This window comes from Leopardus geoffroyi, chromosome B4, assembly GCF_018350155.1.
Source record: "Leopardus geoffroyi isolate Oge1 chromosome B4, O.geoffroyi_Oge1_pat1.0, whole genome shotgun sequence".
Taxonomy (NCBI): Eukaryota; Metazoa; Chordata; class Mammalia; order Carnivora; family Felidae; genus Leopardus; species Leopardus geoffroyi.
Window position 1 is genome coordinate 89,674,825 of NC_059341.1, and position 496,016 is coordinate 90,170,840.

Below are 496,016 nucleotides of genomic sequence, written 5' to 3' on the forward strand. Positions count from 1 at the left end.
AGCAGTAAGTGCTTAACAAATGATAGCTTTCACTATTGTTAACGCTGTAGTATGCAGAGATGAGTGTTTAAATAAGGAATTGTAGAATAGCCGTCAATTGCCACAATAGGAAGAGAACACAGTACTACGTGAATACATTGCGGTGACCCAGACTAGGATGGAGTCTCTGCCTCCGTGAGCTATGCTAAATCAGAAGAAATTAGAGAAGCCAGACATGTACCTAATAAGCCACTAGAAGGCACGAGGTGTATAAAGTGGTAAGTACCTTAGGGAAGACCAGTATGTTGTAGAGATTTCTTGCAGTGGAAGACAGTCTCACCTTGAACATATGGTTTGTGAGCCAAGCTGTACTTCTAGGGAACAGGGTCTATGAAACCACAAAACCAGTGGAAATTTTACTGACACGAACCCTCCACTCTGCACAGTATACAAGGTTTTCATCCTCTAGTAAGAGATAGGTGAGGGCCCTGGGATGGCTTAGTCAGTAGACCCTGCGACTCTTGATCTTAGCGTCGTGAGTTCAAGCCCCATACTGGAACCAGAGGCTTTTTTTACAAGAGTTAGGCGGCCCCTTTTATGCATTTATTGTCCAGTTGGTTGTACCCACCCATACAAAATTTTATTGAAAAGATTCTTGAAGCTAGCATGTAATGATTAGATCTTGATTTTCAGTGTTCTATTTTTTTTGTTTTGTTTTTAATTGTTGGGTTTTTTCTTAGTATAACTGAAACACAATGTTTCATTAGTTTCAGGTGTACAACTTAGTGATCTGACAAGTTTCCACATTCTTCTATGCTCACCATAACTACCATCAGTCCCGTTACATCACTCTGACAATATCATTGACTGTATTCCTTATGATATGCCTTTTATCTTGTTTGCAGTGTTCTCTTTTGAGAAACTCAGATGGCAGGAAGATTTCAGTCATAGCAAATTAATTTCCATATCATAAGGACATAATCATCTGTTTTGCCTTAACACTTCAAAACAAATCCTGGCAGGGGGTTCCAACCTTCAGGGCTTTTGAAATAGTCAAAGTCTTTTAACGGTGGGGATTTGTTTTGTTGTCACTGCCGCTTTCTCACCACCGCAGCTGTGCACGTCAAATAGGAATAGATCTGTCAGGTGTCGGGATTGCTAAGGCAAAAACACTCAATACTCGGAGGTTTATTATGTATTAAAATAGTGATTTTCCCCCATATAATAAGAATAAGCTCAAAACTCATGTTTCACTTAAAGAGAAATAAAAATAAAATCAGCAGAGACCTTATGTACATTCAAAACGTATCTTTCAAGTTTATTCATTATTGTTGACCTGGGCAACACGTAAGTTTTATTACATCGCGTGCTTTTTAGTGGAGAGCTGCAGCACAATTTAATGACGAACACCGAATGGATATGTGTCTTTGACTTGAGTCAGTTGAACTCAGGAAGCCATCTGTCTGTTTCTAGGACTTAATTTCAGTTTTCACAGCCTACTAGGCAGGTTAGAAGGATCTTTTCAACTGAAAGCAAATATTTTTGGCAACTTATTAATAGTTTTAATAAGGTCAAAGACAGAAAGGTGAAACATTTGATTAAAAAAGCTCCTAAATACGTATCGTCATGGGCTGAATTGCGTCCCCCCAAATTCATATGTGGAAACCCTATCACCCAGTACCTCAGAGTGCGACTGTATTTGGAGATAAGGACTTTAAAGTAATTTAGTTAAAATGGGGCCCAACAGGTGGACACTAACCCAATATGACTTCCTTCTAAAAAGAGGAAATTTAGACACGTACACATAGGAAAGACCATGTAAGAACACAGAAGGCGGTCACTTTGCAAGGCAGGGAGAGAGGTCTCAAAAGACACCAAACCTGTTGACAACTTGATCTTGGACTTCTGGCCTCCAGAACTGTGGAAAAATTAATTTCTGTTGTTAGGACAACCCAGTTTGTAGTGTTTTGTTATGACGGCCCAAGCACACTAATACAGCTGTGGGTTTCAAACGTCATATGATTCCCACCCTAAACATCTCCTTACTATGCATAACTAACACCTGCCTGGATTCTTTCTTAAAAGGCACCTGGGGCACCTGAGTGGCTCAGTCAGTTAAGCATCTCTTGATTTAGTCTCAGATCATGATCTCACAGTTTGCGAGATCAAGTCCTGTGTCAGACTCTGCACTGAGCATGGAGCCTGCTTAAGATTCTCTCCCTCTCCCTCTCCCTCTCTCTCTCTCTCTCTCCCCCTTTCCCCCTCTCTCTCACCCCCTTTCCCCCTCTCCCTCTCCCTCCCTCTGCCCTCTCCTCCATTTGCATGCTCTATTCCTCTCCAAAATAAAAAACAATAATAGTAAAATGACACCTAGAAAAGCAGTCATGAACTTGGAGATGCTACTGTTCCTTGGTTCGTTGATTAGGCCAGAGAGAGGGCTCACTTTACTGAAGCATTGTGCTGAACGATCTTCTTCCCTTTGAATGGAATCAAAAGAGACTCACAGGACAAGGTCAAGACTCTGTCCATAACTGAAGTGACAAATAGTCAATTGACCTTTTGATATAAAAATAATAGATTTCCTCTATCTGAACTGAGATCTATACTAATTTCTAGTGGTTCTTCATTTAATAAATATTGGGACCAAATTAGCCTGTGCTCCATGGCTATCCACACCCACCTAGTCCCTAGAACTCTGGCCCTCTCCAAACACCTCCCCCTCCTCTGAATGACAAATAACAAGTGTGTGTTATCTGGGATCTCATATATCATGAAACCTTTCCTTATGTCCAGTGGTAATAGAATGATATCCAATGGCCCTAAATGTCTGAATGCAAGGTTCTTATAGGGGACCCAAGAGCTCTGTAGTTTGTGAACACCCCAATGCTAGTGCACGACAGGTCCAGATTCTGTCTCTTGTGCAAAGATTGTTTACGCCGAGTGGTGAGATTGAACCCTTCCTCAAAGCAGAACCTATTTTCAGGAAGCTCGACACGGGTATCGTATGAATTTCAAAACCGTTTATTATTTGTCTCTCTATGGAGCACAGCAGAACTCCAAATATCTCAGCACGTCTCCATTCAAATTCCAGTAACTTCCAGGTTTTACTTTTGGTGGTTCCTGCTGACTTTGGAAATGTCTCACTCTTACAGTGCTTGTGTTTATATCTTTTCATGAACACATATATAAGTCCGGTAATCTCAATGGTCTGCAGCATTGCAAACGGCACCTTACCTTTAGATTTCCATCTGGCCCTATGTTTATACCCTTTGAAGGGAGTCGCTGACTGCTGCTGCTAGGTTATCGTCAGAATATCCTCGCATTTGCTTTGGGAGAGCATTTCCTGCAAGGGGCCGTCGGGGTGCTAAAAAGGAGAGAGAGCTACAAGTACGCTACACAAGCAGCACAACTGATACCCATTTGGTGCCTGTCTGCTAATAAGTCATAGTCTGCAGGGTGAAATCCTGAGACTTGATTTCATTGTAGTATACGCCCTGGTGGAGAGGTGGTTGCTGGGAGAGCAATAGCCTTCATCTTCCCGCAACCATTGAAGAGTACCATTAGTGACGTGGCGGACAAAGGCAAAAGGAAAAAATTAAATTTCCTTACGACTTATAGCCCATTGACAAGTCCTTGAGACAGGCAGAGTGACCTTCCTCTAGGAACTCAACTTTAATGTTAATACTTTAGCCAGGATCCTGTTAAGTCCCCATTAACATATAAAAATTCTTTTGGAAACTTCCTTTATCGCTGCCCTGCCCCCCAAGATATATGTTGGCAATCACCCTCCAAGCAGATGGCCCACTGATATACATCTGAAGGGTCTCATGACTAAAGTTGAACTAGATAATAATAAATGACCTTTTCCTAACAACAGCCAGCCCCTCAAGGTCCTGAAAACCTTCCAAATTCCTTAGAGACTTACACTATCCCTCACCCCCTCCCAATTTGAAAGGATATAATCAGCCACTCCTCACAATGCTGGCACAACTCTTTCTGTCCTTGGGACCTGTCCCCGTGCTTTAATAAAACCACCTTCTTATATCAAATACATCTCAAGAATTCTTTCTTTTTAGGTGTGATTGGGTGGCTAAGTCAGTGAAGCATCTGACTCTTGAGGTGAGCTCAGATCATGATCTCATGGTTCCCGAGATTGAGCCCTACCTCGGGCTCTGTGCTGACAGTGCAGAGCCTGCTTGGGATTCTCTCTCTCCCTCTTTCTCTCTCTGCCTCTCCTTCTCTCTCTCTCTCTCTCTCAAAATAAATAAGTAAACTTTAAAAATTATTTTTTTAAAAAAAGAATTCTTGTTTGTTTGTTTTAGAGAAAGAGTGCTCTTGCATGTGAATAGGGAAGGGGCAGAGGAAGAGAGAAAGAAACTCAAGCAGAGATCTCACAACTGTGAGATCATGACATGAGCCGAAATCAAGAGTTGGACATTTAAAACTATTTTTTTTTAATTTTTTTTAACGTTTATTTATTTTTGAGACAGAGAGAGACACAGCATGAACGGGGGAGGGGCAGAGAGAGAGGGAGACACAGAATCGGAAGCAGGCTCTAGGCTCTGAGCCATCAGCCCAGAGCCCGACGCGGGGCTCGAACTCGCGGACCGCGAGATCGTGACCTGAGCTGAAGTCGTACGCTTAACCGACTGAGCCACCCAGGCGCCCCAAGAGTTGGACATTTAACCAACTGAGCCATCCAGGTGCCCCTCAAGAATTTTTTCTTGACCATTGGCTCCCAATCCCCAACTTTGCCACATCATTTGGAAAGGACAAAAGGGAGAAGGAGAGAGAGAGAGAAGGAGGGAGGGAGGGAGGGAGGGAAGGAGGTGAGAGGAGAGTAAACAAGGAAAGAAGGAAATGAAGGGAAGGAAAGAGGATGAGAGGGGGAAATGAGAGATGGTTGGACCATTCAATTTCCCTATAACAGTCAAAATCCTTAGCAAACCACATGAGGACAGTGGGTCAGCCACAGTATCAAAGAGTGAGGGAAGATACTAGGAGATTTTATTTCCGTCCCCAGGATGGGAAGCTACAAAGGAAATGGTAGGCTAGAGCTTAGGAAAAAGTAGATGCCTTAAGTTTTATCCAGGGCCTGTGCCAGAGAGGAAAGAGGTAGAGAAGAGACTGGCCAGGGCTCAAATAATGCCTCAGGGACTCGAATTAGTGGGGCACTAATTTGTCCTGCTCTGCGTTAGCTCCCCCTGCCTGCCCCTGTCCACCAGCCCCTCCTTTTTTCCCTCAAAACCTCACCTATGTTCTTCAACATTTTAATCTGACAAATCTATTTTCATTCCTGATTATTTTATACTTTCAATTTCCTAAACAAATATTAAATTATAATCACTGTTATATTCACAATATCCTGGGATTTGGGCAAAATTTTTCCCAAAATGCAGAACTTGATACAGACAGTACTGTTTATTTCTGCTGCTTTTTGTTTGCTGCCTGCCCATGGTATAAATGTGTTCTGCAAACAGTGGGACTTAATAAATACTCCTGCGTGGCTCTTCAGTGAGGCCTTTTTCATGCTGCGTATTTTTTATGCAGTCACTCACAGATCAAGAATAATAACAAACACCTCCATTCTGAGAACACCCACCAAGTGATAGAAGAGGTAGCCGGAGCTGTGTTTACACTTAAATCCAAGAGGAGCCTGAGGTGTGGGAGGAAGAGACACATTTTCTTTCCATTTAGAGTCAAAAGTGGAAACTCCCCATTCTGTGACTTGTTGCATTACAAGAAAACAAGGTAAAACATGGTTTGTATGGTTTTCAGACTCTCTGCAATGCATGGAGTATGAGAACCTTTGGAAAACACAACTATGAGAAATTTGTATGCCCTTCCCTGGTATATTCTCATCTCTCTGACTTCTCCTTAAACAATCACTAGAGTCTTTTGGGGTTGATCCAGCTAGCAAAAAAGAATGTAAGGTTTTTTGGGGCGCCTAGGTGGCTCAGTCGGTTAAGCGTCCGACTTCAGCTCAGGGCATGATCTCGTGGTCCGTGAGTTCAAGCCCCGCGTTGGGCTCTGGGCTGATGGCTCAGAGCCTGGAGCCTGCTTCCTATTCTGTGTCTCCCTCTCTCTCTCTGCCCCTCCCCCATTCATGCTCTGTCTCTGTCTGTTTCAAAAATAAATAAAACGTTAAAAAAATTAAAAAAAAAAAAGAATGTAAGATTTTTAAATTTACCATTTGCTGATCAATTATTTTCTGGGTAGAATTTACTGACACTGACCCCTAAGAAACATTTTAGAAGAAAGTGATCAGGTAGAATCTTCTCTTGACATAGATCTCATCAACTAGAGCTGAATTTCCTTGTTTTGTTTTCTGGGTTTTGTTATTTGCTCATTCATACATGCAGAAATACAGCTCAGCTCGTATGCTAGCAAGAGGAATTAAAATTTTATATTTCCCTAGGATTGAACTTTGAAATAGAATAACAAAGGCTCTTGGGAAAAGCGTTAAGCCTAACAGATGGAACAATTTCACATTTTAATTCCAACATGAGGTTTTTAGTTATTGTCAGTAAGTGGTGGGAGTCCTTCCCATTGTTTGTTTATCTGGACTTCTATTCATCTCACCAAGGCCAATATCCAGAGATTTACATGTGTGTTTTAAAGGAAGACTGTATCACAAGTAAGATTATTATACTCCAGAATAGCAGTTTTTACATATGTACACACACACACACACACAATACACACACACAAAATACAAAAGCAAAAACCTTTGCATCCATGTATATGGTGACTGTATAACTATTACTTCAGTTAGGAAGATACTATTAAATTTTCTATTCCATCTTGAGTCAGTAAGTTAGTTTTCAAGTAATTTGTCTATTCATCCAAATTATCAAATTTTGGCAAAAAACTATAATAATAAAATATGTAAAATAAAAAATAGTGTAAACTATACTTCTTTACCATTCTTTTAATATCAGTTAGACCTATAGTGAATACCACTCTGTTATTGGTCATTTCCATTTTCTTTTTCCTTGATCAATTTAATTACGGGGTTATCAATTTTGTTACGCATCAAAAGAACCTATTTTTGACTGTTAATTTTCTCATTGCTTGTTAATTGTCTATTTCATTTATTTTTATTCTTATCTTTACTATTACCTTCCTTCCACTACCTTTGAATTTACTCTTTTTCCAGATCCTTAAGGTGAAATCTTCAATAATTGGCTTTAAAACTTTCTCTTTTCTAGTATAAGCATTGAAAGTTATAAATTTTCTCCTAACTATTGTTTGAAGCTGCATCATACAAATTTTGATATGTGTTGTATTTTCCTTGCCATTGAGTTAAAAATATTTTCTAATTCCTCATGTAATTTTCTTTGACCCATGAGTTGTTTAGAAATGTGTTATCTACTTTACACGTGTTTGGCATTTACTCTTGATATTGATTTCTAGTACAAGTTCCTTGTGGCCAGGGAACATACTCTGTATGATTTTAGTATTTTTAAATTTATTGAGACTTATTTTATGGCCTATTATATAGTCTGCCTTGGTTTATGTATTTGAAAATATCTGTATTTGAAAATAATGTATATTGTGCCACTTTTGGCTATATTGTTCTATATTAATTAGGTAAAAGTAGTTGATAGTGTATTCAGAAATCCTATGCCTTTACCGATTATCTGTGAAATTGTTTTATTATTTATAAAAGAGAGATTTTGAAATCTCCAACTATGATTGTGGATCTATGTGTCCCTTCAATTCTGTACATTTTTGTTCCATCTATCTTTTGATGCTGTTTTGAGGTACTTACACATTTATGATTTTTATGTCTTCCTGATGAATTGGCTGTAATATGCCTTTTTATCTGTTAATATTCTTGGTCAAGAGATTTATCTGATATTAGTAGGGTCACCAGCTCTCCTATATTTACTGTTTGCAGGGTGTATCTTTCTTTCTCCACTCAATTTACTTTCAGCCTACCTGTCTTGTATATTACAAGTCAGTCTCTTGCAGACAGCATATGGGTGGGTCTCTTGATCAGTGCTCAGTTTTCTTTCCCTTTGATTATTTTGGCTTCATTCACATTTCTTAGTCTTTCTTGGTGCTTCAACTCTTTATACTAAAACCCTAATATGTATTTTTTAAGTTTGTTTATTTTAGAGAAAAAGCGAGAGTGAATGGGGTAGGGGCAGAGAGAGAGACAGAGAGAGAGAGAGAGAGAGAGAGAGAGAGAGAGAGAGAGAGAATCCCAAGCAGGCTCCTCACTGCCAGCGTGGAGCCCAGTGAGGGGCTCGAAATCATGAATCACGAGAAAATGACCTGAGCCAAAATCAAGAGTTGGATGTTTAATGATGCTTCATGGACTGAGCCACCCAGGTGCTCCAAGACCCTAATATTTAATGTCAGTCATTATTTAACAGCCCCTTCCTGCACCCAGTATTGAGTCAAAGATATCATTATAGTTGCCACTTTCTCAACTCTTTCAACAATATTATACCTTTCTTCCGATGCAGAAATCAAGATTGCCCAAGAAATTCCTAGTAATAGTCACTAAACCTAAGTTTAACTCCTTGTACTTATTATTTTAAAAAGCTAGAATTTATTTGGTACATGGGTAGGGATAACCCTATGCTTGCATGCACGCTCTATTACAGGTTCTGATCAGGGCTAGAGTTGTGTGGCCCTTAGCAGACTATTCAGCTGAGGACAGAGCTACTGATAACTCAGAATCCTGTTCCAGGTAATAACTGAGGACCTGAGGCCTCTTTTTTTCAAATATAGCCACAGTTGTTTTTTTCCCCTAAATGCCCTTCCATTCCTTCCCCCATTGATACACATGTAACACTTTTCAGTCCACTCCCATTCTTTCAAAATATTGTTGTCATTTTCATGTTACCTTTTCAAAATGAGCTTTGTACTCCCTGCAACTGGCTGTCTCTCCCTCTGAAATAAAACCAGTACTAAAGGAAACTGTTATTACACTGAAATCCATCTGGATGGTTGATTAATTTCATATCCTGTTTGCTCTTCCTAAGCCATTATAGCCATGACTAAATAGGGACCCCTGATCCTATAGATTTCTTCAAAAAATACTTAATGAGTGTTGCTGTGCTAGGCACTGGTCTAGGAACTGGGAATACAGAGGTGAATGAGACAGGAAGTCTCACTCTCATGGATTTTAGTTTGTTGTGATCAGAGGCTGACAATAAGTTAACAGAAAAATAAACAAGACATTTTCAAATGCCTAGAATTTTGCTGAGTCTCATGAGAGGGAAGAGTATTAGAGAGGAAACAAAGCTTAGAAAATTACAGGGTCCTTATTCCTTTCCTAGACAAATCCAGGTTGGATTTGGGCCCGTTATAGGATCCAAGATAGATCCAAAGACCTAGGACAATAAGAAGAGAACCACACCCCTTTCTTGAATAGAGTACAGGAAAGAAGCAAGACTTCAATATTTCCTCCAGGCTCTGCATGCTTTAGGAGCAAAAGAAATAATGACTTGTGATGTCTACACAGATGGTCTGAGACATCCCCACAGAGTTCTGTGTTCTCCCAGGATGTTTCAGAAAAATGTAGAAATGCAGAGAGAGGCATGATTATAACATATATTATTGGCAGGCCAAAGAGGCCTTATAATTGAAGCATGAATGTTGACCTTAAGAGATCTCTTCTTCTGCTTTAGAATCTTAGTCTTAACCCCAGCTGCTATGGTCTAGGAAACAACTCCAATGCTACCCACCCCCACCCCCACCCCCAAAAAAAAGAAAAAAATAAAAAGAATAAAAACACTGAAGAATTAAAAGTAACCCTACAGATAATTAAAGCCAGGGTTGCCCAAATTACACTAAAGCTCTCATACACGTGCATATGGAATTTACCTTCATACAGCCAGCCCCCTTTATGTTTTCCATGACTTCTATGGAGAAAAATGCTTGGATTTTTTTTCAGTTCCCTTTAGATTTGTACAAAGCTCTAAATGTATGAACATCTGCAACTGCCTCACACTCCCCCCTAGATAATCAGTGCTTATAATGCATTCAGTTAAGTCAGCCATGTCCGTGGGTGGATAATTGCTTGTGATTTCACAGATAGACAGAGTTTCTCTGGTAGTGAAGCTAGAATACCATTACTGGAGCAAGGCCCACAGCAGAGGGCTGGAAGAACACAGTCTGCCCACATTTTGGCAGGACTAAATCACTTTTACACAGGCTCTCCGCCTCTCTTGATTCTCTAGTCTTGGAAAAAATTTTTCTGAAGTTTGATTAGTTTTTTTGAAGTCTGATGAAGTTAAAAATTCTCAGAAGAGCCATCTCGAAGAGCCATGTAGGGCTTAAATATGTCTGTGCATTTTTTAGTCACTGATCTCCAGAATGAAGAAGGGCTTTTGAAACATATTGCTTTTTTTTTTTTTCATTTGTAAGTTTATTATTTTTATGGCTATATTCCTAACTATTCACAATTTTCATTACCACTTTTCAAAATTGTAACTCTGGAAATGCCCAAAGATATCAGTGTCTTTTTTAAAAAAAAAATTGTAATGTTTATTTATTTGTGTGTGTGTATGAGAGAGAGAGACAGAGACAGAGAGACAGAGAGAGAGAGAGAGGGTGAGTAGTGGAGGGGCAGAGAGGGAGGGAGACACAGAATCCAAAGCAGGCTCCAGGCTCTGAGCTGTCAGCACAGAACCTCACGCGGGGCTTGAACTCATGAACTGTGAGATCATGACCTGAACTGAAGTTGGATGCTTAACCAACTGAGCCACCCACGTGCCCCAATACATGCTTTTTATAGTAAAAAAAAGAAAATTCCAACCCATACTTTAACCACTTTGAAACCCAAGTGTGACTGGCTCATGAGTATTGGGAGAACACTGGCCTCCCAGTAGGTCCACAAGCTGAGACTGTGGCAGAATTCATGATCGACCATTGGAAGCAGTCCATGGACCCAATGTTAGAATCAGCATATGAGCTACATCAACAAAATTTAGGTATGATTTCAGGCCCTTTGCCTCTAGGTGTCTGAAGTATCATATGTTTTAGGTTTCCGCAGATTCCATGACCTGGCAACATCTGAACCTTCTTTCTAGATGTCCTTAGCTTCCCAGAGACTTACTTTCTTGTGGCTTCTTCTGCCTGGCATGCTGTGTTTCTCAGGGTCTCAGATAGACCTCTCCACTGTTCTCTGCATTGAAACCATGTCTAGCGAGCATTTTACAAACACAAGATGGATATATGCAGATCACAAAAAGACGAGCAGTATCATGGACCAGTTAACCTCCCATCTTTCCTTTCTGACCTTCTCTCACTTCACTTTCCTCTTACTTTCTAACACGCAGAAGGTGGTGCTCAGTGCCATCAGGATGCCATTCCTAGATATGGCGATGGGGCACATATGTGATTAGTAATATACAATCCAGAGCACATCTTAACATAATATTTGCTCCCCAGTCTGGGATAGGGGGCTTGCTTTCCTGGGTTTTTGGTGAAAATAATAGATTAGTGGAGGATGACTGAGTTCATGCTACGAAATGAGTAATATATACACTGTTACTAAATAGTTCTTTAGTTTAGTACACGGACTCCCTGAATGTTATACAATAGAGTATGAGTCACCGCTGGCCTCTCTTTCTTCTCGCATAATCCACATCCTGCTGATCCCTGTTATCTGTGTTTCATGTTGTTCCTGCATGGTGGCAGTCTTTGCTTTCTGTCTCTAATGATGTACGTGCTCAACTTCCGCGTTAAGAACAATCTTCTTCCGTTGTGTTTCCAAGGGTGCTTCTCTCTCAACTTTTGACAAAACTCCCCCTGTCAGTGTCTTACTTATTCTTCTCTCATTTCACTGATGAGTAAAGTTATGCTCCAAACCTTTTGGGCAGAAAAGTCATACCCATCTTGGTACCTTATTGGAAAACGGAATTGCTGCATGAACTGAAGCCCTGACACTTTGTGACTGCCCTTTAGCATCCCCCGGGGCTGCCAGGCTTCAGGCTTCCACTGTTAAACCCTTCCCTGCCTCTTTAACATAAGTAGTCCCTGAAATATGTTGAAAAACTTTGTATTTATTTTTTTAATGTTTTACTTATTTTTGAGAGAGAGAGAGTGAGTGAGAGCTGGGGAGAGACACAGAGAGAGGGGGAACAGAAGATCTGAAGCGGGCTCAGCGCTGACAGCAGCAAGCCTGATGCAGGGGGCTCCAACTCACAAACTGTGAGATCATGACCTGAGCCAAAATCGGACGCTCAGCTGACTGAGCCACCCAGGCGCCCAAGACTTTGTGTTTAACTGAAGATCACCCGCGCATGCATGCACACACCCCCACAAATGGAGAGATAGGGTTCCAATTTCCGTCGGGAGAGGTCCTAAGTAAAAAAGAGAAGTGTCCACTGAATACGAGTAACTGGGTTTCAACTGAAAAAGCTGTGGTTATAAAGTGACATAATGTATAAAAAACTTCCAGCTGTAAACTGACACAAGCTGGACACAAATGACAAGCTGATGTGAAAATGTGATGTGACTGTGCCATTAAAAAATATCACTGAAAAAATATATATCACTGACAGCAAAACAGGCTGTGGATTTTTTTTAACTTCAGCGTCCATAAACATCTCATCATCGCTGTCGGACAATTGCATTTATTTCAGAATGGGTTTTCTGTTCTAGGGACAGTGTGCAGACATTCGGCTATCCCATTTTACAAGTTCTTTGTAGTGAAATGATGTGCTCTGTGTTCTCTAACATTGGGTTTTCATCCCATTTTATAGTAACATGTGCAGAAGGCATCTGACTCCGTGGTGGTACGTGCCTTAAGGAACTGTCACGCCTCATGTTCACTCTGTGGACTCTCCAGAAACTCACTGGAGACTCAGGATATATTCCCTGTTTTACCTCTTCCCTTCCATCATGAACCCTCTTGTTCTTATCCTCTGTGTTCAATTTCTGTCCCTCTCCTCACACATGGGCTCTGTCTCCCTGCCCAGCAACCTCACATTAATACGATATTAAGACTATATTCCTGGCTTTATACTCCAAGTCCTGTTTCTGGGCTCACCCCACATCTTTGTTGAGGCTCCCTGTGACCTAAGTCACATCTGTCACTCCAAGTTCACTCTTGCCTGAAAATGAGTTTAAGAATCATATCTTCCAAGTTTTGAGGGGAGAGCCTTCTCTTCCTCTCAAATACTTTCCTTGCCTGTTTGCTAGTACCTATAGTTAATTTATGCCATAAACAAAACACTATATCATAATGTCATGAAATTTTCTTTTCATTCTAGAATCTTTGGTGTGTTGGCTTTTTTTTTTTTTTTTTTTTTTTGCTGGTATGTGACAAGAGGGCTCCCTAAGCCCCTCCCCTTCTTCAGGGGGTCTGGGATGGAAACTATGTAAAGATCAAAGACTCTCAGTATATTGGGGGATGAGTTGGGGCAAGAATTTCCCAGTAGCTGAGGGCCTCTCTCTTCCTCTTGCTATCGCTGGGGCTGGTGGTCCAGGCGGCTCTTATTCCTTGGAGGTCATGTTGACGGTAAGGTCCACCACCCATTTGCTGTAGCCAAATTCATTGTCATACCAGGAAATGAGCTAAACAAAGTGGTCACTGACAGCAATGCCAGCCCAGCATCAAAGGTGGAAGAGTGTTAAAGTCACAGGACACAACCTGGTCCTCACTGTAGCCCAGGATGCCCTTGAGGGGACCTTCCCATGCCTGCTCTCACCACCTTCTTGATGTTACTGTATTTGGCAGCTTCCTCCAGGTGGCAGGTCAGATCCATGACCAACACATTGTGGGTGGGGACATGGAAGGCCATGACAGTGAGCTTCCCATTCAGCTCAGGGATGACCTTGCCTATAGCCTTGGCGAGGCCAGTAGCAGCAGAGATGATGTGGTGGGCAGCCTCTTGGCCATCACACCACAGCTTCCCAGAGGGCCCACCCATGGTCTTCTGGGTGGCAGTGATAGCATAGACTATGGTCATGAGTCCCTCCACAATGCCAAAGTTGTCATGGATGGCCTTGGCCAGAGGGGCCAAGCAGTGGATGGTACAGGAAACATTGCTGACAATCTTGAGGGAGTTGTCATACCTCTCGTGGTTCATGACCATCACAAACATGGGGGCATCAGCAGAAAGGGCAGAGATGATGACCCTCTTGGCCTCACCCTTCCGGTGAACACCAGCCTTCTCCATAGTGGTAAAGACTCCAGTGGACTCCATAGCATACTCTGCACCAGCATCACCCCATTTGATGTTGGCAGGATCTTGCTCTTGGAAAGCGAAGATGGTTTTTCCATTGAAGACAGTGGAAAATCGTCAGCCTTGACTGTGCTGTTGAATTTGCCATGGGTAGAATCATACTGGAACATGTAGACCATATAGCTGAGGTCAATGAAGGGGTCACTGATGGCGACAATATCTACGTTCCCAGAGTTAAAAGCAGCCCTGGTGACCAGGCATCCAATATGGCCAGATCCATTTACTCTGACTCTGACCATCACGTCTCCAAGATGCAGCTGCCACTGCACCAGAAGATGCTACTGTGTGACAAACAGGGAGGAACAGAGAACCCATTCTAGAATCTTTGATACTTGCTAAAGTTTGAATCATCCTGGGATTGGCAGTTTTTAAATCTGGGAAAAGGTTTTAATAAGGAGACAGAACCTTGGGACTGCGTTGGAAGGGCAAGATCTAGGACACCAGATATGTGTGTGGGAACACATGCATGTGTGTGCGCTTACATGTGCTCAGAATAAGGCCACTGTTTCTGTCTCCAAATCACAAAGTTACCCTTCATTTTGCTGCAAATTTTTATTCTTAATAAAAGTACAGAGGTAAATAAGTCTAATTTTTCTGTAGAAATAATTTGTACAGCAAAGAAGCTGAGGATGGTGTAATTTAGTTCCTAATCATACAAACTACATAATTTCTCAAGATGGGAGTACATCGATTAGGCACCTGCATATGTCAGAGGCATCACCAACATTATCTCAATTCTCCCATCAACCATAGAAGGGGGCTATTATTCTTCCAAATTTAGTGAAAAAGAAATAAGGCAAGGTCACAGATTTATTAGTGACACAGGCAGAATTCTAATCTAACTCCTGACACCTCATCTTATGTATTTTTTATATTCCATAAAGAAGAGGGATCTAGTAGTTAGAGCTCAGATTTTGATGTCAGAGAGACCTGGGTTCAAATCTTCCCTCTTCTCTTACAATGTCTGAGATACAGCAATTTACCTCTGGGCCTTGGCTACTTCCAGTTTTATATTCTTTAACTTTCATCTTAACTTTCCTTTCTGTTTATTAGTGTCTGTTACTTTCTCCATTGCTCATGGTCCATATATCGTCATAAGCTTTATGTTCCCTCGTCCCATCTGTAATTTTCTTCACTGTGTCAGATTCAGAAGTAATTGCTGGCACCTCTTAGCACTACTGAAATTGAAAGTGTGGGCATTTTGGCAATTACATTGACTGTCATTTTCATTCATGCTAAAGAATACTTAGTCAATTGTTATTTCTTCAAAACAGTTATATTTACAGTGTTTCTGTATACAACAGATGGTTATGTAGTTTATGTACATCATCCATGTCAAAATGTGGTTCCTTTATCTCAAATGAGTAGGGCAAGTTTAAAGTGGCTGGCTCTTGAAGGGACCAGCCCTTAGTTGGACTAATGGTATGTACTAAAAGTATGTACTGACCATAAAATTGTATGCTTTTTATCTGAAGACTTTTAGATAAATGTTTACTTCCAAAGAATAGGATTGTTGATATGACATAAAACAGTAATGGCTAATACATACACAGCACTAACCATATACCAGGTACTGCTCCAAATGATAGATACCTAGTTCATTGCTCACAATAACTCTTGAGGAGGGTATTATTAATGTTATTATTATTTCCATTTTATGGATACATTAAGTAACTTGCCTAAATCACCCAGCTAGAAAGTGGTAAGGATAGTATTATAAATCAGAGATGAAAAGTAGACTGTTCAATATATATTTGGAATGTTGATTTTCTACATGGAAAAAATAAAATTATATCTCTGTTTTAATAAACTCCAGATATAATAATATCTGTATGTGAAATATAGATTTCAAACATTGGAGGGAAATATAGACATAAATTTGTAATACTGGTGGTAAGGAAGATTGTCTTACACAAAAACAAAAATGACAAAACACATATTTGATCAATTTTACATCAAAAAAATGTAAGTTCAACAAAGACACATAATCAAAGTCGAAAGTAAGAGACACGAAAGACAGAGATAACCAAATTTATATACAGATTATTTTTTAAACCCTTCAAAAATCTAGAAAAAGAAACGCCACAGAAAATGGACAATAGATGTGGATGGGTGATAATCATAAGAAGAAACCTGAATAGCCTGACAAAATGCTCAGCTATTTGTAAAATAAAAATTCGAACAAGATATCATTTCTCATTGTCAAATTGTCAAGAACGTTGACATTGTGGCAAGGAGGCACAGAAACAGGAACACTGTATGTTGCTGTAGAAATAGAAATTGGAGCAACCATTGCTGTAGAGCAATTTGGCAATATCTCATAAAACATTGCAATGCAATTCTATATCCTAGAGTGGTTCTCCCATTTATGGTCAAGGAAAATGAAGAAAGATATTCATTGCAGCATTGTGTATACTAGCAAAATAGAAGGGAAAAAGAGAAAGAAACCTAAATGGTCATCAGAAGTGAATATATAGTATGACTTATAGTCATAAAACAATTTTATATAGCAGTTAAGAAAAGTGATCTATATTTTTAGTGATCTATATTATATAATAGAGTACATATAATATTTTAAATACATTCCTATATCAACATGGAAAAATTCCAAAAACCTTCTCCCCTGTGGAAAAAGAATTCACAGATCAATGTTAACATTATATTTGTCATATATAGTTACTTTTAAATGACACAAATAGGAACTATCTTTTTTTTCAAGATTTTATTTTTATGTAATCTCTATACCCAACACAGAGCTCGAACTTACAACCCCAAGATTAGGAGTTGCATGCTCTAGCAACTGAACCAGCCAGGTGTCCCTAAAAACTATCTTATTAATAAGTAACTACAAAAAATAAAAACTGTACTATTAAGGTAATTAGTTAGAAAGTTAATTAGAAAAATACTTGGAATAGCTAAAGTAATTAGGGTAATATACCTACAGAAGACTAAATATTGGATTAAAGTAATTAAGGTAATATAGGTATAAAATAGAACGAATTAAAGTAGTTAATTAGAGCAATATATCTACAAAAATGAAATATGAAATTACTAAGTCATTAATTAGGTAATTGATTCAAATGATTAATTATAACAAAATAATTATAAAATTGCAGTCGCTTAAGCTAATTATTTATTTCTTGCTCATATAACAGTGTAAATTTTCCTCACCACCACATTTCACTCCTTCATGAAGTGACTCAGGGATTCAGATTCCTTCAGTCTTTCAACTGTAACATCAAAAAAAAAAAGAAAAGAAGTTAAACTCTAGCATCTTCTCCGACCTTGTCCTCTGGATACAGCCAACAAAGGGGAAAAGAGATAGAGGGAACACATCTGCTTCTTCAAAGCTTGGCAGGCAGTGCTTTCAACCATTCCGTTGGTGAGAAACAGTCATGGGACCACAGCTTAATAGAAGACATGGGGTCACTGGCCAGACGGTGATTTCCCAGTGACAATTCTGAACTATGAAAAGGAGAACAGGGCTTTTAGCAAACAGCCAGCCATCTGTAACTCACCAAATTTAGTGTTTTTCTATAAATGGAGCTGGATGAAGGAGTGGGAGAGTGGGAGGGGAACAAAAAGACTTCAACTTGATCTGTACTGTTGGTGGGAAAAAAAGACGTGCATCAAAAACGATAGTTCATAGTTGCTAGTTCTGTGATACGTGAGTGTTGTTACAGTGCTCATGATACTTTTCTCAATTTAAACAAAAAAAAAATTTAAGAAAAAAAGAAAAGATGTTCTATAACTGCCAGTGTAACCACATTACTACATAGGAACAGCCCTGTCACTGTCTTTGGATTCAACTTAGTGGCACCAAGTCATAGGAGAGATGGTCCCATAATGAGGTTATTCTGGAAAGCAGCATGGTGAGATTAATGGATAAAATTTGAAGTCATGTTTGGGTTTTAATCCTGGCTGTCCTACTGTACCAGGTGACCTTAGACACATTTGACCACCTTCAGCAATGACAATAATAATTTATATCTCATAAACTGTTGGGAAGGTACAATGAAATATTGTTATGGAAACTGCTTGCTACAGAGTAGGGATTTTTAAATGTCAATCCCTTCTTTTTTGCTTTGTCTAGTAATTACTGTAAGAGAGTAGCAGTAAAGAGGGGGCGGGTAATAACATTTCTGGATTTCTTTTTATGTACCACAGTGCTGGGGTACGAGCTCATTTGCACAAGACTGTTTCTGTTAAATTACTCATGTTTTGCCTCTTCTGGAAATTCGGTTTCTTTAATATTTGTGTTGTTTATTTTAATTTCTCTTGAATTTCCTTCGTGTGGTTTGTCTTTATGCATTTTGGTCTCATAATACTGAGTTGTCTTCAGTTGTATGGTCTGATGTCTCCTGTGCTATTTTCATGATGATGGTTTTATAGCTTTTCCTTGGACACATTTTTCTTTTTTCATTGCTTAAAATTGTCCTGGGTCCCATGGCCCCAGATCCTCTTTTGCATGCTTCTCTTAGCCAGGCTGGAAAACACTTCAGTGCCTGACTAGGCAAAACAAAACAAAAAAACATCCTGGAGGGTTTTAGACCCTAATTACTTGAAGGGCATGTGGGACACTCAACCCAGGTAAGTTCTTCCTTTTACAATTGGCTTCCCAGCAACTAATGCAGTCAGCTGGAAAATGTAATAAAATGCACAGTAAAGTCAACCCAGGAGGATTATCCCAACTTCCTGAGTCGTCCAAGTAATCACTTGGAAACAAAGGCCAAAACAGTCCTGTGTCACCCACCCACAACACTGGTGCTGTCCGAATGTGCTGATGGTCCCAGGAAGCTCACCGAAAACCTAGCCCAGTGGAAGACATCACATAGGAAACATAAGGGAGAGATGAAATACTTCTCTTCCCAACTCTCATTTCTTCTTGCAACTTCAAATGCCTTTAAATACGTTTTTCAATAATTCATTGTTTTGTGCCAGTCTTAGCCCATCGATAACCAGTGTTGTAGCTGGACGGCCCTTGTGGTACTTGTTAGGATTGCGAGAGGCCCTCAGCAATCAAGAAGCTTTGAAAGGACAGGTTTCATTGCTTACAAGTCTTGGAAATTATACAGCACATCTAGGGCCACAAGGCAAGGTCTCAGGGAAAGAGAGAAGCACGCCTCCACGAGGAAGTGTGTGCAGATCTGGGGTTCTGCTTTTATTGGGTAAAGGGTGGCTTTCACAGGCACATTTCTGGTGAATTTAAAACATATGACTTGGAATTTAAGGTGCAAGAAGAGAAAAAACAAGAGGCACAAATGGTCAGTTGTGGAAACTAACCAAGGTCTAAAACAAAGGAGCCTGAAATTTAGGGGTAGGGTTGGGGAACCTGGCTCTTGACTATGTGTGGCTGGCGGTATGTTTATTCAAGATAGCCATCTTTGAAGTAGATACCTCTTCCAAGTGGATGCCTCAGCTGAAATCAGGCATCTGCATCACCAAAAAAAGAAAAGAAAAAAGAAAGAAAGAAAGAAAACCCAACTGTCAGGGCTTACCCTACATTCATTTTTTCATTAACTCATTTATTCTTTCCTTCAAGAAACACATAGTAAGTTGAACCATTTGCCAGGTCCTAGGGTTTTAAAAATTAATAAACTCTAATCCGTAGCCTGGGAGATCTTAGTGTACTGGAAAGATAAACAAATGATCTTACACTAACATTACACTAGTGTAATGATCTTACACTAACATAGGTTAAAGAGGTGTGGTAGGAGGAGATAGAGAAGCAGCAGAGAGCAGGGAGATACTAGAATTTGGCAAAAGACATGAACATTGGCATTGAGCCTCAAGGGATGGGCAAAGCTGGAGCTGGGAGAACAGCCAGGAGCAAAGGAACCTAGGAGCAAAGTCTTTACATACTCAGGGATAATGAGGGTCTGCTGTGAGGAGAGACAAGGATTGGTTCATGAGGTCAAGGAAAGAGGGTTAGAGGAAAAGGTAAGAAGGTGATCCTGGGAGGTCAGGTACAGCCAGTTTTTTGTTGTTTTTTTTTTAATGTTTTATGCACACTAAGGGATACAGCATGCAGAGACACTAAAAAGAGTGCGATTGTGTATTCTAGCTGGACTCCTTAGCTGTGTGAACTTGGACTTACCATCTCTGAACTTATTATCTCTGACCCCTAATTTCTTCACTTGTCAAGTGAGGATAAGACTCAGAATTGAGCTAGAAATGAGAGGGAATATTGTAACTATAGCTGCTATTTATTGAGTACTACGTACAGCTATCTTGCTTTGCATAGGTTATCTCATTCAATTATCAAGGAATACTATAGTATGTTAGATATTGTGATTATCCATATTTTGCCATTGAGGAGACTGATATTACACAATTTTCTAGTAAGAAGTTACAGTATGACTAAACATAGAACTGTCTAATCCTAAATCAATGTATTTAACCACTAGTATGTAAAGTGCTTATTTCCTAGTACATAATGCATGTTCAATAAATGTTAGTTAGAAATAATAGCATTAGTCGCAATAGCCAATAGTGCTAATTACAGTATGTTAAGTAGGCAAAGGAAAACTAGTGGCGAAAATTGAAGTAATGAGTAATGACAGTAGTGCTGGTATTCTAGAGAAAATGAGAAACAAGGAAACAAGTTTTCTGGTTATTTGTTGTTATTTGTTTCCAGAGAAAAACAACATGATTATATTTGACTTCTAATTTTTTTTTTCAACGTTTATTTATTTTTGGGACAGAGAGAGACAGAGCATGAACGGGGGAGGGGCAGAGAGAGAGGGAGACACAGAATCGGAAACAGGCTCCAGGCTCTGAGCCATCAGCCCAGAGCCTGACGCGGGGCTCGAACTCACGGACCGCGAGATCGTGACCTGGCTGAAGTCGGACGCTTAACCGACTGCGCCACCCAGGCGCCCCTATATTTGACTTCTAAAACTAAACTCTAGAGGAACTATATTTTAAAAACGCATTTTGGGGGGGCATCTCCGTGGCTCAGTCAGTTAAGCATCTGACTTCAGCTCAGGTGATATCTTAATTTGCGAGTTCGAGCCCTGCGTCCAGCTCTCTGCTGTCAGCACAGAGCTCGCTTCAGATCCTCTGTCGCCTTCTCTCTCTCTGTCCCTCCCCTGCTCACGCTCTCTCCCAAAAATAAACATAATAAATAAATTAATTAATTAATTAATTTTGGGAGAAAGTTCCTGGAGCTTCAAAGGCCATTTATTTCGGAGGTTATTTCATAGTCTGATAAGAGATGATGAGCACTGGACATACTAGAGCACATTTAAGCTACATTTCAGAAATAATTTGTAAGACTTAGTGAATTGTTGAATATTGGAGCGAGATCAAGAAAAGGTGATGCCTCCCATCCAAGATGCGGAATACAGGAGAAGAAACACACCGAAAGCGGTGCTTTTATTTGGGAATGTATTGATAGTGGGCCATTCAGGTGACTGTCCAATGGACAGTAAACCCTGGGCCAACAGTCTCTGGCTAAACATGGTGTGCAGTCTTCCTGTGGGGGTAGATAAGAGCGCTCCAGGAATGGAAAGTGAGAGGAGAAAGAGGCACAGGACCAAACCCTGAAGAGATTCACCCTTTGTGACATACAGAAGAATTCACACAGAAAACCAGGAGAGGAAGAACAGAAAGGGCATCTGGAGAAGGTGAGGATATATTTTACCTCCTTCCAGTTTTGTAGGAACTGACACCAAACTCCTGTGAGTACCAAGATTTTCCTTGCCCCCGGTATCTGTTCTCATATATTCTATCGCAGGAAGTTATGATCCCCATGTAACTGCCCATAAACAGAAACTGAATTTTTACATTTATTTAATTGTGTTATTGCAAATTTAAATCTAAATGAACCCATGTTCCTAGTGGCTACCATATTGGGCAGTACAGCTTTAGAATGATCACTTTAAAAAAAAGTAATGCAGTTGAAAAAAAAAAAAAAAAAAGGGGGCGCCTGGGTGGCGCAGTCGGTTAAGCGTCCGACTTCAGCCAGGTCACGATCTCGCGGTCCGTGAGTTCGAGCCCCGCATCAGGCTCTGGGCTGATGGCTCAGAGCCTGGAGCCTGTTTCCGATTCTGTGTCTCCCTCTCTCTCTGCCCCTCCCCCGTTCATGCTCTGTCTCTCTCTCTTCCAAAAATAAATAAACGTTGAAAAAAAAAAAAAAGTAATGCAAAGAGCTACAGCTGAGAAAGTAATGGAGAAATTGAAGTGGAATGAGTGAAAAAAAATGTTGATTATTTCAAAAGAAGGAAGAAAAAAATGAATAAAAGAGCAAATATAAACAAATAGCAAATTAGTTAACTTAAGCCCATATCAGTAATTACGTAAAATCTATATAGATTAAATATTGTCATTAAAAGAGGTATCATCAGATGGGATTTTGTTTAAAGACCCAAGTATTTGCCATTTTAAGAGGCATATTTTAAACATAAAGACTCAAAGAGGTGAAAGTAAAAGATTAGGAAAAACTACTCATCCAAACACTAACTATAAAAAGGCTGATGTGAAAATACTAACATCAATCAAATGAGACATGAAATTAAAGAATTTTGTCAGAGCTGAAGAGGGGCAATTCATATACATAACTGGTCTAATTAACCAGAAAGACATACAAATCCTCTGTGTAAAATATGAATTTTTTTGTAAAAATATGAATTAAAATATATGAAGCAAAAATTGACAGAACCAAAAGGAGAAATAAGTAAATCTACAGTTACAGTGGGGATTTTAATATGTTATTCTGTAATTATAGAAAAAGTCAACAAAAAGTCAGAAAGGATATTAAAAATTGAACAACTACTATTTACCATGTGGACCTAACTGACAGTTCTTTTTTTTTTTTTTCAACGTTTATTTATTTTTGGGACAGAGAGAGACAGAGCATGAACAGGGGAGGGGCAGAGAGAGAGGGAGACACAGAATCGGAAACAGGCTCCAGGCTCCGAGCCATCAGGCCAGAGCCCGACGCGGGGCTCGAACTCACGGACCGCGAGGTCGTGACCTGGCTGAAGTCGGACGCTTAACCGACTGCGCCACCCAGGCACCCCTAACTGACAGTTCTATGTCATCATATCCAACAACTTCGGAATACACATTATTTTCAAGTGAACATGAGACATTAACAAAAATAGCCTATATTATGGGGCGCCTGGGTGGCGCAGTCGGTTAAGCGTCCGACTTCAGCCAGGTCACGATCTCGCGGTCCATGAGTTCGAGCCCCGCGTCGGGCTCTGGACTGATGGCTCAGAGTCTGGAGCCTGTTTCCGATTCTGTGTCTCCCTCTTTCTCTGCCCTCCCCCGTTCATGCTCTGTCTCTCTCTGTCCCAAAAATAAATAAACGTTGAAAAAAAAAAAAATTTAAAAAAAAAAAAAAATAGCCTATATTATGGGACAGAAAGCATTCTCCATAAATTTCAAAGGACTAAAATCATGCACAGTATGTTCTCTGATCACAAATAAATTAAACTAGAAATTAATAGCAAAAAGAGAACTAGAAAATCGCTACGTATTTTAAACTAACACATTCTAAGTAACCCATGAATCAAATTAAAAATCACAATGAAAATTAGACAATATTTCGAACTAAAAGATAAAAACATAGCACATCAAAATTTGTGAGACACAGCTAAAGCAGCAATTTAGAAGAAATTTCTACTTTTACATGCATGTATTAGAAAAGAAGAAATGTGTGTAATCAGTGATAAACACTTTGATCTCAAGAAACTAAAAAAAAACGTTGAAGGAAGAAAATGCTAAAGATCAGAAATGAATGATATAGACAAATGGATCAAGGGGCATCAATTTTTTACTGTAAAAGGAGAGAAGTCGCTACAGATGAGGTGGATTCATGTACTGCTCATTGGAAAGATGATGTAATTTATCATCTGATTATTTCTTTCTCAGTGAAGCATGAGATGAATTCATCAGCTGAGACAGAGAGGAAAACATGCAAGAGATTGGAGGAGAGAGGAGAAAATGTAAAACAACGGTGTGAGAATACAAAAGTAAATATATTAGAGGGATGTTAGCGTTTTTGACCCATTTGAGATTAGTGACCATAAAGTTCAAAGGATGTGCAGTTTTGTAGTTTTTTTCCAGCAACGTTCAGCTGCCGTAGACCACATGTCATTTTAGGTACACGTTGGATTGTCACATAGAATAATTTTATCTTATGGTGCCTGACTGGCTCATTTGGTGGAACGTGTGACTCTTGATCTTGGAGTTGTAAGTTCAAGCCCCACACTGAGTGTAGATATTACTTACAAATACAATCTTTAGGGGCGCCTGGGTGGCTCAGTCAGTTAAGCTTCTGACTCTTGATTTCAGCTCAGGTCATGATCTCACGGTTTGTGAGTTTGAGCCCCACTTCAGCTTCTGTGCTAACAGCCCGGAGCTGGCTTGGGATTCTGTCTCTCCCTCTCTCTCTGCCCCTTCCCCAACTTGCTCTCTATCTCTCTCTCAAAATAAATAAATACAAATAATAATCTTTGTAAAAGAAGGAATAATTTTATTTTAGTGGATTACTCAATCACATGGTAAGCCACAAAATTCAGCCCCAATTTTACTGTCCACATTTAAAATATATTTGTTAACTTAATTTCTGTCGTCCTCACTCCAGTTTTTAAAATTGTGGGCTGTGTTTTTAATGAGGAAATATCACACTGAGGTATCCTAAAATCATGAGTTCCTCTATTACATCAATGGAAACTTAACATTCTATTTTATAATTTGAGTAAAAAAAACTAAAATGGAATTTTAAAGGATAAATATATTCATACATGCTTTTTAATTTTATATGTGGTTATCTAGTTTATTTTAGATTTTTATATTTGCATGTTTTCAGCGCGTCTGTGAACTCAGCCCCATGCCACAAGTATCAGAAGTACAAAATTAAAACAAAATCATCTCAGAAGAGACCATAAGATGTTTATGAAATAAAGCACAATTTTAAGCCTCAATTTCACATGGGTGCTATGAAGCAAAAATGAACTTTAATGAGAATTTCAAAGACAGTTACTTCAAACAACACTCCACCAAAGAAAAATACGAGATTCCATTCTCCAAAAGCAGGAGAAAATTCTCAAAAAGGAGTGTAAAGTGGGGCACCAGGGTAGTTCAGTTGGTTAAGCGTCCAACTTCAGCACAGGTCACGATCTCACGGTTCGTGGGTGTAATGCCCGAAGTTCCTAAACCTCCCACAAAAGACCACCAGAGTCGTGAGTCAAAGCCAAGCGGCAAGGGGCGTTTATTGCAGGTTCGAACCTGGACCTCTGCGCACTCATTACCGGTGACGCTAAGAGGCCTCGATCAGAGTTGGTATAGGGTTTTTATAGACAGGGACAAACAGCATAGGTGAGTGAGGGTCCGGATTGGTAAATTCTAAAGTAAGGACATTTGTTATTTTCAGATTGGGCGTCCTTGGTCTGTCCTTCGGCGAGAAGGCTTTGTCCGTTACTTGTGGTGGGAGGAGAAGAAGGGGGAAGGGGAGGAATGTGTTAAGCAAGCAAGATTACAGAAGCGAAGGACGCCAGTTAGTTTGTGTACAATTACTACAATTACTCATTTTATTACATATCAGACTACATTCATTTAGGAAGGTTTACAACCCATTCTACTACACAGCGGGTTACATCCAGGAAAGGTCTCACAATGCTCATAGCAAACAGCAAGCAAAACAGACTTCTCAGCAATTGTATTTTTTATCAAAAATCCATAATAAGCAGAAAAGAGAACCTAGCTTTAAACTAAGGTAGGGCTGTCATTTGGATTGTTCCTTTCAGTGGGCTCAAGCCCTGCATCAGGCTCTGTGCTGACGCTCTCTCTTTCTCTCTCTCTCTCTCTCTCTCAAAAATAAATATTTTTTTTAAAAAAAAGCAGTGTAAAGTGAAAACAAAGCCACATCAGAAAAATAAAGCAAAATTTTCAGCCTCAATTTCCTATGGATGCTATGAACAAAAAATGAATTTTAGTTATAATTTAATAAATGACTGTTACCTCACACAATCCCAAACCAAAGAAAACTGTGTGATTCATTTCCCAAAAGCAGGAGAAAATGTGCAATGAGAAAATACTAACATTTAGTAAGCACCTACTTTGTAGGCACCATATAGGGATTTTCCAAAGGGTGTTGCTCATGGTGCATCTACCAAAGTGCAAAAACTTGGGTTTGCTCCTGAAGATTGTTAACATTTGTATCAAAGCATAATCTGATGTGCGTTTTCTTATGGAGATGTATAAATCAACTCATTTAATTAAGTATTGCAAAAAAGACTACAGAAACTTTAACCAATCGAAGCAAGTAGAAAGATCCAAAATGCCTAACTTATTTGAACCATTCTTCCCCACATACAAAATTCAGCTCAGCCTGCTTTGTTATATAAGGAACTTAAGTTGTTTGGGATAATCCATGAGTAAACTCCTCTACATTACCTGATATGTTGCACTTTAATATCTATGCAGCTATTACAATTCTAAGTGGCAACAAAATGGAGAAGTGAGGATATTAGTGGCTTGGTTGCTCTGAATAAAACGCTTTGCTCCTTTTGGGAGAAATCATAGTGGTAATCCTTCCTAAAGTAGCAGTCTGTGTTTGTTGTGAGAAATACTTGTTTCAGAGTCTTTTAAATGAGGCCTAGAGGAGTTCAGATATAAACTTCATGCTGATTTCAGAGATTTATAAAACCAATTAGGAATTTTAGACATAGCGTTTTTCTCAGATGAAACTTGGTTTTATGAGCGTAGATTAATAACCCAAATTAATGGATTTGCGCTATAGAAAACCTCTGTATTTGACATAAATATCTATCACATCAATTTTACTAAGACAAATTAGATAAATATGTAAACCCACCCGCTCTTCACAAGACTACTAAATTCTGAAAATGATTAACACATCTTTCAGTCAATTTGACAAGGTATTCGTGACAAGATAACATGATTGAGGTGAAATGGCTTAACAATGAAACACTCAGAATATATTTCAGGTACTGTATTATGACCAGTGATCTTTGGCCACCATATTTTCTAAACTAAAAATTACCACATCAGTCTACTGTTGCTACAATCATATTGCATAAAATGATCCCAAATTCTCAGTGGCATATAACAGCAAGCATTTATGATCACAGATCTGAGGATTGGCTGGGATTCACTTGATTCAGGCTGGGCATGCCTACGAGGCCCTGCTTCAGACTACAATGACTATTTCTCACTGCTGCTCTATAAGGCCACAGAGGTTTGCTGGGCTACACATGTCTCTCATCCTTCTTGAACCAGTGGGTTAGTTGGGACTTTTTTTCTCATGGCAATGGCTAAAGTACAAGAGGAGAATCAGAAACATGGGAAGCCCCTTAAGTCCTAGTAGAATTGGCATGCTGTAATTTCTTCCCCATTCCCTTGGCCAAAGCAAGTCATATGGTCAAACTCAAAGCCAAAGGGTAGGAATATATATTGCACCCATTAAGGGGCCATGACAAGATGTGGATACAGAGAAAAGTGAAGGATTGAAACCAGTAATTTATTCTATTACAACTACTATGGATTATATTACTAGATATATCCCTGATAGATGTATATATCAACAATGCATCCAATTTAAATTATTAGCTTCAATAAATTAATAGCATTATGTTCTAAATATCTACCCAGAGTACATTAAAAAGACCTCTGGCCAGGGGCGCCTGGGTGGTGCAGTCGGTTAAGCGTCCGACTTCAGCCAGGTCACGATCTCGCGGTCCGTGAGTTCGAGCCCCGCGTCGGGCTCTGGGCTGATGGCTCAGAGCCTGGAGCCTGTTTCCGATTCTGTGTCTCCCTCTCTCTCTGCCCCTCCCCCGTTCATGCTCTGTCTCTCTCTGTCCCAAAAATAAATAAACGTTGAAAAAAAAAATTTTTTTTAAAGACCTCTGGCCAGTTATAAAGATTTGGAACTTTTCATTTTCATTACAATTAATTTCCATTCATGATGGCACCCAAATAACTCTTCAAAAATGGAGAAAAAAGATGGACAGGAAGTGAAACAATTTGCATACAACCAAGTGTAGAATGAGAACAATGATATAGCACAGATCTCTAAGAGGTTTGAACCTGTCTTGAGTTCTGGTTCAAGTTCCACCACTAATCACCCACATCACTTTGGGAAAGCTAGGTCACCTTTCTGAATCTGGAATACTGTATCTCTGTCACCTGGTTGTTGAGAGAGTTGATAGGATGATATACACAAAGTTCTGGGCTCATACTCGACAAGTGTGATACCCTGGCCTCTAATTAAATGTGCCTTCTCTAGTTACTCCAAAGCTTAATTCTGTATGGCATGCACCTTTCTTGAGTCCTTAAGGTATGAGAAGATACCTACAAGGTAGCATAAGAGAAAGAATGTGGCAACCCCTTTTATATGATCCACATAGCAGAGAAAATCCTTAGTTCAAGAGTTCAAGACCATTGTGTCTCCTAGCTCTCCTGATCTATTTAAAAACTGAATACCTATGCAAAGGATTTCCCCAAAAGGCAGTAAATGTAGGCATTTATATTTGAAATCATCACAAAGAACTAATAGCACTTAGACTGATTTAATGGCACTCCATTCCATTAGAGAGTAGAGAAACTCATTGAAAGGGTAGGAGTCATAAATTAGAGCTTATAATTAAAAGAACTCCAGGCAAGAATTGCTTTTTTGCCCCTTATCTCTGCTCTATTGAATTTTATAGCTAAACATTATAAAAATGTATATATCTAAGAAGTAGAATATCAATTTCATAATTCTTAGTTTGTTTTTTTTAATTTTTTTTAATGTTTATTTTTGAGACAGAGAGAGACAGAGCATGAACGGGGGAGGGTCAGAGAGAGAGGGAGACACAGAATCTGAAACAGGCTCCAGACTCTGAGCTGTCAGCACAGAGCCGGTCTTGGGGCTCGAAATCACGGACTGTGAGATCAGGACCTGAGCCGAAGTCCGACGCTCAACCGACTGAGCCACCCAGGCGCCCCTAATAATTCTTAGTTTCAAAGCAGGGACCAGATTAATTTGTTCAGGGCCTTAGATCTGATATCTTTTTAGATTGTGTACAAACAAGACGGAGAATGTGGAAAATTTGAATAGAACGGGCAAGAATGGTGCCCCGTATCTGCTGACTAATCATTGTAACCCACATTATCACGGCCATAATGTAATCTAGTGACGTGAGCCATGTATACATATATAATTATTGTCTAGAAACAATGGAGTTTCAAAATTAGAAGCAGCCTTAGAAGCCAAGAGGTGTAGTAGGGCCCTTCATCTATCTGACAGGTCAAATTCAAAGTCATATGGAGGGGCGCCTTGGTGGCTCAGCCGGTTAAGCGTCCAACCTCAGCTGAGGTCATGATCTCACAGTCCATGAGTTCAAGCCCTGCGTCAGGCTCTGTGCTGACAGCTAAGAGCCTGGAGTCTGCTTCAGATTCTGTCTCCGTCTCTCTCTGCCCCTTCACCTCTCATCCTCTGTCTGTCTCTCGAAGATAAATACACATTTTTAAAAGTTTAAAATAAATAAAGCTTCAAAGTCCTATGGAAACAGCAGAAACTGGCGCCAGGACAGAGATAACCAGGTATCTGACCCCATGTCCATTTCAGAAAACGTCTCCTTAAAAAGCTTAAAAAATGGGAAGAACACTACATAGAATTGGAATCAGAAGATCTACATACTACTTGTGTGACTTTGGGCAAATTACTTGATTGTGCTCAGTCTCATTATTACCCATAATTATGAAATAGCAATGTAAAAAAATACTTCATAGCATTCTTATTAGGATTCAATCAGATAATAAATGTAAAATTGTATCTAAACTAGTTAAGTCATAGACTACTAGTCCCAAGGTATCTGTTTAGCCTAGAGAGTTTTTGTAAGTGTTTAAAAATAGCTTAAAATTATAAATATCTGGAGATTTAACATAAGTCTATGTTTTGGTTTCTCTTTAGCAGTAACAAACTCTGACAGCACAGGTTTTACATTTCCCTGTAGCTAAAACCCACAAGACGTGAGTAACCGTCACCACCACAGAGACTCATGTGCTCTATTTGCCACTGTTCCCACCCAGCACCTGTCAGGCATGACTCTGGCATGCCTGGCTCTTGTCGACATATAAGATACCCATCGTTCATTTAAGGCTTGATTCAAATATCACATCTTGTCATGATTTAGACGTAAGGACCTCTCTGTTTCAGATAGACTGATATGCACTCTCTGTGGAACCAAGCAGCATAAAATAAGCATGAAATCGATGTAAAAAGCACATGGCTAGGAATATTTGTGAAACAAACTATTCTTGTGGCATAATTCCGGAACATAATGGCCTGGCTCTGTTTCTTTTATACCTATTATAATCTAGTTGTAAAGAGAATGAGACATTGGCATAAACTCTTTTCTCCTTGCACGCTTGCAAATTAAACGCTACTTCGTGAATAGTGGGAAGAGTGTGCTCAGAAACACGCAGAGAAACTGGGTGCTAGAATGCCTTAAACTGCGTGGTTCCATCTCCTGGTTTCAAGTAGCTAGAAGATAAACATGAAACTAACCAAAAGGAAATGGATAAAGTAGAAAGAAAAATTGCTGTCCTCTCTGTCCTGCAAGTTTATTCCTTTTTCTCTTGCTGCTTAAATTGAGTATTTGAGAACTCTTTTCCTGAAGAATAGAAAGCATCTATTTTTACGATTTAAAAAATAAGCTTTTCTTAGCTTTGGGATACATGACCATCACATCTGATTAGCCATATCACAAAATAAATCTTCATTTTAAAGTCTGAGGGCTTTTTTCCCAGATTTTATTAAGATATGATTAATATATAACATTGTATAAGTTTGAGGATTTGATATATATATATTGTGAAATGATTGTCATAGTAAAGTTAGTTAATACTTCCATCAGAAGCAACCTGTTGCTTTTTTCTAATAACCTCTTTCTTTCAATGTGATTCTGGGATTAGAATTCACTTTAGAATGGATGTTGTTATACTGTCGGTTAATCTTTACAGCAGCCTTGAGAGGTAGGCTTTCGTGCATCCCTCTTTCAGATCAGCAACAGTCTCAGATAAGTAACTTGCTCAAAGACACAGTGCTTATTAAGAACTGAGATTCGAACCGGGTGTGTGTCCTCCAAGGCTGGTGGTTTCAAGGACAGTGTCTCGGAGATAATAATTGATGTTTTAGGGAATATTCAGATTTTAACAGTAAAAATCTTTGTACATAAATTTTATGCATGTTTTAAAATATATTCTTAAAGGGGCACCTGGGTGGCTCAGTTGGTTGAGCGTCTTGACTCTCGATAGGGGCTCGGGTCATGATCTCAGGGCTGTGAGATGGAGCCCTGCATCAGGCTCCACAGTGAGCTCTCTCCCTCTCTCTCTACCCCTCCCCAACTCACACTCTGTCTCTCTCTCAAAGTAAATAAATAAACATATAAAATAAATTAAAATAAAATAAAAAATTTTTAGAATAGATTGCTTAAAGTAGAAATAACAAATCAGGAGATTTAAGCGTACATTCGATCCTTGATATAGATTGCCAAATTGGCCTTCAGAAAGATTATACCAATTATTCTGCCATCAACAGTGAAAGAAATTTCCCGTTTAACTTCGCTCTCTATTTAAAAATAGCTTTTTAAGGGGCGCCTGGGTGGCGCAGTCGGTTAAGCGTCCGACTTCAGCCAGGTCCCGATCTCGCGGTCCGTGAGTTCGAGCCCCACGTCGGGCTCTGGGCTGATGGCTCAGAGCCTGGAGCCTGTTTCCGATTCTGTGTCTCCCTCTCTCTCTGCCCCTCCCCCGTTCATGCTCTGTCTCTCTCTGTCCCAAAAATAAATAAACGTTGAAAAAAAAATTAAAAAAAAATAGCTTTTTAAAGTACCTTTAATATTTTTCTATTATATCTTAATAATATCTTATTTTTCATTTATTTTACAACTACCGATTTATACATGTATTCTCGTGAACTTTGGCTCTCTGTATGTGCTCTTTTTAAAATGTGCTCTTCACTACTTTGCCCATTTTTGTATTAATTAATCTTCTAACAATTTATAAGAATTTTGTTATATTAAGCATATTACACTTTGTCAGTCACATATGTTGCCAATATTCCCACAGTTTGTTTGCCTTTTAATTTTGAAATTTTTCGTGAAGTAAAATCTATCAATATTTCACTTTAGTTTTTTCTTTTTGTTTTTAGGCTTGGAAAAATATTTTATATTTTTGTATTTATAGCTTCCTAATTTTACTCCATTTACCCCATTCACTTCTTAAATTTACTCCATTACTTTATTTTCCAAATAATGATACTATCCACTATTTTGTTCATTAAATGATCTCACTTTTCCCATCACCTTGAAATTCCCCCTTTATCTCAGTATAAATTCCTATATTAGAGTCTATTCCTTTCCTTTCTATTTTACAACTTTTTCTCTTGTCACAGGTTTACATTAATTGCTGAAGCTTTATGTTTTAATATTTGGTAGTGAAAGTTTTCAAACAAAATATTTCTTTCTCAAATGTTCTTGGACATTTTCATCCATTTTTTCTTCCAGATGGTTTTAGAAGTGATTTTCAAACCTCAGAAGTAAAGTCTATAGAGATTTGTATTAGAATTATTTTTGAATATTAAATATAATTTATTGTCAAATTGGTTTCCATGCAACACCCAGTGCTCACCCCAACAGGTGCCCTCCTCAATGCCCATCACCCACTTTCTCCTCTCCCCCACCCCCCATCAATCCTCAGTTTGTTCTCAGTATTTAAGAGTCTGTATTAGAATTATTTAAAACATACAAATTACTTTGCAGAGAATTACATTTTTAAAATAGTTGCTCTTTTGAGCATCCTTGCTGGGGTTAAACCCTAGATCATCCTACTCCAATTCAGGACTATCTTTATTAATCTACATTGATTTTGTTATTAATTTTTTATTAAGCCTGCATTGACACTTTCCAGGGACTATTTTCACAGTTTTGTCTCTAGCCTTAATAAACCTGGCTGTTGCCAAGTACTTCCCATTAGAGCTATGAAAACAATAAACAATTTGGTTTTGTATTTATTTGTGTTTAATATCCAAGTTGACTTCAATATCCTACATCTAACATTAACATGCAGAAACTTTATGCTTCTTTGGTGACACAGAATCTAATATATAAATGATATATTTCAAGTAGCTAAAAATCTAAAATAAAGTCAATAAGCATTTCTCAGTTTGGGGAATTTTGAGAGTAACTAGTGGTCTTTTATTTTCTTTCTACATATGAAACTGGTATCTTTTCTTTGAAATATTTTTAAATATCCTCTAATTACTGTAATGTCATATCACATAGTCTTACAAACAGACATATAATTATAAGACTTTCCCAGCAAGTAACCTTAAATATATTTGCCTTGTCCCAAGTCAGAGAAGTCTAAATTTAAAGATTAGTAATCCTGAATGGGATGTATGGCAGACACAACCTCCCTGAGGAGTGTAGCTGCTATTGCCAAATCCAGAAAAAGAACTTCCCAAGAATTGGGGTCCATAAAAGTCCAAGAATGAATGAGTTGTCTACTTCCCACATACCTCAAATCCCCAAGCATCTTTGCGGATATATGATTTTACAGTTGAAGAAACTCATTAAGTTACTGTTTCTAAAATGCCTTCAAGTTTTTGACCACCATTAAATATCTCTAGCAGAAACTGCACTCTCTAGTAGTAAGGCAGGACATCTGAAGAGTATTCATATGTTTTTCACTCATGTGGATCCTGAGAAACTTAACAGAAGACCAGGGGGAGGGGAAGGAGGGTAAAGAAAAAGGTACCGAGAGGGAAGGAAGCAAACCATAAGAGACTCTTAAATACTGAGAACAAACTGAGGGTTGATGGGGGGTGGGAGGGAGGGGAAAGTGGGTGATGGGCATTGAGGAGGGCACCTGTTGGGATGAGCAGTGGGTGTTGTATGGAAACCAATTTGACAATAAATTAAATATAACAAATTAAATAAATAAATAAATAAATAAATAAATAAATAAATAACAAAAAAGTGTTCTGTCTTAATAGATACATAAAAAGGGAGTTCTGTAGTGAATGAGGTTGAGCACATCAGCATTGAAATTTAAAAGGCCTCCTTATGATGGGATTTCTCAGGACATTTAATGTACACATGTGAATTGTGAATCTTTAGAATAGGAGTACAGTTTGCATCATTCTGTAAATAGTTGACAAAGAATCCCTTTTAAGATGGTCACTCATGTTCCAAGGAACCTTTTCTGGAACACTACTGGGAAATAAGCCATCATCTCTATATTAGAAAGTTACCAAGTTTTCCACCAATTAAATGACACCTTTCATTTACAATCGTAAATTTGCATGTTACAAATTGGAACGTAATTACATGTTAGTTGGATTCACAGCGGGTTTCATCTCTGGGCATGGGTCTCAGCCACAACACTTACTGGCTGTGTATACATTGTAAGTCATTCAAACTCTGGGAGTCTCAGTTGCCTTATCTATACAATGAAGGAAATGACTATCTCACAGAACTTGTACAAAGACAAACTAAAGTAACAGATGTAAGGGGCGCCTGGGTGGCTCAGTTGGTGAAGCATCCGACTCTTGATTTCAGCTCAGGTCATGTTCTCAGGGTCATGAGATTGAGCTCCACGCTGGCCGTGGAGCCTGCTTAAGATTCTCAAACTCTCCTCCGTCCTTCTCCCTATTCATGTGCTCTCTCTCTCTCTCTCTCTCAAAAAAAAGACAAAATAACAGATGGAAAATTGACTTCAAATTAAAAAAAAAAATCATAAATAGAATCTGTTTACCTTGATAGAAGAGGAAATATAGATGTTTGCATTGGAGACTGCACATGATGAAATGGTTTTTTTCATAAACTGGTTAATAAAATCTACAAGGAACAATGAGGATAGATATATTTCAAATAAATCTGACGACTTGCCCATTACATATTTCCCCTCTACTCCAGTGTCCTACTAATCGTGATATTAGTTCTGTTGTAGTATTTGTTCTGTTGACCATTGCAATAATTCTGTAATAACTGCTAAAATAAAACTCAAAATAATAGTGTCTTAAGTAAGATAGAAGTTTATTTATCTTTTATATAAGTGCCTGCACATCAGCAATTGAGAAATGATATAGCATCAGAGCCTCAAGCTCCTTCTTCCTGGTTTCTCTGTCAGTACTTGAGGGTCATCTTCACCCTCAATGGTGGACCCAGCAGGAAAGGACAAAAAAGCATTTTCACACATCATTCCTGCTTAGATCTTATTAGCAAAATTTAGATGGCCACAACTAGCTGCAAGGGAGGCTGATAATTATGATCTTTATGCAGGGTGGCCATGTGTCCAGCTGAAATTTGAAGAGTCTACTATGAAAGGAAACAGGAGAGAAGAGATAGTGAAAGACCATGACTTCTCCCTACTACAGTCACATCATCCAAATACTAAAGATTCGGTAATCATTTGCATTAAGTCTCAATTTCAGTAAGAATTTCTCATACAATACTTATGTGTATTAATTCTTGGAGATAAAAAGATTATGTGACATGATACTTGCCCTCTTTTTTTAAATACCTCAACCTAATTTCCTTAATATCATAAGTTTGGGGTCTTCGATCCATCAATTTTCTAGTTAGTTGTATTGCTGATAACCATCTCTGTCGATTAGAATTTTGATAGAAAGTTAATACTGATTCAAATCATTCAACATGACCTTCTCAACATAGGGTACCAATTGAGCAGTTAATGATCAGACAGAGATCATGCAAATTACAATATTATAAATATGCTCATCATTTTATTAATATTTTTTAAAAATAGATTTTGTAGATCTATCCCCCAAGGATTAAAGGCATAAGAGAAGAATGTGGAATTTAAGAAATAAAACAAACAAGCAAAGCAAACAAAGGGGTAAAGAGAAAGACATACCAAGAAACAGACAATTATAGAGAATGAACTGATGGTTACCAGAGGGGAGGTGAGTGGGGGGGATGCATGAAATAGGTGATGAGGATTAAGGAGTGTAATTTTTCGATGAGCACTGGATGACATACAGAATTGTTGATTCACTATATTGTACACTTGAAACCAATATAACACTGTATGAAATGAAAATAAAAACTTAGAAAACTAGCTAAGGTTTTTGAAAGAAAATCGTAGTTTCTTGTAAGCACTGTTGCACTAGAATTTTCTAGAAATGTTCTTTGTGCTGTTCACTATGGCACACACACGGCTACTGATTGAGTACTTGATGTGTAAATAGTGACCGAGAAACTGAATTTCTAATTTTTTTTTATTTTAATTAAATAGCCACGTGTAGTTCTTGGATATTATATTGGACAGTGCAGCGCAAGATAAACAATATGTATAAATGCTTAACGCCATGTATCATAAGGGACATTTCTAGACGGGAAAATACTGACAGCTATAGGGAACTTGAATAGACTCCTATTATGATGTAAGAATGAATGTGCGTATTGTTTACATCCAGGGCATTAACACTGACCATGAAACAAGAAGCAACAACATTATCTTCCATGCTTCTTAGAATCAAAAAACCTTTATTTAGTTTCATTTGTTCAGAGAATGGTCCATCGTTCTAAAAAATAAAAATGATTCTATACTAAGTGAAAAGTTACGGTACATTAATTTTTAACCAAGGGAGGGAAAAATAGAGATTTCCTTGGTCTCTGCCATTCTGAGAACTGGAGCAACGAGGGGGCACACATCACCGAGCTCTTTGAACATCTTGGAGAAAAACTCATTATGAACTTAGACAAACCCAGCTATTCTCTGAAAAGAAGCTCTTCATTGTAGAACCAGAGCTGGCCAATACTGAGTGGGAAAAGGAAATACTTTTTACATAATTGCCATTTTTATGTGTGTTATACTTATTAATGGACCTCAAAGAAGCCTTTGTTACTGTTAGTAAAAAATTATTGGGAAGAAAGGAGCATTATTCGTCTTTCAATACTAAACAAGTCTTCCAGTTCCTATTTTTTAATGAGAAAAGGTGATTCTTTCTACCGTCTTATTGCCAAGTTGGCACAGGTCTTACCTACTAGCTGTCAGCTCTATTTGTTGTAAAACTTAAAAAAACAGATTTATTCTTAATAACCTTTCATGTTTATCAGATTGTACCAGTAGAATTTAAAAGTAGTTTTAAAACATCACATCTCTATAAAATAGAGGATACAGAAAACTTTTTATTTCATATTTGATGAAATGAGCAAGTCTTTTCTGAGCAAACAGAAAAATTTAGAAAAATAACGAATACTTCAGGGGTGCCTGGCTGGCTGGGTTGGTAGAACATGTGACTTTTGATCTCGGGGTAGTAAGTTTGAGCCCTATGTCTGGTATAGAGGTTACTGAAAAATAAAATATTGCTTTAAAATTATTAAAGTACGTCATACTAACTTTAGGAGAAAAAGAACAAAGGTATAAAACCTCAGCAATCTAAGTACCCAAACGAGAGCCACTTTACGATTGTTTTAAACCAGCAAGTAGACACATGATGTTCCAACTCTAAAGCTTCTATGTTCCTTGAAGCCAAAGAATAAACCAAGTTACGTTTCAAGATCTCCTCCCACTGTCATGTTAAAGCTAGATTAAAATAGACTGAAGACCTATGACAGGAGGACTTTAAGTCTTGTGTTGACTGCTCCATCGCCAGACCATGGTGCGCGTTCAGTAAATACTCGTTCTTGCAAGTATACTGTTTCTTCTGAAATAACTTCTCCCTGTGGAGGCGGTCAACCCTTTCTGGAGTTTCCATTTCTAAGTAAAAAACCTTCTCAGTGGAACAGAGGAAACAAAAAACTAAACTATCAATATTTTAAATCTCATCTAGTAATAGAAACTATTAAATGATAATGGTTTAAATCCCATCTAGTAATAGAAGTTATACATAGTTTATCAGGAGTAACCCATGTAAGTAAACTGGACCACTCCACTTTGGTAAGTAAATATTACCAAAGAAAACCCTAGAGGGCAGAACACTTCTCAACCTGAGGAGTTGGAATAGGGAGAAAAATTTCAGAACATTGGCTACAGAACCATGGATATGAAATACGAAAAGCATATATGAATAAATTCATATTTAGACAATAAAAGAAGGACATGTGATAGGCAGTAATTCTCAGCAAATTCTTAACTGATGTTGAATGATTGGAGAAAAGAACTGGGAATCAGAGATGAGTCAGTGTGTGGAGATGTTCCAGAAACATTTGCACATTTTAACAGAGAAATATGTTGCCATCTCAAAACTGAAGTACAGCCTTAAAGAGGAAACAGGGTGAGAGATGGAAACCACAGATTAAATTACTATTTGCCAATCGTGTGTCAAATGTTGGGATTTTGTCCTGCCAACTTCACTGAATGTTGAGCTCTTCCCTTTATCCAGGCAGATGCCCACCAAGCCCTGCTCCTGTATTGATACACTGTCAGTTCCCCAGAGATGTGATATAAGGACTGCTCCAGGCACATGCACACTCTTTACTCCTGGCTAACACATCTCTTGAGCATTCATCTGGCTATTCTGATGAGCCAGATTTCACAGCACAGTAACCTCAAGAATATTTTTAACCTTTCTGCCTTAATGCCGGATCCTCTGTTTTCTTTCTAGTGGGTTCCAACACAGTTGCACTTAGCCCTCCGAAGCAAATTTTGTATCTGTTCCCACTGCCTAGGATGCTCTTTCCCAAAGACCAGGTGGCTTCTAATTCTTGCCCCTCTCTTCATCCAGCCTCTGCTCTGTGGAGAGGACTACCCTGACCATCTCACTTAAAATTCTTTTTAATTCCCACTCCTAGGCCAGGCCACCGTCTTCCCTCTCCTCTTGCCAGGGACCAGAAAAGGGCTCCCTGCAAATCACACCTGCGCCTTCATCCACACAAACCCCAGTCCTTGCCACCCTGACCTGCCCAAAGCCTAACATGGCCAAGGAAGGTCGGTCATCCCAGCCCTTCCTTCTCTAGACCCATAATTCTCCAGGACCCAGAGGTGCTGGGTATATGTCAGTCCTGGTGCTTTAGGGAAAGGTTCACTGCAGCTCTATCTCTACACTCTATAGAGAGGACCTGGTTTGAGGTGAATCAAGGGACTGGGCAGGAATGCCTTGAGGGTCTGAGGGGTTTCCTTGCCTGAAATTAACACCACTTTACTCTGTGCAGTCACTCCTCCAATATGGCTTCAATCACTCCATTGTATTTCTTTTCGTAGCATCTATCATCAACCATACCATCCCGTCTATTACCAACAAATATATTTTGTTATATTGTTATGTTAGAGGGTGTGTGTGTGTGTGTGTGTGTGTGTGTGTGTGTGTTTATTCAGTCTATCTTAATTAAAATGCTAAGTCCACAAAGGCAGGGACCTTATGCTGATCATTATTATGTCCCCAACACTTCTAGGCACATAACAGACATTAAATGAATACCATATCGGTTGACGGGATGAAGGAATAACATTGTTTTACCAGGTAAATAGCAAGATATCAAAGAGAAAGGGCACAATTTTTCTCCCACCTCTAAAATCACTAGACCTAAGAGGATGGCCCTATCATATGTCCTTGACACCTTATGCTTGATTTTATGGGGAAGGGAACTGCATCCACTGAAATGGATGTAGTTCCTGAATCATCAGGAAGGTTTATCAGAGCAATCAAAATATGAAGAACTCTCTAAAAGATAGGACAGATAAATGATATCTGAAATGTGTTTTATTATCAATTTTTAGTTGATGAAACTGACTCTCAAAAATATTAATAATGGGTTGATTTTTTGATAATATAAGATCAGGAAAAAATATGATCTGACCTATAAATAAAAGGGTACATTAGTGCCAATTCCATGGGGCATAAAAGTAAGGAATCAAGTTTTTCTTTCGCTCACTAAAGAGAAACATGGAATTGCCATCATAACAGCAAGAGTCAAATGCAACATTCATTTCTTGGTATTCTTCCTTTTTCATCCCCTATGGTAATCAAAGCAGTGACTTGTGTTACACAGAGTCAGATTACACCCAACGCTTTGTCATTCAGTATCTGTAGCTTCCTTGTATGATAGGAGGAATTTGAGCAGTTTTCAGTAATGCACTGAATTCTGCATTATTTACTACCATATGCAAGGATCCTGACAACACAATTTATTATTGTTCAGACCAAGAGAACTTACCAACATTCACATTCCATTCCCCTTTGTTCTTCATTTAAATAAGTACCACCATAATTCCTCTGATGAGCTTTTATTTCCAGAAAGTAGAGGTCCCTGAAATTCTGGGCAAACTGTTTTGGATGTCTGTGATGCTTTTTGTGTATGCTCCTTGTTACCTTTGACTATATGCTATACATTATCCCTGAAAAGTACTATTTGTAGGCATAGTTTTAAGCCTCCAATGAAAGTATATTTCTCCAGAGAAGATCTGGAAGTCTTCTGGGAAGGAGGTACATTAGTCTAGTATCGCTTTGTAATTGTGGCTTGACTTATTTTGGACCTCCCAGGTGATGTAATTTGGTGGCTGCAAAGTTTCTTGAGTTCTGGTATACAACTAGTCCCTTCTACTCTGAGAATATAGTTCTTTGGGCTCCCAATTTATTGTGGGGAGAGCCACTTGTTAGACTTCCTACTTAGAACAATCACTGGGCTTTTATCTGTGTCCACTTTACCTGGGAAGCTGTGAAAGGCAACATTCAAATAGACAAGAATGGACACAAGCCCTCGGGACAGCTTCCCTTCAGTCTTGGTCTGACATCTTTTTACTGTCTTGACAGATTTTTAGTACTTTGTAAGAATGCGGTTTATCTATTTCATCCAGCATTTTTAATCATTTAAAGCAAGAAAGTTTGGCCAACTAAACTAATCTCCATGGAAAAGGAAGTCCCATTATGTACTTTATGTTCTCCCCCATATGTTTTTCATTTCTTAATCTTTAAAGTGCATTCCAAAGTTTGCCTCAGTTATTGGTGTCTAACAGAGCCAGTCTTGGTTGTGTTTCTGCATTTATTTTTTATTTTATTAATCTCTTCTTTATGATTATTTCCTTCTAATGTAATTACTTTTCTCGATTTTAATTAGATGCTTAGCTATTTTATTTCCCATTTTTCTTGTTTTCTGGTAATTGCATATGAGGTTATAGACATTTCCCTGAATACATTTAGATTTGAACTCTTACTGTTGTGTTTTCTAGATGGTTCATAATATCAACTTTGATATCCTATTTAAACAATTAATTTAGAAAAATGTTTTGATTTTGTTTCCAACTGGGATGGATTTTATTCCATCTTTTTCTTATTAATTTCTATTTTCATGGTTATGTGTTCAGAGAATGTGAATGTCTATTACTTCTGTTGGGAACCCCATACGTGGTCATATACATGTGTGTTTGCAAATAATGTTCATTCTTTGTTCAAGTCCAATTTCTATATTATATTTTAAATCAAACTTTTAAATGTTTATTTAAATCCCCTATACTTTTTTTACTTCATTATTTCTGAGAATCGAATTGTGGTAGGCAAAATACTCGTTCTTCAAAGACGTCTGCATCTTGATCCCACATCTTAATCCTGCCTCTTAATCCCTGTGAATATGTTGTTACCTGGCAAAGGAATTAAATTACACTTGGAATTAAGGTTTCTAATCAGCTAAACTCAAAAGCAGTGGATTATCCTGGATTATTTTGGTGGGCTCAGTGTAATCACAAGGGCCCTTAAGAGCAGAAAGTGGAGGAAGAGGGCCATAATCCAAGAAGTATGGGAGACTCTAAAAGCCAGAAAAGGCAAGAAAACTGGTTCTCCCCTAGAACTGCTAAAAAAAGGAATACAACCTTGCTAATACCTTGATTTTAGCCCAATAAGACATAATTTAGACTTCTAAACTAGAGAACCTTTATGATAATAAATGCGTGGAGCTCTAAACCCATTAAGCTTTTGGTAATTTGTTACAACAGCCATAGAAAATTAATGCAAGAGTGTTTTTCTTATCTCCTTATATTTCTAACAGCTCTGCTCTACAATTTTGAAGCTGTGCTATAAAATGCAAAAATGCTCACAGTGTATTATAATTACTATGATGGCATCATGCCATGTAACTCCTTCACCTCAAATGTTTCTTCAAGGGGTGCTTGGCTGGCTCCATTAGTAGAGCATGTGAGTCCTAATCTCGGGGTCATGAGTTCCAACCCTATGTGGAGTGTAGAGATTACTAAAAGAAAAAAAAATGTTTCTTCTAATTTTAATATTGCTAAAATATTCCTTTTATTATCACTGTGCTCCTGCTTCTTTACCTATCTCTTTTCATCTCCAAGCTTCTTGGGTAACTTAATTACAGCTGTGTTGCATTTTTAAGATTTACTTTACACAGTTTCTATGATTTAATGCTTGTTATCCATTGTAATCCTGTAAGGTTTATCTTTGTCCTATCATTCTGTTTTTTGTTTGGATTGTTTAGACTTTCTTTTTCCTTTTTATTTAATACCAGTTTAATCACTGACTTTAATCAAAGTGAATAATAAGCCATCAGCAGGTTCTGAGGAAGAATTGTTAGTGTTTTGTCTTCTTGTTCCCTGTCATCTCCTTGCCATGTTTTCACAACCACTAAACGAATACCACTTGTCAATAAAACCATGCAAAAACTCCTGTTACAGGTGCTCCAAGCAGATCCCCTACCGATCAGACAAAGAAAATCTCTCCCTGGGTCGTTCTTACCCTTGGATTTGTATAAAACTGTTTCACCTCTAAGGATTACAATATGAGGGGTGCCTGGGTAGCTCAGTCAGTTAAGTGTCCAACTTCAGCTCAGGTCATGATCTCACAGTTCATGGGTTTGAGCACCACATCAGGCTCTGCACTGACAGCTCAGAGCCTGCTTGGGATTCTCTCTCTCCCTCTTTCTCTGCCCCTTCGCCACTTATGCACTCTCCCCACCCCACCCCCACTCAAAACAAATAAAAAAATATTTATTTAATTACAATATAAGAATAAACACCAATACAAGAAGTAATCAGCATCTATAACAGCAGTCTAAAAGAGAAAAAGAATCAATCAGGCTTTTCCTTTTCTCTACACTGCCATTTCATGTTTTGCTGCGGTAATCTGGATATTTTTGTCTAAAATGTTCTTTCTTTTTGTTTGACGCTGTATTTTTGCCTTTTAGAAATTTTCTTAATTTCTGTAAGGTTAAAAGGGAACTTTGGTACAAATTTGAGAGTAAATATTTATACTTAGCTATATATTTTATTGGGTTTTGGTTTTTTGGTTTGTGACTCAACTGTTGTTTTGTTTTTTTTTTTAAGTGTGTAAGTTGCTTTTTCTTTCTCGAAGATCTTGAAATTCTCTTTGTCTTTGGTTTCCAGACATTTTGCCTTACTGTTTCTAGACATGGATGTGTTATTTCCCCACCCTACTCGTACCCAGTATTCAGAGGATCCCTTCAATTTGAGGACCAGAGTCATTATTCTATTTGTTCACTTTTTCCACATTGTTCTTTCGCATCATCTCCTCATACAAGCATAAGGTCCTCCGGGTCTATCCTCAATGACATGTCTTTGCTCTGGCTTTTTGCATTCAGTTCTGGATATAGCCCTCTGAGCCATCATCTGGTTTAATAATTCAGCCTTCAGTGGTGTCCACCCTCTTCAACTAGCCTGTTCCTCTCTTCTTTTTATCAGAAAGTTTTTAATTTCCATAAAAGTTTCTTCTTTCTCATAACAGCCTTTATAGTGGACAAAATATGCTTGAAATCTCTAAAGATGTTTATCTTATTTATTTTAGGTGTTTTCCCCCCTTTGTTGACTGTGTTTCCTATGGACATTTTTTTTTTTCTTTTTATTGAGTCTGAACTTCTCTTTCCTTAAACTACTGGGTTTTTTTTTTTTTAAGTTTATTTATTTTGAATGAGAGAGAGCAAGCAGGAAGGGACAGAGAGAGAAGGAGAGAGAGAATCCCAAATAGGCTCCATGTTGTAGCACGGAGCACAACACAGGGCTCCTTCTCACAAACCATAAGACAATGACCTGAGCTGAAACCAAGAGTCCCACACTTAACTGACTATGCCACCCACGTGTCCCAAGTTACTACTATTTTGAAACTGTCTATTCACATTTCTGTGTTTGTAGATAGACATTTAAATGGTATAATATGGTAGGGCACCTGGGCAGCTCAGTCAGTTAAGCAACTGAGTCTGGATATCGTCTCAGGTGATGATCTTGTCGTTTGTGGGATCGAGTCCCACATCCAGCTCTGTGCTGCAGCACAGAGCCTGCTTGGGATTCTCTCTCTCCCTCTCTCTGCCCCTCTTCTGCATGTGTGTGTACATGCTCTCTCTCTCTCTTTCTCTCTCTCTCTCTCTTGAAATAAATAAACATTTATTTAAAAATAAATAAATAGTACAGTGTGGCTCAAACACTTTTTCTGGAATCTATGGAATCAAAACTCTCACTTTAGAGAAATTTACTAGTGGGCTTTGACCTGAGAGTAGGGGGTAAACATGGCTATTCCCCACTCTTCAGTTAAAACGCCGACTGCCTGTGGCCCAGACCTTTGTACACGCTCAGCTAGAGTTGGAAGTATTCTGGAATTCATCTGGGAAAGTTCACATTTTCCTTTCTTTCATGTGGGTGGGATAATATTTTTCTCTTCTATTCTAGACCTTCCAGAAATTCAATATTGTTGTATTCTATTCATACTGTCTTCTTTTCTACTCTTTTAATAGTAGAACAGGTTTGGATCCAATCAGGTAGAACCGTGCTTATATGGTTGATAAAGTAAGCAAATAAAATCAACATTTATTAAGTGTTTCTTATGTGGCCCTCAGTAAGCTAGCTATTTTATGTGGTTTTCTTTTTAATTCCCATGATAACTTAATGAAGTAAGTACATTATTATGCCCACTTTATAAAGAAGGAAACTAAGAACTGGAAAGTTTAAGGAACCAATCTTCTGACCACACAGTAAGAGTGAGATGTAAATATGTGGTTTTTGCTCACCACTATTCAAATATTTCATTCTATGAAATCAGTTCCAGACAGCATACTCTTGACAACTTTCACCTGCCGTTCAGAGTAGGGTTAAAAAAGCTGTATGAGGAGGGCATGATGAGCCTGTGGGGATGAGCACTGGGTGTTGTATGGAAACCAATCTGACAATAAATTTCATATTAAAAAAAGAAAAAGAAAAAAGAAAAGAAAAGCTGTATGATATTAGGGAACATTGTTGGGAAACTTAAAGTGACCTATAGTCCACAAAGTTCAGGGCAGCTGACCTTTGTTTAGAAATCCAGGAAAAATAAACATCCCAAGTGTCCACCAGGATATGAACTTACGTAACACACAAATATATGTGTAGGTTTTTTTCCAAGACTTGAACTAAAAGTGGATAGGCTATATTTATAGCTTGAAAAAAAAGCAAGAATTTCTTTCTAGTGGTTTTTAAATATCTATGAATTTGCTAATTTGTTTTAAGTGGGAGTTCTGAAAGTCACTTATGCCATACTTGTGACAAAAGCCAAAAATGTACGGAAATTGATGGTCAGCCTTCTCATGAGAAATTTCAAAGATAGCTTTTGTAATGAATGGACTTCAAAATTAATATGCTCAAAAAAATGCAAACCTTTAACCTCTAACCTTTTTCAGTATCATTTTTCTTATATGTATACATTTAATGCTCTTCCTACCAAACATAGTTTTGAATTCTCTATCCTCTCATGTATCCTTTTCAAGTGGAAATATGGTTTTGTCTAATTATGTTATATATTTGCTTATATTATATAATGTAATGATTACATAATGTTTTTAATATGGAAATGGCACAATTAGCTGTAAACATAGCAGCCAAAGACAGTCACTTTTAATATTTATTGGATATTCTTCCAAATGGCTTTCAGTACATGGATGGATGATAGATGAAGCTCAGACAGACAAAACAGCTAGATTTTAAAAAATAATAAACAAGCAGAACAGCACTATACATATTGTTTTTGCCAACCATTTTTCAGCTTACAGCATATTTTTAGTATTTTTCTATGGCATAAATAACAACCCATTTAGCAGTGATTGTACACTATTCCATTTAAAATTATATACTACTATTTAATTAAAATATGACTTCCTAATAATCACTTATAACAGTTCTAATTTTTTATAATTTTTAAAACAGTGCACTTAACTTTACATATTTATCATAGTTTTTCTGATATATACTTAGAGTAAATGCCTGGCTTGAAGAGGGTGCTTTATTTCGATTAGCTTAAATACTAGAAAAGTTAGTCCAATTTAACTCCCAAAAAAAAAAAAGGTATAGAGGACTCTTTCCCTTTCCACTGTACCAAAACAAATGTAATTATTCTTTTTATCCTTTCCCATGTAAGGGAAATGATATTTCTTTGAAATGAATTTCTTTGAAATGAATCTCTCTGTTATATAATTTCTGAAATGAATCTCTCTGTTATAATTTCTGGTCTGGTTGAGCATCTCTTGATTTATTTACAGATTCTATATCTATTTACATAAAATTCATCTATTGACCTGTACCTATTGTTACGGTTGTATGCTACCATTTTATTTGTTGAATATTAAAATTTTCTTTTTATCGCGATTATCAGCCATCTTTCTGTTGCATATTTAACAAGATTTTTTCTCAGTCATCTGGCTTTGAATATTATTATGATTTGATAATAACATTTATCTACTAAAGGGTTTAGATTTTAGCGAGGCTATCTTATCAATCTTTTCATTTAAAATAACTGTCTTTGGCGTCATTTTTGGAAAAATTATGTCCAATTTTTTTCTAACACTTTTAGCGTATTAGTACTTAACTCTTTACTCCATGTGGAGTGTGTTCAAGCATAAATTTTAAGGAAGGAATTGAAGTTTAATTTTATTTTGTTTTCTTCCAAATGGCATGAGATTTCATTCATTTGTTTGACAAATAGTTATGGAGCATTACTAAGTGCCAACCAAAATTAAATATGATCATGAATTAGACACGCATAGTCTTGACCCTTGTGGTACTTATTCAACAGCCTTCCTGAACTTTTATTGCCCCAACCCTTCCCATGCAGGGTAATTCCCTCTTTCAAATTCACTCCTGCTTGAAAGACCTCAAGATGTTGCTGTTTTTCTGGCCAAACCATGACTTAACACAATACCATATTTCATAACTTTTAAAAAGTAAATAAAAAATGAGGGGCGGGGGAAAGAAAAAAAAGTAAATAAGACATGAGTTTCTGTGATCGAGTTTAACCTACCAATTATTTAAAGTGGGGAAATTCATTGTTTCTGTAAATGACTTCATGGATAATAATGTTGATTTGCATAATAATTGACAATTTTCAAGATGTCTTCTTTTTAACTTAATTCTTTTTTTTAATTTTTTTGTTTAAATTTACATCCAAATTAGTTAGCATATAGTGCAACAATGATTTCAGTAGATTCCTTAGTACCCCTCACCCATTTAGCCCATCCCCCCTCCCACAACCCTCCAGTAACCCTCAGTTTGTTCTCCATATCTATGAGTCTCTTCTGTTTTGTCCCCCTCCCTGTTTTTATATTATTTTTGTTTCCCTTCCTTATGTTCATCTGTTTTGTCTCTTAAAGTTCTCATATGAGTGAAGTCATATGATTTTTGTCTTTCTCTGACTGACTGATTTCACTTAGCATAATACCCTCCAGTTCTATCCATGTAGTTGCAAATAGCAAGATTTCATTCTTTTTAATTGCCGAGTAATACTCCATTGTAAATATATACCACCTCTTCTTTATCGATTCATCCATCGATGGACATTTGGGCTCTTTCCATACTTTGGCTATTGTTGATAGTACTGCTATAAACATGGGGGTGCATGTGTCCCTTTGAAACAGCACACCTGTATCCCATGGATAAATGCCTAGTAGTGCAATTGCTGGGTCATAGGGTAATTCTATTTTTAGTTTTTTGAGGAACCTCCATACTGTTTTCCAGAGTGGCTGCACCAGTTTGCATTCCCACCAATAATGCAAAAGAGATCCTCTTTCTCTGCATCCTTGCCAACATCTGTTGTTGCCTGAGTTGTTAATGGTAGCCATTCTGACAGGTATAAGGTGGTATCTCATTGTGGTTTTGATTTGTATTTCCCTGATGATGAGTGATGTGGAGCATTTTTTCATGTGTCGGTTGGCCATGTGGATGTCTTCTTTGGAGAAGTGTCTATTCATGTCTTTTGCCCATTTCTTCGCTGGATTATTTGTTTTTTGGGTGTTGAGTTTGATAAGTTCTTTATAGATTTTGGATACTAACCTTTATCTGATATGTCATTTGCAAATATCTTCTCCCATTCTGTCGGTTGCCTTTTAGTTTTGTTGATTGTTTCCTTTGCTGTGCAGAAGCTTTTTATTTTGATGAGTTCCCAGTAGGTCATTTTTGCTTTTGTTTCCCTTGCCTCCAGAGACATGTTGAGTAAGAAGTTTCTGTGCAAAGATCAAAGAGGGTTTTGGCTCCTTTCTCCTCGAGGATTTTGATGGCTTCTTGTTTTACACATAGGTCTTTCATCCATTTTGAGTTTATTTTTGTGTATGGTGTAAGAAAGTGGTCCAGGTTCATTCTTCTGCATGTCACTGTCCAATTTCCCCAGCACCACTTGCTGAAGAGACTGTCTTTATTCCATTGGATATTGTTTCCTGCTTTGTCAGATTTAGTTGGGTATACGTTTGTGGGTCCATTTCTGGGTTCTCTATTCTGTTCCATTGATCGGAGTGTCTGTTCTTGTGCCAGTACCATACTGTCTTGATGGTTACAGCTTTGTAGTATAGCTTGAAGTTTCAGATTGTTATGCCTCCTGCTTTGGTTTTCTTTTTTAAGATTGCTTTGGCTATTCGGGGTCTTTTCTGGTTCCTTACACATTTTAGGATTATTTGTTCTAGCTCTGTGAAGAATGCTGGTGTTATTTTGATAAGGATTGCATTGAATATGTAGATTTCTTTGGGTAGTATCGACATTTTAACAATATTTGTTCTTCCTATCCAGGAGCATGGAATCTTTTTCCATTTTTTTGTGTCTTCTTCAATTTCTTTCATAAGCTTTCTAAAGTTTTCAGCGTATATATCTTTCACCACATTGGTTAGATTTATTCCTAGGTATTTTATGGTTTTTTGTGCAACTATAAATGGGATCGATTCCTTGATTTCTCTTTCTGTTGCTTCATTGTTGGTGTATAGGTATGCAACCGATTTCTGTGCATTGATTTTATATCCTGCAACTTTGCTGAATTCATGGATCAGTTCTAGCAGTTTTTTGGTGGAATCTTTCAGGTTTTCCATATAGAGTATCATGTCATCTGCAAAGAGTGAAAGTTTGACCTCCTCCTGGCTGATTTGGATGTCTTTTATTTCTTTGTGTTGTCTGATTGCAGAGGGTAAGACTTCCAATACTATGTTGAATAACAGTGGCAAGAGTGGACATCCTGTCTTGTTCCTGCCCTTGGGGGAAAGCTGTCAGTTTTCCCCATTAAGGATGATATTAGTGTTGGGTTGTTCATTTATGGCTTTTATGATCTCAAGGTATCCTCCTTCTATCCCTACTTTGTTGAGGGTTTTTATCAAGAAAGGATGCTGTATTTTGTCAAATGCTTTCTCTGCATCTATTGAGAGGATCATATGGTTCTTGTCCTTTCTTTTATTGATGTGATGAATCACGTTGTTTTGCGGATATTGAACCAGCCCTGCATCCCAGGTATAAATCCCACTTAGTCGTGGTGAATAATTTTTTTAATGTATTATCAGAGCCAGTTGGATAATATCTTGTTGAGGATTTTTGCATCCATGTTCATCAGGGAAATTGGTCTATAGTTCTCCTTTTTAGTGGGGTCTCTGTCTGGTTTTGGAATCAAAGTAATGCTGGCTTCATACAAAGAGTTGGAAGTTTTCCTTCTGTTTCTATTTTTTGGAACAGTTTCAAGAGACAGGTGTTAACTCTTCCTTAAATGTTTGGTAGAATTCCCCTGGAAAGCCATCTGGCCCTAGACTCTTGTTTTTCGGCAGATTTTTTATTACTAATTCAATTTCCTTATTGGTTATGGGTCTGTTCAAATTTTCTATTTCTTCCTGTTTCAGTTTTGGTAGTGTATGTGTTTCTAGGAATTTGTCCATTTCTTCCAGACTGCCCATTTTATTGACATATAATTGCTCATAATATTCTCTTATTATTGTTTTTATTTCTGTTGTGTTGGTTGTAATCTTTACTCTTTCATTCTTGATTTTATTTATTTGGGTCCTCTCCTTTTTCTTTTTGATCAAACTGGCTAGTGGTTTATTAATTTTGTTAATTCTTTCAAAGAACCAGCTTCTGGTTTCATCGATCTGTTCTACTGTTTTTTTGGTTTTGATAGCATTAATTTCTGCTCTACTCTTTATTATTTCCTGTCTCTGCTGGTTTGGCGTTTTATTTGCTGTTCTTTTTCCAGCTCCTTAAGGCGTAAGGTTAGGTTGTATATCTGAGATCTTTCTTCCTTCTTAGGAAGGCCTGGATTGCTATATACTTTCCTTTTATGACCGCCTTTGCTGTGTCCCAGAGGTTTCAGGTTGTGGTGTTACCATTTTCATTGACTTCCATATACTTTTTAATTTCCTCTTTCACTGCTTAGTTAGCCCATTCATTCTTTAGTAGGATGTTCTTCAGTCTCCAAGTATTTGTTACCTTTCCAAATTTTTTCTTGTGGTTGATTTCGAGTTTCATAGCATTGTGTCTGAAAATATGCACGGTATGATCCCGATCTTTTTGTACTTACTTAGGGCTGATTTGTGTCCCAGTATATGGTCTATTCTGGAGAACATTCCGTGTGCACTGGAGAAGAATATATATTCTGAAATGTTCTGAATATATCTGTTAAGTCCATCTGGTCCAGTGTGTCATTCAAAGCCATTTGTTTTGTTGTTGATTTTTTGATTAGATGGTCTGTCCATTGCTGTGAGTGGGGTGTTGAAGTCTCCTACCATTATGGTATTAGTATCGATGAGTTTCTTTTTGTTTGTGATTGATTTATATATTTAGGTGCTGCCACATTTGGCACATAAATATTTACAATTGTTAGGTCTTCTTGGTGGATAGACCCCTTGATTATGATATAATGCCCTTCTGCATCTCTTGATACAGTATTTTCAAGTCTAGATTGTCTGATATAAATATGGCTACTCCAGCTTTCTTTTGTTGACCATTAGCATGATAGATGGTTCTCCATCCCCTTATTTTCAATCTGAAGGTGTCTTTAGGTCTAAAGCGGGTCTCTTGTAAACAACATATAGATGGATCTTGTTTTCTTATCCATTCTATTACCCTGTCTTTTGATTGGAGCATTGTGTTCATTGATGTTTAGAGTACTGAAAAATATGAATTTATTGCCATTATGATGCTTGCAGAGTTGGAGTTTCTGGTGGTGTTCTCTGGTCCTTTCTAATCTTTGTTGCTTTTGGTATTAGTGTGTGTGTGTGTGTGTGTATAATTTCATCTTTTCTCCCCTCAGAAAGTCCCCCTTAAAATTTCTTGCAGGGCTGGTTTAATGGTCACAAACTCCTTTAATTTTTGTTTGTCTGGGAAACTTTTATCTCCCCTTCTATTCTGAATGACAGCCTTGCTGGATAAAGAATTCTTGGCTGCATATTTTTCTGATTCAGCACATTAAACATATCCTGCCACTCCTTTCTGGCCTGCCAAGTTTCTGTGGATAGGTCTGCTGCAAACCTAATCGGTTTTCCCTTGTAGGTTAGGGACTGTTTTTCTCTTGCTGCTTTCATGATTCTCTCCTTGCCTGAGTATTTTGTGAATTTGACTATAATATGCCTTGTTGATGGTTGGTTTTTTGTTGAATCTAATGGGGGGTCCTCTCTGCTTCCTGGATTTTGATGTCTGTGTCTTTCCCCAGGTTAGGAAAGTTTTCTGCTATGATTTGCTCATATAACCCTTCTACCCCTATTTCTCTCTCTTCCTCTTCTGGGACCCCTATGATTCTGATGTTGTTCCTTTTTAATGAGTCACTGATTTCACTAATTCTTAAATCATGCTCTTTTGCCTTAATCTCCCTCTTTTTTTCTGCTTCATTATTCTCTAGAAGTTTGTCCTCTATATCGCTGATTCTCTGTTCTACCTCGTCCATCCTTGCCGTCACTGCATCCATCCATGATTGCAGCTCAGTTATAGCATTTTTAATTTCATTCTGGCTGTTTTTTACTTCTTTTATCTCTGCAGAAAGGGATTCTAATCTATTTTCAACTCCAGCTAGTATTCTTATTATGGTGATTCTAAATTCTGGCTCAGACATCTTGCTTGTATCTGTGCTGGTTAAATCCCTGGCTGTCATTTCTTCATGCTCTTTCTTTTGGGGTGAACTCCTGCTGAATTCTATGGTTCAGGTTGTGCAGATTGTGTTGTTAATCCTCCAATAAGTTTTTTGGGTGGGTAGGATGGTTTAGTGTTGGTCTCGCTGTATTTCCTGGATGCGAGACACACAAAAAACTTCCATGCTATTCCACCATCTTGGCTCCTCCCCTCTCAAGATGCTTTCTTATTCATTGCCTCACTGATGCAGATTTCTTGTTTCTCACAATAATCTTATTTCTAAAAACACAGAAAAATAATGTTTTTTTAACTTTGCAGTTAATAGCTTTTTTTTTTAATCTCAATTAACTCTACCAATATTGCTCTATGGCAAGTTTTATTACCTTTCCCATTTTTAGCTGAAAAAATGGAACCCATTTGATCACAATTTATTTTATTTGAGTGAGCAAATAAATCCTGTCTTGTGGCATTTCTACATTTTGGCAATGTAAGCATGTGTGTGTTTTAATCTATCTTATCTTTGAGTTTGTCCTCCTGGTATTTTATGTTGCCAAATATATTTGACATACATATTTTAAATTCTGAGTATTTTAAACAAAGAATTTTTAAAATTTGTTTTAGCTCGTTGAATCTAAGCTAATAGTCCTATCCCTATAAAATAGTGAGGTAGAACAAAATTACATCTAAGTTTTCTTTCTAGTTTCTATACACTATTTAGGCTCTGAGTAAAACTGGCAACTTCAGACTACACAAAATAAGGGTCAAACATGTAAAACTTTTCAGAGGAAAAAAGTGATGATAAATATGAGAGAAATGTAAGAGGATGATGAAAATTCAAAAAACATGTCTCTTGAATGGGCCTTAATTCTGGTTAGAGGGGAGGCACACTAATATTTTGGGGTGCATAATAAGTGTAAGGCAGTTTGCTACATTAGCTGATTTACTTATTTAACATCAGCTGATTAAATAAAACTGTAGATGATTGTTATCTTCGTTTTTACAAATCAGAGAACCAGAGCAATAAATTTCCATCTAAGTCTGAAGGCCTCAGAGCACTCCCTATTTAGAGCCTCAGTGTTCTGTAAATTCTATGATAATTGGAGGGTTATATCCTCATTTTGAGAGCTTGAGCTGTTTCCCAAAGGTGTTGAGAAACAATTCTTCGTGTGTTCCTCACAATTCTTCGTGTATTCCAAACAGAGGCATTGACAACATTCGCTCCAGACTCTGAGGACATTTGTGTAGCAAAAAGCCCTGAAAGTTAGGGATCTCCCTTTGGGACAGAGGGTAGTTTGGCTTGCTGTCCAGCATAATAAAAAATATCTTTCTGTGAGGCAAAAGTTGGACAGGTTTTCTGGCAGCCCCCTCATCAAAGATTTTTAAGCTAAGGATTCCTCAGCTGTGACACAAACCAGCTGTGGTTGTTCTTCATTGCCCTGGGCAATGGGTGGGGGGGGGGGGAACCTATATTAACGGGAAGCTCAGGCTGTCTGCTGTGTCACGAGTAACAAAGTTCTTTTTCTCTGATCCAAGAGTCTCACGTTTTACGTCAGTCTCCGCAAAACTGAGGCAGACTAAATTGTGAGCTTGAAAAATCTCTAACCACGGCTTTTATCACAAGGTTGCTCAAGTGGTGTAGCTTGTATTGAATTTGGATTGAAATGAGGCTTCTCTAAGCCCAAATCTGTGCCCTTAATCAGTACATGACAGTATTCAAAGATACAGTAACAAGATAATCTCGACCTAGGTGAACTGACCGGGATATAAATATGAGCAGTAAACTAGTCCTGGAAAATGATGAAGTCATTGAAAAACGTTTTTCTTCTCCATGAGATTCACATGTATGCTCTTACAAGTATGGATTATCTTCTTTTGCATACTTTGCTGTTGCCATCTGTTACCTGGTTTCTTTTGAGCCGCTTCTTGAGAGAGAGTGTGTGCACATATGAGTGGGGAAGAGGCAGAGAGAGAGGGAGAGAGAGAATTCCAAACAGGCTCCGCACTGTCAGCATGACAGGGCTCAATCTCAAACCGGGAGATCATGACAGGACCTGAAATCAAGAGTCTAACACTAAATGATTGAACCACCCAGGCACCCCAAGCCACTTCCAATTTTTGAAGTGGGATACTTTAAATTTGTTTATTCCAAATTCATTATTCTGGGCCAGTGACTTAACATTTACAAAAGTATGACTCATCTTTTTTTTTTTTTATCTTTATTTATTTGAGAGAGAGAGAGAGAGAGAGAGAGAGTGCAAGCCAGGGAGGAACAGAGGGAGAGGGAGACACAGAATTCAAAGCAAGCTCCAGGCTCCGAGCTGTCAGCACAGAGCCTGATGTGGGGCTTGAAATCACAGACTGGGAGATCATGACCTGAGTCGAAGTTGGATGCTCAACCGACTGAGCCACACAGGCACCCCGAAAGTATGACTCATCTTAATTAATACTAATTAAATCCATCTACATTAATAGGGGGAGAGAGAGAATGAATAAAAAAAAACGAGGGGGGAAAAGGGTACTTCAGCAGAGAGAAGAATGCTCTGGTATTCGATTTGATATATTATTTGCACACGGCTCTCTGTGGTTCTACTCTGTCAGTTTCTATGCATGAGTCAGATTTTCAGTGCTGGCATGTTGCAAATATAAATGATGACAATGATAAAAGGAATGTAATGATAAAATTGAACACATTCCACTCTAGATGCTATTCTAAGGATTGTTAAGTCAATCCCTTACTATAACCACATGGTGAGGGTTTACTGGGCCCATTTTTCCCAATAAAGACGTTGGAACTCATTGAGTTTAAATAAACTTCTCTAGAAAATGGCAGAGCCAGGAGACAAAATCAGGTGGGTTGCACTCCACAGCTAGGAGCCGTTTCTCTGCTACCCCACAGCCTGCCCATTACCATTAAGTGATTTATTTATTGTGTTAGTTACCTGTAGCTGCTGTAACAAATTACTACAAACTACATGACCTAAAACAACAGAAATTTATTCTCTTCCGTTTCTGGAGATCAAAGTCGAAAACTCAGGATTACTGGTTAAATCGAGGTGTCATTAAGGTGGCACTCCCTCTGGGCACTCCGGGGAAAAATGTATTCCTTACCTTCCCTGCTACTAACTTCCAGATTCTGGTGGTTGCTGGAATTCTTTGATTTGTGGCCTCATCACTCCAATCTCTGTCTCTGTCTTCATATCATCTTCTCGTCAGCATGAGTGTGAGAGTGTGTGTGTGTGTGTGTGTGTGTGTGTGTGTGTGCATGTGTGCGCAAATCTCCCTTTACCTCTCTTTTATTAGAGATACATATGGTGCCACTTAGTGCCCACCTGGATGATCCAGGATAATCTCCCCATCTCAAAATCACTAATTGAATCACATCTGCAAAGAACTTTCTTCAAAATAAAGTCACTTATACACATCCCAAGAGTAGGACCTGTTATCTCTGGAGGCCATTATTCAACCTACTGTACCCACTAATGTTCCATCCATTCAAGGAAAAGAGAGACAAGAGTAAAGGTAGAAGCAAATCTTTAAGTCACTTTCATTTTAAATATGAAGAGACAGACCCCAGCCCACCAAAATGTGAGACCAGAGAATTATACAGTCACCAAAAACTCCCAGATGTCAAATATAGGTTTTTTTGCACTAATGATAATAAGTCCCCAGTATTTACCTTAGTACCTTGCATATAGTAGATATTCAAGAAATATTTGTTGAATTAAAATTTGGTGAAACATAAAAATTTTTTTAATATAATAGTTGTGCTACTTATTTTCTATTAAGTTTTTTATTTTATTCCAATATTGTTAACATATATGTTATATTAGTTGCAGGTATACAATATGCTGATTCAACAATTCTGTACCTTACTCGTGCTCATCATGATAAATGTATTTTTTTTAATTTTTTTTTTGTAACGTTTATTTATTTTTGAGACAGAGAGGGACAGAGCATGAACGGGGGAGGGTCAGAGAGAGGGAGACACAGAATTGGAAACAGGCTCCAGGCTCTGAGCTGTCAGCACAGAGCCTGACGCGGGGCTCGAACTCACGGACCGCGAGATCATGACCTGAGCCAAAGTCGGCCGCTCAACCGACTGAGCCACCCATGTGTCCCATGATAAATGTATTCTTAATCCCCCATCCTATTTTACCCCTTCCCCACACCCCGCCCCTCTAGTAACCATCAGTTTGTCCTCTATAGTTAAGAATCTGTTTCTTGGTTTGCCTCTCCTTTTTCCCCCCTTTTGCTCATTTATTTTGTTTCTTAAATTCCACATAGGAGTGAAATCATATGGTATTTCTCTTTCTCTGACTTATTTTATTTAGCATTATACTCTCTAGCTCCATCCATGTTATTTAGTTGCACCATTTATTGATAGAAAACATTAATTTTTAAAAAAGGAAAAGAATATTAAGAAATAGGCTAAGTAATAACAAAGGCTTAGGAAGTTAATGACATAAAATTATAAGCATGGTTAAGGTATCCTTGGCAAAAAAAAAGTAATAATTTATTTTTAGTAAACAAATTGTTTTTTTAATGTTTGAAGAATAAAAGGCAGTAGAGTTTTTCTTCTGCAGTGAATACTCAGTAGAGAAACCTTTATATGTCTAAGTTAAATGAGTGTCTTTAAACTCCTGATTCATTTTAAAAATTGTTTAAATTGACATGTATAATAGCATAGCTTTGTGCAAATAAAATAGAAACCCAAATAAAAGGTAAATTATCCAGCAAGTATGTAGATTAGATTATAAGGGCTCTTAACAATGAGAAAATATTTATTTTCCTTTATTTGTCATTACTTATCTCTGAGGAAAATTTAAAAGCATATTAATTATAAGAACAAAAACAAAAGGCCACAAAGAAACTTGAGTAGGTGTTTGTATGTCTGAGCTGATAGTTGAGGTCAGTATCACAAATGTTTGCGTACATCCAAACTTATCATATCATAATATTAAATATGTGTTGCTTTATGTATATCAGTTATACCTCACTAAAGTTGTCAAAATTTTTTAAATAATTTTTAAAAGCATATTCATTATGTTGACAGAAGAGTCTATCTTGGGAGATGATGCTTTGTATTAATTAAAGCCAAAACACCACTATTTTGTCCTAAGAAAACAATAAATACGGAGTGTGATTCAAATAAGGAATGTATGTTAATGTATAATCTCTATTAGCCTGGCAGCAAGATAATATTAGCCAAATAATATGAAAGTTTTGAAAATCATGTTTTCCAATGTGATGTTGCTTTGAAGACATTATCTCTTTGTACCTTATCAGTATAAATGCAGTAAGAAAAAGAACTACCTACTCTAAATGGCTCTAATGAAGCTTCACAGGAATATTAAATTAAGGTTTGGAAAAATAAGAGGCATCAAAGCCCTGAAAAAAAAAAAGTAATTCACAAGCAAGCCTGATCTGAACTTTTCTCCACTACACATTCACAGTTATAAGCAAAACTGTCCATCACCGACTGGTAACTGTAGGAAATCTGGGAGTTAGAATCATTCTGAATGGATTCAGGTAAGAGTAACTACCTCTCAGGTTGTTGTGAATGTTAAGATTTGATTATACCCCAGAAACACTACGCTCATTGTCTCAACATCAGAGAGTGGCAATAAATGTTAACTATTGTAGGAAAGACGTTTTGACTCTTCATTCCTCCTCATTTCCAGGAACCTGATATCCTTGAAAGAGTTCTGCTTGACCAGAAAGCTGAGCATGCAGTCCTGCTGGTTGGCTTCTGGCTTTGGGTAAGTCTGTCACTCTCTTGGGGCTTGAATGGGAGTTGCATAATTTAACAGTGGACTAAACAAGCATTATTAAGGTATCCACAGCAAATAATTTAACGAATCCTTTCCAGCTGTGATATCTGTAAATCTATACCACAAGGTAGAACTTGAATCATTACCATAACAGTGGCGACAAGTTAGTAGACTACACTTCAATTTCAAAAGAGATGTAATTCAGGATATTATGAAAATGATTACAGAGGCACCTGGGTGGGTCAGTCAGTTAAGTGTCTGACTAGATTTCAGCTCAGGTCATGATCTCATGGTTCATGGGCTCGAGGCCCATGTGGGGCTCTGTGCTGAGCAAGAAGCCTGCTAAAGATTCTTTCTCTTTCTGGGTCACCTGGGTGGCTCAGTCGATTAAGCACTGACTTCAGCTCAGGTCATGATCTTGCGGTCAGTGAGTTTGAGCCCCGCATCAGGCCCTGTGCTGTCAGCTCAGAGCCTGGAGCCTGCTTTGGATTCTGTGTCTCCCTCTCTCTCTCAACCCCTCCCCACCTCTCATGCTCTGTCTCTCTTAAAAATAAACATTAAAAAAAAAAAAGATTCTCTCTCTCTCTCTCTCTTCCTCCACCCCTCCCCTGCTTGTGTGTGCTCTCTCTCAAAATAAATAACTAAACATTAAAAAAGAAAGAAAGAAAAAATAATTATAGAACAAAGTGATGGAGAGATCACTTTTACTTGAGTCGTTTAGAACATTAAGAGCAAGTGGTAGTCTTTAACCATGGGTAGGCTTTCGAAGGAAGAAGATATAACATAGTTGAGAGGAATAGTGTAAGCTGAGAATGGAGACTCATAATTTTAATGGTTCGGATTTTTTTAATTGTTTTTAATTTAATTTTATTTTATTGTGGAAAGAATACCTAATGTGATATCTGCTCTCTTCGTAAATGCTTAAGTGCACAGTGCGTTATTGTTGGCGACAAGTACGGTGTTGTATAGCAGATATCTAGAGCTTATTTATCCTGCTTAACTGAAACTTTACGCCCACTGATGAGCAACTTTCCATTTCCCCACTTCCCCAGTCCCAAGAACCACCATTACGTGCTTTGATTCCAAAAATTTGACTACTTTAGATACCCCATATAAGTCAAGTCATGTAGTATTTGTCTATGACTAGCTTGTTTTACTTAGCATAATGTCCTCAAGGTTCATCCAGATTGTCACATAGTGCAAAATTTCCTTCTTTTTTAAGGCTATATAGTATTCCATTGTGTGTATGTACCCCATTTTCTTTACCCATTCATCTGTCAGTGAGCATTTAGGTTGTTTCCACATTTTTGCTATCGTGAACATTTTTGCTCTGCTGAACAAGAGAGTATTAATATCTCTTCAAGACCCTGATTTCAATTCTTTAAATAAATACCCAGAAATAAGGTTACTAGATTGTATGATCGTTCTATTTTTTAATTTTAGTGTTCCATATGGCTGCACCATTTACATTTCCCCCAGCAGTGTGCAAGGATTCCCTTTTCCCCATGGCTTTACCAACACTTGTTGTCTTTTTTTTTAATAGCCATCCTAATAGATGTGAGGTGATAATATTGTGGTTTTGATTTCGATTTCCCTGATGATTAGTGATAGTAAGCATTTTTTCATATACCTATTGACCATTTATATAATCTTCTTTGAAGAAATATCCAAGTTCTTAGCCCATTTTTAATCAGGTTATTAGGGTTTTTTTTATTGAAGTGTAGGGATATCTTATATATTTTGGAGATTAACCCCTTATTATATACATGGTTTATATATTTTTTTCTCCCATTCCATATGTTGGCCTTTTTACTCCGTTGATTATTTCTTTGCTGTCCCGAAACTTTTTAGTTTGATGTAGTCCCACTTGTTGATTTATGCTTTTGTTGCCTGTGCTTTTGGTATCATATCTATGTAATCATTGCCAAGACCAACGTATGAAGCTTTTCCCCTGTGTTTTCTTCCAGGAGTTTTACAGTTTGAAGTCTTATATTTAACTCTTAAATCCATTTTGAGTTGATTTTTATATATGATGCATGATAAGGGTCTGATTTCATTCTTTGCATGTGGATATCCTCTCTTTTAATCAAGGTAGTTTTACATGACCCAACAAAAATATTTCTTTGAGAAAATTTTTAGAAAACATGACACCCCCCAAAAAATATGATCAAATATTTATTGGGGCACTTGGCTTACTATTTGGTAGAGCATGCAACTCTTGATCTCTGGGTCTTGAGTTCGAGCCCTATGTAGGGCGTGGAGCCTACTAAAACAAATAAAATAAATAAAATGTCTTTTCTAAATATATATATATATATATATATATATATATTAATATATATATATATATATATAAATCTATATGTTTGTATATATATTTATGTATTTATCAATTCACAGACCTGTCTTCAAATAAGTACTGGTCCATACAGAAAGCAATACCTTTGTCCTCATCTAAAGAAAGTACATCCCAAATTTGTGAATTCCTTGATCTTGAGAATGCATTCAGTGACTCTAGTGATCAGAGTCTATTCCACTACTAAAATTTAAACACCACTTGGGGAACCTAGCTGGCTGAGTCAGAAGAGCATGCAACCCTTGATCTTGGAGTTGTGAGTTCGAACCCTACATTAGGTGTAGAGATTATGTAAAAATAAAATGTTCAAAAAAATAAACAACATCACCTAAGATGATCCCATGATCAACACAAAACCAAACATGAAAACTGAAATTGCCACATTTGGTTATAAGGTAGGCATGCAAACAACTCCGAATATGTTTTTTTTAAGATTTTCATCAAAAGAGGGGCGCCTGGGTGGCGCAGTCGGTTAAGCGTCCGACTTCAGCCAGGTAACGATCTCGCGGTCCGTGAGTTTGAGCCCCGCGTCGGGCTCTGGGCTGATGGCTCAGAGCCTGGAGCCTGTTTTCGATTCTGTGTCTCCCTCTCTCTCTGCCCCTCCCCCGTTCATGCTCTGTCTCTCTCTGTCCCAAAAAAAATAAATAAAAACGTTGAAAAAAAATAAAAAAAATTAAAAAAAAGATTTTCATCAAAAGAAAATATAAATTTTTTAAAACTCTTATAGAGAATATATCTGCAGATCACAGTGGTCTGGGATTCTAGTTTGAGAAATACTGTAGCAGGCCATGCCAGGAAAGAACTAATCTTAAAATACTTCTAACATCCATAAGCGACACTCTTGCAACCTAACCAAAGCCAAAATGTGAAGAATACTTGAAATAGACTTTGTGGGAATGCTTGTAGGTGCCAGCAGTGTTGGGATGGTGATGTTGAGAGCTAAGTGCTGATTTACCATGGCAATATGAAATCATCCACTCACCAATTTGTTACTCTTTAACATTTATGAAAAAACATTTCACAAAGATATTAATAACTCTATTTGGGCTCTGTCCATTCCAGACTAAAACAAATATGAAAACTATTGGCACATATAAAAACACAGCGCCTAATGGAGCAGGACCTTTCAAGTAAATTTCCCAAGGGTACTATAATGCAGAATGGAACTGAAATCCATGTAGATTTCTTCTTTTGTAAATAAACTTAGTGAAACTGGGTATTACTCCCCCCCCCCCAAAATATTGACCTGCATTGTCTTTTTCTCATTAAACTGAATTTTTATAAGTTAGAGAACAAGAAAACCAAAATGAAGTGATATATTAAAGTTAGGTCTTTACCAGTGGAGTTGCAAATATGTATGATGAGATAAGGAGACGATTAACTTGCCCTCCAGAGCATTTTGTAAATAGTGTCTATTAAATCAGCTATTTATGGGGCGCCTGGGTGGCTCAGTCGGTTAAGCATCCGACTGAGGCTCAGGTCATGATCTTATGGTTTGTAGGTTCGAGCCCTGCATCTGGCTCTGTGCCACCAGCTTGGAGCCTGCTTCGGATTCTGTGACTCCCTCTCTCTCTGCCCCTCCCCTGCTCATTCTCCCTCTCTCTGTCTCTCTCAAAAATAAATAAAGATTAAAATATTTTCATAATAATAAAAATAAAAATAAAAATCAACTATTCATTAAAAACACATGTATATTAGAATGGGTTGAGGTATTATACTGCACATGGTCAGAAATAACTACAGAAGTCCCACTCAAAAAAACATTGAGAGAAGGGGCATCTGGGTGGCTCAGTTGGTTAAGTGTCTGATTCTGGATTTCCATTCAGGCCATGATGTCACAGTTTGTGAGTTTGAGTGCAGAGCCTACTTGGGATTCTGTCTCTCTCCCTCTCTCTCTGCCTCTCCCCTGCTCATGCACTCTCTCTCAAAATAAGTAAATAAACTTTAAAAAAAGAGAAATTGAGAGAAGAATTACAGGAATTGTGCCAAGACATCTGAAAATTGAACCCATTCTTGCCTTATTCTTTTCCTCTAGCTACCAGATGAGTAAATGTCAGGAGGAGATTGAAAATTATGAAATGCTCACTTTGAAAGAAACCATTTCCACTAAAGAGTGTAAATTTCTCTTTTCCCTTTGATTTTGGGAACGGGACAGAAATAACTATAGTATTCTGACTTTGAAGAGATGAAGAAACAGATACCCAAATGCTTACATAGGATTATTTGCTTTTCAATGACATGGGACTCAAGGCCTACCTTGGCACCAAAACGTGCAACACCATGAACCAGTTTGTGAACAAGTTCAATGTCCTATTGATCAGCAAGGCATCGGCAGGAGGATGTGGGGGCTCCTTTTCTGAGAGGGTAGTTGAAAGGACGATGCATGGGTTGGACAGTGGTCCCACAGGGGAGGCATGTCACCCTCCATTTAGAGAAACCTCTGTCAGTAATAAAAGGGGAGAAGCCCCGCAGCATCCATTCCAATTAAAAAAAACTTCTAACCCGATGTAACCCAGAATGAGGATCAGTATGTTTTACTGGAAGACTGTAAGGCTCTCTTTTCTCCCTTCTCCCTCTATTAATAGTTGTAAGAGTGGAAACAAGCAATTTTACTACTCTCGGCCTCAGTTCCTTTAGAAACAAAATAGGAGTAATGGCATCTGTCTAGAGGCTTAGGACAGGAGCAGATGACATTTTAAGAATGCTCTCGGGGCGCCTGGGTGGCGCAGTCGGTTAAGCGTCCGACTTCAGCCAGGTCACGATCTCGCGGTCCTTGAGTTCGAGCCCTGCGTCAGGCTCTGGGCTGATGGCTCAGAGCCTGGAGCCTGTTTCCGATTCTGTGTGTCCCTCTCTCTCTGACCCTCCCCCGTTCATGCTCTATCTCTCTCTGTCCCAAAAATAAATAAACGTTGAAAAAAAAAAAAAAAGAATGCTCTCAAGGTATTAAATTTTTATTTATAGATTTCCCTAATGAAGTTGGGGTTACTTGCGCCTGTGTAAACACTCTTAAGAAATTGAACTGTTCCACACCCACGTTATCATTGTAACAGGTAATATAGCTTGATTGTTTCAAATTATTTAGAGATTAATTCATGAAGTTCATACAGAATGCTTGCTGTAACAAACAATAGTCTGGATCTAATAGTAATATCTGGAAGATTTCAGAGTGGTAATATGAACATAAGTTAGAAATAGTATAGACACAGTATTATTGGTTTTTAGTTGCTTGAAAAGACTGAGTGCTTAAGTCTAAAGGTTTCATTTTAGCGTTGTGGTTTGTTTTTCTCTTCTTTCCTTGCATATATTATAACCCAGAGTCAGTGTAGGATTAATTGACTTTGAATATATTCTGCAATTCATAGAGTGTATTTGGATAGCACATAAGTGAATTGCTGAATAACTTGCACTTCAAATTGACATTATCAATTTTGTTCTCAAATGTTAGTATCACCATTAAGATATATTTTAAAATGTATCCTTAATTAAAATACAAACTAATAGAGGGGAAACAGTGGATTGACAAAGAGTAATAAATCTAGATGAAGGCAGGAAAGGAGACAAGAAAGAAACTAGAATGGGATGGTACACAAAAGAAAGGACAAAAAATATCTGAATTTGAACCCAAATATATCAATATTTACCAAAATTTTTCATTAAAAAGTTCCTTCTTTGGGTACCCCCCACTTATCAATGGACCTTTCATTCTGAGGTACAAGCGGGGTTCTAAACTATTTATGGCACGATTTTTTTTCCTTTTCAGTCTTTAGGTTCATTGCACCTATTTATAGAATATTATTTATTCTTCTATTTGCTGACCTTTTCATTTTAGAGATCTTTGACAATGAGTCCTTTCCCAAACAATAAATCTGTATTGGATTTTATATCTCATTAGTTTTATCGGCAATATCTTAATGGACTTCTTATAACTTTGCTCTGTATCCTTTTTGTAATCTCTTGAATTCCATTTTCCTCAAAATCAAAATGTGATCTACTAACTTGAAGAATATAAAATTGCTGCAGCTTCTCTACAAATAATTTTGCTGAAACACAGATCTTTGGAGTATTAATTCCATGTCAGTAATAGTATGCTTACAACTGGGTTTCTATTAGGGCACATGAGTGGCCTCAGTCTTTTGAGCATCTGACTGTTGATTTCAGCTGAGGTCATTATCCTAAGGTTGTGGGATCAAGCGCCATATCAAGCTCAGCGCTGAGTGTGGAGTCTGCTCAAGATTCTCTCTCTCTCTCCCTTTGCCCCTCTCCCTTGCTCGTACCTTCTCTCTCTCTCCTCTCTCAAAAATAAATACATACATACATACATACATACATACATACATACATACATACATAAATAAATAAATAAAATATAAAAAGAACTGGATTTCTGTTAAACTGAAAGGCAAAAATCTATCTTCATTCTAATCTTATTTCTTCCATCTGTTTGGAGATTTATGATCATTTGCTTTTTTCCTTTATCTTCGTGTCCCTTTGTAAAGCGAAGTTAGTAGGTTGCCCTTTGATACATTTACTTTTTAAAAACCTGTTTCAGAGACTTACTCTTTTTTTTTATGGTGGAAAAATGTATATTGATATGTAGCCAACTGGACTTCGTTTAGATGATCCCGATTTTGTTAGCAACATCCCAAGCATCACAATCAGGAGTCAGTAGAACATACACCTCCTTCTCCCCACGGGGCCTAATCAGGGTGTTGACCTTGGCCACATCCATGTCATAAAGCTTCTTCACAGCCTGTTTGATCTGGTGCTTGTTGGCCTTGACATCCACAGTGAACTCAAGTGTGTTGTTGCCATCTAGTTTCTTTACACTTGACTCTGGAGTCAGGGGAATCTTGATGACAGCATGGTGGTCAAGCTTGTTTCGCCTGGGGGCACTCTTTCACGGATATTTGGGCTGCCTTTGGAGATACAGTGTTGTGGGCCATGGGAAGGTACGTGACACACAGATCTTCTTTTTTCTGTGACTGTGGGACCCCTTTCAGCATTGCTTTCTTGGCCTTCAAAGCCTCTGCTTTGGCTGTGGCTTTGGGAGGGGAAGGGGCTTCCTTCTTTGCTTTTGGCACCGTCTTCTTGAAAGGACTCAGAGACTAATTCCTATAGTTCCTTTATATTCCTCTCTGTTATATCTTTGAAAATAGCTTTCCATTATATAGACAATAGAATAATATCAAAGATATATTTTTTATTTTCAAAACTAGTTACAAATGTTTCATAGGTGTACATGGTTTTCAAAAATCAAATACTACCAAAAGATACATCCGGAAAAAACAGTTCTGCTTACTGACATTTTCAACTCTTGAGCCGTTTCTTTTTTTTTTTTTCCTTCTGCATTCCTAAATATGTGTATATATTGCCACCTGAAATTTATCAGTTTTATCATGATTTTTGGATTCTTTGATATGGTCTATCTCATTTTATTCCCCTTCCCCCATCACACCAATGGGGTCATAGTCAGGGCTAACATGGTCACTAGCTATAAATGTTGTTGGGATAAGTAGTGTACTACAACTTTTTTCTTACTCCTAGAACTTCAGTAGAACAGATGTATAGAGATACAGATATAGAGGTAAAAAAATAATAAAAGAAAAGAAAGAGCAAGAAAAATACCATGAATTCAACTTTTTAACAAAAGGCAGAAACTGAGATAACTGTTTTGCTTTGTTTGTTGTTTAATTTTTAAATAATCTAAGATTCATTTGTCCTTTTGATGGAACACATATTCTAGAAATTCTGATAACTGGTTCTTTGAATTACTTAGAATGTCAAAAAGGTTTTGAGGATAGAAAGTGGGTACAGATCTAGTAACTCACTTAGCAGAGAAAAGGAAGCTACAAATAAGGTCCGCCAAAGGAAAAACGTCCTTAGCTTTGCTCTCTGGAATGATCGATCATCCCTACATTTGTTCTTGAAGATCACTTGTGAGAAAGGCACAGGGGAGAATTTCTCTTAACATTAGCAACCCCTTCCTATTGTTACAGATTTGGAGACTCTGGGTAGAGTCTTAAAAAAAAAATGGGTTTTTGGGCTCTAGGGTTTATCAGCCCCAACATGGTAATCCTATAGGCAGATACCCAAAGCCAAGAAGCATATGATACCGTCAACCTTAGATCTTCATGCTAGTCTAGGAATTTGTATTACAGCAGTAGACTTCAGTATTCTGCCATTGCCCTAACTCAACTCTTCCAGTTCCATCTTGACTGCTCATTCAGTACAAGTCTGAAGCGCTGAGTTGAAAACAATATTCCCTTTTCCTCTATCTGTATCCCAGTATTCGTGCATATATTTTTCTTTGCATTAACATGCTTATAAATGCATCCAGTGAAAATATTAGTTTTATAAATATAGATATAGTGTGAGTGTGTGTATGTATATATGTTCATAGATACAGATATAGATATAGATATATTATATACTTCTGAACATCTTGGCAAAGGAAAAGTCCAGAAAGTTTTTATCTACAGATAGTTTAAAAGAAAAGCAATCACATTTCTATTATACTTATCAACAGTTCTACCATATTTAGGATGGAACAATATCTTCCAAGTGGCAAAGACACCTGTTTTGTCAGTCATCTACTGACACAAAAATGCCACTCCAAAACAGAGTCTTGAAACAATACTGATTTATTTAGTTCATCAGCCTGCAAATTAGCCAATGAGGCTCAACTCTGTTCAGTGATTTTTCTGGTCTCAGGCAGGCTCATCCTTATGTATGGCTAATCTAGGGTGGCTTCATATGGGATAACTGGGCTAGGTTGGTTCCAGACAATGGCTGCATACAAGAGCAATAAAACAAGGGCCTTTCAATATTCTGCTTGTGTTGTATTCACTAACATCCTATTTGCTGAAGCAAGTCATGTGACCCAAGCCCAGAATCAAGCCATAGATTCAGGGATGAGTAAAGAATCAGGGCCATTTTTGCAGTCTACCATACCTATAAACTCAGAGATCTATATTTTATTCAAAATAAAACACATTTTCAAGCATTGAAGTACTATTTAATACTCATCATTTATCTTTAGGAAACTTACTAGAAAATGTTTTCTGACAAGAAAAATCACTCGAAGAAGAATAGAATACAACAAATAATGAAGAGGAAAAAATGAGTAAAACATTATTGAGTATCAAAATTCATTGATCTTTTTTAAAAAATCTGTATCTAAAAGTCCAAGTTGTATCAAAATGTAAGTTTGAAAGCAGAAAGGAAGTGGAAGTGAAATACAAAAGGAAGTAAAACATGTTAAACTTTTACTTTGTGGTAAGGGTTTTATTCTAAATATTTCGAGAACAAAATGTATGTTTAGTATAATATATATCCAGCAGAGGAAAAAGGAGAACAAGGAAAACTTAATTATTCCATTTAAAGTCAGGATAGAAAAATAGGAAAAGTATACAGTGTAAAACATGAAATAAAATGGTTTAAATGGCTAGAAACATAGCAGTAATGAAAATAAATATAAATAGATAAACTTTCTTATTATAACACTGACTATTAGGTAACATTTTTAAAAATCAAGGCAAGTTCTCTTTATAAATAAGAAACCAAATTGGTATAGAAAAGTTAAAAAATAAAAGGACAGGAAAAGAAAGAACATAAAAATGTTAATGTAAAGAAGAATGGCAAAGAATTTTAAAATCAAATAAGACAGAATCAAAGAAAAAGTACTGGAAATTTACAGTAATAAAATTTTCAAACCTAAGATTAATATATATCATGAATATTTGTACACCTAATAACACAATTTCAATCTAACCACAGCAAATTGATAGAACTTATAGGAGAATTTGAGAAGTTTACTATTAGTAGAACAGAGCTGAACTTCTCAAAATATCAAGCAGACAAAAACAGAGTTACTATAGAGAAAATTATTAACAACCAATAAACTTGATTTAACAGTCATCCTTTCTTAAACACCAATGAAAGGAACATTTACAACAATTGATAAAATACTAGACCACAAATGAAATCTCAACAACTTCCAACAATTACTATTATTCAGTTTATATTAACTATGGTATGGAAAAAATGAGAAATCAGCCATTTGAAAGACACCATTCATTTGAAAGGACTAACATAATTAAGAAATCTATATACTTTTTAAAACTCCAAAGTTTTGATATAAGAAAAAAATTACAAAACGCATATTGAATTTTTATGTCAATAACTATTGAAGTACTATTTAAAAATACATTGTTTTTAAAACAGTTGATATATTACACAAAGTTCATATAGAAGGCAAGTATTTAATGATTAATGTTCAAGTTTTTAAAGTTGATCGAGTTTTAAAGTTGATCAAGTTTATAAAGTCTTAAATAAATCCTCTGAATTCTATTAAATTCTTATAAACATTTACTATGCTCATGCAGACTGTCAGTTGTCAACATTTCCAAATTAATGCACACCTCAGTGTTCCCTTCCTGCATCATGTTCCCAGAAATATTGTAAAAGATACCATAATATAATAAATATATAGCCATGCCCTAAAATGAAAAAAACTCTCAGCAGAACAGAAAATGTATGTGAGGAATTAACGAAATACCTGAAGCATTGAAGAGAAGGCTTGCATACTAGGTGCACAAAATTAGGTACATCTCTGAGAGATATGGGCCATATCAAAGGTGCTATATGACTGGAAGTGATGGAAATAGGAAACTGATCCAGGATGTGGACTGGAAGTATTGCTCATTGGCCAAAAAAAAAAGGGGGGGGGGCAATTTTCTAACTTGATAAAGCATGTTTTTTTTGTCAAAATGCCTTAATGAAAATCATGCTTAATAATGAGATGTTAGAAGCATTTCAATTAAATGTTCAAGTAAATAAGACAAGTTTGGCTGCTCTTTGCACTACAATACATCATTGTATTAGAGATGCTGGCCCATGAAATAAGAGAGAAGAAATGAAAATGAAAGAGATGAAACTATTATTATTTGAAGTGATATTATCAATTTAGAAAATCAACTGAGAAATTTCAGTCTGGCAGAGGTGGTTAGACACAAGATCAACACAGAAGCTTCCATAGTTTTCAAAACACTATCAGTGTCTCGTTGAAAAACTTACTTTTTTTGAGGCGCTTAGGTGGCTCAGTGGGTAAGCAGCCAATTTCGGCTCAGGTCATGGTCTCGCACTTTGTAAGTCTGAGCCCCACATGGGCTCTCTGCTGTCAGCACATAGCCCACTTCAGATCATCTGTCCTATCTCTGCCCCTCCCCTGCTTGGTGCCTCTCTCTTTCTCTCTCTCTCTCTCTCTCTCTCTCTCTCTCTCTCTCTTAAAAATAAATAAACATTAAAGAAAGAAAAGGGGCACCTGGGTGGCTCAGTCATTAAGCATCCAACTTCAGCTCAGGTCATGATCTCATGCTTCATGAGTTTGAGCCCTGCGTCAGGCTCTGTGCCAACAGCTCAGAGCCTGGATCCTGCTTCAAATTCTGTGTTTCCCTCTCTCTCTGCCCTTCCCCTGCTTTGTGTCTGTCTCTCTCTCTCTTAAAGACATATAAACATTTAAAAAACATTTTTGAAAGAAAAAAAGATTTTTTTCAAAAATTTAACTCATAATAGTAATAAAAAGTACAACATACTTAGGCATAAACCCAACAATAAATTTCCAAGACCACTACAGATAAAATTATAAGCTTACCAGAGACATTAAAGAAGGCTTGAATGGGGCGCCTGGGTGGCTCAGTCGGTTAAGCGTCCGACTTCAGCACAGGTCATGATCTCACGGTCTGTGAGTTTGAGCCCCGCGTCGGGCTCTGGGCTGATGGTTCAGAGCCTGGAGCCTGCTTCTAATTCTGTGTCTCCCTCTCTCTCTCTGCCCCTCCCCTGTTCATGCTCTGTCTCTCTCTGTCTCAAAATAAATAAACATTAAAAAAAATTTTTTTAATAAAAAAAAAGGCTTGAATAAATGGAAATACAGGTTTATGTTAAAGAACGAGAAAACTCAATACATCTTACTAAATGTCTGTATCTTAGTCCTTATAACATGCTTGATTGTCTTTTTACTCTACATAATCCCCATTAGGGAGAGTTATTCTTCAACCACCACACACTGGCCAATCGTTTAAAAACTTCTTACCTTCAGACCTCTCTCTTCAGCTCATTAAATAAATATTTTTTGAGCACCCACTGTGTCTTGGCACTTGAAGAACCTACAAAGCATGTGTTGACTATACACTTGATATCTACATCTGGGTGTCCTCATATTTAATTTGTTCAAAGGGAAATGCATGAACAAATCCTAAATCAATTAGGATTAGGTTTGGTGGCAAAGAGAAAGTTCTAAACAAGATGGAGGTTTACATTTCTTTTACATCAAAGATATCAGGAAGCAAGTATGTAGGACACCTCACATACTTTCATCTTTCTGGTCCACCATCATCAGTGAATGGTTTCCATCCTTGTAGTGGCTTTTTTGCCCAAGATGGCTGCTAGACATCTAGTCATCACATCCACGTTCCAGGCCAACTAGAAATGAAGGAGAAAGGGAAGAAGGGCAAAAGCTGTTTGAAATAACTTCCTCATAAATCCAATTCAATAGCTTCTACTTAATGTCATTGCTCAGAATTTCGTCACATAGCCACTTCTATTTGAAAGGAAGTCTAGTGGGGTGCCTGGGTGGCTCAGTAGGTTAAGCGGCCGACTTCGGCTCAGGTCATGATCTCGTGGTCATGAGTTCAAGCCCCGCGTTGGGCTCTGTGCTGACAGCTCAGAGCCTGGAGCCTGTTTCGGATTCTGTGTCTCCCTCTCTCTGACCCTACCCCATTCATACTCTGTCTCTCTCTGTCTCAAAAATAAATAAACGTTAAAAAAAATTTTTTTAAATGAAAGGAAGTCTAGAAAAATATAATGTTTATGGAGACCTCCAAAAAAATTAAGATTCCATTGATAAGAAAGAGAAAATTGGTGAAAATTTCTTCATGATGAGCCCACCTATTCCACCTTATAAAATTTTTCTTTTAGTAAAAGTTATCGCTGGGGCACCTGGGTGGCTCAGTCAGTTAAGCATCCAACTTCATCTCAGCTCATGACCTCTCTGTGAGTTTGAACCCCATGTCAGGCTCTGTGCTGACAGCTCAGAGCCTGGAGCCTGCTTCAGATTCTATGTCTCCCTCTCTCTCTGCCCCTCCCCTGCTTGTGCTCTCTTTCTCTCTCTCTAAAAAATGAATAAAATTAAAATTTTTTTTTAACCTGGAAAATAGTAGTATTGTAAAAACACCTTGATCAGTGGAAAACTGAGTGACCAAATAAACCTCAGCAACCCTCATATGTTACTTCCCTAGACACATAACAAGAATGATAAGTGCACTCTAGTTTTCCCGTTGCCATAGAAGCTATTGGGAAAATATAATTAAAAAAACAAATCTTCTGTCTTCTATCCTCTCTGCAAAGATAATAGAGAAAGAAAGCATTTTTATGGCATTAAACCAGAATGTGATGCACATCACAAGCATTCAATTAAGAGATTGCAAACGGGAAGGAATCTCGCTCTTTCACAGAGCTAAGCAGATAGAACTCATCATGTACATGTTTTCAAAATAATAACGAACCCTCAAGTGAGAGAACTTGACAGCACAGTTTTTCATACATAGTTCATCCTAAACTTGCTTGATAATTGAGGTGACCATCTGTGTTAGCTAATTGGCTTTCTCCAAAGGAGAAACTACTTCTCATATATTTATGACAGGAGGTCATAAATGTTGCAACTTTGAGCTGGACACCCAAAGTTAAGCACCTATCTCCACAGAAACTATAAGAGAGGAGTGATATCTCTCTTGACGTGACATTTCAAAGTTATGGCTCCTTTTCCTAGATCCTTGAAAAAGATCTTCTTGGTTCACAAGGCTGACAAAAGTCCTACCTCGTCCTCCAAAGGATTTATATACATCTCAAAGAGAGGAGAAGGTACTTAATGTTACAATTTTCTAAAGTAAATACTCTAAGAAAAAGGAACCGAGGGAAATCTCTTCCTTTGTTTTCAACAAGGAGAACTAAGCTTCTTGTTGTTAATTTTCACTTGTCTTCATAGAACCTAGGATCTTTCAAGATTTTTAAACGAAATGCTGCTGGCATTTTGAGTGGAATGATTCTACCTAACATAGATCTGCCGGATATAACGCAGAATAGGTCTTAGGCAATAAATACTTGGAGACCCCAAGTTATTGAAATAGCATGAGATTTCTCCCAACACCTAGCCAGATGCTTCCATCATGTAAAGTGCCACCCCGGTTAGGAACCACTGTTAGGTCCCTTCTCTTCTCTGCCTCTGAGGTCACGTAATATCACTCTTTGGCAAGTATACACAAGCCATCCATCTCGGAGGCACCAGGGACTCTCCCATCAGATTCATCAATGCAAAATTGCTAAATATCCTGAATCCTCAGGAAGACACATTCTATAAATGATGTGTTTAAAACACCCAGAGTGTCTTTTAAAGGAAGTGCTCTTCGACAACGGAGTTGTTCTCAAAAGTACACTAAAGACTCCTTCCCAGGGGAAGTCTATTTTACTAAAAGAAACTCCTCCATAGTCCAGAGCCCAAACCTTAACTCCATTAACTGGAAATAGACCAAAAGGGAGTAACTCTTCCCTGACTGATTGCTAAAGCCAGAGGGCAGAGAATTGTTTGTCTTAGGAGGAAAGATCCTTTTGGAGCATGAGGTGATGTATAGAAATGGACACTTACATGTGTATAAACAATTCTTGCACATTGTTAGGTAATCTCTCATTTTTGCAGAGTAAATCATATATTCCCCCACAAAAGTCCTTGAGCTCTGCGATTCACCCTGACATATTACAAGTTTATTCAACTAGGCACTTTGTTCACAGGTCTCAGGGTCTCAAGAATATTGGCCTGTTTGGAAAAGCATCCCCCAAACAACTTTTAAAAGATTTAACTGAAAACATAAAAGATTTGTGGATAAACATGTAAAAAAAAGTGTTCAAATTGACAGTGTGTGTATGAATTACATGAGAGGGTTTTTTGTGTGTGAAAAGTATTTATTGACATGAAAAGATATGTGAGACACACGGTTAGCTCATATTACAGAGTCGAATGCACATCATGATGCTATTTTTTACAATATGTAGAAGTCCAAAAGTCTGAAAATGTATGTGCTAAAATGAACTTGTCTCCTACCTCCAGTCCCTAAATGTTGTGTGAACTTAAGACAGTCACTTGACGGCCCTAAACTTGTTTTTTCATCTAAAATAGAAGCAAAGAAAGGATAAAATCAGAAAATGGAACCAATTTGTATGGAAGCATGTTGTAACCTTCCACTCCCCTTTTGGTGACCAGCACAGGCCTATTAGGGGAGGCTCAGTGAATGTTGCATTACAGTTAACTTCTTTGGATGGAATGGATGCAAGTTGTGTAGGCTATTTTACGTTAAACAAGATACTACAGTCAAAACCCACTGTGCAGTACTTGCCACATAGAAAGTAGTCCAAAAACTTCAGTTATTATTGTCATCACTATTATTGATCTTATGATTACATGACCCATAAAAATCAGTAAGATGGAAATTATCACAGAATTTTAATATTGGAAACAATACTGAAAGCAAGATGTCTTAGACTAATCCTTAAAATAAAAGGTAGCTTAGGGGCACCTAGGTGGCTCAGGTAGTTAAGCATCTGACTTCGACTCAGGTCATAATCTCTCATTTCCTTAGTTCATGTCCCCCATCAGACTGTGCTGACAGCTCAGAGCCTGGAGCCTGTTTCCGATTTTGTGTCTGCCTCTCTCTCTGCCCCTCCCCTGCTCATGCTCTGTCTCTTTCTCTCTTTCTCAAAAATGAATAAACATTTAAAAAATAATAAAATAAAAAGCAGCTTAATTAAAATCTAGTAGCTGATGATCTAAAAAGAACAATAACAACAAAAAATTAAACACATTATCTAATGTCATTCTTCCTGAACTCAAGACTTAAATGACTTGACTTGGAGTCAAAGATTTTAATAAGAATTAAAATCTATAATCCTATATATAAGATTTTTTTAAGTCACAAAAATAAAAGCAACTAATATCTATAATCAGAAATAATTCCTGGGCAGGGGCGCTTGGGTGGCTCAGTCAGTTGAGCGTTAAGACTCATGATTTTGGCTCAGGTCATGATCTCGTGATTTGTGAGTTCGAGCCCCGTATCTGCGCTGCTAGTGCAGAGCCTGCTTGGGATTCTCTCTCCCTCTCTCTCTGCCCTTACCTCTCTCTCTCTCTCTCTTTCTCTTTAAAAATAAATAAATAAAGCTTAATAAAGAAACGAAGAAATAATTCCTAGGTAAGTACCCTAAAACTGCCATATCCACAGGCCTACCTTCTACACAGGGTGCCTTGGAACAATGAACAGCTTCCCCACAGGCTTTGGAATGATGTGTTTCCAAGATGCAGAAGGCACAAGCAATCTGCTAATGAGATTCAGCAGGTTGAATTTTGCTTCCCCTATTTGGACTCTGCTCACGTTCTTTGCTGTTGATCAGTTTCCAGAAGAGGGGGGAAAAAAAAGTATGATGGATAAATTCGGACAAAATAAAATAATCATAGAATTCAATAACCTCAGTGAGCAGTGTTCATCTAACAGAACAAGGTAAAAAGTTGAATCTCTAGGCAGAATAAGAAAAAAAGACATAAGCCCAGTGTACCCCAAATAATTGTTAGTAAATGTTATAAAAAGTGGTCTTTCTCTGTAGCTGCCCTAGGGCTTTAATACCACTGCAAATGGAGTCACTGAATTAAGTTTCCAAGGAGAATTAATGCATCATTTTGTGACCCATAAAACCATACCAAAACTCACTTAGAGATTCTATTAAGAAAGAAATAATTACTTGCAGGATATGGAGTTATTTGAAGAATCAAATCACTGTAACCATCACAAAAATCTCCACAGGCTTTGTCAATAGAGAACCTTTCAAATCCTTTAAAAACCTTATGAATACTGTAACTGCTCTAATGAACAAAAAAGAGGTTTTCTGATTCTGCCAAAAGTGTCACTATGAACAATAGAGAGAGAAGAATGCATTTTTCCAGGGAAGAGGAAAGAATTATAATAAAATGATAAAGATGACAGTGATAATATCTACTGAACGACAGTGATAATAGCTACTGAATAACTACCATATGCAAGGCATTGTGTTCACATTATTTTAATTCCCACAAAAGCCCTAATGTGATAAACATTATTTGTCCCCATTTTTTCTGAAGGAAATTCCAACTCATATATAGCAACCATTTTAGTTAGACTAAGTAATACTATCTGTTTTGATAAATAACCCCCAAATCCCTGTAGCTTAACACAATAAAAGTGATTATCAAACTCATGAGCCAGGAGATCATGACCTGAGTGGAAGTCGGACGCTTAACTGACTGAGCCCCCCGGGCACTCCACATCTTTATCTTTTAAATATCAGGTTAGGTTCCCTTTCTCTCATTCCCCTTCCTCTTTTTATGTAAGAATTTAACATTTTTTATTTCCCTTACATGTAGAAAGTTCATGGAGATCCAAACACATTTTCTGAGTTTACTTAAGAAACAACATTGCATCGTTTGCATCTTAATGTTCTAACAGTTAAAATGGGACAGTTTTGTGAATGGAAAATTGGATGGGTGGAAAATTTCTCTAATTTTGTTGTGATTACTGAAAATAAACTTATCGTATGACATGTCTGTCTAAATAAATGCCCTGAAGAACAACATTTTTGTCTTGTCTTGGCAGTGAACATACATTAGTCATTCAGCTCATGGCCATGTGATTCGGAAGTGATCCATATTTTGTTGTACTTTGATATGAACACCCAAACTGCCTAATGATTTTTTATTTTCTAATTATTATTTTTTCCTTTACAAAAGTAATATGCACTTATTAGAGAAAATGTAGAAATGATGAGAAAAATGGAGAAAATGTATGGTGACGGTCCATTTCGTTTATGTCTGACTTTTGCTTTGATAAGCGATGTTGAGACGAGTATCTGTGGAGATAAATATTTGTGTTGCTTCATTGATTAATTTCTTAGACTTCAAGTGATAGAATGATTACATGAGAATCTTTTTATATACTCTCAAATTGCCATCCAGAAAATGTGTGCCAATGTATGTAATAGCGGCAGTATAGAAGAATGGCCCACACTAGAAAGAACTGAATATGGCTTTTGCTTGGTGTCTGCCAATTTGAAACATGAAGAGTGTTATATTTCATTGTTTAAATTTTTATTTCTTTGAGCGCTAATAAATGTTCTCTCTCTATTTTCTCTTTCTTCATGCCACACTAGGCTGGATATTTTTTCTACATTTGTTTGTTTGTTTAAGTAATCTTTACACCCAACATGGGGCTCCAAGTCAACAACCCCAAGATCAAGAGTTGGCATGTTCCACTAGCTGAGCCAGCCAGGCTCCCCTAGCCTGGATGTTTTAAATGGGGATCATATTACTAGTTTGTGTGCCCATTTGCTATTGTGGGACCATTGATCTTTTAAATGGCTCCCAGGGATGTCTCCTGTAGAAGGGACACAGCCTGCTAACTGTCATTGGTCATCTGCCATTCTCTTTTTTTCTCTGACCTGACTTCCTTCAGAAATATCTGCAGCCAAGGCCTCTACTGCTGAGAGACTGACTCAGGGCATAAGCCACCAACTCAGGTGTCCACAAACAAGCTTCCTTATGCTAAGCAGTAGCACTATGAATGACTGCACTCAATCCAGGGAAGCGTCTGCCTCCCTAATTACTGCTAGTGATGCTGAAGTACTTGTCCTCAGATCACCAAACATGCCTGAGGGCTTTATTCCCTCACAAAGGCTGTCTGACCTAAAGGGGAAGGGTCAGAATTCAAGGTCAACTTCTCAAAGACCCACAGTCAAGCGTTGGTTCCTCTCTGATTCTTTTCGTTTAAATCTCAGACCAGGAAAAGTCATTATTTCTCATCCTATATCAAAGGAGCAAAAAATATAAATGGACAAGAATTTTTCCAAACTCGTTATTCCTACTAAGAACTTGTGTGGAACTTGCTAAGAACTTAGCAAGGATGAGGGAGTAGTTGAGTAAAATAAGGAATTGAAGTGACCAAAAAAAGCCGACATTTCATAATACCATCTCTTCTTTACAATAAGGACTTAGATATATTTCTTTATGCATGAATTAAAAACTGGAAGTCCACATACCAAAATATTGACTGTAGTATTTCTGGAGCCATAGGATTTGGGGGGAACAAAGGGAGAGACTTCCATTATTTACACTATACAACTCAAAAAGGGAGAAAAAGGCATATTGAGATTATAGATCATTTTTACTATTTTTTGGTATTTTATGTATTTGCCAAATTTGCATAAAAAATTATGTACCAAAAATACAATAACCAAAGTTAAGGAACAAAATAAAATCAGTTAAATAAATGCTAATATCCATTTTATATATATATATACATATATATGTATATATATATATATATATATATATATATATATATATAAAATACCTTTTATAATTTATTCACAAACTAGGAACACACACACACAATTTAGTGGTGTACCAAATTTGACAGCAAATCCAAATTGAAAACAGATATATAATAAAAGGCTCAAATTGATAGTAATCAGGGAAATAAAAACTAAAGTGACAATGAGATACCATATTTCACCCATAAGCCCAGGGGAAAAATGAGTAGAGCTACAGAACTTTTTACTGGTGGAAATGTGAGAAAAGGTGTGCTCTCATGTATTGCTAGACGTTTGAAATATTTCAGCCTTTAAAGGGAGCAGTGTAGAGATCTATTAAAATTAAAAGTACATATACCCTTTAACACAGAAATCTCACTCTTGGAAATCTATCTCATAGACATAAAAACCAGTTGGTGAGAACATGCCTATAGACATGATTATTGCAAAATTTATCAGAACTTAAGCACAGAAACAAAATGAATGCCCATCAATATATGAATTGCTGAGCGACACATCACAGAACAGAATATTATGGAGCCATCGTAAATAACAAAGTGCTATGTCAGATGATTTAGACAGATTCCCAAGGGATACTATTGAGTGAGAAAGCAAGAAGCAGAAAAATATACATAAAATCATACTTTTGGAGAAAGAAAGAGAAATCCTGGTATTTAGAAATCCTGTACACATATACATGTCAGTGTAGTATTCCATGAATGCAAGGCAAAGTGCAGGTTAATTTATTAGAGTGGTTTACACTAAGTTATTATATTGCGGTATCCTGGAGGAAGGTGAAGGAGCTGATATAATGGGTGCAGAGAGAAGAATGATGGAGAAATCTAATCCCAGACAGAAAAGAAAGGAAAAAGAATACTGGATTTTTAAAAAATCTATGTAATAATCATGTTTATAATTTTAAGCAAAATTATATGAATGTAGGTAACTTTTTACTTTTTAGTGGATATCTTAAGAATAAGGAAATACACTCCTAAAAATTGAGATAAATACATTATAACAATAGTTAGCTATAAAAATCATATAAAAATATAGACCATAGTCAAGGGGAAATTATACTTTGCTTGATATCAAGGTCAAGAAGGTCAAGTTTCAAAAATAATCAGTCATAATTTATCATGATGTCAGCTAATACTCTGTTTATGTTAAAGATCAGTACAAATTATCCAAAAAATTTTGATAGTTTTGAAAAAATGGTACTACAAAAAAGTTTCCAAAAATAGGTCAACACTGTGAAATTAGAAATCACTAATAAGTGAGCTTTTACAGCATGAATGGAATGGCATTGATAGTACTAATTCAAGAAATGATTTATAAACTATTCATAATGATAAAACTGAAATGGTAACTAGGAATTTCAATAACAAGCTTTAGGATAAACCAGGTTTGGGGTTAATCCCAAATTTCTTGGACAATCAAAAATAAGATGGTTGGTTTGTTTTTTTGGTTTTTTTTAAAGATATAGGGGCACGTGGGTGGCTCATTCGGTTAAGCATCCAACTCTTGATTTCAGCTTAGATCATGATCCCAGGGCAGTGGGATCAAGTCCCGCATCAGGCTTTGCCCTGAACATGGAGGAGGCTTAAGATTCTCATTCTCCCTCTCTCTCTTCCTCTCCCCAGTTTGCACTCTCTCACTCTCTCTCCCTTAAATAAATAAATAAATAAATAAATAAATAAATAAATAAATAAATAAATAAAATTTAGACTATCTATGTCTGAGTTGACTGGTATTTTCAATAAAGATACCATTTGTCAAATAAGATATGAGAGTAATAAACCTGTGGACAAAACTTGAGCCTTAGAATTATTTACCTTTGAATTATCTGTCCCAGTTTAGTGAAAATAACTTTAAAACAAAATGGTACTAAGAACATCAGCAGAGCCTTTTGAAGAGTACAATAGCATGTTCTGGGTTAAGAGAAAGGCAAGATTACTGAGATACAAAGCTAGACTATAATCAAAGGGATGGGGTTTAAAAGAATCTAGAACGTGTTCAGAAATATCTCATCTCGGGGTGTCTGGGTGGTTCAATCAGTACAGCATCTGGCTTTGGTTCAGGTCATGATCTCATGGTTTGTGAGTTGGAGCCCCGCATCGGGCTCTCTGCTGTCAGCAGGGTCCTTCAGATCCTCTCTCTCCCTCTCTCCCTGCCCCTCCCTGGCTCATGTCTCTCTCCCTCTCTCAGAAAAAATAAATAAATAAACATTTAAAAAAAAGAAATATCTCATCTCTTAAACTGAAAAAAATTAAAGTTCCATTTCTAAAGTTTGTATTCAACTCTCCTATATTAAATAGTCCCTCTTTTTTGCTATCCCTGCCTCCAGGACTGTATTCAGTTAGCAGTAGTCTGTATAAAGTATGATAGGAGAGTGAAAAACACCACCATGTCTCTATCATGGGACTGCTGTCTTTTCCTGTCTGATGTGAAATTCTCAAAATTGGAGTCATCAGTGCCACCTCAGAGTCTAGATGCCATATTTATGATGTGATCAAAATCATTTTCTCATATCTGACACTTTCCTAAATTTGCTCACTGTCACCTTGAAATAAAAAGAGAAGATTATTTTAAATTTTGTATTTATTCATTTATTTACTGACAGAGATCTTGAGCAGGGTAGGGGCAGAGAGAGGGAGAGTGAAAGAATCCCAAGCAGGCTCTGCATGGCCAACACAGAGCTTGATACTGGGCTTGAACCCACAAACTGTGAGTCGTGACCCGAACCAAAACCAAGAGTTGGATGTTTAACCAATTGAGCCACCAAGGCACCCCAGTATTTTAAATGAACATTCTGGCTTGTATGTTAAGAAAAAGGGAATAGAAATATAGCAGCTACTGTTCACAAATATAGGATGCAATGGGCATGCTCAATTTTGTTCATTGAAACATAAGTTTGCAGGGGTGCCTTGGTGGCTCAGTCAGTTAAGCGTCTGACTTTGGATCAGGTCATGATCTCAGTTCGTGAGTTGAAGCCCCCTGTTGGGCTCTGTGCTGACAGCTCGGAGCCTGGAGCCTGCTTAGGATTCTGTGTCTCCCTCTCTCTCTGCCCCTCCCCTGCTGGTGCTCCGTCTCTCTCTTTCTCTCAAAAATAAACATTAAAAAAATTTTTTAAAGGAAACATAAGTTTGCAAAACTCATTTAGAAACAGCTTGGTGTTAGATTTTAATATTTTCACCAGGATTACCATTTTGGGGACCGTATTCTAAGAAAACAATTCTAAATCTAAGGAAAAAAATACATACACACAGCCCCTCCCACTATTATCTATAATAGAAAAACCAAAAAGAAAGAACAGTTTAAATTTCCATAGAATAATATTAATAATGGTATATCCACCTTCCCAGTATTATGCAGTCACTAAAAATAATGTTTAAAAGGACTATGTCAAGGCAACAAAAGCAGATATAAACAAGTGGGACTATATCAAACTAAAAAGCTTCTATATAGAGGGAAAGCCATCAACAAAATGAGAAGGCAACCTACCAGATGGAAGAAAATATTTGCAAATCATATATCTGATAAGAGGTTAATATCCAAAATATAAAGAACTCATACAAGTCAATAGCTAAAAAGCAAACAATTCACTTAAAAATAGGCAGAGGATCTGAATAGACATTTTTCCAAAGAAGACATACAGATGGCCAACAGGTATATGAAAAGATGCTCAACATTACTGACCATCAAAGAAATGCAAATCAAACCACAGTCATATATCACCTTACACCTGTTGGAATGGTTATTACCAAAAAGGTAAGAAATAACAAGTGTTAGTAAGGACGTAGAGAAAAAGGAAGCCACGTGCACTGTTAGCGGGAATGTAAATTAGGCAGCCACTATGGAAAACAATATGGCAGTTCCTCACAAAATTAAAAAGGGAACTACCACATGATCCAGCAATTTTACTTCTGGGTATTTATCCAAAGGAAACAAAAGCAATAACTCAAAAAGACATGCGTACCCCCCTGTTCATCGCAGCATTATTTACAGTAGCCAAGACATGGAAATGATCCAAGTTCCATCATTGGATGAATGGATTAAAAAAAAACTGTGGTATCCACACAAACTCACACACATACACACACACACACACACACACACACACACACACTCACACACACACAGCAGAATATTATTCAGCCATAAAAAAAGAAGGAAACCTTGCCATTTGTGACAACATGAATGGACCTTGAGGATATTATGCTATTATGCTAAGTGAAATAAGTAAGAAAAAGTTAAATACTATATAATCTCATTTGAAAAAATATTTGAACTCATAAATACAGAGAGTAGATTGGTGGTTGCCAGGGGTAGAATGGAGGGTGGGCAAAGTGGATTAAGGTGGTTGAAAGGTACAAATTTCCAGTTATAAAATAAGTCAGGGGGATGTAATGTACAGCATGGTGACTGTATTGTGTATTTGAAAGTTGCTAAAAGAGTAGATCTTGAAAGTTCTCGACATCAGGGGAAAAAATTGTAACTATGTGTGGTGATGGATGATAACTAGACTTGTTATGGCGATCATTTCACAGTGCATACAAATATCAAATCAGTATATTGTATGCCTGAAACCAATGCAATCGTTATATGTCGATTATATCTCAATAAAAATAAATCAGTGACAAATAAATAAGAGACTATACCATACAATGGAACATTTGAAACCATAAGAAGGAATGAAGTACTGATTCATACTACAACATGATGAACTTTGAAAACGTTATGCTAAGTAAAATAAGGCAGACACATAAGGCCGTATGTTGTATGATTACTTACACGAAGTGTCCAGAACAGGCAAATCCGCAGAGGGAGAACATACATTTGAGGCTTCCAGGAGTTGCAGAGAGAGGCAGAAATGGGGAGAGAAGAGGTAGGAGATTTATTTGGGAGGCTAAAACTTCCAGAATTAAACAGTGATGGTTGTACTACCTTTTAAATATGCTAAAAACTGCTGAATCATACCTTTTAATAGGGTATATTTTATAGTATGTGAATTACAGCTCAATAAATTATTTTTAAAAGACTATACCAATATAGTAAATGTTTACAACATGATGTTGAAAAGTAAGGAATAAAATTACATAAGCAATATAGGCTGTTTAAATAGATCTCAGAGAGGACAGCTGACATCATAAAGCTTACTTGTTTTGTTCATACCATATCCATGCTCATTTCAGAGGAAAAAAAGAAACTTCTGCTAATTTCTGCCTGTTAGTAGAAAATTAGTTCTTCATCAGAGTAATAATATTCCTAAACTTGCCTAATTTCTAGAGATATTGATACTACCTAAAATTAAAAAACCATGCGTCTGAGGCTTGAGTTTTATTTTAGTCAATAAAACATCTTCAGGGCACTTGGGTCACTCAGTCAGTTCAGCTCTGGACTCGATCTCATGGTTCATGAGATCAAGCCTTACATGGGGGCTCTGAGCTGACAGCCTAGGGCCTGCATGGGATTCTGTCTCCCTCTCCGTCTGCCCCTCTCCTGCTAGTGCTCCCTCCCTCTCTGAAAATAAATATATAAACTTAAAAAAACAGAAATTCTGAGGGCACCTGAGTGTCTCAGTCAGTTAAGTGTGCCACTCTTGATTTCCACTCAGGTCATGACCTCACAGTTTGTGGGATCAAGCCTCACGTCGGACTCTGTGCTGACAGCACAGAGCCTGCTTAGGATGCTTTCTCTCCCTCTCTCTCTCTGCCCTTCCCCCGTACATGCTCACTCTCTCTCTCTCTCTCTCTCTCTCTCTCTGTCTCTCAAAATAGATAAACATTAAAGAAAAATTCCTATGTAGATGATCATGTCATTAAATAAATAAAAACTCTTCATTTTATCTTTTTTAAATTTTATTTATTTATTTTTGAGAGAGAGACAGAGAGAGTGAGTGGGGGAAGGGCAGAGAGAGAGGGAGAGAGAGAGAATCCCAAGCAGGCTCTGCGCTGTCAGCACGGAGCCTGACACAAGTCTGGAACTCACACACCGTGAGATCATGACCTGAGCCGAAACCAAGAGTCGGACTCTTAACCAACTGAGCCACCAAGGCACCCCTTCGTTTTTTTTTTTTTTAATTGAAGTGGTAGTCAAAGACTGCTTCTCTTTTTAAAATTATTTACTTATTTTTTATTAAGTAAACTCTACCCACAACATGGGTTTCAAACTCACGATGCTGAGATCAAGAGTTGGATGCTCTACTGCCTGAGCCATCCAGGTGCCAAATACCTTCATTTTAAAAGAACATTTCCATTGAAACAGTTCTGTCAGAAGCTTTCCAATGCATCATAGTTGGTAGCTGCCGACGGAAGAAATATTTGAACAGAGATTTCCAGGAATCACAGAGCAAAACCATTCATGCAGTGACATGAAGAACTGACAGGTGAACCAACAGCACGGTTCACGTTACTTCATCAGAGTTTGTTGAGACGTCATTAAACTCCCAGATAGGCTTCAGACTTATCCCCAAGCACTCATTTCCTGGGAGTGAGTTGATAGGTTTAATTTTTCTGTGTGATTTTAAGAATTCAAGATATATCCCAATGGATAAGAAAATGAATTTTAAGTACAAAATGTAAATTTCTCTAAGAACTGTTTTTTCTATGTATTACTCTTTATGTGTGTTTCATTTACTACTTGGTTAGTAAATAAACTTTCATTGTTTAAATCAGTAAGGATAATATTCTTCATCAGAGATGCGCTCTATCTGGATTCAGATCCCAAATTCATCCTTGTGTAACTGCACTTTGATCATGTACTTAACTTCAAGTTCTCAAGTTTCCTGATCCATAAAATGCGCAGTTATTCCTTTGAAGAATGCACATACACACATAAATATACTCTGTGTGTGTGTGCAGTTTCTTTGCATGGTGTGTATTCTTTTCCTTTGGGGGAGATAGATGTATATATTCACTTCTTTAAACCATTTAAAACTATGACAGGGAAAAGCAGTAGTCAAAAAAAGATAAAGAAAAAAGAGACAAAAAAAAAGGAACAAAATGTTAGTTATAGGTTGGGGGTAAGAGAGTCCCTAGAGAAAATAAGAAGTATATGCAATGCTGAATGAGAATATCTGTCAAGGCAGAAGGCCTGGAGTACGTAGCGAATGAATACAGTAGAGATGTCCTATGGAGAGAAGAAAAAGAACCTCCAGGTAGGGTAGAACCTCCAGCTAGGAGGACCCAGAGCCCAGTGTCCTGACTATTCCTCTACTTACCAGACACATACAAATGAGAATATTCAAAAACTTGACTCAAACCAGCCCCAAGGTCAAACGTCTTCATGAATACACCCTGAAGTCCTAGGGCTTGTCTCTCTTTCCTTTGGCATCACTAAACCATCCAAGAACCAGTAAAGAGTTTCATAAGGGCTCTTGGGTGGCTCAGTCTGGTAAGCCTCTGACTTCAGGTCAGGTCATGATCTCACGATTCATAAGTTCAAGCCCCAGTCCAGCTCTGTGCTGACAAATCAGAGCCTGGAGCCTGCTTCAGATTCTGAATCTCCCTCTCTCTCTGCCCCTCCCCAACTCATGCTGTCTCTCTCTCTCTCTCTCTCTCTCTCTCTCTCAAAAATAAAAATAAACGTTAAAAAATTTTTTTAAAGTTTGATAAACTTCCTCTTCCTTTTCTCTCCTCTCTCCTTTTGTTTTCCTCTAAATGTATAGAATATAATGAAACACCTTTTAAGGAAACTCAGAGTCTCTGCCTTTGCATTCTCAATGGTCTTTGTACAGAACTGCCTTTCAAGGTGGAAACAAAAAGGAATCTTAACTAAAGTTTAGTTTTAAAACTTCAAACCCGGTAGCACGGGGTGGCCACTGCACAGCTACAGCAGCTGCAGGTGCAAGAGGTGGTGAACTCCACAGTGCAGGGTCTGGAGAGACAGAACTTCCAGAAGGTGCAGTGTCCACTGTTGTGAGGATTGCCAGGCGGCCATGCAGCAGGTGCACCAGTGCAGTGAGTGCTGCCATATGCCTCCGGCTCAAGCCCAGGCCCTGGTGACCAGTGAGTTGGAGAAGTTCTAGGACTGCCTGGCCTGGTGCACCATGCATGGCATCAACAAAGCCAAAGATTCAATAGATGCAGGAAGTGAAGAGCTTCAGGTGAAGTGGCAGCTGGAGAGTTATGTGGCCAAGTGTGTGGATGACCACATGCACTGAGAAGATGAAGGAGTTTCTCCTGTCCATTTGGAAATAGAAGTCTTTGCAATGGCCATTGGAGTGGACAGCAGGAATGTATTTAAAAAGAGAAATGGTGGGGGGGGGGGCGCCTGGGTTGCTCAGTGGGTTGAGCATTGGACTTCGGCTCAAGTCATGATCTTGAGGTTTGTGGGTTTGAGCCCCACATCAGGCTCTGTGCTGACAGCTCACAGTCTGGATCCTGCTTCAGATTCTGTGTCTCCCTCTCTCTCTGTGCCCCTCCCGCACTCATGCTGTCTCTCTAACAAACAAACAAACATTAAAAAGAGAAATGGGAGCTTTGGTCCTTCAAGTGAGTTTATGAGGAAATTAGGGATGGCAGCAAGTTTGAGGCATGTGTCACTTTCCTCCAGACACTGGTTCCTTTATGTTTCAACCCTAGAAAGTGAAATGAGAAACACTGGTGCTAACATTTGGGACAGAGATAGCATAGAGAGTTTTTGGTAGCCTAAATTTCACATGCTTGTCCTGAAACTAGGGATCTCAGTCATGCCAAGCCAGAGCCCTCCAAGGTTCCAGATCTTTCTTAGTATACAGGTACCAACAGGCTGGTGGGTCCCTCTAACCTTCCTATGATCTGGTGGTCTGAGCAGAAGTGCTTCTGTTTGTTGCCAACCTCCTGTTTATCAGAAGGATCTCTAAATCATTTTCCATAAGCTGATAAAATTCATGGGGTCACTAATGTAGAAGGGAAAAAAGGTTTCTGGGTCTTTGCTTTGCTTGGTTTTGTTTTATATACAAGGACTTGAAGTTGATTTAAGATGCAGAGTTGGGAGCGGTAGTTTGGATAAGAACTTTGAACCGTTCTTGTGGATATCTGTTTCTGACCATCAACTGTGGATATGCATTTCTTTTTTTTTTTTTTTTTAATTTTTTTTTCAACGTTTATTTATTTTTTGGGGGACAGAGAGAGACAGAGCATGAACGGGGGAGGGGCAGAGAGAGAGGGAGACACGGAATCGGAAACAGGCTCCAGGCTCTGAGCCATCAGCCCAGAGCCTGACGCGGGGCTCGAACTCACGGACCGCGAGATCGTGACCTGTCTGAAGTCGGACGCTTAACCGACTGCGCCACCCAGGCGCCCCTGGATATGCATTTCTTAACATACACATTACACCTTTCAGCTAGGAGACCCTGCAAAACCAAGAGAGGCGATGTTACACGGGGTATGGGAAGCTACCTTCCCTCTCTCTGGCTGCCATGGTGGGCCGTGAGGCTATCTACAGCAGAGCGACAGGACAATCTTGCCATGACACTCCCCCTTGAAGGGAAAGGGGGTTTTGGCTGCACTATATACCAGTATCCAAGAATGATCATTGAAGGAGGAACTGTTGCCTTGTTAAGAGAATTATTAAGTACCGGATTTGGGAAAACCTGGTTTTTATAGAACAGAATGGAATGAAAGCCTACACTCAGTATTGCTTATTTTGCCCCCTGAAATAACAAAACCCTGATGAAACAATCTCTTGGCAACAGGAAGGTCAAAGGAGAAACAGTAGGCAATTCAGGGGTGAGCTGTGATTCCTTTAAAGCAAAAGGGGGCAACCCCCCCATTACCAAATACCACTTTTGCCTGGGGCCTTTGCAGCAAGCAGTGTTCCTGCCCCAGCTCTAGAACCTTTTCATTTTGATAAGCACCTTATTGTCTTTTTACCAACTTATTACTTGAAATGGTAATATAGCCTGTGTTTGGTGATTCAAGGCCTTGATGTATTTTCCTAGTGGTTCAGTTTTTAAAAAATGAATAAGGTTTACTTTTTCCTCCAAAAAAAAAAAAAATTCAAAACCAATGCAGTTGTCATGAGTATCGAATGCGATGATTTATTTGAAGTACTTAGCAGGATGTATAAACATCCAACTAATGCTAGTTGTTGTTAGTTTTTGTACTATGCTCAGGGTATTAACTGACCTCCTGGTTCCCTGAAAAAAATAAGGCCCCCATCATACGGAAGTCACTTACTCTCTTTGCATTAGATATATGAGAAAGTATTTTTCTTTTCCTGTTCAAAACCCTAGGGAAATTAACTCCTTTAGGTGGGTTATGGAAGTCTAGAGTCTCAGATACAAAGACTCCTTCTAGTAGAGATTTAAGGCGTTAATTACCTCTATTGAAAACTTTGTTAGTAATGTAAAATCCATTTATACAAATGCAATTCTTTTGCCTGGACACAGGATGGAAAAAAAATGTCATATTATTATTATGTATTATAAATACGCAAATCTATTTTCCTAGCCTTTGTGGTTTCTTTGAAGTGATTTTTAAATATACTAAGAAAACTTTTTCCTTTCTATAGACTCATAAATATATAACACTCAGGTACTCATATGGTGTATTATTTATGGTTAAATTTATGATAGGATTATCCTTTCATTGCTTCCTTGTGAATTAATTTCCATATACTACTGAATAGTATTCTTTTCTATTACAGTCATTTGCTTTAGGCTATGAAATGTATTTTGTAAGGAACAAGATGGTGAAATATGCTTCAAACATACCATACTGTATTTTTCAATTCATAGTTAAGTTATAACATAAAGTCCCTGGTATTAAGACACCGAATGATTTAGTGAGAAAAATCCGAGATTCCTAGTCTGGATTTGAATTTGAACTGAATTACTTAACTTCTGAGTGGCCTAACTTGGTCTTGTCTTGCCTCTGTTTTCTCATTCCTTCTTCCTGGATCCATGCAAAATTGAAAATAATTAACAAGGTGTTTCAAAACAATTCAATTAATCGATTGTAGTGGACTCCGTATGATTTTGAGGGCTGAAAGATTCGCTTCCCAACACCTATTTCTCCTTTCTAACAGCACCCAAATTTCATTCTGAGGAGCTCTAGCCCATTGTATATGGCCTGGTGGGGCTCTATTTAGATTCCCTAGCTTCCCCTAGACAAAGATACCAACGCCAGAGAGCCAGATGGGCCAGAGATTCTGTCCCTGAGTGGGTGAAATAGAAACTGGATACGTTTACCATTTGATTTTTCCCCAAGGAACAGGGTCCTGAACACATTTGTTGTACAATAAGCCCCATGTTGTGCTTTCCACCTCAAGAGGAGCCCTGGATGAACCTGCTTCCAGCTTAGTTTCTCAGCTTCCCATAAATTACGTGAGCGTGCGAGAATCTCCGTAGATTCCTTCCTGCTTAGGTTGGCCAGAATCACCTATTTCTGTTGTTTACAACAAAAGAGCCCCCATGAATAGGTCAGTCTAATTCTATTGAAGGTTTTCTCAGAGCAGGCACTAAGCAGGGCATTGTGAGGGCTACAGCAATTCTTCAAGCATAGTGACTATTTCTAACTCACTGGGGAAACAGGTCCATAAAAAGAAAGTACTGTGTAAGGCAATGGATAATAAGCACCAAATGAGTAGGAAGAACAATCCTTGAGAGGCGGTGCTTTATTGTGGTAAAAATATCCTGCTGGAACCAGATATTGTGCATCTGAGCCCCAACTCTGCCACTTTTTACCTGTGATGGGCACATTTCTCAGACTCATCCCTTCTCTCCTGCTGCAGTTAATAAGAAAGCAGATTTTGGGGGCATCTGGGTGGCTCAGTCAGTTAAGCATCCAACTTCAGCTCAGGTCATGATCTCACAGTTGGTGAGTTGAAGCCCCGCGTCAGGCTCTGTGGTGACAGTTCAGAGCCTGGAGCCCACTTCAGATTCTTTGTCTCCCTCTCTCTGCCCCTTCCCCACTCTCGCTCTGTCTCTCTGTCTCTGTCTCTGTCTCTGTCTCTGTCTCTCTCTCTCAAATATGAATAAACATTTAAAATTTTTTTAATTAAATTTCAAAACTCTAAGGTTCTTAATAGTTTTCTTTAAAGCAAGTAGTAGACTGGGAATTAAGAACAAAAACCAGAAACACTCCTTTTCCAAGAGAATGCTTTATTTCTTCATCTGCCTCCATGTACCGAGAAAAATTTTAAAGAGAGTCAAAGGGAAAGGACAAAGGATCTTTACTTCAGGGTCGTGGCATGAGAGACAGAACCCCCTCCCCAACCAACAACCCTCCTCAAACACACTCTCCATGCTTCTTCCTGGCTCTCCCAAGCAGCAGAGCAGGTAAGTGAGATGCTCTCAGGATCCAGAATGGAAGGATTGATGAAGCTGCTCCACCTTGAGACAGTTCACACACTGCTTTTGTCCCCTGAAGCTGTTGCAGATGGACTCCATTCAAGCTTCGTGGGAATGCTTTGCCACAGAGACTGCATCTGCTTTCCCGTGGCCTGGAATACTCTTACCTCAGATTTCCAGATAGCTCAGTCCCTCAGCTCCTCCTTACTTGAATGTCACCATCTTGTCAAGGCCTTTTCTGGTCACCCTATTTAAAAATTTCAGTCCCCTATCTATCTATCCATCCATCCATCCATCCATCCATCCATCCATCCTGTTTCTTCCTTATCCCCTTTTCCTGTTTTATTTTTCTCCATAGTACCATTGCCATCTGCCCTGTCGTCCAGACCATTCTCCACATCCACCCCCCAACCTTCTCAGCCCTGCTTTGTCACAAGAAGGCTGACCAGTGGACTCTATCTGCAACTTCCTTTGTCCTCTGGCTTCCTCTGTTGGGTTTGAACAATGGGAGACAGCAGGAGGCGGTCTGGGGGAAGAAGAGGTTGGGGATTTATGGTCCCGGCTCCATTCCTGCTAAGTCCTTGTGCATGGGCTGTCTTCCTTAATGAAGATCACAGCTCCTATCAGGTGGCCCTCTCCATTCAGCTTTCCTCTCTGGGTTCTGGTGAATTCTCCATCACCTTACCTTACAGGTCTCAGGGTGTTAGGACCTCCCCACCGCTGCTAACTCCAAGGCACAATGCATCCTTTGCTCTTGTAACCCTGCTTCATTTTGTTAATTATTAACCTTTACTAAACTCTTTATTAATTATCTATTAATTATATTAATTATTGATTTTTGTTGAACACTTCTGACATCGCCCATTTTGACTGACTTTTTTACTTTCCTAACTGCTGCATCATCTGACATCCTATACATTTTACTTAATTTTTACTGTTTCTCTCCCACTAGAACATAGGATCCATGAGGTCAAGAATATTTGTCTCTTATAGAACAAACCAAGGGTTGCGGGAGGGGAGGTGGGTGGAGGATGGGCTAAATAGGTGATGGGGATCAAGGAGGGCACTTGTTGTGATGAGCACTGGGTGTTGTATGTAAGTGATGAATCACTAAATCCTACACCTGAAAGTAATATGTATGTAAACTGTATGTTAACTAACTGGAATTTAAATCAAAACTTGGAAGAAAAAAAAAAGAATATTTGCCTCTTTTATATACTTCTATATTCCCAGAACTTACAACAGAACATGGCACATAATCAGAGCAGAATAAATAGTTGTTAGGTACGTGATTGAATAATGACTGAATGTATGACCTAGGAAGAGACATGTAAAGTCAAGTCTGTAGATCTTTATCTTCTCTATATACAGGGTTCCTGCCTTTACAGATGGTGTTCCCTTCCTTCCTTCCTTCCTTCCTTCCTTCCTTCCTTCCTTCCTTCCTTCCTTCTTCCCTTCCTTCTTTTCGTTCTTTCATTCTTTTGTTCTTTATTTCTTTTGGTGTCAAAAGCAAACGTTTTCTCTAGGTGGGTGGGCATTATTTCAGCTCCCAATTTATACTTAACATTTTTACATAACATCATCTAGGAACATCTTAGAGAATACATATAAGCAAACCCTTATATTTATAATCTGACATAGCTTTTTACTTCATAATGTTCATAAACAACATTGCTAAGCCAGAGGTAAAATTATGTAAAAACATTTTTTTAATCTTTATTTATTTTTGAGAGAGAGAGAGAGAGAGAGAGAGCATGAATCTGAAGCAGGCTCCAGGTTCTGAGCTGTCAACACAGAGCCCAACGCAGGGCTCGAACTCACGGACCACAAGATCCTGACCTGAACCGAAATCAGACACTTAACTAACTGAAACACCCAGGTGCCCCAGAGGTAAAATCATTTGAAAACAAAGAAAAGAATTGGGCTCTGGGCTGGCAGCGTGGAGCCTGCTTGGGATTCTCTCTCTCCCTCTTTGCCCTTTCCCTTCTCTTGCTCTCTCTCTGTCTCTCAAAATAAATAAATAAACTTTTTAAAGAACAAATAAATAAAAATAAAACAAGACAAAGAGCAGTCCAGCAATGAGGAGAAAATTGCCAACCAAACCTGACATCTGGATAGGCAATAACATATAACCCTGAAGCATAGATTCCAGTATTTCGTTTCATTTATTTACTATTTATTTATTTGTTTATTTATTTATTTATTTTAGAGAGAAAGAGTGTGCAAGAGTGGAGGAGAGGGGGAAAGGGGGAGAGAGAGGATCCTAAGCAGGCTCCAGCTTCCATGTAGAACCTGACACGGGCTCAATCCTGCGACCCTGGGATCATGACCAGAGGCAAAATCAAGAGTGGGATGCTCAACTAACTGAGCCACCCAGGTGCCCCTCATTTTAAAAATATTAACTATAATATAAGCCTCATGAGAAAAACACTTACAGCTAGCACATATTAGATGCTCAGTAAGTATTTGCTAATGCCATAAATGAAAGTCACTCTGTACTAAGGAAATATTTGGAAATGACAGAAATATTTGTGATTGGACAATTGTTGCAACACTTTGCTCCCTCCTTGTAATGGAATATTATGCCCCCACTCATTGTCATGTGAAGTATATCCTATGGAAGAAGCAGTCCTCATCTCATTGATTCTGAGGATAGCGATGTGGTGTTGACATACTTTGGCCTATGGGATGTGAGCAGAAGCAGCATTGTGCAAGTTCTGAGGGCAACCTTTAAGTGTGATTTCTCGTTTCAGCATGGTTTGCTGTTGCTGTATTCTGCCATGAAAAAAACAGCATGTGCAGGGGCACCTGGCTGGCTGAGTCAGGAGAGCATGAGACTCTTGATCTCGGGGTTGTGGGTTCAAGCCCTGTGTTGGGTGTAAAGGTTACTTAAAAGTAAAATTTTAAGGGGCGCCTGCGTGACTCAGTCAGTTGAGCATCCGACTTCGGCTCAGGTCATTATCTCGCGGCCCATGAGTTCGAGCCCTGCGTCAGGCTCTGTGCTGACAGCTCAGAGCCTGGAGCCTGCTTCGGATTCTGTGTCCTCCTCTCTCTCCACCCCACCCCTGCTTGTGTTCTGTCTCTGTCTTTCAAAAATGAATAAACAGTTTTTAAAAAAAATTTTAAGTAAAATTTTAAAAGGAAGGAACGGAGGGAGGAGGGAAGGGAGGGAGGGAGGGAGGGAGGGAGGGAGGAAGGGAGGAAGGGAGGAAGGAAGGAAGGAAGGAAGGAAGGAAGGAAGGAAGGAAATTAGAATATGTACAGATAGAAGAGGCTCACTCAGACCAGTTCCAAACCAAGAAGACACATAGAGCCAATCCTCAGTCTACTGGCAGCCTAGAACCACAGAGCCACAGCGGATCAAAAGCAACATGTATATGGACAACAGATACATGTAGGATGTTTGTTATGCAGGATTACCACTGCAAATACAGAAACCGGTACCCAGAAATGGGGTGTTGATGGGATAAAACCCTAAACTATATGGATGGAGGAGGGGTAAGGACACAGTTACAGGAAACAGAAAAATGACAACCCATATTATTTAATGACACAACATTTCATAAAATTATCATGCATATTAGCTTTCTATCCTGAGATGAGCTTTCAAGACAAGCTTGTTGTTGCCATTTTTACACCAGTGAGTCAGCCCTTCCTGACACCATTTCGTAGCAAATTGATTTCCTGTCTCTTAAAGTATTTTCATTTTACTGGTATATACAGAATGGTGATAGTACTGTGTGTTATTTAGGAATCAATCTGTCATTGAGACTGAAAGTGGATGTATAATAATTGCCCATCCCATGAAGGCATTTTTAATGTTCACCAAAAAATCCATTTCTGTGCAATATTCTAGAAGTAATGCTGTGTAGTGGGTGTTTGCATCCATTTGAAGATGCTGAATATATAATTGCCTTTTTTTTAATATTAGAGAGACAGTGAGCAGAGGAGAGGGACAGAAGGAGACAGAATCTTAAGCAGGCTTAACGCTCAGCACAGAACCCGACATGGGGCTCAATCCCATGAATCCTGGGGTCATGACCTGAGCCAAAATCGAGTCAGATGCTCAACTGACTGAGCTACACAGGTTCCCCCATGCATTAATTCATTTAATCCTACACTGAAGTAGAAGGTATTTATTATCTCCATTTCATAGCTGAGAAAACTGGGGCAGAAAAAGATTAAGTTCAGAGAAACAGCAATGGTTGGATCTGGATTTGAACCCAGCCAGACTGGCTTCTGAGCCTGCATCTTACTCACTCATTCCCCACCCTACTGCCTCTGAGGATGAACGAGGCCCCGCTCCTGTCCTCCAGGAGCCTACAGTTCAGTAGTTAATACAGACAACTACAGTATAGTGTGATGTGTGCCATATTAGCTATACAAGGAACAGGATTAGAAAGGAGAAATTAAATTTCTAGAATAGTAGGGAAGACTCCGCAAAGAAAGTGACACCAACTTGATTATCATAAATAAAATTCATATTTGAAATTCTGTTTAGGGGCGCCTGGGTGGCTCAGTCGATTAAGCAACCAACTTCGGCTCAGGTCATGATCTCGCAGTCTGTGAGTTCAAGTCCCACGTTGGGCTCTGTGCTGACAGCTCAGAGCCTGGGTCCTCCTTTGGATTCTGTGTCTCCCTCTCTCTCTCTCTGTCCCTTCCCTGCTCACACTCTGTCTCTCTCTCTCTCTCTCTCTCTCTCAAAAATGAACATTTAAAAAAATATTTTTTTCATTCTATTTAAACTCATGTCATGTACCTAACTTAATTGGCTTTGGTCACCAAGCAATAATTTATAACACTAAACTATATATTACTTGATCCCAGGGCACAAAATTCAACTAGTTAAGTAATTATGTTTTCAAAAATACAACAGAAATTAGAAGAATAAACTAAGTCTTTTAAAAATGCATGAACTCTCCACCATTCCCATGAACAAAACAGGAATGATGTGAAAATGAGAGACTACAACACAGAGGTTTATGTACTTGAACAAGGTAATAATCCAAATCTGATGCAAAATTGAAATGGGACTGGGTTTTGTTACCTTGATATAATTCTCCATTTGGTGTTGTATATATTCTAACCCAGACTTGGTCACTGTAGACGAAAATGATGTTGAACAAAGTATCTCTGATAGTTATAGAAGTAGAAACCTTGGCTTCTAGTTTAAGGGATTCACTTTACACTGAATATTATGCTACAATAAGCAAATTTAGACATTTTTCTCTAAACGGAGCAAGGAGTGAGCTCCATTTCTTCATAACTGGAAGTGACAAGTGAAATAAAGTTAATTTAATAAGAAATAAGTATGATGGGAGAAGAATACAAATAGGGCTCATTAGGGAAAGTATTACCATGCAATTAATTTTAATGGACTTATTCACACTCCAAGGAGTTTAAAGCACTAGATTATTTCCCATGAAAAGTTCTGAGAATAGTAAATCAGGTTGAGAATTTAATTTGGGGGCACCTGGCTGGCTCAGTCAGTGGAGCATGCTACTCTTGATCTCAGGGTTGTGAGTTCAAGCCCCACGTTGGGTGTGGAGATGACTTTAAAAAATAAAATCCTTTAAAAAAAAAAAACAAAAGGAAGAGAAAATTTAATTTTTGAAACTACATTGAGCAAAGACCAAATATCCATGTTAATCAATTAGAGTGAATTGTATTTGGCTCAGTGGTCAGGCAATAAATTGCTTTGTTTACAACACTAATTCATTTGTGAGAAGATGGCATTAAGTGCAAAGTAATTGATGAAAGCAAATGCAGAAAAAGAAACCGAAAAAAAAAAAAAAGTGGGAAAAGACCCAACTGAATTAGAACAGAAAATGTTCTTCCCCGAAAGACACTACTATGGTTCTCTGTCCTGCGGATTGCCCTTACCCCAGATCCACCCAAACAATCCTACTCGTTCACGTCCCAGCTCCAAAGCCACGAATCTAGTAATTATTCTCTCATGCCTTCCTTCCTTCTTTGTGCTCCTTCAGCTACAGATAACATTGTTACCTTGCATTCTCATTAATTTTGTTTGTATTTATCAGCCCAACCTAAAGCACAATGTGATATGCCTTTAGGATATTATCATGCAATTGAGAGCTAGATGGAACCTTAAATATTCGTTGGTCTAATACTTTGGCAACAGGGTTCAGCAGATCCCAGACTAGAAATCAGGATTAGTGTAGGGTTATTGGACTCTTGGCACTCAGTGGAAAGAGGGTTGTTCTGTAGAGTGAATTAAAAAGAACTGAAACTTTCTTTTTATTATTTTATTTATTTATTTTAAGAAATCTCTACATCCAGTGTGGGCCTGAATTCATGATCCCGAGATCAAGAATCATACACTCTTCAGATTGAGCCAGCCAGGTGCCCCAAGAATTAAAACCTCCAAAATGTGTATTTCTCAGTGACTAGATACAAATTTACATCTACATTGACATGGGGCTATGTCAAGAATCTCTTGTGGGGTGTCTGGGTGGTTCAGTTGGCTAAGTACCAACTTTTTATTTTGGCTCAGGTCATGATCTCCAGGTTTGTGGGTTTGAGCCCCTCTTTGGGCTCTATGCTTGCAGTGTGGAGCCTGCTTGGGATTCTCTCTCTCTCTCTCTCTCTCTCTCTCTCTCTCTCCCTCTCTCTGCCCTTCCCACACACACTCTCTCTCTCTCTCAAAATAAATAAACTCAAAAAAATTCCCCATTTTCTTGGGGAAATGAAGAAGCAGTATCATTGGTAGCTATTTTAGTTATTGATGGTGAATGTTTTAAAGGTCTGGGATGACTTAGGTTACAGGATTGTTGGGTGCTTTATGATGTGACACACATATGACATGAGAGCCCCATAGTGGACTAAAGATAACAGCAATCTTTTATTCTCTTACATATCATAGAAATAACTAGATATGACAAATAAAAATCATTCCTTTACAAATCAGTGTTGACTACATATAGAACCTTGTTACTGAGCAGAGAGTGTTCGAAATGATCAATTCTTTTTGAATCATCTATGTTTCCATGAGTTGCTACACAAGAGTTTGGTTTTTGTCTTGAGTGTGGGAGGGTATGGAAGAAGGATGAAAGTTCTGGGGAGGGGTGAGACATGGACGGTGGAAAAGGATGGGATGAGAGCAACTGCCGGTGGCTTGGAGAGCTGAATTTGATCCTTTGTGGGGCTAGATTCTTAAGAAGCTAATTTAATGAATGGCTTCATGAATCTCTGAGAGGAAAGAGAGAAGGTTTGGTGATGTGTTGACAAAATGTTGAACAGCACTTATAGAAGGCCATGACTGATCCTCACTCTACCATGGGCTTCGTGCAGTTTGGGGTACCCTGAGACTCAGACATTACCGATGGATGATCTGGAAATCACCCTTCTCAAAAAGGCACTGGCAAAAAGAACTGGTGTTGAAGCACGTTGGCAAGAAGAGACCGTGGAAAACTGGAGCAGACTCATTGAAGAGAACACCTGAGATATCTCCCCACTTCACCACTGGGGGATATCAGAAATAATAGGCAGAATAATTATCAGAAATAATAAAAATCAGAGATTTTGCAGGGTTGTGGGTAGGATTCATGGTGAGCAAGGAATAAGAGCCGTCGTAATTGGAGCACTTGTGTGGCCTTGTTTGTGCTCAAAGGCTGGTAAGAGCATTTGGGTCATGTTCTCATTCAATGGATAATAAAACTGGTCAAAAGACCTTAAGTGACCTGCCCAGGATTTCATAGCAAGCTAATGACAGTTAGAACCAGCTTCTCCCCTGATCTCCTGGAAAACCATAGCATTCATATGGGGTTGCCAGCTAGAATACAATGATTTTTTTTCCTCTAAAATTGTATATTCATGTAAATCACTAGAGGCTAATAAGTGCTTTGTTTTTCTACTGTGAACAACTAGAAGCCTTTGCTACAAATGGGTTATTAAAATTAACATAACACTTTACACTTGAGATTCAGAAAACTAAATAGAATTCCCGACCTTACTATCGATACAAATATTTAAATAAATCTACTAATATTTATTGATTCTAATGATGACTCACTAACACACCACTAGGAAAACGAATTTCTTTACCTTAATTTTATATGATATGGCCTCAGTCTTGTGCTTTTGTGTCCTTTGATCTGAATTTGCAGTCTTTCCCTCTCCTTTGGCACTTCAGCCATCAGTTACTTGCAGTTTCCAGTGTACCTCCATCTTGTAGCTTTCCTTGAACTGCATTCAAATTTTCCACTTCCTATTTGATAAGAATTAGGAAATCAGTCGAGAAAGTAGTTGAATTGCACATAAATGGAAAATGAACGGGAAAGCGCTCTATCAGAAGTAGGATACAGTTTCTTTAGTGCTCAGATTGAATGGTATCCTCTTTGGCAGCTCAGAAATTTTTATGGAGGCATTCCTTCCACTGGGTTGCCTCCAACAAGGTTGAGCTGCCAAGATAAGTGATTTTCACCTAAGAAAAGTACTGGCACATAGACAGAATACTCTAGACATAGGATATGAGCCCTGCTGCTAAACATTATAACAATTCTAGGTTAGGAAGCTTGATTATACAAATAGGCCATTATGATGTTGTTTAGAACAAAGTAAAATTTGGAGATCACTTAAATATCAAAAAATGAGGAACAGTCAGGGTGCCTGGGTGGCTCAGTCCGTTAAGCGTTTGACTTCGGCTCAGGTCCTGATCTCATGGTTCATGAGTTCAAGCCCTGCAACAGGCTCTGTGCTGACAACTCGGAGCCTGGAGCCTGCCTCAGATTCTGTGTCTCCCCATCTCTCTGCCCCTCCCCCACTCACTCTCTGTCCCTCTCTCTCTGTCTCTCAAACATAAATAAACATTTAAAAAATTTTAATAAATAAGGAATGGTTAAATAAATTGTTACATCCATGCAACGGATAGCCATAGCTTAAAATCCATTTATAAGGCATTAGTTATAACTTGAGAAAATATTTTTGTTATCAAATAAAGTTAAGAGAATTTAAAATACCATATGACAATAATAATAGCTAACCATTACTGAACGTCTACAATGTATCAAGCACTGTTCCAAGAGCTTTACATGTAGAAGTGTTTCAACTATGGGGGGGAAATGGGACCAGAAATTCACCAAAAGCCTTAAAAAGTGATTGTTTCCAGATGATATAGTTATGACTAATCTTATTTCTTCTTTTTGCTTTTTAGAATTTTCAAATTCTTCCTAATAGCTTTATTTAATGACCATGCATTACTATATCAATGAGGGAAATATTTGTATTTTAAAGTTCATTATCATTCCAAAAAAACTGGAGTCACACAAACCACAGCAGAACAGATTCTTATCTCATCTCCCCTTAATATAAGGCAAAAAAAACCCAAAGTACACAAGTTTTCAATTACTTACATATATTTTGGTACTCCCAGGGCAGGTAATCAACAAGAGTATGTCCCTATACTGTTTTATTTCCTCTGTAAAACCTAATATAGTAGTAACTCAAAAGACCTATTTCATATTATGAAAAACTATATGCCAACAGATTGGGCAATCTAGAAGAAATGGATAAACTCCTGGAAACACATGACCTCCCAAAAGTGACACTGGTAAATAGAAAATTTGAACAGACCAGCAATGAAACTGAATCAGTAATCAAAAACTCCCAACAAACAAGAGTCCAGGACCAGATGGCTTCATAAATGAATTCTACCAAAGATTTAAAGAGGAATTAATACCTATCCTTCTCAAACTGTTCCAAAAAATTAGAGAGGAAGGAAACCTTCCTAATTCATTCTATGAAGCCAACATTACACTGATACCAAAACCAGATAAAGACACCATAAAAAGAGGAGAACTACAGGGCAATATCTCTGATGAACTTAGATGAAAAAGTCCTCAACAAAATATTGGCAAAAACTATTACTCAGCCATAGAAAAGAATGAAATCTTGCCGTTTAAGATGATGTGGATGGAGCTAGAGAGTCTTATGCCAAGCCAGAGGAAGACAAAAACTGTATGATTTCACTCATATGTGGAATTTAAGAAACAAAACAAGTGAGCAAAGGGAAAAAGAAGAGAGATAGAGGCAAACCAAAAAACAGTCTTAACTATAGAGAACAAACTGATGGTTACCACAGGGGAGGTTGGGGGGGGGGGTCATTAAATAGGTGATGGGGATTAAGGAGTGCAATTGTTGTGAGGACACCAAACATTGTACCAAAAGTGTTAAATCACTGCATCATACACCTGAAACTAATATTACACTGTATGTTAACTAACCGGAATTTAAATAAAAACTTTAAAAAAAGTCATTCACCATGATCAAGTGGGATTTATTCTGGGATGCAAGCATGGTTCAATATGTGTAAATCAATCGACATGATACATTGCATCAACAAAAGAAAGGATAAAAACCATATAATCATTTTAATATGTGCAGAAAAGGCATTGGACAAAATACAACCTCCATTCATGATAAAAATCCTTAACAAAGTAAGTTTAGAGGGAACATACCTTAAAACAATAAGGGCTATATATGAAAAACCCACAGCTAACATTATACTCAGTGGTGGAAAAACTAAGAACTTTTCTCCTAAGCTCAGGAACAAGACAAGGATATCCACTCTCACAACTTTTACTCAACATAGTGCTGAAAGTCCTAGCTACAGCAATCAGACAAGAGAAAGAAATAAAAGGCATCCAACTTGATAAGGAAGAAGTAAAATTTCCATTATTTGCAGATGACCTGATACTATATATCAAAACCCTAAAGACTCCACTAAAAACTACTAGAATTCATAAATGAATTTAGTAAGGTCACAGGATACAATATCAATATACAGAAATCCCTTGCATTTCTATACACTAATACTGAAGTAACAGAAGGAGAAATTAAGAAAACAGTCCCATTTACAGTTGCATCCAAAATGGTAAAATACCTAAGAATAAACTTAAACAAGGAGGTGAAATACCTATACTCTGAAAACTATAAAACATTGATGAAAGAAATTGAAGATGGCACAAACAAATAGGAAAATATTCCATGTTCATGGATTGGGAGAACAAATATTGTTAAAATGTCCATCTTACCCAAAGCAATCTACAGATGTAATGCAATTTCTGTCAAAAATACCAATAGCATTTTTCACAGAAGTAGAACAAACAGTCCTAAAATGTGTATAGAACCACAAAAGACCCTGAATAGCCAAAGCAATCCTGAAAAAGAAGAACAGAACTGGAGGTAGGTATCACAATCCCAGGTTTCACAATATATTATAAAGCTGTAGTAATCAAAACAGTATGGCACTTGCACAAAAATAGACACATGGATCAATAGAACAGAATAGAAAGCCCAGAAATAAACCCATGATTATGTGGTCAATTAATCTTTGACAAAGGAAGCAAGAATATGCAATGGGAAAAAGACAGTCTCTTGAACAAACGGTGCTGGGAAAACTGGACAGCCACATGCAAAAGAATAAAACTAGACCACTTTGTTACACTATACACAAAAATAAACTCAAAATGGATTAAAGACCTAGTTGTGAGACCTGAAACTATAAAAATCCTAGAAGAGAGCACAGGCAATAATTTCTCTGCCCTGGGCCATAGAAATGTTTTTCTAGATTATGTCTCCTGAGACAAGGGAAACAAAAGCTAAAATAAACTGCTGGGACCAAATTAAAATAAAAAGCTTCTGCAAAGCAAAGGAAACAATCAACAAGACTAAAAACCTACTGAGTGGGAGGAGACATTTGCAAATGACACACCTCGCCTGTATCAGAATGGCTAAAATCAAAAACGCAAGAAACAACAAGTGTTGGTAAGGAAGTGGAGGAAAAAGGAGCCCTCTTGCACTTTTGGTGGGAATGCCAACTGGTGCACTCACTGTGTGGAGGCTCCTCAAAATGTTAAAAATAGAAGTACCATATGATACAGTAATCACACTACTGGGTATTGACCGGAAGAATACAAAAGTATTAATTCAAAAAGATACATGCACCTATGTTTATTGCAACATTATTTACCTTTTTTAAGAGGGAGAGAAAGCAGAAGCAGGGGAGAGGGACAGAGGAGGAGAGAGTGTATCTTAGCAGTCTCCACGTTCAGCGTGAAGCACAACACAGGGCTCGATCCCACAACCCTGGGACTGTGACCCGAGCCAATGAGTCAGGAGCTCAACTGACTGAACCACCCAGGTGCCCCTATTGTATCATTATCTACAATAGTCAAACTATGGAAGCAGCCCAAGTGTGCATCGATTGATGAATGGATAAAGAATGATATATACACACAAAGTAATATCACTCAACCATAAAAAAAAAAAAAAGAATGAAATCTAGCTATTTGAAATAACAAGGATGGATCTAGAGATTAAATGCTTTCTTAGCAACTTAAAGTATATAATACAGTATTGTCAACTATAAATTTCTAAGGCAGCTCGCCCATTCTGACATTTGAAGGAAGAGTCACTTACCACAAAGGAAGGGCCACAAGTTCTGAAGCCAAAGAGATGAAGGGAATTGTCTCAGAAAAAAAAAATAATGAACAGACATGAGTCGGTCCCATAAATCCACCCTAGGGTAGCCTTAATTTCCTATTCATGCCATGCCAATATCTAACGCCAACAACGCTACCAGGAGAAAAGCGGCTCGGAGCCTTACTCTCGATGGACCAGGCTGATAACACCTGAACCCACTTGATCGATCATGACAGTACAAAAAGAGAAACGTCCCATCATTTTATGCCTCCTGACTTGCTGCGATCAGAAGTACCACCTATATTCTCGCCAAACATCAAATCAGAATCAGATCTCTCCTTCTGCGTCTTTGAAATTTTCCACGATGAAACATTTGTAAGGAATATTGGCAAGTTGACTGAAACTTTTTTTTTTTTTTTAATTTTTTTTTTTTTTCAACGTTTATTTATTTTTGGGACAGAGAGAGACAGAGCATGAACGGGGGAGGGGCAGAGAGAGAGGGAGACATAGAATCGGAAACAGGCTCCAGGCTCTGAGCCATCAGCCCAGAGCCCGACGCGGGGCTCGAACTCCCGGACCGCGAGATCGTGACCTGGCTGAAGTCGGACGCTTAACCGACTGCGCCACCCAGGCGCCCCTAACTGAAACTTTTAAGAGGACTTGAAGTGAGCCTCAGTGGCTCAGGCGGTTGAACATCCAACCCTTGATTTCAGTTCTGGTCCTGATCTCACAGTTGTGAGATCAAGCCCCACGTCGGGCCCCATGCTGGACGCGGAGCCTGCTGAAGAGTCTCTCCTTCCCTCTCCTTCTGCCCCACTCCCGCTCATGTGCACGGGCATGGGAGCACTCTCTCTCTCAAAAAAAAATTTTTTTTAAAAAAAAAAAAAAATGAGAAGACTTGAAGCAAAGCTGCCGACAGCAATGCACAACTTCCACAGAGCTGCCTGAGCAGGAACCAGTGCGGCCACCCTGACCCCAAACTGCTGCCCTCACACCACTCCAGCCTCTGCACCGGGAGCTCCTTGGCTCTCGGTCCACCACCACTGCCACTTCTTACAGGTTTGCTGCTGCTCCTGCCGGATGAGAAGGAGCTTCTGACCTTTTCTCTGGCACTGGTTTCTGAGACAAAGCTTGGTGTGGTGTGGTGGAGTCTGGGTCACATAACAGCCTGCACTGTAAGAGAGAAGGAAAAGGCAAATATTTAACATTTGTATGGACTCTAAGTCTTTGCCCTTCCCCAGACCCCTAAGGAAGAGAATTCCCCAGAGAGTAAAGGGTCCAAGTACTAGGCCCAAAATGAAAGACAATTGCCTGTTACAACTTTTTTTTTGTTTTAATTACAACTTGTCAGATTATGTACAAACTCCTCAGTCTTATTCAAGTTCCTCCAAAATATGAATCCATCAAGTTTTCAAGACTTGATTCTCCTCTTCCTCCACCCATGCTCTGTAGTTCAACTAAGCTGGCTGATCATGGTTGATTTTAAAAACCCTTTCTCGGGGGGCCTGGGTGGCTCAGTCGGTTAAGCGGCCGACTTCGGCTCAGGTCACGATCTCTCGGTCTGTGAGTTCAAGGCCCGCGTCGGGCTCTGTGCTGACAGCTCAGAGCCTGGAGCCTGTTTCCGATTCTGTGTCTCCCTCTCTCTGACCCTCCCCCATTCATGCTCTGTCTCTCTCTGTCTCAAAAATAAATAAACGTTAAAAAAAATTTTTTTAATAAAATAAAAACCCTTTCTCTCTCTCTCTCTCTCTCTCTCTCTCTCCTCATGCTTACACTAGATCATTTTCTGCAACATTATACCCCTGGAACTCTGGCTCATTCTTGAAAGTCTATCTCATTTATTACATCCTTCATAAAAATTTCATGATCTCTGAAATGTGAAGTCGTTTCCTATTGCAAACCCATGTTACTTCATTTGGACTTTCTCCTAATGATCGTCACATTCTATCAGGTATTACATTACATACTTGCTCAAAGTTCTCTATTACACTCTAAGCGTCTTTAAAAAGTATTGCATTTTATGATCTTTGTCACTCTTGTGGTGTTTAGAAGAGAATCTTGGATATAATTATAGTTTTATTAAATGGAATTGAACCATGCTTATGCATAAGAGGTTATTATTATTTTTCGTTATTTCAAATATAAGGTCTTCGTAGAATGGATTAAGAATGGCCTGTGGAAGAAAGGAAGGAAGGAAGGAAGGAAGGAAGGAAGGAAGGAAGGAAGGAAGGAAGGAAGGAAGAGGGAGGGAGGGAAGGAGGGAGGAAGGAAAGAAAAAATGCCCAGTATACATACATTTTTGTACGTCAGTTATACCTCAAGAAAGTAGTTTAAAAACAGGAGAATGTCGGGGTGCCTGGGTGGCCCAGTCAGTTAAGCAACCAACTCTTGATTTGGCTCAGGTCATGATCTCAAGGTTCGGAGGATCAAGCCCCGAGTCAGACTCTGGGCTGACAGCTTGAGATTCTCTCTCCCCTTCTCTCTCTGCCCCTCGCCTGTTCATGTTCTCTCTCTCTTCTCTCTCTCTCTCTCTCTCTAAATGAATAAATATTTAAAAAATAATGTTTAAAAAAATACAAGAGAATACCCAGATGGCATTAAAAATATATCAGACTGGCAGGTTTCAGCCACATAAGCCACACCCATTCCCATTCTCTTAGCAGCCAGAGTCCTACACCCCAAATGATAAACCTTACTCTGCATCCATACGTCATTTCATTTCCATCTGTTCCACATCTAACCCCATGCCTTCTCCATCCAGCTTTCTACTGGTGGCAGCTTTAGCTTTAATCTTAGGCATTGTTGTTATCTTAGGCATTATCTCTACTATAAAATCCCAGAGGAGAAGACAATTCTATGTATGGAGATAAGGAAGGTTTTCCAGGAAAGGTGATATTTTGACTGTTTTCTAGGACTTAACTAGGCATTTACTAAATGGAAAATTGGCAGAGGGAATTTTAGACTGAGAGAGAACTGAACATATATGCCATAATCAAAATGCATTGTTTTCTGTGCTGAGTCATTGGCATATAAGGTGGGACAGGAGAGAATATTTTGGATCCAAGTAGGCTTATGCAGTTGCTTAGACTTTATGTTCTAGCACAGTAGTTCTTACCCTTTCAGCATGCGCTGATGGTTTTAAGAATCTGAGGAAACTTGTGGACTCCCTCCCTAGAAAATTATTTGCTATAGACAGAAATTTTCACAAAGTTCCGAGAGTTTCAAAAGACGCATTAAGCCCATTTGCAGACATGTGTCCACAGACTGTTGGGTTAATAACTTAATTTTTAGTCACAAAGGAGTTATCAAATAAAAGAAAATTATTGTTTATTTTTTGTTCCAAATTTACATCTCTTGTTTTCTCAGTCTTTCTCAATCTCTGATTTATCAATGCCTAACTGCAAGGACCATCGATCCTTGGGATCATTCTGTGGCAGAGGCTTTTCTTTCTTACAGAAGAGGCTTTTCTTCTTCTGGAAGAAAGCCATGTCCTAATGTGAGTTGAAAACGGTCAAAGAAAGTGGGTCCTTGAAAACTACATAAAGCTGCCTCACTAGCACTTGAATAACAGTTTCTGGACTTTTTTATATGAAAGAAGAAATACTCATGTGTTTACATCACTATAGTCAGATCTCTATTACCAGAAGCTAAATGCAAATTCTTTCCAGTTCTTACCGTGGTCAACAAAACACTAGGTACTTACCTCCTTAATCCTATTTTATGGCAATGGAGGTGAGTGGGGAGAAATTGTCTTCTTTTAGAAAACCTTATGAGTGACAGACTTAGGATGGCTGTCCCAGGTCCGTTACTAGAGGATAGTTCTCAGTCAAGCAAACCAAGAGCATAGAGAAAGGTTCCCCAAGAATTTAAGGCACACGTCCCTCATCAGCTAAAAACTAATGACTTCATAGTCTTCATAGCTCTCAGGGGGGAATGCTGAATATCTCTCTTTGTCCATAACGAGAAAAGGTGTCTGAGGGATGCCTAACAACACTAATCTAATAACCTCTCAAGCCACTGATTATTTGGATATTTGTTTTCCTCCTGGGGCTGTCCAGAGCAGAGGCTTTTACAGTCGGAATGTTTCTGGTTCTACTTTTCATCTTCAGTGGCTGGAGTCAGGGGTCTACCAACCATTTCCATTCATATCCCCACAGGTACTTCCATTGCAATATGTCCAAAATGCAACCTACCTCCCCTCCCCTCCGTGACCGAATGAATGGTACTAGATCCAGAAATCGGGGGATAATCTCACACTCTTTCCTCCACCTCCTTGGTCACTATGTAGCTGTGAGCCTACGACCTGCATTTTCCTTGTGTTCTCTTACTGTTCCACCCTCTCTTCCTTTCTCATCCAGACAGTATCAGTTCCTAAGCAACTACTGTCTTGCTTGACTCATGTTCCGTGATGTAATTATAAAATGAAATTCTGATCTTTTTTTTTTTTCTTTTTGTGATGTTTATTTATTTTTTAGGGCAGTTTATTTACTTATTTTGAGAGGGAAGGGTAGGAGCAGAAAAAGAATCCTGAGCAGTCTCCACAATTCTGTGAGGGAGCCACAACTCTGTCAGTGTGGAGCCGGACGTGGGGCTCAAACACACAAACCGTGATATCATGACCTGAGTCAAAGACGCTCAACAATCAGAGGCCCATTAGGACCTATTCCACACTTGCCTCAGTAATGCCATCTTTCACTACTTTATCCCATGCCATACACGGCAGCTGAACCAAACCACCAATAATTCACTGAATGAGTCAGACTCTATAGCTTTCCCTAAAAAGTTTTTTCCTCTCACCTGGAAAATCACCATTCATGCTCAATACTTAACTGAGGCATTACCACCTCCAGGTATCCTACCTTGACTCTGTCTTCAAGAAGCAATAGAACATGGTATCGAAGAACATCACTCATGAATTCAAACTACTGGTTCTGTGACCCTTGTCTAGTAATTTAACTTCTCTGTGCCTCAGTGTCCTCATCTGTAAATAGGGGATAATTTCTCACAGCGTTATGGAGAAAATTGAACAAGCTACTATATATAAAAGTGGTTTGAAGTATTCATGGAAGATGGTAAGCGCTCAATATATGTGAGCTATTTTTCTAAGATTGAGTTAGATTCCTTGGTTTTGGTCCCAGCCTTCCATGAAGTTGAGAAATGTGTGGAAGTTATGGACCTGCTGACAAAGTCTTATCCACTTGTCTTGTAGTTAGGGAAACCAGAAGGCTAAAACTATTAGTTGGCCTCCCTTAGACTTAAGGCTTGGAGTACAAGCTATGCCAGTGGGCAAGATTTGAAGGGTAGAAACCACCCGGGGTCATCGTCCAATCAATTCGAAGCAGTCTGCTAGCAAATATTACCTTGGAAATGACTGTTCTGGATTGCTGGGTATTGAAAGGCAATTTGGCAGAAGCAGCAACATCTTGAGCTGGATCCCTAAAGGTAGAAGCTACACACAGCTACAAGCATCCATTTTTTGGTTTCGTAGGTGTCCAGAGGCGAAAGCACAGTGGCAGTAGGGCTGACAATCTTGACTTCAGCATAGCCTTTTTATGTGGCCTCAGGGCCGTAGCTCCCCTGTAGGTCAGTTCTCTACTATTCTGAAGGCGTTCCTGGAGACCCAGCCTAGTATCTGCTCTTCCTCCCTTCTCAAAATTTTGTAAGTACCTAACTCCCTGTATTAAATTCCTTACCGCTTCGATTATCTAGGGTGGTTTCTGTTTCCTGCACTGACCCTAACTAACAGTCTAACTGCCCCACTATTAGCTTTCATGTCTTTCAACATAAGCTTTGCAACACAGTCGAGGTGCTCCCTACTTCTCCATGTTCTCTTATGCACCTCTACCCTGTTCCCCTCTTCCCTGGAATCACCCCCCAGTAATCCCAAGTCTCCTACTTGAAACTACATTTTTAGAAAGCACCTTAGTCCATATAAACAACTTTTATTTTGCAATTTTTGGCAAAAGCAATCTACAACAGTACAATAAGGATTAGGAAAGTTTACATACATAAACTCATAACCTAGCCAAGATTTTATGAATCATTTCCAGATTTCCATAGAAGTCATAATGTAACTTGGAGATCTTTTTCTCAGGACTTTGTAGGGCTTCTCAATATCTATTTAATGCCTCTTACTTCTGGTGAAAGAAATTTCTATAGCCCCAAGTTCAACATATAAATAGCATTAAGCTAAGTTATATTACCCTTGGGGAATACAAGATTTGGAATCAAAATAAGCCCTTTTAGACCAAAATATGTAATTGCTTCAATATTTAAAAATTTTTAAGTAATGCTGAATTCCAACACCTTTTAATGTAAGTTAGGGCATGGACCCCAATCTATATTCAGGTTATACATTTTAAGGTTTAGAGATATAGATCTTGAAATCATCTTCTTCGGTAACTTTATCTGAGAAAATTATACAACTGAACTAGAAATCAGCAACACAAAAATACTATAATTCTAAAGCTATTAAGAACTCCATGGATTCAATGGGAAGTCTAAAAATACGTTCCTCCATTAAGTCTTCTCTGAAGTAGCTTTTTCATCACCCAGGCCACTGGGTATATGGACACTGGGCATCAGCATGCTTCAGTAGAAACCTTCCTGTAAGGAATATAACCTTAACTCAGTTTTGCTAAACACTGATACCTGTGCTATAAAAACAAAACAGGGGTGCCTGGGTGGCTCAGTCGGTTGAGCTGCCGACTTCGGCTCAGGTCACAATTTCACAGCTCATGGGTTCAAGCCCCGTGTCGGGCTCTGGGCTGACAGCTCGGACCCTGGAGCCTGCTTCGGATTCTGTGTCTCCATCTCTCTCTGCCCCTCCCCTGTTCATGCTCTGTCTCAAAAATAAATGAACATTAAAAAAATTTTTAAAACAAAACAAAAACACAGCATGTATGACTTCAGTGTCTTATGCAAATTTTTATGAAAAAGCTCAAGTTTTTTTTTTCTTTATGAAAAATTAAGGCTTAAGCATGACTCCAAGGATCTGAATCAGCCAGCAATTTGAGAGTAGATACACAAAGCTGTATGCTCAGAATGTCTCGATCTTCTGACACTGACACACTGCCAAAAGAAAACCCCAAGTATCCCACTCTCTCTTCTCTTAAACCCAGTTCATTCTTAAGGGGCAACCTCATCATGACATCTCCAGCGGCCATCTTTCCAACTTCCACACATGGCCAGTGTATTTGTTTCCCGTTGCTGCTATAACAAATTGCCACAAGTTTAGTGAACTACAACGCTACCCTTTTATTATCTCACAGTTGTGGAGGTCAGAATTCCAGGAGGGCTCAGATACGTCCTTGGGTTAAAGTCTCACCAAGAGGCTGGCTGGCCTAGACTCTTTTCCGGACACTCTGAGGGATATTCCATGTCCGGGCTCATTCAGATTGCTGACGCACTTGTCCCCATTTCCTTCCTGGCTGCCAGCTCCTGGAAGGTGCCCACTGTCTTTGGCTTGTGCCTCCTCCTTCAAAGCCAGCAGCAGTGCTCCAAATCCTTCCAGAGTTTCAAATCCATCTGACTTCTCTTGCATCGCTCTAACTTCCTCCTCTGCCTTCTTCTGGATTAAGGGCTCATGTGCTTACATTGGATCTACTAGAAACTCCAAGAATCTCTGTTTCAACATCAAATGGTTAGTAACCTTAATTATACCTGCAAAGTTCCCTTTTTACCATATAAGGTAACATATTCATAGTCCTAGGGTTTAGGGTCTATGAATCTTCTTAGGGGCCATAATTCTGTCGACCACAATCAGACATGTTTGAAACTGAGTTTTTCCAACTGGAGTACCTACTTCTTATAGCATTCAAAGACCAACAGGAAAAATCTCTTTATTCACAAGTGTCTACTTCAAATCCCTGAAAGACAACACTTATTTGTTAAATCTTATAATCGTTGCCTCGGCCAAATGTATTTATACTCTCCTATCCAATGCCTTTCTTTTATCAAAAAATGTGTAAGCTAATTTGGTCATATGCAAACTATAATTACAAGGTCATTATTCTGGAGAAAGCATTATGTGTGTTTGACATTGTGTGACTATGCATGACAATCAGAATAATGTGAATTTTTGTGTCTGTGTATGTATGTATATATGTGTGTGTATATATTTTTTTTCCTTTATCCATTTATCTGTTAATGGATGCTTAGGGTTTTTTTTTTCCATGTCTTTACAAATGTAAGTAATGCTACAGCGAACATGGGGATGCAGATATCTCTTTGAGTTAGTGATTTTGTTTCCATAAGTGGAGTTGCTAAGTCATATGGTAGTTCAATTTTTAATTTTTTGAGAGGCCTCCATACTGTTTTCTTTTTTTTTTTTTTTAATGTTTATTTATTTTTGAGACAGAGAGAGACAGAGCATGAACGGGGGAGGGTCAGAGAGAGGGAGACACAGAATCTGAACCAGGCTCCAGGCTCTGAGCTGTCACCACAGAGCCCGACGCGGGGCTTGAACTCACTGACCGCGAGATCATGACCTGAGCCGAAGTCGGCCGCTTAACCAACTGAGACACCCAGGCGCCCCATACTGTTTTCTATAGTGGCTATTCTAACTTAAAATCCCACCAACACTGCACAAGGGTTCTCTCATATGGGTGGTATATATGTATGTGTGTGTGTGTGTGTGTGTGTGTGTATGTATGTGTATATATATATATATATATACAGGAATATTATTCCACCATAAAAAAGGAGGAAATCCTGCCATTTGTGACAACATAGATAGACCTTGAAGGCATTACACTAAATGAAATAAGACAGAGAAAGATCAATACTGTATGGTCTTACTTATATGTGGAATCTCAAAAAAAAAAAAAAAAAAAAAAAAAAAAAGGAGCTCCCCGGTATAGAGAACATATTAGTGGTTGCCAGAGACGGTGGTCAAAAGATACAAACTTCCATTTATAAGATAAATAACACCTAGAGATGTAATGCACACCATGGTAACTATAGTTAACAATACTGTGTTGTATACTTGAAAGCTAAGAGAGTAGATCTTAAAAATTCTCATCATAGGAAAAAAAATGTGTAACCACGTGTAGTGATGAATGTTCACTAAACTGATTCAGGTAATCATTTTGCAATACATGCATATGTCAAATCATTGTGTTGTACACCTAAAACTAATACAACAGTATTTGTCAATTATATATCAATTTTTTTAAACTTCTATGAAGTATTTTTCCTTTCTTCTTTAGAAAAACCACCGATTTTGCTCCTCATGCAAATCATCTCACTGCCAACAGAAGGGAATTCACAAGTTGACAAATCTGCTTCTCAAGACACAAAATAAATTGAACTGTAAAAGCTTTCAACATCTTGGGGCGCCTCGGTGGCTCACTCGGTTGAGCCTCTGACTTCCACTCAGGTCACGATCTCACAGTTCATGGATTCAAGCCCCGCATCGAACAGCTCAGAGCCTGGAGCTGGCTTTGAGTTGTGTGTCTCTGACTCTCTCTGCCCCTCCCCTGCTCACACTCTGTCTCTCTCTCCCTCTCTCTCAAAAATAAATAAACTTTAAAAAAAAAATTAAAAAGAGCGTTTCTTTGTTTATCTCTCTCTTTCTTTAAAAAAAAAAAAGCTTTCAATATCTTTAGATTCGCCTATATCCTCGTGCAAAACAGATGAGTATCAAAATCTCTTCCTAAGAAGGCAACACAAGCAGAATAAATCCCACAGAAGAGTTTACCCTTCATTTTTTTCCGGTGAGGAGTCCTGATGCGACTCACTCGTCCTCTGACATCCGCAGCGACTTCCCTTTGCTCCAGTGACAGCCTCTATTTTCCCCACACACAAGTGACTGCACAAAACATATTTTTAGTAAAACATACGCAATATGTGTTTTGGGTACAAGAGGTAATGTCAGCTATTACTCATGTACCCAAAGACCACATGATATGGATAATATTTGTTGAATATAGTTGAAAGTATTCATAGTAACAGAATCTCAGATTTTTTTTTTTTCCCTGAAAGGGATCATGGCTCAAAAGCCATATAAACCATACAATCTTAAAAGCTTACATTTTCTGTCACTTGCTCTAATTTCAAACTACCTAAATGCAATTATTTTTCTTTCATTGAACTCTTATTATCAATCTCTTAAAAGGTAGTTTGTATTGGGGTGCTTGGCTAACTCAATCAGTTCAGCACGTGACTTTTGATTTTGGGGTTGTAATTTCAAGCCCCAGGTTGGGTATAGAGATTACTTAAAAAATAAAGCATTTTTTTAAAAAGTAATTTGTATTTCCCAATAACTGCTGCTGATATTCAGAGAATTTGTAACTTCATAGGTGAGGCAGAAAAGTATAGTACTTAGAACTTATACTGTCTCTTCTATTTCCATATGACATATTTGTACTATTTCTATTATGATAACTTGAGAGTATTTCAAAAGGCTGACACCATCTCTATCTACTTCTTTTTTTTTTTTAATGTTTATTTATTTTTGAAGGAGAGAGAGACAGAGTGTGAGCAGGGGAGGGACAGAGAGAAAGGAAGACACAGAAGGCCACGCAGGCTCCACGCTCTGAGCTGTCAGCACAGAGCCTGATGTGGGGCTTGAACTCATGAGCCATGAGGTCATGACCTAAGCCCAAGTCAGAGGCTTACCTGACTGAGCCACCCAGGCGCCCCTCTATCTACTTCTTATATCACTGATAGCATAGTATCTGCACATGGTGGTTGCCCACTAACGATTTTTGAATAATTTATTAATAAAATTCACAGAACTCAATAGAGCAAATAACAAAGTAGAGAATAGTCCAGTTCTACTAAATGCTAATGAGTTATCAACCAATGCATTGTGTTCTGTTCTTTTCCAGTCTATTCTGGGTGCCACATCTTTAAATCAATTTTATTCAGGTACAATTTACATGCAGTTAAATGCATTCATTTTAAGAGTCAATGAGTTTTGACAAATGCATATAACCAGGCATAGTCTACCAGCATAATCAAAATACATGTACCTGCATGGGGGTGGGGGTTGCAAATGGAGGCTGTACACACAGCATGTTTTCATCAAGCACAGAAACCTTTTATAACGGATGATAAGCCTGCCTCACCTCTTTGCCCCGGATTAAATCGTTATCTCTCTGATAGTGGACAGTGAAAAATCCTGCCTTTTTTTTTCCAGGAGAAGACACTGCCCCCATCTTCTAAGACTGTTTGTTATGCAAACATCCTTGAAAGTATACTCCAGAACAAAGATGGCCAATGCCTTAGCTCACAGAACATACAGAAATGTGAGAGACCCATGGACAATTATGTTTTTTTAATTTATTATTTATTTTCGAGAGAGACAGAGAGAGTGCAAGCAGGGGAGGGGCAGAGAGAGAGGGAGAATCTGTCAGCGCAGAGCCCAGTCGGGGCTCCAACCCAAGAAACTAGGAGATCATGACCTGAGCCGAAATCAAGTCAGACCCTTAACTGACTGAGCCACCCAGGCACCATGAGAATTGTTTTATAAAAGAGAAAGAAAGAATTTTATATACATTCCAAAAAGCATAAATTACCTCTAGAGGTAAATGTCGCCTAAATTAAACTTTTTCATACACATCGACTAGAATTGGTCTGAGACCAGAAAACAATATGCACAACTCTGATTATATTTTAGAATGATAGATAGAATAGAATAGAATTCTATTCTACTCTATTCTATTCTATTCTATTCTAGCCTAGATAGATAGATAGATAGAATTATAGATAATGGGTTATTTGAGGAATAATTGCTGGAAATATTTGTATCCTTTGCGTCCATGAACAAGTTCAGACTAGATTCTATTGTCTCAGGTATACTCACCAATAGGGGCCCCCCTCGCCTACCTCTGACTCTTGCAAAGAATAACAATAAAATTATCCTAAGAGGTTTTGAGATCCAAGCTTGATTTTAAACTGCCTTTATTCTGGGTTGTCAGCAAGGCTGAGCAGATTTTGAGGCCTGATGGAAATAAGAGTAAAGGGATCATTTAGGATGAAACGAGTAGAGGATAAGTGGCATCGGTGACAGCATTTTGTACAGTCAATGGACACCATGCCAGCAGTATGGCAGTGACAAAAGGCTCTTGGCACCGATATCAGTCCACCTATAACGAGTATGGCGGGGCGGTACAGTGTAGGACGGATGCCACTGGCCCTGGGCCTTATGTAGGTGCTGCACACAGAAGGCATCATCAGCAAACCAGTGAAAGAAGAAGCAAATAAACATCAGAGCATATCACACGTCAGCCACTATTTGGAGATAAGTGTCCATGCAGAGTGGATGGTGGCAAAGCCAGAGAAATCTTTCTTCTTTTAAAGTGTGACGATTATTCGATTGTGCCACCAGATTGGTGTAACCTTGGAAACATGGTTTACTTATGAAAGAAGCGTTACTGATTGCAAATACCTTTAATCACAAATCGAGAATTAACCTTGTGGCCTTCCTTTCCCCCAAGGAAACACTGCCAGTTCACAGATACAGAAATATGTCATTTTAATGTGTAATAAAATGTTTTGAAGAGTGTGATCATTCGTATTAGTATATATCAGAAATCTCTAATATAAAAATAGTTGTGTTCATACAGTTAAAATTCTACCTGCAGCTCCCTCCTCTGTTGACTTTCAATAAATGCAGTTTCCCTTCTGCCTTTTAGAATAATGCATCTTGACAATATTGTTTGATTCCAAAATTTTCAGGGGACTTTCTTTGGATGATTCCATTTCTATTAACTAATATTGTTTTCCTTTTTGCTAACTTAAGCAGCTACACTGTTAGAATAAGGAACACAAAATCTATTACAAATAATATTTAGGGGCACCTGGGTGGCTCAATCGGTCTAGCGTCTGACTCTTGATTTTGTCTCAGGTCATGTTCTCACAGTTCGTGGGATCGAGCCCTGTGTCTGGCTCCCGGAGCCTGCTTGGGATTCTCTCTCTCTCTCTTCCTCTCTCTCTGCCCCTCCCCGCTCATGTGCTCTCTCTCACTCAAAATAAACTTAAAAATATATATATTATTTAAATTCCTTTCATCAACATTTATTTTAATCACAAGATACATATCAAGCCTATAATATTTTTAGTTTAAAGTGGAAACTTGGCCCAAATCGTTCAGACGCTGTTTTTTTAGGCTGACTGTGTTACACATCTTGCACATAGTTCCACACGTACTTATGGAATGAATGACACCACCAATAGTTGATGCAAACTTTCTCATAGTAACTTTTAAGGCAATAAAAGGACTGTCAGAGACAGTCCTGGGTTGGCTATGCTCGTGTTACCACAGTGTCTGGAACAGAACTTGTCATCTTGCCACAAGGAAGGTCCCTTTGAGCAGGACCTCATTTTGCTCACAGCTGGTGCCATCAGTAAAAGTAGTGAGGAGCACGTAGTCATTGTCCAATACTTTTTCTTGGATAAATAAATGTGTGCTTGAGACCATCACCAGATTCCTGCTGCCTTCAGGATAAGGACAAAACTCTGCATTAGTGAATACTTTGTCCTTAAAGTCCTCTCTACCTGTGTCTCTTGAGGAGACTACTAATTGCTGTCCCGACAAGCAGAACTGCTTTGCCTGAGGACGGTTCTTGGATATTCCAGCAGACATTTATTTTTTTTTATTTTTTTAATGTTTATTTTTTTTGAGAGAGAGAGACAGAGACAGAGCATGATCCGGGGAAGGGCAGAGAGAGAGAGGGAGACACAGAATCCAAAGAGGCAAATTCTCTTCATGCCCGATGTCTATCAACAGGCCAAGAATATACATTCTCCTCCGAGGAAGGGATACAAACATTGGCGAACAAGAATACATTCTATCACTGTCATGTACCGAAAAATAGAATGTAGAATGTCAAATCAGCTGTTTAATGGCATCTGCAACTCAACCCAGTTTATTCTTACAAAAACGAGGAAGCCGTTGGAGAACAAGAAGCCGGAGGCACTGTAAGAATGTCCTGAAGGAAACCCATGGAGCAGCAAGGAACTGAAAGCAGTTTCATTCCCAGGACGGAAGGCCGCCGGGACTGCCCCTTCTCCCCAGAAGGACATCATACGGGCGCCAGGCCTGGGATAAGAATGTTTTGTCTGGCGCCAGATGTATTCATGACCCAGTATGGAATACACTGCAGGTGCAGGACCCGTCAAGATGCCAAATACTATGTTGTATGTACTTGGTGTCATCAAGACAATTTGCAAAAATAAAAGAGGCTTGAGGCAGGGGAGCGATGCTTCGGCTCTGGAGAGTCTTAGCCCTCTGCTTTGCAATTCTCTCATCACTGCACCTTTAATACCTGTCTCTCTACAGGAAGAAATGGAGCAAAATATATCATTTAATTTTTTACTTTGATAATTTTAGAAATATAGGCTAAAAATTCCTTTCACTGAAAACAAAACCTACGAAAACTGTCACAAAATTAAAACAGTCACAAAATCTCTTCCAAGTCTCTGGAAAAGATAACAGCAAATTAAAGAAACTCTGCAGAGCAAAGATAAGATGAACGAAAGAGCAAGGTTGCACAAAAGATATAAAGCACGATAGCAGAAGATATACAAAGCAGTTACAACCACATGCGCAAAAGGCTTAATGTCCCATAACGAAAGGCAAATACTAGTTAAAAAGTAAAATCCAACTATGTGCTGCTTGAGAGTTAAACCTAAAGTAAATTAAAAAAAAAAAAAAGAAAGGAAAAGTCAAAACTGAGCGATTGAAATTGTAAACACAAAAAGAGGGAGCAAAAATGACTATGGCCAGTGATTTCTACCTATGTTGCTGTGTAGGACACAAGGCAAGCTTGGACATGAGTTTCTGGAGTACGAGGTTCAGCCAGAGAGAAAGCTTACATATGCCAACCACAGCAATTACAAAAATGATGTCATGATCAGAAAGGGGGCTTCAATACACAAGAATGTAATGGGAGAACTGAAGAGAATTCTTAATGACAGTGAAATTACAAAAGAAGATGCTTTGTGGCCCCCCTCAGACAGAATTAGCCACCTGGAGCTTAAAATTGTCAATGGAGATGAACACATTTCCTTTACCACATCAAAAATAGGTTCTCTTGTTTATTTTCAAAAAAGTTATTTGTAGACCCTGCAAGAAAAATAAAAAATAGGCTCTCTTATTGACATAAATCAAAGTATCCTGAAGGCCTTCAAGTATTTTACTATTTGTTATGGGACCTGGAATGTTTAGTTTTTAGTCTTATTGGATTACAATTCAAGATGAAACCAATCTAAGTTGTATGTTTTTAAAGCTGTTTTTATATTTAATTAAGGGATGAGTTTGTCATTTATAATACTGGGATTTTTATAAATGCGAAACTTTTTTATATGCCAATTAAAAATAAGAAAATATATAAACAGGGGCACCTGGGTGGCTCAGTCAGTTGAGCATCCAACTCTTGATGTCGGCTCAGGTCATGATCTCACCTTTCCTGAATTTGAGCCCTGCGTGGGTTCTATGTTGATGGTGGCACGGAGCCTGCTTGGGATTCTCTGTCCTCTCTCTCTACCCCTCTCCCACTCATGCTCAAGCCCTCCTGCGTGCTCTCTCTCAAAAATAAACATTTTAAAATGAATAAAATATGTAAACAGGCTTAATGTCTATTCTCATTTGGGTCCAAGTGGTTTGGACAGTCCCCACACATATTAAAGTCTGTAAATAAAAGCAACCTTTTGTTGAAATTATGTTCTAATAAAACATGTCAAAGCCTGAAAAAAAACACACAAACAGACAAAAAGAAAGTGGATAAGGAAATATCAGCTCAGGTAGAGTTTAAATTTTAAAAACTTAAATGTAGGGGCACCTGGGTGGCTCAGTGGGTTAAGTGTCCAACTTTGGCTCAGGTCACGATCTTGCAGTCCGTGAGTTCAAGCCCTGAGTCGGACTCTGTGCTGACAGCTTGGAGCCCAGAGCCTGGAGCCTCTTTCGGATTCTCTGTCTCCCTCTCTCTCTCTGCCCCTCTCCCACTCCTGCTCTGTCTCTGTCTGTCTCTCTCTCAAAAATAAATAAACATTAAAAAAAAAATAAAATAATTTAAAAAATAAAAATAAAACTTAAATGTGGGGGCGCCGGGGTGGCTCAGTCAGTTGACTGTCCGACTGCGGTTCAGGTCATGACCTCACTGTTCATCGGTTCAAGCCCAGCAGCGGGCTCTCTGCTGTCAGCACAGGGCCTGCCTTGGATCGTCTATCTCCCTCTCTCTCTGCCCCTGCCCTGCTAATGCTCTCTCTCTCCCTCTCTCAAAAATAAATAAATAAAAATTTTAAAAAATTTAAAACCTTAAACGTAATAAAGAGGATAATGTAATAGTGATAACAATTTACGTTGGAAAGAGAGTAGTTATTTATTAACATAAACCACACATGTCCCCTCAGAACAGGAGATAGGACTTCAGGCCTGTGTGAAGCAAGAGAGTAAAATTGAACCCTTGCATAAGGTCTAGAATTTCCTTCTAGCCTATTTATTTTTTAAAAGCTGGGGGGAAGGATTCTGCCCATAGTACTAGGAACTATGAATTCGTTTATTGGCTGCTCAGAAACTTGGAAGAAAAACAAAGTCGCCCGGAAGCATGAAAATCCCAAGACTGCTACACTTACATGTGTGGGATCTTAACATGCAAGACCTGCTTAGAACAAGAGCCAAAAGCTAACATAATATTAAAATTAGTCCAGGTAAATAAACTGTGGTATCTTCCCACATTGACACACTGTACAACAATGAGAATGATCAATACAACCACACACAGACATGCATGAAATTCACACATGTATTGTTGAATGAAAGAAGTCATTCAGAAAACTATAGGACTTTAAGTACAAACAGACCTAACTAACAGTGCTGAAAGGCAGGATGGTGATCACTCTTGTGCAAGACGAAACTGTCTGAAAGGGGGCAAAAGGCTGGCTTCTAAGGTGCTTCTGCGGTAATGTTGTTTCTTGATCTTGGTGCAGGTTACAGAATGGGGTTCTTTCACTTTGTGAAAGTGCATTAAGCTGTATGCTCATGATCTTGCCCCTTCCTATATGGATTCTGTACTTCAACAAATGTCTGTTCTATGTTAGACTTTCATGAAAAGAAAGGAAAATGGGTCCTGGTCTATTGAAACCCAAAAACACAATCCAGTCTCTAGAGACCCTTTTTGTTTTTTTTAATGTTTATGTATATTTGAGAGAGGGGGGGAGGGGCAGCGACAGAGGGGGACAGAGGATCCAAAGTAGGCTCTGCGCTGACAGCAGAGAGCCTGATACAGGGTTCGAACTCACAAACTGTGAGTTCATGACCTGAGCTGAAGTCAGATGCTTAACTGACTGAGTCACCGAGGCGCCCCTAGAGACACTTTTAAAACTCAAGGTAATCTTCATTTGACCTTTACCCAGGACAGATCCAACTCCCCCCAGGGGAAACTGAGCAACCTTTATCTAAGGAACTAACAAGGAAAAACTTACCAACATTCAAATATGACATATGCTGGGGTGCCTGAGTGGCTCAGTTGGTTAAGCATCTGTCTTTGGCTCAGGCCATGATCTCATGGTTCGAGGGTTTAAGCCCTGCATTGGGTTCTGTGCTGACAGCTCAGAGCCTGGAGCCTGCTTCAGATTCTGTCTCCCTCTCACTCTGCCTCTCCCCCACTTGCACTCTGTTTCTCTCCCTCTCTCTCTCTCTCTCTCTCTCTCTCAAATAAATAAAACATTTTAAAAAATAAGAAATTAATTAATTAAAAAATGACAAATACCAACAGTGGAGTCAACAACAGTATTTTGTAAACAAAAGTTTTCCATTCCCCAAAAGAACACCAGAAAAGCCTGTTAATCAATGAAAACCAAGTTTATTAGAGCCACTGCAGTAAGGAAAGACAGAATCTTGATAGAGTCTGTGTAAAATGTCTCAGAAGAGGAAGATAAAGACAGGGTTCTAGGGCCTGGGCTAGGTGATCACAAGGTAAATCTTGGAGGACAGGAAACTAGCTGGGATCAGAATTTAATACATTGTATCTTTGATTGGATGAACATAGTGAAACTAGGATTTTGAAGCAAGTTCTTTTTTTTTTTTTTTTTTAATTTTTTTTTTCAACGTTTATTTATTTTTGGGACAGAGAGAGACAGAGCATGAACAGGGGAGGGGCAGAGAGAGAGGGAGACAGAGAATCGGAAACAGGCTCCAGGCTCTGAGCCATCAGCCCAGAGCCTGACGCGGGGCTCGAACTCACGGACCGCGAGATCGTGACCTGGCTGAAGTCGGACGCTTAACCGACTGCGCCACCCAGGCGCCCCTGAAGCAAGTTCTAGATAAGTAAACTCTTTGAATTGGTTTACAATCTTAACCTCCAGGAGCAAGTATTTCCTGGAGCAAGTAGCAAAGCTAGATTTGCCTGCCCCAGGATTGATTAGTTAAAAATAGGAAAAGTATGATTTGGTCCAGGATTGATCAGCCCAGGGACAAGAATGTATATTGTTTTCGGTGATGTCTATTTATATTTTCAAATACAAAAATGGTGTGTTTAAATATGAATTTATATGCACAAATACAAAATTATATTTTCAAATGCAAAATGACGTAGACATACGTTAAAATACAAATGAACTTGGGGCGCTTGGGTGTCTCAGTCGGTTGAGTGTCCGACTTCAGCTCGGGTCATGATCTCATGCTCCCTTGAGTCCGTGCCTTGCTTGCATCAGGCTCTGTGCTGACAGCTCAGAGCCTGGAGTCTGCTTTCTATTCTGTGTCTCCCTCTCTCTCTGCCCTTCTGCTGCTCATGCAGAGCAGAGAGAGACAACTCTCTCTCTCTCTCTCTCTCTCTCTCTCTCCCTCTCCCTCAAAAAAATAAATAAACATTAAAATACAAATGATCCTTTCAAATACCAAAAAATGATATAAACATTTATATTTTCAAATGCAAAAAACTATAAACATAGTAAAAATGTAAATTAATAAATGGTAAATAAACATTGTTATTAAAATATAAATTATTAACAAATAACATTAATGAAAATATAGTTCTCTAACTATTAAGTACAAATAAAACAAAACGGAGCCTGGGTGGCTCAGTTGATTAAGTGTCCGACTTCAGCTCAGGTCATGATCTCACCATTCATGAGTTCGAGCCCCGTGTCAGGCTTGGTGCTGACAGCTCAGAGCCTGGAGCCTGCTTCGGATTCAGTGTCTCCCTCTCTCTCTGCCCCTCCCCGACTCATGTTCTCTCTTTCTCTCTCTCTCTCTCTCTCTCTCTCTCTCTCTCTCTCTCTCAAAAATAAACATTAAAAGTTTTTTCATAAAAACTCGATTATCCCCAAATTATTCTATAAATGCCATAAAATTTCATTTACAATTCAGGAGAGGTTTTTAGTGAAACTTGGCAGGCTAATGCTAAGATGTACAGAGAAAAGCAAAGGGCCGGGAATAGCCAAGACAGTATTAAAAAGAAAAAAACAGGTTAGGGAGACTTGCCATACAAATATGAACACTTAGTATGAAGCTATAGTGACTGAGACAGTGGCATATAGTAAATGAGATGGTTATGATTGTAGTAAATGACACAAGAAAGTCCGAAAAATCAGAACAAGACCCACATATACAAGAAACCCTGATGTTGCAGAGGAGGTCTTGCAGATCAGTCATTAAAGGGTAGTCTATCAATAATTGTTACTGGGATAACTTGTAACACTAGCGGTGGGAATATGCAATATTGTAACATGTCAGCTCTACCCAAATTATCCTATAAATCCAATGCAACTTTTTAAAATTTATTTGAGAGAGAGAGGGTGCACATGCACACGAGGGTGCACAAGTTGGGGAGGAGCAGAGAGAGAGAGAGAATCCCAAGCAGGCTCTGCACTGTCAGCACAGAGCACCATGTGGGACTTGAACTCATGAACTGCCAGATCACGACCTGAGCGGAGATCAAAAGTCAGAAGTTCTACCAACTGAGTCACACACATGTCCCCAATACAATTTTAAGCAACAGAATTATCCAGAGAACTTTTTCTTAAAGCACACACACACACACACACACACACTCCCCAAACTATAAAAGAAATGATTGATAAATTTAGCTATATTAAAATTTAGAATGTCTTTACAATAACAGACAATATAAATAAAAGTAATAGAACAGCCAAAAATCGGAAGAATACAATATATTTTGGGGATCGAGCCCCATCCATGTCAGGCTCTGTGCCTGCCCCTCTCCTACTCTCTCTCTCTCTCTTTCAAAATAAATAAATAAACTTAAAAAAACACACAAATGATTGCAATATAAAGTAAATAAAGAAGCCCCACCATCAAAAGTAAAAGATAAGCAATGAATAGAAAATTGTTCAAAACATACAATTCACAGAAGAGGAAAACAGAAATTAATTAATTACATAAAAGTTACTTAAACTCACTATTAACCAGAGAAATGCTCATTAAAACAGCAGAATATCATTTTAGCCACTGCATTGGTAAAATTAAAAAGCCAAATTAAATGTTTACCACTTGGTGATTAAAATACCCCACACTCTTTTATAATCACTACTAGATTTAAAAATACCCAAACAACAAAGAGTAAAAACATTGCACTTTCAGAAAATGACCAGTGTTGTAAAGGTAAATTAATAGGTTTCTATGATTTCATTATTAAGAAAGACTGATAAAAATTTTAAACTTTCCAATTGAGAAAGTTAGGGAAAAGGTCAAACAGGAAAACAGAAGGAAGAAAAAAATAATGCACAATCTAGTAATAGCAAAATAGAAAAAAATCAGAACTGATAAATAAATCTGAAGATGGTTGGAAAGGAAGGGGAAAACAAATAATAAAATAAAATAGAAAATCTGAAATTTTTAATATAAAAGAAAAACCCCCCAATAGGAAATTAGAAATTAGATAAGGGATATATCTGAGTATTTTTCAATCCCATTGAAGTAAATTATTCTCTTGGAAAATTTAAATTGCCAAAACAGACTCATGAAGTATTACAAACACGAATGAGCCAATTAAATATTATTAAAGAACTGTCTCCAAAAACAGTTCTAGGGCCAGTGAATATTAGTGAAAAGTACAATGAAGCTTTCAAGGATCAAGTATTTTCTGTGCTGTATAAACAGTTCTAGGGCCGTAGAAAAACTGGAATGCTATCCAATCCAGGTAGCTAGCAGTAACCCTGGTACAAAATAAACACAACTGGGTTTATAAAAATAAAAGTAAACTTCAGTTACTGATGTGCAGTGTTAGTCTGGGGTATCTTTCTATCAGGGTGAGTTAATAGAAATACAAATGTCTGAAGATTATGGATTAAAGGAACATGTACAAGCCATCAAGACCTAGTGATGGGAAGTCAAAGTTGAGAAATATACCAAATGTGGACATTCTTATAAGCACAAAAATGAGATGAGCAAAAAAACACAGCAAGGTTTAAACAGCTCTGAAAGTGTTAAACACTTGTATCACTCCTAGGTCCCTACAGTAGACTTCTCCAAGCTATTAGAAAACCAGCAAATACCGGGGCGCCTGGGTGGTGCAGTCGGTTAAGCGTCCGACTTCAGCCAGGTCACGATCTCGCGGTCCGTGAGTTCGAGCCCCGCGTCGGGCTCTGGGCTGATGGCTCAGAGCCTGGAGCCTGTTTCCGATTCTGTGTCTCCCTCTCTCTCTGCCCCTCCCCCGTTCATGCTCTGTCTCTCTCTGTCCCAAAAATAAATAAACGTTGAAAAAAAAAAATTTAAAAAGAAAACCAGCAAATACCAAATTGATACTAAATTAAAAATGGAGCCACATGGGTCCAGCTGCCTTGAAACACTCTCAGTGGCTGTGACGCCTACCCAGAAAGCTTATAGTAAAATAGTCCACGAATATCCATAGCATTTAGGAATATAAAAGTAATAATCTTAAATAGCTTTTGACTAAAGCTAGTGGATTACGTGCAATACGTAAACAAAAATTGTGATGAGACGTTAAAGCAGTGATGGAATTGTGTACAGAGCTCAGAGGCTGCTGGGGGCGGGGCATGAGTGAGAGAAAGATTGGCAAAGGAAGCGAAGTTTGCGCAGAACCTGTTTCTACTCATCTGTACCTTCCATGTCACCTTATGGTTCTGCTGTCTCTAACCTTTATATTCTAGTTGTATCTGTTTGTCTTTTATTTGCTGTTTGGTTGGTTGTTGAAAAAAAATTACAATGTGCTCACTATTTCCCAATGTCAATAAATTTCAGTAGATTTTCTTCACTTATTTGTGTCATCATCATACTTACATAGAAAAAAAATGTATCTCAGGGCGCCTGGGTGGCTCAGTCAATTGAGCCTCTGATTTCAGCTCAGGTCATGATCTCGCGGTTTGTGCGTTTGAGGCCCCCATGGGGGCATAGATCCCGCTTTGGATCCTCTGTCTCCCCCTCTCTGCCCCTCCCCTGCTGGTTCTTTCTCTGTCTCAAAATAAAGAAATAAACTTTTAAAAAATGTATCTTATTGGGATTGATTCTTGTAAATTTAATATAGCTATAGCTAATGACTTAAAGATTTGTTACATGGCCAACCCCTACTAGAAGTATCTATTAAAAACAAAAACAAAAAAAACCACTTTGTTTGAAACAAAGGGTTTTGGCCAAGATATAAAATATCTCTCAAAAGTAGTTAATGCCTTTCTTGAGTATTACTTACACCTTAATAAACTTAGGGGAGAATTTTGTCCAGGTATCACAAGAAATTTGTACTGTGGATTTCTAAGAATAAATGTGTAATATTTCTCAGGCAGTTGGCAGAAGGCATTAGGGCATTAGAACTTCTTTCTTTATATTTTGTTGATTAATAATTCTTCCTTTTGCATACAGAGATGAAAATTTCACCAAACAAAATTTTTAGACTTGCTTTAGTTTAATTTATCTCGTGTTCCTTTATGTATTCCCTCCCATGTTTTATCTTCCTTGGGCTGGTTCCCTATCCCTGGAGCTCCAAACTCAGTATTTATTTAGTCCCTTCTTCCACACTGCTCCACTCCCCACCAATTCTCTTTCCCTTTCCTTCTCTCATTCACCCATCCCAGACTAGGGAGATTACAGTGATACACAGAAAGAGGCTCTCAGCCATAGCTTGCACATTAAAAACAAAGAGAAATAAAAATGAATACTGCTATATTTAGATCAATTAGAATATTCCTTCCTTTGTGGGGTGCCTGTGTGGCTTAAACAGTCAAACAATGACTCTCAATCTCAGCTCAGGTCTCGATCTCAGGTCATGGGTTCCAGCCCCGTGTTGGACCCAGCATTGGACTCCATGTTAGGCATGAAGCCTACTAAAAAAAAATAATAAAATAGAAAAGAAAAGAAGATTCCTTCCTTTGTAACCTAAACACATAACCAAAATTTATATTCAAATTATACAGACATTTGTAGTTGGAAGACAACACCTCAACTTGTATGGTCTTCTTCCCTACTTAAGACAACCTCAACCCCATACTTGTTTTATCTTGCATATTATTCTCAATAGTAAAACCATTAGATAGTAGCACTTGAGTGTACATTGATACAGTGGGTGTTTTATGTATTTATAAAATAAATACTCCCTTTCCCTAAATAATTGTCATTCCCACAGAAAAGATAGGCCAAATAAAAATATGCATAAAACAATTGCTATCTCCCCAAGAGACCACCAGAATAACCTGGTGATCAAGGAAAGCCAAATTGATTAAATCTACTACCGTAAGGGAGAACAGTGCTCTTTGACAGAGGCTTAGTAGCCTCAGAAGGAGGAAGATAGCAGGTGATACTTCATAGGCTATGGGAGTCTGAGTACAAATGGTTTAGGACAGCTCTTTTTTTTTTTAATGTTTATTTAGTGTGTGTGTGTGTGTGTGTGTGTGTGTGAGAGAGAGAGAGAGAGAGAGAGAGAGACAGAGTGAGAGAGAGAGAGAAACTGAGCCGGGGAGGGGCAGGGAGAGAGGAAGACAGAGGATCTGATGCAGGCTCTGCACTGTCATCGCAGAGCCCAATGCAGGGCTTGAACTCACAAACCATGAGATCACCAGCTGAGCTCAAGTTGGACATTTAACCAATGGAGCCACCCAGGTAGCCAGGACAGCTCTTTTAAAACAAGGAATTGTTTTGGGTATTGAGCAAAGTTTTTGACATAATAGCTCAGGGCTGGTGGTATAGTGGCCACTTTGTCCTTGGTTTTCCAACACTTTCCCAGATTTAGCACTAAAAACCCTACATCTTGGGGACCCTTCAGTCCTGGACAAATCGAGACAGGTGAACATCCTAATGGGTGAGCACACCAGTACAATGATTTTGAAGCAAGTCCTGATAGCCAAGATGTTTTTTCATATGTAAAGTATTTCATAAGTTTTATACGCCAAGTATTTGCCCAGATAAACCGTGTGTTTCAGCTAAAAGAGATACTTGCCAAGAAGAGCAAGCATTTTTTTAGATCAATTAGTTTGCAGAAATTTTCCTGAAATAAACAGTGAAGTTAGTTATTAGTTTATGGCCTTATGCTCTTGGGCAAGAATTTACTAAAACTAGAGAAAAGTCATGTTAATGTAGATGGCCTGAGTTCTCAGTCCTGACACTTAAGCTACGTGGCTATAGTTGGTCTCAATTTTTTTTTAATTTTTTAATGTTTATTTTTAAGGGGGGGGGTGGTGGTGGAAGGGGCAGAGAGAGAGGGAGACAGAGAATCCAAAGTAGGCTCCAGGCTCTGAGCTGTCAGCACAGAGCCCAAACACAGGGCTCGCACCCATGAATAGTGAGATCATGACCTGAACTGAAGTCTGACACTCAACCAACTCAGACACCCAGTCATCCCCATAAATTCATTTTTTAATACTGATAAGAATTCAACAGAAAATATTTACTGAACACCTAAAATATGCCAGATCCTATACTAGCCACAAGGGACACCTATTAAAAGTATATCTGTAGAGTGACCCAAGGCTGGTGATGCGTTATCATCTACAAACACATATTAAGCATCTATTAGCCTTAAGACAATGCACTAAAGATTAGTGACTGAAGACAATGTACTCTTGCTGCCCTAGTCTCATCTAATCCTGATAATAAACATTTCATTTTTGCCTCAATTACTGAGTTTCCTTTAAAATTTACTGGGCACATCGAGGAGGGCTCCTGTTGGGAGGAGCACTGGGTGTTGTAGGGAAACCAATTTGACAATAAATTGTATTTAATTAAAAAAATAAAATAAAATAAAATAAAATAAAATAAAATAAAATAAAATAAAATAAAATAAAATTTACTGGGCCAAAAACACAGTAAGGCAAATCATCCACCTCTAAAAAAAAAAAAAAGTCTCTTCATATCATGTTTTCCTTCTATACCAGTAGTAACACTAGGGGCACCTGGCTGACTCAGTCGGTACAGCATGCAACTCTTGATCTCAGGATCATGAGTTTGAGCCCCTTGTTGGGTGTGGAGCCTACCTAAAAAAAAAAAAAAAAGTAGTAACACCATCCTTCCATCTAGAAAACTATGAAGTTTTCTTTGATTCCTCACTATGACTCAGAGCTGATACTTCCTCAGTACTGTGCCTTGACTGCTTCTAAACAATGATATCTTCAAGTTCACAGTCATTATCAGCATTTATTTCCATTTAAAAATGCTTTGTTTTCTTTTTCAAAATGTCACTCTAAAGATTCTTAACAACAACAACAAAAGCCAAATCTGAAATATTTTATTTGGGCAAAGGAAGGGAGCAGAAGCAAGAAAAGAAATTATTTCTTTTCAAAAATCATATTAACCCCACTTGACAGAAAACTGAAAGATAGCAAGTAACTTGACTTAAGGTTATATAGTTAATATATGCTAAAGCTAATATTAGGCTAAGAAGAATAGCCATAGGAAAGCAAAAAACAAAAACATATATTTTTTTAGGAGAAAAGACCAAAAATGAGAATCTGTAAGCAAAGGAATTTTCACCCCTTCATTTGATGACAGTTATCTAGTTTTGTATAAATATATTGGTTGGATATACATAATAATTCCACTGATTGTGCTCAGAGTACTTTGAGAGCTTCTTTGGAACTGCCTTTAAAGTTTGTACTACCTTGTTTTATATTCTCAACTATGGCACAGAGTCATCCTTTGATAATGGATTTAATATGGAGGAACAATCAAACATTATGTATTCAAAGTCAAATTGGAAATTGGATCATTAAGATCTATGATTAAACTCAAGCAGCTCATCATTAGGATCTGATGTTGTTAAGCAAAAAAAAAAAACAAAACAAAACAAAAAGCAATTAAAAAAAAAACAGAATGAGATGAGGGACCAGGACATAGTTACTATAATGTCAAGAACACAGAACTTAAAACAGATGCTGGCTTTTTAGTCCAGCTCGGACACCAAAAAAAGTATAAGATGTTGATCAAGTCACCTCATCCCTCTGGACCCAAATTTCCTTCCAGCCATAGAATTTTCCTTATCAAATTATCTGGATGTCACTAGGGAAGACAGAGACCAGATCCCAAGAACATAAAATTCTGGAAAGGTAAGTTTTTATTTTTGTTTTTAATGTTTATTTATTTTTGAGAGAGAGAGAGAGAGAGAGAGAGTGCAAGTAGGGGAAGGGCGGAGAGAGATGGAGACACAGATCTGAAGCAGGCTCCAGGATCTGAGCTGTTAGCGCAGAGCCAGATGCAGGGCTCAAACTCAGGGAGGGCGAGATCATGACCTGAGCCAAAGTCAAACATTTAACCCACTGAGCCACTGAGGCACTCTGAAAGGTGAGTTGTTTTTTGGGGTTTTTTGTGTGTGTTTGTTTGTTTGTTTGTTTGTTTTTTACTAATGAAGAGATGGAAACTTTATCCAGAAATATTAAGAAAACTGCATCAAGTTGGAGAGTTCAATCAGTCAGGACATAGCCAGTGAGGGCTCTGAGGTCCTATTCCACTCTTGTGTCCTCCAAGCTGTCTGGCTACCAAGACTAGCAAGTTGAACAACAAGTGTTAGACACAGGGGCGCCTAGCTGGCTCTGTTAGTAGAGCTGGTGACCCCTGATCTCAGAGTCATGAGTTCAAGTCTCACATTGGGCATGGAGCTTACTTCAAAAAATAGTGAACCCAATTGACAAAAAATTTCACAAGGGCTTGACAAAGTTTATTGACAAGGTTCAATTTTATAGCCCCTATTTGACAAAAGACTGTACTCCTGTTTCCACTCAAGTAACAAAACTTAATTTTCTCAAATATGTTTATTACAGTGAGCCATACATAACAAGGTTTGCTATTCTGACCATTTCTAAGTGTACCATTGAGTGGCATTAATTACATTCACAATGTCCTGCCATTCATAACTGGGAGATCCAGAGGGCCGTGCTCCACCAAGCGACAGAGACAGCCAGGAGCCCCACCACTGACCTTTTGTTAATGGACATGTATGTCCCTTCATCTATAAAGTTGCAGGCCCTATACTAAGGACGGAGAACAAAAACTGGCATGGGACCGTGCTTCCACATGGACTTCGTGGATCAAGGTGGGCGCTGTTTCGGTGTTTTGTTTGTTTGTTTCCTTTACAGTCAGATAACAGGTACGTTTTTATATACGTAGGGAGGAGGACAGGGTTGAAAGAGGCCGCGGATACACTTCAGAGGTCAGGGAGCAGCTCGCAGGAAGACGTGGTCTCCCAACGCCCAATTCCAAAGACCGAGGCCAACAGGGTACCAAAGGGAAGCGGGTGAAGGTGCCAGGCCTGCGGAGGGCGGGGCGAAAGAGCCCTCGGGGAGGCTTAGGAGGGGCTGAGGGCGGGGCCTGGGCTGGGCGGGCACGGGGGCGGGGCGGAGATGCCGGGGCGGCCCCTGGGCGGGGCTTGAGCGGGGGCGAGGCCGATTCTGGTGAGTCGCTCCGCCCCGGCTTGGGCCTGCACCTGAAGTGGCCGGAGCCCGGGCGCTGAGTGCGGCTTCTTCTCCCGCCCGGCTCCCGGGTGGCAGTGGCCGACGGGAAGCCCGAGTGGGATGCGGCTGACGCGGAAGCGGCTCTGCTCGTTTCTCATCGCCCTGTACTGCCTCTTCTCCCTCTACGCCGCCTACCACGTCTTCTTCGGGCGCCGCCGCCGGGCGCCGGCCGCGTCTTCTCGGGGCCTAAGGAAGGGGGTGGCCCCGGCGCGGGAGAGGCGCGGCCGAGGTAGGACCCTGGGTGGCCGCAGACCTGGCGCTCGAGTCCGGGAGTGCCCGCGGTCTCCCGGGTACCTTTCGCCTCCTCCCGCCCTCGGTTGCCGGCCGTGGGCTCGGGCTTGAGGCGTGTGTGGGTGCCTCAGTCCTCACCCGAATCTCGCACGCCATCCTCACTGCCCACCCCCAAAGCTGGCAGGGGCGCACTCCTGTATAGCACGTCTCAAGTACGCAAGGCGTGGCCGGTCGCCCAGTTCTTGGAGATGCAGCTGGGTTTAAGACCTGTATTTCCTCATTGAAACAAAGAGCCTTTTCTAATCATGCAGTGACTTGGGAAGGCCTGGGCGTTTTGCCTCCAAATTGTGATCTGTCCTGTGTTTTGGCCTATGTCAGATTCCGACTCAGATTTCTCTCTCCCTTTTTCCAGAATTTTGCACAATAGTGTCTAAAACTGTTGGACACTTTACATTCCGAAGTCAAGTTTTTATGTGTAGGGTACGTGTGTATATACAACCTATAAAGAATTGCAAAAGTTAAACTTGTAGCTTGATACGTGCTATCCAGTTATTGTAGGTTTCATTTGGGAGAGAGAAGTTTGTGTCTCCTGTTAACATTCTAAGATCTTTCAGAATAAAGATTTAATAAAAATTAAATTTTGACTTCCTTTTTTTTTTAATTGTATGTGTTTAACCAGTTCAAATTCAGTTGCTTTGAGCACTCCCTAACATCTAATTTAAATGGCTTGAATTTATCTACAAGACTGCTCTACCTTACTGATAACACTGTCACTCTTTTTAAAACACAGAACAATCTACTTTGGGAAGTGAAGAATGGAATCCTTGGGAAGGAGATGAAAAAAATGAGCAACAACACAGATTTAAAACTAGTCTTCAAATATTAAATAAATCCACAAAAGGGAAAACAGACTTCCATGTACAAATCTGGGGCAAAGCTGCCATTGGTAAGTTAATGTATAGAGCTAAGACATGTGAAAAGAATCCTAAAATGGACTTTATTAATATTAAATTAATTTATCTTAATACATTTAGGATATGTCATCATTTGTTAATTAAGGCATCATGGTGCTTTTTTTTTGTTTGTTTGTTTTACTTAATATTCCTCCTTTCTGTTAAACAATATCTGTGTAAATATAAACACATGTACACAAATATCCTATTGTTGGTCTTTAGCAGAGTACAGATTTATTTGTAGACACAAAGTAGAATGTAAGCATTATTATGTAGAAATGCCCATGTCCTCTGAATTTTCATGAATCTATGTGTTTATGGGATACTTGATGCACAAGTATAAGATGTGGCCTCTGTACTTGATGGCCAAACAAGTTTGGGAAACACTGAACTGAACAAAGTTAAACAAGGTTCTTTATTGCAGGACAATCTCAGAGCCTTTAATGTGTGTGTGTTCATTATACATATGTAAAATGGGGATATGGTATATAGTTGATTAAACTTGAATGCCCACAAAAGTATTTTTGCTCTGAGTATCATAAGAGTCTAGTGTTCCAAGTTATATATTACACTCAATTAAAGAATGGGATCCTCAGAGTTACAAGAGTCAGAAAGAATTTAGTGAATTAAAAGAAACTTTACTGAACCTTTAAACATAAGTTGGATTTATGTACAGTAAGGGATATGGATAGAAAGGGCCGGATCGGAAGAAAGTAATTGGAGAATAATGCTTTTGCCTTTAGCGTTTCATAAATCCATTCGCCCTTGCATCCAAATATACATCCTTGAAGATCACCCATGACCTCCCAAGCTCCAATCAAATTCTAGCAATTTTTTCTTTATAAAATCTCTAATATTAATTTTTCTGTAAATTACCACTTCCCCATTCTAGTTTTTAATTAAATCTATATCTTAACAGGTTTTCATGTTTTTAGACTTTTCTCTGTTTTTTTTTTTAAGTTTATTTGTTTATTTTGAAAGAGGGAGCAAGAAAGAGAGAGAGCAGGGGAAGGGCAGAGAGAGGGAGAGACAGAATCCCAAGCAAGCTTTGTGCTGTCAGTACAGAGCCCCAGTCGGAGCTTGAACTCATGAACCATGGGATCATGACCTGAGCTGAGATCAAGAGTCATATGCTTACCCTGCTGAGCCACCCAGACTTTTCTCTTTTCAATTCAATAAGCACAAAGTGGCCAGCTGAGTTTTTATCAAACACTACTTTTCATCAACCTATTTCCCAGGCATAAAGGATTGTAATTCCATTCCTATTCAAAAAGGAGGGGGGCACCTGGGCCCCTGGGGGCACCCAACCTGACAGTTGGGTGTTGAGCGACCAACTTCAGCTCAGGTCATAATCTCACAGTCTGTGAGTTCAAGCCCCGCGTCTGGCTGTCTGCTGACAGCTCAGAGCCTGGAGCCAGCTTCAGATTCTGTGTCTTCCTCCATCTCTGACTGTGCCCTGCTCACACTCTATCTCTCTCACTCTCAAAAATAAGTAAACATTAAAAAAAAAAAAAAAAAAAAAACAGTTTAAAAAAAAAAAAAGGAGGAAAATGAAGTCATGGTCCAAGCAATTCTTAAATCCAACCAGGCAAATCATTAGGTTTTAAGGCCTGAGAATAATCTGTGGCTCAAAGTTGCTTCTAGTCTTTTGGCTCTACCTCTGTAGAGCCATCCTTTCTTTTTCATGAATGGTAGCATATGCTTGCAGCTCAATGGTTTTTTTCAGCCTGCTGATAGGATTTTGGGAGTCCAACACCCTTCTTTCATTTCAACATTTCTGTGTCCCCTCTAATCCAAGCTAGCAGTGTTTCTGCTGATACAGCATTCTCAAGTCTTTATGGGTCTCCCATGTATGTCACTCCATTACACAAGAGCTCCTCCACAGGTCTTTCCTGGGTAATCCCATCTCTATTTCTGCCTTCTACTGAGATGGCTGAGGAGATCCATAAATGACACACCTAATATCCTCAAAGAGCCCTCTATGTGACTGAATATTTTAACCTTTTTATCCCTTCTGAGGCACTAGCAAAAAAGATATTCACCTACATCCTTGGCCTTTTTTCCAGAGCATGCCTTCCTGACAGTGAATCTCCTAGTTTTCCACCTCTTTTGCAATTGAATAGACTGAGAATTTCCCAAATCATCAAGTCCTGGCTCCTTGCTTTACAGTTTTTCCCTCAATCACTCTTTCCTCTCACATTTACTATAATCAGCAAGAAGAAACCAGGCCACAGCTTCAATACTACTTGGAAATCTTTTCAGCTAAATATCCAAGTTTATCATTTATACATTCCACTTTCCATATAACTTCTGGACACAATTCAGCTAAGCTTTCTGGTGCTAATATAACCAGGATCCCCTTTTCTTCAGTTTCTAATAGCATGTTCCTCATTTCCTTCTGAGCCCTCAGCAGCAGCACTTTTAACATGCATATTTCTACCAACAGTCTGCTCAGATATTTATAAAAACCAACATAGGGGTTCTTTTCTACTATACTTTTCATGTGAGTTCTCACTAGCTGAGTCGCTAACACCCATACTTCTACCTATAACCTGTCCAAGGCAATCTTATCTAGCCATTTTTTTTAATTTATTATTTGAGAGAGAGTGCACAGGCAGGGAAGAGGCAGAGAAAGGAGAGAGAATCCCAAGCAGGCTCCACGCTGTCAGCACAGAGCCTAACGTGGGACTTGAACTCACAAGCCATGAAATCATGACCTGAGATGAAACCAAGAGTTGGATGCTTAACTGAGCCATCCAGGCACCCTTCTCATCTAGGCATTTTTAAGTCCTGCTCCTCAAAATTCTTCCAGCCTCTCCCCATTACCCAATTCCAAACCACTTCCAGATTTTTAAGTATTTGTTATAGTAGCATTCCATTCCCAGGTATCATAATCTGTGGTTTCCTATAGCTGCCATAACCAGTTACCAAAAATTGAGTGGCTTATACAACACAAATTTCTCATTTTTTTTAAATTAAGAAATAATTGACATTTAACATTATATTAGTTTCAGGTGTACGACATAATGATTTGATATATTTACATATTGTGAAGTTATCAACGTAAGTCTAGTTAGTGTCCATCATCACACATACGTGTACTTTCTTTTTCTTGCGATGAGAACTTCTAAGATCTACTCTCTTGGAAACTTTCAAATATACAAAACAGTATTATTAACTATAGTCACCGTAAACTTAGAATCTTACATTTTTGAGGGTAGAAGACTAAAATGTGTCCACAAGGCTGTATTCCTCTTAGAGGCTTTCAAGCAGGATCTGTTTCCTTGACTTTTGCAGCTTCTTGAGGTTACCCAAATTCCTTGGCTCATGGCTCTGTATCACTCTGACCTCTACTTCCATTTTCAGACCTCCTTCCCTTCCTCTGACACTCTTGCCTCCTGTTTGTGAGGACCCTTTGCTATATAGGGCCCATCCAAATAACCCGGGATAATCTCCCTGCCTCAGCATCCTTAATCACATATAGAAAGTCTCTCTTGCCATGTAAGATAACATATTCATAGATTCTAGAGATCACATCTTAGGACATACTGGGTGGACAGGGAGGCATTATTTGGCTACCACTTTTGGAAAGCTGTATCTGATTGGCTAGGTATTGAAACACGGTTATTTTGTGTGTGTCCTCTAATTCCCCGGGGCATACTTACACATCTGTCAGTGTAAGTAAAACAGGGCTCCCAGGTTACTTCATTGTGTGCCACCGCTTTCCTCTCCTCTCAGAGCTTCCATTCAGGTGAGATCATAGTAAAATACCAGGGGCTGCCATAAGGAGAATGGTACAATGGCATTTGTCTGCAGAGGGCATCATGTGGTGAGGGATGTGTGTTCCAGTGAGGAGGGGTTACTATCTCCTGGATGTAGTGACTGTATACATGCATACCTGAGCCTCTCTGGTTGTGTTTGGCACAAAATCGTGAATCCCCCTCGTTTGTTACGATACAGAAACTAGAAACCGTTCTAATCATATAGTAACATATTATAACACATTTCAGGATAAAGCAGGTAGTAAAAGTCCAGTGACAATTAGGGGTTTCTCAAATTTAGAGTAAGAAGATTATTGTCCTCATTACAACCCACATTTTGCCACATGTCACACTGTCAACCTCTGAATTCTGTCTCTCACACATTAACTGCCGTATTGATGATTTTGAGCTATTGCTTGGTAGAACTGCCTACGAAGGGACCAAAGAGGAATAAAATCTGGTTTCTTGCTCAAATTATGTAAATGAGCAGAGCATAAACTCATCTCACACACCAGAGTAAACCAGACAGTAAATGGGTTTGTTTTTGTTTTTTTTTAATTACCAGGTTTGTATCTCTGGGAGCATATTTTTGAAGGCTTACTTGATCCCACTGATGTGACTGCTCAGTGGAGAGAAGGAAATTCAGTTGTAGGAAGAACACATTACAGGTATTAACTGTGCAACATTAACCTTTGTTGTATTTCTGTGCAATGTTTTATGTAAATACTAGAAGAAAAATAAAATAAGAGGAAAATATATTTAGAGACAGTTTTTGCACTTCAACTTGTTGTGAAGAATAGAGAAGTAAACTCATGACTATATATTTGTAGTTACAGCTTATCTGAACGTTTTACAAAATACTTCCTTTTTAAAATTTTGTCTGTTTCATTTTTATTGAAACATTGCTGATTATATGGGAAAGCTCATGCTCCAAATTTTGTAACATTTGATTGTTGATAAGCATTTAACATTCCATATCTTGAAGGAATAATATGTAAACTTAAAAATATTGTCATTTTTCTCTTTTCCTATGATAGTCATGTTCACATATTTTTATAATACTCAATTAGTGGGCATGCCTGAGTAGCTCAGTTGGTTAAGCATCTGACTTCAGCTCAGGTCATGATCTCATGGTTTGTGAGTTTGAGCCCCATGTCTGGCTCTGTGCTGACAGCTCAGAGCCTGGATCCTGCTTTGGATTCTGTCTCTCCCTCTCTCTCTGCCCCTCCCCTGCTTACCTCTGGGTGTGTGTGTCTCTCTCTCTCAAAAATAAATAAACATTAAAAAAAAAATTTATAATGCTCAAGTAGTATCAAAGCTGTTGTTATGAGCTTTGAAAATTTTATAAAAATGTATTTATATATGAGTTCTATCATGATTTAATTTGTATAGATTACCATTTTAATGAAATACTAAGAAATCTTTTTTTAGATTGCATAAAATTTTTATCTATGATTCCATATTTTCTAAAGATTTTTTTAAGTTTATTTATTTTGAGAGAGAGATAGTGGGAGCATGAGTGGCGGAGGGGCAGAGAGAGAAGGAGAGAGAGAGAATCTCAAACAGGCCCCATACTGTCAATGTGGAGCCCAACACAGGGTTCAAACCCATGAACTGTGAGATCATGACCTGAGCTGAAACCAAGAGTCAGACCCATAGCCAATGAGCCACCCAAGCACCCCCTAAAGATTTTTAAACAGGTAGAATTAAGATTGTTTTATTTAGGAAAAATGTGGTAAGTTTGCTATATGAAAGAGTGCTATTTCTATTAGATTTTGCTTTCTTATTGAAATAAAAAATAAAAATAATTATTTTTAAATGCTTATTCCATATAAAAATTGTACTATTAGGGGGAAAAAATGTCAACCAAAGATTCAGGTTTGTATTAGCATTCCGTTTATTTCCCACAGAAATCAAGAAGAAAAGCTATGGTTAATCTCAATTTCATTTGCATTTTCACTGCTCCTTTCATTCTCTGTTGACTTTATACACACTTGGAAAACAATTTCATTTCATATATCTTTTCAAAGTAGTCATTCTTGAAAAGTAAAGACGGACTATAAGTAATACCCAATTTATATGAGGGTTGTTTGATTAAATATGGAATCAAGATATGGGGTTTAACTACATGTAGTACTACAGGTCTCTGTTTCAGAGGGAAGAAATGACTCTGTTCACCATGAATCAGTAACACATGTGGTCTGTGCGTAGGATATGAATACACTTATGGTAAACTGAATTTTTGAGTCAGCCTGATGAAATGCTGCACACTGTGGGGGCGCCTGGGTCGCTCAGTCTGTTAAGCATCCAACTCTGATTTCAGTTCAGTTTGTGAGTTTGAGCAACGCCCCCCACCCCCACCCCACCGCAGTGTCTATGGGGCAGAGACTGCCTGGAATTCTGTCTCTCTTCTGTCTCTCTGCCTCACCCCCACTTGTGCACATGTTCTCTCTCTCTCTCTCTCTCTCTCTCTCTCTCTCTCTCTCTGAAACAAAACAAAATTAAAGAAAAAAGAGCATGTACTGCAGCCAAAATATCTGAGTTCAAATTCCAGCTTTACCTCTTTATTTTTTAGTGTTTATTTACTTGTTTTGAGAGAGAGAGAGCATGCTAGCAGGGCAGAGGCAGATAGAGATGGAGAGGGAGAATCCCAAGCAGGCTCCGTACTATCAGCACAGAGCCTGACAAGGCTCGATCCCATGACTGGGATTATGACCTGAGCCAAAATCAAGAGTCAGCTGCTTAACTGAGCCACCCAGGCACCCCCCGCTTTATCTCTTATTAGCTGTCTGAACTTGGGTAAATCTCTTAACCTCTCTGCCTGGATTTCCATAAATTTAAAATATGGCAAATAATAGTTTCTATTTCACAGAATTATTTTGAAGCTTAAACATTAACAGGTATAGAGTGCTTAGAACAGTATCTGGCACATAGTAATCACTAAAGAAGTCTTGTGTTGTTACTAGTTTTATTATTTTTACTATTACTTAAATAGGTACTGCAACATCTCCCTACCTTTCAGTTCCTTCTCTGTGTTTCCAGTATTGAATATTATCTCACCTTCATGTTCCTTCACAAAAACCTTATTGATACGTTCTTTATATTAATACCTTCAATTAGGTTACAAGCCAGCCTGGGACTCAATCTGTCTCTTGAAGAAACTTTGCCTGTCTCTACTCATAGCTATCATAGATTGATTTACAGTTTAGTTTCATGAGGCAACTTCATTTTTAATTTCTTAGGAGGAATCTTACCTCTGTTCATCATGGCCTTTGCTCATCCTTAAAAGACTGCATTCAAGACCCTATAATATCCATGTGCAGGCATTATATAAGATATATAAGTGACTATCCATTTGATAAAATGAAAGTTAGATGCTAAATTACTTAATTTATTGTCATCAGGGCTCAATTATGGTATTTTCAATGAGCGTCTGCTACTTAGGAAAAAGTTGAAAAAAATGGAGTGCCTGGGTGACTCAGTTGGTTAAGCGTCTGACTCTTGATCTCAGCTCAGATCTTGACATCAGGGTCGTGAGTTCAAGCCCCACGTTGGGGCTCTGCCCTGGACATGAGGCATAGTTGAAAAGAAAGAAAGGAAAGGAAAGAGAAAGGAAAGGAAAAGTTGGGGAAAAAAAGAAAAAGTTGAACTTATTTCTAAAGATCATGATAGAATAAATATGTCTGATTCTATTTTTAGAATTTCTAGATATTACTAGTATAAGAAGCTAGGGAGCTCACTACTCATCACAATGAATGAAACCTTCTTTTAAAAGAGGATTTTTAAAACTACTAAGTTTTAATTTGTATTTCATAAAATTCACCCATTTGGGGGCACCTGACTGGCTAAGTCCGAGGAATGTGGAACTCTTGATCTCAGAGTCGAGTTTGAGTCACACGTTGCGCGTAGAGGTTTCTAAAAAAATAAATAAGATTTAGGGGTGCCTGGGTGGCTCAGTCGGTTAATCATCCAACTTCAGCTCAGGTCATGATCTCACAGTTTGTGAGTTCAAGTGCTGTGTTGGGCTCTGTGCTGAGAGCTCAGAGGCTGGAGCCTGCTTCAGATTCTGTGTCTCCCTCTCTCTCTCTCTGCCCCTCCCCCACTTGCACTCTGTATCTCTCCCTCAAAAATAAATAAACACTAAAAAAAAATTTTTTTTTTACAAAAATAAAAAATAAGATTTTTTAAAAATTCACCCATTTTAAGTATATGATTCAATTTTTTTTTAGTATGGTCGGCACACAGTGTTACCTTAGTTTCAGGTGTACCACATTGTGATTCAACAACTCTGTATGTTATGCTGTGCTCACAAGTGTAGCTACCATCTACAAGTGAAAGCTTTATACGTAATATTAATGGTTACTGGGACTACCTTTAAGTCAAACACTGGACCATAGATCAGTGAGGGTTTCAGATAACATTTTCACTGGTAAACAAAGACAACATGGGATTCGCATTGCGTTGATTCAATGCGTGAGAATTTGCATTCTTCCACTCTAGCCATGTGAGAATGAGGGTGGGACTATTCCATCACAAACGTTGAATTGGCAAGGTATGGAATCATGATGGTAATGCCGACCACAAAAGCAGGGTGAATTGCAGCAGCTATTCAAAGGTAAAGGCCGCTCATGAATTCAGTATACCTAGTTCATAAAACCAAAATTTTAAAAACTGTTTATTAATCAAAATTGATATAAAATTCAGTGCCTAAGAGACGTGTGGACAGTACAGCTTGTGTATTCTTTTTTTTTTTTTCTAAGATTTTATTTTTAAGTAATCTCTACACCTAGTGTGGGGCTCAAACTCACAACCAGGAGATCAAGAGTCACGTGCTCCACCGACTAAGCCAGGCACCGCATCTTGTGCACGTTTTTGTTTTTGTTTTTTTTTTTGTTTTAGAGAGAGTGGGAGTGAGGGGCAGAGGGAGAGAGAGAGAATTCCAGGCAGGCTCCAGCATGGAGCCTGACACGGGACTCAATCCCACGACCCTGGGATCATGACCTGAGCCGAAATCAAGAGTTGAAAGTTAAACCAACTGAGCCACCCAGGTGCCCCAGCACTTACTATTCTTTTAAGTTTATTTATTTATTTTGAGAGAGACAGAGTAGAAGAGAGAGAATCCCAAGCAGCCTCTACACCAGCAGCACAGAGCCTGATGGGGGACTTGAACCCACAGAACCATGAGATCATGACCTGAGGCAAAACCAAGAGGCAGACACTTAACTGACTGAGCCACACAGGCACCCCTGTTCTTTTTTTTTTTCTTTTTTTTTTTTTTTTTTTTTGGTGTTTATCTATTTTGAGAGAGAGAACAAGCAGGGGAGGAAAAGAAAGAAAAGAGAGAGAATCCCAAGCAGGCTCTGCACCATCAGCACAGAGTCTGACACGGGGCTCAGGGTCACAAACCGTGAGATCATGACTTGAGCTGAAACCAACACTCAGTCACTTAGCTGACTGAACAACCCAGGGACCCCTGCACTGATTCGTATCTTATTTACTTATTTTACTTAATTTTTTACTTATTCTGGCATTTGCCAGACTCATAGCTGGCAAATCAGTAATCTTATCTATAATTCTATTAATATCATAGTGGTGTGTATATAGTGTTAGTTCAGTAGTACTTGTTGAATTTAGAAAAAATGAAACAATAATAATTACATTGGATTCTAAAAAATATATTCGGTTCATACTCAGCTTAAAACTCAAAATTTGAATGATTTCTCTGGCCTTTCTACATGTTGAAAGTACTTGCTGGGAGGAGATATTTTAACTAAGCCAAGGAGAAGAGAAAAAATATTAGAAATTATAAGTCCTGACTATTAAATATATGCTAAGAAATGCAGAAGAGTAAATCACTGTTCTAAAAATTCTGTGTATGAGCTCTTTAAATATGCTTATTCTTGGGGCGCCTGGGTGGCGCAGTCGGTTAAGCGTCCGACTTCAGCCAGGTCACGATCTCGCGTTCCGGGAGTTCGAGCCCCGCGTCAGGCTCTGGGCTGATGGCTCAGAGCCTGGAGCCTGTTTCCGATTCTGTGTCTCCCTCTCTCTCTGCCCCTCCCCCGTTCATGCTCTGTATCTCTCTGTCCCAAAATAATAAATAAACGTTGAAAAAAAAAATTAAAAAAAAAATATGCTTATTCTTCAGTTAATGGAATTTTATGATTGTTGCTTGACTAAAAACCGTAGAAAATGAAAATGTACTTTTCATCACACGTGAACATATGATAATATCTCATAAATAAGACCTACTTTATATAATAAATGTATAGCTGGAAAGTTATGATTAAATTGAACTTCTGTAACTTGATTCATACTTTACATGCAGCAAGAGAATTTAAATAAATTGGTAGGGCAAATAACTCCCTGAGAGAGAATTATGCTTATTCATCCAGCATCTACCGAAGCCTATACTACTTGTTCATACTGGGCTCTAAGGATTTCAAAGTGAACAAAATACTTTTCTCTGGCCACAGACTAGTGGTTGAAACAAATACATAAATAATTTCCACACCCCATATAAAGCATATTGATAAGGATGTGAATACTCTATCGTGTTAGTAGGTAGGGAAATACAGAAGAAGGCAACTAACCCAGTCTAAGTAGAGTTGTAGAGTTGGGGGTATGATGCCTATCAAGAAAGACCTCCCAGAGGAGGTGACTGCTGAGCTGAGTCTTCAGAGATTAGTAGGATTTAGCAAAGCAGTGAGAGGAGAGATTATATTCCCACAGAGGCAACATCAGAGACTAAAAACTGATAAACAGCCATTTTGGTCATGGAATTGTAGACCATTCAGAATCCCTGGGGCATCATGATGGCGTGGGGTGCCTGAGATTGGGAGTGCAGGGCAAGGGGCAGATCACGGTGGACCTCATGTGTGCCACGTTAAGACTCTTGGACTTTATTCTTGGGCAGTGAAAGCAACTGAAGATGATTAGACAAGATAGTGGTATTGTCGTGTATGTTTTTGGTGTAGATTTCTCTAGTAGCCATGTGGAAAAATGATTTGAAGGAGACAACTGGGCACAGGCAGATCAGTTAGGAGACTATAAGTATCCAACAGACCAACAGATATATAAGTAAGGGGTGAAATAAGAATATGCTGGCGCAGTTGGAGCCAGGCACAAGTTTGAGAAATATTTTGGGGCCCAACTATCAGAATTTAGGGATTATTAGATGTGAGGATGAGAGCAAGAAGCAAATCTGACAACCCCCTCGTTTCTAGCCTGCATGACAGGATAGCTGGCGTGCGATCAAAATAGCAAATACAGGAATAGGAACAGGTCTGTCCACTCCTCTCCAGCTCACTGCACAGCACCTGCTTGACTCCCTGTTTCTCAGCAGACAACCCTGCCTCCTATTTCCTCAAGAAAATTGAGTGGATCCATGATTATATTCTCTAACGTTCACCTTCTGATCTCCATCTGACCCCTCACCTAACCTTATGTCTTTCCCTAGCTCTGAGACTTCCTGGTTCAAGGTTAATTCCCTCCACATGTGCTTCCCTTCTGCTTCTTCCCAGACCTTGCTCTCTCATTCATCTTTAATCTTTCACTCACTATTGCTTTCCCACCTTCTCATCCAAACTTTCAAGAGCGTCTGCATTCACTATGCCCAATTCCTCACTTCTCACTCGCTCTCAACCCACGGCAATTTGACTAACACACCTCCCAACACACAAAAAACTATTTGAATCTTATAGGATTTTTCTTTTACCCCTGAAGTTTCTTTACCCAGGTCTGTGTTTCCAAGACTGTGTACTGAGGCACCCTGGGGCACCATAAAATATATATTTTTAAAGATTTTATTTTTAAATAATCTCAACACCCAACGTGGGGCTCAAACTCACAACTCAGAGATCAAGAGTCACATGCTCCACCGACTGAGCCAGCCAGGCACCCCAGCACCACAAAATATTTTAAATATTTGTGGGAAATACTGTTATACTTCATATCTGTCAGACACCATGCAAACTACTGGCTCGAAGTAATTCACAGTTTCAACATTATATCCCCCTACATTTATTTCAGCGATGTCATATCTTTGTGGAGCTGGGTTTTCCATGGTTGCTATGCTAAAATTCAAGTACTGTGCAAAAATCAATGTGGGACAGGGAGTGATAGTGGCAGTGTCTATTCTGACTCAAAAGTTTGCAAAGGTGTGTAGTCCTCAACAGGTGCACACATCCATCTCATTATAAGGTATTTGTGGTTCATTAAGAATGAAATAGGAGTTTTTTTCTTTCAGTGTGTGCCTGTTATTTTTCTAAGTGACTTTTGGGCAGTTAGGACACAAATACTAAGTAGTTTGGATTTAATGACTTTTTTAAGTGTATTTATTAGAGAGAGAAAGAGAGGGAGAAGGGGAGGGACAGAGTGAGAGGGAGAGAGAGAATCCTAAGCAGGCTCCTCGCTGTCAGTGCAGAGCCCAATGTGGGGCTCCATCCCAGGAACCATGAAATCATGACCTGAGCCAAAATCTAAAGTCAGACGCTTAACCAGCCGAGCCACCCAGGCACCCCTGGACTTAATGACTTACCATACTGAACCATTACTCATTTCTTTTGGCTGAAAAAAATTACTGAAACACTGAAGGTGCTGGGAATGAGGAAAGTTTAGGAACCTCAAATTTATACCTCAGCTCCCCATCATTGACCCTGTGGCTCACACCATTACCTAAACATGACCTCGAGGTCTGGAAAGCCGATTAGTCAGAGCATGAGAGCCACGTTCCTGCTGCTGGAACATAAGAGCACTCTGCAAAAGAGAGCTGTGGAGATTCCAAGACTAGTCCAATGAGCCCCAAGTGAATCAGACCTCATTTCATTAGTTTATGTGAGTCAATAAAATTAGAAGTATTCCTTTCACATGAAAGTGACATTTGAGCACAGCTTACTGTACTATTTTATTTTAACTTACAACTAAAACCAGGTACTAAAACACTTACTGTAGGCTCCCAAGTTAATGACATATGAACAAAAGTTTTGCAATGTCCAGCTAAGTTAATACTGTACAAAGTTATCTTTTGGTTTCTTCCTATACAGATATGGCATATTTCTAGTTATTGGAGACCTTTATGATAGAAAGGCCCAAAACATTATGAGTTACTGAAATTTTTATAAGATAGGTAAATATAGTTTACCTTTTCTGGCTAAATTATAAAATGTCTTCTATCTTTATCTGTTTCTGTTTGGCTTAAGGTTTTTAACTTATTTAAAATAGTCAGCACCCGGGGGCACCTCACTGGCTCAGTCTGAAGAGCGTGCGACTCTTGATCTCAGGGTTCTGCGTTCAAGCCCCATGTTGGGTGTAGAGATTACTTGAAGATAAAAAAAATCAACTTGTGGCAGTGCCCGTGTCACCGCCTCTGCATTGGCTCCACACAGACAAGGCAAAAGATGTCCAGCCTTACGGGGACTGAGTGGTGTATCGAGTCTCTTGTTTTCCAGAAGTATCCTGGAAAGGAGCTTATTAACAACCGCACACTCTCCAAGACAAAGTCCCTGAGCTTTCTGAATACAGAACTGGCTGCCTTCACAAAGTACTCAGAGGACCCTGGTGTCCTTGACCTCATGATGAAGAAACTGGACCTCAACTCTGATGGGCAGCTAAATCTCCGAGAATGTGTTAACCTTATTGGCAGCCTGGCCGTAGCTTGTCGTGACTCCTTTGCAAGGTCCACCCATTTCTAGAAGTAAATCCAAGGGGCTCTCGGGCCTGACTTCAGACCACCCCCTTTCCTTCAAAGAAGCCTCAATCTTCACCTCCTCCTCACATCCTACACATACCCTGGGCCCAGAGCATCCACCACCCTTTTGCAGGCCAGTCCTGCTGGTAGTTAATAAAGCAACAGCGTTGGGGCGCCTAGGTGGCTCAGCCAGTTAAGCGCCCAACTTTAGCTCAGGTCATGATCTCATGGCTCATAGGTTCAAGGCCCATGTTGGGCTCTGTGCTGACAGTTCAAAGCCTGGAGCCTGGTTTGGATTCTGTCTCCCTCTCTCTTTAACCCACCCCTGCTCACACTTTGTCTCTCTTTTTCTCTCTCAAAAGTAAATAAACATTAAAAAAAATTTTTTTTAAAGTATTATTTGCAGGTTATGGCTTTGAGGTATAAAGCATTTTTCAATTGATATATATTTATTTCTTTATATAACATTGTAATAGATAAAACACTTGCACAGTGTTTTATAGTTCAATAAACACTAACATGAGAATACATATTAAGTGCTATATTAAGTGATACAGAATAAAATTGCTATGGTAGTTTACATTAAAGGGGAATCAGAAGAGGAAGGTAAAGGTGGAAATGTGTTCCAGGAAATATAAGTAATGAACAAAGGCAGAGAGGCAGATAAGTTTGTGATTTAAGGGTGTATGGGAGAATGAGATTACATGTGGGCAGTGTAACTAATTTAGTCAGAAACAGTGGATTGTAAGGATAAAGGGTAATGGTTGTAAAGCACTTAATACAATATTGGTCATGGAGCTTTCACTCAGAGTATGTTATTAATCTGCGAAACAGCAGGAAACAGTATTATATCTGTACTTCAGTTTTAATTACATAATACTATAAATAGAAAAAAACTGGAAGTAGACATGACAAAATGCTGTCTAACCCTGTTTTTGGAATTATGGGCACAGAATTATGAGTGATGGAAACATCTTTTGAATTTTCCAAGTTATTGTAATAACCGTTTGGTTATTAATAACCAAACTAATAAATGGTTTTTTTAATTATAAACCTATCTTAAAAAAGAAAGATGTAATTTTAAAAACAAATGAACTTGCAAAATTTGAATACTGAATTTACTTATTTTGTGCTTTTAAACAACGCTATTGCTTTTTTTTTTAACGTTTATTTTTATTTTTTTATTTATTTTTTTTTCAACGTTTATTTATTTTTGGGACAGAGAGAGACAGAGCATGAACGGGGGAGGGGCAGAGAGAGAGGGAGACACAGAATTGGAAACAGGCTCCAGGCTCTGAGCCATCAGCCCAGAGCCTGATGCGGGGCTCGAACTCACGGACCGTGAGATCATGACCTGGCTGAAGTCGGACGCTTAACCGACTGTGCCACCCAGGCGCCCCATTAACGTTTATTTTTAAGAAAGAGAGAGACAGAGCATGAGTGAGGGAGGGGCAGAGAGAGAGAGGGAGACACAGAATTCGAAACAGGCTCCAGGCTCTGAGCTGTCAGCACAGAGCCTGAGGGGGGCTCGAACCCATGAGTCGTGAGATCATGACCTGAGCTGAAGTTGGACATTTAATCAACTAAGCCACCCAGGTACCCCTGTAACTTATAAATAATACTTTAAAGCAGTTATATCAAGGATGAGCAATGACAGGTAAAGATATTATCTCTCAGGGCATAAAGGCTCCTGGTATTGTTAGATAATCTTATTATAAATTATCCTGATAAAAACATTTTTAGACACAGTCTTATCTAGTTAGAAATTGAAATGAAATATTATTAGATAAGTTCAATACTATCCTTAGTAAAATGTTTTATGTCTTTTTAAAAAAATAGTGCAGAAGTCTGTGTGACATTCTTTAAAGTAGTTTGGGCACATGATATATATGTACTTAAATGTCAAATAACTAAGTTTGAGGCTCATCTCTACCATTGCCTATCTAGTGTTACTAGCTTTATATAAGTCATGTAACCTTTCTCAAAATTTCCTTTTCTTCCTTTGTAAAACTGACCTAGGGTAGGAAAGCAAGACTGGAAGACCTCATGTGCTCTAGGAATTAGGCCTCCCTATAAATCTAAAGGAGAAATTAAATGTTCATATACTACCAATAATAAATTTTTAACCCTGTCATAACTATTACCATGATCCCTAAAGTATTCTCTACCTCTCAGATTTTGCAGATTCTCTTAAATTGCTAAAGAATCATTGAATCATTGGCCATCTCAATGCTAGGTACTGTCCAACACAAACAAAACACAGTTCTCATTCTCGTAGGTTACTGTCATTATGTAATAAAGTCATAGAATCCACACAGTATACATACACACAAACAAAATATATATTTAGGTCTTGGGTTTTTAATATTATCTACTAACTCTAGTATTTATTAACCATAATGCCATGGAAACAACCTCTGAAGTAGATAGGTCTTAACTTACAACTCAGTGTTGCCATTACAAGTTGTGTAACTTAAGCCTGATTTCCCAAATGCAAAGTGGGGATTAATGTGCTGCGGAGTTGATAAAGGCTAAATGACAACCTATGCAAAATGCCTATCATCTATATAAAAGGCATTTAATAAATGTTAGGTTTTTTTGTCCAACAATAATAAGCAATAAAAGCAGGATTTCAGCATATTTGTACTAAAGACTCTATCAGGTTATGGGGAGCCTGACTGGCTCAGTCAGTAGAGCATGTGACTATTGATCTCAGGGTTGTAAGTTTGAGCCCCATGTTGAGTGTAGAGATTACTTAAAAATAAAACCTTTTTAAAAATAAGATAGGGGCACCTGGATGGCTCAGTCAGTTAAGCTACCGGCTTCGACTCAGGTCATGATCTCACAGTTCCTAGGTTTGAGCTCCGCATTGGGCTCTGTGCTGGCAGCTCAGAGCCTGGAGCCTGCTTCAGATTCTGTGTCTCCCTCTCTCTGCCCCTTCCCCAGCTCACACTCTGTCTCTCTCTCTCTCAAAAATAAACATTTAAAATTTTTTAATAAAATAGAATAAAATAAAACAACCCAGTCAAGAAATGGGCAGAAGACATGAACAGATACTTTAACAAAGTAGACATCCAGATGGCCAACAGACACATGAAAAGATGCTCAACATCACTCATCATTAGGTAAATACAAATCAAAATCATGATGAGATATCACCTCACACCTGTCAGAATGGCTAAAGTTAGCAACATATGAAACAACAGGTGTTGGCAAGGATACCAAGAAAGGGGAACCTTCTTAAACTGTTGGTGGGAATGCAAACTGGTGCAGCCACTCTGGAGAAAAGTATGGAGGTTCCTCAAAAAAACAAAAATAGAACTACCCTACAGTACAGCAATATTCAGTATTTACTCAAAGGATACAAAAAATCATATTCGAAGGGGCACTTGCACCCCAATGTTTATAGCAGCATTATCAACAATAGCCAAACTATGGAGAGAGCCCAAATGTCCATCAACTGATAAAGAGGATGTGGTATATATGTATATATATCATGGCCACCAAAAAAAATGAAGTCTTGCCGTTTGCAACATGGATGGAGCTAGAATGTATTATACTAAATGAAATAAGTCAGAGAAAGACAAATACCATATGATTTCACTTAGGTGGAATTTAAGAAAAAAAAAACAGATGAACACATGGAAAGGGGGGAAAAAAAGAGAAGGAAACAAACCACGAGAGACTCTTAATGATAGAGAACAAACTGAGGGCTGATGGAGGGAGGGAGGTGGGAGATGGGCTAGATGGGTGATGGTTATTAAGGAGGGCACTTGTGATGATCACCAGGTGTTGTATGTAAGTGATGAATCACTGAATTCTACTCCTGAAACCAATATTACACTGTATGTTAATTAATTAAAATTTAAATAAATTACCCTCTCAAATGGAAAAAATAAAATAAAAAATAAAATCTGTTTAAAAATAAAGACTCTAGCAGGTTATATGGTTTAGCAGGTTATAAAGAATCCAGGACCACTGTGACTAATTTTAACATAGCTTAAAGCTATTTTTTATATTTAACACTTAGGTTAAAATAATTTAGAGGCAAGGGCACATGGGTGTCTCAGTCAGTTAAGTATCTAACTCTTAATCTCAACTCACACCTTGATCTCAGGGTTGTGAATTCAAGCCCTGCATTGGGCTCCACCCCTAGTGTGTGGAGCTTGAAAACTAAAAACAAAAACAAAACCCACAGCAGACACATCCTTTAAAAAAATAAATACTTTAAAAAATAAAATAATTCAGTGTTGTTGGTTGTTCTAAAGGAGCACATAATATAAAAATGTAAGTTATGAAACATGTCTGTTCCTTTTATTACTTTTTTATTACGCTAAGGAGCACATTCTCATTTACCCACCACCCAGAACTAAAAAATTCCCATTTGCTTCAGATATTTAACTTCCCTCTTAAAAGAATTAAATATTCCCAGTAAAAGGGAAGCTTTCTTTGTACTGTTCCCATTTCTTTTCTCTTCCTGCTCCAAAGCAACCATTGTAATGAATTTGGTGTGTATCCTCCCATTCAGATTTTTATATTTATACTTATAAAATTTAAGCATAATTTTTGTATTATACTTTCAAATTTGCACACAATTATCATATTCTGTGGGTATTCTGCACCTTGCTTTTTCCCTTAACCTTGTGTTTTTGAGACTTAACCTCCATGGATGTTTACACCAGCATCCGTTTCACAGTTCATCACTTACAGTTCATTCAGATAAAGGCATAATGGCAACTCACACCCTAAAGAGGATGGGAACTACTGGCCTAAACACCTTTCCAGTGTAAACTACACGGAGTTTCATACTCTTCAACTGTGTTTCTTTGCTTAACGCCTCAAACTCTAGCCAGCGCTTATTTTGAATGTGGTTAAAAACAACAAAGCCGCCACATTTTTTTCTTTTTTTGTCTTTATTTTTAAGTAGGCTCCATTCCTGTGGGGCTTGAACTCATGACCCTGAGATCAAGAGTTGCATGTTCTACTGATTGAGCCAGACAGGCACCCCCAAAGCCACCACACTTCTGATTATCATATGCGATTGATCTGCGTACAACCAAGCTTCCCATTAGTCGACAGCCATGCTCTATCATTCAAACATGTTCAAGGAAACTTGTATTAGAGAAATTATGTTTCTAGAAAGAATGTAGATTACATCTCATTGTAGATTTTATATAAAATGATTTAAAACTTCTGATATCAGGGGCACTTGGGTGGCTCAGTTGATGGAGCAGCCAACTCTTGATTTCGGAGCAGGTCATGATCCCAGAGTCATGGTAATGAGTCCCGTGTCGGGCCCCACACAGTGCATGGAGCCTGCTTTGGATATTCTCTCTCTCTCTCTCTCTCTCTCTCTCTCCCTCCCTCCCTCCCTCCCACTCTGCTGCCTCCCCCACTCATGGGCACATGCACACACACACACACACACACACACGCATCTCTGTCTAAAGTAAAAACAAAAAATAGTTAAAAAAATAAAACTTCTGACATCAAATACTTTTGTTCTGTTTTTTTTGTCTCTTGTTTTTGTTTTGTTGTTTGTTTTTAACAGCTTCATCACTGGTCCAGCTGTAGTCCCAGGGTATTTTCCTGTTGGTGTGAATAATGTGGTACTCATCCTAAATGGAAGAGAAAAAGCGAAGGTCTTTTATGCCACCCAGTGGTTACTTTATGCACAAAACTTAGTGCAAACTCAGAAACTCCAGCATCTTGCTGTTGTGTTGCTTGGAAACGAACATTGTCATAATGAATGGATAAGCCAGTTCCTCAAAAGAAATGGAGGCTTTGTGGAGCTGCTTTTCATAATATATGACAGCCCCTGGATTAACGACATGGATATCTTTCAGTGGCCTTTAGGAGTGGCAACGTAAGTACAAATATTATTACGTATTTCTAGACCCTAAGACCTGAATTTCTGAATCAGGAAAACGGTGCTTTAAATTTGTAATAAACATAGTTCTGGAGTCATCTGGGAAGTCACGTACAATCTTTTCCATGGAAAAAAAAATCTGGTTTGGTTTCAGGCTTCAGTAATAATAATAATGTTTTTTAGAGTATTTTAGCATGTTATAAGGAGAGCATATAAGTTATTAGGGGTTTTTTGTGTTTAAAAACTCCAAATGTATAGGATGAATTTTCAAGTTTATCAGTAGTGCCCTAAAGAGATGTTTAACTGGGGCACCTGGGTGGCTCAGTTGAGTGTCTGACTGTTGATTTCTGCTCAGGACATGATCCCAGGGACATGGGATCAAGCCCCATGTCAGGCTTTATGCTGTGTGTGTAGAACCTGCTTAAGATTCTTTCCCTCCCTCTCCCTGTGCTCGTCTCCCTCTCTCCCCAGTTCACACGTTCTCGCTCTCTCTCAAATTAAAAAAAAAAAAAAAAAAAAGACAGTGAATTGTTTAACAGAGAACGGCAGACGTTCTTAAAACAACTTACAGGGGACGCCTAGGTGGGTCAGTCGGTTAAGCGTCCAACTTCAGCTCGGGTCACGATCTCGCGGTCCGTGAGTTCGAGCCCCGCGTCAGGCTCTGGGCTGATGGCTCAGAGCCTGGAGCCTGCTTCCGATTCTGTGTCTCCCTCTCTCTCTGCCCCTCCCCCATTCATGCTCTGTCTCTCTCTGTCCCCAAAATAAATAAACATCAAAAAAAAAATTAAAAAAAAAAAAACAACTTACAGAATCTATATAATTTATAGTAAAAACAAACAAAATTTTACTTGACAAACAATATGAAATCAGGAGCATATGGTATCTTGAGGGTTTGAGAAGATCATAATATGCTCAGATCTGCCACCGAGACTGCTTGAACTGGCACAAATTTCTTCTATAATAAGAGGGGCTAATTAAGTAATAGCTAACTAAGGCTTCTGAAGATGTCTATACAGTCTTTATAAAATGGAAAGCTTATTTTTTATCCTTCTGTTAATAGAGGGCTTTTAATCAAGTTGACTTTAAGGTAAGTTAAACTTAGATCAAGCATTGCTGCATAAACTTCCTAAGAGCAGGGGATTTGTCTCTTGTTCACACTACCAGCAGAGCCTAGAACCAACCAAGGCTGCACAGAGTAGACAATAAATACTTGTCAAATGGATGAATTAGGAGAAATCTCACCAACATGCTTTTTGAATTAGATACTCATTGTTCATTACTATCACTTGTTACCAAATGTGACCTTAAACTGCTACTTGGTTGGCTACACAAATATCATCAGATAAGCGTATTCACAAGACCTATTTCCTGGCCCATGCTGCAGTATTTCAACTTAGTAAGTTTGTGGTAGAACCAGACCAAAAGATTTATATTAAGTATAGCCGGGTGTAAGACCCTCTGAAAAATCTATCCCTTGAGTAGAGCTCATACTTATAAAATGCTTTGAAATAAAATTACCCTTTTGCAGTAACACTACGTAGGCTATTCCTACGGTTTCCATACATTGAATGGAAACTCTTTGTAATTCTGTTATTGTTGGACTAGGCCAATACTTTTTTATAGATCAGTGACTTCCAACCCGATGCACCTTTGCCCCCCAGGAAACATTTGGCAATGTCTGGAGATATTTTGACTTGTTACAGGTGGAAGGGGGAGGTGACAGTGGTATCTGGTGGACAGAGGCCAGTGATGGTGTGAAATATCCTACGATGTAGAGGAGTCTCCACAACAAAAAGTGAACTGGCCCAAAATGGCAATATGGTAAGGTTGTAGCGCAGGTGCACAATTTGGTGTCTGTTCCAAATGCCCATAAGAATGGGCTGATTGCAACAGGCCTCTCCTGCATGGCTGCAAGGTTTTTTCATTTGTTTGTCTTTGTAATCTACTTTAAAAGCCTTTGGAGTTGGAGCTCTTTGCTACAGCAGTATGTGTTCTGTAATCTTTCCATTACCTGGCTAAAACAGTAATTAAGGGACACCTGGGTGGCTCAGTCAGTTAAGCGACCGACTTCACACAGGTTGTGATCTTGCGGTTGGTGAGATTGAGCCCCGCATCAGGCTCTACACTGACAGCACAGAGCCTGCTTAGGATTTTCTCTTCCTCTCACTCTGCCCCTACCCAGCGCTCGCTCGCTCGCTCTCTCAAAATAATAAAAATAAGACAAAAAATATAACTAAAATAGTCAATGAATCATGATCATTATGAATGTAGATTATTTATACTCTGAAGGTATTTCAACCTTCCTTATAACTACAAGCGTATGGAAGTTGAGGAATATAAAAAACAAAAGCACTTCATGCACTTAATCTCTATATCAATTTTGTAAAAGGTGCCAGCGTGAGGGTATTTTCTTTTTAAATTTTTTTTAAGATTTTATTTTTAATCTCTTATACCCAACATGGGGCTTGAACCTGCAACCCCAAAATCAAGAGTCCCACACTCCAATGTGAGGTTATTTTCTTAAGTCAGTAGATTAAGGGACTTTTCCCAAGTAAGCATGGAAAATTACAGTTTGGAGTTCAGAAAATCATATTTGAAATCTCTTCTCTCTGCACCCTCATGCTACCTAAGATGTTAGGTTATGATAATTTGCCAATCTGATCGTCATATGTTGTTAACTCCTATGTACTTATTTTTGTAGATATAGGAATTTTCCTGTGGTGGAGGCAAGCTGGTCAATGCTGCATAATGAAAGGCCCTACTTATGTAATTTCTTAGGAACCATTTATGAAAATTCATCCAGACAAGCACTAATAAACATTTTGAAACAAGATGGGAATGCTAAGCTTTGTTGGGTTTCAGCAAGAGAACAGTAAGTTCTGCGTTTACTTGATTCACCCACTTTGTTCTCAAATCTGAGAGTTGCTGTATGTAGCAGCACAGGTTTCCAAAGAGACTTTGTTAACTTCATTCATACCAGTCTTTCTGCAGAAGAGATATTGGTAGTTAAAGCTGTGTAGAAACTGGGTTTCTATCATCCATCCTGAAGAGGAATACTAGTAACTGTCCTATGCAGATGTCAATTTTTAAGATTCCGCAACAGTATCTGTTAGCTAGACCTGACACACAAGACATTCGTTATGAGTGCCAGTAAGGTCTTGGGTTCATCCCTGAGATATTCAGCAGACCAGATTCAGTGTTCCGAGACTGGCATGAAATACTCCTCTCATCATCAGAACCTGACACCACCCTGAGGACAGGAGGACAGGACATGCTATTCTTTGAATCTCCAGATCCAACATAGGATCCTACACAAAGTAGGCCAAGGATAAATGGGGAGTGGATGGATGGTGGATGGATGGATGGATGGATGGATGGATGAATTTAATAGGTTAACTTTCTTCCATCTTTTACATGGTAGTCATGAAACACATGTTCATGGAGTGAAGGAAGGAACTTTGGAATTATTCATTTTGTTTTTAAATAAATGCAGTTTTGGGGCGCCTGGGTGGCGCAGTCGGTTAGGCGTCCGACTTCAGCCAGGTCACGATCTCGCGGTCCGTGAGTTCGAGCCCCGCGTCGGGCTCTGGGCTGATGGCTCAGAGCCTTGGAGCCTGTTTCCAATTCTGTGTCTCCCTCTCTCTCTGCCCCTCCCCCGTTCATGCTCTGTCTCTCTCTGTCCCAAAAATAAATAAACGTTGAAAAAAAAAATTAAAAAAAAAAAATGCAGTTTTGTGTGTAGAGTAATCAGAGAAGAACTGCCTAAAAAATGTCCTTCCAGATCTAGAAATATATTAATTGTAATAGATACTCTCTTTTTGAAAGCATAACTCCCAATTCTACTGTTAGTGTAACCATGCTATATCCATTCAGTCAACAAATATTTTTCAAGCAACTGCTGTATGCCAGAAACTATCTTAGCCATGAAGGATACAGCAGTGGACAAAACAGTGAGAAGTCCATGCCCCCCTAGAACTCACATGTTTGTTGGAAGAGACAAACCAGTAAAATATATTGTGTGTCAGAAGATGATAAATGCCGTGTAAAATGAGTTGAGCCGAGGGGAGATGTAGCAAGGACTGGGAATCAGGAGTAGAGCATCGAATGTTCTAGAATGGCCAAAGAAAGCTCTAGTGTGAAGATTACATGCAAACATGGACCTGAAGAAGGGGCGGGGGGGGGGGGGGGGCTCCCATGTCTATTTAGGAGAAGGGTAGTGCAGGCAGAGAGAACACAGATGTAAAGAGCCGCAAGGGACAGCATACCAGGAAAGGAATGAGTGAAGGCAGTGGAAAATATCAGAGTTCTTTGTAGGAATAGAATTCTTCTTGTAATTCCTCTCATAGCATTGAGCCAGGAGGTGGAGTGGGTGTCTTTCTTGCTTCTCATTGCTGCCTCCAGACCATTCTCCCTTTTTTCCTCCCTAAAATCTCCCATTTTAAATATCATGCCCGCAGAGAAAACCTTTCATTGCTCTTCCTCTTTGAAATCATTTACCGATCCTGGGGTTTATCCCCTTCAGTCTCTGCAGAGTTTAGTTCTGGCACACTCCCACTCTCTCTGATGTTACTCTTACCTAACTCTTCGTGATGCCCAATCTATATAGATGGCCCTTCCATCACCTTTTTCTTACCCCCTTTATCCAGTGATCCGGTTCTCCATTTGGTTTGGCCATTCAGTGTCATGGTCGTTTCTTAGACCTTGTCATAGCACATACTGTGTCTTCTCTGTGATCTCAAGTCCCAGCATCTCTCTCTGTAACCACCATTTTCTGTTATTCCATCTCACTCCCTGTAAATATTTGACTCCAACAATTTGGCTGAGATTTATAATTCATTGTTCCTGCTACCTTTTCATTGTCCTTTGCTCACCTCATCTCTGCTTTCTTCTTTTCCCCACTTAAATTTCATAGTCAACTATGACTGGTACACATTCAACTCCCTAGTTCCCTAATGGAGCAAACCCTAACTGTGGTTAAATCCAGCTCTCCTTTCTGCTCTATACCTGTACCAGGCAGCCAAACACACACAATGTGCGTGCACACACACACACACACACACACAGAATTGTGTCAGTAGACCTAGCTTTAAATACATGACCTTGACTCTCAAGTGCCCTGCAGTCATACATTTCCCTTGTCTGTGTATTCTCCACCTTTCCCACAAGACTGTTTCGTACTTCTTCTCCCTTCCCAGTCACCATTACCTTCTGACCCTATTGCTTATTTCACTGAGAAGATGGGAGCAGTCAGGAGAGAAGGTCTAGCTTTCTGACAGGTCTCTCAGCTTCTACCCTTGCCCCTGGACTGTCTGTTCTCACCACAAGGGCCGGATTAATTCTGATAAAACATGGGTCAGGTCAGCCACCCCTGATCACAACCGTGCTTGATGGGATGCTCTGACTTCATCTTCTACACCTCTCCCCCTCAGTCACTCTGCTTCAGCCTCCCTGGCCTCCTTGCTGGTCCTTGAACTTGCCAGGCACACACTGTCCCATGGCTTTTATGCTTGCACTTCACTAGATTCACCCCTTCAACATCTGCGTGGTTTGCTGCCTCACCTCTAGCTCTGTGCTCAGAGGCCCCTGAGACGAGATGCTCCCTGATTACCCATTTAAATCTGCAACGCTGCTGGCTCAGAAACTCACTCCTCACTTCCTGCTTTATTTTTCTTCATAGTACGTAATTAACACCTAAGTAAGATACTGACCTGACTTGATTACTATCCATTTCCACCACTAGACCTAGAATCTGAGCTCCATAAAGGCAGAATTTTGGAGGGGGAGGTAAGGAAAGGAGACCTGGCACACAGAAAATATTGGCGGGATACACATTCATTCAGAAATTTCAAGGTGACTACTAGATTTTAAACATGACCAGCTGTAAACTTTTCACATTCTTAAATATTTTCAATAAATCTATTTGGGCAAGATTTTATCTATTTCTTCTGCCCGTCATCTCTAAAATGTGTTTACCATTTCTTACAACTGACGTTTGCTTTCACAAAAGACTTGCTTTAGTAAAGTGAAAACTACGGTTGTTTTTCTGATTTGTTTAGGTGGCAGCCTCAGGAAACAAATGAAAGCCTTAAGAATTATCAAGATGCTTTGCTTCAGAGTGACCTCACATTGTGCCCAGTAGGAGTAAACACAGAATGTTACAGAATATACGAGGCTTGCTCCTATGGCTCTGTTCCTGTGGTAGAAGACATAATGACAGCTGGCAGCTGTGGAAATACGTCTGTTAACCATAACGCTCCTCTGCAGCTACTCAAGTCCATGGACGCTCCCTTTATCTTTATTAAGAACTGGAACGAACTTCCTGCTATTTTAGAGAAAGAGAAAACTCTGATTTTACAAGAAAAGATTCAGAGAAGAAAAATGTTACTTCACTGGTATCAGCACTTCAAAACAGAGCTAAAAATGAGATTTACTAATATTTTAGAAAGTTCATTTTTAATGAATAATAAAGGGTAACTGTGAATTATCTTTTTGACCAAAGATCTGATTTTTTTAATCATGTCTAGTCGGGGGGGAGGGGTATTTGTGTGTGTGTGTGAGTATAAATGTCCTTCGAGATACGCTTGTAGACCACAGATTATGTCTGAAATGTTGACCAAGCGCTTCCATAGTAGGCCACTCCCGAAAATGAAGTTAAACGTTACTCAAACTCACTTTTACAAAGTCGGTGATTTAACATTTATCGGCTCTTCTCGCCCATTTAAACCCATCCTAGGGACACAGCATTGTGTGGTAGAAAGACGGCTTTGGAGTCAGACAAAATGTACGTTAAAACCTTGACTTTGCACCTACTACCTGGGGACCTTGAGCAAGCCATCTGAGTGTTGTGAGTCTCAGTTCCTTTCAATGTAAAATGAAGATAATGGTACCTCATAGGTTAAATTTTAAATATGAGGGGCACCTGGGTAGCATAGTCAGTTAAGCACACAACTTCAGCTCAGGTCATAATCTCGTGATTCATGAGTCCAAGCTCCACGTCGGGGTCTGTGCTGACAGCTCAGAGCCTGGAGCCTGCTTCGGATTCTGTGACTCCCTCTCTACCCCTTGCCCACTCATTCTCTCTCTCTCTCTCTCTCTCTCTCTCTCAAAAATAAATAAACATTAAAAAAAAAGTTTAAAAAAATCTTACAGAGTTATATCTTCGATTACTCAAGTTTTGTTGGATTGTGTCGAAGCAGGTGCCTGGATGTACAATTTGGTCATAATTCATACAAAACATATACTGGAAACAGAGCCAGAAAATTAGTGCCTAAACTGGACAGAAGTTGTCCTTGAAGTACAGAGTAAAACTAGCCCACCCAGAGGGGAGCGCTGCACGTGAAGCCTGGCTGATAGCCTGAGAGCAGTGGCTCTGTAAGGCCTGCGTGAGTAGTCTTATATCTTCAGGTCCTTGGGCTCCTGAATGGATACAAGCAATCTTGAGGTCAGTCTGTTGCTACACCTTGCTTTTTATTCTCTCAGGAATCCTATGGCTTAACTCCCGTGAAATGAGGGGATTTACGTCATTGTTCCCTTCCAGGAGATTTTTGTCTCCTCATTATATGAATGGCCCTAGATAGTCAACAAGTCTAAATTTCCCCCACACTTTGTTAGACCTGGAATTCCCACAGGGGTGTCCATATCACCAGGTCTGGCAGCCTGCTCGTGAAGGACCTCATCTTCACATCACGTTGGAGAATCGTGGTGCCTGCCACAACCCTATTCAATTCTAAGGAAACTCATCCACCTGTGTACTGTGTTTTACCACAAGATGGTACCATCTTTCTCTTTATGTGGTACTTGGTGCTGCTTGTCAACCTTCCAAAGAATGCTTTCTGCATTGATCCATTTGTTGCCAGCAAAGCCTTTGGAATGTCAAGACCTTGGCAACAGACAAGTGAATCATATCAAAAGAAATGTTCCAGTGTCTTCCAACATCCTTCCCTACTCTACGGAGTTTGTGAGTTACTTTCTAACGGGCAACTCCAAGCTGTCAGTTGACTCTAGACTTAGTTGGAAATCTGCCTACATAGTTCTGGCAATTTGCATGACAAAACTGGAGTCCATAAAGCTTGAAGCTCCAGAACGCATCAAGGTCTGAATTCAAAGTTTCACTAAACCAGAAATACAGGCTTTGAGGCCAATGCTGGGAGGGAACTCCACTATTTCAGGTTGCTTTTCTGTCATACAGAATTTTACACCTCAAGAAGGAGCCAGTCAACTGAATGCATTCATACATTAAATATTTTGCAACATACGCTATGTACAAGGAATGTACCTATATGTAAGGAATTAAAAAACAAACAACAACAGCAACAAAAACTGTGTCCCATCCTCAAGAGCTCACAGCCTGCTGGAAGAGAGAATTACACAAATATTACAGAGCATTCGTGCTAAGAATTCCAGTAGACATATTTACAAAGAACTATGGGAATTCAGAGAAAGACCTGTCTGTCCATGGATAAAGCATCTGAACTTGTCTAGAGTGGAATTTAAAGGATAAATAGATGTCATGGCATCTTTTAGTACCGGCATAGGGACTTTGGGGCAGAATTTTTTCTCCTCTAGGATCAGCTGGAACCAAGACTTTCCTGATGCATTGCTTGAGGAGAAGACAGGTTCCTGGGATGGTTATAAGCTACTCAGGTTAACTGCCACTAGGTCTATGGAACCACCCATCAGCGCAGGCAAAGGGTTTCAGTTATCTCCATCCATCAAGTGAATTCATCCCACAGGGGATTCATCCCACAGGGGATCACTGAAAGCTGGCTCATTGAGAGGGTTGTTCACAGAAGGAATTGCATTCCCACTTGATGCAAGTTGTCTGGCCTACTGCCATAGTGTCTCGCATGTGTCACTGGTCCTAAAGTGACTTTTTTGTTTCCATTTAGATGTCTTTCAAACATCTTAAACTACACAATTAGTTGTCTTCCTCTTCCAAAACACACACACACACACACACACCTATTTCCTCTCAAACCTTAATCTCAGTAAACGGTGTCACTAACCATGCTGTTTGTCAAGCTAGAATCTGCAAATTCCTATTTATTTCTCCCTAGCCTTCCAATTAATTACCAAGTTCTATACTTTTATGGCTCTTCAAATTTATATTTGGCTCAGGCACATTTTGTAATAAAATAATCTTTTTTCAGGTAGCAAGTATCTGCTTCAGAGATAATATGATGTTACTGAAATTAATTCCAAATTTCGGAAAACATAATGTGGAAAACCTTACCTATAAGATACATTATTTGATCTATAAAATAAGTGAAAGCTATATCTGGCAAATAGAACTTCTGAAGTATGAAGTTTATTTACGGCATCAATAATTTCTAATATAGACCTTATAAGAAAAAATTTTTGCAACTATGTATGGGGATGGATGTTGACTTATTGTGGTGATCATTTACTAATATATACAAATACTGAATCATTATGCTGTACACCTAAGTGTGATGTAACGATATATGTCAATTATACCTCAATAAAAATAATAATAATTACTTTTTTATGTTTATTTATTGTTGAGAGAGAGAAAGCAGGGGAGGGACGGACAGAGGGGGAGACAGGATCCGAAGCAGGCTCCACACTGACAGCAAAGAGCCCAATGCGGAGCTCCAACTCACCAACCACAAGATCATGACCTGAGCCAAAGTTGGATGCTTAACCAGCTGAGCCACCCAGGTGCCCCAAAACTATGTTCTTTTTTTTTTTTTAATGTTTATTTATTTTTGAGAGCTGTGGGAGAGGCAGAGAGAGAGGGAGACACAGAATCCAAAGCAGGCTCCAGACTGAGCTGTGAGCAAAAAGCCTGACCCTGGGCTCGAAACCCACAAACCGTGAGATCATGACCTGAGCCAAAGTCAGACATTTAACCAACTGAGACACCCAGGTGCCCCTGTTCTTTTTTTATTTTTTTCAACTTGCAATCTCAGTCCCTAGGGGTCCTACATTTGTACTGGACGTGAGGCGGCCGCCACAGCAGTGTCACAGAGGAAGTTACACTCTGGGCTGTTCACCCGTCAGGATGTACTTCTATTGAAATCATTTTATTGCAATGGTTCTTATGTGCCCTCTTTTACAGTTAAAATAACTTTTGCCAAAAGGAGTAAACAGTGCAAGTGAATATAGCATGTTTTACATTCTGATGTGGGACTGACGGTGGCAAAACTAACACACTCAACAATAACTGTTGAATACCTACTATGTTGCTAATCAGCGGACCACAGATTCTGTGAATTAATCTCACTGCCGACCTTCAAATTTTGCAAAGCCGGTAATGCTAAAGAAAATAAATAAATAAAATTACAAATTAAGCCCTTGGAAATATTTTCAGATGCTGCTGCATTTGTCTTTTATTTGCTTTCTAGAGTTCACACTTGCCTCTTTCAAATAATAACAGGGATTATGTTTTATCAATCCAAATGCAAATGATAGATTCTCAGACTGTTTACTGAAAGAAGTTAGACAAACAAGCTGCACTTAGAATATCTGCATGGCTAAATCAACTTGTTTAAATTTATCTTAGGTTCAAGCATGGTTTCTACAGCCTGTCTTGCTTAAAATGTATTTGAATTGTTTTAAATATATTATCTTATTTACCTTTCTGAAATGAAAATGGAAGCAATCCTTGCAACTTACCTTCCTGGATACACCTACAGTGAAGTCTTGTTTTTGAAAACGACAGAGGAATCTCCTGCCAGGTCAGAAGGGGCCTCCTTAATGCAGTCAGACCTCAGTTTCCAAAGTTGGTGTTTTCTCTGTTTGATTTGTTCTTCTTTTCTAGTCTGTTGTTTGAGATACTCGTTTTAATTAAAGCCTTTTAAAACTCACTAAAAACAAAGCAAAAAATGTGATAATGGGTCAATAAGTCAAAATCAGTTTTCTAATTGATGTTGACCTTTTATTCATTACGTCCTTCTGATTTTCTATTCCTTACCTGTTGCTAAACTCCAGCTGGGATTTGTTTTAGTTGCATCAAAACCTTTCTTTAAAAAAAAAATAATTCTTGGGGCATCTGGGTGGCTCAGTCAGTTAAGCATCTGACTTCAGCTCAGGTCATGATCTCATAGTTTGTGAGTTCGAACCCCATGTCAGGCTCTGGGCTGACAGCTCAGAGCCTGGAGCCTGCTTTGGATTCTGTGTGTGTGTGTGTGTCTCTCTCTGCCCCTCCCCTGCTCATGCTCTGCCTCTTTCTTAAAAATAAATAAACATTAAAATAAATAAATAATAAAATAATTCTTTAGTTCTTTGGTGAGCTTTTGCTAGGTTATACTACCCATCTTGTCTGTATTCAAACTTTTGATATTTTTGTTCATCGTGGGTTCTTTTGCATTTTGACAACTTAAAACAAATATTGAATGAAAATACTCATTTTGAGGGACACGTGGGTGAACCAAGGGACATGTGGGTGACTCAGTCGGTTAAATATCCGACTCTTGGTTTTGGCTCAGGTCATGATCTCAGAGTTCATGGGTTTGAGCCCTGCATCAGGCTCTGAGCTGATAGCCCAGAGCCTGCTTCAGATTCTCTTTCTCTTTCTCTCTCTTCCCCTCTTCCTCTCTCACTCTCTCTCTCTCTCTTTCTCTAAGTAAATAAATAAACATCAAAAAAAAAAAAAAGATAGATATAGCCATGTGTGGGCACTGCAAACTCAGTCAGGAGAGCACATAACTCTTAATCTCTGGGTTGTAAGTTTGAGCCCCATGTTGGGTGTAGAGATTACCTAAAAATAAAATCTTAAAAAAAAAAAAAACAGGATAGGTATATCCAGGTGGTTTACTTTGGCTGATGGAGGATAGCAGGGGTGATGTTTCACTTCCAGGCAGGAACTTTAAGTGACGATGCATAATTAACCTCATTCCCTCTTCGTACCTCATCAGTTATGAAAGCCTAGGTCAAGAGGAACCTCAATCAGCCTGTGTCCTGAGTAAACAGACCCCGTAACAACTCACTGTGAACATGGAGAATGACATGGATAAACTTGTTATGGTAAGCCACTGGGATATGAGGGTTGTTTGTCGTGCAGCATAACCTAGCCCACCTGACTAGCACATTCCACGTCCAGGGACAATGCCCCTTCTTACTGTCTGGCATACACATTTCTAGGAAGCAAACAATAACTGCTCTCCCCTGATAGGTTAGACCAGTGGTTCTAAAACTAGTGGGTGAGGGGCGCCTGGGTGGCGCAGTCGTTAAGCGTCCGACTTCAGCCAGGTCACGATCTCGCGGTCCGTGAGTTGGAGCCCCGCGTCAGGCTCTGGGCTGATGGCTCAGAGCCTGGAGCCTGTTTCTGATTCTGTGTCTCCCTCTCTCTCTGCCCCTCCCCCGTTCATGCTCTGTCTCTCTCTGTCCCAAAAATAAATAAACGTTGAAAAAAAAAATTATAAAACTAGTGGGTGAAAGTCTGATAAGAAAGAGATTTGCATAATCTCAAAATATCTCCTCACAAAATACTTATTAATTACAGAGGAAAGAATAATAAGTTTTACAGGGAAAAAACTGGGACACCTGAATGGCTCAGTCAGGTGAGTATCTGACTCTTGATTTCAGCTTGGGTCATGATCTCACCGTTTGTGAGTTCCAGCCCCACACTGTCAGTGCAGAGCCTGCTTGGGACTCTCTCTCTCCTTCTCTCTCTGCCCCTCCCCCTCCCCCTGCCTCCCCCCCCCCAAAAAAAAAATAAATAAACTTAAAAAAAGAAAAAAAGGAAACCTACAGAGACAAACCTGATAGACACCAACTTAGCCAAATGATAGAATTTATATTATGGGATAAAGAGATAAGTATCATATGCCTCTTGACAGGAATGCATTATGAAGGACATATCATTTCTGTGATATTACTGGTAAAAATGCACACCCTGAAAGTATTCCTGAAGAAACATAGAAAGGACCAAATTGAAGGACATTCTTTAAAATAACAAAGGGTCAGGAGTAGCCAAGAAGACATGAATGAGTAAGAAGGAAAAAGTATGGGGGCATCTGGGTGGCTCAGTCGTTTAAGTGTCTGACTTCTGCTCAGGTCATGATCTCGAAGTTTGTGGGTTTGATCCCTGTGTTGGGCTCTGTGCTGACAGCTCAGAACCTGGAGCCTGCTTCAGATTCTGTGCCTCCCTCTCTCTCTGCCCCTCCCCAGCTCGTGCTCTATCTCTGTCTCTCTCTCTCTCTCTCTCAAAAGTAAACATTAAAAAAAAATTGTTTAAAGAAGTAAAAGATATATGGAAAGTTATGTGACACAGGGACATTGCAGATCATTAGAAATATGTACTTTTCAGTAAGTAGTTCTGGGCTGACTGTCCATGTGGGAAAACATGAACTAAAGCCATGCCTCACAGCACACACAAAAATAAATTCCAGGTGGATTAAATATAAAAAGTATTAAATATAAAAAGTATTAAATATAAAAAGTATATAAAATATAAAAAGTATGAAAAATGGGCACCTGGCTGGCTCATTTGATAGAACATGCAACTCCTGATCTCAGGGTTGTAAGTTCAAGCCCCATGTTGGGTGAAGAGCTTACTTAAAAATAAAATCTATTTATGGGGCGCCTGGGTGGCTCAGTCGGTTAAGCGGCCCACTTCGGCTCAGCGGCCCACTTCGGCTCAGGTCATGATCTCGCGCTCTGTGAGTTCGAGCCCCGCGTCGGGCTCTGTGCTGACAGCTCAGAGCCTGGAGCCTGTTTCAGATTCTGTGTCTCCCTCTCTCTCTGACCCTCCCCCGTTCATGCTCTGTCTCTCCCTGTCTCAAAAATAAATAAACGTTAAAAATAAAATCTATTCAAAAAACGTATGAGGGGCACCTGGCTGGCTCAGTTGGGTAAGTATCTGACTCTTGATCTCAGATCAGGCCTTGATCTCAGGGTCATGAGTTTAAGCCCCTCACTGGGCTCCATGCTGGGTGTGATGCTTACTTAAAAAAAAAAAAAAAATGGTATGAAAAGCAAAATTACAAACTCTTTAAAAATATTTATAGGAAAAATAACTATATAACTTTGAGATAGGAAAGGACTTTTTTTTAAAGGTACAATGAGCAGAAGCTACAAGGAAAACCGATAAACTTTACAGTAACAAAAGGTATCATAAGGAAAGGGGAAAGGGATCAACATAACACTGTATGTTAACTATACTAGAATTTTAATATTTCTTTTTTAATTTTTTTTAATGTTTATTTATTTTTGAGATAGAGAGACAGAGTGTAAGCGGGGAAGGAGCAGAGAGAGAGACACAGACAGAGAATCCAAAGCAGACTCCAAGCTCTGAGCTGTCAGCACAGAGCCTGACATGGGGCTTGAACTCACGAACCACAAGATCATGACCTGAGTGAAAGTAGGACGCTTAACCGACTGAGCCGCCCAGGTGCCCCTGGGATGTAAATTTCTTAATAATTCAAATCATTACTAATATTTTTTTTTTTTGAGAGAGAGAGACAGAGACAGAGCACAAGAGAGGGAGGGACAGAGAGAGAGGGAGACACAGAATTCAAAGCAGGCTCCCAGTTCTGTCAGCACAGAGTCTGACACAGGGCTCGCACCCACAAACCACGAGATCATGATCTGAGCCAAAGTTGGATGCTCAACCGACTGAGCCACCCAGGCACCCCAATTATATGGGAATTTTTTTAAATATAGTAACAATAAACGAGTAAGTAGATAAAGAAAAAACAGATCATCAACCAATAGAAGATATAGGTAGTGAATATAACACAAAATATCAGAATTCAGAACATATGAACAACTGTGATTAAAAAAACAAAACAACAGAAAATGGGCAAAAGAAATAAAGGATAGTAGCTGGGAGTGGCAGCGTGGAAAAACAGAAAGTGCACTGACAAAGAATTCCAAGGATATTGGCTTTGAGACCTAGCTCTGCCAATACCACTTTACTTTTCTGGAATAAGTAACTCAATCTCTTTGAATCTAGTTTTCTTATCTGTAAAATGGGAGCAAAGGGTGGGCATCCAGCATGAAAAGGCAGAGAATGAGAAAGGTTCGAGGTGGGGTGGGGTTGGGGTTGTCTATCAGTTAGGCCAGCCCAGGTTCTTAATGCTATCTGCCCACTAAGATGACCTGAGGAGATTTTTAAACCACCCCGCCTTTGAGATTCTGTTTACTTCTCAGGGTCCTCAAACTCCAGCAAACCTCAGAATCTCCTGAAAAGCTTGTGAAACCACAGACTGTTGGGCCCACTCCCAGAGCTTCGGATTCAGTAAATCTGGGGCAGGACTGATCATTTGCATTTCTAACAGGTTCCCAGGAGATGCTGATGTTGAGGACCTACCCACTTGGAAAAATACTCAAAGTACAGTATGTGCAAAAAGGATTAGGAGGAAATGCCAGGAGGGTATTTGAGAGCATATGCTTTTTTTTCTTTTTGTGAAATGAGGAACATATCTCACCACCTGAAAACCTACTGCATTTTGTTAGCCATATGCATTTAAAATACATGCTTTTAAAATATGCTTTTTTTTAAAAAAAAATAAGCTTTCAAAATACATGTGTTAAGGAACTGACTTTAGAGATTGCTCCCAGGAGGGAAGTTGTTGAATGAAAGAGACTTCCACTATATACATTTTGGTACTGCATGAATTTTACACCACATCCATATAAACAAACAAAAAACAAAAAAGAGTAAATCCAACAAAACCTTGGCTCTATTTATGAGTAACCATAGTAATAGAGAAACCCTCTGAATATATTATGTATGACTATCATCTTCCCCATATTTGGTTCCCCAATATTTCTTATGTTATAGTAAAATGCATTCAAACAGTTACAAATGATTAAAAAAAAAATGAGGGAAGAAAGGAGGATGGGTAAGTGGGAGGGGAGGGAGAAATGGAAAGCAAAGAAATATGGGCAGGTGTAATAAAGTTTGTGATTTCTGCTGAGTCAACTTCACTTTCTTGGAGGGCAGGGAGTTGGGGGTGGGGACAACAAATAGATGAATATCAGGATCAAAATGTACACAACAGAGTATAAGGAAAGACGTCAAGTCAAGGGCAAATTATCAATTGATAACATTTTAAAATACTTTATCGAAGGGATTTCCATATCAACAAAGACTTGGGAGAAAAGCGAGGGGGTGCCTGGGTGTCTCAGTTGGTTGAGCGTCTGACTTCTGCTCAGGTCATGATCTCCTGGTTCATGGGTTTGAGCCCCAATCAGGCTCTGTGCTGACGGCTCAGAGCCAGGAGCCTGCTTCAGATTCTGTGTGTGTGTCTCTCTCTTCTCCTTCTCTGCTCACACTCTGTCTCTCTCTCTCTCCCTCTCTCTCTCTCTCTCTCTCTCAAAAATGAATAAACAAAAAAAAAATTTTTTTTTAAAGGAAGGAAGACAAAGCAAGCTATCACCTACCTATGTATATCCACCTGTGACACATACATTAGATGCCAGATAGATAAAAGATACTCAGTTTGAATCTTTATGTATATAACATATACATATTATATATTTGGTAAGCCTTGGTTACAAAGTAGAAATGCGGAAAAGGAAATTTTTAGTTATAATATGCAGTGGAAAGCTGATGACTTTCACAGGTGCAAGTTCAGGTTTTGTCCAGAAGAGGGGGGTGTGAAACTACAAATGGCGTTATGGTTTTTTGTAACTTGTTTCCGGCATTTCCCTACTGAGCCGCCAGAGGAAAGTCCTGGTTGGGGCAAGGCGGCTTTGGCATTTGGGCAGACAAGTCTTTGCAGTGAGCCACTGTCTCCCACACCACTGCTTTGGGGCCACCCACCAGAACATCTGGCCACACTGCCAAGGCATGATATTCTGTCGGGCCCCTTTCCTTTACAACCTAGGAATCGAGATGATATTCTCAGTGTTAGTTTTCATTCTTTCCACCTGAACTGGTTAGAATCCAGAATGTGGGACGCCTGGGTGGCTCTGTTAAGCTTCCGGCTCTTGGTTTCCCCTGGGCTTCTGGTCTCACGAGTTGTGATTTGGAGCCCCTAAATCGGACTCTGGGTTTGACAGTGTGGAGCCTGCTTGGAATTCTCTCTCTCTCCCTCTCTCTCTCCTCCTCCCCCCCCCCTCCCCACACACTCAAAATAAATAAGTAAAACTAAAAATAAATAAAAGACTGTCTCCCAGGTGAACGTGGCAATGAGGGGAGGCAAGTGTTTGTCCTCCTACAGACACGAGGCGCAGAAAATCAAAACGGAAGCCACCTCCCAAGAAGAAGATAACAAGCATTCACCTGGCCCTTCTGCGACCATGAGAAGTCTTGGGACGTGAAAATGGACCGTGCCCGCAAGACAGAAGTCATCTCTTAACACCTAGTGCCTGGAGAATTCAGATGCCGGTCTCGCATTCGTCAGAACCAGTGGGCGCGTACGGTGATTGGATAGATGCCTGCGAGACAGCCAATCACTATCGAAGCAGAAGGCCCACCCACTTGGCTGTCCGGCCTGCTGTGCACCTGCCCCACTGGGGCCTGATCCAGAGACGTTCCAGGGTCCAGGAGGGTGTGTATCCAGGGCCTTCACAGGTATATGGAGTGGGGGTGGGGGTGAGCGTGTGCGGCTGCAAGTGTGGCAGTAATAGTGTGCTTGTGGGCACGGACTGGAGTTGAGTGGGGGTTGTTGGGCCCCCTGGGGGCCTGAAGTGCTTCCCTTGGCTCTGAAAGCCTTTAACTCGCTTACTCCTCCTCGGGGCCTGTGTCTCTCGACGAGGTTCGGGTCAAGGACAAGCCCAGCAGAGGCTGCCTAGGGACTCTCCAGCCTCCTCACCCACCTTACTGACGCTTTGCCCGTTTGAACTGGACCGCCCTTCCTCCCTCCCTGCCTTCCAAGGCCTGTGGCCTGAGATTCAAAGCCACAGCCCCACGGGCCCCTTGGCCGGGTCCTGGCAGAACAGCCCCTTTTCATGTTTAGCTGCTTTTGTAGAGGAGGAAGAGGCTGGGCGGAGGATAGCAGTCGGTCCAAGCCCTTAAATAAAACAGCTGAAGCAAAAAATAAAAATAAAAAAAAAAGAGTCCGGAATGTGTTCAGCATTTAATGAAAAATGGGTTTGTGTTATTGAAGTTTGCACGATCAGAAATATAAATGCAGGAAATTTTTGTGAAAAGAGCAGTGTTTAAGTTTGCCAGAACTTCAGTAGCTTTTAATTCTTCTTAGTGTAAAAAGACAAAATATGCTTACTCATTTTATTAAATGTAGTATGTTCATTAATTCCTCATGTACATTTCATTTGAAGTTACTTAAATAAATCCTCCTTAAATAACCATCAAGGCCTGTCGGGATACAGTTATGTTTTCATACGTGGCATGTGCTGTGCAAGTAAATCTGTCTGCTATGTTGTTTCTCGTTATCCAGACAATTCAAGGAAGAGGAGAGACAGACGCCAGTAAACACGTGTAAACATGTTCCTCCTTGCTGGCAATCAGGGAGATGCAAACTGAAATAAAAAGGAGATGGCATTTTAGACTCATCATATTGGCAAAAAATGTAAAGTCACTTGTGAGTGTGTAGGAACATGGGCACCTTCATGCACGGTTGGAGGGTTTTAAATCGGTGTGGCCACATCGAGAGCAATTTAGCACAAGTGGTAACGTGAACGGTGCATACACCCTGCAATTCTGCCGCCCTTGAGTTGAAAACGGGCTGCATGTTAGGCTTGTTATCCCCGTGGGTTATCAACCCACCACCCTATGAGAACCTCTTGCACATGTGCATGGGGAAACAAATTCAAAAATATTCACAACAACATTACTACAGCAAAAAATTGGAAACAACGTAAAGGCTCATCGACAGATACATAGTGAGATAAAATACGTGTGGTAGAGTCATTCAACGGAAAACTAAGGAAACTGCAAACCACAGGTGTGTGCAGAATCATGACCAAATCTCAGGTGTAAGTTTGAGAAGCAATGCTCAAAGAGCACACGCTGCAGAGAGGCATTGCACACTGCAGTTAAAATGAACGATTTAAGCCTATGTGTATTAATCTTGTGTTAGTTTTCTGTGACCGGTATAAAAAAATTACCAAAGATTCAATGGCTTAAAATAGCACACGCTTATTATCTTCCATTTCTGGAAATGAGAACTCTGAAATGGGACTCGGTAGTGTCAGCAGGGCTGGCTTCCTTTCTCCAGCCAGAGGTGCCCTGCCCTCCTCCAGGATCTGGTGCATTGATGCGCCCCTGGTGCATTGGGGCCGAAAAGGGGGGCACTGGAGCACAGGTGCCACGGCTGAGGAAGCAGATGATTCAAATGACTGGCGAGCAGCTGTTAAATGATCAAATGTCCCGCTGATCACAAAATTGTCATGCAATTTGTAAAGAATACAAAGAAAAACCCATTTCCTTCCTCTACACCTATTTACGTGAAAAAGGTTCTCAGACTTTCCATTTATCATAAACAAAAGAAAAATGGAAAGAGATTCCATGCTAACTCCTGTCTTATTTTAGAAATAAGTAAACATCATCCAAAGAAATATGAACTAATTGAGAAATTAAAGCTCCATTCATTTCCCTAAAAGGTGCTTCTCCGGGGGTGCCTGGCTGGTTCCTGTCAAGAGACAGGGCAAATCTTGAGAGGTGTAGAGATTACTTAAAAAAAAAAAAAGATACTTCTCCAATAAAATTTTACCTGGGTGGTTCAGTTGGGTAAGCATCTGACTTTCGCTCAGGTCATGATCTTGCGTCATGAGTTCGAGCCCCGCATCAGGCTCTGTGCTGACAGCTCAGAGCCTGGAGTCCACTTCAGAGTCTGTATCTCCTTCTTTCTCTGCCCCTCTCCCACTCGTGCTCTGTCTCTGTCTCTCAAAAATGAATAAACGTTAAAAAACATTTTTTTAATAAATAAAGGTGAGTACCAAATCACTGATAGATTTCATTGAACACATTTTCTTTATTTTTTATTGGAGTATAGTCGACAAACAATGCTATGTTAGTTTTAACTGTGCAACATAGAGATTTAATCCATTGGCTAGATTTTAAAATATGGAAATGATAGTTTAATTTTAATATGCCAAAACTTAAACTATGATGGAATTTATCTTTTGAACTGTTTACATATAGGACAGAACATTTTAGATATTAATCCAAAAATGTTCAGAGGGGTAGAGAGTTTTACGAAATTACCATAGTGGGCACAAAAGCAAAAATTCCGAAGGCTGCTGCTCTAGGGTAGCATTGCTGGGGCTTAAGGTATTGAGGGTATTGGTCTCTACGGGGATAACGTCAACTTATTTGGCAGGATGGTTGTAGCAGTTTACGCTCTCTCCAGAAATCCATTTTCTTTGCTAATGGGTCACTTGAATTTGCTAATGAGTTAGCTAAATTTCCCAGGAGTAGGAAAACATTTCTTTTTGCCAGCACTTTAGCGTTCATGGAGCCCTGCTTCTTGATTAATGCCAAAGGCAAGGTCTCCGTCAATTTTAACCTTCATGTATTTCCCCGAGTGTCTCTCAACCCCCTAGCTTTGTTTTACATCATTCCCTCTCCCTGGGATTCCCCCTCCACCCAACTGCCACCAGCTTATCACCCATGCTTCTGGTCTGAGCTTAAATGTCCTTTCTTCGAAAAGTCTTTCCACAAACAGCCTACCTAAAGTTTCCTAATTCTCCATTGCAGAACCCTGTGGAGCTTATATGAGTTAGGAATGATGTATTTGCTTCTTTGCTCATATATTTGTCTATCTCTGCACAAGATTGTAAGCTCTTTGGGGACTGTATCTGTTTTATTCACCTACATATGCCCCAGCATTTATTATAGCTCCTGAATCATAGTAAAATCTCCATAAATATCTCCAGAATAAACAAATGGATGAGTGAATTTTTTTCAGAATGTAACAGACATCATCCTTAATCCAATCATTGATGGATTTGAGCAGGATGTGACAGGCGTTTCCTTGAATAAAAAGGTTCTTCAGGCTTTTATGCTTCATTTCCATTTTGGACTGTTGAAAAGAATTCTAAAGCACCCTTCATATGACCCTGCCTCCTCCGTTTTTTTATTCCTCTTCTCCCTCCTCTTTAAAAGGTCTTCCTTTTCAGGGCACCTGGGTAGCTCAGTCGGTTAAGCATCTGACTTCAGCTCAGGTCATGATCTCACGGTTCAAGCCCCATGTTGGGCTTTGTGCTGGAACCTGGAGCCTGCTTCAGATTCTGTGTCTCCCTCTCTCCCTCTCTCTCTCTCTGCCCTTCCCTGCTCAGGTTCTGTCTCTCTCTCTCTCAAAAATAAAATAAACATTAAGAAAATAAAAGAAAAAAAAGGTCTTCCTTTTCTTTACTCCCTCTGTAATATATTCAACACTAAGATGATGGATAAATTTGGTAATTTTGCAAATGAAAGAAGAAAAATGCGCTTTACTACTCCCCAGTCTTCAGCTCCAAGTTTACAGGTGAACTTGGACTGTCAGGGATTGTACATGTAACCAACAGTGATGGAGTTCAGGACGTGCTACCCCAAAATATGGCACCTTGGCATACTAAATATTTTAAGCTGAGGGAAGTTGAGAAATGGCAGGGTGCTGGAAGGATTCTCTGATCTTCCCCCTGAAGCAGGTCTTTAGATTTTCATATGAGAGATGCCCTCCCCATCCCAGGAGCATCCTTATCCCCAAAGATCTCGGAGAGGAATCTGAAGGAACAGGCCTTGCTAAGTGTCTCCCAGTTTATTACACTTTATCTATCACACTTTCCCATGACTTTCCACTCTTCATCAAACCTATCATAAAAATGCCCAGGTCTTATTTTCCTTCTGAAGGCTTCCATGTCACAGAAAACTTGTATAAATTTGTAGGCGTTTCTCTTGTTAATCTTTTGGTACAGAACTCCAGCCAAGAACCTAAAGGGAATGGAAGGAGAAGATTCTTTTCCCCATCCCCTTCAATAGCTAAGATAAATTGTCATCAAATCCTCTGGTACCAGACTACACTTCCCTGTCTATAATACAAGTTTCTTAAGTGTGCAGTGTCATTCTAAGACCACATTTTATTTAATTAATTACTTTAAAGATTTTATTTTTAAGTAATCTCTACATGCAATGTGGGGCTGGAACCCACAACCTTCAGATCAAGAGTTGCTTGCTACCCCAACTGAGCCTACCAGGTGCCCCACTAAGCCCACATTTTATTTTCCTATTTCTTTTTTTTTTTTTTTAATTTTTGTAATGTTTATTTTTGAGAGACAGAAAGAGACAGAGCACGAGCGGGGGAGGGGCAGAGATAGAGGGAGGCACAGAATCCGAAACAGGCTCCAGGCTCCGAGCTGTCAGCACAGAACCGGACGTGGGGCTCGAACTCGGGAACGGCGAGATCATGACCTGAGCCGAAGCCCGACGCTCAACTGACTGAGCCACCCAGGTGCCCCAATTTTCCTATTTCTTTAAAAAAAAATTTTTTTTTTTTAATTTTAGAGAGAGTGCAAGTGTGAAGAGGGGCAGAGAGAGAGAGAAAATCTTTAGACTCCACACTCAGCACAGAGCCCAATGCAGGGTTGATCCCACAACTCTGGGATCATGATCCTAGCAGAAATCAAGAGTTGGACGCTCAACCGACTAAGCTACCCAGGCACCCCTAAGCCCACATTAAAAGAAAAATTTTTAATGAGAATGAAAGAACAAAATTTTAAGCCTGTCTAAATCTAATTTCCAGTTGTATTTACATATATGTGCATATATATTACCATATACATGTGTATGTGTGTGTGTATATATATATATATATATATCCCTGAATCTCCCCTTTATGTTGTTGTGAATCTGTATATTCTAAGCCTTATTTGATGTTGATAGTAACAGTGACAACTTTCCGAAGAGTTTCATGTTCATTATCTCATTTAATTTGATTACTCTTCAACAGATGGCTTCTGGGCAGGCCCACGTAAGTCCTTGCCAGAAGAGAAGCTGACAGCAGCCTTCCCTGATACTGAGTACATGTCTTCTCTACAGGGCTCTTGTCCTGCAGTCACCAACCAGCTGCCACCAAGCCAAGGGTCTGTCCACATCTGCTCTCACAGGCAAAGGCTTGCACCCCAGATCTATCCTGGCTGGAAGGGTAAGTTTCCTCTTCCTGTCTGAACTGGGACGACCATCTTCTCCTGTCCTCAGACATCGGTGCTCCTGGTTCTCAGGCCTTTGGGTTTGGAGTAGAACTTCACCGCCGCTGCCATGGGTCTCCAGCTTGCAGATGGCAGGTCGTGAGACTTCTCAGCCTCCATAACAACATGAGCCTTGTCCTCATAGTGTATCTCTTTCTGTATTTATACCCTGTTGGTTCTGTTTCTCTGGAGAACCGTAACTAATGCAGGAACCAAGTATTTCAGAATCCGCCAGATTTAGGGGTGCCTTCCCACACAAAGCCAGACTTTATTTTTTTTCAGTTATAATTAGATAGAAATTAAGGGACACAAAAAGGCAGATACTAGCCAAAGGTTTCAGTTTTCCTTTACTTCTTGAAATAGCACTAAGAACCCTGGGTATTACCTGCTCTTCTCCTGCTCTCTGCCTGCAATGGTCCAAGTGGTCCAGCGTTCGGACCTGGCTACACTCACATAGTCTTTGGGGGCAGAGGAGAGAGGAGCTGTCTTCCATCTGCCTCTGAGCCACTGTATGCACATATGGGTGATCCCTCAAAAGAAGGCATAATATTCTTTGTGGGAAGGGACTGGGAGATTTTCTGGCCTCTTTTTTTGCTTTCTTCAGAGGAGACTGTGGGCTAAATAGTGACATCTATCACGATTCCCTGATCTTACAGGAACTGCTGAGGGGAGGGGTTATTTCCCCCATTCTTTATTTATTTATTTTTTTTATGTTTACTTATTTATTTTGAGAGAGAGAGAAGAGGGAAGGCTGCTGGCAGCTTCTCTTCCTGCAAGGACTTGCATGGGTCTGCCCAGAAGTCATCTGAATGGGGGAGGAGCAGAGAGAAAGAGGGAGAAAGAATGAGCACTGGGTGTCGTATGGAAACCAACTTGACAATAAATTATATTTAATATAAAAAAAAAAGAAAAGAAAAGAAAGAGGGAGAGAGAGAATCCCAAGCAGGCTCAGCACTGTCAGTGAAGAGCCCGAGGCCAGGCTCCATCTCACAGACTGTGAGATCATGACTTGAGCTGAAAGTACGAGTCAGGTGCTTGAGTGACGGAGCCACCCAGGCACGGCTTCCCCCTATTCTATAACAGTAACATTAAAAAAGTAAGTAACACAATTTCTTAAAGTAAAAAACAATTTGTTAATAGGGAAGTGGAAAACTATTGCATGTTCTGTTCCATTGCCACAAATATATAGTCAACAGCATAGTGGTTACGTATTAGACTCTCGAGCTGGACTGCCCTGGTTCTGATTTCAGCTTTTGCTACTTAGTAGCTATACATGCTTGGGAAAGAATTCTCACCCTCTAGATCTTGATACTCTCACTATAAAATGGGAATGACAGTGATAGTGCCAAACTCACAGGGTTGTGATGAGGATTAAATAAGTTATTTCGAGGGGTGCCTGGGTGGCGCAGTCGGTTAAGCATCCGACTTCGGCCAGGTCACGACCTCGCAGTCCGTGAGTTCGAGCCCCGCGTCGGGCTCTGGGCTGATGGCTCAGAGCCTGGAGCCTGTTTCCGATTCTGTGTCTCCCTCTCTCTCTGCCCCTCCCCCGTTCATGCTCTGTCTCTCTCTGTCCCAAAAATAAATAAACGTTGGGAAAAAAAATTAAAAAAAATAAAATAAATAAGTTATTTCGGTAAAGTGCTTGGAACTGCACCCGTGCACCTCTGAAGCAGTGTTCCCTGTTATTATTATCATTATTTAAAGATTTTATTTTTAAGTAGTCTCTACACCCAACATGGGGTTCAGACCCACACCCCGAGATCAAGACTGGCATGTTCTACCGACTGAACCAGCCAGGTGCCCGTTATTATTATCGCTGTTGTGGTTCTGGGGGAAAAAAACACAGGAGCTTCAGTTAAGAATGACATACAGGGGCGCCTGGGTGGCTCAGTTGGTTGAGCTTCTGACTTTGGCTCAGGTCATGATCTCAAGGTCTGTGAGTTCGAGCCCCGTGTCGGGCTCTGTGCAGACAGCTCAGAGCCTGGAGCCTGTTTCGGATTGTGTGTCTCCCTCTCTCTCTGACCCTCCCCCATTCATGCTCTGTCTCTCTCTGTCTCAAAAATAAATAAACGTTAAAAAAATATATATCATTAAAAAGAATAACATACAGGGGCACCTGGGTGGTTCAGTGGGTTAAGCGTTCGACTTTGGCCCACGTCATGATCCCGAGCTTCATGGGTTCCAGCCCTGAGTCAGGCTCTGTGCTGACAGCTTGGAGCTCAGAGCCTGGAGCCTGCTTTGGATTCTGTGTCTCCCTCTCTTTCTGCCCCTTCCCTGCTTGCACTCTGTCTCCCAAAAATAAATAAATATTAAAAAAAATTTTTTTAAAGAATAACATACAGGGGTCCCTGGGTGGCTCAGTTGGTTAAGCATCTGACTCTTGATCTTGGCTCATGTCATGATCTCATGTTTAGTGGGATTGAGCCCCAAGTCAGACTCTGTGCTGACAGCGTGGAGCCTGCCTGGGATTCTCTCTCTCTCCCTCTCTCTCTCTGCCCCTCCCCTGCTTATGCTCTCTCTCTCAAAATAAATAAACATTTTTTTTTTTTTTTTTTTTTTTTTTTTTAAAGAATAACAGACAGACCTTGTCACAGTTTTATTCCAAACTGGATTCCAGGTCCCATCAAAAAGATTGACTAATGCAGGAATCCCAAGCACTGAGGAAAGAAAGGCCAGTAAGGGATCCTTTTTGGCCAAAAATGCTTCTCAGGGGCCCTTCAGTCCCACCACTTGGGCGGCGACTTGCTCTGCCTCCCTGTACCCCACTGTGATCTCTGGCACTCATCCACAGCTATGGCAGTGCCTAGAGTGGGGAAACAGATGGATCTGGAAACCCTAGTGCCTCCTAGATAGGCTGCCCTGGGTTTATGCAACTGGACTGGAACTTTCAGGAAACCAGCAATTCCAGTTTGCATTTGGTGAGTGCACACCCAGCGTGGGTGGCTGAAGGGTCTGCTGCCTCATCATATACCCTCACAGGAGATGCCCTACTGCCTGGACAGCCTGGAGCCTCTGTCGCTGACTCAGTCCGGCCCTTCCAGGCTGTCTTTCCTGATCACACTTTGTATACAGCTCTGAACCCCATGACGCCATTTTGAATGCATTATCTCTCTCTCTCTCTACAGCTATGAAGTCTCATATTCTCCCCCCCCACCCTTTCCTAGCCAAGAAAACAATGGTCAAAGAGTACAGTGACAGAGACGGAACCCAAGCCCAGGTTTCTGCCTCTAAACCCAGGACTCCTTCAAATAAACATCAGCTGCTTCAAACCTAACAGCTCTTACTCTCAGAGACCTCAGCTAAGGCGGCTCAGCAAAAAGGTAATCTTCCTCTCTTCTGAGTGTCTAGAGCTCTTTGTCTTTTACTTTCACTGGTCATGCATCATTTTAATAATTTCACCTCATCAAAAATAATTAAGCGAGATTCCTAAATACAAGGAATTCCCTCTGAAAGCAAAACAATTTCCAAATTACGCAATTTGTCAAAGGATGTCATGTGTTTCAACACATTTATTGAGCATCTAGTTTATGTCAGGAACAGTATTAATGCGAGCCTAGTCCATCAACTCACAGATAAGTGATCCCACAGGTGGGATCTGACAGATTCATGAGAAAGTAGCGTAGCAAGTGCTCTGGCCAAAGGAAGCACACGATGTTAGGGTGCCATGAGAAGGGGGGTAGAGAGGCAAAATTTGTCATCCCCAAATATGTCTCTTTGGCTGGCGGATTATTTTAGCTTGGTTATTTTTCAGAAACAGAAGGTTCCGGAAAAACCTTTGTTCTTCCCCCTAACTATCCCAAAAGGAATTTAGATAGACGAACCTGCTCCAGGACGGGAGTTATCCCCATAGATAACTACAGTATAATGTGAACTGGGTGGGGTAGACATGGAGGAATTTAGCTAAATCTGTTAAAATACCTCCCTCTTATTGTTTGTGTATGGCCCAGCAAATATTTGTTTGCCAGGCATTTACTCTTTTTATCTTCCTGTGAATTGTCCTTTTTCCCCTTTGAGGTCCCAGACCCTAGCTTCTCAGCTCTAGACGCATATAACCCTCAATTGCCTGACTATCTGTGGGCTTCCTGTTCCCAGATGGTAATCCTTTTTCAAAAATCATCTTTGTTTTTACAAAAGACTATGTACCTTGAGACCCTTTTAAAGGTGAGTGTCTCCATTATATTTAAATAGGATTCTGTTTACCAGCCTTTGGCTTCTCTGGTACCCTCCTGAGAAGCATATATATAGACTTGTTTCTCTGTAAAAGAGGTGATGAAATTAGGCAGCCTTAAAATGTCTGCTGCTAAAGTATAATGGGAAGAAGGGGAGGGGTCTGTTATTCATTTCCTAAAATACAAGCATTAGAGATACATGTATTTCTTGGTATAACAAATCTTTTTGTTAGGGTTTGCTCTACATACGAATCCATCTCTCATTCTGATAACTGAATTGCAGCTGCCATTTCTTGTCTAACTTTGGCTATTTTCCTCTGAGTAATAATACCATTTTTTTTTTTTTTTTGTATAAATGATGGGATTTAATACTTTCATCAGGGTGGGCTCATTGAATATTCATATTCCGCTTACACTATGCGGCAGCCACATGGGAAGTTGTAGTAGAATTTCAATGCAGAAAATAGTAACTCTGATGAGAAGACTGTTATGTGTGGGTGTTTGGAAGTTATGAAGATGAGATTAAACAAAGCAAATTCTATTTTAATAACGATTTGTGCAAAATGGGAACAGGTGATTTTGAGCAGATAATATTTTTCTAAGGCAATTTTATTCAAAGAAAATTGAAGGTATTTAAAAGCCCTCATGTATTTTAGCCGTAACGAGTTTTCTTGAAAATCAGAGAGGAGTGTTTTGGGTGGAGAAGAGTTAAATTACACAACTGAACATTTTAGAAGCTTCATTCATTTTTGTTGTTCTCTTTTGCTTTTTCTCTCCCTGTGACCTTCAGTTTCTTTCTCTTTCTCTTCTATCCTTTCTCTCCTGCTGTCTCTTTTTAGGATCTCTGGCATTGACCCTTCCAGGGCCTCATGTAAACTCACCTTTATTGTTACATTCTACCCTCTTCTCTACCCGGGAAGTGCATCAGAATGAAATTGGCAAGATCTTCTGACAGCTTGTCTTTACTACTGTGTTGCCAGGGAAGGGAAAAATGGCTATTTATACAGTCCATTTCCACAAGCTGCTGCTAAATTATGGGCCAAGTTTCCTTTAAAACAATGATTAATACTTCTTTTTTTTTTTTTTTTTAATTTTTTTTTCAACGTTTATTTATTTTTGGGACAGAGAGAGGCAGAGCATGAACGGGGGAGGGGCAGAGAGAGAGAGAGAGGGAGACACAGAATCGGAAACAGGCTCCAGGCTCTGAGCCATCAGCCCAGAGCCTGACGCGGGGCTCGAACTCACAGGCTGTGAGATCGTGACCTGGCTGAAGTCGGACGCTTAACCGACTGCGCCACCCAGGCGCCCCCAATGATTAATACTTCTTGATTGAATACCCGGCAAACTCTACTGGACTCCTCCAACTTGCGAATGAGTGAGATTTCCCTAGACGTGGGTAGGGTTCAACTGAGCCTTCACTTGGATATTGGGAAGTGGGTTTTTTGTTGTTGAATTTAATTTATGCCAGTTGCAGATTGTGGGGCTCATAGTCATACACGGAATCATATAACATTGCCATCTTTTATGTCAAAAATTGTCAAATATCGGCAATGTCATATGGTTCAACTTAATAGATACTCAATAAATATTTGTTGGTTAGAATTGAGGAGACTGTAGAGACCATTCTATAAAAGATTTGAGGTAGTGTATAGGAAATGCAGACACACAGTAAACTAATAAATTACAAAACAATCCCATTAAAACCCCAAAAATTCTCAATTAACATAGGAGATTTAAACAAAGAGGTAAATAGACACACATAAACACACCAAAAGATCCTCCATAACTGCAGTGTTTTTGCTGTAAACTTGGGAGTTAGCTTTTGGTACCAAAATAATAATGATGATGACGTTTATTTATCACTTATGTGCCCAGCTTGGTGCTAAGTGCTTTATACACATTTTGCATTCATTCCCTACCACAAACCTATTAAGGTAATAATCAGCCCCATTTTATGGATGAAAAAGTTAAAACAAAATTTTTATTATCTTGGAGGAGAAAAGAGTCTAGTTTCTTAATTTTTTTTTAACCTTTTTTATTTCTGAGAGACAGAACATGAGTGGGGGAGGGGCAGAGAGAGAAAGGGAGAAACACAAAATCCAAAGCAGGCTCCAGGCTCCGAGCTGTCAGCACAGAGCCCTTTGTGGGGCTTGAATCCAAGAACTGTGAGATCATGACCTGAGCCACCCAGGTGCCCCCAAAATAGTTTCTTAGAGATACATTCAATTGAAAAAAACAAAACAAAACAAAACCTTGACCATGTTATCAACATTCCTTGAGTAAATGTAGCTAGTGTTTTGTAAGGATATTCTTTTAATGTCCCTTGACCTTGGGCAAAGATTCTTATGCATATGAATTACCAGGGGACTTCCTCCTCACCCAAAACTCAGACCCTATGAGACTTTGCTCTTCAAAGTGTGTCCTTTATGACAGCATTATTGGCATGGCTTAGGAACTTATTAGAAATGGAGGATCTCAAGCCTCACTCCAGAAAGTATTAGGACCTTATTTTCACAAGATTCTCAGGTGATTTGTACGCATATTGAAGTTGAGAAATATGTCTTTAAGTGCAGAATATTTGAATTCTAAATAGACTCCTAAGGTGATTCTGATGAAGATGATCAATGGTAAGATCATACTTTATAAAACACTGCCCCAGGCATGATACCAACATGTGATTCACTGAAAACACAACTGCAAGCAGTTTGAGAAGCCAAGGGGTCCCAGAGTTGAGACAACATAAGACGTGCATGTCCAACAGTTGCTGTTCTGATGCTCTGGCTGGATCCAAGCCTAAAACCTAGGATGTTGGCATGGCTTCACCCATTTTTCCATCTCGGCAGGCAGAGGAGAAGCTATCCTTTCCATGAAGGGGAACGGTAGGATGGCCTACTTCAGACATGAAATTCTTAGACACTGAAAGTATAGCTAAAAGAATTGTGTGAATTTGGCATTAACTCCTTAATGCATTTGTATTGAACTTTTAAAAGTGATTTAAGTTATTTGGGATTGGGCCAAAGTGGTACTGTAGCAAGTGCATGGTTTATTTTGTGGCTGCAGGGACCCTGTGGATATTCCTAACTACTCCCAGGATATATGGTCAGATGGTCCATTAACTAGTACTTCAGGATATCTGGAGTGGTTCCGAAAGGCAAATACTAGATGACAGGGCGGATTAATATGTAGCAGGGATCCTACTATCAGGCACTCTACCTTTCTCCTCACGTGCCCCTACAGAGGAGTGTGGCAGGAGAGGAGTGAGCTTTGGGGCCATCGCTGTTGTGTAGCTAAGAAAACAGCTACCGCAAGGTGGAGCAAAGTCACAGAATTAGAATCACAGTGGCTGATCTCCAAGCCTGGCTCACCCTGGCTTTCTGGATTTTAAGTCCCAGGCAGTCTCCATATCCAGCTTTGTGAACTAAGTGGGCTCTTGAGTATGGGAAAGATAAGGAGAACCTGAAAAAAGAAAACTATGAAAAGAACATTTGACTTATCAATCACGCTGCATGGCGGGATCAGAAGACATCCACAGAGGGCAAACCGTGAATTAGTCACACGCATTTCACTGTACGTGAACCTGCTTCATAAGTTTAAAGAACCGTCAGTTCACAGGAAGCAGAGTAAACAATTGGGAAAACCCACTTTGGAGGCAAGCTGATATGGGCTGGAATTCTGGCCCAGCCAGGCCTTCACTGGGCTTTCTAATTTCTCATCTGTAAAATGAGGACAATGGTATCTACCTTATAGGGTTCTTTTAAGAATGTATGCAAAATGCTTTGTTTAGTGGATGGGATCCAATTTCCAACAACAGTAAGACGGTGGTTTACTAATATTAGGACATTAACACTCAAAACCATTTATTGATGGTTTATTGGACATGATGAAGTCAAAGATATTTAAGAGACTATCTCTGATTTTATTTTTTTAATCTTTTTTTTTAAGTTGTATTTATTTAAATAATCTCTACACCCAAAATAGGGCTTGAGCTCACCATCCAGGAATCAAGAGTCACACACTCTTCTGACCTAGCCAGCCAGGTGCCCTGCCCCCTCTGTCTCTGAGTTTTAAATACCTTTCTTTCAAAGAAGATTAAAACTGAGATAATAATCACCAAGATAACTAACATTCACTGGGTCTGTACAATGGTCTGATGTTGCTATAAGCACTTTAAAGGATGATCTCAGTAAGTCCTTATCAAATCTCCGGGAGCTAGGCATTAACCCATTGTACAGACAGGAAAGTGAGGCCTGGAGAGGTGCAGTAATTTTTATCAGCTCACTCAGGAAAACTGCAGAGCTAGGATTCATCTCTTAGCACTCAGTCTTTGGGGCGTGTGCCTATCACAGTGGTTCAGGTCTACCTCCAGCTAATAATTCATTTCTAGGGGCTGCATTTTGTATTGCCAAGTTGTACTTCCCAAGTGCAAATATAAGATAAATCCAATAGCACCATGGATGGATGATATGAATCACATTTATATTTGCCTGCAATAATCACCAAAGTAAGCTGCTTATCTCTGGTCTCTCTCTTCCTATGCCCAATCCATCCTTCCACACTGCCAACAGTTATCTTTATAGAACACCTATGTGACCATGACACTACTCTACTTAAAAGGTTCACTGTGGTCTGCAGAACTGTGTCTAAAAGCTCAGTATAGGAGGCCTCTCCCAGTTCACCTTGACCTTCCTTCCCAGCCTCTCTGCTTTAGATATTCTGGCTTTTCACCCAACTCTTACATAAGACAGTTAGTTCCACATGAAATTAGGACAGTCAGGGGTTCTGCAGTTAACCTCTTGTTTTGGCACTGTGGAAAAAAACTTACATTTTTTTAAAGATTTTAATTTTTAAGTAATTTCTGCACCCAACTTGGGGCTTGAACCTACAACCCTGAGATCAAGAGTTGCACGCTCCACTGACTGAACCAGCTAGGTGCCTTTTAAAAATTTTCTAAAAAAATAAAAACAATTTATTCCTGTATTCTGTTGTTATAATGTAAAAAGATGTTTAAAAATTAAATTTTAAAAGCTGCACAATTAAAAACAACGTTCACAGACTATCAGTTGGAATATATAAAAATTTTCAAAATGTTTTTCACCTATCAGAGATCTGGTATTTTAGTGGAAGATATCTTGTAACTGTATTTCCAATTGCCCCAAAGTATGATGTTCCTTTTTCCCCGTGGAACGCAACCCCTTCCCTCTCTGAGGCGGCAAACTGCTTACTATTTATCCTTCAAATCCAGTGTAAATATCACTTTTTGCCAAACCTCTTGCGGCCCATTTTTCCTTTTCAGGACTCCCAAAGCCAGGAGTGTTTCTCTTACAGTATTATTATGCATACATACATACATACATACATACATACATACAATATACTTTGAGATCCTTTAGAGCAGGGACCTGACCTCGGAGTCCCTAGCTCTTAGCTTGATATTTGGCCCACAGTAAGAACGTGAAAGTTTATCACGGGATACATGAATGAATGATCAAAGTCTAAAAAATCCCTACTCTGTTTAGATCTTGCAGGGAAAACATTTGTATACTGGACACGCCTCTGAACACATCGCTTTGATAAACCAGACCCTCACTATGTACGAGGTGATTGGAAAGGAGAAAGGAAAGGTCCCAAGTGGTAAATGTGTCCGTGAGAAAGCTGGACCACGCCTTTTCCACCACCCTAGCTCCTAGAGCTATCCCAGGATGGGGAGAATATTGTGTTCCAGATGAGTATTTTTCTCCATCTCCACTGAAAATCTTCACCCTCTTTTGATTTTCAGCAGCCAAGTCATTCACAATTCAGTGAGCCTCCAGTTTTCCTACTGGGGTGCAGCGTCTTGGAGTCACATCCCCTCCCGTCGTGGAGAGCTCCAACTCTGGATTTCTCCGATGGATTCTGGAAAAAGCCCCTCCAGAACCCCCTGCCTCGACCCCAGGCGGCCCCGGGTGGGGAAGGGGCTTTCCAGCTGCTGAGGCTGCAGTCTGCCCCGCGCGCCGAGGGGAGCCGAGCCCCAGCCCGGCGAGACGCGGGGGGCGTCGCCTACGGCCGCCAAGGCTCGGCGCGCGGGGCGGGGCCGCGGGGGGCCGAGAGAGGCATCCATCTTCCCGGACGAGCCTGCGCTTCCTTACCGAGCGGGGCGAGGGCGAAGGGCACGGGCCACGGCGCCGCCCCTCCCGCGAGCCCTGCCCCACTTCGCCAGGCCCCGCGGGACCCGTCCGGCCGCCGCCGCCGCCACCGCCGCCGCCCGCAGCTCGCTCTCTGGGCGCGGGGAGCCGCGGGCCGTGTGCGCGCCGGCAACTTTGCGGCCGCCGGGGGCGCGGCTCCTCCCGGTGCGCGTGCGAGTGTGCAAGGCAGCGGCGGCCTCCTGGGGGCAGCAGCGGAGAGCGGGACGGGGAGAAAGAGGTAGCGTCGGCGCCCCGCGGCCAAGGAGGCAGAGGCCCCTCGCGGCGCCGGCTGTCGAGATCTAAACTCCGCCGGTGCTGCGCCCAGGACGCGTTCAGACCGCGCAGCGGCCGCCCTGCGGCCCGGCAGCAGGGACTCGCTCTAGGATTACGTTTCCTCTCGTCCGCCCGGGCGCTAGCGGCAGCCTTTGCCGACGGGGGAGCGGCGTCCGCGGCGGCAGCATCCCGGCCCGGGCGGGACCCTCGAGCGCCGGAGCCGGCGGCTGGAGCAGGAAGGGAGGGTCGCGGCGTCCGCCCTCCAGAGCCGGCCCTGCCCCCGAGCGCCCGGTGCGGGTTTGTAACAATGGTGCGGAGCGCCGGCGCGAACCCCGCGTCCGCCCAGCGGCCGTAGAGGAAGTGGCCGGCTCCGGGTGGGGTGGGCAGGGAGACGCCCCCCGCCGCTGGCTCGCGGGAGTTTGCCTGCGCGCCGGGCCTCTCCGGCCCCGAGGCCCCCCTCCCCCCCTCCCGGATCACCGACGGCAGCTCGAAGCGGAGAGTATGGTGCCGGCGCCCGGGTTAATCTAGTCCTCGGCTCGCTCCTCTTTTCCGCCTCCTCGTCTTCCTCCTCCTTTACCTCCTGTGGGTGCTGCCTCCGGGGTTCCCCGTGTGTGGGAGTACAACTCTCTGCCTCTCCAAGGAGACTGGTTTGTGACGACCGAACAGAACTTGCCCATTGAAAGCGGACCCAGAACAGCTGGATAATGTCCACTCCGAGCAGATTCAAGAAGGACAAAGAGATCATAGCCGAGTATGAAAGTCAAGTCAAAGGTAAGGATGGGAGCGGCTGCCTTGCTCCTTTTGTGTGCCTTCTTGTCATTGTGCTCGAGGAGTTGCATTTCTAACTTGGTGTCTGCGTTGGAGGAAGGCGGTGAGGGACAGCCAGAGCTTCTGGTTGAGCCACCCTGGGCTTCGTGCAAGCCCATCCCCGTCCCAGTCCCGTCAAGCCCACGGGGAGCTGGAAACCGGGTGGCTTTCTCCGACTCCTAGAGCGCACCTCCAGGAGAGAGAGAACTGGCTGTAACTTAACCACCACCTTCAGCCGGGCAACTTAACACGGGAGGCAGGCGGCAGCCGTGGTTCCTGGCCACTTACCCTCTTCTTCCTTCTCGTTACTCTTTTTAACTGGTATCTTTGTCACGTTATTTTTAAGGAATCATTTTCCCGAAGTCTGGACATCAAGTGGTCCGGAGCTTCATTGAGTGCAGACGATTCTAGACCTTTACGCTGTTCGCTATTAATTTATTAGGGCGAGTCCGCCGTTTAGAAAACAGCTCCCCGAAAACCTGGCTGTTAAACCAAGCGGGGACTAGTGGAATCTGACTCCTCCTTTATAATGGGCCAGAATTCAGTGCCATCTTCCACACTCCCCCGGGAGTATTGCTTTATCATTTGCTGGAAGCTACTTGCATGTAAAATGAAGGTTTGGATATTTAAGTGGTAGTTTCAGTCCATTTACATTGTCAACTAATGAAGGAACCTAATTAAGGTTGATTAAGCATTTTTACTTAATGTGCCTTGGGTTTTTAAAAATGGATTTTCTCTCTGGTACAAGTATTTTGTGTTGCTGTTGAAGTGTTTAATGAACATCTATCTCTGCTGTGTTTGTTTTTTTTGTCTTTTTTTGTTTTTTTCATCTTCTGTGGTCTCTCCTGGGTGGTTTTTCCCTATTGAGACAATGGATGGAGTGTTGAGGTTGATGCTGTGCTTTGGAATATTCACTGCAAAGTTCGTAACAATTGCTATGCAGACACCTGTGTTTTTTCTGATACAGTCTTCTAAAAGGGCTGCTGAGAGAGGCACTCCTTACTTTCCTTGGGAAAGGCAGGAGCAGCCTGGGTGTTCTTTTGTGTGGTCCAGTTGTGGAAATGCCCAGAGTCCTATGCGAGGACCTGGTGGACCCTCCATGCCCTGAGGGCGGATTTGGACCCACTCATCTAGGCCACCAACAAAGGCCGTGTGGAAGCCCAGGGACTCATGCTTTCCTTTAGGCTAACCCCTATAAAGGATGTAAGCTAAACACCGTTCAGGGAACCAATTTTTAACTGCTTGTAATTAAGATAATTTCTACTTACAGCAACTGGTTACATTGACATGGAAGTTAGGATAGCAGAGGAGTAATTATTTCCTTAGTGACAGGTAAACTTTTTCATAAGCAGAACCTCTCTTAATGTTACCCCAGCACGGCCTGAACAACCTTTCATTTTAAGGTGGAACTCTTGTTCCTCATCACCATTCCTTGTGCAAGGTTTTGCACATGGCTCTTTGTGGTAGATCATGGAGGGATGGTAGTCTGGCTTTCTTGCTGCCTGGAGCACTGGCTGGCAGAATGCACTTTCAAGTATTGGCTTAGTTATTTCTGTTCTAAGCTCATTTGTCCATGATCAAGTCCTTATATGAAAAATAGTTTCATGGTTAATTTCTTTCAGAGTGTGAATTCTATTGTTACATGATTACTAATGTGCTTGAGATACAGGCCCTCTACACTGATTAAAAATCAATAAAATGGGATGTGTTGCAATGTTTACAATGCGTCTATCAAATCCAATGCAAGGAAAAATTATGAACACGGTGAAGATTATTTTTGGAACAAATTCAGCCCCATAGAAAGTGATCCCTAGTCCTTTCCACCTTCCTCATTTACACAGACCTACAGCCTGAAAGAGGCTGCTGTATGACTCTTTCTGACACCTGACCTGCCCTTCTCATCAGGACCTGCGTCCAGACTATCTGCTTTCACACATCCTATGTCTAACCCACATCATTCTACGCATATGCAGTTATGGGAATGGGGTAATACAGTGGAGTTGGATCACGTACACCTTTAAGGGCACCAGTACACCTGCACTTCTAGGCAAAATCAAGATCAAGTGGGACAAAAATGACCGTGAAATAGTGCATGAGGCCAAGCTGTCCCATGCAGTGACAGTAGGTTCCTTACTAGGGATGTGAAATGCAGGACTCTGATTTTCTGTTGTATTTCCTGAGTCCCTCTTTAAGGGTGAACATCTTACCCTGGCAGAGTGCTAGTGTGCTGTTTAAAGATACGTGGTTTTGGAACAACTACCTCTTTTAATTCCAGCCAACTATTTCATCTGATGATAAACAAAAGAAATGTGGCCTGTTTGATTGCTAACAGAAAACCAGCTGTGCTGGACCCAGAAGACATAGGTCTGTTCCCTGTGAATAAAGTCATATATATTGGACTCTCTGGGTGACTCTCTGGGTAAGGGTGATTTCAAGAGTCATTTTTTATTATGTGTGATTTTTTTTTTAACCTTCTGACTTAAAACTTAATACTCTGGAGTATTGTTCTTTCTCTCTCCCGTTTCCCTGATACAAGTTGCACGTATCTCAGAATTTCTGAGATAATGATTTGATCTCAAGGAGTGACTCCAGATGTGGGATTTTGACAGTGTGGCTGCCTGCACATGTTTTAGGAACAGACTTCCCGGAGCTGTTCTCAACTGTGGAAAGAACCATCATAGGTGACAGTGTGTAATTTTACGTATAAAACCATAAATACATCTAGTTAGATATGTCATGGTAAGTCACTTAGTTTCTGACTTTTGGTTGTCTTACCTATAAGATAAGGAGTTTGGATTCCCTCATTTCTAAGATGTCATGTCAATTCAATTAATTCAATTAATAACTTAGAAAAATTTTCAAGCCTTTTGTGTTTCATTTACTACCTGGTTTGGCGGGGCGGGGGTGGGAATCACCTTTGCTTTCACTTTTTAAAAAAAATAATCAGTTCACAAACACTATACATTATTTGAGTTCTCAGAAAATTAAAATAATGCAATAGGGAATACAGAAAAATAATAAAACCGTGTTCAGAAAAGCATAGCACACAATTGTAAGAGGGGGTAGAATTGTGAATTATACACATTATCAAAGAATAGATTGGTTTAAATCAGGGACAGAAGGCGCCCCCCCCCCCTTAAATTTAAAAGGAGTGTGTTAGCTAGGAGAAGAAAGACTATTTCATGCATGTTAGTCAACTTCTCAAAGATTTAACATTTATTTATTTTTGAGACAGCGTGAACGGGGGAGGGGCAGAGAGAGAGGGAGACACAGAATCGGAAGCAGGCTCCAGGCTCTGGGCCATCAGCCCAGAGCCTGATGTGGGGCTCGAACTCACAGACCGCAAGATCGTGACCTGAGCTGAAGTCGGACGCTCAACCGACTGAGCCACCCAGGCGCCCCAACTTCTCAAAGATTTAGAATCCAGAGAAGTTAATCTCTTGTTTGTGGGGGCTCTTAAAAAGCTACTTGTCTGGAGAAGTGTATGAAACTCCTATCAGTTGACTGTTACTTGTTAGCATCTCTGGCAAAAAGCTTAGCAGTAGAAAAGATCATAACAACTGGCTAACAGAAGGTTTGGAGATTATCTGGATTTTAGTATTCTATGCAATTTTTGAATTCTGCAGCGAAAGTATTGTGGCTCACATAAAAAAACTACTAGCTCCCATATGGGAGCCAAAAGAATCAAAAGACACATTTTGTGAGGTGGAACTCATGAACGAGAGGTTGTGTTTGTTTTTAATAATGCATGTTGTTAGTTGCTAAGAATTGACAGCTATTATTTGCAGTATTTTCTCAGGGATAATCTCCTACTCATCTACATGCCATATGTGCAGGAAGTGCCAAGAAAATCTGTTCTTCTTCGACCACTCTGCTGCCTGAACTACAAATAGTACATTTTGGTAGCAGATGGAACACGAGGAAATGCCAATTGAATTTGATATGACCCCATGTCATGCAGTGGGTTTCAACAGGAAAAAGTGCTGCTGTCACTAATATGGAACCTGTGTCTGCATCTGATGTCCTTTCACGTAACCTGTAATAGAAAACAGCAACAACTTAAATTATGAATTAAAACTTTATAGCTGGGAGGGACATGAAACATTTCCTGTCCAACCCATTCATTTATACGATGCAAGGAAGCATAATGATAGAGTTACACAATTAACATACCTGGGGCTAAAAACCCAGGTCGTTTGTTTTCAGGAACAATGATTTACTTTTAGATTCCTCACAAAGTACAGCAGGAGATAGAACACTTCACTATTTAGACTTTACATTCATTGAAGGAATCCTAGTTGGGCCTAGAAGAGAACAGCAATGCCTCTGGTCTGTTAACAGGAGGAGTTAATTAAATTGATTAGCCGTAACTAAGTTGTTTTTTTCACCAAGATCATTTCAAGAAACCACAATGTGTGGGCAGCGGCTTCACATGCTTGCCTTAAGATCAGGGGAAGAAATATGGTGAATATGTACAATTGTAACTTGCTTGAAATTTTGGTCAAACTAATGCCAGCTAGTGTAGTAAGCTCTGTTACGTTGCCCGGAAACCCTGATTAGTTTCATGAACTTCAAAATCTATTAAGGAATAGTTTGGGAGAAATTTTTGAGCAAAACACGTCCTTCTGAAATACAGATGCAAGTTGGCATGTGCTACAGCATGATAAATCTCAGTTCTAGCAATCGAGATTGGTTTGCTTACTCTTGTGAAGTGTTGACCAATATAGGGGTCACACGTTTTCCACTCTGGTTCTGGTTTGCGAGTCTGCTTTGTAGCTTCACCAGACCCTTTTCTGATTTCATTCATGCTACCCATTTCACTTCGGTTCAGACAATTAAAAATTAAGGTAAAGAGAGTAAACTGTATATCTCCTTATCTATTTTTGTTTTCATTTTTTGAGGTAAAAGGTGGGATCAGGGATCGTTATTTGAGAACACTTTTAATCATTTGAAAGTATTTGTTTGTTGGTCTGGAGTTACTTTCTACTTTGTTGACAACATATATATGCACTCCTGTTGATATTTCAGGATGGGAGGAAAGAGAACATCATGTTTAAGAGCACAGATTTTGGTGTTAGTCATCCCGCCCTGCCACTGATCACACGCGTGGTCTCTGAGAGTCCATTTCTTCATCTGTAAAATGGGGCTGATAATAGTACTTACCTTCTTGTTTTTCTAAGGTTTCAATGAGGTGATTTGTGGAAAGCTTTGTCACAGGCTTGCACATAATAAATAGTCAGTAAAAATTAGTCCTTGTCTGTTTAATTTTAGTTTTCTTTATATTTCAACTGCTTCTTTGTTACATTCTGACTTAAATGAGCTTTTTGAAATTCAAATAAGTAATCACCAGCCTGCTACCGGAATAAATCCCAAAGTGGGCGAATCTTTAATCGTTCTGATAAAGTCCCATGTACTTTTGGAATGGCGTATATAAAAAGGGAAATGTGGTAGGCAAACCAGAGAGATCCCCAGCAGCTTATGAGTGGATTTTTTGTTGTCATTTTTCATCCAAGTAACAGAGCCTAAAAGCCTACTTCCTGAGCTGCCGTGTGTTGGCTTGCAACTTTTGTTTTAAATTTTCTTTACCTTTGTCCAGTGACATTTTATGGGAAGTGAAAACTGTGGTCCAGTCAGCAGATTTTATTTACTGGTGGTAAAAAGGATTCTTATGACATCCGATCAAGTCACTGGTTTAATTTCATGGTCTTGAGAAAAATATATTTTTTAAATCAATATGGAAATGAAGAATTAATTTATAACTGTGAATTTGATTCTTCATGAGACAGTACTTTGTTCTTTTCCAGTTTTATTGAAGTATAATTGACATATAACAGAAAGTACTATGACAATAGAATTTATTATTTATGTATTTTTCATACTTTTTAGTACAGGGCTTTATTAAATATTTATTGAGTGGGTAGAGTGATATTTGGATTATCATTCCTTTACAGTATAGGTTAACATGGTGATCATTGAAAATTATGGAGGGTGTCCAATAAAGTATTACCACGGAACTAAACTGAATTCAAGTAGTGTGTAACTTCTTTAGAAAGTCATAAAGTTAAAACCAAACTAAATGTCCAACAGTGGGGAATGGTTAACTAAATTCCACTGGGGATGGTTAACTAACTTATACACATGGAATGTTATGCAGTCATTAACAGTAGTTTTTTTTTTTTTTTTTTTCAGTTTATTTATTTTGGGGGGGGCAGAGAGAGAGAGGGAGAGAGAGAATACCAAGTGAGGGGCTCAATCCCACAGGCTGTAAGATCATGCCCTGAGCCAAAATCAAGAGTCACATATTTAACTGACCGAGCCACCCAGGTGCCCCAACAGTAGTTTTTGAAGAACATTTTGGTATGGAGAAATATTTTATTATTATTTTTTAGTTTTTAGTTTTTGTTAAATATTTATTTTTGAGAGACAGAGAGTGCAAGTGGTGGAGGGGCAGTGAGAGGGGGACAGAGGATCCAAAGCAGGCTCTGCATTGACGGCAGTGAACCCGATATGGGGCTCAAACTCACAAACTGGGAGATCATGACCTGAATTGAAGTCAGACACTCAACTGACTGAGCCACCCAGGTGCACCTGGAGAAATATAATAGTTGAAAAAAAAGACTATAAAAGGATGGTGAAATAATAAGAATGAAAAATAATCACACCAGCAGCTACCAGTTAGAGTGCTCGTGGTGTGCAGGTCACTGTTGTGGCTGCTTTGCATGAGTGGGGCTGAGCTTCACATGCACATAGTCGGCTGTAATGCATGGTGGAAGGAATTTCTGGTTCTCTTCCTTCTCGGTATATGTTGTACTTCCTGTGTTTTTGGCAGTATACCTTGGTACGCCAACTGGTTTAATGCCAGAATCTCACCTTGAGCTCCACCCTCTTTCAGGATGGGGATGGGACAAAGTAAATCCAAGCAAAACTTGATCTTTGGCTTGAACCTCTGCTGATCACATTTGTCCACAGCACAGTTTCAAACTTCTGGTTTGCTTACAACTTAGTGATATATTTTGGTTTTGCTTTGCTTTGAGTTCAGCTAGTGTGTGTGTGTGTGTGTGTGTGTGTGTGTGTGTGCGCGCGCGCGCGTGCGCGTGTGCGTGTATGTGTCTGTTAGGAACAGCAAGTTCTCTTTTCTTTTTTTGGTGAAATGTATATACAAATAGGTATAGACAATGATTATTCACAACTAAAAAAATAAAATGAATACCTGAGCTGTTAGCCATGGGGGATAAGAATTATAACATTTTCAGTGTCTTAGAAATCCCATGTTGCCCTTTTCCTGACAAATCTTCCTTCATCCCATGGACTGCCCCCCCCCCCAACAATTCTGATGAATTTAGTGTTAAAGTCGTTCCCTTATTTTCTTTACAATTTATGACCATTTTATAGTTTCCTTTATAGTTTGTGTGTGTGTGTGTGTCAGAAAGGGGGGGAGGGGCAGGGAGAGGGGAGAGAGAATACCAAGCAGGCTCTGCACTTTCAGCTCAGAGCCTGATGTAGGGCTCAAACCCATGAACTTCGAAAAACCATAAAATACCTAGGAATAAATCTAACCAAAGACGTGAAAAATCTATACACTGAAAACTATAGAAAGCTTATGAAAGAAATTGAAGAAAACACAAAAAAATGGAAAAAGATTCCATGCTCCTGGATAGGAAGTACAAATATTGTGAAAATGTCGATAGTACCCAAAGCAATCTACATATTCAATGCAATCCCTATCAAAGTAACACCAGCATTCTTCACAGAGCTAGAACAAATAATCCTAAAATTTGTATGGAACCAGAAAAGACCCCGAATAGCCAAAGCGATCTTGAAAAAGAAAACCAAAACAGGAGGCATCACAATCCCAGACTTCAAGCTATACTACAAAGCTATAATCATCAAGACAGTATGATACTGGCACAAGAACAGACACTCCGATCAATGGAACAGAATAGAGAACCCAGAAATGGACCCACAAACATATGGCCAACTAACTTTGACAAAGCAGGAAAGAATATCCATTGGAATAAAGACAGTCTCTTCAGCAAGTGGTGCTGGGAAAACTGGACAGCGACATGCAGAAAAATGAACCTGGACCACTTTCTTACACCATACACAAAAATAAACTCAAAATGGATAAAAGACCTCAATGTAAGACAGGAAGCCATCAAAATCCTCGAAGAGAAGGCAGGCAAAAACCTCTTTAATCTTGGCCGTAGCAACTTCTTACTCAACATGTCTCCGGAGGCAAGGGAAACAAAAGCAAAAATGAACTACTGGGACCTCATCAGAATAAAAAGCTTCTGCACAGCGAGGGAAACAATATGCAAAAGTAAAAGGCAGCTGACAGAATGGGAGAAGATATTTGCAAATGACATATCAGATAAAGGGTTAGTATCCAAAATCTATAAAGAACTTATCAAACACAACATCCAAAAAACAAATAATCCAGTGATGAAATGGTTAAAAGACATGAATAGACACTTCTCCAAAGAAGACATCCAGATGGCCAACTGACACATGAAAAAATGCTCCACATCACTCATCATCAGGGAAATACAAATCAAAACCACATTGAGATACCACCTTATACCTGTCACAGTGGCTAACATTAACCACTCAGGCAACAACAGATGTTGGAGAGGATGTGGAGAAAGAAGATCTCTTTTACATTGTTGGTGGCAATGCAAGCTGGTGCAGCCACTCTGGAAAACAGTATGGAGGTTCCTCAAAAAACTAAAAATAGAACTACCCTCTGACCCAGCAATTGCACTACTAGGCATTTATCCACGGGATACAGGTGTGCTGATTTGAAGGGACACATGCACCCCCATGTTTATAGCAGTACTATCAACAATAGCCAAAGTATGGAAAGAGCCCAAATGTCCACCGATGGATGAATGGATAAAGAAAATGTGGTGTGCACCCGTGTCCCCTCTCCCCGCAGGAAAAAAAAAAAAAAAAAAAAAAAAATGTGGTGTGTGTGTGTATACACACACACACACACACACACACACACACACACACACACACTGGAGTATTACTCAGCAATCAAAAAGAATGAAATCTTGCCATTTGCAACTACGTGGATGGAAATGGAGGGTATTTTGCTAAGTGAAATTAGAGAAAAACAAAATCATATGACTTCACTCATATGAGGACTTTAAGAGACAAAACAGATGAACATAAGGAAAGGGAAGCAAAAATAATATAAAAACAGGGAAGGGGACAAAACAGAAGAGACTCCTAAATATGGAGAACAAACTGAGGGTTGCTGGAGGGGTTGTGGGAGGGGGGATGGGCTAAATGGGTAAGGGGCACTAAGGAATCTACTCCTGAAATCATTGTTTCACTATATGCTAACTAATTTGGATGTAAGTTTTAAAAAATAAAAAATAAAATAAATAAATATAAAAAAAACCCAACAAACCCATGAACCTCAAGATCATGACCTGAGCGGAAATCAAGAGTCCAATGCTTAACCAAATGAGACACCTAGGCGCCCCTCCTTTATGGTTTTGATGTATGTTGTGTTTGTACATGAAGAATACAGAGCTGTTTAGGGGCACCAGTCTTAGTTTAGTCAGTAGAGCATACGACTCTTGATCTTGGGGTTGTGAGTTTGAGCCCCCATAACGGGCATAGAGATTATGTAAAAAAAATACAGAGCAGTTTGAACATGTACCAGATGTTTTCATGGTATTGAGAAATTGACATTACTTAAAAAATTAAAATAATAGTATTTTGGCATGTATAAAAAATCTTTATCTTTTGAGTATACATGCTGATATATTTATGGGTGAAATTATGGTGTCTAGGATATGCTACAGAATAATCTGGGGGAAGGTGAAATAGGTAGGAATACAGATAAAATAAGATTGTCCATGAATTAATAATCATTGAGTATGTGGGGTTCACTGTATTATTCTCTTATTTTTTAGAGTGTTTACAATTTTTCCTAATAAAAAATTTTAAGTGTTCTTATGACTTCCATTTTTCACTCAATATTATGATATTAAGATTAATCCACATGAATGTGTGCAGCTGTAGTTAATTTATTTTCATTGGTGTATTTATTCCAGTGTGTAAAAATAGTAGTCTATTCACTCGGTATGACCTTTGGGTTATTTGTAGTTTTTTGCTATTATGAATAATAATATCCTATAGGTGTCTCCTGGTGTACGTTTCTCTAGGTATACTTACTGAGTCATAAGGAATGAGCATGTTCAACTTTACTAGGTAATGTCAGACTTTTCTCAAAATCCTGGGTATTTACACTCTTCCCAGGAATGGATCAGAGCTCTGCATCCTGAACCACTGTGGAGCAACGGATTATTTAACGTAAATGCTAAACTGTTATACTAAAGAGAACCCTAGAAGACAATAATGTAAAAACATAGAGATTTTTCTTTTTTCCTTCCTTCCCTTTGTTCCCTGTTTCCCTTATTTCCTTTCTTTCCTTTGTCTCTTGTACCACGTTCTGAAGGTGTGTGATCCAGGCCATCAGAATTGCTTTGCTTCATTAAATTATTGGAATTTTCTCCACCTTGTTGCTCTGCTGTCACCTAGGGAACTGAACTTGTTTCCCTGGTTGAAACTGGTCTTAAGTTCCTTCATGGGAAGGAAAAGGAGTCTTGAGGAGCACGTGCCCCAGTGTTTTAAAACCCAGGCCACAAGTAGCACACACAATTTTCATTCATTGAACGAGTGAGAATTTAGTCACATGGCCACATCTGCTATAGGGGAGATTGGCAAACATAGTCTGTCTGGACAGCCTGGTTTCCTGCTACTACTCTGTGACCATGGCAGAAGGAGAGGAAGATTTTAAATAGAACTACACTATGACCCCAGCAATTGTACTACTAGGTATTTATCCAAAGGATACAAAAATACTGATTCAAAGGGACACATGCACCCCAACATTTTTTTTAGTAAATCTTTTAAAAACAATTTCTTTTAAGTTTGTTTATGTTGAGAGAGAGAAAGAAAGAGCTCAAGTGGGGTAGGGGCAGAGAGAGAGGTGAGAGAGAATCCCAAGCAGTCTCCACACTGTCAGCACAGAGCCTGAAGCAGGGCTTGAAGTCAACTATGAGATCATGACCTGAGCTGAGATCAAGAGTTGGACATGCAACCAGCTGAGCCACCCAGGCACCCCTACGCTCCAGTGTGTATGGCAGCATTATCAATAATAGTCAGACTATGAAGAGATCCCAAATGTCCGTCAGCTGATGAAGAAAGACGATGTTATACATACATAATGGAATATTACTCAGTCATCAAAAAGAATGAAGTCTTGCCATTTGCGACAACATAGATACAACTAGAGTATATTAATCTAAGCGTAATAAATCAGTCAGTGAAAGACAAATACCATATTATTTCACTCATGTGAAATTTTAGAAACAAAAGAGATGAAGGGAAGGGAAGGAGAAATAAAATAAGGGGTACTTTGGTGGCTCAGTTGGTTAAGTGGCTGACTTCAGCTCAGGTCATGTTCTCACAGTTTGTGAGTTCAAGCCCCACATCAGGCTCTGTGCTGATAGCTCAGAGCCTGGAGCCTGCTTCAGATTTTGTGTCTTCCTCTCTCTCTGCCCCTTCCCCACTTGTGTGCATGCTCTGTCTCTCTGTCTATCAAAAAATAAGTAAGTAAGTAAGTAAATAAATAAACATTCAAAAAAGATAAAAACAGAGAGGGAGGCATATCATAACACATTTTTTAAAAGAAGTTTATTTATTTATTTTGAGAGAGCAAGAGAGTGTGTGCCTGCAAGTGGGGAAGGGGCAGAGAGAGGAAGAGAGAGTATGCCAAGCAGGTTCTGAGCTGTCAGCACAGAATGCAACACAGGGCTCAAACCCATGAACCATAAGCTCATGACCTGAGCTGAAACCAAGAGTTGGACTGTCAACCAACCGAGCCAGCCAGGTACCCCAAGAGACTCTTAATTATAGAGAACAAACTGAGAGTTGCTGGAGGGGAGGTGGGTGGGGGATGGGCCAGATGGGTGATGGGCATTAGGGAGGGCACTCGTGATGAGCACTGGGTATTATATACAAGTGACGAATCACTAAATCTCCTGAAACCAATACCATATGTTAAATAGCTTGAATTTAAATACAAATTTGGAAGAAAAAAAAAAGATTTTTAAAAAATTTATTTTGAAGAAGAGAGTGTCAGTGGAGGAGGGGCAGAGAGAGGGAGAGAGTGAGAATCCCAAGCAGGGACTGCGTCATCAGTGCAGAGCACGACACAGGGCTTGAATTCACAAACCATGAGATCATGATCCGAACCAAAGTCTGAAGTTTAACCAAATGAGTCACCCAGGTGCTCCAAGGAGAGGAAGATTTTAGTGGACAATAAGCAGTTAGCAATAAAGATAGGTTTTTTGGAGAGGCAATCTATTTGGGGGCAAAATGGTATTTTGTTTTAATTTGTATGTGTTTCATTGCTAATAAGGTAGAACATCTTCCCTGAATAGCTAAGGCACTCCTGAAAAAACCAAAGCTGGAGGCATCACAGTCCTGGACTTCAAGATATGTTACAAAGATGTAATAATCAAGATAGTATGGTACTGGCACAAAACAGACCCTTAGATCAATGGAACAGAATAGAGAACCCAGAAATGGACTCACAAATGTATGGCCAACTAATCTTTGACAAAGCAGGAAAGAATATCCAATGGAATAAAGAAAGTCTCTTCAGCAAATGGTGTTGGGAAAACTGGACAGCAACATGCAGAAAAATGAGCCTGGACCACTTTCTTACACCATACACAAAAATAAAATGGATGAAAGATCTAAACGTAAGTTAGGAAGCCATCAAAATCGTGGAGGAGAAACCTCTTTGACCTCGGCCACAGCAGCTTCTTACTCAGCATGTCTCTGGAGGCAAGGAAAACAAAACCAAAAATGAACTATTGGGACCTCATCAATATAAAAAGCTTCTGCACAGCAAAGGAAACAATCAGCAAAACTAAAATGCAGCCAATGAAATGGGAGAAGATATTTGGAAATGACATCTCAGATAAAGATTAGTGTTCAAAATCTGTAAAGAACTTACCAAACACAACACCCAAAAAAACAAATAATCCAGTGAAGAAATGGGCAAAAGACATGAATCGACACTTTTCCAAACAGGGCATCCAGATGGCCAACCAACACATGAAAAAATGCTGAACATCACTCATCATCAGGGAAATACAAATCAAGACCACAATGAGATACCACCTCACACTTGTCAGAATGGCTAACATTAACAACTCAGGCAGTAACAGATATTGGTGAGGATGTGGGAAAAGAGGAACCCTTTTGCCCTGCTGGTGGGAATGCAAACTGGTGCAGCCACTCTGGAAAACAGTATGGAGGTTCCTCAAAAAATTAAAAATAGAATTACTCTATGACCCAGCAATTGCACTGCTAGGTGCTTACCTAAAGGATACAAGTGTGCTGTTTTGAAAGGGCATGTGCACCCCAGTGTTTATAGCTGTGCTATCAACAGTAGCCAAAGTATGGAAAGAGCCAAAATGTCCATCAATGGATGAATGGATAAAGAAGATGTGGTATCTATGTACAATGGAGTATTACTGGGCAATCAAAAAGAATGAAATCTTGCCGTTTGCAATAACATGGATGGAACCAGAGGGTATTATGCTAAGTGAAATTAGTCAGAGAAAGACAAATATCCTATGACTTCGCTTATATGTGGAATTTAAGATATAAAACAGATTAACATAAGGGAAGGGAAGCAAAACTAATATAAAAACAGGGAGGGGGACAAGACAGAAGAGACTCTTAAATACAGAGAACAAACTGAGGGTTGCTGGAGGGGTTGTGGGAGGGGGGATGGGCTAAGTGGGTAAGGGGCATTAAGGAAGACACTTGTAGGGATGAGCACTGGGTGTTATACATAGGGGATGAATCACTGAATGCCACTCCTGAAATCATTATTGTGCTATATGCTAATTAACTTAGATGTAAATTTAAAAAAAAAGCATCTTTTCACATTTTGGCTGGCTATGTGTTTTTGTCACTAAAATACTTATTCATATCTTTGCCCATTTATCTGTTAGTTTGTCTTCTCGTTGATTTTTTAGTTTTTCTTTTTAGTATGTTCTCAATATTAATTTCTTATCAATTATAACTATTTCAAATATTTTCATCATGGTTGTAGCTTCTACTTTCACAATTATAAAAGATATCTTTTGATAAACAGAGGTTGTTTAAATTTATTAGATGTATCAATTATTAACCTATGTTTGGCGTTTAAGCAATTCTTTCCCTACTTTGAAGTCAGAAAGATATCTGTCTACATCCTCTTCTAAATGTTTTAAAATTTTGTTTTTGACAAGTTAATGGGGTTTTAATTCATCTGAAGTTTATTTTTCATACTGTGAGCTAGGGATGTATTTTCAGTTCTTTTCATATGAATGGCCAAATTTATTTTTTTAGTTTTATTTGCTAAATAGTTTCTTATTTTATTTTACTTTCTTTGATTTTGTTTTGTCTTATCTTGTGTAATTTTTAAAGTAAGCTCTGTGCCTATTGTGGGACTTGAACTCAGGACCCTAAGATCAAAAGTTGCATGCTCTACTGACTGAACCACCCAGGTTCCCCCCAGTTCCTTCTGTCCTGATTACAGTTTCATATGTGCATGAATTTATCTCTGGGTACTGTTGTGTTTCATTGGTTAGTTATAGGTTACTGCACCAGTATTACATTCTTTTAATTACAGTAGCTTTATAATAACTCTTTATATCTGATAGGCCAAATCCTCCTTACTTATTTTTTCAGAACTGCCTTGGGGATCTTGGTCTTTTCTCTTCCATATACATTTTAGCATCAGCTTTTCCTTCCCTGGGAAACCTACAGGCATTTTGATTGAAATTGTGTGACATTGTAAGTCAACTAGAAGGGAGTTAGCATCTATATAATATTAGTTCTTCCTATGGATTAATGTGAATATTTCTCCATTTACTTAGTTCTTGTTAAAATGTCTTACTATAAAGTTTTATATTTTCTATGTTTTTATTAGATTTATTTCATGATATTTTTATTATTAATGTTCATGAGATCTCTTCTAAAATTGTTTTCTGTTATACAGAAATCAGTTTATTTTTGCATATTGGTCTCATATCACACCACTTTGCTGGTCTATTACTATGTCTAATTCTTTTTTTTTTCTTTTTTGTAAAAAAATTATTTGCAAAGCAAGACAGTTTTATTTCCCACTTTCCAAACTTTATGGCTTTAATTTATTTCTCTTGTATTTTTGCCCTAGACAGAATTTGGAGTACAAAGTTAATAAAAGTGGTGACTTTGGCATTCTTTTCTTGTTCTCGATTTAAAGGGATTGGTTTTGGGGCGCCTGGGTGGCTCAGTCGGTTAAGCGGCCGACTTCGGCTCAGGTCATGATCTCGCGGTTCGTGAGTTCGAGCCCCGCGTCAGGCTCTGTGCTGCTAGCTCGGAGCCTGGAGCCTGTTTCCGATTCTGTGGCTCCCTCTCTCTGACCCTCCCCCATTCATGCTCTGTCTCTCTCTGTCTCAAAAATAAATAAACGTTAAAAAAAAAAATTAAAATAAAAAAAAATAAATAAAGGGATTGATTTTAAGCTTGTCCTCCCTTAAAGGATGATGATTGTTTTCGGTTTATTATAGGCATTTTTCATCAGATTAAGTATAATCTCTTATATTTCTTGTTTACTTGAGATTTTAATCATTAATAGGTGGTTGAATGTTATCTTTTTTTCTTTTTGTGTCTATTAATCCTTTTTCTTTAATCTGTTAATGTGTTGAGTAATGTTTATAGGTTGCCTAATATTAAACCATCTTTGCATTCTAGAATTAAACTGTCTTCACTGTTGTATTTTATGTATATAAAAACAGTTGGAAGGGCACCTGGGTGGCTCAGTTGGTTAAGCATCAGGCTCTTGGTTTCAGCTCATGTCATTATCTTGTGGTTCATGAGATCAAGCCATGTCTTGCTCCGTGCTGACAGCTCAGAGCCTGCTTGGAAGTCTATCTCTTCTTTCTCTCTGCCCCTCCCCCTGCGCTCTCTCTCTCAAAATAAATAAATAAATAAACTTTGAAAACAAAAACAATTGGATTCAGTTTGCCAGTATTAAGGGTTTTTTGCCTCTCAATGCCTGAATGAAACTGGCCCATGGTTTTCCTTTATGATAATATCCTTGTCTGGGTTCATATCTAAGTTATACTAGCCTCATATAATGTGTTGGAGAGTATTACTTTTCTTTCTATTTTGTGGAGGAGTTTGACATTTTGGAATATTCCTTTCCTTGAAAGTTTGGAAGAACTATTTATCTGAGTCTAGTTATTTACTTTGAAGAACTTTTTTTAAGTTTATTTATGTATTTAATTTTGAGAGAGAGAGAGAGAGAGAGAGCGTGAGCAGGGGAGAGCAGCAGAGCGAGAGGAGAGAGAGAATCCCAAAGCAGGTTCCATGTCCAGCATGGAGCCTGATGCAGGGCTGGGTTCCACGACCTTGGGAATCATGGCCCAAGTGGAAATCAAGAGTTGGTTGCCCAACTGACTGAGCCACCCAGGAACCCCATGTGAAGAACTTTTTAACCGCTCATTGGTAGTTAGTCATTTCCTTTATTAGTTATAGGATTATTTATTATCTCTATTTCTTCTGGCATCAGTTCTGATAAGTTACATTTTTCCAGAAATTTGTCTATTTTATGTTTTCAAATATATTGGTATGTTACTGATAGTATTTTGTTATTTTTTTAAAAAGTGGCTGATCTGTATTGAATATAAAATATCATTGGGGTGTCTGGGTGGCTCAGTCAGTTGAGTGTCCAGCTCTTGATTTCAGCTCAGGTCATGATCTCATGGTTCTTGAGTTCAAGCCCCGCATTGGGCTCTGCACTGATAGTGCAGAGCCCGCTTGGGATTCTCTCTCACTCCCTCTCTCTCTCTGTTCCTTCCCTGCTTGTGTGCACGCTCTCTCTCTCTCAAAATAAATAAACTTAAAAAAATTTTTTTTTCTCTTCTCTGTTTCTTGCTGAATGTTAAAGGGGGCTTGTCTATTTTTGCTGGTTTTTCTATTTTATTTTATTGATCATTGCTCTTATCTTTACTATGACCTTTGTGATTTTATTTGGGTTTATTCTGTTCTTTATTGTCTTAAGTTGGATGCTTATTCATTTTTATCCTTTTCTGCTACTGTAAGCATTTAAGACAATAAATTTCTTTTCTAATATAAATGTTATTTCTTTTTTTTTTTTTTAATTTTTTTTTTCAACGTTTATTTATTTTTGGGACAGAGAGAGACAGAGCATGAACGGGGAAGGGGCAGAGAGAGAGGGAGACACAGAATCGGAAATAGGCTCCAGGCTCTGAGCCATCAGCCCAGAGCCCGACGCGGGGCTCGAACTCACGGACCGCGAGATCGTGACCTGGCTGAAGTCGGACGCTTAACCGACTGCGCCACCCAGGCGCCCCTCTAATATAAATGTTATTTCTAACAAGTGTGTTACTCCTAACAAAGGTGTCTGTTCTTCATTCTAATAATTATTTATGATAATTCCCCTTGAAGTATCACCTGTGCTGCATCTCACAAGATTTTATATGTAAAGTTCATTAGAATTAAGTTCTAAGTATTTTCAGTTTCTCAAATTGGTTTCTTTTTAAAATTTTTTTATTTTTATTTTTTTAAAATTTACATCCAAATTAGTTAGCATATAGTGCAACAATGATTTCAGGAGTAGATTCCTTAATGCCTCTTACCCATTTAGCCCATCCCCCCTCCCACAACCCCTCCAGCAACCCTCTTGTTTGTTCTCCATATTTAGGAGTCTCTTCTGTTTTGTCCCCTCCCTGTTTTTATATTATTTTTGCTTCCCTTTCCTTATGTTCATCTGTTTTGTCTCTTAAAGTCCTCATATGAGTGAAGTCATATGATTTTTGTCTCTCTAATTTCACTTAGCTTAATACCCTCCATTTCCATCCATGTAGTTGCAAATGGCAAGATTTCATTCTTTCTGATTGCCAAATGAATACTCCATTGTATATATATACCACATTTTCTTTATCCATTCATCCATCGGTGGATGTTTGGGCTCTTTCCATACTTTGGCTATTGTTGATAGTGCTGCTATAAACATGGGGGTGCATGTGTCCCTTCGAATCAGCACACCTCTTCCCTGTGGATAAATGCCTAGTAGTGCAATTTCTGGGTGTAGGGTAGTTCTATTTTTAGTTTTTTGAGGAACCTCCATACTGTTTTCCAGAGTGGCTGCACCAGCTTGCATTGCCACCAACAATGTAAAAGAGATCCTCTCTCTCCCCATCCTCTCCAACATCTGTTGGCCTGAGTTATTAATGTTAGCCATTCTGACAGGTGTAAGGTGGTATCTCATTGTGGTTTTGATTTGTATCAAATTGATTTCTTCTTTGACCCATGAGGCATATAGGAATACACTTTCAAATTAAAACAAAAAAAGTGGGAATACTTAATTTCTCTTTTTTTAAAAAAATACATTTACATTGTGATCTGAAAGTAATAGTGTTTGAAATTAGTTGAGGATTGTTTCCTCTTTTACTATTCTCTGGAGGATTTCATGTAAGATTGGAATTACCTGACTCTTAAATGTTTAGTAGAACTCATCACTATAGTTATCTAGATCTAGTGCTTTCATCAAGAAAAAGTATCTGTCGGGGCGCCTGGGTGGCGCAGTCGGTTGGGCGTCCGACTTCAGCCAGGTCACGATCTCGCGGTCCGGGAGTTCGAGCCCCGCGTCGGGCTCTGGGCTGATGGCTCAGAGCCTGGAGCCTGTTTCCGATTCTGTGTCTCCCTCTCTCTCTGCCCCTCCCCCGTTCATGCTCTGTCTCTCTGTGTCCCAAAAATAAATAAACGTTGAAAAAAAAAAAAAAAAAAAAAAAAAAAGAAAAAGTATCTGTCATTGCTTGCACATTTACATATTTTTTGATTGGCATAACATTGGCTATAATATTCTCATATCTTCTTAATCCCACAGCATCTGCAGTGATGCCTCTTTTCTGTGAACAACGATTGTCTATGTGCCTTTTCCCCTTTTTTCCTTGATTGACTTCACCAGAGTTATTAGTTTTTTAAAAGAGCAATATTTTTGCTTTCTTGATGTATTGTATATTTGTTTTCTGTTTCACTGGTTTATTCTTCCTATTATTCTCTTCCTTTTTTTTTTTTTTTTTTTTTTTGGTGAGCATTGTTTTGCCAATTTTTAAAAGTTCTTACTTATTTTCCAACTTCTTATTTTTCTTCTTTTCTAATGTAAATATGTAAGCTAATAAAATTTCCTCTAAACACTGCACACCTGCATTCTACACATTTTTATAGGTAGTATTTTTGTCATCTTCCAGTTATCACGTTTTCTAATTTCTATTATGATTTTTGCCTGCCACCCGTGATATGTTTAAAAGTGTGTTTAAAATTTTCCAGATATGTAGAGTTATGTCAGTTATCATTTTGTTACTGATTTCTTACTTTAACTGCACAGTTTTCTTTGTTATAAATCTTTTACACTATTGAAGATTATAAGCCACAATTTCTCCTGGCACTTTGCATCTCCCTTCCCCTGCTTTATATCTCTCCATAGCACTTATTATCATTGGTCTATTTTATACTGACTTTATCTTCTTTGGGGGCTTTTTAAATTCCTTACTTATGTGAAAGCTGATGATGTGATTAAAATCATATTTTAAAAATACTTTAGCCTGCATTCTGGTTTCAACTAGATAGCTCATGCAGTGGTATCTCTCTAACTTTACTATGGCATAGGAAATAAAGTCTAATATACATTTTTTTGAGCCTATCAATATAATTTTTAGTAATGAGATTTAACTGACGTAATATTAGTTTCACGTGTACAACATAATGATTTAATATTTGTAAATATTGCAGAATGTTCACCACTGTAAGTCTAATTAACATCCATCACCATACAGTTACAATTTTTTTTTCTTGTAATGAGAACTTATTTTTTTATTTTATTTTTTTAAAGTAAACTCTTTCACATCCTGGGGCTCAAACTCATGACCCTGAGATCAAGAGTCACGTGCTCTTCTGACTGAGCCAGCCAGGTGCCCTGTGATGAGAACTTTTAATATCTACTCTCTTAATCCCTTTCAGACAGTTATTTTAGATTTTTCCATTATTGATTTCTATTTTAGTATGACAGTTCTATAGATTATAGAATTGAAGATACTATGAGAAGAATTTAGTCTTGTGTTTTTTCCTAAAAAGTATTACAGGGTCTGGTCCTTACCATCTAGAATAATGTTTATAACCTAAGTTCAGCACCCTGGGGAGGATATACATATAAGAGAGCAAATAATATTACACTAACAGTTATAAATTCTTCTTTTTTTTGTTTTTAATGCTTCACCCTCTGGATAACGGCACTTTTTTTTTTTTTTAATGTTTCATTTACTTACTTTTAAGTAATCTCTACACCCATCGTGGGGCTCAAACTTAAAACCCCACATCTGAGAGTTGTATGCTCCTCTGACTGAGCCAGCCAAGCGCCTTAGTTTTAAATTCTTCATATGTAGGTTTGCATTTGCACCTAGAAAAATCCAGGATGTATGGATTTTAGGGATGAAAATGTGTACTGAGGTCTCCTATAGTGGGCAGAGCGTGACAGCATCCACATTTTATTGATAATCTGAGATGCTGTTGGAAATGCTCTGGGGTTTTGCTGTTTCTGATCGTCCAGACTCTGCTTTCATTCTTGCAGTTTGCAGGTGGTAATGTCTCTTTTCTTGTGGAACTGCTTCATTTTATCCTTTGGAGTTCCACTCTAAAGCTGGCTGCAGAGACCTTTATAATTCAGGGCCCCATGTCAGAGATAGCACCCGCCAGCCTTCCTGGCACCACAGCAGAGTAGCTGACCTGGCATAACCAGAGCATTTACAAAGATTCCAGCATTTCTCAAAGTGCTTGATGTGCTAGTTTCTGATCTGTCATTTCTAACTCCTTTCTCAGTTGGTCTGTGGAAGACCTCTGGACTTTTGCCCTTTGCTTTTATTATTTTGAAGGTGCAGCTTACAAAAACAGCTCTCTCCCTTAGACCTCCCGCAATTAAGATAGAACAATAGGTGTCTGCTTATCTTACTTAAGTCAGCCGATTTTCCCTTCTGAGGAAGTCCACATTTTAGTCTGGCTGTGAAATTAGCATGTTTGAAAAATGGAATTAAGCCTCCAGACATTATTTACCATAGAGAGCACGTGGGAAGAAGTCAGTCTGCTCATCTTGTTTTACATAGGTCATGACAGTATGGCATATTTTGATGTCTTGTCAGTGTAGTTCATGAAAGTTATGTGAGGATTAGTGATGGCTTTTCCTTGTGCCTAATTTGTTTTTCTTTCTCTTTTCTTTCTTTCTTTTTTTTTTTTTTGAGAGAGCACGAGTGGGAGAGGGCAGAGGGGGAGAGAGAGAGAGAGAGAGAGAGACTATCTTAAGCAGGTTCCAAACTCAGTGCAGAGCTTGACGTGGGGCTCTATCCCACGATCCTGGGATCATGACCTGAGCCAAATCCAAGAGTCAGATGCTCAACTGACTAAGCCTCCCAGGTGCCTCTTCTTGTGCCTCATATTAATATTCTACAGTTTGAGCACAGTGCATTCACGTTATAATCTCCAAGCGTCAAGAGAAAGTTTGGAACTCAAGGCCAAAGGTGTGACCATTGTCGTAGGACTTCCTGTTGCCTGTTGCCTGTCCTTCACTGAGGGGAAGGTAAAGAGAGCTAGGTCAGAAGAGCCTCCTTTTTTGGAAGGCACAGGTTGAGCATAAAAGTGGAGGGCTGTTCTCAGGCTGACCTTTGAGCTCCAGTAATTTGCTCTCATTTCTTCCTTGCGCCCACATTTCCTTTTTCTCTTCATCACTGCAGACAGTTGATGCACTCCTTACTAATAATGGCACAGAAAGCCAGCAAGTTTTGGAACTTTAAAAAAAGGAATTTGTTAGCTCTTGTGTCCCTTAGAAAAGAGAGTTTTCCGAGTACACTACTACAAAAAGAGAAGGAGCTGATGAATGCCTTTTCAAATGACCACTCCTTTTTTAAATTGAACTTCTATTGCAGTTGTATTAACAATGTTTACAGGAATTCATACACGTGTCACCGAAAGTCTATGTTTGGAAGATTTCCACACTATTTTTCTAGTGTTTAGGGTTTTAATTATACTCATTTTCCTGCATTCTCCAAATACCTATCTATAAATAGGTATCTCTTGTTTGAAGCTGGGGCCTGGCAGCTTCATACCAGAGTTAAGTTAGACTACAATACTAACTTAACTCTTTTCTGTCAGGCATTGCAATTCCTCAGCAGTCTTGGAATTAAACTGTGCAATAATGTACAAATAGCTCTGTGCACTATGAAATACAATGAAAGTTACTTTTATTGTCTTTGTGGTCAGTCATCTCTTGGGTGTTTCTGACACTCTCATATGGCCATGTTCCCCATTTTCATTTTTCTTTTTAAGTTTATTTATTTTAAGAGAGTGTGTGAGCAAGAGAGGGGCAGAGAGAGAGAGGGTGAGAGAGAACCCCAAGCAAACACCACACTGTTAGTGCAGAGTCCGACTAGGGGCTTGATCCCATGAAAGCCCATGAACCAGGAGATGATGACCTGAGCCGAAATCAAGAGTTGGACGCTTAACCAACTGAGCCACCTGGACATCCCTGTTACGTCCCTTTTTCCATTACCACATAATACTCTGAAATGTGCTTGCTTGAATAGATTGATATGTTTCATGTAGCGTAGTAGTTTATAGTTTATGGCCTCGGGAATCAGATTGCCAGAGTCTGAATCCTGGCCGGGCCACTCTCCAGCTCTTTAACTATGGTCAAATTACTTACTCCCATTCTGTCTCACTTTCCTTGCCTGTAAAATGGAGATACAATAATAGTGATTGGAGGGGGGCTGGCGGCGAGGCCAGTGAAAGAATTCACCTGAGGCAGAACAAAGGAGATAGAAGTTTATTGAATACACTGCCAGGGAGCAGTGGGCAGGGCAGCAAAGGAGAGACCGACACCAGGAGGTGGTGAGGGCAGTTATAGGGTGGAGTGAAAGAGTACAGGGACATACGGAATTTTCCCTTATTTTTAATCTTAGGAACTGTGCCTGGTTGTGAGTAGCCCATTGGTCAGTTAGGGCCTGTGGCCTAACTGTGATCTGTGGGCCCTTTTGCCTTGCTTAAGTTTCCATTGCTCAAGCCTGGTGCCTAAAAGCAGCCTCTACACCTCCCTCAGAGCATTGTTAAGACAAACAGAGTGTTGAACAAACGAGCTGGCACACAGTAAGTGCTCCAAAAATGTTAGTGTATTGCCACTTTATGAACTCTGGCTCAGGAAGCAATAATAATAAACTAAAGGGTACAGAAAACTTAGTAGCTGAAAGGAGACTAAGGAGACATGAGGATTAAATTTAATATGGCATCTTGCATGGGATCCTGGAACAGGAAAAAGACATTTAGGTTAAAAACTCCAGAAATCTGAATAATGTATGGGCTTCAGATAATTTTAAAAATATTAAGAGTAGGAAAATAAAACATTTGCTGTTTTATTAAAAAAAAAAATCCCACTTACATAACTTGTATGACTATACAGAACTTATTGGCTAAAGTACAGAATTGGTAAGACAAAAAATGGAAATTCTCAAATGGATTGGTGTATATACTTCCTGTGGCATTATTTGTATTTACATTCGTAATATTTACACATCAATCTATTTACTTAGTTAACGAACGTGATCATTTGCAGAATAGTTAATACTGCTCGGCAGTATATCATCTATGCTAGTGCTGCTCAGAGTTGGTCCCTAGACCAGTGCTGGACAGCAAACTAATTGTTACCAGTCCATGAGGAGATAAAGTATATCGTGATACTGCTTTCTTTATCCCAAAAGTCTTGCTAAAAATGAATGTCAGCTGAAGTAAGCAGTGCTTAGTGATGTGATGATTTAGGTTCTGGCACGAGCTTTTTATCTCATTATGGACCTGGAATGATTAGTTCATTGACCTTCATTTGAGTGGTTATTGGTCTGCACCATTCCACAGTAATGTATAAAGATCTGCCTAATCCCTTTGTTAAAAAAAAAAGTTTATGTATTTATTTTTGAGAGAGAGTATAAGCAGGGGAGGGGCAGAGAGAGGGAGAGAGAGAATCCCAAGCAGGCTCCATGCTTTTAGCGCAGAGTTCAACACAGGGCTTGATCCCACAAACCATGAGGTCATGACATGAGCCAAAATCAAGAGTTGGACGCTTAACCAAGCGTCCTGAACTACCCAGGGCCCCTTGCCTAATTCCTTTAAAGGCTATTACCATTATTTGTTCTTTGTTGATTTAGAAAACAAGATCGTCCTTCAGTGTAAGAGCGGTGGCCATCCTATGGCCACCTCTGTATTTGAATATTTGTCACTGTTAGCGATTGGGCTTCCTTTAAGGAGGCAGCATGGTATACAGGTTAATATACTAGGTAAATACAATTCAAATTGTAGTTCCTCTGGAACCTCACTTCTCCAGTTTGAAAATGGGTGTGATGATTACATCTATTTTATAAGATTATTGTGAGGAATAAATGAGTTTATACCTGTTAAGAGTTTAGTGCTGCCCTTGGCAAGTGGTAAGGGTTCAGCTGAAGTGAACTGCCATAATAATGATTATTGTTTTTTTAATGTTTATTTGAGAGAAACAAAGTGCGTGCGTACACACACGGGAAGGGGAGAGGCAGAGAAAGGAGAGAGAATCTTTTTTTTTTTTTAATGTTTATTTTTGAAGGAGAGAGAGACAGAGTGTGAGCAGGGGAGGGGCAGAGAGAGGGAGACACAGAATCTGAAGCAGGCTTCAGGCTCTGAGCTCTCAGCACAGAGCCTGACGCCGGGCCCACAAACTATGAGATCGTAATCTGAGCCGAAGTTGGATGCTTAACCAACTGAGCCACCCAGGTGCTGAGAGAGAGAGAGAGAATGACAGAGAGAGAGAGAGAGAGAGAGAGAGAGAATCTTAACAGGCTCCACTCCACGCTCACTGGAGCCTGATGTGGGTCTCGATCTGTGACCCTCGGATCGTGACCTGAGCTGATACCCAAAGTTGGACGCTCAACCGACTAAGCCACTCAGGTGCCCTAATAATAATTTTATACTACTACCTGAAGCTATTGTCTTAATTAGTGGCAATTTTTCCCTGAAATGACTTAAAACTCACTCATCTCCAGAGAGATTAAAATTACTTAACAGACTTAAATTTACAAAGCAAACACTAAAAATGTAAATTTTAATGGTTCTGTAGAAGTGCAATAGGAGATATTTAGCCCATCTCCAGAAGGTATATTGGGTCCAATCTTAAAAGAATTGTATTGATAGACTTCTTACAGTATTTAGCTACAAAGAGGTACTTTGTTACAGTTCTTCCTTTACATCATCATTGTTAGAGAAACTTAAGGGTAATGAATTCTGCTTTTTCCATGTGTATGATTGCAGCTATAGATGTAGATTGCTCTGCCATTAACTTGCATTAGTTACTTGTTCATTAAGAGTTGCCAAAAATAAATCATCCATCAAACAGATGAAGAGAACCATAGTTATTCCAGCCTCTGTCAAAGGCCTAATGCACTCCTTTGCTTCCACATAGAATATATCTGTATCGTATCTGGATGTGTCCTGTTTCTTTCTTCCCTTTGAGGATGGCAGCACCCTTCCTAAAGAACACCTGAAATAGATGGGAGCTTACAGGTCTTCCACAATTACACTCTGATTTCTCCTCTGTGTTAACCTGTAGGTATTCACTGTGCCATTAAAGTCTTTATCACTTGGGGCTCCTGAGTGGCTCCATCAGTTGAGCGTCTGACTCTTGGTTTTGGCCCAGGTCATGATCCCAGGGTCATGGGATCGAGTCCCATGTCGGGCTCTGTGCTGACTGTGGAGCCTGTTTGAGATTCTCTCCCTCCCTCTCTCTCTCTCTCTCTCTCCCCCCCCCCCTTCCCTCCCTCTGCCCTTTTCCCACTCGTGTTCTCTCTCTTAAAAAAAAAAGTCTTTATCATTTGATTGTTTTGAGCTAAGATCTAGTCTCCCCTCATGAATCAGAAAAAAAGCTTGGGTCCACTCTTACTCTTGTGATATGATGCAAAATGCCTGTTTACCATATGAACGTCACCTGCGGTTATTAGTGGCCCTGCTTACAGTACTAGCAGCTGACATTTACAAGTGTGTTTCTTTTAAGGGAGGTCATATTGCTGTCACCTTGCAGATGGGGAAATGAAGCGCAAAACTTAGAGACTTAGTTTCCCCAAGATCACACAGCTACCAAATGTTGGAGTCACAAGAGTTCAAGCCTGTAGGCCATCCATTATGCAGAGCTATGTAAGGACACTGCCTTATGGAAGGTTAAATGCTTAGATTTCTTGTCACCCACTCCTTTTAAACTTCCAGAAAGCTAGAAAGTGATTACCATTTTTGTCTTGATAGAGTGTATAGCAAGTCAGATAAAAGTCTTTTTGTTGTTGAACAATTACGTAGGAATACGAAATTGTCTTATTATCTCAATGGATTACTTGATGAGGAAACTCATTGTAACGTTGGCTCTTCGTTTGTAACAGAAAGGGCATTTTGGTGGGTAAGTATTAAAAATCGAAAGTGGAATACTCTTGGTTAATGGTCGTGCCTTGTTCCTAGGGGTAAGTGGTTGCCTCAGCTCCCCTGTGACTTCCAGCAGAAAGCCTTGTAGGTTCTCAAGTGAAGGGGCCCCACCCTGTCTTGATTTCTCCTGGGAAAGAAGTTGTATTTCATTGGCTAGTTCTCTAGATTTTTGCAAGACTTCCCTTTTTGTTAAATTGTTCCTCTTTGAGCAGGTGTTGAGACTTCTGGTAGACCCACTCAGCAAAAGTCAGAATCACCTGCAGGGCTTGTTTAAGCATTTCGCTGGGCCCCACACCCAGCCCTAGAATTTGCATTTCTAAAGAGTTCTCAGGTGATTCGATGCTGTAGGTCAACGACTAGGAGTTGGGAACCCTTGCTGTTAGAAGCAAAGCAATTTTGTAACTTCCTTAAGTTAGTCAATTTAGATGCTAATTTTACTCCCAATTTCCCTAAGATCTTTAGCTTTCTTACAATTGCTCACAATTCCTGTAAATGGACATCAAATCATGGCAGTTTAAACTAAGAATATACAAAATGTGTGCAGCCCTCTGCTTCTTGCTTTTGCTTCCCACCCTCCCCCAGTTTTCGTAATTTCTTAGTTTCTTAAATTATGAAAACCTTTTCACATCACATCTGGGTAAATTGAAAACTAAAATGGGAACATGATGAGCCCTGAAGGAATAAAGCTTCAGTTTCCTTGCAAATCTGCATGTGCTTTTGAACTAAGGAAGAACACAAGGCAAGTAACCTTTTTAGGACTTCCTGTAGCACATTTCCTTTTTCCACTGTCACTACCAACTCTTAGGATGGTCCCGAGACTTGAGGCCTAACTCTGGGACTTACTGAAATGCATATGGTACTGTGAGTTATGGTTAATTCTAGGCTGGTGTAAGGACAGAGTTTTTCTGTAAACGGGAAAGTTTATTATATTTCATGAGAGCTTTTTAAAAAAAATTTTTTAAATCTTGGATTCACTGATAATTAATGAAATTGCTATAGTTACATGGGAATTTTAATTTATGTGAGGGTTAAGCTCTCAAGTCAAACAATAAGGAGAAAAATTAAACAAAATTACCCTTGAAAATCCCAAAGTTACCATGTTACCAAGAATTAAGTCTATGAAAGCTCAAAAGCCAGAGAACTAACGTATGTGTTACTGGGTTTTTTTTGTTTCGTTTTTTGTTTTTAAAGTAATCTCTATATCCAGCGTGGGGCTCAAACTCCTGACCTTGAGTTAGTTACTTGCTCTACCTACTGAGCTAGCCAGGTGCTCCTGTTTGTTTTTGCTTATAAACTATGGCTTCACCCTTTTGTTTGTTTTTGGTTATAGATTATTGTCTTCACCCTCTCATGTGGCCAAGGTCTAGTTGAAAGAACAAAAGAATGTTGAGGGAAAAAGATTTTCACTTCCTCCCCGGGTCTTTATAAGTAAATACGATATATAGTTCAATTCCAATAAATTAAATGTGCTTATAATGTGACTCTGTTATATTGTTAAGATAGTTTAAACATTTGGGGTGCTTGGGTGGCTCATGGTTAAGTGTCTGACTCTTGATAATCGGCTCAGGTCATAATTACATGGTCAGTGAGATCAAGCCCTGCATGGGACTCTGTGCTGGCAGTGTGGAGCCTGCTTGGGATTCTCTCTCCCTCTCCCCCTGCCTCTCTCCTGCTCACTTGGGTGTATGCACACGCACTTTTTCTCTCAAAATTATTATTTTTTTTATTTTATTTTTTAACGTTTATTTATTTTTGAGATAGAGACAGAGCATGAACGGGGGCGGGGCAGAGAGAGAGGGAGACACAGAATCGGAAGCAGGCTCCAGGCTCTGGGCCATCAGCCCAGAGCCCCACACGGGGCTCGAACTCCTGGACCGCGAGATCGTGACCTGAGCTGAAGTTGGACGCCCAACCCACTGAGCCACCCAGGCGCCCCTCTCTCAAAATTATTAAACATTAACAAAGAAGATAGTTTAAACATTTGATCTGGGTCATTGGTTTAAATTCTTTTACAGTCATGTTGGAATTAAATATCATTCATTCATTCAACAAACAGCTATTGAATACCTCCTTTATCAAACTGTAGACTCTCCAAAGGTAGAGGTCTTTTTAATCAAGGAACCTGCTTTGCCTTATAGTATTTGCTCAGGCAGTGTTCATTGAATTAATAACTAATGAAACACAGCCTGTGTCTTTTTATGGTTTGTGTTCCAGATTTAGAGATGTGGAAGCAAATGAAGATTTGCTATAATATATGTTAGAGGTATTTTCAATTTATGAGAACATTGTGCAGGAAGAAATTAGTTCTGCCTGGGAGAGAACAATGCGCACTCACGAGAGAGACGTTTGAACTAGTCTTGATGGATGAGTAGGAGTTCTCCAGGAAATGAAGGGCATTCCAGGTAAAGGAGAGTCTCTTCAAGTGAGTTATTCTGTGTTTTTCCTTTTTAGGAATCATTAGCTTAGTGTTTTAAATGCTTTGAGCAGAGTAAAGAGATAAGAATAGAAAGCTAATGCTGACAATAGCTTGATAGCTATTGGACATGGATTACCTACCTGGCAGTGTAACTGTATTTTGCGTGCATTATTTTGTTTGAATGTCAGAAGAAACACACAAGAAACACATTCTCCAGATTAGAAAATGAGGAAAGTTTATTTTGCCAGAGGTGACATAGTGAGATGATAGCAATTATGCTTTATGTGCTTACGTGGCATTAGCAGTTCAGGCTTTGGAGACAGTGGGAAGCCATTGAGGGTGATACCCTGAGATGCTAGGGTACCAGATAGATTGGAACAGCCTAAGTAGAGGGAGGCCAGTTTAAAAGTCTTCTTGTACTCTACTGTGGCATATTGAAGGCCTCAGTTCTGCCCTTGACCTTGAGGGTGGAAACATTGAGAGAGAAGGAGATCTGAGAAGTGGAATCTCGAGTTCTTGATGACCTGTGGGAGGAATAAGTCAGGTTTACAGAGAGGAGAACAAGATGCACAGTGACCTGGTGGAAAACAATGTCATGTATTATTTGTCGCCCTTCAGACCTTGTGTTTTCTCTCTGTATAATTTAAAAATATACTAGCACAATAGTGCACGTACATAATTTGTAAATGCAGAAATGGAAACATACATTGAGATTCTGCTTTTTCTTTATGAGGGTGTACCATCAAGCAAGTTTGGAGGCTGCTGATTCACATGTATCCAAGGGATGTGTCCCCATCCGCTGAGACTAAAAAGATTGAATAGGTGAGGTGAAAAGAGGACTTCTGTGCTTTTATTTCTGTAGGTGATTATTTCAAGTTCTTTCTTTTTGAGCCATTTGCCTTTTTTTTTTTTAATGTTTATTTTTTGAAAGAGCACAAGCAGGGGAGGGGCAGAGAGAGGGGGACAGAGGATCCAAAGTGAGCTCTGCGCTCACAGGCTGACGGCAGCGATCCTGATGTGGGGCTCTAACTCACGAATCCCGTGATCATGACCTGAGCTGAAGTCCGAAGCTCAACCTACTGAGCCACCCAGGTGCCCCCAGCCATTTGTCTTTCGCGTGTCAGAATAATCCAAAACATCTCTAAAGTTGGGTTAATGATACTAAAGTACTCCTTTCCTATGGGACTGAGTCTGTTCTAAGCTGGTGTTGGCATTGGAGAATGTTAGAAGTGGAATGGGCATGAAGATCACTTAATCTAACATGTGCCCACCCATCCAGAATCTCAGACAGGTGGCCATTGGGCTCTTGCCTCTTTGAGGTAAGCATCCAGTCCTACACAAGGAGGTTTATTGGTAGAAAGTTCTTCCTTTTATAAGGCATGGTTTGCTGCCCCATAGGCAGCATCTCTACACTGGTTCTTTTCCTTCCCTTAAAACCATTACCGAGCCAGTAACACCATACATAGTGCCTTACAGTTTACCAGGCACTCATACATGCACAGTCACATTTGATGCCCACAGTTCTTCTATGAAGGCATACGTTTGTTCGTATTACAGAATTGAGGCAATTGGGGCACCTGGGTGGCTCAGTGGATTAAGCATTAGACTCTTGATTTCAGCTCAGGTCATGATCTCATGGTTCTTGGGTTCGAGCCCCTCATCCTCGATGGGCTCTGCCCTGGCAGTGCGAAGCCTGCTTAGGATTCTCTGTCTCTGCCTCTCACTTTGCCCATACCCTACTTGTGCATGCACTCTGTCTTCTCTCTGAAAAATAGAATAAATAGGAGCACCTGGGTGGCTCAGTTGGTTAAGTGTCCGACTCTGGCTCAGGTCATGATCTCATGGATTGTGGGTTTGAGTCCCGTGTCAGGCTCTGTGCTGACAGCTCAGACCCTGGAGCCTACTTCAGATTCTGTGTCTCCCTCTCTGTCTGCCCCTCCCCCGCTCGCTCGCTCTCTCTCAAAAATAAACATTAAAACAAAAAAAATTTTTAATAAAATAGACTTAAGGAAAAAAAAAGAAAGGAGGCAGTTGAGATTATGGCTCCATGGAGAAGCATTCTGGTAATTTTCCCCACAAGTATTTGTCATGTCTGATTTGTATATTCTGTGTAGGAGGCATCAGGGTACCAGGACTCATCTGACTTGAGTTTCAGTTCTGATCCTACCACCTTCTAGTAACAAGACCTTGGGCGAGTTATGTTGCCTTTCTGAGCCTCAGTTTCCTTGATTATAAATAGGGTTATAGCTCTCCATCTCAGTGCTGCTGGGAAGATTAAATTAGATAATTTTTAAAACCATTGTTAAAGCCTGGCTATGAGTTAGGTGTGCAAAACAAATGTTGCAGAAGAATTTCCTTGCTTTGCTTATCTTGTCTCAAATAAGTTTTTAAAAATCTGTATATAGCATAATGTTTTATCGTTGTTAAATTTTATACTAGGGGTTTAGTTCCATGCTATCAGCTAATAGAGGTTAATGTTTTTTTCTCCAGCTTTATTGATAAATAATTGATATAACATTCTGTACATTTAAGGTGTTACAAGATACTGAGTTGATATGCATATGTATCACAAAACGATTACTACAGTAAAGTTAGTTAACACATCCATCACTTCACATAGTTACAGTTTTTTTTGTTTGTGATGAGAACATTTAAGATTTACTCTCTTAGCAACTATCAAATGTATAATACAGTATGGTTATAATCATGCTGTATATTACATTTCCAGAACTTGTATATCTTATATATGGAAGTTTGAGCTCTTTGACTAATATTCTTTTCTCTTCCACCCCACCCCCACCCCGCAGCCCCTGGCAACCACCATTATATTCTCCATTTCTATGAATTTGGCTTTAAAAAAAAAATATTCCCCATATGATACCATATGGTATTTGTCTATCTCTCTGACTTATTTCACTTAGCATGATGCCCTCAAGGTCCATACACGTGTGGCAAATGGCAACATTTCTTTCTTTTTTATTGATAAATAATATTCCTCTGTGTGTGTGTGTGTGTGTGTATACATACACACGTGTGCACACACATGCATGTATGTATCACATTTTCTTTATCCATTTATACATCAATGGACACTTAGTTTGTTTCCATACCATAACTATTACAAATAATGCAGAACGTGGGGGTGCAGATATCTTTTTAAGGCAGTATTTTGTTTCCTTCAGATATATACCCAGAAGTGGAATTGCTGGGTCATATAGTAGTTCTACTTTAATTTTTTGAGGAACTAATGGAAGTTACTTCAGAACTTAATCCTGTCATTTGTCTGTTTAGTTACCTCATAATGATTATTAATATTATCTTGATTTTTTAAAAGTTTATTTGATTATTTCAAAAGTCATAGAAAGACCATTATCAAAGAAATTTAAGCTATTTCCATTTTGAGAAAAAAAAGTTAAATCTGCATTGACTCTTTGAAAAACATTTAATTGTATGTGACATCAGCTGGGTTACTTTGCTGCATTGTAGCCAGTTGGGACTAAATAAGAAGGACTAAGAGTAGGTTTTCTTTTTAATTTGAAAATTTTCATTTATGGAGTCATGTGACACATGCATATGTATGTCTTTGGAAATAATATTTGGAAAGAGAGGATCAGTTAGTTCCATTGGACTTTATTTCATCCTGTTTTCATGTTCTGTCTGGAGGGGAAAAATACGATTTTCATCTTCATTCTGAGAACTCTGTCACTTTCAGGGGTTTTAAATCTTGATAGATTCGAAAGCCCTTTGACAACTGCTGGCTCATGTTTAAGTGTATATTTAGCCTGCCAGACTGTGAGCTTTCTGAGGACTGGGATCCTGTGAGAATTTTGTACTCTGTTCCTGGCACACAGCACAGTGCCTAGAACATATAATGACTGAATAGCTGTTTGCTGACTGAAGTGTTACTTATTGTTATGTCTGTTGAAATTTAGTGAGTGAAGATTTATTAATACATCTTGGGAGTTTGCTGCTGTATCTTTTAGTTCAGAAACACGTTCTATAGAAAAAAATAAAAATTCAGAAAAAATATTTTTTCGCAAACACGCAGAATTATATTGAATGTTTTTCTCTATATGGAGATAGTATAAATGTGGGAAATGCTTTGTTATTGATGGTAATTTTTCTTTGGACCTCCTTGGAATATTTCCTCTTGAGGAAGGCATATTTTGGTTTTGTCCCCTAACACTTTGGTGATGGGCATGGTGCCGTGGACCCTAAGTGAACTTAAGTCCAGGGTGCATATCAGATGGCTTGTCCAGAATTCCAGTCCCACTCTCACTACTTTTAGCCAATAATGAAGAGCTTTGGTTCTTTATCCCAGAGGTCTTTTTATGTGTCCTCTTCAAATTTCGTCCATTAGTGCATTTCTGCAAAGATGATATCTATCCCCATTTCTAGTTTTTAAAGTCCAGCTGTGCAAGAAGTCTCTTATCTGTTGTATCCATTTTCTAGCAACTTCCGGGGCCCTTGAGGGCTATTAAGCAGAGAAGAATTCAAGGCCAGACATTGTGGGTGAGGGTATCTCCAGTTAGGACTTTGACTTTTTTCCAAAAATTGTAATGACTCATTTGAGAATGACGCATTATGCATTCTGTTTCTTTTGTCCATAGTGGAGTTGCTTGTATTTCTAATTTTCGTTATGGTCAGTTCTCTGTGGTAATTGCTTTACTCTTCATTTTATTTCATTTTAGTCATTATCTCTAAATCAGTATGTTCTGTATGCCGAATCACAGGTCTCTACGTTTTCTTAACACTACTTTGGAATTTTTGCCTCAACATGAATTTAATCTGAGAAAAAATCCTAATGTCCTGACTTCTGGCAGGAAGTATTTGTGTTAGGGAGCTCGCATAAATGATTTTTCCTTAAGTTCTAAAATATATATATATATATAGATAGATAGATAGATAGATATAGATAGATATAGATAGATATAGATAGATATAGATAGATAGATAGATAGATAGATAATGTTTGCCAGTTGAGGTTTTCTAAAGATTAATGCTATTCAATGTGATTAAGTTGTCTTCTTGGAAAAAATATGTTACATATAACCATAGTTAAGGAATGTAATTGTACTTTTCAAGTTGGAAAATGGATAATATTTGATTCAGTGAAGGGTGTGGCATGATAAACACAATTCTTCATGAGGGTATATAAACTGATACACTCTTTGTGGAGTGTAATTGGACCCTGTAATCTCACTTTTAGAAGTCTATCCAAAGGAAATAATCAGAGATGAGGATGAACAAAATGCATAAGAATCGTCATCATAGTTTTCTTTAAAAAATAAATGAGGGGCCCTGGGTGGCTCAGTTGGTTGTGTCCAACTTCAGCTCAGGTCATGGTCTCACGGTTTATGGATTTGAGCCCCATGTCAGGCTCTGTGCTGACAGCTCAGAGCCTGGAGCCTGCTTCAGATTCTGCCTCTCTCTCTCTCTCTCTCTCTCTCTCTCTCAGTGTCACTCCTCTGATGCGCTCTTTATCTCCCAAAATAAATAAATAAGCCTTAAAAAATGATAATTAGAAGCCATATAAATCTCTAAGAGTCAGGAAATAAATCAGTTATGGTATGTACAGGGATTAGAGTATTATGGAACCACTAAAATTATGAATTTGAAGATTATTTTAAATCCAAAAGAAACCTTTCAAGATATGCTAGTAAGTGCGGGAAAAAAATCTATGGTGAATAAAATATGATATACACCAGAATATCATAGTCATCATTTCTGAGTAAATGGGACTGACAACTTTTTAAAATTTTCTTTGTGTGTTCCTGTATTATCCAAATTTTCCATAGCAAATACGTATTTGTTATATCTATAAACATATATATGAGCACATGTAAAGCACTAAAATGATGCCTGGCGCCATAGTGAGCTTTGAAATACTTTTTTTTTTTTTTTTTTACTGTTGTGATATTTATTTTTATTTTTATTTATTTTTATTTTTATTTTTTTTCAACGTTTATTTATTTTTGGGACAGAGAGAGACAGAGCATGAACGGGGGAGGGGCAGAGAGAGAGGGAGACACAGAATCGGAAACAGGCTCCAGGCTCTGAGCCATCAGCCCAGAGCCTGACGCGGGGCTCGAACTCATGGACCGCGAGATCGTGACCTGGCTGAAGTCGGACGCTTAACCGACTGCGCCACCCAGGCGCCCCGAGATATTTATTTTTATAAATAAGAAAAATACTTTTAACCTCCCTCTAATTGTAATTAATTATTTTTATAACAGATGTTTGTTCAACATCTGTTTCCCATAGACTGTGCTCCGTTATCTATCATATATATGCCCCAGCATTTACCTAGTACAGAGTTAAGTGCTCCATAAATAATTGTTTGGACTCTTAAAGATCAGATTTCTAATATTTTCTTTTATTTCAGTTTCCTAGCAGGAAGGTCTCCAGTGAGAAAGCTGTTAAAATGTTAGCTGTTCCCAACTGAGAATTTTTATGTTCTTATGAGTCTTAAAATGTATGTAAATGAGGAAATTGCACTGTTAAGTAGCATGTTATTGAATCAGAAATATGTGTATTGGTGGGACGCTTGGGTGGCTCATTGCTTAAGCGTCTGACTTAGGCTCGGGTCATGATCTCATGGTTCGTGGGTTCAAGCCCCATTTAGGGCTCTCTGCTGTCAGCGCAGAGCCAGCTTCAGATCCTCTGTCTCCCCCTCTCTCTGCCCTTCCCCTGCTCTTGCTATCTTTCTCTCTCTCTCTCTCTCTCTCAAAAGTAAAGAAACATTAAAAAAAAAAAAAAAAAAGAAATGTGTATTGGCATGTTTTATGAACAAATTGGCACTGAGATTTCTTTAAATATATTTCTAAAGTTATAGTTTTAAAAGTTTAGAACATGAAGGACTTGAAAAAGATTATCACAAAGCTTCTATCTCAGACATCCTTTTTGACCTGTCCTAAGGTTACAAGGTTAAGCAAGAAATAGGCACATTTTTCATAGCTTCAAACGTTTTTTGGTGGGATAGTAGGAGTGTGTTTGGTATACAAAGGTCCATTAATTCTATAAAAGGACATAATTTGAATCTCTAGTTGATTACAAGTTTAGAGGTCTCTGTAATATACAAAGTTTCTTAATTGTAAATAGTCACTTCCCAAGGCTTGCTGATCTCTATGAGGAAGTAATGAGACAGCAAGAATAACCAGCCGCTGTTTATGAAACCGAATGATAAAATTCACTTAATGAAAGTAATGTGCTGACAGCAGTGTTTACTGCTTAAAACATAATAATCATGTTTATTGTATCTCTGAGACAGAATATATCTGAAATGTACCAGAGGAAATTGAGAGTAATGTGCTTTTTCAAAACTGTGTGTTTATTTATATGAAACCAACATGAAAAGTTTGAAAAACCTTTTATCAGAGGTCTCAGTTTTATAGACTTAAACTGGAAAGATCACAGAATTCGAAAATAACCATCGTTTATAAAAATATAAAAAATTCAGAAATATGAACTTGGAAGACATAGGCACCTGGGAAAAATATTTTAATATCATGGACTAGAGGCCTTGTGAACTCCGAAAGACCTTGAAATCCACTTGCTGATGATTTTTGGAATCTCAGAAATAGTGTTAAAATACCATAGGATAGAAAAGAATAATTGGGAAGCTTAATGCAATCAGAGCCTCATAGCCTGTTACGGGAAGTAGCATTTGGCAAAGCCTGCTAAGCTACTGTAAATGAATGTTAATTGCATTTTATCAGCCGTTTGTACTATCTTTATTACATAATTTGAATATGTATGACCCTGTAAATATGTTTAACAGTGAAATTACAGTGTTTGTGGAACTCAAATTCCAAAAAGCATATAACCCTTTGATGAAGAATTATGTTTAAAAACTACACAGTTCAAGATGTTTCTACCGTTTAGAAGTAGTCTATATACTATGCAACAAGTCTTTCTGACTAAAATACTGTGACAAGCAGAATGGTGTATGTCAAAATCAATTTAGAAGACAGACGTGATTTGGTGAATTTATTGCATGTGCAAATAGGTAACCAACTAGAGTGTTTTAGCTTTTTTAGGATCAAATACAATTTATTTTCTTACTATATATGATTTTGGTTGGCTGTGTCATTTTCTGCTTAGAAATTATTAGCGAGCCAATGAACCAGACTTAGGAATTGAATGGCATCTCCTCAACTAGCAGTAATGTTGAAAATGAGAATAATGGATGGGAATGCCTCTTTAGTTTTCTAACTGTACTTGTTTGGCATATGTATATGTACTTGACTCTCTGCCAGTGCTTTCTTTTTTGCAAACGTAAATCCACTGGAAGGCATTTTTCCCTTCAGAAGGATTTAAATGGCATTGTTCTTCTGGAAAGTATAATCTAATAGGAAAATACCATTCCTATCAGAACCAAAAAAGCCTGTAATTAAGATGTGTCTCTGTCATGTTTTTTTTCTCTTTTTTGTTAAAACAGAAACTCAGACTCATTTAAGTAAATAAAATTGTCGGGTGAAACATTTGTTTTCAAAGGTTAATGGTAGTGTTACAAATATCTGGTTACTTCATTTTGATGGTCTATAATATTAACAAATTCTCATTTTAAAAAATTTGGTTGTATCTTGTTACTTTACATTTTGAGGTAGGTTTAGATTAATTTAGATTCTTTTGCATGTTGCCGCTCTTTGTCAACACAAGGGAGAAGTGCCAGGTGAGCCTCAGAGTCCGAGCGAGTGTTGGACCAGATTGTAGATTCAGTACTTATTAGCTTATCAGCCCTGTCCTAATCAGGTTACCAAATCTCTCTGGGACCTGGTGGCCTCACCTTCCTGGGGTCATTAGAAGGATTACCTGAAATCCTCACAAATATGTGGAAAGTGTTAAGAACGTATGCTTGAAGTCCACTGTGGTTCTTACAACACTGCTGCTACCAGTTGATGACAGAGCCTCTTTATGTTGTAGGTTATTTAAAACACTTCACCTTTCTGCCACCCTCATTTGGGAGAATTTGCTAGTTGGTACATTTTCCTTTAAAAACTTGACCGAGGGCAGGGGCGGGGGGGGGGGGGTGCACCTGGATGGCTGTCGGTTAAGTGTCTGACTCTTGATTTTGGCCCAGGTCTTGATCTCACCGTTTGGTACTTTGAGTTCGAGCCCCTCATCAGCTTGGGATTCTCTCTCTCCCCCTCTCTCTCTGCCCCTCCCCCCCTCTATCTTTTTCTCTCAAAAATAAACTTTAACAATAAATAAATAAACAGACAAGTAAATAAATATTTGACAAAGGGAAAAAATATCCAGAATGCAAGTCAGCTCTAAAGCCAACATGAGAGAAGTTTTGTTATGTCAGACACTGAATCCTAATGTCTAAAATGAGATTGGAACTTTCTTTATTGATTCATAATCTGTGCTGTTGCCAGTCTTACTGATACGGAGGAGTTGACAAGCTTTCTCTGTTAAAAGCCAGGAAGTTAACATTATAGGCATTGTAGCTCTTATAGTCACTGTCACAACTACTCTCCTCTGCCATTTGTATCCAAGACTGGCCATAAATTACAATGTGTAGATTAATGGGCATGGCTGTATTCTGGGAAAGGTGTATTTATAAAAACAGGAGGTAAGCTGGATTTTGCCCATGGACTGTAGTTTGCCAAATACTACTGTAGAGAATTAAGAGTTTGTTGGTGGCCTTTTTAAAAATCAGAGACAAATTCTTGTTCTCAGAGTTGCAGTTTGTATGACAGTTGACTTTGGTAGTCAGGTTCCCTCACATCTCTTGGAATAGAGCCGGGGGATGGGGAATGCCTTGCTTGCCTGAGAGGTTAGACATTACACCTGTTGATTCATAAGTAAGTAGATGCTGAGTTATCTTAGGATCGTGTTCTGGCTTTGCAGTTCAGTCTTTTGCAGTTCACCTGTTGCTCTACCCCTTACTAGCTTCAAGTTATTGTCTTGTGACGTGGCTTTCTTAGGGCTCAGTTTTCTCACGGGTAAAATAGTGATAGTTTTTACTTTGTTGGGTTGCTATGAGGATTGAATGAGCCCATGCATATAAAGTGTAAGGCTCAGGGTGCCTATGTGGCTCAGTTGGTTAAGCGTCTGACTTCGGCTCAGGACATGATCTTGTGGTTTGTGGGTTTCAGCCCCATGTCAAGCTCTATGCTGACAGCTCAGAGCCTGGAGTCTGCTTTGGATTCTGTGTCTCCCTCTCTCTCTCTGCCACTCCCCTGGTCACACTCTGTGTCTCTCAAAAAAAGATAAATAAATAAAAATAAATAAAAATTAAAAAATAAAGTGTAAGCCTCAGTGCCAGAAAAAGATAAATCCAATAAATGTAGTTCTTAAAAACTTAGGTGAGAATCTTACCTTGACGGCTACATCAAAGCTTTTTTGTTTTTAAAAACTTTTTTGTTATTTTACGTCCTTTGGTTTTTTTAAGAGTTGGAAGGAAATACACTTTTGTGTAATTACACACTCAAAATTATTTGGAACTGTGCCTCTCAAACTATCTGTGGTGAAAGGCTATTTTTTTTCCAACCTGTCATGAATCAGTGTTTTTATAAAATATACTAAGGTGAATTATTACAAAAATGAAATAAACAAAGGTAAATAGATATTTACACAGCCCCATTTTTTTTTTTTATGAGATCTAGTAAACACATAAAATTTCTAAATCTAATCTCTCTGCTTATTTCTTTGGGGACTGGTGATAAAGATATGGCAGACTGGTAGCTCTGACCCACACAGTCATACTTTGAGGGGCACTGGTGTGGGCAGAAGCAAATTCATGGGAATTCTTTTAAAATACCCAGATCAGTCACTCTTGAATAGAATCAGTCACTAAATAGTGAATTTGTCTCTTCTTAAAAAGTAGTGACCAACTGTAAGTGAATGTTATTAACTTACCCAAATCCATGTTTAACCCAGCCCCCACCACCGCCATTGGAAGGTGATCTGGTTTGAGGTAACTGGATATCCTCTTAGGGGATTAAGCCTTGATGTTGCTCTGGGCCAAGACCCTCAGTTGGAGCATCCCCATCCCCAGGTTCCAACCTGTGGCTCCAGCACTGATCCTGAGAGCCCAGACCTCATAGAGTATGGTATCTCAGGTCCCCAGTTTCTCCTCCATCTTCTGAAATCTGAAAGCACCTCCTGTGACCTCTTTTAAACCACACTCTATGTTATATTCTCATTATTTTCTCTGGTTTCTCTCTGTAGAACTGCAGGTTTTATAAGGATAGGGACTCTGATTCTTTTTTTGGTTTGCCGCTCCTGGGAAACCCTGGGTGCACCTTGAAAATGTGTTGATGTGTGAATGAATGAGTGCATGGTGCTGTCCAGGCCTCTCACCAGCCTGACCGACATCCTTTATCTGTATGCTCTTCACTTTGCTAGGGTCCCTCTCAAAAATATAGCCAGATTGGGAGGGGGAGGGGTGGGGAGGGCGTCACTCCAGAGCCACACATTGCTGTCAACGCTTTTTTCAGTGCCCATAATCCAAAAGGACAGGTACTGTGTATTTCGGGAAGTTGACTGTTTTCTTATCCTTCATTTTTTTGGTGCCGATTGTGTAATAGCATTGCAGGAGAGCAGCCAACGACGGTTCTACCACCTACAAAGTCACATTGACTTTCTGGAAACTGTCAGGGTCACACCTTACCTTAGTTGAAATCCAGTGGCATTGAGCTCTTGAGATTACAGATAGTAATTTTCTGCAGTAGACACAATGGTGTGTGAACATATGACTGGGCTGGTATACATCAAAGTGCTTGCATGGGATCTAGATCATTGATACATTACAGTAAACCACTTATGGATATTTTATGGTACATATATGGAATAATATTACCATATCACGGGGATAGAAAAGGTTATCGGAATTTCATTTGCATGGTAATAATCATTCGTAAGGAGAAAGAATTTATCATTTTAAGTTGATAGCCTATGGTGATAGATTTTAGCAGTTACATTTTGTTTGGAGGACCAGTAAAGTTTATAGCATATTGACTAGATGCTGGCTTTGGATCACGATGTTTAGATTCCCACCCCAGCTCCATGACCTTGTTCAGGTTAGTTGACCTCTTTACCTCACTTTCCTTACCTGTAACATGCAGGTAATAATAGTACGGAGGCATATGTTATTGTGAGGATTAAACATAATTCATGTAAGTCATTTCATGGTGTTCATCATTTCTTTAGCACTCATTATTACCATTTAATGTGTGTAGAGTCTTTGTTGGTGTAGTAACACTTTTTGAAAGAAACAAGAGGCTTCAGAGTACCCGTAGCAGTTGTATTTGAAAATCAAGTGTATGTCCAGAGTGCTGTTTTAACGTATTTCTGCCTTAAATTATTTTATATACATTAATTTATTCTTCTGGAGTCCTTCTTGAAATAAAAGTTACTTTAAACTTTTTTTAAATGTGGTTTTCTTATTAGCTTACATTTTATTGCCAGTTGACTTTGTCAACTGTCAGAATATTATTTGAATTACCTATGTTTAATATTTGAGATTGTCAGTCTTTCCTTTTACCATATCTTCTGTTGCTTATAAACTGAATGATCACTTCCCCATAGATCTGATAAATACTATATTCTCTCTTTTTTTTTTTTGTGATGGTTTCTCTATAACTTAATCTTAATTAAATTTTAGAATGATTTTTAGAGTGAGTACTTTTTCATCCATTCAGTTTTTCTGTCTGGTTGGAGCTACTTCTGGTTTCCTATCTTAAATTTTTAACACAATATCGAGAGGTGATATATGGTGTATTAAGAGCTTGTGACTCTTGATCTCAGGGTTGTGAGTTCGAGCCCCACTTTGGGAGTAGAGATTACTAAATAAATAAATAAATAAACTTAAAAAAAAAAGTAAAATAAATGATGAAAACCCTAACAAATAATAAGCAAACCATATTTTAAAAAGTTGTAATTTAATGGAATAAAATAGTAGGAAATATTATGAAAGTAAGCAATGTTGAAAACAAATGGAAAATTATAATATAGAGTTGCTTATACAGCATGAATATAATTAAGTTAAATATGCATTTTTAGATGAATAGATAAAAAGTGAAACTGTAGTGTTGAGACTAAGGATAACTTTTTTTTTTCTCTCCACTTTCCAATATTTATAATGTTGCTATAAGGTTTTTATAATTAAAAATTTTGGGGTGCCTGGGTGGCTCAGTTGTTAAGTATCTGACTTTGGCTCAGATCTCGAAGTTTATGAGTTCGAGCCCCATGTCAGGCTCAGCACTGACAGTGTGGAGATTACTTGGGATTTTCTCTCTCTCCCTCTGTCTCCCTGCCTCCACCACTTGCATTCACTCTCTAAATAAATAAGTAAATAAATAAATAAACTTAAAATTTTTTAAAAGACAAAATGCTATTTAATTGCTCAAAATGATAGATATTAAAAAAATCATACTGAACCTAAATCTTTTATTATAGTTAGCCAATTTATTGAATTTATTTACAAAATGTTTGTTAAAGTCTGTTTTGTAAATCAACTTCTTAGATGTCTAAGAACAAACAGGGTCTCTTAGTTTTATGTTTTGTACCCAAATACTAATTAGTTACCTACAAAGGACCAAGACAGCTCTCTTAAAACTCTTAGTCATGACATTCTGTAGATAGTTCATAAAGTAACTTTTCAAGGCCAGTGAGAAGTCAGCAGCGGAAACTTCTGTGACCCAATAAGGGGCTGCCCAGAGATCATTGCTGGTTCCTGAAGCATGTGTGGGGATATCCAGTTCCAGCCCAGACAAAGTGCAGATCTGGTTCATCATGCAGTTGCATCGTTAGCCTTCAGTCTGGGTGACAGGCTGCCAAGCCACCACCTGCCTAGCAGGACATTCAAGCCCACTTGCCAAGGCTGTTATTCCCATTTGGGGTCAGGCCAGCAGGGACCTTTCTCATTTAACCCTGGATGTCTTCATTTCCATGAGGTTTTCAAAGGAGAATGAAAGACTCAGCAGGGCAAGTGGTAGTAAGATCGGACACACCCCAGTTTATGGAATTGTAAGACTGTTCTTCGGTTATAGATGGGCCTGCCCTTGTCTCTCTCAGTCCATCCCCAAAGCTTCTCTTTTGAAACAAAACACATTTTTGTAGTAGCAAAGGTAATTTACCAAGGTAAGTCTTTTCCCTTGAAGTTAGAAGGAAGCCATTTTTCCTTTTTTGAAGTCCTCTAGGTAGTAGACTCCGAAACATCTCTCATTGCAAGTGCTCTTGTTCTTACGACCAAACATCTTCCTAAATTGAAAATTAAAGAAAAATGAGACACACACACACACAGGGAGAGAGAAAGAGGGAGGAGAGAGGGAGAGGGAGAGATAGGGAGAGAAAGGCTAAAAGTAGATGACATTGTTGCGTATACAAAATTGTTGAACTTGTAAAAATGCCTCTAGTATCAGACTGTGTCTTCATGCTGACAGCCCTACCCAGGGCTTATTCATTGTTTAAAACATACCCCTATTTTGACATTTCCTGTAAAGGGAAATCCTTTGGAATGCATACAGTAAGAAGTATGTAGAGCATTAGTCACTGAGATTTTTACATGTAATAGTTGAATATTGTCATTAGTTTTGATTCCCACATTATTGGAGTAGATTTTTATTAAAAAAAAAATTTTTTTTTCAACGTTTATTTATTTTTGGGACAGAGAGAGACAGAGCATGAACGGGGGAGGGGCAGAGAGAGAGGGAGACACAGAATCGGAAACAGGCTTCAGGCTCTGAGCCATCAGCCCAGAGCCTGACGCGGGGCTCGAACTCCCGGACCGCGAGATCGTGACCTGGCTGAAGTCGGACGCTTAACCGACTGCGCCACCCAGGCGCCCCTGGAGTAGATTTTTAAAATGGAGCCCAACAGGGAGCGTTCCCCTTTTTCCTACAACTGTGTTATGTAGAGCCACTGGCAGGAAGAAAAGCATTTGCTACTTCAAACATCCCTGGGAGCTGAAACTAACTGCTTGTGGATAATGTATTGTTGAGAGAACAGTGGTCTGGCTCATCAGATTCAGATTTGCTGCTTATATTTTCTAGAATATATGATATAATGTAATAATTTGAACTATCTCTTTTCACTAAAAAACTGTCTAAAATTTACAGTGAGTTGCAGTTGGGGCACCTGGGTGGCTCAGTCGGTTAAGCATCTGACTTTGGCTCAGGTCATGATCTCTCATTTGTGGGTTTGAGCCCTGCATCAGGCTCTGTGCCAACAGCTCAGAGCCTGGAACTTGCTTCAGATTCTGTGTCTCCCTCTCTGTCTGCCCCTCCCCTGCTTGTGCTCTGTCTCTCTGTGTCTCTCAAAAATAAGCAAAAACGTTAAAAAAATAAAAAAAATGAGTTGCAATTTGAGCAAAAGTAAAAACATTTATGTAAAATTTTTAACTAACCATAAATAATTAAAAAATACTTCACAGTAAAAAGTAAGATGCAAAATGACTTAAGGCCCTCCCTGTGTGTGTCAGGATTTTGATCAGGGGATTTGTGTGGAGGCGCAGTGACCCCCCCCCGCCAAAGGTATCTCACTTCTATTTTCCGCACAGGAGTATGCAGGGAAAAACCCAACACATGAGGGAGGATGAGGAAAAGAGACCCTGAATGGATAGCCAGCTGGGGGGTGGGGGGTGTGGAGGTGGCAGTTGGGGGTTATGCTTCTCCATGCTTTCTGGAGAAGGGTGAGGAAGAGGAAATCCTCTTGCCATAAACGCCCCATTTAGATCCATTGGAAACATTGGATTTGGCAATAGAGGAGGAAGAAAAAGGTTTGACTCATCAGATGCAGGAGGATCCACTTTAGAAGTTGAGTGTAATTACGGTTGAGCTGTCTCAGGTCTGCAGCTGCGTCTTGTCTGGAGAAGGTTTCTTTCAGCTTCCCATGTTCTCATCCAGTGACCACAAGCTTTCAGTTCAAGGAACAGAGTCTGCTTTGAGAAGAAGAAATGGCTCTTTCCAAATTTTCTTCGAGATTTTTGAATGGCTTCTTAAGGTTTCCAGCTCTTTGTCCTCGTATCTCATCTTGCCATCTGCACCAGAACTTTCCCCCTCTTTTTCCATATCATGATTTGTCTGGAAGGTAATGCCCAAGAAGCTCCATTTCTTCTTGACTAAGGACAGTCTTTTTTTTTTTTTTTTCCATTTGTTTATTTTGAGAGAGAGAGCAAGTAGGGAAGTAGCAGAGAAAGGGAGAGAGAGGGAGAATACCAAGTAGGCTCCCCACTGTCAGCACAGAGCCCAATGTGGTGCTCGAATTCACAAACCGCAAGATCATGACCTGAAACTGAAGTCAGATGTTAAACTGACTGAGCTACCCGGGCACCCACAACAGTCATTTTATTTCCCCTCTCCTACAGCCTGCAAACTGCACTTTGAATTGAGGCTTTCACAGTAGGAAGACTTTTAAGATCATCTTTCAGGTCTGCTCTGTGTTCTCTCCTGTAGAAATACTGATAGAGGCTGGATGGCTCAATAGTTGAAGCGTCCGACTTCAGCTCAGGTCATGATCTCACTGCTTGTGAGTTCAAGCCCCACATTGGGTTCTGTGCTGACAGCTCAGAGCCTGGAGCCTGCTTCGGCTTCTGTGTTTCTGTTTTTCTCTGCCCCTCCCCTGCTTGCTCTTGGTCTTTCAAAAATAAGTTAACATTTAAATTTTTTTTTTTTCAACGTTTATTCATTTTTGGGACAGAGAGAGACAGAGCATGAATGGGGGAGGGGCAGAGAGAGAGGGAGACACAGAATCGGAAACAGGCTCCAGGCTCTGAGCCATCATCAGCCCAGAGCCTGATGCGGGGCTCGAACTCACGGACCGCGAGATCGTGACCTGGCTGAAGTCGGACGTCTAACCGACTGCGCCACCCAGGCGCCCCTCAAAAATAAGTTAACATTTATAAAAAAACATTATATTCTTTAGATCCACCCATATTGTTGCAGATGGCAAGATTTCATTCATTTTATGACTAATATTCCATTGTGTACATATGCCACTTCTTTATCCATTCATCTATAGGGGGGCACCTGGGCTCTTTCTATGATGTGGTTATAATGTTGCAGTAAATGCACGGGTGCATGTATCCCTTTGAATTAGCATTTTTGTCTTTTTTGGGTAAATACCCAGTAGTACAATTATCAGATTGTATTTTTAATTTTTTAAGGAACCTCCATACTGTTTTCCACAGTGACTGCACCAGTTGGCATTCCTACCAACAGTGCACAAGGGTTCCTTTTTCTCTACATCCTCACAACATTAGTTATTTCTTGTGTTTTTGATTCTAGCCATTCTGACATGTGTGAAGTGTACCTCATTGCGGTTTTGATATGCATTTCCCTGATGATGAGTGATGTTGAGCATCTTTTTCCTGTGTCTGTTGGCCATCTTTATGTTTTCTTTGGAGGAATGTCTGTTCATGTCTTCTGCCCGTTTTTAAATTGGATTATTTGTTTTTTTTGGGTATTGAATTGTATCAGTTCTTTATATATTTTGGGTACTAGCCCTTTATTGGATATATCATTTATAAATATCTTCTCCCATTCAGTAGGTTGCCTTTTAGTTTTGTTGATTGTTTCCTTCACTGTGCAGAAGCCTTTTATTTTGATGTAGTCCCAATAGTTATTTTTGCTTTTGTTTCCCTTGCCTCAGGAGACCTATCTTGCTGCGGCTGATGTCAGAGTGATTATTGCCTGTGTTCTCTTCAAGGATTTTTATGGTTTCAGGTCTCACATTTAGGTTGTTAATCCATTTGAGTTTATTTTTGTGTATGGTGTAAGAAAGTGGTGCAGCTTCGTTCCTCCATCTTGGGCTGACTTTCCACAGAGACTCTAGAACTCTGTATGGAGTCCAGAGGCTTTTTATCTGTTGCCCTGAGTAGCATTGAGTTTATTGTAGCTGTTTAGTTTCTGTATGGAGTCTCTTTTCTTGCAGTATCAGACATTGGGTCTTCTTGTTTAGTACGTGGAGATTTCTCTTTTCCGAGTTGGTTTGCAGTAAAGCACAAGATGGACCAAATCACAAGATTAACATGTCCAAGGCATTGCGTACTCTGGGTTTTCATCTTCTCCCACCACAGGGTAAACGTTGACAGGAGCTTTACATTTTTCTAGAACCGTGAGGAGCTATTAATGTTTCTTGTCTGTATCAAAAAGCTTTTTTTCAGTGACTGAAAATTCTGTTAAAACTAAAAGAATTGGCAACTTCCCAACTATCCAGGCACATGTCACTATCTTCCATTTTTACCCGGGGAGGATGACCGCGGTCTCACATTGTTGGGTAATTCTGCCACAAAGCAGTGTAATGTCTACCATCTTGGTCAGAAATACAGCTCATGGCAGAACGAAGCCCCTCCAAGGTAGTCTAAGCTGCCGCAGAACCTTCTGCAGCCCTCATGTCCAGCTAGGTCACAGCATACCCTGATGAACACTGGACATGGTTGTGTTCAGAACCAAGCTTGCGCCTGGCACCTGGGATGGATCATGAATGGAGAGGGTCAGTGGGGATGGAGGACTGGTCCAAGAAAAACACACCCTCAGCCCTGCCCATGGCTCCTCCTTCTCTTAAATTTTACTTTCTGTGGCCCTAGAGGCCCCCTCCCCACTCCCATTTTGTGCACGTGTGGTTTTTTTCTGCCTTGAAAGTCGTTCTCCTCCCCGTGTGCGTGGGAACAGTATCCATCCTGTAATTTCCTCATCCCTGTGACCACAGTGCCCAGGGCAGAGCCAGGTGCAGAGTGGATGCTAAGTGCAACATGCTTGTTTGTGGAAGGAAGGAAGGAGTGAGTGCGTGAATGACAGAGGGGCAAAGCCACACACATAATGCCCTCCCGACTCAGCAGAGGGTTTTAGGAGAGCTTGAAACTCCTTTGAGAATTCTCAACTGGGAGGTGGTGGTGGCATTTCTGGCCTGGGCTCCTGATTTCCTCCTCTCCCCTCCCCTGTCCTCCACTTAAGTAGGTTTTAAAAGAGCATAGCATGTGTGAATTGTCTCGTCAAGTAGTGACACAGGCAGCCACGGCTGCTGCTCTTAGAGGTTTAATGCCACTTGACAACATTTTAGAGATCTGCTCTGTAAAAACGATGGAACGCAAAGCAGGAGAGCCTGTCCTATAAGGAAAATAATAATGGCCTCAGAGTTGGTTTGTTTTTCCCTGTGTAAGATCTTTGTTATTTGGGAGTGAGTGAGTAGTGCCATAAGAGACAGCTAACAACTGAACTGGCTTTTCCCTCTAAAGATCCTGAGACCTGGTGTGTGTCATACCAAATAGTTATGTCTTTTTCTCCCCCAGAGAGTTAGTCCAAGCATCTAATCTGTGCTGGGCACATGGTAGGCGCATACTGTATATTTGTTGAATGAATAAATATGGTAAATACTAAATGTTTCTTAGTCACAGGGAGTTGAAATAAAAGTGCAAGAATGTCTCATGGTTATTGTGTATTTACCATGAGCGACTCTTTTGTCTGCTTTGTGTAGTTTTTCCCCATGAAATGCCATTTCTCCCTGACTGACCTGTGGCTTCCCTCCCTTCTTTCACTTTTACAAATGGCTGCAGGTTCACACTGATGACATTTCTCCACCTCGCAGGTACTTCCGGAATACTCCAGGCTCTGATGCCTGCCCTGGATAAGAGTAACAGCATTAATCTTCGTTCACCCCTCTCCTCCCCAACTCCCAAGAAGCCAGTGCTGGTTTTTTTTTTTTGCTTTTCTGTTTTGTTTTTTTGTTTTTTTGTTTTTACCAGAAAGGAGTAGCATGGTTTTTTAGAGCCACGCTTACACTTTAGAAACTGAGGCTGACAGGCCAAGAGTTAGGGGAGAGTAAGCTGGTAGGGAAGATGTAGATGAGTGGATGTTGTTCAGGTGTATGTTTTTTCCTCCTTCATGCTGCTGGCTGCAGTGACTACTAACCAAAGCTCGAGTTTTGGTTTCATGGCGGAAAAAATAACCCGAGTTAACGCAAAAGGTTGTGCTTTCTGACTGTGGGAAGTTGAAACTGGAACTATTTAGAGGAACATGGTGTGAGCAGTGTATGTTGAAGCCGGGGGGTGTGGCCTCTGCCCCCACACCCCTTCACTCACCGTCCACCTCTGCAGTGCCCAGCCGCACCTGGGGTGAGGAGGGAGCGCCCCAGGCCTAAGTGCTACCACCTGAACTCCTCAGGCCAGGCCTGCCGGAGCACCCACGGCTGCACAATGAAAGCTGTTCACCTGAATGTATGCAAGGGCTGAATCATGACACGGTTCACCTGAAACTAATAGTACACTGTATTGTTCACTGGGATTTAAATAAAGAAGCTCTTCACCTGGCCTACAGCAGGTCTGCGTGGTTGGTCAGTTTCGTCCTCAGCCAGAAAAGGTAGGAAGGCGACGACTCCTCCGGGCTCTGTTCTGCCCCGTTCCTGTCCTCTTCTACCGGGCCTTGTGGAAAACTGGTTCTGCTGTAAGTCAACACCCCAGCCTTCACAGGCTGCTCCTCCAAAACTTTGCGTTTCTTCCTCTTCATCTCCAAGGAGAAATACATCCCTGGGGGCCTTTCCTAGAGGAAGCTCTACGCCTTGCTCAGCTCCGCTTTGCTGGTTCCAGACACCTTTTCTTTCTTCGTACGGAAGCCCTCCCTCCTGCGTGGGGTCAGGCCACCTGCTGGACCCCACCCTCTCTTGTTCCTTGGGACACTCAGGGACTTGGTTCTGGGTCGCTCCTCCACACTGTTGGGAGTCCTTCAGTGCCTCTCAGCATGCTCATGGCCCACGTCCAGTGGCCTTCACTCCCACACCTGAGTTGTTACCAGAGGAAAGTTTTCCGATGACAAATACCTGCTGTCTTGTCCTTGTTTGTCCTTCCTTGTCCTTCCCGTTCTCTTGCTTACGTGTTTCCAGCATACTTGTGTAAGAGATGGCCCTACTCAGTCACTTGACCCTCAGTGTTCTTTTCACCATCCCCACACCCCATGGTCTTTGGTTCACCTGCTTCTCTTGAGGTTATTTTTGACCCCCATCAAGGCTGCTCATTCCCTCCCCTGTACCCCTGGGCTAACATTTGGAGGATATTAGTACATTCAGAAAATAAACTGGCAAAGGAGGTTGAGTCTGTGCCTTCCTCCCCCTCAAAAAAGTATGGTGCAGCGATGAAGACGGTAGGGGGAAATACTACGTGGGGGGGCCTGGGTGGCTCAGTCGGTTAAGCGTCTGCCTTCGGCTCGGGTCATGATCTCACAGCTCCTGAGGCCCCACATCGGACTCTGCTGTCAGCGCAGAGCCTGCTTTGGATCCTCTGTGCCTTCTCTTTCTGTCCCTCCCCCGCTTGCTATCTCTCAAACTTAAAAAAAAGATGACCAGCCTAGTACATGCACATAATTAAAAATAATAGAATAAACATGCTTATAGTGAAAAATAGCGTTTCGCTTTTCACCTCCAGCCTTGAACTGCAGCGTCAATCGTTTTTAAATGTTTGGTATTTAGTTTCTCTGGTAGTTACTGCCATATTTCTAAATACTATAGTTAAATCTCAAATAGGGATAGTGAAAAATAGTTTCTGAAATAATGAAGTCATAAGTAACACTGAATTGTTGCTGCCAGTTTCATTATGAAAGTTTTGAAAACTGTTGTAGATAAATGCCTTTAAGTCATGATGGTAGTGACTCAAAAACCTTCACCTCCCACCTTCTCTTTCAGTGTTAGGAATGGAATTTTTAAAATATACTCTGGAGTATATTTTGTGTATTGTTTTTGTATATTTTAATAGCATAAAGTTGATGTTTTCCCAACCCTATTTTTTTTTTTTTTTAACCTTTTGGCTCTTGAGGCCCTTTTTTTTTTTTTTTTTTTTTTCATTGCATGAGGGTCCAGTATGGAAAATTTATGGCACCTCGTTTATAAAACCTTGGTAAGCACTTTGTGTAGCTCTTCAAAGGTACAGCTCATTCTTCTTTGAATCTTAGAAGGTGGGCTTAGAATGAGCCTGTGTCTCTACTCTAAGCCACTGTTACAGGAAAGGTTATTGAGGAGAGGCGTACTTTTTGAAAAAACACTCCAGCTACCTCATTTTAGAGTGCAAAATGGCTGCCTGTGGTTGAAAATAAGTTGGTAGGTAGAGACTTTAGTGCACTTAATTAAAGTACTGTGCTGAAAGAAATTGTAGCAATTATATATTATTAACCTAAGAGGTGCCAAGGCTTTGAAGTTATTTGCTGTGGCCCATTATTTTCCTTGATTGCATGCCATCTCAGATGGAGCTGGGCTGTTCGGTTACGTAGGCATTTAGGAGAAGAGCAACATAGTAAACCCCAGTCCAAATTAGGATCTTTGGAACTCTGTGCTGCATACTCAAGCTACTGCAAAGGGAATCCAGTCTTTTGCTGCTATAGTTACTTTGTGATTATGCTACTTTCCCTGCCCACTCCCCAGTCAGACATTATTTAGTTTATTGGAAAATACATGTTGTATGTGTCAACTAAAAACAGGGTGTCATTTTGGGACTTCAATGGAGGAGGATTTTATTTTAGACTGAAGTGAAAGAATACAGAAATTGAAGATCTGAGCAGAGCAGTGCCGGGTCCGTTAATGTAAGAAAACCAGGCTTTGCCAATGTAGGGCTCAGAAGTGCTTACACGTGCGGTAGGCAGGCAGCAGGGCATCTCTGGCTAAGAAGAGATCAAAGTGTACTTTTCTGTGTTAATAACTCTGCAAAGTGGCAGAGGGTTTCAGCGAAAAGAATAAAATAAGGTTCTAGATCTGATTTTTATCATTTTAAGCTGTCCTCCGCTACAGTTATTAAATAGAAAAGGTTTCCTGAGTACCCATGATATGCCTGACAGCTAAAATTTGACAGCTGAAAATGGATAGGAATCAAATAGGCCAATCCCTTTATTGTACGGAAGAGAAAACCAACTCGAGAGGCCAAGTGACTTACGTAAGTGACCTTGGACAAATCCTCACATAGGTCTGCTACATTTTAGATTTCTAAAAAAAAAAGTTTATTTTGACAGAACATGCACGTGTTCACCCATGTGTGTGAGTGGGGGAGGGCGGAGAGAGCTCGGGGGAGAGAATCCCAATGCAAGATGATATGACCTGAGCCCAAAGCAAGAGTCAGGCTTCATGGACTGAGCCACCCAGGTGCTACATTTTACTTTTATTAGCTCTGAACATTTAAACGTTTCAATATTCATTAGAACTTTCTTACTGTAGTTACATCTGATGCTACTGATGAATTTGGGGTGGGTAATGGCAGGGGGCAGTGCATGGGGTCTGGAGCCGACAACCAAGAAAGAATTCTTCCAGAGGTCTTTGGTGCAAAAAGGTGATCTTATTAAAGCACAGGGACGGGACCCATGGGCAGAAGAGCTGCACTGCAAGTGTGTTGTGGGGGTGGGTGGGGGGGGTGGCGGTGCAGTGTGTGACTGTTTCACCGAGTTGGGGAGATAACGTCAAGAGGGAGTTTCCAAGGAGAGTTGGCACATGCTAAAGACTTACTGGAGGCCTGACTACTGTCAAGCCAAGGTGGTTTTTCAGAGCAAAGCCTTAACATTATGACAGTAGGTTGTTCCTAGTGGCCATTGATGGGATTGCCTTTTCTGGTAGACTGGTGGAGACTCTTACCAGTTTAACCATTTGCTCTTTTGTCCTTTGCTGTTTTTGGGTGGCCTGGAGTGTCCAAGGAATATCCTACATGTGCCACCGGGGGTGGGGTGGGGGGTGGGGGGTGGGATGCTGTTAGCCTGCACTTTGCCCTCCGCTTACCCCACGCTCCCTCATCACTACTATAGAGAGTTCTGTTGTGCATTGGGAAGTGAAAGCCTTCATCTGTTTACTGAAAAAACATTTATTGAGCATTTACTGTGTTCAAGGCACTCTGTTGTGACTTTTTAAGATCTGGCCTGATAGGATAGTTTAATATAAAAGTTAATGTTCAAACCAAGACCAGAGTCTTTCTTTGTCTTCTCTGATCTTGTGCTTATCCCACGTGGAAATTATTAAGCCACTGTAGAAAAGGTTTAATGTTGCACATATATAGGAAGTATGTTTGGAAAGGTTTACGGAACTGTTGGCCCTGCATTGCCCAGTTCAGCAGTGCAAGAGAAAATTCTGTTTTTCTTCTTTCCTCTACACTCAACTCAGAATACCTCTGTCCGCCATGTGTGGTGATTTTTCTGACACCAAGGAATTCTTAGCAGCCAGGTGTCCTACAGTTTAACTTCTTTGTGTCCTAGGATTTAACTCCATTCTGACACTGTCTACCTGGAGATAGTCAGATCCCCCAGGCTAAGGGCTCAGCCCTACAAGGCTGCCCCCACTTCAGATGTCCATTCCAAGTCCAGGTTGTCACCTTGGCTTCTGACCAACCAGCTATGAATTGTAAGTTCCAATTCCGCCCCACCCCCTCAGGGCAAACAATTGATCCTTTGCTAGAATGGTGCACAGAACTCAGGAAAACCATTTATTTTCTAGATTACTGCTCTATTATGAAAGGACACAACTCAAACAGCCAGTGGGAAGAGATGCACAGAGCCTGGTACGGGGAGGGGTGTGGGGTTTCCATGCCTTCTCCAGGTACATCATTCCTCCAGCACTTCTGCGTGCTCACCAGCCTGGGAGCTGGCCAGATGCCTTCCCTAGGAGTGTTGATCGAGGCTTCATCACGTAGGCACCATTGATTGATTCAACCTCCATTCATCTCCCCTCCCTAGAGGTGGGGGTGGGGTGGGGTGCGAATGAAAGGTCCAACCCCCTTGGGGTGCCTGGGTGGCTCAGTCAGTTAAGCGTCAGACTTCGTTTAGGCTCAGGGCGTGATCTCACAGCTTTGTGGGTTTTCTCTCTCTCTCAGAAACAAATCAGTATTTGTCCCCTGTGTAAGTGGTCTAACTCCACTGCTGACCTTCAGCTAGTTATGACCCTACAGCAACAGAGTGTTAGTAAGTCTAGACGTTTTGTGAAATTGCTGCATTTCTAGCACTGGCTCTTTTTTTTTTTTTTTTTTTTTTTTCCAATGGAAGCATTTTATTTGCATGTATATATTCCATCCCTAGGTAAAAGAATCTCAGGACTTTTCCCCCTGTGTGCGTTGATCTTACTCCTTCATGGTCCATGATGCCAGCTGAGGTTGTCGGTCCCATGAAACCAAATTGGCTGGATGGGAGCAGATTATTCTGCCATTTTTCTAGATCTTTGAGTTGTACACGAAATCTGGGGCTGATCACGCCACACTTGTTTAATCGGCTCGTGAGGTTCACAACCATTTTCCCAGCTCTGTGATCAGCAGTGATTTCAAATAAACCAATGTAACCATGCTTCATCATCACAGTCAGAAACCGGATGACGATTTTGGAGAATGGCCTAATAAGTTGGCATTTGCCTCTCTTTGCAGCGTTGTTAATACTCTTTAGAGCATCTGCCAAAACCATCATGAGTACCAATATGGTGGCACAGAAAGATGGCTCGTTTTGTTGAACACTCTGTACATACTATGGGGACTGTGTCTGTGCATAGGAATGAGGATCTTTTTTTGAAAGCAACATTTCCCAGTGTCTTCTGAAGAATGCTAACTCTGAGTTAATTTGGAATTATTTTGTAAATAAGCTTCTGTAGTCAGACAACTTTGGGGAGCCTTGATTGTTCCAAATACATTCAGAAAATCCTTCACACTGGATTTGATTTGCTTGATCAGAGAACCCTATTCCCATTGAACATGTATGGACCTCTCTTGTTACCACACAAAGTGGGTGGCCGTATTTTGGGCAATGGTGGTAGGAGCAGACTGATTTGATAGACCTCTTTTTATACAACAGATGTCAATTGAATGTTAATTAACATTGAAGAGATCATTCTAAGTTACTAACTCTTTTGTAATGTAAATGAAACCCTTGAATTGTCCATTTTTGACAGGGTCAGATTTTCTGTTTTTAAATAAAAGATCTGGTCACAGTAAAAGCCTGCTACTAGAACATATGTGCTATTTTGATTTGGTTTCCATAGGAATAAATATTGAGATTACTTTTGTTTGGGGAATTAGGCTAATGTGCTTCATAACAATATGTGCAGCCAAATTTAGGGGAGATAATAGTGTGAGAACCAAGGCCACTAGAGCTGTACTTAGGAGAAAAATGTTTGGGCATGCCAATTGTGGTCTCAAATGTACTACCACTACATTGTTTTAATGGCTTGGTTATGTGGAGTAAAGGGATATTTTCACCCTCATCAATGAAATCTGGGTACAGTCTAGGGAGGAGGTGAAAGAAAATTCCTCTAAAAGGAATTAGCCTTTTATTTAGGCGGCAATGCTTGAACATGCTCTCAAGAATCCCATTGGTCACCCCCTCAGTTTACCTTGCCTGCTCTTTCAGATGCGTCTTAAAATAGCATGATTTGCCACAGTCCTATTGAAATATGGTGCTCTCCACTTAGTAAAATGTTTCTGCATTAGATTTCATTTAATTGCGTTTTCATGTGTCGTTATTCTGAGCCTCAAATTCAATTTGGGAACACAGTTAACTAATAGAAATCTTTCTGGGTATTTCATTTGGGTTAGCATTTAGATTTGGGGGCGGGGAATAGAGTTTTGTCCCTTGATGATTTGCAAAGGTATTTCTAGATATTAATATAGAAATCCAAGAACAAGAAGGCACAGAAGGCCCACCCACCTGCCGCTTAATATATTTCAGAGCCTGAGAAAAAGAAAGGTTTGGGTACATGGGGTGGTGGTGTCTCATCCTCTTCGCAGCTGCTATGCTGTGATAAGAAAGTGGAGCTCAATTTACGCTGACCTTGTGTCTAACCAAAGTGTGTCCTACAAACTATTGGAGGAATTAAGGAAGAACTTCCTGTGAAATACGGCTAATGTTGGCCTTTAAAGGGTTGAGAAATGAAAATCTGTGAGCATGACGCATACTCGCGGGGTGGGGGGGGGGGGCGGGCAACAGGATTTCCTGTGCTGGGAAGGAAGCTTGTTTGGAAGCCTTTTAATTCATTCAGAAATGTGGAGACCAATATGGCAGTGAAGAGCTTGGTTTTGCAGTTATGGAATCTAATACAGTCAGCCCGGTACATCCCATTGTTAATTTATAAGAATATTCATTCTGTATTCATTCCAAATACTCATAATGTTATCTTGAATGGGAACATTTTCCTTGAGCATCTCATGTAATCCTTTTATGATAATTTTAAAATGTAATTCTGCCAGATAAATGGACACCTCATTGGGCACTTTAGTCTCTGTTCCAGTATGGGAAATTTCCTCAAATTAAAATTTAGATTTTGCAGAGTTTTAAGCAGGGAATGTTAAAACTTTTAAAAGATTTATGTCACATTACATAAATATTATAGAACTGAAATAGGTACCAAAAAATACTCGGTGAGAATCCTTTGTGATAATATGTACATTAAGACTCAAAGCAACAGTTTTAAGCTAATAAATGTATGTTGGTATTTTAGTTAATCTTTTTGGAATCTTCGTATTTACCATTTTGTTTTAAGTTTATTTTTAGAGAGCCCAAAACAGGGTCAGTGGGGGAGGGGTAGAGAGAGGGGAAAGAGAGAATCTCAAGCAGGCTTTGCAGTGTGAGCACAGAACCGGACACAGGGTTTGAACTCCTGAAACCATGAGATCATGACTTGAGCTGACACCGACAGCTTAACTGACTGAGCCACCTGCCCCTATATTTGCCATTGTTAGATAGTGCTTTAAAACTTTGTTTTAAATTTTTAAAAATGTATTTATTTGAGAAGGAGTGCAAGCAGGGGAGGGGCACAGAGAGGGCGAGAGAGCAAGATAATCCCAGGCAGGCTTCACGTTGTCATACGGAACCCAGTTCAGGGCTCAAACCCACAAACTGAGATCATGACCTGAGCCAAAATCGAGTTGGATGCCCAACTCACCGAGCCACCCAGACAACACCTAAAACTTTCTTTTTTTTTTTTTTTTTTTTTTTTTTTTTTTTTTTTTAAGAAAAAAAGGTATTGGGGTATCTGGCTGGCTCAGTCGGCTAAGCTTCCGACTTTCGCTCAGGTCATGACCTCAGGGTTCATGAGTTTGAGCCCCGCGTCGGGCTCTCTATCAGCACAGAGCCCACTTGGGATCCTCTGTCTCTCTGCCCCTACCCCGCTTGTACTCTGTGTCTCAAAAAAATTAACATGAAAAAATCTGTTTTAAAAAAGAGGCAAATGTATCAAGTAAGATTGACTTGAGGTGTACCTTTTGGCAAAAGAAATGCTGAGGAAGCCACACCTACTTGACTTTTTTGCTTCAAATTGGGCCACTTTAGTTGGAAGAGTCTTGAATATATGGATTTCATTGATTGACCACGTGTCATTGGTTAAGTCTTACTGTAGTTTTCGCTGTTTATTTAGAACCAGTTGAATTACTGTGAATACATGAAAATTACTACGGTATATAACGGTCTATACCTTAAAACTTCTTTAGGGATCAAGTTGACTTTCTCAAATGGGACCAGGTTTGCTACATAATGAAAATATTATAAGTTGTGTATTTAATTGGTGTGTACCCATGATTTTTTATTAATCTATATTCTGTATGTTAGAGCCTAAGTAGCTGTGAAGTGTTTCTTTACTTTTAAACTGTCTTTGCTCTAAGCCCCACCCCCCCCCCAAACTATCTGTTGCAATGCATCCAACTTTAGAAATAACTGAGGATAAACATGAAGTGCTGAACTTCATACCAAGGGGGTATTAGTGTTAAAGGACTTTCTAGAACTGCTGTAGAAGTTCTTAGCAAGTCTTGTTTATTGTTTTATTGAGGTGTTGGGAGGAAGCTTGCGGGGGGGGGGGGGGGGGGGGGGGGAAGCTATGTAATAAATGATGGTTCAAGGTGATTTTCCAGATAAACTAAGGAATTCCCCATTACCTCCAGTGGACCATTCTCTCTCCTTTGGTAAATAAATGGTGATGAGAACACCTCTCCATCTGTAGTTGTGAACTAAGCAATGCCTCATATCTCTATTTGCCTTTGGGGTTGTTTTTTTGTTTTGTTTTCTAATTAAAAATAAAGTTACAAGGAAGAAATTATGGTTTAGAATTCTGCCCCCATCAAGCTTAAAAAGAAATCATGTAAAAAAAAAACAACCATGCATGCTAAAGAGGAGGCTTAAAAATAACAGGAGAAAGTGATGGAGGTAATGAAACACATCTGTTTGATATTTACAGAATGTGAACTCTCAATCAGATTTAGGCACTTTTTTTGTTGTTGTTGTTAGACAGTCATGATCTGCTGGTTTTGTCTGTTGCCATGTGGCTATTGTTCAGACATTTCCTTGTCAGGCATTTTTGTTTATTTTTTAAAGTTTTATTTATTTTGAGAAAGTACACGTGTGTGAGCGTGGAGGGGCAGACGGAGAGCGCGCATGAGAGAGAATGAATGAATGAATGAATATGAATATGAATAACCCAAGCAGGCCCTGTGCTGTCAGCATGGACCCTGATGGAGGCTGGATCTCCCGAAGCATCAGAACCAGGTGATCATGACCTGAGCCAAAATCAAGAGCCAGAACCTTGGGGCACCTTGGTGGCTCAGTCGGTTGAGCACCTGACTTCAGCTCAGGTCGCTGATCTCACAGCTCGTGAGTTTGAGCCCCCAAGTCAGGCTCTGACCTGAGCTTGTTTCAGATTCTGTGTCTCCCTCTCTCTCTGCCCTTCCCCCGACTCCTACTCTGTCTCTCTCAGAACTAAATAAACATTAAAAAAAAAAAAAAAAAGTTAACCAGTTGAACCATCCAGGCGCTGCTGTCGGGCATTTTTTAAACACTTAAACTGTGTGCCAGTTCCTGTCCTAGGTGCTAAGAATTTATAGACCAATGCAGATAAGGTCCTTATGCTGGAGAAACTTCCTAGTTCTTCAAAAGCACTATTCCTAATATGGTGTGTTACTTTCTTCTCTACAGTGAGAGAATGAGAACCCTTGGACTAATAATTCTAATAGTGGATTAATCGTTAAAGAAAAAGCCATCCATAGTCTAGTCCCATGTTTAGCCATGCAAGTTTATTTTTCCCAGTCCTCCAAAACAAAGACTTTTTGCTGTGTTATCTTGTCTGGTCTCGTCATGGCCTATGCTGAGCTCCCCCATCTTTCTGCTTTCACTGTTGATTCTTCCTTTCCTTCTCTGACTATCTGAATTGTACTTGTGCTTTAAGGCGGAGCAAAAGTTTGCTTCATCCATGTACAACGCCATTTTTTTCTGTTTGTTTTGCCCAACAGTGTGCTCTCCATAATCCTAGACTATCCATAGTTGGCATCACACAGTTTAGCATTTCTCACTTACGGGTGTGTGCAGTACGTTTTTAGACACCCCCCCCCCCCCCAAACTCTGAGCTTTGGTGGGAGCTCTTTCTAACCACGGCTTGGATTCCCAGCTGCTTGCTGTAGGAAGAAAGCTGGACTAGAGCATGGGAGGGGTGACACAGGAGAGCCTGAGATTAAAAATTAACCAGAGGGGCGCCTGGGTGGCGCAGTCGGTTAAGCGTCCGACTTCAGCCAGGTCACGATCTCGCGGTCCGTGAGTTCGAGCCCCGCGTCAGGCTCTGGGCTGATGGCTCAGAGCCTGGAGCCTGTTTCCGATTCTGTGTCTCCCTCTCTCTCTGCCCCTCCCCCGTTCATGCTGTGTCTCTCTCTGTCCCAAAAATAAATAAACGTTGAAAAAAAAAATTAAAAAAAAAAAAAAAATTAACCAGATAATCACCAAGGAAGGTAGCCCATATGAGAAATAATCAGCTGTGTAAGTTAGAAGCATTTGAGCCCTGTAACTTGCCAAAATTCTATTTTCATAACCTCTTATTGCAGCAACTTGCCTAACATGGTTCTCCGTAAAAATTTAAGTTGGGCTTTGTGGCTCACTAGATTTAGCTTGCAAAGCTGCCTTGTTTGGCCTTCGTGGTGTTGTAACAATCATCAGGATATTTTACAAAAATTCAGGTCTGTAGTTTGTCCAAAATAACTTCCCCCACCCCGGTGAACTATAGGGGACACTTGATGAGCTCATATTTCAAGAGCCATGGGTAACAGCAGCAGCAACAAACATGTATTGGATGTTTACTCTGTGCCAGACACTGTTCCAAGAACAGGATGAGCCTCACAGTATCTCTTGTAAGTAGATACCGTCCTTATCCAAATATTATAGAGAAGGAAACTGAGGCACAGAAGGGTGAAGCATCATCTATAGCATGATCCCACAGCTTGCAGAGGGTGGACTGGAGATCCAAACATGAGCAGCCTCACTGCAGATGTCCACAATCATTTCTCCTCACCGCCTCCTTCAGAGAGACTGGGGTGCCTGTCCAGAAGGCCTCCCTAAAGTGATTGACAAGACTTGGTTATAAAGTAGCAACGTGGATTTTAATATGTCCAAGTAGAGCAGCAGTTTATTTTTCTTTCCACTTCCTCAGATTGTACTTAACTGGATTCTTAACTTTGAGACAAAATGACAGCTGCATGAAGAGGCTTGCACAAATCTAATTGCTTAAAATTAGTTTGCATGTTTATTATTTTTATTAACTACTTACTATTTTTGTCACATTTGCTCATTTCCAAGGATAGCAACCTCATTTTCCCTAAACCAAACTGACTTCTCCTTTCTCTGGATTCTGTCTGTACTCATTCTGTCACTCCATCATAGACGGTATTATTTTAATAGTGATCTCCTTATTAGACAGTAAGCATTTTAAAGATTGCATAGTCCTTTCTTTGACATCCATATAACAAATGCACGGAGGCATGTAACCATGTTTAGGACAGTGCGTTTTACAAAGTAGGTTTTTAATAAGTATTCTGTGTCTGAGAGGGTATTAAGATGAAAGTATACGTGTGTAAGGTGTGCATATAAAACTCTTGTTCTAGAGGTTTGCAAGCATTCTCAAAAGTAGAGGGAATAGCATAAATCCCCATGTGCCCATACACTGCCTCAACAACTTTGATGTTTTTAAATTGTGAAATACACATAATGAATGTGATGTACACACATACACTCTTAAAGGAATAACAGTGACAAATGAGACCCTGTGTTGTAATCACTTAAGAAATGTTATTAATGTACCTGAAGCCCCTGGGTTGTGTTCTGTTGTCTCCCACCACAGACAACTCTTACCCTTAAGCTGTGTGTTAACTCATTTGTGGCTGAAGTTGCCACAGTTATTTGTATCCCAACACCTGTACTACTTTCTCCTTTAGTAATCTCCCAAGTTTTAGCTGGACCTATGCCTTCTAAAGACTATTTTCCACGTTCCCTTGCAGTTACGTATGGCCATGTGACTAAGTTTTGACCAATGTGATGTGAATAGAAATGTGTGCAACTTTGTGTCCTTAGAAGGATTGTGCTCTTTTCTTCTTTTTCTCTGGGTTGGAATGTGGATATGATGGCAGGAGCCAAAACAAAGTCTTGGGGACCATCAGACAGAACCCAGATGTTGAGGGTAGAAAGTGAAATAATTTAAGAAGTAGGTTTTGTTCTCCCTGGCCCACAGTGGACTATGCTTGGCGCTTTCCTGATCAGTTGGCTTCTAATATGCCCTGGTAGGCTTTACTTCTATAATGCAGTTGTTAAAAAGTTTCCATTTATTTTTGTCAAAGGAATAGAGTCATATATTCAATATCCAAAAAGTGTTAATGTAGAATGAAAAGTTCCCCCTTGCCCTTTTGCTGTCTGACCTTCCTTCCACACAAAGGAAACAATAGCACCAATTTCATTCCTATCCTTCCAGGGAAATTTACGTAGTATTATGTATTTTAAATTCAGTTAATTAGATTATAAAAATTTGAAAATAGCTATAGTTCCTAATCCTGAAACATCTTTGGACGTCTGCTTTTGGCCATGGTTGTGGATTTTACCTGAAGCGACAATTCTGCATTGCTAGGTTCTTGCTAAAGGGTTGTCAGAACTCTGAAGCATGCTATGTTCAAATACAAAAGAAAATGTTCTCATTTATCAAAGTCTGGGCAGGGGAGGAGGTAGGAGCTGCCTGTGTCCAAGTTAACGGACAACTAAGTTGTCACTGCTTTTGAGTTCCTTAAGAGCTGGGTTGGAGACGGCCAAGCAGAGGAGTCCCAGCGCGGTAGTATGCGGTGCTCCAGTTATCTTGGTATACCAAGCACCAGCATGTTTTTGAAATTTTTTTAAACTGTTTTATTTATTTTTGAGAGAGACAGAGGGTGAATGGGGGGCAGAAAGAGAGGGAGACACAGAATCTGAAGCAGGCCCCAGGCTCTGAGGTGTCAGCACAGAACCCGACGCGGCGCTTGAACTCACAGACTGCGAGATCTTGACCTGAGCCGAAGTCAGATGCTTAACTGGCTGAGCCACCCAGGTGCCCCACGTCAGCATGTTTTTGAAAAAGCCAAGTGAAGGTACTGGGGCTCCTGCAGTTTACATACTGGGGAATTTAAAACCTCTATTCAGAACCTCAAACCCCAGCTTTGATTTATATATACCTTTAAACCAGCAAGTTAAGTCTGCTTCCTAATCCTAGAACAATGGAGTCAGTACATGGAAAGGAGAAACAGTGCTAGCTGTAAACAGACCCACAGACAGATGTGAGAAATGACAGCAGACAGGATGACAACAGAGGAAGGATTTCGGCCTTGGCAGCCTAGGGCCATTTAATGGGTGACAGACACTCCCACATACCTCAGTAAGCTCTTTTGCTGTGTTGGCACAGTAACACAGCAAAATGGGATACTTCGCGTTTGGGAGATGTGCCTGAGTCATCGAGATAGTGTGCTCAGTGCATTGTGTTTTAAAAGATTATAATCAGGCCAATGGAAGAATGATAACTTGCAGCCTTGAAACTAGAAGATAAACAACCTAGAAAGAAGACTGAAAGATTCAACTGTGTTACAACTAGTAATTTCTACAACAGAAAAAAAAAAAAAAAAAAGAAACCAAAATAAAACAAGGAAAAGAACAGGGGCGCCTGGGTGGCGCAGTCGGTTAAGCGTCCGACCTCAGCCAGGTCACGATCTCGCGGTCCGTGAGTTTGAGCCCCGCGTCGGGCTCTGGGCTGATGGCTCAGAGCCTGGAGCCTGTTTCCGATTCTGTGTCTCCCTCTCTCTCTGCCCCTCCCCCGTTCATGCTCTGTCTCTCTCTGTCTCAAAAATAAATAAACGTTAAAAAAAAAAAAATTTTAAAAAAATAAAAAAAAAAAAAAAAAACAAGGAAAAGAACAAACTGGGAAAAATCAGGTTTGCTACTTATGATAAGCAAAACTTAATACAACCTAGAGAGGGGTTCCAGAGTTTTACTGGAAGAGACTGGGGAGTTCCTACAATTGATAGGCTTAAAAAAAAATACAAAGGTGTAGAACTATAGGTTATTTGTGAAAACATGTATTTTTACAGTCTTGTTTTTAACAATAAATGCATATGATGATAAATGAAAATATAACAGAAAGGACTAGGACTTTGTATAAGTCACTCTAGAAGGATTGTCCTTAAAATGAGTATAAAACATTTCTGATTTGTTTGTTTTGTCTTTTTTGTGCACATGCAAAAGAGGGTAAAAATGTTTAGGTCCCCAGAAAACTTTGCCCAGACTATTGTACACCCTTGGGGCAATTTTTCTTAGCTATGTCGGGATCTATGACAGCATTCTCAGAGGTCCCTGAATTCTCTGTAAATTTGTATTTAAATGCTTTAAAAGTTTTCTCTGTGCTCCCAAAGGGGTGTATTTTGGATTATGATCTCTCAACATAATGTTGCCTTGCGTTTACTCCCCCCTCCAAAAAAAAAAAAAAAAAAAAGCTTTATTCAACTGTAATTCACATACCGTATAATTCACCTGTTGTTACATGTACATTTCAGTGATTTAAGTAAATTTATAGAGTTGTGCAGCCATCACACGGCAGTCTACAGTTTGTGGTTTGGCTCTTCCCAGGCTAACGTGGAGGTTCGGTCTAGATTGAAAACCTTTCCATTACCCCCCACCAAAAGAAATCCCTCCTGTTTTTATTTTGTTCACCCTTGGTCTAGCTGGCCGTTCCAAGTATCCACTGATCTGCAGGCTGGCCCTATAAAGTTGCCCTTTTTCGACATTTCACATAAATGGAATCAAGCACTCTGTGATCTTTTGGATCTGGTCTCTCTTACTTACATGATGTTTGAGGTTTATCAGGTTGTAGCAGGTCAGTAGTTCATTTCACTTCATTGCTGATGAGTGTTCCATTGTTTGGACCTGACATTTTGTTTGTCCATTCACCTGTTGATGGACGTTGAATTGTTTGCAGTCCCACTGACTTTGGCTTTTATAATCAAATGGATGTTAATAACCATTATGAAGCTAAAATGGTGATACAAGTTTTCTCAATTTGAGGTTTTTCGATTTTTCCAGGACCTTTTCATATTAAAAAAAAAAAAAATTCATCTATTCAAATTTGAGAAAACACTGTTCAGGTATGTAAGATTTGTCAGCAGTATCCTAGTGATTGGGTTTACCTTTTTTTAAGGTGTTTAAGACATTACATTTGAAACCAAAAAAGTGTTAGATGTAACAGTATTCATATATCTATCTGGTTTCCTTAAAAGCATAGGGAACACTAGGTCACTGAAAAGAATCTCTTGGGTCTCTGCCTAGTGAAGTCAGAACAACAATTTGTTACAGTAACCTATCAGTATCACTAGGTGAATTCCTGAAGGAATGATCTGTGTCAGAAATTCTTCAGAGGAAATTAGTTTAAGTCTCACACTTTGCCTCAGTAAATCTCATGATGCTTGTACATATCCAGTGGCCTTCCCTAAATATTCAAAAATAATCCATCTTTTTCCTAGCAGAAACTGACTCCGGGTAACCGAAGCAAGGAAGACAGAACTTACTGAAATTATAGAACTCTAATTATGGGAGACAGAATTGAAGGAGAATTGAACAACCAGAATCTGGGGTAGTTCTGGGGAACCAAGTTATAAGACTCCAAAGACAGGGTCTCTAAGGTGTTAACATTCAAGGAACTCCACTCCAAATGCCTTTAATCCTTGTATGACTGTTCAAAATCCTATTCCTGGGAGGTTGGGCATGGAGAGGTCACAAGCCTCCCCTCCCCCCCCCACCCCCTTGAGGGAACATCAAAGTCTCACACTTTATTTCTCTCATTTTCTGGTAGCACCTTCCCGTTAACACATCTTCTCTATTTTGAAAAGGTTTTCTGCTTAAGCAAGTTTGATTATCCAACTGCATCATAGCTCCCTGTTTTTACAGCTTTATTGAGATACATTTCACATTCCATGAAATTCACACATTTAAAGTGGTTCAGTGGTTTTTAGTATATTCAGAGTGTGCCACAATCTAAACTCAGAACATTCTCCACACCCCAAAAAGAAAATTCTTATTAGCTATCCTACCCCACCCCATCTCCAGGCAGTCACTAATCTATCTCTTCCTGTGGATTAGTCTATTCTGGATGTTTCCCATCAATGGAATCCTATAAATATTTGATCTTTTGTGACTGGCTTCGTTCACTGAGCATGTGTTTTCAGGGCTCATCTGTGTTGTAGCATGCATCAGTACCTCAGTCCTTTTTATGACTAAGATTCCATTGTATGGCTATACCAGTACTGTTTATCCATCCATAAGTTGATGGACATTTTGGTGTTTTTTTGTTTTTTTTTGGTTTTTTTGTTTGTTTTTTTTTACTGTTAGGAATGATCCTATGAACATATGTGTACAGATTTTTTTATGGGCATAAATTTTCTGTTCTCTTGAGCATATACTTGGGAGTGGAGTTGTTGAGTCATATGGTAACTCTGTGTTTAGCATTTTGAGGAATCACCAAATTGTTTTCCACAGTGGCTGTACCATTTTATTTTCCCACCAGAAATATATGAGGGTGCTAATTTTCTTCCATCCTCATCAACACTTGGTATTATCTGACTTTGTGATATTAGCCATCCTGAGTGTGAAGTAGCATCTCTTTGCGGTTTTGATTTGCATTTCACTGGTGACTAATGATATTGAGCATCTTTTCATGTGCTTAATGGACATTTGTGTGTATATATACGTATATATATATACATATATATATTTTTTTGAGAAATGTCTCCAAATTCTTTTGCCTATTTAAAAAAAAAAATTAAACGTTTTTATTTTTGAGACAGTGAGCAAGTGCAAGCATGAGCAGGGAAGGGGAAGAGAGAGAGGGAGACACAGAATCTGAAGGAGGCTTCAGGTTCTAAGCAGAGAGCCCAACGCGGGGCTGTAATTCACAAACTGACATTGTGACCTGAACTGAAGTCAGACACTCAACTGACTTAGCCACTCAGGCACTCCCTTTGCCTATTTTTAAACTGACTTATTTGTCTTACTGTTGAATTGTAAGAATTGTTTATATGTCCTATGTATAGATCCCTTGTAAAATGTATGACTTGCAGATATTTTCTGCCATTCTGAGCATTGTCTTCGTTTTCTTGATGGGTCTCAGTCTAGCTTACCTGTGCTGTTGTCACTTGTGGTTTTAGTGCCATATTTCAGAAACCATTGCCTAAACCAAGGTCCTAAATATTTACTGTGTATTCTAGGAGTTTTATAGTTTTAGTTCCTACATTTAGGTCTTTGATCCGTTTTTTTTGTTTTGTGTGAAATGTGAGGTGGAGATCCAAATGCATTCTTTCGCATGTGCATATCTAGTTGTCCATCACCATTGGTTGAAAGGACTATTTCAATTGTCTTGTCCCAGTTGCAAATCAATTAGCCACAAATGTGAGGATTTGTATTTGGACTCTATTCTCTTCCATTGATATATATGTATATCCTTATGCCAGTACCACACTGTCTTGATTCTTACAGCTTTGTTGTAAGTTTGGAAGTGTAAGTCTTCCAACTTCGTTTTTTGAAGGTTGTTCTTTTTTGTTCATTTCTTGTCCTATCCTGGGTTGCTTTCATTTCCATATGAATTTTAGGACCAACTTACTAGTTTTTGCAAAAAATCAAACTGAGACTTCGATGTGGATTGTGTTGAATCTGTAGTATTTCCTTCTTATAGATAATAAGTCTTAAGATCAATGAACAAGCACTGTTTTCTCATTTATTTGGATCTTTAACAGCTTTCAACAGTGTTTTACAGTTTTTGGCACAAAAGTGTTAAACTTGTTAAAGTTTTCCTAGAGATTCTTTTAGCTGTGTAATAATGTACATGGGATTTTCTTAATTTTGTTTTCAGATGGCTCACTGTTAGTATATAGAAACAGAATTGATTTTTGTATATTGATCTTGTATCCTGCCACATTGCTGAACTTGTTACTGTAAAGATGTAGCTAAAATGAGAGGAAGAACAATTTAATGTAAGCTAACAGCATTCATTTATGCATTTATCAAATCAAAAATTGAACAGCTATGACTTTTTAGGGCTTAGTACTCTTTAAGCCTTGTCTTCCATGATCTTATCTTTCTCACGTGCAGACATGGCCTTTTGTATGCAACCCACTTTATCTCCTATCCTATCATTTGCTCCTTTCCTTGACCTTTGTTCTGATCTTTTAGTTTATGCTTCAGTACATATACTATGCATTCTAGCATTTCTTCTCAGTTGTGGGTGCTTTTCCCTTTTCTGTAAGAAATTCTCTTTGTATCCTTTCAAGAAAGGTCTTTTGGACTGTCTGTAACTACCTTAGGCAAATATAAGCCCTTCTATATTCTTACTGTCTTTTGTACTTAGCTCCATGATAGAAATTATCCTATTATACTGGAAATACTTGAGTGTATGCTCTTGGACATGCTTTTATAAGGCATCTTTATAGCAGTTTGTTCTTCCCATTTACTGTTTGCTTCTAATTGTTTATAAGAATGCATATCAGTCCAGGTTCTCCAGGGAAACAGAATCCATAGTGGTGTAGTTTTCTGCAGGTTCAAAATCTATAGGGCAGGAGAGCAGGCTAGAAATTCAGGCAGGAATTGACGCTGTAGCCTTGAGGCAGAATTCCTTCTTCTCTCTGGGAAACCTTTAGTATTTGCCCATTTGGCTTTTCAAATAATTGCAGCCCACACACTATGGAGGCTAATCTCATTTACTTAATGTCAGCTGTTTATAGATGTTAAGCATCTACATAATACCTTCAGAGCAACACCTAGATTAGTGTTTAAGTTAGTGGGTACTATATCCTATCCAAGTTGTCAGAAAACTAACCATCAGAGTATAAATTTCTGTAGGAAGGGGGTTTGAATCTTTTATTTACTCCAGGAAGTCAGATGCAGTGTTGCATAATTAAGAGATGTTTTATGAATGCTTGATTGGGTGATCGAATGACTTGAACAAGGTTAAGTTCAAAATCTAACCTGAAGACTTGGAAGTTGTAATTTTGGTAAGATTATTGCTACTTAGTAGGTGATTTCTATAGTCAGATATTAAACTGATAAGAACAGATACTACACTTGATCTTAGCCAGAAGGCCAAGAAGTGATATATAGTCAGATATTATTAGCAGGAAATTGTTTTCCCAATCTCTGGCAGCCTAATCATTTTAACTAAAGCGTCTGTGCCTTCTGTTCTGCATTTATTCCTACCTCCTAGTCACTGGTATGTAACCTACTGTTTTATTTTCTTTAGTTGACTATACTTCTAACTACTTGATTATTAAACTTATCATTCCAGACTAACAGCAGGTAGCCCACTTCCTTCCCTACCCTCTTTGGCCCCATTTTGAACTTGTAAGCATTGAGATGCCACTGTCCGCAGCCTCTCTTCAGGTACAGTAATACTGGGTATTTTGAAACACATTGAAGTCATGGCACATTTTTGAGGGAAAAAAAAATAGATGGAGCCTTACGGTAATGTCTTAGCAATATCTAGGAGACATGGTAGCAAAGCAGAATTAAGAGGTTAAAAACATAATGATAGCAATTATATGGTGGTGAGGTTGTTGGTCATAGTTGTAGACATCATAATATTTTCTCTTGGGCTTTTGTATTCTCTCTGCAGGTGATGGTAAAACCAGTATGATTTTTTGCTTTTAAGGAACAATGCTTGTATTTACTTCCTGTAGGTCAGCTCTTGGGCAGGCGAGAATGGTGGAGAGGTCAGCCTAAACTGGTCTCAAAGGGCCACATTTGGGGTCAAAGACCTTTTCCATTTGCCCTGACAAATACAGGGTGAAGATGTGGATGTGTTTGGAGAACAGAGGAAAAAGGAATAGGCCCCAGAAACAATACACTTGACAATAATTTGCAGTGTAAGGGGTGGGAGGGGGGAGGGGGAAGCTTAATATTACCCAGGATACTGAAAGCATTTGCAAATTGCCTTTACCATCCTTAAGGCGGCCCAGGGAACTCCCTGGCCTCTAGAGTTCTCCACATTTCTGCTGATTTGCCAGCGAAGTCTAAAGTAGCCTTGGCTGTATCTCTGGAATTTGTGCCGATATTGGGGAGCCTCTGTGCCCATCCGTGTAGTGGTGGTGTTTCGTCTGGACGGCTGTGGCCTAAACTGCTCTCCCTGAAAAGGCTTCACTCGATTTGGCTGCTACCAGCTGAACAGCTGCTAAATTAAGATAAAATCCTACATTCCTGACCCAAAACTCCACCATCCCCTTGCTGAGCTTCTGTGTGAAGTGGCCCCACATTTCTTATTCTGTAGTCCCCAGTTGTTGTCAAACTCTCAGTGAACTCTGGACAACCGTCTCAGACTTTAAAATAGTTACGCGTCGCCTTGATTACTTTGCATTTCGAAGAGGTGCTAAATGTTTCAAATAAAGCCTGCCTAAACAGTCGTGTCTCATTCCGGTTTCCTCTCTCAGAGGAAGTGTCTTTCAATAACCCCAAAGTACTGGCTTCTAATTTTAGGGATAACTAAGGTAGGATCAGGATGGAAAATAAGCTCCTCTATTGATTTGCCTTAGTCATTTTACTCCGAAGCCTATAATTAGCTCTATTTTCTCTACCTGTAATACATGTTTAGGTTTACAGTGATGTTGAAGAAATAGCGGATGATGTACAGGGTTAGAATTTGGGGATATTACTTTTGGGTACTTATATGAATGGCACTGTGGGGTTTGGGGGGGCAGTGAGATATTACACATCCATCTAGTTTATTTTTAGTGCTATTGTGATACTAACTCATTGACACAGATCACTCTTATGAGTGCTTTACTTGTATTAATTTAATCCTCCTAGTACAGTAACCCCTGGGGGTAGGGGGGTGGGGACTGTCACCATCCCTCTTCTGTAGTTGAGGAAACTGGAGGGGTGAGTAAATTGTCACAGGTCAGGGAGCAGGTAAAAGTCAGCACTAGACAGAGCCCACATTCTTGTCTGCTTTGTCCATCTGCAAGGAAAGCTGGCGAAGTAAAAATCTAAACCAAAACCTAGATGAGGAATATAAACCCTCTCCCTCCACATCTGAAGACTCTAGGTCTGGCATGATGGTGATTTTTCTCCATTTTAAAGCTGTGACCAAGGTTCGCTATCTGCAACACTAAAGAGGAAGATACATACGTGTAAGGTGGTGTTTAATGAGTCCCACCCAAAGGGCTTAAATTCACTTGAGATGGTCACTGGAGCTGTTTCTGTAATAATATTTTAAACACCTGGTAAGGGAATCAATTGTTTTCTTATTTCAGTCTTTATGAAATTTCACCAAATGGGGGCCATTCAGCTTCTAATGTTCAAATTCAGCTTATAACCCCTCCTTGACTGGCCTTTCCCTCATCATTCAGTTTAATGGAAATACTTGCTTTTCCTGCCTCTATGTGTTGCTCCTTCTGCCTGGAGTTTTCTTTCTACCCCTCACTGCATTTTTCTGGGGAATCCTCCATTTTTTTTAAGACCTAGTTCAAAGGTCACATCTTCCATAAAGATTTTCCTTAGGTTAAGTTTGTGCCTCTCCTTACAACTGATCATTCATTTCTTTCTATGTGATAGTACCTTATATACTTTGGTTTTAGCACCATAATCCTTTATTACAGTGCTTGTGCATGGACTGAGATGTTACTGTTCTTCCATGAAATAAATACAAAAATTGAAAATAAGCATTTTGAATTCTTATTACATTTTTTTTAGGTATCTTTTTCAAAAGTATCAGTCTGTGAAGGATTCAAATTTTAAGAACCTGGCCCCTCCCCATGATAATTTGAGAATTACTAGTTGTCATTGTTTCTTATCTCTCCTCTATGGTAGACTAGAAGTACCTGGAGAACAGGGTTTATCTTTGCATGAAGAGTACTTTTGTGTCAACAGTAATGAATTTCATATCCACAGCAGCGAAACTGCAACTTTCATAAAACGGTTTTTCATATCAGTTATTTGTCCCTTTTTTTTAAAAAAAAATTGCTTTTTGAGAGTGCAGTCGAGGGAGGGGCAGAGGGGGGGTTGTGGAACAGAGGATCTGAAGCAGACTCTGTGCTGACAACAGAAAGCCCAGTGTGGGGCTCGAACTCATGAACTTTGAGGTCATGACCTTAGCTGAGTTGGATGCTTAACTGCCTGAGCCCCCAGGAGCCCCAATGCTTGTTCCTTTTTTTTTTTTTTTTTTTAATTTTTTTTTTTCAACGTTTATTTATTTTTGGGACAGAGAGAGACAGAGCATGAACGGGGGAGGGGCAGAGAGAGAGGGAGACACAGAATCAGAAACAGGCTCCAGGCTCTGAGCCATCAGCCCAGAGCCTGACGAGGGGCTCGAACTCACGGACCGCGAGATCATGACCTGGCTGAAGTCGGACGCTTAACCGACTGCGCCACCTAGGCGCCCCTGTTTGTTCCTTTTTAAACACTGAATTATAATCTGCTTTGTACCTCAATTATTATACAGTAAAACCTTGGTTTGCGAGCGTGATTTCTTCTAGAAACATGCTCGTAACCCAAAGCACTGGTATTTCAAAGCAGATTTCAAGAACCATGGGCTCAGTTGTGATCACGTGATGTTTGGCATCACGTACTACTTGTATTGCAAGACGGCACTCGTTGATCAAGTTAAAATCTATTAGAAATGTTTGCTCGTCTTGCAGAACACTCGCAGAACAAGTTCTCACAATCCAAGGTTTTACTTGTGCTTTTGTGGTTCTTTTTCACTAAATTCTCGTTTGTTTGTTTTATTTATTTTTGAGAGAGCGAGAGAGACAGACAGCATGAGTGGGGGAGGAACAGAGAGCGGGAGAGGGAGAATCCTAAGCAGGCTTCTCTCTGTCAGAGCACAGCCCAACTCAGCACTCAGTCTCGTGAACCATGAGATGAGGATCTGAACAGAAATCAAGAGTCTGAAGCTTGACTGACTAAGCCACCCAGGTACCCTCTCACTAAATTCTTGAGGGTCATTAACTTTTGCATCCCAAATGCCCACCCTAGTGCTTGGTACAAAATGAACGGTTGATAATTGTTGCTGATTGAGTGAACGAGTGAATGAATTCCAGCTATTTATTTCTTGTGTTTAGCTACCTCACTTGATTCATTAATACAGTCTCCCTAGATCCCTTATGATTTAACCCTATATGCTAAAGAAATGTTTAAAATAGGTTTAGAAGAATTAATTTCTAATGTTTAACTATAGAATTTACATTTTATTAAAATTATTTTTAATGTTTATTATTGAGAGAGAGAGCAAGCACGAGCAGGGGAGGGGCAGAGAGAGAGGGAGACACAGAATCTGAAGCAGGCTCCAGGCTCCAAGCCGTCAGCACAGAGCCTGATGCAGGGCTTGAACTCACAACTGTGAGATCATGACCCAAGTTGAAGTCGGACACTTAACTGACGGAGCCACCCAGGTGCCCCTAAAATCTACACTTTAATATTACTATTAAAAATCACTAGCCAAAATTTAGGTGGCACTGGTTTTTTTTTTCATATGACAAGAATATTTCCATTCTCTAACTTATTACCTGTACTAATGCCTTTGTATCCTGTTGTTGTTCACATGATTGTAAGTAACCCTGCTCACAGCCATTCCCTCCTTCAAAGACTTGGTCTTTGCCTGTGAGTTGCTTCTCTTTTCAAAAATAGGGTAGCTAAGGGAAACTGCAACTATCTGTCTGTGATCCATTTACCATATATTTTTCTTCTAGATGGGTTCCCTATTTTGCAGATTACCTAATGAGGATTTGGAAAACCCTCTGAATGATCCGTTTTGTAATTTACATTTGAATGCTAGATTTCAGTAAAGGCAGCTAACCTTGCTTGGACAGTGCTAAAACTGTTTTCTGATATTGCATTTTAGCTTTCCCCATTTATTCGGCAGGTTTGTTACAGTACTCAGGATTTTGAGTGTTTTTTTGTCTTTTTTCATATATTTGTAAGAAACAGCCACCAGGAAATAATGCATGTAGAGCCAAATAAAAGTATATTTACATTAACTTAAGTCAAAAGGGGAAATAGAAAAGGTACATACATTAAAAAAAAAAAAAAAAAAAAAAAAAAACTTGAAATATTCCAAGCCAAGCTTGTTAAATAAGCAACATAATGCAACAGGTCGAGTGTTTTCATTGTTGGTGCTTAGTTTCTTCTAGAGCAAATTAGTATTTTTGGAAAAGAGGTGGACTGTCCTATGAATGATTTTCATTCAGGAGATCAGGAAACCTAAAAGTATAATGATACTCCTAATGGACTGCCAAACATACTCCAAATACGAGCATTTCCAGAGGAGCCAAAAGAAGGGGAGTATTCTGTTTGGAATATTATGGGATTAAAAAAAAAATGAGTAGATTGCATTCATAGAGAAATAAACTATGGGTGAAGGCAAAACAGCTAATAAAGAGGAGCTAAAAGAGCATAAAAGCAGCGATCCACATTTTGAAGATTTTTCATCAGGGACACTGAGTGATCATGGCAACGGTCTCCAAGGAGACCTGTGGAAATGTGAAAAACGCTGAGGTCATACAAGCACCCGGAGAAATTCCGGATTGATTAACAACTTCTAGAGTATCTTTCTCTCTTCACCTTCAATGCCTCTAGCCTTACAAACAGCATTTATTAGAAGGATAAAGGAAAACCAAATGTGATTTACCCCAAAGAGAAAAAGTAACTCTCAGAACAGAAACTCTGCTCAAAACATTGTGAGCAGCCTTTCACTGAACTTCAAAAGCTATTCAGGAACTTGGATATTCATGAAGTGAGAAGTCCCCAAGGATTAAATGGAAGCTTTGGTCATAGGTGGTAGTGATGGTTATTGTTTCGCCGAACAGGATGCAAGTTTAAATTCCAGGGCTGGAAGCAGAGCTCCCAGAAAGGGTTCTCTTGTTAAGTTCTTCATTACTAACCAGGCAGCTCCCTCTGGTTCAGGGACCCCTCCCTTTCTAATCCTTCCTGGATCCCACTGGTGCTACGAGGGCATTGTTTAGGTGGATGGTGAGAAATGCTGTTGGGGGCGGTGGTTTCCTTAGGTCATTCAGTGAGTAAACATTATTGCTTGTCTGTGGCAGCCCAGTCAGCTCTTTATCAGACATTGGGAAAGCAAATGTTGCCCGTGGTCTCAAGATGCTAAAAGTTCAAAGAGGAGGTGGACAGAATAAAAACCAAGCCAGTAATTGCATGGGATAGGAAACCTGCACAGAGTGTTATAAACATAGGGAGACTAGAGGGAGATGACCAGGAGACATCGGAGACAGGAAGAAGTTTCAAGAGGAAGTTTTGGCTATGTTGAAAGCCCAGAAGGCGTAGGATGCCCTGGATGATTAGTGATGGGATAGAAGATAGGTCTGAGAATTGCGTGCAGGCCGAGAAACTTGATGAGAAGTAGTCCAGGTGTGGGATGTGATGAAATTTAAGTACTCCTTTGCGTTCTTTTGCTTCGTTTATTACTTCTGGGAAATAGCATTGTGGATTGGAAAAGGGGGTGTCCTGGCTGATCAAATTCAGGAGGTCTGGCCCCTGGGAGTCGCTGACTTACTAGTGGGGGCCTTTGGGGATTTCTGCTCTGGTCCTGACCTTGTTGTGCACAGTTTGCACATAGATCTCACGTGTTCACCTTTGTAAGTCTCAATTACAGGATTTGGTCAGACTACAAGCCTAATGTCTACCCCATGGAGTAATCATGCAGATTAAATGAGTGAATATGTATAAGACATGGAGAATAAATGCTGCCTAGTATATAGTAAGAACTGTATAAAGGGTCATCGTTATGAGTCGGTATTATTGCTCATCTGGGATTCTTTCAAGTCATTGGAGCACCTGGACTGTCCTCTGGATCCCTAGCCTATACAGAGCTGGAACAGGTCTCTCAGAAGGACCGAGAGCTCTCCAAGAGGGTGTGACCCTCTGGAGGGAGGGATTCCCTGGGTCCCTAGCTATATAGTCCAGATGGAAAAACATAGGTTAATTCAGTGAAAGGTTCGTCTTTATTTTGGGTGTGCTGGGATCATCATGAGCCAGCAGCACTGCAGAGTTTGATCCTTTTGAGTTAGAGGTGTTGCTATAGTAATTTTTAGAAGGGACCACATGGGTTTCACAGCACTAAAGGCCTGGGATTTTTACTGTAAAATCATCATTTAGAATATGAAAGACAGATTCTGCTTTTTGTGTTTTTGTTTTGTTTTAGAAGGATGTATTATAGCTGGTAGTGCAGTGCAAATCTCCTCTCAAGAATTGCTAATTACTATCTGAATATCATCTCCACAGCAGGACCTGCTCAGGCCCAGAGTTCAAAACAGTTCACAATACAACAGTTGCTTGCTGGAGTTCTTGGCCATGCTGACTCCCCAAGCTAGTTGTGAAGAATCAGCGAGATGATGTGTCTAAGTTGTTTAGCTTAGAGGAAGCCCTCAATAGATGGCAGGGGCTATTTTTACTCTTCTCATCTGGCTGGTCTCCTCTAAGTTGGTGGCTAGGGCCAAGGCAAGATTAAATTGTGCTGTCCTCACTGGAAGTTTGGTGGTTGCAAGATTTTCCTAGCACATCTTTAGTTTGACCAAACTACAGAAATAACTATAGGATTCCAAATTGGTTCATGTTTTAAAATTGGGTGTGGAGGAAACGGGTCATAGAAAAACTGCCTAAGGAATTCCAATTGCTTACAGCCACTGAGATGGACATCTTTTATGGGGGGAAATGATGTTTTTATCGTATAATAATAATTTTGTGACAAAGAGCTAAATTCCTCCTTCCCTCCTCCCTTCCCTCCCTCCCTCCTGTTTCAAGTTTTTACTTAAATTCTAGTTAGTTCACATATAGTGCAATATTAGTTTCAGGGGTAGAATTTAGTGTTTCATCACTTAGAGTAATACAGCACCCAGTACTCCTCACAACAAGTGCCCTCCTTAATACCCGTCACTCAGCCCATCTCCACCCACCTCCCTCCATCAACCTTTAGCGCTCTGTAATTAAGTTCTTTCTTAAGTAATCATAGTCGCCCCATTACTCTGTTTTATAGATGAGGATACTAAGACACAATGAAATTAAGTAACTCATTCGTGGTCACGAGTGATATGTTCCATGTGGTCTCCATTGGCATTTCCCCAATAATGATGGAGTCTCTGAGAAGGTGAATTTTGAGGAGAAATTTGAATAAAAGGAAGGAGCAAGCCATGCCAGACTGTGGTAGTAGAACATGTCAGGGCAACATTTCAGAGGTAGACACTATCCGAGGAGCAGCAGCAAGGACAGTTGTGAAGAGAGAGAAGTGAGCCAGGGGAGAAGAGGTGGGGAAGAAAGGCAGGCACTAGGTCTCCTAGGCCTGGGAGCCCATGGTCAACACTGTTTTAGGCTCTATTCTATGAGTTATGGGAGGAAATGGGAGGGCTGTTTTAGACTTCGTTATCAGTCACAACCTCGCATTTAGTGTTTACGTGAAATCAAGAATAAATTATTTCTGATCTAAGAAATTTTCTAATCTAGTCTAAGAAATCTGTGGACACAGCTCTTAACTGAGAATATTCTGTTCATCATTCCAGGGCGAATGCGCAAATAGAAAGGAGGATGGTAGGAGATCGTAAGCATTTCAATAGCATTTATAGGTTACAAACGTTTTACATTAGTGATGCCCTAGAATGAATGAAGTCTGTCTTAATGCGGCATGTAACTTGACCAGTAAAATCTTTTAAATATGCCCCTATTATCCACGCAATGAAAAAGTGTTAATTCTTTATCAAAATAGAGTAGGCCTCCCATGATTCTACCCCAACCTACTTTTCCAGCATCATCTCTTAACATTTCTCAAGTTATCCTTCACATTCCGGCAACTCCAAGCTGGTTGCAGTCGCCCCAGGTTAGATCAAGTGCCCCTCCTCTGTGCTCCTGAGCTACTCTGGGCATATGTTGCCTGGTGTGCATCTGTTTAGTTGTCTCTCCAAATGGACTGTGAGCTCTTTGAGGGAAAGACATGATGTCGTTTTTGATACTCAGCGCCAGTAATACAGAGCCTGCTATAGAGTAGGAACTCAGTGAATGTGTGATGAGTGAGTGAATGAACTTCTAGTCAGCCCTAGGAGTAGGTTCATTTGATTACTAAAAGGGGGCATACATGTTAAGACTTGTCACTTGATCAATACTTCACTGAAGACTTAATAATCAAGAACCTCCTGTATATTCTGTCTGTATCTACTCCTCTCATTTATGTCATTGAAGTTAACCTTTTCTCTGGGCTGTGAGTTCCTTTTAGAAAGGAGATCAAACAGAAAACCCAGAAATAAACCCACAATTAGATGGTCAATTAATCTTTGACAAAGGAGGAATGAATGTACAAGGGGAAAAAGATGGTCCCTCCAACAAATGGTGCTGGGAAAACTGCACAGCCACATGTAAAAGTGTGAAACTGGACTACTGTCTTTCACCGTACACAAAAAACAAACTCAAAATGGATTAAAGATGTAAACGTGAGACCTGAAACCATAAAAATCCTTGAAGAGAGCACAGGCAGTAATTTCTCTGACATAGGCCATAGCAACATTTTTCTAGATTATTTCTCCTGAGGCAAGGGAAATAAAAGCAAAAATAAACCGTTGGGACTACATAAAAATAAAAAATTTCTGCACAGCGAAGGGAACGATCAACAAGACTAAAAGAAAACCTACTGAATAGGAGAAGGTATTTGCCAGTGACATGTCCAGTAAGGGTTAGTGTCTGGGATCTATAAAGAATTGATACAACTCAACACATAAAAAACAATCCAATTTAAAAAGGGGCAGAAGACACGAACAGGCATTTCTCCAAAGAAAACCTACAGATGGCCAACAGACACAGGAAAAGATGCTCAACACCACTCATCAGGGAAATGCAAATCAAAACCACAGTGAGATACTACCTCATACTTGTCAGAATGGCTAAAATTAACAATACCAGAAACAAGTTTTGGTGAGGATGTGGAGGAAAAGGAACCCTCCTGCACCGTTGGTGGGAATGCCACCTGGTGCAGTCACTGTGGAAAACAGTATGGAAGTTCCTCAAAATGTTAAAGATAGAAGTACCATATGATCCAGTAACTGCAGTACTATTTACCCCCAAAATACAAAAACACTAATTCAGAGGGATACATCCACCCCTTTGTTTTCTGCAATGTTGTTTGTATTAGCTAAACTATGGGAGCAGCCCATGTCTCCGTGGATAGATGAATGGATAAAGAAGATGTGGGGTGTGTGTGTGTGTGTGTGTGTGTGTGTGTGAGAGAGAGAGAGAGAGAGAGAGAGGGAGAGAGAGAATATTATTTAGCCATGAAAAATGAAATTTTGCTATTTGCAATGACATGGATAGAGAAAATGTATAATGCTAAGTGAAATAAATGAGTCAGAAAAAGACCAATCCCATATGCGCTCATTCATATGTGGAATTTAAGAAACAAAACAAATGAGCAAAGAAAAAAAAAGAGACAAGCCAAGAAACAGATTAACTATTGAGAACAAACTGATTGCTGTTACCAGAGGAGAGGTGGGGAGGGGAATGGGTGAAATAGGAGATGGGGATTCAAGAGTACACTTAATCATGGTGGGAAAAAAAAAAAAATCCCATCAACTGGGGCAACCCACAGAGTAACCGGATAATAGAACATTTTATGGTATCTGCTGCAGGACACCTGCACTGTGTTTGCTACTCTAATTCATGAAGTTTCATCTACTTAAGTGTGAAATCCTATATCGGCTAATCCGTAAATAAAATGTGAATTTCATCGCTCAGAGGTAACACTGTTAATATTTTATAGAACCCCACTAGTTTATTTGTGCCTGTATAATTTTCCTAAAATGAGATCAAACTGTGCCACATTTTTGGTAACATTTTTTTCTATTCATAGGTTTATATACTTGTGGAGAGATACAGATATATTTACATGTATATCTTATCCATGTTACTATATATTCTATGCTTACATTATTTTATAAAGGCTTCTAAATCTTCACACCTTTGTATTTTGGTATTTTTTTTTCAAGGGATGATTAGAATATGGAAATAGTTCTCAATATTTTTTTACCAGTCATATCAAAAAAATTTTACTTCCTGTAAAGGAGAGAAAAATTTGAGATTTTAGTTTCTTGGGTACATAATTATGATGGTATTTAATAGCTAGCTTCATTCTGTCTCTCTGATCAAAATTATGTACCTCCAAATGCCCATTTTTAAATTCCTTGAATAATATAATCAAGATAATTTCCTCCCTTATTAGGCTAAGACAGTTTGATAAGTCTCCTTTGAGTTTCTTAGTGTTACAGAAAAAGTATACAAGATGGCTGTCAAAAGTTTAATTTCAGGGGCGCCTGGGTGGTGCAGTCGGTTAAGCGTCCGACTTCAGCCAGGTCACGATCTCGCGGTTCGTGAGTTCGAGCCCCGCGTCAGGCTCTGGGCTGATGGCTCAGAGCCTGGAGCCTGTTTCCGATTCTGTGTCTCCATCTCTCTCTGCCCCTCCCCCGTTCATGCTCTGTCTCTCTCTGTCCCAAAAATAAATAAACGTTGAAAAAAAAAAAACAAAACTGAGAAGAGAGAACATTGGCTTTCTTCTCTTTAAAAAAAAAAAAAAAAAAAGTTTAATTTCAGGCAAAGTCTCAAGAAAAGGCTACAGTTTGTACCCTTGGCTCTTCAGCTAAAGTAATTGGGAACTTGAACTCCCTAACAGTGTGAGACTCCTATTATACAATTTGATATGTGACAAAGTGTGAGCTCCTTTGTCCTCAGATTTTTGTTGCCATGCTAATTTTACCTGTGAGGTGCCTCGATGTTTTAGATTCTTCTGATTAAGCCTCGGATAAAGTAGGCATCCTGTTTCTTTTAAGTTGGGTTTCTGTAAGGCACCCTCCATCTCCACCTAGTGCTGCATGTGATCAGGAATTAAGCAGATCACTAATTCTCTATTTTTTCCTGATTATGATGTGTTCCCTGATTAAATATTTTAGTAAATCTTGTAACTTAGGCATCACACAAACACTTTTTTGGAGAAGCTGATATTTTTGTTTTATGTTAGTATAATATACATCTATTATATTATTTCATATTATATAAACTTATAAAAATATTTGAAATTGTTCTGGTAACAAAAGTGTATAGGACTGACAAAATCATGCCTTCATGAACTTTGTTGCTTAAATGAGTAGTGGCTTTGTTGACGTTACTCTTTCAGCTGGTGCCACCTGTTACTGAGGATTGAGTAGGGAGCAATTTGGGGAACTCACAGAGGGGTCATCCCCATTGATGTTATTTGGTTGCTTTGTGGCTTCTTGAGAACCATTCTTTTGAGGATGTGAAACTTGTAAAATGTATGAATGCCTCCAAGGGACTTTGCGCTTTTTGGCACTGTCTTTCCAGTGCCTGGTGCACAGTACTGAGGCAATAAATATTTGCCAGATGAATGACTGAAATGAGGAATTAATTATTTTTAAACTATTGTTTAAAAAAATCCGATCACAGCTTGAGCCAAGCCATCCCATCTGGTTGAGAGCTATTTATAGCTCTTAAGTGGTATCATTGTGGCATGGGGCAGGAGGGATGACTGTCACCGTAGTTGATGTTATCCTGTGTGTCCATAATGCTTGAAAGAACAGATGATTTAAAGTACGTGTGACTTTTGCCTGGATCTTGATTTAGCAGCAGAAACTGTTTCAGATTAAGTGGCCTGCCATCTCCAGTCCAGAGTCAAAGATGGGCTGCTTTAGATGCACATCATACCAGCATTCATGTATTCCAGTTGAATCTGCTGCTGACATCACTCTCATTCTTTATTATGAACTATTTGCTTCCCACATGAACAACTTCATTTCTCATCAAGGCAGTTGAATGCTAGGCCTTTCCATTTTTATTGCATGATCATTTGGAAAAATAAGTGGATATACAGCATCTTAATTTTGATGGGTTTTAAGTTAAATTAGAGGAAGAAAAATACTGCTAATATTTGCATACCTTGAAAAACCTTCATTATTAAAATTGTGCCAATTAGGGTATCCCTGCACTGTGGAAATTAAAATTTATAAGTGACCTCATCATATCATTCTCAGTAACCTAGAATTCAAATTTTCTGGGAAAGTGTTACAGCAAAGAAAAATTAAGGGAAGTGCTAACATTTACTGAGAATTTATGTTACCTAATTTTCACAGTCGCCAACATGTTATTAACAGAAATAAGAAAGTCCAGCAAGGAAGAAAAGAGAAGGGAGGAAAGTCAAGAGGGGGAAGAAAGGAGTTATTTTTTGTATGAAATACTGCACGTGTTACTAAGATGGTCTGTGTGGCAAGTGAAAATTCCGTTTGGATCAAGAACCACAACTTGGCTGAAGTTTCAAAGGATTTCCCTTGCAATCCTTTCCTCCAAATTTAGTTTCATTTCACATGCTAAAAATTGGACAGTGTATATTGACGGTACCTTGGTGTTGTACATGATTCTCTTTCCCTCACACTAATTTAACCACAAGCAAGTGTGGATTTTTCTAAATATAAATAATAGCTAAGAGTTACTGAGCTGGGATTGTGTGTTAGACACATAGCTTGCTGTTCAGTGTCCTTCAATCTGGATAACATCCCTGGGGAGGATGTGAATATAATCATCCCAGTTTTACACATGAGGAAAGTGAGGCTCAGAGAGCTTAAGTTCCTTCGCCACAGTCACCCAAGTTGCAAGTGGTCCAGCTGAGATTCAGACCAACTTTGTCCACCTCCTGAATCTGAGCTCTGCTTTCTTTCTGGGTTAAGATTTACACTTGTTTTGGTTTACAAATCTAATGTTGTCATGGTTTTCATAGGATTGAAATAGAAGAGTTGCCAATAATATTGAAATTATTCCATTTATCATATTGCCTTTTAATGAACCCAAACCTTTCATCTAAAATTTCATTCTGTTTCCCAAGCATATCTACCTGGATATTTAAAAAAAAAAAAAAAATATATATATATATATATATATATTTATATTTATATTTATATTTATATATATATATTTTTTTTAATGTTTATTTCCAGAGGAGAGAGAGACAGAGCATGAATGGAGGAGGAACAGAGACACACACACACACACACACACACACACACACACACACACACACACACACAGAATCTGAAGCAGGCTCCAGGCTCTGAGCTGTCAGCACAGAGCCCGACGCGGGGCTCGAACTCACAAACTGCGAGATCATGATCTGAGCCGAAGCCAGATGCTCAACTGACTGAGCCACCCAGGCACCACCCCCCCCCCCACTTTTTTTTTTTTTTTTTTTTTTAAAGTAGGCTCCACACCCAGAATGGGGCTTGAACTCACAACACCAAGATCAAGAGTTGTGTGCTCTATTGACTAAACCAGCCAGGTGCCCCCCCTGGATATTTTTCTAACACCTCACACTTCTCTTTTTCACATAACTCCACTCTACCTGCACCCAATATATTATATAGTAATGAGGGATCATTGACCAAATACATACATATTTCGTTTTCATGTCTCTTATTTTTTTCTGGAATTCTTGAATAGATTCTGCTCTTATGGCTCAAGAGACTCGATGGTCATCCATTCCAATTCTAGAGTTCTAGAACCTACTCTCTGTAAGCAGCCGCACACCCCTACTGCACTGTAAGATCCACAAGAGCGGGCCTCACTGTTCCGTCATGCCTGGTGTGGTCCCTGGCTGGCCCATAGTTTGTACTTGGTAAACGTTTGTTTGGTACGTTTGTTTAGGTCGCTGGCTGGCTCATAGTTCGTACTTGGTAAACATAGTTTGTTGACTGACTGGATTGCTACTTGTGGTACTGTTGGTGACCAGCAGGCCAACCAGCCGACATGTTTAGAGATCCCGTCCTCCTATTTACAGGGGAAACTGCAGAGTCCCCATATCTGACCTCATTCTTCCTTAACTCACAGTGACCCAGTCCTTTCGGCAGAGTGTTCATTTATGCCCAAGACCTTATTGTCCAGCAAGAGCCATATAAAATATTACCTCCTTCATGAACTCCTGCCCAGTCTTCTCAGGCGGAGGTAATTGCTCTCATTCTCTCCCAAACATTATAATATTGGAAACACCATAGCCTGCATTGTATCTCTTTACTTAGAGAATCGGGTGATGGGGACCCGTGAGATCAGCTGGGTTAAACATGGCTAACTAGTTGATTGATTTCCCTACTGTTTCCTTACTATTGGGCTTTCGGCTTTTCAGAGCCTGTATGCATTTAATATGTTAAAATGCATTGTGAGGCCTATACATATGCCTCACTTGAAGATATATAGGTTTTTCCCCTTGTTTTGTTTCCCTTGATGTCTAGGAACACTGGCGTTTTCAAATGCCTACTCTCAGTATGCTCCTGTAGGACAAATACTGGTGGTGGTGGTGATGGTGTGTAGGTTGTATTTTCCTTTTCCTTCTCTTTTTTATTTATTTTTTTGTCAAATAGCAAATCATTGTCCAATTCTAAACGACTTCTCCTTCGGGATGCCTTGTGCTATGAAGATAGCAGCATGCTCTTCCCTAAAAGGCACTCTGGGCTGTGCATTGCTGATGGGGGTGTGAAAGGGTAGATCCAACTTTGGAAAGTGATTTGACCTTTTCTTATAAAGTGAAATACATACCTACCATATGATTCAGCACTTTCACTCCTGTGCATTTAACCATGAGAAAACATATCCTCAAAAAGATTTGAATCAGAATATTCATAGCCTTATTCATAATAGCCCCAAATGGAAACAATGGATATAAAATGTTCTTCAACAAATAACTGAATAAACAAATATTGGTGTATCCATACTATCATAGCAGAGAGAGAGAGAAATACTCCTGTACGGAACAACATGGATGAATCTTGAAACCATGAAAGTGCTTTGTTTTCTTTTTCTTTTTCCCCTTTTCTCTTTTTAAAGTTTGGCTTCAAACCCAACACAGGGCTTGAACTCACAACCCTGAGATTGTGACCTGAGCCGAGATCAAGAGTCGGGCACTTAACCAACTAAGCCGCCTAGGCGTCCCAACCACGAAAGTGTTTTAAATACTGTGGTGCAGGTACATGGGTACATACACCTGTAAAAACTCGTTGAACTGAATGCCTAAGATCTGTGCGATTTTTTGTAGATGAATTCTCTCTGGGAGAAGGAGTCCAGCACAGCATTCAAGAGCTGGGATTTGGAGCCAGATTACCTGGATGCAAATCCTGGTTGTACAGTTCATTGCCCCTGGGACCTTTGGTGAATCGTTTAACGTCTGCTTTAGTTTCCTCATTAGTCAAAGGGGATTGAAATCCGTGTCTACCTTTATAAGGTGGTTGTGAGAATTGAGTTAGATTGTTTGGTAGTGGTTTTTAAGTTCTTGTTAAATAAAATTTTAAAATAAAACACTCTGACCTTCACAACAGTACCCCCAGGTTCTTGTCCCTGGCTGCACATGAGAATCACCTGAGAAAAGTTCTAACAATACCTGGGCTCCATTCCAAGGGATTCTGATATGATGGGTCTGGGGTGGGGTTTGGGTATTGCAGGGGATTTTTTTAAGCTCCCCAAATGATTCTAATATGTAGCTGAAGTGGAAAATCACCAATACATCAGTTTTTTAAAAAAACGGTATTTCGATGAGCAATGCTGTATGGTATTATAATATTCTCAATTTCCAGTAATTATGGTGCTGTGTAACAGGCTGGACTTTATTTTCTCCATTTCCAGTAGCACTGGATGCCTTTCCAGAGAAAGCAGAAAAGATCAACTTAGTAGTGAATGTCCATAAAAATTGTTCACTTCGTTTTATTTACATGGACAAGTAACAGAATCCTAACATTCAAGAGGGAGCCCTGAGACTACCTCTTTTTATTCACATCGTTTTTTTCTTTTTCTGAGTGAAATATTGCATATCTAAAATGCTCCAGGGGGGGAAAGCACTCCTCGAAGTTGAGATGATAAAGAATAGAAATTTCAAAACACCCAAAATGCAAAATTGTGAGGCCTTTCTATTCAGAGCTCTCTAAATGTTAGGTGTCACTTTCCTCCCTTTTTAGTTGTGAACGCAGTCGGGCTGGAAGAACGGGAGTCCCTGATGAATTGTGAGGAAATAGGTTATATCCACTTTTTAGTGTCTCAGAAGAAGGAAATCAAAGTACCTCACTTTTGTTGGGAGTGACTGAGTGAATTGTTTGCGATTGCATTACTGAAAAGATGATTATATTCATTGAGATAAGAAGGAAAAAAAGGAGTGTCAGGAGTGTCGCCGATGAAAAAGCAGCATGTGGCACTAGACAGGCACTTTTGAGTATTACGTAATGCCATTTTTGCATTTGAAGATGAATGTAGCCAGATGACTTTTGTTTAAATGTTTTCCAAATATTCTGTAGATTTTTTGGTTTATGTTTGTATACATTTTTTTTTTTTTTTTTTTAATTTTTAGAGAGAGAGAGCGCGAGAGAGTGCAAATGGGGCAGAAGGGCAGAGAGAGAGACAGAACCTAATGCAGGCTCCACACTCAGCATGGAGCCCAGCGCGGGGCTCGATCTCACAAACCTGGGATCACCTGTGCCAAAATCAAGAGGCAGAAGCTCAGCTGACTAAGCCCCTCAGGTGCCCCTATATTCGTATGCCTCTTACTGTTAATTAGTAGCTAATGTCTGGTTTATGTTTCTAACGTAATTCCAGTGTATTTGTATAGTCCGTGTTCCCCCTCCCCCCACCTTTTGTTTTTAAGTGAGAAATAACCCAGTTGCGAAAAGGAAATCTTTTATAATTATCACAGTGTGTTTCTTCATCAATAATGAAGTAATGTTGGTAGTTTTATTTTCGTAGTCTTTGGCAGATGATTCACGTTTGTACTGTGGGTTGACTGAAAAATTCCACCATTAATGGGCAGGAGGTGATAGAACATATGTAGGATAATATTCTTGAAATGAGACTGGTCGCCCTTCCCTCATCTCATAACTACTCTGGGTGTTGGTTTCTGCATCGTTGAAATGGTTTTCATTTTGAATAAAAGAAGGTAATGGCCAAGGTACCGTTGACCAGTTGGTGAAACCAGTCGCTTTCCTTTTTTTTTTTTTTTTTTTCTCTTCAATTAACTGTTGACACTCCTGCTTAAAGATGACTAAAATTACTCACTTATGCAGTGGATGCTGTTGTTCCTACCATACACAAGACATGATGATGGGTCTTACTAAGGCGAGTAAGGCAAAAATGCTATGAGCATTCAGAAATTGGAGATCATACTTTATTAAGGAAGGCTCAAGATCAGGGAATGTTTTGCAGGGTAGAAGATGTTTGAGTGATGCCTTAAAGTAGGTAAGATTTTTACATGTACCATGAAAAGTACATTCTAGGAAGAAGGAAAGGCATAAGCAGATGAATGAGGGCTGGAAAGCCAGTTCCTGATCATGAGGTCTAGTTTAGGGTTTAGAGTATATGTAAAACCATGTAGGGTTAGGTCTGAAAATAAGAGAAGGCCAGACTATTGAATACCTTGAATGTTGTCCATCCAAAGCGTTTGGATAAATGTCTCCCTGTGTTTGTGAGATTTAACTTAAGACACTGATACAGGCACTAATAAGTTCAGAAAAGTTCTTAGGTTGTGAGTTTGCAAATAGTTGACTCTGTCAAATCAGACACATGATTTATTCTAACCATACATAGTTCTGAGATTTGTCTTTAGATCCTCTAAACTTATTTTAGGTTTGCAAAAAGTCCCTGCAAAGGATAATATATGCAGGTATGACTATTTTCCAGCCGACCTTAAACAAATTGAAATTAAATTTCAATCTTTTGATGGTCTGAATGGTGGTCATACCAAAAAATACTTACCATGAATTCTTCTAATAAATAACAATTCTTTTAATGAATCTTTTGGATTGTGTTCCACAGTCCTTGAAGAATACTCCTAGGGACCTACCACACTGATGAATTTTAGTACTGTTCTTGTTAGCAGAAGACCCAGGTAATAACATGATTTTATCATTGGAGTTTAAGATGGCACTTGCACTATGCTTTCTCGGGTGTAGAAGGGAAAATTCTTTGCTCCTATTCACTTTCCCTGTGTTCATTTTTTACTGCATTCTGATCTAATCCTGGATGAACTAGATAATCACCTAGCAGCCAATCATATGCCTGTGTTATTACTAGAAAGCATACTTACTTGTAGACAGTAGTTTGCTTTTCTTGGGAGACTGTATTTTGAAAGAGGGATTCATTGACACACACAGGTTGCACAAGTAGAGGGGTAATACAGGTACAGACCTAGGATGTAAGTATTGGAGAAGGGAAAAGGGTAAGGAAAAGGGGACTATTGTCCATTCAGTAAATTGGCACACAGCAATGTGTGTGAACTCTGTCCCCAACCAGGATTAGAACACATAAAAACAAAAACCTAGTTAACTAGCACTGAGAATATCCTGTCTAGTCAATGCTGTTTAAAAGATGTAGAAAAGGGGCAGCTGGCTGGCTCGGTTGGTAGAGTGTGTGACTTTTTTTTTTTTTTTTTTTTTTTTTTTTTTTTTTTTTTTTAATTTACTTATCTCGAGAGAGACAGAGGCAGCGTGAGTAGGGGAAGGGCAGAGAAAGGGGAAGACAGAGAATCTCGAGCAGGCTCCACACTGTCAGTGTAGAACCCAACATAGGGCTCAAAGCCACAAAACCATGAGATCATGACCGAGCTGAAACCCAAGAGTGGGACACTTAACCGACTGAGTCACCCAGGCGCCCCTAGCATGTGTGACTTTTGATCTTAGAGTTGTGAGTTTGAGCCCCACGTTGGGGTTAGAATTTACTTTAAAAAAAAAAAAAAAAAAAAGAAGAAGACAACATTCTGCTGCACTTAGGGATTATATAAAAGGCTCTGCAAAAAAAGCCATCATTTTCTTTCATGCCTTATTAAAAACCATGCACAAGTACACTAACAGTAAACTACTTAGAACAAAAAGCTTGAGTAGTTAGAGCTTGAATCTAATGTGAACAAACTCATGGAGCTTATAAAATTTTAATAAGTAGCCCCAGGTTTAATGAGGCAGTCTTGCAATTTTAAGGGAACTAATGGTAATTCACAGGGGTTCTTAGTGTTATGCGGGATAAAATGGAAATGAGTGGTGTCACAGCAATGGTAGCAAAAAGGACAAGCCATCTACTGTAAATGTAAGTAATTCTGGCATATGTGGGAATGCACCTAAGGATAAAACCATCATTGCCACTTGAAATAACTTTTACGAAAAAGCAGAACTTAAGATGGAGAAGTTGTGTCCAAAGCCCTTAGAAATACTGTCTTTCTGCCATCAGATCTGACCCTCATAAGGGTAGAAATTTTCACCTGAAATGAGAGGGAAGAGACAGTTTCTTTGTTTTAACTTTTTTTTTAATGTTTTTTATTTATTTTTGAGACAGGGAGAGACAGAACATCTTTCTGCCATCAGATCTGACCCTCATAAGGGTAGAAATTTTCACCTGAAATGAGAGGGAAGAGACAGTTTCTTTTTTTTTGTTTTAACTTTTTTTTTTAATGTTTTTTATTTATTTTTGAGACAGGGAGAGACAGAACATGAACAGGGGAGGGTCAGAGAGAGGGAGACACAGAATTGGAAGCAGGCTCCAGGCTCTGAGCTGTCAGTACAGAGCCTGACGTGGGGCTCGAAATCATGGACCGCGAGATCATGACCTGAGCCGAAGTCGGCCGCTTAACCGACTGAGCCACCCAGGCGCCCCGGGAAGAGACAGTTTCTACTAAAGTCAGTTAATTACTGCCCACGTGGAAGGCTTGCACTTGACAAGGCACCGAACACTCAGTGTATATCCGTTGTACTGCTTCAGCTGTCCCCTGTCTATGATGCTTGAGTCTCTAAACCCAGGCCTGACCTCTGGGCTGAGCTCTGTTCTCATGTTGCCTTTTGCTTTTGAGTCTATTCCATTGGGTTAGCCTCCCAGGGACATTCAACCAGCCAGAAGAGGCTTCCCCATCTCTTTTCCTCATTCCACCCATCCTAAGAGACCCAGAGGCTACTCCACCACTTTTTTTTTTTTAATTTTTTTTCAAGTTTATTTATGTTGAGAGAGACAAAAACAGCATGAGTAGGGGAGGGGTGGGGGGAGAGAGAGATAGAGAATCTCAAGCAGGCTCCACACTGCCGGCACACAGCCCAACGTGGGGCTCAAACCCACGAAACTGCGAGATCATGACCTGAGCTGAAACTAAGAGTCGGATGCTTAACCAACTGAGCCACCCAGATGCGCTGCCCCCCCCCCCCCCCCCCGTCACTTTCATTAAGTCCTTGGAATATGCACTGGCTCACTGGAGTCCTTCCTACCTTTGAACTCCTAGAACTCTTCACTGTTCCATTTTTTGCCATGTTCATTACCCACCTTGCAACATTTCTTACATTTTGTCTATTCCTATGCATTGTGATTTCAAGCTTATGTTGCCCGCTACTGCTCTATATAATATATGATTCTTCTAAGATCTGAGCATAGACCCCCTCCATGTGCTCAATAAGTATCTGTAGGCTGACAGATTCCTTGGATACCTTGAAGATACTGTGGTAAGAATAAAGGTAGAAGGGAATTTGAGGGGTCATCTTGGCCACTGTGTGTCCCTTTCCCCCTGGACTTTCATGTTGTTCTGTGTATTTTCATGCATTTCTTGAGGAGGTCCTACCACATCCTTAAGCATTTTTAACTTATCACTTCACCCCCTACTTTTTCCCCAGTAAGTGTTTTAATCTGACTTCCTTTGGTGTCACTTCACTCTTTGTTCTGGTTTCATGAGCAGAGATGGAGAATAGAGAGGCAAAAAGAAGATGGTGAGAGCAGATGCTTTGACTTTGGAGATTGTTACTGGGACAAAGTCTTCAATTGCCTATGAGCCATCTCAGCATTGTCTTTGGGTCCTCGCCTGTCCTGTGAACACCAAGAGAGCAGAATATGGCTTTGTTTTTACATACCACTCAATCACCAGTGACTTGCATATGACCTGGCACATGGTAGATATTAAGTAAATAAATACTTGTTAAATAATAACAAGCCCAGGATTTGAGCAATGGGGGGTTTATCATTTGGGTTTTATGCCACAGAGAATCGTGCCTTAATTTAAGAAAACCTTGTCAGTAAAATTAGAGATCAAAACCCAGATAAATTATTAGATTATTTTTTACGATATTTATGCCATACTTCCTTCAAATAGCTACTTCAGTTCTTTGAAAATGTGGTTTAGGTGTTTAGAAACATTGCTTTACACAAAACATGTTGGAGAACTTCTCTCTTAGGAAGGGAATTATCTGAGAATCATGTTTTCTGAATTTATATTTATCCTACCTAGTTTGGGGTCATATTTTTAAATGGAGGACTAGCTTAATTATAAGTATAAAGGAAATTGCTAAACATCAGGGAAATTACACAATACTTTCTTGTCCGAAAACAACACTCACAAAAAGCAGTATATCTTATTGCCAGGAAGTTTAATAAGCTTTCTGAAAAGTCTTGGTAAAAAAGAACATCTGAAAAGATTAGTGGACATGTTTTGGAATGTTGTTTTATTAAGTCTTCTTTCTTAATCCCCCAGAGAAAAAGAACAGCTTGTTTAAACTTTCTTTGTGTGACCTACAGAGTATGAATCAACATATATTTTTTAAGGTCCTATAATTCTATGGAGGATGAGAGGACACACAGGGAATCCCCACCATCTGTGAGTTTGAATTTTAGTTGGGGAAGCCAGGAACATTTATACCAAAAAAGACCTTACTCTCATACATAAACACACATAAATAGAATAAAGGAAGAAGGTGGAAGAAAGTATTCTGAAATACTAATAACCATTTTCTCTCAACTCACAACTAGGAGTGATCTTTGTATATTTCTGAATTTTCTTCCATGAACATGTATTACTGGTAAAAATTTTTAGAAATTATCTTAAAAAGAAACTGCTTAACACTGTGCGGTGAGTACGTAATGAGAGGTATGAATAGAAAGGGCTAGAATAATCCAGGGTGGCTTGAACTCCCTTGGGCCTGCATTGTGAGGATGCACAGAAGAGTTGGGGCCTGTGTGAGGTCTTAAAGACTAGAAGTACCATAATAGTCATGGTATCTTGAACGTATATGTTACTTCTGCATCAGACTGGTCGCCTCCTCAGTGAACATCCTCCCTTTCTTTGTTGGAAGAATCTCAGTTTTGTTTCCAGATATCAGGGATTGTTTAGTTCACGGTCGGACATGTGACCCAGTCTTGGCCAATGCGATGGTAAAGGGAAGTGGGCTCAGGTGCTTTTGAGAACATTTTTTAGGACACTGAAAGAGATGACCCTTTATTACCTGTGGACTTGATCTGGTCTGGTCTAATATCTGGAGCTGCAGCATGAGGGAAACCTCTTTCTAATCATAAGAAGAACCACTCAGACTCCAGACAGTGGAATGTAGAGGTCAAAGGAACCGGAGTCATGAACACCATTATTCTGTGCCTTGGGCAAACTAGTTTTTATTCTCCACTTATAAATTTTATAATTGAACGAACTTTCTTATTGCCTAAAACCTTTTTCGATTGGGCCTAAAGCATTGTCACTGATATATCAGTTCTACAGTTTGCTGTCCTGTGCATGTCTCATGTTGACTGTAATCTGAACAACTCTGTGAAGTGCATAAGACAACGTATTCATCAGGGTTCTCCGGAGAAACAGAACCCACAGGGTGTGTGTGTGCATGCGCGTACATGTGTGCATGTACATAGAGAGATTGCTTGATTGTAAGGAACTGGCTCATGGGATTATGGAGGTCTAGTGAGCCCAAGATCTGATGAGAAAGGCCGCTGGCTGGCTCAGGACATAGTTGGGTTTTGTGTCCAAAGGCAGTCTAGTCTGATGGCAGAATTTCTTCTTGCTTGGCAGGCAGGGGTGAGGGGGTTGGGAGACGTGGGAGGTGGGTCAGGCTTTGTTCTTTTAGGACCTTCAGCTGATCAGACGAGACCCACCAATGCTATGCCTTACTCAGAATCCACCAATATAACTGATTACACCCAAAAAACACTTTCACACAAACCTCCAGAATAATATTTGACCACGGTCCAGCCAAGTTGACACATAAAATTGACGATAATTATTCCCATATACTGATGATGAAAGTTAAGAGGTTACACTTGCCTAAGTGTTCAAATCCAGGTTTACTAAGTTTAAATCTTCCTGTGAATGAAGAGACGTGGTGGTTATGCTCCATTGGTTTTGGATTTAATGCTTGCTCTATGCCAAGCAGCGTCCTAGAAGTCCAGGATCCAAAGTGTGGAGGAGGGGGAGGAAGAGACAGCCAGTAAAGTGTGAGAATGTGTGCAGTATCTGGCTAAAGAATCTTCTACTGGCTTTAGTGGATGTTGCTCTTGGTGGTTGGTGAATCAAAAAGTTAAGTTGGGACCAGATTGTGGGGACCTGGGAATTCAAGGCTAAAGAGTTAATTCTTCGCTAAAGTTCATTTTTGCTTTATTTATGTAGACAAATACTTAGAAACCATACCCATCATAATGACAAAAATAATCTCTATTTTAGAGAGAGGTAGTTCTGTGATTGGATACAGTGGACAAGAGGGAGTTTAGCTTTATCCATATGTGCTTTTTTAAAATGACTGTAAAACATGTTTATGTTAATTATGATTTGGAATAAAATTCTTTTTTAATTTATTTTTGAGAGAGAATGAGAGAGAGCACAAGCGGGGAAGGGGCAGAGAGAGAGGGAGACCCAAAATTTGAAGCAGGCTCCAGGCTCTGACCTGTCAGCGTGGAGCCTGATGCAGGGCTCGAACTCATGAACTGTGAGATCATGACCTGAGCCGAAGTCGGATACTAAACTGAGCCACCCAGGCAACCCCTGGTTGGAATAGAATTCTAATTGATCATTCTTTATATAGCGGGAAAGCTGTGCTGTGGATGACAATGTTCTAGAATCCTATAGGACAGAAAAAAAAATTTAAAAGCCTTTCATCTTGGTGACAGTTCCTAATTTGTCACATATAATTTTATATATAGTCTACCGTAGAACTTGAAGTAAAGGAGATCCAAAAAACCATCAAGAACATCTCTTTTTAGATGTGGATAATGTAGCATTATCCACACCTCAAAAGAAATTTATCGTTTTATGCATTACTTAGTTCAAATCAAACTTGTCTATGACGTCTGGGCCCCATATGGTTGATTAATTAAAGCAGAGATCCTGAATGGGGACAGTTTGATATTCTGTTCAAAGACTGATCTCCCTTAGGACTAAGACAGGAAAATCCTGACATTTTGATTTCTCTGTGTACAGGGACCTTTAGCATGAGAACAATAAACAGCCTTTTGTAGCTTCTTAATGAGACATGTAGTATGTTATATTGACAATGGAAGCTTACCTAAAACTGTTCTCCCTCCCTAATCACTAATAAAACGAGTGCGTTCTTTTTCTTTTTTCTGTTCAGCCACGTCTGCAGCCTTAGTTTTTCCCAGTATTAAGCACCCCCCCCCCAAGTGTGTGGAAACAGCACCCCTTGGTATGCTTAGCCTTGAGTCTCTAGGGATATCCCCACACAGCCAGGACAGCCCCAGGTTACCAGGTCAGCCAAAAAGTAAGTTGAGTGTTTTGCACATGAGTACACGACACCCGTCGACCAAGTGATGTGTGATAGTCTCCAGAAAGGGATGCTGAGTGCTTTCTACTGAGGTTAGTGCACCAAGAGGTGGCAGATGGGCCACTTGTCCTGAGAACACCTCCTTCAAGGAGACAGAACAGTGGGGATGCCCAGGAGATTGGAGGTGGGAGCCACACGGCCTCATGACGACCCACCCTGTAACAATTTATGGGAAATAGAGCAGAAAAGAATACTTGATTGCTTTTTCTTTCTTTCTGTCTTTTATTCCTTTCTGTGTAATATTGTCCAAGTAAAAATGAAATCTTGGGCAGTTGAACAGCTGGAAGTTGCTGTAAATTATGATGCTATTTGAAAATGTATGGAAATACACTGAAACAGTACTTTTCACCACATTGGCACCTTCTGCTGCTGTTTATGAAATTCCTTTAGACTGTGTTTAATTTTTTCTTTGTCTGAAATGCCTTTATCTGAATGAAAAGGTGCCTTAAAGGCTTAAGATTTGCTAATGTACTTCTCAATTTAATCTGAACAAAATATACTTTTTATATATAGAAGTCTGACTTGAGTTTTTAAATTTTTTAAGTTTTATTTATTTACTTAGAGCATGAGCAGGGGAGGGGCAGAGAGAGGGGGAGAGAGAGAATTCTAAGCAGACTGTGCACTGTTAGTGCAGAGCCTAATGTGGGGCTCGAACTCCCAAACTGTGAGATCATGCATGACCTGAGCTGAAGTCAGACGCCTAACCTACTGAGGTGCCCTGAGTTTTTACCAAGAATTCTTGCTCGGGAGGAAGTATATTCCACAGCAAGAAGGACATGTGCCAATCTCAAGACTGGTTTCAGGCTCCTGCTGCGACCATGTCAAGTAGAACACTAATGCTTGACCTCTGCTCAGGGCAGCACAGAGTTGTTGGGCAGAAGTTATAGAAGGTATTTATAATGTGTTTTTTTTGTTGTTGTTGTTGTTCCAGAAGAGCTTTCGGGGATTTGCAAGAATCCATAAAATACAAGAGAACAAAGACATGAAATGGAAGTCCTGGAAGGAAGGCTGAAAAAAGGCATAAAAGGGAGCTAGAGAGGAGTTGAGAAAAGTACACCAGCACAGCTCAGAATGCTTAGCTAACTAGCAGGCCCCAGGCTTCGCAGGAAGGTTTGTTTCTTCCAGTGAAAAGGGAAACCTGGTCTGTTAAACACCTCACAGCAACCATGAAGTGAAAAACACGTGTTTTTCTCAGGGGAAGAATAATTATTCATCCTTGTTAAGGTAGCATTTTCTCCCAAGGGTGCTCGTAGTTAGAGAAGCTGCAATTAGTTAACTGCCTGTGACATTATGACCCTGGGAAGGTAGCTTAATGGCTCTAAACTTTTATTTCCTTTCTATAACACAAAGAGATTGAACTAAAAGATCTTTGAAGTCCCTGCAACGCTCAAGTTGAGTGATGTGCTCTCTTCAGTCCGAATCCTTTTTTCTTCTAGAAAGTGAAACATTCTTTTTTCTTTATGTCTCCCGTTTCTTCTGACTGAACGTAGGCACACTCCTTCTACCTTCTCTCTACCCCTCCTTTCGCTGTTGCCCAACCTGGTAGTCTATCGAATGTCTTTCTCAGATGGCTGCTTATCTATTTTCCCTATTTAAAAAAAAGAGAAAGAAAGGAAAAAGCTTAGCAGAAGAGCTGTGAGCCTGGAGTGTTATGCCTCCAGGGAGGAGGGGCCCTGGAAGGGATGGCCGTGTGTCCCTGGGGCCACGGAGCACTGTCTGGAATGGAGGTCTGCCAGGAAACAGGAAGCAGTTTTTAGACTTCCTTCACTTGCAGGGTGGCTGAGCATTCCGCCTGGAAGCTTGGCTTTTTGTTTAAAATATAGGCCACAAGGAGAACTGTCTCTGGTAATGCCACTGAATGGCTAATTGTTCTTAATTGTATTCCTCTATGTTCAGCAGACCACTAACTACAGTATCAGCTTAAAAACAGTGTTTAGGGAAATTGTTTGTGACTCGTTTGTTTCTAACATTCCAGTGTTTTCATGGTTGGAGGCAGCATGCCTCAGGGTGTCACCATAAAGGCTCACAAGGGCACCTGCTTTCGTCAGCATGTGGCACATCCCCCATGAATTATGCACATTTGACATATGGAGAATGGAGCCTGCCTAAGGAAGCACTAGACCCTTTGTCATTGCCATCATTGTGCCTCACCTTCTCAGACCTGGTAAGAGGCAGTTCTCCTCTGGATTGGGGCTGTGATTATTTCTTCAGAGTGCTCCCTAGAGACTGTCAGAGCTTAATGGCTTCTGAATGGCAGTGATGCTTTTGTACCATTTATTATTGCTGGTCTATGAAAGATAACTTTATTGTGCAAAGTAAGATACTTGAGGCAGAGTTAATGCCTGATAAATACATATTAAATTACAAGACTTTCTTTCCCTCAAACATCTTTTTCTCCCACTTTTTGCACTTTTGCAGTTTGGTACCTCTGCTGAGATTAACTGTAATCCCTTGTCCTTCTGTTTGAATAAAACAGAATGGCTGTCACCATGCCGAAAGATGAAGTACTTATTTTTTTAAATCAGAGTCCTGCATGATAGGGCTTTCGTGCTTAAAAAAAAATAACTAGTCAGGTCTATTGGATTTGGCTGTCAGCTCAACTAGTGACTTATCTTGACAATGTCTGTGCTGATCTGTAGCTAATACAGTAAGCTAAGTACATAAAGGATGAAGCTCATGATGTTCTCTAAAATCATAATTAAGATTTTATTTCAGAATTTTACCTAGATTTCATCAAATCTGGCCTTTAACGGTAAAATATGTTGGACATTCTTTGCTAATAAATCTTCAATGTCGTCCCGTGTTCTCAGAGACAAGGTTATACAGCTCCTTTTCCCAATACACCAAAAAAAAAAAAAAAATTCACTCCTTTGCGTGAAAGCCCTTTCTAGCATATTAGCCGTTTTCTTGCCTAATACCTTAAGTTTTGCTGAAAATAATGCTATTCTGTGATATAGTGATGCTATTGAGCCTGGATTCTGTTGAATAGAATGACCCTACATGGCTCTGATTTCTGAGCTTTTCTGTTTGCTTTTCTTAGGAAATGTATTATTGTATTACTTTTGCTTATTGGCAGTTCTTGACTCTTTCTGCCTTTAACCTGTTGCCTCCATTGTAGGTTTGTACATCAGATCTCTGAGTGTATTAAAATTCTCTGTAAAATAAGAGTACATGTTAATAATAACCTGAATAAGGAACCTAAAATTCTGTGCATTTACAACCATACCATCGATTCTGCAAATCTCTCCCCTTCTCAACTCCCTTTATGTGCAACACAAGTAAGAAAAAATTGAAGGTAATCTTGTTGAAAAGATTCTCTATGGGCATCAAAGTGATGGTCAGATAATTCTCGCAGTCCTTGAGACTGTCATTTATACTATAAGGAAAACACCTTCTGATGTTTGTTTTTTTTTAATGTTTTTATTTATTTTTGATAGAGACAGAGTGCGAGTGGGGGAGGGGCAGAGAGAGAGGGAGACACAGAATCTGAAGCAGGCTCCAGGCTCTGTGCTGTCAGCACAGAGCCCGATGCGGGTCTCAAACTCAGGAGCTGGGAGATCTTGACCTGAGCTGAAGTCGGTCAGTCGCTTAAGCGACTCAGCCACCCAGGCGCCCTTGATAGTTCTTTAATTAAATAGAAAGGACATACTTGAGAATAACCATACACAATATGACTTATATAGACTTTCCAAGCAATTAAGTTAGTGACATCTCTAAATAAAGCATACAGTTATGAATTAAAATTTGATTGCCTTTTATTCCAGGCCATCTCAAAGTATATGGAAGATTTGGCAATAGTTTGTTAAGTATGATGGCAGTCTTTTTTCTTGTTCATTTCTTCTGATTCCTGGTCAGATGCTGTTGTTCGTTTCCAGTCCTGGTGGGGCCATGGTGATTTTGCTGGTTGCCTCAACTGGGCTGGATCTTCAGAAGAATTTTCCACACTTTGCGATACATGTCATAGTTCCTCACTGGCTGCTTCATTGAATATCTTAATGAGCCATCGTTGCCATCACTGAAACTTGCCACCGAGCGCTATTAGTGCATGTTACTTTTGCTTGTTTCTTGGCCCCTGAACTTATCCTGTCTCCTCTCTGCGCTGTTCCACATCGCCTTCCATCTGTCTCTTCTCCCCGTGCCGGCTCCCAGCAGGCACTCATTCCATTGTTCATCGTTGGTCATTGTTTTTAGCACAATGCCTAAAAGTGCTCATTAGATAGATATTTTTAATGAATGGATACGTCGAAAAATTATTTTAGCTAGTTTCCAGTAAAAACATTAAAATTAGAAACAAAGGAGGAGCCCTTCAAAGTAACTGAGGGCCCGGGGAGGACCATAGGTACCAGAAAATCTAGACTAAGTCTGGTTACAACAAATTAGTTCCAAATTTAACTTTGTGTTTCTTGAAGGTTTCAGAAAAGAAAGCACAGTGAGCTGTGCATCACTCATTGTCTGGTGAAAGGAAGCATGCCAATGCACCAGGAGAAACGATTCTTTTCTTAGCGCTCGTTTCTGTATGTATGGTTGTTCCTTCAACAAAGTTAATAGTAAAAATTAGCATTCATTGAACTGTTAGCTGTCTCAGGCCGCTGTGTAAGCATATTTATGTATTAGCTTGTTAGTTCTTATAACATTTGTACCATTTCTGCATTTTATACTTGCAGAAACTGAGGTGTAAAGTAAGGTTAAATGCTTTGTCTAAGATTCAATAGCCTGTAAGTGGTAAGAGTCGGGATTTGAACCCAAGTCACCCTGACTGGCTCCCAAGCCCTCCCTTTTAACAACTGTTCTTTTCTAGGGCTGTAAGAAAAGGAAGAAGAATGGATTTATAGGGGCTGGAGGTGGGTAGAGATGATTTATTTGGAATACATTGACTTTGAGTTGCCTGAAAGTATCCACAATAGAGATGCTCATTAGGCTAGGGGATACACAGATCAGCAGTGGGGCAGAGCTGAACCAACATTAGGTGATTCTTGGGTGTCAGCAGCACATGGTTGGTATATGAAGCCATAAGGAGAGTCTATGAAATATAAAATGAGTAAGTTTTAAAAATCTCTCAGGAAAAAGGTCCAGGAAAAAAATACACACACACACATGCACACACGCACAAAATAGTTCAGTAAAGATATCACCACAGGGAGTTCACGTAATGTTGCAGTGGAAGTGTATGTGCATGCTAGGTGCTGGGATTGAATGCAGCTGATAAGGAGGAATGGGCAGCAGGCATTTCTCTCATTGGGTAGTAGCCAGCCACGTGCTGGGGCATATTCTACCTCAGCTCTCACAGCTCTGTGCAGGAAGGTGCTGTTATCTTCCCATTTTACAGTGGAGGAAACAGAGGCCCAGAAAATGAGGCAACGTGCCCAGGTTTACACAGTTACGAGTGGTAGAGTTTCAAGCCAGAGCTTTGTGACTGCCCTGTGCTTCTGTTCCTGCTTCCACACATTGGGTACAGGGCCAGCGGCGTTGGTGAAAGCTTTGCTGGGGAAGTCAATCTGGCTCTCCTTACCATCATGCATACATACAGTTGAAGGTCCATAGTTGCCTTTGACAGTGCTTAGAAGAAATAATCCAGTCTGGAAAGATGTTGGGGACTAGGGTTACCGGTGTTTCCTCGTTCTCCCAAAAGACCCCTAGAACAGCAGCAGTAACGGGAGAGTTGCTTTGGAGCAGGGTGGGAACCCAGGTGCAAGCTGCATGAGCGAGCAGCAGAGGACCCCCACCTCCTTCACCTGTCCCCCAGCGACTGCCCTCCTATTCAGGCAGCAAGCGCAGTTTCCTAGGTAAGCTGCCTCTAGGCGTACCCTGCCCCCCAACCCCAAGACTGTGCAGTGACGTGGACAGGTCACTGATCCACTTCTCAGTGATTGAGGCAGAAACGATGACTTCCTGGCAGAGCCCTCAGGAAGCACCCCCACCCCAGCCCCAGGAAACAAAACAAACAGAACTCTTCCTATTCCCCCGTTTTGACATCCTCTTTCTGCCTGCCCCTCCCCCACCAAGAAAGAGCAGAGATTAGGAATCAGCACTTTTACTTTTAACTCTTTATTGCCATTAATATTAATGGGTGATTCTTCTTAGGAGAGGAGAGCTTCTGTGTCTCTCCCTCCCTCTCCCTGCCCCTCTTCCTTTCCCTCTTCCTTCCCCTTCTCCCACCATTTTTTTTTTAAATCATTTCTGGTATTTAAATTTTTTTTAAAGGTTTATTTTTGAGAGAGAGAGAGGGAGAGACAGAGCACAAGTTTGGGAGGGGCAGAGAGAGAGAGGGAGACCCAGAACCTGAAGCAGCCTCCAGGCTCTGAGCTGTCAGAACGAAACACGAGATCTTGACCTAAGTTGAAGTTGGTCGCTTAATCGACTGAGCCACCCAGGCGCCCCTCATTTCTGGTGTTTAAATAGCCATCTTCTCCCCAGTACTTTTACTGCTTCACAACTCAGCTGAGTCAGCTTATAGACCCTACACCTTCAAAGTGTTATCATTATTACTCTAGGGATGTCTAAATGTTGTAGGATGATGTCACTGGTATGTACACGCTTACTTTTGTGGGCTTTGTTGTTTGTCCATTATAATCCTCCGTTTTCTCTGTGGAAAATGATGCTTTCTGGAATGCTGTTCCTTTTCCCTAGCCAACTTAGAAATTTTCTTCCTTTCAATCTAGAATGCTTCCATGAGCCCTGGCCCATATTTCAGCTTTCTCTGTTCTGCTTTGGGGAGGTGTCTTAGGGTCTGGTCCTCAGGGAAACAGATGGAGATTTGAGTGCAGGCTGTTGATTGGGCAGTGCTTTGAGAATAGCACGTCTTCTGAAGGTTGTGCTGATCCCATAGGGAGCTCTGGAGTTGGGGTGGCCCTAGGGATGGGGACAGAATCTTGGGTGAGGTGGCTCCCTTTAGCCAAGGACATTGACTGGGGAGGAGCGGAGCCGTGAGCCATTCCCAGCCAGCACTCCTGGCACGAGTGAGCACTTAAGTTTCAGAGCAGAGATCTGGGCAGAATCCCAGGATCCTCTGCAACAGCTTTTCTGTCCAGTCACCGCACCCTGATCTCTTCAGGCTCTGACGTCTCTTTTGCAGAAATCATCTTGGCAACATAAGGAGCCTCTTCAACTAAAAATACCTCCTATCTTCCTTTGCCCTAAACTGTATCATGAACTGAAATTCTTTGTGATGAACAATAGAAAGAAACCAACATAATAATGAGGAAGTTCTGTTTTCCATTTTTTCCTTTACACTACTTTTGTCACCGTCCTAATTTTGGCCTTGATTACCTCTGTTTGGATTCATGGTATGGCTTCTTTTTTCCTCCCATCTTTAAAAAAAATTTTTTTTACAGTTTTATTTTGATATAATTGACATATAATAAACTGCACATACTTAAAATGTACAACTTGATAAGTTTTGACATACGCATATGCCTGTGAAATCGTTAAAATAGTAAACATTTTACCACCATCTCCCCTAAATTTTGTCATACTTTCTTATTCTTCCTTGAATGCCTTTCAGCCCCACCCCTGCAGGCAACCACTGATCTGCTTTCTGTCTCTAGTTTGTATTTTCTAGAGTTTAATATAAATGGAATCATGTAGTCTTTTTTTTTTTTTTTTGAGGGCAGGTCTGGCTTCTTTAACTTGACCCAATTATTTTGAGATTCATCCGTGTTGTCATGTATATGAGTAGTTTCCTTCTGTTGTTGAGTAGTATTCCATTGTATAGATAGATATATCACAAGTTGTTTTTCCATTGATCTAGTTGATGGACATTTGAATTGTTTCCATTGTTGACTACAGACAAAGGTGCCATGAACATTTGTGTACAAGTCTTTATGTGGACATCCATTTTTGCCTTCGGGTACTTAGCTGGATCACACGGTAGGACTGCGTTTAACTTGATAAGAAACTGCCAAACTCTTTTCCAAAGTGGTAGTACCATTTTACGATGTCTCTGGTAGTAAGAGAGCTAAATTTGCTGTGCACCATCACTAACACCTGGTTGTGGGTCTTCTAAAGTTTAGTCAGTCTGATAGTGTGTAGTGATATCACATTGTGGTTTTTATTTTGCATTTCCTTAGCTCAATGGTCACTAAAAATTTTCTCTTTTCTTTTACAAGTTGTATATTTTTAGCTCTTGTATTTAGGTCAGTGCCCATTCTGAGTTGATTTGGTTTATGGTGTTCCGTAAGGGCTTAATTTTTTTATACGTGGATACCAGTTGTTCCAGCACCATTTGTTGCAAAGATTTTCTTTTACCCATTGAACTTTACAGCACTTCAGCTGACCATATACGTGTGGCTCTATTTCTGGACTCTGCTGTTCTTCTCCTGATCTATGTGTCTGTATGCTGATAACGCACTACAGATGACTAGAACTTTATAAGAAGTCTTGAGATTACATAGTATAGAACTTCGACTTATTTCTCCCAAAATCATTTTGGCTATTCTAGGTCCTTTATCTTTTCCCATTAGTTTTAGAATCAGCTTATTGCACCAGCTAGAACCTCTAGTTCGATGTTGAATAGAAGCAGTGAGAACAGCAAGAAGTCCTAATCTTACAGAAAAAGCATGCAGTCTTTTACTGTTAAGTATATAGCGTTAGCTTGGGTGGCTCGATGTGTTGAGCTGGGTGGCTCGGTGTGTTGAGTCTGATTCTTGGTTTCAGTTCGGGTCGCGATTCCAGGGTCATGAGATGGGGCCCCACGTTGAGCTCTGTGCTAAATGTGGAGCCTACTTGAGATTCCCTTTCTCTCTCTCCCTCTCTCCCTCTGTCCTATCTCTCAAATAAAATTTAAATTTAAATTACATGAAAAACTTAACAAAAGTGTAGTATTAGCCATAACTTATTCATAGATGCCCTTCATCAAGATGAAGTTTCCTCTTATTTCTAGTTTGCTGAGAGTTTTTATCATGAATGTATTTGAATGTTGTCAGATTTTCTGCATCTATTTTTTAAATCTTTATTTATTTTGAGAGAGAGCGAGCATGTGAACAGGGGAGGGGCAGAAAGAGAGGGGGAGAGGGAATCCCAACCAGGCTCCTCACCATCAGCACAGAGCCTGATACAGGGCTTGATCTCACAAACTGTGAGATCATGACCTGAGCCAAAATCAAGAATCGGACCCTTAACTGACTGAGCCATCCAGGTGCCCCTCTTTTCTGCATCTATTAAGATGATTGTAGGGGCGCCTGGGTGGCGCAGTCGGTTAAGCGTCCGACTTCAGCCAGGTCACGATCTCGCGGTCCGTGAGTTCGAGCCCCGCGTCGGGCTCTGGGCTGATGGCTCAGAGCCTGGATGCTGTTTCCGATTCTGTGTCTCCCTCTCTCTCTGCCCCTCCCCCGTTCATGCTCTGTCTCTCTCTGTCCCAAAAATAAATAAACGTTGAAAAAAAAAAAAAAAAAGATGATTGTATGTCTTTTCTACTTTATTGTGCAGATATCACTTTAGCTGTACAAGGAATCATTTCAACTGAGAATACCACTTGGTTTCTTTTGTCCTAAACTGAATAATGAAATGAAAGTCTCCATAATGTAAAACCAAGAATAACTAAATGGAGAAAACCTAGATTCCATTTTCTCCTTTAGTTACCATTGTCCTAATTTTGGCCTGAATTACCTCTACTTTGGATTAGTAGACTAGTTCTTAACTGCTCTTTCTACCCAATCTCTCTCCCTTCCTGTCTTGGTCTGAGAAAAATTTTCCTGAAGAACACTTCTGGGTCATTTTGTTAGTTGCTCTCATGACAAAAATCATCACTGGTCCCTCATTACCCTTAGGATAAGGTTCATCTGCTCGGTGTGGGGGGGTGGGGGTGGGGTCAGTATCTTCCACAATCCATCTTTTCCTACCCTTCTTGATCTAGTCTATATATCTCATTTCTCATGGCTGTGTTCTTATACCGTAGGACACTTAACACATTGTATGTTTTACTTCTTTCTAGATCTGCTTATATTTCATATTTCCTCCAAGATAATAGGTAGCTGAGGATATAAGCTGTGTTATGTTTATTTTTGTATACCTATACATGCCTCCCTTATATAATGCCTTGTGTGTGGCACTGTACTTTATTATGGTTATTGAATGAATGGATGAACATAACTTACATAATTTCCACAAATGAGTATTTAATATCAAATAAGAGAATATATCTTTGATACAAATGGAGAATATTTTCTCACCTCCACTTCTGTAAGTCCTCTTTAACTGTGCTACCTCCTGAGTGAGTACTTTTTTTTTTTTTTACCACTGGTTTTTGGGAAACATGGAGTCTTGGATCAGATGTTTTCACTTGAAAGGATATAACATATTTTAGAAATGTGGTGGATCACATACATGGGATATTATGACTTCGAAGCACTTTTTCAGTTTGCAAAGTGCTTCTAGTTATAATTTATTTTTTTGACCATTACCAGAGTAATCCAATTATTCTTTGGGGGGGAGTGGGCAGGAAGAAGAAGAAAGGAATCCTAACTAATACACACACAAAAATTCCCTTCACTTTGATACTGATTGAACCTAATAGCTCTTGTTTTGAATTTCATAATTCTAGAAGAGTTAAGCTTGAAAATGTATCTCTAAACAATGGAGCCTCTGTTTTCCACCAAAAGGCAGTGATTGTGTTGAGCATTTTAACTGGTTATCAAACCTCAGGCTGCCGGTTTGAAGAGTGAACTTTGGCAAAAGGAACTTGGCTCTCAGCACTGTTTTGCAGCTGGTTAGAATGTGAATAAACTTCCTATTGAAAGAGAGACATATCTTCTCAAAGGAGGAGAAGAATAAAGCCCTCAACCTACTAACCCTTCTCCCTTCTGTCTGCCTGCCCCAGCCTCTACTTACCTTTTTTGAAAGCATCTTCAAGTATCAGAGAGAAACTCAGAAAAGAACTAGACAGTTCTTGCTCCCTCGTAATCCTCATCCTAGAGATTTATTCTTTGTGAAATCCCTACATCAAGAGTATGGTTTTCTTTCAGATCTCTCCCTGATTAAGGAGTTGTGCAAATCCTACAAGCCTTGTGTTCTGTGGACCTCAGCTCTTTCTCTTTGACTTGACAAGGACTCTCATTCCATCTGATTCTTCACAGGATAATGGCTTTAATGTTCACTGTATGCTTCCTTAGGTGGCCCCATATCATCAGCTCCTGACCTGCATGAGGCTTTCTCCCACACCACTACTTTGGGACAGCATCCTCTTGGTCTCAAAAAAGGTTTACTCCTTCCTGAATCTCTCCATGCCCTCCCTTCACCCCAGAGTTCATCTTAACCAAAGTCTTTGAGTTTTCAAGTGAGGTGGTGATAAAAGCTGTATAAGCCTTCACATTCTATAGAATTTTTTTAAGTTCTATGAATGTAGCAGGAACATCTGAGATCTGTTGGAAGCCTTACCTGGGATTTATCATTTCAAACAGTGAGCTGTTCTTGAATGTTCCCTTACAGTGTTCTCTCCTCTAGAATGACCTACCCATCTATCCCTCATCCCCGGTACCCCTTCTCTGCATTAGGTGTCCTGCGTCTGTGTTTTCTTACCCTTCCCTGCTTGTTGCTGTGGTGGCACTTACCCTCTTGTAAGACAGTTATCTGACTGATGGCTTTTTTAATTAGGTGAGCTCCCGTTGGTCAGAGAAGAACCCATTCACAATTCCTCCTTTTTTTTTTTTTTTTTTAATCTCAGGTGTCTTATCTGAGTATCTGACACATGGTAGGCATTTAATTCATGTTTCTGAATGGACCATTTCATACCTTTTATAACTCATTTAACTATTGCCCTTATTTTGTATGCTGGGTTAAAAATTTTTTTCAGCAGGAATGCTTGGCTGGCTCAGTTGGTGGAGTGTGCGACTCTTGGCATTGGGTTTGTGAGTTCAAAACCACATGTTGAGTGTAGAGATTACTTAAAAATAAAATCTTTAAAAAAATTTATATATATTATATATCATAATATATATGTGTAATATATACACATATGTTATATATATGATATTTTATATAATATATATTCTAGCAGCCACAGCAGTGAACCTAATCTGAAAAACATAATTTTGTTTATCAAATTAGTATAGTGCTCTTGCCCCAATTTTGGCAGATATTTTTAAGAGTGTACATCTGATTCACAAAAATAGATTAAACTTGAAAAGCTCCTTTCACCATTGCTCTTCATTTTATCAGAAATTTATTTATTTATAAAAAAATTGTTTTAATGTTTATTTTTGAGAGAGAGACAGCATGAGAAGGGGAGGGGCAGAGAGAGAGAGGGAGACGCAGAATCTGAAGCAAGCTCCAAGCTGTTAGCACAGAGCCTGACGCAGGGCTCGAACTCACAAAGCATGAGATCATGACCTGAGGTGAAGTCAGACGCTTAACTGACTGAGACACCCAGGCACCCCCAGAATTTTTTTGTCTTGACTTTTAGAATGTTTATGTTGATGGTATGAAGATTAATTTTCTTCACTTCATTTTGGTTCCTAAGCATGCTAATTTTCTCATTTAAAGGCTCTTGCTATTGGGGGAAGGAGGATCTGTTTTTTGAACTTAGTGACTTGTTTACTATTGGCAGAAATGATTAACATGTTATCTCCTAGAGAACATACCTTTACTCAGTGGATCCGGCATTTTTGCTTTTTAAGTTATGTGAGATTTAGGCAACTTTTCTCTACGTACCTGGGAGTATGCGGGGGACAAGTTGCTAACCTACAACTCATGCTGAACGTGACTTGTTGGCCTAGATATTTTAGCATCTTTATCACCTGGGACATGTTACCACCTTTAGGGTTTGTGTTCTCTTCATTTTAAGCAGACTTTCTCCTATCTCTCTTAAGCGCGCGCACGCACACACGTACGTACATGCACTTGCGCACGCACGCGCACACACACTAATGCTTTCTGTTGCCCTGGTAACCAAAATTGGTGAATCAAGATGGAGAAGTAAAACCCATACTGCTGAGCCTGCCTTCTGATTTCTGGATGAGAAAAAGAAGCATAATGCATTTGGAACACTAAATGGAAGTTAGTCACCCAGAGTGATCAACTTAGGGGACTACAAACACAATTTGTTATTTGACTTTAGGGATGGAAATGTATCGATGAAGGCTTTACAAACAGCCCCAATATGCAGTATTAGAGTATCGAGTAATGCTAAATTAAATGTTCAGTGGAGGAGGGGGCAGGAAAAGGAAAGTAAAGCTGCTAACATTTTGAAAACAGTTTGCATATATCATCTCATTTAATCTTTATAACCTTGATGGCAGGTATTGTTCCCATTTTACAGAAGAAAAACCCAGGCACTAGGAGGATAAGTCAGCCAACTAGTTAGTGGCAGGGTGGGATACAGACCTGTGGATGCAAAGCCAGTACTGCTTGCATTACCCCAGACTGCCAGGTTCATAGTGGCGGTTTATAGTGTGGTCAGACCATCTTTGGAAGTGGAGGAAAGAATGCCCTTGTCAATTAGTGATGTTTGCCACAGGGCTAAGGGAGACCAAGGGTGAGCCACATGTGAAGACTTTGACATTTTATACTTTCTCTCTAAACTTCAATTTCTTGGGGTGCCTGGGTGACTCAGTTAAGCGTCCAACTCTTAATTTCACCTCAGGTCATGATCCTGGGGTTGTGGGATTGAGCCCCACATCAGACTCCATGCTTAGCAAGGAGCCTGCTTAAGATTCTCTTCCTCTGTCCCTTTCCCCTGCTTGTGCTTTCTCTCTCTCTCTCTCTCTCTCTCTCAAATTAAATAAAAAATAATAAAATAAACTTCAGTTTCTCTATGTTTGTAGAGAGGAAGAAGATGCCTTATCGCTTTGTGAAGACTTTGCCTCATTCTTGCACTGGCCTTCATTTAAATTTTTGAGTTAGTTTATACCCTTCATCTGGGAGATGATAACCTGTAAAGCTAAAGAGAACCTGGTCCTTCCAGAGCATAATCTTTTCATTATCTAAAATTTTTTTGTTTTATAAGATATTTCACTAATTTTTTTTTAAGATTTTATTTTTATTTTATTTTTTTCAACGTTATTTTTGGGACAGAGAGACAGAGCATGAACGGGGGAGGGGCAGAGAGAGAGGGAGACACAGAATCAGAAACAGGCTCCAGGCTCTGAGCCATCAGCCCAGAGCCCGACGCGGGGCTCAAACTCACGGACCGCGAGATCGTGACCTGGCTGAAGTCGGATGCTTAACCGACTGCGCCACCCAGGCGCCCCTAAGATTTTATTTTTAAATAATCTCTATACCCAAGTGTGGGCTCAAACTTACAACCCCGAGGTGAGGAGTCACATGTTCTACCAGCTAAACTAGCCAGGTGCCTCTCATTAATTGTTTTTATATTGCTGACATAGCCTCTTGCTAGCACAGGCCCTCACATACTTTAGTTTCAATGTTCTATAAAATTTTGCAAAAATATTTTCTCCTGTCTTTTATCAGTAAGCTGTGGTTTGAGAGTAGCACCATATTAAGTGGTCCCCCCCCCCAACCTCAGAAAAAAAGAAGGTAGTTCTATATACTTCTATCAGGAAGATGCCTTAAAGCGTCAGTATGTTAGTGTCATAGGATATTTAACATTTTAGCATAATGGAAAGATTTTCGAGCCCTACAGATGGAGGTTCAAACCTTAGCTCTGCTACTACCTAGTTTGTGGGGCGTTTGAGTAATTTATATCTTCTTGGAGCCTTGATTTTTTTTTCATCAAAATGATTATAGTAACTACTTTCATAGTTGTTTTAATTGAGGTGATATATATCGTGTCAGTAACCATTAGTACTGTTTCCTCCTTCCTCTTTCCCTTCTAAGTACTTGATTTAGCTAGACGTCTACTAACCCCCCATAGCCAGTTCTCTGCAAGGGGCTAAATAAGTACCTACTAAATCGAGTCCTTTGAAGTGTAACTTTTCAAGAAACTCCATCGAGGTACAAGAGAAAAGCCGCTCATAGAAAAAGCAACAGTCCTGAATGTTGGTTTTCTTTTCTTGAAGTGGTGCCTGAAACCGAGTTGTCTTTGAAGCAAAATAATGAGCTGCTTACAGACATTTGAGTTGAGGGTAAGAAAAAAAAAAAAAAAAAAAAAAAAGAATACTAGCAAATGCATTTCTTTTGGTGACTATTAAATAAGTGGATGCGTGTATTTAAAATCATTTGAAGATGTACAGTTCTGATTATAAATCACTGCCCTAAGAGAACTTCTTCTCTATTTAATGAAGGCAGATGATGAGCTGAGATAGTGGCCTCTTTAAAAAGATGCCGTCCAGAAGTGAACACGTGCTTCGGCGTTTGTTATGACTGAGCCACTGATTGTGTAATGTGACTTGGACAAGTTACTGATGCCTCTTAGCTCCATTTGCATGACATAGAAATGATTCACACTCTTAGGCAACCTAAGTCTGTAAGAAATGGAAACCACTGAAAAGGGTATGATATTTTGCAAATGTGTAATATGGTTTGAAAAATTTTGATACTAGTGTTTAGCTATAGACCAGGAGATTAACCCCAAATCTCTTTTGACTACTGGAACACTTTAGTTGTTGAAATTCCTTATAAAATGTAGTTTTCAACTAACTCAGATATTTGAGGGCCTACTATGTGGCAGGCAGTGTTCTTGGCTCTGAGGAGAGAACTGGGAACAAAATAGGCACATGATTGGGGCAGCTGGCTAGCTCAGTCAGAAGAGTATGCAACCCCTGATCTTGGACTCAGAAGTTTGAGCCCCACATTGGGTATAGAGATTACTTAAAAATAAAATCTTGGGGTGCCTGGGTGGCTCAGTTTGTTGAGCATCTGACTCTTGATTTTGGCCCACGTCATGATCTCACGCTTTGTGAGATCGAGCCCCATGTCCTGCTCTCACTGTCAGCGCAGAGCCTGTTTGGGATTCTCTCTCTCCCTTTCTCTGCCCTGCCCCCACTCTTTCACTCTCTGCCTCCCAATCTCGCTCTCTCAAAATAAACTTTTTTAAAAAGTAAAAAGAAAAAAACAAAATCTTAACTGAAAAACAAAATTGGGGCTGGCTTATTCAGAAAAGTATGGGACTCTTGATCTTGGGGTTATGAGTTCAAGCCCCACATTGGGTGTAGAGATTACTTAAAAAAAAAAAAAAATTAAAAATCCCTAAATAAAAATAGATACATAATCTTGCCTTCGTTGGATTATATTCCAGAGGAAATAAGTAAATAAACAGTAAATAACTATGTAAATTGTATGGTGTGTCAGATGGTGGTAAGTGCTATAGAGAAAAATGAAGTGGGAGCATTGCTGCACTTATAGCTATGATAATCAGTAAAGACCTCAGTAAGAAGGTAAAGTTTGGGCTGAGACGTCAAGGAGGTAAGGAGGCAAGCTTGGGGACATCTGAGGGAGGAGGCTTCCAGACGAGGGAATAGCTGGTAGAAAGGCCTGGGGTCAGAGCTTCCCTGGCAATGCTGACGTAGGGACCAACGATGGAGAAAGAACACCTACAAAAGTGTATGTTAGGACCGTGGATGAGACAGATGTTGGCTTTTCACCTGAGTAGTATAGATTTTGAGTAGAGAAGGGACATGATTTTATTTTCCGTTTGAAATCATCACTCTGGCTTTGTATTTAAAGTAGGCTCTGTGGAGCAAGGACACTTTCCTGCTTTACTAAGTACAATTTTAGTAAAAACAGTTTTTTTAGTGAAACATCTTTCAGGATAGGTAAATGAATTTCTTTAAAAAAATTGCAGTGCCTTGTAATGATCAGTCTGAAACCCAGTTTTCATCAAGCATCTGTTTGTTCAAGTTTTTTGCTTTTATTTATTTTGTGAGAGCATGAGCAGGGGAGGGGCAGTGAAAAAAGGAGAGAGAGACTCCCAAGCAGGCTCCGCTCTGTCAGTGCAGAGTCTGACATGGGGCTCAATCTTACAAACTGTGAGATCATGGCCTGAGCCAAAACCAGGAGTCAGATTCTCAACTGACTAAGCCACCTGGGCTCCCCTGTTTGTTCAATTTTTATGTCAGCTCTGGAGATAGTCATGGATATGGCATAGGGAAAAGATGTAAGAGTTGAGTCTGACTGACCTCAAGACTTCCGGGAAGGTTTTTTTTTTAAAGAACTAAATTTTGCCAGTTTTTGAAATTCAGATTTATCATTTCTAAAAGTGAAGTCCAGGAAATAATAAAATGAAGTCAAAGGTCTTTGTTTATTAGGTTTGGTCAGTCAAGATTCCATGATTTACTTGTGGATTAAAAGAGCTTATTTTTCAGAGTTTTTTTAAAAACTTAAAAAGTTAAAAAAAAAATTTTTTTAACGTTTATTTATTTTTGAGACAGAGAGAGACAGAGCATGAATGGGGGAGGGCAGAGAGAGAGGGAGACACAGAATCGGAAACAGGCTCCACGCTCTGAGCCATCAGCCCAGAGCCTGATGCGGGGCTCAAACTCACGGACCGTGAGATCGTGACCTGAGCTGAAGTCGGACGCTTAACCAACTGAGCCACCCAGGCGCCCCAAAAACTTAAAAAGTTTTTAAACAGAATGTGCATTCTACATGAACAGCAGTGACACAGCCATGTCAATGTAACAAGCATTTGCTGAATTATCGCTTTGTCAGAGACGGTGCTCAATATGGAAGACATCCGGATAATTGAGGTATAGTTGCTGTCTGTAGAGCTCAGAATGCAGGAGGAGAGACACATGCACATTAATTTGAACCCACAGTGGCTTTACTATGGGCCCCCATAGAGATCCAAAGGAAGGTTAATGGGAATATCAGACAGAAACAGTATTCCAATTGGGAAGATCTCAGATGACAAAAATTTACTATAGTGTCACATTTGTTGATTTTCATGGTCCAAAACGTATTTATATTTATTTTATTTTTCATACTTTATTAAATTTATGTTTATAACTTATATTTTTCACAATATAAATTATCCTTAAACATCCGATCCATTATATAAGATAGAGCTTCCATCAGACTTCTAAAGATGCAGGTCCATAAACTGTTTAAGGAGTCGTCAGTGTCAGTCAAAAGCAAGGCTATGAAAATCCAGTTCTCACTGTCATGAACTCATTTAAAAAAAAAAAAAAGATAACTCAAGATATCAGGTGCTTAATAGTAGAGAAGCATATGCACAAGATACACTGAAAGAGAAATAGGAAAATTACAAAAAATTAAAACACGATGCTTATAGCAGCTCTATTCATAATTGCCAAAACTTGGAAGCAGAGATGTTCTTCAGTAGGTGAATGGATAAATAAACTCTGGTGCCTGCAGACAATGGGGCATTATTCAGCAGTAAAAAGAGATGAGTTCTATCCAGCCATAAAAAGACAGAGGAACCCTTAAGTGCATATTTCTGAGTGAAGATTCTGAAAAGGCTACATATTGTATGATCCTAACTATATGACCTCTGGAAAAGGCAAAACTATAGACAGTGAAAAGATGAGTGGTTGCAGGTTGAGTTGGGGAAGGAATGAACAGGCTGAGCAAAAAGGATTTTCAGGGCAATGAAAATACTGTGTATGATTCTATAATGATGGATACGTGTCACTATCCATTTGTCCAGACCCATAGACTCTACAGCACTGAGCGAATGTTATTATAAACTATAGATTTACGACGCTTACGATATGTCATTCTAGGTTCACGGATTATAACAAATGTATCATTCTGGTGAGTGATGTTGACGGTAGGGGGAAGCTACACCTATTTGGGGGTAGAAGGATATGGGAAATCACTGTACTTGCTCAGTTTTCCTGTGAACCTAAAACTTCTCTAAAAAACTAGAGTCTTAAAAAAAAAATTATTTACTGATACAACAAAAATATAAGGAGAGCTTCCACCATCTGGCCCAAGGTTATGGGCACACTCCTTCAATTGATAGAATATGTTTACCTTTTGAAGATCAATAAGGGACAGCATTTTTTTTTGGTATGAGCTTTAATATTTGTCCTTTTGTGACTGGCTTCTCTCGTTTCGCATGATATTTTCAGAGTTCATGCGCGTTGTAGTATATGTCAGTACTTCATTCCTTTTATACTTCCAAATATTCCATTATGTTGGATGCACAACATTTTATCCATGCATCAGTTGGTAGACATTGGGGTGGTTTTCCCTTTATAACTAGTATGAATAATGCTGCTGTCAACATTGGAGGTCACAGTATTTTGCCAGGTCATGTAATCACTGAGGATCATGAACGCAGGGCCCCACTTTGCTGGAACGATACAGGTCAAGGGTCCTCACTGCTACCCTGACTGGTCCAGGTGAGGAGCTGGTCATCAGGCACATTGGCGCTGATGACCTTTTTCGGCCTCTTGCTCCATGGCAAACTCCATTTGTTCAATCTGCTGCTTAGGTTCAGGCCTCAGGCAGGAGACCACCATGAACCAGAACAAATGCCCACAGCTGGACCAGAGAGCCAGTGCTTATGCCAGTGATAGAACATCCGTTAGTGCCTGACCTTGGAGCAAAGACGGAGAGGCGAGACGAGAGTCCAGGCGTATTGCAGCCTGCCGGGGGCCTCTCTGTAACTCTGCTTGCCTGTCTGTGATGTCCTAGGGTACTTGGTGTCTCTGGTAACTTTTATACCAAGTAGATGTGTGCTCGTTCCTGCCCCCACCCACCTCTAGTTTCGTAATGAGAAAGAGAAACCATATGGGAACTGAGAGTGAGCATATGGGTGTGAGGAAAAACATACGGGCGGATGGAGATGGGGCTGTAGTACCCGTCTGCCTGTCTTTGTCTGCCGGCTTCTTAACGTGTTCTCCCTCTCGTCAATTTTCTTCTTGGAAGGCTTACCTTTTTTTTTTTTTTGCCTATGCATGATTTAATCTTGAATGAGCCATGGTGTAAAAAGTCTCCAGAAATGGTTCCTTGGTTGGTTGGAACTGCATCTCATTCTGTGTGACTCAGTGGGCACTGAGTTGGGGATAATTAATAAATACTGTGGCCAGTGTGAACCCCCAAGTGGACGAAGGGAATGCCGCCGCCAGAGGAATGAAGAGCAGTCTCCAAGGATCTATTTGAAGTGTTTTGAGCCTAGCTCCTTTTCTGGCTCAAAATTTGTGCCGGGACAATGCAGGCAGTGAGTTTTCCCAAAATATCACCAAATGGGTTCAGAATACGCTTGGTAGGGGATAAGGTGAGTGGCAGGTAAAACACCTTGGCACTCAGTGGTGTTATGGCCCTTGGATTCCTTCTCAGAAGCTTTGAAGACACCCAAAAAGCTAAGCTTGTCTAGTCATCAGTGCTGTGCCCCCTCCCACGCATGCAGAGAGGCTCAGCTGTTTTCAGCCATGCATTGGCCTAATCCTCATCACTCCTCCCACAGGAGAGCATGCGGCCTCCACTTACTCCTAATTACGAAGTTGTCTAGTAAGCATGCAAGGCCAGTTTTTATAGTGACCATTAACTATGATTGATTGTCCTTGTTGAATGACTTGACTTTATGAGCAACCTCACGGAGTGTTTAATAAGGTGAAGTAGAGTCCACAGGATATCATTTAAAAATATTGTTTGTAGACAGCGAAGATTAGTGTTTAATTTGCTGTCCTTTGGTAATTAGGGTTTGCAGATAGGATGCTGGTTGGACAAATTGTGCTACTTGGGCAGTCTGTATCTTCAGTTGTCTACCTGCTTTCTGTGGTGTCTTCTTAAAAAAAAAAAAAAAAAACAACCAAAAAACCCAACAACTATGAATTTGAATCCTGTCCTAAAAATCATCTACCACACCTTACTACAGCCCTTATCAACAGAATGCTTGTTTTTAGTGATTTCTTGTGTTGAATCTCCAGTTTCCCCTCTCTAGCCTTCTTTTTCACTCTGTGTCAGATTAATGGTATGTCTGTTCACGAAGCTGTCCCATTTATCTAAAGCATTTATTGAAGGTGGGTAATTGCTCTCTTGAATGTATGTGAAATGTCTTGCCCCAGGAAGGTAATACTGTGTGTTGTACTTTACACAGTCTATCTTGCACTCTGTCATTTACAGGACAGGATGTATTTTTCATTACCAGACGATGGGGATTACTTTGCCACTTCAATCAAAACATGACCTTAGCAAGATCCAAAATTTAATATGGAGAATCTGTTTAATTTCACCCCTGCCAAAATGCCAAATACCATCCATCCTAATCCTATGGCCACTTCCTAAAAAATAAAAAGTTACTGCATTTTTCTAGCAAAACAAGTTTCTGAAATTGTCATTGGGAAAATAAATTCTGATTACCAAAATCTAATAACATACATATTCCTTCAGGGACAGAGCTTGTCCATAAATTGAGGACACCTGTATATTTAATCTTTAAAAAATTTTTTTCTTTAATTTTTTTTGAGTTCAGTACTGGTACCAGGATAGTTGGTTAAGCTGGGAGTATTTTACTCTGTTCCTTAAAACGGTAGTGAAGCCTGATGGATCCTCTAAAGCTGGGATAGAAGCTGAGGAAATTCAGTTCATCTGGTATGTGTCCTGAAGATTCAAATCCATGTGATTAGATTATCCACAGTTATTCTCCGAAGATTTGCTGATGTGCTTCTTTCCATGTTTGAAATTCCTATTTGTGTGGTTTTTTTTAAAAAAAAAATCTGTTTGGAGACCTTATTAGATTTATTAATAACAAACAGTATGTTTTTCTGATTATGATTCTTCCAAACAAGACTTTCAGTCAACAATAATTGCCTTTATTGATCACCTACACTGTACTGGACATGAAGTAGGATATCATTTAACCTTTGTAGCAACCCTATAATCTGCATTATTATCTCTCCTGTGAAGATGATGAAGCTGGTGTTCAGAGAGCTAAGTAAGTTCCTCAAATGTCGCAAAGCTAGTATTACGGATGAGGTCGTATTTGAACACAGGTCTTTGAGATATCAAACCCCTGACATACAGGCTTTAATTACCATACTACCTTGAGAAGAATCCACCAGATTTATCTTTGGGTTTTGAAACTTGCAAGCTCCCTACACTATACCTTTAAAAAAAAAAAAAAAAAAAATTCTGAGACCTAATGTATATGCCTTGGTGCTAAGCTGAAGTGACCAAAAAAAAAAAAAAAAAAAAAAACCATCTGGAGGCCAGACTGACCAATGTTATGCATCCGCATCTTTGAACAGCTGTTGAAAATTCTACATGGTGTCTGCATGATGGACCAACTTTTTATAACACTTCATATTGTGAAAAATACCCTTGTGTTTTGGTTCATGAGTAGAATCATTTAAAGTAACATTGATAGGACAATGACACAAATACTCTAAATCACCACCTGGAATTCTGAGAGATTAAATATTCAGATTCTCCCTTGTCCTTCCCACCAGCCAAGGTTCCCTTCTGGAACTTGTGTGGATTCTATATTCTTACTACTTCTCAGCCTCGTATTTTCTTCTCTTTGCCCACCTCCACTGACTAGTTTTAGGCATCTTCTCGTCTCACCTGTACTCTAGCCTTTCATTAAGTAGCTTCATTGGTCTCCCTGCCCCACCATGACTTTCCTCCAATTATTCTGCTATCAGAGTGATCTTTTCAGTCACTTTCCTGATGAAAGTACTCCTATGGCTCTTTATTTTGGTCTCCTTATCTCCTGTATCACTCAGTAACCTGTGGTAGGCTGAATAATCTGTCAAAGATAACTTTATTTCCAGAACATGTGAATGTTACCCCATGTGATGATAAGGACTTTGCAGATGTGATTAAGGATCTTGAAATGGGAAGGTTATCCTCAGTTGTTCAGATGGGGTCATTGCAATCACAAGGGTCCTTCTAAGAGGGAATCAGGAGGGATAACAAGAGAGAAGATGGTCGTGTAACAATAGAAGCGGCTATTGGAGTATGCTTACAGTTCAGGGCCAAGGAATGTAGGCAGGATGTAGAAACCGGAGGAGGCAGTGAACAGAGTCTCCCCTAGAGCCTCCAAAAGGAACTAGCCCTCTTGACACTGTGATATTAGCCCCTAAAGATTTTTTTTGGACCTCTGACCTCCCTCTGAACTTTAACAGAATAAATTTGTATTGTTTTAAATAATTGAGTTTGTGGTAATTTGTTACAGCAGCAATAGGAAACTAGTACAAACCTGTTCTTTAATCATTGACTTTCTTTTCCACTAGACTTGTGCTTGCCAATATGGTGGCTATTTAAATTTAACTTTAAAATGAGAAAAAGTAAGCATTTCAGTTCCTCAGTCACACCACATTCTAAGTGCTAATTAGTCACATGTGGCCAGGGGCTACTACACTGGACAGTGTAGGTCTAGAACCTTTTCATAGGTGCAGCGCATCCTGTTGGACAGAGCTGCTTAGGACAAGAATTGTGCCTACGTACCTAGGTATAATCCCATCTGTCCTCACCCCTCAATTCTGTTTCTCACTGCAAAAGCCCTTGGGTGGATCTGGAGCAGACACTGGGCAGGCCCAGGAAGCAGGTTCAGGCTGTATTGGATAGGGAATTTAGAGCATATCTGCGTGTGGAGCAGGACTTGTGTGAAGGCATTGCCTTGCCCCCAGGACTTCTTACCGGCACAGGGGTGCCACTGCCCGAGTCTAAGGGTGTCTTCTTTGCACCTGTCAGAATGGATGGTAGGTGCATAGCATTGAATAAACAAATTTGTTGAAAACCTAATGCCCTGTTTTGTGTGAGTACTGGGATGTCACAGTGAATAAAACAACTTTCTTGTCCTCATGGAGCTTCCATTTTAGGGGAAGAAAGAGCCAATAATTGTATACTCTAATATCAGGGAATAATGAGTGCTATGAAGAAAAAATACCTATAGTAATGGGATACGTTGGTGGAGGCTAGGAGCTGGTGGGTATATTTAAAATTTTTGTTAATTTTTTTATTTTTTGAGAGAGAGGGAGACACAGAATTGGAAGCAGGCTCCAGACTCCAAGCTGTCAGCACAGAGCCAGGCGTGGGGCTTGAACTCAGGAACCATGAGATCATAACCTGAGTCAAAGTCGGACGCTTAACTGACTGAGCCACCCAAGCGTCCCTGGTGGGTATATTTTAGATACTTGGATAAAACCTTTCAGGAGTAGTGACATCTGAGGATAAACTTCAGTGAAGACAGACAGGGGAGATGAGAAGAAAGGAAAGGGGGAAATTAGTTGATATGGTGTTCAGTTTTAATCACTGTCGTTCAGAACCCCATGTGCCCCAGCAGTGCACTTGCCACGTTGTCTCCCATGCTTCCCTTTGTATGGTCACACTGGGTGTTCATACTGGCCAAGATTGTATTATCTTACTGATCATTGTTTGGGTATTGAACATTGTGTGTCTCTGTACACAGACACACACACACATTTACGTTCGGAGCTGTTATTTAAGTGCTAGTTGAAGAGGACCTTTACACAAACACTGTGTGCTTTTCAAAACGGTGCGGAATTACCAACCTGTTGTAACTTTTCTCCTTGACCTATGCTTTGCTGTTTGAGAGTAGGAAACTGGCTGATTGTCTAATCCCCGTTGTCCTCCCAAAACCACTCTTTAGCTGCACCTGGGTAGCTGAGTCAGGCATCTGACTCTTGGTTTCAGCTCAGGTCATGATCTGTTTGGTCATGAGCTCCATCAAGCCTCACATCACGCTCTATGTGCTAACCCTGGAACCTGCTTGGGATTCTTTCTCACCCTCTCTCTATGCCCCTCCCTGCCCTCTCTCAAATGAATAAATAAACTTAAAAAAAAACAAAAAACAAAAAACAAAGAAAACCCCACTACATAGAACTGTGCAGCCTGGTAAGGCAGCTACTAGCCATATGTGGCTGTTCAGCACCTGAAAAGTGGCTGGTCCAAGTTGCAATGTGCTGTAAGGGTGAATACACACCAGATTTTGAAGACTTAATACAAAAAATTGCCAAATATCTCAATGTTTTTATATTGATTACACATTGAAACTATAATATTTATTTTATATTACATATAATTTATTGTCAGATTGGTTTCCATACAACACCTAGTGCTCACCCCAGAAGCTACAATATTTTAATATTATGACTTAATAAAATATATTTTAAATTAATTTCATCTGCTTCTCTTTAATATAGATTTATAGATTTTATAAATTTAAAATCACATACAGAGCCTGCATTTGTGGCTCATATTCTATTCCCACTTGCTTATTTTCTGAGGTTTCCTGTCTACACAGAAGACAAGGGTTTATCATTCGGATGTGTAAGAATGCTGGGGTGGGGGACCGTCAGCCACGGACTAATGTCTATGTCATATAATATTTAACCCCACAGGAACCACTAGTTAAGAGGGAGGAATCAACAGATAATGTACTGTTCAGTGGATTCTGAAATATGACTGTTATATACTTTAGAATTTTATCTCCATTGCATAGTTTTCTTCATTTTAGGTTGAGAACCATCTTTGAAAGAATTGTAAACCCTCAAATTATTTTCTTATGAAGTTAACCTGGTATGACTGAAGATAACATTGCCGAAATAGACAAAACCATTGTTTTTTTTAATCAACACATTTGTCAGAATAACTTCAAAATTATTTTCTTTTTTAATTGGTTTCATAAAGAAAATTGTATAATTAAAAACAGCAAAAGTAGAATATATTTCAGTGCTTTTCCCTTGGAAGGAGTGTGGCACAGAAGCTGTTGGAGGTGGGAGAAGTAGTAAAGGACTTTTAGGAACCTCCCTGTCACGTAGTTAAAAGCATGGGCTCAAGTCAGATTTCCTGGATTCAGAACCTAGCTCCACCTACTAGCCAAGTGACCATGGGCAAGTTAACCTGTTTTTGTCAGTTTAATCATCTGTAAAATTGAGGTAATGATAACACGAAAATTGAATGAGTTAATTCATATAAAAGAGAACAATGCCTGGGGCACCTGGGTGGCTCAGTCACTTAAGCGTCTGACTTCAGTTCAAGGTCATGATCTCATGGTTGCTGAGTTTGAGTCCTGAGTCAGGCTCAGTGGTGAGAGTGCAAAGCCCACTTTGGATTTCTGTCTCCCTCTCTCTCTTCCCCTCCTGCACGCACGCTCATTCTTTCCCTATTTCTCTCTCAAAAATAAGCGAACATTTAAACAAAACAGAGGAGCCTGGGTGGCCCAGTCCGTGAAGCGTCTGACTTCAGCTCAGCTCATGATCTTGCAGTTTGTGGGTTCGAGCCTCACATCGAGCTCTGTGCTGACAGCTTGGAGCCTGGAGCCTGCTTCAGATTCTTTGTTTTCCTGTGTCTCTGTCCCTCCCTTGTTCACGCTCTGTCTCTGTCTCTATCAAAAGTAAACAAACATTAAAATTTTAAAAACCAGCAAAACCTGACATAATTTGCACTCAGCCAAAATGTAGCTATAGTAATACATTATTATTGCAGTTGTCATTACTTTTATTAGAGATCTTATACAGTAATGGAAAATTTGAATTTTCTAAATCCTTTATCATTCATAACCTTTATCCTTCTGGCAGCAGTGTGTCCATGGAGAGGGGGTGGGTATGTATTCTACCTGTTTTCATGATGGAGTCATTGAGCCCAGAAGAGAGTCAGTAACTTGCCCAAGGTCATACAGGTATTTAGTGACAGAGCTGGGAGTCTCAGCCAGGTCTCTAAATACCCGTTTGTCCTTCCCAGCAGCCTGATAAGCAGGACTTTGAAACCTCAGGGGTAAGTTTTGTTGTGGTATATGTTAACACTGTGTAACTCCCTAATTAATTTTGGGTTTTTCCTCCTTGAATTATACCCCAGGAACAGCTCACCAGTGAGTACTTGTGGGTGGCTCGAGAGTATGTTTATTTTATGCAAAATCCGAGCAAACTCTAAATTTAAACATCACATAGAAGAGAGTTATCTTGTATTGAAATGATGGTTGTCCTCATCTAACTGGTATTTAAAGTCCTGCTCTATCCGACTTCACTGTGTCACTTTGAGTCACTGTTGTCTTTTTGTAAAATGAGAGTCATACTACTTTGCTCCCCAAATAAGGATCGGGATTTTTTGTGTCCCTTTAACTATTTTCCCATAGAGAATCTAGCTGTCCCTCCCTTTAGGCTGGTGCTAGGGGAGAACTTACAGGCTTTAAAGTCTGACAAAGATGGATTGAAACCTAGCTCTGTCACTTAATGCTTTGAGGCCTTGGGCTGACCACCTAATCTCTATGGGTCCTAGCTTTCTTATCTGCAAAACAGGGATATTGGAATGTATTTGGCAGGACTGTTGTAAGGATTAGTGGTAATCCGATAGAGTGTGGCACTTAGGAAGGGACCAGTGACGGTGGTTATTGATGCTCTGGAAAATCTACCTGTGTACAGGCATTGAATAAACCATTAAAGGTTGAAAGGTCAAAATGGATATAACCTAAAGCTTTCCGTATTAGAAAAATATTTAGAATATACAGCAAAATGTAATCAAAATTAATCTCATGACAGAAAATCAAGTGGGTTTTTTAAGTTACATTTTCTAACATTTTACAGCATGTGTGTCTGCTTTTGTAGCGAATTATTCTTTTTTAAATTAAAAGAACTATTCATACTTTAAAAAAAAAACACAAAAAGTAATTGTACCATATTAACAGGTGTGGTTCCCCAAGATGGGCGATTCCCCCTCTTCCTTCTACTCTAATTTTCTAAAATGAATATGTTTGCATGAATGAGGGAAAAAATAAGAGTGCCTTTTTTTAAGTTTATTTATTTATTTTGAGAGAGTGCACGGGAGGGGCAGAGAGAGAGAGAAGGAGAGAGAGAATCCCAAGTAGACTCCATGTTGTCGGTGCAGAGCCCAGCACCGGGCTCAATCACAGAAACTGAGAGAGATCATGACCTGAGCCCAAAGCCCAAATCAAGAGTCAGACACTTAACTGACTGAGCCACCCAGACGTCTCCAAAATACCGATTCTTAAGAAATATGTCAACATGTTTTAGGACCAGTAGATGTAAAAATGATACTAATAACAATAGGTACCATTTGTTCGGAATTATCTGTGTGAGGCTCTATTTGAATTCTTTACGTGTATTATCTAATTTAATCCTCATAACAATTAAATGAGATTGGTTCCAGTGGAGGTTTAAGTTTACGTAAATTACCCAAGGTCAGGACTCAGAACTTGAAAGGAAAGAAAATTTCACTTATGCTAACAGAGGAAATTTTCCCTTACACTCAGCTGAGGAAACAAAGCTTTCTATAAAATTTATGACTGAGTTCTCATTGGACCCAGTCTTCTCAGCTGTAAGGTGTCATGCAAACCTTAACCTACCATATAGTGAATTCTTCTTAAGCTTCTCTTCACTGGGCAGGTCAGGAGTGGATGGGGAATGGAGATGGAATTGATTGAGTATCTTTTTCCTGAATTAGGCTTAAGGGACAGCATAGCAGAAAAAGGGTACAGGTATCAAAAAGGGAAGTAGTGATACGGAAACCTGCTTTTGTAGTGCTCCCAAGTATGGGAGGTTATGGGTGAGGAAATTTTCTTATAGTGGACAATGAACGTGGTAACAGTCTTCTATTTAGCCTCTTTTGTTCCCAGAGTGATTAGGAAAAGAGGTTAATTTTGAAGGAAGTTTCATATCTGAGTAGTCATACCTATTTCCTTATTAACCTTTAAACCTTTTCTCTTAGGTATTTCTGTATTCACTTCTTATGATTAGTCTTATTACATTCTAGACTTTCTGATTGGTTGGCTTTATTTTGTCTCTTGAGTGCACTTGTACAGAGTACCCTTTTGGAAGTTTGAAATTTAATTTGAAAAGTATTTTTGTGAATTCTTTGCAGAGGGGGAGGGATGTCCCAGCTTATTCATCTTTATATAAAAGCAGCTAGTGTGAGTCATATCATTGGCATTTTGATACATATTTGTGCAACCAATGGATGAGTTCTTGTTTTAGTTCAAGGAGACTTCTCTAAGGGTTAGAGTTGCCAGATAGTAGCACGGGCTGCTCTGGGGAGACAGTGAATTCCGGGCAGGCATGAACTTGGGAGAATTTGATCACCAGACACCAGATAGGGCTAAACGATTTTTTTTTTTCAATGTTTCTTTATTTTTGAAAGGCAAAGCATGAGCTGGGGAGGGGCAGAGAGAGGGAGACACAGAAGCTGAAGCACGCTCCAGGCTCTGAGCTGTCAGCACAGAGTCCGATGCGGGGCTCGAACCCACAAACCGTGAGATCATGACCTGAGCTGAAGTTGGACACTTAACCAACTAAGCCACCTAGGCGCCCCAGGACTAAATGATTCCTAAGGCTTATTGTAAATTTGAGATTCTGTGATTGTTTTATTTCTCTAATGTGTCCAAAGAAGAGAGACACAAAAAGTAAATGGGAACACAGATTATTCAGGAAAGCCTTTGATAGCAGTGATGGCTAATGGGATTTGTACCAGCACTGGGAGAAGTGCTTTTCTCAGATTTCTTGAGTCAGCAAGAACCGTTCTTGAGAAAGAGTTCCAATAAGATTGGACTTCAGATCATCTTCCAGTTTTAGGCTGAGCCCCAGGAGAGAATGGTGAGAAGGAGAAACTGTTCTAGTATTTTCAATTCCCAGAAAACTAGCGTGAGTTGTAGAGTAAGTCAAGCCATTGGCATCCAGGTTACAAATAAATTCACTTAAAAGCTGGGAAATAGGGGGCGCCTGGGTGGCGCAGTCGGTTAAGCGTCCGACTTCAGCCAGGTCCCGATCTCGCGGTCCGTGAGTTCGAGCCCCGCGTCGGGCTCTGGGCTGATGGCTCAGAGCCTGGAGCCTGTTTCCGATTCTGTGTCTCCCTCTGTCTCTGCCCCTCCCCCGTTCATGCTCTGTCTCTCTCTGTCCCAAAAATAAATAAACGTTAAAAAAAAAAAAAAAAAAGCTGGGAAATAATATTAGCGTCACCTTGTTTTGATTGATTTTCCACACACCGTTTACATTGCTGCCTCATTTCTGAGGTCCCTCAAATTGTCATTAATCTGCATTTTGTTTCTGTTATATTTATGACAGTTGAGGGTATTATCTTGTCCAAAAAGCTTAGAATTTCTGTCCGTCAGAGAGCACACAGTGGTAGTCTGGAGGCAAAATCTGGCACAGAGATGGGTTTTGCTTGGCCTGTACACTGTTTTAATTTAATTAGTTGCTGATACTGAAAAATTTGGATATTTTGCGCAAAAATCCAGATTTCAGGCTTCTCTCAAAAACACAAAATCAGATTTGGCATAACTGCATCAAGCTTCCTATGTAGCAACTGTTACCTGGAGCTTGGTGGCTAGATGAGGCATGTGTTCCCACTCAGCACAGTCATTACCTTCCCTTGGTATTTTACACCCTGTCACTTCACTCATTTATGGGACTTATCCTGCCTCTGAGGGCATTTGAGTTTTTGACCCTTCCTCTGTTAATGCTCCCATGCACATCTCAAGACTCTAAGTAGCCATTATTTATTTCAGTCTCAGGAAGGGACTGCTGAACAATGCAAAGTGTTTCATTGGATTTGGGCAGAGTGCTCTGCCTTTGGGATGATCCCAGCTAGTCAACCCTATAACCAGAGTGAAGAAGAAAAAGTGTATTCATCCTGTGCCATGCTGCTGGCATTCAGGAGAGCCCTGACTAGGAGACGGAGCCTGGAGTGTCCTGTGGTCTGTCGCTTGCCCAAACTCAGGACTCCTTGGCACCTGCACTGGGGAACAATCCAGTGGATGGCAGAAGGCTCAGTGCCATCCATTCAGACGGCTTTCTGAATGCCGGCAGGCAAGAGAACATCAGCTGTGCCTGTGAAGTAGTGTGAGTTCTCACCAGAAACATCTCAACTTAAAAGGAAGGGGAAAAATGTGCTGTGGGTCAATGTGGAAAGCTCTTGGTTTTATTGAAGTGGTCTCATTTTTACTGAGAAGGAAGATGGTACAAGAATTCTGAGAGATTCTATCTGCTTTTAGTGGCCTTTCCACTCTACCCCTGAGGTGCCAGATAATTAAAATGCTCCAGGAGCTTCATAATTGAACCATGACAATAGAGTGAATACAAAGAACTTCTACTGCTTGGTCTCAGAGCTACAATTAGTATTAGGGTACTAATCCAAGGGCATGGATTAGTCACATGCTCACCCACGGAACTTGAAGTTCCATCACACGTGAACTTCCACGTTCATGACCATTCATGACCAACTTTGCTTTCACCTAGGTTTCTAAAGGTTTAAAGGGGGAAGATCTTATGACTCTGACCAGCTTACACTTCAAAAAAAGAAAAAAAACACATTTATTTTGAGAGGGAGGGAGCAAGAGGAGGGGAGGAACGGAGAGAGGGAGAGAGAGAGAGAGACAGAGAATCCCAACTAGGCTCCATGCTGTCAGCACAGAGCCTAACTTGGAGCTTGATCTCATGAACCATGAGATCATGACCTAAGCCAAAATCAAGAGTTGGACACTTAACCGACTTAGCCATCCAGGGGCCCCTACACTTTCGTTTTAATACGAAACAGAAGTTATGCTTGACCTTGAGATTTTATTCTCATGCTGGCCTAAGACTGCAGCCTGGTAGTCTGATATGTGGGATTTGTTAGAAGCAGATGTACTCTTCAGAAATCTAAGGGCCCTCCGGTGCCCAAGACTGGTTCAGTGACTTCCTGAACACCTTTGTCACTTCTTTTTTTTTTTTTTAATTTATTTTGAGAGAGAGTGTATGTACCGGGGAGGGGCAGAGAGAGGGAGAGAGAGAGAATCCCAAGTAGGTTCCGGGCCATCAGCCTGGAGCCCAACACCCCATGCGGGGCTCAATCTCATAAACCTCCAGATCATGACCTGAGCTGAAATCAAGAGTCAGACGCTTAACTGACCAAGCCAGCCGGGTGCCTTCACATTTATTTCATTTTTCCACCTACCCTCTTTCCTCAAATACGCCTCATTTTTCCTGTCTTATTTCTCTCCCTCTTCTCGATTCTTTTCTCCTTAAGCTGTTTCCCTTTATCCTTCTCCTGCTCCAACCTTCCCTCTTTTCCAAACTCAGTCTATCAGTTCATCGTTTTCACCTTCATCTTTTGATGACTTCTGCATCTTACATAAGACACAGGTATTAGAAAGTGGAGGAGGGACGGTATAGTATCCTCCAAACTGAGAAGGCACTTAGAGATAAGAAAACGAAGCAGGCCACTCCACATAGTTGACACAGAGTTTTATTCAGGGTAACTTACTGATGGAGGATCGGGCAGACAACAGTCCAGCTGCACCGTGATTCTCTGCAAAGTCTGGACCTTAGTCCGCACAGTTTAGAGAGCAAGCAAGGGGTCATCTGGAAGGGCACCGCAGTGAGATCAGAGCGTTCACATGCACCTCGAGTGTTTGTATACACCTAATTGACAGCTAACCTATAATTAGATCTCGTAGCACTACCACCTGTGCATCCGGAAGGGGAAAGACTATGTTCTCTCTCACAGATTCGCGGGAGGCCAAAACATGCCTCCTCCCATCCTGGCCCTGGTGAACATTTCTAAAGTGCGTATGGTAATCTCCAAGGGTCCTGGAACACGTACTTCCAAGGAAAGTCATCTAGCAAACATGAACAAGATGCAGGGCCAAAGAGAGAGTCACTGCTGTCAGCAACCCCACGACAGTGCTATTTAACAGAGTCAGATTTAACAGAGGAAGTACACAGTGTGGGTAGAGACCTGGGGAGCAAAGGTTCAAGTAAAAGGCAATGTCTAGATTGTGGATGCATAACATCGGGGGAGAGGTGGAGAGAAGCTCACTGGTGCTGAGGATTTGGAGGAAGGACAGCATTTCACAACAGTGCACTGGCCTCTATTCATCTATCTGATCATATTTAAAAATCAGTGTCTTCCAGATAAGAGTAGCTATGTAAAAGAGTGGACATGGCAGGGTGCCTGGGTGACTCAGTCGGTTGAGCGAATGACTTCGGCTCTGGTCATGATCTCACAGTTTGTGGGTTCGAGCCCTGCGTCGGGCTCTGTGCTGACAGCTTGGAGCCTGGAGCCTGCTTCAGATTCTATGTCTCCCTCCCTCTCTGCCCTTCCCCCACTTGTGTGTGCGCTCGTGCTCGCTCGCTCTCTCTCTCTCTCTCTCACTCTCACTCACACACACACACACACACACACAGAAATAAATAATCATTAAAAAATTTTGAGGGGTGCCTGGGTGGCTCAGTCAGTTAAGCGTCCGACTTCAGCTCAGGTCACGATCTCGTGGTCTGTGAGTTTGAGCCCTGCGTCGGGTTCTAGGCTGATGGCTCAGAGCCTGGAGCCTGCTTCCGATTCTGTGTCTCCCTCTCTCTCTGCCCCTCCCCCATTCATGCTCTGTCTCTCTCTGTATCAAAAATAAATAAACGTTAAAAAAATAAAATTTTTTTTTTGAAAAAAGTGGACATGGCAGAGGTCATAAAGCTAATATTGTATTTGAGATCTTATAAAGAGGTATAAGGTTAGAAGATGCTAGGATTTTTACATTAGTATTTCTGAACTGCTTTTTAGTGTGAAGATGAAATGATACAGTATCTTTTTTTTTTTTTTTCAACGTTTTTATTTATTTTTGGGACAGAGAGAGACAGAGCATGACCAGGGGAGGGGCAGAGAGAGAGGGAGACACAGAATCTGAAACAGGCTCCAGGCTCTGAGCCATCAGCCCCAGAGCCTGACGCGGGGCTCGAACTCACGGACAGCGAGATCGTGACCTGGCTGAAGTCGGACGCTTAACCGACTGCGCCACCCAGGCGCCCCGATACAGTATCTTTTAAAAAGTGTACCTTTTCAAGGTAAATTATAAAATGGATGGGCCACAAAAGAGATAAGAAAGGTAGAAGATAGGTATTTTGATTAATTTGTCATTTTAAGCTACTTTAATTTGAAAGTTATATCTAATTAAAGTGCAGTAGAAATGGGGCACCTGGGTGGCTCAGTCGGTTCAGCATCTGACTGTTGATTTGGGCTCAGGTCATGATCTCGCAGTTCATGAGTTTGAGCCCCACATCAGGCCCCAGGCATGGAGCCTGTTTGGGATCCTCTCTTTCCCTCTTTTTCTGCCCCTCCCCTGCTGATGCTTGGGTGCACACATACACACACACTGTCTCTCAAAATATAATAAACTTTTAAAAAGGTGAAGTAGAAGGCAACTCTGATCATATATGGTATTTATAAATCCTTCCATTCCGTATCAGTAGTCTATTGAATATAGTCAACGCTGTTCTCCCTTGTCTAAATTAGCATAAAATAATTTTAAGAAATCTGTTGTCAGTAATTTGTCAGGAGATGTCATTTTCCAGTAATTTCATCAGTTAGAACATCGTCCTACAGCTATCTTTTCTAAAAGTGAATAATCAGCATTTGTTTCTAACTTATTCAACAAATTGAAACATTCGCTATAGTGAGTGAATAGGAATTGAATTAAAAAAAGCATCCCTTACCTTTTTAGAGTGTTTCCTTTAAAATTCCCCTGGGGCGCCTGGGTGGCGCAGTCGGTTGGGCGTCCGACTTCAGCCAGGTCGCCATCTCGCGGTCCGTGGGTTCGAGCCCCGCGTCGGGCTCTGGGCTGATGGCTCGGAGCCTGGAGCCTGTTTCCGATTCTGTGTCTCCCTCTCTCTCTGCCCCTCCCCCGTTCATGCTCTGTCTCTCTCTGTCCCAAAAATAAATAAACGTTAAAAAAAAAAAAAAATTTAAAATTCCCCTAATAACTAACTGGCCCAGCCCATGCTTACCTTATCACCCCGCAAAATGGAACAGACTGCAATCCGTGTAATGCCCTGGACTCTCCAGGTAGTCTTATGCCTGTGCTTTTGTCCATAATACCCTTCCCCTCGCTGCTCCCAGCTCAGCACTTGCCTGTTTATCTGCTAACTCTGGTGTCCCCTCAGAGCTCTCCCCGATTTCCCTGGGCACTTTGTTGTTCCTTCCTGTGTGTTTTCACAGCACTTTTCTCGTGCTTCCGTGATAGGACTTAGTGCGCTGCATTGTAAATGATGATCGTTATAAAAATAACAGTTGCTTGTTTTCCTGTCTGTAGACTTGGAGCTAGCCTGAGAGGCCCTGAGGGCACAAAGCAGTTTGGTTTATCTTAGTTTCCCCAGAGCTCAGCACCTGGCACACACTTGGTTTGTCAGATGAGTCGTTAAAAGCATTTCTTTCCTCACTTGTTTGAGTGGACATTGTCGAGGTGAACATTGTTGAATTCAAGTTTTGCAGATTATGTGGGTAAAAGTTGGATATTTTTGCAGGACTAGAAATACTGTTTTATTGTAGAGTTTGGCTCCAATCTGAGGACAAAATAAAAGAATGTTATTTTTAATACATAGGTTGTCAATCAAATTGGACATTTTCTTTGGTACTTTGAAGAGATAAAATAATGAAGAAAATTAATGTTTCTGACGTTTTAACAAGCTGATGTTCAGTATTTGGTTAGGCCTGAAAAATCTTGAAAGATAAATATAAATAGATATGAATGTACGTATTTTAATATGCTCTCTTTTAAGGATTTTGTAGCCTAAACCCTCAGAGGCATTGATTCCATATTCCAGAACTGTGACTGTCAGTAAATGGAAAATGAATGTTGAGGCAGCATAAGTACTTGACCACGTTCTGCTTTCTTTTGTATCAGCTCCTGAACCAGAGTTGCAGTTCACTTTGAAGCCAGACGTTATTGGAGCTCTCACTTATTGAACTGTAGTTAAATCAAAGTAAGATGGAAATTTGCCAATAGCGATCCATTCAAAGTCTCTAATAGAGACCTAAAGATAACTAAGTGAAATGATTAGGGTTTCCTTTGTCATTTTCCTAGACTAAGGTATTGTCTGTAGTAGAAGTAGACGTAGAAAATATCTTTAATTGAGAGATGAGATGTGTAGAACACGACAGTCCGTGGATTTAACGGGAGTCTTTTTCCACCGTTGACCAAATAGAACATGGTTAATGGGAAAGACCTTGTAGGGCTGGATGCCAGAAGGACCACATGGAGCAAAGAAAGAAGGGGTAGTGATGGGACTGTGGGTTGTGGGGAGAGGGAAATGGAAAACCATTTTATGATTTAGCAAGATGTGGGTCCTGGGTCCATATGTACATAACTAAGCCCTCTGATATCTTGTTATCTTTACTGAAGCAAACGTTTATCAGAGATGGTTATTGAGCATCTATTATGTGTTGTATGGAAATTTAGAGACATGATATTTGTATTAAAGGGATTTATAGGGGCGCCTGGGTGGCGCAGTCGGTTAAGCGTCCGACTTCAGCCAGGTCACGATCTCGCGGTCCGTGAGTTCGAGCCCCGCGTCAGGCTCTGGGCTGATGGCTCAGAGCCTGGAGCCTGTTTCCGATTCTGTGTCTCCCTCTCTCTCTGCCCCTCCACCGTTCATGCTCTGTCTCTCTCTGTCCCAAAAATAAATAAACGTTGAAAAAAAAAATTTAAAAAAAAAAGGGATTTATAATCTGTATAGTTCAAAGCTTTACAGTAATTTTAACATAGTACCAATTTCTAACAATTTACAACTTAAAAACAATTAAAAAACAGCAATAGTTGACCTAAATACATAATTTCCCATAAAGCCACAACATTCAGAAAATACTAGGGAGTTAGTCACTTAGCTAGTTTTTATAAAATATTTGAATTTTGGGGCGCCTGGGTGGCGCAGTCGGTTAAGCGTCCGATTTCAGCTCAGGTCACGATCTCGCGGTCCGTGAGTTCGAGCCCCGCGTCGGGCTCTGGGCTGATGGCTCAGGGTCTGGAGCCTGTTTCCGATTCTGTGTCTCCCTCTCTCTCTGCCCCTCCCCCGTTCATGCTCTGTCTCTCACTGTCTCAAAAATAAATAAAACGTTAAAAAAAAATTAAAATATTTGAATTTTGTGGGGAAGAGGAAATTCTTTTGGCTTTCTTGATTTAAGTAAGTATAGAAATGTAATCATTGCTTTTCTAAATGATGCTAGATTCTTGGCAGTTAAACTTTATTTGCTACATTCAGTTATATACATTATCTATATACATTCTTTCAGATTATCTAGAAGGCCAGGTCTGGATCACTTGGGCTTGCTTTGTTTGATTATATACTATGTGTAATTGTTGAACGTTGTCATTTTGTAGCATGCTGGAATTCAAGCTTTAGTACTTAATAATTGTAGACTTTGGACAAAATAACCTCTCTCTGCTTTGATATCCACATCTATGTAGTGGAGTCAGTAAATAATAGGATTGTTGTCAGAATTAAATGAGCCAAACTGTATCAAGTACCTTTCACAGAATCAGGAATTTAGTAGGAATTCAGTATTCTCTCATATTTACCATGTAAATAGTAAACTGCTTGGGAGGTTAAACTGTGCACTTTAAAATTGTAATTACTGCAATAAAGAGACGAGCCTTAATTTGAAAAAGCCTCAATTTGGTACGCCTGACTGGCTCAGAGCATGCAACCTCATCTTGGGGTTGTGAGTTCGAGCCCCACGTTGAGTGTAGAGATTACTTTAAAATCTTGAAAAAAAAAAAAAAAAGAAAAAGCCTCAATTAGCAAGTGATTCAGTACAAAAGATTAAACTACTTTAAATGTTTTTCATTCTTAAAACTTACTCCACAAAAATGTGTAGGCTTTTCTATTTACTCCATGAGGCTTCATGTTGAATTATATCAGGGAAGACAGTCAACGTTTAGAAAATGCCTTGAACCTTTGAAAGATCACCAACACAGGCCATTCCAAAATGTAAATCCTTGCGCTTTCTACAGACCAGTGTTTTCCACACATGGTCTTTTCCTGGTAGTAAAAATCAATCTAATACTGGCTGAAATGTCCTTGCTTAATTATGGATAAGTTAATTAAATCTTACCTCTTCTGCATTCCAAATACAGGCACGATAGTGAATCATTTAGATCTGTACTTCCTTAAACTGGTGTTTCTTGCAGTGTATTAAACAGCAATAATTGATCACCTTAATTTACTGCCTTTTATCCTGGCTAGCTGGCTTTCATCTGGGGGGGAAAAAAGGTGCAAATTTGTTTTCCATACTTCACCTGAAGATGTTATGTAGGCCAAAATACAATGTTTAGCTTTCAAAAGCTATGAAAATGGATGCTTTTGTACTAAGCTTTTATTCTAAAATGATACTGACATTAATGTCCTTTCAAATGGAGATGTTGTGATAAAAACTTAAGAATGTAGATATGGCCTCTCTTTAAGTGTCAGAAATGTTGTGAAATTGACTTTACTTTTATATGCAAAACAGTGAGGCATAACTGTACTGAGAGGAGTTTCTTACCTTGTTTTATTCCAAAAGGTTTTATCATAATTCTACTCCCCTCAAATTATTCTAACCATCTCTAGAGTTCTAGGATCAGGCCATGGTTTTCAGCTTAAAATGGAAGCAACCTGATGTCATATATGTCTGTGCTATTTAATTTGCTTAAATTGTTGGTGATATCCTAATTTAAAAGTAGGGAAAAGGGGCGCCTGGATAGTGTAGTCAGTTAAGCATCTGACTCTTGATTTCAGCTCAGATCATGATCTCACAGTTCATGAATTCAAGCCCCGCTTTGGGCTCCTCCCTGACAATGCAGAACCTGCTTGAGATTTTCCTTCTCTCCCTCCCTCTCTGCCCCTTTCCTGCTCATGCTCTCTCTCAAACTAAATAAACTTAAAAAAAGAAAATAAGTTGAGGCACCTGGGTGGCTCAGTCGGTTGAGCGTCCAACTTCGGCTCTGGTCATGATCTCACAGTTCACAAGTTTGAGCCCCGTGTCTGGCTAAACAGCCAGCTCAGAGCCTGGAGCCTGCTTCCTATTCTGTGTCCCCTCCTCTCTCTGCCCCTCCTCCGCTCATGCTCTGTCTCTCTCTGTCTCTCAAAAATAAATGTAGTAAGTAAATAAAAATAGGAAGTAGAAAAAGACTAGGTTTGGTCCAGCCACCCTAAACCTCCTTCCCTAGAACCTAACTCTTCTGGGCCACGATATCAAAAATAACATTTTTAGTTCAAGGAACTGTGTTTCCATCCCCCCAATTTGCACAGCCTTCCGAATTCTGCATATTCTTTAAAGGCAGTGCAGGCCAGTGCCTGCCCTCGAAAGGGATCACTGATGATACCCATTAGGCCATGAGCTTTCCTTTTCTGAAAGTCCTTTAGCCCTGTGTAGTCAGCATGATCAAATCTAGAACTTTTTTTATTTTTCATTACCTATTTTATGATATGATACAGTGTTTTACAAGATGAGAAAGTCTTTTCTCTTTAAAGCCTTTCATCGTCTTTGAAAGGGGGGATGTAACATCTATAATTAGTAACCATTTTGCAGTTGAGGAAAGGTGAGTTCCAAGAGATAGTTACTCCTCCAAGGTCACACTTCTCACTGCAACTAGTGTCTACTCTGTATTCTATCCTATATTTGCTTTATGCTTAAGTTTTGTCTTCTCATCAAGCCTGCTAATTCTTCAAAAGCCTTTTCTGATGAGACCTCCACATTTCAGATTCTACTTATGAGAAACTTGGTTGCTAATTTACTCATATCCTACAGGAGCTTTGGCCATATATGGCCAGTATATACCAGTATATGGTCACATACATGAACAGTATTTCTTTAAAAAATTTTTTAATGTTTATTTTTGAGAGAAGAGACAGAGCATGAGTGGAGGACAGAGAGAGAAGGAAACACAGAATATGAAGCAGGCTCTAGGCTCTGAGCTGTCAGCACAGAGCCCAACACAGGGCTTGAACCCACAAACCACGAGATCGTGACCTGAGCCGAAGACAGACGCTTAACCGACTGAGCTATCCAGGTGCCCTGAACCATATTTTTAATTTTAGATTTTTTTTTTTAATTTTTTTTTTCAACGTTTATTTATTTTTGGGACAGAGAGAGACAGAGCATGAATGGGGGAGGGGCAGAGAGAGAGGGAGACACAGAATCGGAAACAGGCTCCAGGCTCTGAGCCATCAGCCCAGAGCCCGACGCGGGGCTCGAACTCACGGACCGTGAGATCGTGACCTGGCTGAAGTCGGACGCTTAACCGACTGCGCCACCCAGGCGCCCCTAATTTTAGATTTTTTTAATAGTCGTTTTGAAAAGTGGAAAGAAACATGAACAGGTGAAGTTAATTTTAATAATGTCTTTTCTGTAAGCCAATGTCTAAATTTTTAAACTTCAACATTCGTAGTTATCAGTGAGACGTTTTACATTCTTTCTTTTTTTCGTACTGAGATTCTGAAATCTGGGATTCCTGGGAGGTTCAGTTGGTTGAGTGTCTGACTCTTGATTTTGGCTCAGGTCATGATCCCAGGGTCGTGGGATCAAGCCCTGGGTTGGGCTCCACATTGAGCGTGGAGCCTGCTTGGGACTTTTCTTTCTCCCTCTGCCCCTCCCCCTCTAACACACACACACATGTGCAAGCTGTCTCTGAAAAAAAGAAAAAAAAAATCTTGCCTCTATTTTACACTTACAGCACATCTCAGTTTGGGCTAGCCACATTGGAAGGGCTTAGTGTGACTAATGGCTACCTCTCAGGCAGCATAGCTCAAAAGGTTCTCTACCATGTGTTTGAAAATCAGCTTCTCCTTTCTGATAACAGATTAAATGGAAATTCTCATTAGTTCCACACCAGATGACAGAAATGAGGGATTCATAACTGATTAAAATAATAGGCTTAGGGGAGAACGTGGATACCATTCAACCTTGTGAGTGTTTTTATTGTTGTTAGTTCGTTTTGCCCAGAAATTCACAGTTCAGACAGGGAACCATACGATTTACAAAGCCAGCTCTTATTTCGTGAAGTGTAGGATGCTTAGCATTTCACTTATTTAGTTATTTGTGTGGTTTTTCTGGAATGCACGTCTGATTATGTATCTTCCTTGTTCAGAATTGTTGAGTTCTTCTTCACTTGTGTCTCCTGGAGTTGCCCACTGGAAAGATTCACCTGGGCACATAATTAAAGTCCCCGCCATTCCAGGTCCTGCCAGACCAACAAGATAAAAATAGCCAGCTGAGCTCAGGGGACTGGACATGGTATTTTTAGTAAGCACCCCGAGTGGTTCTTGTCTTGCAACCAGTTTGGGAAACTGGCTATTAAGATATATAAAATCTTACTTCTCGTAAGTAAGATTCTTACTTCTTACTTCTTGTAAGTAAGCCACGGGGCTGCCCTAGGAACCTAACTGGACCCCCCTAGCCATCCTGGGTTGGGTTGCCGCAGCAGAGAGGCCCTGCGTGTGTGTGTGCTAGTCCTTGGGCCCGGAGGACCCTTCCCTCTGCCCTTGTCAACAAGCTGCCAGGTCAACCTCGGGATCACCTCCTCAGGGCCCACCGCTTTGCCCAACCGTGGAAACTTGTGCACACCTCCCCTTACTCCTTGACATTCATACGTTAAGGCCCTAAAGGTCAGCAGCTCTCACCATGTGCATTGCCTGTCTTCTCACAGGAGGGGGCTCCTGACTTTCAGTCTGTTACTTGTAGCCCCTGAAGGAGCCTTGCCTGTGGGAATAGTCAGTGACCGTAACGAGGGCCTGCTGATGCGAGTCGTAGTATCTTCACCTGTTTCGTGGTGGTTTGCAGGCGGTGGTGTGCCTGGCATTCCCATCTTCCCGTTGAATCCTCACCGGTCTCTGGAGGTGGGACTGTTGTTTCACAAGGTGAAATTTGAGAGGTTAAGTGCCTTGCCCCACGTCCAATGACTTGTGATTGATAATGCCATAACTCCAGTCTGGGTCTGTATTGATGTCACCTAATTTCCTTGCAAAGCCTAAGAGAAGCATAGGTCTTGGATTCAGGTTTCTGGTGAAATGGAGAAGTGACCTTTGTTTACTTTTGTGGATTTTTCTTTTTTGCTCCAAATTTCTAAACAACATATTTCACCCAAGGTTGCAGCTGGTGTTTAATCAGCAGCTGCAAGGTTGTACGGATACTCACATGAACAGCGAGCCCGTGAGCAATCGACAGAACCTGTCAGAGTCCCATTGAGTTCTCTGAGATGCTCCAACCGCTCTCCCCTATCATTTGAGGGAAATACCTTATATCCATTGGGTGAAGGAACTGATAAAGCCTAACAGCCTTATTATCATAAGGAAAATCTGAGCAAACAAGACTGTGAAAAAATTGAGATGGTTTGTGATAACTTAGAAATGTTGCTGGACGATTATGACTGTTACACCCCATCCATCAATTCTGTGCACTAACCCTAGTCATTTAGTGACATACCAGAGAAGCAAGCCAGTCTCTTAGACTCAGTCTTTCCACGAAATATGCATCAGCCTGTGGTCTCACACAAATTTATTTTAAGAATTAGGACTTCCTTTTTAGCAGAGCAATAGGAAGCAATGCCTCTGTTTCCTCCTTTCCTAGTCAATTCCATTTTATTTAGTATTAGCGTATTTTTATAGCTTAGAGGAACTATTTCAATTCTTTTTACAAATTAATTGAGTGGTTTGAAAGCACACTTTTCTGTGTCTTGTTGTTGGATTATTAATGTTGGTTCCTTCTGTGGTAATGCTCTGGCAGGACAGAAATGAAATAAGAGTCGTTTTTTAAAACACAGCAAATGTTAGCCTTGTGAAAATGGCCATTATTATTATTTAGGAGGTCCTGACCCAGATTTAAATAATGACTGCTTAGAGCCTCCTCAGAGGTGGCATTTTTCTGCCTAAAAAAGATGGCAGTGTTTCATGCAGTAGTTGGGGAGTCATGGTAATAAGTCCCTCCTAATGTTGTTAGGTAAATCTTTTCTATACCATTAGAAATTACAGCAATTAATAAGGTACCAGTGATCCTAGCCAGTTAATTCATTTACTGTTCTGGCTTATAGAAGATGAAGTAAAAATACTGAAGCAAGAGCCACCATGAAAACATCATTTTAAAGTGGTTGCCCTTATGTTGTCAGATTTGATTAACTACCAGAAAGTACTAGACATGGAAATACGAGGATTTATTTTGTTGCTATTACTATTATCATCATTCTTAGAAATGTCTCAGCAACTGAAATTTCATGAAATTGTGATGCAATAGTTTATCTTTCTCTTTTAAGTTTATTTATTTATTTTGAGATACAGCAAGAGCATGAGCCGGGGAGAGAGGGAGGGAGAGGGAGAGGGGGAAGACGGAGGGGGGAGAGGGAGAGAGAAGGAGAGAGAGGGAGGGAGAGGGAGAGGGGTAAAAAGGGGGGAGGGAGAGGGGGAGAGAAGTAGGGAGAGGGAGAGTGGGAGAGAAAAAGAATCTTAAGCAGGCTCCACACTCAGCACAGAGCCTGTCAGGGGGCTCAGTCCCACAACCCTGGGATCGTGACCCGAGCCGAAATCAAGACTTAGACAGTCAACTGACTCAGCCACCCAGGCGTCCCTGTCTTTTTTTATATAACAGCTATAAATCACCCATCATTTAACTCACCCACTAAATGTGTGCAATTCACTGTTTTTCAGTACGTTCACAGCTTTGTAACCGTCACCACAGTCACTTTTAGAACATTTTCATCGTCCCAAAAAGAAACCCGCATACCCCTTAGCAATCCCCTCCCATTTCTCCCAACTCCTCCAGCCATAGTAACAACTCATCTGCTTTCTATGCATTACTCTGTTCTGGACATGTCATAATGCAGTTTCCCTTCATGACTAGTTTCATTCACTAAGGTTATATTTTCAAGGCTCATCTATGTTGTAGCGTGAATCGCTACTCCATTCCTTTGTATGGCTGAGTAACCTTCTATACCTAGACCACATTTTGTTCATCTGTTCAACAGCTGCTGGACATGTAGGTTGTTCCACTTTTCAGCTATTATAAACATTTGTATGTAAGTTTTTGTGTTCTCGTTTTTTCTTGGGTATGTACCTAGGTAGGAGTGGGTTTGCTACATGTGTGTTAACTCTGTGTTTAACCTTAGGAGGACCTGCCAGATTGTTTTCCAAAGTAGCTGTGCTGTTTTGCATTCCTCCCAGCAGTGAATGAGGGTTCTGTTTTCTCCACATCCTTGTCAACACTTACTATCTTTTTTATTATAACTATCCAAGCAGGTATGAAGTGGTGTTTGCCTCTTCTTGACAGCTGATGATGTTGAGCCACTTTTCATCTGCTGCTGGCCATTCGTAGATCATCTGTGGAGAAAATGTCTGTTGAGATCCTTTGCCCATTTTAAAAATTGGATTATTTGTGTTTTTATGAACGACTTGTAAGAGTTCTTTATTCTAGATACAGGTTCCTTCTTAGATATATAATTTGCAAATATTTCTCCATTCTATGTGTTGTCCTCCCACTTTCTTAGTGGTTATAGCTGTATACCTTGTAATGTACGTATCCTTCAGGGCATTATGTCTTGTAGGCTCTTCCATCGTCTGGGTCAGCTCCTCTTTCCATAGCTTCCTGGTGCGTTTCTCCATTATAGCAGAGAGCATAGTGTGTTCATACTATCAACTTAGGATCTGTATTTCCTACTGGAATGAGTTGTGTCTTAGAAATCCTCCTAACTCCAGTTAGACCCTGCCTAACACAAAATAGGAGCTTGATGAACTAAATTAAAATGGAGCTTGAATCTCAAAAAAAAAAAAAAAAAAAAAAAAAAAAGGATCCAGATCAATACTAATATAAAAAAAAACTAATAGAAGGGGTTCTGAAAGATTGTCTTTAAAGCATCTGCAGGTGGGTAGGAAGCTGTAATCCCTCCTACAGAAATAAGACTCAAACTTTCTCTACAAATCAGTCTTTAATGTGATACTTTCACTGGTTCCAGCCCTAATGATTCTTTGGTACCTCCAATGACAGCTACATCCCATAGCCACCTGTGGTCCCATTGCAAGGATTGATATGGTATGGGGCACAGTGCATCACTGGCTTCTTTGATATGTTCTGAGCAGTGGACCAAAATGTATAGGACTATTTTATTCATTTATTTAAAATTCTTTTAAATTCATCAGTGCCATGTAATGTTAGATCACATCTAGTGAGGTCACGTGAATAAAGCCATACCACATGTACTGGGAAGTGACCTACTCTAACATTGTGCTACATTGTGGCTCGGGTATGGTGTAAGGAACCCACAGGTTTTCCCTTTCTAATAAGACATGTCTTATGGTAGTACTTGTATATGACCTTTTTTTTGTGATCTTTTCCTCATTTGTCTCCACCTTGGCTAAAGTAAAGAGGTAACCGAACAAATTCTCCTCCAGATTTTAGAGCGTATTTTATTTTCTCAAAACCATACCCTAGGTTCTGTCCCTTCACATTTTCCTTATTGAAAATGCTGCTAGTGTCCTGTTTTGAAGGGGAAATTACTGATGATACGAAATAACTGTTACTCCCAGCAAAAAGAAGATGAGGTTTTTAACTGTTTAAATACAGTCCTCCTTCTCAAAATTCCCTGGCTCTTGATTTTAAACGCTGAAAGAAGCAAGCAAGAGAAAAATCTAAGAATGGGGCTGAAGAAGGAACCCCTGAGAATATTTGTGTAGTTCTCTTGAGATCTGTACTCTCAGCCACTTTTCTTTCTTTTTATTTGGCACCAAGGCAGCTTAAAGGGGGGGGGGGAACCCTAGTTGACAGCCTAAGACGATTGATTTATTTTCTCTTAGCACAGCAAGATGTGCTAAAATTACCAAATCTTAAAAAGGCTTACTGAGATTCCTGAATGAGAAATCCCCCCACCCCTTGATTTCTTTTTTCTTCATGAGACAAAAATAGTTCTATATTTGTGGGGGAAAGAGCTTGGCAGACACAGTGATTATAATACTGTATTGAAAAACACTTACTTTGATTGACTAAAAAAAAAGATGCTGTTCATGGTAGTTAAAAGCCTGTGATAATGTTTTCACTCTGGTGTTCACCGCACTTCTATGAGATTAATAACAGGATCCTGCAATCTAGAGGTGGAGAAACCAAGGAAGGACACTTAAGAAATGCTTCCTGTGGGACACCTGGGTAGCCTAGTCGGTTAAGCATCAGACTCTTGATTTCAGCTCAGGTCATGGTGTCACAGTTTGTGAGTTCAAGCCCTGTGTCAGGCTCTGTGCTGATGGTGTAGAGCCTGCTTGGGATTCCCTCCCTCCCTCTCTCTGCTTTCTCTCTCATAATAAAAAATAAACTTAAAAAAAGAAAAAAAGAAATGCTTCCTGTGCTTTCCCAGTCCTCCCCCTAAAGCCTGGTGGCCTAGAACATGACATTATTGAGGGCCTTGTTTCATAGTTATTGTATCTTTTTTGCCAGGATAAAGTATTTAATCTCCTTAAACCTCAGTTTCTTCTTTGTAAAATGAGGATAATATTCGTACCTACTTTAATAGGGTGTATAATAGTGTTTGCTTATTGTTAGCCATTATTGAATTGAGCAAGTTTCCTGACTCCCCATTCAGAACTTGACCAGCCTGCTGATTAAACTTGAGCTTGATTAAACATGGCCAAATGTATGTACACATATTGGGAGCTCAGTTTCTCGCTGTTGAAGAAGGATAAATTAGAAGGGGATTGAGGAGGTGTTATTTGGACATTCCTTCCTTCCTTCCTTCCTTCCTTCCTTTTTTAAGTAATCTCTACACCCAGGGTGTGGCTCAGACTCCCAACCCCATGATCAAGAGCTGCATGCTCCGCCAACTGAGCCAGCCAGGCACCCCAGACATATTTCTGTATCCTACTACATTTATCTTTCCCAAAGAGAGGGATTTTAGGGAATACTCACTGACTCTGGGAAAGATGAAATAAAGTTTTCCAGTATGAGTTTTCTTGTCTGGAGGTTAGCGCTGGGTCTCTCAGACAAAAGCAAGTCAGAGTTACTGCTGTATCTCATTTTCCAAAACACACAGGTTCCTTTGTTACAGTCATTTACCGATAGTTTTGCATGACACACGTTTGCTTTTGTGTGTGTGGTTTATTTCCCCTAAATCAGTAAAAGACTAACCTTCACCTTCCTAATGTATTCAAAATCATCAAAGGATTCTTTTCAGGATTATATGTGTCAATAGAACTGTTAGTTTGAACAATGTGTAAAAACTGAAGGCCAAGTGAAGAGCCTTTGATGTTGGAACAGAATAATAAAGTGGAATCTGAGGATCCCATTTATGAACGGATTATTTGAATATAGAAAGAAATTATTTTTAGGCAGGGCATCCCTATAAACCCAGAAGCTATGAGTTTCACAAACTAGAAATTCATGCACTAAATAAAAATTACCAGATGACAGTGTCTGTATGTGTCTACCAACTGGCACATATGTGGTGGTTCAGAAGTCTGGAAGGAATGATGCTCACATCTTTGCCATTCAAACTTGAAAGGGATAGTTGAGGTAAAGCGCTGTCGAAAAAATTACAATGTACTTAGCTACCCAAAGATGTCACAGGTTACGAATTGTTGTCTTAAAAGCCTTAATTTGTTTGCCCTCATGACTCCATGCATGTGTGTGGCATTGCAGATGTAACCCATATTTGCACCCTCGTTTATTACATTCTTTCCTGGGACTTGGCTCATTCTTTTAAAGGGTCAACAGATTATGTAAAGAACCGATCTGGACCCAGCAGTCTCCTAAAGGTCCGATACAGAGCTAAACATAAAATAGGATTTGTTACTTTTGTCTTGCACGTACCTGCACCCCTCAGTAGTTTTCACAAAATCGCCAAATGGATTCTCTTCTTTCCTTAGAAATCCGAGCTCAGCTGGTAGAACAGCAAAAATGCCTGGAGCAGCAAACAGAGATGCGAGTTCAGCTTCTCCAGGACCTGCAGGATTTCTTCCGGAAAAAAGCTGAAATTGAGACGGAATATTCTCGGAACTTAGAGAAGTTAGCTGAAAGGTTCATGGCAAAGACAAGAAGCACCAAGGATCATCAGCAGTACAAGTAAGAGAGACTTGACTCAAATGCATTTTTCCAAGGTGATAGCCTACCATCTTACCACCTTTCTTGGTTTTGGAATGTTCCATCTTTGGTGGATGAGCTGTTGATTGGCATATCCCCACGGATGAAAGCAACTCTCCGCATTTATAATTTGTGGGCACCAGTGTATCGCATTTTTAAAGTATTCTCTTGACATTTTTTTCTTTCCAGTAAATATGTATTTGTGGATAACTTTATATATAGGAAGAAAAGGTGTGTGTTTATAAAATTCCTGCTTACAGAAGAGTGGGAGTTGGTCTCTACCCCAGGAAGATATTTCAGTGGGCACATTTACAACAGCTGCTTCTTCAAGCAAAGACCTCAAGATTTCTGTCTTGATTTTGTATGAAAATAAGCAATAAGGGCTGCTTACGTTTAGCTCCCCACACCTCAGTCGCATTTGTGATCACTACGGTTGAGACTGACTTAAAGGAAGTGTTTTTAGTAAACTGCTTAGGACCAATTGTAATTAAACCTTGAATTAATTGTACTTCATTTGTTTAAAAAATACCTACAGATTTTATGATGATGAAATTTACTCTGTAATTCAGCTCCTAGAGACAGAGAAAGAGCAGTAGGCAACTTTACGAGAGTATATAAGTACTGCGACAGCGTAAGTGCAGGATGCCATGGACAGACCCGATGGAAATCCATTTGTAGTGGAGGTGGGGAAGGGAAGGCCAAAGAAAGATCCTGGCAGAAGTGATATGTAAGTGAAGACATGCAGGACTAGTTGGCAAATCGAGGGGACCAGAGCAAGGTGTTCCAGGCAAGGGGAACATCCTGTATCAGGGAGCAGAAGGGAAGGGGGCGTGTAGGGCAGTTTTGTGGAACAGGAGTCCAGTGGGAGTGAGTAGTGAGGTGGTGAGCTCTGTGGCTACAGGTGTAAATTTCACCAGCTCCAGGAGGCCTGTAGGTCACACTGGACAGTTTGAACTTTGTCCTGAGTGCATGAGAAGCATTTGGAGAGTTTTAGTTAGAAGCGTGAACCAACTCAGACCTCATTTTTAAATGACTAAGACCACGGATAGAACTGTGGACTGGAAGAAGCCATCGTAGAGGGAGGGAGACCATGTAGGGGGCGCTCACAGTAATGGCGTGAGCTAGCAATGCGGCAGGGAGAAAGAAATAGACTTTTGTCTCGGAGATATTTAAAAGGGAGCACAGTCTGTCTTTCCTGGAAAAATAGTAGACTAGGCAATCTGAAAAGTATTTCTGCTGTAAAACTCCCAGAAATTCTGATTAAAATATAATGGGCATCACTGTAAATGTGTAACTGAACTCATAGGGAAGGAAGGGAAATTTCCAGGGGCCGAAAAAGGAAGAGGGGACTGTAAACTCAAGGGAACAGTTACAGCTGCCCTTAAGTCCCATGTGGGGCAGAGGATGAAGCATGTGCAAGGTAGAGAGGTGGAATGGAAGACCTCCCATCACCAACCCTATCGTATTGCCCCCAGCCTAAAATCCGGGCCAGCAGAACTGTCTCTGTACATTGGTGAAAGAGAAAATCTCCTATCCCTTTGCAGAAACACGGAGTGCAGTCTGCTCAGGCTGAGCTCCAGACTGGAGGGGGATGTAGAGAAGCCTCTCTTTGTCTTCACTGTTGGCTTTGCAGCACAGTCTTGATAGGGAATGCTTTTATTTTTTTAAATTTTTTAATATATTTGATGGCTAACCTCTAGTGTTGGCCCAGTGTAGAAATAAATCTTAGGATTCCCAGGGTGGACAAATGTCAGTCAAATGTACTTGACTGAGACTAGAGTTGGAAAGGAGGCTGGAGCCAGTACTGAATTCACATGTATAGTAACTGTCCCTTTGTAAAGTGATTACAAATAAGAAGACAGCCCATTCATCCATTCAGTAAATATTTTTGAATGTCTTCTGTGTTCCGCACTTGGTAATCGGTTGTGAACTGAAAACCTGTATGGGCCCATGCGCCTCAGTCTGATCTCTTAGTGGTTCAGCTGCCCCTTTTTTCTTTCTCTTGGTTTGTTCAGATGGTTTTTTCTCAAGAGGTAAACAGTGTGGAATTTTCTTTGACTTGAGCGTATTGAATTTGGGACTGAAGATAAGTCTACAGAAGGGCCAAACCAGGAGTAGAAAGAAAATCAAAGACAGACTTTATGAAAGCCTTGGACAGACCTGGCTTGAATACTGGCTTTCCTGTGTGACTTTGGTCAAGTTGTTTAACCTTTCTGAGCCTTGGCTTCCTAACTTGTGAAATGAGATTTTATGAACATTAAATGAGAAACATGACGAAGTCCTTGATGAGATTGATAGCCCTCATGAGTTATGCACTCAGTGTCCCTTCTCCTCCTCACCAAACAAATGTTAAATCTTTGTCAGTTCTCAGCTTTGGAATGCTCATTGTGTAGAACAGACCTTCACTTAAATTTACCACTGACAGACGACCAAGGCTTAGATCAGCCTTCTTGTACTCAAAGACTCTGATACTAGTTATGGTCTTCAGAAAATCAACATGCCTCACTAAGCTTTGCCTCTCTCACTGATAGAGTGGATACAAAGAATTTCTGCCTTAAATTCTAGTGGTAAGGATTACGTAGAATTAATGTGTGTAAAATCTTCAGACCAGCCGCTAGATAAAAATAGCTAACTTTGTATAGCACTTACTATGGATCTGAGGCATTATAGTAAGCATTAAAAGCTATATATTAACTGAAATCATCCCCATAATAATCTTACAAGTACTGTTATTTTACCCACTCTACAAATGAAGTTACAGAGGCGTAGAGAAGTTTAGATAATTTGGCCAAGATCACATAGCTAGTAAGTAGTTCTGGGACTTGAACTTGGACAGTATAGATCCATATTCGATGCTCTTGTGTAGTATTTCTTATAGGAGGTGCTCAGTAAAGGACAGCTGCTATTATTGTTATTGTATATTATTGTCACTTACTATTAAGGCAATAATATATGCTTATTCAGCGAGTGAAATAACATTTATTTGATGCTTACCTGGGCAGGGCACTCAGGATGCAAAAATCTAGGAAACATTCTCAAAGTAGGAAATGTTGTCAGAGAATTTATGGGTTACTTCAGCATAAAGGATATACATAAAAGTTAATATATTAATGTAACGTATACCTCTTAGGCTGACTAGATAGAGAATGTCAGTAGAAGGGCTCCTGTTGTCTGCCATAGAAGCAATGCCCCTTGCTTGATGGCTTTGATTTAAAAAAAAAAAAAAAAGTTATCTAGGTTGGGGGTGTAATTCTAGTGTGACAGGAGGCTTTTCTAGTTAGTACCAATGCTAGGGCCCTAGAACAGAGGATTTCCCCCCTACAACTGTTCCTACTTCCGTCTGAGACTTCCCCTTCCTTCCAGAGAGGATTTTGATTTGATTCAGTGTCAAATCTTGAATTGGAGGAACTTGGAGGCGGAAAGAGTTGACTTTATGATTTCTTTCCCAATTTAATGAATATTCAGAGTCATAAGTGAGTGTGAATAAGATAACATGTCCATTACAAATGGCACCAGTGCCCCTGAGTGGGATAAGCATTCTCGTGCCTTTTTTGTCATTTTTCGGTTAGACTTAAAAAAGAAAGGAAGAAAGAAAAGCATTGTCCTTTTTTTCAAGGCCAGTTGGTTACTGTTTTGTTTGGAGGTTTCCTTTAAGATTTTTTTTACAAGTCATATTTTGTGGTTTATAGTCACGTTTAGCTTTTTTCTCTAGAATAAAACAAGGTGTAGTTACAACTCTGAACTAGTTTAATGACAGGTCACAAGGCAGTAAACCTCTTGGTTCTGTTCATGGGCCTTCAGACAATGCTATAAAGCTGTGATTCCCAGGAACACTTCTTGGGAAGCTGGAGTTTATAGATCAGGGGATTAATAACTAATCCTCAAACGTATGTCCCATGGAAAGCGTACCTAGCCAGCTCTCTTTTCCAGCAGCAGACTGAACATTCAAGGCAGACTTTGTAAGCAGTGGCAAACCACAGTCTGTCTGTGAGACAGTAGTCAATAGATTTTTATGTAAATATCAACTACTTTCTTCAATGGGGTGTTTAAGGCTGAAAGCCTGCCTGAGTACTGTGTGTATTAGGGTCCCTGGCCCTTGTCAGGAGTGTGGGTTTTGACTGGTGTTCTGGTCCAAGGTTTTCTTTCCAAGCCTAGGCAATTGCTGGCTTTCTGCCATCACGGCCTGGAAGGCTGATACGCTGGCTCTTGAGTAGCCGCTATGAGCAATGCCCGGAGTAGGAAGAATAGCGACAATACCCATCTGTCGGGGCTCCTGGTTTGCCTTGCTGACTTCCCTCAGCTGGTTGGGGCAGCTTTGAAATTGATGGTAATTCTGTTTTTCTTCACTTCTCAGGAAAGACCAGAACTTGTTGTCTCCAGTGAACTGCTGGTATTTGCTTCTGAACCAAGTGAGAAGAGAAAGCAAGGACCATGCCACTCTGAGTGACATCTATCTGAACAACGTGATTATGCGATTCATGCAGATAAGTGAGGATTCCACCAGGATGTTTAAAAAGGTACATTCCGTCACTCCTGCCGTAATGTGCTTTCTCGTGAGCGCGACTGAGAAGGAGTCTAGTGTCTTCATTACTTCATGGTACTCTGTTAAGTTCTAGCTACAAAAATAAAAGAAAATTTTAAAGACACAGAACCAAAAGTTTAACTTGAGCAGGCCTGCTCGTCGAGTTGTAAATCACTGTATCTGTGACCTGCACGATGTGAGCAAAATTTTGAAATGAGATGTACGTGCAGACTGTAAACTGTACCTCTGTCCTTAGGAACGCATCGCCTGCAGTTAGGAAAAAATAGACCAGAAAGGACAAGCCTTCAATTCTGTGTTTTGGGCTCACACATGATCAGACACTTGTGAAGAACAAGATAACCAGATGTGCTGCTCTCTTGGAAAAATGTTACTGTGATTTTTTTTTTTTTTTTCTTGCTCTCACCAGACTAGCAGCCGAGGCTGTGAGAGGGTGACAATGAAGAAAATTCCACTGGGCACAAAAAATTCAGTCTCTTACATGCCAGAGATCTTCCTCCTTCCCAAATCCATTTTAAAAATAGGAGCTGGGCTTTTAAACCTTCTTATCGTTGTTACTACTCTCAGCCAGCTCTCGGTAATTTTATTTTTGTTGAGAACAATAACAAAATTGGACCATATCCTGTGTAGAGAACGCAGCTACTCTCCCAATGAGAGTAGCTTTTAGTGTTTATATTTATAGGACATCGGTTCTCCCCACCTCTCCTCAGCTTTGTGCTAGTGGTATTTGATGCCTATACCAAATATCGGTACTCTATTCGGCAAGCAAGCATTAGTTTCAGAAAGTGGGGGAAAAGAACCCCCTTGTAGATTAATGACATATTTATGTTTCAAAGAGACCCTTGAAAACAAAGATGTAGTGTTAGGCCAGCTGGAAAACCTCTTAGCCATGTTTGATGTATCCACATTAGGTTCTATTTCTGACCTAGAAATGGAATTTAGCAGACCCCGGGTCCTCTTCTGCTCTGTGAAATAGGGGGAAGAAAATGTTTCAAACAAAAGAGGATCTTAAAAAAATCTTGGAAGAACATATTAAGAAGAGAACAGGGAGAGAAATACCCGATGTGTCTTAAAAAAAAAATAGAGATCTGAAAAATAGTTTAGCTGGAGCCATGAAAGTAAAATAATTTTCTCAGATGTCAGCTGTTTCAGCCAAGGCCTCATTTAGTTCTCTGGGTTGTTGTTGTTCTGTTTTGTTTTGGTTTTGGTTTGGTTTTTTTGAGCATCTTCTCTGGGGAGGAGATAGTGTTAGGTCTTGGAAAGGCTGCCTAGAGGAAGAAAAAACAGTCCTCCTGCTCAAGAAGGTCCCATTCTATCCAGATTTAGATGGTGCTGTATGATGTTTCCAGTCACAGGAAGGCTGACAACCATTCAGCTAGGGTGTCTGGGGCCAGCACCCCAGCTGAATTCATTTATCTGTCTATTTGACAAAATATCTTTAAAAGGCCTAAAGAAGCAGAGTTAAAAAACACATCCCTGCCTGCGTGGAACTCATTACAGTAATTAACAGTCACCCCGCTAGAGGGACGCACAACCTGCTGTGAGAGCTTGAAGCTGGAGATCTTCACCTTACTGGGGGGTCAGGAAATTCTCCACAGAGGAGGGAGTACTTGGAGTGAGACCTGTTGGGGAAGGAGGTGTCCATCGAGCAGGCAAAGACAGCTGTCCCACGGAAAGCAGTCACGTGACACGTTCAGGGAAAGGAAAGAGTTGGATGTCACTGGGCCGGGTTGTGGGTAACTGTTAACCCGTCGTTACTATTACAGGTATCCAGTGCTGCCTTTCTCAACCAAATGTAGCACACTACCCACCCCACCTTTCCATGCATATTATTACTAGAGAAAGAAAGTGCAAGAGGCAGAGAGCAAAAGGGAGAGATTGGAACTTACTGAGAAGCCAGATCAGCCCGCTGGGACACATTTGTCAGCTAAAGGAACGGGAAGCTTAAACCCTACCTATCAAGTCCAGAGAACTTTAGGTCCCTTTAGATTAGAAAGCAAGACTAGTCTTTTCTGCACCCTCTCCCACCTGGTTTTTCTTTTTTGATTATCAAACCTTTCTCTTCGGTCCAGCCCTTCTTCCATTATTGTGGTACCAGAAGCATATTTTCTATCAGAATGGAAAGAAACCATCAGAGCCAGCCTGAAGTGACCTTTAGAACCATTATGGAGTCCTTAGTGAGCACAATGCTTGTCTTTCTTGGGAGAAGATTTTGAGACTTCTTCATTTTTCAAAAATACCCCCAAGTCTGTATGGGGATCCTGAGAGATACCGGGTGCCTGACAGGTTCAGCCTCTTACAAAGCTGTATTGTGTTCAGTTTAGCCAGTGGTAGAAAATCCTTGTACCCAGACTGTTCTGTCAAATAGAGCTGGGAGCAGGTAATTCTAGGAATGTTTTTGTGCCCAACTGAACATAATAATCAGGAAGACACTTATAAGAATATCTAATTCCATACATGGGTATAGGCAACAACTTTAAAACTTAAATTTTAGTCAGATCAGAACCAGTAGTAGTTTTCTACAGGTAGAAAAAGTGAAGCTTTTTTAAAACAACAGTACCAAATTATTCAAATATTGATTATTTAGATTTAGGCCTTAGAACTATAAACGAATCCTGTTGGTGAGAATAACAGTGATTCATCTTTTAGGCTCTGAAATCTGGTATTTTGGGTATGAGTCTTGGCTTTGTCACGGTCGGTAGCTGTGTGGACTTGGGAATAATTGTAAACCTTTTAGGCCTCACTTTCTGCATCTGTAAAGTCAATATGTAACATTTTATTTTAGATAATTGTATGGAGGATTCATGAGTCATCCATGAAAAGCCACTTAGCCCAGTTGTCTGGACTTAAGAAGTCCTAGGTAATTTTTAGCTATTATCTTTATTGTTGTCTGTATTGTAAACACTTATTCTGTACCACTGTACTAAATGTTTCCTCAAGCCAGTATACTAAGTATGTCCTTATTTAAGGAGAGTATATGGCACAACTGTGATGAACACATCCAAACCATTGGATTGGCATATCACTTATTATGAAGTTCTAAACCCTATTTGTAAGCACACTCCGGGGAAATGTCCTCCCAGTGTCCTTGCTTGTAGTCAAATTAAAATTTTGGTTCTCACATTTCAACGGTTAGTGGGAAATCAGGGAATAACCCAAGGAATACCTGTGTCAGCCAACTCCCCCCTCCCCCATGCCTCTGAGGTCCCTCACAGCTATTTCACATGGAAAGTCATAACTTTGAGGCTTCACTGATTTCTTCATTCATTCATTCAACAATAAAAGGTACTCAGTTCCAGACCCTCTGTTAGATATGGACAGGGTAGGACTCTGCTTTTACTCTGTGAGCTTCTGCTTTACCTAGGTCAGGAATTGGAGCCTCCTCGTACACATGGGTTTGTTTCATTATCAGCCCTTATTTCTTTCCCAAAGAACAAGAGGTGGTCAGGTATTTCTTGCCCCGTTCTGGAGCTCTGCCTCCCGAAGTGATTGAGACCTTGCCTTCTTCTTGCCATTATTCGTGCCGAAAGAGAGTGTCCTGCATCGGGCTTCGGGCTGCAGCCAGAAAATGTGCAGTTCATATGCTACACATAAAAATGTAATTAACGTCAGCAGTCATAATTTCAGGAAACAACAAAGCCAGCTTGCAGCAATCACTTTATTTAAGTACCTTATCACATGATCTAATTTCCCAATTTTAAGAATGTTAATAGAAGTGTGTCGTTTAGAGGGAGCACAGCAAAATGGTAGCAGTTGCATATGCTGAATTATCTTTGTGTGTTTTAAATTATCTTCAAGGCTGTCATTTCCCCATGGATTATTTTCAGATTATTAATGTTTTTATCCTCCCTTGCTTTGTATAAATATGCATTCAGGTTTGTTTATTTCTTCACCAATAAATGACATTCGTACACTACCACTTAGGGAACTTTGTGCACCGAGCATGGTGCTCGGTGTTTTTCACACATTAGCTCATGCATCCTTGCAGCTGCCCAGTTAACAGGTATTATAATCCACATTTCAGGGAGGAGGAAATAAAACACTCAGAGATATAAATTGCACAGCCAGGCTAGCGGAGACGTATTTTGTCTTTGCCTGTATGTCTTAGCTCATAGTTACAATGACTCTGTTGGTGTTCTTCCGTGGTAGCTGGAGATGTTACTCGTTGCATAGGTCAGACACTTCTTAGAATGGGACGTTGTGGTCTTGGCTCTCTCCATTTCTTCTGAAAATCCTGAAGAATGACAATTCTGGATGAGGCAGCAAAATCTGTCAGTCATCCAGCTATAGGTGGGGATTCAAAGCAGCAGAGACTAGTCGGAGGCCACTGAGAATTACTCCACTTTGGCATAAATGCCAGAGGTTATCAGATTCAGACTGGGAATTATCCCAGTTTTGATATTATTGATTGTGTGGCCCAGTCTGAAAGGAATCAGAAAAATTTCACATTCTTAGTGAAATTTGGAATCATTTTTGTTTGTGATTAAGGCCAGTCATACTCTACTTACATACCCCAGCATGAAAAGAGAGGAAACAAAATCATTTCTTAGGAGAAAAAAAATGTGTTTTCATTTAGACCATTGAAAACATTCAGAGGCTTTAATGTAAATTAAGAAAAGATACTAGTCTACTACAGATCTCTAACGCTCTAACCTTGTTTTAAAAAATCTGAAAACAACCAATCTATGAAAGAGAAAGAATCTATTTCTTTTTGGATATAAAAATACATATTCATTGTAAAAATTCAGAAAACATTAAAAAACAGAACTAATTCTCCATGTGAACACCACCTGTGGTTAGTATCTTGGGCTGTATCTTTTCAGTATTTGTATGTATAAACATATTTATGTAATATACAAACATACATAAATGTTATTTTACAAAACTGAGATTTTGTTGCATGCAGCTTGTGAACCTGCCCTTTTCATGTAAAATTTGTTAGCATTTCCCGTGTGTGGAAATAATCTTTTAAAACAGGATACTTCGTGCCCACATCGTGTTTTCACCATCTGCATGGACATGTTCTTTTCCTGTTGTTGGACATTTAAAGCTTTCACGCATCTATTTTTTCCTTATGCTATATTCCTTGAAGTAGAATGATTAGGTCAGAGAGTGGTATTAGAATGTCATGCTTTGGGTGAAATTTTTATCTTTTGCCTTTCTGGAGTAAAGATGGTCATGGTTGTGATTTACCGATGAGTAATTCATTTTCTGAAAAATAAATTGCCTATTTTATTAACAGAGAGCCACCACATGTAATTTAGTATGCTGATGCAATAGTAGTAAATAATATAACAAGAGGAACTTTTTCCAGCCTTTCAGTGCAATGTAGCAGAAGAATTAAATGGTATGCTGGTGGCATCAGGGGACAGTTTAATTATTGATGGGACCTGGAAAAATAAGTAGAATAGTTCAAGCTAACACTACTATCTGGTTCTCTTGAGTTTTATTGACCCTATGGCTAGCTGATTTTTCTGGAAATAAGTCAACATTAAACCCTTTTCAATGATGCAATTTTCTGAAGTATTTTAGAAAATGCTTTGGATTTGTATTTATAAGTTGCTGATCAGTGTGGCTAGTGCTGAATAAATAGCGGTTGTTGGTACTGCTGTTACTGATGTTTTGCCTTAATTACTTGGTGACAAAAGGACATGTGTCCTGGCTGTAAACTTAGCAGGTGAGTTACTAGATAAGAGTATTCACCATCAGTTCAGAAGCTTTCTTAAAGATTGTTAAAGAGGACACTAACCAAGTGTAGATGTGTGTCTCCTTGGAAAATGATGTAATTAGAAACCTGATAGGAGCTAAGTTGGGACATTTCTTTTTTTTTTTTTTTTTTTTAACATTTATTTATTTTGGGGACAGAGAGAGACAGAGCATGAACGGGGGAGGGGCAGAGAGAGAGGGAGACACAGAATCTGAAACAGGCTCCAGGCTCTGAGCCATCAGCCCAGAGCCCAACGCGGGGCTCGAGCTCACGGACGGCGAGATCGTGACCTGGCTGAAGTCAGACGCTTAACCGACTGCGCCACCCAGGCGCCCCTGGGACATTTTGTCATGCAGCATGGTGTGGTGGTACTGACACTCTCATGTTAGCGGTTGAACCCATCATTACATTCAAAACAGTTGTTGACAACACTTGAAACTTATTCGTGGTTAAAAAAACTGGCTGGCTCAGTTGGTTGAGCACGCGGCTCTTGATCTCAGGACTGTGAGTTTGAGCTCCACATAGGATGTAGAGATTACTTCAAACTTTAAAAAAAAAAAAAAAAAAACTTAAAAAAATGGAAGTGTATGAACCAAAATTATTTTAAGTGAACATCTCTAAGTTACTTTTTTCCCCTTCTGTTTGCTTATCTGTGATTTCTGATTTTTGTACGATGAACATATTTTGTAAGGCACAGAAGAAAAGAATTATTTATTATAAACTAAAACCTTAAAGAAACTTGGCCCAGAGTATACCAGTGTCCACAGTAAAAAAAAAAAAAAAAAAAAAAAAAATGGGGAAACTACAAACAGTAACTAATTCTGCTCCAAATGCTGTTTGTTAATGGAGAATTGGCCTGTGCTCCAGGTACACTTGAAAACTGTGCTTTGAACATAAAAATTCGGATGGTTAAGATGAAAAGACAGGAACTTAGGGAATTTCTGAGCAAGATAGCAGCTTGCACATGGGTTCTAAGTGTCTTACCTGCCAAGTTATCTTTGAAATGACTAATCAAATATATAAAGAGGAAAAACTGGAACAATCCTTTTAACTTCAGGCAGATCTCCTTTCCTCACTCTCTCATCTCCCATGTTACTCTGAGTTAAAGTCTGCACCCCCACCTCTTTTCTCTTGCTATATTTTTCTCCGTAGCACTTCTCTCTTTCTGACATATTCTGTATTTACTTAATATGTATTCACTTTGTTTCCCCTCAGTTAAAATTTAAAAAAATTCTTTTTAATGTTTATTAATTTTTGAGACAGAGTGTGAGTGAGGGAGGGGCAGAGAGGGGGCGCAGAGGGAAACAAGAATCTGAAGCAGGCTCCAGGCTCTAAGCTGTCAGCACAGAGCCCGACGCAGGACTTGAACTCACGACCTGAATCAAAGTTGGACGCTTAACCACCTGAGCCACCCAGGCACCCCTCCCCTCCATTTAAATGTAAGTTCCTGAGGGAAGTGCTTTGTATCATTCGTTGAAATACTAACACGTACTAGATGCTCCATTAATGTTTATTGAGGGAGTAGATAATGAATATTTACATTTATGTTAGAAACCAGAGGTGAATGTCACCTGCATAACAGAAATTTCAAGACGTTTCAAAAAGATCCAGTATTGACAGCTGGATTTAAGTAGCACTATTATGTGCAATCTACTTCCCAGGAGTGAGAACTCAGAGGAAAATCAGTCATGGGAAGTTTGTGGCAGAGTGGAATAAGTAAAGTACCAGCTTTCTGGTTAGATGACTGAAAAGGGTTTCCCAAAGAACCAAAAAGGACCAGGGAGATTATAGACGGGTGAAGATTAAAAAAAACTCATAAAGTTTTCTCTTTTTGTTTTTTAAGATTTTATTTTTAATCTCTACACCAAACATGGGGCTCGAACTCACAACCCCGCTGTCAAGAGGTCCCATGCTTCACCAACTGGGCCAGCCAGGTGCCCCCTATAAAGTTCTTTATGAACTCCTCAGTTCATCTCTGAGCTGAATAGGCTTGAGTCTGATTTTGAGGAGTATACCTACCAAAGATTTTGAAAACTGAGCTAAGGGATAGAACACTGCCTGAATTCCAGACTGAACTTTGGATGATGCATGTGCAGGACAGATCAAATTAGTGTTACAAAGATGTTTGAAAAAGACCTGATGTTGAAACCACAACCATGAAGGCTGGTCAGAATTTGCATCCTGAATTGAACCAGGTTGATGTCTTGATAAAACAACAATATCAATATTTTGCATGTGGTTTAAACAAGCTCCAAATCTCATAATATCATATTCAAAATATCCAGAATACAATCCAAAATTACTCAGCATATAAAGAACCGTGAAAACTTCAATTCACATGGGAAAAGACCATCAACAGATGATTCTGAATTGATGCAAATGTTGGAATTACCTACCATTTTTAAAGCAACCATGATAAAAATGTGCCAAGAAGTAAGAACAAACACTCTTGAAGTGAAGGGAAAGATAGGAAGTAACCAAAATAAAAAAACTCACTAAATGGGTTCAATAGCAGAATGGAAATAACATAGGGAAAAGTCAGATTAATTTCTGTTAATCTTGAAGACTGATTTATAGAAGTTGTCCAATCTGAACAACAACAGAAAAATTTGAAATGGAAAATGATCATTGCCTCATGGACCTTTGGGACAATACCAAAAGTCTGACAGCTGTATCAGTAGACAGCACAGTCCCTGAAGGAGAGGAGAAAAGAGTTTGTGCAGAGAAAATATTTGAAAAAATAATTGCAAGAAAACTTCCCAAACATGGCAAATGAGATAAACCTACATATTCAAGAAGCTTAGCAAAATCCAAACTGGATGAATCTTTTGTTTGTTTGTTTTGGTTTTGGAGGAGGGGGAGAGAGGGAGGGGCAGAGAGAGAGGGAGGCACAGAATCTAAAGCAGGCTCCAGGCCCTGAGCTGTCAGCACAGAGCCCAACGGGGTGCTTGAACCCACAAGCCGTGAGATCATGACCTGAGCCGAAGTCGGACACTTAAACAACTGAGCCCCGCAAGTGCCCCAAAACTGGATGAATCTTTAGAAGTCAATACACAGATGCATCATAATCAGATTGAAAACTAGCAAAATTATAGGAAGCAACCAGGGAAAAAACGATACCTTACTTATTGGAGAACAAGAATTGGATGATTGGATTTCTTTCTGCATTAAATGCCAGTAGCACCTTACCAGTTGTGACAACCAAAAATGTATTCGGATATTAACAGATGTCCCTGGTCAGAGAGAATTGGCCCAAGTTGAGAACACTTGATTCTTACTGAGTCCTCCATTCGCCCAAACGCTTTTTTTGTTGTTGTTTAAAGAAATGTGTAATTTGATTTTTCAATTACAGGGTTTACAACTCTTAATTAAATTAACATGGAGTAAATCAAAAGACACCCAGCCTCTCACCTCCCATAAAGAAGGATAAAAAATACCATTCAGTACCAGGTTTGTTTAGGTTCATTTATTTATAAAAGATCAGCACTTAATAAGACCCATCTTCAAAGAGCTGTAGACACTGAATCCGTACCATTCTCCTCATCCAAGGAGGAAATTGCAGCCTTAAGAAAAGAACTGATGAGGAGAGAACATTCCTACCATATGTCGAGGTGTCTGCAGTTGAGATCAACGACGTCTAAAGCAACCTGAAAACCGTATTCTGGTTGCTAGCCAAGCCTTCTTACCATTTGAAGACTGTATTTAATTTCACATGGTAGGATTCTAAAAGATTTCTAGCAGCTGCAAGAAATGCCATATTGGGGGGTATTGCACATAGAGTAAATATTTGAATTAAGAAACACTTGTGATACCTTGAATTATAGCAACCCAAAAATACGCACTTGCAAACAGATACTGACTGTGGCTGTCAGATCGATTTCAGTGCTTTTAAAATCTGAAAGGGAGTGCCTGGGTGGCTCAGTCAGTTAAGCAGCCTACTTCAACTCAGGTCATGATCCCATGGTTCATGAGTTCAAACCCAGTGTCGGGCTCTGTGCTGACAGCTCAAAGCCTGGAGCCTGCTTCAGATTCTGTGTCTCCCTCTTTCTCTGCCCCTCCCCTGCTTGTGCTCTCTCTCTCTGTCCCTCTCCCCCTCTCTCCCTCTCTCTCTCTCTCTCCCCCCCTCTCTCCCTCTCTCTCTCTCTCTCTCTCTCTTTCTCTTTCTCGCTCTCAAAAATAAACACTAAAAAATATTTAAAATCTGAAAGGAAAAAATTACTAGAAAAGTAGTTAGAGACAAGCAGATATTTTACCAACTTAAATACATTGTCAGATGAACCTTAGAAAATTATGAAAATAATAAATTTTGACACTGAATATATGAACTATTTACATTGAAAAAAACAGTAATGTTTAATAATTGATAGTAATAAATACGTGCGCCATTTTACTTTTTAAACTTTGATAGTTTTAAGTGAACAAGAATCCTATTTGGCTTAGTGCACTGGCTTGAATAAACATGCCCACAAAAATTTCATCTCTTTAGCTCTTAAGATAGAGATTGCAGGGGTCTAATAAAATAATATTTTATTATTTGGCAAGGTCTTAGAATTCCACTGAAAATAATCATAACAAATCCATTGTAACTTTCACTTTTCTTTCTCTTCATTTTTTCTGAAACTTTACTGAAATCAGTTTCCTTTTCAAAACAAAGTGGACATTCTGTTATTCATTCAACAAACATGTATTATCATTATGTGACAGGCACAAGGGTGCATTCTGAGATTACAAAAGGGAGTAAGGCCCAAATCCTCAGTACCCCAAAGGAGCTTATAACCTAAAAAGGAAAGGAAGTGTAGAGATAAAAATTACGTTACAAACCAGTAACTGCTCTTACAGAGAAAGGACCTAAAACTACCATAGCACAGGGGGGATTGTAAGACATACTGCCTAGGAAAATGGGAGTGCCTGGGTGGCAAGGTCGGTTGGGCGTCCAACTTCGGCTCAGGTCATGATCTCCTAGTCCATGAGTTCGAGCCCCACGTCGGGCTCTGTGCTGACAGCTCAGAGCCTGGAGCCTGCTTCAGATTCTGTGTCTCCCTCTCTTTCTGCCCCTTGCCCGCTCACGCTCTGTCTCTGTCAAAAATAAATAAACATTAAAAACAGATTAAAAGAAAATGGAGAAAGACTCCACAGAGTCTTTGAAGTGGCATTTGATCATCGTCTTAAACTTGGGTTTTACAGGAGAATTAGGGGAAGTGTATTCTTTTATACAGCGAGAACAGTAAAGGACAAGGTCCTGGGATTCTGATCGAGCCTAGCACGTATCTAGGAAACGGCTGTAGGGGAAGATGATGGTAGGTGGGACTCCTGGTGGCCCTGTCTACCTGTCCAACAGCAGTGAGCTGTGAAGATAGGTTAGAACCTCCTTTTTGCCTCGACCTAAAACTCCCATCAGTTATACAGCTGGCCAAGGTCAGCAATGTAGCCTGTAGGATGGTGAAGCATACATAATGGGGTAACAGCTGGCTGAGATTTAGAAAGGCATATTTGGTGGGGGGTGCAGGGGGTGGGAGTGCAAGAATTTTCTGTTTGAGGAATTGGTAGGTGGTCATTTAAGCAACTAAAGAAGCCAAGAGAGCTTTTTAATCAGGGATATGACATAATCAGCTTTGTTTGTTGAAAGCACTACGAAGAGTCAATTGAAATGAGAACAAACTGGTCTTAAGGAAACTAGTGAGAAAGCTATTGCATAGTAATCTGGCTGGTAATTTTTTCTGTTTCGTGAATTATGACCAGAGAGTAGTTCCATATTTCTACTGTCTTCATAAAGCTTGCATTTATATAGATTGAGAATTAACTAAATGCTTTGTGGTGGTGGTGGTTTTACAAAAGATCTGTCCTAGTCAGATTTTCTTAAGGCTTCTACTCTTTTAACTGATGCCTCTTTACCCTGTTGGAAAAGAAAAAGAATCTAGCAATGATTCCAGGATTCCTGGGCTTATTGTGACCACGTAGACATGGGTTTGGACTGTCTCCACAGAACGGGGTGATTGCAAGTCACTGGGAGGTGTGTGTTACTTCTTGATAATCCTTTCAAAATTTTAGCCTCCACTCCTTGAAATATAAAGAAAGAATCTCTATGGTACTACTAGCTGCAAGGCAATGATGGGGGCGTGGCAAGGAGAATGTGCTCTCATATCCTTAAACTGTGTCATGTAAGGAATAAAGACACTGGGGATACTTAGTACAAAGAAAGTCAGCTTTCCCTAGGAGACAGTAGCTGTCTTCACATATTTGAAGACCTATCGTGTAGAAGATGGTTTGCATTGTCTAGCTCTCTAAGTCTACAGGAGTTAAGACCAATTGATAGAACGTAGGTGGAGACAGGTTCCTTAATCTAAGGAGGACTATCTAGCAGTTACTACAGTCTGAAGTCAGCAAGGGGGAGCTTACAGTTAAGAGTTTTGCTTTGTTGTGGCTTTGGAATGGACTTTATCCTTCCTGCTGTAGTACCTCAAACAAAATTGAAGTATTCTAGAAAGTCTTGAAATATGTTGAAGGGACCATCTGAGACATAAGGAGTTGAAAGTCAGTATGAATACGCTGTTGCATCAGCATTTCAAAAATGGAGGATGACTTCATGAAATGAAACAAGGAATGACCTTGAGCTGATAATAGCATCATGACAGAGCCTATATTCATGGAGTTCTTAGTATGTGCCAGATACTCTGTTACGCACCTAACAATTTAATCCTTGTAAGAACCCTAAGGAGTACACAGTTGACCCTTGAACAATGTGAGGGTTGGGGTGCCAACCTCCTGCACAGTTGCAAATCTGCTTATACCTTCTGACTCCCCTAAAGCTTAACTACTAACAGGGGCACCTGGCTCTGACTCTTGATTTTGGCTCAGGTCATGATCTCACAGTTTGTGAATTCAAGCCCCGCATAGGGCTCTGCAGCGACGTTGTGGAGCCTGCTTTGGGATTCTCTCTCTCTGCCCCTCCCTCCCCCCCCAAATAAAAAATTAAAAAGAAAAAAAAAACTTAACTATTGTCTACTGTTGACCAGAAGCCTTACTGATAACATAAACAGTCAATTAACACATATGTTATATGTATTATATACTGTATTCTTACAATAAAGTGAGCTAGAGAAAAGAAAATATTACTTAAAAAGTCATAAGGGGTGCCTGGGTGGTTCAGTCGGTTGAGCTTCCGACTTTGGCTCAAGTCATGACCTCGTGATTTCAAGCCCCGCATCAGGTTCATTGCTGTCAGCACAGAGCCTGCTTCAGTTCCTCCTTTGCCCATTTTATTCTTTCAAAAACAAATATTTTAAGAAATATTTTAAAAAATAAGTCATGTGGAAAGGAAAATGCACTTGCTGTACCGTACTTATTTTAACAAACCCTGCGTGTAGGTGGACCCGGGTAGCTCAAACCCATGTTGTTCAAGAGTCAACCGGATATTGTAATATTCTCCATTGTACAGATGAGCAAACAGTTCAGAGAAGTAAAAGGTATTAATAGGGGAGAGAGAGAATCCCAAGAAGGCTTCTGCACTTAGTGCGGAACCTGGCCCACGGCTCAGTCCCACAACCCTGGAATCATGACCTGAGCTGAAATCAAGAAGCGGACACTCAACCAACTGAGCCACCCAAGCAGCCCTGATTTATGATTTAGGTTAAATTCTTGAAGATTGATTAGTTTATTAAATTTTGAGTTTGCTTCAAGAGCTGTAGATAGAGATTTTACTTGGTTTAGATTGTTTGACTAAGCATAAGTCAGATTGGATTGAAATTGTGTTTATCTGTCTCGCTAAACTGTAAGGCTGTGTTTCTAACCTTGGCACTTAGAAGGCACTCATAAAAACTCATAGAATGAATGAGTGAGTACAAGAATTATTGAACTTTTTATTAGTATCGGAGAATCTCGACCTTTTGCTTACTAATTCAATAGATTACTTATAAATGAGCAAATCTACTTAATTGATTTATTTTTGTAAATAGTCTGGATTTTTCTTACCACAGTGCTATTAAGACTAAGATCATGGGTTCTCTACACAGTGTGGTCTAGTTTGCTTCACCACAGAATATGCTCATAACCTGGCCAACTGTGTCATAGACATAAGCTTTTGGTCACACAGAGAGGCAGTGTGGCTTAGGATCCCTGCACACCACATTTGCCATAGGAGAGAAAGACAGTTGGCTTCAGTGAGAAATTTGTAGATTCAGGTTCACGTACTATAGGATATCTGTTATTATGCTAACAATAAGAAATGTTAATAAAGTTTGAGTTAGTAAATTTTTGTAAAGCAGCATATTGAAAAATGGTCTGGAGGGGCACCTGGGTGGTTTAGTCAGTTGAGCGTCCAGCTTCGGCTCAGGTCATGATCCTGTGGTTCCTGAGTTCAAGCCCCACGCACGTCGGGCTCTGTGCTGACAGCTCAGAGCCTGGAGCCTGCTTTCGGATTGTATGTCTCCCTGTCTGTCTGCCCCTCTCCCCGCTCATTCTGTCTGTGTCTCTCTCTCTCTCTGTCTCTCTCTCTGTCCCTGTCTCTCTCTCAAAGATAAACATTTTTAAAAAGAAAAAATGGTCTGGAAGTACATTTCTTACATTTTAAAAAAGTTAATTATATTACAGTCTGAACCAAACTTTCATAACACATTCTGATTTTAATTGGGTGGGTTTGTTTATATCAGCTACTGAGGACTTATGCCTGAGTGATTATTCATTTAGTGACACTGAAAAGGTATGTCTAATTTATCACCATTTTGAGTAGAGAAATAACCCTAGCACGAAAAACTGTGTTTCTTGAAGAGTTAAGGAAATGCAAGCTGAAAATGAAAATAGTTGTCACATCTTTTTTATTCCCTGTAGGATTTTAAATTTCAGTCTTGGGTTACTTCACATGTCTGTTCTGGTGCGTTTATACCTGGGAGGTTATAAGTGACTTTGGTATACATGACTTGGCATCTTCCAATTTTTTTTTTTAATGTTTTTATTTATTTTTGAGAGAACGCAAGCAGGGGAGGGGCAGAGAGAGGGGGGACAGAGGATCCGAAGTGGGCTCTGGGTAGAAAGCAGCAAGCCCGATGTGGGGCCCAAACCCACGAATCATGAGATCATGACCTGAGCCAAAGTTGAACCTCAACCGACTGAGCCTTCCAGGTGCCCCAACTTTGCACCTTTCAAGTTATCAGCATATGGGCTCAACATAGCAATAGCAGGCCTTTTTCACCTGGATGGCAAATGCCACATTTGCCTAGCAATTTATTAGTAAGTATTTTGGGAGATGTTCCAGATACTTCCTTTAAGATTCAGTTTTGTCTTGTTCCACGATGAAGTTCTTTCTCCTGTACGTCTATGATTCTTATTTTCCCACATTTTCTAATGGCATGGAGCTTTGTCTCAGAGAGCACTGATTGATTTTCTCAGGAATGAGGCTAATTCCATGCACTGATACTTAGTTGTGCATTGTCATAAATACAAAACCATGTTGCTTAATGGATAGAAGGGAATGTAGAGAAACACCATAAATGTTATCCAGAAGCTTGGTTCAGGACATTACGACCATCCCAACTTTCTGCATTAGGTGTTTAACAGGATGCTGTTGCCTCTGTCTTCAGAGTTTTCGTGACTCAAGAGAATCTATTATTGTAAATACATATGAACATGAGCTTTGGAAACTTAAAAGCACACATATTGTGGAAATATGGCTTGACCCTTTTAACCAAAATTTATATCTAAAACTCACCAAGCATGAGACACTAAAAACATTTAAAACCTTCTTATTAAATATTTAATCTGGTTTTCCTCTTTCTCTCTTATTCCCACTCTGACTCAGCATAAGGTCAGGATTCTGGTCATCGCAATAGATTTACTTTAAAAATACCTCTGTGTGAGCCCAGAAGCCCTCTGAATTGGTCATTTAATCCAACCACATAGATCACTTGATTGATCGCTCAGTGTATTCACCTGTGGTTGTATTAATTATGCTCTTTGTGCTGCCTTTCTCTCTCTCATTTCTGGGAGTTTCCAGGGAGCAAGGCTGCAGGCCTCCAGGAATAGAGATCCTGGCCAGGGACCACACAGTGTAGTGCTGATTACAGTGCTCTGCATAGAAAGCTGTTGGGGCATGTCTGGCTCTTCCGTGAGATTTTAAGCTGTGGAGGGCAGAAGTCGTGCTTTATTCACTCAGGTCTGGGCCCATTCGTTCAACAAATGCGTATCTAGAACCTATGGAGTGCCAGGCACCCAAGCAGGTCTTGGAACACATAGTCTCTGTTCTCAAAGAAACTCTGAGGAGAGAAAGAAATGTGATAGGTGTAATATTAGTTGGGTAGCATCAGCTTACCACTCACCATATGCTGCGTTTTGTGTTAAGTATTAATAAGGACCATTGCAATAAAACTCTTAACATAGAGAGTACTTGTGTCTCCATTTTGTCATTGGAAAAACTGAGGTCTCACAAAATTATTTACGCACAGACTATAACACGTTTGAAAATAGGCAGTGTGATTTTAGAGTATGAACTCTTAACCACTAAATTATACTGCCTGGGAGTGGTGAAAAATGTATTCTGAAATAACAGAGAAGGCGGGACATAATTTCTTTCTTTGGGAGACAAGACAAAGTTACAAGAAAGTTTTCAAAGTAACAGATAGGACTCTATCAGGTACAAAAAGGAAGGAGAGTCCTGGCAGAGGGGCCAGCCTGGGAAAAGTACGGGGATGTGATTGAAAGCAGGACACGTGAGGTGGCAGTTTATGGCCAGGCTGAAGGATGTAGTTTGAAATTTGTGGAAGGCGAAGTAGACTAGTTAGGCAGAGGAGGTTATGAGAAATTGAAGAATTTTGAACTCTATCCTGCAAGTACATAGCAAGCCTTTGGAAGGCTTTAATCAGAGAAAGGACATAACTAGATTTTTTTTTTTTTTTTTTTTTAATTCTAATGGCATGCAGAAGAATAGATCAGCCAGGATAGATAGGATTGGTGACTTCTCCTTTAGAGAGATGAAATGAATCCTGGATGAACCCCAGATTCTGACTTGAGTGACACTGTTGCCCTGAAAGAACTATAAATTCATCAGAACCTTTTTAGAAAATAATATTCTCGTATGTATCAAGAGGCTTAGAAGTGTCAATACTTTTATCCTACTAATTTCATGTCTGGGAATTGATCTTAAGGAAACAATGTAAAATGCAAGCTATGCCCTTAGACCAGCATTTGTGATAATAGTTCAGAGTGCTTAAAGCAGATTGGTGAAATTGAATGAATAAGTAAATAAATGATGGAATGATTAGTGAAAAATAGTGGAAATATTGGCAACCATAATAGAAGAATGGTTAATATACATTCACTGGGTAGTTATTATGAATCCAATAATGATGGTTCTCAAAGTATGTAAATACATGGAGAAGTGTATGGTAATTGGAAAAAAGAGTAGAAAAAGATACTTCATTATTACAGAATGATTACACTGCAGACCTATGTTTAGATAAATAAACTTGAAGGAAATGAAATTATAACGGTGGTAGGTGTATACCTCTGTTCTCTATTTTTTAATATTCTTCAATATACTCAATTTTTATATGGAAAAAGGTAACCACTTTGGGATGGTTTGAACTCATGTTTGATGTATCTGAAACATCAAAGTGACAAACAGAAAAGAAATAGGCTTGATATTCTACTCACAGAGACACACATCAGAGACATTCAGGTATTCTACACATCAGAGACAGTCAGTAAATGTCAACTGTATTGAAGCTGTAACCATTTTCCATCCCCTTGGGTAAGAATATCAGGGTTTCGTTGTAATGTGTGGGAAGTTTTACCATCACTGGAACTTACATAGACTCGTATTAATGGGGGTGGGGGGGGGGGGGGGGGGGACCAATTCTTCATGTTCCCAACTTCATACCTGAAGCAGATGAAGCGACTCCCCTGCCCTGTGCAAAAGTAATTTTAATCCACCAATCTCAAGTAACGTAGAAAATACCTGATTTCAAATGTATATCCTTTTATATAAAGTCACTCTTCCCTCTTGTAAGGGAACACTGATTGCTTTTCTTAATACTGAGGTATCATTTTTCCTAGTAGTTCTTGTTCAAGGATTAAGGGTCTGCTTCATTGCTTTCAAATTTCTAATGAAAAAGAAACCAGAGGCATATTTAACCTATTGAATTTTTATGGGCTTTGAAAATCCAGGTATTTTCTAATTGGAGGGTTTCAGTTCATTAGTCTGACGTTGCCACGGCACTAACTGTGTGCCACAGCAGGCGGCTTAAGATTATTTCTTTTGGGGTCCAGGGTAGTATTTTGAAGAAAGGATTGTTATTCACTGTTGGTATAATAATTTGGAGACATGCTTAAAGTTGAGGTGGGGCTAACAGGAGGTGATCCAGTCACTGTTAACATGCCATAAGCACAAGCACCATGACCCCAGCACTCAAGACAAGGACTTGATGTTGGGTCCAGCCCGTGTATCCATGCTTCACTCATTAGTCACATGAACTTGGGCTTCAGAGCACAGTCCAGTTCTTTAACCATCTTTGCTGACTAAAGAAGTCATGGTGGGAAGACAGTAGTTAATTTTGAAGTTATTTACTAGACCGTGAAGATTTAAAACCAACAGGTAGCAACTTTAGTGATGTGTCATGGGTATAGCCAGGGGTTTACCGACCTGAAAGACACTCCCCGCCAACTTTTGAGAAAAATCTAAAATTCCCCATGGGAACCAGGATCCTTAAGGGCCTCTTTCATGATTTGTATATATCTTTTCATGTTTGCTTGAGGAAATGTCCATTTGCCAGTGGATGTTTTATTTTGGGGGAAGGGGTGGTACCTAGCACACATTACATTTTTTTAAGTTTATTTATTTATTATGAGAGAGACAGGACATGAGTGGGTGAGGGGCAGAAAGAGAGAGAATCCCAAGTAGCCTCTGCACTGTCAGCACAGAGCCTGACACGGGGCTCGGACTCACAAACTGCAAGATCATGACCTGAGCTGAAGTCAAAAGTCAGATACTTAATCACCTGAGCCACCCAGACACCCCATTAGCAGATGTTTTATTAATTCATCGTGTATTACTAGTAGTAGGACTTCCATGAAAATGGAATACGGAAAGGTAAGGTTACTTAACGTACGTATGGGGAAGGGAGTATGGCTGGAGCACAATACTGGGGACCCTTCCAAATGAGGCGCCATTTGGAGGGATCTAATAACCACGGCAGAGGGACATCAAAATCAAATCAACCAGTGTCTGCCCAGCTCTTTCTACATGAAAGTCAATGCAGCAAGTCTCCTCAGAGACCAAAAGAAGGAGAAATATGACGTGGCCTTTACGCTTAAGGAAGTTGCCATTACAAATAGTGTCTGGGAAAGAAATAATTGTAATATTTAAGGAGAGTTTACTGTGTGTTAGATATCGTTCTTAATGCAATGTGCGTGTCATCTGATTAATGCTCTCATCAACCCCATGAGATAGGTGCAATGACTATATTCATTTTACAGATCTGGAAACTGAGGCTCAAGGGAATCCAAAGTCTTTGAAACTTAAGACCCAGGCGTTCTGACTCCAGAGCCCTTGCTTTTAAGTGTTATGCAATACTACCTCTCAGATAAATTTTTTTATATTTCAGGGCCTCTGGGAAAAGGTGAAAGAGAAACGTAAGAGTATGCTTGGGAGAGCACATTTTGTGATGCCAGATTTCTTCTACCTCACCACCTGAAATCTTGTAAAATGTGAAATACACAAAGAATCTTCTTGCTTGTTCTAAGATACATGACCTAGGATAGCTTGGGAGGACTCCTATCACCCCAAATTTCAGTCTTTAATCTGATTCTAAATATTCTTGTTCGGGGCCAATCAGACCGAAGGGACTTTCTGTTGTTATTGTCCTGAGCCTTTGCCAAGAAATACTTTATTTTTGGACCTCCTACCTGAAATGTGGTCAGCTGAGCAGAGTCTGTTGGTGGCCTTTGATCCCATTAAAGGATTCTGAATCGGTGACCCAGATCCTCGAGTGAAATTTGATATTAAAATAATACCAAACTGAAGTCCTAGGAGATTCCAGTGTAATGTATACAAGTCAGAATAACCAAGACTTGGGGAAAATAAAACGAGTTTCAGGTGGCTTCATTTGCTCACTTGTGGCTTGCCTTTCACTGTTGAGTGACTCTTAACCCACCTCTTCACATATCAGGGACACAGCAAAACATAAAGTCTCTAACTCCAATTTAAAGATTTTAGAAGCTGGCAGAGCTTGATAAACAGCAGTACTGTATCACGTAAAAAGACCTAGTGACAAAGGCTGCTAATGAATTTGCATTTCTCCAAGTTCAGGTACTGCTCTGATGTCATCTTCCCACATTGTTTTATCTTTCGGAGATTTTGCTTCATCACATTTGGCCTTTTTTGAGGGAAGCCTGACCCAGTGACCTTGCATTTGCAGATGGGCTGTATTTCATCTAAGTCCTAATATTTCCTTACAAGTGGCCTGTGGGCCTTTCCTTTCCATCCTCTCCCCAGTGGCCAACCTTCAGCAGATGTGGAGCTGAAGATGTGAGCTCTTACTCAGACACAGTATTTCAGCTTCTTTACAGATTCATTTAGCAAGTGTTCATTGGAAGCTTCCCATGTGCCCCAGCAGGACCTGGTCTAGTGGGGGAGGGAATCTCACCTTAAATACCAAACCGTTGGTGCCTCCTCTGCCTCCCCCTAGTCCTAGCCTGGTTGCCAAGCACCGTGCAGGACAGCAGAGTCACAGAGCTGATAAAGATGTGGCCCTTACCCCTGATGCCAGCAGTCCAGTGGGAGACACATAAATGATCCAGTGGGTGTGGTCATTCTTGATTCAAACTGTAGGTTAAGCCACACTACGTTTTTTTCCATTCTCTGTAGCAGACTACATAATGAACTCAAAACAGGAAGAAAAGTAATTTGGATACATGAATGCCTTTAAAATAGCTTGTCGATTTTGCTGGGGAAAAAAAAGATTCAAAAACTCCTATATCAAACTCTTAGAATTAGCCTAGGAAAGACTATTTTAAATGCTGGTTATTTACCAATTGAGTGGAAAAGGAGAACTCTTTTTCATTGTCATGAAAATAATAAATGCAGATGAGCACAGGGTGATGTATGGAAGTGTTGAATCATTCACTGAATTGTACACCTGAAACTAATATTACACTATATGTTAACTAACTAGAATTCAAATAAAAACCTAAAAAATGCAGAAGCAAAGATATATGGACTGTAAGTGGCCTTACCATTGCACTGCTTTGAAAATGCTTTCTTTTATTATTTTTTTAATTTTTTAATATTTATTTTTGAGAGAGAGAGAGAGCATGAGCAGGGGAGGGGCAGAGAGAGAAGGAGATAGAGAATCCAAAGCAGGCTCCAGGCTCTGAGTTGTCCACAGAGCCTGATGCAGGGCTTGAACCCACCAACTGACAGACATGACTTGACACAGTCAGACGCTCAACCAACTGAGCCACTTAGGCACCCCCTGAAAATGCTTTCTTAACGCTAAAATTGTAGTTAGTCACATAGTTCCCTTGGAAAGGGAGAGTTAATTTCTGTTTTGGTTTCTAACTTAGCTTTTTGGGACTCACACTGCAAGATTTCTCTGTGACATCTCTGTCAGATAGGATGCCGGATCTCATCTTTTTTAGTGATGTTAGTTTTGCAACTGAACGTCTGAGCAAGCACGATGCTTCACCTGGCTTACTTTTTCCTCTCTCGTCTTGATAAAGTCTGATTCAGATGGTTTACAAGAGCCATGCAGACTCTCTACTTATTTGCCTCTGTCCAGCCTATGGTGACAATTGGTGCACACACCCAGTACTTAGAAAGGCCATTTAACTAGAATCAAAAAGACAGTAACAACTGTTAACAAGATGTGGAAGAAGGTGTGCACTGTTGGTGGAAATACTAATTGGTATAGCTAATGAGGAAAGCCATGTGGAGGTTCCTCAAAATATTAAAAGTGGAGGGGCACCTGGCTGACTCAGTAGGTGGTGCACGCAACTCTTGGTCTTGGGGTCATGAGTTAGATCCCCACGTGGCATGTAGAGATTACTTAAAACTAAAACCTTACAAAAAATTAAAAATAGAATTATCATATGATCTGGTAATTCCACTACTGGTTATTTGCCCAAAGAAAATGAAAACACTCATTTGAAAAGACATGCGCACCTCTGTGTTTATCGTAGCATCATTTACAGTAGCCAAGATGCAGAAGCAACCCAAGTGTCCATTGATAGATGAATGGGTAAAGATGTGTGTGTGTGTGTGTGTGTGTGTGTGTGGTGGAATATTAGTAAACCATAAAAAGGATCAGATCTTGCTATTTGCAACAATATGGATGGACCAAGAGAGTGTTATGCGAAGTAAATTAAGTCAGACAAAGAAAGACACATACCTTATGATTTCACTTGTATCTGGAATCTAAGAAGCAAAAGAATCAAACAAAAAGCAGAAATGGACCCATAAATACAGAGAACAAACTGGTGGTTGCCACCTGGGAGACAGGAAGGAGATGGGCAAAATGGGTGAAGGTGAGTGGGAGATACCGGCTTCCAGTTATGGAATGAATAAGTTGTGGGGAATGAAAGATACAAATAGGGAATGTAGTCAGTGGTGTTGTAATAGCATTGTGAGGTGACAGATGGCGGCTGCACTTGTGGTGAGCATAGCATAACCTTTAGAGATGTTGAATCACTATATTGTACACCTAAAAGTAATGTAACATTGTGTGTCAACTATACATTAATTGAAAACAAAGGGCAGTTTGGTCAAAACTGTTTCTTATATTAGGGCTATGCTGGCCTTCTCTTGTATTATATATTGTTTTATTTTCAGTCAGTGGACTTTTTAAGATGTAAATAATTTGGAAACAAGTTTCTGTTACATTTTTAAAGATTCTTAATTTTTTCTTAATTGTAGAGCAAAGAGATTGCATTCCAGCTTCATGAGGATTTGATGAAGGTTCTTAATGAACTCTATACGGTAAGCACATAATCTTTCTTCTTTTGAAAGAATCTTTGCTTGGGAATTTTGGTTTGTAGAAACAGTGCTCTGATTCGAATTCATTCCAAGCTAAGGTGTTGATGGATGCTTCTCTGGTTGAAATGTTGATCCAAGTGGATAGATGCACACTACCACGGTCTTATGCTACTCTCTCCGTTGGGGAGACTGTATTCAAGTAAATATGTATATGCAGTTAGCACACTTTAAGAAACTAGAGATTAGATGTCCCTGTAAGATCATGTTTGTAACTAGTTGGATTATATGTGATCTATACGTATATTTAATGCCAGAATATTTTGATTTAAATTGTTGCCATTTTTTAAAAATGCCCATTTATTTATTTTGAGAGAGAACTCGTGAGTGTGAGTGGAGGAGGGGCAGAGAGAGAAGGAAGGAGAATCCCAAGCAGGCTGCATGCTGTCAGCACAGAGTCCAACATAGGGCTTTCTCCCAAGAACGATGAGGTCATGACTTGATACAAAACGAAGAGTCGAACGCTTCACCGACCGAGCCCCTGAGGCATCCCAAGTTGTTACCATTCTTGCATTAGCCATTCCAGGATTTGAGCAATTTAGAGTTGCTTTTATTCTGTTACTTTAATTTTTGTTCCCATTTCAGTTAAATTGTTTGGTTAATGACCTAATATATTAAAATTACTTTTGGGGAGGTATCGGTTTTCCTTCTTGGCAATAATTTCCTTTTTTGAATTTAAATTTTGTTCAGGTTACTGTATATAATTATAAGAAATTAAATAATTTAAAGCTATTTTATTTAAAAAAACAATGAGGTTGCAAGTTGGAGTTACTCATATGTCTGTGTAAAATTTTTTACGCTTAATGATCATTTTTTTTTTTACATGGAATATTAGAAGTTCCTTTATTATTACCTGTTCTTATTAAGCACCAGCTTAATACCACAGAAAATTTCAAATCACCCTTTGGCAATTCATTCTTCCCTCCCCTACCCAAATTCTTGATAAAGAGCTCTTCGAGTGAAGACATGCTCTCTTCTGTCTTCTGTATAAAACTTTATGGGGCCCCTGGGTGGCGCAGTCGGTTAAGCGTCCGACTTCAGCCAGGTCACGATCTCGCGGTCCGGGAGTTTGAGCCCCGCGTCGGGCTCTGGGCTAATGGCTCAGAGCCTGGAGCCTGTTTCCGATTCTGTGTCTCCCTCTCTCTCTGCCCCTCCCCCGTTCATGCTCTGTCTCTCTCTGTCCCAAAAATAAATAAACGTTGAAAAAAAAAATTAAAAAAAAAAAAAAAAAAAAGATAAATAAACGTTAAAAAAATTAAAAAAAAAAAAAAACTTTATGAAATAAAGGCAAATTACCGTGTACCTCTTGTTGTAAAATGCTGCCCAAGGCTGTGGAAAAACTGGGTCTTCCCAGGCTCCTTTTACTCTTCAGGTCCTGAAAGACTCTTGTTCATAAATTGTCTCTTCACAAAGCAAGCCCACCACGTGCTGAGGGTCAAAAACTTTCTCACAAAGTCTCAGCCCAGTCTCTTGTCTCGGCTGCTCCTGTAAGTAGGCCCCTCATCACCTCATCTTCCTGTTTGTTTGCAGATTTGGCATAAATTGCATTAAGTGGAAAATCAGGCTCTCCAGGAATGGGGAAATTAGTGATTCCCAGCAGATACATTACTTTCTCATCTTGGCCTTTGGAGTTGCATTTTTGGAGTTTCTTTAGACACTCAGAAATGTAGAGATTGTATATATCAAGGTTCTATCAGCTTCATTCTTAATGAATTCATTCATTCATTCATTCTTGAGAAACACCTTGGCCTTGAAGTCATAGATGGCTTCATCCACAAATTCTGTATCATTTGTGTCTCCAGGGGCAGGTCATTGGAACTGACTTCTAATAGGCAACAGTGCCGTGTTCCCAATGAGTTTGGTGTCAGGGTCCATGAGGGAAGAGTGGTAAGCCAGCATCTTGGTGGTGCTGGGCTTCAAGCTAGATGAGGAGATTGGGTTTAGCACGCAAAGCTGCTGGTCCGGTGGCCCACATGGGCAATGATCTTTCATTATTAAATAAAAATTCCTTCTGGAGGAAGTCGATGAGTTTTTATTTTATAAGAGAGAATCACATAATGAGAAGTGAATAATATTTGTTCTAGCTATAGATATTTGCATTTTTGCACAAGATTATTTGAATTTTTATTTATAGGCAAATCAAACCTAAAACATTCTTAACACGTTTCTTGATTTACAGGTTCCATTTGTTCTTAAAAAGCCATGTGTGTGAAATACAATTTTGTAAATTGTTTTTAATGCTCCATTGATACTTGCTAATTGAAAGACACTGTAGTTTTAAGCTTTTATAAAGTGAGTGATAGTCTTATAAAATTCGCTTTCCAATTTTTTTGTACATGTGTGATAAATTTGTATTTTTAATAGCACATTTGCTACCCCTGTACTTAGGAATTAAATTGACAATTTCTATTTGTTAGTTCCTCCTTAAGGAACTTTTAACTTTGCTTGCCAAAGCCTCTTTATAAGGTCATATCCTCTAACAAATTCCTGATGAAAGGGAGTTTTTGATGATAAAGGCCATTTATTAGCCCACGCTTTGTGTGATTTGTTAATTTCTGATAACCTAAGTTAGCCAACCATTTCTAGATTTAGAATTCAGAATTTAGATTTAGAGTTTAAAAGGTTAGTGAGCATCATGCCTCTGAACTATCCAAAGAAGAAACTCTGTATCATCTTTCATTGAACTGTTTTAAGATGAGAGCTTTATGACACTTTCCTTGTGGTTCCCATTGCTTGGATGTTGTTTTACCTAGAAATATAAATCATTCTCTAATACTTTAAAAAATAAATCTGCTGGTCGTCACATCATAGACAGGTGCCTGCTGATGATGGTGTGAAACTAGTAGTACTAATCAAAGCAACCATGGCAAAGACAAGCTTAATTGTTGAATAGGAGGAAAACCAGTAGAATGCTGTAAAAATTTTTTTCTCCGTGAAGGATGTGTATGGTGAAATTTCTCCTGGGCTCAGACTGTCAAATGTACTTAGACATTTATCAGACTCTGTGTAGATGAATCAAGTAAGCTGACTCCTCAAAACTCTCATCATTGTCAGTCTGAAAGCCTGAAGGAGCCAGGTTCTAGAAAAGGCCACTGGAGTTTGAATGACCCTGTCAGGGTCGTTTAACCTCTCAAAGTCAGTTAAGGACCTAAGGGGTAGAGGAGATGAGGTTTTAATTAGGTAGTCTGTAGATCACTTTGAACTCTTGTGAAAAAATTTTATCTTAAGCAGAGAGCGTGCTCATCCAAGATCAGAGGTCTCGTTCCATAGGAAAAGACCTTCACATTACTTACACACGCGCACACACACGCATACACACCCACAGTGTTTACTATAAAAGAAGAAGGATGTTTGGTCTCTCCTGCACTTTAAATTCAGATACACAATTTCTGTCTTGTTCTGATAAAACCTATTCATTATACATACTCAGTTTACATTGATAAAGAAAAGGTGAGGAGTGTTTGTACAGTGGGCCAGGAATTGGGGGGAATGTGGTTAAGGGTCCTTGTGCAGCCACTGACTGGTCATGCACAGATGACCTTCTGAGTTGCATCGTGCATGGAATTTTGTACAACTGATGGTATAATAATGATCAGTGAAGCGACAAGTATAAAATACATAGCCTTAAGAAACTGAGGTTGCTGTTTAAGTGCCTTTTCAGACAAATCTTCACTCCTCCCTTTTTTTCATTTCTTGATATTCCCTGGGTGTCAAAAATATTTTGAGAAGTACCTTAACCTCCTTATACCAGCTTAACTTGAAATTACAGCCAACCTTAGTGGTGAGCTGCAGCCTTGTTTGTGGACTTTGATTCCCAACAATATTTCTCCCAGAGGCCTCTTGGTTATTCCAAACATCCTGTGGGAAGAGTTTGTCTTAAATAAAATACAGACACCCAGAAAGAGTAGAAAGAGATGCCTTATGATCATTTATAGCTTAGAATGAACCATGTTTTATCAGATCCTTTGAGTACAGGTTGTGTGCATCGGGCATGAATGCCTGGACTTCTGAGCAGAGAGGGGGCAGAGAGATGGTGCTTTCTGGAAGGGGAGCAAAGGCTTTGAGGACATGGATCTCCTTTTCCATATTTTGTCCTCAATCTTGCCTTTATTTGCAGAAACATGGCTTCAAAATGGCTTTGAGCCTCCATTTGGATTCTTAAACCACCACAAGGGCCAGCCAAAGCAGTCAGGATTAGTTTGGCCTTGAGGAACAGAGATACTCAAAATAATGGTGGAAGCAAATTAGAAGTTTATAATCTCTCTCACATAAAAGAAGTCAGTCCCGAGGTTGGCAGCCTTGTGTTGGCATGGAGGTTACATAAAGCCATCCAAGAATCCGGCTTCTCCTAACCGACTGTTCTGAGAAATCTGATTGTAACCTTAGTCCTTGTATTTACAGTAGTTGCTGGAGCCCCAGCCGTTGCATAGGTGTTCCTGAAATGGAGAAAGGAAACACGAACAGAATGGAGAAAGGAAAAGAGGGCAGGCAGGCCTCCTGTCTCTTAAGGAGAGTTAATGAAAGTCCCATGTGAAATTTTCACGTAATGTTTCATTGGCCAGAACTAAGAACGGGATTCCAGCGGCTGTAGGGAAATCAGGGAGTTACAGCCTTGTAGGTGGCCAGCTCATTGCTAACCAGTTACAGATCAGAGGTTCTGTTTCTTTGAGAGAGGGGGAGAGAGGTTTATAGGTAACTAGCCACACCCTGTCAGTGTAGCTGACATTTACCGCATGCTTAGTAAGAATGTGCTGGTTATTGTGCTAATAAGCACATTACTTGCATTAAGTAATGTGATCCTTATAGCATCTGTCTGAGGTAATTACTATCATTTCCCCCATTTTACAGATAAGGAAACTAAGGCTCAGAGAGGCTTGACCCAGGTTGTGCAGTAAGTAATGGAGTAGAATGTCAAGTCCAGGTCTGGCCTTCTGGTCATTTTATCTCTATTATTGTAGTTTGGGGACAACCATTTTCTAACAAAGATCTCTAAATGTTAACACCTCCCTAACAACACACAGCACTAAGCAGTTTATTACTTGCTCATTTGTACTTTTAGAGTCAGTGGCATTAATGTTGCTTCAACAAAAAGATAGGTAAAAAATTGAACATGTGCCTCAATGGCAACCTGTACTTCTTAGAAGTACTAACTTAAAAAAATCTTTTTTTAACATTTATTTATTTTTGAGAGACCGAGAGAGACAAAGCATGAGCAGGGGAGGGACAGAGAGAGAGAAATACACAGAATCAATCTGAAGCAGGCTCCAGGCTCTGAGCCTGTGGGCACAGAGCCCGATGCGAGGCTCGAACCCACGAACCGTGAGACCATGACCTGAGCCAAAGTCGGACGCTTAACCAGCTGAGCCACCGAGGCACCCCTAGAAGTGTTCGTTTAAATGATCTAACAGATGGATTCGTTGGGCTAAAAAGTGAAAGGGTGAACCAAGATCCTCAGACTCCCTGAGTCTAATCCACTAACTTCCTTTTGCATTTCACAGTTGAAAGAGAACTAAGTAGGTTCTAAAAGCAGGGAGAAGGCTGTGGTAGAACAAAGCAAAAGTGGATTGTACCCGTAGTCAGCAAACATCTGTTTGAATCCAAGCTCACTTAGTCTGGGAATCTGTATTAGCATGGGTTCTTCAGAGAAAGAACTGGTAGAAGGTTTAGAGAGAGAGGAGAGAGATTGAAAAACTGATTATAAGGAATTGACTCATGTGGTACAGAGGCTGAGAAGTCCCATGATTTGCAGACATGAAACAGCAAGCCAGAGAGCGAGGGTATAGTTCTAGTCAACTCTGAAAGTCTGAGAATCAGAAGACCCAATGATAGTGTAAGTTCTAGCCCAAGTTCAAGTCCAAAGAGGATGATTGTGTCTCATCTTGAAGACAGGCAGAGAGAGCAAATTCTCTTTCTCAGCCCTCCTGTAGTATTCAGGTCCTCACCAGATTGGATGAGGCTCACCCACATTGTTATGAAGACTGATTGATTTATTCAGTAAACATTTTTAAAATGCCTACTACATGGGGCTTAACTGGGTGACTCAGTTAAGCATCCAACTTCAGCTCAGGTCATGATCTCATGGTTCGTGAGTTCAAGCCCTGCATCAGGCTTTGTGCTGACAGCTCAGAGCCTGGAATCTGCTTCAGTTTCTGTGTCTCTCTCTTTCTCAAAAATAAACATTAAAAAAAAATTTTTAAATAAAGTGCCTACTCCATTGCCAGGCTCTTTGGGATATACTGGGGATATACAGGTGAGAATAAAAATAAACCACATGCTTCCTATCAAAGCACTTATATTCTGGTGAGGAGAAACAGTAAACAAATGTATAGTATGGCAGGTGTAAGTGCTACGAGGAAAAGTAAGGCTGGGATACACATAAGGCATTCAGAACAACACCTGGAACATAGTAAACACTTAATAAATGTTCCTTATTAGTGTCACCTGGTGGTGTCATCCCCCCCCCCCCCTTCATCGTCAGTGGAGTAGGGATGGAGAGGGGATGGTCCGCCTCTCAGAGGAAATGTGGAGATGGGGGATGATATCAATGGTAATTAGAGATGGTTGTTACAGCTGTATGTATATGTACATATGTATGGTTTTTCCTTATAATAGATATATATTGCTTTGTAGAAGAAAAGAAAAAGGAAGGTAACTTCCCTTAAGAAAACCAGATCAATAGTAGATGTGAACAGGGCTGCCTTTGGATTAGTGGAGAGGTGGAAATGCAAAAAGAGAAGAAAGATGGTGACCGAGAGTCAGAGGGAGCACTCAAACCAAAGTCAATCTTCACCAGTCTGGTAAAGGGCTCACCATAAAACAGGGGGTTAAAGTGTTAAGCCTGTCCCCTAATACCAAATTCACAAAAGGTTATGCTGCAGTTTTCTGTCCTATATTAATATCTCTTTGCTTTGCAGCATTATGCTCAGCATTTTAGAAAACAAAGAGCTTACCGTCCTCAGTAAGCAGATTCTAACAAAGATGAACACAGACGGTCATGATAAATCCACATGAAATTGATTCTTAATTATGTGTAATTGATTATCACACTCCCTATACATCAGTGACACACATGGCTAGCCAGAGTCAAGAGGTAATCCATCCTGAGGTTCCGGTAACATTATGAGGCAAGAACTGAGAAAATGAAGATTTATCCAACCCTTCTTATGAGGCAAGCACGTTACCCCATTCATTTCTTACAGCAGCCCTGTGAGGCAAGTATTCCTAATCCCAGTGTAACAAATGGGAACTGGGGCTCAGAATGATTAGCTGAGGATCACACAGTTAATGAATGCTCCAAAATCTAAACCCAGCTTCAGTCCCCTGGGCCCATCAATTCCCCACCTGACAGCTGCTGTAGGGAAAGATGTGCAGAGCAGGTGGGGGAAGGAAGGGCGGAATGTGATCTAGTAGATAAAACTCATAGGTAGAAGTCACACTGCATGTTCTCATGGACACTGGTAAAAACTCATTTGAGCTTTCCAGACTGTCCATATGGGTTGCAGAATGGGAAACCCAAATGGCCTTGTGCCTAAAGCTTTAATGTTGGGATATGTTCCTTTGGGCGTGCCTCTTTAAGATCTGATCTTTCATTTAGCTTTAATGTTATATGTGTCAACACCACCTGTTCAGCTGTGTGTTCATACACAGTGATTACTGCTAAGTATTCGTTAGCTGATACTCCATTCACCTTTGTTCCTTCTGAACTGTAGTTCCGGTTTGCCTAACAAATTTAAGCAGAGAATGGAAGCTGTGCTAGCACAAACCCAGAGGCCACCAAGCATCTTGTGTGGGATTTGGAAAATGGAGTTGCAAATGCACACAGATATCCACCCTGGCCTTTGCATATCTTCGAACCACTTCTCTCTTTAAAATGTTAAAATACACAACTAATTATTTTTTAGAGCCGATGAGAGGGAAGACACTGTTTATTATTTCAAGCCCTTCCTTGAAAACTCCACCTCAGAGGACTGCTGAGGAAAGCTTTCTTGGCTGGCTTGTGAGCCTCCCACGAACCAGGAGCTAATGCATTCTTCTGTAACAAAGAAACATGCCCAAGGCAAGGTTGAAAAGTCATTCCGAAAGAGCCCAAGATATTTGCCACCACATATCAGAAGATTTTTCTCTGAGCCTCAAAGAGGATATTTATTTATTTATTTATTTATTTATTTATTTATTTATTTATTTATGGCTAAGTATTTATTTTAGCTTGTAGGCATTTTAAGTATTTGAAATATATATATATCCCTGTAGTGAAAATGAAAATTCATTCCTTTGAGACGGACTACAAAGAGGTCTGGGTCTCTGAACAAAACATTGAACAAAGAGAAATAAGGCAGAAAAGATATGTAAAAAGCTCCCAAATTGAAAACCTCTTGGGAGTGCCACATTCTCCATGATTGCCACCTGGAATACTTTTTAAAAAAGCAATCTATTTAGAGATCTTGGGTTGACAAAGTGTGTGTGTATATGCTTCTGCTGGCATTATTAATAGACACTTTGATGGAAGGAAAGAAGGGTGTTGGGATCAAGATGACTGCCAGCTTCTGAATTCTAATCTTGGGGTTGACATAGATTGACTTTGGAGACTAAGTTAGCTAATTTAGCCTGGCTTCATTTTCCTCCCAAAATGATTGGGATTAATAAAATTTCCATTGCATGGATCCCTGAGGACGGCTGTTTGATAAGAACTTTATGTGTAGATGCCTTTAAGGACACCCTGCTAATTAATGAAGCCAAATGCTCCCAGGCGCCTGCTTGGAATTTTCATTTTCTCTCTGAGATTTGAGATTTAGTTATGCTTGGCACTTATGAACTACAAATAAGACTGTCTTCTAAAAGCAGTAAGTGTTATGAAGTGGCCAAAAAAAAAGAATGTGTTATACCAGGGTGCCTAGGTGGCTCAGTCGGTTAAGCGCTGACTTTGGCTCAGGTCATGATCTTGCAGTTCATGGGTTCCGGCCCCACATTGCGCTCTGTGCTAACGGCAGGAGCCTGCTTTGGATTCTTTATCTCCCTCTCTGCCCCTCCCCCTTCTCATGCTCTGTCATTCTATCAAAAATAAAATAAAAACATTAAAAATTTTTTTAAAAAGAATGTGTTATACTGAGAATCCTTCTGAAAGAGTGTTTTATTTAAAAATTTTTTTTCTTTTTTTTTCAACGTTTATTTTATTTATTTTTGGGACAGAGAGAGACAGAGCATGAACGGGGGAGGGGCAGAGAGAGAGGGAGACACAGAATCAGAAACAGCCTCCAGGCTCTGAGCCATCAGCCCAGAGCCTGACGCGGGGCTCCAACTCCTGGACCTCGAGATCGTGACCTGGCTGAAGTCGGACGCTTAACCGACTGCGCCACCCAGGCGCCCCATGAGTGTTTTATTTAAACAATTACATTCTGAAATACAGTATTACGACTTCTAAGCAGTTACAGTGCTTAGTAACTAACATCTTAATCAGACTGTCAGAAAGCTTCCTTGGACAGATTAAGGCCTCTCACCTTCCTTCTTTGTTCTTCCCCCTACCCGGCACCTTTTTTTTTTTTTTTTTTGTAATAAATGCAATGAGAAGTACATATTAGATTTGAGGCACAGGGTATGTGTCAAATTTCAACCCATTTTTCATTGGAAGAAAAGGATTCTACATCAGTCTTTTCCATTTTAGTTGATGCTGGAATTCTCAAGATTATAGGGCTTTCATTTTATGATTCCAAGTGTCTTGTGTCCTCAGTTTAAATATTTAACGTACTAAACCTTATAACTTAAATGTCTAACACACACGTGTAATGTTGTAGCCGCGGTGTTGGGGTGCAAGAGCTTCTGGCTCTGGGGGTCCTAGAAGACCAGAGTCAGCCACTTGCCACTAACAAAATCAAAAGACTGAGAGACTGAGAGGTGGTGAAACAAGAAAGGAATTTATTTCAGTGCGGCCAACACCTGGAAGATGGCGGACTGACCTCTCAAAGCCTGTTTCCAAAGTGCCCAGAGTTTACATAAGGTTTACATAAGGAAAATGTGGGGCAGAGGTGGGTGGGTATGTGCAGTGGGCAGTGAGGGTCAAATCCATCCTTGCCTTGGGGTCGATCACCGGTAGGGTCTTGCTGGCTCAGGGCAGCCCTTATTGCTTGAGGGGATGGTTTCACTTCCCATCAGGGAATGCTGTGCTCTTAGGGCCTTCCACCTAAGCCAAGAGGCTGGTTGGAAAGAAGAACCCAGCTAGCAAGTTGGAGGTCAAAATGAAAGCAGCTGAAGTCCTCTTGCAATGTTGAAGACATGTGAAACATTTTCCTGAAAAGAATTAAGTATCTAATATTGCAGGAGACTTTGAAATTCTCATAAATTCTTTGGCCTTTCATTTTACATCTGCTTTCCCCCTCATCATTGCCAACTACTTTAAACTTCCCCCTTTTCACTTCTGCCACTGTGCCCAGGGTGGCCCTGGTTAATAAGTATTCCAGTGCCAACTCTTGGGTATTTTTTTCAGGAGATTGAACTTGTATTTCACTCCCTCTAAAGACTGTATGAAAACCCCTTTTGAAACAAGGGCTTTCTGCATGACCTTCTCCATCACTGACTCTGTTGACTTACTGGGCAAGGATTAAGTCTCTTTGCAGCTCCGTTTCTTTGATCCATAAAACAAAGACCATCCCTCTGCACTCAGCCTCTCAGGTATGAGAATAAACAAGTGAGCATCAGTGGGGCTGAGGCCATTGTGGACTTAAAGGATGTGAAAGAAAGGTGTTTCATTAATTGTAATAGCATCCATTAAGCACTTACGGTGTGTCACTTATCACTGCAAGTGTTTGACATGTACTCATTCGTTTTATCTCCACGATAGCCTTACAGGTCCTATTCTTATTTCCAATTAGAGGCAAGGAAACATGCTAAAAGGCAAAACGTAGATTTGAACCCAGGCGTTCTGGTGCCTGAGTTTAACCATTTATACTGGTGAGAGATGGAATGGGCGGTCTTTTAAGACCACACTCTCCTTCCTCAGACAGTGGCATGGATGCTTAGCAAATATGTGGAGGAGGGCTGTGACCTGTAACGTCCTAGGATTTATGGAGTTATTCGACATTTGTCCCAAGTCTTAGGGCCTATTCCCTGTCTCTAAATCCGTTAAAGGGAAAGCGCTAAAAGCGTTGTTGCCTTTTGCTCTAAAGTTATTATATAGGATCATCTCTACGGGGCCTTTCAACAAATACAGAAGTCCTGGAAATGCATTGATGATAAGCATGCCGCCCTGTCACCGATGAGCTAGACTAGGGAGATAGTTCCATATATGGCGTTGGACGCTGGACTAGATAGAGACGGGACTTCACAGCTCTGTGCAAAGCCCAGAGTCACTCTGGGAGCTTCCTGGAGACCATGACACCTGTTTTTAGTGATAAGGGAAGGGTGGGGAGGGTGTTCCAAAAAGCATTTAGCACATGAGTGAAGCACAGATGTGTGAAGCCACAGTTGCCTGTGCAGAGAACTCCATGCACTTGAATATTACCAGAGTATTAGCAATCATCGAGGTAAAAATAAAAGGAGTTAGTAAGTTGGACTTCTTAAAAAATCCCCTGCCCTTACCACACTCCTTTTACCCCACTACACATGAAGTACTTGAGAGATAAGAAAGGAAAATATCCTTAGTAAAATCAGAATTTCTTAAATAAAGTGACATTCATTTCGTGGTAGAAATCTCTGATAATTGTGAAGTAGGCAGATACTATACCACATTAATTGCTCTCATGAAAAATTACTCTTAGGCAGTAATGAACCGGTATCAATCAATAGAGAATAAAATGTAATTGGATTTCTAGTAATAGAATGTAAGGGAATCAAATAGGACAAGGCCTATTTGTGGTACATAGTAGGGGGCTCAAGAAATGTTTGCTGAACGTGACTGTTCATCGAGAGTTCATAAACAAAACCAATAACCCCTGTCTATGACTCAAAGACTTAAATTAGAAACTGCCTCTAGTGACTGCTACAGCAGAGCTAGGCGAGATTAAGATTAATAAATACAGGTCACTCTTGTTACAAATAGAAACATTTTCTTTTTAATAAGCCATAAAATAATTTATCTTCTTTAGGATAAATTTGTCATTTTTTATTAAAAGTTTTTATTAAAGCAGCACAATCTTGTGAAAATAATCATTTATATTGCCACTTTAAGATTACCGTTAAATTTAGCATTTTGAAAAAGATGACTAATGCTCTGCTTTAACTTAAAAATTATAATCAAAAATGAAAGCTTGTGGCAAATCTGTGTATCACCCCCACACCTATGAAAGAGTTCTCGGGTTTTCCTCCTTGGTGAGCACTTGATGATTGATCACGAATCAGCTTGGGAGCTAATTAAAGTCACTACAGTGATAGATATCCTGGTATAAGGTTCATCAGTATAATGGTGTGTTAGACTATGTGGGCATTGTTCATTTCTAGATGTTTTCTGTGCAACAGAGCAGATGACTTACAGCCTCAGAACCCAGGAGGAATCTTACATTCTCAGCATAGCATGGTATACTGCTTGCCTCAGATCAACAGAAGGAGAAGAAAATAATTAGTATAATTTGTTGTCACACCGGCTTTTCCTTTTGGTTAAAATGTATCTGCTATTTACCTGGACACTGAAAAAAGTCAATTCCTCTAGCTGCTGAGAAGTATTTTATATACATACACACACACTCAAATCATAAATTCTTTTGACATTTAGTTGTCACAAGGTGAATACCCGAAATCGTGAACTCACAGAATTTTAGAGTTGGAGAAGGCTTGGGGGATCCTGTGGTCCAGTCGCCCCTTTCACAAAAGGTGAGAAAGCTGTAGGCCAGCGGAGATGAGTGGTCTTGCCAGCGGGTCACGCTGGTGGGCATGGCAGCTTGAGGGCTCACCCCCTTGGAAATCTAAGACGTGAGTGCCCCTTCCCCTAACAGGGGCTCTGGAAGCTAGAGAGGAAAACAGTTTCCAACAGAAAACAAAAACATGAATGACAGTATGGATTCTGTTTTCATCTAGAGTGCTAAATGCCATCCTGTATCACTTCTCTGACCTTCATCAAATACTCTCCTCTTAGAGGGATATATTAAAATCCTTTTGGAAAGAAGACTTCTAGTTACATGATCAGTTTTTCCTTCTGTGATTTGGACTCCAGTGTGCACTTTTTCTCTCATTCCACACTTATCAAGGTGTTGGAGAGGTTCAGTTTGATCATCCCCCTAATTTTGGTTATGTAGGGAGACCTCATGTTGTCAGCTCTAATAGGTGAGACCTGCACTGAGGGTCAGAAGGGCCGAGGTCACAGAGCTGTTTTGTAGCAAAGCTAAGACCAAAAGCCAGATTTTTTGGATTTCATAGACCTAAGCTCTTCATTGAAATAGTGCTCTATATAATTACTCCTGAAACAAAATCTTCAACATGACACTGAACGTAATAGAATTATTTTTTAAACATTTTCATTAGCCATAGTTCCTCCCTTTGCATATATGTATTCTCTCTTTTTCCTTTTGTTTATCCTCTGCATTTCTCTTGCCCTGTCTTTTGGTCGGTTGGCAGTCCCTAGCCCGCAGGGTCCAGAGTCCCAGACAATGCCTTTTGTTCAAAGAATTTGTTTGGATTATAAGTATAATTTGATGATAAATTCAGACTGGTGTACTGATTTCATTTCACTGGAGCCACAGCATACCCAAGTTTTCCTTGATAAAAAAAAAAAAAAAAAACAGCATCTCAGGGCGCCTGGGTGGCTCAGTCGGTTAAGTGTGCAACTCTTAATTTCAGCTTAGGTCATGGTCTCATGGTTGTGCAGTCGAGACCTGCATGGCGCACTGAGCATAGAGCCTGCTTAAGATTCTTCCCCTCTCCTTCCACCCCTCCCCACCTTGCGCATGAACACTCTCCCTCTCTCTCAGAAAAAAAAAAAGACAGCATCTCATACTATTTAATTGTTGATCTTGATTTATTTGCTCATTCTAGAGTTTTGCTAAAATTCTTAACATATACATACATAAATGGAAATATCGTCAATTTCCTTCCCTTTACCTCTATCAGAATGATAATCTTTCCAGTCTGGAGAAATAATTACATGTTTTTACAATAGTCTGTGATGGGGCACCTGGGTGGCTCAGTCAGTTAAGCGTCTGACTTCAGCTCACGTCATGATCTCATGGTTAATGGGTTGGAGCTCCCGCGTCGGGCTCTGTGCTGACAGCTCAGAGCCTGGAGCCTGCTTTGGATTCTGTGTCTCCTTCTCCTTCTGCCCCTCCCCCCCATCTATCTGTCTGTCTGTCTGTCTCTCTCTCTCCCTTTCTTTCTCTCAAAACTACATTTAAAAAAACATGAAAATAACCTGTGATAATTTTTTTCAAGCATCAGTAACTGATATTTACTATGCACTTATTATAAGTCATGCTTTTTGTGCTCTTTGCATGTGTAAACATGTTTAATATTTCCAACTACCCTACACGTGCAGTGAGTAAGAATGTTAGGCTGGTTTTACAGTGAGGAAGGGTTAAGTTACTTCCCCAAGATCACATAGTAAATTAAGTGCAGGAGCAGGATGCAAACCCAGGCAGTCTGTTCTGTGAGTCTGAGCTCTAACCATCAGCATACTCTGTCTCAAAGTGAGTTCTCCCTGTTATTTTGCAAATATAATTGAATTTTGTAAATTCTGCTTTCATAGACCCGTGGAGAAGCATATCAGCCTAGAAAGAGGAGATGATTTGTAAGAGTTCATCATCCTGACCATCTTACAGATCACTCAGTACCTCAGAGATCAGCAACTTTTCCAGCCCTGATGCCACGAATAAGAAGAAAAACACAGTGACAAAGAGCTCAGTCAGTTTAGTGTCTGACTCTTGATTTTGGCTAAGGTCATGATCTCATGGTTCCTGAGTTCAAGCCCCACATTGGGCTCCATGCTGACAGTGCAGAGCCTTCTTGGGATATTCATTCATTCTCTCTCTCTCTCTTTCTCTCTCTCTCTTTTCTCTCTCTCTCTCTCTCTCTCTCTCCCTCTCTCTCCACCCTCTCCCCACCCCCCTTCTCTCTCTGCCCCTCCCCACTCACACACTTTCCCTAAATAAATAAATAAATAAACTTTAAAAAAGTGACAAGTGTCACTCATAGGACTTAAGTGAGAGGTAGAGGTTGAGGGTAGGAAATAAGAGATCCATTGTAGGTATTGACTGAGTAGCATTAATATAGAGGTTTGGCTTCAACTGTCTTTACATTCTTCTTTTCTTTGTTTTGTTTTTTTAATTAAAAAACTTTTTTTAAGGTTTATTCATTTTTCAGAGACAGAGCGTGAGTGGGGGAGGGGCAGAGAGAGAGGGAGACACAGAATCTGAAACAGGCTCCAGGCTCTGAGCTGTCAGCACAGAGCCAAATGCGGGGCCTGAACTCACAGACGGCAAGATCATGACCTGAGCTGAAGTCAGACACTTAACCAACTGAGCCACCCAGGTGCCCCTGTTTTTGTTCTTTGTTTTTTGTTTTTTGTTTTTAAGTAAACTGTATGCCCAAAATGGGGCTGAAACTCATGACCCTGAGACTGAGTCGCATCCTCTACCAATGGAGCCAGCCAGGCACCCCCATCCTTACATTCTTTATATAAATAAAATATGTACATCCCCCTCTACTTTTCCCCTTACAGTGGCTCTCAGACTTAAATGTAAACTGATTAAAAAGAAGCCTAGGTGGGAATGCAAACTGGTGCGGCTACTCTGGAAAATAATATGGAGGTTCCTCAACCCAGCAATCGTTGTACCCGACGACCCAGCAATTGCACAACTAGGTATTTATTCAAAGAATATAGGAATGCTGATTTGAAGGGGCACATGCACCCCAGTGTTTATAACAACACTATCAACAGTAGCCAAAGTATGGAAAGAGCCCAAATGTCCATTGACTGATAAATGGATGAAGAAGATGTGGTATATACATGCAATGGAATAATACTAGGCAATCAAAAAGACTGAAATCTTGCCATTTGCAACAACGTGGATGGAACTAGAGGGTATTATGCCAAGCAAAAGTAGAGAAAGACTTCATTTGTGTGGAATTTAAGATATAGAACAGATGAACATAAGGGAAGGAAAGCAAAAATAATATAAAAACAGGGAGGGGGACAAAACACAAGAGACTCTTATATAGAGAGAACAAACTGAAAGTTGCTGGAGGGGTTGTGAGTGGGGGGATGGGCTAAATGGGCAAGGGGCATTAAGGAGGACACTTGTTGGGATGAGCCCTAAGTGTTATATGTAGGGGATGAATCACTGCATTCTACTCCTGAAATCATTATTGCATTCTGTGCTAACTAACTTGAATGTAAATTAAAAAAACAAAACAAAACAAAACAAAAACAGTTAACCAGCTTGTGGCCAACCTGGTTTCCTTTCTATCTGTCCATCCACTTCCCTTACTCCTAAATTCCTTTAAAGCAAATTCCAGGCATCTATTTCCTGTGTAAATATTTCGGTATGTGTATCTAAAACACCATACCATTATCTCCCCTAAATTTTTATAATTCTTTAATAGCTATAGACATGCAGTCAATGTTCTGATGTCCAGTTGTCATAGAAATCCATATTTTAAAAAGTTTGTTTGTATCAGAGCTCAAGATCTCCATGTTGCAATTGGTGGATAGACCTTTAAATCACCTTTACCCTCAAGGGGGTCCCTGTAGAGAATAGGGACCCCATCTCTCTCTTTTTTTTTTCCTTGAAATGTTTTTGTTAAGCTGGATTTTTAATCCTTTACAGTTTTCCAGAGTCTGCATTTCGCTGATTGCAGCTTCCACTGTGGTTTAACATGTTCCTCTGTTCTCTCAATCTCCAGAGTAGGTGACTCTTTTTTTCTTTTTCCTATTCCTTACTGTTTGTTTGCTGCACATTGTACAAAAGTAGAAAAATAAACATTTCTTATGGTTATGTATGGATATGGGGGGAGGGAAGGAAGAAGCCTAGGAATCTTTCTCCCCCCTACTGCCCATTCACCTACCCTGAAGTCACAACTTTGTCTTCCCACTGAGTAGAGATTGTGTCTCATCTCTGGTCTGAAAGCCTAGCACAGTGCCTGACTTACGATACTCAATAGCTGTTCAGAGGATTAATAAATGCAGATCAATATACTTTGCTTCCTGAAACCTGGACTAATATCCATGCAATTTTATAGTAACTGTCAGCATATGTTGAAAGGGTGCTAATTATGGGATGTACGTTATAGAAAGGCTAGAAGCCTTTTCAAAGTGTGAATTCACATCATGAGTGTTACGAACATGTGAGTGTCTATGCCGGCTACTCCTAGGCACTCCTTATTGGTATGTTAGTTTTTAAGAGGTTTTGATTAGCCTAGGTCTCCACAATGAAATACCAGGAAAGGCCTCCATCTGGTCTGCTTTGCCTTTTCAAGGCGGTGGCCTGTATCTCTTTGCTTAGAGCCTGAATATGAAGCAAGGCAATCTGGCCTCAGAGCCTGCACACTCACTTCTATGTCAGAACATAGAAACCATCAAGAATGAGAACTGTCCACTCTGGGCTGCCTGGATGGCTCAGTAGGTTGAGCGTCTGACTTCAGCTCAGGTCATGATGTCACAGTTCATGAGTTCGAGCCCCGCATCAGGCTTGCTGCTGTCAGCCTGTCAGCGCAGAGCCAGTGTCCTATCTTCTGTCCCCCTCTCTCTGCCCCTCTCCTGCTTGCATTCTCTCAAAAAATAAGTATTTAGAAAACAAAACAAAAAACTATCCACTCTGTTATGTGCTTCCCTGCATTCTATCATTTTATCCCCATTTTACCTTGGGGGGGAACTAGGGCCCAAGGAAGTTAAGAAACTTGCTGGCTAGTAAATGGTAGCACAGGAGCTCGGATCCAGTGGGGCCTGGCTCCAGAGACTATTCAACACCAAGGTTGGCTCAGTATTCTAAAGAGCAAGAGGACTTGAAGTTGCAGGTGGAAGGATCCTGGCATGCACTGTTAATGAGTGCCCTCTTAAAGGTACTTCCTGCCCACTGCCCCTGTCTGAAATAAGCCCCCAGAGACACAGCTTAGCCAAGCAGAGGCCATAACCTCCACTGAGGTTGCGCAGCCCCCGGAAGGGCCAGATTCCTTGCAACACAGCCGCTGGGGCTCAGTATAGGGTGGCCCGGGGGTCCTTCATTCCCAATGCACTAAAGAACTTGCTGGGGAACAACAGGAATGGGCTTCCAAGGCTGTGGCCTTCACTTGGTGGTTTTGTTGGTCTGGCATTTGCAGAAGCTCCGTTACAATTAGAGCCTTCTTGTATATTGATTGTAGAAAAGAGACCTTTATCTTAGTATGTCAAGGAAACTCCAAAAACGTAGTTTCTCAGAAGAGAAACTAATCGTCCATTAGTAATTGATGGATTTAGTAAACCAGCAGGCTATGTATGGAATTAGGAAATATTGTCACTAACATACTGCTTTTCATTTCCTCTCACCCCAGCCACCATGCCTGTCTTTTTTCAGGGGCCTTGAACCCCAAACGCTCACTATATTTCACAGTGATTTAGAGCTATTTATCATCTCATTAGTCCAATCCCAGGGATTTTATTGGCAGTGCTATTTAGGATGCTGGAGATGGAGAAGAATAATGCCGGGTACATACTAGGTATTTGGTAAATATTTGTTAAGTGAACAAATGAATGGACAAGCTGACTATAAAATGGCTTTCTGCCCTTCATTTGTTTCTCACCAAATGCCTATTTTACTCTCACTGTATAAAAGCAATATTAAGAATCCAAAAGTGCCTAGGACACTGTTGGTGCCCTAGCTAAAGTTAGGTCCATGATACTGGATGGGTACATAGATGTCTATGACACATGGCAGAGGGTCAGAAGTGCTATCAATAAGAAGGTCCTGGCAGTTGGAAGAACAAGATGGCCATGGCTGGGGAACCAGGGAACACATAGCAGTAGGTGAAATCTGAGCTTGCCTTAGAGGATGAGTCAAAAGGTTAGGTTGAGGTGCTGGGGGAGCATATGGCAGGCAGTGGGATTGGCTTGGGAGGAGACCACAGTGGCAGGAAAGTGTGCACATTCTGAGGAGGGAGCTTTAAGTGATTGACTCAGAATAGTATACAGAGTGGTACTTGGGCTGGTGTTACGACTACACTGGGAGGTCCTCCATGTGGAAGGAGACATGACAAGTCTGAGAAAAGGTCAGAGAGAGTGAGAAAAGAGAAAAGGCCCTATAGGCGCCTGGGTGGCGCAGTTGGTTAAGCGACCGACTTCAGCCAGGTCACGATCTCGCGGTCCGTGAGTTCGAGCCCCGCGTCGGGCTCTGGGCTGATGGCTCAGAGCCTGGAGCCTGTTTCCCATTCTGTGTCTCCCTCTCTCTCTGCCCCTCCCCCGTTCATGCTCTGTCTCTCTCTGTCCCAAAAAAATAAATAAATTTGAAAAAAAAAAAATTTTTTTTTTAAAAAAGAAAATGCCCTATAACTGTTATCCTAGATTCTCTTTCTTTCCATTCCTCCTGTTTAATGCTAAATGAGGTTACTTCACACCCCATACCATCTTGCATATCTTCATGAGATTATTGCTAAAATACTGCTTTGATCATGCTATTTACAGCTCTGTGGATTCATGAACCCCTAGAGTCCATTTAAAACTTTTTGGTTGAGGGGCGCCTGGGTGGCTCAGTCGGTTAAGCGGCCAACTTCAGCTCAGGTCACGATCTCGCGGTCCGTGAGTTCGAGCCCCGCGTCAGGCTCTGTGCTGACAGCTCGGAGCCTGGAGCCTGTTTCAGATTCTGTGTCTCCCTCTCTCTGACCCTCCCCCATTCGTGCTCTGTCTCTCTCTGTCTCAAAAATAAATGTTTAAAAAAAAAAAAACTATTAAAAAAAAAAACTTTTTGGTTGAGGTTTCAAGGCTCTCCTAATCTGGTGGCCTGTGACAACTTCTGCATTCTTATCCTCTGGCTCCCTCACCCAGTCATCCACTTTTCAAGCCCTTCCCTAAATCCCCTCCTTGAAGTCATAATTTACTTATGTCCACCTTACCTACATACCTTTACCCTTACACCACATACCTTTGCTGGTACTATCCTTCCAGCTTGAATGTCCTCTCCCTTCATCCATGTCCGTCAGAATCTCCAAGCCCCATTTTTTAATCTCCAAAAATTTAAACTCTTAGAGGAAGGAAACCAAGGGACGCCTGGGTGGCTTAGTTGGTTGAGCATCCAACCTTGGTTCAGGTCATGATCTCACGGTTCATGAATTTGAGCCCCACGTTAGGCTCTCTGCTGTCAGCACAGAGCCCACTTTGGACCCTCTGTCCACCTCTCTCTGCCTCTACTCCATGTGCATGCATGCACTGTCTCTCAAAAATAAATAAACATTCTGAATTACCCCAGAGTAAACTCCATAGCTTAGAATAATGTGGAGTTCACATATAGGAATAAACGTGGCTGAAAAGGTCATGAACTTAAAAAAAAATAATAAAATAAAATAAATAAATAAATAAACATTAAAAAAAAAAAAAGAAGTAGGAAACCAAATCTTTAAAGTTACATGCATCGTTGCCTTATGGATAATAAGCACCAAGCAAATAGTGAATGAAATAATTATCTGTCAGCCCTTCTTTTCCACCATTCCTAAATATAACCAAGAATAGCTCTATCCCCCAGGTAAAGAGGACTTCCATTTGTACAGTGTTTTAGAGTTACCAAAGTTTACGACATAGCAGTCTAGAACACCAAATCTGGAATCAGACTGTCAAGGTCTCAACTGTTGCTGCCACTTGCCAGCTGTGTGACCTTGGGCAAGTTAATTAACCTCTCTCTGCCTTTCTTGTGTCTTCTGCATAACAGAATAAAGGTACATACCTCCTAAGTGTTTTTAGAAAGACTAAATAAGCTATTATTTATAAAATGCTCAGAATGGTGTCTGGCACATTTCCCTAAATATATGCATCGTACACATATATGTTAATGGTGTATATTATATATGTACACAGACATATTGTAAGTACTCAGCAAAGTTTGTTACACACACACACACACCTAGGGACACACAATTGAGTGTCCACAATGACCTTGTAAGGTGAGCAGAAGTGTAAAATAAATTCCCTATACCTGGTAACTGGTAGATCCATTCCCGGAACCATGTCTCCTCACTTCTGTGCCACAAGTCGGAAAGTAATAAAGCCTTAATCCACTGATCCTCTCCAAACACATGGATACTTTTCAGATACGTAATGATTTCATGACCCTAAATATTAAAATTTACCATAGATATTTGAATTATTTTGACTTAAAGTACAAGAGGAGTGTAGGATACATTATATGACTCTGTCAATAAGGAAAAAAAAATATTAATAGCTTCTGTGCAAAAGTTTTTGCATAGGATTTCACAAGTGCAAAGAAATCCATGATATGGTCACTTTCTGTTTGACAATACTCTTCTACAGTTAAGAAAAGATGGATTAGGAAAGATAAATTGTGTTCAACGGAGAATTATGCAGGAGGTTTTAGTAGAGAAGAATTCAAAGAGGAAAATATGTTATTGGAGTACATTTAAATGGATATATGACTATCATGTCATTTGGTATGCAAATACTTGTGTTTGCATGAAGCTTATGGAGAAGCTATTATTTTCTTTGCAGTATGTGTAAAAAAAAAGGCACCTTTGAAAAATAAAAGCTTTCTTCTTCTTTGAAAAAGAGAAAACTGTCTTATTTTATTTTAAATACAAAACACATTTAACTGTTGTCAACAGCTTACATTTTAAATAATGCAGTTTGTACTTGCATTCATTATCTGCAATTAGAGTTCTAAAAAGCTTTTAGTGTTTTCTCCCCAACTTTTAAAATTCATTCATTGTCATTGCTAACATTTTAGAAAATAGTGGAAACCCTAAGTCACATTGGAAAACTGAACAAAGAAATTTCCTTCTGGAAATTACCATCAAACTAGGTAGAAAACCCTCAGCTATTGTGCTGAACCACGTTATGATGGGATATTTACACCCTTTTTTTTTGCTAGTGTTAGGTCAAGAATGTTTTCCTTTTTGGGGCTTCTTGGTGGCTCACTCAGTTAAGCCTCTGACTCTTCATTTCGGCACAGGTCACGATCTTACGCTTTGTCGGATCAAGTCCCACATCAGGCTCCATGCTGACAGTGGGGAGCCTGCTTGGGATTCTTGGTCTCTCGGTCTCTCTCTCTCTCCCCCCCGCCCCCTCAAAGTAAATAAATAAACATTTTTTTAAAAAAGAGAATGTTTTTCTTTTAACCCAGGCTAGTTCATAAGTATCACCATGCTGGCAGCCAGCTCAGTGTCCTTAGTTCATAAGGCTTAGTTTCTGCAAATCACTTAGTTACACTGGTCCTCAGCATCTAAATAAAGCAAGAGTTCAAGTCTTTTGTTCAGGATGTTTTTAAAATAAATAATTCTCAGATACCCGGGGCTGTCTGGAATGCCTTTTCATCTATCTATGATGGAAGTCATATGTTCTCATTTCTTCCTGGGTATTAGCAAGAAGAATACAGTCAGCTAAGCAACTGTGTGTGTCTGTCTGTGTGTGTGTGTGTGCGCGCGCGCGTGTGTGTGTGTGTGTGAGAGAGAGAGAGAGAGAGAGATTTTTTTTTTCACCCTCTCTTTAAAGATGTAATTGGAACCAGGACCCAAATGGTGTGTGGGTTTGCTTCAGGCAGGGTATACAAACAGAGCCAAGCCTCGAAATGCAAGGTGTGTAGTAAATTCATTGACCTCGCTATTTGCCCAGCTGTAGGGTCACTCCCTTTTCATTCCCCAGCTGCCCAGCTGCTTCTTAATGCTATTTTATTTTTCTTTTAAACTGGAGTAACCAACGAAACTTTTCCTGGACAGGTTTGGTAATTACTAAAAACAGACAACTTTGCAATTACACACAGCTCAGAAAAAGCTGCCATGCTTTGTACTTTAGCCCTTACTTTGTTCTTGTTCAAAATGCCTGTAATGTGATTTGCTAGCTTACCTTTTTAAGGAAAGATATTATCAGATTTTATGAAAATAAGTAAAAACTCTTCATTTACCCCATGTTTTCCTTTTCAAAAAGGCACCTTGGAAATATGTATCAAGTTGAACCATAAGAAAGTGCTGACTTCCTACCTTCTATATAACCTACCAAAACAGCAATTTCATGTGCTTCAACCTAAGTAAATATATTGCGGTGATGCTTCCGGTTCCCAAACTATTTTAAGATTCATCTTTTGAGATGAAAAAAATATCAAGTTCCTTACTTCAAAATCTCTTTAAATCTCTTCTTAACAACTACATTTTAGTTATAAAGGTGGCTCTGAATAACTTCTGGTTATTTACGAATGAAATAAAATCTGTTTTATGTGGATGCAAATTTGACATAATTTATGGAAAAGTGCCACCACGGATAATTGGGTGCTAAATTCTGGTATGTTCCTTGATACGTCCATGGCATTGGAGTCCTACCGTGATATGTTGTTTCTTTTAAGAAGTATAAATGTGGGGGCGCCTGGGTGGCACAGTCGGTTAAGCGTCCGACTTCAGCCAGGTCACGATCTCGCGGTCCGTGAGTTCGAGCCCCGCGTCAGGCTCTGGGCTGATGGCTCAGAGCCTGGAGCCTGTTTCCGATTCTGTGTCTCCTTCTCTCTCTCTGCCCCTCCCCTGTTCATGCTCTGTCTCTCTCTGTCCCAAAAATAAATAAACGTTGAAAAAAAAAAAAAAAAAAGAAGTATAAATGTGCTTAAAGTCAACAGGTTTTAGAATTGGCCCAGATGTCTGACTCTACTTATAAATAGCAGATTGAAATTATATTGGAAAACTGTGATTTTTAGGTAAAATCTTTGAAAATCTGTGACTTTTATTCTGTATCTAAAAAAACAAGGATTATATACAGATATAGTACATACTGTAAGAGTAAATATACTTATTTATTACTTGAGAAAATGTTTGTTAAGCATCTCTGTTTTCTAAATGCTTTGGAAAATAACTATACAGATCACTTTTTTTCAGATTAGCAGAGTATTAAATAGGAAGTTTGTGTCAAAACTTCCAAAATGTGCAGATTGTCTAACTGTAATTCTCTGAAGATGTACCATAGGAATATAATTTTGTGCATAAATATTTCTGTAACAATAATATAATCAAAATGTTTAAAGATTCAAATTTTATTTTAACAAAAATTTTAGTTGAGAATTGTTTGTGTAAGTTTATAACATACATGGAAAGGATACATTAAAAACTTTATTTTCTATATATTCCTAAAGTTATTAAAATGCAACTTAGGTGTATCATTTATAAAACAAGAAATAGGATACATATAAAGGGTTTCAGCACAGCTTGCTTTATAAAGCAAAAAGTTGAAATATCCTAAAATGTTCAACAATTGGAAATTAGTCAAGCTGTGTCCCAGTCATATAAAAAAATATTATACAGTCCTTAAAAATATTTTTAGAAGAACATTTAGTGTTATAGAAAAGTGTTCTGATCTGTCAAATGAAAAGAGGATATAGAAGATTAAAAATTGTTAACACAGTATGTAACAATTGTTTTAAAAGGAGAAACGTGTCATTTTCAAGTAAAGAAGTGTGTGTGTCTGTGTGTTTTCATAGGAAAAAAACCCAAGTGGCTGGACCAGAAATCTTAACAGTGGTTATCTCTGTGTGCTTTTTATATTTTCTTTTTTGTGTCATATGTTTTCTGCATTGAACATAAAGTATTACTTTGTGGTCAGAAAAACAATTATTTTTAACTATGTATGTACGAACTTTAATATTTCCATTTTGTATTTTGACAAGTAGATTTTATACAAAAAAAACTGTTTAGTAAAATCTGTACTAATTTGGAGTTTTTTATAATTCCAAGGTTGGGGTAAAATTTATCCATGAATAATGGTTTATTCTGCAGATTAATAATGCAGAGATTTTAGAGAACACTTTTAAGCTTAAGGGAACTTTTCAAGTGCACTGAAAGCATGCGTAAGACTCTGTAAATCACTTTTTCATCAAAGCCTATCCCCTAAGTGCCTCTTCCTGGCAGGTGAATTTGCATATTTCTCCTTGCTTTATGTAGACGCAATCGTCCATAATTCATCTGTTTGACTAGCAATCTGGCTTTCCCCCTGCCAGTTGGAAGGTGATATTTTTAACGTATTCCTCATATAATGGCTTCCATTCACTCTCTGAGTTATAGACGGGCATCTTGTAACAATTTGGGTCACATTTTCACAGGTGATGAAAACATACCATATGTATCATGCAGAGAGCATCAGTGCAGAGAGCAAGCTGAAAGAGGCTGAGAAACAAGAAGAAAAGCAAATTGGAAGATCCGGTGACCCGGTCTTTCATATAAGACTGGAAGAGAGACATCAGCGGCGAAGCTCTGTAAAGAAAATTGAGAAAATGAAAGAAAAAGTAAGTAAGAACATTACAGAGCCTTTCTGTCCTCACTTGAGGTGACAGTACTAAGAACCTCACTTGAGGTGACAATTGCAATAACTGATAGACACACATTATAAATTGTGAAATGACACACATTTCCTCCAACAGGAATGAAAAATGTTTAAAAAATATAAAAATCATGTAGTAACAGCTGGACATCATTTAGTATCGAATGCCAAGTATTCAGTACACAATGTGGAGAACTTGAATGTTAACAAAGAGATTTCATTGCAAATGGGCCTGAAGCTCAAATACATACTTGGGTACTTTTAGTTCTTTAAATCAATTTCAAAATGTACTTTTCTCAGAGGACTTCAAAGTTCATTTGTATATGTAGAATACATTGTTCAAATTAATAGAAAGTCATGTACGTTTCTGTGACTAAGTGACTTTGTTCTCTTTCCCAATACCTGGACCTTCTTCATTTCCAGAGACAAGCAAAGTATTCGGAAAATAAGCTAAAATCAATTAAGGCACGGAATGAGTATCTCTTAACCCTTGAAGCAACCAACGCCTCGGTTTTCAAGTATTATATTCATGATCTTTCAGATTTAATTGATGTAAGTACTTGAAATTTTTATGTTTTCCATATTTTTTTTTAACTTTTTTGAACTTATTTATTTTTTTTAGTGATCTCTACGCCCGTACGCCCAATGTGGGACTTGATCACTAACGAGAGTGATCACTCACTCTTTCAGGACGCCTGGATGGCTCAGTTGGTTAAGTGTCTGACTCTCGAGTTTGGCTCGAGTCATGATCTCATGATTTGTGAGTTTGAGCCCAGCATCAGGCTCTGCATCAGCACAGAGCCTGCTTGGGATTTTCTCTCTCCATCTCTCTCTCTCTGTCAAAATAAATAAATAAACTTAAAAAAAAAAAAAAAAAAAGAGTCATTCACTCTTCCAACTGAGCCAGCCAGGCACCCCTATGTTTTCCATATTGAGATGTAGTTAGCAATAACCGTGTTTTATTGATTCTGAAATACCGTCATTTCTGAAACCGGTGTTATTTTATGTAATACTTAGAAGGAAAAAATGCTGCCAGTTAAACTGTACATGTCGATTCTAAGATGCATGTGAAAAAGTGTGCATCCCAAAACCAATAGAATGCAAATTATTAAGTTCTGTGAAGCTATCAATGCCTGGTAAACTCAGCTGGGAAGGGGACCTACTCATCTTTAAATTATGCGATGGCACAACCCTAAATGCATTCGTTGATTCCAAATACATTTCTTGGTTATTAGGGCACCTGGGTGGGTCAGTTGGTTAAGTGTCCAACTTCGGCTCAAGTCATGATCTCGCGGTCCGTGAGTTCGAGCCCCGCGTCGGGCTCTGGGCTGACAGCTCAGAGCCTGGAGCCTGCTTCAGATTCCGTGTCTCCCTCCCTCTCTGTCCTTTACTCGCTCACACTCTGTCTCTCTCCTCCTGAAAAATAAATAAACATTAAAAAAAAAATACATTTCTTGGGCCCCACTATTGTGAGATGCTGAGGCTTTGACAAACATATACACTCGTTTTTCCTTTTTTAAGTTTTTATTTTAATTCAAGTTAACGTACAATATTCTATTAATTTAAAGTGTATGGTATTATGATTTAACAGTTCCGTACACCACTCTGTGCTCATTACAACAAGTGCCTTCCTTAATTTCCATCACCTATTTTACCCATCCCCCACCCCCAAGCATATACACTTCTTCAGGAATGGAAAGTGGAAAATACAGTTACTAAGCAAATGACGACATGCATGATAGCTTTGTTACTAGTTGTGGTAAATACTGTAAGCAAAATAGAGTGGACAGAAACCATGTTTATAAATGTATCTAACGCTATACTTTCCATCTGAGGATATGCTATGAAAAGCGGTAATGGGGCTCATTCCGAACCCTCTAAGTCTATATGCACTGTTAGGTTCATGCAGTGATTACTGCTGTGACTTCCCATCTGCATCATGCTTTCATTCAGAAAACCTGCGCTGAGTAGCACGGTCACTGTGCCAACACTGTAGGAGACCACAGAGGTGACACAGACAGAAATCCCAGTCTAAAAACACACATATCTGCAAATAAAAGAAAAAAAGCGATGTCGTAAGAAAAGCACAGATGAAGTGATAGAGGTTCACAGAGTTTACTGCTGGGAACTTTATTCATGTGCTGCTTTGTATTGGTTGAATTCAACAATTTAAAGATGATAAAAATTTTTCCTATGGCTCCTAGTAGATCTACAATAGGTTAAAGCAACTTTATTTCAATTTAAGTCTCATGGAGTTAGCTATTTTAGAGCCACAGTTTGGGACTTCTGCAAAAGAATTGCTGAGTAAGGGAATTATTTTTTTTAGTTTATTAACACTGATGTACTTTTTTTATATATATATGAAGTTTGTTTATTTTGGGGAGTGAGCAAGCAGGAGAGGGGCAGACACCTTCGAGAGAGGGAGAGAAAGAGAATCCCAGGCGAGCTCTGCACTGTTAGATGCTTAACCGACTGAGCCACCCAGGCACCCCTGATGTGCCTTTTCTTTTTTTAACTTGAGTCTAAAAACAGTTTTATCTCCTGTCATAATTTCTTTATACAGAACCCTTTAGTAATAAACTAAAACTTTTTCTCTTCCTTTCTTACAAGTATTTTAATCAAGTAATTGATTTTCTTAAGGCACTCTGATGAAAGGAATTTTTTTTCTTCTAGACTTCTAGGTTTTCTGAATAAAAATGAATGATTTTATGGCCCCTGTTTTCAAACTTAGATTTGTAAGAATTCTGCAAAGTATATAGAATATAGAGCTAATTCTTTGTAACTACTCCACTTCCTTATTTTTTTGGTTTAGGGCTTATTTTTGGAGTACTTGGCTAGGCCCAAATGAGTTTAACGCAAGGAAAGGTCTCCATATATTGAAAAGTATTTCTTTAACACCTGCAGGGTACCAAGCACTCTTCTTGACAGCGGGGATCCAGCAATGAACAAAACAAAAGTCCCTGTCTTCATGGAGTTTATGTAGTCGTTAAGGAGTCAGCTCATAAACACATTTACATGCACACACACATTATATAGTAGTGACAGTGCCATTAATAAAACCACCATCAGTCTACTTCTTTTGATGGTATTCAGGAAAAGCCTGGTATTTGAGCAGAGAAGTGAGCTGGAGAGCCCTATGCCTACATGGGGAAGGAATCCCTCATACAGAAGGACTGGTAAGGCTCAAGGTATAGAGGCAGTGACTTGTTTGGCAAGCTAAAGATGCTCAAGGAATAGCAAACAATGGAGTAAGTGAGGAGGAAGGTTGTGGAAGAGAATGTAGACAGAAACCCAATTACTTAGGGTCTTTTGGACAGGAAAAGGGGTTTAGATTGTGTTCTAAGTGTGGCGGGAAGCCATTGAAGGGTTTTACTCAGGGAAGTGACATCACGTAGTTGACATTTTAAAGACTCATTCTGGCATCTGGGTGGAAAGCAGACTGAGGCGGGTGAGGAAGACAAGAGTGAAAACAGCGAGCTGTATCTAGAGTCTTTTGCCATTGTCCAGGCTAGAGATGGTGCTGACTTGGGCTGGCATAGTAGCAATAAACCTATGAGAAGTAGTTGGTTGGATTCAAAATATATTGAAAGTAGAGCTAATAGGAATTTGATATAGTAGTAGGAAAGAAGGATAAACATGACTCCAGGTTCAGGTCCTGAGTAACTAGGTTAACAATGGTGCTTTTTACTGAGTTGGGGACCCTGGAGAGAAGTGGGTTGAAGGGCAGGGAGCCCTAGTTCTGTTACATATAGTAAGATTGAGATAGCCATTGGCCATCTGTGTGGCGATGTGCGGTAGCATTCTCAGTACTATTGGCATGTATAGGACAGGATTAACATTTCAGGAAAGCCACATTCACTTGTGGGGAAATAGGTTCTACTTACATAAATGGGTTAGAAAAAAGCTTAGGGTGGAAAGCTGCCACCACGGGGTGAAAAACGCCCAAGGTTAGCTACCGAGATATTGTAAATATCTTGGTAAAATGTAAAAATACTCAGGATCATGAGTACTTTCCATCTGACACCAATATACTATTGTACTTTGATCACAAACCCCACTTGCCCCCCAGACCCTTTGCTTCTTACACAAGTTAATGATTACTGTCTGATTGTTTTCTCCGTGTCAACGTGTGTAAGGTCTTGTTTTCTTCATGTTCACCATGTGGGTAATATCTTGTGAGCTCAGTAAATACAGAGCTGAAACCCCTGTTCAGGGCTCTTGTCCCCAACCGGACATTAGCCTCTCGTATTCAATTCTGCATCCGCTCTCTTGAGGGACAGGAGAGAACTCCAGATTCAGTCTGCGACAGTCACTGTCGTGGATATTTATAGAGCTCTTAGTCTGTGACAGGCAGGTTTCTACACATAATCTCGCCAATTCATCACAAACCTCATGAGGTAAATACTATTTTCTACATTTTATAGATTAAAGCATTGAGGCTTAGGCCAGAGAGCTTATCGAAGGTTACACAGTTAGGAGGTATGATAGGCTTCAAACTCAGACATTTAACCTCCAAACTAATTAACTCTGATGTAAATAAGTAATGGTTAAATATATCAGGTAATTTTCAATTTTAAGAAAGGATGGACTTTTAAAAGATCAGCCTTAAATTTAAAATGTGAGTAATTCTCAGGGTGCCTGGCTTGCTCAGTTGGTTAAAGCATCCAACTTCAACTCAGGTCATAATCTCACAGATCTTGGGTTTGAGCCCCACATTGGGCTCTGCGCTGACAGTGCGGACAGAGCCTGCTTGGGATTCTCTCTCTCTCTCTCTCTCTCTCTCTCTCTCTCTCTCCCTCCCTCCCTCCCTCCCTCTCTCTCTCCCTCTCTCTCTCCCTCTCTCTCTTTCTTTCTCTCTCTCTTTGTTCCTCCCCCCCACTTTGAAAAAATAATAAATTGTGAGTAATTTTCAAATAATACAAATTCATTATGAATTTTGAAAGAAATAAGAAATGGGTTTGTTGTCATATTCAATTGAAGTTGAATCCTCTCAGTAAAAATTATGCATTCATTGACTCATCTTTGAGGCAGAGTGTGAATGTATATGTTCCAAAATGGCTGCTTATTTTGTAGGAATGCAATTTGCGTATATAGTGGTGATCCTAAAAACCATTAAGCTTGACCCTTACTGATGAAAAAGAAACAGAATGATTATTTTGCAGAGGCATCTAGAATCCTTTATGCTTTGTGAGCTTATGTAGCAAAATCACTTTTATAGTGAGCTATCTAATAATTATTGGAAGAGTTGTGAATACCTCTAGTGAGGAAAAAGTCAAGACATTTTTAATGCATAACATTTTATATATGAAATGACATGGAAGATGCTAAATGTATCTTTACTGAATCAAAGCATTGTAAATAATTAAGAATTCAAGTTGAGACCTTTTTTATATATTCCTCCCTTCGTTCTATTTGTGTCAATAATATCTCTTCTCATTAATTTCCTACGCTAGACCATGATGAATGGATCTCTTGGTATAAAACAGTCATACACATTTCCCATAGAATTTGTATTTTGAAACAGTCTCTTATTATTACAGAATTAGTACATGTACTTTGTAGAAAATTAGAAGAAATTACATGCAAAAATAGCATGATCACATTCTTAACACCCCAGATCATCACTGCTAAAATGTAGACTTTTTTTGTGCCCACATACACACTTTTATACCAGAAGAGTATGAAAGCATATTTTATATACGGCTTTTTAACCTACTTTTTTCAGTAATCTCCATCTATCCATCTCAGAAAATTTTCCGTTTAGGAAAATTTTAACTCCTCTAATGGCCAGACCATATTCCTAATTATGACCCCCCCAAAAACATTTTATAGCTAGTGTGTCTAACCTAGACCAAATTTAGGATCATATATTGCATCTGGGTGATGTGTTCCTTTGGTTTTTTTTTTTTTTTTTTTAATCTAACAAAGCCCCTATTGAGGAGACATGGACAGTTGTTCCTCAGAACATCTCAGCTTCTGGATTTGTGTCCATTCGTTATGGTGTCAGTTAACCTGTTTCTCTATTCTCTGCATTTCCTACAAAGTAAATGTTATATAAAGGCTTGATAAATTCAAGTTAAGCACTTTGCAGCAGATTACACCGTAGGTTATGTTGCTGTGTCTTCTGTAGATACGTAACAACATCTGATTAAACCACCAGTAATGATGCTAAAATTGATCACTGGCTTGGGGTAATGTGACTCTGATGGCTCCATCAGAGTTCAGTGTTTTCCCCTTGCAACAAACAGGGTATTCTAAAACTTCTTGAATTTAGAGCCTATTATTTTGGAAGTATACTTATTTTTGGTTAGCAAAATGCTTTTTTTTTATTTTGAGAGGGAGTGCACAGAGGAAGTGGAGGGACAGAGAGAGAGAATCCCAAGCAGGCTCTGTGCTGCCAGTGCAGAGCCAAATCTTGGAACTCTATCCCACAAGCTGTGAGATCACGACTTGAGCCAAGATCAAGAGTTATGCCCAGCCAACCGACTGAGCCAGCCAGGTGCCCCCAAAATGCTTTTTTAGAGTTCAAATTAATTATGTAAATGAAAGGGCCGCCTGGCTGGCTCAGTCGAAAGAGCATGCGATTCTTGACCATGTCATGGTTGTGCATTCGAGCCCCACATTGAATGTAGAGATTACTTAAGTAAATAAACCTTTAAAAAAATGTTGTAAATTAAAGAATAACATATTTTTAGGCACTTCAGATTAATCACTTTACACACGTACTGTTTGAAACCCTATTCAATGGAATCCTCTTTTGTTAATTACTACAGTTCTAAAAAATCTAATGTAACACTTTGATAGACTAGTTCAAGTCTTTTCTGTGTATTTGAAGGTAATCTAATGTTTTTTTTACAAATATATTTAATAATTCCAATTTGTCTATTTTTTATAAACTTCACCTTTACCTATCACTGTTAGTTTGAATTAATTTACCTTTGTCTCTGTCTCTCTGAGAAGTGGCTATCGATGTGGAAGCATTCTATTTCTAAGTAATAGCTATTGGATTTCTTCTGGAATTTATTTTTAATAAATCTTAAATTCTCCGTTGTGCTTTGTTGCAATTATTAACTTAATTTTGTGATGAACTCTACCCTGCAAACAACACTTCTATAAATTTAGTATGTAAATGAACTTGATCAAATTCAAACTAACAATGTAAGCTATCAGACCTCTGAAGTTTATCGAAGGTAATATAATGAAGAAAATGATGGCTCAGTTGTTAACCAAGTATTAGTTCAACTGGAAATATTTGAATATAGTATACCAAACAAGGTTTAGACATTTTTGGGTACTGCAAATACAGTTATCTCTAGGGAGAAGGGATGAGGTGATTTAGGAGAGGAGTTTGGGGACTTTAAAAGCAGTATATATGTTTCACACTTTTCCATAAGTATGGCACATTTTATATTTAAAAAAAGAAAAATAAAATATGAAAGCATGCCTTAAGTATTAATGTAAAGCATACCAATGTACTTATACTTTCCAGTCTTACAATATTATGATTTTTCTTTTCATAGAGCTCTGAGTAGTCTTCTTTTGTACAAAGCTTATCTACTGGGTAGTTGTGGTTTCTATTTCTGAGATCTTTAATGTGGAACAAAAATGCTCTGGATATTTAGTGTTTTCACAATTTTGCATTTGGCACAACTTTTGCCTAATTTGGTATCAATTTTGTTTACTCTTAAGTCTTTTTTTTTTTAATTTTGTTAATGTTTATTATTTATTTTTGAAAGAGACAGAGCACGAGTAGGGGAGGGACTGAGAGAGAGAGACAGACAGACAGAATCCAAGGCAGGCTCCAGGCTCTGAGCTATCAGCGTGGAGCTCGATGTGGGGCTCAAACCCATGAACCGTGAGATCATGACCAGAGCCAAAGTGGAACCCTTAGGTGCCACCCAGCCACCTATTATACCACCCAGGCTCCTTTAATACCTATTTTAGTAGATTTATAATATTTAATAAATTTATAATAGATACAAATTGCACATATTTTACAATCGACTGGGAAACATACAGATGAATTGTTGGAGAAAAAATGTACGAGAGTATTAAAGAGCACCTACTGGCTGTGTGTGTTCACAGTGGCCTTGGTCTTGGTCACTGTGCTTTAGAGCAGAAGTAGACATGCTTTTTCTGAAAGGGACTAGATAGTAAATACTTAAGGCCTTGTGAGTCATGGTCTCTGTCGCAATTACCGTAGTGCAAAAGCAGCCATAGATAAGTAAGCAATTGGGTGTGGTTATGTTGCAATCAAACTTTATTTACCACATCCAGCCCTTGGGCTAGATTTAATCCACTGGCCATAGCTTGCTGACCTATGATTGAGAGAATGAACTGTTAGTTAATCCAGAGTGTCACTTAAGCAGAAGACTGTTTAAGATGGTTTCTCCCCTGAAAGTCCTAAGTAAATTTTCGTTTGCAGAGTAACAGTCTCTTAGCTTGAAATCAGGTAGCAAATGGAATATAGTTAATTTCACAACAATAAAGGATGTTTATTATGTTACTTTAAGCATAAATGTAAATTATAAGAAATATATTATAAATATTGTTATAAGGAATATATTGCAAATATTGGCCAAAGGAAATTTAATTGGTTTGGGAGAATAAAGGCATAATTATAAAGGAAAATAGATTGTAGTTTTATAAATAAAAGATTTCACATTTATGTGAAAGATTTCACATAATGATCATTAGTATCCCCAACAATGAGTGCAAAAAAGACTGTAACTGGGGCACCTGGGTGGCTCATTTGGTTAAACTTCCCACACTTGGTTTCAGCTCCGGTCATGATCTTGTTTGTGGTCGTGGGATCAAGCCCCATGTCAGGCTTTGCTCTGGGTGTGGAATGTGCATGGGATTCTCTCCCTCTCCCTCTGCTCCTCCCCTGCTTGCTCTTGTGCACGCACATGCACACACTCTCCTCTTCTCTCTCTCTCTCAAAAAAAAAAAAACAAAAACAAAAACAAAAAAACAAACAAACAAAAAAAAACAAAACCCAAGAAAACAAAAGACTGTAACTAATTCTGTTATAATTGGGATGCATTGCAACCCAGAAGTAAAATCCTGCAGGCAACAAATATTTGTAATTGAATGTGGAGATTTTCAAGTGATTATAATTTGCTAAGAGAAAAGAGAGGAGAGCACAAGTCTCATTTCCCATAATACCTAGATCTGTAATCAAATTCAGCCTTCTATATATCTGGAATTCTTAAAATTTTTTTAATGTTTATTTTTGAGAGAGAGAGAGCATGAGCGTGGGAGGGGCGGAGAGGGAGGGAGACATAGAATCTGAAGCAGGCTCCAGGCTCTGAGCTGTCAGCACAGAGCCTGAGGCAGAGCTCGAACCCATAGGCTGTGAGATCATGACCTGAGCGGAAGTCGGACGCTTAACCAACTGAGCCACCCAGGTGCCCCTATATCTGGAATTCTTAAAACAACTGGTGATGTGGCCTCTTTCAGTCCATCCTCAAAAGGTATTCAGAGGAACACAGTCCTCAACAGTAGAATTCCATTGGTACTTTGTCCCATGGCTCCTGCCCAGTAATAATAAAGTATTTGTCATCTTTTGGTATAGTTTCACAGTTTCAAATTACTCCCTGTAAAAGTGTGCAGGTCACCTTGTCATATGAAGGATAAATCTTTGTTACTCTTATGGAATACTGCAACAGAATAATCCCCTCCTGCAACTAATTTTCCTGGTAAAGATATCTGTCGTGTATTTTATTAGCCATTTATACAGAGTGAAATTGAAATTAGATTACATCATATACTGCATGTCGTGTTTACTTTATCATTTTTAAGTAATCCTCTGTGCTAAAGCTTTTAGCCTTATCCTTTTGTCTCTAGAGACATGTGTTTAATTAAAAAGCAGCTTATTCAGAGTTCAGATTTTTCTTAGTTTGACGTATGCCCATACATAATAGTATTAAGATTTATCCATGAAAACCTGCCAAATTGGAATACTGCAGCCCCCATTTGACCTGAACTCCTATTAGGAAGATGATAGAGAGATCATGGTAAATGGGTTAGGATAGTGTAGTTATCATGTAAACTGATTTGTGTGTTTTTATCCTTTTGTGATTGAAAGGGGATTTAAAAACTGAAATGAGTTAGATGACTAAAGTAGATGGCTTTAAAAGTTCCTTCCGATGGAGATGCCATGGGCTTTGTTAAAGGAAACTGCACCCGCCCGTTTTCCACCTGCAGCACAGGCTGCTCTAAGTCTCTAGGGCTGGTTGTTCCATCTTGGCTGTGAATGTTGAAAGTTGCCTAAGGCATGGTCCTTGGCTTTCTACCTCTTGGTCCCTTGCCTTGATGGCTGCTGGATTTCTGTCACCAGTCCTGATCATCTTGCAGGGCTTCAGATTTGTATCCAACTGCCTTCTGGACATCTCTGACCAGATGCCTAATGGGCACCTTGAACATGTCCTACGCTCAGCTTTTTATCTCCGTTTCCCCTTTCATCGTCATCCTTCTCCATGCACATAACAACTTTTTCTTATCCATTTTTTTACACCTTAGCAAGTGGCACGCCTTTCCACCCATTTGCGTAAACCAAAAACCCAGTGCTCTCATTTCTCACATATAAATGCATCGGCAAATCCTGTCATCTGTACCTCCTAAATATCCCAAAACTTGCTGCTTGTGCTGTCTCCTAGACAAATCTCTTCGTCTCCTGCCTACACTTAGCTTTCTAAGATGTTACCCATCTTCCACTTAAGACCTTCTAATCAGTAATCCATTCCCCTCCCAAGCAGCCAGAGTATTAAATATAAACCAGACCTGTTGATACCTATTTAAAATTCTCCAAAGGCTTCCTATTGTCTTTAGAATAAAATCTAAACTATTCACCAAGACCTTATGTGAACTGGCGCCCACCTGCCACTCCGTGTCATCTTTTGCAACTTCCTCTTTAGTCACCATATGCTTTGGGTACATTGGCCTCTCTGTTCCCCAGACTCCTGTAAACTTTTTTCCTGCCTGGGCCCTTTCTACTCATTGTCTAGGACACTCTTCCAGAGCTTTGCAGATTCCTTCTTTTCATTCATGTCGCATCCAGCTGCCCTATATAAAAGACCTACACCCTTTCCCCCAGCACTCCCTAGTCCTCTGTCTTCTCCATAGCATTTACCACCTGACCTATTTATCTGGGCTTGCTTTGTTCTCTCTCCTTCTTTGTGATTTGATTCAGGGTGGTTACAGAGATTTGTCCTGGAGATAAAATGCGTCTGGTGGCAGCTCCTCTGAGAAAAATAAGTGCCCATGGAGCGGGACATGTATTAGGCCACAAAGGATTATTGGTCCTACTCATTGGCTCAAGCATATGCAACCTCCATTCTCCTCCTGTTTCCTACTTTGTATCCATTTCGATGTACCATTTTGACATTTTTGTTGCACAGAAGAAACTCAAAACAAGTTTTGCTAAATGCTTGGCTGTGGTTATTAAAGCAGCAGCAAGAATTAAATTGTCAGCTCTTTATGGACCATCAGGAACCCAGACATGAGAGCAGGTGTGCAAAAGTTGCCTGTAGAATTTTAAACATCCAGTTCAGTCCCACAAGATGCCCATCTCTCACAAAACAAGGTTGTGGTTTCTGAGGTGAAGTACTGAATAGCTAGAGAGGAAAATAGTAAGGGACAAAGATAATTTATTCAGAAGAAATCAACTTTCTTCATTTGACATCTGAAAAAGCTGTGAACTTACCTATTTCTGGTCCTGGGTTATGTGAAAACCGTTTTTGCAATTGTTTGCTCAGGTTGCACTACTGTAGAAAGACTCAAAGTAAGGGGTAGACCAAGTCGTTACCCAATACCCACGACTCTGGAATGGTCAAAGCCAAAGCTTATTAATTAAAAAGCCAGAGACAGGACCCAGGACAAAAGATCAAGGAAGCCTCTCTGGTGGAGGCAGGAATGATGAAGTTAAGGTAGAATACTTCTGCGGAAGAGTTCCTTCTCTCTCCATTCTCATGACACCTGCAGTCACCTAGGAGCTTGGGGCTGCCCTGCGAATGATATTGGCTATTACTATTCCGAAAACACGTGTAGGACTTGTTTCCTTTGGAGTGCCGTTATCTTCACTCCCATCTAGGACCAAACTTCTGCCCAGTAGGGCTTCTCATGTCCTAAGAGTTTATACAAACAAATTCTCTCCCTGAATAGCTGGGATCCATTTATACCTGACTGTATAACCACCAAGTATATATCAGCCAACCTCTCAGCCTTTGGAGCAAGATGAAGTGTTTGTCACAGTTCTCAAAACCTGGATTTCATCTTTACTTCTGATACTATTTGCAACCCTTTGCCTAAAGAAGCTAGCTTACTGTGGTGATTTAGACTAATACCTAGTAGGATATGTCTTGACAGCTCTTAGGATATTAGAAAACGAATACTCTTCTACTTCCAACACTCTTTCCTTCCCCAATTTTAATCCATAATTTTATGTGTCCATTCAGGTTTCCACCCATCAGAACAACACTGTTTTGTTTTCATGAAATATCTTACTGGTTTCTTATGTATTTTCATCATGAAAGGCACTTGGGTTATAACTCAACTCTTTGTGCAGAAGCTGGCTTTTCTTATCGTCATTAATAATTCATAAGCTCCATAGAATTACTTGAGGCCTTTTAACCAAGTATCGTGAATCTTAACATATCCAGTGTCATTTAGCTTCCAGTTTAGAAAAGAGACGATTCTGTGACTGGCTTTGCTGTCTCAGGAGACCTTGAAAGAGAATTTTATTTCTTTTAAAGTCCAGGATGCGTGAAAAACCTAGAGCATAGACAATGCTGCATATCAGAAGTAACAGAAGCATGCTAATTAAGTGATCTTCTAGACTGATAAGCTCCCTAGGGATCAGAGAAGGCTATTGTCCACCAAGTTCATCACAGAAGCCTCCATGGTGAGGTATAGCATTCAAAATCCAGAAGACACCTGGGGAGTCCTTCTGGATTGGGTGTGAAGTCACACGCATACTTCTCCCCAGCCTCTTAGGAAACCGCAGCTGAAAGCCAGCCTGCCTTACTAGGTCCAGACCTACCAAATCCACCTGGCCCCAGTTAGATGCCGAAGCATGCACCGTGCTTTCCTAACTTTGACATTTACTCCCCCAAAGAAGCAACTCTTAGAAATTTGAGTTTAAGTCTGGGACTAATACAAACTTAACATGTATTTTTCAGAACTCTACCTCAATTAGGTAGTTGGTGGTTGAATTTCTTTATTTTTTCTCTTTTCCCCTTGTTCTTCCTTTCTCTGTTGAAAAGACACTTGGTTTGTGTGGAGGGTGCTTTTCTCTAAGTTGTTTCTTCCTCTTAATATCAATTTTCCATGAACTCCCACTGAGATCAGTACTCCTAAAATAAAGCAGCTTCATTATAATCAAGCTGAATCTGTCTTCTTTCAGAATAGTGGTATGTTTTGAAGCACAAGTACATTTCAAAGAAATGAGGCCGTTTCCTTTCCCAATTCCTGTTTTCACAAGATGAGGTATTACTGAAAGGTGGAATAATTTTTTGGTCCCTCTGATGTGTATAAAACGGCTACACAGAACCTTTATGGATTTTGAGGCGCAAAAGGAATAAAAGAGGACTTTGTTCACCTGAAACTAGAATTTTTTAATTAACTGAAGATCATTCTCTATATTTGAGTGCAGCCGATTCCGCTAGAAATTTATCAATGATGAGACTGCTGCATTTCACAACTGTATTCTGCTTGCATTTGTAAATGTGACATAGCCTTTTTCTGATTTTTTAAGTCAAATAATATTTAATCAAGGATATTCTCTTGCCCACTAGTAGAAATAACCGCCAGTGGAAGGGTTACAGTCCCTTTTATTTATTTATTTTTTTGAGAGAGAGAGAGAGCACAAGTGAGCAAGGGGCAGAGAGGCACAGGGAGAGAGAAAGAAGGGGAGCTCAACTGAAGCGGGGTTTGTGTTCATCCAAAGTGGGGCTCATGCTCACCCCAAACGGCTCAACCCCAAGCTTGAGCTTACCTGATGTGGGACTCACACTCACGAACCGTGAGATCATGACCTGAGCCAAAGTCAGATGCTTAACCGACTGAGCCACCCAGGTGCCCTACAGGACCTTTTTTAAATCAGTGTTTTAGTGTAGTGCTTCTGAAAACTTTTAATGTATGTATAAATCCCCTGTAGATTTTTTTTTTTTAACTTCAGATTATAATTCAGCAGATCAGGGGTGGGGCCTTAGATTCTGCATTTTTGATCAGCTTCAGGTGATGCTGATGGTCTATAGACCACACTCTGAACAGCAAGGTTTTATAATGTCTTCATAGAAAAATCCCAAATTTAACAATTCTGAAATTGGAGTGTGAGGGTAGAAGTAAATATGTTGACATTTCAAAGGACAGGTCAGTGATTGAATCTGTACCTTCATAAAAACAGATGTGATGGGGGCACCTGGGTGGCTCAGTCCACTGAGTGTCCGACTTCAGCTCAGGTCATGATCTTGTGGTTCGTGGGTTTGAGCCCTGCATCAGGCTCTGTGCTGACAGCTCAGAGCCTGGAGCCTGCTTCGGATTCTGTGTCTCCCTCTCTCTGCCCCTCCCATGCTCATGCTCTGTCTCAAAAATAAATAAACATTAAAAAATTAAAAAAAAAAAACAGATCTGATGGTTCATATCCTGGTGGATGTTACTTCGTTTGTGCCCCTCTAGTGTTCTTTTAGTAGCAAAGTAATGGACAACTTATATTCGAATTCCTTGAGAATGGAAATTACATTTTACTGTATTCCAGTCTTCGTATTCCTGGAGCCTAGCAAATTCCCAGGCACCTAGTAGACATCTAATTACTAGGTTAAACTGAATCAAATTGAATTGATTGGATTGCATTAGAACAATATAGGGATGACCTGGTTTTGTACCTTTTAAAACCACTCCCTCTTTAGGAGATTTATATTGCTTTTATGTACAAATTTAAAATTCTTCCAATAATTTATAGCTGACCAATATCCAGAGTTATATTTTTTTTAAGTTTATTTTATTTTTGAGAGAGAAAGAGAGCATTAATGGAGGAGAGCAGAGAGAAAGGAAGACACAGAATCTGAAGCAGGCTCCAGGTTCTGAGCTGTCAGCACAGAGCCCGACGTGAGGCTCAAACTCACAAACTGCGAGATGACCCGAGCTGAAGTCAGACACTTAACCGACTGAGACACACAGGCACCCACATCCACAGTTATGTTTTTAAAATTGTATTCTCTTAAAATGCAACATGAAGAAAATAAATGCAAATACAAATTAAAGATAGTGAAGATTTAAGAATCCCCAAATTCTCTCTCTGATAAAAGGACTTTGGCAGTCATTTCTTATTTACAAATTTTGTTCTGGGGATAAGAAAGAAGGCATTCCTGAACTTTTTTGGCAGATTCAAAGCTGTTTTCTCACTTCTGAAAGAGTACAGATTATTATTGAGTCTTCAGTAAATTATGCAGATCCAAAACATTACAGTTAGTATGTTTGCATCCTACATGGATTTCAAAAAAATCGTAGGATCAGTATGCACAAATAACCTTAAATGCTATTTTTTATTATTTCCTTTCAGTATTTGCTTTTGCTTTTATTTTTTAACAGCTTTCTTTAGATATTATTCACATACCATATAGTTCACTTATTAAAAGGCTACAGTTGGCTTGTAGTATATTCAGAGTTGTGTAGCTGTCACCACAGTCCTTTACAGAATATTTTCATTACTCCAAAGAGAAATCCTATACCCCTTAGCCACCACCATCACCCCAGTTTTTACATCCCCTAGCAACCATTAATCTACCTTCTGTCTCTACAGATTTACCTACTGTGGACATTTCATATAAATGGAATCCTACAAGGTGTGGTCTCTTATGGCTGGTTTCATTCACTTAAAATAATGTTTCAAGGTTGATCCATGATGTAGCATGTTATCAGTACCTCGTTCTTTTGTATGACTGGATAATGTTTAGTTTTGTCAATTAGTTGGACATTTTTAGGTTGTTTCCACTTTTCAGCCATTATTTATAATACCGGTTTAGGGGCACCTAGGTGGCTTTGTCAGTTAAGCGTCCAGCTTTTGGCTCAGGTCATGATCTCACGACTTTTGGATCAGGTCATGATCCCACTCATGACCTCGTGAGTTCAAGCCCTACATCAGGCTCTCTGCTGTCAGTACAAAGCCCATTGTGGATCCCCTATCCCTTCTCTCTCTGCCCCTCCCCCACTCATTCTCTTTCTCTCTCTCTCTCTCTCTCTCTCTCTCTCTCTCTCTCAAAAATAAACAAACACTTTAAAAAATAATGCTGCTTTAAACATTGATGTACCAGTTTTTTTGGAATTTATTTTTGCTTTTCTTGTATGTATTACTAGAAATGGAATTGCCAAGTCATATGTTAACTGTGTGTTTAACTCTTTGATGAACTGTCAGACCCTTCCAAAGAGGCTACAATATATTACATTCCCATTAGCAGTGTATAAAAATTCCAGTTTCTCTACATCCTCCCCAATGCCTGTTATTTGTCTTTTTCATTATAATCATACTTGAGGGTGTGATGTGGTATCTCTTTGTGGTTTTGATTTGCATTTCCCTGATGACTAATGACGTTGAGCATCATTTCATGTGCTTGTTGACCATTTGTATGTGTTTTTGAGAAATGTCTGTCCAATTCCATTGCCCGTTGTTTAGTTGGGCTATATGTCTTTTTATTATTGAGTTGTAGGATTTCTTTATATATTCTGGATACCAAGTTTTTAGATCAGATATGATTTGCAAAAAAATTTCCCATCCTGTGGGTTATCTTTTTACTTGATAGTGCCCTTTGAAGCACAAAAGTCTTCAAACAATTTATTTTTTCTTTTGGTGCTTGTGCTTTTGATGCTGTATCCAAGAAACCAATGCCTAATGCAAGGTCATCAAGGATTACTCCTGTGTTTTCTTCTAAGTATTTTATAGTTGTAGTTGTCACGTGTAGGTCTTTGATCCATTTTGAGTTAATTTTCATATATGGTGTTCTTTTATTTTTTAAGTGCTGTGATCTTGGCTACCATGCAAGTCTGAACAGAGCCCTGAGAACATACCTCTCTGCAGAGTATAATCTTGAAACTTCCAGACATGAAGGCTTAGACATTATTGAGAATGCAGTTGACAATTTGGAGCCCCGGAGTGATAAACAGAGATTCATGGAGATGTACCCTGCAGCATTCTGTCCACCGATGAAGTTTGAGTTTCAGTCTCACATGGGTGATGAGGTCAGTGGTTGATATATATATATATATATTTTTTTTTTATAATGTTTATTTATTTTTGAGAGAGAGAGAGAGAGAGTACGAGTGGGGAAGGGACAGAGAGAGAAGGAGGCAGAGGATTCAAAGTGGGCTCTGCACTGAGAACCGGGAGCCCAATGCATGACTTGAACTCAGGAAGCATGAGATCATGACCTGAGCAGAAGTCAGATGCTTAACCAACTGAGCCACCCAGGTGCCCCAGTAATTGGTTGTTTTAAAATTAATGAATTGTCTTTTGACTTACGGTACTCTTCACATGCTGTACCCCACCAGTTGTCAGAATTCTCAGTTGTTTTCTCTCTCCTGCCTTTGCATGGGATCTTAGCATAGTTATATGCTAATATCAGCCATTACCACCTTTGGGTGAAATGCCTACAAAGGCCAAACCTCGGTGCAAACTCAGTTTTTTGTAAGCACTAACCCATCTCAGAGTTCGTCCTACCTCTACCTCTAGACATTCCAATTTAAATTCAGAACGAACTATTCTACCTGAAGACTCCCTGTGATCTTGATTTAAAGATTTTCACAAAGAAAAATAATTGTAAATGGCAGGAGAATGGGAGAGAGGGGGAAAAAATACAGAACATTTATTTAAGACTGTAGTTGTCTCCAAACTGGTAAAATGAACATTAGACATGATATATTGTATCTTGGGTTCTTTATATGAATTTAGCTTTCTGTCCTATTTTACCCAAGGGGAAAAAAAAATCCACCTAATCCGTTCATGAGTTACAGTGGTATATTTTATTGTCTGCGGCTGGGAAAACAAGAAGACCCAATTAATGAGCACGCTATACAGCACTTGGTATCCCAGCTGTGCAAAACAATACTCAAAGATTAACAACTCAATTTTAGCTCATTGTGGTGACAGTATGGTTTTAAAAATAGATATAATAGCCATGACAGATTTCTTCAACGTCATCTTTTTTTTTTCTGAGACACCTAGTGTTAATACTTACAAGTTATATGTGCGCATGCTGCATTTCTAACCTAATATTATATTTGCTCGGTTTGATAGAGTAAAATACTCGATTAGAAATGGTGAGCAGTTTTTCTGCCAATAGCACGTGTATTTGACAGGGAGGTGGCTTATCCTACCCAGAGTTGTGTTTCCAAAACCAAATGATTACCATTATATTTTTTAGTTATGGATATGTCAAATATACACAATGATAAAATATCACAAATAAGTGACTTCAGTTGGGTTAGTACTTTTTCCTTTTTTTTTTTTTTTTTTTTTACTATTATTATTTTTAATAAAATGAGTCAGTTGCCCTTTTTTTTATGGCCTGTTCTGCCAGGGAGCAATAATTTCTGTGATGTTTTGGAGACTCCATTAAAGGAAACCCCCATCTGCTGGAGCATTTCTATGACAAGGAAGACGAAAAGAAACGATTTTGCTTCTGGTGCAATTTTAATGAGCTAAATATAATAAAATTAAAAGGCTCTAATTGTGACCTTAACCGTAATTGAGACCATAGCCAAAATATCTTTCTGCCAAAGACTACAAGGGGCCTCTTCACGTTCATGATGAAATCACATGATGTGGCCGATGTTGGTAAAGCAAGCCATGGTTAAAAGATGATAATAGTTATGTCTTCTGAGTTTTTACTGTGTGCCAGACAGTGTTCTAAGTGCTTTGTGTACATTAACTCATTCCATCCCCACCACAATCCCACGGTGTAGGAACTCCTGTTATCCCCATTTTACAGATGAGGAAGCTGAGGGTTAGTAACGTTACACAGGTACCCGTCTGACTGTCACTAGGAGGCTCTGTGGCCTCCCCTCCTTTTGCCTGTGTGGTTCGTTTGGATCATCCCTTGCACTCTGCCTTCTGCCGCCTGCCCCATAGTCATTCAGAATTCCCACAAATGAGACCTCAAGATCAGAGCTCACACTCCAGCAAGTGCCCCATTTTTAGAGTGAAGCTTCCTGCAGCTGCTGTCTTCCCAGTGATCCATCCCCAGGCCCCACAGCTGCGTTCTGCCCTTGCCCCTGACATAGCAAGTCCGTGTTTAAAACTGAAGTGTCGAAGCGCCTCTTGGAAGGAAATACGTAATTGGAATCTTGAGCGGGTCAGTGTGACTCGTGCAGCATCTGAGCAGGAGAACCCTGCCTCTGGAGGGTGGCTTGCTGGTCCTGTTATAACTGCGGTTTCTGATTCCCCATCAGGTGTGTCAGGTCAGCGCTCAGCAACCAGTCCAGGCAGAGCTCATGCTCAGGTACCAGCAGCTGCAGTCCCGGCTGGCCACGCTGAAAATCGAGAATGAGGAGGTGAGTATACTCTCTGCCCCGCAGGGAATCCGAATTCTAATGGGACTGGAAGGCATGTGCTCGTGACCTAGGCATATTTAGTATTCCAAATGCGTCTCTTCATCAGGCATTTTTAGCTAAATCGTGGTTCCTAGAATACTCTCTTTGTAGAGGATGAATGCAAAGATTCTGTAGTCTACCAGAGATGAATTCTTCACCAGGGATCCACTGCATACTCATGAAAAAACACACATTTTATTCTTAAATTCATAGTTCATGTGGAAAACAGTTCCCATAAATGATTAAACTCAACATGGGTCCAAGAATATACAATAGTGTGTGAAATAAAACTTTTGACTGACGTGTTAATTTAATCCTAACTTTTTTGGAAGTTAGTACTTTGCTTTTATGTGTTCTCTAAATTTTTGGTACTGAACATGGCAGTACTTATACAATTAGTACAGAAATCCTATTTTAAAATAGCACTTGAGTGAGAATAGGAAACTATTTATTTGCTGACATTACTGGATTTAAATGGATAGAACATAAAATGTGAATTATAAATATATGTCGAACCAGAAAGCAGTCATACAATTCAGCTGCCTGTTTCTGAAATTAATTTAATTGGATCCACATTCTTGTTAAATAAAATATGAACTGCATATGTTTCTAAGGCTCTCAGTTATCATTTACAGGAACCCAAATCAAACTTACTCAAGTCAGAAAGTTTATTTAGTGGTCAATGTTTGCATAGCCTCGGGAATGATTGGATCTGTGTTCCGATGATATTATCAGGAATCTCTCTTTTCATTACTTTGAAGTTGTATTTTTTTTTTCAACTTAAATCCAAGTTAGTGAACATATAATAATGATTTCGGGAATAGAAGTTAGTGATTCATCACTTATATATAATACCCAGTGCTGATCCCAACAAGTGTCCTCCTTAATGCCCTTTGCCCATTTAGCCCTTACCCCCATCCAACACCCCACCAGAAAACCTCAGTTCGTTCTCTGTATTTAAGAGTCTCTTATGGTTTGTCTCCCCCTCTGTTTTTATGTTATTTTTGCTTCTCTTCCCTTATGTGCATCTGTTTTGTTTTTTAAATTCCCCATGTGGGTGAAATCATATATTTGTGTCTTTCTCTAATTTTGCTTAGCGTAAGTGATAGGTATTTGATAGGGATTGCATTGAATATGTACATTGCTTTGGGTAGTGTCGACATTTTAGCAATATTTGTTCTTCCAGTCCATAAGCATGGAATTCCATTATTTTGTGTCTTCTTCAGTTTCTTTCATAAACTTTCTAGTTTTCTGAAGTTGTATTTTCGTATGTGTCGGTAGTTGTTTTCCCTCAAATTGGGATAGCCAAAGCTACATGGTCTTATAGCTTGCCATCTCACCTCATCCCACTGTCCTTATCCCTGAACTAGGATCCTTTATTGTCCTGAGTTAAGTCATGCATACTTCTGGACCAACCAATACACGCAAGAAATGGGATTCTGTCATTGATCACCTTACATATTGTGCTCATTCATAGAGCCCTTTGGCTGACAGCTCCAACAGAAACATGTTTTTCTAGAGACAGTTCCTGAAAGGAAGGAATGTGAGATAGAAAAAGAAAACAATAATAATTCACCTTGATGAAATGAATTACCAAAATTCACTTTGGTGTACCCTCTTTTATTTTAATCCCACTGGGATGTTTTTAGCTACATGAACACGTTACTTGTTTCTGTTCAGAAAGAGTGATGTGTTTCTAGACCAGTATAGTTTGGTCAAAATGCGTTGCAGCTTTCTGGCTTCCATTCTTTCTAGAAGAACCAAACCACCCCTTATTCAAACATGTGTGTTTAAGATGCAGCCATGTGATGAAGTCTTCAGTTGCTGTGTAAAGTCCCACAAATGAGCCTTTATTGCTCTTCTTGAAGTGTTTTAGAGCTTAGAGTTTTGTGGAGGCATCACAAAATACTTGCCTAATGCAGTTTATTGGATCCTGATAGACCTACAGTTTGTATGTCTAATGACTTCCTGTTGTGGTGGTGTTTTTGTTTTTGTTTTTGTTTTTGCATATCCTCCTGCTGTTTTATTTGGAAACAACCTCTAAACTCTAGGAAAAGAATGTGTTGTGCCCAGGGTCAAAACTGGCAGCCCAGAGACCTGTTTTGTTTGCCTGCCACAGTTTTTGCCTGTTAAAAATGAGAGTCTGGTGACTGACCCCAGATTGCCTCACAAAGGGAAGAGCTGGGGTACTTGAGTTCCACTTTGCCATAGCCATTCAGCTCCCAGTTTTCTTCCATTGGACTGTTCGTTTCTGTCGCCCGTTTGGCTTCTGCAGGCCTTTGAGTTTTTGACCCTTCACGTATGCCCTTTTGGGCACAACATAGAAAAGCAGTGTCCTGCTGATAGTGGCAGGCAGTGCTTTCTGAGAATTAAAAGATTTATTGTAGTGGGGCGCCTGGGTGGCGCAGTCGGTTAAGCGTCCGACTTCAGCCAGGTCACGATCTCGCGGTCCGTGAGTTCGAGCCCCGCGTCGGGCTCTGGGCTGATGGCTCAGAGCCTGGAGCCTGTTTCCGATTCTGTGTCTCCCTCTCTCTCTGCCCCTCCCCCGTTCATGCTCTGTCTCTCTCTGTCCCAAAAAATAAATAAACGTTGAAAAAAAAAAAAAAAAGATTTATTGTAGTAACAAATGAATTAGGTTGTCTTGAGGTTTCTGATGAGCATGACTAGTGGTTTATGATCTGTTGGATATGGAACAAATTCATGGTCAAGGAATGGGATTCCCATTGAAAGGAAGATTTAAATTGAATTTTTGACAATCGATAGATTTCCATTGGTATAGAAGGAGGAAACAATGTTTCACTATATTTCAAGATGCCCTGGAGGAACCTTGGTTTCCCAGAGCAATTTGGTCATCGTCCAGGTCCTCCCTGAGGAAGAGCCAAAGGTGAAGCTCAAGTCAGATGATGAGAGACCTTGAGAGCTGACTTGAGGGGTTTTGTTACCGTGGGTCCGTTCATTTCAGTACAATAAATATTTGTTCAACAACTTCTACGTTTCCCGTATTTTGCCAGGTGCGGAGAGTACAGAGATGAACGTCACAGTTAGCATCTATCTAGCATGAGAGCCAAACCATAACAAGTCATTTGTATCATGTAAAAAATAAGAGCCGGGACGTGGGAAAAAATTGCAATCGTTGCCGATTTTGGAGTCCTGTATAGCACTTTTCTCTACCAGAAATAGAGAATCTGCCTCTGATAGAGGCAGACCTCCACTGATAGAGGTCAGAAAAGTGACCTGTCACTATCAGATCAAAGTATACAAGTAAAGAAACATGTATAATTCTGTATAATTCTCTGCCTCTGCACAAACAGCTATACACAAAGTCCAGAATTCACTGGAGAGAGTTTGGCTAACTAAAAATAATAATGACTGCCCAGCAAAGAGATAGAAGTTGAAAGGGAATTTCATCCAAGTTTACAAAAGCATGGACAGTGTAGCTAAATAGAACACGAACCTTTTCACCAAATTTTAAACAACTACAAATAATGGGCACCATTCAAAACTGTAGGAAGCCTTCTTAGAAGGGAATTTGCATGCTAAGAGCCTACAGGCCATGGATACATTTTGTTTGCTCCACAGCATTTGATTTTTAAAGCTTAGTTGCTGTCATTTAAAAATTAGAAGTTGGGGGCACCTGGGTGACTCAGTCAGCTAAGCATCTGACTTTGTCTCAGGTCATGATCTCACAGTCCGTGAGTTCAAGCCCCGTGTTGGGCTCTGTGCTGACAGCTCAGAGCCTGGAGCCTGCTTTGGATTCTTTGTCTCCGATTCTTTGTCTCCCTCTCTGCCCCTCCCTTCTCGCTCTCTCATTTTCTCTCTCTCTCTCTCTCTCTCTCTCTCTCTCTCTCTCTCTCTCTCTCAAAAACAAATAAACATTAAAAAAATTTTAAATTAGAAGTTGGGAGTGAAAATATCTATTTCCAGCTTATAAACAATTAGAAAGTCTGATCACACTAGACCTGCATTTCTGTGAGGTGATGACTGGCTTGAGCTAAGATGCTCCGCTTAGACACAGAGCATGTGCTTCCTATTTGCCATGCTGCCCACTCAGCCCGCTTGCCTCGTTTTCATCACTTCCTTGGCCCTTGAAGATATCTGAGCTTGCAGCACAGGCCTTGGAACAAAGAGAAGCATTTGTGAAATGACCTCAGGATACTCGCACATAGTAAAAGCTGAATAAGTTTTGAGAAGGGCTTGACTGCATTTGGGGTGGATACCCATTTATAATTTGTCACTTCACAACTTTACAGGGCAAGCCTTTTAAAATGAGCCTTCAGTCTCATTATGCTACACTCTCCTATCCCTGGTACCTCAATCTTCACGATTTCAAGTTCCAGGCGGCTGGCCGACAAATATTTATTAGTGCCACTGTGGGTTGTGCACATGGAATTAACAAAGAGCCTGCTGCCCACGCTTTATTCCCATTTTTGTTTTGTTTTGTTTTTTTAGTTGTTATTAGAATGTGTTTGTGTGTGTGTGTGTGTGTGTGTGTGTGTGCGCGCGCGTGTGTGCGCGCACGTGCACACGCACACAAGCAAAGGAGGGTCAGAGAAAGAGAGAAAATCCCAAGCAGGCTTCGTGCTGTCAGTGCAGAGCCCTACTTAGGGCTCCATCCCACAAACTGTGACATGACCTGAGCTGAAATCAAGAGTTGGCTGCTTAGCTGACTCAGCCACCCAGGTGTCCCTTGTTTTCTTTTTCTTTAAGTTTTTTATTTGAAACATTAGTAAACATTACTTTTAAACACAACATTTTCAGAGCAACTTACATCTGAATAATCATCTGTACCTTTGTCACTATAAATATTCTCCAGACGTGTCCCAATCTAATGTCACACCATCTCACACATGTTCTTAAAGTTCGTTTTTAACATCTGTTACAGGGATTTCAGCTTAGGGGACATTCTCTTTGCTCCTTTCTTTCAAAGCTAGCTCTGGAGTAATTCCCCCATACAACTACATTTCCCTTTTCTTAGAGTTCCTCTTTCCGTCCTTTACCTACACACAGCCAAAGAAAAGGAGAATGAATTGTAGAACTAGAGCGATTATACCTTTCGTATTTTTAGTACAGCCTTAGTTTTTAAGTAGTTTGCCCGATTTTCAGACCAGTTGTCCCAATATTTGTCCAGAAAATAGTTTCCGTAAGCATTTTACTTCAGTGCTATGACTAAAATCTCATGTATAAAATGAGTTTCTTCTAAGTTATAGTACATTTATCCCCTTGAAGGGAATGGAAAAGAGAGAAAGCTGTGATTCCTCAATTAATTTGCAACACTGTGTAATAAACTGACAGCCCCATATAAATTTTCCTAGCTTTATTTAAAATCTTTCACTGACAGTTTACTAGGGAATAATTCACAGACTATTCTAAAAATATATTCCTCGCACAGGATATTTTCAACTGTAATGAACAAGATTTTACGTAAACCTTGAAACAATTTTCATGGCCTGGGTAATTGAGGGAAGGAAGAGATGTTTTGGTTATCTACCTCAGGGTTGAAAAGTCATATTTCCCTCAAGAATCACATTCCCATAATGTCATTGACTACAGCAGAATCCCAAGTCACGTAAATCTGTGATCAAACCATTATGGACAATTATCAGATGCTTTTAAGACCTGGTATAAGATGTGGAGCTTGATAACTACTTAATCATAGTTACTATTTCTGATCTTCTCTGTGGCTTTAACTTCATTTTTGCTTAAGTATTTTTTAATTTATTTAAATGTTTCTAACTTACCTGCAACTTTCTGTTGACGAAGTTAACAGTAGAAGCCTAAGAAAAGATAACTGCCATTTATCCATTAAACGATAGTATCATCTTGGGCCAAAATTGAAAACAGGGATCATTTGTCTTTCACTGAAAACACTTATTTTTAGAAGCAGTGTGTGTGCGTGCATGTGTGTGTGTGTGTGTGTGTGTGTGTGTGTGTGTGTGTGTGGTTTCAGATAAGCTTTAACTCCCCACAGGAAGCAACTTGATCCAGAAGAATACCAAGCAGAGTGAGGAGAGTTTTTAGAAAGGGTCTAGAAGTGAGTCATGGGCTAGGGCACCCTAGAAAGGATGGCGAGCTCAGGATGGCTGATATTCACGAAAGTGCATGTTGCTGGCTTGTGCTGAGTGTTGCTTTGATGACTGTGGATTTGCAAAGAGGATGACTTCAACCTCTACCATTCATTTAGTGAAGCCTTTGGAGGATCTGTTCTGTCCCAGGCACTGTGCTAGTGACTAGAGATACAAAGATTAACAAGCTGGCTCTAAACTCAAGTTGCTTCCCCTGTAGATGGCCAACATCGCCCTCTAAACAGTGAGGTAGGTGCTTGTGAGAAATGGGTTTGGCGTCGCGCTCCTCATTATCCAGCACAGGCGAGGTCACTGGCATCTCTCTGTACCAGGAGCGAGGGGTGTCATGGCAAGATGCTCTGCTTCTGCTCCTGCCTTCTGTGCCTTGTGCTGGCAGTATGGCGCTATACCCTTGGCTAGTTAACTCTGGCACTGATCTGGTCTCTGTGTGTGTGCACATGCGTGTGTGGTCTCTGTGCGGTAATATTTCACACATCTGAAATGATAACAGTGCTGTAAGTGAAATGCATCTGAGGTCAGTGATGGCAAGAAGTAAGTAGGTAGGTGGGGAAGGGAAGGCAGAGCTGGGAGCCATCTTCACACATGGATTGATGAGTCTTAAAGGTTGAATGGGCCTGAGGAAGGTGCAAGGCACGGTGTCATAAAATAATGTTTGTGTTAGAGGTTGGACCGTGTTCCCCCAAAATGTATATGTTGAAGTCCTGACCCCCCACTACTTCAGAATATGACTTTGAAGACAGGGTCTTCACAGAGGTAATTAAAGTGAGGTCAGTAGGGTGGACCCTCATCCAGCGTGATTGGTGTCCTTATAAATAGAGAAAATTTGCGCACAGAAACAGAGAAGGCCATGTGAAGAGACACAGAAGATGATCATCTTCAAGCTAGACCTTCCCTCGTGGTGCTCACAAGGAACCAAGCCTGCCAGAACCTTGACCTCAGACTTGTAGCCGCCAGACCCGTGGGACAACAAACTGCTGTTGTTTAAAGCTCCCCAGCATGCGGGACTTGTTCACAGCAGCCCTAGGAAACGAATAGTGTGTTTAGAGAATGAAACCAAAACAACTGTTTTGTCTTCTCCGATGATTGTAAGGTCCTGTGAGTAAAAAGGCAACAGAGCCAGTCTGCAGAAGCCCGCGACAGTCGCCTCTTCTCCACGGTTCATTTGGATTGTCATCTCAGAGTCCAGGCCACCTGGGCACTCCTCCACTGCGGTACATTCTTCAGGTTTTTCTTCATTCCTTGTCACGTTGTTGGCCTCTCCTGCCAAAGCTCACTGCGTTTTCCTGCTGCTGATGGGGAGTCATTACAAGCCTCGTATCAGCTATTTCATATTTGCCTCATTATATTCCCTCCTGTGACTTATTAACATGACTAGTGTGTCAGAAGCTGGTGTTATTCTTTGTCGAGAACATCCCATGGGATAATATGTAGTCCCAACCATCGTGTTTGGTGTTTTCTGTCACATCCTTTATTTTTTATGACAATTCCAAATTTAACCGTGACACTCTTGCTTCCGAGAAGAAAGTTCAGAAAAGGAAAAAAAAAAAAAAAAAAAAAGGCGGTGTTGTTAACAATGGCAGGGAATCACGAGGCTGCCGCCGGGTCCACAGATTGTGGGCCTGTTACCATGGGCCCTGGTGGGTGTGGATCCTGTCTAGCCCCAGGGCGGATGGTACTGCCTCCAAGACCTGGGTCAGTAAGTCTGGTGCTGGGACAACAGTTCACTTCAAGACCCACGGTTGGTCCACAGTGTGTCTGTTACCAGGTGCTTGAATGGGTGTGGCACCCTTCAATTACCTGGACAGGTTCTTGGCCAGCGGGACTGGCCCTGTACCACAGATGAATGCAGCTGGCACAGAGTCACAGGTCCACTTCAGGGTCCATAGCCAGGACCAAGGTAGGCAGGCCTGCCTCCAGAAGCACAGACAGACGTCTCCCACCTGGAGCCAGGTTACGGGGCCACTTCAAGATCTGCAGATGGACTGAGGTCAGCAGGTCTGCCTCCAGGAGCACTGAGAAACATGCTTTCTAGCAAGTCACTGAACATGCGTGATGGCTCCATGACCAGTGCTGAGAGGGACTGGAACTGCATCATGGGTTTCTACACAGTTCATAGCTAGGACCAACGTCAGCAGGCCTGTTACCTGAGGCGCAGGTAAGTGTGACTCCTCATGGGTCCCTTGGCAGGTACTTCTGATGGCAGGACCAAAGCCAAACAAGACTGTTATGAAGCCCACAGCGGGACTTGGCTGTTTCTGGCTCAGTAGCCAGGACTATGGTTGGCAAGCCTGCCACCTGGGCCCATGCCTACTCTCTCAAATTGGTCCTCCTCAGTCCTGGGCTCCACCAAGGTTTTACACGTTCCTACCTGGATCCCAAAGCTCCCACAAATGCACTTCTGTCCACAGATGGCTGCCAGATCATTGTTGTGGTGGGGCAAGAGGGAATAGGAGCAGGGGATCTCCCATTTTCTCATCTTGCTGATGTCACCTCTAGGGTGGTGAGTGTTTTCATTCAGGCTATAAATATGTAATCATGACTTCTTAAAGCAACCACTTACAGTATTGGGTTTTTTTAAAGTAACCATTAATCTGTTCTTTTTTTTTTTTTTTTTTAATTTTTTTTTCAACGTTTATTTATTTTTGGGACAGAGAGAGACAGAGCATGAACGGGGGAGGGGCAGAGAGAGAGGGAGACACAGAATCGGAAACAGGCTCCAGGCTCTGAGCCATCAGCCCAGAGCCCGACGCGGGGCTCGAACTCCCGGACCGCGAGATCGTGACCTGGCTGAAGTCGGATGCTTAACCGACTGCGCCACCCAGGCGCCCCTAATCTGTTCTTTTCCAGTAATATCTCTCCTTTGCATTATGCGTATCCCCAGCAATAATGACCAAGTCTGTTAAATTTCTTCGTGTTTTTTGTTTTATTTTATCAGATGCCCTCTTTAAGCATCGGAACTAACACTGGTTGCCATTATTTCTTCTCTAAACGGTATTTTCTTGTTTAAAAGACAAGAGTAATTGAAACTATTTCTCCCTCCTGTAATAGTAAACCAAGTCACTCTGCTGATCATTTCACATTTCACTGTCCTGGACAAGGTGCCTGGCCAAGCCTGAAGCCCATGGCACAGGGAACCATATGTTCCCAAAAGAAAGAGCATCAAATATTTTTGAACAGGAATAAAACCCACTGATTCTGAACTATTAGTGCCCAGCTTATTTTGGAAAAATAAACAGACATTCCCTCAGGAAGGTGGTAGCTTCACCCTGGGCTTCAAGTAACTCTACCAAAACATCCAGCAGACAGATATCACAGAGAGATACCTGCAGGAACGCCAAATATTGAGGGTATCAGAAACAAACTGTAAAAGAGCTACTTACTGTGTTCAAGGAGATAAAAGCCAAGCTTAGATTTTGGCAGAGAACTATAACCTATTAACAGTGAAAGAACAGATTTCAAAATGTACTGCATAGAAATTCTAAAAATGAGAACTGTAGTGGCCCAAGTTAACAAATCAGTGGATGATTTTAACATCAGGTTCAACACAGCTGAAGAGTGGATTATCGAAGTGGAGGACAAATCAGAAGAAAATAATTAAAATGCAGCATGGAAAAACAAAAGGGTAGAAAATGCAAAGAGAAGGGTAAGAGATATAGAGAACACAGTCATGTGTCATGTACTAATTAAATTCCCAGAAAGGAAAATGATAGAAAAGAGAGACAATATTTACAAAGATAAAGGCTGAAAATTTATTAGAGTTTATGAAAAATATCACACAATTCAAGCAGCCCAAAGAAATCCAGGTAGAATGTATTTTTTAAAATCCTTATGTAAACACATCATGGTAAAACTGTAAGATACTTTAAAAGCACCTGTAGAAGCAAGCAAAGTAACAATAGACTCACAGCAAACTTCTCATTCAACAGGAACATAGAAGCCATAAGAAAATACAGTGGTATCTTCAATGTATTGAAAGAAAATAAACTGCCAACAAGTTTCATAAGTGAAAGTGAAATAAAAGACATTTTCTAGTCTACAGAAACAGTTCACCACCCGCAGACTCATGCTAAAAGCAATTTCTAAAGATGGGGGATTACTCTTAAAAATACAAGGAATAGGGGCACCTGGGTGGCTCAGTCGGTTAAGCATCCAACTCTGATTTCAGCTCAGATCATGATCTCATGATTGTGTGATCAAGCCCTGCCTTGGGCTCTACACTGAGCGTGGAGGCTGCTTGAGATTCTCTTCCACCCTCTCCCTCTGCCCCTTACCCCACATGCATTCTCTCTCTCAAAAAGTAAAAATGCTCATCAAAATAAAAAGCTTCTGCACAGCGAAGGAAACAACCAGCAAAACTAAAAGGCAAATTAAAAAGCTCAGTTGGTTACGTTTCTGACTCTTGATTTCATTCAGCTCCCGTCATGATCTCAGGTCAGATTCATGAGTGTAAGCCCTGCTTCAGGCTCTCCACTGACTGTGTGGAGCCTGCCTGCAATTCTGCCCCTCTCTCTCTAACCCTCCCCTGCTCATGCTCTCTCCCCCTCTCAAAATAAATAAATAAACATTAAAAAAAAAAAAAAAAACTCCGAGAAGATAACATAGAATAATATCTTTATGGCTCTGAGATAGGAAAATATTCTTAAATAGGACACAAAAACTATTAATCATAAAGGAAGAGATCGGTAAATTGATTACATTAATGGTTCATCTAGATACTATAGAAAGTGAAAAACCAGAGCACAGTGTGATAAGATATTTGCAACACATATAACTAACAAAAGACTCATAACCATATCTACAAATAAGTAAGAAAAAGACTCATAACCCAGCAGAAAATTGAGCAAGAGATTTGAGCGAAGTATTTCCAAAAGAGGAAATCCAAATTGCCTTAAACACATTATAATGAGCTCAGTCTCGGTCATCAGAGAAATGCATATTAAAACCACAGTAAGATACTCAACACCGTGGTTTAAATTTAAAAACTGATAATACCAATTCTTGCGGATGTGGAGTAACAGGAATTCTCTGTGTTGGTAGGAATACAGATCAAAACAGTTCTGGAAAACAGTCTGACAATCTCTTTAAGCAGCACTTCTGCTCATGGATGCTATGGCATGAATTCATAGCAGTCTTACTCTCAGTGGCCCAAAACTAGAAATAAGTCATCTATCAACAGTGAAAAGGATGAATTATGAGGTATTCCTACAATGAATAGCCAGCATTCTGCAATGAAACACTGTACTCCCAAGAAATGAATAAATCTTACTACATAAAGTTGCACAAAATGAGGAAGACAAAAATCATACATGCTATAGGATTCTAAGCATATGAAGTACAAAAAGGCTAAAACTAATATATAGTGTTAGAAATCAGGATAATGACTACCTTTGGGGAGGAAAAAGAGGTGTGTGGTATTGAGAAATGAGAGGATCTTCCCAATGTACTATATTTCTTGATCTAAGTGGTGGTCACACAAGTGTTCACTCTGGTAATTTATCAAGCAATACACTTATGGTATGCATATTTTTCTGTGTGTATTTTCACTTCCAATTTAAAAGGTTATTTGAAAAAAAAAATGTAACTGAGAGAGTACCCAGTGATACATGAGTTTTCTATGGATTCAAATACAGGGGCGCCTGGGTGGCGCAGTCGGTTGGGCGTCCGACTTCAGCCAGGTCACGATCTCGCGGTCTGTGAGTTCGAGCCCCGCGTCGGGCTCTGGGCTGATGGCTCAGAGCCTGGAGCCTGTTTCCGATTCTGTGTCTCCCTCTCTCTCTGCCCCTCCCCCGTTCATGCTCTGTCTCTCTCTGTCCCAAAAATAAATAAACATTGAAAAAAAAATTTAAAAAAAAAAACAAAAAAAAAAACAAACAAATACAAAGTAATAACCTCTTTAGGATACTGGAGAAGAGAGCCTGTCTTTGTGTTGGTGATAGCGGGTGTTATTTACCTGTCTGTCTTTCCTAGTAGACTCTGAACTTCTTGGGGCAGGACTTGTGTCCTCATCTCTGCCTGACAGAGTAGATTCTCACTGAGCGTGTGATTCATGAAAGAATGTCGTAACGTGAGAAATGTGTTCCTCTTCCCAGGTTAAGAAAACAACTGAAGCCACCTTGCAGACCATACAAGATATGGTCACCATTGAGGACTATGATGTTTCTGAATGCTTCCAGCACAGTCGGTCCACAGAGTCTGTGAAGTCTACTGTCTCTGAGACCTACCTGAGTAAGCCCAGCATCGCCAAGAGAAGAGCAAACCAGCAGGAGACTGAGCAGTTCTACTTCATGGTGCGCCTGTTACTTCCCAAGCTACTCTTGGGGCTCAGATCTGGGGTCTCCAGACACAGCCTCTAGAGTTGACCAGATCACCTGGGATCCTTTATTAAAATATGGACCCTCGTCTGCCCTCAGAGTTCTGATTCTGTTGGTCTGAGATAGGATTTAGGAGTTAGTACTTTTTTTTTTTTTTTTTAATGTTTTTATTTTATTTTTGAGAGAGAGATAGAGTGAGAGTAGGGGAGGGGCAGAGAGAGAGGGAGACACAGAATCTGAAGCAGGCTCCAGGCCCTGAGCTATCAGCACACAGCCCAACATGGGGCTCGAACTCACAAACTGTGAGATCATGGCCTCAGCCGAAGTCAGACACTCAGCTGACTGAGCCACCCGGGTGCTCCAGGAGTTAGCACTTTTTTAAAAGTTCCTTGGATAATTCTGAGAGGCCAACAGACTTAAAGAGGCCTGCTATAAAACTACTTTTAAATTTTAATGTATATAGTCACCAGGAGAGCTTGTTAAAATGTGGGTTTTGATTTTAGTAGGTCTGGGGAAGGAGGGCCCTGAGACTCCGCTCTCTGATGGGCCCCCACGTGATGGCTGGTGCTGCTGTTCTGTTCAGACTACACTCTAAGGAGCAAGGTTCTAGGATCTAGAAGATAAAAGAGCTGGATTATAGGTATCCTATGGGAAGTTCCTTGAGAAATATATAGTTTTAAGTTAAAAACGAATCCTTCCTCTTGCAGAAACTCCGGGAGTATTTGGAAGGTAGTAATCTCATCACAAAACTTCAAGCCAAACATGACTTGTTGCAGAGGACCCTTGGAGAAGGTCAGTTATCTGAAACAGATGGGAAGGTGACATGGACCACGTACTGTGTCACGTATCTGCTCCATAAAGACTGTGAGCTGTGGATTTGTGTTTGAAGAAGCAGAGAACACTGTTTAGATTGGGCTTTTGCTGTATCTGTAAAAATCAAGTTCTCCCTGGAACTGTCTTCTTTATAAGCTTGGTGCTGACCTGGAGGAAGAGTAGGGAAGTCTAGCGAGGGCTGAAAAGCCAACACAGAGCTCCAGAGGAAGGATCGGCAGAGCGTGATGCTCCTAGCTGCCCCTGCACCCAGACACTTCTTCCTTACCCGCTGGGACTTCTCCACCCTTCCAGCTCCACCCCAGTCGTTTCAGTGGGCCAGTATTTGTTGTCACATCTCATGCCTTGTTGGACTCTAGAAACTGGTTAAACCAGTTTGGGAAACTTTTTTGTTTGTTTGTTTTCCTTCCCAGAGACACTGATTTTACTTGAGAAATAACCTAATGAAGTATACTGCTATGGCTAATAATAATAACAAAACCAGCAATAGCTACCACTTCTGTAGGGCTCTCTCTGTGCTAGGCATTGTTCTAAACTATGTATTGAACTGGGCTATTACTTTCCCCATTTTTACAGATGAGGAAACTGATGGGGGAAAAAAGGGATTCTAGGCAAAAGGGACAGTGTAAATGTTATTGTTTCCCTTTTCATCTTCTTGAAATTTAAAAGGAAAAGATAAATATAGGCAAAGTCCCTTTTTTAAGTGCCTCATAGTCTGTAATTTTATCTTGTATTCACACTAGATCTTGTTACAAGTTATAAAAAGTGAGAGAATATGGATGGGAGTAGGAAATGAGGGGACTGAGTTGTGTAACTCAGACCAAAAAGAAGTTGCTGCTCTTTGACCTAAACTCTTGTCTCCTACCATTCTAGAACCTTCCTACCAACCAAGTTTTTTTCATCACCTTATCTCCTGGTTTCCTCCAGGGAATGACCACTTGGAGAAAGGTCATCATGACCTAAGTCTCCCATGTATTACAGTAAGGATGCCAGATTCTAAGATGAAAGGCTGATTGCACTTAGGGAAAAAAAATTCACATTTAAACTACTAGACAGTGTCTTAAAAGAGAAAATAACCAAATACGGTACGTGAACTGTCATTAGATACTAAATCAAAAAAGCAAAAGTTAACAAAAGGCATTTTAAGGACAGTTGGGGAAATTTAAATATAGACTGTATATTAAATGACATTATTGAATTAATGTTAATTTTCTTAGAGATGACAGCGGTGTTAAGATTATAAAGGAAGATTCTTATTCTTAAGAAATGCTTGCTAAGTATCATAACATTTGCAAGTTACTTTCAAGTGATTCAGGAAAAAAAAAGGAGAGAAGGAAATAAGGCGAGTGTGGCAAAATGGGAAATCTAAGTGAAGGGAATATGAATGTTCCCTGTACAAGGCTTTCGACTCTTCTGTAATAGAGGCTTGAACTTTTTATAAAAAGCCTTTTTTCTTCTTTGAATCATGTCCTGAGTTGTTTTTTTTTTTCATTCAGAGTATCCTATAAGATCATTTTTTCCATCTGCCACAAAATGCCTGATATTTCATTGATGCCCCCAAGGTCAGTTGCCAGTCCCGAAGCATCAATTATCGTAAGTGTAGATGAACGCTTACAGGCACAGAGTCCTTCCCTACAGGACTTGGTACCACTTTAGAAATCGTGAGTTGGAGGGAATTAAGTAGTGGGTGAATTCATTCTTGGCACTTCATACGGACACATGTGTTAATTCACTTGGGATCACATTCCGAAACTTTTATGATACTCATTCTACATAGATTCCCCTATGTCTCCCGGAGAGAAAGCCCCAACGGTTCATATTATTTTACATGCCATTATTGGATAGGGCTATATTTTAACCAATTTGCTGAATCCACATGCCAGAGTCCGTCATTAGCTGCTGTAATGCATAAAGCCGTTTTGTACCCTGTGAACTCGAAGCCAGGATTTCTTTATCTTGGAATTTCTCTCAATGGGTTCCGGTATCATAGTGACATTCATGTGTGGGTGTACCAGGCCGTTCCCAGATTGGATTGATTCAGGAACTGGATGGTTCTCCTCCAGTGGCATCAGACACACCAGCCTCTGCCCACTTGTCGAAGACCTTTATGCTCCCCGGCCCTACCCCACGTGCGGGCTTGGCAGCCTTCCACACCACTTGTTGGTCACTGCCTTGCCACGATGCTGGCAGCTTTGCCCAGAGAAAAGCTGGGTCTGGAGAATGTGCCCACCTTTAGCTGGACCGTTGTGAGCCCCCTGACTCTCCCTGCAAGCCCCGTTCGAGTTAATAGGCTGATACCAAAGGAGACTGGGAGAGTTAATGGCGCCTGTCCCACAATGAGATAATCCAACGGTGAGCCCTTACGAAGGAATCCAAGTCTGGGTTTGGCTAAATAAGGTTACTAGCACAGGATTCAATGGTGTGTTTGGGGACAGTACTGACTTTTTTATATAAAACTCACATCCCTGAATTATGCTAGACTCACTGCTGCAAAAACTGCCTTCATAGTAAAACAAATAGAGCCTAACCCAGGGATTTAGCAGTTGATCGTACACAGCTGAAACTGTAACTACAGACATGTGTTTGGCCTGTCTTACTGCTTGCTTTTGGCAGCCTACCAGCGGCCCAGTAAGTCCTTTGATTTACAACGTTGCAAAACAACTAGACTGGGCTCTTAAAGGGGTACTGTCAAAATTGAGAATTCCAAATCTTTGAAAACTATTGAAATGAAAGCAAACACATAATGAGTCGTTAAGACCAAAGTCATCACCTTCTTCAGCATCCTTCAGCAATACTATTATATCCTTTTGTGATGTCCTTTGTTTTTAATTTTTTTTTTTCAACGTTTATTTATTTTTGGGACAGAGAGGGACAGAGCATGAACGGGGGAGGGGCAGAGAGAGAGGGAGACACAGAATCGGAAACAGGCTCCAGGCTCTGAGCCATCAGCCCAGAGCCTGACGCGGGACTCGAACTCACGGACCGCGAGATAGTGACCTGGCTGAAGTCGGACGCTTAACCGACTGCGCCACCCAGGCGCCCCTGTCCTTTGTTTTTAAATCGGAGAAGTTATGTCAATATAGTAAATGAGGTATACATCCGCAAAACTGAGGCACTGAAATTGTTTCTTTTTCTTCTTATAATGAGCCTTCGTGTTCACACTGGCTTCTTTGTGTGCAACCTTGGAGTCAAGGGTGGGGCGGGGTGTAAGTATCAGTGGAGTTTTCCCTTAAACACAGAAAACTTGACTCTGGAAGCTGAGTTCCATGTTAGATTGTTTGTAGACCTGGGCCTAAGGTGTCTTGATCAAGGAATTAAACGGGTTATCCTCATCCAATCCATTTCCTGTCTTTGAGTAGGAGTACAAACATACTTTCAAACGAGAAGCTGATTGTGAATAATTACGTTTTTTAGAAAAGCAATGTATTCTTTAAAAAAAAAATATTTTTTTTAACGTTTATTTATTTTTGAGACAGAGAGACAGAGCATGAACGGGGGAGGGTCAGAGAGAGGGAGACACAGAATCTGAAACAGGCTCCAGGCTCTGAGCTGTGAGCACAGAGCCTGACGCGGGGCTCGAACTCACGGACCGCGAGATCATGACCTGAGTCGAAGTCGGCCGCTTAACCGACTGAGCCACCCAGGCGCCCCGAAAAGCAATGTATTCTTAAGAAAGAAAAAGGACTGAAAACTCCAGGAGTCCTCATCAGTCATTCATTAGGGACCCAATCCTGGGTGCCTCCATTCAGTTTGAGCTGTGCACATTTTAAATATTTCATCTAGTTGGGGTTTTTTTGTTTGTTTGTTTTTAATCTCAGATCGCCACCAAACAATATTTTGGTTTTCCATTTTGGTCTGTGATGATAAAATACACTTGAGTGTGAAAAATAATTCACTTCTTAATTCCCAAGTGAAATGGTCAGAATAGTCAACGTAGGTGTTTCAGCAAGAACAAGATAATCATGGGTCATGGGTCATTTTTTTTTTTTCCCCTCCAAATGGCTTAGAGTGTGGGATGGGGTGGGGGTGGGGAAAGAAGTTGTCTGTTGTTTTTAATAATTAAATAGTCTTCCAAACAAAGTGATTGAAATCTAATCCTCAAACCACTGGAAGCTTTCACATTTCTCTGGGAAGCAGTTTCTTCTAAGCTTGTGTGTTATTGATCTATTAATGATGATACTGATTAAAAAATAAAACCTCATTCATCAGTTGAGGCACACTCAGTACTATTAGCTGAACAAAACAATGGAAGTGGTGGGCAGTTACAATATGAATGATAGTTTTTGTGAAGCTTGCTCTTGGTTCATTAATCGAAATGTGTCTTTTATAGGTTTTTAATTTTTTATATCATACTATTAACCATGGAAGGGTGGAGCAAAATGTTTTTAAGCCATTTAATATGTGATCTTTTTCTAAATCTAGAGAATATTTGGTTGGGATATTTTAACAAAAGTAGCAAAATTTTTCAGTTATATAAAACATTTCATTTCTAAGGAATTATTAGTGTTTTCATCGCTGAATCACTTAAAAGTGATTAGCCATGGGGCGCCTGGGTGGCGCAGTCGGTTAAGCGTCCGACTTCAGCCAGGTCACGATCTCGCGGTCTGCAAGTTCGAGCCCCGCGTCGGGCTCTGGGCTGATGGCTCAGAGCCTGGAGCCTGTTTCTGATTCTGTGTCTCCCTCTCTCTCTGCCCCTCCCCCGTTCATGCTCTGTCTCTCTCTGTCCCAAAAATAAATAAACGTTGAAAAAAAAAAATTAAAAAAAAAAAAAAAAAAAGTGATTAGCCTCTGTTATCCAGTTTAATTTTATAGATACTTTAAAATTTTAACTTAAAATGTATTATATACTTTAATAAATCTTTGTAGTGCTTTGTATATGACTTTAGCCCTGTGGGACAGAGCATAAGGCATAATCTGTACCTTTTAGGATCTTTCAAAGTATTTGCTAGGGAATGAAACTTACATTTTCATTTTATTATTTATTGTTATTATTTTAGAGAGAGCAAACACACGGACGTGGGAGAGAAGGGCAGAGGTGGAGAGAGAGAGGGAGTGAGAGAGAAAATCTAAGGGGCCCAACACAGGGCTTGATCCCACAACCCTGGGATCACGACCTGAGCAAAATCAAAAGTTCGACACTCAGCCAACTGAGCCACCCAGGCGTCCCAAGACTTGTATTTTTACAATATATTACTTGGGAGCTTAGGTCTAGATTTAAACAAACCTGGACCCTCAGGCCAGACCCATCACATACTAGCAGTGTGACCCTGAACAAGTCACTTACCTACTTCCTAAGGTTGTTGTTAAAATTGTGAGTTAGTGTATAGGAAGTGCTTAGAACAGTGTCTAGTAAGTATTGGACATCATTGCTGTTTTTACTGTTGTTAGTAATACACTTTATCTCATACTTGTGTGATAATAAAGTATGCAACATGACTACAGCACAGGCCAGCTAGTTTCTCTGCCTTCAGCCATTTGCTCATTATTTTTTTTACTGTTTATTTATTTTTTGTGAGAGAGAATACACAAGTGGGGCAGGGGCAGAGAGACAGAAGGAGACCCAGAATCCGAAGCAGGCTCTGGCCCCAAGCTGTCAGCACAGAGCCACCACAGGGCTCAAACCCATGAACTGTGAGATCATGACCTGAGCTGAAGTCGGACGCTTGACCGACTGAGCCACCACCGAGCTTAACCAAATGGTGCCCCCCACCCCCCACCGTTTGCTTATTCTGCCGACTCATCCTGGGTGATCTCAGCTAGCTCCTGTGGCCCCACAACAACCTAGATTGTGGGGACTCTCAAATCTTCATCTCCGGCCCTGTCTTCTGTCTGTGCTTTAACCCTGTGCTAAAGGATAGCCAGTAAGACATCACGTGCCACGCTCAGCTCACTGCCCTCCCCACTTTCTAGTAGACTGTCTCTCCCACTTAGGAGTAGCTACCAATTACTCTGGAGATCTCTGTCCATCTTCTCCTTTTTCTTGTCCCCCAAAGTAGCAAAGGGAAGGGGCTTAGAGTTAAAAGATAGAGTTGAGTAGTGGGGAGAAAATCAGATTGTTCTCCTTTCCTCCCACCCTGACTCCAAGTCATGGCCCACAATTCTACTAGACCTACAGTGGCCTGAGTCTGCTTTGAGGAAGGTATTTTCAGATATTAACTGCTGCCCCCCATTTAGTAAATAGATATTAATCAAATACTTTGGTTTCTTTTTTTCCCCCCATGTTTATTTCTGAGAGAGAAAGAGAGAGAACAAGCGGGGAGGGGCAGAGAGTTGGGTAGGGTGACAGAGGATCTGAAGCGGGCTCTCGCACTTACAGCAGAGACCCCTGTGTGCGACTCGAACTCACAAGCCATGAGATCATGACCTGAGCCAAGGTCAGACACTCAACTGACTGAGCCACCCAGGCGCCCCTCAAATACTTCGTCCCTTGTTCTTCAAAAGTAGATAATAGAGCAAAAGACTCTGTCGCCTGTGAGTGTTCGTTCACCATTTCCAACAAGCCGGGTTTCTCTACAATTGTTATATTGGCCTCGCCCCGCAAGGCTGAATCATTCTGTTATGATACGATGGGTGGGGCGTACCTGTGAGTGCCGCAACGTGACCTCTCTCTGTTAGCTCTAACTTCAGGCTGTTTCAAGACCATATCATCATTCTGCAAACAAACAGGTGGAATGGGTCACTCCTCCACACCCCTTCCACAGCTGCACCCCACATGTGAGAAAGAGCAGACGACAACCACAGGCACATTCACACTTGGAGTTAGCACAGATTGTAGAAGCTCTACAAAAATACAGATCCAATGTTTAAATTGAGTCAGGAAGCCAGAATAGAGAAGAAGAGCCTCATGTTTCACATGACAGGGAACTCTGTGAAATGCTATTAGTGTATAGGTTGTAGAATGTAGCATAATATAATATCTTTGTACTTAGTATCTGCAAATGTCGTTTCTGATTATAAAATGCAGCTTCGCACCTGACGGTGTAATATAGAAAGAACCCCAACTTAATATAAAGAAAATTGAGTTTTCCCAACCCTATTTGACCACCTTATTTTCCCCAGGTATCAATCACGACACAGGAAATAACTAACATTCGAATCTTGGGTGTGTTTTATTTGTGTATTTCATTGTTAAACTTACACTGAAGATCCAACAGCTATTTCATATTTTCTAAATAATAAATAAATAAATACCCTTGCCTCAAATTGCCAAGTGAAACATACTTTTCCAATCTATAGGATTTATTAAATTTTAGGTATAGATTTTATGAAATACTGTGTTGACTTTACTTGTCTATCATATGCTATCCTAATGCTTTCCACCATAAAATTTGTAATTATTATAAACTCAGCATCTTAAAATAAGGGACAAGTGATTCAAAAGATTACCAAATGTATTCCACTGATTCCATTCAATTTACTTATTTTAATTTTTTTCTGCAGGTCATAAAGCTGAATATATGACTACAAGGTAGGCAAATGTTTTATCATAACTCATTGTGTCTCACCTTTTTTTTTCCTTTACAACAAGCAACCATTTCAGCACTGTGAGAATGAACATACTTTGCCAATGAACGTGGAAGATCATTTTGACTCGACCAAACCTAGTAACGTGACATGTTTGGGGTTCTCACAAAACCAAATTTGCTCTGGCCGATCGGAGGGTTTCCCAGTGTGATTGTAAGACTCTTTAAGAAAGACCTAAATCAGATGGGTTTGGTTTATTTAATCCAAAACACTTTAAGTTTCTGGAAATAGTCTGATTTGAGAATTCAATTAAGAAGTAACATTATGTACACATCTAGTGTGTTAGCAAATGAAAAGCATGATGAGTTACTTTTTGCTCCTACTTTTCCTTATGTCCTATAAAACTTAGAACTCTACTGAATACTCAGGATTTTAGCTTCTTACCCCTTTCACTTAAAAGATGAAAATTTAGTACTATAGCTGTATTGCACATTTTTTTCTTTCTCCCCCCCCCCCCCCCTTTTTTTCATTCATGAAGGGATTTTGAAGTCACTGCTGAGAAAAGCCTTTTTGGAAGCAGATTCTGATCTGGGTTGGGGAAAATGTGCAACTTTTCTTTTTCTGTGCCAGCATTTGTATAACTGCCAGAAATTATTCTAATTGGCGTATCTAGACTTTGTACTCTTGAAGCTGAGTTCTCTTTAAGGTGAGCAGAATTTAGAACACTGGGAGGGTGTGCGGGGGGAGGGCAGTAATTGGCAAGTTGATTTTCAAGGCTCTGTATGTTTCTACTGGGCAATTTATTCAAAAGGAAGCTTCTCTTCTTGGTGAACCAACTAGGAAGATACAGCTAGTGACTTGTCTGAACTTCACAAAAATACTGAGGTTTTTTTTCTTCCTTGCGTCAGTGACAAAGAGGAATGTTACTTCTGCAGTTTATGGAGCTTTTTTCATATATATTATCTCTTTGTACTATCAACTGTTTTACCTGTTGTCTCTATGTTATAAGAAATGTAAGGCTCTTCAAAAAAAGATTTTTTAGGGGTGCCTGGATGGCTCAGTCCTTTAAGCCTCTGACTCTTGATTTCAGCTCAGGTCTTGATCTCATGGTTCTTGGGATCCAGCCCCACATTGGGATCTGTTCTGGCAGCATGGAGCCTGCTTGGGATTCTCTGTGTCTCTCTCTGTCTATAAATGAATGAATGAATGAATGAATGAATGAATGAATGAATAAATAAATAAATGTAAGTAAGTAAGTAAATAAATGTTTTTTTAATATAGTTTATTGTCAGCTTGGTTTCCATACAACACCCAATGCTCATCCCAACAAGTGTCTTCCTCAGTGCCCATCACCTACTTTCCCTCTCTCCCACCTCCCATCAACCTTCAGTTCTCTGTATTTAAGAGTGTCTTATAGTTTGCCTTCCTCCCTCTGTAACTTTTTCCCCCCCCCTTCCCCTCCCCGCTGGTCTTCTGTTAAGTTTGTCAGGATCCACAAATGAGTGAAAACATGGTGGTATCTGTCCTTCTCTGACTGACTTATTCCACTTAGGATAATACCCTCCAGTTCCATCCACGTTGCAGCAAATGGCCAGATTTCATTCTTTCTCATTGCCAAGTAGTATTCCATTGTATACATAAACCATATCTTCTTTATCCATTCATCCATTGATGGACAATGTAGGCTCTTTCCATAATTTGGTTATTGTTGAAAGCGCTGCTTATAAACATTGGGGTACATGTGCCCCTATGCATCAGCACTCCTGTATCCCTTGGGTAAATTCCTAGCAGTGCTATTGCTGGGTCCATAGGGTAGATCTATTCTTAATATTTTGAGGAACCTCCACACTGTTTTCCAAAGCAGCTGCACCAGTGTGCATTCCCACCAACAGTGCAAGAGGGTTTCCGTTTCTCCACATCCTCGCCAGCATCTATAGTTTCCTGGTTTGTTCATTTTAGCCAATCTGACCGGTGTGAGGTAGTATCTCAGTGTGACTTTGATTAATATTTCCCTGATGAGGAGTGACGTTGAGCATTGTTTCATGTGTCTGTTGGCCATCTGGATGTCTTTTTTGGAGAAGTGTCTATTCATGTCTTTGGCCCATTTCTTCAGTGGATTATTTGTTTTTTTTAGGTGTGGAGTTTGGTGACTTCTTTATAGATTTTAGGTACTAGCCCTTTATCCAATATGTCATTTGCAAATATCTTTTCCCGTTCCGTTGGTTGCCTTTTGGTTTTGTTGATTGTTTCCTTTGCAGTGCAGAAGCTTTTTATCTTCATGAGGTCCCAGTAGTTCATTTTTGCTTTTAATTCCCTTGCCTTTGGAGATGTGTCGAGTAAGAAATTGCTGTGGCTGAGGTCACAGAGGTTGTTTCCTACTTTCTCCTCTAGTGTTTTGATGGTTTCCTGCCTCACATTCAGGTCTTTCATCCATTTTGAGTTTATTTTTGTGAATGGTGTAAGAAAGTGGTCTAGTTTCATTCTTCTGCATGTTGCTGTCCAGTTCTCCCAGCACTATTTGCTAAAGAGACAGTCTTTTTTCCAGTGGATACACTTTCCTGCTTTGTCAAAGATTAGTTGGCCATACATTTGTGGGTCCAATTCTGGGTTCTGTATTCTATTCCATTGGTCTGTGTGTCCGTTTTTGTGCCAATACCATACTGTCTTGATGATTACAGCTTTGTAGAAGAGGCTAAGGTCTGGGATTGTGATGCCTCCTGCTTTGGTTTTCTTCTTCAATATTACTTTGGCTATTCAGGGCCTTTTGTGTTTTGTGTTTATGGAGTTTTTTTCATATATATTATCTCTTTGTACTATCAACTGTTTTACCTGTCGTCTCTATGTTATAAGTAATGTAAGGCACTTCACAAAAAGATGTTTTAGGGGCACCTGGGTGGTTCAGTCGATTAAGCCTCTGACTGTAGATTTCAGCTCAGATTTTGATCTTATGGTTCATGGGATCAAGCCGTGCATCAGGCTCTGTTCTGGCAGCACGGAGCCTGCTTGGAATTACCTCCCTCCCTCCCTCTCTCTCTCTCTGTAAATAAATAAATAAGCTTTTATAAAACACTTAAATTTTTTTTTAAATGTGAAGAAATGCAAATATATTAATTTGCATTGAGAACTGTCATTGCCAAACAGACTAGATACGTACATTAACCTCACTCGTGCTTTCTCTCATTCACGTGGGCATCCTCCATAGGAGGCCAGATTAAGGAAGCTGTGTGGCAGGCACCAAACCGGAACTGGTCAGATAATCCGAATGTTGAATGGCCTGGTCCTGGTTCTCTTCACCTGATATGTACAAGGTGAAGCAGAGCCATCGTGTGCCGGCTTCCTGATGAGCCACGTTGCCACAGAAGTTACTTTGAGAAGCCCTCGGGCAGTTTGTTTTCATCTCAGGTTTCTCACAACAGTAGTGTCTTCACATTTGCCTCATAACTTAGAATCATCAAGAGAGGCCATCTTCAGGCCTGTGGGAGACAACTCAAAAGACATGTCTTCATTTGCCCCAACCAGGAGCCACTCTGCGTGTCTCAGTCATGCAGGAATGACTGTCTAGCCCTACGAGGGGGCTTTGGTTCGAGCTACAAGATTTGCTTGTCCCATGAATCTGCGACCAAACAGAATGAGCCTGTGCTCTTACCCCTTCAGCGTCATTAGCTGCTCCAGATATTACCAAATGTGCATCTCTGTTGGACCCTGTAGTAACCATTTTTTCCAGTTTCAGTAGTTGATGCTCTGATATCTTGGGGCCTTGCTCACCTTGGAGGAACTGCCACTCCCAAGGTTAGCCAATTCGTAGGAATAGTAAAGGTGGTGCTAGCACGTCTGCCTTTTGTATGCCGGGCCGACTCGTCCAGACCCGTAACCCCAACCGCATCCTTTACGGGGCTTTCACATTCAGGGTGACTCTTCCCCTTCCCTAGTGACAGCCAGGTGCCAGACAACTGTTCCCCAGAGCCCGCCAAACTTATTCAAACTAGCCAGTCCTAACCCGTTTACCCTGCCTTGCCCATTCCTTCCCGTGGAAACCTATACCATTGCATGTACTTCCTCTCACTCCCTCTGCCTCCTCACTGACTGCAGTGCTTCCCCACGGACCCCACCCCACCCCATGTAGTAGCATGGCCCCCTCCTCTTGGGAAGTGTGGGAAACACACTATCTTTTCAGTAACAGTTAACCTCTGATCTGTTGGCCTCACCACACCGGAATAAAAATAGTCCATATTTAAAACACTTGTAAAATAATGAAAAGAGTGGATGAAACCAGGCACATAAGGTTAAGCTCCTTGATGGGTAGTTGTTTTGGTTTTTATGCCTACGTGATGCTTTCCCCCACGAATGACACAATTCGGTGTGCAGATGAGATTTCAGAAGAGCCAACTGGGGCAGGACATGACGTGCTGCCTGATAGAAGTTTCCATATTTGTTTCTAGACGCTTGCAAAGACTCCTTGTAACCTGTCAAGTACATGGGGCTTCAGGTGCTGTTTGCTGCACACCCCATCAGTCCTCTGAGCCTGCCTGCTAGTCGAGTCTTAGAATTTGGCTGTGGAAGGCTGTCAAATTTGCTCCCCTACCTCGCTCTCTCTTTTTTTTTTATATGAAATTTATTGTCAAATTGGTTTCCATACAACACCCAGTGCTCATCTTTTTTTTTTTTTTTTTTTTTAAATGAAATTTATGCCCCCACCTCTCTTGATAGATTGGTGTAATGTCTTACAAATCTAGTCAGGCTTCCTCATATTCTTAGGATTTTGTTTCTAAACTGGCCTTTCTGAACTTTAATGAACCAAAAAGGTAATTCTTCCCAGACAGTTGGCAGCATAATGAAGGACTTGACCTGATTTTCAAGTGCGATGTACACCCTCAACTAAGCCTTCCAATTAGGGAGTTAAAATAGGAATGTCTGAGGAAAATTCTTGGGACTATTTTTCCCTGTATTCCATTCAGCACAGCTGAAGAAGCTGAGTCAGGCACTTCTGGCTCTCTTTGCTCTTAAGGAAGAGGAACAGAAGAAGTTCCCTGTCTGCACTACAGGGCAAGACGAGGCAGGGTCTAAATATAGCATGCAGAACACTGCATGTGTGTATGTTAGAGACCCTAACTTAGCCACCAAGGCAAACAGACTGGAGATGGAGAGAGTCCAGAACAGAATAAGGGGTGCATCCTAATGCTCTACAAATACTTAAGTGATGAGACAGTTTGTTACAAAGAACTAATAATTCATATGAGCCTCTATCTACTGCCCTGAAAGAGCATTGAAACCAAACTCATTTTTTCACTTGTGACTCCGTTGATAGTTAACTTTTGCATAAACTAAAACCCCATTAATATCTGAGGAATATTGAAAAGATGCGATATTTTAGTTGTAACTAAAAATAATTACATTTACTTTCTCATACTGGGATTTGTCAAGAGCCCTAATTTTTATGACTCATTGTGTCTTCTGTGTGACCCATAAGCAAGTGGAGTTTGTAACACTTGGCCAGATAGCTCACAATTCCATTTTTAAACAATCTAGCAAACAAATATCAAATACAGCATATAAGAAAAGAGTACTCTGAATGAATAGTTTGTATGGCTTTTGATCACATAAGTAAAAGTAAGTAAATGGGAAATGGGAAGAACTGTTTTCCCCATGGGTAGGGGTGGGGAGGGAACACAAGAATTCCTGTTTTGTAATTTTGATGTCACCTGTGGGGGTTTCATTCATTGTTTGATTTCTGCCATGCTCAGTAATTATATTCCCTTCCCTTAGGCCTCCAAATGTTCCCCCTAAGCCCCAGAAACACAGGAAGTCCAGACCCCGCTCACAGTATAATGCTAAGTTGTTTAATGGGGATTTGGAAACATTCGTCAAGGTACTGGCACCAGCCGTTTGGGTGGCTGATCTCCACGCTTCTTGCCTATAATGGTCTCAGCCTCTCGTAAGAAGAGGCAGGTCATTATGTCCAAGTCTGTCCTGGGGCTCTTTGCTTTCCCAGAAAATCAATATAATATTTCCTGAAGTCAGAGAGGAAAGAATATTTGGTTTGAGTGCCTTCAGAAGAGGAAATAAATGTGGGTAGTATTATGCTGGCAAAAGAGAAAGCCCTCTTTATTTAAAAAAAAAAAAAAAAAAAAAGCCATAATTTGTGCAAAAAGGAAAAGAGCTACCTGATAAAATATTTTGGTCTTGTGTGTTTTTTATTTAATTTATTTAAATTCGACTTAGTTAACAGACAGTGTAAAATATTTACTCGCACAAATTAGATGGCACAAAATATATTTTTAAAGTACATTGTTAGGGTAGCTCTGAACAGCAAGAGTCTTGATTTCCCATGACTTGAGGAATTCATTATATTGGATAAATTGTAAGACCCTGTGGTCTAGATCTTGTATCTCTGCTGTGTTTACTCTGTCTTCTTTTTCATCCTGTATTTCTGATAATGCTTCTAGCCGAGGACGAAGGAACTCGCACGCGAGACATCAGGTATAGTGCAAAGGGAGGCGAGGGCACAGCCTCTTTTGCTCTTGGTATCATTTTCAAACCATCATCATGCTTGGCTTTAATTAGATTTTTAAGGTCTTTAAAAGAACAATGTTTGCAGTTGGAAATTAGGTTTAAAAACAGGCTTCACTCTTTATAGATTCCTACCTATTTACTATCAAAAGGGATTACAGAAATCAAACACTGATTGAGGAAGAATTGTCTTCTCTAGGAAAACTGGATAAATAGTCTTTACATTACATACTTGTCAGTTGTACCAAATTCAAGTCAAGGGCTCTTGTTAAGGCAAACCAGTGTTAAATACCAAATGCACAGCAATACTGGATTGTGGACCCTCATGTAAATTAGACAAAAAAGAGAAGAGCTTTCTTTTTCGTGGCTAACATTTTACGAGTTTCAGAAGGCTAAACTTACGTAGGAAACTACATCATTACTAACCTCCCCGATAATATGTTGCAGATGGCTTAGTTTCTTTAAGACAGATCTTGTATCAAATATGTGCACTAATGGCTACAAAAATGTGTGTGTGCATATGGCATGTACATATGGACAGATACATACATACATACACACACGTACACACAGAGGTTAGAAACCTCTGGCTGCCTTAAAACTGAGCCCTTCACCTTGGCATTGAGAAGCCACCGGACAACCTAAATCACAATCACAAACCCACTGCCATAAGCCTCCAAAGAGCCTGATTGGCTCTAATTTAATATAAAATTCTTGTCAAACTTGATTAGCTAGTTTCCCAGCCCGTGGCCTGTCAGCCGGGGCAAATGACATGGAGAGAAGGGCAGATGAGATGAGAGCGTTGAGATGTGCAGAGGAAGGATAGAGGAAAGCTCAAAGAGGCAAGTGTGTGATCCCATGGCACTGGATAACACAGTCCAAGAATGACTGCTTAAGGTGATAGGACAACTCCCATTACATTTTTAAAGAGATTTTTTATTAAGAACAGTTAATAGAACCTGAATTTAGGTACTAAAGAAAGAGCAAACCATCTATTATGGGAAATTCACTTATGTGAGCCCCTTGGTGTCCCAGATGGCATGTAAAGAATCTTAGGTCTTAGCAGTAAAACAATGGATACAGAGGTCTCTGTGCTTCTGAGACTTGCTTGATCAGTTGACGTCCCCACAATACCACCGTGAGACAACAAGAGCAAACCACTTTTCCTTTTTCCCATGGGAAAATTGAGGCACAAAGGGATTTATTTGAATAATAGATGGAGCACAGCCCATTGTTTCACTTCTTATAAAATATTTTCTACCAACACGTTTGGCATCCATGAAATTAAATTAATACACACAGTTATTTTTTGACCACAAAATTCATTATGTCAAAATAGAATACAGATGATCAGCACAAGATTAGCAATTACCTGAGTAAATGTGAAGGTGGAAATATTTTTGAATCATATAAAAACTTAAGACATTTTATGGAGAACTCTCTTTGTGCAAACATTTTTCTTTTAATAACATTTTATTCTTTGTTTATGCTTTTAATACTAAGTTCAGCAGAGGTGCAAACTAATGTTCTCCTTTTATCACTTGCCTTTAAATATTTGTTGTTCTTCTAGAGTACAGTGTTAAATGAATTGTTCACATAAGGGTTACTTCCCTTAAAGCACACATATCTTAAAGAAAAATCCGCTCACATATTCAGTAAGTTTTGATGTAATTACATTGCTATTCTTGAGCCAACTAGTCACACTAAAAAGAGTTTTTATCCTTAAGGACCTTCTCTAAGAAATTAATAACATTTACATCCCTAAAACAATTTAACTAATTAGAGAAACTTAATGCAGGCTCCAGGAGTAATTGAAGCATTAACTGGTTTACACACTGATTAGATGGTCTTAAAACCTAAAATAAAACTATTCCTTGAGAAGTGTGTTACCCATTTTAGGAATAATAGTTTAAATTGCTCAGCTGCATTGTCCCCAAGCCTTCCCCTTTTGCTTAATTGGAAAGGTTAGTGGGTTCTGAATTGTTCTAATGTATTAAGACAACCAAATTCTTCTTGTGTTTCAGAATAAAATTCCTCATGAATTAGTACCTGATGTCTGCTAATCATTTTGAATCTCCATGTTTCCTATAAAGATCTAATTCGTAAAAGAGCATAGTCTTTAAAAGTACACAGAAAATAACCCCACAGCCCGTAACCTTCTTTAACTACATGGAGTGCATGGCATTGATACATGTTTAACTGTGACCTCAGCAGCTCCTTGATCTCCTCTGTCATCCGGTACATGTTTTTAAAAAGTTCCAGGGTTCACATTTGTTCACTGACTGTAGAGTGAAGAATGCACTGCCTGGACTACAAGAAGTGGGGAAAGAAGGCCAAAAAACTGCCCCTTCCTAAGAAAGCAGGATTTAATGGGATGTGCATTTGTGCAGTTTTTTCATAATCCTTAAAACATGTAAAAATAACGATGAAAAATCGATGAGTAAGTTCTGATGCAGACCAAATAAATATATGACACATTATAATCATCTATAAAGCAATCCTCATATCCTGCATCTGGAAACATATAAGCTTTTTTTTTTTTTTTTTAAATAACTGTTGTCATCCAAATGGTGGTGTACTCTCAGGGATGTCACAGAGAGGATCCCAAAATGGCTGAATGTTTGTGTTTGGTGACCAACATGGCCGTAAGATGGCCACCTAAGATAGTCCTAAGATGCTAAGGTTAGAATACAGAGAGTTGTTCTTAGGTCCATTAGATTAATTACTTCTAATAACCTTTAAAAAAAAAATGAATGATTCACATATTCACTTTGATGTGTGAGCCTAAATATAAGGAAAGGAGATGAATTAGCATTGACATCTCCAGATACAACAGAGTAGATTGAAACAGAATTACCTTAAATGTATTTAATTTGGTTTGCTCCAGAACTGAAATCTACCTTTGGTTAAATATAATTTGATTTTTGGCCTTTGTTGAATATTTTAGAGGGGGATGTATTTGGAAATGATCATCTAAAAAGAGTAAAAATCACTCTTTAAGTAGGGTCAAACTGCGAGCTTTATTACTGTGTGTGATTTATGCCTCTCTTTTGTGGTTAAGTGGTTTCCATCTCTTTACCCAGGACTCAGGACAGATTATCCCCCTCATTGTGGAAAGCTGTATTCGGTTCATCAATCTCTATGGTAAGCCCTAAACTATGGAATTCTTTTTTTTTTTTTTTTAAGGTTTATTTAAGTGATCTCTACACCCAATGTGGGGCTCAAACTAACAACCCCCAGGTTAAGAGTCACGTGCTCCATCAACTGAGCCAGCCAAGCACCTCTGAAATTCTTATTAAAAAAAAAATAATCACTGGAAATATTTCAGTGAATGTGCTTTCCATTAAACATTTGATTACTGGGGAAAGGGGAACCTGGAGGCTGTGATGGAAATTTTTCATCCCCTTCCTCTTCTTTTCTCTTTAGGTCTTCAGCATCAGGGGATTTTCAGAGTGTCTGGTTCCCAGGTGGAAGTCAATGATATTAAAAATTCATTTGAGAGAGGTAACAGCCTGTGTATACCTACAAAGAAACCATGTTAAAAAGCCATCATTTGCCGCAGAGTGAAGTGGCATGCTCATTCTCCGTATGTCCGGAACCTCTCATTTCATTTTGGATGTTGAGATAGGAAGCTATTTGGAATAGCGGAGAAATGAAGCCAAAATCATAAAATTTTGTAATCAAGTATACAAAAATGTATGAGCTTTATATCCCGGTTTAGGACTGGCATTGGTAATCCTCAGCATGTGTCAAAGGTGGCATGTGAGAGGGTTCTAGAAGAATAGCCCGATAGCCCTGGGCCTACTTGGCAGGCGTTGGAGGTGACTCATCCCAGCTACATGTCTGTGTCCTTTGTCAGAAATGCTTTCCTCCCTCTTATTACCACCCCCAGACTCCTTCCCTGTGACCTTACGTTTGTTCATAATTGGCTTCAAATAAATCCTACTAAACTGTTAATCCACACATTATAATTAGCAAAGCCGTAGACTAACGTTAGTGTTAGGCAGACCCAGAATCAAATCAGACCCTTTGATTTACTAATCATTTGATTTTGGTCAAGCTACTCATCTCTTCTTTGGGTCTCAGGTTCCTCATCTGCAAGATTCCAACTTGGTGTGGGGATGTGGTATAATCACTGCAAATGCCTAACTCGTTAGTGATGGCTCTTAGTTACTGATGCTCCCCAATTATGATGATTTGTGTCCTGTGGACTCCTGGGTAAATCTGTACCTTCCTTCATCTGTTTGAAAGTCAGGCTGAACATGCAGAGTGGGGGGTATCATGGCCTGGAGACAGGGCTTCTCTCTCTCAGTCTCATTTCCTTTGTCACAGAGCCCTTGAAAGTTTGAAATCTTGGTGGAAGAGATCAACTTGGCTCCAGATTGTCTTTTCTGTTTTAAGTTCTCTGATACGATGTGTGGAGCAGAACAGCCTTCTCTCTCAGCAGCCACATGCTCCCAGTCTCTTCTGTGAACCATGTTCAGCATAAGCTGAAGTGTCTAAAGCGTCACTTTCTGTGCCAGTTACCACAGGCAAAATGCTTTATTATTTTTCCTTGGAAATCCCCCTGGTATTTTGTTACTTGTTTGTGATCTCTTTGGGTGAGGCTTTCTCTCTGTGGGAAAGAAAAAAAAAATGGTGAATTTGTGTTCAATCATTTCCCAGAGAAAAACGAATCCCAGGTCCCTGAAAATAAACTGCCCCAAGAGGCCAAAAAAAAAAAAAAAAAAAAAAAAAAAAAAAAAAAGTTAAAACGCAGTGTACAATTTTTGTGAACTTTAGAACAGACCTGTGAATAAAAAATGGAGTTTGACTTAAGGCTGCATGTTATGTTGAGCTTCTCAAGAATTTTATCTCAGTTTAATTCTCAGGGACGTGGAATAGCCAGGCCAGTTATGTAAATTTTAAAACTGCTTACCATAAAGAATGATATAATTTCATATCTGGGATATATTTTTTAAATTTGTACTTTTTATACAAATCCCTCGGTACTAGTAAGGGTACATTTTCAAATTCCTCTATCTGATTTCAGAAGCTCCCACTGCTGAAGGCAGCTTTCAAATGTGCCGTCAACAGCACCATGCCACTGGGAAATGTTTATATAATTGTAGGGATTCACAATTAGGCGCATCCTATAATATTTCTGATATTGTATCTATATTGTGTCTTTTTCCAGTAGGATAAAAAACACAGAGTGTAGTATTTGAATTCATGTCAAGCTAAGATTAGATTTTAACTATAAGTCCCACAATATTTTATTTTAAGATATGGGTAACTTGTAAGGGATTATTTGGTAGCCTGAGATTTTTTAAAAAGCTTTATTTTAACCAACTATTTTTAGGTTAATCATGGGTTGGGATATCTAAACCAATTAGTTTAATTTTAGTACTATATAATCTTTCATAAAGTGAAATTAAAAGATACATGTATATATAGAAACATGTGTGAGTACAGAAATATATCTTTATTCAGAGGAAGAAAAAGAAGCACTGTGCATGTAACTGATTTTTTTTTTTTATATAGGTGAAAACCCTTTGGCTGATGACCAGAGTAACCATGATATTAACTCCGTTGCTGGCGTTCTGAAGCTGTATTTCCGTGGGCTGGAAAACCCCCTCTTTCCTAAGGAAAGATTCAACGATCTGATTTCTTGTATCAGTAAGTGGATTTTTTTTTTTTTTTTTTAAAGTCTTTTCGCACCAGAATTGTTTCACTCACCAATTTCCTGGAAAGGCAGCGGCCCCTCTCCGCATATCCTCCCCTAACCACTACCCCTTGACCACCAGATTTTTGAGACCGTTTGTTTTCTTTCTGGATACGATGTGAGTCATCCTCCAGCTGTGGCCTCGCCCTGAGCTGAGTGGGTTTTGCTCCCGAACACCCACCCGCAAGTTCCATAGAGCCCAAGAGCGTCCCACTTAGTGACTGGAATAAAGCAGAAAGGCAGGTGCCAACCGACAGCTAAGGGAGAGGGGGATGTTGTAACATGGAATGTAACTTCTTTTTGGCTCTTGGTTCTTGGTTTTCTCCACCAATCTTAAGAGTGGAGTAATTTACCCATCTTGGAACATTACGTCGAGAACTAAAGTAAAATGAGATAAATGACCATCAGTACAGTGCAGAGACACCAGGTGGTAATTATCTGTCCGTGGGCATCCCCAGCTAATAGGCGAAGGTGCTGTGGGACTATGAATGATGTATCATACAACTGAGAATTATCAGCAGGTAAACAGCATTACTGTGTTACTCGGGCGGCAGAGGCGGGGTTGGGGGGGTGGGTTGACACTACAGGAAAGGTGAAAATAATGATGCCGGGAATTAGGTGTTAACCATACCGAGTTCTGTACCTCTAAAAATGCATGTGGGGGCGCCTGGGTGGCTCAGTCGGTTGAGCGGCCGACTTCGGCTCAGGTCATGATCTCACGGTCCGTGAGTTCGAGCTCCGCGTCGGGCTCTGTGCTCACAGCTCAGAGCCTGGAGCCTGTTTCAGATTCTGTGTCTCCCTCTCTCTCTGCCCCTCCCCTGTTCATGCTCTGTCTCTCCCTGTCTCAAAAATAAAACGTTAAAAAAAAAAATTTAATAAAAATAAAAATGCATGTGGCTTTTAATGTTTATCTCTTTTTGAGAGAGTGTGTGTGAGTGGAGAAGGAGCAGAGAGAGAGGGAGGATCCAAAGATGGGGGGCTTGAACTCATGAAACATGAGATCGTGACCTGAGCCGAAGTTGGAGGCTTAACCAGCTGAGCCACCCAGGCGCCCCACAGGATGCCTTTTTAAAGCCCCAGGTCCCAGGCAAGGGTCTAGAGCTGATTCAAATCCCACAGTGAGGGCCTGCATAAGAATCAAGCTTGCCTCGGGGCGCCTGGGGTGGGGGGCTCAGTTAAATGTCCAACTCTTGGTTTGGCCTCAGGTCATGATCTCACAGTTCGTAGTTCAAGTTCAAGCCCCGCATCTGGGCTGTCAGCACAGAGGCTGCTTGGGATTCTCCTTCTCCCTCTCTCTCTGCCCCTCTCCTCCTCATACGTGTGCTCGCTCTCTCTCTCTCTCTCTCTCTCTCTTTCAAAATTAATTAATTAAAAAAAAAAAAATCAAGAAACCTTCTTACCCCACCTGCCCAACCCACCCTTTAGTTCGCCCCCCAGTCCTCAAGTCCTCCTACCATCAGAAACTCTCCCAGCTCATCCCTCCTTCCCCACTCCCAGTGCCAGTGACTTGGCTTCCACTGGGACTGCTGTTAACGGTCTGCCAAGTGGAGTCAGTCCCTACGTCTAGATCTTGCCAACTCTTCCCTCCTACCCACCCCCTCCCCGTGTCATTCTGTCCTTCACACCGTGGCTAGACCCCACAGGGCAGATTTGGTCATATTGTTCCCACCACTCTCGTTTAAAACCTCTTTCAATATTTCCCACCAGAAGATGAGCTCCTTGGTGTGACCATTTCATAGAACCGAGTCATTTCTCTATCTGGTCTCTTTCTGCTTGTCCACACTTCCCTCTGCCACCCCTAGGCTGTGTACTTCATTTATCAACAGCAGCACGCCGCAAGCTGCAGCATTCCAGGCCATCGCCCATCTCCGTGCCTTTGCCCACGCCGTGTGGTCTACTGTCCCTGGTAGCCGTGTGACATCTGCTTGAAGGATTGCTGGCCTGGCACCCTCTCAGCATGTCGTCGTTCCCACACCCCCTTGCAGAATTAGTCCCTGTCTCCTCTGCTAATGTTCCACTGTGTACATAGGTCTGTCGTTTTTCTTAATGCCCCACATGAGCGTTTTTAACCCCTCCTTCTCTGTGCTACAGAGAGAATTCAGGGAAGAGGTTAAGAATGTAGGCTTTCAACTCAAATAGCCTGGGTTCAAATTGCTCACCCACTATGTGACCTTAGGCAAGTTTCTTAAGCTCTCTGCATCCCAGATTCATGAGCTATAAAATAGGGAGAATAAGGGTGCCTGCGTGGCTCAGTCAGTTGAGCGTCTAACTCTTGATTTCAGCTCAGGTCACGATCTCACCGTATGTGAGATCGAGCCCCGTGTCAGACTCTGTGCTGACGGTGCGAAGCCTGGTTGGGATTCTCTCTCTGCTCCTCCCCAACTTGTGTGCTCACGCGCTCTCTCTCTGTCTCTCTCTCAAAATAAGTAAACATTTCACAAAAATAAAACAGAACAGCAGACCACATATCACAGGGCTGAGAAGTAAATGAGCTTATCCATGTGAGATACCAGGAGGAGTGCCTAGCAAAGAGTATGTTCACTGAAATGCCTACAATGAGCTGCACAGGCCTGTGAGGTCTTGACAGATTATTCAGTTTTGTAGCCCTAATGCTTGGCATCATTAATTCCAGGTACACAGTAAGTACATCACTCATAGTCATTGAATGCCACCAAAATTTCACCAGAATTCTTTTGTCGGCATTCAGGCCTAAAATCCTGGCTCTTGTTGAGGATGAACTCACCAGGCGTAATTCTGTCTCCACCCCCACCTCACACAGCCTGATGTCTTGTGTGGGGTTCAGAACTGTGCCTTGTGTGTCCATTCCAAGGCCTTTACATAGCCTGAGTCACCACAGTAGGCCTATGACCCAGCTGGAAAGAACTGAAAAGGAGGTGTCACACTTCTGGAATTCTCCTTTGGCCTGGTTCAGAGACTTTCCTAATATCCTAGCCAGAAAGTTAAATCTGGAAAAATAATAAGCACTCTACAAGGCTCGGTGGTTTTCTAGGTACATACATCTTATCAACATACATGTTTACATGCACCAGTGGGATAAAGTGCGTTGGACTGCCCTGTCAGTTAGTGTTGTAAAATCACTTCATACTTTCATTGAACAAAAAATATTATTGTGGTTATGAAAATCTGAACTGGGGCACCTGGGTGGCTCAGTCAGTTAAGCATCCAACTTCAGCTCAGGTCATGATCTCATGGTTTGTGGGTTCAAGCCCCGCGTTGGGCTCTGTGCTGACAGCTCGAAATCTGGAGCCTGCTTTGGATTCTTTGTCTCCCTCTTTCTCTGCCCTTCTCTCTCTCCTCTCTCTCAAAAATAAACATTAAAAAAAAAAAAAAAAAAAAAAGGCAGGAGTCCCGGGTTTGAAGGTTGCTAAGGACGCTAGAGAGTAGTGATGCTGGTTAGTTACAGATTTAACTGTGCTAGTCATTTAGGTAGTACTGTCAATGTTACTTACTGTTAGTGCTAGAGTTACAAAGTTGCATAGGTATTGAGCAGTGTGTCCCAACCCTACTTTTCCCCAGAAGTCCTGTTATTTTTAGTGCACATTTTTGCAGAATAGGAGGTTTTTCAAGAACGTACAGTGGCACTGTTTATAACAACCTCTTTTCTTCCAACATCTAATCTCTTAAAAAAGGAGAGGATTTCTAGCTATTATTGATTTATCTCTAGGCAAGCATTTTTCTCATACCAGTGTGACCCTGATGTATATACCATGTTTTTTTCTGGATTTTCAATCAATTCTTTGAGAGTGGTATAATATGTCATTCATCATTATATCCTTTCACTGACATTACAGTTTTTGATCATCTGAACCATTGATTAATTGCCTGCAGTGTGAAAAACTTTCTAGGGATTCAAAGACTTGATTTTTGCATTCAAGAGGTTTAAAAAAGTAGTAAGAGAGCTAAGGTATTTACAAATAAATGCAATCTAAGTTAGTATGTTATAGAAGCACAGAGAGAGAGAGAGAGAAAGATCTCATGTAGGTTGATTGTTTATATCCGTGTCATTTTCTCCTGGCATTGCTATAATTGGACTGATTTTTCCTACTAAAGTAATTTCCTGTGGTATTGACTTTGTATAGAAAAATCTTCACTTTTCATCTTTTTTAAGAGTTTACATAGCTGTCTGGTTACCTACTACTTTTTGCTTATTTTTTGGAGAATTTGGGGGAAGATTTTTTTTTTTTTAATGGTGAGTTGTTATTGTGCCATTTCCATGTCTGTAAATACTACATTCCTTGGAAGCTTGCAAATACACGCGGTAAAAGAAAATTGGCATTAGCACGCATGCACGCGCTCTTTTTAATGTGCACTATTCATTCCCCAATTCACTGCATATTTCTTTTTAAAAATTACTTACCTGAATGAACACCTGGTAGACTCCAGTGCAATCTAAATTTGAAGTGACGTACTTGGTAGTGTCTGAGTTTCTCACCGAGGATTGTTTTTGTTTGTTTTTTTAAACCATGCACTTTGTGAATGGCTTTGTAAATGCTCCAGAGTGTGCCCACACATTCTGGGCAGCTCCTAGAATGGCCATAAACCATGGCCTTGAGATTCCCTAGGGCAGAAGTCCACAGGACTTGCCCTACAAGAGCTATTCAAGCAATTTGTGGTCTTTCCTGGCTGCCTCGGAGCTGGGAAACCAGAGGACACATTTGCACTTCATTTTCCGTTATGTGTTGTTATCCAGGTGACTCCTTGAGCATGAGGAAAGCTTTTTAAGGGGGTCTTTTACCTACCACAATACCAACATGTAGTCTTTGAGACTACTTGACAAGTACACAAAAAGCATGTGAAACAAAATATTGTCCCACGTAATGCCACTACTCAGAGACTCAATGGTATGTACACATTTTCTTGCATTTCCTTCTGCTTCCTTTCTGTATTCGTGGGCACGTACAACTTTTTTTTTTTTTTAAGCCAAAGTGGAACTGAATGATCCATTCTGTTCATAGTCAACCTTCTTTTTGACTCTTTTATTTTTTAAACGCTTATTTATTTTTGACAGAGTGTGTGTGTGCAAGGCAGGGGAGAGGCAGAGAGAGAGGGAGACAGAGGATCTAAAGCAGGCTCTGAGCTGTCAGCACAGAGACCGACATGGGGCTCGAACTCACAATCCATGAGATCATGACCTGAGCTGAAGTCAGACATGTAACCAGCCAAGCCATCCAAACACCCCTTGGCTCTTTTATCATACATAATTTCACCTATAAAGCTATAAAAAGATGCAGAAAATTATAATGAACTCCAGTATAAATAATCACCCAACTTGAACAGTTTTCATTTCTTGAACAAAATTATCCCACCTCTACCCCTTCCATCATCCCTCTGACATTACATCACTTCCTCTGTGTGTATGAATATCTGGGAGGTGAAGACTCTTCTCTCTTTTTTTTTTTTAATATAGCATAGCCATAATACCATTATCATACCTTCAAAAAATAACAGTAATTTCTTAAAATCGTCAAATAACCAGCCAGTACATTTTTAAAATAACTGTATTATGCAATTAATATGTGATCACTGTAGAAAAATTAGAAAATAATCTAGGAAAATAAACCAGCTGTGACTCCTCTACGTATAGATAATGTAAACCTTTTTGGTATGTTCCCAGTTTTTTTCCTGTACGTATACCTATGTACTTTTTTTTTTTTAAGTTTTTTATACCTATCTACTTTAAAAAAATTTTTTTTAACGTTTATTTATTTTTGAGACAGAGAGAGACAGAGCATGAACGGGGGAGGGTCAGAGAGAGGGAGACACAGAATCTGAAACAGGCTCCAGGCTCCGAGCTGTCCGCACAGAGCCCGACGCGGGGCTCAAACTCACGGACCGCGAGATCATGACCTGAGCCGAAGTCGGCCGCTTAACCGACTGAGCCACCCAGGCGCCCCACCTATCTACTTTTAAAAGCAGCTTACTGAGATATAATTCCCATACCATACAATTCCTTCATTAAGGTGTACAAATCAATGTTTTCTAGTATATTCACAAGATTATACAACCATAACCACAATTTTAAAACATATTTATGACTCCAAAAAGAAACCAGAATTAGCAAACAACCCCATTTATTCATTGCACCCCCAGGACCAGACAACCATGAATCTACCTGCTATAAACGTACCTATTCTGGCCATTTAATATATAAATGGAATTATACATTCTACGGTCTTTGGTGATAGGTTTCATTTACCTAGCGAAGTTTTCGAGGTTCACCCATGTTGTAGCATGTATCAGCACTTTATGTTATCGCCAAATAATCGTCCATTGTATGGATATACCACAGACTTTTAATAAAAGGGGATCATACTAAATGACTGCTAATGGATGTGAGATTTCTTTTTGAGATGATGAAAATGTTCTAAAACTGAGATCATGATTGATGAACTGTGAATATACTAAAAACCATTGAACTGTATACCTTGCATATATGAATTATACATGAATTATATCTCAATATATCTACTTAAAAATGGTACTATATCATTTGCTCTTTAAAAGCCATTTTTCAAATTTAATGATGTTATTAACGTTTTCCTGTGTCAGTAGGTATTTTACAAAGTAAGATTTTAGTGACCATATAATGGCTTTTATTTAACACATCCTAGTTTTAGAAATTTAGGTTGTTTCCAGTGATTTTGCAATTAAACAAAATACTATGATGAGCCTTTTAGTACATAAATCTATTTGCCCATTTCTAATTGTTTCATGGAAAAAAATCTCTTGTTTTGTCTTCCTGGTTCTCCAGTGTGTATTTTTGTTGCTGAAAATTCTTTCAGCTTTGTAGCATATGTGATGGTTTCTGTCTGAATTCTAAATTTCTGTTTGATGCCTTATTAGGGGTTCCTTTTACCCTTAAAAATACGGAACAGGCTTAGTATCTGAACTGAGTAAGTGAAGCTTCCTAATCTAAGACGGTTTCTTTACTAACCTTGATCATTCAGCAGGAGGAGAAACATTATGTATTTATTTATTTCTACAGTTGTTGCTATTTAGGAGAGAACGTTATGGTTTAATTCACAGAACTCAATCTATTAATGATTAATTAGGAAGATTTGCAAGCATTTCGTTTCTCCCCCAGAAGAGCAGCCAGTAACTCATCTCAAGGCTAGGCTAAGATTCATCTAAATGCACTAGAACATCTCTCTGTTTTTCTCTTTCGCTTTCATTCACACACATACACTATTACGTGCACACAATTGATTGGTACCTTGACAATTTTCAGGACCTGACAGTGAACCTAAAAATGGCATTGGGCTGGGAATTTCACCTTGAATACTGCCTGTTGAGCTGTGGAGCCCAGAAATATTTGTGTGCCTGCTCTTCAGTAAACCATTTCTGAATATGGCCGTTAATTTCCTTCCCTCTTGTCATATTTGGGGATAAGCTTGCATCTTGTGATTTATTACTTGTTTTCTGACAAACAAATACTTTTGCACATAGCGCACAGAGAACTGGTATGTTCAGAGTAATGGCCATTTGAGCTTTTTGCCATTTTGTCAAGTAACTTGTGTTTTGTGGTGAGTTTTTCACACACATTTACACAGAGCTGTCAAACCCCCCATGCTGTGAAGTTGGGATGCTGACATGGGAACCGTGCAGTGCCAGGAAAAGAACATAAATAAGCCTGGGGAGCTCTGAGCCTGTGACCAAGATTGGACAGATGCCACTTTTACCTAATTACATGAGATTCCGAATTGTGGAAACAAAGGCCAGCTTAAGAGAGACCCACACGAAATACTGGTTTTCCTTTCTGACAACTCTTCTGAGGGGACGAAAAGATCCGTCTTTTCACGCAGCAGAAAACGGTGAGAGATCATGAGTTGCTGCGCTCAGAGCCAGCTGGGAATGCACGTTAATCAGAGCGTCCGCAGCAACCATAAATTTTGACCTGCTAACTGGACTCGGGAGAGTAAATGAGTCATTTGTGCCAGAGCAAGACTCCTGTAGGATGTGTGCCGTAGGCCTGTTGAGCAACCAGCCAGGTAATATCTGAGTCCTGCTCACAACCATCACGCTCCAAGGCCTTTGGGACAGATCGATCTGCTGCCACTTCAGGGATGCCAACGATTCCGCTTTGCTTTGATTTACGTTTCCGGTAGTTGCAGAGAACGTACGCCTGCCTCCCGTGATCTTATCCGGCCTTTTTGGTGTCACTTTTTTACATGCCTGTAGCTTCTCTCTCCTGAAATCCTTCGTTTGCATCTCATGGTGCCCTCCCCCGATCTATTTTGTTAATCGTGGTAAAATATACATAGCACAAAATGTACCATCTTCTCCGTTTGAAGCATACGGTTCGGTCGTATTAAATACATGTTCCGCAGCCATCACCACCGTCCGTCTCCAGAACTTTTTCATCCTCCCAAACTGAAACTCTATACCCGGAAAGCAGTAACTACCCCGCTCCTCCCCCGCCCCCAGCCCCTGACAACCACTGTTCTACTTTCTGTCTCTGTGAATCTGACTATTCCAGGTACCTTATGTAAGTAGAACCCTACAGTCTTTGTCTTTTTGTGTCTGGCTTATTTCACTTAAGTTGTCTTCAAGGTTCATCCATGTTGTATCAGAATGTCATTTCTTTTTTTAAGGCTGAGTAATGGTTCGTTGTGTATATGTACCACATTTGTTGATCCAGTAATCCATCAATGAACATTTGGGTTATTTCTACCTCTTGGCTATTATGAATAATGCTGCTGTGAGATTGGTATCTAAATACCTGTTCTGTGGAACTGTGGAATTGCTGAATTATACACCTGAAACTAATATCACACTGTATGTTAACTAACTGGCATGTAAATAACAACTTCTTTAAAAATTAACAAATTAAAAGAAAATTAACCAATGAACAGATACCTGTTTCCCCAGATGTGGTTGTTTTTTGTTTTTTTGTTTTTTTAATAAAGCTTCAAAACTACCTTTAAAGGGCAGGGGAACTAACTTTAGAACTGAGAGATAGAAACCAGAGGATCGTGAATTAAAATTAAGCCTCTTGGAAGTAATTGCCTATGTCCTCTTCCAGCCTGAAAACAACTGGCCCCCTATGGGATTTGGCAAAGATTAAAGAATAATACATTAAGAATAGTTCCTTTCATTGGGAATGCAAGCTGGTGCAGCCACTCTGGAAAGCAGTATGGAAGTTCCTCAAAAAACTAAAAATAGAACTACCCTCCGACCGAGCAATTGCACTACTAGGCATTTATCCACGGGATAGAGGTGTGCTGTTTTGAAGGGACACGTGCACCCCCATGTTTATAGCAGCACTATCAACAATAGCCAAAGTATGGAAAGAGCCCAAATGTGCATCGAGGGATGAATGGATAAAGAAAATGTGGTATATATATACAATGGAGTATTACTCGGCAATCAAAAAGAATGAAATCTTGCCATTTACAACTACGTGGATGGAACTGGAAGGTATTATGCTAAGTGAAATTAGTCAGAGAAAGACAAAAATCATATGGCTTCACTCATATGAGGACTTTAAGAGACAAAACAGATGAACATAAAGGAAGGGAAACAAAAATAATATAAAAACAAAGAGGGGGACAAAACAGAAGAGACTCATAATTATGGAGAACAAACTGAGGGTTACTGGAGGGGTTGTGGGAGGGGGCATGGGCTAAATGGGTAAGGGGCACTAAGGAATCTACTCCTGAAATTGTTGTTGCACTATATGCTAACTAATTTGGATGTAAATTTTTTTAAAAAATTAAGAAAAAAAAATAGTTCTTTCACATTCTTCCTTTTTTTGCCTCTAAGACCCCAAAACTAGCTCTCCCTGACAGTTGACCTTAACCTTATACTGAGGATTAGCCTAGAGAATCAGTAGACTTAACTCTTGAAACAACCCAGATCCTCAGTAAACAATGGCAGAAGTGTTTGTTGTTGTTTTGTTTTTAATAATAACCATTATATGGCTGGAAAAGAGTAGACGGTATTGCCAGTCAGAAGACCATTAACAGAATAAGTCATCATTTCAATTTATAATTTGCATAAATATGTTAAACTTTGTAACTGTTTGGTTTGAGGCATGAATCGAAAGTCACTTATGCATGCAGTTTTTTAAGGACCTGAGAATAAATGCTAGGAAATCTCAATATTTAGTTTTAAGATTAGGTCATAAGTGATTTCAAGTCAAGGTTGAGAACCACTGGTTTTAAAGGAATTGAAATGGGAAACTGAATTAGGAAAGTATTATCATGGTCCCCGTTAGAAATAATGAAGACTTCAGTTAGGAAATCAGCAGTGAGATATCCAGAGATAGAAGCAGCAGAACTTATGTCCCACAGAAAATTGAAAAATGAAGTGAAAATACCACCTTCCTAGAAGGGATGGTCCTGACCTCGAGACCAGACACGTTTGCCATTGAAGAGAGCCAAGTAGAGGGTCAACCACATTTGTGGGTGGGAGAAGGTCAAAGGTCAAAAACCTAGTAGAAGGAGAGTCTATTGGCTATCGTGTCAGAAATGAAGGCCTGAAAAAAAAAACCAGCCTGAGATTTTTGAGTAGGATATATGAATACCTCAAGCGCAATTAAGAGTAAATGTAGTAATATGAAATTAGAGTAAACTTCAAAAATGTTTCTGACATATTCCTTGAGATATTTTTCTCATGGGTGCCTGGCTGGCTCTGTTGGTAGATATTGTGATGCTTGATCTTGGGGTCTTGAGTTCAAGCCCCACTTTGGGCATGGAGTGTACTTAATTTAAAAAATAAAAAATAAATATTTTTCTCAAACATATGCTTATTGGATGTGTTCAAAGTTGTACTTTATAAAGAGGCACCTGGCTCAGTTGGTGGTGCATACAGCTCTTGATCTCAGTGTTGTGGGTTCGAGCCCCACATTAGGTATAGAGATGACTTAAAAACAAAATCTTAAAAAAATATATTGTACTTCAAAGTACGTCGAAATCCAAGAAAGACAACCAGACTTAAACAGAAAATAGGTTTTAGTCCCAGCTCCACCCTTCCAGCCAGGTAACCTGGGGTAAGCCACTTACCCAGTTCTCATTTTCCTAATCCATTAAGTGGGGATGACATTACATGGCTTACCTACTCCCTAGTATTGTCATCTGCATTAAACTGGATAACAAATGTGAAAATGTAAAATACAGACCATTATGAAAATACTGGATTATTAGTATTTTTTTGCTGCTGTTCACAAGCACTTTAGTATTAAGAAGCTTTAGGCAATTTGTATTCCTAGTAAAGAGGTATATAATAATACTGGGAAGTCCCAGGTACCCCTGTCTTCAGGGAGCTCTCTCAGGGAAAACAGGGTAAGGAAATAAATAACTGTAAACACCATCGTATGAGTTCTGTGAGAGCCAGAATGAAACCACTAATGTATTTTTTTCTATTTATTTTTAAGATTTTATTTTAAGATTTAATATAAAATGTAATTTTAAGTAATCTCTACACCTAACATGAGGCTCGAACTCACAACCCTGAGATTAAGAGTTGCACATTCCACCAACTAAGCCAGCCGGTCACCCCTCAAATCACTAACGTATTTCTAATGCCTAAATCAGTACATGAAACCTTGTAGGCTCTAGTAAAATACATGTTTGAAAAACTGGTGATGTATTATAACACAAGGTAAAAAGTCATATCATTAAAATACTACAATAATTTTGAGGAAGGAGAGATTCAAAGCCTGGTACATTGCCTGAATCATAGTAATAGACAAATAAATATAGGATGAATTATTAAATCATAAGGGAGATATCCCCAAAAGCTACTTTAGTTGACATGAAGCAAAAAGGAGTTGAAACCATATCAAATGCAAAATCTAGAAATAACAGCAAGTGAAAAATTATTTTTAAACCTAGAAGACGCTAAGTTGCTCGAGACCATGGAAATCAGAAAAAACAGTGATGGGTCAAAGGAGACACTCAGAAATGGTGTTACACCCAAGCTGATCATGGATTCACTGTCTTGATTACAGTTACGTCCCACCTAGGGCCAAAGGATTGCTTATGGTCAGATATGAAATTTGGTACTCAGTGTTCTACTTTAAATGTAGCAGATGAAAGGATCCTGACCATGTTCTCTTCTGTCTGTAGGAATAGATAATCTCTATGAGAGGGCGCTTCACATCCGCAAACTCCTCCTGACCTTGCCTAGGTCCGTCCTTATCGTGATGAGGTACCTCTTTGCCTTCCTCAATCAGTAAGTACCCTAATGCTCTGCCAAAATGCTTGTCTTCCATTCCGTTTGCACTGCTCTGAATTCTGTTTTTGTTCTTGGATTCTGTAAAATGTACATGAGGTCCCATTTATCAGCAGAGTCGAAGAGGAGATGATTAAATGTAGACCAAAGTTATGTTTTTCCTCAGCAGATCAAGGTCATTGCATGATAGATGAAAGATGCAGAAACTGTGGCCTTACATGCAAAAATATACAAATATTACTAAAAAGAACACTTGTTCAGTGAAATACATGTTTTTCCAACTTCCATCCAAAGCTAATGTCATGAATGTTTTTGTCAAAATGATGCAACCCACCTGCTCACTGCAGAAAATGTCTGTGATTTTTGATGTTGTAGTCAAGGGAGGAGTGCAACTATGGGTGCAAATTACATACAGATCCAAGAAAGAGTGTCTGCAAATTCAGTATAATGAGACCTCGTCAAGAAGAAGATACTTCTAAAAGTCTCTAAAACAATGTCACAGAACCCTTAAGATAATCACTGCCTTATTTTCAAAGAAACTTTATTGTTACAATTTAGGCAACTGGATTTTCATTTGCATTACTTTATAATAACAAAAATGGGGCCCATTATAAGACTATCTTCCTCAAGTCATATCTGAGAGTCCCCTCGGTATTCAATGACCGAAGGGGAGTAAGCTCAGGGAAATGCCTTCTCCGTGTGGCACGGATTCTCCCTTCCTAAAATTAGGATATGTTCTCTACTTCATTAGACGTTTAAAGTTCTCAGAAGCCATGAGGACTTACTACAATCCTGCTAACCATTTCTGAAATCATACCCAGTCAGATTGACCCTGGAAACCGAGTGTCATGGGGAAATGCTTGCAAGGAAGTAAAATATGCACAAGTGACAGTAGGAACCCATTTGTACAGAAGTCGCCACTGGAAATAAGCAGTATCTAGAGAGATGGATATACACTATGTGTAGGTTAAATAGATGGCTATAAACTTTGCCTTTAAATAAGCCTAGTTACCCAGGCAGCTTTAAAAATCTGAAGGCTTGCTGACTATGGCAGTCAAGCTCGCGGGCTCCAAACCTCTGAGCGGGCTGCTGAGCAGCCTTGCCTAGAAAGCTTTCCACGGGCACCAGGACATCACGGAGTTGCTGCTGCGGAACCGACTCTATGTGGAGGCATCGCCTGAAGAGCTCTGCCCCTTTCTGGCGAAGATGAGGGGGATTCGTAGGTCTGTTGCATCTGTAGACAACCAACTGGAGGCATTCTTGACTGCTTAAACCAAAAAGCAAGGTGGGGTCACATCTCAACAAGCTGCTGTCATTTACAAGCTCTGGAAGAGCCTAAGACAAAAATTCAAGAGAGCTTCATGAACCAGAGCCTGTTGGACAGCGGGCTCCGGGGCCTGAACGAGAGAGTTGACGGCAAATCGCATCCAAGGCACTCAGCTCAAATACGCACCCCTGTTGCTATAATGAAGCTGGAAATAGGGAAATGTGGACAGGAACCTGAATTTCTATGAATTCAGGAATTTGACCTGCTTTGCTGAAAATGGAATTGTTGAAGCAAAGGTGTTCATGATCCATCCCCAGTGACCTTGGGTCGGGTGTGTGTGTGTGTGTGTGTGTGTGTGTGTGTGTGTGTAAATCTTACTCCCTCATTAGTATTAAATCCTCAAATTCATAAAAAACAAAAATCTGGAGGCTTGCTGTCTTCACCTTTAATTGCTTCACGTCCCCCAGTATGAAGTGCCTTTTGCATTGCCACTGGCCCTCTGCATGCTGTCCCCACCGAATTTTCCAGACACACCTGAGCAAAACCCACCATGAACCAAAAAACCACAGTAGACTAGGAAAGCAGACCATAAATCAAGAAAGTTCTCAAAACCAGGGGCGCCTGGGTGGTTCATTTGGTTAAGCATCCAACTCTTGTTTTCGGCTTAGGTCACGATCTCGTGGTTCATGAGTTCGAGCCCCTGCATCAGGCTCCGTGATGACAGTGCAGAGCCTGCCTGGGATTTTCTCTCTCTCTCTCTCTCTCTCCCTGTCTCTCTGCCCCTCCCCACTCGCTCTCTCAGTCTCTTTCTCAAAAATAAATAAGTAAACTTTTTTAAAAGAAAGTTCTCAAAACCCGACTCGAACTCACCATGTATCTCAACAGAACAGAAAATGTGCCAGGAGTCAGCCAGCTGGCATTTCTTTCAGCATGTCTGCCCAAAGATGCCCCCGGCTTGCTACACCTGCCTTCATGCAGAGACCAGCCTCAGCCTCTAGGATAGGACGCGTGGGACACGAATTTTGAGAAAAGCAATAACCTATTCTCTTTTAATTGTAAAGTTGAAACCTGGATATCACATTTTTATATGAAGATTTTGCTCTTCAAGCCAGCACTAAATGAAAGACCCAGAAAGATGAATTGTGACTCTCCCTGTTGAGCTTACGTGTGTCTTTTGAAAATTAGACCATTCTTACTCTGAATCTCACTTGTCCTCCGTGCATCCGTTTTCCAGATGATCTGTAACATGACCGTCCCCTTTATTGTGAACTTTTTTTAAAGACTGTCTGCTTGAGAAATGGCAGAAGGGAAAGACATATGTTAGCTGAGGAGATAATGCTTTTGTATTTTCAACTTTCTAGGCTATCAGTTCCAAAAAAGGGTAAAGTATCAGGTCATGTGGTATTTCCATGTCTTTGTGTCTGTCACCATCCCACAAATGTGGCTGAGTCTCTTTTTTCCTTCTTCCATTTGTCATCTGTTCACCTGGATTTTACATGTCCTTTCAAGTTGACATTTTCTTCACAAAAAGATAACGTCTCTAGCTTCTCCCTAGAACAACACTTTGTGCACATGTTAGAGTGAAAAAGAGCGGACTTATTTTGAGGCCCTTGTGGAATATACCTCACAGATACCCATGGGGTCGAATTTAGAAATTAGTTTGAGGCAACCAGAAATCTCCCCAAAGTTTGTCATTTGCCAGCTTTAAAAGGAATGAGAGAACTGGGGATTCTTTTCCCCTTCTCTTGCACTTAACAGTGTCTCTTCTAACATTGACAGGGTAGTGTTGGTGGTCTTACCCAAAAACACATCATAAAGCCCAGAGTTGTTTGCCTTCTTTCAGTGGTTACAAAGAAAAGGTGCTTTGTTTTCCTCAAGGCTTTCCTTAAGATTTATGGGAAAAAACTGCAATCTGAGATGTTTTTGATTAGTGGGAGGACAGTTTTGACGACATCCATCAAGTTTTATGGAGCTCACTACTGACCTTCCCGGATTTACTTGAGTAGCATTTAGAGCCTGACCATAGTATTTACAAATGAAACTCATTTACTTGATCCTGGTCTCCATTGGAATAGAAATTATCTTAAACTCTTGTGGCTTTGGAAAAATGCCACCTAATTAAGTAAGTAGGATTTGTATTCCCCTTTCAGTTTCTTTCTAGTTGAAAGTTTATAAGTTGCTTTACTTCCTTTGGAATTTGTTGAGCCAACTGAAAGTAGTATGGAACATCATCTTATTCTAATAACAAAAACCAAATAAAATGCTTTGGATCCCTATTTTCAAAATATAAAGTATTTTATTAAACATCAGTTTTCAGGGCACCTGGGTGGCTCAGTCGGTTAAGCATCCGACTTTGGCTCAGGTCAAGGTCTTGTGGTTCATGAGTTCAAACTCCTCGTTGGGCTCTGCACTTACAGCCTGGAGCCTGCTTTGGATTCTGTGTCTGCATCTCTCTCTGCCCCTCCCCTGCTCATGCTCGCTTGCTCTCTCTCTCTCTCTCTCTCTCTTTCTCAAAAATAAACATTAAAAAAAAACCAGTTTTGTTTTTTCTCTCTCACCTTTTATAACTTTTCTTTTTTTCATAGCCTTTCACAGTACAGCGATGAGAACATGATGGACCCTTATAACCTGGCCATTTGTTTTGGCCCAACATTGATGCCCGTCCCAGAAATACAGGATCAAGTGTCTTGTCAGGCGCATGTGAATGAAATTGTCAAAACCATCATCATCCACCATGAAACTATTTTCCCGGATGCTAAAGAGCTGGATGGCCCTGTTTATGAGAAATGTATGGCTGGGGATGACTACTGGTAAGTCCAAGCATTTTAGTCTTTCCCCTGCCCTGGAAACATCATGGAAGTATACATATCAATTTAATTAAGAAAAAGAATTGACTGTAAGTTGCCAAAGATTCCAATTTAAAAAAAAAAAAAGAAGCAGGAACGCTTCTTTAGATTAGATGAGAATACTAAGACCCATGACAGCATGGCCTCTCACTAGGGAAATTCCTATTCATCCCTTCCCTTTTCCCTCAAGGATGACATCCTTTAAGATCCATCCACCCTATTGTAACTTCTGTAGAGAATAGTGGTTTTGAAACGTATCGTATAGAGCTGTACTAATTTTACTTTTATATCAAAGATAACTGATTGAACTGACAGATTTCAGTTTCATTCTGAAATAGTTTTGGCTGTAAGTATTTCAAGTTTATCATTTTAAAGGAGCCCTCTCAACCAAATATGTTTTCATTCTTATTTCCATTCTTACTAATAAATATTATCCTAACCAATTATAGTAGTAATGGTCATTTGAAGCAAATTCATTTGAACCCCTACTGTGTGCCAGCTCCTTGGTGCATGTGATCACTTTATACACTAACCACTCTACCAAGTAAAGTGAGGCCAAGAAGCCTGTCCAATGACTAATTGTAACTGGAGGCAGCCCAGGTCTGTCTGATTCCAAAGCCCACATGACCCTTCCCACTCAACAGCTGCCTCCCAGCCCACTTCAGAAACTGTTCTGTGCAGCTCAGATCCAGGAGCAGCTGGAAAGAGACCTATGTAAACCCATTCTGGACGCTCCTCAGGACACATCCCATTGCCTCACCGGGGATTAAGTAGAAGGTAGATAGCTGAAAGATCTTAAGTACCTGAAAGTACACCTAAACCATAATAATGGGCTTAAAACACATTATGATTGGCTTATGCCTTAAGAAAACTGAAGATTAACTACTTCCGGAAGCTTTTCTTTCTAAATTGACAACAAACCATGATAGATTCCAGTTCTGTGGTGTAGCCAGTAATTTTACACGTGAAATTCGAGTTTAAAAATATTCACTTGAGCACTTACTATGTGCAAGGTACTGACTGATCTTGGCTCTAGGAAGATAAATGTATAAAACTCAGCCCTGGCGAGATGCATAATTTTATCTTCAGAGTCATACTTACTGCAAAGCCAGTATCTTAGCACTTGCAAATATTCAGGGCCATATCAGTAAGTTTTGCTCTTACTCCTTTTATCAAAGAGCGATATGTGGAGGTCCGGTCAATATTATCTGATGTGTTGTATCCTACAGCTTTTGTGGTCACCACTTTTCCACAAACAGGGTAAAGTCCCTAATAAGGAGGCTTGCAGCCAGTCACCTGTGCTTGACTGTGTCCTTTTCCCATTCATAGTGTTTCCACGGGCAATCGCTCATTTTAAACAGAAAGTCAGTGTTAAAGCAGTTACTCCTTCTCGCCAACACCAGCAACTTAAGTGGGCTTTTACAGCAATGTCAGGTTTCTCTTTGTGGTAGATGCATCCCATTCACCAGCACATATTTGAGGAGTGTGGTAGTGTTAAAGGGTAAGTTTTTAAAAAGAATAAAATCGTGAGTCTCACGAATCTAAAATGAACACGTGTCAGAAGATGGGAAAGATACTACAGTCGATTCAAAGCAGAAATCAAAGAGCCATCAATTTATATGCAGTAAGGAATAGTGACATGAATTTACAAAACCTGGCGTAGCCGTAGGACAATAATCGCACTCCGCTAGAATTCAGCCAACTTTAACTTCTGTGGATACGAATGACCAGTCAAAGATGAAGGACCTAGACTCCCATAAGACCAGATAATCCTCGGAGGCTCCAGCGTCTAATGGAAAGGCTCTCCAGTAACTGACTCTTTTGCCATTCCAAAGTCCTACATCTTTACGGAGAGTAGCACTTGTTCATTTTCGAAATTCTTCCTTTGGCTTTACATGAATTTCTGTTTGCACTTGGCAGTGACAGCCCATACAGTGAGCACGGTACACTGGAGGAAGTGGATCAGGACGCTGGTACGGAGCCCCACACCAGTGAAGACGGTAATGCCCTTGGACCCACACCATTATAAAACTAATCTTAATACCCACTTTTTTGGGAAGTGTTTATATTAAGAATTCAGTAGCTACAAAAGAATATTTATAAAATGTATGTAAGATATGAAAAATAATATTACAGTGAGCACCACAGACCACCACCAAGTTTAAGAAAAAAGACAGCATCACCTTTGCTCTTCTCCGTTACCATTGCCTTCCTTACTAACCCTCAGGGGTAACCACTATGTGTTTGTTTTTAAATGGTTTATTGTTTCATTTTCTATTTTCTTTTTTTATTCAGTGCTTATTTTTTTTTTTAAGTAAAAAAATTTTTGTAATGTTTAGAGAGAGAGAGAGAGAGAGTGAGTGGGGGAGGGGCAGAAAGCGAGGGAGACATAGAATCCGAAGCAGGCTCCAGGCTTCGAGCTGACAGCACAGAGCCCGATGCAGGGCTTGAACCCATGAACTGCAAGATCACGACCTGAGCCTAAGTTGGATGCTTAGCCAACTGAGCCACCCAGGCGCCCCCTTTAATGTTTATTTTTGAGAATGAGAGACAGAGCGTGGGAGAGGGGCAGAGAAGGAGTGAGAGAATCCCAAGCAGGCTCTGCACTATGAGCTATCAGCAGGGCTCAAACCCTCAAACCTTGAGATCGTGACCTAAGCCAAAATCAAGAGTTAGACTTTCAACAGACTGAAGTACCCAGGGGCCCCTCATTTTCTGTTTTCCTGAACTTTCTTGTAAATGGAATCCTACTGTAAAGACTTGTCATGATTATTTTCCACTCAGTATTACACTCCTGTGACTCACCCACATTGTTGCGTTCAGTTACAATCATTTTATTTTACAGCTGTATGATATCCCATTGTATTTCCTTTGTTATTGGTGAATATGTGAGGTGTTGTCTATTTTTTGCCCTTAAAAACAGTGCTGCTATGAATATTTTGAACGTGTATGCTTTCGCAGTACTGCAAACAAACAGGAGTTTCTCCAGGATATACGCATCTAGGAGTAAGCATGTTTTCAACTTGACTGGATAAAGCCACACTATTTTTGAAAAGAGTTCTAGGGGCGCCTGGGTGGCTCGGTCGGTAGGTGTCTGACTTCAGCTCAGGTCACAATCTCGCGGTTTGTGAGTTCGAGCCCCGCTTTGGACTCTGTGCTGACAGCTCAGAGCCTGGAGCCTGTCTTCGGATTCTGTGTCTCCCTCTCTCTCTGCCCCTCCCCTGCTCATGCTGTCTCCCTCTCTTTGTCTCAAAAAGAAATAAAACGTTAAAAAAAAAAAAAAGAAAAGAGTTCTAATTATATACACCACACCAGCAATATGTTGGTCTTCCAGTTGGATGTATTCATCCACACTTTATTGTATCAATATCAAACATTATAATCTTTGCCAGTATTGTCAGTGTGATGGTATCTTGTGATTTTAATTTGCATTTCTCTGATTACTGATGAAGGTGTTATTTTGCGATATAGAGTATTAATAGAAAATTTGATGTATAGTAACTGCCACAGATCAGGAGGTGATTACCACTGAAAAGATACTTTGTTACAGTACCCAAGAGAAAAGGTACATCATGCCTCACGTGGCCACAGGGAAATGCACCAGGGTCGGTCAGAAGGCAGCCGTAGAAAGAGCAGGCAGGCAGGAGTCTTTGCTGTGGTTTCCACGGGAAGCAACAGGCAGGGCAAGGTAAGCGGGTTTCGGATTGGCTAGTTTGAATAATTTCAGCGGGCTCTGGGTAATAGGTGCTGTCTCTTGTCTGTTACCTGGTACAGGAGATTAGGACAGGTGGATAGTGACCCCAAGGAGGTGGTTGGGGTGTTGGGGCTCTAGATTGGCGGGTTTGTATTTGAAAAGCACACCAGGCGAGTGATTTACACTATCTGTAGGAATTGGTAAACCTTGGGAGGGATAGTCCCTCCCAAGGCCCTGGATGTCAGAATACAGAAAATAAAAAATACAGTTCATATAGCTAGCTATACTTACTAATTTTATATGCTTCACTTTTTTTGTGAAATTTCTGTCAAGTCTTTTGCCCATTTAGGTCCCATTTGCCCACTGTTAGTTTCTCTGGGCTTTTTTTTTTTTTGCTTGTCTTAGTTTGATTGGGCTTTGGTTTTTTTTCTTATTTCTAAGAGTTCTTTGTGGGTCTGGATCGGGTCTGGTATTGTGTATATGTTTTGCAAATATCTTGTGCTCTGTAATTTGTCTTTCATGTGCTTATTATTACATCTTTTGCTAAACAAGGAGATTTTAAAGAAGTTACCAATCTTTTCCTTCATGGTTGCTTCCCTTTGTGTCTCCTTTAAGAAATCCTTCTGTGTCCAGAGGTAATGAAGATAATTCCCCCATATTCTTTTTTAAATCCTTTCAGGTTTTGTTTTTCACACATAGGTCTTTAATCTACCAGGAATTTCTTTGGGGGTATGGTGTGAGGTTGGGGTCCGTTCCGTTTTCTCCATGTGGATGCACTATTGTCCCAACATTAATTGTTCTTTCTCCACAGCTCTGCACAAATCACATGTCCTCTCTGAACAAGTCTGTTTCTGGGCTCTCTCCTTTCCACTGGTCTACTTGTCTATCCCTCCTCTCTTAATTTTGATACTTTTTAATAAATCTTAATATTTGGCAAATCAAGACCTTTGACTGGTCTCCTTAGCAATTCTTGATCTTTACAACTTCACTTAAATTTTAGACACAGTTTTTCAAGTTCTTAAACAAAAATTGAAAACCTCTTGGGTTTTGATTGCAGTTGCACTGATTCTATGTATGTTAATGTGGAGAGAATAGATATTTTTATAATATTCAGTCTTCCAGTCGACAAACATATTGAATGTCTCTCAATGCACGTTTATACTTTTCTCTTTAGAGATAATTTTTTTCCTTTTTCTAACAAGTTTAATCTTTAAATTTTTTTTTTTTCAACGTTTATTTATTTTTGGGACAGAGAGAGACAGAGCATGAACGGGGGAGGGGCAGAGAGAGAGGGAGACACAGAATCGGAAACAGGCTCCAGGCTCTGAGCCATCAGCCCAGAGCCCGACGCGGGGCTCGAACTCCCGGACCGTGAGATCGTGACCTGGCTGAAGTCGGACGCTTAACCGACTGCGCCACCCAGGCGCCCCATAACAAGTTTAATCTTTAACATAACTTTTCAACACTTTTTTTCTTTTTTTTTTTTAATTTTTTTTTTTTTTAACATTTATTTTTGAGACAGAGAGAGACAGCATGAACAGGGGAGGGTCAGAGAGAGAGGGAGACAGACACAGAATCTCTAACAGGCTCCAGGCTCTGAGCTGTCAGCACAGAGCCCGACACGGGGCTTGAACTAACGGACCGTGAGATCATGACCTGAGCCGAAGTCGGACACTTAACCAACCAAGCCACCCAGGCGCCCCAACACTTTTTTTCATTTTAACAGGTTTTTTTTTTATTTTTTAACAGTTTTTTTTTTTAACAGTATTTATTTAAAGTCATATATAAGATTATTCCTTCATTTTCTCATTAGTTTCTTCCTTATATATGCCCTTTTTCTTTCCTACTTGGCAAGATTTGGCTTTGTGTTCAAGGTCCTTGTCCAGGTTGAGTCTAGTGATAACCACGTGGCCGGGGTGAACGCCCACGTGGACAGTTGTGCCGTGTGCCCCCTCCCTCTGTACTTGTTCAGCATAGATGACGTATTTCTTCCCGTAAACCTGGGCTACTTTGCCAATTTGCCTTTGTAGTGTCCTCCTACAACCTGAACTTCATCATCCTTTTGGATGGACATGGATCAAACATTGTACTTCTCTCTCAGCTCTGTGGAAAGAGGGGAAGACATAATCTTCCCGCAAATGTGGAAAGATGCATTGGAATGCCTTTTGTGGTTCTCGCTCCATTCAGAAGTCACCAAAAGGTTGAACATCATTTTGGCCACTGGTGCTTCAGCCGTGGCCATACAAGACTTTTTTTAATTGAACATATAAAGCTGTCAGTTTTCTCTTAGTATTTCCTTAGCTATATGCATGATCCTTTTATTTTCTCTTCAGCTGTGACTAATCTGCTTTAAAGCCATCCATTGCATTTATATTTTTTGTTTTTTTCTACAAGTTGTTTGGTTCACTTTCCTGTCTGCTGCTTAATCATTCTTTGTAGTTGTTTGCTCTTTCCTCATATTAATCCTTTCCATCGTTATAAATTGTGATTCTGATCATTCTGATATCTGCATTCTTCCTGGATTTGTTTTTGTTGTCTCTTGCTCATTGAGTCTTATTTTCCAGAGTGTTTTGTAAATTTTTATGTGTTCCTCCAGAGAATCTTCTCATTTACTTCTGCCTGGGGCATAACCAACTTGGGACCATATTGAATTTTTAGCTTCAGGTTTTCCAGGCCACCCAAGTTGTGTGATTTTTAACTGCAAACCTGCCTGAGGACTGGAATGTGGTTGGGGTTCTTGGAGATGATTTGTTCCAAGGTTTGAGATAGATTCTTTTTTTTTTAAGTCTGGGAGGGGACAGTGGTGATGTATACAGTCTATGGAGAAGTATGGAGGGCAGGAAGGGAGGATGATTTCTAGCCCTAGGAATTCACAGTGACACTGCGAGCGTGATCTTTTGTGGAGGGGGCTTACATTGTCCAAACTGAGTAGATCCTTGATTTCGTTTTTTGTCCAAAATGAAAGCTTAAGTTAACCCGGCAGGGAAAGTGCCCTCAAGGCAAACTCTGACTCACATTTTCTAGTGTTCTGTTTACCTCACTGCGTTCCCATTTCGTTGAGTTTTTTTGTCTTTGATATTCCCTACTACGGTGGTAGCTTCTTAATGCAATTACAAAGATTTCTTTTTAATCCCAAGATTTTTCATTCATTTCAGCAAGAGGGTAATCAGGATGTCTCATGTCCACCCTCTGCTTTAAAAAAAAAAAAAAAGTTTGTTTCTAAAAGTAGGATGAACTGACATTTTCAGAACTTCATTTAGAAGAAATTCTTCACAGTGAGAGCTTCTGCTTCTGTGATGTTGCTTTTGAAAGTCTCTGAGCCCTACCCTTGCCACCATCCCTTCTTTTTACTCGAGTTTCTTTCTTTCTCCGTGTGATTTATTCCTTTCTCACCGATGACTTCTCTGTCTCCTTCAGAGTATTTCCCTAGTGTCAGGAAAAGCTAAGACAAAACCCCAGCCGTCTCTCTTCCTAAACATCAGTCTCCCCACCATGCCATCTGTTAGTTGTTCTTACCTCTTGACTACAAAAAAGAAGCTTTGCTGAGAGCTCTGTGTTTTCAATAATGTTTTAACCATGTTCACCTGATTTTGCTGGAAAAGAAAGCATTGAGTACAAAGGACAGATATCCTTGCCCACAGCCAACCTGTAAAGTTCTGTAACTAAATTAACTAGCGTATTGATTATCTTTGTGATCCCCTGGGTATTGTATTTTCTTTTGTCCGTCATGATATCACTAGAGAGGGATAGTTTTTGTTTCTGAAAGAGAGGCTGTCATAGAACGAAACCAGCACCTACAAGGGCAGTGGGTAACAGATCTAGAAGGGACAGTGCCAGGGACAGCAGGTGCCCAAGAGAAAATGTGAGGTACTAGCATTTTGTATGAAATGACAAGAAATGGAAATCTAAGACTTGATAGTTCTGGGCAGTCAGAAAAATCAGCTGTACTGAATTGTCCCCCCATTGCACAGTTACAATAGCCATGCAGGAAAATGAAGTTATCGTGTTCACTCTTCCTGATAACAGCAGCATTCTGTAGAGTCTCTGCAGGACCTTAGAGGACCATGTGACTCTCTATGAAAGGACCATGTGACTCTGCCATGCCCTAAGATTGATTTGCTCTGCAGTGAGTAGACTGAGATGTGTAGAAGTAGCTTATTGATGGACACTTGGCTCTGGAATAGACTCCCTGAGGAGTAGAAAGAGTCAAAATAATGAAATTGCTCAGAATTACTAGTTGATATGGAATTACCAATAAAAATGTACTTCTGATTCATCTGGTCATTCTTTCATAATCTCTCCACATTTGAATTAAATAAACAGTCTGATAATCCTGTTGCTAGTTGTTTCAAGAAATAAAAAGAGATAACAAGCATTAGAGTGCATGATTATGAAATTAGGATAAAATACATAAGTATCTGTTAAATAGTCTTAAATAGCCCTTGGCCAGCATTGACAGTGTATGACTAAATGTCTAATTAATGTCTAATTAATGTGTAAAGAACCTTAATGGTTCTTTCTTCATTTCCCTCTGACAGGTACGTAAACTGTACACTATTTTGTGGGCTGGTATCTTCCCATTGTTTTTTTCAGTAAAATGAAATTCAACTTTACATGGGCATGTTCACATAGGAATTTGAGAACTGCATGTCATAAAGTTCTTTTTAACAAATGGGCATGTCTTCTTTCCTCCCTGGATATGTTTATTCATGTCCCCTGTACCATGGACATGTTTATTTCTGTTCCTAAAGGAAAACTGGCGTTAAAAAAAAATTGGCATCTGTCATCTCTGACTTATTCTTTATCTGCAATTTGAGAACAAACTATACAGTCATTCTCTTTAAATATGAAGTTATAGTCCCTCTTCTATGAAGCAGGTTTGTAGATATTTAATAAAGCTGTTATTCATATTGTTTTAATAATATAATTTTAGGAGGGAATACTAGCATGCTAACATGCGATCTAAAAGTTATAGTCAGTTGTTAAAGGACTTAAACTGTTGTTTTAAAATTATTCTTACACCTACTTTGCTGAGAAGTATACTACATGTAAATCATAGCATTGTGATTCTGCCATATGAAATATTCCCCTTAAACATTAACCACTAGCAAAAAGATGGAGCGAGTTTTTGTCTTTATTTTAAATGCATAGCTGAAATTCATCTAGGCTCTTTCATAGAAGGTAAACCCTAAGCTTTTTTAATGTGTTTTTTGATTTTTATGCTTTTGCCTTATGTGGCCCAGAGAACATTTGAATTTTTTTTTTGAAATTCTTTTTTTTTTTTAATTTTTTTAATTTACATCCAAGTTACTTAGCATATAGTGCAACAGTAATTTCAGGAGTAGATTCCTTAATACCCCTTACCCATTTAACCCATCCCCCTTCCCACAACCCCTCCAGTAACCCTCTGTTTGTTCTCCATATTTAAGTCTCTTATGTTTTGTCCCCCTTCCTGTTTTTATATTATTTTTGCTTCCCTTCCCTTGTGTTCATCTGTTCTGTGTCTTAAAGTCTTCATAGGAGTGAAGACATAAGATATTTGTCTTTCTGTGACTAATTTCGCTTAGCATAATACCCTCCAGTTCCATCCACGTAGTCGCAAATGGCAAGATTTCATTCTTTTTGATTGCCGAGTAATACTCCATTGTATACAAATACCATATCCTTTTTATCTATTCATCTGCCAGTGGACATCTGGGCTCTTTCCATACTTTGGCTATTGTTGATAGTGCTGCTATAAACATGGGGGTGCACGTGTCCCTTCGAAACAGCACACCAGTATCCTGTGGATAAATGCCTAGTAGTGCAATTGCTGGGTTGTAGGGTAGTTCTAGTTTTAGTTTTTTGAGGAACCTCCATGTTGTTTTCCAGAATGGCTGCACCAGTTTGCATTCCCACCAACAATGCAAAAGAGATCCTCTCACTCGGCATCCTCACCAACATCTGTTGTTGCCTGAGTGGTTAATGTTAGCCATCCTGACAGGTGTGAGATGGTATCTCGTTGTGGTTTTGATTTGTATTTCCCTGATGATGAATGATGTGGAGTATTTTTTCATGTGTCGGTTGGCCATCTGGATGTCTTCTTTGGAGAAGTGTCTATTCATGTCTTTTGCCCATTTCTTCACTGGATTATTTGGTTTTTAGGTGTTGAGTTTGAGAAGTTCTTTATAGATTTTGGATACTAACCCTTTATCTGATATGTCGTTTGCAAACATCTTCTCCCATTCTGTTGGTTGCCTTTTAGTTTTGCTGATTGTTTCCTTCGCAGAAGGTTTTATCTTGATGAGGTCCCAGTAGTTCATTTTTGCTTCTGTTTCCCTTGCCTCTGGAGACGTGTTGAGTAAGAAGTTGTGCAGCCAAGATCAAAGAGGGTTTTGCCTGCCTTCTCCTCAAGGATTTTGATGGCTTCCTGTCTTACATTGAGGTCTTTCATCCACTTTGAGTTTATTTTTGTGTATGGTGTAAGACAGTGGTCCAGGTTTATTCTTCTGCAGGTCGCTGTCCAGTTTTCCCAGCACCATTTGCTGAAGAGACTGTCTTTATTCCATTGGATATTCTTTCCTGCTTTGTCAAAGGTTAGTTGGCCATATGTTTGTGGGTCCATTTCTGGGTTCTCTATTCTGTTCCATTGATCTGAGTGTCTGTTCTTGTTCCAGTACCATACTGTGTTGATGATTACAGCTTTGAATACAGCTTGAAGTCCGGGATTTGAATTTATTAAGTGAGAAAGAAACTTAGTTGACTATCCAAGGATTCTTATGCAGTTATTCCATACAAGATATTAAAGATACTTTAGGAATCTTTTGGGAAAAATTAACTGTTTTAAATGGGAATGTACATTACCAAGCAAAATAGAAGACAATTTCCTGAGAAAACATTTGACAGATGGACAGGTTTTAATCTATTACATGTGCATGTATTCTAGAGTATTTAGAAAGTAATACGCTCTCAGTTTATAGTAAATTGAAGTATTGTTCATTGCTTATACATTTCTCTAAACATTTAGCTCTTGTATTGGCCCTTTCTGTGTATAAGTGATTAGAAGTTTACTTATCTGTTGTTGATAACAGGGATGAAGGACGGGGGGGAGGGATGGTAGAAGATGGGAGGAAAGATCATAAGCCCCAGAATCAAAGGGCTTTTTGCAAAAGCTCAATGATGAAAAGCATCTCTTATAGTTGTTTTGTTTAGTTTGTCCTCTTAATTGCCTTCAACTGTTGTGATCAGAATTGGATCAGCACTGAAATTCCATTTCTAGTTCAGTAACTTTAATTTTTAATTTTGAAATCATTGTAGGTTCACATCTAGTTGTGAGAAATATTACAGAGAGATCCCACGTACTCTCCCCCCAGCTTCCCTCCATGGTAAAATCTTACGTTACTGTAGCATAATACCACAGCCAGGAAATTGACATTGACACAACCCATCAGCCATATTCACGTTTCACCAGGTTTTCATGCACTCATCTGTGCGCTTCCCTTTTATAGCCGTGGCCATTTCTTTCCAACCTCTGGCAACCACTAATCTGTTCTGCATCTTGATTATTATGTCATTTCAAACGTGCTGTATAAGTGGCATCATACAGTATATAACCTTTTGAGACTTTCTTTTTCACTCACCATAATTCCCTTGAATATCTTTTGATCTCTGGATAATTGGGGCGCGTGAATGGCTCAGTCAGTTAAGCGACTCTTGGTTTCAGCTCAGGTCATGATCTCACAGTTTCGTGAGTTCGAGCCCCATGTCAGGCTCTGTGCTGATAGTGTGGAGTCTGCTTGGGATTCTGTCTCCTCTGTCTCTGCCCCTCCCCCACTTGTGCTATCTCTGTTTCTCTCAAAATAAATAAATAAACTTAAAAAAATTTTTTTTGATCTCTGGATAATATAATTTTTGAATCTGGTCTCTTAATTTGGGTACAGGACAGTCTAAGTTGTGCTTTTTTCATAGGTAACTAGAATTTGTTACTGATACTGGAGAAAACAAAGTTATTTTACTGTTGGTAGTTTGGAAGATTTGATAATGCCAGAAAAGTACAGGAAGAAATTAAATGTACTCACATAATATTTAATGTGCTGATTTTTATAAACCTCATTTTTCTTTGAATAAGCAAATAAAGCCTAAACTCCCTTGTGTTCTGGGATACTGACTTTCCCATGTTATCCATGGTTATTAACATGTTACACAGGAACTCCATCATTGTCAAAATACTATTGGAGCTATTGTGGAGGATATTACAGCCCAAGGAGAGATCTCATATATCATGTTGCAAAGTGTTAAATATTTTTTATTAAACTGTCATTATACCTCTGGTAAGAGGCTGTGGAAATTAAGGTCCAATGTTCAATTTTTCTTTGCCTGAAAAACTGACCACAGCAAGAGACTGTTTTTCTGTATCTCTTTTAACAGCCTTATTTTGTCCTGCATTGATGATTTGTTCATTACCTTGTTCAGTCTGGATATTTAAATGGCCGTGTTTATTGCCAAGGCCTCATGTAGAACTTTCACATAGTGTTTCATGCTCTTCTAACAGCTCTGGTCCCTCTTTGTTTTCCGGTGTGTTCTTTGTAGAATGTGAGCCAATAGAAGCGATAGCCAAGTTTGACTACGTTGGGCGATCCGCCAGAGAACTGTCCTTCAAGAAGGGCGCCTCCCTGCTGCTGTATCACCGCGCGTCTGAGGACTGGTGGGAAGGAAGACACAACGGCATTGATGGGCTCGTACCTCATCAGTACATAGTGGTGCAGGATATGTGAGTAGTGCCAGCTTCTACCGCCAAGTGTTCCCATCAGACGATTCCAGCCACTGTCCTTAAACTGACCTTGGTCTTTCAGGAACAGAGCAGAAGGGATCGGGATCGCAGAGCCCAGACCTCTGAGCTGGGAACAGTTCTTTGCCTTGCTATTGGGTCTTTGCTAATGGTCCTTCAGGACCAGCAGGTTTTCATTTTGCAAACCACCAGGAGGTTTGGAGCAAAGGCTAGGGAGAGATGCCTTTTGAAACTTTCAGGCTCTTAGAAGAATAATCCTTGCAGAGAATAGCTTTAAGAGCTGTAGTAACCACTGCTGGTTCCAAAACCAGAGGTTATCATCTCTTGCTGTCTGACCACTGTTTCAATTCAGATTCCCCAGAGGGAAGATACTGACCTAAAGTCTAAAGAGAATCATCTCCAGCCTTCTTCTTTTTTTTTTTTTTTTTCAATATTGCCGTAATTTTTTTAATGTTTATTTATTTATTTTGAAAGAGAAAAGAGAAAGGAGTGCAAGCAGAGGAGAGGCAGAGAGAGAGGGAGAGAATCCCAAGCGGGCTTCAGGCTGTCAGCACAGAGCCTGACATGGGGCTTGATCTTGGGAACCATGAGATCATGACCTGAGCTGACCAACTGAGCCACCGCTGCACCCCTGCTATAATTTTTGGGGAGGTTTATTTATTTATTTTGGGGATGGGGGACAGAAAGAGAGGGAGAGAGAGCCAAGCAGGCTCTGCACAGAGCCCAGTAGTGCAAGGCTTGAACTCACAAACCATGAGATCATTACCTGACCAAAATCCAGAGTCGGATGCTTAACCACCTGAGCCACCCAGGCACCCCTTAATATTGCTATAATTTAAAAATATGTAAAGAGATGAGAAGATGCTTATAACGTATTAAGTAAAAGAAACAGGTTGCAAAATTATACGTACAATATAATTCCTATTTTGTGAATATATTTCCTAGTACAGCAATTTAAGAGCAGTTTTTCAAGGGAAAGAGAAATATACCACATGAAATGCCTATTATGATTAAATCATTCAACCTAATTTTAGAGATGTTAAAATGTGTCTCAGAATCCAAGAAATATTACGTGCCTTTTATACAGACATGCAGTGATATATATCTAAGCCACATAAACATATAAGTAACTCTAGTATGAATACCATACATATATATGCAGACATCATAGATATGCACCCAGGCATAGATAAAAAGCATAGAAGGATATTTTCTAAAGTTCTAGCAGTAGTTGTGTCTGGTTGTTACGTCCTATTATGGGTGATTGTGATACTGCTCTTTTTTGTATATCTGGATCTTCCAGTTTACCAATGAAACTGTATTATTTTTATAATGAAAAAGTCGTGTTGGTAAGAAAGACTTATAATACGTAAATGCCATCCCTTATTTTTTTGTTCCCATTCATCTAGCAAAAGACGCTCACTCTTGCTTCTCATTGTTTCAGGGATGATACGTTTTCAGACACTCTGAGCCAGAAAGCTGACAGTGAGGCCAGCAGTGGGCCAGTCACTGAAGACAAGTCTTCATCCAAGGACATGAACTCCCCAACAGACCGTCACCCTGACGGCTATTTAGCCAGGTAGGTGGAATCTGATCATCAAGCTGCTGAACCTCCACTTTTCCAAGGACTTTGAGCAGCCACAAGACCCGCAGCTTTGTGGTATTACCCAGTGTGATAAGCTCTCCTATTTTCTCTCTCTTTTTGTGTACGTCTAGACAGAGAAAAAGAGGAGAGCCACCCCCTCCAGTAAGGCGTCCTGGCAGGACCAGTGATGGCCATTGTCCCCTCCACCCCCCACATCCTCTTTCCAACTCCTCCGTTGACCTGGGGTCCCCAAACTTGGGCAGTCACCCCCGGAGCCTGCTGCAGAACCGTGGCCTCAACAATGACAGTCCTGAGAGGAGACGCCGGCCCGGCCATGGGAGCTTGACCAATATCAGCCGACACGACTCCCTCAAGAAGATCGACAGTCCTCCTATTAGAAGGTCCACATCATCAGGGCAATACACAGGCTTCAATGACCATAAGCCATTGGACCCAGAGACGATCGCTCAGGTAGGATGCATTTAATGGAATGGTGCATGCTGTGTACCTGGAGTATGATGAAGGAGGTATGCAGGATTTCCTTTTTGTAGCCATGTTGTTTTGTACAGAACCAGCTAAAGAAAACAAAAGAAATGAGCTCCTTCTTTAAAGCCTGACTAAGGGTCTCTTTAGAAGAACCATTTGTTACTGGAAGGACCCAAGTGATCAGGTTCATATTGATTTAAACAGAAACATGGCAGAAATGTAGGACCCATGGCATTTAAACACATCATTGCTAAGTAGTTAGAAAAGTCTGGAAAAGAATAATAATGAAGAAGGACCGGCCCTACTGGATCCTGAATGCATGCCAAAGATAATAAAATAGACAAATTGATAGAAAGAATGGAGAGCCCAGAAATAAATGTTAGTGTGTGATAAATATGACCCTTTCAACTTAAGACAAACAATGGATTAGTCAATAAATAAATGGAGAAATAATGGTTACCTGTTTGAAGAACATCAAGTCTGAATCCTATGTCATTGTTTACTTCTCAACAGTTAGTACAGAGGACTTTGTAGTTTTTTTTTAATGATTACAATTGACAGAGTGAGGGTGAAACAAAATTAATGGCTTTTCCATCATTCTGCCATTTTTCCTCTAGTGTTTTTTTTTTTCCCCCAGCATAGGCCATCAGAAAATATGGTTAACACCAATGACAAAAGAGGTGAATAGATTCAGAGTTTGCCATTTTAATCTAAAGCATCTTCTATCTATCTGAAGCTTAAAGGCGAACTAACTTAATCAAAAAAGAGAGTGAATGAGAAAAAAATGAAACAAACATGGGGAAGTATTTAAAATGGATTATTTTTAATAAAGAGTATCCAAGGAGACCTGCACTGATGTGACAAATTTCCAAGCTATTTTCACTGTCCTAACTAAAGAAAATTTTGGATGTAAATTAGATTGTGAGGGGTTTAATGTGTTTTTTAAAAATTAAACCAATTTTAAATGTACAACAGTTTCTCGGTAAAAATCAAAAAGACTTGACCTTTTGGTTTTTCTCTGTTTGAAGTACCATACAGGGTCCGTTGAGATCTATACAGAACCAGCGATATTTGATTACAGCTGAGTTTAACGATTTGAGAAATCTGTAACTTCACTGCTTATAATAAGCAGGTGAAACAGGATGTAGGGAGTTAGGAGCTTGGGGGTGGGAAGGCATAACAACATCTATTTAACCCTTTTGCTTCTAGAACCAAGAAATCCTTTTATTGTAAATCATCAAAACAGAACTCAACAGATAAACCAGGCTCTCTGCGATCTCTCTGGGGCAAATACTTGTGTAAAAAAAAAAAAAAATCCATATGTTTAGTATCAAATAGAAATCACATATGAAAATAATCACTTGGAAAGTGATGTCATCCTCACAAAATGGCCTCCAGCTGTGTCCTTTATTTCTCTTTCCATCTCATCTTCAGATTTTCCCATGAGAACAAGTAAGCCCGCCATCATGGCGTTCATACCAAAAACATGCAGATTCTCTTATTAAACAAATCAGTGGAGTCCCTGATGGGGCTTGTTTTAAAATGACAGTATCCATATGTGGTCACTGTATCTTGGTTTTTTCATTAAGCAAACCTTTATTGAGCACTTACTGTGCGCCAGGTCCTGTGCTAGGCTTTATGAAACAACGTTAAATCAATAGCCAGCTGCTTTCCAAAGGTGCTGACAAGCCTGTGAGGGAGATGGGTATGGAAATCAATTACCATTACGCAGCGCCATAAGGGTTATGCTCCAGGTGAGCGAAAGAAGCCCTGGGAGGGGCGCCTGGGTGACTCAGTCGGTTGAGTGTCCAACGGATCTCTCGGTTCGTGAGTTTGAGCCCCGCATTGGGCTCTGTGCTGACAACTCAGAGCCTGGAGCCTGCTTCAGTTTCTCTCTCTCTCTCTCTCTCTCAAAAATAAATAAACATTTGGGGCGCCTGGGTGGCGCAGTCGGTTAAGCGTCCGACTTCAGCCAGGTCACGATCTCGCGGTCCGTGAGTTCGAGCCCCGCGTCGGGCTCTGGGCTGATGGCTCAGAGCCTGGAGCCTGTTTCCGATTCTGTGTCTCCCTCTCTCTCTGCCCCTCCCCCGTTCATGCTCTGTCTCTCTCTGTCCCAAAAATAAATAAACGTTGAAAAAAAAAAAATAAATTATAAAAAAATAAATAAATAAATAAACATTAAAAAATTAAGCAAACAAAAAAAAGCCCTGGGAGAGTAGAGAATAGACATGTCAGTCAGACTAGGGCAGTGGTTCTTCACCCCGTCTGTCTCACACAACACTCCGCCTTTGGGGTTTGCGTATACGAAAAATCACATGATGTAAAATTGTCCATCTTAACCATTTTTAACTCTAGAGTTCAGTAAGCTATATTCACATTTTATGAAACAGATCTCCAGAACTTTTCATCTTGGAAACCTGAAAACCTATACCCACTGAAGAACAACTCTCCTCTCTCCCCTCCCCCTCAACCTCTGGCCACTGCCATTCTATTTTCTGCTTCTATGAGTGGGGGACTACCTCATATAAATGAATCAGGCAGTATTTGTCTTTTTGTGACTGGCCTCTTATTTCACTTAACGTCCTCAAGCGTTATCCGTATCGTACCGTGTGGCAAGATGTCCTTCTCCTTTAAGGCTGAATGATATTCCATTGACGTATATACCACATTTTGCTTCTCTATTCATCCATCAGTGGAGCACAGTCTACTTTTTTGAAACATATATTTTGTAATTCCCTCTTTACCATCTGAAATACATTGATAGATGATATACCTAATTTGAAAAAAAACATATGAAGCTCTAAATATAATATAAAAAAAAACAAGGAAATAAATATTAAAACAATTAAATGTATTTCAGTTAATGCTTGACTACACTGGAAAACAATGGACGTAATAAGGTGCTTTCATCTACATATATAATCCATATAAATCTCATATAAACACAACAATTAAAAATGTGTTTTGATCAGGGCACCTGGGAGGCTCAGGAGGTTAACATCCAACTCTTGATTTTGGCTCTGGTCATGATCTCACAGTTCATGGGATCGAGCCCCGCATTGGGCTCTCTACTAACAATGTGGAGCCTGCTTGGTATTCTCTCTGTCTCCCTAGCTTGCACTCCTTCTCTCCGCCTCAAAATAAATAAATAAACATTTTAAAAATGCATATTGATGTAAGAGACGGGGCCTGGGCTCAGGTTATCGTAAACAGAATTTTCACCTACATGAATGTCTGAAGGACATTCAAAAGTTGAAGAAGGGGTGCCTGGGTGGCCCAGTTGATTGAGTGTCCAACTCTTGATTTCAGCTCAGGTCACGATCCCAGGGTTGTGGGATCGAGCCCCACATCGGGCTCCGTGCTGATCGTGGAGCCTTCTTTGGATTCTTTCTCTCTCGCCCCGCCCCTCTCCCCTGCTCATCCTCTCTCTTTCAAATTAAAAAAAAACAAAAACCAAAAAAAACGGCAAACAAGATGCGGGATAATTCATTGCATATAAACTATCCAGGACACTGCAAGATATCTAGTATACACGACCTCTGCCCACCAAGTGCCAATAATGCCACCCCTTTATTGTGACGTTTAAACACACACACACACACACACACACATACACACCATATCACAAAAATGCCCTCCTGCAGGGCGGGACCTCTTCCAGTGAGACCATCGGACAGGAGCATCAGGGGAAAGCCTAAACGGAATTTTGAAGAACTGCTAGGAATTAGCCAAGTACATAGTAAGTGCCCAAAATTATTTGTTAAATCAGTGAAAGAAGCCTGGTTTTCAATCCCATTCCCATTTATTTCTTGAGAAACTGTAGCAGTTGTCAACTGAAGTTGACAGTAGCAGTTGACTGTAGCAGACAACTGAAGTTGTCTTTTGCCATAAACTGGAATAGAATTCTATATAATCAGTCAGCACGTAAGGTGGAAATCACCAGAAGGCTACCTAGCACCTTAGAATGGCAGATGTCTGATATACGGCTGCAGGCACCGTGGCATCTTGGTCTCCTGAACATGCAGAGCCTAAACAGTCGTGTGAGATGCCATCATCATGCGTATACGTTCCACAGACTGTGAACTTAACACACGATTGCTTTTGCTGGCCTGTCTGCTTTGAGCTGAAGTGTGTGTGCTTCTATACATTAGTGCGAATTTATCAGTCTGTTCTGCCTCTCTGGTGATTTGTCAACAGGATATTGAAGAGACGATGAACACTGCTTTGAACGAACTCCGAGAACTGGAGAGACAGAGTACCGCAAAGCACGCCCCCGATGTGGTGCTGGACACCTTGGAACAAGTGAAGAACGCGCCCACCCCCGCCACGTCCACAGAGTCTCTCAGCCCTTTGCACAACGTTGCCTTCAGGAGCTCCGAGCCTCAGATCCGACGCAGCACGAGCTCCTCCAGCGACACAATGAGTACTTTCAAGCCTATGGTGGCACCCAGGATGGGTGTGCAGCTAAAGCCCCCAGCCCTTCGGCCAAAACCTGCCGTTCTTCCAAAAACAAACCCTACTGTGGGACCGGCCCCACCTTCCCAAGGTCCAACAGACAAGTCTTGCACGATGTAAACTCCAGATGAGCAAGGTCCTGTGGGGCGGTGATTTAAGAAACAAAACAAAACAAAAAATGGATCATTGACAAAAGTCAGTGATCCTTAACTTTCCTTAGTTTTGTGCTTATAACTGGAGATTTTTGGCTTTTCTATGTTCTTGAATGTAATGTCGGAGACTAGCTAAATTAACACGGGCATTTGTATTTTGTAATTTTCTTCCTTTTTTCTTAGTAACTGGACATATGTCATTTTAAAGACAACAGAAACACTTAGATTTACTTGAAAATCCAATGCTGCACCATTTGTCACGAAGGCCACACCACTCTGCTCTCCGCGTCGTTCGGCGCTTCAGGTTTAGTGTAGCCTGGGTGAGTCGGAAATGTCTGGATCCAAAGGCACAAGCGTCTGAAGTCCCAGGCCGTGGAGTATAACCAGTGTTGGTCTGTGGCGCTTGGGGGGAATGGCTGGAAAGTGGTAACGGCATTGTTGGGTAGCTGACAGCGAGTACCTCTGAGTCCGTGCGGTGGGACGAGGTCCCACTCGTGCCCAGGCTTGCAGTTGTCACGGTGGGACGTGCCCAGTGGGTCTCTCAGCCCACTGCCTGAATGAGTTGCATGGTTGCCTCTTTCATACGAGTCACTTCCCTGGGTCCGGATTAAAAGCTCAGAGGAAGGGGTCGGACCCTCTGCAGTTGCTTCTTGAACGGAACCTAGAAAAGGGGAAAGCTAATCCTCCAGAGCTATCGATGTGACTCCTTCCTCAAGCCTGGTCAGGCCCCCAAGACTTCCAGGTCCGTCCCCTGCATTCACAAGGACTAGAACAGTCTAATTGTAAAGACTTCCTGGTTACACTCCTCCACAAGTTCCTTCAGAGGTCTGTTACAAACTGCCTAGAAAATATTTCCAGCTCCCCTAAACCCCTGTGTTCTCCTGTGGAAATGGAGAGCGCGGGCAACACACAAGTCCTTGGTTCGCTCAGCCTTCTCTCCCGATTAAATGACCTCGGTTCCTTTAAACCCGATACAGAGGCTTGATGATCCTAAGGTGACTCCCCAGCTCTCCTCTCCCATTGGCCTCTTTGAGCCAACCAAGAACTGGCTGTGGTACTGGAGTAAGAGCCATGCTGGCCAAGGTGGGGGTGGGGGGGGTCACATGGTTCCAGGAGGAGTTCCTTCCCATTTTGCACCCTGGAACCATGACTTTTTTCTTTCCTTTCCAGGTGGTCTCAACATAACCCAGATAGTCAGGTGAGCTCCGTAAGGTACCCTCTTTCTCTGACATCCTGGCACAGAAACCATTTTCTCTGTGTTTTCCCACTGTCTTAAAAAGGTTGCTTTGAATTCAGCTGTTTTTACTAAGGTACAAATCACCACTCCTGCCCAGCAGCAGCTTATATCGTGTGTAAACCTATGAGCATGTTTTCTGCTCTGACCTTGAACGTAATGATAAAGAGAATTTTTTTTTTTTTTTTTTTAGATAAATGTGTGGCCCAGAACTAAGCCCTCTCGACCACCATTGATTTCCTTCTAGCTTTGGTTTCAAACTGGAAGCCATTTGCCTGCCCACCTAAGAGTTGCACAGTATGGACTTGAATCTGTTAGCCCGCTGGTGAATGCCTCAGGCAGGAAAGAATGAGGATCTGTACTAAAAAATCAAGATCATTCCTGGGATCTCTCCCTCAGTTTGCCAGTCTAATCGTTGTAATGCAGAGAGAGATTAAATTAATGACATAGGGTTACCTTTCAAAGTCACACTTCTGATTGCCAGCCAGTGGCTTAATTTCACAAATGGATTGAATCGAGATTTTTTTTCCAGGTGTCCAGGTATGGTAAGCTTTTAAATCTTTGAGGTTTCTGAAGCATCCGTTTTGTCCATTGTGAAAACGATGCCCAGTTCAGCATCTTCTCTACCCCCCTGCCATTTCCCTTGAGCTTTAGTGGTCCTTCATCAACTTTAGACACCATGGAGACTCAGCCAGGATTGAGCTCTGAGTAGCACTAACCCTTTTAAACAATCTTCCCAAATTCTTAGGAAATTGAAACCTTGCTGAATAACCTCCCAGTTCTTTCCAGAGTCCACTTGGGTTTCTAGTTCTCTGCTGCTAGATGGGGAAACAGAAGCCGAGAATAAAGGTGGAAGTAATGGAGGAGGAGACTTTAAATCTTTTAGAAATTGAAATGAAAAGGATTGTTAAACACGGTTTTTCCATCGATGGTGCAAGAGTAAGATGTAAACAGAGGGTTTCAAAAGGGCAGAGGGGTGTCTTCTACAAGTTTTAACTTAGATCTTACTCCTACAAGTTCATGTCTTCAGATTTCTCCCTGGCAGTCCTGCCCAGACTCTCCCCTCTTCAGTGTTTACACCGCTGATGAAATGAGGGTTGCCTTTCCAACCACCAAATTAGGATTCTGCTCCCTTAGGTGGCTGCTCTGGGGCCTCAGAGACTGTGCCTTCTTGCAGGAAATTTCTAATGCTCCCCCATCACTGCCTTACCCATCTCTCTCTCTCTCTTCTCCCTATACCCCTGTGACACCTTGAGGCCTTCTTTCTTTTTTTTTTTTTTTTCCAGTCTTTTTTATTTGTTCCAATTCCCATAGAAGGACATGACCTCACAGGGAATAAGGATTCACCTATTCTTTCTTTGTTTTGGTAAAAGTGTTCAGATTCCAGGGAGAAGACAAGGTGGCCACTTCACAGAGGATCCAAAATAACACCCTGAAAGCTCATTAAAAGCTTCTGGTGCATTTGCCTGGTGCATGGCCTTCTCTACAGCCACACATCTAGTGGGGAGGAGGAAGCATGCAAAGGGTGGGGAGGAAAGGAAGAATCCTTGAGATGTTACGCCCCAGTTTCAAGGATCATATTGTTCTTCGTGCACAGTTTGGCAAGGGGGTCATTTTGATGATGGGCAGACGATGGTTCTACAAAGATGATCAGACTCCACTTATGCAAGAATATATATTCACAGCTGATATAACTCTGTTCATGTCCCATCCATAGAACTCACTAAGTAGGCTTACAAGTTGAGCTTTTGGTTTGGGTCAGGGGTATTGGGAAAGGACTGATTGATAAGAGAGAGAAAAGGTACTCCATACACATTTTCTGATGTGTGTTCTGTAAATTATTTGAACCAGTCCAGTGGCCCTTTGCAGAGCTCTGTATTCACGTTCAGGGTCAACGCTATTGGTCAACCGTTTTGCACGTTTTCACACAACATAATCTGACTTTGGTGCCCCTTGAGCCATCCATAGAATAATTTAGAGCAGGCTCCCACTTAATCTACTGCAGGAAGCATGAATAGCTCTCAGCGGATGTAGAGCGAACGCGTCACATTGTATTAACCGAGTTTTCTTTGTACTCTTGCCATTCCCAAAATGGGCTTATAATTTAAGGAAAAGATAAGAGTGGGAAGGATTGTGGTCTCCCCAGCATTTGGGAATGACACGAGGTCTACAAAATGAAGAAACTTTAATGTGATAAGTACAGCCTCTAAAATTCAAAAAGCCCACACTGTATGTTAAGCAACTGGAATTTAAAAACTTAAAAAAAAAAAAAAAAGAAGTAAAGAGCCCATAGGTCTTTTGAGGATTTAGAAGACTTCAGATTTGGGATCGCATTCATTCTCGTCCTGACCACAGTAGTGAGACACCGTAAAAGCGGGAAAAGCACTCGGATGAGCCTTGCTCTGAGTTGCCCATCGCTGAGGCCACAGTCCCGGAGCAACTTAGATGCAAAGGCTCATCCGTGTGTACAATAGAGCTCCCTACTCCAGACAGTCCCCTGAGCTGAAAACCAAACCTCCAGCTGGGCTGAGGTGTCAGGCTTGGTGCAGGGTGACTTTGGCACCCCTTTATTCAGATCAGTAAAACAAACTGGAAATTGAGATTTCACTTACCCTAGTATACTTTCTTTAAAAAAAATAGTCTATGTGGTATAATCGAGATGGGTACCTGTATCTTTAAATTACATAGGGACTTTTGTATGTTTAAATAATTGTACCGGGTTCCATAATGCTTATCTTAGAAACTGTTTAGTAAAAGAAAATATATAAACCGTGCATTTGTGAATGCCCCCTTTAGAGCATTCATCCAAGTTCAGTGTGTAGTGTGATGGTTATTATAGATGTTTAAAGTATAGTAAGTGGCTGTGTAACAGGAGAGACTGCTAAAATTTACCTACGGAATTAAGGGTAACTCCTGCCCACGTAATTAAATCAGTATTGTCCTTTCCTGTCGGTTTGATCAATTGCAGTACTGGTAGCTTCCTGCTTGTGACTGTTACTAATCGTGTCAATGTACATCTGTAGTATGTACATGTGAAAGTGCCTTTCTATTTTAGAGGAGTTTTAGCCTTGCTCTTTACTGTCACCCCATCTACCCCTCCACTCTTGCGTCTGGCCCCCCTGCCCCAATTCCTACCGCCCCGTCGTCGAGCGCCCCGTCCACCCTTCCACTCCTGCTCCCGGCCCCCCTGCCCCAATTCCTACTACCTATCTGAGCGGAAACTTCCTCCACGCTCTCCCTGCTTCTCTGTGTCCCGTCCTGTGCCTCGGTGCTCAGTATCGTCCGTCTTGCATCTTTGTCCGTCATCAGACTGTCTCGTTTTGCTGGTAGCCGTGACTGTGCCTTTCCCGTCCGCAGTGTCCCTGTGTCCTCCCTCCCGCTGTCTCTCTAGCTGCTGCAGCCCACATGTCACCTGTGATCTGTGCTGCCTCCGTTACAGTTCCTCGGCTCTGAGGCAGAAATTTGGGGGGATGCTTTTACAGTTCTGGAAGAAAAGAAATGTTTTGTTAATCTGTTGTGACAATGCACTTTTATGTATAGTACTGTACATTTTGGCATGTACCATTCCAGGCTTCAATATACAGTCAGGTCTGTTCTTCATGGTGTATCTTTATAATAAATAAGATAGTTCTGGCTGCCTTTGTCTTCTCAGTGATTCTCCGTGGTGTTTTCATTCCTTTCCTTTCTTTTTCTAATCACTGTTAACCCCCTGGAGAGCTGAGTTGCATTAGATGGTGGGAAACTAACTTTTTTTTTTTTTTTTTAATGTTTCTGTCTCACTTGCACTTTTATTTGTGAACTTGGAAATGAGACTTCGTGGACAGGGCCTTGATCATGAAGCCAGAGTTTTTCAGAGGATGGCTTGGAGACCCCTGTGCAGTAAGGAAAGGGGATTACGGGAGAGCAAGCAAGCCTCCTAAACACTAGCCAGATTGAAACCTTTCCCTGGAAGAGGGTTCTTTGGAATAGTAGACCTTGTCAAGGCGATCTTTGGTTTCATTCGAATATCCTGAAATGCAGTCCTTAGGTAGAGATTCTGTTTAGAATGCCCCATGTGTTGATATTTTTTTCCTTCAAACTTTTTTTTTAAACTAACCCTTGAGGTCTATCAGTACATAATAAAGAGTTTTACAAAATCATCCGCAATGTGCAGGGTTGAATGTTGGTGAGAGATGTGGAATTTTTTTTAATGACACATAAATCCAGGGGGAATAAAAGATTTTATTGGAGTATAAAATACAGAAAAGTGCACAAGTCATTAGTGTAAGAGTTTGCACAGAGTACTACTCTCCTGCATCTACCACCTACCCAGATCAAGATCTCCAGTATCCACTGCCTACCCAGGAGATCTGGCCAGGCTTGTGCCTCTCCAGTGTAATATCTTCATGAATAACACCATGGTTTGCTTTGGCCTGTAGTTTTCACTTTCTATAAATGGCCTCATAGTATATACACTTTGTGCCTGGTTCCTTCTGTTGAAATGTTTGTGAGAGTTGTCCATGTTGTTACATATAACTAGTTCCTTCCATTTTGACTGGTGTATTGAATTCTATTTCATGAATTTGCTCAGTATTTCTTGTATATTTCCTGATTAAACTTTGGGTGTTGGATGCAGAAATCTTTAAACATGGACAGAACAAATGAAGGGCGCCTGGGTGGCTCAGTTAAGGGTCTGACATCGGCTCAGGTCATGATCTTGTGGTTCATGAGTTCGAGCCCAGCATCGTGCTCTGTGCTGACAGTTCAGAGCCTGGAGCCTGCTTCAGATTCTGTGTCTCCCTCTTTCTCTGCCCCTCCCCCGCTCACACTCTGTCTCTGTCTCTCTCTCAAAAATAAATATTTAAAAAAAAATTTTTTTTAACATGGACAAATGAATGGGGGGAAAGCCACCTGTTAAAGGAAATATTTTCCCACAACGTTGTGGAATGATGTTGAACTAAGCCCTTGATTGGAAGGGCCTACCCGAAAGCAGGTAGAACCATTTTAGGACCAGAGTTGGATTTAGAGGCTTCCCCACAGGAATGAATGGGCAAATCAGACTATAGGATTATTCCAGGAGAGACCCCATTATCCTGCATCACCCTCTGATCCAAAGGCCTCCACCTGCCACAACCCTCTCCATGTCCACCTGCCTCCTCACATCCCTCACTCCAGAATTAGAGTCCCAAAATGTGGCTGCGCCTGGTTGTCAGCTCCCACTGTTCATAAGCCAGCACCCCGTAAGAATATTAGCAAGGCAGAAAAAGGACATTTTCTGCCTTTTGCCTTAGGTAGTTGGGATTCCTAATGTGGAAAATTCCCTAACCATGATCTAAAGTGCCAAAAAAAAAGTCCTGGAAAGCCAAAAACAATGGCAAATTCCATTGGCAAGTTCCATTTTACTGGCCATATGTCTCCATTTGGCTTTGGGGAAATATGGTCAATATACCTTTGAAATAATCCTAGTGACGTTCACGTGTTTCTACCTAGTAGAAGGCTTGCCTTTATTAAAAACAAAACAGTCGTTTCATCAAGGTTAGTCTTCAACAAAAGAAGCTGGAGATCTGGGACAAGGCTGGATATCAAAGTGTCCATGTGCGTGTATGTATGTATGAGAGAGAGAGCACAAGTGAGCACTCCTCCTGGAGTCCTGAAACAGCATGCTTTGTTCAGCGTTAGTATCTTGAAGGAAGTTATGATCCACAACATCTCCAGCTCTAGGATATTTGCAACCTAATTCTGGTGGCTAACAGGCACATTCTTCATATTCATCAGCTCTCTATCGGGTGTGCCCCTGGGGGTGAATGCCTTTCTTTTGCTGCTTGGGTGTTCGGCTAAAGTGAGGACTATTGATGAATTACCCTCTCAGCGATAATGCATCGTGTTAATCTTTTGTCTTTGACATACCCAGGGAATATCTTGCATAAGAATCATGTCCCTCTAAATGAAAGTGGATGGTCATGTCTATAAGCTAGAGGAGAGGAAAGCGTCATCGATAGTCTCGTGGCATATTTGAAATTGTACAATGATGTGATACTAACTAGAAAATGAGATCTGGGGTTCTAGGCCTTTGATGGACTACATCCATTAAAAAAAAAAAAGGCAACATGATCAGGATTTGTAATAGAAGGTGTGGTCTTTAAACCAAAGATGATTATTGCATTAGTAACAATATCAGCAGATGCGTTTGAAGAGGGAAAGAAATTTTAAGTAAGACAAAATTGTTATCTTGTCCTAATTCAAACTCACTTATTGGACCTCATCAAATCAGCGACCCATGCCTCAGTTTCCCAAAGAGAAATAATCCACAGTGACATTTAACACGTTATCTTCTAATCTTAAACGATGCCTATCTTTAGCACAGTTGAATTCATATTCTATATATACTTGTGTACCCCGGTTGGGTTTTTCTCCCTCACGTCAGTTCACATTAGAAGTGTCAGCGAATGTGATTTTTCTTAATGGCTGTAAAATTTTCTAACATCTGAACATACCGTGATGTACTTCGTCATTTTCTTATCCTTGAGTGAGCCTATTTGCAGGTTTCATTTTTTCTGTTGAATATTACGTTGTAGTGAGCAGCTCCATACACAGTCATTGTCTGCATTTTTGAACCATAAATTTAGCATGGACTCCAAAAGGTGAAAGCATTGATCCAGAGGTTGTAAGCATTCCCTTAGACTCATGACAAATGCTGCCAGAAAGACTGCACACGTTCACACTACTGCCAGCAACATGAAAGGATATGCGAGTTTAAAATAGCGTCGTGTGTCCCTTTGTCGATGTAACAGGTAAATGATAGGTTCGACCTACATTCTCCGGGGTATTTGTTACGTGCACACTCACACTTCCAGAGTGAAAAGCTCCCGGTTTTACTCCCTTCTCTGTCCTAAGTGTCAGATGTATCACTGTTGTGTCAGCTGAACATCAGCCAATGAGGCTTTCCTCGGGCACCTTAAGTTTGACAGACCTAAAAACTAAAGCCACTTGCTTTAATTCCAAAATACATGCTGCTCCTCTGATTTCTGATCTGTTTTACTGACTTTTGCTCTGTGTTAACCTCATTCTGTGTCCACTCCCTTTTGCCTCAACTCTTGCAGTAGCCTCCTGCATAGTTTTTGCGGGTCCGTTGTCTCCCCTTTGCAACAACTGTCTACACTCTTGCTAAGCAGCTTTCTACAAAACAAAACAAACTAACGATCATTGGACAAGCAAACATGTACTACTTACCAGGCATTGTTTTCAACATGTTAATAGGTGTGGCTGGATGGCTCAGTTGGTTAAGCCTCTGACTCTTGATCGTAGCTCAGGTCTTGATCTCAGGGTTGTGAGTTCGAGCCCCATGTTGGGCTCCACACTGGACGTGAAAGCTGCTTAAGAAAATACGTTGAGAGGTGCCTGGATGGCCCAGTCAGTAAAGCATCCGACTTCAGCTTAGGGCATGATCTGCCCCTCCCTTGTTTGTGCTCTCTCTTTTTTTTTTTTTTTCCTTTTATTTTTTTTTTTTTAATGTTTTTTATTATTTATTTATGAGCCAGAGAGAGACAGAGCATGAGCGGGGAAGGGGCAGAGAGAGAGGGAGACACAGAATCCAAAGCAGGCTCCAGGCTCTGAGCTGTCAGCACAGAGCCTGACGCGGGGCTCGAACCCACAAACTGTGAGATCATGACCTGAGCCGAAGTCAGGTGCTTAACTGACAGCCACCCAGGGGCCCCTCCGTCTCTTTCTCAAAAATTAATAATAAAAAAAGTTTCAATACATTTTTAAAAATTTATTAGAATTCATTTAGAAATAAACATGTTAATAACGCCTAACATGTATTGAGTGCCAGACGCCATTCTACCAATACTAAATATTAGTTCAGCCCTCACAGGAAAGCCAAGAGAAAGAGCTACGGAGGGGTTCCTGTCATCACAGATGCTAGCCACGGGCAGGGCCAGGGTTTAGTTCTGAGCTGCCTGCTTCCCCGGGGGCTGTGCCTGTAACAGCTGCATCCTGCCCCCTGGATGATGCTCCTGTCCTTCCCCTCCTCAAAGCCACCCGCGACTCCCCACCGCAGGCCCCGAACTTTGTCTTCTTCCCTTTCTATCTTCTCACCTAACGCGTAGCTGACTAGTAAATCGGTGCAACCACAGTGACGATGAATTCCTTGTCTGCCGTCCTCTGCGGCCTGCCGTGTCAACCCCACTGCCCACCACTTCCTCTCAAGAACCTTTACTTTTCGGCCCAGTCACGGAACCTTCCCCTGAATGCGCCGGGCCTCATTCTCCCTCAGCCTACCTCACATCATTCCTTACTCTAACGTGTCCCCGACCTCGCTCGAATACCCACCTGTTGACTTAATGTTTATCCTTGAAAACCCAACTAAAATGTTACGTCTTTCATGACGCATGCCCCAAATCTCTGGGCGGCCGTCCCTTTCTCCTCCATGCTTCCTCCCATCAGGCCCTCTCCACAGGCCGTGACTGAACAAGACGCGCAGTCTTCCTGGTCTCGTGAGGTATATTTCCTGGTCGGAACACAGGCACTGAATAAACAAGCCAACAACTATGTCAGCAAAATAATTTCAGGTGCCAACACCTGTAGAAAGCAAAGGCGAGGCGGACAAGGGTGATAGGATTGAGGGCGTCTGGGAGGGGAACTTCAGATGGGACGGCTGGGAGGTCCCCCCTGAGGTGGTAAAAATCTGAGCTCAGGTCAGAATGATGGGAAGAAAGTAGCCACGTGAAAAGAAAGATTTGGCACCAGAGGGAGCTGCTCGTGCACATGCCCTCCACCTCTGCCGGGTCACAGCGCTTAGGGAGAGAAGGTCACCACGACTGGAGCCCGGCAACGAGAGGAACCGGTGATGGAGATGGACGGTGGGCAGAGACCAGGATGTGGAGGCCCTTGGAGTCAAAGTAAGTAACAGACTTAGATGTCATTCCAAGTGCAAGGAAAGCCATCGGAAGGATCTAAGGAATGCAACATCACCCACCGCTTTCCACCCACTCTCCAAAACCACAAGGACAGATCACCTCACACTTAGTAGGATGGCCATGGAAAGAAAGGGATAGAGGGAAGGAGGGAGGGGAGGGAAGGAAGGGACGAAAAAAGAAAATAACAAGCGTTGGCAAGGACGTGGAGAAACCGGGATCCTTATACACTGTTGGTGGGAATGCCGAGTGGTGCGGCCACTGTGGAAAACAGTGTGGAGGTTTCTCAAAAAATTAAAAATAGAACTCCTGTATGATTCAGCAATCCCCACCTCTGGGTATACATCCAAAAGAAGTGATAACAGAATTGTGAAGAGCTATTTGTGTATTCATGTTATTGCAGTGTTGTTCACAACAGCTAAGACATGAGAGCAATCTGTCAATCAGCAAATGGATGGATAAAGAAGATGTGTCCGGGGTGTCTGGCTGTCTCAGTCAGAAAAGCATGCAACTCTTGATCTCGGGGTTGTGAGTTCGAGTCCCACGTTGGGTGTAGAGATTACTAAAACAGTAATAATAAATAAATTTGAAAAAAAAAAAAAAAAAGGATGTGGCATATACATGCAATGGAATGTTATTCAGCCTTACAAAGGAAGGGAGGAAGTCCTGTCACCTGCTACAGCACAGATTTTGAGGACATGATGTTAAGTGAAGTAAGCCAGTTACAGAAAGACAAATACTGAGGTCCCTGGGTGGCTCAGTCGGTTCAGCGTCCGACTTCGGCTCAGGTCATGATCTCACTGTCCATGAGTTCGAGCCCCGCATTGGGCTCCGTGCTGACAGCTCACAGCCTGGAGCCTGCTTCTGATTCTGTGTCTCCCTCTCTGTCTGCCCTTCCCCTGCTCACGTTCTGTCTCTCTCTCTCTGTCAAAAATAAACATTAAAAAAAAAAAAAGACAAATACTGTACAAGTCCACTTAGGTGAGGTACCTAGAGTAGTCAAAGTCTTAGCATGTAGAGTGGTGGTGGCCAGGGGCTTGGGGGAGAAGGGTGGAGGAGCTGTTCAGTGGGTGTAGAGTTTCAGTTTTGCAAGATGAAAACACAACAGTGTTAATGCTACTGTAGTATACGTGCAAAATTGGTATGATGGTGATTTTTATGTGATGTGTTTTGTGCAACAGTAAGAAAAAAGATCACTCTGGATGCTGTAGGAATCAGTTGGTGGTGGGGATGTAGGAAGGAGATGGCAAGAGTGAGGTAGGATAGCATGGTTAAGCACGACAGTGAGAAATGGCGGTGGCGTGGACCAGGTAGCCTTGCAGATGGAGAAGGAGGGATGCATTGGGAGTACATTTTAGAGTTAAACCAACAGGGTTTGCAGACAACTTGGATGTGGGGATAAAGAAAAGGGAAGAAGCAAGAATGACTCCCGGGTTTTTGTTTCAGAGCAACTGGGTGGGCGATAGGGACCTTTACTTAGGAAAAATCAGGGAGAGGAAGAGGTCAGCAAGAAGCACGCAACCAAGAATTCAGGATTGGACATGTGTAAGATGGCTGTTAGACTTCCAAGGGGAGACATCTAGGAGGGCAGCGGATCTGACTCAGGGCAGATATTTCTGGTCAGAAGATGCTAGTTTGGTATTTAAAGGTGTGAGACTGGAGGAGATCTCCTAGAAATAGGGAAGAGGGCAAGACCCCAGAATCAGGCCGCAGTAGAGCCCCAACTTGCTGAGCTTTGGTGGAACAAGGGGTAAGCTGAGGAAACTGGGAGGAGCAGCCGACGAGGAAGGGGAAGACCGGGAGGGTATAATAGTATGTTATGTAATGTTATCGGGGCCAGAAGCACTGTCCTCTCTGCTTAGGAAATTCTTAGAACTTTCTGGGATGTCAGGGTGCTTTATCTTCTCACCTCGTGGAGATCGCTTCTTCAAAGAGCCTTCTCCTGATCCCCCACGTCTAAAGACGTGCCCCTTGCCACCTGCCCTAGTCTCTGACATGACACTGACTCTGGCTATTATTAGGCAATAAAAATCCTTATGATCATTTTAAGTTATAAACAGTCTTAATTCACTCGTTTATAATGTTTGATCCCATGTAAATCTTGCATTTAATTTGAACGAACATTCTCTTCCCCAGATCCAGCTGGGGTCAGCCACAGAGGGGGACCCAAGACCTAGGAGAGAAGAGGGGGCAGGAAAGTTCTTACTTGATCAGTACCATCTGCTTCAACTGGCCTTGTGCTTACACCAGAGCCAAACATGGGCTCTTTCCTTAGAGAAGTGCTTTGGTGAGTTTTTGGAGAAGCCCGACCCCATGGGTCTCTGCGGGATCTCCCCCCACAAGTCCCCTCATGCATCTCTCTTGTGGCTGTTTGCTTATTGCTTCCTCAACAGGCGGGAATCCAGCTCAGGTCTGCTAGGTTCTCTTCTCACCTCCAGACAGTCCTTTGACCAAGACATAAGGTGACGCTAACTCAGCCTTCTTTTGCATAGAGCTTGGCCCACTTCATTCATTCTATGCCCTGCAGCCCCTGGAAGTGCAGAGAGCCCACACTGCCACTTCATCAGCACCTTACCCCAGAGATCTCAAAAAGAAAGTCAGACTCCGCTCCACAGTGTCCCTCAACTGTAGGGGATATGTATCAAACTTTTGGGGGATTGCCCATTGATGCCCTTCTCACTAAAGTAGAAGTGAGCACCAGGCACCCCAATCTTCTCCTTTGAGGGGTGCTCACAGCACACCCACGCTTCTCTGTAAAAGCCTCTTCGTAAATCAATCTCCTAATATCCAGAGTCTGTATACCACTAGAGGAGAGAGGCTTTCACAGGCTTTTAATGAAATTGTTTGAAAATGTGCATGTTGATTTGGTCTCATACGTTGGAATATGATGTTTTGCTCCCTTGATGGAGCTTCCATTTTTATATCCTGTTACATAGTAGTAAATCCTATATGAAGAAAATAAAGCAGGATAACAGAGTAAAGGGAGATTGGGAAGTGCTGTTTTATTTTATTGCAGAATAAAAACCATTTAAAATGGGTTTACTTTAGAAAAGGTAATACAGCCACATGAACCCGAGACAAAAATATATTAAAAGATAGTCAGCAAAAGTCTCCTTCCCATCCCTGCCCCCCCCATTCACCTGTATCTCCCCACTCATCCTGCCTAGGTAACCTGTCTAAATGCTTTTTTGTGTGTCATTACTGTCTCTTTATATAAGCAAGCAAACACAAGCATGAATTATTCTTATTTTAGCCCCTCCTTGCACAAATGGTAGGATGCCACCCATGCTGTTTCGCACTTTGTTTTTTTTTTTTACCTGATTGTATATCTTGGACATTTCCCATATCAGGACTTGGAGATCTTCCTCACTCTCCTTTAAGGCTGCGAAGTTAAGTAAGTAGTCCATTGTATGAATGTTCTGTAATTTATTTAACCTGTCCCCTATTGAGGAACATTTAGGTAGTTTGCAATCTTTTGTTACTTCAGATAATGTTGCAACAAATAACTTTATACTTATGTCATTTCCCATGCATGTAAATGTATCGGTAGGATACTTTTCTAGGGGTGGGATTACTGGGCCAAAAGGGAATGTGTGTTTGTGATCAGGGTCACTATTGCCAAATTGCCCTGCTAAGGGGCGGTACCAATTTATCTTCACATCAGCCTGTATCCAGGATGCTTATTTAGCAGGTTGTTGGGGCAGCCTCTCCGTAGAGTTCACATTTGAGCAGCAATCTGAATATCAAAAAGGAGCCATCCATGTAAAAATCTAAGGGAAGATCATTCCAGGTAGAGAGAGCTGGGGGAAAGGTCTGAGGCGGAAATAAGTTCCTCATGTTGGAGGACCAGCAAAACTGCCAGTGTGGTGGGTATGTCACGAATGGCGGGGGGGGGGGGGGGGGGGGGGACCCATGAACAAGACAGGTTGACGGATGTAACGGGAGCTGGATCGTGCACACCCAGGTTGGGAGTCTGGATTTTATTCCACATGGCATGGGAAGTCATCATAGGCGGGTTGAGTGGAGAAGCGAAGTGATGTGTTTCCATGTTAGAAGATTATTGACTGCTTTTTTAAAATGTCTGTAACTGTCTTGCTCATCAGAGCAGACCAAATTCCTAATAAATACAATGTAAACATCCATCCTAAAAGCCTCTTCTCAGCAGAGATCCAATAAAACTGTGGCTACACAGGGATTAAAGACAAGCCAACTTGAGTGAGGCATGAAGACCTAAGTCACATGATAGGCCCATACTAGGTACGTTTACAAATAAGAAAAGGGAAAGAACGCCCATGTAAATCACAAAGGCCTAGAACCATTATGAACTCAGTCTTGCCTCCAGCTGCATGCAGAAAGTTGACATTCCTGTTTTTATTATTCATTCCCTGGTCCTAAATTCCTTAACTCAGGAAGAAGACCAGAATTCTCTAGTTCATGGGAATGCTTCTCCTGACCTGGGCTTATCCTGACCTGAGCTTATGTCGTTCTCCCTTTCGGGTTCCGTATCCATGATATAATGGCAAAAGGACAAACGGAAAAGTTACATGTTAACAAGTCGATATATGTTGCACAGTTTAAAATAACATTGAATTTGGGGCGCCTGGGTGGCGCAGTCGGTTAAGCATCCGACTTCAGCCAGGTCACGATCTCGCGGTCCGTGAGTTTGAGCCCCGCGTCGGGCTCTGGGCTGATGGCTCAGAGCCTGGAGCCTGTTTCCGATTCTGTGTCTCCCTCTCTCTCTGCCCCTCCCCCGTTCATGCTCTGTCTCTCTCTGTCCCAAAAATAAATAAACGTTGAAAAAAAAATTAAAAAAAAATAAAATAACATTGAATTTTAAGCCAACTCTCTAGGGCTTTCCTTAGAATAGGCAGAAATGAGACAATGATTTCATCTGTCCTAACAGTTGGACAGGGTGGCAAATGCCCCCAAACAGATGCTGAGTTTGGGAAAGGTATTTCCTTCACCCATTAGGCCGGCGATGGAATAGATATATCGCAGTATATTGCCTTTAGCATCTGTTTTTACTGAAATGCTCCTTTACTCCTTCACTGACACTGTTGGGACATCAGAGTCCTGTGCCAACGTGGACCTTTGTCTGCTTGTGTCAGCTGTGACCATTGTCGATTTGCTCCTTCAGAGGACGCTGCTGCCTTAGCTCCCGCGTCTGGTTCGACAGCAGAGCCTCGGTCCAGCACTATGCTTGGGCACAGCTGTCTCTGAGGCCGGCGACTGCTCAGCTGTTAGGGCCTGCCTGCCACACTCAGCGTGTGAACACTGGAAGGAGCCAGACAACTTCTACATCCCGTAAGTACTTGGAAGCCAGAAGGAGCTCTATCGAGGGGGAGGAATGAGAGCCTGGAAAAGAATAGATCCACTTTTGGAAATTCTACTGTGTCTGGCGGCTGGGGGTTGGGGCTCAGGCAAGTGAACTGGAAAAAGGACGTATCCCACCTTCTAACTGGGTGGCTTAACAGTAACCTTCTGTCTTCACTGTGACCCATAGTTCCGTGTCGAGAAGTTCCTGGTGATTGTCTTAGAGAAACTTTCCCCCCTCATCCTGCCTTGTCAAGACTCAATTATAAACATTCTAAATGTATTTCTCAATTCCACTAGACTTTTTACACTCATGACCTGCATTTGCCCTACATATGAATTCCTGTTTTGAAATTTTCTCTATTTAATGTGAATTATTTCCAGAGCCCATAGGTGGTTTTTCTCATAATCAGATACATTTGAACCTCCTTTTACCCACCTGTATCACTGGGATACTTGGTTCTCTGGCCATAAAACTTACTCTTCATGAGCATACTTCTATCCTAAACAAGCTATATTATTGCTTTTCTTTTTCTAAGTGGGAATTCATGAGCTATTATGAGTGGTAATTTTCCTTGTTTGGGTCAGCGTTTTATCTCTTTAGTCAGCTATTTGTGGTTGTGTATTTTAATTTTTTTTTAATGTTTTATTTATTTTTGAGACAGAGAGAGACAGAGCATGAACAGGGGAGGGTGAGAGAGAGAGGGAGACACAGAATCTGAAACAGGCTCCAGGCTCTGAGCTGTCAGCACAGAGCCTGATGCGGGGCTCAAACTCACAGACTGCAAGATCATAACCTGAGCCGAAGTCGGACGCTTAACCGACCGAGCTACCCAGGCACCCCGTGGTTGTGTATTTTGCTTCACACCATGGTAAACAAGTTTTCCTAATTTCTGAGCATATTAATTTTTTTCCTTGAACGTTTTTGTTGCTGGTGTTCAAATAAGAAAAACCGGGAGCACTGAGTGGCTCATTCAGTTGAGCATCCGACTCTCGATTTCAGCTCAGGTCATGGTCGCAGGGTCATGGGATTGAGCCCCTTGTCAGGCTCCATGCTAAATGTGGAGCCTGCTTAAGATTCCCCCTCTCCCTCTCCCACTCCCTCTCCCTCTCCCTCTGCCCCTCTACCCTGCTCATGCTCGTTCTCTCTCTCTCTCTCACTCACTAAAATAAAAGAATAAATTAAAAATAAGGAAAACTAAAATACTTTTAAGAGAAAATGAAACAGTCTCCTGTTTTGCCCCTAAAGACTGAAGTGATTAAACCACCATGGTTAAGTTCTAGCTGTGTCTTTTCCAAGCCATTTTTTCTTGAGGTGGCAAATGTGATGTTCCCATCCCTCTGATATAAATAGGCAATTGTTGTGGTCTTTGGGGAATTCTCCCTGGTTAAATAGTAACTTGGTCTAGAGCGTCACTCACTTCTTTAACATTCATGGTTTTGGGTGCCTGGCTAGCTCAGTCAATACAGCACGCAACTCTTGATCTTGGGGTTGTGAGTTTGAGACCCACATTGGGTATAGAGATTATAAATAAATAAACTCAAGAAAAAACCATTTGGCAGGGGGTGCTCGGGTGGCTCAGTCGCTTAAGCGTCCAACTTTTGGTTTCGGTTCAGGTCATGATCTCGTGATTCATGAGTTCAAGACCCACATCGGTTCTGCGCTGATGGTGCGGAGACTGCTTGGGATTCTCTCCCTCCCCTTCTCTCTCTGCCCCTCCCCCACTCATGCTCTAAATAAATAAATAAATGAGTAAACAAAAAAAAAAAAACATTCAGGGTTCTGTTTACCCTCAAGAACAACTCTTTTACCTTTATGAGGAAGAATATTCTTTCTGAATACATGTATCAGTCAGGGCCTTCAGTTGAAAGCCACAAAACCCAACTCGGGGTGATTTAAGCAGAAAGGATTTTAAGACACTCAAGGATGTTTCTGTTTAAAGGTGGTGATTCGAAGACAGACATTTACCTCTGCTACCTCCTAACACCTCTCTAATAAAGGGTATTTCTTTAAGTAGGCTGCACACCCAATGTGGGGCTCGAACTCACAACCCGGAGATCAAGAGTTGCATGCTCTACTGACTGAGCCAACCAGGTGCCCCTAGGGCATTTTTATATTAAAAAAAAAAAGACAAAGTCAAGGGTTAAAGAGAGTCAGGGAGTTGTAACATAGCAACATAGCAACAAAGTCAAGGGAGGCAACATAGCAACAAAGTATTGGATGATAGAAAGAAGACAAAGAGGAACTTATTTAGCATCTGGAGAAAGTTGACTTCTAGCGGGGAAAATTCATATGCACTGAAGAACTTCTCCAAGGCTCAGAAATTGACTGCACTGTGAGGTGAGGCTGACACAGGGAGATCTGCAGACCTGCAGATGAAATGTTAGAGAACCAGCAAGAGCCCAGAGTGAGACAGAAAAGAGGGCAGAACGGAAGCAGGAAAGTGAGCCAAGGGCGAGATGATGGAGGGCCTTCAGAGCACACTGAGGCACTTGGATGTTCTTTTATGGAGGTTGGAAGATTTATAGAGAAGGTAGAGAGTCCATACGACAGGATGAAAGTGTAGATGGAACAGGACCTAATCCTGCCCCTCTTACAGGATTAAATGATTTGAGGGTAGGTACGTGGCCCAAAGTGGGCCAAATTACGATTGATCCTGGGACTTGGGTGTTACTTTTGGAAAATCATTTCTCTCTTTTCCCTGAAGTTGCTAAATCAATAGGATGTAGGCCTGGAACTGTGGGGGCTGTCCTCCAGCCTGCCAGAGAACAATGCCAATACAAAGGAAACAGACATCCAGGAGAGAGATAAACAGTGACAGTGGAACCAAATCTTGAAGCAATTGTGTGAACCCTTGAATGCAGATGAGCCTAAGATGGAATACAACCCTGGGTTGACCGGCTCTGTAAGCCAATACATTTCGTTTTTTTAACTCAACGTAGTCTGAGTTGGGTTTCTGTCACTAGCAAGCTTTCGGACTAATACAGACACCAGGGGCGCCTGGGTGGCTCAGTCGGTTAATCGTCCGACTTCAACTCAGGTCACGATCTCGCGGTCTGTGAGTTCGAGCCCCGCGTCGGGCTCTGGGCTGATGGCTCAGAGCCTGGAGCCTGCTTTGGATTCTGTGTCTCCCTCTCTCTCTGTCCCTCCCCTGTTCATGCTCTGTCTCTCTGTCTCAAAAATAAATAAACGTTAAAAAAAAAAAAATACAGACACCAAATCATTAACAGTGATTATCTTCACTAGTGAGATTCAGGTGATTGTTTGTTTTCCCTTTCTGCTTATATGTGTTTTGTTTTGTTTGTTTTTTAGTAATGATGACAAATTTACTAATTTTGCAATAAAAGAGAAATTAAAGTATTATTTTAATATATGGATGGGAGAGAGAGAATGTCACTGACGTTTGATCAATCTAAGAAAGGGCTTTAGACACTTCTTGGAAATCTCCAATTTCTGCTTTGCTTCCTGGGTTCTTTTGTGCCTCTTTTGTCCCTCATGTTACTTGCATGATCCATTTTAAAAATCCAGGAATAGAGAAATGGCATTAATGGTTTCTGAAATTATCTACCAAGCCTGTGGTTTTCAGAGTGATCTCTATTCCTACATGGGCCATGATTGTACTCTAATCGAAGCTAATGTTGGTGCTGTATTTTTCTTTGCAAGAGAAAAGGACAGAACATGAGAAATTCCTTTCTTCTTTCCAGTAAATGCTTTCATACTTACTTACAGAAAAAGAAGAAGATGCTGTTGATGAGACTTTGCTGATAGCTGGAAACTCCATTAAAGTTAGCTTAAACATGGCAAGCATATTCCATTTCTAAAGAACAAATGAAATGGGCTTAATTTGCTGCTGAAGGGAGCTGTTCGCCTTAAGGAAACTTCTAGCTCCTCAGTCCAGCAAGTGGTAACCATAACCAAGGGGAATGATGGATCAAATCTTGGGTCCGACTCCTCTGGGGCTTCTTGAAGTAGGCTCTGGATCTCCCTGGAAATTTGGATATCAATTTGCCTGGGCCTGTGACCCATCCCCCTCCTTAAGGTTCTTCTTGTCAGTGATCAGTAAGTCCGTACAAAGCACAAAGAGTACTGAAGTTCATCATCCCAAGAAAGAAAATGACTCTGAATAACTTAAGCAAAAGTGGGATTTTCTTAAAAACTAAATAGTTAGCTCAGAGAACCTGCCAGAGAGTTAGGCTTGATGGCTGTCTAGCTAGGAGTCTCCTCGGGGTAATGCCACAGAAATGACACGGTGAAGACACCCGTCTCTCCCCTATTCCTGAGCCCAGATTTCACAGCCCATACCTACGACCCCCCAAAACTGCACTTGAAGGAAAGAAGGTGGGAGGGAGGGAGGGAGGGAGGGAGGGAGGGAAGGAAGGAAGGAAGGAAGGAAGGAAGGAAGGAAGGAAGGAAGGAAAGAAGGAAAGAAGGAAAGAAGGACTGTGAATCTTTAGATCCTAATGTGAAAGCCACGTATTGAGGATAACAGAGCAACCAGGTAGGAAGAGCCATTTCTATCTGACTGGAGTACTATTATTTTTTGTCTCTATTATAGGAGATGAATCTGTATCCTAAGTAATGTCATTGGGCTTTATATAAAGAGCTTCTTTTGCCTCCAATAAAGCTATAGCAAATGGCTTCAGCCAAAAGAGGTGAAGCCAATGATGGCCGTATGATGCCAGGCTAGAAGGTTCCAGCAGGAAGTGAAGAGGCACTAAAGAGGTGAAAGCTACTCATCTTGGTGGGGCAGACTCGGTGTGTTTAGGGCTTCCAGTCAACCTATAAGAAAAAAAAATCTGTCAGGGAAAAAACTATCACCGGCAACATCCACTGAAGGAAGACCTAATGGTACCACTTCATCCATTATCTGGAGTAAAGATCCCAGTGGGTGTTCGTGAAAGCTCAGGTGCTCTCCTCAGGCTAGATTAAATGATGCTCTCACCTTCCTGGGTGGACTGATGGAGGAAACAACAAAGGAAGGATGATTCCCTCCGCATTCTTCACCCGAGAGAGTCTTCTTCCCACTGCAGTTAATTAATGGCCATTTGGGCCACAGACTGCCTCAAAACCATCTGGGTTATTTGTGTAAAACACACTCCTAGAGGCCCCTGGGTGGCTCAGTTAGTTAAGTGCCCAACTCTTGATTTCGGCTCAGGTCATGATCTCGCAGTTTGTGAGATTGAGCCCTGCGTCGGGCCCTGCGCTGAGCCTGGAGCCCGCTTGGGATTCTCTCTCTCCCAGCCTCTCTGCCTCTCCCCAGCTTGCTCGCATGCGCTCTCTCTCTCTCTCTCTCAAAATAAATCAATAATCATTTAAAACAAAAATTCCTAGGCTCCATCCAAAAAATCTGAGTCAATAGGTCTGGAATGCTTATTGTGGTGATCATTTTACAATATATGTAAATATCAAATTATTCTCATCTATACCTGAACCTGATGTAATGTCGTATGTCAACTATACCTCAATTTAAGAAAAAGAAAAAAGGTCTGGAATAGGGTCCAGCAACCTACCTTTTACACACTCACCAGGAGATTTTCCTGCACAACAGAGTTGAGGATAACATGTAAAATTTTTATAGTAGCAAACTCAAATAAAAATACACCAAAAAGCTTTTTCCACACAGAGTTCTTGTTTATACGTCAGAGTAATCTCAGAAAATGGAAACGTCCATGAATTCAGATTTTTTTCCAATATGTTTTCTCTAAATTCTCTAATGAGCCCCAACTTGAGCCAAACCATTAATCCGACTACCCTTTCTTTTCCAGAAATCCAAAATGACCATCTAAATTAGTTCCTCAGGAGCATTCAAGAAAAAGGTCAATCATATCTATGTAACAGAAGAACAACACATATTTCCCATTGATGATCCCGTACAGTAGACTAAACAAAGAAGAACAAAACCTCTGTCCACACCAGGAGAGAGAAAGAGCCAGGCTCCTGGCTGCTTCTCAAATGGATTTGCTTCAAAGTGTGATTTTTTTTTTTTTTGGTAAAGATTTTATGTTTAAGTAATCTCTACACCCAACATAGGACTCAAACCTCTGACCCTGAAATCAAGAGTCACACGTTCCACCGACTGAGCCAGCAGTTGCTTCTCAAAGTATGACTCTAATAGATACGTCAATGAGGAGTATGATTGGACTGAACTGGTAAGTTTCCTTCTGGATTTATATTACCACTGGTAAGTCTTATTGCCTCCAAAAGTATATTTACTTACCACTGGTAAGTCTTATTATGTGGAATCTGAAAAAAATCAAACTCGGAAAGAGACTAGAATGGGGGTTGCCTGGGCATGGGGGAAATGGGGAGATGTTGGTCAAAGGGTATAAATTTTTCAGTTGGAAGATGAGTGAGCTCATCCATACCTAATGTACAGAATGATGACAAGAGTTACTAATCATGTATGACATACTTGAAATTTGCCAAGAGAATCGATCTTAAGTGTTCCCACCACGCACGTACGGAAAACAACTATGTGAGCGGACGAACGTGTTAATCACCGTGGATATCCATAACGAATCATCACACCGTATACCTAATTTTTATGTCAATCATACGTCAGTGAGGCTAGGAAAAAAATGTCCTTTATCGTTTACAGTCCGTTATATTTATTTTGACTTTATACCATTTCATACCAGATTAACTTTTGAGGAATCCAATGGAGTTTGGCAGAAACACTTTTGGAGTGATGAAAAGAAACCTAGCTTCTGCAATGTCATTCTTTGATATAAGCCATAGAAGACTAGGGGTGGGGGTGGGAAGGGTGTCTATTCTCATCAGAGTTGAAAAGACTTAAGCCATGTGACCCAAGAATAAGAAAAGGTAATATAAATCCTGAAATGCATGCACAGAGTTTGAAATTGTACCCCCTTTGAAAGTACTATGCAATATGGTCCAGTTTTAAGGAGAGAAGGAAAGACAGGGCTTAATGAATCCTTGTCCTCTAAAGAAATTGGTCCCCCAAATTTCCATTTCATCGCCATGACAACTAGTACTCCATCATTGCCATAGTAACGAGTTGAATAGCATAGTCTAAAGACAAGCCCTCTGATTGGGTGACCAACGGGAGCCATGAGAAGCCGCACAACAATGCTGAAAAGGCTGTTCTGCAATCACGTTGACCTATTTCCAGCCTTCCAGTATGTTTCAGTTCTCCACTGTGCTTCCCCGAACCAAATATTGTTTCTGGAATGAGATGATTTCAAGAAGTGTATCATAATTACCCTCCCACGTGTCAGTGATAAATTTGAGAGCATTTATTTTCTAATTTTCCAGAAGTGTGGCAATATCCGACAGCCACGCCCTTCACCATGCCTTGCAGTTTAATTGTGACATCCCCTCTGTTACAATCACAAGGCACGCTAGCCACAGCTAAAACCAGATGTTGGTCGCTGATGACAACAAGCTGCCTTCTCTGCTGAGGCCACTGAGAAGCTGAACTGGGAGGAAACTCTGAGGGTGGGGAGTGGCCCTCCTGGAAAATAACAGAGGGAGAAAAAGAGCCGTGCGTGTGGCAGCGCTCTTATTTATATATGCACGGAAACTGGGATTTTCAGTGCAGCGATGGTTTCGAAGAAATGCTGTCCTTTTCAAAATGCGGTGGAGCTTTTGAAAGAAAAACATTTTCCAGCTCGTATTCTTGCTTGGTTACTTGCTCAAAGCAAACTGCTTATGTATTCATAAACCATTCCTAGTTCCTGCTCTTAGAAGCAAAGTTACCTTGGGAAACCCATTCCACTCCCAGCCTGCCTCCTCTCTATAGTTTGGAGCACGCCGTTACCACGTGTGTACTGTCAGGAAACTTCCTTGATATTTTCGAGGTCTGGGATCTCATAAAATATACATGGAGACCCACGCGTGGGCAACACCGGAAGTTTCTAAAGGTGAGGGCTTGAAAAGCGCCGTGTAGTTAGAAGGTGAGGCGTTGGGAGGGAAGGGAAGGGACTTGTCTCCAGAGCACCCACAACTGAATATCGCAGAGCAATGAAAATGCAGTTTTCTTAAGATGCCTCTGTTAGTTCAACAGATGTTTCAGAGCGCCTGCCACCTAGAAGACACCCTTCCAGGTGCTCGAGGAGACGACAAGCCCTGCCCTCGTGGAGCTTACGTTCGGTTTTACCTAAGATTGAGAAGTGGCATGCATCTGTATCCAAAAATAGACTTCTTTTGTGTGGGATGATGGAAATTATAGTGGTGGGGGTGGGGGGCCACCTCGAGCATTCTCAGACACTGCCATGGTGTTTGTTATATCCCAGCGTGTTATATCCCAGGAAATACAAAGGTTAACAAAACAAGGCTTGCCCCTGGCCTCAGGAAGTTGAAAGAGCGGAGAAGGGCAGAGTCACTTAGAAATGGATGGCCACCCATTTATAAGAGAGATCAGGGCACCAAAGGAAAGGAACTGAAGAGCCCACAGCCAAAGGAAACTGAGCAGGGCAGGGCATGAGAAGGGCTGGGGAGCCAGAGGACGTGCTGAGTGAAATGAGGGTGAGGACAAAGGTTATGTGGGGGTGACACGGTGCAGGGTAAGGAAGGGCATTCAGGATGCTGGAAAAGGCATGGGCTGTCCCAGGGCAGGGTGTCTGAGATGCCGCTGGGGAAGGGGGCGGGGCTGTGCACCCCTGACAACACTCGACCTAAGGGAGTTACTAAAAACTAAATCCTGGGGCGCCTGGGTGGCTTGGTCGGTTAAGCGTCTGACTTCAGCTCAGGTCATGATCTCGCGGTTCGTGGGTTCGAGCCCCTGTCGGGCTCTGTGCTGGCAGCTCCAAGCCTGGAGCCTGCTTCGCATGCTGTGTCTGCCTCTCTCTCTCTGCCCCTCCCCTTCTCGTGCTCTGTCTCTCTCACTCTCAAAAATGAATACACTTAAAAAAAAGTTTTTAATGCATACATGAGAATAGATACTGATGTAGACCTAGGACCGAGAGAACATTATGTAACCCACAAATGCTGAGTAAAATGTGTAAGACTATGCCTCACAGGGAAAAAGAAATTTGATAACTAATAAAATGAGCCCTTTCCCACAGCAAGAACTGAGTTTACTGTCTGAGGGAAACCCTCTGACGCAAGATAAGGAATAATACAGGCAAAATGGCTAAAATTAACAGGCTGCATTCTGTCTTCTCAAAGCCATTTAGGACTAAAAAGCACTACCTGAAATGTTTATCATATTGCCATTCATAAGTACTATCTTCATATTCATGACTTGAATGCAACAGAGTAAGCTTTCGTAATTCACACAAACATAGCAAGATAGACACAGAAAACCTGAGCTGGGTTCTCAGAACATGATTCTGCTTCACAAAGGCATCGTCTATGCCAAATAAATGAAATTTGAAGCATAGGAACCATTAACACCACAAACACAATTTCTTCCTTGCAAGGGAGGATGCCTCTTGTGGATCTGTTTTATAGAGTCTCAGGCTTTTCAATTTGGAAGGAACCTTACAAGCCCCTGTAGATCAACCTCCAGCCTACATGATCACTGTCCTAGGCACTGGTTTAAAAAAGGGGAAAGGGGGGTGCCTGGGTGGCTCAGTCGGTTGAGCGTCCAACTTAAGCTCAGGTCATGATCTCGCGTTCCATGAGTTTGAGCCCCACGTCAGGCTCTGTGCTGACAGCTCGAAGCCCGGAGCCTGTTTCAGATTCTGTGTCTCTCTCTCTCTCTCTGACCCTCCCCTGTTCATGCTCTGTCTCTCTCTGTCTCAAAAATAAATAAACATTAAAAAAAAAATTAAAAAGGGGAAAGGAAAGAAAGAGAGACAGAGGGAGGAAAAAGAGGAGAAAGGAGAGAGAGAATGTGAAAAACTAAACAGTAGACGGGTGAAATCAGAATCCTGCGATTCATCACTTAGCCAAACAACTCTGTGTCTCCTCCTAGGCTGATTTTAAACAAGTGATACTCATTGGATAGGAGGTTTGATCAGGTATAGATAACTGTAGTAAAGGCCCCGATAGGCTCACCCTGTCGTCAATAATAACTCCAGAATACTACACTGCAGCCGTTGTAGAAAAAAATCAGACCCACACCCATAGCGCTGATTTACATAACAGTCTTATTTTTACCGGCGACCCAGGTGAGACCTTATACTATGTGATTACCACGGGCCAGTGGATATCTTTTTGAAATTTTGCTGGAGGGCCCCAGATGTCATAACTTTTTTTTTTTTAAGTTTATTTTTGAGACAGAGACAGAGCATGAACGGGGAAGGGTCAGAGAGAGAGGGAGACACAGAATCGGAAGCAGGCTCCAGGTTCCGAGCCATCAGCCCAGAGCCCAACGCGGGGCTCAAACTCACGGACCGCGAGATCGTGACCTGAGCTGAAGTCGGACGCTCGACCGACTGAGCCACCCAGGCGCCTCCAGATGTCATAACTTTTAAAGTCAGGATAAAGGATATTTCAACATATGGCACCCAGAGAGGGTATTATGTGAGTAAACCGGGGTGTTTCTTCCATTAGTAACTTCTATGCTGCTAGATAGATTTCCCCGATGAAGAATTCTCCATTACAGTTTCCCTCCTTCCCTCCCTTCCACAAATTATAGGACACATGTCATACCCTAGAAGAGCTCACCATCTAGTGAGTGAAAGAAGGAATCTTCATGGCGGTTTGAAATACAGCATTTCCAGTAGCACAAATAGTTCAGGAGACTGGAGCTGTCGGTGGGGGCCAGCCACATTGTACCCCAGTGGCCGTAAAGCAAAGCAGAAAGCCAGATGCCACGAGAGTGGTATGAATGAATTGGTCAAGGGTCCTTGAAGGGGAAGAGATCTCTTCTGATAGGGGTGACAAGGGAAACAATACAGAAGGTGGCCTTTTCCTGGGTTCAAAGAGGCATGGGATTTGGGTAGGTAAAGAGGGCAGGAAGTAATAATCTAGTCTGGGGCAAAGGGTTTCAAAATGTAGAACCTGGGCCTGCAACCCCAGCAACACCTGGGGACGTGTTAGCGCACATTCTAGGGTCTACCCTTGACCTGGTGAATCGGAAACAAGTCCTAGCAGTTCGTGTTAAGAGCCGGCTGATTCTGAGGAGTTACTCCAGTTTGAAAACCAGTTATCTAAGTTTGAGATTTTCAAGCCGGGGTCTACGACATTGGGTGGGGAAAGAAATACATCTTTATTTTCATTAATCTCTAACTAAAAGTTAGCATCTTCTTCCATTGCAGATGTGAGCAGTGGACGACCATGGTAATTATCAGGACCAGTGCTAGATGCTGTTACCGTTGACTCTTGAACAACACAGGTTTGAATGGTGTGGGTCCCCTTATATGTGAGCTTTTTACAGGACTGTCTTATAAATGTATTCCCTCTTCCTTATGATTTTCTTAGTAACATTTTTTTTTTCCTTTTAGCTTGCTTTGTTGTAAAGATTCAGTATATAATACATCATGCAGAATATGTCTTGATTGACTGTTTATGTTATTGGCAAGGTTTCTGGTTAACAGTAAGCTATAGCAATTAAGATTGGGGGAGTCAAAAGTCATATGTGGATTTTTGACTGTGCAGGGGGTTGGGGTCCCTAACCCCCACATTGTTCAAGGGTCACCTGTATTTAGAAATGCCTTAATAAATAAGAACACATATAATATCACGGATTACAAAGTATTTTATAACTATACTTCAGTATAATAGGTTTCCTTTGCGACTCTGAATATATAATTTTATGCATTGAAAACATTCTGAGAAAGTGCCCATTAGCATCACAGACTGCCAGAGAGATCCCATTGTACACAAATGTTAAGAACCCCTAACCTAGAAGGATTCTAGACGAAGTGAACTCTGAGCAAAGGCTAAAGGGTAAGAAAATACAGGACAACACAAGTACTTCATTTTGCCTGCAACTTGAGGAAACAATGGAAGAGAAAAAAGAAGAAAGGCTGAACTTGATTATCAGAACTTAACTTTTTTTCAGCAGATTCTGGGAAGCTACTTAGGATTTTTTAGAAGAGGAGGGGGGCAAGAATCAGAGCTGGAGAAACCCAATCAAACCAGAATTTTAAAATAATAGCCCAGAGTTCCTGGGTGGCTCAGTTGGTTGAGCGTACGACTTCGACTCAGGTCATGATCTCACGGTTCATGGGTTTGAGCCCGGCATGGGGCTCTGCACTGACAGCTCAGAGCCTGGAGCCTGCTTTGAATTCTCCCTCTCTCTCTGCCCCTTCCCCACTCACACTCTGTCTCTGTCTCTCTCAAAAATGAATAAACTTAATAAAATAAAAGAATAGCCTAGTAAAAGTAAGAAGGATAGACTGGAATACAAAGAAACAGGAGGTGAGAGATGAAATTTCTAATCCAGGATTGACTAATAAAAGCCCAAAGTGATGAGGGTGAAAATGAAAACATAAAGAAGGAGTTGAATAAGACTGACATTGAGTACAGCAGAGAAAGCAATCAAAGGTGACTCTGAACTTTTAAGTGAGGGTCACTGGAACAGGAATCATACCAAGAAAAGATCAAGGGGTGCCAGGTAGAGCAAGTTGGGACAAGGAAAGTGCTGAGTCGCCTGTAGGATGTCTAGGTGAAGACATTGGGTAATTATTTAGAGCATGGTCCTAACCTTCAAGACTTATTATAGCTCGTTTGGATTCCAGCAAGAGCTTTTCCCCAACTGAGATTTTTATGGACACATGGACACAAGGGGTTTCCATGAACTCTTGACATTATGGAAGCAAATTTTGTTTGTGGTCATGGGCATTTTTGTGGGAGAAAGTATGTATTGTCCCTACACACTCAGGGGGTATGTGACCCTCTTTCCCCTCCAGAAATGTGAAGAAAGACTCCTTATTCATCCTTCTAAACACTCCAAGCAAGGTAAATACTCTTGTCTGATGATTTGGGGAAGAGGCATGAGTCTCAGAACAAACAAAAGTCTCAGCAAGGAAGCAGCAGCGAGATTACAGTCATTTGTGAATGGCTCTGAGTCAGGAGAAGCTCATCGCACAGTCACCGGATGAGGAAAGAGTTTGGAATTTCTTGGTCAAAATTCAATGGAGATGACAGTAGAGACTCATCTCTTGAACCAGATCCTTCCT

At 40.2% G+C, this 496,016-nt stretch overlaps 3 protein-coding genes and 8 pseudogenes across 7 annotated transcripts; 5 read left to right on the forward strand and 6 right to left on the reverse strand.

Annotated features, from left to right (window-relative positions):
- Positions 1 to 13,409: 13,409 nt before the first annotated feature.
- On the reverse strand, positions 13,410 to 14,431 carry LOC123591144 (annotated as a pseudogene).
- Positions 14,432 to 65,187: 50,756 nt separating this feature from the next.
- LOC123591869 lies at positions 65,188 to 69,019 on the reverse strand (annotated as a pseudogene).
- A 16,112-nt stretch (positions 69,020 to 85,131) lies between these two features.
- LOC123591870 lies at positions 85,132 to 86,206 on the forward strand (annotated as a pseudogene).
- A 31,237-nt stretch (positions 86,207 to 117,443) lies between these two features.
- LOC123591145 lies at positions 117,444 to 118,048 on the forward strand (annotated as a pseudogene).
- A 12,456-nt stretch (positions 118,049 to 130,504) lies between these two features.
- Positions 130,505 to 157,563, forward strand: RXYLT1 (ribitol xylosyltransferase 1). Of its 3 annotated transcripts, XM_045464970.1 has the most exons (6): positions 130,505 to 130,807; positions 131,600 to 131,755; positions 136,089 to 136,191; positions 150,760 to 151,074; positions 153,779 to 153,949; positions 157,134 to 157,563. In XM_045464970.1, exons 1-6 carry the CDS (start codon positions 130,639 to 130,641, stop codon positions 157,549 to 157,551), a joined length of 1,332 nt encoding a protein of 443 aa, XP_045320926.1. In that variant the 5' UTR covers positions 130,505 to 130,638; the 3' UTR covers positions 157,552 to 157,563. The 3 variants fall into 3 exon arrangements, with proteins under 3 accessions (XP_045320926.1, XP_045320928.1, XP_045320929.1); XM_045464972.1 differs by lacking the exon at positions 153,779 to 153,949 and having other exon boundaries at positions 130,506 to 130,807; XM_045464973.1 differs by lacking the exons at positions 130,505 to 130,807; positions 131,600 to 131,755; positions 136,089 to 136,191 and adding an exon at positions 148,292 to 148,333.
- A 26,849-nt stretch (positions 157,564 to 184,412) lies between these two features.
- On the forward strand, positions 184,413 to 472,409 carry SRGAP1 (SLIT-ROBO Rho GTPase activating protein 1). Of its 3 annotated transcripts, none has more exons than XM_045464974.1 (22): positions 184,413 to 185,494; positions 326,742 to 326,937; positions 331,310 to 331,472; positions 354,100 to 354,162; positions 379,392 to 379,574; positions 380,033 to 380,161; positions 396,623 to 396,844; positions 399,053 to 399,154; positions 411,366 to 411,563; positions 412,295 to 412,379; positions 419,859 to 419,886; positions 425,646 to 425,748; positions 429,473 to 429,533; positions 429,816 to 429,893; positions 431,913 to 432,047; positions 444,183 to 444,288; positions 448,141 to 448,365; positions 450,322 to 450,401; positions 460,664 to 460,844; positions 462,307 to 462,441; positions 462,579 to 462,918; positions 467,131 to 472,409. In XM_045464974.1, the coding sequence occupies exons 1-22, from the start codon at positions 185,428 to 185,430 to the stop codon at positions 467,506 to 467,508; spliced, it is 3,258 nt and encodes a 1,085-aa protein (XP_045320930.1). In that variant the 5' UTR covers positions 184,413 to 185,427; the 3' UTR covers positions 467,509 to 472,409. The 3 variants fall into 3 exon arrangements, with proteins under 3 accessions (XP_045320930.1, XP_045320931.1, XP_045320932.1); XM_045464975.1 differs by lacking the exon at positions 425,646 to 425,748 and adding an exon at positions 426,326 to 426,359; XM_045464976.1 differs by lacking the exon at positions 184,413 to 185,494 and adding an exon at positions 232,208 to 234,868.
- On the reverse strand, positions 239,284 to 239,944 carry LOC123591151 (40S ribosomal protein S15a-like). The gene has a single exon (XM_045464977.1). It carries the CDS (start codon positions 239,912 to 239,914, stop codon positions 239,429 to 239,431), a length of 486 nt encoding a protein of 161 aa, XP_045320933.1. The 5' UTR covers positions 239,915 to 239,944; the 3' UTR covers positions 239,284 to 239,428.
- On the reverse strand, positions 253,770 to 253,885 carry LOC123592358 (annotated as a pseudogene).
- LOC123591148 lies at positions 355,502 to 356,166 on the reverse strand (annotated as a pseudogene).
- LOC123591149 lies at positions 444,298 to 447,896 on the forward strand (annotated as a pseudogene).
- Positions 453,876 to 454,307, reverse strand: LOC123591150 (annotated as a pseudogene).
- Positions 472,410 to 496,016: the final 23,607 nt, after the last annotated feature.

Excerpts from the sequence above, each read along its gene's own strand:
- RXYLT1 (XM_045464970.1), top strand. The coding sequence starts at position 130,639 with ATGCGGCTGACGCGGAAGCGGCTCTGCTCGTTTCTCATCGCCCTGTAC. Across the intron at positions 131,756-136,088 it reads CTGGGGCAAAGCTGCCATTG|GTTTGTATCTCTGGGAGCAT; the intron begins GTAAGTTAATGT and ends TTTAATTACCAG. Across the intron at positions 136,192-150,759 it reads GTAGGAAGAACACATTACAG|CTTCATCACTGGTCCAGCTG; the intron begins GTATTAACTGTG and ends TGTTTTTAACAG.
- SRGAP1 (XM_045464974.1), top strand. The coding sequence starts at position 185,428 with ATGTCCACTCCGAGCAGATTCAAGAAGGACAAAGAGATCATAGCCGAG. Across the intron at positions 326,938-331,309 it reads AAGGATCATCAGCAGTACAA|GAAAGACCAGAACTTGTTGT; the intron begins GTAAGAGAGACT and ends TTCACTTCTCAG. Across the intron at positions 399,155-411,365 it reads TGAAAATCGAGAATGAGGAG|GTTAAGAAAACAACTGAAGC; the intron begins GTGAGTATACTC and ends TCCTCTTCCCAG.
- LOC123591151 (XM_045464977.1), bottom strand. The coding sequence starts at position 239,914 with ATGATGGTTTTGGCAGATGCTCTAAAGAGTATTAACAACGCTGCAAAG.